Source organism: Alligator mississippiensis, chromosome 4, assembly GCF_030867095.1.
Source record: "Alligator mississippiensis isolate rAllMis1 chromosome 4, rAllMis1, whole genome shotgun sequence".
In the NCBI taxonomy this organism is placed as follows: domain Eukaryota; kingdom Metazoa; phylum Chordata; order Crocodylia; family Alligatoridae; genus Alligator; species Alligator mississippiensis.
The window spans coordinates 43,715,618-44,203,204 of NC_081827.1; the positions used below are offsets into that span (position 1 = coordinate 43,715,618).

Below are 487,587 nucleotides of genomic sequence, written 5' to 3' on the forward strand. Positions count from 1 at the left end.
GTCCTTCCCTCCTCTTCTCCCTCCCTCTCCTTACTTTCTGTTTTCCCTGTTTTTTTCAGCTTCAAAACTCAAAACATTTCAAAACTTTTGAAATGTTTTGACTGCCTTCGTTTCGTGTTGAGGCTTTTTTGAAGTCTTTCATTTTGTTTCAATTTCGCTGTTTTGAGCTTGACAGGAGTCGAAACAGTGTTGAAATGAAACAGCCAGTGAAATTGTGCACAGCCTTACAGTAACCTAATAACACTGCACAGTAGAGTGTTGGTCAAAAACTATGCTAATACACTACTATTAAAGTTTCCACATGGATATTATCTTTCATTTTGATCATTTAAGTGGACTAATAGAAAAGGATTAATAGCAAGTATTCACATATACAGTTTTTCTTTAAAGATAAATCTTCTGACAAGGAAATGGATAATGAAAAGACAATTTATTAAATCTGATGTTTATCATATTAGCCTCCAAAAATGATTAAATGTGGTCATAGTGATATGTTTGCATGCCACTTTTAATATTATTCAGTGTCTGGGTCCTATGTGACCATCGATTTTATGAGCAAATACAATAAAAGAATGTGTACTGGCCTCTGGCTACTATACCACTCTATCCAGGCAGAGCACAGACAACCTACAGATGCTTCCTCAGCCTGACAAAGGGTGTTTGTACCTGAAAGCTTACTAAGAAGAACTTTTCCAACCATTTGAGTTGATCTAATAAAAGGTATCGGACTTCTGCCAAAGAACCTTGTCTATAATAACGGAATACATTTGGATGAGTTTGAGGACAGCTGTCAGACCTTCAAAAGGACTGGAAGAGTTGTAGTAATTGTTAGTGGTGGCCTATCTATCCTAAAATGTAAGAGAACCTGTGATAAATCCAGGGCAGAGCTCAAGAGAAATTGGCAGGGGAGGGAGGTGAAACTTTCAGGAAAACGGTCACTCCAATTACTTTTTGCAGAGCCAATCAGAAGTCTCATAACCTCTTGGACAGTATCCAAATAATTCTGGTTGGGAGAAATTCACCTGCCTGGGTGACTGTAGTGAGAATAGCCATTCTTTGTTGGTTTTGTCCAAGATAAAAATCCATTTTGCAGTGGTAACCTAGTCCTACAGCCAGTACCATCATCAAGGCTATCGTACATGTCCTTTTCACTCCTATTTCTAGGCTGCAGCAAACAGAAGCAACTACTGCACAGATAATGTAATAATCCAGATAAATGATCTTTTTTTCTACTAAAACAGCAAGCAAGATTCTTTGAGTATGTGTCCCATTAACAACAGGGATGGAATTTTGGAAAATGAAGGTTCACAGCTATGGCTGCTGGCTGACAGAAGTCCGAGGAGAAAAGTAATGGAGATGCCCCAGGGCTCCTTTGGGAAGTATATGGAAATATGCAGGGAGTGAGAAAGAATCAGTGGATTGCAGAGGAACAGGTGAGGTCAGTCAAAATGGGCTAGCATGAAAGAAGGTGCCAGGTTTCAATGGTCAGAGGTTTGTTCAGTTTCCAGCCAAGCCGTACAAGTTCTAGCCAACAGCAAAGCCAGGTGAATGAATTATCTACTGTAGATTTGGCTCCAAAATAATGCAATATTTGTAAGATGATAAAAAGCTACAGTAGTTTGTAAAGTGTTTCCATGTGTGTTATCTTTTTTGTATATATTCAATCAATTAGGTGGCTGCCAATATTTTAACAAGGGGCTTCCACTAAAAGGTTTCTCCTAGAACTGTGTCTCAAGGGGGCATATACTTACATAGAAGAGGGATTAGGCATTGGAGTATTTACTATTATTGTGTAATTATTTGTAAAACTAAGGCTTAAACTGGGTTTTTAACAGTTTTTACCACACACACAAGATCTGCACATGGAGGACTCCTTTATACCCTGATTTTTACCTTCCTGTCATTCGACGCTCAGGACCCTCCATATATTCTCTCATATCCCCAGACATTCTAAGGCAGGGGATCCCAACGTTTATGTGCCCAAAGGCACATTCAAATTTAAAAGAAAAAGCAGTGGGTGCCAATATGAATATTAAGGTATTTAGATCAGTAGATAGTAAAGTATTTAGATCAATCTGATCAATCCTGTGTAGGCACCTGAATAAATCTTGGGGGCCACCCTGGCGTATGCAGGCACCGTGTTGGGAACCAGTGCTCTAAGAGATGTGTGAGTAAAGGGATGGATGTTCTTCACTGACCTTACTGTTACAAACTCACTGACAAAAGATGCACATATATGTATGTTTTTTATGGTGCCTAGGCACCAATTTTGGCTGGGATTTCCAGGAAATTCTGTAGCACAAATAATAAATAATAGGTAGATACTAAAACAGCTAGTTTTGATAGAAAATACAAAAGCCCTAACAACTCTGAGTGAGGGAGAGTTAGAAATGGCAGAATTGATAAGTCAGGCAACTGCAGCCCATTTTTAATAAAAATGTAAATGATCACAGGAAGGGTCAACTTAATGAGACAGAGCGAAACCCATCTTCCCTTTAAAATGTCAAGAGAATTTTAGTAATGTGATGTTATCAACACCCTACTTTATCTTTGTATGAGCGGACATAAATGTTTCCTCTGAGCAGCTAAGGGTCAGATCAGATTATCTGAAGTGACTGATGTGCCTGTGCATGTAGTCCTGAAGGATGTTATGTTACCTTAAGACTCCATCCCAGTTAGGCAGCCCGGCACTGCTATCCCATCACAAGAAAAGAGAGAACACCTAGCCAGCGAAATGTACCGTTATGATTTTGTGTGCGCGCTTTGATGACGTCTCTTGGCTGGCCCCAGAGAGCGTAATGGGTCTACGATTACCACCTTGCCTACCATTCATCTTCCCACCCTCGCTCTCCACATACACGATGTATTCCACAGATCTAAACACTTCTCCATAGTAAAGTGTGTATCCAGTTTCCATTAAAAATCCTGCCTCCTCCCTTTATCCAGTCTATAAATCCTGACTTGGAAAATTAAGATTCAGTAATGTGAGGCATGGATTTCTGGGGGGGAGGGGAAGGGGGAGGTTGATCTCTTTTACCGGACCAAGTGTATGGCTGGAATAAGCTTCCCACTTGACTGGATGAGGAACGCCTTATATTCAAAAGCTTGTCTAACTTTATTCCCGTCATGCAGTTGGCCCAATACAAGAGTTCACCCGTCCAAAAAAATAAAAAAATAATCTATGCCTCTCATATAATCCCTAGACCATCAGAGCTACCACATCCCTCCAGCACTGTCATTAAACAGTGTATCAAATAACCCTGGAGAGGAGAAGGTTTCTGCAAAGGAAGGGGTGAAGCAGTTTGAGGGTTGCGGGTCTGGAGAGGAGGCTTTTGTAAAGGAAGGAGTGAAGCGGTTTGGGGGTTACGGGTCCGGAGGGCAGGCGGTTTCCACAACGGAACAAGTACCAGCTCAGGGGTCCCCGCTCTGCAGAGGTTTGCACAACGCAACAAGCGGGTGGTTCGGGGTCCCGGTCCCGGTCCCCTCCCCTTGTCTCACGACCCTCTGCGCTCAAGACAAGACAGGCCAGGGACCCCTCAACACAGGACACCCCGAGAGCTGGCTCGGCCGCAGGGCTGTAAGGGCGCGGGGATGGCCCGGCCCGGCCCAGCCCGGCGGCGACGGCAGGCGGGGCCGGGGCGGGAGCGGCGGGTGCCTCCGCGCATGGTGACGGTGACGGCGGCGCAGCTCCCGGCCTCCCCCCGCCGCCGCCGCCGTGTGGTCCCGCCCGCCCCCGCTGCCATGTTGGATTGTGCGGCCGCCGCCGGAGCCGGGCGCCGGCTGGGAGTTTAGCGCTAGCCGCAGCGGGAAGGACTGAGGGCGGGGAGCGATCGGCCGCCGGCGGCAGCGCCGCGCCCCGCCCCGGCCTCGGCCTCGGCCTGGGCCCCGGCTGCGCCACGATGCGGCTGCCCTGAGGCGGCGGGGAGCGGACGCGGCGGAGCAGCAGCGCCCGGCCCCGGCCCCGGCCCCGGCCATGAGCAGCGCGCAGCAGCCGCAGCAGCGGCGGGTCAGCAACGTGGGCTCCATGCTGCTCACGCCGCAGGAGAACGACAGCCTCTTCGCCTGCCTCGGCAAGAAATGCGTGGTAAGCCCCGGCCCGAGGGGGGGTGGGGACCGGCGGCTCCGGCCCAGGCCCAGCTCCTCTCCTCTCCTCTCCCCTCCCCTCCCCGCGGCCTGGGCGCCCGGCCCGGAATGAATGGGCCGGGCAGCTCCGCAGGCCCCTGTGCGGGCGCTGCCTGGGCCGGCGGGCTCGCAGGGTGGGCGCGTCTGCGGAGCCTGGGAGCCGGCAGATGCTGGGCCCTGCTGGTGCCGCGGGTCTGCTCAGCCCTGCTTGTTTTAGCCGAGCTCCTTGTCTGTGCCCCCAGCCTGCACATCCCCAAACACACTCACATACATGTACATCTCCCCCAGCATGCGCACGCGCGTATGCACATCCCCCCCCCACCATGCACACCCCGGCACACACACTTACATGTGTGTGTATCCCCCCCAACACAACACACGCGTGCACGCGTGCCCCCAATACACACACACCCCTCTGTGAAATGTCCAGCTTGCCCAGGGCTTCCCTGAGCGAGGGGCTCCTGGGGATACAGGGAGCAATAGAGCCATTGCAACACCCAGTGGAAAAGTTGAATCACTTCACAAAGTTGAAGAAGTGGGAGCCAAGGACACCTGCTCTGCCACACCTTGGGTTGGGGATGGGCCGAGCTCCTCTCGGGGCCAAGCCTGTTCCAGGTTTCGCTCGTCTTTTCTTGACCTGAGTTTCATGTCCACCAGGACAATTGATTTGTGCTGGTTGATGCTGAAAGCTTCCTGCTGCCCTTGTCCCTGCTGGAAACATGGATACAGTGAAAACAATGCTTAAAAGTTTTTAACAAGCTTGGCCTGAAGTAGGACAATGGATTTCTGGTTTCCTAAGTGGCATCTCGTACTGTAATATCAGAGAGTGAGCTGCCTTGGGCTTTCAGAAAGGGGGTGGGGGAAAGATGGCTCTTTGCGTCTTTGCCAGCCAGACCTTAGATCTATGGAAAGCTTCATAGCGCTTGAATTTTTTGAAAGCTCCTTGGAATCAGCCCCCATCAATATTGGTTAAAAGCCTTTCTTTTAAGAAGGCTGCAGTGAAGTGCATTGATCTGGTGGTGTGTTTCCTGTGTCAGGTGCCCAGAACATCGATAATAGGCATCATATTTTTTTTATAATATTGTATGTGCATTTTGCTAACAGTGGTGGCATGAATTACTTAAATTGTAACTATTACCTGTAAGTATCATGTTATGATAAGAAGTTGTCCTGTTTACTTAGTCATCTGACGTGACATCTCTGACCAAACTAATTATTTTAGGTTGTAAGGGAAGTATGTGATATTTGCTATCAGGAAGATTATATGACATCATTCAAAGCAGTTATTGAGATGTTTAAAAAAATACAAGGCTGTAAAAAATGAATGGGAGGAGAGAAGAACTTTTATCTTAAAATTTTAAAAAGGTTGGCTTAGTTATTCAAACGGTTTCAACTTGAAATACAATTAACTGTGCCTATGCATATTTAACTAAGAATTTTTAAAATAAGATTTAATCCAGCCAATGAATGAATAAAGAGCTGTCCAAATAGTGGATGCGGACCACAAGGAGTTAATCTTTGGTCCTCATGTGCCCTTGACTGCTGTTCCCTTCATCATTCTGGCTACTGCAGGCAGGGTCTCAGGGCTTCCTCCCCTGCCACCCCTACTACTGCTTGGCTTTCACTTCCTGGCCATGGAGCAGGGCAGGGAGGTACAGACTGCAGTACTGCAGTGGGGGAGCTCAGACCAGGAGTTGGGGGGCAGGGGTTGGGGAGTAGGAGATGAGACACTTGCTCATGCATGCATGGAGTAGAGTGGGGGGCAGGGGTCCTGTCTACATGGTGCCAGGGTAGATGAGGTAGGGCCCTGGCCCCTGCGGTGGGTAGTCCCCACCCACTGTGTAGTTGGACAGCGCTGAATTAATGTACTCATTATTATTTTACAAAACATTTTTTTTTAAAGCATATTGTTTTGTTTGGGTTTTTTTTAATTTCAGTTCTTCATAATGCTTTCTCTCCCCTTGTCCTACTATACCTCAAAACACAGGTTAATAAAACGAAACTTCTGAGGTTAGTACCACTCGTGTTTTACTGAAATGTAAATGGTCTTTTAAGATATGAGCACAAACAGTAGCTTTTTTGCATTGACATGGTGATAGTGGCCTTAAGAACATTGGATTAATTCCAGGTTTATTTGATGATGTATATTTGTGGCTCTAAATCTTTTTTCTTTGTTTTTTTTCTTCTAATTGGAATCGAACATGCTGACCACAACATACTCCAACCTAAAATTAGAGTCATATCAATTATATAGGATGGGGACTGTGTCACTAGTCTGCCTATCGAGATTTCTAGACTCAAGTCTCCAAACATCTCAGAAATGCTAATTGGGATTATTAGACCATTCAGTAATCCATAACAGTCATTCTTAACGCAGCCTTTCCATGCATCATCCTCATAAATTGCCTTTATGTCCATCCCTGAGAGAGGACCCATAAAGGCTAAGGTACTGGTGGGAGTTCTGACATTTAAGGCTTAACTGTAGGCACAAAGTACTTAAAAATGTATGCAAAGCTGATGAGAGCTTTATTGACTGTAATGTTAATATTCCTGACTCTTGGTAATAATACTGTGTATGTTTTCAATAGTAGGTAGTCATGGTTTCAGGAAAGTAAAATATTTCTTATTATATTAACTTCATACAAGTTTCTATCATTTGGATTTACACTGGGTTGACTATAACTTGTGTTGGGATTCAGGTCAAGGTTTCAAGGGACAAAAGTTACTGTAGGCTGAGTTTTGACTGTTTAGCTTACTGGCTGTACTCTATAGAGTTTTAGGCTTTTACCTGTTACTTAGACTGGTGTTTGCATAGCAAGTAAATCAGATTAGGAGGTACTGGGTATATTATTAACGTGGTATATCAAACTAATAAACACATTTTATTTTTCTAATCAGCTTAGTTCTTTTGAGGATGGTATGGTGTTATGTGGTGGATAGACATTGATAAGACATTGAGGCTTCAATTTGGAGGTTTCTGTGGGCTCTAGGTGCCTTCGGTAGGTAAAATGTGCCCTTTGCTGACATCTGAAATCAAAAAGGGATGCTTTTGCCTTCTAGTTTAGACTGTTGCATATAATGTTCTTTTAATGGAGTTACCCTTTAAGGTTATTTGGGTGTTTCAGCTGTTACAGAATGTTGTTGCCTGCTTTCTTTTTAAGAAGAAAGTGCAGTATCATGTGCAAGACAGCTTTAATGGCTTTTTCTTTGCTTCTAGAGTAAATTCAGGGCACAAAAACAGATTTGGTTTGGTCTCTGCTGTTAATACAACTTTCTTTTTGATCCTGCTTATGTGCCACAATAATTTTATGATCAAATTGAGATCTTTTTTCAGGGTTCTTATTAACATTATTGCAATAACTACATTCATGTTCCTGTTAAAAAATACACATAGATTTTCATAGACATTAGGGCTGGAAGGGACCTCGAAGATCAAATCCAGCCCCCTGCCCCAGGGGCAGGAAGTCAGCTAGGGTCAAAGGATACCAGCAAGATAATCATCCAAACACTTCTTGAATGAGTCCAGAGTAGGTGCCTGTACCACTTCTGGAGGGAGTCTATTCCAGGTCTTGGGGGCTCGGACCGTAAAGAAATTTTCTCTTATGTCCAGCCTAAAATGGTCTTGTAGGAGTTTATGACCTTTGGTCCTTGTTTTTCCTTGGGGCGCTCTGTTGAACACACATTCTCCCAGGTCCTGATGTATACCCCTTATGTACTTATAAGCACCTACCAGGTCCCCCCAAGCCTGTGCTTTTCCAGACTGAAGAGTCCCATGGCTCTCAGCCTCTCTTCATAAGGCCTGTTCTCTTGCCCTCTGATCATGTGCATGGCTCTCCTCTGGATTCTCTCACATGACCAGCTATGTAACTTCAATATGTATTTATCACTTAGTCCAGGGGTCAGCAATGTTTTTCAGCAGTGGGCCAGAATGACCCAGAGGTCATATCTGAGGTGGGATGGCATTAGGACCTTGCAGTTCCCTTCACTTCACCCTGCTGCCTGATGGAAGAATACAGAATTGCCATCTAGCTGGAGGCAGCATGGACATGGGCTCTCCCTCTTGATCCTCTCCACCAAAACCCTTACTGCCTGGTTGCAGCACGGTGCAGACAGAGCGCCGCCCCATCCACCCTTACCCGCTGCCAAAATCTTGGTTCCACAAGACAGATCTAGAGGCTCTGTGGGCTTTAGGTTGTCAACCCCAAGTTAGTTTCTTACTAAAATTTCCACTTGCAGCTTATTTTTGTTCATTAGGGGGTTTTTTCCTTCCATTTCTGAGTAAGCTACTATTATAGATTCATAGATTCATTATGTTCTTTATTTGCATATTATATCTGAATGCTCTGATGAATTCCTATTCGGGACTTTTGGTATACATTCCATTTACTGAGTAAAGCATATCCACAGTTGGGATTGATAGAAAAAGATAGTGGAGATTCTAAGTCATGAGAAGGAGAGACTTTTTGGGGAGACTGGCCATAAACAGTGTTCTTAAAATTTAGTGCACTTTCTGTAAATGGTGTCCAAGTTTCACAGAAAATAGAAACAAGTTTTATAGTTTAGAAGGGGCCTGAGCACTGAATCCTTTTTGTGCTATCCTATGGATACAGTTCTTGAGGCATTCCACACAGGATGATAAATAGCAAGCCAATTCTTCATGTTTTTTCTGTCTTTGAGTTGTAGGTGAAGATGTCCAGTTCTGGTGGTGCAAGTATTTGTTCAGTAAGCTGGATCCTCCATTGTCACCTGGGAAGTTTTCTCTGGAGTATTGTGGATGGGATGAGAGAGTGTCCAATAGGGTGAATGTGTTCAAGAAGAACTTCCACTGTTCAGGAATGATCCAGGTGTTGAACTAGATGACCTCTGGAAGTCCCTTCCAGCCTTTTTTCTCTGTATTTCTATGATTAAGCCATCAGTTATTTCAGGTATGATATGGCTTTGAAAGTAACTTGATGTTTTTTGGTGTGAATGAACAGGGACAAGGAGACAGATCCAAATTGTTCTTGTAGGCATCTCCAGTGAGGCTTTTCAGTGTCTAAAAATTAAGCACCTTGCTCAGAAGGATGATCCAAATAGTGCTAGATACCTAGGATCCATATATAGTCTCAATGTAGAGAGTTAGGCACAGAGTAAGAAGATGCCTGTAGTCAATAAATAGGATATGCTAGGCACAGGAGTGTGTCTAAACTTCTTAAAGCATAGGTTGCTGACTCGGGTTGCCCATGAGGCACCTGTATCTTCTTGGTTATCTAGAGATCTCAGAGAAAATGCACCTGCCTGTGCTACATATGAACTGGCAGCGCCATTCAGTTCAGTACAGACACAGCATTCCAGGAGTGTGGTCCTGGGTTCAGCTGCCTACCAACTCCATGCACCAGCCTGGTCTGGGAATACATGATTGGGAAGGGGGGCTCCACATGGGTCCAGAAATTTGGTGGCTGCATGAGGAAGCAAAGGCTGTGGTAATTGCTCCCAGAACTGTAGCAATTAATGCTGCTACTACTTTCCCCCCATCTTCCCCTCCAACAAAATTTCCAGTGTCATGGGGATCTCTTTTCCTCACATATAATGCGCGCTCCAGTTTTACCCTGATGCTTTTTTGTGAGGGGGTGGGAAAAGGTGCAGTTTATACATGTGAAAATATGGTTGTTTTCTTTAGTCTATCCAGCTACAAAGTACTTGAGTCTACAAGAAAGAACTTGCTGCTGGAATAGACTTCTGCAGTTCTCCCATTCTTAGACTGAGCTAACTTAATACACATTCGTTTATCGTATCTTGCATATTAAATCAACTGCTTGGCACCTTCAGTTCTTCCCCTCAAGAATCTGTGATCCAACAGCCTTCTTAAAAGCAGTGTCCTGAGTGATTTTTAAAAAGGATGTTAATGCCAGTACTTATTTGTATTACCATATTGCCACAGAGCCTCAGTCAAGTACTAGGACCCTGAGCTTCTGTACAACCATGGTACAACTCATCTGGATGTAAGCCGGTCAGGCTGCTTGCTGTATTTGCATCCTACCCTGCTGCGCTCATATGCTCTTAAGATTGGTCAGAGTAGTCTGTAATACAAGTTCTTTTCCTGGCTTTTCTGGTGCGTATGGACAGCCCAGAAGAAAATGGAAACTATAGCACAACTGCATTTGTCCCCAAAGGCTAGTCTCCAGACCTCCCCCCCAGTGGCTTGCATGCCCTTCTCCAAAGGTCCAATTTTATGGGCACTCTGGGTTTACTGTTCTTGTGCTCAGGGGTAAATGATAGTTGAAGCAAACAAGTATAGGTTTTGTAAAGCTCCAGAAATCAATAGCTGTGTAGCTAAGGCAAAGACAAAATAATGTATGTCTACATTCACTTCCCTTCCTTTTACCACTCTTGAGTGTCCAATTAGCTTAAGCCAAGGCTGTCTAACTTCAGAGGGCTTGGAGGTCCCATGCTGTGCCATGTGTTGTCCACCCACCACACACACTTCTACAGTGCTACTTCTACAGTACCCTTCTCCTCAACCTACACCATGCCACATGCCCCCCACTGCACTGCACCACACAGCATGGCACAGGGTCCTCAGGTCCCCCAGGTCCTCTGGCATGGGCTCCTTAGCTCTGCCCTGCCCCACCCAGGGGCAGAAGCAGGCAGCAGGAGGAGAGAAGGGGAGCCTATAGACTAGTGGCAGCAGGTGGTCAGTGACGGAGGAAGTAGTGGCCAGACTTGGGAGCTCAGGGCTGGATGCAGCCTGTAGGCCACCACTTGGACAGCCCTGGCTTAACTTAAAGTCCTGTGGGGTGAGCAACTCACGTTTTTTATTTTTAATTATGGAGGCTCCCTCTTTCCTCCAAGTTGGCTATCTTTCACCTTTGTTTGTCCAGCCATTGGGAACAGTCTCCTGTGCTATGAAAATATGCTTTTTTTTGTTTGTTCTTCCTCTAAGTCCAGCCACCGGGGTACAATGATCTAAAAAGGTTGAAAACCACTGCTCTAAGACACAAACGCTTATCATTACTACCATTCACACCTGCTTGCTTGTTCTGTTTCTGGGAAATTCTAGTGCTCCAAACTTTAGACCCTTGTAGGAAGTTAGAGAAAAACCGATTTCCCCAAATTTCAGTCAGCTCATTGTTCTTTCTTGACCAGGTCAGTTTATTAGTTAATAGCCCTTACCAAATCTTTAAAACACAGGTTTATAGCTGCCACTCCCCTGATCTTTAGTATGAGGAACATGAAGTACTAAATAGTAAGACGCATGTTAGACATGCAAATACAGGCATTGTATAAATCATACTGGATTTCATAAATTTATGTACAGTGTAAGCAGTCTGCCCTACAGAGGTTTATAATCTGAGTATAAAAGAGACTGCAGACAGCTATGGAGGGAGGAGTACAGGGAAACAAAGGCAATATTGACTAGCATGAGAGACAAGGGTGTCTGTACTCCAGCATCCTGTTGTCAAGTTTTTTTAGGCATCGGGGCAAAGGAGAGGAATGAGGTACAAAGCAAAAAAAAAATAATAATAACACTTGGCTCCCACCCTTCTTTTTTAAAGGATTTTTATTGAAAAAAAAATTAAAGTACCTTCTTTTAAATTCTTTGAAATTAGCACCTATATGAATGCCTAAAGTTAAATATTATTTCAATAAGTTACAATATGTCAATGAGTTTTGTCAGATTTAAGATTTAAAGGGTTCTGCTTTCTAATCTGGGGGAAAATTTTGGGGTTTTTTTCAGAAGACATCAAGTTCATGTGTGTCAGTGTCACACTGCTGTATTACATATTTGCATTTTCAGTCTTTTTAATAGAGCAAATGCTGATACAACTTTTTTTTTTTTTTTTAAATGTGTGGACTTTCAATTTCTGCTGTTCAATAGAGCTGACAACTCCAGGTTTAAGCCCTGCTTGAATGAATATTTATAAAGGGGAGAATAGTTCCATTAGGAGAGCTGGAGAGAGACTTCACCTTGAAGTAGCCAGTAGTCTAATTGTCAGGTTGTTCCCCTGGGATATGGCAGACACAGGTTTAAATTTCTGCTCTGAATCAGGTGGGTCAGGAGCTTGAATGTGAATCTTCACCTCCCAGGTGAGTGCCCTGGCTGTTCTGGAGTAGCTTTTCTTTTTTCTGTGTTTTTCCTTGATAAAGCTGACTGGACACTAGAGACATTTTTGAAATCTCTTAAGTTTTGTTGAACAAGGAGGTAGTTTCCTAGTCATATCTGTTGTATAGAAAACTTTTGCCCAGTAATTTTGGTTTCAATTTAACAAGTGTAGAGAGACTATTTTCTTCATTCAAACTAGTTCATTAAAAGAGCTAGGAGCTTACAAGGTAGTTAAGCTTTTTTCTTTCTCTTTTTATCTGTGAATAAAAAAGTCAGGAGAGGATGAGATCCATTTACTCTAAAACTTGGAGTTCATAGGAGTGGATTTCCAAAGATTTGGGTTCTAAACATGTATGTGAGTACCTAATGAGATTTTTTTCAAAGGCATCTAAGCGGGTTAGATGTTGATCTCTCTCTTACTGATATCAGTGGGATTTTCAAAAACGTGTCTCTCCAGACACCTAAATACCATTGCAAATCTGCTCTGTTGTGCCCAGTGGCAATCAATCAGTTAACCAACCAGGGACATTTTCTTTTCCTTAGTTTTAACAGGTCAGTTTTAAATGAAAAAATATTTTTTTTTATTTTTTTAATAAATTGAATGCATTTACTGTAGCATGTTAATATTTTATCTAACCATTTTTGGGTGCTTTCATTGAATTATAATTTTTATCCAGATGCAGCTTCGTAAGTAAAAAAAAAAAAAAATGTAAATGCATAATTCCCCATTCTCTAGTCTAGTAAATTTAAAGTATTAAAAATCTGTATACATGTTTAAGTTATGTAATCTTCCTGATTATCCCAAATTTGGTAATTTTTGCTAAAGACTGTACTTGATTGCAGATCAGCATCCTTTAATGACTATGAGGGAGAACTTTTCTTTACAAAAGTAAAAAGTACAAATGCAAAATATGACTAAAATGACTACTTAAATCAAGGCTTGCTGTTTGCGGATGAAGTCATGTTTTAAAATTGGTGATTCAAATCACTTAGATTTAAATCCGCCTAACCTGATGCTTTATAGATGCTTATGATGAACTTCTCCAAACTATAAGCATGTGAGAAAGCACAAAGGTACTTTGAAATGTAACTGGAGGTTGATAATATGGGCTGATCAGAGGAAGAAGTCTTTCAGTAGTGAATAAGATGATGGGAATGGGTTTTGTTTTGTTGGGGGGTTTTTCAAGAGAAGTCAAGCCTCTTATGTCTGCTGTGATGGGTAAGGGGAAATTGCTGGAGAAATGCAGAGAGGGATGAGGTGACTTAAGTGATAAATTATAACATTGTTTTTCACAGCAGCACCTTACTGGATGGACATAAGATTACGGATAGAAAGTCTAGAATGCTGATGGTAAGAGGAATGAGAAGATCCTCAAAAGAGTAGATGCATGCTCATTTTATTGGGAGCCTAACTAGATCCTGCAGTGGTGTCTTATGCAGGATCATCTTTCAGGTGCCCTTCTTTGTACCTGTATGTGTCTGATTTCCCTGAACAAGTGCCTCCCTTTTTGAGAGAGCACTTTGCCACCAATGGTGGGACTTCTGGTGATAGCAGCAGGTGCCCCAGTAGTGTGTGGGTGTGTGTTTAAGGGACTGTGCAGGGTCAGTGTGTGTTGGGGCTCTGGCCTCAGTTGGGGTGCTGGGCTTCCTGTGGCAAAGAAGAATGCAAGGCTGTAGTATATTTTCAGCTCTTCAAGTGGGAATTAAAGGTAAGGACCTATTTCTGCAGCCCCTTCTCTTGTTTAGGTAGAGCATGAAACCTCCTGTTTAAAAGCTTCCTCTCATGAAATATGAGTGTAATCTTGAAAAAATTTGAGGACTGGGCTGTCACCGCTGCAAGGAGCTGGGGCAGAGCTATGATTCCCTGCTTGTGCGCTGCTGCCAGAAGCACACAGGCTATAGAGTGCAGCTCTGTCCTGGCTCCAGAGCAAGCTGTCCCCATCACAAGATCCCAGCAGCTCTGGAGCAGCCCCCTGCCCTGCTTGGCTGTGGGCAGTGCTGCGGCTGGGCTCCATGGCAACCCTAGCCTTGAGCTTTCAGGAGCTGGGGTCTCCGGGCCCCAGTCATGTGGGCAGGGGCTGCTGGGAAATGGAGTCTGGCTGCTGGCCGGATTGGTCACATTGCCCACCCCTGCCCTAGAGGCATACCTGGTAGAGGTTTTTTTTTACTCAGGATTTCAGAAGTGAAAGCAGGAGCTCCAGCCTAGGGGCAGCACTCTGTTCCTAGAGGGAGTGTCAGGTGTTACTACCAAGAGCCACTTACCTTTCCCTGGCCCTACCACTGCCATAGTTTTACATGATACATGAAAATCCAAACCCTGAATTTGACAGCAGTTTCAGGGCTAGGGAAGGATCTCTTAGCAGTGACACCTGCTACCACATCTGGCAGGAGCATCCTGCCTCAACTCTGTTCCATGGGAATGGAACTTCCTGAGCTCCCTGTCCCAGTCTTGACTCCAGCACCTCCCTTTACTGAGCACTCAAGACTTTTATGCCACACACTTGAAATTTTCTAGATTTAAAAGCAGCTCCTTCCACTAATTCAGGATGTTAAGATTTCTAAAAAGCAAATAAAACCTTTCTGTGGCTGGATATCAAGTAGCAATATGTTAAAGGATCAATACTGGAAGATGTAGCTTCAGCTACTTTTCAAGCTGAGATTTGAAACCACAGAGTTTGTTTGGTATTGCTTTCTGAGTGTACTTTAAGTTATTTCCTGCTTGTGTATTCACATGACTTCTGCCTCCAAAGGCCTAACTAAGATGTAGTTACCCTTTGTATGTGGACATTTTTCCCTTACTCTTCCTCAGATCCAGCCAAAGCAAACAGAAACATCACTTGGTTTATGACACTGAATATGCACAAAGACATCCAAGCAGCCTTCTCTCTGTCAAACCTGACTTAGCTTTTGTGGTTAATCAAAAGAGGGGAAGAAAGCTCTGCACATCCTCTGGTGGTGTGGGTTTTTACAGAAATACTGCTAGTTAGCTTCCTCTTTTTTTTTTTTTTTTGTTAAAGGAAGAAACAGGTTCTGAAACCCCTACTCCTCCCCCCTCCCCCTGCCAAAAAACCACAAAAAAACCCCCCAACTTGGACTTGTCTACATTTCTTCCAGGCTGTCTGAGACCACCTCCAAAAGTACATCCTGGCCACTTTCTCTTGTTCATCTTGCACTAAATCCCAGATGTGAGGCAATGTAGTAGTTACATGGCCCTGAGCACGTGCTTCAGCTCTCTTGTACATGCTACTTGCTAAATGCTAAGGAATTGTTAGGGCATGCTGCCTCATTTCTGGGTTTGGTGAGTGCCACACGGGAGTGAATAGGCAGGGCATGCTTCTCAGCATGTCACAGGTTCACTGTTAAATTTAGTCAGGAGTTAAAAATTTATCTCTTTAGTCAATTAGTTTGAATTTTGAAACTGTAGTATTGATAGGATCAACTTACAAAATTTAAGTCTACTTCTCTACTACTAAGTCTCTTTCTTTTCAGAATAAAGGTTTTAGCTTTACAATAGAAATGGAATGTAACTTGAGGTTTGGCCTCCTTCGGGCAATGATGGGCTTTGGGCTTGCAGCTTTGGACATTACAGCCCACTGCTCATCACTTTGTGTTGAGATCTGTATTTTCCTATAAATCTGAATTGTAGTTTAAACTGTACATTAAGTTCACCTGATTTGTGACCAAGCTGATTCCAAATGCAACAAATCAGTTATTTAATTTAAAAGTAATGTGTGGTATGTTTAATTCTAAACTAAAGTAATTAGAATCAGCATATTTTATTAAGTCAGCAAGGGCCACTGCTATACACTTGTACAAATAGTATGGCAGCAATTATATCATTTATACAAGTAATGCCACTAATATTCCTTTCAGAAAGACTCCATTTATGTATCAAAATGGGGGACCAGTAAAGGACTTTTTACAACATGCTGCTGTATGCTCTCTAGTAATGGAGGGCCACTGACCATTGGATGTTGTATCATCACTGTCAGTAAATCAAGAAAAGTTTGCCATACTTTCTTGAGCATAACCTGGAAAAAGAAGTATCATATTTTCTTGCATAAAACACACATTTTTTCCCAATATTCAGCTCCCAGAAATTGGGATGTGCATTTTAAGTGAAGATACAGTAATAGCTTCTTCTGTATAAACCTATGTTGGGGGAAAGAGAAAGTACAGGCAACCCTTGCCATTTGCAGGGGGTATGTTCTCTTGATCCCTGCGAGTGGCAAAATCCGTGAATAAGGTACTGCATTCATGAACACAGTGCCCCTGACAGCTGGGGCAGGTTGGAGGCATGGCTCCAGCAGCTCTGGTGGGAGTGCAGCAGCGATGGCAGGAGCAAGCACGGAGCTCCCGAGGAGCTCCTATAAGTATATAAAGTGTATATAAAATGTGGGTTTAGCATTCACGCATATTTGAAACTGCGAATGCCAAACCTGCGAATAGTGAGGGTTTCCTGTAATGTTGTATGTGAGGGGCTTCCTAGCTTCTGGCTGTAGGTGCTTTTTCTTTCCTTTGGCAAAGGCTTCTGCTGTAGAAGGCTGGCTGTGCTGAATTTGTAAGGAGAGCTGAGGCAGAGGTTTCTGCTGAATCAGCTGTGTGGGCACTCAGCTAATTCTACAGGTGCTGCTGGCTAGGGTCATACCCTTAGCTGATCTGACGGGCACTTTTGGGTGCCCATCCATCTCAGCTCAAGAAGAAAACAGATTGAACTGTTTGACTCAACCAGCAGCACCTATGGTGAGCTGCAACTAGGGTGTTAATAGAACAGCCACAGGTTCTTCCTCCTTCCTTCCTCAACAACACCCCCTTCCCCAGCCATTGGAGCTAACTGCATTTTCATTGGGGAAATTTCATACTTACCAGTATTTTGAAGGAAAGATCTTTTATTCTTCATTCTGCCTTCAAAACCAAAGTGTGCATCTTATTTGGAGATGTGTTCTATGCAAGAAAATACAGTGTGGCACTTATTTCTAACAATTTTTTGTGATCCTTGCAAATTAATCTGTAGATCAGTAAAAATGTATATTGTTTTCTTATTTCATTTTGATTTGATCAAAGGAAAGCATAAAAGCATAGTAATCCTTAGCAGTTGCTCTTGAGAGGCTGTAGAAATGAAGGCATAATATTGCCACTCAGTTTTGAATCAACATGTAGGATTTGCTTAGTATTGTTTTATTAACTAAGAGTAGCAAGGTGTAAATGAGTCGACTGTTAATACTGTAAATGGGTTTTTGAAAAATAATAGTTGTATTTTATGGTCTGAGTTTTTCTTTCCTATATTGAAAGTAGTTTTAAAACCAAAGTTAAGGCATTATATTATGGATTCTAAATTCTAAACGAGAGCTTATTTTCTGTTCATAATCTACATAGAAGAACTGATTCATTCCTGTTGAGCTTTACATGCCCCATACAAACTTAAACCATTATTTTTTTTTACCTAGTTGTAGTCTTCAGAGTTTCTTGCAGAATAGATCATGATATAAGGTTGGCCATTGTTAACCTTACTTATTTTATCTTAACGTAACTGAAGAATTGTTACTTCCTAGGGAGCTGATTTACATAATGTTGTAAATGTTAGTGAAGATGAGTACTAAGACACTACCAATGTAGTTAAATGTTCTTGTGTTGCTGCCTGGGCACCCTTAGTTCAGTTACACTCCACATTTGAATGCTTGACTTGGCAACTTGGATATTCTTTGAGTAGCTTTTTATGCAACAGCAAAATATTTAACAGTTACTAAAATTAGCGTAGATTCTTAACGTAGAAATTAAAATGTAATTGGTTGAATAGTGTTTAGGTTTGCTAGCTATATTTCAGGATAGAAATAGAATCTGTTGACTTGCTGTTATGTGATTTACTATATTTATGCTCATTGATTTTTTTGATTTTTTTTCCAAGCAGAAATTTAAAAGTATTTTAGGCAGACAAGGATCCTTGGGTGAATTTGATATCTTTTATTAGACCAACCCAAATGGCTGGAGAATGGTTATTAAGCAAGCTTTCGGGTTCAAAAACCCTTCGTCAAATAACCTTAATAACCATTCTCCAACCATTTGGTTTGGTCTAATAAAAGATATCAAATTCACCCAAGGAACCTTGTCTGCCTATGTCCTTAAACCAACACAGCTACAACCTAAACCCCTGCAAAATATTTTAGTGCATTTAAGATGCCCACATAAAAATTATTTTGGAGCTTGAAAAACAGATTTATTTCCCATCACAGGTTTATTAGTTTGTTATTACAGAACAGGTCACTAGTACTGAGTTGCTAATATAGTTACTTGCAAAGAAAAATGTAGCTGCTTACATATATGTAAGGTAAGCAGGAAGTACCATGTAATCTTCATAACGAGAAAGAACATGTGATGCCTCTGGGTGACGGGTACTGTGGGCAGGAGGAAAAACTGGTCAAACTGCCATCTTTCTTAGTGAATGGACCAGATAGATTAAAAAAATATAAACTACAAGTCAGTAAACTGTCCTTGTAATCTTTATTTCTTGTAGATTTCACCATTGTTTAAATATTTATAGGCTTAATTATAAACTCCTGTGTAGTTGTAATAGTGGGACTAAGAGTGATTATGAAAGAAGAAATTCAGGTGCAGGAAGAAGTTGGGAGTGGGGAAGAAGCTTTCCCACACATCACTGTAGCCAGTAGAGTGCATGGAATAGATGGCAGGAAAAAATAATTAAAGTGTCATCATACCTGCATTTTTAATCTTGACTTCTCTTCATCCCATATTCTAACTTACTTTTCGATTCTAACTTACTTTTCGATTCTAACTTACATACAATTAATCCAATTTGTCAGTATTCTAAGCTCAACTACTTTGCTTTCATTTTATTCACCTGTTTTACTTATAAAACTTCAATCTTTGGAATAAAACAAGGGTGGGGTTGTTTGACTGATAATAAGCAATCTAGCCTCTCACAGCAACCAGTAAATAAAAGCCCATTGCGTCCAGAGCATTAACACTTGCAGCACATCTTAAGTGAAAAGGCATAAAATCACTCTTTTCTGAAAACTTGAGGTTTGTACAAGAACAGATGCAAACTGAGAACTTTAGTTATTTTCTACTTCAAAGCAGTAGTGCTCAACCTTTTTGTCCCACAAGCCAGATGAGTGGCATGGGGCTGGTCTATGGGCTGGATCAGGCTGTTGGACCCAACACCACCCTCTTCCTGCCCCACGTTCTGGGACTGGGCCCCAGGACCCTGGCAATGCCCACTCCCAACCCTGTACCTCAGGATTGGGCCCCAAAAGCCTGGCGCTGCCCATATTTGCCAGGATTGGGCCTTCTTGCTACCCCCATGGAGCTTTAGGTGCTGGAGTCAGGAGTCTGATCCAGTGTGCAGGGCCAGGATCTCCCCATGGGTCTGGTAATTTGGCAGCATGAGAGTGGTGCTAGGTTTCCCCCATTGCCAAAATCCAGACCTGTTGGGAGCCCTGTGGGCTGGATGACATGGTGCCACAGACTGGGCATCCTTGCTTTAAACCAATAGTGCTTACTATATTTGTATGAATTACATGTGAACAATAAGTATTTTACATGGGTTTAGAGTCTGGAGACTGTATTGTCCAAGGTATTCTTAGTCAGGATTACTTATAATTAGGCCCTGGTTTAAATCGCTGGCCCAGCTCGCAGTATAGCAACTCCTTAATCTTGGTGTTTCCCTCCATCCCCCCACTGCTGATTGGTGGAGGGGCCCCATCAGCCTTGCCATTTGCTCCTGATGGCCAGGAAGTGAAAAGCAGGGTTTTTTTTTCGTTCCGATGCTAGTTGCTGACCAGATGGGAGGTGAAAGCCTGAGCATATTTAAAACCTCAGTTTTCAACTCCTAGCCATCCAGGTGAGTGGTTAGGCCAATGGAGCCCCTTTGCCAATCAGCAGGGGGAGGGGGTGGCAGGGCAGGGCAGTGGGCAGGGGGGAACTCTTAAGATTAAAAGTGCTACTGTGTCACAGTGGAGTTGGTCTGCGGGCCTGAGATTTTAACCAGGCCATACTTATAATGTAAGAGTAAGTGAGAGTTCTGACTAACGTAACAGCTGCAGTCAAAAGATGTCCACGGTTTTTGTTGCAATTTAATTCTTGTGTGGTCTGTGTTGCTGTCACCCTTAACAGTCTTTTAGACAGTGAGTTGTTGTATGTGTACATGGGTCAGGTAGTAGCATGCTTGAGGCATGGCCTGTTCTATGCAGAGCAGAATTATATTGGTGGTAGTACAGGAGACCCTCACCGTTCGTGGGGGATATGTTCTCGTATCCCGCCCCCCCAATGGCAAAATCTGTGAATAAGGCACTGCATTTATGAATGTGGTCTGCTGTATTCAAAATTCAGGTTTGGCATTCGCGAATATTTGAAACCATGAATAGCGAGGGTTTCCTGTATATATTGTTACTAGTTCACTGACTATCTAGTGCCCCCTGATATATCAAAGTGAAAGCAGTAGGTTTAGCTCTGTACAAACCAGAAAATATTGTTCCTAGGTTTTGCTCAGTTTGTCTCAAAGAAGTTTGCAAAGGAAGATGGCATCATTATCTAATCTGCAATATGAAGGGAACTTGAGGCATGGAGAGGTTAAGTGACTTGCCAAAGGACACTTCACAGGAATAGGTCAGGAGCCAGGAACAGAAGCCATAATTTAGTCTTCCAGATTAAAGTAGTTTTTAGTGCAGTATCTCAGCTAACAGAAGAACTTTGCATCCAACCAGTGGTGGCCTTGATTACACCTGCTTACATTTTCTTTGCCATTTTCTCTCAAAAAATGTAATCACCTTTCAACACATGTCCGTTCAACAGATGTAGATGGCTTCATAGAACAGCCTTCAGTACATCTTGGGGAATTGCACAGTTGTGTGCCCCCACAATTTTGTGGATGAAATGTATGACTGCGCATAAGTTAATAATTCAACACAGGTGGGCTCTGTGCCTCCACTTCTGTGGGGCTCCCAGCACTTGAGCCTGTATGGAGGCACCAAGCATGGTGGCGCATGATGACAGCTGGTGAGTGGAGCTTCTGCCTGCGGGGGTGGGGGGTGGGCATAGAGTTTATGGGTGGGCATGGGGGGTGAGTGTGGGGTTTGTGGGTGCATTTGGGCCACCCTGCCACATGCCCCCCTCCATTTGCCCCCATGGTGCACAGCCCTTGTTGCCAGTGGCAGCAACAGCAGGTGGCAGGCCCTCTGGGCACTCGTGGTTGTGGCAGGCAGAACCCCCTCAGTGGCACACACCTCCAGCCGAAATCTGGCGGCTTCACATGGCAGCACAGAGCCGGCCCGGCTGGCCTCCTGGCTTTGACCCAGATGGGGCTGGCTCTCTGCCAGCATGTGGGGCTCACAGCACTGCAGGTGGGAGCTACACACCATCAGGCCAAGCTGGTTGACTCCATGCCTCTATGTGGGACTTCCAGCACTCCAGCGGGCAGCTCCACATGGTGGCATGGAGGCAGCCCAGTCCAGTGGCATGCGACTCTGTCTCTCCATGCAACTTTCCGCTGGAGTGCTGGAAGCCCCAAGTGGAGGCACAGAGACCACCTGTCCCGATGCTGCACGGCTCCCATCTGCAGTGCCACAAGCCCCATGTGCTGGCAGGGAGCCAGCTCAGTTTGGTTCAAAGGCATGGACCAGTGGGCTGGACCAGGCTGGCTCTGTGCCACCACATGGACTCAGCATATAATTTTGAATTTTTCTGTGCATAATTCACTGGGGTGCACACAGAGTTACAGACATAAATTGATCCTCTGTAGCCTTTTGGGCTTTCTTAACTTAAATTTTAGTTAGTAGCAGAGCAGGTATTATGTGTGGATTACTGAAGTAAGAGGTGAGAAATGTTTCAATAAGCTCTAGTTAAATTTTGAGGAGCATGTTCTTTGTGTTACAGGCATGTTGGATATCCTTAAATCTTGTATGCAAGTGAACTGGGTTTGCTTTTGACTGTAATCAGAATATTAGTGACACTGTTGTAAGAAAGCCATTTTTTAATTATCAGTCAAAAGAGGCATTACTTTTAAATAGGCTTTCTACAACTCCTTTAGTATGCTTGTTTTGTGTTGGCATGGAGTTGTTTATTATTATAAATAAGAAGCTAGTTGGCCAATATTTCCTTTCAAGGTATTTTTAGTTATTGTTGTTCCAGTATCCTCAGAGTCTGAAGTTGAAATTTCCGAAGGCGATCCAGAAGCTCTAGGAATAGTTACTATGTTGATCGCTATCATGTTTAAAAAAAAAAGGGGGGGGGGCAGCTGCTAGAAACAAAACTGCAAAGCAAGTATCTAGTCTCACTTTTTATGAAGGAAAATGGGATGTTAGATAGTAAAATTAAAAGTATGTTAATAAGTAATCCAGACATACGATTATTCAAGGATTTATGATGTTCATGTTTTAATACTTTCACAATTTAAGAAGTACTATGTTATTCTGAACTTTTTATAAATAAGCGGACAGATATAGTTCAGGTTAGCCTGTGAAGAATATGTGCATCCTCTTAAAACAAAAACTTTACAGATAGGTTCTGTGTCTATTTTGCTCTTTGGTACGTAGAGCTGGCTTTAAAAGTAGCTTTTTTCCCCCTCAAAGTCCCTTCTACATTTTTAAATGGTCACTCGGATCTAGTCTGTCAGAATGTACAGGGGCATGGAAAACTATTGAATAACGGTTGGAGAGAATGAAAACTTTGTCAAACTGGAAGATTTGGTGGCAGTACAGAAGAAAATGAGCATCTTGCTTTGGGAGATGGAGAAGAAATTGTACCCTTGGCAGGAAGGGAGGAAGAAAATGTGAGAAAGTGGGGCGGAGGCGTTTGAAATGGGCAGGGATAATGAGTGAGCAAGCTGCACTCTGAGGCAGAACAGATGTCAGCTCAAGTACTGTTCTCTATACTCTGTTTTCCACAAAAGAACAGATTGAGCTTTAGGGCTGCTTTTAGCTCTTTGTTGGAAGCAACTGTACTGAATTTATGGAGTGGGGAAGGGGGAGTCATTGTACAAGCGTACATCCAATTCCATGAAGACTGGACTTATGACATGGTTTTAAACCCCACACCAGAGGTGACCAACTTTAGAGACAGATCTCACTTAAAGCTATCCATTTTTCCCTAAGGCCAAGTATTTAAATTTTTCAAAATGTTAACAGTGTTTGCTTCATAGGGGCAGGAAAAAAATGCCTTGGGAGGCTTTTGTGCTCAGTCAGAGACATCTGACTTGTCCCCTGTACACAACAGCCTAAGCAGGATAGTGCAGCTATTCTCATGTAATTGCACATGTAGCACAGCAGGTTTTTTAAGTCATATCTTAATTCAAGGTGTTGTTTTGCAAATAGGAATGCAGATGAGGAAGTAGGTGTGTATATAGCATACCTGAGGTCATGCAAGCAAATGATGTAAACAGGAAGAAGAATGTTCATAATGAACTCAGGAGGAGGAGGTCCAAGTTGTACCTGGTTCAACAAATCAAATCATAAGCAATTAGCAGATAGGTGGATCAGTCATATATTTATGAAAGAGCTTTGAGCAGCAAAGTTTTACTGGGACAAGTTTGTGGTTATTTCTGGTATGTTAATCGTGTTTGCATTTGAGCTGGATGGAAGTTACAGATTTTAAAAACAAAAATGAGCTTTGATAGGTTCCATCTTTTCTTGTATTGTTTTGGGATCGCCTGATTTGGACTCATGTTTGCTATATTGTCTAGCCACATTTTAATTGTAGGACTTCTGTGATTCATGGTATGAGGGTTACAGGCTCCAAATAATGAATATTTTTAAAGGGCTACATGCATGTGTATGTAGGGCTTCTTGTTGTTTTTCTTTTTAATCAGACTGCTTTAGACTGCTTGCAGAAATGTTGGTCCTGTGGGCAGTCAGAAAACATAGATGTGATGAGGCCTACCAAACTGCAACTTGAGCGAGGATTGGGAGGATGTAGGGGGGAGCCTTTGTTAGTGATAAGTAGCCTAAAACCTTTACAAACATTGCGCAAGTAACTTTATTGCAAAAATAAACAGCTATTTAACTTACAGAGCAGAATGTTGTCATCTTTCCACAAAAAGATGCAATCAGTATCATTAAAATAAATTATCTATTTTCTTTAGAAAAGGCAAAATCCTTTTCTAAAATTGGATGCCACTTTAAAAACTGTCTGCTTTTAAGAAGCTAATGCCTTCTTTGTTACAAATGTATATTGTCTGGGCTTATGGAGGTAGATGCAAGACATTTGGAATTTTCTTTTTAAGTACTTGAATCCTAACTTTATTTAGTAAAAATCTATCAAGTAAAATATTTTTATAACATTAACATGCTTTATACAGCCCTTTTTCCTCCCTGCACACCCTCCTGCCCTCCCACACTTTCTACCTACTCCAAAAAATGTCAGCTTCCAATTAATGGAAACATTGAGGAGAAGGAAGGTTACAATAGTCAGTTTCAGTTTTCCATGCTCCTAACACAATTTTTACTTGTTTGAAACTTGTACTGTAACTCCAGCCACTTGTCTCTGTCTCCTTCCCTCTTGCAACATGACATGGTTTTATGGTCACTGGTAGCTCCCCATGCTAAACCAGGCACTTGCGCATTTGCTTTCTACTCCTGCTGTGCTGATTAGAACAGGGCAAGGAGTCTGATGTGATGGACTGGTGGTTTTTAGTGGTGGTGGTCCCTTGACCTGTCATTTTAAAATTTAAATTTTACAATGAATATGTTGCATGCAACTACATTAAAGTTCATCTCAGTGGTGTCATACTTCCTGAGTAGCACAGTCTTGTGGCTTCTCTCTGAGGTATTTTCTGAATTACCCTTATTCATTTGCCAAAATGAAAAGCTGAAGCATCTTTTAAGGAACAGTTATCAACATAACAAATCGGGGTACACTGATAAAGATGTTTTGGGGCCGATGCTGATGGCCAGTTATTAATAGGCCATATTGACCAATACCGGTCTGATTGCCAATATGCAGCCCGGCAGCTTGGAGAACAGTGTTGGGCTGGTAAGTCCATTGGGGAGGAAGAGGCAGGGGAGGGGGACACAGCTCAAGGACCCTGTGGTGAGGGAGGGAGTGGGGGTGGGGCAGGGGCAGGCACTGCACAGCTGGGGTGGGGCACAGGACAGAGCTGCAGCTTGTCCTAGGTGGCATGGGTGTTGGGGGAGGACAGGGAGTGGCTTCCACTGCTGCATGCACCCCGGGGGAGGGGTACGTGACCCCCAGATCTGTGCATGGGATGAGAGCGGGCTGCCCTCTGAGGGCCAGGGGCAGCGCCAGGCTCTTCCCAGCAGGGGGTGGGGCAGCAGGCAGGGCCTGCGCTCAGGGCAGGCGGTAGCAGTGCAGGTAGTGGGGCTACAGCCAGCCCAAAAGTTGTCATACTCTCCATAGCCTCCCCTCCCAGTGCTCCCGCTGCATGGCCCACCTGCCCTGAGCACAGTCCCTGCCTGCCCCTCCCCAAAGAGCCCGGCCCTGAGTTGGCAGCCTGCCCTTGCCCCGTGCACAGATCTAGGGGGCATATGCCTCCCCCGGGGGGTGGGGGGTGTAGCAGCAGGAGTTGACCTGCCCCACCCCAGACAAGCCATGGCTCTGTTCCCTGCCCCAACTTTGTAGCAACCCCTGTCCCTGCCCCGGTCCCACTCCCTCTCTCACCAAGGGGACCTCTATCTGTCCCCCTACCACAGACTTAGTACCCGGATGCTGCTCTCCATGCTGCCGGGCTGCATTCCTGGTCGCATGTATGCTGTGGCTGCACTCCTGCACACAGCATTTATCAATGACATTATTGGCCACATCGGCCAAAAAAAGCCAACTGCCAATAATGTCGATTTTCCTTTTATCTGTGCCTGATAGGATAAGGACCGATGTATCGGTGCACCTCTAATAACAAATACTCTTATCCTCAGGTGGAAAGTCAAGAGATTCAACTGTAAGAGTTACAGCATAGAAATTTGAGGAATGAGAAGCAAGTTATACGCTTAAAGTTGAACTTCACAGCAAAGACTGCTCTAATAAAAACATTTCCCATCGTATGTTAAAGTACATGCTTTAGGAGGGACCACTGTTGAAGTATTTAATTGAACCTTGTGTCTTTTTTTTTTTCCAGCCATCCATCAATCAGTATAAATCCACAGCTAACCTTAAACACAGTAAATATTGACAATTCATTAAAAAAAACCCCAAACAAACAAACCCTATAATAGCTTTAAAATTAGTGAATGCAGGTTTTTTTCTAAATTGCAAAGACTAAATAGCATTTTCATGTACAGTAAATAAATGCTACCAGATCCAGGACCATTGTCCTCCGTAAAGATTTGGGAAACCACTTGGTGCTAAAATGCAGAATACAAAACCACTCTGATAGCTGTAATATTTGACAGAATGCTAATTCTCAGACAGGGCACTGCAACATCCTACAATTTCCTGAGGTACTTTTGAGGGTGCCATGCAATGTTAGCACTGTTAAGTGTACAAACATGATTCGCAATATAAACCCAGAGATTTCATGGTGTTAAACATATTCTAACCATATGGCCTTTGAGTTCATTGCTACAGGAGAGTTGTGGTCTGTCTTGCCCATAATCAAAGAAATGGGAGGAAACTAAGAACTGGCATTTTCTGAGAGGTGGCTTGAGTCTAAAAAGGGTGAGAGCGAGTCTCTACAATATTTTGAAGCAAAATTCAGAGTCTTTGGAAGACCCAGCAGTATGTCAGACATTCACCTATGAGGAAAATCCTTATGTATCTGGTATAATCTGTATATCACTGAACTTTTCAACTGCACAAGATATTTTAATCATAAAAGGCCTGTTCACCCCTCTTGAAAAGAAAACCCACAGGAAGGAGCCTAAGAAGGAAATCTGAGTTTGGTTGTTTGGTTTTTATTATCTGAACTATTTTCCATCTGGCATGACTGTTAACGGCTTCTTAAACAAGCCCATAAACCCTTCCTCTATAGATTGGAGGGTGGGGGATGCCATCAGGAAGTAGCATCTGCTTTGCCACCTTTCCTTCTCTTTCTCCACCCCCAACTATTTGGTGGAGTATAGCAACTGGCCGCTGACCGTGGTGAATGCTGGTTAAAGGAGATCTGTAAATTTAAGTAGAGGCACAGAATTACTGTACTTGAGTGTATGATTATTGCCAGGTATCCTCTGACAATGGAGTGAAGACTTCCTACATTCCTTTCTAGTGATTCCCCCCAGTACCCTGGGTGATATCCAGACACGATCATTCCTGTAGCTTTCATCTGGTCAAGGTTTTTTTGCCTACTCAGCTCCCAGACCTGGTTTAACATCACCACATTCAGATTAGTGATCCAGATAGTAAATAACTGAATCAGCCACCCTGGCTATTAGATGACTAAGAACTAAGGTAGGGATTGTTCTAGGTATGTCAGGAAATTCTGATTCAGAGCAGGAAGTCATGTACTCGAAATAATTTTTCCAAAATGGAGGAGGTATTTGGTATGGGGAGCCCAACAAGAATTGACCCTATGCAGGCTATACTCTTGAGGGCCCTGGACTACATGTTTTCTTTAAAAGGCTTGCACCTTTCAGCTCTGCCAAGTTTCAGCTCAAAGTTGTCTCTGTTTCCTGTATATTTTTGTTCACCGTTCTTAGTAGTATGGAAGTTCCCCATGGGCCTACTTCAGACTTATTAACCAAAGACCTTGCCTTCAGACATCAGCATTTGTTCTTTTCAGATTTGTTCTTTTGAGACTCCTTCAGAACACTCCTTACATCATCTAGCCCTGAAGATGGTTTGTCTAGTTACTCATGGCCAAAACGATACGTGTTTCAGGCACGTAAAGTTGATATTCCCCATACACAACAAAGATGAAATATTGTTTAAAATCTTTTCTAAGTCCATTTGATGTTCTCAGAACTGCATGCAAATCAGTCAAGTTGCTTGTCTTCTTTGGCCGTCCTTACTTTTCCCATGGGCAGTGAGAGAAAAGCTGTGTAGGCTGAATATCTATTCAGTATAGTTTCCTATGTAGATAAGGCTTTGCTTCTGTACAGTACACCTACAGAACCAAATCGTTCAGTCTGTCTCCCCACAATTTCTGAGTTACTGGCTGACTGGCAAACCTCTCCCATTAACTATAAATAGTGACTCCTTCAGGAATTTGCTAGCTTCAAGACTTGAAAAGTGCTGCTGTTGATCACTGTCCTGTTGATTTTTCTCCAATTTCATTCACTGCTTCCAGGATATTGGCCAAGTGTGGGAGAGCAGTGTTGCAGTTACTGTTCTACTTAAACCTCATTCTGCTTTTCTGGGCTAGGGGCAGAAATTACATATAAACTGTATATAAAGTGATTGGAAACCAGTCCAAATCTGTAACTCAAATCAGTTTGTTGAACTTCTGTCCCAGATCTTCTCCAGATTCAAGTTAACTCTGTCGCGTCGCATCGCGTCCCGTCCCGTCCCATCACCCCCGCCTCTGCTTCCTGCCCAGGGTGGGCAGGCTAGCTTTGGCCCAAGCTATCTGCTCCAGCTGAGCAGGGAGGTACGCTCTAGTGCCCCCCCCCCCTTTCTGGCCTGAGCCACTGCAGGCATGTGGCTGCATTTCCAAAATCAAACGTGAATATCCTTTCACTTGCTTATCAGTTCAATCTATGCAGTTTAGATTAACCAAAGATTGAATTGATTCAGCCTCAGGCTTTTTGACTGTCTGTACTTATGAGGAGATAGCTTTGCTTGCCACCTATAGTGGGATTTGCATAGACATATGCTGGAATAGGTAGTTTGCTTACCTTTCAGTAACTGACTTTTTGAGATGGTGTGATTGTTGATCCTCTGACAGGCCTTTTATCTCCACTTTCAGAAACCTAATTAATATGGGTTTAGACTTAACTAATATGGCAGCTGAGAAGGAAGGCTGCAGCTCCTGTACTTACGGCCATCATAGAAGAGCAATCAGACTGAATAGTGTAGACTGCTTTTCAGACTACAGCTTTGTGCATGAAGTGCTTGTATATCTACAGTGAGACCCATACTGACAGCTTCTCAAAGTACTGCACGTAACGCAGGGTAACTTAATTAGTAGGTGGAGTGTGGAGTGGGAGCTGCACCTCTACTTCTACAGTCTTTGTATATCCTGCTGAGATCTTGATACCTTGCCACTTGAAAATTTAAATAAATGGCATAATTTCTCAGTGGAAGTAGTAATCTGAGAGAATATTTGTATAAACTCCACTTACTCTAGGTATCTATTGACATAAATATTTTTCTTTCTCTTGTTATCTTTCTGAGTCTGTAGTTAGGGACAGATGAAACAATTACACTAGTTTGGGGGAGGGAGGGGGAAGAATTTACCACTCCTGAGCATGCATTAGCTGATCCACTGTAACTGTTTCATATGACCTCTCTGATCCCACAGTGCAGTTAAAGCAGGGCCCGTTTACATTAGTGTGAAACAGCTGCTAAATCACCATGATTTAGCTTTCATTCACTGTGGAGTAGCAGGGGTACACAAAACAGCTACAATAGAAAGCTTGAAACATGGTGAGTTCTCCCTACCATGGTATACTTATTTTGCCTGTCTATGAAAATACGGATTCATCTAACTTCTTGGTTAAAAATAAAATACAAAACTTAACAACATTGAATTCTTAACCTTTGGTTTGGATATCACCTGAGAACAAAAGGCTTTCAGTCTTTGAATACAATAATTTCAGTATTTAAAACCACCTTTTGTTCTTGCATTTGAGAATAGTAGGGAATAGTAGGGAAGCACCTACCCTGTGGTTTGACAGGGAACCAGGATTATGGAAGTAGTTCATTCCCTCTTCAGATGATTTCTTTTCAAATAAGTTTCTAACAAAATTGGTTAAGTGGTTATTCTTTTTTTACTTTGATACAGAATGGCTTCATAGACTTGTTGTACCAAATCATATTAAAAATAATGTCTGTCTTTTTATAGTCAACAAATGAAATTAAAATCCATGCTGAATCTTTGTGTAAGAAAGACTAGGAGCAATCCATTTTATGGTTAGTAACTTTTTGGTCAGCAATTAAAATAGCTGAACTAAGCTTGGAATTTGGTGAAGGGAAGGAAAATATGTCTTTAGTTATTAAAATGGGAACTAGTCTTGTTCCAAATCAAGATACATAAAAAATAACACTTAAAATATAAACCTTGTTTTCCATATATATAGTTTTCATTAAATTAGCAAACAGAAGCTGTGCAAGTGTGTGTAACTGCCTGTCTTAACCACTTAAACATAGGCTCAACTCTCCAGAACTTTATTATAATTGAATCATTTGAGGCCATAGCTTAAAGTTATGGAGCTGCTTTATAACTTAGCTTCCTGTGCGTCTTGGAGTACAGTTCAGGATCCTGGCTCTAACCTGTTCAGTTCTTCTCCAATTTGACTTTATGAATCTTAGAAAACTGCTAACAACTGCAAGCTGGTTTGTCATTCAAACAGAAAAAAATCTAGATTGGCTTATTGAGAAGCTATGGGTTTTCTGCTTTCAGCAGAGGGACCTCTGCTGTGGGACTTCTACTTCTGTTAAGCCCAGTAGAACCAGTTTCTCTACATATTGGCACAGGATTTTCCTGAAACTAAGGAAGTTGATTTTAGTAATCAAAGGGGTGCTGTCAAATTGATAAATTTCCTTTTAAAACATATTATAATGGTGTTAGATGCATGTAGCAGGTAAACTTACTGAAGCTGTGAAAAAGCTAAGGGAAATTGGTGTGTAGGGTGTGTGTGGCTACACTCAATGTATAGTCGTGGTCACTGTGTTTCCAATATAGCTGAAGTCCCTTAAACAAAGTTAAAATTTATTTTCAGTAATTTTTAAAGAAGGCACACTACTAAAGTTGTTCTGCTAGATCATTAATTTTTTAATATGTTGTTGTTGCTGTTTAGATTTATACTCTGCCATATCCAGAAGGGCTCTGAGTGGCTTATTTGGTTGTCAGATAGTCAAATTGCCTGTTGTTTCATGCATCATACTTCTAGTTGAATGAGAATAGAATTAAATATTCTCAAAGGCACACATGCATTTTTTTTTTTTATAAATTGGAATTTTTCTTTTTAAATTAAAGACACAAATGGCTGATAATCAGGCCATGTACAGCAATTATGTTTCTCCTGGGAATATCACTTCTTTCTTGGTAGAAACCGTGACATACATTCAGCATCTCTTGAGAGAAACTTGCCCTGTCTGGGAGAAGGATCTTCCAGGGTGTCATATATCTTGCAAGAATGAATACTTGTTCTCTGTTGATCTGGTCCAGGAAGATGGAGGATCCCCACTTACTTCTCAGTCTGGGATCTGAGGACTGGGCAGGGAGCGTGGCCCTGCTGCTCAGGTCTGTTCTCCCTGCTGCTTCCTGCCTCTTCCCCAAGCCAAGGATTGCTTGGAGACTAGGAGTGGAGCAGAGGAGTCTGCTCCGCACTTGTGCTCCAGACCCTGATCAAAGGAAATCACTTACTGCAGAAAATGGCAAAACATTACAACAAATAAGCTGCTTGCCCTCTTTAATTAAAAAAGAACATCAAATCACAGTTTGTCTAATGGTATTTTTAATCCTTACTTGAATTTTTATTTTTAACTTCAGGTAAATTCTAGTGTTGGCAGGGCACATCTAATTAATTATCACATTTTAAAATTATTGAAAAATCCAATCGTGGCAAATGATAAATAATTGATTAAACACCTTTTGTAAAAAATATTTTACCATATTTTCTTGTGTACCATATTGCCCCCCACCCCCAATAAGTTTTTGTTTTGGGGATGGTAGAATACTGGGGGGGGGGGGCGGGATTTTTCCACAGTTATGACTGCACAGAGCAGGGACAGTATGTAATTTTCAACACATGCACTTGCAAAATACCCATGTTAAAGTTATGATTCAATATGAATATAGATTCCTGATCTGATCATGCATGCAACCAAATCTCCAACCCTAGCCACACTGGCCTGATCTCAAGTGCAGCCTGACCCTGCACACGGGATTTGACAGCATACTGGTGGTTCCTAGTGCACCAGGCCACACAACACCCAGCCTGCGGGGCTCCACACAGGTCTGGAAATTTGGCAGTAGGAGTCAGCAATTAACGGTGTCACTGCTCCCTGCAAGAAAACCTTCGGGAGAAGGCAGTCCCTGAGGAAAGGCTGTTTAGGGTCTTATAGGTCAAAGCCAGCACTTTCAGTTGTGCCTGGAAAGCTATTGGAAACCAGTGCAGATTCTGAAGTACCCGATTAACATTCTCGTGGCAGCATTGTCTAGCTGTGGAGCTTATTGGAGAAGAAAAATGCAAATTTTTCCTTGCATTGGGCTTGGCTGGATTTTCTGTAAGGTACCAAGGTTGTTAGGAGTTTTTTGCCACCGCTGGTATACTGAAGAGGAGCAAGGCTCATATGGTTGAAGCTGACCAACATTAAGTTGGGGGAGGTGGGGAGGGTGTTAAGCAAAGGTCATACAAAGCCAGCCTAAGAATAGGAAGTTTCCATCTTGCCCTTCAGGAGGTACTGACATTTGGACTAATTGTCAGATATATCGTCTTAATGAGGAATGGAAATTTTTCAATGAGACTGATGTGAAAATTCTGGGAGTATTTGGCTGCCTCAAAACTCCTGACCCTTGTAAACCTGGTGAAACAAACTTCAATATATAGTCTGGGTGGGAATGAGTGTGTTTTGTAGATCATCTTTGTTACCAGATTTGCCCATCACTTTGGGGTGTGCTCATTTATTAGGGGTATATTTCTGGGGGTCTCTGTGATTCTATCAATGTGTTGCTTGTGTTACTTGACAAGCTGACACCCACATGTGCCTTGAACTCAGTTCATCCCTTATTTCAGCAGAACAATAATAAATGCAGTTAGACACACATACATGCATGCTAAAAGAGTATGTCTGAGCAGGCTGGGTCAGCACTTTCAGCTGATACCCTCATGTGCCTCAAAACTCAGCACGTCCCAATCTCTTGTCACAATGGTCCTAGTACAGTGGCGGGCTATTATTTCGGGTGGAGGGCCACTTACTGAGTTTTGGCAAGCCATTGAGGGCCACATGACAGGTAGCCAGGGGCAGATAAATATTAACTTTCTAAATTTTGTAGGGGCCCCGCGGGCTGCATAGAATGGCCTGGCGGGCCGCATTTTGCCCACCCCTGTCCTAATAGTAACTCCGTTGATGAGCAGACCCCACTGTAGTACTGGGCATTACAGGGATCTTTGGCTTAGGTAAAAGAAGCATTGCTGCAGAGCAAATGGGGAGGTCAAGGGGAAGGAAGAGTAAGTGAGTTTCAGAGAGAGAGTATAGCAACCAGCTTGACCATAGAAGTTATTTATTGCCAAGTATGTGAACTTATGATGATACCAGTAGTAATAGCCCTACAAGAGAGACCAATAAAACAGTTACAATGTTGCATGGTTTCAGTTAGGTATTTGGGGAAGTCTAGCTCAAGTTTGATTAGCAAAAGTCCAGTTTAGAAAGCTGTTCCTGGAGTAAGAAAGCAAAAGTCAGGTTTAGAAAGCTGTGCCTGGAGCAAGAGAGTAACAGTCAGGTTCCTGGAATCAGAGTGAGGGAGAGAAAGAGTTGAGGTCTCACCACTCAGCAAAATTTGAACCAGTCGATGTTCCCAGGGGTTTGTTGGAGCTTGCGGACAGACAGAGTTCTGAGCATGATCAATGGAGGGATTCCAGGCAGAATTTATTTTTTTAATTAAAATATATCTATATAGATATAGATATTTAGATATATTTTAGTGTGTGTGTGTGTACGTACATCTTCTCTCATAGACTTCCATTGCACCTTTTCTTTTCCAAAGCACCTTAATAAACCCGTGCACCCATTATAATAACCACACCCAATGCTTTGCACCCACCCTCTGCCCTTCCCTAACCCAAAACACAGTGTCTTAGACCCAGCCCCAATTTGGGGTTTCGCTTCTCAGTTCATTCACCATCCTTGTCGCTGTCAGTGTCACTGTTGCTTCCACTGCTGCTGATCCTGTTGTTCTCCTTGCTGTCTTCAGGCCCAGTTGTATCATTGTCTCCTTCATTCTCCCTGTCCACTTCCTTTCCCAGGGCCGGGCTTTGAACGGCCTGTGCCACATGTCCTTTTTCCAGGTGGAGTTGGCTGCATCCTCTCCATCCTCTCCCACTGCTTTCTGGTAGTAGGACTGGAGTGCTCAGAAACATTTTAACACAGTCTGTTTGCTTGAGCGTAATGTGGCTGTACGTCAGGAGGTTCCTGCCTTGCCACAGGTCGCTCCTGATGCAGGACACAAATAGGTTGAAGTGGGTTGCCTGGGACGCCTGATGTTTTTTAGGTGTCTGTACAGTGCCACCTCCCTTGTCATCATCCTGACTCCTGTCACTTCCTCAAGGAGCTGGCTTATCTTTTTCCACGCTCCCTTGGCATAGGGGCAGAGCCAAAAGAGGTGGTTGATGATCTCGTTCACACCTTGGCAACTTTCCCTGGGACAGCTGGGTCTAGCCTCTTGTCTTGCTCTGTGCCCCCATGCCTTCACTGGGAGTACGCCGTGAGCTATGAGCTAGTTCAAGTCTCTGTGGTCTTTTCTTAGGTATTTGTGAAAGATCCAGTCCCAGACAGCCTGGCAGTAATCATCAGGGAGCAGGTCCATGGTCGATAGCCTGTCTCTGTCTCTGACTGCCTTCTGTATCTTCCTGTGGTTGGACATGGTCTCTGGGCTTTCATTCTGTAGCTCATACTCACTGCAAAAATCCTTCAGCCCACTGTAGAACCAGGGGTATCCCATGGTGCACAGTCTCCCTCTGGCAGCAACGTATACCCCCCACGGTCTCAGGAGGTGACCTGTAAAATACTTGACAAGACAGGCTGTTTTGGTCTCTGACCCAGTCGCCAGCTTGCTGATCTGGCTTGTGTACTGTGCCCACAGGAACTGGTGGATATCTGGCATCCTCCTGCCCCCCGTTTCTCTTTGTATAGGGTCTTCCTTGCCACCGTCTCCATTCTGGATCCCCAGAAGAAGACACACATGGATCTCTGGATCCTGTGGGTGACACACTTGGGTGCAGGGAAGACCAGTGCAGTGTACAGAAGCACTGATAGCAACACCTTCATGAGTGCCATGCACCCCCTCCATGGAGAGGCAGCACGTGTGCCACAGACCCAAAAGGAGTGAAACTGGTGCAGCTTCTGGATCCAAGCACCAGAATAGAAACTTGAGCTTGGGTAGGAGTTTTTGTAGAGAACTAACAATGGCTCAAGGGAGAACACTCAGTTTGTTTATAGGTAAACAGTGGCTCATATGCAGGATAATAGGAACTGATCACTCCTAACTATGGGTGGCATTACTCTGAGGAGGCTCACAATACAGACAGGAAGATTCAGTGTTTTGGGTACCATTAAAGGAGTCATTACTAGAATTGGTCTGATAAATGCTGAGCTCAGTGTGTGTAGACGTGGGTTGATTAGCATTTGGAGCAGGGATCCCCCATCATGCAGTGTTCCCCTGCTTCTCTGGTCCCAGAATTCAGTGCTGTCCTTGCCTTGGAATCTGTTCTCCATCCTGAATGCTAATGAAGGTGCGTTCCTGTCTCATCTCCCATTTAAATGAGTTGTCATCCAGTTCCATCTCGGATGTATATGAGACCAGGGGAGTTGCTTCACTCTTATCACCTTTGTCTGGAGGGCTTTAGATGCAACTCCCACTGCATCTTCATTGTCTTTGTAAGTCCCTCCTCTAATCAGTTCTTGTTCAGGCAGAGATGCGGAGGGGATGAGTCCTTTGTGAGTCAGGCAGGCTGTGTACTGTGCCAGGGTTCCCCAAGAACACAGAGTTGAAAGGTAACATCTTATGATGAATGAAGATCTAGGGCCTGACAGAGATCAGGGTACTTAGCCTCCATTCAACCCAAAGTATATGTCCATCTCTGGCAGACAATCCTAGTCCACTGAGGGAGGCACATTGCCCTCCCACTCAGACAGCGGGTGGCCTTCTGTGCTTCCAGAGCCTCATCCTACTTTGACCTGAAGAATTGTAGGACGTTCCAACTTTGGCAACAGGCAGCCTCATGTGCCTCAGGAAGATATTACTCCTATCTAATTCTCTTAATCAGCAGCCTTGGTACCTGAGTAATGATAGGTTCCAGCTGGCTAAGAAGGGAGAGATCTTATTGGGATCAGCTCCTCAGAGGAGAGATGTTTACTTAAACAAGTACTTACAGCTTATGGACAGCAGCATTTACTTCAATGGAAAATCAAAGCATGGGGAAGACTCACTACCACCTTTCTCCCAGTATCTTAAAGGCATAAAGCACTTTCTCAGTGAGTAGGCAGTCTGGGTTCCAGACTTCCCTTAGCCCACTCAGGGGGCTAGAGCCCCTGTCTCATACTTCCTAGGAGAGCATCTTAACCACAAGGCCATGAGTTGGGCCAAACTGATAGCATCTTTGTCACTTCTATTCAGAGTGCATCCACATGCAGCCAAGAGTGCAAGATTTTTGGGGCAAGAAAGAGGGCAAGCAAAGGGGGAGTCTGACTGTGTGGAAGCACTGGCCTGGAAGGGAGTGAGCCCTAGGTTCTGTGTCCTGCCTTCAGTGCACTTCAGCATTTTATCCAGTGACCATTAAATGTGTTGTGGCTGCTTCCACAATACATAAGAATAAGTGGAATAGGATTGTGTAATGACTTGGATCCCTAAAATCTACATAGATGTCATTTAGTTGTATTAGAGGTAGAATGGGATTTGGACCTTAAGTGTACATTCTGGATCTGTCAGCTGTCTTCATTTTATGAGGTCTTGATTTGCCTGTGGACTACTAAAGGAACCAGTTTGTGGAAGTCTCCAGTTTCTACCCATTTACAGAATCCCAGTCTAGCACTGTGTTTCTCCCCTAGCACTTGGGGTATTGAGGAGAAAGGTGGCTTATCTTTACAGGAGAGCTACCCTCCTCAATCACTCAAAGTTACAGGGTGGTCTCTTGAAGATGGCATCTGATTAAGTATTCTTAAGGTCTCAAAATCATGTTCTTTGAAAAAGAATATCTAAAGAACTTTGTAAAAACATATCTGAATAAAATAAAATGGGTGCCTTCTGATATTTCCCATTCTGTATGACCTTCCTGGAGGTCATTAATTATGCTTGATCTTCAGGACTAAAACGGTAGATATATATTTTACTAAAAGATGAAGTACATATGTCTTACTTTTAAACTTTAACTAATGACAACATTCTCTTCATTTTCAGACAATGTCTTCAGCAGTTGTTCAAATATATGCAGCAGATCGCAATGCCATGTGGTCAAAGAGATGCTGTGGTATAGCTTGCCTTGTAAAAGACAATCCACAAAGGTCTTATTTTATCAGAATATATGACATCAAGGTGAGAAACCCTTTCTTTCTTAAACTTTTTTTTCTTAATTTGGTAAAATTCATTGTCAGTTTTGTATTGAATTTGGTTAAAAGTGTGTGAAACTGCCTTATAATAAATTGTCTAATAGTCCGCTATGATGCGAGTCAGCAACCTTTTTTACAAGCTGCGGGCTGGAACAAGCTTGCTGTGGTCCAGCGTGGGCCGAGTGGCTTTGGCAGCACATCAGCAAATGAGGTTTTCCCCTCGCTCATTCTGGTGCAAGTGCAGCTCCCAGTTGCCTGACTCCATAACTGCTTCTCCCAGCCCCTTACCTGGTTGCAGTATGAATACAACTTGCAGCCCCGCTGGCTGGCTTCACGTGGGCCAGGCACCTGCAAACTGCATCTGTGCTGTTGACTCTTCTCCCTGCTGTCCCCTCTTCCCGCTACCAGTGGCACAGCTGGAAGCTGCCTAGCCACAGCATAGCTCCTCACTGCCTAAGCACAGGCAGAGTCCTCTAGCTCCCTGGTTTGGATCTCTCCCACAGGCCACGTGTTGCTGACCCCTGCTTTATGAAATCCATGCAGACATCATGCTTGCGTTTCTGACAGCATATTATCAGGGAAATTTGAGGGTATATCCTGTATTCAAATATTGTAACTACCTGTGACTGCATAACTTAATATTTGTATTTAGACTATATAGAATAGTTCTAGCTTTATATAAAGTACTACCATATTGACTACAGGACTTGCTGACGTTGGTGCAGTGTCACTAGTGTGCTGGGTCTAAGCATCTGTGTATATGTAGAACAGTGGTTCTCAACCTTTTTCATTTTGGGATTAAGTTGCCAAGATTGATGGCTTGTCCCTACCCACACCCCCCCTGGCCCTGCCAGTGCCTCACCCAAAGTCCCCTGTCAGCACCCCTCACCCCTAAGCCACAGCCTTCTGCTCCCTCCATGCTGTTGCCCCTCACTCCTGAGTATGTATGCGCGCACACATGCATGCGTGCACACACCCTCCAGACAGTCCCCCAGACTTTCATTCCTTGCTCCCCATATGCTTACCTGTCTAGTGACTGGGACTGCTCCTACAACCCAGCCTCACTTAGTGCTGGCCATGTGCGTCTACACACGCAGATGCCTGTGCACCCACTGCTTCTAATTGTCCTAAACAGCATTGGCAGGTTGGAACACTGCCAGCCTGTAAGGGCAATCCTACACTTTCTCAGGTTTTTCTGGGACTTCCTCGTGACCCTTTCAAATATTCTTGCAACTCACTTTTGGGTTGCAACCCACCAGTTGAGAAATGCTGGTGTAGAAGACATTGTAGGTGTCACAGCCTAGGAATATCACCTTTGTTTTTTTCATACCTAGATAAGATAAATGTTGTTATTGCACATGAAAAGTACAGGAAAAACAAAAATATGCCTTATGGCATAGGTAGCAGTACTGCAATTTTCTCTATTCTACTCTATTAATTTTTAATCTAGACATGGAGATGTAAAGTAAAACTTCAAAGTGCCCAAGTCTCATTGACAGAGGAAGCCTAAGTTCTACACACTTTCAGCGAGACTTAGAAAATTGCCTAGCATTTGTCCTTTTGATACTGCAGTCTTTAAAAACCGTTCATTCGGCTGTTTCAAAACCCTTTAAGGTGAAGTTTCATAGTCTTATGTATGATAATTGCCAGTTGTTGCATAGACTAGACCTGAATTATCAACCTGTTGATAACATTGGAAGTACCAACCCTTTGACCAAGTCTTATCATTTGGATTTTTTTCTCTATTGTAGATTCCTAAAACTTAGAAAGGTATTGCTTATACAAAACATCTGGAAACTTGGGCAAATATATAGCAACCATAAAAGTAGGCTGGCTTCCCAATAAGCTCAAATAATCTTTTGACTAGATTGTAAACTCTGTAGAATAGACATTCTTCAGAGCATGTATGTGTATATAGTGATTGACACAGTAGGATTGCAATTTCCCATTGGAATTTTTGGATGCTATTACAATACAAGCTAGTCCAGGGAGTTTACTAGTCTTTAACATCTATAACTTCTTTTTCTTTTACAGGATGGGAAACTATTGTGGGAGCAGGAACTGTACAATAACTTTGTATATAACAGCCCTAGAGGGTTTTTTCATACTTTTGCTGGAGATGTAAGTCTTGATATTAATTGTGTAATACATTTAAACAATTTTATTTTTACTATTTTATTTTTCTTTAGCATATTTATTTTTCTCTAACAGTTGCTTCCCTTAATGTAACTTGTGTAAAAGACTCAACTTTCATTGTATAAATTATTTTATAAAGTACAGTATTGGCTATATATTCTTTCTTGCAGCTTGTGGTAAACTTAATTATAAGAGGGAATTCTTTCTAAAAATCAGTGCTAAAGCAGAAGAAATGCTAAAAGACAAGAAAAATTAAGATGTCATACCTTTACAGTTTTTCTTTGATTAAAAAACAAACAAACATCAGTTACAGAAGCCTTTTCATTGACACACAGAAAATTATTTACAAGTGCTTAAGTGCAGCTTAAGCTGGACTTTGTACAACTTAACATAAACCTTAGTTCTGCCACGGTATGTTCCTAGGATATTTAGTTTGGGCCCTCTCTACACATTCAGGTAAAGGTCTGATGGTGTCTAATGCACGTTCCACAAAATTGCACCACCTGTCATGCCACACGCACATGACAGGGGGCATGATTCTAGGATCATGCATTAGGTCCCATCACACCTCACTGCTGGTGCAGGGGGACCCCACTTTCAGGCTGCCTCTGCACTGGCAAGAAGCAGGCTCCTATAGCTGGGAGCCCCCTCAGTGAAACCTAGCTGGGTCCCAGCAGCTGGGGGGCCCAGCTTTCCTGGGGGTTCATGAAACCAGCTGCCACAATCCCCCAGTCCTGGGGGTTTCACATGCAGTCCTGAGCTTGTGGGGGGATGGCAGGAGCCACAATCCTCCAGCCCTAGGGGGGTTTCACATACCCCCGAGACTGAAGGATCCTGGCAGCTGAGTTTGTGCACCCTTGGGACAGCTGGGCCCCCCCCATCTGCTGGATCCCCTCACCCAGTGTCCACAGCTGTGGGACCCTGCTGCCAGGACCCAGAGTCAGCAGCTTCTGGGACTGAGAGTCTCCTTGATTGCAGGACTCCTGGCCCCGGCTGGGCATAATGCACCCATGCTGCTGTGAGCCCCATCAACAGAGTTCCCAGCTGCAGGGGAGCTACATGTGCAAATTAAAGCTCAATAGCAACCAACTATAAAGTTGGTACACATTTGAGGTCTAACTTTATAGCTGGCTAGAGATTTTTATTGGGTAGTAGCTATTTTGCACATGTAGCTGGTCTCGAGGTAATTGTGCAATGAACCAGTTAGTTGTGGAGCACCTCTAATGTGTAGAGGTGGCCTCAGTTTAAGAAATTTGATTCTAGTAAGCAAAACATTCCCTAACACACATATATGTTCAACTTGCATACATGTTTGCTTCTAAATTCTTCACATACCCCTCAAAGGAATGAGTTTCGTTTATTCCTTCATAAACCAGTTTTCTTGGCCCTTAAATTCTGTGATATTCTAAAAAATAAAATAGTTAAGAGACTTGAACAGCTTTCATGTTCATAGGGGAATAAATTTGATGTATTTCAGACGTGTCAGGTTGGCCTTAATTTTGCTAGTGAAGAAGAAGCTAAGACATTCCGAAAAACAGTAACAGATTTGCTTGGACGACGGCAAAGAAAATCTGGTAAATATTCAACCTACATTGAAGTATATGGGGGCAGGGTAGGAGGCATTTAGCTTATTTAGAACTTACTGCTCTGCTGAAGCTTCTTCCATTGGTGGGTGATCAGGAAATTGTACAGTGTATTTTAAATTAAGTAACACAAAAATTGGTACTGCTCAACATGAGTTTCTTTTACGCATAGTATTTGTAGATACAGGCAGGAAGAGGGAAAGAGTAACTTTGTTACTAGGAGAAATTAGTAGTCTTCTGTAAACTGTGTCCAGATTAAACTAACCACCCTTTGCCTTCTGGGCCACTCAAGTACCTTGATTGTTTAATTTCAGGGAAAGTGGATTGTAACAGAGCTTTTACAGTGTGGTATGTTTAATAGTCTGTGTGAGTGAATTATTGGCATTGATCCAGTATGTAGTGGAGAAATGTCCTTTATTCACAATTGGTAATTTTAGCAGAGATGAAGAGCTGAAAACTTAGACTAAGATTTTGATCCTGCGTTGTATTACATGCAAGCACACCCCTATATTCACTGGGGCTTTGTGCAGGTAAGCTAATATAAGCCATGAGATATTCATTGAGATGTTGTAGCCTAAATCACTTTCTCTAAGACTTCCTCTCTCCAGGGAGAGAAATTTTAATGGAACAGTGGATCTCCATCTTTAAAGCCCTGCATTTTTCATTCTGTTTAAGAAGGTAATATAAGTAAGGCACCTTAAAACTCTATATGTTGTAGTATTCAGGTATGGTTAGAAGGGAGGCTTTTGCACTATGCTATCATGACATATTCAGATGCTACATAATAAAACTTTTGTTCTTTATATAAAGGTTGCCCCAAATAAGGCTGTATGATAAAGAAATTGTTTCATATTGATACAGCTTTTAGTTGATTGGCTGAGTTCCTTTTTAATTCAGTTCTAGATATCCCTGTAACCTTTTTGCACAGAACTCATGAAGTTCCTTTATCAGGCCACCAGATGGAGTTCTGCATTTATATACCTCAGAGACCGTGTTATCTAATTTTTTACGCTTCAAATGAAAAGCTATTGTAGCTCTGTACTCTCCTAAAGGCTATATAGTATGGGTTAATTTGCAGGATGATACACTTATATAATGCTTTTGATGACCCTTACCTTGCTAACAGAAATAGTATATTGAGTTGCTCCTGATAGTGCCTTTCCCAAGGAAATCATTACTCTGGATCTTTCACAATAAATTTTACCTTGCTGCTACCCGACATTAGATGTCTATACATGAGCATGTAGGCTGCTCTGATGTGCTGTAATTCCAGCGCATCGTAACAAACTGGATCAATCAAGCCTGCTGGAGCATGTCAATTAGCATGCTCCAGAAGCCTCCCGTGTCCTATGTATCGGCATCCCCGCACTTCAAAATGGCAGCAGAGGCACTGTATCTAAAGCTCAATTGACAAGCTTTAGATACAGCGTCCCCACCACCATTTTGAAGCGCAGGGATGCTGATGCATAAGACGCTCCAGGCGCTTTAATTGGACCGGCTCTCAGGATGCCTCCATGCCCCTGCTCCTAGAGCACGTGTATAAACTCCCATAACTGGGCACATCTACACGTGCACATTAATGCGCACTAGACTATTTTAATGCACATCGAAGTGTCACAAAAAATGCATTTTCATTAATGTGCATTAAAAGAGGCTAATGAGCCTTTTTCTGGAGCCTCAAGGCACTTTTACACGTGCTCTGGAGGTGGGGAGGGGGGTGATGCTTGACTTAGAACATCTCTGAAAGCCACTCTAAAGCGCTGCTGCATCTCATGTATCAGCATCCCCTTGCTTAAAAATGGCAGTGGGGGTGCTTGAACTAAAGCTCATTTTTTAAGTGTGGGGACACTGACAGTGTCACACTGATTCACAAGATGCAGGAGGCTGCTAGAGCGTGGCATTTCCCATGATCCAACAGACTCAATTAATTGAATCAGAGCAGCCTTGCTGCTCATGTATAGGCACCCTCACAATGGAAGTACCAAATTTAATGTGCATTGGCAAAAGCACATTAATGAGCACATATAGATGCACCCACTGTTTCCTCGCAGCTTCCAGGTAGCAACCTAAGCAGGAGCTGTCACCTTTTCCTTCTTCTTTCTTTGTCCACCTCTTCTAGATATGGTGAAGCAAGATAAGGGTACCTCTTCTAGCACAGGGGTATCCAACAGTTGCAGCTGCCCCAGGAAATCCATATTGGCCAAGCCTGAAGTTAAGGGCCTTTTTTCTTCTTCCTTCGAGTTCCTTAGAAGGGAAATCATAGTGTGGACTAGACAGCATAGTAGGAGTGGGTGCAAGCGAACAGATGCATCCACCCTTTCCTTGACTATACAGAGGAAAAACCAAGCTGAGTGAAAGGAGGAGAAAACAAAATGGGAATATGTATGGTTGTGCTGGCTCCTAATTAGGCACAGAACAAAAGCCTTAGATGCATGGACGTAAATGGGTAAACTAAAGGTGTAGTGAAATAATACTTTGCTCCTATCTTCTGTTCCCACTGCCACTCCCAAACATTTGTTGGCGTAAAGAGGAGGGGTTTTTTTCGAAAGGATATTTTAGGTTTTAGCTGGGAAATTTTTATTTTCATCTTATGGCCCCACTGAAGTCTTGCCTCTCTCCCCTCTGCCCCCTATTCACTTCCCTTATCAAACCGTCTTCTGTGTCAGACCTTCAAGTGATGGATAATAGTCTGCACAACCCATTCTGGAGAGAATCAGCTGGACTGCAGGAGATAAGACAATTTGAATGAGAGAATCTGCCAATCCCCTGTCACCTTTTGACAGCTCTTCAAAGCTTTTTTGATGTTTGTCTCCTGTTGTTCTACTGGAAAACAAGTAGCCATATAAAAGGGCTACGTTTGAAAGTTGACATTTTAAATTCACATTTTAATTTTCCAAAATATAAATTTCCAGAAGTGCTGAGCACATGCAGTGACCAGTGTCCTTTTCTGAAGTGTTTGCATCTGTGTTTTTAATATTCAGGCTGTTTTCATTTTGATAATTAGTTTCAGGCTAATAAAACTTCAAAATGAGGGAGCCTGTGGCTTCAGGCAGGAAGATTAGGAAGTGAATGTACAAGCCCATTAATGCAGTCGGTGAATCCTCCCACAGAATACCTAAAAAAAAAATAAAAAAAAAGAAATGAGCTGATCCCAAGTACTCCTCACATGTGAGCAGTGTGTGAAATGTTTAAGACTGATGAGAATTGGTAGGAAAGCCAATTTAAGTGTTTGAATTAAATATGACCACTTGCCCTTTTGCCTATCATTTAAAACCCTCTAGTAGGCAATCAGTTTGTCCCTAGACCAAGGGTAACCAAGACATGGCCTGCAGGCTGGACCTGGCCCATAGGGCTTCCCACAAGTCTGGGAATTTGGCAGCGGGCAAGTGGTGGCAGTACAAATTACTTTGGCTCCTGAAGAGCTGCATGAGTTGAGCATCACTATCCTAAACTATTCATTTCCCTCTTTAGATGTGTGAAACGCTTCCACTTCTAAATTGCCTTCTAAAGTGGGATAGAAGTTTGGTATTTCTCCTTTTCTTGAACAAAGACTAATAACCACTGAATTATGACAAAATGTCCTCTTATGGACCATTTAATTTTAGTAGAATGAAATTCAAATGTAAGTCTACATATAAATTTCTGAAGGTGCAGTTTGTGATGAAATGTTTATAATGTTCAAGATAGTGTAACTCTGAGCAATTTTTTTTTCTTTGAACAGAAAAGAGACGGGACCCACCAAACGGTAAGTTTTGAATGCAGCCATTGCATTTTTTTTTCTCTACTCTTGCCTAATTGAAACATAATTGCCACCTCCAACTTATGGCTTTCTTTTGAAGTCTGCATGATACTTGGGGATAAGGGAATTTGCTGCTTGGTGCAATACTGTGGAAGGTTTATACATCTCCTGGAGAGATTTTTATGTTGTAAGTAGTGCAGGCATTGAAGTTCCAGGTGAAAAGGGAGGGTTCCTGCCTTCGATCACAGGTGAACAGTTTAGCGCCTAACCTAAATGTGGAGAAAAGGTGAGCAAATGAACAATTTGCTGCAAGGTAAAAGGGGATGAGGATTGAGTGCATTTAATTTGTTCCTTTGTCACTATCTGTGTACATGCTCTTAGCCTTTGGCAAGTGAAAGCTGGCCTGTGGCAGTTTTGCCTTCAGTGTGGGGTTAGCTTTCGTTTACTATGGAGTAAGTTCTTTATATGTTCATACTCTTAAGTAAAAGGGCTGAAAAGCCAAACATTGAGGAGAGGTAACACTGCTAAAACAGCAAGGAGGAGAGTTTGGAATGGAAGTTAGAGAGATGTCCATGGGATTTTTTTTTCTAAATTTTCTTTAAAAGTAGACGCAAGGAAGAGGCAGCCGTGGTGGAGACCGTGAAGATGTTGCAGATGTTCTAGGATGTTCATAACTTTTTAGTAGGTATCTTACTGAAACAGTTTAGTTTTGAAGTGCTCATGAAAGAAAAGATCCAAGAACTAGAAAAACACATTCAGCTCTTTTGTGAAGATGTTGAGAATAGGAAACTACACATGCAGTTCAAAGACACCTGCTGAAAGAAGACCTGGTTAGCAAACCCCTAAACTAGAAAAGTGATCCTTGGAAGTAAATGACTGCAAGTACAGGGCAAAAGAGAGAACTAATAAAAAAAGAATGGTTAATAGATATAGCCAGGTAACAGAACCCTAAAGGAATAAGGGTGATTAAAAGTAGACACAAGGGTACTTATTGATTATAAGTTTACCTCTTTCTTTCAAAAGATCCATTAAAAATCATACTTTTTGTACATGGGGTCAACCTGTAATTGGAAGTAGCAGGTATATCATAGAAGAGCTGGATGTAGAAAATTAACCTTGGGTCAAGATGATTTGATTTAAATTGAATAATAGAATAAAAAAAGGCTTGTAATTGAGATTCTTTGTTTAAAGGGTCAGATTTTAATAATTAAGGAAAGTAGTGAAGTCAGCAGGACTGAAGACCTCAACAACTTGAATGTAGGGTTGAAATTTCTTTTTCACAGGTGCAGGTATTTTTATCCAAGCAAGGGGAGAAAACTTGTAGAAAAAGCCCAAGATCTGACTGGACAAATTGAGGGTACACAGCTACAGCCCGTAGGCCAGATCCAGCCCATGAAAAGGTCTGATTCAGCATGGAGGTTCAGTCTCACAGAGCTGCGCCACACCGCCCTTGCTCCACAGTGCTCCCTTTCACTGTGGAGCCTGCTGCTCTGCATCTAAGCTTACCCGTGCAGCAGAGAATGTTGGGAATCTGGCAGCCAGCTGTTCAGAGAGAAAGGGGAGAAGAGATGGAGATTTCCCACTTGCAGTGGTTCACAGATGTTAGGGGCTGGAAGGGACCTTACAAGATCATCAGGTCCAGCCCCACTGCACTTGGGCAGGAAAGACTGCTGGGGTCAAATGACCCCAGCAAGGTGGGCATCAAGACACTTTTTGAAGATCACCAGGGTAGGTGACTGTACCACCTCTGGGTGGAGTCTGTTCCAGACCCTCGGCACTTGACTTGTAAAGAAGTTTTTCCTTATGTCCCATCTGAAGTGACCTTCAACAAAGCCATTTTGGCTGACCTTTAGAATACTGCCTTCTGTTAGCCTATCAATAATGGATTCTTTGATCATTTTTTTCCAGGATTTTACCAGGGATTGAGGTCAGGCTAATTGGCCTGTAATTCCCTGGGTCCTCCTTTTCGCTTTCTTGAAGATAAGCACCACATTGGCCCTCTTCCAGCAATTGTCAGGTTGTAAATTTGGGTGGCAGAAGGCTGCCAAACCCTGCAATAATAATTTAAGAAGGAGTTTAGGAGTAAGCAGAGAACTAACAAGGAATGGAGAAAAACCAAAGAAAGCTAAGTCTTGGCAGATCAGTGAAAGTTGTTAAACATTAGACTGAATTAAACCTTGCAAAAGAAACTAAATAGCAGAAGGTTCTTTTATACCATAATAAAGGAACATACAATAAAAAGAAAAGAAGTGGGGCTTCTATGCAAATGAGAATGAGATATAGATTAAAGGTAAAGGTAGGCATGGATCCAAAACTAAGTAAATAATACTTCTCAGTTTTTCATCACACTCATGTAAAATGTGGGGAAAGAAAGGCAGGATGGCTGAGGGTGTGGAAATGGCACTTCATGTTCAAGTTGGAATTTTTGTTGTTGTTGCCAGTACCACACTTCAGCCCGAGGTTTTCAGCTTGGGTTTTAAATATTATCCTTGTGAAGTAAGTGGTCCCCACAGCACTGGGTGTCCCAGAGGTTTGTTTTGTTGTCTTGTCATCTACTGTTCATTTCCTAAACAAGCACAGACAGCAAGACAAATTCATCTGAAACCCTTTCTTGATACGTCAGCAAGACCTGACACAGATCTGAATAAACAAGATTCTCCTGAAATGTAAATAGTCTTACAGATGTGCTCCAGTGAGTGCAGGCTGTTGTAACCTTTTAAAAAATCTCTCCTCAGTTACATCTGTAATCAAGTCCTTGTCCTTATACACTGCAAGGTATAGAGAACACTGCTCTGTGAAATGGATCACCTTCTTATGGGCTTAATAGGAAGCAAAAAGTGATTTCCCTTGCCTTCTGTGAGGGTAGAATAAAGCCCAAGATTTGTTCCTTTGGCTCTCTGAAGATGTGGCCTCCAAGATGTGGTAGTGGCAGAAGAGAGAAGTTTCATGCTGCCTTCCCTACTGAACTGATTGTATTAACATAACAATTTCAGTAACACACTCTGAGTCCATATCTTTGACACATGTTAATGTATGCCACCTCCAGTGTTGCTCATTGTACCAAGCTTGTAATCAGAGAGGTTCATGGTATTGAGTAATTTCATAATATTTTCTCTCCTTGAGTCACTGCTACAGACTCTATTCTTCTTCCCATCCAGGGCTAAACAACTTTATGGCACATATATAAGGGAGCTTCCTGTGGTACGTCCTAGAACCTTGGGAAAATGTGTTCTCCTTTTTCTTGAGGAGTAATCCCTTCCTTGCCTTAGATATCCCTACATGCTTAATCCCAAATAGGGATTTTAGGTATTATGACCATTGCAGATACAGGAGATGTAGAAAATGTCAGTCTCTAGGATACCCACTTTTGTTAATATCAGTGAACTAAATTTACCTATTTAAATGTATGTTAACACAGTCCTACACAGCATGGGTGTCAAACTCATCCAATGCCATAGGCCACATGAAGTTTGCTGAGCCAGTCTGCAGGCTGGATCAGGACCATACACTGAAGCCAGCATGTGGGGCCAGTCTGGCAGGGTGCTGCATGCAACACACACCCCCTGCTGGTCCCCTGTACCATGTGCAGAGTGGGGCCAGCCTGTGCTGCGTGCAGCATGTTGGGCTGGATGAGCCATGCACACTGCATACAGCACAGGACTAGCACAGAGCCTGTGCTGCATTAAGTGCCCTTTCAAACCAAGTGGTGCTTACTGGAAGAGGAAGCGCATTAGTTGGACCAGGCTCCATAACTAATAGCTGACTGAATCAGCTATTAGATAAAAGCACCAAAAAGCCCCTCTGAAGTGCCCGATCTGTACAGATGTTGGACAAGCTGGGTCCAAGTAATGTGATGCTTCTTCTGGGTGTGCGCTGCACCTGGCATGGAGGCATGCCAAGCTTAAAGTAAAGCACTGAGTTTTTAAAAGGTTTTGCCACACCTGTAAGCAGCCTGTTATGCTGATTCCAACCCATGTGCCAAGCTGGCTCTGCAGGCAGTGTGTGAGGACCATCTGACACACACAGGGGTCAGCCTTGCATTATAGCATTATTGGTGATTGTGGCTTGGGATTTGGGGGTACAATGAGTTCATGGCAAAAAATCACCATTAAGAACCATTTTTACCTTTTTTTAAAAAAAGTTCAGAAAGAAAGGAGGAAGTGGTTAAAACACTTGAAGGTAAAGCATTAAGTAAAACTTTCATTTTAACATCATTCCTTACTTCTATTCTCTTTTCTTGTAGAATTTTAATATGAAGAACCCCCTATTTGGTATACTGTATCTTTAGTACTTGAAGCAAAGAAAGGTCATTGAGTTGGACAGAGTGGCAGTTAGAGCTTTTGTTGGAGTCTGGCGCGTGTTCCTTGAAAACAAAAATGACACATATGCACACAAGGGGAGAGAGACAAACAGCAAAGCTAGAAAGCTAGGTCCAGCACACCTACAGCCTAGGGAATGACCTGCTGGGTGGCACAGAGGTGGAAAGGGATCTTGGAGTCCTAGTGGACTCCAAGATGAACATGAGCCGGCAGTGTGACGAAGCCATCAGAAAAGCCAATGGCACTTTATCGTGCATCAGCAGATGCATGACAAATAGGTCCAGGGAGGTGATACTTCCCCTCTATAGGGCGTTGGTCAGACCGCAGTTGGAGTACTGCGTGCAATTCTGGGCGCCACACTTCAAGAAGGATGTGGATAACCTGGAGAGGGTCCAGAGAAGGGCAGCTCGTATGGTCAAGGGCCTGCAGACCAAGCCCTATGAGGAGAGACTAGAGAAACTGGACCTTTTCAGCCTCCGCAAGAGACGGTTGAGAGGCGACCTTGTGGCTGCCTATAAGTTCATCACGGGGGCACAGAAGGGAATTGGTGAATATGTATTCACCAAGGCGCCCCCGGGGGTTACAAGAAACAATGGCCACAAGCTAGCAGAGAGCAGATTTAGACTGGACATTAGGAAGAACTTCTTCACAGTTCGAGTGGCCAAGGTCTGGAACGGGCTCCCAAGGGAGGTGGTGCTCTCCCCTACCCTGGGGGTCTTCAAGAGGAGGTTAGATGAGTATCTAGCTGGGGTCATCTAGACCCAGCACTCTTTCCTGCTTATGCAGGGGGTCGGACTTGATGATCTATTGAGGTCCCTTCCGACCCTAACATCTATGAATCTATGAAAATACAGGTTTTATTTTTTGTCCCTAATATTTACTTGCAGTCTCCACTATAGAACGGTAGACAGAGCCAACAGTCTTAGCAGCCACTCCAAGACCTAGCAAACGGGGTGTCAATTTATAAATGTTGTAAGTGCGAAACATTGTAACTCGAAATGTTGTAAGTCGAGGACTGCCTGTATTTTACAGAGTGACTTTGGGATTATTTTATCAGGGATTTTTCAGTTTTCCAATAGGGATCACCAGAATTCCTGCTAGGGAGGCCAGTGGCAGGACCCTGCCTGCTGGCTGTAGCTGACCTTCTGGCTAATTGGGGCCAGGAGGACATGCTTTGACAGTTCAAAGCAGGCCACCACACCCAGAACATCTGGGCAATAGCTGGGCAATAGGCCGGGCAGGGGGCACACATGACAGTAGTGCTGCACAAAGGCCAACTCTGCAGCCACAACCCTCTGGCAGCTGGCCCAGAGGGGCAGATGCCTCATCCAGGTCTGGCAGGTGCGCAGCAGGTTATAGCCAGGCAGCAGCCCCCACTGCCAGACTGCTGCAGTGGGTAGAGGGTGCAGGGAATTCTCAGGGCTGCTTCAGCAGTCCAGCTGGCACAAGGGCCAGTGTCCCCAGGTACCAATTGGCTGGGCCCCAGAAGCTCCTGAGAGTGAGTAGCCCTGAGCTACTTGCCAGGGTAGCTTTTTGTACTGATGGGGCCAGGACAGAGCAGCTTTTTATATGGCTGGGGACAGCACAGGTGCTGGCCCTGAGCTCTAGCTCCCCCTGGCTGCAGATCCGGGAGGATCCAGGCAGGGTTATTTTGCCCCAGATGGCACAACTTGGCCCACAACAAAGTGCATGTCCGAGCATGTGCACTGAGGCAAAACGCCCAGCTCAAATTTGCACCACTTCTATTTTAGCTGCTGCAAGCACATGTGCTTGCGTGTGTGGATGTGCCCTTTGTGTCTGTCCAAAAAAGGTCAGATGAAGATAACCGGCATCATCTTGTTTTGAACACTTTTATGCATTTACAGTGCTGGGTTTCACTGGTTATGGCAGCTGTCTAGGAAAGATCAAGAGTATTCCAATGTTATGCCTAGAAAAGGAGCCTAAATGTCTCTGGGATGCAACAAAGGAATAATTCTGCAGCTTTTGAGAGCCAATGACTAATTATTGCCTTTATCTTAAATGACAGAATACATCTGTGATGTAGAGAAATCTCTTTAAGGAAGACATTGAAATGTGTACCTTATTGATGCTAGAAAGTCAGTATACCACCCTTCAGTCTGCCCTCATCATTTCAAAATCAGTCTAGATTTTTATTTAGTCATTTTTCACTGGATTGTGGGTGCATTCCACAAGGATGTTAGGGAAATGCAGACAAGACAGGATCTCCTCTTCCATTCATTCTGCTTTCCAAGTTGCATTGACATAAGGAGCATGAATGTACTGGCGAAAGAACCCAAGTAAGTAAGCAGTGTAATATCACTTACAGAATTATAGAAAATTAGGGTTTTAAGGGATCTCCGGAAGTTATCTAGCCCACGTGCTCAAAGCGGGACCATCCCTAGCTGTATAATCCCAACCAAAGGATGATACCCAAGTCTTAAAAACCTCTAAGGATGGAGATTCTGCAACCTTCCTAGGGAGCCTGTTTCAATACTTTACTAATCATCACTTTCCATGATTCAATAGGAGTGCTGCCACTAAATGCAACCCAGTATACCATTATCCTTCTTGGCAACAAGGGCACACTGGTATTCATCTTATTGTCCACTGTAACCCCCAGGTCCTTTTCTGCAGAGCTGCTGTTTAGCCAGTCAGTCTTCAGTCTGTACTGGTGCATGGGATTGTTTCATCCTAAGTAAAGGGCTGTACTTGTCTTTATTGAACCTCATGAGATTTCTTTTGGCTCAATCCTCCAGTTTGTCTAGGTCACACTGAATCCTAACCCTAAGCTCCAGTATATCCACTATTCTACCTAGCTTGGTGTCATCCATGAATTTGCTGAGGAGGCACTCTATCCCATCTTCCAGGTCACTGATGAAGATAATGAACAAAACTGGTCCCAGGGCCAACCCTTGGGGCATTCCACTTGATACCAGCTGCCAACTAGACATCGAGCCATTAAGTACTACCCTCTAAGCCCAATGATCCAGCCAGTTTTCTATCAGCCTTAGAGTCCATTCATCCAACCTGGACTTACTGAGCTTGTCTGTGAGAACGTTGTAGGAGACTATCGAAAACCTTGCTGAAGTCAAAATATGTCACATCCACCGCTCTCCCCACTTCCACAGAGCCAGTTATCTCATCACAGAAGACGATCAGGCTGGTCAGGCATAGTTTGCCCTTGATGAATCCATGCCACCTGTTCCTAATCAACTTCTTCTCTTCCAAGTGCTTAAAAGTGAATTCCTTCCAGAATCCAGAATGATTTTTCCAGGGACAGAGTTGAGGCTGACTGGTCTGTAGTCCCCTGGATCTTCCACCTTCCCTTTTTTAAAGATGGGCAATACATTTGCCCTTTTCCAATTGTCCAGGACCTCCTCAATCGCCAGGAGTTTTCAAAGATGATGGTCAGTGGCTCAGCAATCACATTGGCCAACTCCCTTAACACCCTCAGGTGCATTGTGTCCAGTCCCATGGACTTGTACACATTCAGCTTTTCTAAATAGTCTCTAATCTGTTCTTTTGACACTGTTGGCTGCTTTCCTCTTCTCCAAACTGCTGCCAGGTGTAGTAGTCTGGGAGCTGACCTTGTCTTTGAAGACTGAGGTGTAAAAGGCATGGCGTACTTCAGCCTTTTCCACCTCATCTGTCATTAGGTTGTGTCACAACCAAATTAAGTAGTGCCCATGTCACAAACAAGTAATAACCATTTAAAACAGTTTTTTCTGCACTAGGTGAACTAAGGGTTAACAATAATGATAGTAATCGCTTTTTTCTGAGCATGTCAAAAAGAAATTTATTGCTGCGCCACTAACAAAGATAAAAACTTTTGCCTTCTTTGCTTTATATAAATCATTATAATTGGTCAAAGAAAACAAGGAGTAACCCTGTGAAAATAACACCCTAGCAAAGACCGCTAGATAATTGGCGATTCTAATTAGATTTATGACGTGGCGAAAAACAATTGGCTATCATACAAACAAAACCCGTTTACATTTTTTGCAAAGTCGAAGACAACTCTGCCCACACCTTGGAGTAAATCTGACAATTTGATCAGTTGTCAGCGTCTTCCCGCCACGACCTCCCTGGCATACCCTTGCCCCGCATGCCCGATAAGCCGACCGCCGGCCCATATATATATATATATATATATATATATATATATATATATATATATCTGCAGAATAACTGAACGACAATCTCTAAGCTGTAACTAACTAAGTATCTCTGACCTCCGTCTTACACCACCTTGACGTGAGTAAACAATCTTGCTTTGCAACCGATAAGCGTCTGCCTAATTAATTCCACTCCACGCGTCACAAGTACCCGCCTAACGGCCTTCTAAGGCCCCGGACCCTTATCTGCCCGGGTGGGAGTCAGGGAGAGCTGCTGGCCGGCTGCCCTGGGTCCCGACAGGTTGCTTCCCCCATTTACTAAGGCACCCACATCTTCCCTGATCTTCCTCTTGGTGGTGACATACTTATAGAAACCCTTCTTGTTACACTTCACATCCCTTGATAGCTACAACTCCAATTGTGCTTTGGCCTGCCTAATTTTATCCCTGCAAGTCTGAGAAATACCTTTACAGTCTTCCCTAGTTGTTTGTCCATGTTTCTACTTCTTGTAAGCTTCCTTTTATGTTTTAGCTCATTGAAGAGTTCCCTGCTAAGCCAGGCTGGTCTTCTGCCATAATTACTAGTCTTCCTGCACATTGAGATGGTTCTTCCTGCGCCCTAGGGTTTCTTTTAAAATGCAACCAGCTCTTCTGGACTTCTTTCCTGCTCAGACTGGCCTCCTAGGAGATCCTGCACCTCAGTTCCCTGAGTGAGTCGAAGTCTGTTTTTCTGAAGTCCAGGGTCATTACTCAGCTGCTCTCCTTCCTTCCTTTCCTCAGGATCTTGAATTCAATCATCTTGTGGTTGTTGCTGCCCAAGTTGCCATCTGTGTCTACATTCCCCATCAATTCTACCCTGTTTGTGAGCCTCATCCACCTCATCCTTCTGGTCTGGTGGTTTATAGTAGACACCCACCATGACATCACCCTTGTTTTTCTCCCCTCTGCCCCTAATCGGTTTCATACTCCAAGCAATCACACATCCGTTTTACAGCATAACTTCTCCCCTTCTGCCCTGCCTGTGCTTCCTAAACAGTTTATATGCATCCATGACAGTAATAGGCATGCGAGCTATCCCACTGAGTCTGTTATTCCAGTCACATCATAATTCCGTGACTATGCAAGGACTTCCAATTCTTCTTGCTTGTATCCCAGGCTCTGTATGTTCATGTACAAACATGAGGTAACTAACAGATTGCCCTGCTTCCTCATTGCTCCTTCCTGCTTGTGCTTCATTCACATCACCTGCTTTCCCACTTACCTCAGGGCTTTGGTCTCCATCCCCGATGAACCTAGTTTAAAACCCTACTAACTAAGTTAGTGAACCTGTTTGCAAAGATGCTCTTCCCTCCCTTCATCAGGTGGATCCATTTCTTCCTAGCAATCCTTCTTCTCATAACAATATCCCATCTTGGAACAACAAGGGATCCAAAGCCCTGCTGGCACAGCCACGTATTGATCTGCAGAATGTGTCCACTCCTGGCCAGGCCCCTCCCCTTGACCAAAAAGATCAAGGGGAACACGACCTGTCTATTTGTCCATTCAAAATTGCCATGGGCTCGAAGGCCCACCCGGTAAACTAGTAGCCTCCACTATACAGGGGCTAATGAATGAATGGGACAACCAAGGAAAAAAATAGGATAGGAGTATTGTAGGGGTAGAACACCACCTGAGCCCCTGTCAGCTTCACCTGATCTGCTCAGGGGCACTATCATTGGTGCTCACATGGGTTAGCCGCAAGGGGTACTTGTCAGAGGGTCCAATGAGTCTCAGTAGTCCTTCCGTGAAATCTTAGATCCAGGCTCCCCAAGACAGCAGGTCAAGCCAACAGATGAATGCCTTTGTCCCCAACAGAAGGGAGTCTCCAACCACTGCCACCCATCACTTCCTCTTGGTGGCAGTGGTCTCAGTCTTCCCAACATTGGGGAGGCCTTGCCTGACCTCTTCCACTGATAGAATGTGTTCCTTCTCTTCTGTTGCTAGGGCGTGATATCTGTTCTCCAGGCACACCACTGCAAGTGGGGATAAAGACTTTGCTTACCGCCAAAGGTCACAAGCTTCTAGCCTCCACCTTCCATGGAGTCCATATCCTCTTCCTTCTGCAGCATTGCCTCTGGCAGTCCTTTCTCCACAGTCCTAGCAGTATCCTCCAGCATCAAATCAATGAACTCCTCGTGGCTGAGGATGCATTGGAGCCTTGCCACCACTTTCTGTAGCTCTCTTGCCTGCTCCCTAAGGGACAGAAGACACCGCGTTCATTGCAGGCACACCCCCACCTGCCTGTCACTGGAAAGAACCTGCAAGCCACGGTCCCCACAGTGCCAAACCAGGACCTGGGTGGAAACCTTGATGTTGAGCAGTCCTGCCTGGACAGACATCTCACAGATGCAAGCAGAGGAAGAGCTGATTCACTTGCACCAGTCTATGTAGAAAATTTTGGAACATATTTTCAGCATCAGGTGAAGAGAGTACTTAAACCAACCTCAGACAAAAGGCCTTTGGATTCAGAAAGAGACAAGTCTGCACTTTTTCTAGGTTTAAAAGTAATTTGGGTTAGTCCTTGCAGCATTCCTGTGCATGACCTTTGGGGTTCAGGTTATAACCAGTACCATGGCAATGGACTAAATAAAGGGTAGTTTGATCAGCAGCCCTGCCTCCCCCTTGCTTCCCAGAAGTCAACTTCTGGATGCGTCAGTACTCAGATCACCTTACTAGGTCTTCCCTGCCAGGACTGAAGAACCCCTTAGCATAGGGGTGGGCAAAATGCAGCTCAGGGACTAGATGAGGCCTACCAGGCCATTCTATCTGGCCTGCGAGGCCCCTAAAAATTTTAGAAAATTAATATTTATCTGCCCCTAGCTGCCTATTGTGGCCCTTGATGGCTTGCCAAAACTCAGTAAGCGGCCCTCCGCCCAAAATAATTGCCTGCCTTAACAGATCACCTGAGTAGAAAGATCTCATGCAGTGCTGAATTGCTGGTCAGGGAGTTAATCTATGGCAAACAATGGTCATTTCTTCAAAATGCATTGTCATATGTATCCCATGACCTTCCTCATGGCCACAGTTTTGTAACACCTGGATTCTTTATTGGCAAAGGAATTAACAGTTGGCAACATTCTATCTCAGACCATGAAAGAAAGACAGCACAGGGAGTACAAGAGCCTTTGTTGCTGTTGGCTAAAAGACTCTGCTTTTAGGCACCTAGAGCAAGGGCACTGGCACTGTGTACACATAGGCAAAATATTTCTAAAGAATCAGAGTTGTTGTAGAGTAAATAACCCTTCCATTTTAATTTCTTTAATTTATATGTAGTTCTAGTAAAACAAGCATGTTATTTCCTATCAGAATATCTTTCTTTGTGTTGTATCCCAACAGGTGACTATCTCTGTAGAAACTCATATAACTGCATGTGTGTGTATATATGTGTGTGAGAGAGAGACGGAGAATGTTCCAAAGGTGAAGTCCTGGCCCCAGTGAAGTCGGTCAAGAATGCTGTCATTGACTTCTGTGGAGCCAGGATATCTCCCATTGGGTTTCAAAATACAAGGTTTTCTGTATGTGTAGGGAGGTTGGATGTAAAGCTACTTAAAAATAACCTCTATTTTGGGATGATCTTTTTAATGTTACGGGTTTAAGATTTTGAACAGAATTGCAGGATTAAAATTAAATTAGCATTAATGGTTATGTAAAATGCATTAGCCTGTAATTTCCTGGGATTTATGTCTTATTCGCAGTTGTAATAGCCAAGTCTCTTCATGCAAATTTAAAGAGTTATCTTCGTTGTACTGACCTTGTGGTAGAGTTCTGGATTAAAAAGGAGTGAGGGGATTTGTCAGAGAATTAGTTTCTGAAGAACTAAGAACCACATGGCATAATTTTATTTCAGCTATTAAGATAGAATTGTTTAGATTTATTCTAGACCTGTCTGCACTCTAGGACAGATGACAGGCAACGCTTCAAAATACAGAAGATTTTATATAATACAGAATATTTTGATATGTTTTGTACTAAATTTTCTGGAGCCCCTTCAGAAGATATTACAGATATTGATATCAGTGGATGTTTAGGACCTCTCTATTGTCAAGTACTTCCCAGTGATGAACTCTGTATGCCTCTCTCATCTTCATACATTGATCTGTCTGCTTCTGATGGGGAAGGTGCATGTGTTATGATGGGGAAAATTTTGCTGGATATTAATATGGCAGTACTAGAAGAAAATGAGAATTTATTCACAGGCTCTTGTATTCCTCGTGGACAGCCAAGGTCTAAACCTGATGGTAAGAACAGGTTACAGTTAAAAGCTTTATTTTGTGAATTCTACAATGGATATTGTAAATATAAAGCAGCTAGCTAATGGTTTTTAAAATATTGAATAAAGATTCATTCTGAAAATGTCAGTCTTTCTGAGAGTTCAGCCATTTAACGGTTAGATCAATAGGATTTTACATGCAGGATATGGTCAGTAAATATTCAGAATATTGATTGTTTAAAAGTGATGTCAGAAAAGGTGAAAATCACTTTTAAAAAAGTGCAATATCCTTTCCTTCTTCTCCTCCCCCCCTTCCCCCCCCCATTGCCTCTCCCCCAGTAAAAAGTAGCAGATTTCTTTGATTTTTTTTTTTAATACTTTTTATTTTGTATTAAATGCACATAATAAAAAAATAAAATCAGTGGCAAAACAGTTACTGTAGTAAGTTCCTATTGAAGTTCATGTTAACCAACAATCTAATTGTTAATCAATTATGTATTTGTGTGTGTGTGCATGTGTATATGTTTCATAACTTTAGGACTGAAAAATATTGATAAATTTTAAGCCTGATAGGATTTGGTAAGGAGTTAATGTACCTAGTTTTAAATACTGGTTTTAAGTGTTATCTGCAGGGCCCCTACACAGTCCTATGAGACATGCACTTAGTACATATTGCCACATTTTAGAGACAGAGATATGGAAGTTAGCTTTGCTTCTGAAGCATAAGGCGTAACATCACTTCCAAAATACTTAAAAATTATAATAACCTTGGATATGCTTATCTATATAAAAGGCAGCTTAGAGCAGGTGAGTCCTAAATAAGGCCTTGATTTATCAAAGCAGCTTATATGCATGCTTGAGTAAGCAATACCACCAGTAGTAAAATGTAATGTTTGCCCACAAGTTTACAGGAGAGATGAGGTCATTCACTAAACAGTACTACAGTGGAAGCATCCTCTTGAGAAAGATTTATGACTTGCCTTTTAGTCTTTAAATAGTCTTGCTTACAACATCTACTAACATAGACATGCTTCCACTCAAAACTGCAAACATTAACAAAAAAACAAGTTTAATTTGGAAAGTGACTAAGCATTCTCTGCTATTCTTTTAGAATCAGTTCGTTTAACCAGTAACATAAATAAGGGGGAGGGAGCAGCCTCTTAGCAGTTTGCCTGAATACCTCATCCTTCCCACCATGTATTTGGTCTGTAAATCATGTTGCAAGCTATCTCACAAAGAGAAAGAAATTGATCCAAAGACCAGGCAACTAAAAAAATAACTGCGGTATTTTTTCATATTTTAAAAACAAAACTTGGCAGCTTTCTAGGCTCTCATGAGCCGGTATCCATCACCTATCTCCATCATTCTTTGAGCTAAGATTAGTCTGAGGTTTCTTGGCCCTAGAAGTTAGTTTTCCATATTATGAAGTTAGTAGTGCATTGCTGCTGACTCATCATGGGGTTTAGTGTTCCTGGTATCCAACCCATATCTCTATACAAGCAAACATTACTATCTTCTGTGAAAAAGCACTCTATGAACTGTTCTTACTCTGGTGGTTTTGATTTCTTTGTATGAAACTTCTGTACAAAAGTGGTATAGGATAAATATCCAAATCTTGAACAGACCTCAACATTACCCCAAGTATATCTAAAGCTTTGTTCTGTTTAGTGAATATTTTTAACTTGAGCCTGTCCCATGATTCTTAAACTATGTTTCGTAAAGTATCATCCCATGATTCTTAAACTATGATTCTTAAACATGCGAGTGCACAGTGTTCATGCAAGTAGCATTTGAGACTGGAAAGCAAATAGAATATGTGGTCACCATGCTAAAAGTATAGTCCCTTTGTTTCAGAAGGATAGTGAAGTGTGTTCACACTATCTCTTCACAGGTCCAAATCTGCCAATGGCAACTGTTGATATAAAAAATCCTGAAATTACAACTGGCAGATTTCATAATTCACAAGTCAACAATATTTCACATACCAAAGAAAAGAAGAAAGGAAAAGCTAAAAAGAAGAGATTGACAAAGGCAGATATTGGAACTCCAAGCAACTTCCAGTAAGTACTCCTTTTTAATATTTATTTTACACCTAAAGGTCAGCCATCACTTCAATAATGTATTTAAAAAATCTCTTCCATATTGTTATAGGTTAATTCTATTATTTTCCTGAATTGAAATTTTAACAGCAATGTATCTCAGTATCTTTTGAAATGGCAAGCGCATGGCCATGGGGATTTAAAGTCTAAAAAGGCTACAGGAAAGATCCATGTTGATTCCTTTTGTTACAAAATCAGTTTTCTCAAGTGTAGGATTATGCCCTATGCTCAGTGATTTTGTTCTGCTGAACTATTCCCTCCCGTAACTAGTGTACTAGGATAGCCTGGTAACATTTCCTAGCATAAACATACAAGGAGTGCTACCACTGGCACCAATCTCTTTTATTAGTCTTTGGAAACAGTGTTTCACGGGATTAGTGAGAGGTAAATAAGGAAGAAAGCCCAGAGTTAGCACAGACTGTGCTTTAAACTCTTTGGACACAAACTTTATTTTTATTCTTTGTACAACACCTGCTGGAATAAGGTGCACTGCAATACAAAGGCAAAACATGACAAACAGATGGTAGGGGAGAGCCGAATTGCATGTTAAAAGCACCCTCGTTCCCTGCCCCCTCCCCCCCCCCCCCAAAAAAAAAGCCCCAACCCATAATGACATTTGGGCTTTGTCAACATTAGGGATTTCAACTATTTGTGGCCAGTTGTTGGAGTAGCTATACTAATGAAGACCTCTAGTTTACAGCCTAAATCTCTGTAAATCCTGATCTTATTCCAGTGCAGTTTTTCCTTGTTTAAAATTGCGCTAGTGGTGTACACTTGGCGGCAGTAACTGGCCGCCAGATGGCCATAAGAAGGGCAAAAGCTTATTAAAATTAAGATTTCATTTATAAAATATCTTCCTTTAGAAAATGTTTTCATGGCTTGGCATTAGTGGAACACTGTCTTTTTCAAGCTTGCGTGTGTACATATATTTAAAATAAAATGAACTCTGAAAAAAGTGAGAATTAGATGATTTAAAAATTCAAAGTGACTGATTTCCACAAAATTGCTATTTGAGTAGGTCCCTATATATAAGTTCCTAGAGAAACCTTAGGAGCTTTTCTTTCTTACCTGTTTGTATTTTTTTTGTACAAGACCAATTTTGCACTTAAATGGATGTGGATTTTGGCCCCTCTTTATGATGACATCCAGTAATGCTATTTAATGGTCTTTTTGACTCAGAAATGTTATTGGAATTTTTGACATTCTAAAGGAACACTTTTATGACAGTATCACTGGAATACTCGAATCAAGATCTGGACCAAATTTTGCTAATCAGTAATGAACATGAACTCTGTTCTGATGAATGTACCTTAAATTATACCAGGCTTGTCCAACATGCAGCCTGCCAAGCTATTTTATCTGGCCCGCGGCAGAGCTGTGGCGGCAGTGCGTAGTGCAGAGCCACCGCCATGGAGCACAGGGTGTCAGCGCAGAGTGTGGAGCTGCTGCAGAAGCGCAGAGCATGGAGCTGCTGCCACAGGGCGGCAGTAGCGGCGGAGCACGGGGCGGGCAGGGCCGGCCCTCAGGCCCCAGCCGGCAGCGAGGGGAGGGGATCTGCTTACCCCTGCGGGGCCTGCCCAGGGGAGCGGCCCCGCGTGGGAGGCCAAGCAGTGGCCGCTGGCACTGCCGGCCCGTGCCTGCCTCCTCACCTGCCCGCTTCAAGCCAGCCCCGCTGCCCTGCCCTGCCCTGCCCTGCCACACAGCAAGGTGGTGCCTGCTCCCCTGGCCAGTCTCTCCCCGGGCGCTGCGGCTCTCTGGGCCCAGCCACCTGCATGCGAGGCCCCGAAGGGGCCGCTTCTCATGTGCTGCTGGGGACAGGAGGATCCCGGCCGGGTCTGCGCTGGCCAGCAGAAGCGGCGGCGGAGCCATGTGCCACTCGGGACAGGATGGGACGAACCTGCACCGGTCAGTCCTGAGCAGCACACGGCTCCGCCACTGCTTCTGCTGGCCATTGCAGACCTGGCCGGCCTCCTCCCGTCCCCAGCAACACATGGAAAGCCAGCTTCAGCTGCATGCTGCTTTTGCTGGCCGGTGCCGGCCTGGTTCTGCCCAGGCAGGTCCTGCAGCACTATGTCAACCCCAGCCTGGTCCCACGGCTTCTCCAGCACCAGGTCAACCTGGCTGTAGCCAAGTGACTCCTGCAGCACTATGTCAACCCGTGCATGCATGCCATGTCAACCAGCACCATCTCAACACCTGCAACTTCATTGGTGTCAAAGATCACTTGACATCACTTCCTGATATGATACCACTTCCTGTGATGTCTTTGAATATGGCTCGCTGGCACATTGGGTGATGAAAAGTTCGTGATCCGGCCCCACATTCAAAAAGGTTGGACACCCCTGAACTATATGATCTCTTAGCTGGATCCAGCCAACCTGTTGCATTTTTTTTTTACTTGCAAGAGTTAAGTTGTGCAGAAACTCAATTTCAATTTTAAAAGTTTCTAGCCTTCATCATTGCTAGAAAGAGGTTCTAAATATGAAACATTGGTAAACCAACATGTTGCCTTTTTTATTCTGCCAACAACAATGCTGCAAGACCTGTGAACTGTTTTATCACACTTTATCTAATTGAGTTATCCAATAAATGATACTTTAGGGTGCTGACAGATGGGGGGAAGGGGAACACCCAGCGTTTTACTAAAAGAGGCAGCGCATTAATTTGATCCAGCTCTCCAGCATCTGTATAGATTGGATGCTTCACTGGGGATTTTTGGCCCTTTTATCTAAAGCTGATTCAATCAGCTATAAGATAAAGGTGCCATAAAGCCCCACTGAAGGACCTGATCTATACAAACGTTTGGTGAGCTGGGTCAAACTAACATGTTGCCTTTTCTGGGCATGCTTTGTGTAGGGGTGAGTTAACAGTAAAGTGCTGTTTTGGGGGGGGAGGGGAGGGTTCACATCTTTAAGCAGCCTTAGCATCTATTGTGTAGTGGATACAGTGGGCAGAAGAGAAGTCCTTGGGGATAGGATGTGGAAAGCACTTGAATGAGAAGAAAATGCTTAGGAACAATCGGCACGGATTGACTAAGGTCAAGTTATGCCTAACCAACGTGATTGTCTTCTATGAGATAACTGGCTCTGTGGATGCAGGGAGAGCAGTGGAAGTGCCAGAGCTTGACATTAGCAAGGCTTTTGATACAGTCTCCCACAACATTCTCTTAAGCAAGCTAAGGAAGTATGGGTTGGATGAATGAATTGCAGAATTGAGTGGACAGAAGACTGTCTGGATGGTCAGGCTCAAGAGGGAGTAAGTAGATCAGTAGCTCAGTGTCTAGTTAGCAGCTGGTATCAAGTGGAATGCCCTAGGGGTCAGCCTTGGGACCTCTTCTGATCACCATGAGTTGATGGCCAGTGGCTGTGCAATCATGTCAGCCAATCCCCTTATCGCCCCTGTGTGCATCACATCTGGCCCCCATGGACTTCCACATGTCCAGCTTTTCTAAAGAGTCCCTAACCTTTTATTTTGCCACTGTTGTCTGCTTACCTCCTCCCCAAATTGTGCTACCAGATGCAATAGTCTGTGAAGCTAAGGTGAAGAAAGCATTGAGTACTTCAGCCTTTTCTGTATTATCTGCCACTTAATTGCCTCCCCCGTTCAATAAGGGACCCACACTTTCCCTGATCTTCTCTTGCACCAGGAAGTCCCCAGTACTCTCCAAAATCTCCCTGGATTGCCTGTGCACTGCTGTATTGCCCTCTAAGAAGATATCAAGGCGTTTGAAGTCCCCCATGAGAACCAGGGCCTGTGATCGGGAAACTTCCGCTAGCTGTTTGAAGAAAGCCTTATCCTCTTGGTCTGGTGGCCTATAGCAGGCACCCACCATAACATCACCCTTGTTGCTCTCCCCTCTGCCCCGAACCCAGAGATTTTCAACCAGTCTTTCTCCAGATTTATACTAGAGCTCTGAGAAATCATACAGATCTTTTACATAAAATGCAACCCTCCCCCCACTTTCTTTTCTCCCCTGACTTACATGTAGCTTAGTATTTTAGTCACTGGGTCAGTGAAAGTAGGGCAGCACTGATCGTCTAACAAGACTCTGTGGGGAGGAAAGGAAATGTCATAGACTTGACAAAGTGGAGAGTTCAAGGACTTCAGGAGGTCTTGTTGTCTCAGAGGAATGTTAGCCTGACATTGAACCCAGATTTTCTGGAATCCACAAAATCATCATGGCTTTAACGTGGGCTGAAATTGTCTTTTTTTGTTCTTTCAGACACATTGGACATGTTGGTTGGGATCCAAACACAGGCTTTGATGTAAGTAACCTCGGTGAATGGTTAAATCATAGCATTTTCAGCCAGATTGTGTTAAGCATATCAAATGCCAAAAATTCCACTGTGAACCATACAGTTGATGATTATTGTGATGTTGCAGAACTTTGGAAAAAAATACTGAAACTATTAGAGATGGGGGTGATATTTGTAAAGGCTAGCTAATACTTTTGGAGGCTGAATAACTTATTTTCCTTTCAGAAATGGTCAGTTCCTATGGAAGACTTTGGTCCAGAAATATGTGCTTTGTTTGAGTCTAATTTTTATTCTGCTGTTTCTTTTAACTACGTGGAATTTTTTGAGCAAAGTTTTCAAGTAAAAAATAAGAATCTTTAGATTTGAAAATGGTAGCCACACATAAGCTCTTGCATTAATATGTATGACTTGCAGGTAAACAACTTGGACCCAGAACTGAAAAAACTATTTGATCTGTGCGGAATTTCAGAGGCTCAACTAAAAGACAAAGAAACTTCAAAGGTCATATATGATTTCATTGAAAAAACAGGAGGAGTAGAAGCTGTTAAAAATGAGCTGCGGAGACAAGGTGAATTTCCATTTACTAATTCATTTAAGTGCTTAAGCTATTTTGGAGGGGCATATTTATTATGTGTGTTAATGTTGGGATGAGAGAGAATTTTACTGAATCTTAGGTTTTATATTGCAATAGAAATAGGCTCTAATGTATTACGGCACTTCTAAATAACATAAATTCACTATGTAAAAGTGTCTAATTTTTCCCCATGCGTATAGTTCTAAAGTATTTATCTTAATCAATGAAAGTGATTTGCATGGCGGATAAGAAATTTCCAGTAACATTTTCTCTGACTACAGAGGTATGCAATATATTCCATCTGTTTGTTTTTTTAAATAGCATCCATTACATATTTTATTTATGGTTCTTGAAAGATTATAAATGATCTTGATTCAGAAAATGGATTGCTGTTGGCAATCCAAAAAAAACCCCGCATTGATGACGCTTCAGATATAGAGGAGAAAAGTTTGAGTGATTGTATATTATAGCAGTACTGTATAATATGCCTTCTAACAGCCAGAGGCATGCAAAACTTTTATAAATATTTAAGAAGAGGTATTATTTTAGTTGGAGTAGCAGAGCCATTGCTTATTGATCATAAGGTCTTCTTCAAGTTTCCATCTTTTCATTAAATTCTGTAATATGTTATTCTGCTGAAAATATACTGCTAAAATCAAAGGTACAAATTATCTAGGTCATTCCAGGGTATTAATACAGTTGGAACTATAGCAATTTCATGCTTCTTGGTAAATGATTTGGTGACCAAATGCCATAGGTGACCAAGTTACCATAGGTTCAGAGTACAGTAACTTGTAACCTTTGTTCTCTAGGTCCCCCACGTTGGAGTGGTATGTATGTGAACTGCTATTTAAGCATATATCACTAAATTATGTATGTTGCAACTGAGTGGCCCTTTTTTAACGGATAAGAAACATTAGCCCCAAAATACTTATTCATAATTTATACTGTTTGTAATTCTAAAATATTTTTCTACATTGGTTTACCATCAAAATTTGGCTCAATAAAACTTTGGTATCAAATAGCAGATCTGAAAATTTCAAAGTTTTTTTGGTTTTTTTTTTACATAATCTCCTTAGTTTCATTGTTTTTAAATATAAAATGTATACAAAGTCCTTAGTTTGAAGCAAGTCATCATATAGTAACAATATTAGTCTTTGAGGTTTCTTTTTTTGCCCTTAATTAACAACTAGCATAAAATACTGGCTTTTCTATGTCTGTTAACTTAAAGTTCCAGCCCACTTTGCATGTGTGGAAATAAAAAAAAATACTGCCTCTTGTTAGCATGCATGACAAACAAAATGAGGCTAATAGCCCTAAAGATTTAAATTTTATCTGTTCCATGTAGAGGTGCACCAATATTCAATCTATAAATATCCTGGTTGTATATCGGATTGGCACCGATTAAAAGAAAAATTTACATTATCAGCAACCAGCTTTTTTTGGCCCATGTAGCTGATTAATATGACCGCTATATGCCACGTATGTGTGTGCAGACACAGCATGCACACAGCCAGGAATGCAGCTCAGCAGCTTGGAGAGTAGTGTCCATCCGGTAAGTCTGTGGGGGTGAAGGGGCAGAGGGAAGGAAAGGGGGGTGTGGGTGGAGGGGGTAGATCAAGGACCCCACAGTGAGGGAGGGAGTGGGGCAGGCAGAGGCACAACCAGGGCAGTGAATGCGATTCTGGGAACGGGATGAACCTATGAGGGGGGAGGGGAAGGGGGACGTCTGCCTGCCACTGCACACACGCCTGGAGGAGGCATGGGGGACATGTGCCCCCCAGATTTGTACATGGGGTGGAGGCGGGCTACTCTCTCAGGGCCAGGGACTGTGCCAGCCTCTTCCTGGTGGAGGGGCTGGACCAGGGCTGTGCTCAGGGTGGACAGCAGTGCTATCAGGAATTTTGGGGTGGCTATAGCCCACTCTTTAGCCACACCTCCCAGCACCACTGCCCATCCTGCCCCTCTCCCACCCATTCAGAGCCCAGCCCCACCACTGGGAAGAGGCAGGCGCAGCCCCTGGCCCTAAGCCCACAGTGGACAGCCCGCCCTTGCCCCCTGGACAAGCCTCCCATGGGTCCATCTCACACAGATATAGGAGTCACATGCCCCCCATGCTCCTCCCCCCACCCCCCCCCCGGACAAGCCACCCATGGATTCATTCCATTCCCAGGGCCGCATTTGCCACTATGGCTGAGCAGCCCCTGCCCCACTCCCTCCTTCACCAGGGAGACCTCAATCTGTTCCCCCCCCCCCCCGACTTACCATCCAGACACAGTTTTCCAAGCTGCCAGCTGCTTTCCTGTAAATCAGCTATCAGATGGGTATTAGCCAATATGACTGCTTAATAATTGGCCATCGGTATCGGCCAAGAAAATCTTTATTAGTGCACCCCTAGTTCCATGCTTTTATCTAAAGCTACAAAATATATAATGTTTATTCTTGACTGCAGTTTGAAGTGCCTTTTGTGGGTTTTTCCTGAAACATAGCCTTTTTACAATTTTTCATTTGCTATGTTTATTGCAAGATTCTCTGTGCTTATAGAAAGTATTAGACCTGACATGATGCTTGAAATAAGGCTTAAATTTATTTTAAATTAGAAGTAATTTTTAATGAGTTTTTCTTTGGACTGGGACGGATTGTTTTTTAGCAAAGCTGTCATTGCTCTTTACTCAACTTTAGCTATTGCTATCACCTACTCAAATATGATTTTTTTTTCTAATTCTTCCATGGATTCATAGATGCTAGATTCATAGAACCTTTCAAATAGTCTTCATTTTTTTCTTGGCTTGGAGTGTAGGAGGTGGCTTCTTTGGAGAATTCCAAAATATTTTGTTGTTCTTTTTCTAGTGTGAAATGACTGTCTCATAGTTTTATGGTTGTGAAAATCCATAAAGCATTCAACTACTCTTGGTCAAATGGAACTTTCATTTAGCATATTGCTTACTTTTCATGCAAATTAGTCATATATGGCCTATTAAACTATATTTCTACGGCAGTGAAAGTAGTTGTTCCACTATGTCTGAGATATGGCTTGAGGTTTTTGTTTTGTATTTTGCTGTTTAGATTTGCATCTAAGTAATACACATGGCATCTTTCCAAGTTAGAAACTTTATATTTGGTCTGGTAATCTGCAGCAAACTTTTGCTGATATGCAAACTTTGAATCATGGCCAAGTTACCTATTTTTTCCAGTAATCAGGAAAATTATGTAGAACTCTTTATTATATTTTATTTTAAACTGTTTAATTGGGGGGGGGGGGGGTTCCAATTGCAACCTGAAACGCATATATATCAGTTGCATGTATTTCAGATTGGCATGTATATATGTCTATCACAAAGTATAAGGAACTAAAGGGGAAGCAAGGGAGGAAGGATAGAAGTATGCAAAGAATAATAATGAACTACAACTACTTCAGTATTTAGTAGCTAAAGCATTTTTAAAGTCTTCTCAACTTTGAATTAAACTTTTCAAAGTAGTTGTGCCTGCAATACAATTCTCTCTTTGGATGCTGGAAGTGCCATATCCTTGTGCCAGGTTGGTGTTTGGAGTGGTTAATAGATTTGGCCTTCTAAGAGATGACCCTCTAGAAGTTGCCTAGGATGCACCATGGGGAGATACCTATCATGCAGCCTGCTGTATGGACAGCAACCAGTGCACCATTGTATCTCATTGAGAAATAACTTTTTGTCCTCTATCATACCATTGACCACGTTACCGTAATCGACAAGAACTGCCCTCTTGCAAAAAGAGTGGAAGAAACTAGGCAACAAAGCTGTTGAATGCAGCTAGTGACGTATTACCCACTGTGAGGAGTTAGCATCTGGCTCCAGTTACAAATGACACACATGGCAGAGCCTGAACAAATTGAGAGTGGGTCTTGGTAAATGCAACTTGCTCATGAAATCATGGGGCCTCTACGCAACCAACCAGCACGTTTGTCAGGAGAAGTAAACCATAGACCACCTCCTGAGATGTCTTGTAGCACCACAGTGCACCCCACAAGATTTGGCAACACCAGCACCAGAAGCACTGACCTGTGCAGAATGCAGGCCATATAGAAAGGTTGGACTGGAGATGCATTGGAGAAGATTGTGCCAGGTTCAGCCTGTAGAGAGATCTATATGGAACTCTTACTGACAGGCAAATTCATATGGTGATACGCTGGTCACCTGTACCCAAAGAGGGCAACTGCAGTCTGTTCAGTTGAGCACCACTCAGAATCATGATTCTCAGATCCACTGAGATCCTGTGGAAAATTTAGCAAAAAAAAAGTTCATCTGTTTCCTTGTAAAGTTGTATTAACTTCTTAAACGTTTTTCTATGCAAAACATATAGTGTTTATTTGGGGACATTTCTACCCCAGGACAATAAAAGCCATTCATCAAGACCCCAGTCAGTAGGGGTGTGCGAAGCTTTGGTCGCCAATTTGATTCAGAGAAGATTCGGCCTGATTTGGAGAACGAATCACCAAATCTGAATTGAATTGGGAGATCAAAAAACTCCCTCCAAATGGATTTGGAAGGCAGTCTTTCAGGGGAATAGAAACTGAGAAGAGGGAGGGGGAGCGGGCAGGGAAAGACTGACATCTGTACCTGGCCAGTGACTGTGATCTATCCCTGAGTCCCCTTCCAATTACAGTGTTCTGGGGGAGAGATGTAGAAACAGCACATAAGCCTCTGTCTACAGCCTTTCTGTCCCTTTTTTGAACTGTTGCTGCTTGAGCACTGGGAAGGCCCCTGTTACAGGCTTCCATCCCTGCTAGTTTCATCCCGCTGCACTTTAACACATACACACACACACACACAAAGTCACATGTCATGAGTTTTGCTTTCAGGGGCTTGAGGTTCAGTTTCCTATAAACCCCTGTACCTATCTCCTTGAAACTTGGCAGGTTTCATGCCCTCAGAAGGGGTTACTGTCCCTGCTGTTTTCATCCAAATCTGCCAAAAAATTACAAAGTTATAAATCAGTGATTCCCTATTATAGTCTATGGCTGAATCTCCGAATCGGCACCAAATCTTCCAACGCCGATTCGGGACAGTGATCCAAATCTCGTCATCGAATCACTGCCCTCCGAATCAGCCGAATCTGAATAGAATACTTCCCTATTCGCACAGGCCTAAGTTAGGTTTGTACTTTGTTTTTCTTTTTACAAATACTGTTCAGTACTTATTACCATTACCAATTTGCTAGAAGGAAGGAAAGAAAGAACACCAACTTCAGCATACTTCACTCCGGACTTCAAGGCTGCAAACAGATGTTGCATTTGGCATGGGATAAATCCTTAGATGGTTCACAGGATAAGAAGTACTAACAGTTTATCCTGGGATGTTGCATATGAATGGTTACCTGGGATTACATTATTGAATCAATGGCAGAAAAGCAGCAGTGCATTGAACTGCTCACTAAACTGTGATTATAAGGGCAATGTGTATACATGCTGATCCTGGGATATTTCTGTTCCAAAACAGACATAAGCGCAACTTGTCCAGGGACAAATGCAATATCTGTTCCTAGTGCAAGAAGAGAGATATAATCTTGTATAGGCACAGAGATGCTTGTAAAAGATGAGAAAAAGCGGTGGCTTGGGCTTTGTTGCCTTTTATTCTTTATTTCTGTGCATCTTAGTTGGAATGACTTAGTTGAAAGACTTTTGTGTAGTGTCTAGTTTTATACTCTTATCTTATTTGCTCTGTTTCAGCACCACCTCCACCACCACCTCCATCCAGGGGAGGACCACCTCCACCACCGCCTCCACATAGCTCAGGTCCCCCTCCTCCTCCTGCCAGAGGAAGAGGGGCTCCACCTCCACCTCCTTCAAGAGCTCCCACAGCAGCACCGCCGCCCCCACCTCCATCTAGACCAGGTGCAGCAGTGCCCCCACCTCCTCCAAACAGGATGTATCCTCCTCCACCTCCAGTGCATTCATCATCTGCACCATCTGGCCCTCCTCCTCCGCCACCACCTCCAGCAAGTGGGTCATATGTACCCCCACCACCTCCTCCACCACCGCCCCCTCCGGGTCCTCCTCCACCACCAGGCCTCACTTCAGAGGCTGATCATCAACTTCCAGTTCCTGCAGGAAACAAAGCAGCACTCTTAGATCAAATAAGAGAAGGTGCCCAATTAAAGAAAGTAGAACAGAACAGTCGACCAGTGTCCTGCTCAGGAAGAGATGCACTGTTAGACCAGATACGACAGGGCATACAGCTGAAGTCTGTAAGTAATGCTGTTCTTTGTATCTCAGTCCCCAAAACTGGATCTTCCCTTCATTTTTGAGCATATTATAAGCCATGTGTCATTTAACATTATGAATGGCTGCACCATACTGGAGTTAAAGCTGATTCTTTTCCACATAGGACTGACATTTTTTGCTTTTACCTCAGAACTCCTTAAAGAGGACTCTGGCTACAATACAGGGGTATAGACAGTGGGTGCAGAAGTGCACTGGGAGCACATAACTGTTACATCTGTATGAGCCTGTAGCAATCAGCCTTGGGATCCTTTGACCATAGCTGACTTCCTGCCCCTGGGGCAGGGGGCTGGACTCAATGATCTTCAAGGTCCCTTCCAGCCCTAATGTCTATGAATCTATGAATACAAGCGAGCCAAATTGGCTTAATTTTGACCATGAAGGAAATAAGCTCAAAGTTGGAGTGATTTTGCTATACCTGTATCACTGTAGACTCATGCAGATGCCACAGCTTCTGCACAATCCTGAGCACTAGCAGCTCCCCGTTCCTTTTGTAAGTGGCTACAAGTGTGGTTTCCCATATGCAATAACTTAGGCCCTTCCAAGATTTTTTTTCCTTTAATTTTGAGGCAAGTCTAACATTATTCTTAAAATGATACTTGTGTAAACAGTAACAGTTGGATAACTCCTCCGATGCTTTTGCTGGATTCCATTTTGAAATCAAATTAAAATGTGATGCGTAGGAATGATCTAGTACAGGTACCTTGTATAGTTCCATGCTTATGGCTTTACAACTGAGTTCTGAAGCATATGAAATGCTGGAACAGTAACGCCAAAATGGCATGTCAGGCAGTGGTGACCTTTTCAGGGAGTGTCCATAAACAGTATTGGTATGTTGACATGCTTAGTGAGGTTTTCAGTACAAGTGCAAGGAATGTGTTTCAGCAGGAATGTTGTAGGAGGGAATTCTTAGATTTTTTTTTCTACATCCTAATTGCCAACAGAATGGAAACTGACTGATTTAGGATGTCTGCTTATTTTTTCCTAATATCCACAGCAGTGGTTTTCAGCATTTTTAAGCTTGAGGCACCCTTCAAAATGCCAGCTCTTAATTTCCACCCGTTTTGACTACAGAAGAATGACAGAACAATTTTTCTGTTGCAAAGAATTCAAAAAGATCACAACAGGGCAAAATGACTTGTTTTGTTGTGTTTTGTTTTGTTTTTTAACAATGGATTCCTCTGTGAAATCCCTAGGTTTATCTGCAAATCATGTTTGCACACCTAACACTGCGGCACCCTTGAAAAGATCTTGAGGCACCCCAGAGTGCCACCACTGCTTGGAACCACTGTTCTAAAGTGTATGGGGGGGGGAGGGGAAATATAAATTGCAAAAAAGAAGAAAAAGAAAAAATTAAGAACAGTTTTACAGTATTTCTTAAATTGATAGATTATGGAGTGGTGGCTATGATGGTATTTAAGTTTTTGTTTGGGGGTGGGTAGCTTTTTAGTCTGATTTAGTTTTTTGATTTTTTTTACAACCTTAAAAAAATTGGTATGTTATGGTTAGTTACAAATAGCTAGTTGAGAACAACCACTCCTGCTCTGCTCTCTGTTGAGAGTAACTGAAGGTGCTGTGTTTTTTACCGAACTCAGTGCTGTTCATATAACTTAAGTATGTTTTACGTACACATAATGATTTAGTCTGCCCTGGAACATAGAGTTTAAATGTTCCCCCAGCGCTGGTCTGGTTTACCACAGATCTTAAATGGGATTTAGGCATGGCTTGATACTTGAACTAGATTGCTGTAGTGAGGAAGCATCCTTTTTGCATATAAAATCATTTGCTTACTAACAGTTTAGGTCACACTTCAGAAGCTCCACTGAAAAACTATACATCCCAATTCTAAGATACCAAATGGCTGTAGACGTACTGTAAACTTGAAAAGGCTTGCTCAGTAGTGATGAAGGTAATGAAGATGGATCACTGAAGGGGCAGAATTAAAGCTGTTTGAGAGCTTAACTCTGAATTTCCTTGCTCTGAAATCTGGCTTTTTGCAGGGAAAGGAGAAAAGAAGATGCTATGCAAGTTTTTAAAACACAACCTGAATTTAAAAGCATATAAACTTTTATAAGAGTGACTTAAACCTGAAGCCAAGGAAGTTCCTTTTAGCCTTCATCTTAAGTGTAGGACTTAACCACTTTTTTGCCTCCTGTACTATAACTTCCTCTTCCTTTTAGATTTCCTCATTCCCCTTTCCAGTATTCTGTAGCTACTCTTCTTTTCTACCACACTTCCCCCTTTCTTCCTTGTCTCCCTGTTTAGATTCCATATTCTCTTAGCTTGTTACAGCTTTCAAGTTATCTCATATTGCTGGTGTACATAGTTTTGGACTATACTTCTCCCATCCTCCTATCTCCCATTCTGACCTTTTTTGCTTAATTTTTTCTCTGTTCCTTGCACTTGATGACATCCCTCTTTCAGTGTAGTAGGCATTCTGGCTCTATTGGATTACTCCACAAAACTTACTCCTGGCCACTTCCCACAGTCTCAGGTTTGAAAAAAAAGAAACCACATTTGTTATTTGTTGATAGGATAACATTTGTATAACATTCTTTTAAATCTCCCCTCCCCCCCTTCCCCCTATACACATACAAATATGCATGCATGCTTCTATTCTAGGTTTTTCTGGTGATTTTTATTTTAGGACAGAGGGCAGGTCTTGCTTTCTGCAAGCACCCTGCAAAAGTATATAGTGACTTATAAATAGACTTGTTGGTACATGTTTGCAGTCTCCAAACTTCTCTCTCCCAGTTAGGGATTATCTATCCGCATTCAACCTGGTCAACAATCTATAGCAAAAAATGTTTAATGGCTGTTCTGTTATCTGTAGCATAGGCTATTATGTAACCAAAAAGCCCTGCCTATTAAAATATCATAAGAAGCTTTCCTTCATGCATGAAGGCTATTTCTGATGAGAATAAGTTTCACTGAGTTGAGGTTTAGTGCTTAATCATGCTCTGTCCAAATCTGAGTATTCGGTGCCTAATTGTATTCTCTGGCAAAAAAGAGGGGAGAAAATCTAATCAGAATAAGGGATTTTTGTGAAGCTCTTTTTTCCTTGGATACAGCTTGTGCTAAAAATGGAGACTGTAGTTCCAGTTAATATCCATGTTCTCATAATTGAACAAAATATTTTCTGTTTTGTAAAAAGATATCTCTGGGATTATATTTAGCAAAATAGATCATCTTTATCATAGTATTTAATTCTTGCTTCAAGGTATCTGATGGCCAAGAGACTGCGCCACCCACTCCTGCACCCACCTCAGGAATTGTGGGTGCATTAATGGAAGTTATGCAGAAAAGGAGCAAAGCCATTCATTCTTCTGGTGAGTCTGTGGAAGGCCCTTAGGGTTGTCATGTTTAAGTGTTACATGAACTGGACCCTTCCATCTGTCCATGGAGTCCAGTCTTCTGCAGCAGCTACAGTTTCAGCTTTCAGCTGAGCAGCCAAAGCAGCAGACAGTTCAACTGTGAATGGGTTAAAACTAGTTCTGAGCAGAAAAGGAATGGCAAGGGAGCTGAAGATTTTTTGCTCTGTGTTGTCAGAACTCTGGGAAAATCTTTTTTTTCATAAACAAGGTGAATGTCTTCTCTGGGGGCATGTGGCATACAAAGGAACATGATGGGTACAGTAAAGCCTTTTAACATGTTAATGCTGTACATGAAAATGACCATTGCTCTTTTCTCCTAGATGAAGATGAGGAAGAAGATGATGAAGAAGATTTTGAGGATGATGACGAATGGGATGATTGATCATATATTATATATTATATATATATATTTTTAAGGTGATTGAAATACTAAACACTACTTTCTGTCTATGGATTCTGTAAAATTATCATGTAAATGTTCTACCAATTTGCTGTATATTTTTGTTGCCTTTTGCTTTTTTATTAATCTGTGCAATACCTCATTTAATCTGTAAAGGTTTGTCAAAATCCTCTACAAAGCTACTCCCTATTAATGTGTGCAAGTTTACATCTGGATGATCATATACATGTGAATATTTTTCCATTCCATCAAAAAGGGAGTTTAAATGTAATAAGTGAGACTGACAAAAACCTTAATGTAATTTAGTTATAATGCAAGAAGGAAGACACTATTTTCATACCCTACTTTTTTCTGTATCTAAATTTTTCTTATTAAAAACTAGTGTAGCACTACATTCTTTAAATGATGCAGCTCTTAGTTTATTTAGCCCCTACATTTCAAATACTCTAGAACATGAATGTTAAGGTTGATTATAATATTGCACGGTGTTCAATACGTTACATCCTTCCAGTTCAGATCTCAGCAATATGCTTTACATAAAACAAAACCACTACAAAAATACACAGCTAGTTATGAAAATCAATAACTTATCCATAATGTAGCAATATTGTCTACTATTGGACAGCAGTGATATTTGAATGCTTTAATTAGGGATCTCTCCACCTGAGGTTAAACAAAATGGTTTTGTAATATAGCAGTGGTGAAGGCTTGTTTGAAGCAAACCAGTTGATTCCTTACTGCCATAGCTATCATCATTTGGAAAGAGAAACAGTCTAAATTGCTGGAGCTGTACTGTAAGCTGGCAGTTGCTACAGTCATTTGATTTATTTTTAAAATCAGTTTTATGTGGTTTTGGGCTGAAGGGCTGCATTTAATGCTTGCTTCAATAATGTTTAAATTCATTTTAAAATGTGTAGGGCATTGGTGTACTAATAAAATAAACTTAAGTGGTGTTATTTTTCAGTCTTTATGGGTTATGGTACATAAATACTAGACACCAGTCCTACATCAAAAAAGCGGAAAGTCTGTAAATCAGAATATACAGTTAAAATGTGTACTGAACATTATTGCAATAGTTTTGGCTTCTTATGTTGGCTTTAAGATCAAGACTTGTGGGGAAAGATCAAGACCCTATTCACAGAAATAGTATTTGAATAAGTGATTGGAGGATGGATCTCTTATTTCACAGCTTGCACAATTGTAATAAATATGTACTTAATAGTGTGGTAAAAATTGGAGTGCCTGCCTATTAAAATACACTAATCTGCTCTAGGATGGGTATTTAATGTCTGCAGCACTAATTACTGTACCTACAGTAAATTTCAGGTAGAAACATCTTTATTTTAAAGAACCACATTATTTCACTGATGCAGAGTGTTTAGTTAAGTCAGTCATATTTGGAGTATAGTTAACATATAGTATCTTCAGTCTTTGACTGTAGTCAAGGTATCACACTAAACTTAAGTTATCCAGAATTGTATTGACTGAAACCCAGTGTTGGCCTGATCTTGACAGGCTGGACCTGCATGATGTGGCTTGGATTTCTAACCCAGTTATAATCTAGTCTTTATTGATTGAGTCTCTAGTCATGTGAGAAGAAAGGAATTTAAAAGGTTGACTTGCTGAAAAGTGGTGTGAGTTGTAAGGCAGTAGTTAAATTATTCAAACGATACTAACTTCCTTCCAAGATTAATTTAAGCACATAAAACTTGGGGAAACTTCTAAGTTGTTTTATTTTCTTGCAGTAATGTTCACATTCTACTAGCTTTGCTGCTGTAGTGACTTGAACATTGTGAGCTGAATGTGGGTGAGCCCTGTGGGAACTAAACATCTAGTGGGTTTAAGAGTTTGTGCACAAATTAAATCGTTTTATGGCTTTGATATAACTTCTGGCATCTCCTTTATTTTTATAGCAAAAGGGCATTTAAAGTTAAGTGGATGAGTCCCAGATGCTCTCCTAACACACTGCTTATTAGGAACTGTTTAACCCCTATGCTTCAGGAGTTGGGATTTCTGTACCCAATGTAACAAAGTCTCTGTTGTATAATTACATTAAACAAACAGGGAATCCCAATTCCCCATGTTGCAAGAGCTGGGGAGGTTAAACACTGTGTATTTTGAAGAACGGTTTCTTCATTGGCCAAAGGTGGCATTTGACTTTGATTTTTCTGTACAAGAAGTATATCTGTTTTATTGCACAAAGTCCAAATTAATATTTGCTTAAAAACAGTGTGTGTGTGGTTAAACCCAGGCATGAAGACTGCAATTGCAATTAAGCTAAAATAGCCATGGCTGCATGTTTCAGCACTCCACCACTTGCACTGTGGGCAGAAGATAGTGTTTCATGGCATTGATTCACTATCGCTAAACATTGTAATGAAGGCCTCTCATATATACTCCAGTTAAATTACTGTGTCCAAGTAGCCTTAGCAATTAACATACTAGCATGAGGCTTTTGTATCTTGACACTATATGTGCATAGGCAGTATCAGCTAGCCATTTATTTGTACGTAAGAACTTCTCAATCATTCATTTTTCCAGTTATCAAACTGAAATTTTTAGTATGTGAATTTTTGAACTGTACAGTGAATAGGATGTTGCACTGGTGGCAATTCATCACGGAGCATAATAAAATTAATTTGACCCAAATAGTGGAAAGCAGTGTTGGTTTTTGTTTTTAAGCATTAACTTCAGCAGTTTTGAAATAGCCCTACTTGTTGATTACATACTTTGAAAGTAAGCTCAGTTGTTGAGCTAGGACCACAAAGCACTAAATAGTGACCTCAAATCTCTCTGGAAAGTTGGATTGTGCCACTGAATAAACACATTCTTACTCACTGTAACACCCTGTGTTTCTGGTAAATCTGACAGCTGCGCAGCAACTCCCCTGGAAACAACTGCTGCTACAGGCAAGTGAAATAATACATTAACATTTCAAGGTCAAACAATTGTGGCCTGCCTAGTAAACATGCTTAACTGAACACCAACCGTTTGAGCTTTTATCAGAAATATTGTATGTGTAATACTTGATTTGTATGTAATGTTGCAGGATCACTTCTTACCCAATAGAGGATAAAACAGGGTTGGGACTTAGTGTGAGCTATATGTTGTTTTCTTACTCTCCTATGATTGCAAAGTATTGCTGTCTTTGTTATAACCTAAACATCACCGTTGCTAAATTGAGAGATTGTTAGTTTTCATCCCGGTACAAGGCAAAGTTAGTTCAGCTTTTCAGTGGGTTAGCTTACATATTTGAAAGGTGCACAAAAAACATCCCTCAAAAGGTAATTTATTTTGAATTAATGTTTATCAAGATACTTTCACAAGTGAAATGCATTGGTGGGGGGAGGGTTGTTTTTTTTATTGTGGACTGGTCATTGCAACAGCCTTTATCTTATCATTGGAGGAATTCCTGGTCTGGTTAAAGTGCCTGTAGTTCAAGTTCGGTGATAAATTGCTTTATTTATAGTATAGCAAACCATGGCTTAGGGAAGTGTGGGGCTTTCTTTTCTCAATAGGACATTGTCATGTTACAGCATGACAAACTGAATTAAGGTATACTTACTTTAAACAGAGTATCTTTGACTTCTTCTCCCCACCTCTGGAGGGCAGGAGAGGAGAGGAAAAAAATAGAATATGTTAATAGAGAATAAAATGGGAATTGTAACTTTTTATTAAATGTGGTTGTGAAACGGGTATCAATCCATTTTTTAAACATCTGTATATGTAAGCATGTTCATATAGTTAAGTAGGAGGCTTCTGAAGACCATTCTTCACTAAACAGTAGAAGACATAAATTCTGCCCTCAGTGCACACACTACCTTCCAATATAATCAACAGTTGTCTAAATATAGCTACATTGAGTGTTGGCTGCTTATAATCAAAGATTCAAAGATAAAACTTATTTTACTGCTACGTTGTCAAAAGACTGAGAACAATTGGAGTTCTCTTTCTATATAGAGTGAATCCATATTCTATGGACACTTAGAGATGGCAGAATGGCATAGTAAGAGCAAGAGGAGTGGTAGATCTAAGATGCCCGGATTCTGCTCTACCCTTGGCCCATGTTGGCTTATATGGAATGGTGCTTCAAATGCTTTTGAGAAAACTCTTGAATGCTTGGCTGCTGTCTTCTACACACACTTAAGAGTTAAACTAATTACCAGTTTTGGGTCAAGAAAGATTTTTTTTTCCAGATCATTTGCAGGTGTTTTTTGTTTGTTTTTTGCTTTGCATTGCAGCCTAGGGTATGGGTCTGCTTCTTAGGAATCTATGGCCTCCTTGGCATCATCTAAGCTATTTTAGCCAAGAGGCAGGGGGGTTTGTAGGTGACAGCTTTTATTGGACCAACTTCATGACTGAGTTAAAGTTGGACAAGATTTTGAATGCAAGACAGGTGACCTTGCATTCGAAAGCTTGTTTAACTTTACCCCGTTCATAAAGTTAGTTTTTGTTGGACAAACTATCACCCACAAAAAAAAAAAAAAAAAACTTTGCCTCTCGCATACTTCCTGGACCATTATGGCTACAGCATCACTCTGACGCAAATGCCTTGATGTTGCATTGGCCTGGATGATGTGCAGGCCGGGGGTGAGCCGGGCCCGTCTTTGCGCACACGGGCTGTGGCCAGCAGCCCGGGCACGCGGGGCCGGAGAGGACTGTGCGGCGGCAAGGCACACACGGGCTAGAATTAGTCACAGAGGCGTAATGGTTGATTGAAAGATTATTTACTTACACCCAAGATGGTCACGGTGTAGGCTGGACAGTTTCCAGGTGCAGCTCCACTTAAATCCTCGTTGGAGGACTACGATAAATTTGGTTCTTTGGCCCCGGAGTTGTTAAGGCTCCGCAGGTTCGGCAATTTCTTTCCCACAGAGTTGTCGAAGCTCCGTGGGTTTGGTTTGGCTCTCTGGCCCTGGAGTTGTTAAAGCTCCGTGGGTTCGAATCTTGAGTATATAGGAAAGGGATACGTCTAGGATTGCGCTCGGCGACGGGGAGAGGCCAGAGGCTATTTAGACCTCTGTTGCCTGCTTAAGAAATGCGTTGGGTCCGTGAGGATCCGCAGCGCTTAGAGATCTTCACGCTCTCTAAGTGATTTCTCTCCAACTTGGGCGGAAGCCACCCAAGCTCTTTATACAGCTAACAAGCCAATCGCTAGCCGTTACGTGTGCATAATTTAGAATCGGCCAATAATGTGGCACGAATCTTCATACAAATGGCGGGAACTCCTTTGCACCGTGCATTTCTGAGATGCAAAAGAAATGCACCATGCAAAGAAAGCTACAAATTGGCGGGAAATTCCCCGTTGCACCGGGGTTCTCTCCTGCAGCAGAGAACTCCAACGTGCAAGGAAGCTGCAATTTAGCGGGAACATAATTTAGCGATGCCGAAGCACACACAAACAGAAACTCACAACTTTGGGTTGTGACAGATGAGACCTTTGTTTCTCTCCTGGCCTTGTTTTGTGGCAGATTGTAGATTTATTTGTCTCTGTGTCTGTGGCAGTGGTTCTCAACTGCATTAAACTGAAGCACCTCTTAGAAAATATTGGCTCTTAGCTTCTGCTCATTTTTTGATGACAGAGAAATAATAGAGCAATTTATCTGTGGTAGAGAATTCAGAAAAACCATGAAAGGTTAGAATTTCTTGACACTATGGATTACTATTTGGAATCTCTGGGTTTATCCTGTGAATTGTATAAGTGTTTTGCACACCTAACAGTGTTTATACTATGCAGCACCCTTAAAAGCATCTCTTGGCACATTACTTTAGAATCATTGATCTATAATATGCAGGGCAGGGGAGCACAGTGGTTCCTTTCTGGCTAAATTGTTTATTATATGAATGTCTGTGATGCAGAGGAGCAGATGATGTGATCCAGGAAGCCCCTTACAGTCTTCGGTTCCTATGTAGCCTTGGGTAATTTACACCTTCTGCTCACTTGTAATTCTACCCACTTCATCAGCAAGTTGCAAAGTTTAGTCAATGTTTGGGGGGTTTGTTTTGTTTTTTTAAAGAGCTTTTAACTCTCATAATGCTGTAACAATTATTTAAATACTGAAGATTCTTATTCAAAACCCCTATTGTGCATAAATCCCAAAGTGGTATGTAGAAATGATATTGCTCAGGGAAGCAGTTACTTCTCAAGTATAAAGAGAATTCATTGGTACCACCCAGATATTTACCTGTATCCAAGAAGACTGAATTTAACATGACTTCCCCCCGCCCCCCCATAATTAGATTGTATATATGAAAAATTATATTCTTGTTATAATTTTCTATGTATATAATATATCGTGGGTCATCTGAAATTTGTCTCCAGCTGCAAGAGGGAAAGGAGGCAATCTGACCCTTGCATTTTGACCCCCTCCCACTTGCCCCCCCCAATCCTGCACCTCTACCACCTGTCCCACCCTGCCTTCCACCAATTGCACCCCCATCATCTATGTATGCTGCTGCCTGATTTCCCCTATGCATGCTCCTGCCACGTGTCCTAACACAACTGTCCAATTGGCAGCAACATGGGTCAGGGGATGGAAGAGAAGCATGTTGGGGAATGAGCCTGCGCATGCACTACTTGATGCAGGGGATCAAAAGCATGCGGGTCAGGAGATGCAACAGAGTATACCTGGGACATCCACTACTCAGTCCTGAACCCCTGCTGCCACCCAGTCCCTAGCTCTGGTCCCTGACCCACACTCACTGCACTATTGATGACTCCATGGCTGCTGACTCCCAACAGCAATAGCATCTTCAGGCCCAGCGCAGAGCCTAAGTTCTGACACTTGAATCCAAGAGGAAGCTTATTTTTTCTCCATGCTCACTGAAGGGGAAAAATACTCATCTTGGATTTGAGCAAATATGCTGCCTCTTCGGATGCTCTCAATTCAAACAGTTTGGAGACTAAAGTTACAATTTGAGCTGTGTAAGCATTTCTTGAGGGCTTCTTTGATAAGCTTATAGAATAGTATAAACTAAATTAAAATACTAGAATTTAATTCCATTTTTCTCTTGTAGAGGCAGTGAAAGAGATGTAGCATGGGGTTTATAATTTCAGAATGAGAAATGTGACCAGGGTGTACAGCACTGTAAAGCATTCACACCAATACTTTATTCCAAAACACTTCTCTCACGTTAGGTACAGAGATGAAGTAAATTATTCCTAAAAAGGCAGCTATATTAATCATAATCTGCCAGCTTTACAACTACTCAGTCCAGTATTATGTAACAGTTTGTAATCTTCATGCTGTATGTAGCTGAACTTGTGGATAGAAAATTACTTGCTGAACTGCAGTTGAGCTAGAAAAGGTGGCCAGCTTATGGCACAAGCAGCCCCTGTGCTTGTCATGCTGTTGATTAGGGGAAGGTACAAGCAGCACACCAGTAGATAGGATACAGCAGAAAATAGAACAGATTAGGCAGAGAAAGAGGTTGTAGTGGCACTGAGAGAAGATGGGGGTCTTCTTTGAGCCATGCTTGCCAGAAAGGTTGTCCCTTACTAAGATAACATAAAGGGCAAGAAGGAATAATGAAGAGTGATGTGTTAAAAAGGTATTTCGCTAGTTGATTTTTGCCACTACTTCCTGAATGGGGCATTGGTTCAATAGAAGTTGAAAGAGAACATAATTTCCTATAATAACAATACTGCAGTATTTTGGAGGTTTTCAAAGCAGATTTCCCTTAACTTTCTCCAGCTTTTAATAAATTAAAGGCAAAAGTCTAATGCTACTTAACCAGTACTTTTTCAAAAGCTTGTATGTATACTTCTGTATTGGTGTGCATTTGTGCTCAACTGTGGTGTTTTCAAGTGCCTTCCCAGGGCCAATACTGGGATCATTAGTTGTCATTAAGCTTCCTGAAACAGTTATTTGCTTCAAGAGAAAGCGAGTCAAAACCCTCCAAAAATTAGATTTGGATAAAAATGAAATAAAATAGCACTACCTATCCCCTCCCCAACCTGCCATGTGTCACATGTAGAGGCTGCCCATGCTACTTGTAGTACCCATGCTGCAAGTTGGCCACTCCAGCTCTAGATTGTTCATCACTTTTAACAGGACTGTCAAGTTCTGAGAGGCTGCAGGCTATGTGCTACCATGGTTATATGCTGCAGGGCTCCCCACCCCTCTCCAGGACTCTTGCCATCAGATAGCATGAGTCCCCTCTCCTCTGCCACCACTACTGTGTGGACAGTAGGAGCCTCCTCCTGTAGAAGGCCCACTATGCTGCCCTGCATGCCCCAGAAGCCCCAGTTACCACAGCAGCAGGAATAGTAGGGGGGAGTGGTGGCTAGGCAGGAGCCTGCAGACCATACATTAACCTCCATATCAGTTGGATGTGGCCAGTTGGCTACCAGCTGAACAGCCTTTGGTAATACCTTTGGAATACCTTTATTCTTATTTTCATACCTTAAGTGTTGAACTGAGGGCCCCGTACATCTGAATGTGCTGATTTCCCTGCCTCTTCTAGAAGAACAGGCCTGGGACTTGAGACTGAAGTTCAACTCCAGTTTTTGTCTCAAATTTTTGATGTGATCATGGACAAGTCACTTAATCTTCTTCCCTTTGTTAAATGGCAGTGTTGATATATACGCTAAAGACCAAGACACTATGGCACCATTCTAAGCTTGTTAAATATTTTAAACCATATCAATCTGATCTTATTGAACAGAACCATTTTTCTATCCTGTTGATGCCATGCAGCTAAATGATCTGTGTGTAAATAGTGTGTCATACGTGGATTCATTTGTTGGGTGCTCAGCAAATTAAGATTCTAAGACTAGATAAAGAGAGATTAGGGCTTAATGCAGACAGTCAAAAAGCACAACACTGAATTAATTCAGCCTTTGCAAGTTAGTCTAAGTTGCAGAGGTTGAACCAATAAGCAAATGAACAGATATTCACTTTTGATTCAGTAAATGCAGCCACCTACCTGTAGTGGCTCAAGCCAGAAGCTGGGGTGGGAGGGTGATAGAGCTTGGTTCTGTGGCATATAGCCAGCATGGGCTGTGTGTTCACTGCTTCTTCTTGCTGCCCCTGAGGTCGCTGGGATTTGCTGTCCACAATCACAGAAGTAGGATTCTGCAGGGTTGCTCATCACTTCCTCTTTCTGTTTCCAGGTGCTTCTGGGATTTTTAGCTCAGAGTCGCAGCCAGCAGAAAGTTGCAGCCATCAAAGCAGCTCTGTACTTGGTGGAAGGGGAGTTTAACCCTGTTCCCTGGCCTCAGACCCCAGCCAGGATTTGCTTGGGATGGGGGCAGTGAACTAGCCAGCAAGGCAGCTCTCACTGCCCCAACAAGGGAGCAAAGGGACAGGACTAGCCCTGCTCTCTGGAGCAGACAACACAGCCCAGTCCAGGGCTGCAAAGCATTCTGGGATGCTGGGGAACTCTGATTTAACTTGAACCAGGAAGGGATCTGGGACAGAAGTTCCATAAACTGGTTTGACTTAAATCTGTTAAGTCTGACACTACATTCAACCAGGTATATCTTAAACCAGTTTCAGTCATTTTGAAACTGGTTTATGTGCACTGAACTTTTGCTCTATTACAGGTTTAAACCGGTTTATGTGTAGCTTCTGTCCCTAACCTAGAGGACTGACCAGAGCCGTTTTGCCCAGTTAAATTTTGCTTTTATTTTCTTAAAAATTCCTTCAAGCAGTGGCCTGATTGAGCAAAAAAACCAAAAACAAACCTGGAAAGTTGGCCACAGGATGTGTTCCCAAGTGAGCTATATGCAAGGACATGGGCTTTCTTTGTGAACAATATTTTGGGCTCCCATTTAAAGAAGTATTGCTAATCCTGTCGCTTGTAAATGAAATGGACTCTTGGGATACTGTGCCAGTTCATATCACCCTGTTCCCCACCAGATGTGCTTTGGTGTGATTGACAGGGTCAGAAGGTGAGGTTTAAACTTGTATTGGACACAGTCCTCAATGAGGGTGAGCTGCTGCAGCTTAAGTTTGTGATTGTTACAGAAACTGCTTGTACAAACAGTATCATCTCTTCCCTTATCACATAACCACTGACCTGGGCATAAATCAGGCTCTTCATTGTTAGTATGCCATGAACTGTTGCACAAGTTTTTCTTCCCAAAGAGGAAACAACATTGTTCCATTAACCAAGGCTAAATCATCATAAATAACTTCTGCACTTGGTAATGTCTGCTAGACTGAATAAAGTGATGATATTTAAAAAAACTTAGGGCTTCTGAAGGTTGTAAGTATAGAAGGCATTTTGTTTATAGGTTGGATTTAGTGCAGCTCCATATCTGCTGGATCCTGCCAGTATCATCTTACTGTCTTGTCTGGGCCTTGGTTTGAAAGAGGCCATCCTGTTTTCATCCGTGCGCTCATTAAAGTTCTGCCTTCATTTAAGTGAAGACAGTTAACAGCTTTGAAGTGTGTGATAATATTTTTGCTGTGTGATGACAGTCACGCTCAATGTCCTGCAGCCTGCTCTTCAAGCACCTTAGGACACTAGGAAAAAAAGGCACCTTGAGTTAGGGAGAAATTAGATTTTTTTTTTTTTAATTTCAATCTATTCTATTCCCTACATTGTTAAATTAAATATTACAGCAACATGGTAAAAATGTACCTAGTCTCTGTTTCAAGTGTGATTGTTTGATTCATGCAGTACTTTAAACTGTCACCCTCTCCATGTATGCTGAAAACCATCTAAGAATTTATTAATCTTTCTGCATAATTTTCTGTGGACAGCTGCGCTTTTGATTTAGAGACTGGGAGTTCTTCCAAGAAACACAAGGGCAAACAGAGCTCTTTAAATCTGCCCTCCTGTTTTTATTATTACTGAGGCAGTTGGGTTCTAATTTAGTAGCATCTCTTCAGCGGTTTTATAGGAGGAAGAGGAAAGCAAACATTACTTTAGTCCTTTGTGGTGCTGAAGTGAACAACACTGGCAGAATGGTTGTGCCCTGTACAATCTTCTGTTGATCTTTCTGAGAGTGCCTTATGCTAGCCCCAAAGTTTTTAACCCATTGTAATTGCTCATAAGCCTTACCACATCTGTCAGATCTTTCATCTCTTGACCTTTAAGCATTCTAACACTAATATATTAAGACTCAAGCAGGGCTGTAAAAAATTAAGGAAGGAAGATGGGAAAAGAGAGTCATAAAGAGGTTAAGTGACTTGATCAAAGTATCAAGGGAAATCTGTCAGAGCCCATAATCCAAGCAATGTCTCCAGACTCAGTGATCTGTATTAACCAGGTGCCATCCACCCATGGAACCTTTCAGGCTAGCTCATGGTTAAAACAAATAAACTAGAATTAAATGTTAATATTGGCTTGGTCACTTAAATTATTGAATTTGTCTACAAAGGTCTTGATGGAATAGGAATTCCTGGGCAACACAAATCCTGCTTAGTAGTGGCCTATTGTGCCTATCAACTGTCATCTTTCTATCTGAAAGTAAAAATGTGTTTCATGGATGTGATAATTTAACCACGAATGTGCTGTAGAGAGATTTGTAGACTGCTAAGAGTAAGTCCCTATAGGTTTTTTTTTTACTTAGTTCATCATTTATAGGATTCTTAAACTGTACATATTCTGTACATACTTGTGAAGGAGATGCTGTACATAAGGTGGTATCTGCATTTTGTCAACATTTCCTTATAAATGTATTCAGGACAGAGTAGTGTCAATTCACAGATCGCAAAGTGCATCTGCACAAAACGTACAATTTTACAACCAAAAGGTATCTGCACATAAGCACTTGGCAGAACATGTAAAGCAAAAACAAAGGCTGGAATTACAGGAGCGAGAAGAGGATTTGATGTGCTATTTAAGGCAATGCCCATTACACAAATATATAGGAATGAAATAAAGGCCCATACAGACATCGGTCCTGACAAGGATATACTAGGGGATCTGAAAGTTCATGTTACTAGTTTGGCAACTCTTACAAACCACAAAACATTTGCCCCTGGGAACATTCATAACTGCCTGTCTATCTATGGGGGGGGAGGGAGTGGTGTCCATGTAGCCTCTCTCTCTCTCTCTGTAGTATCCAAGCACTGTCAAAAGGGAATCTACTTTAAAATAACATCAGTTAAGACTGTGTTTCTAACTGCTGCAGAATGGCATACCAGGAAAACAGCAGATCTAGAGAAGACGAGAAGCGATTAGCCTTGGAGTGAATGAGTAAATCAAATTCCTCAAATAAATTGTCATAGGACATTCCCTTTTCTCTGTCTTAAATGGTATATGTTTATATAGGGTGCTACTGAATGTATAACTAACTAAATGCATTTCCTTCCTTTTTCCTAATAAAATACACATGAGAGAATGGAGAGACTGTCTCAAAAAAGTAAACTAGGAAACCTGCATTAAAAATTGCTTTTTTCCCCTATTGTGACTTATTCCAAATAGTATTTATTTATATTTGTGTTTATATTTATAGTGGAAGCATCTAGTTTACCCCTTTTTGTTCACCATGGCAGCCTCTTCATTTGGGTGACAAGAATTCTGTCTGTCAGGATCAAAATGCTCTGCCTGAAACATATCCCAAGCATCTGAATATCCCTTACTGCTGTGATTTTTACCATGAAGTGACTCCTTTCTAAGGTAGTGAGATGGTGCCTTGCATGCAGCTTTATCAAAGGATGCTTCCTTGTTTGTTTCTTTATGAGACCGACTCAGTGGGAATAAAGAAGCAGCTTAATAGTGCTTTGATTCTGTTTTTCTTGTTATGCTGAGTTGCCTTTTTTCCCCCCTGCGGTATATTTACATTTCACATGGCAGGAAGAAAGCTAAGTGAAATTATAAAAAAAAAAAAAAGACATCTGCAATATAACTATCATATTTTCTCACATATAACCTGCTCCTGAATATAACATACCCCCTATTTTTGAAGAGGTAGCCTAAAGAAAAAAGATCTTATCTTTGATAAGTACCTGAGAAGCAGCTATGGAGATGAGCCTTATGCCAGCCCCTGGACAGAGCCTGCGAACTGACCCCACATGCCAGCCTGTTCCTTCATGCCAGGTCTGGGTTGTGCTGACTTCATTCTGGCATGGTAGGTGTGGGGCCATGGTCTGATCCAGTGTGTGCTGGGTCTATGGCCATGTGCCAGTTGTAACCCAGCCATGTCATCTGGGGCAGAAAGGAGGCAGTAACTCCCCATGGGTCTGGACATTTGGTAGGAAGGAATGGTGGCATTGTTAATTGCCATGGTTCCCAAAGTTGCAGCAATTAATGCTGCCCCTCTTGTCTCCCCATCTCCACCACATTTCTAGACCTATGGGGATCCCTATTTCTCACATACAATGCACATTCCCAAATTCTACCAGTTGGGTTTTGGGGAAAAGGTGCAAAATATGTGACACAATATGGTATTCATTTGACAGTGTTGAGTCTGATATGGATATTTTAAGTACAGAAGGTGAAGTTAATAGTAGCAGATTGAGTATATGAAAAAGGTGGATAAATGAACAAATATCCCAAAGGGAAGACTGAGGGAAGTGAACAGCTTTCATGTAAAGCAAAAAAAGCACTAATTTCCTGAAATATGCTGGAAAAGGATCAAGTGGCCACTGTCAGGTATCCTCATCCCATATTTTTGACAGAGATAGTTGGAAAAATGAGATGGGAAATAAGAAAAAAAAATCACAAGCTGACAGTATTTAAATAGCTTTAATCAGGGAGCAATGTGGTGGTAGGGCCAGTGGTAGGAATTAGAGCCTTGAATTAAAAGGTTATTTATAACCTGGTGTAATGCCTCCACTTCTGCTACTGCAAAAGTATTCTCAAATCATTAACCACTCTACATAACTAGGGATTTGACTTGCAGGAAAAGCATGAGGACATGCATTTTGGCATTATTATTTTTTTAACAGAATTCGTTGATTCTGGGAGGAGTCCTGCTCAATAACAAATGTGCTGATATAATTCCTTTGCCAAATGCAAGCCAAAATATTTGCTTTCAAAAACTGTACAGGTTCTCTGGTTTGGGGTGCAAGCACCAACATATTAGGTGCAACAGCATTTTCATTTTTAACCTCCATTTTCACTTTAACATCACCTTTAATCAATTATTTTCTTGCTGAGCTGCCTTACTGCTATTCTCAACAAAATCAGATGAGCCTCATTTAAATTGTGATGGTCTCTATAAAAGCTTTAATATTCCTGTTTCAAAAAGTGAGTCTGAAGTTTGTGCTCAAATCAGTATCTCTCTTCCAAATATCAGTCTTGTCACCATTTTGGGACACAGGAAAGATTTAAAACCTTTTGCATGTTAATAAAAATTGTAGTTTTAAAAATCAGGGAGTCATGGCCATTTTGAAGTCGATGAGCCAGCAATGCAGTCCTGCCCGCAATCCTTGGAGCATGTCTTAAAGAGTATGTCTTGTCAGAAGACCTTAACTTTAGTCTCTAAGCATACCGGTGATTTTCTAGACTTCTCCCTTCACTGCACTAGAAGTGCTGCAGTTCTCCCACCCGTAGTGCTACTGCAGCCCTAAGAGCTGCCCATTTTCTGGACTTCAAGTATTTTCCAGTTCTTCAGGAAGAAACCAGGATCTTTCAACAGTTCACCTGAAAAAATGAGAGATACCATCCACCCCCACCCCAGAATAAGTAACAACCTTGCCTACTCAGTACAGAGGAGCCTAAGTCCCTAAGCCCAGAGACTTGAACCTAAGTCTCCACTCCCTCCAAGTATGATACCTAGCCTTCAAGGTACTGACTGTCCTGGGGTGGGGCACTCTTCCCACTAGTCCTGTCCCACTTTGTATAAGCAATGAAATATATATTAGGCCAGAAGGGGGGCTGACTTCCAATTGCCCAGTGGGTAGGGCACTTAGTGGGATGTGGAAAACAGATTTAATTCTATGGTCCGAATGAAGAACTTGAATTTTGATCGTTCACGTTTCAGCAGAGAACTCTGACCTAGGTGCCATGGGTATGAGCGTCTCTCAGAAGTACTGCCCTGGAGCTGGGATCCCTTCCCTGATGAAATGGCCCCTCTAGTTTTGCAATGTCATTGCCAGGCTATCCCAGCCCTGTGGCCATTAATGCTAATGTAGTAGTGGAAGAATTTCAGCAAAATGACAGTGGAGGGAAGATCTGGAAGAGCAAGATAAGCAGTCTTTCAAACTTGCATGCATTTGGTGATTCTACAGTATATCAGTATATCTATATAACTGAGTCTAAAGCCTGTACTCCAGTTACTTGCTATGTGAGCCCTTCTTGAAAGAGCAGGCATAAGTGCATACTGCGAATGATACATTAATACATTATAGGATTGAAGGGAAATGGCTGGCTGCTTCAAACCAGTTGATGTTATTGGTGGGATAAATTACCTTTTTGGGATCAATGAGTATTTGACTGGCTAACTGTCAAAGGAGCAAGGTTCTTTCTTTTTTTATGGTGCTCTATTGAATTAAATAAGATAATGATACTTAGCATGTCTTGTGTATTGTACAAATGATAATTTACCAATCCTCACAATACCCTCATGAGAGACATGGATTAGTCTCATCCCCATTTCCAGGTGGGGGACCAGACAGAAAGCTGAAGGGACTTGTTCCAGGCCTGAGAGGATATTAGAGAAGGTAGCATTACAACTCAAAGCTGCCTCACTCCCAGCCATGTGCTCATTCCTTTAGGCCGCCCAGTGAGATTGCTTTTTAAGGATTTCAGTGAGAATATTCCAGCAGTGCCATGCCTCATTTTAATTTCTCATACACACTGGACTCAGCATACAGGACCCTATTGTCATCAACTGATTTAAGAAGCTGTTGATTCATCTCAGCAGCAGCTACAATATCAAAAAGGTCTGCTCTCATTTTGATTACTGTGTATTTTTATTACCTCTCCTTAGAGTAGTTACAGCAGAGACAGAATGGTTCGGATCATAAACGTAGACGTATGGTGAGACACGCACATGAACTTGTATTGCGAAGATAAGTCTGAAAAAGAGAAGTGCGAACTTGACTGAAATGCAATGACAAGCACAGTAAATTCTGAGCACGCCAGGCTTTGCAATATGGGGATGCATGTATGTGCAAACAAGTTAAAGAGATCTAATAAAAGGCCCAACAGGGACCCAATAAAAGAAATAGCCCCTCTGAGTATAGCAGATAAACACTTTGTTATGGTGCCTAGGAAACTCCCTGCAGATCACTGACAACTGAGAGAAATGGCAAAGATAATATTATGGTTCTCCATGTTTCTGGTTATCAACTTTATCACCAAAGAAAAAGTCAGGAAGGATCTGTTCACTTGTGTTTCGTTCACCAGCTACATGATGTATAATTGGAGGAAGGGGAGTAGAGTGTTTCCTTCCCGTTGAAGTAAAATACCAGGTGTTTACCCTGCAAGATGTACCACGGGCAGTGATCTGGTGTAGAAATCCCCACAGGCCATATACAATTTCTACCTGGCTAGCCGTATGAGAGTATCTCCTCTCCCTATGCAGTTGAGCACTTTCAGCTTTTCTCCATCAAAACAGTATGAGGCTTTTGATTTAAATGGTTGCTTTAGATTTTATTTTTCCAGACTTAACTATGTGCTTAGCTGGAAATCTCACAGAAATAACACAAGATTTTCTTTTGGCAAATTTTTCTCCTTGCATTACTTACAAAGATCCGGGGTTCATATCACTGTGGTTTAGGAAAAGCTTGCTTCCCTGGAAGATGTATGTCTCTTGTTTTTCAACCTGTGTTGGCACAGGCCTCCCACAGTTGTGAGCCCTTTTGAACTGGGTGTTTAGTCATGAAGTCTTATAGGCATGTCATTGCCTGTAACTTCCCAAGGAATCTTATTTGAGGTCAGGAAGGACTTTTACCTCACGGTTGGTTTGATGGACTGTGAAGATTTTTGCCTTCTCCTACAGAAGGGGGCATGGCCCTGCAATCTTTTGAGCATATATTAGCAACCTTTTACAGAAGCAGGATGTTGGCTGCCACAGTCCTCCTGCTTTACCTGTGGCAAGTTAGGGTGTTATGTCTTGTGTTGTGTCAGGGTTGACAGTAGTTTTACAAAGAGGTTAGATTATCAATTTGTACAGGATGGGTTGGATAGGGATGATCCTGCCTCAGGCAGGGGGTTGGACTAGATGACCTATGGAGGTCTCTTCCAGCCCCACTACTCCATGATTTCAAATAATAGTTTTCTAGTGGTTTAGAACTATGTTGTTATCCATTAAATGCACATGCAGATATTCAGCCAATCAGGGTACTTGATTAGCTTATTACTAATAATGCACCTTGTAGCACTTTCCATCTGAAGATCTTGGAGCACTTTAGAAACATATCTGAATTTAGCCTCTTGACATCTGCGTGAGGCAAATCACTGTTGAGATCCCCAAGGGAAAACCAAGGCAGTTAAGTATTTTACCTAAGAAAACAGTCATATAGACACACCAGAGAGTAGAACCCAGCCATCCTGGCAGCCTGGTGCCCATGCTGACCTCTAGAAATGATCCACTCAAAGTTTTTTAAATGGTTGCTCTTTTTTAAAGGGAATCATGTTTCCTCCAGCCACAGTTCTATAATGGGTTGTTCTATTAATACTGTTGAAAGGGGAGAGCCTTTTTTAACTTAGATTTGTTTGGTGTTTAAATAAATATGTCAGCTTTTAGAACTAGAAATAAACTCAGCTCTACTTCAATCTGAAATACTTTGAGTCTGTCCAAAACTCAGCCTAGGTAGTGCTTTTCACAGCTTTTAGTCTATCTCATCATGTTCATATAATACGGAAAGAGAAACTTAAGTCCTTCTGTTACACTCCGTTATTGCACAGTGGAGTTATTTCTGATTCACACCATCCTAACTGGGAGGAGAGTCGATCCCAGTGACTGCAGGGTGCAAAACATATTTTCTTTCTGTAGGTATCAGTTCTAAGGCAGCATTGAAGCTTGTGTAGACACATCTGGGTTAACTTGAAGCCAGCAGACTCAGGTACTGATAATAATGTAGTTACAGTCACCTAAGGTTTAGTGCAAGCTGCAAAATCTGCCCAAAAGCTCAAGTAAATATTCAGGGTACGTGCACCTGTGCTGAGCTCCATGCTGCTGCATCTACATTTTGATCAGTGACTGAGCTAGTTAAGTCAAAGTTCACATGGGTGTGTGTACATTAAGCAGCAACCATACCTCTGAATTGCAGTTCAGACATGAATGCTTACTTGGGAATCAAGACATTTCATCATCTTGCAATTATACAAGTTTATTTCTTGAAGCACTATTCTAAGGGTATAATAATCCAGGTTTGCGATGCTAGAAAGTCTGGACTCTTCCTTGTGAGGTGTGATATTTCTGGCTATTTATTGGTTTGTCAGGCTTTCCTCTTCACTAGGGGAGTCTTATCCTTGAAGCAAGGCAGAAAAGTTGACACTTTAGGGAATCCAGACAAGTGGAACTGTGTGCTTCCCTGGGGACAAGTATCAGTAGCACACCTCTTCCCCCGCACTGCAAAGCAGCAGTGCAAAGTAGCAGTGCAGGGAATGCCTGCATGTGTAGAGCAGCACCTACAGGTCTGCAGCGCCACATACCACACATCTGCGTACGTCAGGATGTGCCTTCTGTGATCACATAGCGCCAACTTGTTGATACAGATTAGCTGCTTTCATTTGCTAGCTCACAGGCCAAAAATAGTAGATTTGTTCATCTAGCATTAAAGATACATAAATGTTCAGTTAAGGGATTCCATACTTTGTCAAGAGGTCCTAATATCTTTTTATATCAAATAGCAACCAGACCACAATGCTTTGCTTCTATTTGAATTACCATACTATATATGAAATCCTAGAACACCAATGATGATCAACATGATATACAGACAGGAAAGTACTTTGCTGAATCAGGCCACCAGGCAAAGCAGGACCAAGTAGGACCACTGTTACTGAAAGCAAAGTATCTGGTAAAGTTTTCACTTAGCCCTTGCAAAGCTAGTGGAAGTCCAAATAATTCTGATACTCAAACCTTTGCTCTAAGACTCTGACATGACACAAATGGTTTGGTAGTTGTGGTTTCTTTTGACCCTCAAATAGTTCCATCTGCAATCTCAGTGATGATCACTGAGTTTCAAGACCTTCTACAGACTTTTTTCAGCCAATCTTCCTTCCAAAGGGGCTTTCATTTACATTCAGACACTTATAGATTCATAGATGTTAGGGTCGGAAGGGACCTCAATAGATCATCGAGTCCGACCCCCTTCATAAGCAGGAAAGAGTGCTGGGTCTAGATGACCCCAGCTAGATACCCATCTAACCTCCTCTTGAAGACCCCCAGGGTAGGGGAGAGCACCACCTCCCTTGGGAGCCCGTTCCAGACCTTGGCCACTTGAACTGTGAAGAAGTTCTTCCTAATGTCCAGTCTAAATCTGCTCTCTGCTAGCTTGTGGCCATTATTTCTTGTAACCCCCGGGGGCGCCTTGGTGAATAAATACTCACCAATTCCCTTCTGTGCCCCCGTGATGAACTTATAGGCAGCCACAAGGTCGCCTCTCAACCTTCTCTTGCAGAGGCTGAAAAGGTCCAGTTTCTCTAGTCTCTCCTCGTAGGGCTTGGTCTGCAGGCCCTTAACCATACGAGTGGCCCTTCTCTGGACCCTCTCCAGGTTATCCGCATCCTTCTTGAAGTGTGGCGCCCAGAATTGCACGCAGTACTCCAACTGCGGTCTGACCAACGCCCTATAGAGGGGAAGTATCACCTCCTTGGATCTATTCGTCATGCATCTGCTGATGCACGATAAAGTGCCATTGGCTTTTTTGATGGCTTCGTCACACTGCCAACTCATGTTCATCTTGGAGTCCACTAGGACTCCAAGATCCCTTTCCACCTCTGTGCCACCCAGCAGGTCATTCCCTAGGCTGTAGGTGTGCTGGACATTTTTCCTCCCTAGATGCAGCACTTTGCATTTCTCCTTGTTGAACTGCATTCTGTTGTTTTCTGCCCACTTGTCCAACCTGTCCAGATCTGCTTGCAGCTGTTCCCTGCCCTCCGGCGTGTCCATTTCTCCCCATAGCTTTGTGTCATCTGCAAACTTGGACAGAGTACATTTCACTCCCTCGTCCAAGTCACTGATGAAGACATTAAAGAGAATCGGTCCAAGGACCGAGCCCTGCGGGACCCCACTGCCCACACCCTTCCAGATCGAAACCAATCCATCTACCACAACTCTCTGGGTGCCACCCTCCAGCCAATTCGCCACCCACCGGACTGTGTAGTCATCCAAGTCACAGCCTCTTAACTTGTTCACCAGTGTGGGGTGGGATACCGTATCGAAGGCTTTCCTGAAGTCTAAGTATACAACATCCACCCCTCCTCCTGTGTCCAGGCATTTCGTAACCTGGTCATAAAAAGAGACTAGATTGGTCAGGCACGATCTTCCTGCCATGAACCCGTGCTGGTTTCCCCTCAGCATAATTTGTCCTGCTGGGCTCTCACAAATGTGAGCCTTGATAATTTTTTCAAAGACTTTGCCAAGGATGGAGGTGAGACTGACTGGCCTATAGTTGCCTGGGTCCTCCTTCCTCCCCTTTTTGAAAATGGGGACCACGTTGGCCCTTTTCCAGTCCTCTAGGACTTGGCCCGTGCGCCACGAGCGTTCGAATATTCCCGCCAGTGGCTCTGCAATGATGTCGGCCAGTGCCTTCAGCACCCTCGGATGGAGCTCATCCGGTCCTGCCGACTTAAAGGCATCCAGTTTTTCCAAGTGACTCTGCACCATCTCAGGGTCTACGCATGGAAGTCTGGCACCTTGCTGCTGCCTCTCTACAACCCCAGTGAGAGACTTGTCGTATCCCTCGCTTAGGAACACTGAGGCAAAGAACTCGTTGAGGAGTTCAGCCTTGTCCCCCCTATCTGTCACCAATTGTTTCTGCCCATTTAGCAGGGGTCCTATTCCTCCCTGGGCCTTCCTTTTACTCCCTATATATCTAAAAAACAATTTCTTGTTGTCTTTTACTTGGGTTGCCATCCTCAGCTCCATGGTAGCTTTGGATGTGCTACTTCTCTTCTTCTTTCTCCTTACCTATACACGCTTCTCTCAGTTTAACCAATTGCATTGTTAATGCTTTCTGACTCAGTGAGACATAGAATAATAGAATCATAGAAAATTAGGATGGGAAAAGACCTCAGGAGGTCACGTAGTCCAACTGCCTGCTCAAAGCAGGACCATCCCCAGCTAGAACTTCCCAGCTAAGACTTTGTCTAGGCTCATTTTAAAAACCTCCAGGGATGGAAAGTATACAATCTCTCTGGTTAACCTGTTCCAGTGATTTACTACCCTCCTTATGAGAGAGTTTTTCCTAAGAGAAACTTCCCTTGCTGCAACTTGAGACCATTGCTCCTTGTTCCAATCTGTCATCTACCACCACTGAGAACAGTCAAGCTCCATCCTCTTTGGAGCCACCCTTTAGGTAGGTGAAGGCTGTTATTTTTTCCCCGCTTTGTCTGCTCTTCTCCAGACTAAGTAAGCCCACTTCCATCAACCTTTCCTCACAAGTCATATTCCCCAGCCCCCTAACCATTTTTTTCCCCTCCACTGGACTCTCTCCAATTTGTCCACATCTTTTTTGTAGCGGGGGCCCAAAAACTGGACACAGCACTCCAGATGTGACCTCACCAACACTGAAAAGATGGGAAGAATAGCTTCCCTCAATCTGCTGGCAACACTCCTACTAATGCAGCCCAGTATGCCATTAGCCTTCTTCGTAACAAGGTCATGCTGTTGGCTCATATTCAGCTTATTTTTCACTGTAACCCCCAAGTCCCCTTCTATAGAGCTGCTGCTTAGCCAGTCATTCCCCATCCTGTACTGGAGTATGGGATTGTCCTGTCCTAATGCAGGATTTTGCACTTGTCCTTATTGAATTTCATGGGCACATCCCCATGAGCAAGAACATGCATTTTCCCAGGGACAAATAGCAATGGAACATATTTGTGTTGCTACTATTTGTCCCCAGGCATGCCTCTGCACATGCGCTCCAGCATGCAGCAAAGCTCCCTAGGTGGGTTAGGGGAGACTGGGCTTTTTCACCAGGGTTTTTTTTGACACTGCAATCTCCCAGTGTCAAAAAAACCTGCTGCGCTGCAAATTAGCAGTGCAGCAAATGCACGCACATGCTACACATGTGGTTTGTGGTGCCGCAAACTGCACATGCACACTCATGAGATGTATCCCATGACACTTCTTTTGGTCTGATCCTCCAATTGTCAAGGTCTCTTTAAATCCTAACCCTACCCTCCAGTGTATCTACTATTCCCCTAGCATAGTGTCATCTGCAAACTTTCTGAGGGTGCACTCCATCCCATCTTCCAGGTAATTGATGGAAGATATTGAACCAAACTGGCCCCAGAACTGACTCCTGGGGCACTTCATTTGGTACTTGCTGCCAATTAGACATTGAGCTATTGATTAAATACCATCTGACCCTAACAATCCAGCTAGTTTTCTATGAATCTTACAGTCCATTCATCCAACCCAGACTTCCTTAGCTTGCTTGTGTGAATGTTGTGGGAGACCATATCAAAAGCCTTGCTAAAGTCAAGGTATATCACATCCAGTGCTCTTCCTGCATCCACAGAGCCAGTCATCTCATCATAGAAAGCAATCAGGTTGGTCAGGCATGACTTGCCCTTGGTGAATCCATGATGACTGTTCCTAATCACCTTCTTTTCCTCCAAGCACTTAGAAATGGATTCTTTGAGGACCTGCTACATGATTTTTCCAGGGACAGAGATGAAGCTAACCAGTCTATAGTTCCTTCTTCCCTTTCTTAGATTTGGGCATTATATTTGCCCTTTTCAGTTGTCTGGGACCTCTCCTAATCTCCATGAGTTTTCAGAGATGATGGCCAGCAGCTCTGCAATCACATCTGCCATCTCCCTCAGCACCCTGGCGTGTGTCACATCCAGCCCCATGGACTCGTACATGTCCAGCATTTCTAAATAGACCCTAACGTGTTCTTTCACCACTGTTGCCTGCTGACCTCCTCCCCAAACTGTACTGCCCAAGGCAGTTGTGTCAGAGCTGACTTTGCCTGTAAAGACAGGTGAAAAAGGCATTGAGTACTTCAGCCTTTTCTGCATCACCTGTCACTAGGTTGCCTTCCTGGTTCAATAAGGGACCCACACTTTCCCTGATCTTCCTCCTGTTGGTGACATAACTTGTAGAAACCTTTCTTGTTATATTTCACATCCCTTGCTAACTGCAACTCCAATTGTGCTTTGGCTTTCCGGATTTTATCCCTGTATGCCCAAGCGATACTCTTATCCCTCCCTAGTTGTTTGCCTAAATTTCCACTTCTTGTATTTTAGCTCGCTGAAGAGTTCCCTGCTAAGCCAAGCAAAAGGCATGGGCTGCTAATGGCATCTGAGATTCCCTAGTGGTCTCCCATTCAAGTACTAGTTGGTCCCAGAACTGCTTAGCTTCTAAGAGCAGACAGAATTGGGTACATCCCATAGGCTCCCACATATGCTCCCAGTTCTGCCTCCTCTTACATTAAAATCAGAAATTTCTCTCTCTTTCTCACTCTCTCTCTTTTTAAGGCAAAACATTCATGTGTGCCAATGTTTTACTATGGCTACTATATTTATTGATGTATGGTTGGTATAACTACTAAGAGTGAATGCTCTGAAAGTGTTGCTAAGGAGCAAGACCATCAATACAATAAAATCAAATAGCCAATATATTCAGAAGTCACTAGTGATTTCAGAGCTTCCAGTTTAGGACTGGGAAACCTTAAAAAGGCTCAATTTTTCTAGGGCAGCTTCTGAGCCATTTCTAAAAAACAAGTTCTGTTGAACACTCAAAGCAGTCACCCAAAGCCTCCAGTAGTATTTATCTTGAAACACCCTTGTTTCAATTTCTCTTCAAGAGATTTGAAATAATCCACATTTTTTCTGTGGCTCTAAACTGATATTATCTCAGGTTTGAGATTTAAATGCAGAGTGAATCCCAGGAACTTTGCCAACAGAAGGAAGCTCCTGTTGTAATGATTTGATCGCATCAAATGAATGCAAATATAAATAGATCATAAGACTACAGACAGCAAATAGACCTCAGTTGGAAACAAGTCAATCCAGATCATAAAAGCTCTTTGTCACACTGCTGGATTTATCCTCCTGTGAACCATTAGCTGTGGACCGTTAATCAACAAAGTCTGCCCTCAGTGGTATGTACACTATTCTCATTGACATCAATGGCAAACTCGAGTCAGCATCTGTCTTTAACTTTGCCAGTCCTGTCTAGTACTTACCCTTATGCGACCTACATGTGCTTTTTGCATCTTAGCACCAATTATTTGATGCTTTTACAACTTTACACCTTGCTCCAGCTTGCAGGTCAGATCACTTTGAGGGATAAGGAAGAATAGTGTTCTTTTCCTTTAACAGCCCCTTTTACCATTTCATAAGACCCAGTGCATCTATCGAGAAATGAGATGAATAGCAAAATGGAAACCTTGAGTTTTCGTAAGGATTATGCAATATTAAGTGCACAACAAACCCCTCTGGGTTCATGATCTCTCAGCTGCACTTAGTGTGCTGTACTTAGCACTAAATTCAACTCAGTGACTGATAAAGAATAAAAAAGCCAAAATTATGTTTTAATACTACTACTACAACAAATATAGAACAACCAATAAATGAAAACCTTACAAAAAAAATTAAAAAACACAATATATACATATTATATTGCCCTTCAGTGGCAAATAAGCTGCAAACTAGCCTCATTGTTCCTGAGAACTCCTCGTTTTCTGAGTCCATAAAAGGTGTCCTGCTTCTGGACAGTTCCACTCTGTTTTAACTCCTAATGCTCTATTCTTGACATTCGTGCCTAAACTCCAGTTTACGCAGAAACCTCTGTCCTCTTACTGGGGCTATTCAGATCTGTGAGAGCTGTTCTCAGTGCAGACTGAATCCACCTCCTCTGGAGCCTCTGGATGGATCCAATGCTCTTGCATTATATTTCTTTTTTCCCAGCAGGTGCTCAGGGCAGGACACACACACACCTCTGGTTGAGATAAAAGTTATTAACATTCCCCTCAACCTCTTTCATTTCACTGAACCAGACTCTGCCCCTATTCACAGAGAGCCCTCCCCTCTAGGCCCACCTGCCAGACACTCTCCAACCTGCTTTTCAGTGTTTAGTGATGTGACCCAACATGGCAGCCAGCCATCACCATTTCTCCACTGGGCATGGTCAAGAGGGTCTCACTAGCCTTCCCAAGATGGATGCATTTTGAAAAGTTCCCTCTTACAGTTCAAGAGGGTTACACTTACATTCACTATCTCCTTATTATACTTTTGGGGAGGGTTTTTTTGTGATGAGGGTAGCTAGTACTCCTATCCATTCATTCCTTTTCTCTCCCCCTTGCCCCTCACATCAGTAATCCTGCTATTTTCCATCTCTGCTAACCCAAAAAATCAATGCTACTGCCAACGCTGTGCTTCTAGAAGCTTTCCTGAGCTACAGGCACCCACATCAGGACATAAGAAGGGAAAGAGAAGCAATGCAAGTTAATGCAGACTGTCAGCAGTAGCTTATACTGTGGGACTAAACCTACCCCTGAAGCTACCCCAACTGCTCCAGCCTTTTGGAGTAGGAACCCACATAGCTACATGACCAATATGGCTACAACCTGTATCCCTGAAACATGGAAGATATTGAATTTAGCCATTTTTAAAAATGAAAACTTCATAATTTTACAAGAAGGAAGCAAAATTCAACACATTAAACCTGAAAGCTGATACCCTGCCTCCTGCCTTTTGTTCAAGCTAAATCTGCATGTTCACAGAGCTCAGAGCTGCCTCAGCACAAAAGAAATTCCTTGCCCAGGAGAGCCTTCCATCACCCCACCCTCCCGTGAAATATGAAACAACATAACCAGAAGGAAAAATAATTCAACATCCTGCTTATCATCACACAACTTTGAGGTAAATAGACTGCTCTAACTTTTATCTGAGCCTAATTTGAACAAAATGAACTTTTCCAACCAGGAGATCTTACAACACCTTCAGCTCTCCTGTGAAGTATAAATTTTCATTTCCATGTAGAAGAAATGTTACAATCTTTGCATTCTCCTATGCCTAAAAAACGGTGAGTATGCCTAAAAGTTATATCTAGTTGGTCTAATAAAAGATATCACCTCTATCCAGAGTTCTGATTCCATAGCTACGTGAAGAACTTCTGCAGAAGTGAAGTGGAAGGAAGGAAGGAGCATGTTGTGGAGGCAGAAAGCGCTCCTGCCGTATTCCAGTTGGGCTCTGCATGCTACCTTCCCTGCATGTATGCAGAGGGGAAGGGTGGCTATTAGCCAGATCCTTTAAGTGAGGAGATGACACATTGGCATATAACAGAAAGGAAGGATTTAAAAAAAGATGTGAAATAAAAACTCATATACTTAATAAACTTCTTTGTGTTCTGATCAAGTACCAAATAACATGACAAACCAACGATCTATCATGGATCCCTGACATTAGTAGTCACGCTGGGTAGTGTTTAATTCCCCTTGTTCAGTGCAGAGAAAGGTAGGACTAAGAGGACAGAATCTGACTTTTGCCTTCCTCTTTCTCAGCTAACTGAAGTAATTTTGTTCTTTAGAAGTCCAGGAAACTTAATTCAGCACACTCCTAAAAGAGTGCTATCTGTGTTAGGTGTCCTGCTCTGCTATTCACCTAGGTCCTTCTCAAATCTATTGGAGTGGCAGGGAGCTTTTTCCAGCATTTCTCTTCAGCTCGTAGTCATTTGGACTGCCCAACAGATTCCAGCAGGGACAGGTTTGTAAATTTTTGCTTTGCATTACTTGCTGCTAGCTGTGAAAAGGCAGGTGGTGCAATAGCACCAGCAGGCGCAAACAGAAGAGACAGTTTTTTCCCAATCTGGCCACAGAAAGCAGTCTATATCCATGACCAAACACAAGTGCATGGCTGCAGACTGCTTCAAAAATGGCCAGTTGGGAGAAAATCTCAACCCTCATCGCATAAGGGGTCAGCTGAAGATGTTTCAAAACATAGATAGCATCCTCTGTAACTTCTGCCTGCGCTGCCTCCCAGCTTCGATCTTTTTTCAGAATGGAAGAGGGGAAAGGGAGCACTGGGAGTTCAGTCTGGGTTTTTTCAGCCTCTGCTGGAAGGTGGGGCAGGTATATTGGAGCCCCCCCCGCCCCTCCCCCAAGGTGGGGGAACTCCAGTACACCCACTTCACCCTCCCGTGCTGGATGGGGAACCCCTAAAATGAGTTCTTTCTGCTCCCTTTTCCCCACCCCTTCCCTTTCATTTTGAAACAGGGACAGGCTGGGAGAGAGAAGGGGCCATTACTAGGGGAAACCAACTGTAGGCTCCCAGCCAGAAGCTAGATTCCCTTCTCCCCAGGAATCAACAGTGAACTTCTGTTTGGTCCAGGGGATCATTGTAACTCAGAACGCTTCCTGCAAAGCATTCGCAGTTACAGTGGGGAGCTGCACTGCTGTCTGCACCCATCATGTCCGGGAATGAGTCTTACATGGTCAAATAAGAAACAGACCTGCTGCATTCCTGGACTTTAAGGCACTGTATTCAGGTCCAGTGAAAGTACAGCATAGGACACAGTGTAGTTGAGCTGACTCAAGGACCACATTCTTTATAGGTCAAACAGGAGGCAGTCAGGAAATTATTTGTCTATCCTGAAGACTCAGGGGAATATTATAGAACGTTAACTAGGAAGGAAATGGGCCCAAGGGAAAATACAGACTTCTAGTACTACTTGTTTCCCATGAGCTTTAAACTAAGCAGTAATATGTAACCTTGCCAACATTCTGTTCCTGGTTTAGTTCATCCTGGTTTCTAATCCTGGAAAATAGCATAACATAACATCTCTCTGATTATTTTTTGTGCTTGTGATACTGTGCAAGTTGGTCTACTCTAAAGGCAAACAAAATGATCTTTAGCAGTTGCTTTTCCTTCTGGAAGGGAGAAGTTAGCAGCTCCTAGAGAAAGAGTGAACTCCATCAGAGGAAGAAAAATGACCCTAGCTTTCCCTCCACTTGAATGACAACATGATAACAAGGTGCTTTCAGGAGTCCCTCTCAAGCACATCTTCAAATAGAAGGCAGGATTTGAAATTTCTCCAATTGAAACTGCTGTGAAATTTATGTAGGCAGAATGTGATTACCCAGATTAGAATCTGGCCAGGACACAGAGTTAACACTTCATCAGGACATGTGCCAAGTGGTATTAAATGACCACAAGTCATCATTGATTTTGACTTTTTATCTGCAATACTGTTCTCCAGTAGCACAGGAGGGCTCCATACTATGACAGGATTACTAAACTACTTGTTAGCAACAGTGTCAGAAACTTGTTCCTTGCTTGCATAAGTGTTTGTGTCCACTCCCCTTTCCATTATATCCTTTAGTATAAATGCCAGACCCTGAGTCTGGGAAGAAATCAAACACATACTTACCTGAAAGCTGAATGCCTTCTTACTTTTTCTTCCTTGTTCTCTCATCTTCTATTCCCTTTGCTCACGCATCCTTTTCTTTCAGTTGAAATTTTCCCTTATTCATTTTTTCTCCAAACTATTTTCTTCTCTTGTGCCTTCTTTTTTATAGTTTCTTTTTGCCTCATGTCTCCCTGTTTTCTTACACATCTCCTTCTCTCTCTTTCCTTCTTCTACAAGGTTGAGGGAGACTGTGGATTGCACCTGAGCTACAATAGAATATGGAATTGCAGAGGTTTCCAAAATATATCTAATCAGATACAGTGTATTAATTGTGATACTGGGGGTAAAGAACAAGTCTGAAAGATGTGTCAGTCATGTATAAATTGCTTTGGGCAGATTTTTCCTTAAAATAATAAAATCAAACCAATTAGAAATGGAAAAACTCTCCATAGTTAACCCTGTCTGTTTTTCCTGCCAGTGAATGTGTACTCCCTACAACATATTCTTGTATCTTCTGTCCATTTTGCTTTTATCCGACTCAAGTAATTTGACACTTACACCTCTTTTGGGTAAGGGAAAAAACATATCTCAAGAATGTATCCTACAAATATTTTCAAATAGCTAGATTTCATGGATTTTTTTCTCAGTTTTAGTTCATCATATTTGGTTAAATCAGTGGTGCTTAATCTTTTGGCCCTGCAGGCTGAATAAGTGATGTGGGGCCAATCTGCAGGTCAGACTGGTCCCCAGGATCAGGTCCACATGCCTGGACCCAGACTGAAGTGCCCCTGCCCAATGGGAATGGGGCTCAGGACTCTGCACCACCCCTGCCCAGCTCCATGTGCTGGGATTGAGACTGGGCTCCATGCCTCCTTTACCAGGTTCCAAATGCCAGAATTGGGGTCCCCAGGACCTGCATTGCCTCCACCCAACCGTACATGTTGGAATTAGGTTTCAGGGCCCCATGCCACCTCATTTATGGGCTTTGTGCTGCCTCTACTGGTCTCTGTGGGCAGGGCTCAGGGCCCAAGGGCCTCATGCTACCTCCACCTGGTCCCCCCAGGCAAAAATCAGACCCTGCACATCAGATCAGGCTTTGTGCCACAGTGCACAGCAGGGCAACAGGCTGCAGGGCTCTCTACAGACTCAGAGGGAACCCTGTGGGCTAGATGATGAGGCACCAGGGCCATCTGACCTGTAGGCCAGGGGTTGAGCACCCTGGGGTTAAAATATCATAAATAATTATGTTTGTATTTGATGCTTCTATCTGTCAAAAAATGTGGAAAAGGAATAATAGCTCTAATACTCTTGCAAACTAAGCATTTAGATCTTTGATCTAAGTTCCCTTCAACTTGAACCGTAATTAATATGAGAAGGAAACTTACTAGCACTGAACTGAGAAAGTCTATCCATCCCATCATCTGTTACATGATATCTAATTGCATATATCCCAAAATCATGTTGGCTCTTTTGCCACCATATCATGTTGAATGTTCACACCCAACTGAACTTCTGTCTGTATTACTTAAAGGTCTTTTTTTTTTTTTGGCCTGAATGTTTTTTCCATCCCACTGAATCTCTGGGTTATTTCCTCCTGGATGTATTAGCTCGTATGTGTACTCAATGAGTTTCTTTTTGTTGTTTCCCATGTATCAACTTTAAGGGATTTTGTATTGGCTTTACACTTTCCCTTCTTTTCAGAACACTGCCTAATTTTACATCAACTGCTACTTAACCATTGTAGCTGTATTTATTAGGGCTGTGTGAAGCTTCGGTCACTGATTCGATTTGGTGGAGATTTGGCCTGATTCGGTGGCTGAATCTCTGAATCCGAGGATTCAGATTAAAGGAGACCCTTTAATCTCTCCAAATTGAATCAGAACCTTCTGAATCGATTCAGAGAGATTCAGAAAGTTTTGATGATCCAGATAGACATAGCTTTAAATGTTTTTTCTACATACTTCAAGGTACCAGGAAGCTCGTGAATGCTGAGGTGGTGGGGTGGATAGAGCATCCAACAGGAGTGCAGGGGGATGCCTAGTGTGCTCTGCAGCAGGTCCACCAAGGAGTATACCGGGCCCCCCACCCCCTGCACCCCGACCCAGCTCAGTGACTAGTGCCTCCTGGGTCTGGGGGGGAGCCCAGGGGTCCCCCTGCAGCCAATCACTGAGCCAGGGTGTATGGGGGAGGGGCCCCCAGCACACTCAGTGGCAGACCCGGAAGTGGACTGGAACACTTCCAGGTTCACCCTCAGTACACGGGGGGGGTGGGGGGGCCACACACCTGTGGGATGCTCCATCCACTCCAGCATCACAGCATTCATGAGCCGCACCTGGCAACTCGAGATATGTAGAAAAAACATTTAAAGTTATGTCTGTGGCTGAATCGCTGATTCTCTGATTCAGCATCAAATCTTCAGATTTGGATTTGGCCGAATCTAATCGGGGACAGTGATCCAAATCAACAAATCAAATCACTGTCCCCGATTTCGGCTGAATCCGAATCCAAATTGAATATGGCCCATTTGTCACACCCCTGGTATTTATCACATACTTTCACATTGCACTAGATCCTAGGAGCAGTAAGACTTTCCCAATCCTCAGAAATTTTATTCCTGATAGTTCTAAACTCACAGAAACCCAGGACTATGATTGTTTTGGTTGCTGAAAATCTTCAAACAATATTTATTGTAAAGTAATGAAAAAAAAAAACAAAGGAAAAAAAAACCACAGGTCACTAAACCATTACATCTCAGTGTTAAAAACATGTCCAATGGTGTGCAATCAGATATTGAAAAGTATATCTAAATAAACTGCTATTTCTGCAATAGAAATCTTATTAAATATAAAAAGACGTTTATTTCCATATTTACAGATTAAAAGGCTTATGCATTCTTAAAGCATTGTTTAGTGTTTAATAGGTCTATCTCTGTAAAAAGATAATATTTTTGTTCAAATCTAAGAGTGCACTTTGGAAACATCACAAGACAACTTATGTTACCGCCGTTCAACAAGTCAGTAACCTTCCCTTGCCCACTGTAGTGCTTTGGTTCTTCTATAATCAATCCATGCTTTTATCGAAGAGCTTCTGGGATCTCCACCTACAAGATAGCAGTGTGTTTTTTCTCATTATATTTGCAATAGAGTGGAAAAGAAGCAGCAGTCTGATCTTTCTGGCTACTATCCTTATCTGGTCTGATGATTTATATATAAGGTTCTAAGGTGCCCATCTCCTTTGTATCTGAATTCCACTATTTATAAGTACACTCTTTCTGTTAATGAAGGAAACTAAATGTCCTGTCTCCTCCTCCATGGATTAAAGCTACTTAAACCAGTGGGGGGTTTTCTACATAGCAAGAAACAAAGCTCATTTCACAACACATTTCTGAGGGGAAGTCTTTCCTGAAGGAGGTTTTTTCTTGCATCATAACCCAAAGGTGGTAAAATTTCTGCTTTATTCCCAATATTTTCACCTCTACAGCTAAAACCCCTCCTCTGAGTATAGTCTATTAAAGTTAAAGCTTGGTTCTGTCAGCAGCCTAATTTTTATCAAACTGAGGTAGAATTAAACTCAAAAGTATAGTTATTGTTCTCTTACTAAAATATATCTCTAAAAAAAAATCAATGCTACATGTTTTGGATTGTGCAAGATTTGAGTCAAAAGTAGTTATTTAAATATGTTTTCAACTTACCTGCCTTAACTGTTTTAGGCTGCTTCCCCGAATTGCTTCCATCAGGTTATCATGAAGAGACCTCTGTGGGGTAGAGGGTCGGGTAGAGGGCTGTGATCCTTCTTCTGCTTTCTTGTCTGAGACTGACTTTAAGGAATCTTTAATTTCTTTCAATATGTTATTCTCATGTTTTTTGCCTTTTTTGCCTTTTTTCTTTTTCTTTCCATTTTGTAAGGTTTTTTTGGTGTTTTCCTGCTGTTTGATGACCTCAGCTATATTCCTGGTTGGTGTCTTCTTTTCTGAAATGACAGGAGGTAGGGGTGGTGGAGGAGGAGGTGGTGGAGGAGGTGAAGCAGGAGCTGGAGGATGGCTTTTAACTGGCTGAGCTTTCTTAGGGAGTTTTGGAGAAGACCAAGGTGAGCTCTTAGGAGATGAGCAAGGTGAGGACCGAGGGGTTCCTTTCTGCAAGGCTTTGGTCTTTGGATTGATTGCTCCTTCACAACCAGGCTCTTGCTGTCTTTGCTCCTGCATACGTTTTTGCCTTTGTTTATCCATGTTTCTAGTCAGGATACTTGTCATGCTCATTCTTGGTCCAGCAAGCTCAAAATGGTATCCTAGCTTCACCACAGTGGTGTTGTCTTTCAGCAGTTTAACTATGTCCATTTCGACCTGACTGCCCATGATATGTCTTTGGTTGTGAAATCGTAGTTCTGTTAAAACCTTATTATGTTGCAAAGCTCTCATAATGGCCAGTATCCCTTTGCCTGTGATGAAATTTGAATCAATGTTCAGACTAGTTATATGCTGATTCACTTTTAACATGCCAGCAATCGCAATTGCAGCATTGTCATCAGCATGAGTATTAGCTAGACTGAAAGTCTTAACTAGTGTGTTGTTCCTGAGGGCTTGGGCAAACTGTGTAAGCATCTGTATAGTGATATTTTCAATGTTATTGAGGTTCACCTCGGTGGTGGCAGGGTCATTGTTCTTAACTTTTTCCAATGCATCCTCAATGACGGTTGGATTTCCACAAGCATGGATGGCACCTGTTTGAGATCTCGTATTTTCTGTGTCACTTCCATTATGGCCATTGATAAGGTTTTCATTTTCCTCATGGCTGTTGCATTCCTTATGTTTCATGTGGTCAGAACTCCTGCCACTTTCAGAGCTCACAGTCCTTTCACAAACTTCAGCATTTTGCTTCACTTCGGAGTCATTGCTTTCTTCTTCTTCCTCTTCCTCCTCCTCCTCTTCCTCCTCCTCTTCAGTGTATGCCTCCTCAGAAACTTCACTGTTACTTTCTGTGAAATATTCTTCCTGAATTTCTTCTGAACTATCTTCTTCTTCCTTTGAATCCTTGAACAGGAATGTAGATGTTGGTATTAAGCACAATTGAAGTAGTATTAAGCTTTATATTAATTTTCTAAACATTATTATAATGAAACTATTTGAACTTAATGTTAAAAGTTTAAAATGAACCAACAAAAGCATAGAAATTTAAGAGAACGAAAAAATGGATCTGACCTAACATTCTTTTTGAATTCTCCTCCATATTCTCCAAGGCGAAATCCCTTGGCCCAAGAGTACTCAAGTGCAAACAGAATAAGTTACCATAGTCATACATCCAACAATTTGGATGCACATTTTGAAATGTGCACGTTTAAGGGTTGTTTGTGAAAACATGGTCCACAGTGCTCTTCTTAGCATCATTTTAATGCTTCATATCTATATGTTCAACATACATATTACCATTATGCCAAGTTTGGACCCACATCCAAACTATCCCAAAGTTCACTTTGGTATTCAAAAATATGGACAAATTGCAAAAGGTAACTCTCTGAGTGCAAGACTAGCACATAGCTTAGGTACTGTTAAAATCTCTTACACACCATTTTGAGCATGAGAGGCATATGTCTCGCAAAGGCTGTATGCTGGTCCTTTGCATATGGTTGACCATAAATTCTTTGATTAGAAAATCTAATCCTAATTATTTTTTTTAATCTGATAGACTCATCTAAAGTCTAGAAATCCAAAAAGACAGTTCACAAATACTGATTAGTACCATTAACATGTCAGTCATTTTAAAATGCCAGCCAAGAACTGAGTCCATGCTCTGTACTTACAAAGCCTCTGTTTTTGACTCTTGCAAAAGTGGTACCAAAATGCAAACCTGTCAAAACCAACATTTAAACCACTTGCTAATTATATTGCTATACAAACTTTTGTCAGTAGTAAAAGAATCCCTCTAGAACTGACATGTTGAATGCAGTCCTGCACTCTTGAGTTGATTTCTGCAGCAGGACACATACAGAATACACTAACTATGATGCCTACAGAAGCTCAACTGCAGTGAAATAAAAGATGTGAACATTACAGCTAGAGGCTTGTTCTTGTAAACCCTCTGCATACTTCACAGGGCAGTTAGAGAATTCACAGGATCAGGTGCCATCCCTCTGACCCTACAACAAGCTCTCTGTGGGAGATCTCATGCTGTAAAGAATCCATTGACTTCAGTGGGGCTGTACGTGAGCACAGGAATCTACCTAAGTGGAATTTGTTAGATCAGGGCTTTCTTTATGCATACAGTGAAGAGTAAAAGATGAGACTGGCAACTTCTCAGAATGTCCTCTTTATTACCATGCATTTAGCTACCTAACTATTCATACTACACTCTTCAACATGGCCTCTGAGCTCATGTTTATGAGAGATACTTTATAATGTACTGACTGTGCTTCTTCAGTGACTTCAGTAAAAACAAAACAAAAACAAATTAAAAAAACCTACTTGAATTCATTTTTGAAATGGGGGACTAAATGCTCACATTTTCCATCCATCACTAGATTTCACCATTTACTTCAGTGATATGTTTAGAATTGTATATATGTTTTCTTTGAAATTCTTTAGTAGTTTTCTCTCTGTTATTTTGAGCAGCATCCCCATACAGAATTGTTACAGACAAGAAGGGAAAAATCTTGGCCTCAGTGAAATGAAGAAGAGTTTGTAACTGATTTCAGTGGAGTGAGGATTTAATTCCTAGATTTCAATTAACAAACACCAGATGGTGGAATGTCAACATTTTCAGATTTATGGATGCATTTGGTACTGCTCTCACCTCCACTGGAGAGAATAGTATACTTTTTATTAGCTCTTTAAGGGTTAGGCTTGTACACAACACTAACATTATATTGCCATTTGGGGTGGGAGTGGAAGAAGTTATTACTAACTCAGAAATCTGAGTTAGTAATAAAATGAGACCTTTATGGGTAAATCCCCACAAGCATGCATGTGTGATTTATGGTGCTGCAAACTGCATGCAGCACATATGAAAGCATTCATCGTGGTGCTAGTTTGCAGTGTGGCTGGGTTTTTTTTACACTGGTGCACTGCTGGTGCCCCAGGAGGCTCCCAGGACCCCAGGTAAGGTTGCTGGCCCCAGCCTCTCCTACCCCACCCAGAGCAATTTGCCATGTGCCACAGAATGTATGCAGGGGTGTGCTGGAGGACAAAGAGCAGTGCCACAAATATGTGGCACCACTATTTGTCTCATGGGGCATGTACACTCCTACACATGTGCACTCATGGAGATACACCCCATCATGGCTACTTGTACATGCCATGGGGTTAACTTTGGTTTAATTCTCCTTAAATTGAAGCGGTGGGTTTTTAAAAACCCCGCTTCAATTTAAACCAAAGTAAACCCCCGTGGTGTGTACACAAGGGTCAGGCCCAATCTTTACCTGCCTTTCTAGTGGCAGGGGGAGTGGGGGGCAGTGAGCTGCCAGTGGGCTGAGTGGCCCCTTAGCTGGGGGTGGAGCAGTGCTTCCCTCCACTGCAGCAGCGGCACCCCACCAGGCGGCACCTGCCCACAGGCACCCAGCCCAGGAGTCCCAGGGGGAGCGCAGCCGTGCAGAGAAGTACTGGGCCCCATGCAGCTCAGGCAGGCAGGAAAGTTCCAGGGAGAAAAAAAATAAAAATCAGGCTTGCTGCGGTTTTTTTTCTTCGCCAGTGGCGCCTGCCTGCAGGGACTGCCTGCACAACCCCTGAGCTGCCCGGGGCCCGGTGCTTCCCTCCATGGCTACTAAGGTAGCAAACTAAAACACCTCAGACATGTTTTATTTTGCTACATCCGAAAGTCATTTAACATGCAATATGCCGCCAACAGTGTAAACAGCAACACCATTAAAGCAGTGCAAAAGGGCATTTAAGCCACTTTAAAGGCCAATTTTGTGGTGTGTACCAAGGCCCCATGAGGTCTAAATGAGGCCTTTTCAGTCCATTTCTTGTGGCAACTCAGATGGCAATTAAAGAGTCAGCTGAAAAATGTCCAGGAGTCAGTCTCTCAAGATATCTAAGGCTGTGAGCTAATGTGGCTACCCATATAATAGACACTGCATTGCAACTCACTGTTACCAGCAAACCTGTTAATGTAAACTGTTTCTGGATTCTAGACTAGCAGGTACTATATGCGACCAAATGATAATATTTCTTCCTACCTATAAGTTACCACTACATCTATTATGCAAAGAGGGTGATATTCATTCCTGATATAAAACTGCTGATGTCTGTGGACCCTGAATGTTAGCACTTCTAACTGTAACTCCTAGGAGCTCAATTCAATGACCCTTAATCTTAAAATCAGGAAGACTTTGTCCCTGCAAGCAATGACAGCAGAATCAAGCTCTTTATAATCACTGCTCAGCATAGAACTGTAGCTGTAAAATCAATGGGTTTCATGCATTTAAAGCTCTATGCTGCACTTGAAAAATTATGGAGCTGGCATTTAAAAAAAACAGATTTTTATTTAGAGTCTGATTTTGAGAACAGCTTTTCTAAAGTAGTGGGTGGTTTCATCTCACAAAATTAATGAGAATTAAATGTACTTATTAACTAACAGGATTGAGCTCTTAATTATTTTTACTGAGTTATACCACTGTCAGCAACTAGCATCTAGTGCTGTTATTGATATAAAGTTCCTGGGACAGATTGCATGACACGCACTATAATAATAAGTTGTTTGACTGGATATCTACTCCAGGATTCAGTGCTTTGTTCTGATACGAAAAAAAACTGTTTCACTGAAGGTACCAGACATGGGGACAGATCCTCAGCTGGTGTTAATGGGTATACATCCATTCACTGAAACAAAGCTATGCTGATTTACAGCTGCTGCATATCTGACCCAATGGGCTCCACTGCACTTTCTTGCCCAACTTATATTCTAGCAAAAAGTCCAGAATTCTCTTCCTGATCCTTATTGTATTGATTCTCAGACACCAGTACTGATAATTTATTTTACGATAAGAATAAAAACTGTGTCTTAGCATTCAAATAAAATGGTAACATATCCAAAAGCCTATGTGACTGCACTAGCAGCACATACTAATTTGTGCCTCATTTTATGAAATTGTTCTTCTATCATGAATTATTTCCAACTGTTCTTCTATCATGATTTCAATAATTAATGCTAATTAATTTACAGGATTTTTGTTTCCCAATAGTTTTTAAGGCACTGCAAGACAGAAAGCAAAAATGCTCTTACCCAAATTACAGCATTCTAACACAGCATTCTAGTAAAATAGTGTCACTAAAATTTTTCTTTAAAACGTTATAGTGGATTGGAAGAAAATAAAAATGGTAAGGGATGGAAACTTAGTGAAGAATGAATATTTCCAAGAAGGAGTAAATTGTCTAAGAGCCTACCTTTTCAGATGTACCCAATCGTTCCTTTTCGAAAAGTTTTCTGGTCTCTCTTTCCCAATAAGCCATCAACGCTTCCCTGCTGAAAGTTCCTGTTGGAGTTTTCTCTGTCAGACTCTTCTGTCTTTGCCCTACTGGAAGGGTACGGTCGGGCTCAATGTCCTCCAGCTCCCTCTCTAACTCATTCAGTTCCTCCTCAGTCAGAGAAGCAAGGAGTTCATCTTCATCAATGTCTTCATATTTACTAAGCTCTCTTCTGTAGCCAAAGGTAGACATGGCCCTGTTTGGTCAGGCTGATATAAAGTTGAAAAAATTAAGCATTCAGGAAGGCTGAATCAAATAGGCTCTATCTCGTTTGGTCAGCAACTGTTTCCCTGACTAGCTGAGGCACCCTTTTAAGAGTAGTCATAGAGGGGTTACGACAATGCATGGAGGGATGAAAGCATGCTCTGTTTTAAGCATCAGACGTCAGCTCGACATCTGAACAGAAAGAATGTCAGATCACTAGGGTTTGTAGGGCTCTTAAACAGGGGGGATTATTGACACACTGACCATTACCATATTTAGCGTAGCCTGATAGCAGGAGAATGTACCAGCCTAGGTACTTAGCAGAGGGGAATGGCAGGAAATAAAATAACAAGAATAATTATACTCACTTTGTATTCAAGCAACAATAGAAAGGAAATAATGAAAATATATTTTAATTCCCAGTTGCCGAAGAGGGAGGGGAATAAAACAATTTAACAGATGTTTGGTGTAATTCCCTCACTTTCACGGTAATTTTGAGGAGCTACTAACATTATCAGAACAAGACGCTTTGGTGTCTGCAGTAATGCAACGTGAACTGAGCAGGTCAGCAGTCCAGAGTCTACTGAAATCACTGGTCTGGCAATGACATACACAGACTCTAAGTGATGATAAAATGCAGCTACTTATTGATTGAATTATTGAGAAACAATCTGAAGGGAAGTCAAAATGATAAATTAATTTCAAGTTAATAGGATTTATTTAAAATTAAGGATTACACGTTACCATTGACATTAATAGGCTTTCACACAGCTTTAGGGTAAAAATTAGTCCTTTACAGTATAATTCTATCCAACTTCCTTTAACTTTGATAGAACCTAACAGAGGTAAGCCCCTAGTGGCTCTTTTGAAACTGGTTATTGGTCATTTCAGATCCTTCTCTTCTTGCAGGTAAGTACCCTCAACTCCTATTTTCTTTTCCACTTTCTTTATTCTAAAGAGAAAGTATGTTATCATAGTTGATAATGCAAGAAACTATATCAATGAGAGATTACTTTTACACACTTAGACAAAATACAGAATGAAAGTTTTAACCTTAACTCTACTCTTTTTCATGTGGGTGCTTAGGCAAAATACAAAATGAAAGTTTTAACCTTAACTCTACTCTTTTTCAAGTGGGTGTTGTAATCTAGTCCTCAAAACATGGCCATATGCTATTGCTCAAATACTTAATCATGCACTTCTTTTTCTACTAACAGTGAAAGATACTAAATGCTTCAAACAGAGCTTCTGCTCTCAAACATGAATAGCTGCAATTTTTTATAACCTGTGTCCATATATAGAAAAATTGCTTTCAGTGAAATAAATCAGAAACAAATGTATAGTAATTCATAGGGCCTCTGTGTTTCTTTTTATTTTTTTAGTGTTTTAGTGGAATGTTTAGCAGAAATGTAAGAGGTAGTGTTTTTGTCCACTCATGTTCAGTACCATCACTTTCTGACTGTTTTAGGATCCTATCTAGGATGGGGTCTATGATGTTTCATCAGGATAGTTTCCCTTATTAAATTATTGTTTCTTCAATGCAGTGGGTGATGAGATTTTTTTAAAAATACATAGGGAGTAAAAAGAAGGCAGTGGGTAATGTGGGGCCCCTGCAGGACATGCTTGGCAATCTGGTGGTTGCACCAGATGAAAAAGCTGACCTCTTTAACAAATTCTTTGCCTCCATTTTTCTGAGCAGGGACCAGGACATCTCCCCCACCGGGATTCCAGGCGGACTCAGGAGAGGGACCGCCAGGCCTAGGGTCAGAGAGGACCTAGTTAGGGAACTTCTGGTGGCCAGATGCTCTCCACCCCAGGGTACTGAGGGAATTGTCAGGGGTCACTGTGGGGCCCCTTGCACGGCTTTATGAGCACTCATGGTGCTCTGGCCAGGTGCCAGAGGACTGGAAAAGGGCCAATGTGATCCCCATTTTCAAAAAAGGGAGGAAGGAGGTCCCAGTTAACTATAGGCCTGTTAGTCTTACCTCAGTCCTAGGGAAGCTCTTTGAGAAAATTATCCAGGAGCACATCTACGAGGAACCAGCAGGGGATATTATTCTCAGGGGCAACCAACATGGGTTCATTAAGGGCAGGTCCTGTCAGACCAAGCTGGTTGACTTTTATGATCAGGTCACAAAATCCTTGGACATAGGTGTCGTGGTGGACGTAGTCTTTCTGGACTTTAGGAAGGCCTTCAACATTGTCTCTCACCCCATTCTCATTAAAAAAACAGGTGTGTGTGGCTTTGATGCCTACACAGTCAGATGGGTTGCAAATTGGCTGGAGGGCCTCACCCAGAGAGTGGTGGTGGACAGGTCATTTTCGACCTGGAGGGATGTGGGCAGTGGAGTCCCCCAGGGCTCAGTCCTTGGGTCCATACTGTTCAACATCTTTATCAGCAACTTGGACAAGGGGGTGAAAAGCACCTTGTTCAAGTTTGTGGATGACACTAAGATGTGGGGAAAGGTGGGCATGCTAGAAGGGAGGGACAGGCTACAATTAGATCTGGACAGGTTACAGAGGTGGGTGGATGAGAATAGGATGGGATTCAATACTGACAAATGCAGGGTACTGCACCTAGGGAGAAAGAACCAGCAGCATACCTACGAGCTGGGGAACTCCTTTCTCATCAGCACGGAGGCAGAAAGGGATCTTGGAGTCAGTATTGTTTCCAAGATGAACATGGGCCGCCAATGTGAGGACACGGTCAGTACGGCTATCCGCACCTTGTCATGCATCCACAGATGCATCACGAGCAGGTCCAAGGAGGTGATCCTCCACCTCTATGCAACACTGGTCAGGCCGCAGTTGGAGTGCTGCATCCAGTTCTGGGCGTCGCACTTCAGGAGGGATGTGGACAGCACTGAGAGGGTCCAAAGGAGGGCCACTTGCATGGTCAGGGGGCAGCAGGGCAGGCCCTATTAGGAGAGGCTACGGGACCTGAACCTGTTCAACCTCCACAAGAGAAGGCTGAGAGGGGATCTGGTGGCTGTCCGTAACCTTACCAGGGGGATGGGAAATGCCCTGTTCCCCCAAGTACTACCCGGAGTAACTAGGAATAATGGCCACAAGTTGATTGAGAGTAGGTTCAGGCTAGACATCAGGAGGCACTACTTCACAGTCAGGGCAGCTAGGATCTGGAACCAACTTCCAAGGGAAGTGGTGCTCTCTCCTACCCTGGGGGTCTTCAAAAGGAGGCTAGATAATCACCTAGCTGGTGTCATTTGATCCCAGCATTCATTCCTGCCCATGGCAGGGGATCAGACTTGATGATCTGCTCATGTCCCTTCTGACCCTAACAACTATGAAACTATGAACTATGAGATGTAGCAACCTGCCTTTCATATATAGATTTGATTAATAAATTCCAGTGTTCATCTTAATATTTTTAAAAATTATTTCACTTTTTTCCTCCAAGTTTTCACAAAGAATAGTCCTATAGCAGTCATCTCGCCATCAAGAACAAGATTGTTAGTCAGCTTGCAGAACTCCTTGTGAGCATTAATGAATGCCCTATGACTCTCAGCCTCAAGCTCAGTAACAACCAGTATGGCACGGTCATCAGTGCATACACCCCCACACTTGACAATGAAGAAGTCAACAAGGAACAGTTCTACTGTGCTCTTGACACAGTCCCGACTACTACTGCCAAGGAAGACAAGCTCATCCTCATAAGTGACTTCAACACAAGAGTTGGGTGACACTGAACTCTGCAGTGGCACCATTGGGAAAGAGGGGGTGGGGAAAGTCAATTCCAATGGTATCTTCCTCTGCAAATGTGCAGAGCATGACTTGTTCATCACAAATACTATCTTCAGACAGAGTGACAAATATAAAACCACTTGGAAGCACCCATGCTTCAATCATTGGCACCTTCTTGACCATATTGTTGTCAGAGCCCATGCCTGATGTCCACGTACTGATGTCCATATCATCCAAGCCCTGAGAGGTGCAGATAACTTTTGGATGGACCACCATTTAGTCAGTTCAGTCATGGACATGCAGCTTGTACCACATCACTGTAAACAACCGAAAGGAATGCAGAAGAGATTTAACATCAAGGCACTCCAACACCAACCTAGATAGGAGACTTTTCAGCAATGCATTACTGAGACTCTCTCTGACCTACCTAATGACATCAAGAACATCCAGGCACATTGGGAGGAACTTAAGAATGTTATTCACAAGGCATGTGCTGAATCAATTGGATACTCCACTTACCATCACCAAGATTAGTTTGATAAGAATAATGAGGAAATTCTAGCACTTATCCATCAGAAGAGAACCATGTTCTGCAGTTGGTAAGATGAACCCTCCAACCAGCAAAAACAAGAGACTTATCACTGGCTTAAAGCTGTAGTTCAGAGGAGGATATGGGACATCAAGAAGCAGTGGTGGCAAGTGAAGGCCATGGAGATCCAGAGTTTCACTGACCAACATGTAATGAGAAGTTTCTTTCAAGTAATAAAAGTATACTCGGCCACTTCAAGATTCTACTCAACCATGAATCTGAGGTCTTAGCTGCCACCATCAAGTCCATCCCTCAACACGCAGTAATAGAATCTCTTGCTGATCCCCCATCCTTCAAGGAAATCTGGCATGCCATCACTCAGACCAAGACCAATAAGGTGCCAGGACCAGATGGCATTTCTGCAGAGGTCTTCAAAGCTGGTGGAACACCACTAGCACAGAAACTTCACCAACTTCTCATCAAAATATGGGTTAATGAGGAAGTTCCACCTGTCTTAAAGAATGCAAACATTGTGACCATCTTCAAGAAAGGGAACGAGTCAGTGTGTGGGGACTACTGAGGCATTGCTATTGCTGGGAAGATTCTTACTCACATCCTTCTGAATTACCCCCTCCCCTTTCCTGAAGATTTCCTTCCAGAATCCCAGTGTGGCTTTAGACCATCACAGGGTACCACCAATATGATTTTTGTTGCACAACAGATCCAGGAGAAGTGTAGAGAGCAACCCTAAATGCTGTTTATGGCATTCATTGACCTAACAAAGGCCTTCAAGTCCATCAATCATGAAGCCTTATAGAAGGTGTTGGCTAAGCTTGTGTGCCCGCCTGGCCTCGAACATCTTGTCTCGAGTGGCTTTGGTCAGGACATATATAGGTGTCCACCTTGCTGTCGTCGGTGGCCCTTCGAGGAGGTGTTTACTCCTGAAGCAGTCCTCCCCTATTTCTCCTGCTACGACTTTGAATCTTAATACAGTGGAGGGGTTCAGGACTGTTCAGATTCTCTCACGGGTGGCCAGTTTCTTCGGCGGACTTCTGCGAGGCTCCACCTCCCCTCTACCTCGCCCTATACGCAGCCTGGCAGGCCACTGTTGATCCTACGGCCACTCTCCCACACAATGGATCCCTAGTGCCTCCCCGGCCTTTGGGCACACTCACATTCCTTGCTGGCAACCCCTAATCCTGAGGCTCACCCCACCACCAGTTCACCTCGCATCCCCCTACACTCAACCCCTCCAGACGTGGGGAAACAAAACAACAAAATGAATTACAACAAACTTTCACCCGAACCGAGCGTTCCTAACACATCCCAAAGTACCCCTCGGTACTCACGTCTGGCTCCTAAGTCCCAATTCTATCCTACCCGCACCCTCTTCCCTTTTAGGGGCTATCCAAGGTTCCCTACATGGCCGTGAGACCTTAGGGTTATCTCTAGGCTTTCTCCCCCTTGCCACTCTAGCTCCTGGTATTACTGCCCTCTCCTCAGGAGCTCTTCATTGAAGCCATCCTCTCGCTGGGCTCCCTGCCAATGCTGTTCTCCCTGGGGCATACCTTCAGGCCCCCCGGGTCCCTTCACCGTCCCACCTGGCTGGAGGCTAGATGTTGGGTCCGTGTCTCCCCCTTCTCTGCAGTGGTTGCTGGGCTTGGGTTTTCTCCTGCCTTGGTCTTCCTGCCCTTCCCTTCTTTGCACTGGAGCTCCTGCTCCAAGTGCGGTTTTACCTTTCCCACCGTCAGTGGCTCTTCTCTCGCCACGTGAGGCATCGGATCCTCTTCTGCTGGGAACCGCCGCGTCCTGCCCCACTCACTCTGCTCCGAGCCTCCTGCAAACCCCTCTGGCTGGGGTTTCTCCTGGCGTTCCTCTCCCCGCCTTCTTGCTGGCTGTCCTCTTTATTTGCACTGACCGGTGATTGCTGCTGACATCACCGGCCGGCCGCAGCTGAATGAAAACACAGCTGATGACTCGTGCAGGTTCCTCCTGTTGTTCCTGTTTAGCTGTGGGTCCCGCTGCAGGTGAGTGCTCTCTCTATTTTTTGCTTCTTTCCCTTCATTCTTCCCCTGACTTCTGCTCCTGGGGTTCCCCCCTTACCCTTTTGGGTACCTCCATTTGCCTCTCCCTGCGACAGCTTGGTTGTCCGCTGAAGTTCATCAGCATCCTCAGGCTACTCCATGATGGGATGACCACCAGAGTCTTTGCAATGGCTCAGAGACAGACCCATTTACCATCCATATAGGTGTCAAGCAGGGCTGCGTCATCACCCCAACCCTTTTCTCCATCTATTTTTCTGTGGTTTTGATTCTCATCCATGACTGCCTTCCTCCCAGAACTGGGATTGAGTATCTAATGGATAGTCAGCTTTTCAACCTGTGGTGCCTTCACAGCAAAATGGAAGTCACCAAGACTGGCATCACCAACCTTTAGTATGCTGACAACTTGTGAGAGAGAGAGCCACAGGGGGAAAGGAGCACTGGCCAAAGGTAGAAGCAGCTGTCCCAGCCCCAGAGCCCCAAAGAGCTTGGCAGAAATACTCCTTAGCCAGGTATTTCTGGAGGGGAGGGGCCAGGAATCCAAACCTCTCTATAAAGAAGAGCACAGAGCAGGCAGGAGGGGAAAGCACAGGACTGGAAGGAGAGGAGCCGGGTCAAGCAACGTTGCGGGAGAACTTGAGAGCAACCTGGAGAGCCAGCAGGCAGCTCCTGCAGAGAGGGAGCTCCCCAGAGAAGACTTAGAGGAAGGTGTGGTGGATTGGTAGTACCAGGAACTGCTTGCGATCTCGCGGGCAGCTGGCAGAGCCTGGCTGGGGAAGGTACTGTAAAAACCCGAATAGAAGGGCACTCCGGAACAAAGGTACTGTAAGACCCTAAAAGGAGTGCAAGGACAAAGTGTCAATGGCAGACCCAGTGGGGTAAGGAGATTATAATGATCCCAATAAGAGGCTCATGAGGAGCTGCCATAGAGACAGGAACAGGTGAAGGATAAAGAGACCTCACTGGATATATTTTTTTTCCTTCCCTCCTCCCCCGCCTCAAAAGACAGGGAACAATAATCCAGGACGGGAGCACTTTTTTTTTTTTTTTGACAGAGGCATGGGAGAGAACCCAAAGGCCAAACATTGACAAAAGGACGATTTGATACCCAGTGGAATGGGCAAGGGTGTAGGGGATGGTGGAGCCCTCAGGAACATAGGCCTCAGGAACAGAGGACAGTGGATGACAACCAACTGGAACTACACACCCAGGTACTGAATCTACTCCTATAAACACCAAGTCATGGCAGGTGAGGATGTGGGTGCATGGACCTCCAGTTGGGACTCGTCCCTGACATCAGTCAACAGACTGAGGTCCTATGGGGCTATAAACAGAAATATATATATATATATATATACTTCTCTATTAAAAGAAAAAACAATAGGCTGGTCAGAGAAACGAAAGGAGATAACCACTCCTACATCGAAACCAAGAGCAGCTGGAAAAGCAAAGACTCTTAGGAGGGTGCTACCTAACTAGTTACTTGACACAACTGCATTACCCTTGCACCCATTGAGACTGATCTGTAATCCACCCAGGACCTTTTCCCAGTGGCTATCATAGCCTGGGACTCTCCCTTAATATTGGGAAAACCAAGGTGCTCTTCCCCCCCCCCCCCACCACCCCAGTTGCTGACTGACTGCTGGGGGGACAAATGCCCCCTCACTCCCAACTCAGGAGGCACCAGTCACCCATGGTTGACACTCATCTCCTGAAAGAACTCCTCTTCTATCAACTCAGTCATGGTAAAAGGACCTATGGAGGACAGAGAAAGTGCTACTAGGGCACCCTGAAAGCATACCCTAAGAAGGATGGCATTAGCCTTACAAACTGGGAAGTGCTGGCTGGTAACAAGTCTCAATGGCGCTGTACCATACATCAAGCTACAGCACACTTCAAAGAGAATCATCTTGCTCAGGAAGCAAAGAAACACCAGAGGAGGAAGAAAAGCACGCAGCATCCTGACTGACAGCTGTATCCCCTGCCCTCGCCACCCCGCCCCCCAAAGGCACTACCTGTTATATCTGTGGAAGAACTTGCAGGGCATGGATTGAATTCTTCAGCCATCTTAAAATATCTTAATCCTCTCCCACGCCACAGGAGACATTGTCCTTGTATTAAGGGATAGCCAAAGAAGATAGAAGTAGAATCAAAGAATGGAAGATCCAGACATCATAACATATAGAACAGAAGTGCAAGTGGTTGTAATAGTTAACAAAGCAGGCTAATATAGTGCATTTGGCAACATGTAAGCAAACAAATTGTGTATGTGTGTGTGTGCTCGCGCGCGTGCATGCACGCATTAAACATAGTTTATTTTGGCTAAATCATGATCTAATCTGAATAAAAACAAATGCATTTGGTTTATTTGAGAGAGAGATTATTATTATTATCATTGCAGCTCAAGATCTCATGTAGAAAAAAGAAATTTGCATCAAATATGTCTAGAAAATTCTTTGGAACATTGAAAGTTGTGTTGATTTTTCACTTGCCAAGTTGACACACTGCAAAAAGCATGAATTAGACATAGAGCAAACCTTTTAAATATGTCATAAAATGGGGAACACCTACTATTTTTAACTTTTTCTTGAGAGATATGACTGTGATGTTTGAACAAATGAAATTTAGCTGTACATGTAAGTCAGAATTGTATGTATGCCACTGTGTAGGTCAGTATTCTCAAGCTATTTTATTCCTCCAATATATTAAAATGATGACTGACTTGATACCATTCATGCCAGTGAAATAGTAGCCTAATATAAATCTATATTTCTTCACAGCAGTTTGGGTATAGCAGTGTGGAGAAAGAGATATGGGAGAAAGGGAGAAACCAGAAGATGTCTCACCCTGGTCACTTACCTTAGATGAAGCAGCAGATGCCAACATGAAATGGGGCTCTGAGCAGCACTTCCAGAGTAGCTGTTTCCTCTGGGTTGGTGGCTGGTGAACCCAAGAAAGTATTTCAAACTCCGGGGAGGGGCTACAGTTGAGAATTGGCAGCATCAATGAGGAGAAGATGCTGGAGGACTGTCTCCCCAGGAGGTATATGAAGCTAGTTGTAGTGGAGGAGCATGGGCTGCGTGGACCAGTGGTTAGAGGATCACCAAAGAAAGCAGGTGCAGAAGATGAGTATGTCACAGGAAGGACATCTGTGAAACAGAGTCATATCAGACATGGCTGGGACAAGTGAAGAGTGAGGAAGGACAACTTGGTTGGGGGAACCAGTGTGGTGGTGGGTTGCCTTCTCCAGTAGGACTGCATAGGAAGACCATTCAGAGTGTTGGTCTCCCTCATACAGACTGGTACTTGAAATGTGCAGGAAGAAGCCTGGAGAGGGCCATGTTACCCACGGGACTAGGGAGTAGTTCCAGAAGAGAGATATCTAGCCATTGTTGCTGAGGGCTTTCAGAAATTCAGACCTCTGATTCCTTGTATTTTTTGTTACACCATTTTTGGTTCTGTGTTTGGTGGGACTGATATAAAAGGACTTAGACCTCAACCTGGATTGCCTGGGCCTTGAAGGCTGCTGAGTGGGGCTGATTGAAAGTGACAAGAGCAGGAACTGATTCTAGTTTAGGTACATGGTGCTGGTCAGGGCAGGGGAAGGGTCAGACCTTTCACTATCCTTCTGTTGAAACCAGAATACCATCTGACATTGAAGAAGTGGTAAGGGTGGGGTGTAGAGGAGATGAAGCTCCTCAAAGAGATCCCATTGGCAGATTTAAGGTTCCACTCATGGGAACTGGCTCCCATTATAGGTAAATCCAAAGTCATGACAGGCGAGATGGAAAATCCCAGAACAGCAGAGTGATACTTTGTTTGCCATCCTGTCATCACTCAACAGAAGGATGTTAGGTCAAAGGGGATTTAGCCCTACAATACTTACAGTTGACAAGCAGGTTGAAAATTTTATGGTGGAATTTTTTTTTGATGGAAATTAATGAAATTCAAATGTTTTGTGTGGCTGTATCAACGGATATCCATAAAGAGACAATCATCCAAACTTTCAACAACATAAAACCTCTATGTAAACATTTCCTTCTACGCTTCTCTCTCCCAGAAAATCAGTGTAATGTGTGCATGAAACCATGCAAATTATATAGGACTACTTCACCTGCTCATTTACTGTTTCCTGTGACCAGACATAGGTTGCAGGAGTTTACAAAAAGGGGTGTGGGAGTAGTGACCAGTGCTGCAGAAGTGGCTGCACCCTCCCATCTCCAGCCTCCTCCCCCACCAGGGTAAGAGCAGTGGTCAGGGACTTTTTAAAGAATTCCCCACCTTCCCTCCCTACTCGAGGAACTTCTTCTCCCACCCTTTCCTCTTTCTCCCACCTGCTACTGTTCCTGTCCCCACTATTCCAGGGACAAAGGGTGCTTCAGAGATGCTCCAGCTGGGCTGTATAGGAGTTGGGCTCAATGTGGGACAGCAGCAATGACAGTGGCAGGCAGGCAGGTTTCCCATCCTCACTCCTGTTCCTGGGCTCATGGGGAATACTGGGGTGAGGTGTACCAGTCAGGGAGGGGAATCTGCCCACATGCCACTGCCACTAAGACAGTGGGAACAGTGGCAGCAGTAAGTGGGAGATGGAGGAATGGGAGGAGAGAGGAGTGGATTGATATTCTCCTCTCTCCTTCCGGTGAGTAGGAGGGGACGGTGACACGAGGCCTGCATTGGTGAGGTCAACCAGCGCTTACGGAATCGGTGCCGCCAGGCGGGCCTTGGGTTCCTAGATAACAACCCAAGCTTTCGGGCGGGGGACTTGCTGGGGTGGGATGGGCTTCACCTCTCTCCTAAAGGCAAGAGTGTCTTCTCTTTCAGGTTGGCTGATCTCGCACGGCGAGCTTTAAACTAGCCTCACTGGGGGAGGGGGCCGCAGGAAGATGAGGAGACGCCACCTGAGCAAGACAGGTGACACATGCAAGGAGTGCCCAGGTAAGAAACAGGGGTCCGGATAGTCTTCCTAATCTGGGGGTGGCAAGCACAGCTATGCAAGGCCTTAAATGCCTGTATACCAATGCTCAGAGTATGGGGAACAAACAGGAGGAACTCGCCCTCAGAATAGCCAGTTCAAACCCAGATGTAGTAGGGCTTACAGAAACATGGTGGGATTCATCCCACAACTGGGCAGTTAGCATTAGGGGCTATAGGCTCTACAGGCAGGATAGAGAAGGAAGGAAGGGAGGGGTTGTGGCACTCTATGTCAAAGAGCAATACACATCCTCTGCCAGCAAAATGGGGTCAGAGGAGGGGCAAGCTGAAGTGCTCTGGGTCAGGATACAAGGGGGTCGTGGGGAGAGGGATTTAACAGTGGGGGTCTACTACAGACCCCCCAACCAAGGGGAGGAACTGGACCAGGAATTTTCGGGCCAGCTTGCAGAGGCACTTAAGGCAAGGGATGTAGTTGTCATGGGTGATCTAAATTACCCGGACATCTGATGGGAGGAGCAGTCAGCCAGGTCGGACCGTTCCAGGAGGTTCCTGGCCAAGATACAGGACCTCCACTTAACCCAGGAGGTGCAATCCCACCAGAGGAAATGCCCTGTTGGACCTGGTCCTGGCCACAGGCGATGATCTGGTAAGGGGGCTCCAGGTCCTTGACCACCTGGGGGATAGTGATCATTGCTTGCTGGAATTCATCATCCAGCACAGGGTGTCAAGGGCCTGCAGCAAGGCGGTAGCCCTAGACTTCAAGAGGGCCAGCTTCAATGAGTTGAGGAGATGGGTGGGAGAGGCGCTGGGGTTCTCGAGGGCAGGGGAACTCAGTGCCCAAGATGAGTCATCGTTCCTTAAGGAGATGATACTCAGAGCCCAAGGGGTAATGATCCCAACAAGAAGCAAGGGGGGCAAGAGTGCCCAAAAGCCTCCCTGGCTCACCAAGGACGTCCGGGAATTCCTGGTTGCCAAAAAGGCGGCGTACACCCGGTGGAAGGTGGGGGCTATCTCCAAAGAAGAGTATACCTCCACTGCTCGGGCCTGTAGGGGGGCTGTTAGGAAAGTTAAGGTGGACAGAGAGCTAGGACTAGCGTCCAAGATCAAAGACAATAAAAAGTCCTTTTTCAAATATATAGGGAGGATGAAGAAGGCACCGGGAAATGTGGGGCCCCTGCAAGATATGCTGGGCAATCTGGTGGTTGAGCCAGAGGAGAAGGCAGACTTCTTTAACAAATTCTTCACCTCCATTTTCTTGTGAAGAGACTGGGACTCCCCCACCGTGTTTCAAGACGGACTCGAGGGGAACGCCTCAAGACCTAAGGTTGAGGAGGACCGGGTTAGAGTGCTTCTGGAGGGGCTGAACTTGTTCAAGTCAGCAGGCCCAGATGCTCTCCACCCCAGGGTGTTGAGGGAGCTAGCAGGGGTTATTGCTGGGCCCTTGGCATGGCTTTACGAGCGCTCGTGGTGCTTGGGCCAGGTGCCAGATGATTGGAAGATAGCCAATGTGGTTCCCATCTTTAAAAAAGGGAGGAGGGAGGACCCGGGCAACTATAGGCCCGTCAGTCTTACCTCAATCCTGGGGAAACTCTTTAAAAAGATCATCAAGGAGCACATCTGTGATGGGCCAGCATCGGGGATGATGCTCAAGGGCAACCAGCACGGTTTCATTAGGGGCAGGTCATGTCAGACCAACCAAATTGCCTTTTACAATCAAGTCACAAAAGCATTGGATGCAGGTGTCACTGTGGATGTAGTCTTTCTGGACTTCAGCAAGGCCTTTGACACTGTCGACCACCCCATCCTCATTAAAAAACTAGGCGACTGTGGCATCGATGCCTACACAGTCAGATGGATTGCGAATTGGCTGAAGGGCCGTACTCAGAGGGTGGAGGTGGATGGGTCATATTCAACCTGGGGGGAAGTGGGCATTGGAGTCCCCCAGGGCTCTGTCCTTTGGCCCACGCTGTTCAATTTCTTTATCAGCGATTTGGACAATGGGGTGAAAAGCAACCTGTTCAAATTTGCTGATGATACCAAAATTTGGGGTGAGGTGGGCACGCTAGTAGGGAGGGAAAGACTGCAGAAAGACCTGGATAGGTTGCAAGGGTGGGCTAACAAAAACAGGATGCGTTTCAATATGGACAAGTGCAGGGTGCTGCACTTGGGCAGTAGTAACCGGCAACACACTTACAAGATGGGAAACTCCCTTCTTGAGAGCATGGAGCAGAAAGGGATCTTGGAGTCATCATTGACTCCAAGATGAACATGGGCCGACAATGGGAGGTCACAGTCGGCAGGGCTAACCGGACCCTATCGTGCATCCATAGGTGCATCTCAAGTAGGGCCAAGGAGGTGATCCTCCCCTTCTAGGCGACACTGGTCAGGCCGCAGCTGGAGTACTGTGTCCAGTTCTGGGCACCCCACTTCAAGAGGGATGTGGACAACATTGAGAGGGTCCAGAGGAGGGCCACCTGCATGATCCGGGGACAGCAGGGCAGACCCTACAATGAGAGGCTATGGGACCTGAACCTGTTCAGCCTTCACAAGCGAAGGCTGAGGGGGGACCTCATGACCATCTATAAACTCACTAGGGGGGACCAGAAGGGTTTGGGGGAGACCTTGTTTCCCCTAGCGCCCCCCGGGATAACAAGGAATAACGGCCACAAGTTGTTGGAGAGTAGGTTTAGATTAGACATCCGTAGGGACTGCTTCACAGTTAGGGCGGCTAGGATCTGGAACCAACTTCCAAGGGAAGTGGTGCTGGCTCCTACCCTGGGGGTCTTTAAGAAGTGACTCGATGCCTACCTGGCTGGGGTCGCTTGAGCCCAGTTTTCCTTCTGCCCAGACAGGGGTCGGATTTGAAGATCTACAAGGTCCCTTCCAACCCGACTTCTATGATTCTATGATTCTATGGACATGCCTCTGAGCACAGAGGGAAAGGGAGTGGGGAATTCTTACCTTCTTCAGGGATTTAAAAAAACTCTTCAGCCGATGTTAATACTGCATGGTCAAAAAGGCGGGGAGGAGGTGAAGCTACACCACTGCACCCCCTCTAGATCTGCCCCTGCCTGTGACTAATTCTAACTTTGCAAATCCTGAGGCACTTCAAACAGCTGCCATTAAAAGAAAACAGAACAACAACAAAAAAAGTCAGAGAAGAATTTCTCCATTCTCTCCCCAGCTTTGTATTTCCTCTCTCCATGTAGCCTCTGGCTGATATAAAATGCAGTCACGAACCAGAGACATCTTTTTCAATGCATTACAATAGCTTTTTAGCCCATTCAGGATAGAGATGGAGAAGACAGATTCCCAAATGTATACACACACACACAAATGTCATTAGAAAGTTTACAAAGGTTTATAAAGTCATACATTCAAAACTTAAAAAATACTGAATTTGCCCATCTGTTGATGCGTATTATGGTGTGTGACTAGCCATGTAATCTCATAATAGTTTTTCTATGGGACTCCTGTTTCATTCCATGCACAGCGTGGACTTAATGAGGAGCAGGTTAATACTTTGTTTTGTCTTTATCCTTCAGTGTGTGGCCCCAGGCCCCTATTGCTTTGGACAAATTTATTCATTTCCTCCTGGGCTTTTCTATGGTGCTTATCACGCAGTAGCTGAGCACCTCATCACTGTTAATGAATTTATTTTTGCAATACCTGTTAGGTGGGGGAGCTGCATTATTGCTGTTTCACGGATGGGGAATAAGGCACAAAGACATTAAGATAAGAAATATTGGCTAATTTTGGATGCTGAATTGGTTGCACCTGGGACCTGATTTCTCAGTACATTTAATCATAGTATTCCAGATGTTCAGAGCATAGTTTCTATTGACATCAGTTGTAGATTTGAACACTCAGTATTTTTGCCATCAGACCACTGATTTATCAAGCTGAGTGGAGAAAATGAGCCCAGAATTGGTGATGCCAGTGAAAAACTTAAATTAAGTAACTTGCCTGGCATCTCCCAGAAACTCTGTGTAATATCCTAGCTTTTTAGAAAAGCTCACAACCCTCCACCCTTTAAATGTTATCATATGGCATCATTTATGATCAGGGTATGTCTGTACAGAGTAATGTGGGGTTCTGTAGGGATATCCAAACTAGCTTTAAATATCCTAGCTCACATATCAGAAGCAGTATAATTGTATTAGTGCAGTACTAACTTTTACCCTGTGTGGAAGGGTTGAGGTACCTGTGGAGCTGGTAAATTAGGCTGAGCTAATTTAGGGGTCCAATCCTTTAAAAAGCTGCCCCAAACTGCAACTACAGCTGCAGAGAAAATCCAGCTAAATGCCAGGATACAACATGCTTGGTGTGAATTCCCTTAGGGAATTTAGCTGCTAAAATCAATGTCTCTACTGAACCTCTGTAAATTGTAACTTTTCAAAAGCTTATAAGACGGCCAAATTGGTCACCTATACATGTGATGGACCTCTGGTCCAACGTGTAGTAAAAAGCATGTATCAGCACATACTCGACTTAATTGACTCTGCTGAGAGTCTGCTGAGGCATGATAATTAGTGTGCTCCAGCTGCCATCGTATCATACGTATTCAGCGTCCCCACATTTCAAAATGGTGACGGGGCGCTTTAACTAAATCTCATCAAATGAGCTTTAGTTAAAGCACCCTGACCAGCATTTTGAAGTGTGGGACGCTGAATACACATGATGCTGTGGGTGATTTAATTTGAGTGGCTCTCAGAGCCTACCTAATTAAAGAGCCCCCACCCCAGAGCACATGTATAGATGCCTATTTAGACTGACATACATTTGGAAAGGATAAAGCAGGTCCCTAACCTAGACCCACTGATTATGAAGTTTCTGATTTAAAGCATGAGGAGATCAGAGCATTTCAAATTAAAGGATACTAGAATGGTTTAGTGGGGTGGAAACAATGTATGTCTGTTTTTCTTATCCTCATTCTCAAAAAGAGCTGAATCATTTTGTTTGAAATTACAAAGTATAATCTGGGGCTGATATTGTTCTTGGAACATTTCCGTCTTAATAGTAAAAGTTTGACGAAGTTAAAACCAACTGAAACCAGGGGCTTATAAGTGTCAGGCAACCTTAATACATGGTGCCACCACATGATGTATAATGGTAGGGCATAATATTTACTGAATGCATCAGGGCTGGATTTTAAGAGTATTATCAACAGTTGCCTGGTTTGAACCTACCATATATTTTGCCACTCATGGTATGAGTTTGACTGCTTTACTCAATACTATTTTAAGAATAATATCAATATTTGTTTCCCCCCAGGTGCAAGTACAACTGGTTTCTTAGCAATAACTACTATAGAAAAAAAGCCATTTTTATAAATGTAGGAATTGCTCCTGAGTGCAGATATTTTGCATGCTAATTTATTTCAGTGTGAGAGGTTTTCTATAGCAAACACCTTTCCATTCATGCCTCCATAATAGTAGTTGTATGGTGGGGAGAGGGGGTTAAGCGATGCATAGGCAGCTAGAGTTTAGCAATGCAATCTCCTTCCTTCCTCAGAAACGATTTTCTCATTTTTTTGGAAGAGAGAACCCTTCTGAATATACATTTCCTCCATTTCATCCCAAGTCAAACATTTCAAGTAATACGTCTGAGAAATTTTGTGGGAGCTTCTGCTCAAACTTTTGGCACTTTGGCCCAATCATTCAAAACCATGTGTGCAATACTTTAGGGGTAAAATGCATCCTGGTTCAGAAGGCCGATCCAAGTCCCACTTCCACTATGGTCAGCGTGGGCAAAACATTGGACAGATGCCCAATTGTCATCCATTCCTTTCTTGATGTATGTGTAATGGCTGGCTATTTATTTCAGTCAGAGCAAGAGGACAGCCTGTCAGACAGATACTCCAGGAAGGAGTGGAACTGGAATCCCAGGCTTCAGAAGCATAGCTTAGTTACCATAGCACACATTGAAAACAACATAAATACATGCAAATAAAAAGTGTCTGGCTGACCCTCTTCTCCCTCTCTCTCTTACTTTTGCGTTTTCTTTCCTCTCTTCCTTTCTACCTTTTCTCTCTACTTTCCCCCTGCCTCATCATCTGAGCCCTGATATTTCTTTGCCTATAGTTCCCTTTATACCCCCCACCCCTTTCTTGCTATAAACCATCCTAAGGAAGGGTATTTTGTACTCAAAGCTCTCCTCCCCCTCCCCATTTCATGTCCCCTGTACTTCCCTCCACCCCCTGTTCCCACTGCATGATCCCCTGCACGTCCCTTTGCCATTCCCTACCCCAATATGTATTCTCTCTCCTCACTGCAAATCCCCTGTGCCTTCCAGTGTGTCCCTTGTGCTCCTTTCTTCACCTTTACAAGCTTTTCTTGGTGATATTTATATAAATCCAGATGGAATATAGAGTTCAACCTGACTAATCCATTGATCCTCTCATGTAGGGGAGATGCAGGTAGCACATTTTTATAGCTTTGATCTGACCAGTACCATTGTGTTTACCAGGACCTAAACTTTCTAAAAGAATTTAAACTGAATCTATGAGCTGAAACAATTTCATTGAAGATAGAAGGTCAAAAAGAAAAGAGAAAAAGAAATCAATCCTGCCTGACTCCTAACCTGGCTGTGAAACAATCTGATGGGACAAGCTGTATCAGCTTTACCCTAGAGACAAACACAACTGTTAAACATTTTGCACGCTGTGCTGTCCTTGAAAGCTATGCGTCATCACCTACATTTAACAGTGGTATCAGCAAAGCAAACTGGATAAAGCAGGTGTTGAAGGCATATGAAGGAATAACTTTTCAGCTATTTTTCTCTCTGCCAGATGATTCCATTATTCAGCTCATCTGTCCTGGTGACACTGTAAACATGGAGTCACATGAGAGCGAAGGTTCTTCCCATCTTTCCCTTCCATCTATGCTGGGAAACACAGAAATAAGAGTTTAGCAGCGAGTCTGAACCTAAATCCACACTTGGGTCCAGATTTTCACAGCTGTTCTTCACTAAAATAGTCAAGACAAAATCTTTGATCTAAATACCATTAACTTTTGAAAGAGCAGGTTCCAGATGCAGAGCATAGCTTAGCAACACACTTACCTTTACAAAAGTGCAGCTTACACCAGAAAGTCTCCTGTGTAGATAGGTATGGTTGAATTAAAAAAAAATAGAAACTATAAAGACTGAAGTTTAAACTAAATCCTTTTCTATAAATAAATTAGCCAGAAGGCCTTCATTATCTAACACTTCTTGATTCAAGAAATGTCAGAATATAACTGAGAAATTACAAGTTTTGCTTAAGTGCAGCTTGGTGCTCCATGATAGGCAGAGTAGAGATGAAGTCTTACCCTAAACACCTCTCTGGCCCAGTTCTGACACTAACCTCAGTATTAAATACTAGCCAATTTCCCATCACGAATGATGGGACGCGAAGGCAGGAGGGGGCTGGGATTGAGTGGTGCTACCTAACGCCCCATGCTGCCGCTGTTCTGCCACTTGCAGGGAGTGGGGTGGAGGAGCCAAGGCCAGCACTGCTGGCCTCGGCTCCCCCACCATCTGTCTGGTCCTCGGCACAGCTTCAGAATCATGGCGGTGCTCCCTCACGCTTGGAGCACTCTGATTGGCTGTTTCTGTCAGCCAATCAGAGTGAAAATAAAGCATTATGAACAGACAGACAGACATAGGCTTTTATAATATTAGAACTCATAATAGGTAGTCTTAGCTGTAAGCTGTTAACAGGGATGTCACTTAAAGCTAATCTGTAATTATAAATCTATGGACGAAACTCAAACATAACCTGAGCATGTCCCAAATGTTGCTCTTATCCCAAAGAAATCATGGGACTAATTCCTTAAAATAATTAGGAGAATACTACCATTACAGCTGTTTCCCCATTGAAACTTAGCGCCATCATACTGAAAGGCACCTGTCTGCAAGCTTGATAATTTTGGTTCACTGCAGGTTTCATTTTGCAAGGAATAGTCATTTACTGTTTTCAATAGGAGACATATTAACCCAGATCAGCGGTTGTCCTCACAAAGAATTTGAGGATGAACTTTTTCAATGAAGTTGATGCAATCTGTCATATTTATTTATTTGATTTATATGTCACCCTTCCCAACAAAGGCTCAGAGCAGCTTACAGTAACAGGAGAAAATAACTTTTAAAACAAGATAACAAGCAACAAACAAAACAAGAGACCAAGTCAATAGAGACAAGCAAGTAGAACATTAAAACAAAATATAAAACAACCCTGCAACAACATTGCAACTTAGTCTGGCTTGCTAAATCCCTGCTCAAATAGGAAGGTCTCACTGTGGTTCTGGTAGGTGTCTAGGCCCAGGCACTGGCAGGCCTCAAGGGGAAGGAAGTTCTAGATCTGAGGAGCAACTACTGAGTATGACCCCCCACATGCTTTCATCAAGGAAACTTGGCACACTGCTGTTACTTGCAGGAGGTTGTATTTAATAAAATAAATCAGAGGTGCTTATGGAATGGGGTTTCCCAGCCTGCAGGCCAGATCCGGTCCCTAATACCTTGTCATTTGGCCTGTGGGACTCTTTGCAGGTCCATGGGGAGCCCCACAGGCCAAAGCCCCAGGGGCCAACAAGTAGTAGTGCCTAGAGCCAATCAGTTGTATGATTGGTATTGTTTAGGTTGTCTCATTTGGCAAAAAGATGAAGAATTCATGAGTATTAGGAAGATAAGCCAGTTCTGGGAGGAGTTAGCAAGAAAAGTGTTACAATCTGTCTTGAAAGGGTGGGCTAGGACAATGGCTGTGTCCAGGAGGAAAAACTAGCAGGAAAAGCCTATCTAGGAAGGCAGGTGGAAACTTTTAGTGACCCAAAATTTCTCCAGCCTTTTTAAGGAGGAACAAATCTCACTGCCACAATACATTGCTTACCCATGTCCTCAACTTACAGGATCCTGTAAGCTGTTGACCTGTTTCAAACTTTCATTATAAAGCAAAGCTTGAGCTGGAAGCCACAGGATACAGCAAATTCTCAGTATTGTTTATATTTGCTGGCAGATAAGGCCAGATAAAGCAGATATGTTATAAAAAAATGGGCTTTTTGTGCTTCTGTTTCTATGTAGGCAAATATAAGTTTAGTGTACGAAGGTTTCTCCTCCACCCCACTCTCCTGTTTCCATACAGCCAATGCTACCTTATCGCCTTGTGCTAATAGAACAAGTCATGTTCTATAATAACACTATGGGAGATGAACCTGTTGTTACTGATAGCTCATACTATTTCTGTTTGGCTTCTAGTCAAAGCAAGTGGCTCTTTACATCTATGCTGACCACACATTTCCTCAGCATTAGTTAGTACAGTGCAGAGAAAGAAAAAAATGCTGTGTGGAGACGGATATCAATAATCTTGCTTTAATTAATTTCTCATAAATATTTTGAATATACTTCACTAACATTACTGACAAATTTAAAAACTATATATAGAAATTATTTCACTCACTGCAAATGTACAGATGCTTCAAGTAAAATGCAGCACCTGTTTGAAATTATACAGCAATATTATGCAAAGGTTTTGCCCAGGAAGTAGAAAATCCTAGTAAAAGTATCAGAGGCAAAATTTTAGGTTTATGGAATGTAATTATTAAAAGTATAATTTGAACAAGATATTTCTAAATAAGTGCCATGAAGTATGAAATACCAGTGACGGTGATAAGCTCAAGTTGTGTCTGCTGCTTTTCCATACTTAAAGAAAGGCACTGTGTGCATAAAAACTTGTCTAACATCTCTTCCAGCCATATAGTTAGTCCAATAAAAGATATCACAAAAAAGAATCTTCATCTCTAAGGGAAGCATCATATTGTCCTCTGATTGTTTGGAAATATCTGATAATTTGCACATTAGAATGAGAATATTATATTACTCTGTAGTTAAAATATTACATGAGCTTCTCTGCTAAGATCCCAGAGGAGTTGGCCAAGGTTTTCTGAACCTGGGGACAGCCAGAGGCAGTTTAGGGCAGCTTAGAGTTTGCATTTCCACTCAAAACGATATTCTGTTTTTATGTCGGTAGCAGCAAATCATCTTGATCATTTATTTTCTACTTTAATATTTCCTCTTTTTTACTCATGTTCCAAGTTACTGTAGTCTGTAGGGGGTTTGTTTGGGGGTTTTTTTTTGGGGGGGGGGCGTTAAATGTACAGAAAAATGTGCTAATAATATTTGGAAATCAGCACCATAACACAAAAGGAACTAAACATGAGAAGCTGCAAAATGTAAGAGCAAAATTCCCTCTGTTTCATAGCCTTCCCTCTGTAAGTGGTACTCTTTGGATCAAGAAGAAGTCTGTCCAACTGGAGTATGGAATATGCTATGGAGATTCATAATAGAAACAAGATAATAATTTTGCTCTGAAGTTGAACAGTATTCAGGGATTTCTGGTGAAAATGTGAATTATGAAAGCAAAATTTGAATGATTTGTATAAGAACTTCAATTTTAACAGGCTTTTTGAGTGCTAATAGTTTAGATATAGTTTTATTTTTATAATACCTTAGAGAAAATGCAAAAAGAAAAGATGACTAGAGAATAATTTTCTCCTTGATACATATGCATCTCTTCCATTAGCAATGGTGAGACTTTTGTGGGCCCTGGAGAAAAAAAGTAGATCCCCTTGACACATATTTAAAATATTTTTTTAAGTTTGGTTCATTTGTTCTTTTCAGGGTACTTTTACTTGTCCTGGTAAATATTCAGTCTTTAGAAGACTGTTTACTTTGAAGGAATAGAGAAAAAATTGTTTTGAACAGTAGTCATTATTACTGTTCACAGAATGGAAAATAAGCGTGGCACATTCAACCATTTTAAAATGACAAAGTTTCAGTCTCGGTTACTGTAGTAAGAGACTAAATGCAGATGGAAGAATACAGGAAAGGGAAATGTGAAAAAATCATTATGGTTGAATGCGTCTTGATTGATTCGCCGTTTCCAGTACCATTTTCCTGAGGTGAGGAAGAACCATTTGTAAGGTTAATGGAAGAAAGACATCCATACAAAGAGCTTGGAAAAGAGTGTGGAGGCCTGGCAGAGAAGTTCAGAAAAATAGCTTCATCTGTAGGGACTGCATGGAAAAAGGAAAGAGAGAGATGGTAAAGTGTGGAAAAGCATATCAAGGAAAGGGTATGATGCTAGAATCATAGAAAAACTGGGCTGAAAGGAGCTTTAGAAACTCATTTAATCCATGGGGTCAACAAACTTTTTACACCTGGGGGCAGACTCTTACCCTCACTGCTGATCCCCATAATTCCCCTAACAAGTGAAGATGCAATCAAAGAGCAGGTTTCACAGCAGAGAGGATCGCTGCAGAAGGGATAGGTGGCAGTCAGGGACCCTAATCAAACAGCCCAGCCTAAGAAAATAGCTTAGGCAGCCACACCTGCCTTTAGTCTCTGGCTGACAAGCTCTGCCCCAGCTAATTAAGTGGTTGGCTTTCTGACTGGCTGCTGGGAGTGCTGCCTATCCATTTACCACCACCTGTGAGACTAGACTCCCAGACCAGCCAGCAACTCTGATCCTGGTCTGCTTTGGTAAGTCACTTGGTTCAGCTATTTTCCAACTTTGACCTGTGGATTATACCTTGGACTTGGGATCTTGGCACCTGATTCCTGGACCCCAATCCTAGCTTGGTGTTTTGGACTCTGCCCCTGGATTTCCCTCTGGTCCTGATGTTCTGGTTCCTGAATTCTAGCCCAGTCCCTAGCCCCTGTTTTCCCTCAATGGCCTAACCGTTAGGACAGACTGCCTTCACCTAACAGTAGCACAGCTTCATGGCATCTATTCCCTGTTCCACATTTCAGGCCATAGATTGCTGACCTCTGATCTAATCTACCCCCTCTCAAGACAGTATCATCCCTGTCTAAACTACTGCAGCCAAGTGTGATAGAAGAATGTAGAGATATGAGAGAACATTTTAATTAATGATGAGTTGTAACTTTTTACTTATGTCATCTAATGCTGAAAAACATCAAGCCCCATGAAAACTAATAGCTTAGATTTTATCTGGTTCCAAATGGTTAGCTATTAAAGGGTCAAAACTGTCCTCTCAAGAGAACTGGTATGTGACCACATCCAACAGCCATGATTCCCACATGTGTTTTCCAGTAGAAGGGAATCATCTGCACAAGGAAGCACAAATATGAAACGCCTCAACTAGTGGCTCATTTTTCTTGGGATAGTGGTCTGTTAGTCTAGAGGTATGGTTCTCACTTTGGGTGTGAGCAGTCCTGGGTTCAAATCCTAAATGAGCCACTTATGGCTGGCAGGGGCAAAAGGTATGCTAGGGAATGTCTGTTAGGATCATGCTGCAGCGCTTAAGGCCAGTCCTGGGTGCTTCTAGGCCTGTGACCAGGAAGCCACTGAACAGGGACTGCAAACAGGGGAAGTAGTTTGCAGACAGTTGCTGGAAGCAAGAGGAGGAAGGGGGAGAGAAACCAGGCACCAGATCCTGCCCAGGAAAGTTAAGTGATCCAGTTGCCTGTACCTTTTGGTTTTGTTGAGTGTTTGTTTGGTGGGCTGTGTGTGTTTGGGGAAACTGGGAGTATGCTCTGAGAAACTGGGAGTGATTGCTGACTGCTGTGTGATTGCTGCTGGGGTCTGCCAGAAGCCCTAACAAAGGGGCTGAGTCATCTCAGACCCAGAAGGGTATAAAAGGAGACTTCCCCAGGCAACCAGGGAGCCAGCAAACAGAAACTGCAAACAGGGAAAGCAGCATGAACAATGTGTGCCCTCGCTGGCTGGGGGGGGGCACAGCAGTGCTGGTGGCAGCGGGAGCATGGCGGTGGTAAGCAGGGAGCTCCTGCAGACACTGCCAGCAGCATCAGCCAGCAGCGATTGCTGCCCACTTGCAGACACTGACAGTGCTGGCAGTGAGGGGGGAAGAGGGACATGGCAAGTGGCGACTGCGAGTGGCACAACAGTGTTGGTGGCACCTTTTCATAGGGGGTGCACTGCCACACTCAGAGGGTCTATGTGCTACCACATGCACCCGCTATGCATCACCAATGGGAAGCAGTTTGCAAGCCAGCTCATGGGTAGTAGCATAGCCTATACCATACAATGGTGGGGAAGTATCGTACCCCGCGGCTTCCTACCTTGATCCCAACTGGTGCTCCTTTCCCTTGCACCACTGAGGCCTCCAGCCAGATAAAGCCCCTGGCACCGGGCAGTGGGGGCTGCCTGGCAAGGTTGCCAGCAACTGGGAATGGGAGCAAGGTCATCCCCGCCTGTGGTGTATGCTTCTTAGTGAGGTCCCAGGAGTCCCAGGTGACTGAGCTCTAGGCCCAGGTAGGCAGATTGTGTGCCATCAGGGCCCACAAGCAGGAGATTGAGGACTACTACAGACTATTCTCCTGAAGAATGAAGAAGAGGAGAAGGTGGACAACAAGAAGGCTGGCCAAAAAGACTGACCCAGAGCTACCTGGAAGATGGTTGTCTCAGGCTCAAGGACATGCAGGGCTAGGTCTGCCCCTCCCCTGGCATTGCACAACAGGTATGCTCTCCTCACCACACATGAGGAGGCTCCAATGGGGACACTGGAGGAGGAGGTGGGTAGTCAGCAAACTGTCACCCCCAAGAGGAGACACACGGTGGTGGTGGGGGACTCCCTCCTGTGGGGTACTGAGGGACCCATCTGCCATCCAGACCCCTTAGCCCATGAGGCAGGGGCAGGCAATTATTTCAGGTGGAGGGCCGCTTACTGAGTTTTGGCAAGCTGTTGAGGGCTGCATGGGTAGCTCCACCCCTTGACAGGTGCCCCATCCCCTAGTTGCCATCTTGTGACCAAAAGTCCTGACCCCTAGCCCCTGACCTTTACCGCCAGAAGTCCCTCCCCTTGCCCCCAGAAGTACTCCTTTCAGTAAGCGGCTTTGCCATCTCAGAACCAGAAAAATGCTACATTATATTCTAAAAAGCAAGCATCTACAGCATTCATTAATTTGATTAAAAAAAATATTTTTGTCCTGATTTACATGCATTTGTATAGTGTAAATAGAGGTGATGGCACAACAGCTTAAAATGAAGTCTTACTCTTGTGTGTTGTGGGGGGGGTATGGGTTTGTGGGGGGCTGTGGATGTGTAGGTATGTGGGGTAAGGGAGCATATGGATATGTGGGGCGTGGGTATGGGGTTTGTGGGGGGATGTGTGGAGGGACAGTGGCTGGGGTTTGTGTATGGCAGTGAAAGGGGGGGTTGTGGGGTGCATGTATATGGTAGGGTGTGAATGTGCAACTCACTCTATGAACGCACACACACAGACTCTGCCCCTCAGCCTGCACACAGACGTATCGGTGCAGTCCTATGCTCTGCGGTCTGGTGATGCAGTCGGCAGCCACGTGGTGCTGGAGCTGGGCTGGGGCAGGAAAGCAGGGAGCTGGCTGGGGGTGAGGCAGGCTGGGCTGCTCAAGCCTGCTGAGGCTCCCTCTGGGTCCTACTGCCCCTGGTTCCTGACAGCTTTCATATGCAGCCAGAAACTAATAAATATTGATTTATTAATTTTTTTTTTTTTTTTAGGAGCCCCGTGGGCTGAATAGAATGGCCTAGCAGCTGGATCTGGCCCACGGGTCTGTATTTTGTCCACCCCTGCCATGAGGTCTGCTGCTGGGGCCAGCATCTGGGATGTTGTGGAGAGGATCCCTAGGTTTGCTCGGCCCTCCAGCCACTATGCTTGTCATCCATGCGGGCATGAATGATATGGCCAGGAGTAATCTGGACTGGGTCATGAGTGACTACAGGGCTCTGGGGGCTGAGCTTAAGGGGTCAGAGGTGCAGGTAGTCTTTTCCTCTGCACTCCCAGTTACAGGCCATGGACCTAGGAGGGAAGGATGTGTTGAAGAAATGAACCAGCAACTCCAGCAGTGGTGCTACCAAGAGGGCTTAGGTTTCTTCAACCACAGCACACACTTCAGGGAGAGAGGACTCCTGAGGAGGGACGGTGTCCACCCCACATGGAGGAGTAAGTCCCTGTTCTTGGCCAGGATGGCCAATCTTCTAGATAGGGCTTTAAACTAAGATTGCCAGGTAATGGGGAAACACTGATTGGAGCATGCCCGGGGACTGGCATACAAGAAAGCTCTGATGTTGGGGACACTAGGATAACCACTCTTAGAAGAGTTGAGGGAATGGGAATGGTTCTCCCTCAGCGTGACAGGAAATTGAGGGTCTCAATTGAAGGACTCAGGTGCCTGTACACTAATACTAGGAGCATGAGGAACAAATAGGAAGAGCTAGCCGTCCTACTTTCCAGAGGATATTACAATCTAGCAGGGATTATGGAGACCTGGTGGGACTCCTTGCATGATTGGAATGTAGCCATAGAGGGCTACACCCTGCACAGAAGGGACCAAGTAGGGAAGAAAGGTGGAGGTGTAGCTCTCTGTGAGGGAGCAGTACCCCTCCTTGGAGGCTAATATTGGCTCCAAAGAAGAGCATCTCGAAACCCTCTGAGTCAAACTACAGTGGGGGGGAAGGGGGTCATGGTGATGGACCAAACTGTAGGTGTACACTACAGACCACCAAATAAGGGGGAGAAGCTTGATCTGGAGTTCTCTTGAGAACTAGCAACTATGAAACCATCATGTTCACTATCAGTCACAAGGCAGGTAAATCAATTGACAGGGTTGAAGTTTTGGACTTATAAAAAGTGAATTTCAACAGGCTGAGGGCTATAGTAGGAGAAGTGCTGTAGTACTAGGGACCGAAGGTGAAAGGAGTGCATGAAGAGTGGTTGTTCCTGAAAGACACGATCCTCAGAGCCCAAAAGAACTTCATTCCCATGCGGAGGAAAGGTAGCGGGAAGGGCTGATAGGAATATCATGGTCCTCTTGAAAAAGAAGAAAGAGGCATACAAACAATGGAAGCTTGGGACAGTCCCCAAGGAGGACTATACAACAATGGTTCACACTTGTAAAGAGCAGATTAGAAAGTCTAAGGTGGTGACTGAATACAAACTAGCAACAGAAATCAAGGACAGTAAGAAGTCCTTTAGGTATGTAGGGAACAGGAGGAAAACAAATGGAAGTGTGGGACCATTGCTTAACATCTCAGGACAGCTGGTTACTGGCACTCGGGAGAAAACTGAACCCCTGAATAACTACTTTGCTTTGGTATTTCACCAGACTAAGGGGAAAATCATACTAGATAAGGTTCAGAATGGGCATTGTGGGAATAACTGCCTTCCTACTATTGATGTTGAGCTGGTGCATGATCAGTTAGAGAAATTAGACATCTATAAATCAACAGGACCGGATGAATTTCATCCGAGAGTGCTGAAGGAGCTGGCCAAAGTCCTCGCAGGACCTGTGGTGAAACTTCCAAAACTCATGGTGCTTGGGGGAGGTGCCTGAAGACTGGAAGAGGGCCAATATTGTGCCCATCTTCAAGAAGGGGAGGAGAGAGGACCTGGGTAACTATAGGCCAATTAGCTCAACTTCTATCCCAGGGAAAATCCTGGAAAAATTCATCAAGGAGTATATGTGTGATATGCTTGCAGAAGGTAGGATTCTGAATGACAGGCAGCATGGCTTCGCTGTGGGCAGGTCTTGTCTTACCAATCTCATCTCCTTCTACAACCAGGTAACTCACCACCTGGATAAGAGAGAGGTCAACACTGTACACCAAAACATCCAAAAGGCCTTTGATCTGGTATCCCATGATGTTCTCATGGGCAAATTGGGGGGTTGCGGGCTTAACTGCTTGACAGTCAGGGGGGTAGGAAGCTGGCTGTGGGGTAGGACCCAGAAAGTTCTAATGAACAGATCTGTGTCGTCCTAGCGAAGTGGCCAGTTGTGTCTCTCAGGGGTCTGTGCTTGGTCCAGTGCTTTTCAACTTCTTTATCAATGACTTGGATGTGGGGGTGAAGAGCTCACTGGCTAAGTTCGCAGAGGACACTAAGTTATGGGGGAGTGTGGTCATGCTTGAAAATAGGCTGCAAATACAGGCAGACCTCGACAGGCTGGCAAGTTGGACAGATCAGAACCAGGTGAAGTTCAACCTTGAAGTGTAAAGTGCTTCATCTGGGGACAAACAATCCCCAACACACAGGCTCGGTGGTGCCAAACTGACTAGCACCATCACTGAAAGGGACGTAGGGGTAATAATAAACCATAGTATGAACATGAGCTGGCAGTGCAATGCTGTAGACGGCAGGGCAAACAATACTCTGGCATGTATCAACTGATGCATCTCAAACAAAACCAGGGAAGTGATTTTTTCCACTTTACTCAGCACTGGTGAGATCGCAGCTGGGGTACTGCATCCATTTGTGGGTGCCACACTTCAACAGGGATGTGGAAAAGCTTGAGAGAGTCCAGAGAAGAGCCATCCTTATGATTGGAGACTTGCAAGGCAAGCCATACAAGGAAAGGCTGAAGAACATGGGTCTCTTCAGCCTAAAAAAGAGAAGGCTGAGAGGGGACTTGGTAGCAGCCTACCGCTACATCAGAGGAATACATCAGGGGCTTGGCAAACAACTATTCACTGGGGCACCCTTGGGGAAAACTAGGAGTAATGGCCACAAACCTTTGCCGGCTTAACACTAGGAAAAACTTCCATTGTGTCCAGGCTGTGGAATAAACTCCCTCTAGAAGTGGTGCAATCACCTACCCTGGAAATTTTCAAGAGGAGACTGGACAGTCACCTGACGCCAGTTGTCTTTCCTGGCTAGTGCAGGGGGGCTGGACCCAATAATCTTGTGAAGTCCCTCTAGCCCCTAACATCTATCAACATATAGAACTGTCCACCTAATGGAAGCTCATCCCCTTAGCTTGGTGCAAGGGTCAGCTGTGTTAGCTCTCTTGGATTGGGAGGGCCAGTATCAGAGGGCAACAATTATTTCCTATGGCTATGACTGTTTCTACATGTAAGCTTAAAGCCAGTTTTTCAAGTTCAAAACCTAACACTAGCTGTTTATATGGTGCTTCAAACAGTAGGGTTCCAATGTAAACTTTGGCCTTCAGGTGTGATTGTCATATGAAGAACAAATTACAACAAGATAGACTGGAGAAACTGCTCCAGTTCACAGACCATGCAATGCAACTGCCACAGGGTTGTCAACTCTTGCAATCTTATCACAAGGCTCATGACATCTGGGATTTTTTTTTTTTGAATCTCAGCTCCTGGAGATGCATGATTTATATCAGCATTTCAGATTTTGGTTAAAAGTAATAACCAAAATGTCTAATCTTCAATGCTGTGTAGAAAAATCTTTAGAAATGTAAGGAGCTCATTGTGAAAGTACAAAAAAAAAGGACAAAATGCACTATTTTTTAGAATTTTATATTTTTCAAGCCAATTGCATGAAGTTTGGAGGCCTAACCCATGCTTTCTGAACACCTGGGGAAATCCTACTGCCCTGGAGCTGAATGCTGACGCCTCTGTTTCACCCTGACCAAAGGAGAGGATGGAGTTCTAAATTTAAACCTTGACCTATGGACTATGAGAGTAGAACTGGAACTAGCTAAAGAAAGTGTTATTTGAGCATGTTTCTCTTGCAGGTTGTGATATATTATGAGCACATATATACTTATATCATGATTGCTAGATTCAGGGTTCAAAGCCAAACATTTACTTTACATCCAGCTTTCCTTTTATTGAGCTCAATAATTTGTGGTGTGACTAAAACCTAACTTGCATTTAGGGAGAACATATAATTTGGGAAGTATCCAGTCTTGAGTTAAAGACCCTAAGAAATGGAGAATCCACCACTTCCTTTGAGCTCCATGGAATAAGATTCACTGTCTTTTTGGAGAATTGTGATGTTTTATGACTTAGAACAAATCCAAAAGTTTCAAAATTCTCCTCTAGAACGAAAGTCCTACGGTTGGCCATTCTGGGACAGTCTGCCTGATCCAGAAATGCAGATCCTGGCAGCCAGGTCAAACTTGAGAGCTTTGTTTCTAGGGCTTTCCTCTTGTCTTCCTGGGAAAGACACAGAGAAGCCAAAGAACCTGAGCACTTAGGACCTGAGGGTTCCCTGGCTCTCGGCTCTCTACCAGTCCTCTTAGCAGGCTAGTGAGAAGGATGGGGGGTTCCTTTCTGCTTCTTGCACAGGAGTTGAGGCTTTGCTTCCCACATCTCCCCTTTATTATTGGAATAGCTATTACACTTAGAGCATATATACATTTTGTGGGCAGTCACACTGATTAAAATACAGTAAAAACTGAGTTATCCGGCACCTTACAAGCCGGCATGCTCTGTTAACCAGCATGCCGGCTTTTAAGGGAAAAGTGAAACCAGAAGTTGCCACCGTGGCGCTTCCAGTTTCGTGGAGCCCCCACGGCCTGGGGGAAAGCAGCCTGAGCTGCCAAGCCCCCACAGCCTGGGCCATAGCAGCCTGTGCGGGTCCCCCCTCCCTGTCCCTTGGGGACTACAGGGCCTGCGAGAGGGGTGGCAACGTGGCAGGACAGGCAGCGACACCCCAGACACAGTGAGACAGGCAGCAGCCCGAACAGGCAAAGACACCTGTTTGGGCCGCTCGGTTAAATGGCGTATTTTGTTATCTAGCACCCTTCATTCCCCGTGGGTACCAGATAACAAAGGTTTTACTGTAGCTATATTCTTCTGATTTTTCCCATGCTAACCCTCCCTAGTATGCAACAAAAAGGCCCACAGAATTTTGTTGAACAGTAATACAGTAAATATATCAGGAGTGTACATCAGGGCTTGAGGGAGCATTTATTCACCAAGGATCCCCAGGGGAGGACAAGAAACAATGGGCACAAACTGATTGAAGATCTCTTCAGACTAGACATCAGGAAAAACTTCTTTACAAGTTGAGCACCAAGGGTTTGGAACAGGCTTCCCCCAGAGGTGGCACAGTCACCCACCCTGCCGATCTTCAAAAAGCTTCTCGACATTTCATTTGACCCCAGCAGTCTTTCCTGCCCAAGTGCAGTGGGCTGGACCCAATGATCTGTAAGGTCCCTTCCTGCCCCTAACATCTGTGAAACTATGAAATAAGGGTGTAGTGGACATTTCCTTGCCCATCCTGTTTTCTTTCCTCACATCCCATTCCTTTTATTTAAAAACACATTCTTTTTAAAGCCTTCTTCTCACTACCTTTTCCCAGGTATGCCCAAATGTCATTCCCAGGAACCCCTGAACTCTGCACTAGTAGTAAATAAGATCATTGCTGTCTGGTTGGTTTAGACCTAGAAAAAGAATGTTTTTCAGGGAGCATTTTACATAATAGGACCATGTTTTAAAATATATATGTCAGATTCCAAGCTAAATATGTGAAAGGTGGCTGCAGTCAAGTGTTGTCATACAAATAGAACAAGGGGAATTTTTATTTGCTTCACATTTTTCAAACAATTTTGCATATTAAACATCAGTAGACAATGTTGCTTAGACTAGATTGGTGGTTCTCAACCTTTTTAGACTTAAGGAACCCCTCAGAAAATGCCAGCTCTTAGTTTTCACTTGATTTTTTGACTACAGAAAAATTGCAAAGAACTTGGCAAGACCACAGCAGGTCAGAATAGTTTTAACACAATGGATTTCTATGTGAAATCTCTAGGTTTATTTTGTAAATCATGTTTGCACACATGCTAACTTTGCATGGCACCCTACTGCATCTTTGTAAGGATCCCAAAGCATCCTCCACCAGGATACCATTTCACCCTGATTGAGAATCACTGGATATTAAAGAAACTGTTTATCTAGAGTAACATGTACATATTACTTGCCTAAAAACAAATCTAGAGTGTTCTACTTTGCACAATGATTATCAACTCCTCCTCCATGGTCTTAGAATATATCACATTGGAAGATAAAATGTTAAAGTAAAACATAAAAAGTTAGATTTAATTTTAACATTCTAGTCTTTTGACAAAATGTGTGCTCTGTTAAAGGCCTATTTGCAGCAAAAACTTACAGGTTTTGAAAATGCATAAGAAAACTGAACAATTCTCAATCCAGTAATAAAAAAAGGAACAAGGAAATTAGTAATTTACACATTTTAAACAGCAGTGTTTAAACTAATCCAACATCAGGCCTTTTCCATATAGATCATATTCTTTATACAGGATATAGTTTTCGAGAACTGGTGGAAGAGGAAGCTTCTTCATTGATTTCAGTTTCTGTAACCTCTTTAGTCCCATAACTTTACGTATTTTCAAGCGGCACAAATGCTTCAAGGCACGGGGATTATCTAAAACAATAGCAAGTTGGAAAAAAACAAGGCTATTAATTTGGTGATCATGAGTCAGATTGAGAATGTCAATATATGTGTTCTAATAACATTTATATCAAATCTATGAAAAGAAAATGTTATTTTTTCTGCTTTTAATAAGAAAATTTTATTTTATTTCTATATAAATGTATCGCTAACAAAAAAAAATAACTAGAGCAATGTTGACATCTCAGGGTGGGTGGGTGGGTGGGTGTGGAGGGATGCAGGTCAGTATGTGGGTAGGTATAAGGGGACTGTGGGTGTGGGGGCTGCTTAGGAGGGGTGGGTCCTCTGCCCCCCCCCCCAGGGCAGAGCCACCCCACACAGCACATGGACTTCCCTGCCTATAGGGTCCCAGCCTCCCCCAAGGGCTACAGCCCCTGCCCCACAACTCTCCCTCCCTCTCTCTCCAGACCCTGCTTGTTCTCCTGCCTGTCTCCAACCCCCTGCTCATTCACCTGCTCATCTCCAGCCTCAGGAGTAGGGGAAGTCTTCAATACATCTCTGGGGCTTGTCTCCAGCCTCCTGCTCATTCCCCTGCTTGTCTCCAGCTGCCTGCTCATTCTCCTGCTCTGTCTCTAGTCTTCCAGAGGTTGGAGTCAAGTAGGAAAATGAGCAGGAGGCTGGAGATGATTGGGGAGTGTTCAGGAGGCTGGAGATGATTCAGGGATTTCCCCAGTCAGCTCCACACTCCTGATCTCTCCACCTCTCAGCTCCTGCCCCCCCTCATCACTCCCCTGCCCAGTTCCAGTCTGCTGCACTGCCCGCAGCTTACCAGCAGCAGCAGCAGTTGGGGCCACTCGAGGCCTCATGGCACAGCCCCCCTGTGTGGCATAGGGCAGTGGGGAGCACTGGGGCTCGGCCCTGGCTGCCTGGCACCTGTGCTGCAGCTACCACATTATGCAGGTGCAGCCTGGCTCAGCAGGGCATCGTGTGCTGTCTGGAAGCTCGGAGGTGTTGCAGCTGTCACCTGGGGCTCAGCGCCACTCAGCCTGAGTGGGTTAGGGCTCTGAGACAGTGTGCAGTGCCCTGCCAAGCTGGGTGTACCCATGCAATGTGGCAGCAGAGGTGCCAGGCAGATGGGGCTGAGCCCTGCTGCCCCCCCGCACAGGGGTGCTGTGCCGTGAAGCCCCAAGTGGCCCCAACCACTGCTGCTACTGCTGGTGAGTGTGGTGGGGCTGGGGCCAGGTGAGAGAGCAAGCAGGGGGCGGAGGAATGAACGGGAAGTTGGGGAACAAATGGGGGCTCCAGCCCCCCTACTCCAGCCCCACCAATTCCCTACTTACCCAGCACGAAGCCGGGTTTAGGTCCCTGCATCTTGAACTACTGCCTGCCCCGCACAGGCAGGCATTGTGCTTCAGCACCGGGGTGAGGGCCAGCCATAGAGATGCTCTGGCTGGCTATGAGAGTGTCTCTGTGGAGGACAGAGCCACCGCTTGCCTCAGGGCATGGTCCTGGACTATGCCCCGCTCTGCTTTTTTCCCCTGGGGTATTTTTTGACCCCTAGATATCCAGGGGTCTAATTTTGGCCCCGCGCTGCAAATTTGTCGTGTGGGAAACTTTTTTTTGTTCCTGCACATGCCTTTTGCAACATTTCAAAGGGGGTTGAGACTCTGCAAGAGGCACGTGTGCGCTTGTGTGGACGCGCCCTATATAGTTAAGGCTTTTTCTCTGATCTGAATAACAGACTTCAAAGTTCTTAAAATTTGGACAATTTAGATAACAAAACAACTTTAAAATTGTAACACCAAGCAACAAACTCTAAAAAAAAGTTTTTTGCTTGATAGTGTAAGCCACAAAAGCAAAGATGGAATGTCTGTTTAACTAGAAGTTTCTGCTTTTTATCAGTTTAATCTTCACATTCATTCAAAGAGAATTTTGTATTTATTTCCATAATAGAAAGAGAACCCTGCTTTGATGAAAGCTTAAAAAAGCTTGCATTAGTCATCTGTTAGATTATATGTTCTAATAAATGTACAGAAACATATTAAATAGGTGTTGGTTTCAAATAAGAAATTCTACTTTATTATTTGAGTATCTATGTAGAAATATATTTTTAAATGATTGTAGATGTTTGGCAGGCTAAAAGCTCTACCATGATATGCTGTATAAATATCAATTTAGGCAAGCTGCATATTGCCTCAGGAAATCACTGTATTTTCTTGCATACAACTCTCACCCTCAAATAAAATAAGTATCTTGTTCTTTGAAAGTCAGAAACAAAGATCTTTCCTGGAAAATACTGGTAACTAGCAGTAAGTAACTGAGAGGCACCTTCTGTAACAGGACCCTCTGGTCAGGAAAGAGAAAGTGTCCACAGCCAGCATCTAGGGAACCCCAGGTGCAGCACTGCAACATGACTTTGGCTTTCTCCAGGCAGAGCCAGAAACTGTTATGACAGTTTTTTTTCCTTATAATGTGCAGCTGCACAGCAGCTGACTTTTGGAAAAGAAATGCACATAGTATGCAACATTATAAGGTATGTGAACATTGTCTGTGCAACGGGTCTAGTAGCAACTATTCAAAATTTAATTGCAGCTGCTTTAAATGACACACAAATAGCGTAACCAAAATAATTATTTACCTGTGTTATTAATTTAAGTGACTGAACATAGAATTTTTTAAAAAGGGAGGACTAACTAAGCGCATAATAGGCATGTCTATACGAGACATTTACTATGGAGTTGACTAATTAGTTCTGCAGAAAATGTCTCACGTCTACATGTGCGGGGCTATTAGGCTGGAGTAAACTAATAAACTTTGCAGCAGGGTAGTACTTGTAAATACAAGTGCTATCCTGCTACAGAGTTTTTTCCTCTGCAGCAGTACACTGATGGAGCTAGCTGAGGCATGGGTGTACTTCAGTGCAGGGGCTGCCTGCTGGCTAGCCCTGCACGGGAGTACTCTCATGCCCAAGCTAGCCCCTCCACAACACATTGAGCAGGGTCAGAGCAGCCCTGGGCTGGCAGGCTGGCCCCTTGGCTCCCTGCCAGCTGGAGCTGCTCCAACCTAGCTCAAAATTCTCTGGTCCCGGGATCATGTGCAAACAGCATGCCCAGAAGCAATAAATGCTGGAGTGTGTTGCTCCACCCCAATTACACATGTAGACATGCCTAATAAGAAATAGGAAACTCTGAATAATTGACTTAAGAGGAAAAATCCTAGGCCCATTGAGGTCAATAGGACATCTGTCATTGACTTAAATGTGGCAGAGATTTTACCTCTGGTGTTTCTGCCTATCAGGAGGGAAAGGTCCTTTAGTGCTGGAAAGGAATTCAGTCCCTTCTAAATCTGAGTTCTCAGTTTTAAGATCTTGGCAGATCTTAAATGATCTACTGAAAGCAGAGCCATCTACATCAGGGTGAGCCATTATTTTGGGCAGGGGCCGCTTACTGAGTTTCGGCAAGCCATTGAGGGTCACATGACAGGCAGCCAGGGGCAGATAAATGTTAATTTTCTAAATTTTTTAGGGGTCCGCGGGCCAGATAGAATGGCCTGGCAGGCCACATCTGGCCCCCAGGCTGCATTTTCCCCACCCCTGATCTACATGAAATCCCAGTGTCTTCTCATAAGTTCCAATTGTACTCTCATGGCATCTTCCTAAATTGTTGTTCCTGAATCTCTGGTTCAGTGAAGGCTAAGGTTTATATTATAATGAAATATCCCATGTAGTTTTTGAGCCTTTAAAATACAGGCATAGACAAGAAACCATGAGATGCACCCAAATCAAGTGCTGAAAATAGCTGCCCTATAATGTATATTACATAAGGCAGATACAGGTAATTACTAGGGCTGTGTGAAGCTTCGGTCCCTGATTTGATTTGATGGTGATTTGGCCCAATTTGGTGGCTGAATCTCCAAATCCGAATTGAATTGGGAGACTGTTTAATCTCTTTGAATCAAATTGGAAACCTCCAAATCAATTCAGGGAGATTCGGAAAGATTCAGAGAGTCAGACATAGTCACAGCTTTAAATGTTTTTTCTACATTCCTCAAGATACCAGGCAGCTCATGAATGCTGTGATGGTGAGGTAGATGGAGCGTCCCACAGAAGCACAGGGGGCTCCGCAGCGCACTTGACAGCAAACCCAGAAGTGGACCAGAAGCACTTCCAGTCCACTTTCAAGTCCACCGGGGAGCACATTGGGGGGCCCCCCTGCACAACTCCCGGCTTGGCAACTGGTGTTTCCTGGGTCTGGCGGGGCACTCGGGGTCCCCCTGTGGCCGATTGCTGAGCCGGGGGGCGGGGGAGCAAAACTTTGGTTGAATGCTCCATCCACCCCAGCGTCGCAGCATTCACAAGCCACTCCTGGTACCTCGAGGTATGTAGAAAAAACATTTAAAGCTGTGTCTATGGCCAAATCGCTGATTCTCTGAATTGGCATCAAATCTTCAGATTCAGCTGAATCGAATTGGGGACAGTGATCCGAATCAACATATTGAATCACTCCCCGATTCAGGCCGAATCTGAATCCAAATTGAATACGGCCCATTTCGCACACCCCTAGTAATTACTGCATAGCATAGGAAATGCCAACATCTAACATTTGGAATGTTCCAAGATTTTAAACACACTTACATGTTGCTCCATAAAGAGCTATTAAAGATGAAGGAGAGTGGAATGATGAAAATGTGAGCCTTAGTAAAGGTTCAACTTGTCAGAGTTAGAAAAACATGTTAATGAAAAGTGAGATTCTGTCACTGCTACTTGCTTGGAGAAGCACCTTATACTTCAGGTCATCACATGGAAATACAGTAAAAGGCTTCCCATAGTGCAAGCTACTCAAGAGTAGATCCTCAGCTAGAGTAAACTGTCATATTCCATTTAAATCAGTGGGACTAGGACAACTGACAGTTGCAGAAGGTCTGCTCCTATCTGAGCAAAGGAAAAAGGCTGGGTCCTTGGACTAGTAGGTAAATTCAAACAAACAAAAACTTTAGGATAAGTGTCATCTGGTAAGGGGATGATTTTTAAAATCTCAAACAACTAGTGCAATTATTAAACAAATGTTGGATTTTTACCCAATATGTGACGTATCTCTGGCCATTCTTTCTGTGATTCTAGGACAAACTTAAGTTTTGGGCACAGAGGAACGTAGTCCATATAATCTACTAAAATACGAACCACTTTTCCCACTAAATGTTTCAGCCAAGGAACTCCGATAAAGTCACAAAACTGAAAGGAAAAACAAATTATATTATTTTTAAATCCCATATAGGGACATCCCACTGATGCAGTTTTAAAAATTTCATACAAGTTAAACAAGATTTAAAACTGAAAGTGTTAGAAAATATACTACAACAATCCAAGACTAAAACATCAAGAAGTCATTAAAAAGACCCTTCTACCTATATCTGGATTCTATGATTTCTTCATTTGTTTGTACAGAGATCTGAAGCCACTAACCATGAAAATATTTTAATAATGTTAATAACTCATTATTAAAATAATGAAAATATTTTAGTAATTTAAATAATTTCCAATATCTTAATAATTTTGTTCCATATTGATTTCTCTTTAGGCCTAGAACTATATATCCAGTGCAAAAAAATTCATCACCTGTGCAGCAACAATAAAATATTCAGCATTATTGTTCAACCAATGGTCTCAATGCTTTCAGACTTCCTTAATTATATTTTGATTCCAAATATCTTCTGAGTATGGCCTTCTAAGATCATGGGCTGGTTCCTAAAATAGCCCACCAAAGTATCTGACACTCCTGAAAGGAAGGCTGATCAGAAAACACTTCCAGTGCCTTTGTCGTACTCATGTTACTAAAAATAAGTCGGCAATATCTTGTGCACTCTGTGTGATTAAATAATGCTTGTTGCTAGTAGGCATTCCAATGTCATTGACTCTGCTGGAATTGTGGGTTTTCAGTATCTCTGAAAAGGAGGTTGCAGGGTGTCTTAAACTGGCATCCAACATTACTGGGCACTTAAAAAATGTTGATCTAACATCTCAATCCCACAAACAATTATGCAAGTATATTTTTGTAAGTACAGTATTCCATTCATGCATATAGGATTACTCGCATGGTTAAGAGTTTGCAGGATCAGGCAAACACTAAATATTTTTCCAAAAACAGACAGCAAATCATTAACTGAGCTGAGTACAGAACCCATATGTATGCCTTCCAGTCTGATGCTCTAATCAATAGGCAATACTCAAAACTACTGTACATATATCAGAATTGAAACAGAGAAAAGGCTAAAGGGGGGTTAAAAAGGGAAGTATAGCGGTACCTTAATTTTAGTTCTGCATAAAAATTGGAAAATCTTAAAGCAATGACAGAAATGAAGATTACAAAGTGGAGAATATACTTACTGGATTATCCTTTATTATACAAGGTGTCCATCCTGGTAGCACCTCTTCCTCTGGAGTTGACCACACAAAAGAACTTCCAAAGATGTCCCCATGCATACAATCAAAACACATCTCCACCTTGTATCCATGATTGAGCAACAGTCTTAGCATTACCTCATCATTCAAAGCGTACTGTATGGCACTGGGGAAATGGGTATCATTAATGAGCATGAAGTAGCAATTGACATTTGCTCTGTGGGACAGAAGTAACCTTACAATTTCATGGTTACCAGCTCTCACTGCCACAAGAAGACAGTTTAGAGGGTCCTTATTTGGGTCTGCACCAGCTTGGAGTAGCACTTCTGTGCAGAGAACATCATTGTTAGAAACAGCAAAATAGAGCGCTGTTTTTCTTTCATCATCATAGCTTTCTGAAATGTGTTCAGCCAGGAGTGCATTGACATCAAAATCATTTTCAATGAGGAGTTCTAGACACTGAACATTCTGGCCCTCAGCTGCTGAATGAACGGGGCTTAACCCACTTTTCTGGATTGCTGTCTTGGATGTAACTGGAATGAGATATTTCAGTGCCCTAAGAAAATAGTGAAGAAAAATGTTATTTGTGCAAAAGCTAAACAGACACCAACCCCTCCCTGATCTCAAAACAAAGATCAAAACTGGATGGCCTGTTTTCTACCTGATAGACACATTACAAGAAGAGCAAGATTTTGCCTTTGTTTACACCAAAACAATCCTAGCAGGCAAACTTTTGTACCCAGTTATACTCAGTGAAGCTGCATTGGTTTAAAAGAAGCTATATAGAAGGTAAATCTGCATTGTGTCCCAGTGGCTTTCATTTAGTGCTGGGGGGCTTTTTAAAATTTTTATTTTATTTAAAAAATTTTATTGCAAACAATAGGGCTGAAAGGGACGTTAGGAAATCATCCAGTGCAAACTCTTGCTCAAGGCAGGATAAAAATGCTAATAATGCTTTAATTTTACCCCCAGATTACATACTGTGCACATATGATGTCATCTTGGAGCACTAATTACAACTAAGTTAGTTATGTACTTGTCAAATATAAATGCTTTTTCACTTGGACTTTGTAATTGATTCTTTGAATTTGAATGGAATTAATTCATGTTTTGATTTAATAATAGTCACAGTGGGCATATACATGCTGTCTTTCAAGTTGTGAAGTAAAGGATGTCAGCTCTGTATGTGCTAAAACCCAGGAATGGATGCAATGCAGCCATGTTAGAGTAGTACAGGGTACTCTGAGTTTTGGTTGTGCTTATTGGTGCACATGCAATTATGTAAGTTGCCAGGTCTGTGTGTGTGAGGTGAGTTTATAGTACTTCACTTTGGCGTTCCCTTGTGTAGCTTGCAGATGATGCAGGCATGCACAGTATGTCTTAGGGAAGTCTTTGAAGCCAATGATTATACTCACAAATAATGTCCTTCATATGCTGCTTTATGTATGGGGAGCTGTCCTGCTCTGTTGGGCACATTACCACTTCCTCCATATTCCAATAGAAGAGCTATACAATCTGGATTGCCTCCGCCAGCTGCTTCAAACATTATTGATGCACCATCATCTGCTATGGCATGTACATCACCACCTGGAGGAAGGATATGAAGGAAACATTGAGCCCAAAGAGGAGACATTTTCCCTTAAGAAAACACTTAGATATCTTTTCTGTTCATTTTCAGATATAAGAATTATGTCTCTAAAAAGAGAACAGAAATTTACTGTGGCAAGTTTAGAATTTCAAGGCCATAATCATCAATCACAGACACAGATGTGTATATTTCCAAAACAAGATGTTTCCATCTTGAACATGGACGACTGGTACCACCTTAGTCGGGGGGCACGTGCCCCCCCAGCAACCCTTCAGTGACCGGGGAGGCATCCCTCCACAGCCAATCTTGCTGACCAGAGGGGGGGGTCCCCCTACAGCCTACCAGGAAGTGGCCGCAGTGCTCCTGGGAGTGGCCACGGTGTTTCATCCAGCACTCCCACTCCCCAGCTGGTACTTGCAGGGGGGGCACCAGCCTGCCCCCCTGCCCATTGCCTAAGCAGGGAGCATGACCTGTCAGGGGGTATACTAGTGCTCTCATGAGGTGCACATGTGTTTAGGATTGAAACGTTTAATTTAGGACTCATTGAATTCTGCCATCCTTTCAAAGCAGGTCAGATCTCAGACCTGTACATTTTTACCTTTTTTAATTCTGCCATATTGTTAAACTGCAGAGGTATAACTAACAAATTTTGCACCCTGGGCAACCTCTCCTCCTACCCTATGCACCTTGGGTGGAGGAGTGCCAGGTGCCAGAAAGCAGGGGTGGAGAGGAAGGAGGAGAGAGGGTGGCTAGTGCTACTTGCCCCAGGGACTCAAAGACTATGGCTGCTGCTACCACATTGCTGTCTGCCTGCTGCTGGCTGCTACTGCTCCTCACACCTGGGTGTTAATGCCATGACATGAGGCTGCTGCTACCATGACAGACTCCCCAAAGGAGCCATAATTCCAGGGCCCCATCTAAGTTGGATTCCAGGGATGGTGCCATGCTCACCCCCTCTTAGTTAAGCTGCTGTTATACTGTGCTAACTTTATTTAAGTACATTCCCAAGAAATCTAATCTGGGAAGGAAAAGTGTGTTCTGAGATGCAGAGACAGGTTGCAGAATGCTGGCTGGAGACATTCATTTTTTACAAGCAAACCTAGGTTCCAAAGCTAAATTTAGATTTTAATAACTTTGTGTGGATTGAGATAAACCCAGAAGTGTTTTGGCACAATAAGCAAAAAGGTTAAGGTCATATTTTCTATCCTTATGGCTATTAAAGTAAAAACCTTTTAATCTGGGTTAAAAGCACAAGATGTGGCAGTTATATGTAAACTATTTTGTAACGCAGAATCATTGCCACAGTATCTCCTAATGAGCCCTGATAGAATTAAATAGTGTGTGTATATACCTATGTATGTGTGTGTGTGTGTGTATATATATATATATATATATATATATATATATATATATATATATATGGGCATACTAGACAGTGTTCCCTTATTGTTTATCCAGCATCAGTCTGTTTATTGAATCACTAGTGCATCTTATGTACTGGGTAATTTTTCTGGACCACATAATGTAATTCTGATACTTCTCATTCCACATCTACTACATGTTCTTTCTAGTCTCAAATAAGTATGGGCTAGCATGTTCTTGAAAACTCTTAACCTATTTTATATCAGAGTCTCTTGCTTGTAGAACAAACTCATCAGCCAGTTAACGCTTTGCTTAATGCAGAAAGAAGTGCTGAGGATGTTCCTAAATATCTTGGTGCTATGGTATTTAGAGTGTAGATGCTTACAAAGGCTTGAAAGATGTCAAAAAGATTGATGCACCAGACCAACAGGAAGCAACTTGATACACTAGGGAAAACCATACCTAAGTGAATATGTATTCCTGTCTTTTACAAAAGCAGCTCAGGCATTGCTACTTGTTTGAAAACATGGGAGAATATTTGAGAAGGACAGAGAATAGGAAGAGTAATATAAACTGGCTGAAGTATTTGATCACTAACAAAGGTAGAAAGCTAATGATAGATTAAAACAATTTAAAAAACGCATGCCTTTGGTATTTTGCTTACTGGTTGTTCCTGTGTAATTACCTTGGAAACCATCAGTAGAGGGACCATGTCTGTCTATACGTTTGTATAATGCCTGTTATGAGGGTGCTACACAAACTTCTACCAAAGATTATTTCATAGCAGAGTTTACAGTACTGAATAAAAGCTACATTAAACTACATAAAAGCTACTCTTGTACTTGTCCATAGCATGCAAACCTCGGCCTAAAACTGAGAACCAGCCATGAGAGCATCCCTGTCAACATCCATTGAAATGAAAGCATACAAACCAGACTGCCTTGAGCAGTGGCCAGCAACCTTTAAAAGCTGCAGGCCAGAACAACCTGGTTCCAGTCTGACGCAGACCAGGTGGCTTTGGTGGCACAGAGGAGCTTTCCCTGTGCCCAAACTGGAGCCAGGCAGCAGGCAGCTGTGACTGCATTGCTACTACTTCTCCCTGCAACTGCAAGCTGGATTAGTTAAACCACTCTGCTCCCTGCTCCCTGTTGCAATGTGAGTGCAGCTTCTAGCCTATGGGGAGCTGTGCCAGGGATAGGCAGCTGAAAGCTGCATCCACGCTTCTGACGCTCCCTCCCCCCTCCCCATCAAGGGCCCTGCCTCACTGCTGAAGCAGCTGGGTAGAGGTGTGACCAGACACTGTCTAGCTGGGCCCCTTAGTTGCGGGGAGCAGGGACAGGGGTTACTCCCCCTCCCTCCAGCATCCAGTGGAGAGTGCTTATTCTGCCACTTGCCCCAAACAGGGAGTGGTGGCAGCAGTTGGGGTGGGCAGACCCAGCTGTGGTCCCCCAATGGCAGTGGGAGTAAAGCAGGGAATATCCCCCCTCCCTGCCCCCTCTGCCTCAGGAACCATGCTGGCTCACTGGTGTGGCAGAGAGTGGGGAGTGCCCAGCAGAGGTGGCTCGGGTCCTTGCAAGTGAAACAGGGAGACAGGGAATTAAAACTCTCTCTGGCCAGACCTCCTCCCCTGCCTGTCCCTGCTTGGCTGGGGAGCAGACGGGTGGAACCAACCTTGCTCTGCTGGAGCAGAGAACCCAGCTCAGATAGCATGCCAGGATGCTGGGGGGCTCTGGTTTAAGTTAAACCGGGAAGGGGTCAGGGACAGACATTGCATAAATCAGGTTGAGCTCAATCAATTAAATCTGATACTACATTCAACCAGGTTTATCTCAGCCCGGTTTCGGCCATTTTGAAACTGGTTTATGTGCACTACATGTTTGTTCTGTTACAGGTTTAAACCAGTTTCTGATCATTTAAACCGGTTTGTGTGTAATGCCTGCCCCTAGCCTTGGTCTTAAGTATTAAAAGAAGCTGCTATAGGGTTCCAAAAGGCACTTCACAGAAGGAGTCAAAGATAAAGTGTAATGCGTCTACAGTTAAAACGCTGTTGTTTAGAAGAGCAAAGACATTTCAAGATTTGAACTTGATTGAACTTGCTGGATCCAATGGAAAAATGGAATGGTGTGTGAGATGTGTGTTGATCAGGCTAAACATGTTTGCTTGGAATAAAATGTGCAAAGTTGATAACTGCCAAACTACCTAGGAACTAGAAAGGCAGTGTGCGTCTTGATCAGAATTAAAGAACTGTTTCTTCTAGCAGAGGAGAGCAGATCAGAGGATGGGAGAAATGCTGAGGATTCAAGTGAAAAGCGAAAAGCTGTACAATATGTTTTGAGAACAGGTGCTTAGGTTTCCACAAGGAAGGGCACAAGTGATCACCCACAAAAAGCACTGATATGTAACCTGCTGCACATGGTATGTTTTAAATGGCTGTTCCACATGCCCTTTACTATAGGATAATAGGCACAGAGGTTGTGGCTCTGACAGATTTAGAAAATATTCAGATTTATAGAGATGTGATTGAATATTAAGAAAAACTTTAGATTGTCTGCAGTATGTAAAGCTGCAAAGAATATTAAGGACACTGAATGCAAAGTCCTATACCCATTCTGTGATTTTTTTGCGTATCATTTTGGTAAGAAAAGGTAAACAGATAACATGGAAACATGTTTCTGATGGTAGAAGGTGCACATGTACCACTGGCCTCAACATCAAAATGTATTCCTGATGATTTGTATGCTGAGTCATCACAAAACTCTCTAATTCCTTCTGGTCAAAACTGTGGGCTGAACCTATTTTATGAAGCTGAATAATAAAAAGATGTTGCCTTTGTGCCGTCATAAAAACTTAGGGTGCATCTCCACAAATGGGAAAGCCCTGGGTGTCTTTGCTAGCACAGGAGTGCCCAGGCATTCCCCATGCATGCCTCTACTAACAGGGAAACCCAGGGGTTCCCCATTTGCAGAGGGGAGCCCTGAGCATTGTCCCACAGGATTGGGCCCCAGCTGTTCCCAGGAGCAGCAGGGCCCCACAGTCTGTTTTGCCCAGTGAAGCTGATCAGTTGTGCTAAAACGCATCCCAGCACAGCTGATCTGCTTCATTTGGCAACATATATTTATTCCCTAATTTTGTGGATCAATGTGGTTTAACTAATCCAGTTTGCAAGTGCAGGCAAACAGCTCCTGAGTTCTAATCTATGTTGTCTCTCTTTGTGTCTTTGCATCTCAGTCACTCCAACTATAAAATATGGGTACTGTAATAATATTGCCCTACCTTGCAGATCTCAAATAAGGATTACTAAATGTTTCTGCAATGCTCTACTGTTGTGGAAAGTACCATAATCTTAAATATTATTCCAATAATCAATCATATGGTTTAGGAGAATAGTCTCAAAACTGTGGTGCCTGCCAAGCAGGATATATTTCAGGGAAGTCTTTGGGGGGAACAATCTAGCACAATCCAATTCAGGTTACTGAAGCTATCAAAAGAAAGAGGAGGGGGGATTTAAGGTACTGTGGACTAATTAACTAAGACTGTGTTTGTATACTGTTCTTAAAATGTAAAGCTCTGTGTAATTTCTCAATTCAGCTAGGTATTAATATGCTATAAGCAGATACAGTCTGGTCATAAAGCATCTTGCAGAAACTAGTGTAAATAAAGGCCCATCATAAATATACTGAACATTAAAGACTGGATGGAAGCCACTTTGTGGATTAGCACTGGATTGTACACCAGGGCAATAAGAAATACTGCCATCATAATAATGCAAGTGATAACAGGCCATTTGGACTCAAGCTTTCATATACTATGGAAAAAAAAACAAGAATGCAGTTGTAGAAAGCAGTACCACCCAAGGAAAAAGCAAATTCTTGCAATCAGACTATTAAGTCTAGAAATCAATGCCATCTACCTATTAAAACCTTGGATTTCTTGCCTTCTGCTGTGTGAAGGATATGTTTCTACCCATGAAATAGGCTGTAAAATACCATCATTCCATTTATTAGATGCAATAGTGTAGCAAAGCAGGGCTGAGGCATTCACATGCCCCAGGTATCGAGTTGCAGAAAGATGCCAAAAAATGGCAGTGGCCGCACTGCTAGCCTAGCCACTGCCACCACAGCAGCCACTGACACAGCTCCATGTACTGCTGCTGTTCAGGGTGCAGAGGTGCCCAGGCATGCCTCTAATTAGATATTTTGTGCTGTCTCCCTGGTGGTCACATGATACATGACAAATTAATTAGTAGTTTTGTTTTGTTTTTTGGATAAAGGAAAAAAGTCATATCGGAATCCTAAACAAGCAAAAATTAAATAGGTTTTCTAAATTAATTAGAAAAAGGTTGCTCTAAGTGTCCACCAAGATCCGTAATTTTCTTTCTTTTCTTTTCTTTTCTTTCAAAGAAACTTGGTGCACTCTACCAGGATCAGGTATACCAGGGGTTTTCAACCCGGGGTATGCATAGATGGCTTCAGGGGGTACTTAGCAGCTGGTGCCACCGGTACTTCCCCCTCCCCCTCCTCCCCCTCCCTCTGCTCATTGATTGGATGCTGGGGAACTTCCCACTGCCCCAGCTGTCAGGGGTACACTGACCCAAAAAGGTTGAAAACCCCTGAGGTATACCATAGTAACCAGATAATGCTTATACAGCTCAGGCACAGATTTTTCTCCTTCCTATCTACCTCTGTGAATAAGATGCTCCAGCACGTCACAGTGACCATATTCAGCAGCAACTCCCAATGGTGTTACCCCATATCCATCTTTCAGGTTCACATTTCCACCATTTTTCAAAAGAAGAGAAACAATATCTTTGCAGCCTTGTTTTGCAGCTTCATGCATTGCTGACCAGCGTTTTGCACATGGTTGGTGGATACTGCAGTTGTGTTTAATCAAGGTGGATACCATTTCAAAAGATCCCCTTCTTACAGCTGAAAGAACAAAAAAGAAGAAGAAAGGCAAAGACACTATTAAATATGTTATTGCAAATGTTGCAAGGTATAGTTTGTCAGACTTAGAATACTTGTCAGTTTTAGCATTTTGAAATAGTTAAGCAGATCAACAACATGATTCAGACTTTTGCCATAGAAACCTGTGAACCAAATGCACTAGTAAGTAAAGGTGGAGTCAATTGTATACTGTAGATTTAAGCTGTCAGGGAATCACTGTAAAGGATGTACCCCACCAATCACCCCTGATTTCTGCAACATGTGTCAGGGTGTTTTTAAGCCTACCTCACAGGCGCTGAGTGTTGGCTGCAGCCAAGGATGGGGATTTTAACTGGGGTGTGCCAGTGCTCCTGCTAGGACTTAAAGCTGATGGTTCCTGGCTAGAAGGTCTTGCACCTCTGCTCAGGGTCAGACCAATCACCATATTTAGGCTTAGGAAGGAATTTTACTCCTTGGTCAGATTGGTATAAACTGTGGGGATTTGTGCTTTCTTCCATGGTGGGAAGCATGGCCCTCTTCCTGGGATTTCTTGAGTCTATATTAACAATCTTTTACAGAAGAAGGACATTGGCTGCCACAGTTCCCCTGCTTTACCTGTGGCAGGTTAGAGGATTATGTCTTGTGTCGTGTCAGGGTTGATGGTAGTTTTATGAAGAGTTTAGATTATGAATTGGTATAGGATGGTTTGAATAGGGATGATCCTGCCTCAGGCTGGGAGTTGCATTAGATGACCTTTGGAAGTCCCTTCCAGCCCTACCCTAAGATTCCATGATAAAATGTTATGGCATTCATGTAGCATTTGATGGGTATGTGAAACCAATCCAACTTGTGTTTTGAGGAAACAGAGACAGAAATATAGCAACACAAGTTTAAAAAAAAAGCGGGGGGGAGTGGAAGAATGGCTTTATCAGCTAACTACTTTGATTACAACACTGCTTTCCTTGCACCTTTCCTGAGTAGGACACATTCCCTGTCTTTGTCCTTCATGTTGCAACCTCCCAATGATTCTTACAGGCTTTACACATGGAAGGCTTGCAAGAGCAGTCTCCCAGTGAAAACAACAGAGCCGTCCCCTGTGTGGGGGGCAAATTGGGGCAACTGCCCTGAGCCCCGCGCTTTGGGGGGCCCTGCAGAGCCGGGTCAGCTTCGTATCTGGCCGTTCACCACCTCCTCCCCCCCCGCCTCTCCACCTCTGCCACCGCATCCAGACCCTGCACAGACTGATTTGCCCCGGGCCCTATGCCCTGCTATGGTCATCTCTGGGGAACAATATTATATAAATTCAAAACTCAGTATTTAGACCCACATTTCTGTCCAATATGGATAACATCAATTGTAATTTATGTCACAGCTGAATGTCAGAACATTGCCCTTTTCTATTAATGGTGTTGCAAACATTTACAATGTCCCCTTGGTTTTCTAACTGTATCCAACACATTTTGTCAGCTTCTAATGCGTAAAGTAATATTCACTGGTTACTACTAGGTAAGTTACAACTGACAATAGCCATACTTAAAGGTCAAATTCTGCCTTTTGGAGGTCCAAGTGTCACATTTTCCTGGATAACTGCACGACCCAAGAGCAGTCAACTGGCTGCAGGAGAATTTCCTATGCATGTACATTTTGCTAACCAAATCAAATGGTCAAATTGTAACGTGAATATCTGACATTAACATTTATACTTTTGTCTTCCATATGGCTCTATACGTATTCACTGGAAGTCTGCCAGAAAAGTTGGATAATCATTTGTATGTAATGGTCTAGGAATAATGCATCCTACCTTTGATTAGGGGGCTAGACTAGACTGACCATTGCAAGGCCCTCCAACTCTATGATTTTATGGTTTTGGTGCCTTATTTTGCATTTCTGCACTAGCTTCATACTTTTTATTTTACCCACAATGATACAATGCTGATTTCAATGCAGAATTTGATTAAATTTAATGACATGGATTGATCCTATGTTTTCTGACCTATCTCAATACTCTAGGAAGCTTGAAGATTGAAACAGTTAATAGTAAAACAAACTGGTAGAGAGCTACATATTTAAATGTGCATACAAATTAATCCATCACATACCATTTTTTGATTACTTGCTTTTAACAGGTCATTGGTTTTGGATAATTCTATTATTGGTTTTTAACTATTTTAACTACTTACAGTTAAATTGAGTTTCCTTATACACAACTGAGGGCAGAATTTATTCCCCTGGAGATATATCAGCCTTTACCCTTGTACCCAACTAAAGAACTCTTTAACTGACTGTTCTTTTTGTAGAGTTAAGGGAAAAAGTAATTAAATTAAAAGCAACTCTGAATTTCTTTAGTGATTCTACTCTGACTCCAGTGAAACTTGGTCTGAGTCTTTTGCTCAGTTCCTAATGACAACAAACTTATAGAAAGCTACACAACTAAAAAACCCCACCTTTCAGGAAATTATAAATGAAAATATCTAGGGGATAGTTGTGGGGGAAAATCCTTTTTCTTTGGTGTTACTAATAATTCTTTCTTCCTGGTAGTCCTAAGACAGCAAGAGTTGTCAGTATCTTATCTCCAATGTTCTACTGCTCTGCAGCTACTGGAGAAAATGGAGGAAATACAATAAAGGACATTCTAAAGGAAACATTTACAGATTCTTTGTAGATCAAGTTTTAATATTTTAATACATAATTGCTTCACTGAAATTCCTACCGCACGGAACTGACAAAAGTTAATACTCATTAAACTTAATATTTTAAACTTTAATATTTTAATAAGTCTGATTATTTTATCCCATTACATAGTATGGAAATTGTATTGATTTTACAGACTGATTTTCCTAATACTAACATTAGTATTTTCACTTTCAACAAGAACTGGAAACTGGTACCACAGATTATTCTGAAAGTGAAAAAACCCAACTCATCCAGAAAAAAAATCAACCTGTAAAAGTAATAAAAACTCAACAGTATATCAGGAAGAACTTCTTTATGGTAAGGGTTGCCAGAATCTGGAATGGGCTTCCAAGGGAGGTGGTGCTCTCCCCTATCTCAGGGATCTTTAAGAGGAGACTGGACAAGCACCTGGCTGGGGTCATATGATCCCAGCACTCTTTCCTGCCCAATGCAGGGGTTTGGACTTGATGATCTGTTGAGGTCCCTTCTTACCCTAACAACTATGAAACTATATATACTCCTACAGGCAACTCCCAAGCATAAATTGATGCCTTTGTGGGGCTGGACTCGATGATCTCACAAGGTCCCTTCCAGACTCTAATGTCTATGAAATCTATGAAAATGCACAGGGTTTCATTAAAATTTGTCCAGGCTCTAATTTAAAAAAAAGATACAGTCCTTAACAAGTGCTTATTACTTATGCTTTGAGAAGTTGCATGGGATCAAATTAATAAAGTTATTTAAGTGCCTAAAGATGTGGACAGGAGCTGTGAATAAAATTAATGGGAATTGTATTATTTTGAAAAAATCCTGCTAGGAACTACCTGCAGCTTTAAAAACCTGAACGTTGGAGCCTTAGTTGAAGCCCATTTAAGTTAATAGGAGTCCTCCACAAACTTCAATAACCTTGGGGTCAAGTCTTTAATATATGTTTAAGCATATTCTAAATAGCCTTGTCAAAAAACAAAATTTTGGTGAATTATTGTAACTGTGAATAGTGACACAATTCTGCTTGCTTGCTGGCTCGTCTCCCCTTAGGAGTTGGCAGATGCATGCTCAAAATGGCTCTGCAAAGGAACAGCTCATTACAGAATAGGGCTGGGTTGTACAGGCAGTGAAAATCTGAGAGTGGTGGGAGCTCATCTCCACTTTCCCCTGTTAAGTTTTATTTATTTCAGCATGTAATTTTGTTCTGTAAAGTAAAATGAAAATCATACACATCCAGGTAGCTTGCAACCCACTTAATTTGCACTGTTCGTAATAAAGAAACAAATCTCAACTGTTTTATCAGATGCAGCAGGAAAGAAAAGGATTCCGGTTACTGGTAGTTTGAATATTATTCAGTAAAAAAAGTAGCGTGATTTCTGGCTTCACATAAAAATTGGTAGAGCTTCCCTATTCCATTATTCAGCATGCTAGCTCCCACAAGTCCTTACTAGTACCAGTTCATATAATGTAAGAATCTTCTGCTAAATGGATCAGGATTTAAGAGATGTTTTCAATAAATCTTCAAGGCAACCCAGAAAGCATATTCTAGGCATTTTTTACTAAGAGTCTGATTGATTCCAAATTGAGCGTGGAACTGGAAGTCAGCCTGTGAGTCTTTGGTCATTGTGACTCAAAAGTTGGATTTTAGACCTGGAACTTGAACTGACAAATAGATATTTGTTTAAAAAAATATATAGGAGAGAAAGGGGAAAACTAGGATGGGTGTACTGCAATTTATTCCAAGTGTATGGTCTTTACTTAATTTTCCCCTGCATTGGAAAGCTGAAAGAATAGAAAGGCTAATACTTTTTTAACTCATTTAAAACAAAGAACAGAAAATACTTTAAGTAGAGATGCAACTATTGCCTCTCGAGCTGTGAAATGTAATGAAATATAACATGTCTTTCTCATCATTATATTTTATAAGAGCATGTTTAAAATACTTAGCATAATCTTTATGTCAGTAAATGTAACTCCTCAGTAAACACTAAGATGCTTTGAAGAAAGAGCAAGTTTTTTCTCTTCATGAAAGAAAAATGTTAAAATTTGTTTAAAAAAACCAGGGCTTCATTGCTTAATAACAGTTATTTTTTAAGTATTATTCCTCAACTTATAAAGTGTTATCCTTTCTATTTAGTGTCTGTAAGTTCAATTCCTGCTTTATAGTCCTTGTATATTTTAGCCCATGATCTCCTTTTAGATTTAAGAATATATGTGTTCTATTATTTGTCCTTATACGTGTATTGTTAATAACCTACAAATTAATTAACATGGGAAGAAATATAACATGATCACTTCTGCATCAAGCCCTTGTAATTTCCAGTATAGTCTTTTCTTGTGTTCACTTAAATCTCCCACTGATTTAAATAATTCAAGATCAGACCAAGAGGAATCAGTGGACTTGGAAAGTTTACCCTGAAAACTTAAGCAAAATGTTGGTTATTTGGTGGAAGCAAAATTCATGTTTCATTTTCACTCTAAAAGCTGAGCAATAGTTGAATCATTTTAGCTAATGGGAATACTCAAGTGAGTAAGGATTACTCTCATGAATAAGGATTTGTAGGGATGGGCCCCAAATCCCCTTGTAATGGTCAGCTTTTTGTCTGTAGGAAACGGACACAACAGTTCAGAATACTGAAAACTCTGCAAACCATATTAGCATGATTCATGGAATGGAAAAAATTACCAATGAGAAGAGGAGTTTCTCCTTTATTGTTTGTGGTATTTGACCAAACACCCTTTTCCAGCAATGTTCTTACGTTTTTCACAAGACCAGCTTTTGCTGCCAAAGTTAGTGGTGTTTCTCCATCACATGTTTTGTATTCCCACATTGTTTTATAAGATGCTAAAATGAATAAGATGAAAATATAATACACAATTAAAATGACAGGAATTAGGACACAAAGCACACAATACAAATGCCACATTGGTAACCACCTTCATGAAAATAACTTTGCAACTATTTAAACTACTTACTTAAGAGTTCTGCTATAATGACTAAGTACTGAAATGACTCATGTTGACCTAGTGCTCTCATTTGCTGAATAAGTGTAGATTTCTGAATTAAGCCATTAAAAATGACCAAGTACTGTGCAGACACAGGTTCATTGAAGTAAATCAACCTGTGCCAAGTTACAGGAGCTAAGAATCTGGTCAGTGTGTTTGAATGACATGGACAAGATGCTTCATTGGGTGCTTTGCCCATATTTTTGCAGCGGCTGAGTCTATTCTTTTGTTAATTTGTTTTTTTTTTAACTTTTTTTTTGCTCTGATCACATATCTTCCGCATCTAGTAGTCTTATGTGATATTTTGACCTCCCTTACCATCCAGAATGATTTCAAGTACTTGTTGAACTGGCTGAGCAGCAGCTTCATGCAGTGGAAACCACCCTTTTTCATCAGCTTCATCCAAAGCATACTTATGTTTCACATAATCTTGAAGCTCAAATACTTGGCCTAAAAAATAAATTAAAAAAGGATTTAAAAAGTATTACTAGCTCAGACCTTTCTATGGTAAATCTTTTATTCTAATATTTGTACCTTGTCTTATGGCAGCTACCAGCTTCCTATTTTGCTCACTGGCTGGTATAAATCTATTAAAGGGAGAACAGAAGATAAAAATGTAAACAAATACAGAAGCTTTAAGATCATGTTAAAGCACATTTTATATTTTAATCACTTTCCCACCCAGCCCGTGGACTATGCCAAGTGTACTTAAAACACATCAGCTACAAATTGTGATTAGCTTGGTACCTTGTTTCAGAACTCAGAAAAATTAGAAAGAAATTGAAAATCTGAGTGGGTCTCGTCTGTAGACCTCATCTGAACATGTACAGACGTGTTTGCTTTTCCAGTAGAAACCACCAGGGTACAGACATTCAAGATTGTCTTGCCAGACCAAAACTTGCCACATTAAGCGCATCTACATGCTCATTAAAGTGCCACAGTTACTGTGCATTAAATTGAGTACCTGTAATAACAGGTACTAACATAATGCATAGTAAACAGCGCTACTGCAAAATAGCACCAGCACATACCTTTTAATTTTCTGCTCCCACTTGGCTGGAGTAGTAGAGAGCTGCCCAAGTGACAGACTGTCTTCTGTGGGGAGGAGGAGGAAAGTGGGAGCAAAGCACACTGAAATGCCAGAGGGCTGTGTTGTGGCTTCTCTCAGAAAGGTAAGTATACAGGCATTTAGTCTCCTTGGAGAAACTTTCCCAGGGGTGATTTAATCAGGTTATTTTTCTCTCAGAGGGTGCATCTACACGAGATGCTAAATGCACAGTAGACTAATTCTACTACACATTAGCACATCATGGTGAAAGCCGTGCTAATGCGCTAATGCACAACAGAATTAATCTACTGTGCATTAGCATCACTTCAAACAGTTTTGCTGGAAACAGACTTTGGGTTTGGTACTCGTGCTTAGGAATACAGGAAGGAAAGTAAGGGAGGAAGCCTGGGAAGAAAGGTATGCCTTATATTCTTTTACATCCCCTTCCTTCTTTCAAGTGCTAGATTATTTGTGTTGTCTAATTGTGACCATTTGGGTTGTCTGAACAGTCTCCTAGACATTTAACAACTCACATGAGAAAACGGGAGAATTCAGCAGGTTGTCAACTGGCTAATTCAGTGGTGTCAAAAATAGAGCTTGTGGGCTGGATCCAGCTCATGGAACTCTTCTGTCTGACCCACTGGTCTACTAGTGGGCTACCATAAGTTGGGAGTGAGGCTATCTCAGGGTATGTGGCCTGCTCCAGATTTGGGCAAGGACATGGCCCCATGAGATTAACATTGCCCCACTTGCCCTGTGGCCTCTTCACCCGTTGCTGCTTGGCTCCATCACCACCACTGCTTGGTTCCACTGTCACTCCCCCATCACTGCTGAATCCCAGCCACTGGACTCCTGCCACTAGATCTACCATAGCCACTGTTGGCCCTGCCCCTATTACAGCTGCTGGACCTGCAGTTCCAGCCCGGAAGGAGCACTGTGGTCTGGATCCAGTGTAGTTCCTGGTGTGAATTTGACAGTCCTGGTCTAAAACTGACTAGTGATCAGCTGATCTTCCATAAATAACAGCACTGCATACTGCAATACAGTACAAAAATGACTGTTCAGTACTTACGAGCATATGGAATCAGATAAGGAATCAGATAAAATAGTTCACACAGCACTCCCTACCGTGCCTACACTGTTTCCATATCTAAGCTCACTTTTTTAAAGCAAGCTTGATATCTTTAAACAGTGTTGTACTGTGCACTGTAGATATTTCTTCAGGAACATAGGAGCCAAAATATTATTGAAAGTCAGTGGGACTTAGGTTCCTAAAGGTTACAGTCACCAAGTGGACTATACAGTTGGTCCGATAACAGATATCACCAAAAAAACCCTCTTGTTTCTTGCTAATCAGTTTGGAGAGTGCCATTGTATTTTCTCCATCCTGGTCAGAATTTTCCACAGAAAGCCTTTCAAATATTGTTTCAGTCAGAGAACACATAAAATAGAAAAAAAGCAATTGTTACTTTCTTCAGAAAGTGGCTTAATTTTATAGGACTGGAATGAAAAAGACATTTACATTTTGGTTGCCATATTCCAGGGGTATTAAAGATATAGTCCATGGGCCAGATTGGACCTGCAGAGCTCCATCCAACCTCTGGTGCTACCCCTGGCTCTGAGTTAATTTGCTGTGTGCAGGGCCCAGGATGCGTTGCATGTGGTGCCTTCTCTGGCCAGTCCAGGACTCTGCTGTACGTGGTACCCACTCCAGGACCGATGCTATACACAGCACCCACCCTGGCTAGTCTACAATATGTGCCGCACATGACACCCACCCTGACCAGTCTGGGATGTATTCTGATTGTGGCACTGTAGAAGCAGGACTCCTAGAAGTCTCCACACCCTCCTCAGTACCTGGGGGAAACGCAGAAGCCTGGTAAAGGCTTGAGAGTACCAGACACTCCCACAGGGACAGTGGCAGTGGCTGAGCAGCAAGGAAAACAGGAGCCCCTCTTTCTGAGTTTCTGCTCATTCCACATTTTAGGACACCCAAGAGCCAGCAGTATACCCAAACATTCAGCAGGGGTGAAGCAGCATGGAGGGGTTACATGGAGCCATGTTGTGATGAGAGCCTGGTGGACACAAGCAAGAGTGGTGAGAAGGGAACCTCTGCAGTTCAGGAGCTTGGAAGAACACCCAATACCAGGTGCCTGGGTCCCCAGAAAAGCAGCAGGGAGAGAGACCCGTGAGTCCCTTGCCAAGCCAGGTATAGAGAGGGAAGTCTTAGCATTGGGATTGGATGGGGGAACAGTGCCTGCCAGACCCTGTGAGTTGTCACCTGGGAATAGAGGTGACTTTGAATGAATTAAGAGTATTGGAGCAATTGATGTAATTGGATTGATTTAAAGAATAACTGGTGAAGTTAATTGAATTAATGGATTCACCCCATTTATAGCCAATGAAATTAATTGAAGTACTTGAATTATTTAAGAAGTTGCTGGTGAAATTAAACAGACTGTTTGATCTATCTAATGAACTTCCAAAAAAATTAATTGGATAGATTGGTTGATTTAATAAGATGCTGGTGAAATTAATTGAACTGTTTGATTTAATGAACAGATAAAGTAATTAATTTTACTGATTGATTGATTGATTGATTGATTGATTGATTGATTGATTGATTGAATAAGCTGCTGGGGAAATTAATTGGGATAATTGATTTACTTAATGAGCAATGAATCTGGGCATGAATAGATGTCCTTGGAGGATGAATGAATGCTAGGATTCTTTTTCACTTTATATTGATTGTTATTTATTTATAAGCCATCACTTCGATGGAAGCACAGGCCAATACGATCTCACCCCAGACTGACATCATCTTTGTTCAAACCCGTGTTGGTAGCATCTGGCAAGCTAACCTAGGGACTACACAGCCTGGGGGCTGGAAATTAGACACCAGTACGATATTTGGTTGGCATGTGGAAGTGGTGTGAGGAGAGGCGGAGCCCCATATATCAGCCTCACATGTGACCTGTGTGAATTACAACTGATGACCAGGAATCCCTCCATCATTAATCATAGCATGGCAGGTAAAGAGAGGGAAAAAGTTTGTGAGAACAGCACGTTGAGAGCCAAGCTGTCTAGTCCAAAGAGTCGCCATCCTAGTGCACACATATTATAGCACAGGGTGTATTGTCAACACTGCTCACAACTTGGTGCATTGGCTGGGAATGGAGAAGAAAACCCGGCTGGGGAAGGTAGGATAGAGGCATGACAAGCCATGATGTCACAACCAGATTTACTAAGCCAAACACTTCACACCATTAGTAAGGTGTTGGAAGTACAGCAACACCAGGAGGCTCACCAACAAGAATAGATGCAACATGACCTGTCATTCTTCAAAATGCTGAAGATGAGAAAGGATGATGATCCTAAAGCCTATATAAAAGCTTTTGAGTGAACAGCCTTACAAGATGGATTAGAAAGGGCACACTGGGCTAGCCAGCTCAGGGCCTTGGTTATTGGGAAGGCCCAAGCTGCATATCAAACCCTAGCATGTGATGGAGCTTGTGATCACAAGAAGGTAAAGGCAGAAATCCTGTACCAGCTGGAGATAACACCTGAACACTATTGGTGGCTGTTTCACACAAGGAAGAGTCAGGAGCATAAGAGGCCTCAAGTCCTAGTGCAACTACGACAGGATTTGATGAATAAATGGGTACAACCTTCGGTTTATGACTAAGAGGAGTTAGCAAATCAAATTCTGATGGAACAGTTTTTATGTGACCTTGAATAAAACACCCAGTACTGGGGGCTAAGGAGACATTTACCATGGAATTTGGAAGAGGCTTTGAAGCTGGTGGAGGCTTTTGCCATGTTGGAGAGTGACCATGTCAAGGAGCAGATTGGAAAGAGGGCAGGCCCCAACATTGGCAAAGAAGAGGAGAGGAGACATAAGTCAGGTCAGCAGGGGCCCCAGGAGATCATTTGCTACAGGTGCAGCAAAATGGATCACATCACTAGAGTGCCCCCTTAACATGATGAACAGTGGAGACATGGAGGGCTTCCCCGAGTTGCCAGAGAAAGACCTAAAGAGGGAGTGGAAGTGAGGGACTGCAGATGTGGGTGTAATGAAGAGACCGTGGTGTGGAATCAACCTGCCATGACAGCTCTGATCAGTGGTTAGGGCCATGCTAGACACCAGTTGTGCACAAACAATGGTGCAGGCAGATTTGGTTCCCCAACAGTTAGTCAAGCCAGTGGAGCCAGTAAAAATGGCTTGAACGCTCGGTGAATATGTTCAATATGAGAGAGGTTTTATTCCTCTGAAAGTCCTAGGATATCAAGGCAAGATGAAGGTAAGATTGTCACCATGATTAACTTGTGACATGATTGTAGGACGTGACTGGCCTTTGTTTTATAATATCCTTGAGCAGGTCAGACCACAGGAGAAAAAGTGGGTGGGGCAGAGGGCTGTGTCCCAGAAATGTATGGTTGGGGGATGAAGGAGCTGGCCCTCAGCTGTGGAGGAGGAAGGGATAGATTTGGAAGAAGGGATCAGTGGAGCCCAATTCAGAGATGCACAAGGGGATGAAGAGGATTTAAAAAAAAATCATGATAGTGAAGTAGCATGGATTGAAAGAAAGGTGTGTCCAGAACTGAGTGGATGAGATCCCTGCTATGAGGTAAGAAACAGCTTATATCATGTCAAGCAGGAAAGGGGGGAGGGAGAAAAGTTCACACAGTTGTTGGTACTCACGCTGTTCTGTAAGACCCTGTGGTGGATAGTGCATGCAGCACCTATGGATGGCCATCTTGGCTGCACTAAGACCATGGCCCGGATCACGCAGTGGTTTTTTTGGCTGGGTGTGCATGAGATTATTGCAAGTCTGTGTGCCTCTTATGCTGGATGTTAACTGGTCTGTGAAGTCAGACCACCCAGGGCTCCGCTGCAGCTGATGCCCATTATGGCCACCCCTTTTGCAAGAATTGCCATGGATATAGTGGGGTCACAACCTAAGAGGAGCATGGGGCATCAATATATACTTGCTATAATTGACTATGCTAGCTGGTACCCTGATACTGTACCCTGGCTCTTGCATTGCAGAAGAGCTCCTAAAATGGATATCTAGGGTGGGTATCCCTCAGGAGATTATAACAGATCAGGGTACTAATTTTATGTTGAGGGCACTAAAGAATGTTTGCCAGGTCCTGGGGATAAAACAACTCTGCTGTATTTCATTCTTTCATTATACAGTGCCTGACTGACAAATTAGCTAATATAAATAATAGCCAAATAAATTTTAACTGGTTAAGATGACATAAAGAACTCTTGTGATTTCAATGGTTCAATATCTTAAAGAACTTTCTATAATCTCACTACTTGTCCATAAATTTACAGTACCTTTCCTGATAATTGGTAGATTCTGGTTGACTGACTTCAGTTGATTCTTGAATGCTTAGTTGAACTGCATAAGCAGTGAGATAGTCTTCATCAAAATCTTCATTTCCCTCCATTATCTTTTACGGAATATCGAGCTGTTGTCAGGAAGAAGCATAACAATATACCTTTAGGGCTCTGCTACCTACTTTCATGGTGAATATTATTTACAATGGGAGTAGTTGTATCTGAATAACTGATTGTGGTAAAAGGTACTATTCTATGTGGCCCTATGATCAGATGTAACAAAGTAGAAAACTATTTACAAATATACTGGAGAATAAAATCTGGTCATTCACACTGTTTTCTGCTAATTCATGGTATATAAAGGAGAAAAATTTTACTTGCAAAAATATTGACAGAAAAGAAAATACTCTCAGAAATATTTGAACTGGGAGAAATGCATGAATTTGGAAAAGCTTGTTTTATTAAAAAAAGCTCTTTTATCAATGCAATAGATTTTTCTATTACAAATATTCACTGATAATTTGTGAACAATAAAAGAGACTCTTTCTATTTATGAAGCTTAAGTCATCCAACCAAGGATTGTGTGATGTATTTGACTGGTTATACTGCATAAGTAATGAATAGCAAGCACTCAAAGCATGTCCTTATTAAAAATTCATAATCCAAAATTTGCATTTACAAAGTATTCATGAGCAATTACAAAAAACAAATTTGTAAAAATAATGACCAAATTATTAATAATTCACAAAAACAAAAGGAACAATCTTCACTTCAATAACTCCGAACAAATAATTGGAGCAGTTCTAACCAAGATCTCACAGTAAGATTTAGAGTTTAGAAAATGTCATATTGATTTATATAATAGCACTGACAAAATATAAGTACTGGCTAGTTTAATCTTTGCATGTAGCAGGGTGTGTTTACATGCGCATCTAATGTGAAGCAATAACCTCTGGAGCAGTCTGAGCTGGAGCAAAACTACACCTGGGTGCAGCGTCTACACGTGTCAGGCATAGCAGCAATCTGAGCCACGGCAGAGCAGTTTACACCAGGGCTGCTCAGCCCTCGGCTCTGGGTGATGGTGTTTGGCAGCAGAGGGGCTGGCTGGGGCACAAGGTTGCTGAATGTGCATAATTGTGTGGCTAGGTGGCAAGCAGGAGTCTGGCCCCTGGTTGGCTGGGTTGACCAGGCTCAATTTATGCCTGCAGTCACTGTCTACACCTGCATTTAATCACAGTAAATTACTATCTTACAGCAGCATTAATTAGTTTACTATGGCCTAATACCATCATAGCTGGGGACAGACATTCCATATAAACCAGTTTAAGTAATCAGAAACTGGTTTAAACCTGTAACAGAATAGATGTTCAGTGCACATAAATGAATTTGAGAATGGCTGAAACCGGTTTGAGATAAACCTGGTTAAATGTAGTAATCAGACTTAACTGATTTGGCTCAAACTGGTTTATGCAGTGTCTGTCCCAGACCCCTTGCTGATTTAAGATAAACCAGACACCCCTAGCATCCCGACATGCTCTCTGGGCTGGGAGGGGCTCTCTGCTCCACAGCAGGGCTGGCCCCTCCCCTCTGCTCCTTGGCTTAAGCTCAAGAGACTGCAGGCTGCTTCCCCTCTCCCCTCACCGCTCTCTGCTAAGCAGGAGTTCCCCTCTCCTCTGCCTTGCTGAGAGGTGTCTGTGTATTAGCGTGCAGACCATATGCTGGCTACAGTGGTACTGAATCAACAGGCAGAATCAACAAGTAGCTGGTAGTGTCCCTCTGTTGTTTTATTAATTGGGAGATAAACACTGTTATCACTTCCCTGCTGGGCTAATCACAGCATCCTGCCAAGCCTGGCCATGCCTTTCTCAGTTTCATGCTGTGGAAGGGAGGGTTGCTCTAGCACCCTCTGGCTTCTAGCCTGAGTCACTGCAGGCACATGCCTGCATTTTTGGGGTGTCTGTTTGGTTACAAAACTGATTTAGCCTAGTCAGGTTAGACTAACCTGCAAAGATTGAATCAATTCAGGCTCAGGTTTTTTGAATGTCTGTCCCTAGCCCAGATGCGTAGACAGTGACACTTTACTCTGCAGCTAATTAGTTTACTCTGCAGTTAAGCACATGTGTAGACACAGCTTCAATATACATTCTTCTGGGACTACACAAGCCCTATTGTTCTGCACATCATGAGAATGCTTTTGTGTCTTTAGCAGACATGAGATACGCAAAAAAACACATTCAAATCTTAGTTTATTTTTAGAACTGTCAACCAACATTTTCCCCTGGTCTGTGAAATGAGATTATAAGTCTCTGCATTATTTTTGCAGTCCAGAATTGTACTACAAATTCATGTAACTCTTCTAGACAGGTCAACGTGATGTTCAATATGTTTCCACATCAAACTCTTAGTGAATATTTCCAAAAAAACAGAAACAAGAGCAGGGGTTAGGCAGCTCAGAGGATTAGTAATACACAACACAACACCTTTTAACTATAGTCACCAGTTTAAATTCAGCTGGCTCAGTTCACCAGCCCTAATTCTGATTGTATCTCAGCATGTATTTTGCTAGTGATGTGACATCAAACAATAAACCTGCTAGTAAATAACAACTGAAAAATTGTCCCCTGGGCTAGGAACAGAAACCATGATCAGAAACCAGTTCAAATCTTTAACACAACAGGGCTAGGGACAGAAGTTATACATACATCGGTTTATGTAATCAGAAACTGGTTTAAACCTGTAACAGAACAGAAGCTCAGTGCACATAAACCAGTTTTAAAATGGCTGATAAGATAAACATGGTTGAATATAGTATCAGACATAACTGATTTGAGTCAAACTGGTTTATGGAACTTCTGTCCCACACTTCTTCCTCATTTAAGTTAAATCAGAGTCCCCCAGGATGCTTTCCAGCCCTGGACTGGGCTGTGCTGTCCACTCCAGAGCATTCCACTCCCTACCTAGAGCAATGAGGGATGGCTGACAAGAAGGAGTCGGGGAAGCCCAGCAAGGGATGCAGTCCAGTCTGCAGGGAGGACTACCCTCCCCAGGCAAACCCCAGCTGGGGTCTGGGCCCAGGGAGGTGGGGCTAAACACCCCTTCCCCCTGCTCAAACTTACTGCTGACTACAAATGTGGACTACAAATCCCAGAGGCATCTGGAAGCAGGAAGAGGAAGTGATGAGCAATCCTGCAGAGTCTTGCTGCTATAATTCTGGACTGCAAATCCCAGAGATGTCAGGGCCAGCAGGAAGAGGACGTGAACACACCGCCACAGAGCTGTGCTCTAGCACTGCCCCCCCACTCCCCACTGCAAGCATGTGGCTGCATTTCCTGAATCAAAGGTAAATGTCTGGTCACTTCTGTTTCAATATAATCTGTGCAGTTTAGACTAACCTACAAAGAATGAATCCCTTCAGCCTCAGGCTTTTTGACTGTCTGTACCTAGCCCAGAAGTTCAGTGCACATAAACCACTTTCAAAATGACTGAAACTGGTTTAAGATAAACCTGGATGGATGTATCAGACTTAACTAATTCAGGTTAAATCATTTTTTTGAACTTTGGTCCCAGATCCCCTCCACATTCAAGTTAAATTACAGTCCCCCAGCATCCTAGGATGCTTTGCACCTCCCCCACAACACCTCTCAGCATGGGTGACTGATGCCTCCTGAGTCTGGGGGGGCACCCGCAGAAGCTGCCGGCAGTGTTGGCGGAGCTGGTGAGCTATGCGTGCAGTGGCAGGGACAAAGCTGGCAAGTTCCTGCCGACATCGCTGGCAGCATTGGCAGCAGGGATGGCTCTGTCAGGGGGGCACATGCCCTCCTGCCCCTGCCCCATGTGTCACCTATGCCTCTCAGGGTGGGCGAGCTATCCTTGGCCCAAGCTGTCTGCTCTGGCTGAGCAGGGAGGTATGCTCTAGCGCTCCCTAGCTTCTGGCCTAGGCCACTGCAGGCACCAAAAGTGAATGTCTGTTTATTTGCTTATCAGTTCTATCTACGCAGCTTAGACTAACCCATAAAGACTGAATTGACTCAGCCTCAGGCTTTTTGGCTATCTGTACTTAGCCCTTGTGTGAAGCTAAAGTAAGAAATACCCTCTTCTGGAGTTTTGCAAAATTTAAAAATGAGATATTTTATAACTTAAATGTTAATAACTTTACAAAACAATATACCTGTTAGAGAGAAGTAGTTAGCCATGTTAGTCTGAAGTCAGGCAGAAGGCAGGTTAGAGATGCACCTTATAGACTAACTTAGTGGTACTCAACCTCTGGCCTACAGGCTGAATATATCCAATGGGGGCATGTCATCCATCTCTTAGGGCTTCCCATGGTGTAAGGAAATTTGGCAGTGGGGGAGTGGTGGCAACATTAATGGCATCACTTCCCTGCTGCCAAATTTCTGGACCCATGGGGAGTGCTATGGGCTGGATGATATGGCCCTGTGTTGGATCACAGCAGCGCACAGCATTGCTCTTTGGCTAAATCTGGTGCATGGAACCAGGCCAGTAGATTGTGCCCAGATCTAGCATGCAGGGTTGTGCTGGCACACCACATTGCACCCACAGACCAACCCCATGCACCAAATCACACTTGATCTGGCTGACAGACTCATCCTACCTGTGAGATCTGGCCTATGGACTGACCCCATCCCACTCATCCTGCCTGCAGGGCTGGAAGGTTAAGTGCCACTGGAACTAAATCAGTGATGCATAGGCTTTGTTGAGCCTTAGCTCACACAGTATACCTATTAAATATACCTACCAAACTCCCTAGCTGTTACAGCAGCATCTCAGTGCAGATTTAGAGCTGGATCCTATTTCACTTGATGCACATACATGGCTTGTACACAGCCACACAATGGCAGTTTTCAGCCCTTCTGTGCAGTAAGTGATTCAGTTCCAGGTGTGCAAACTGGCTCACTGTGATCTAGCTAGGTAGATATGTATCAAGATGGGACTGACCAGGTGTGTGTGTAACGCTGGGAAAATTCTGACATTTTAATCAGAGAAGAAACACAAGCAGGGTTGTGTGGGAAGGACAATAGCAAAATGGCAATCCTTCCTACATTTTAGCTCAGGAGACTTGTGGTTATGACGATTGCCCTGGGAACAGAAAACCTATATTCCAGCCTTCCCTCTATCCCACATAAAATGTCTGAATCTTCATCCCTTGTTTTCCAGCAAAGTAGTTTAATCACCAGGCCAGTGTAGTATTACTCAATCCTGTCTCCTGTCTTCCCTTCATCTGGACCACTCAAGCCAAGACAGGAAGATATATGGGGCAAGGGGAAAAAAAAAGCCAAAAGCAGTCAGGAAGATGGATGTTGGGTTGGATAATAGTGGAAGGGGAGGGGCAGGTTCCAGCCTGGACCTTTTGTTTCCAATGGACCAGAAACTTCCAGTGTTCATCTATTTTATCCTGTGTAATATTAAATGCAAGGTAATGCAAGGTCCGATGTATCAGCTTCAAGAACAGGATAGAAGAGGGGTCTGAGCAATGCCTAGTTTCAAGCCTGGTGATTAAAGCATTTTGCAGGGAAGCAGGAAATGCAGGTTTAAACACTCCCTAGGTCAGGTCTCCCATTTGAAGGAAGAGTGCCCTAATAGTTTCAGCTATTGGGATAAAAGATAGGAGGGCTCTCCCCTTCTTCCATGTTTCTTCCTGCAAGTGTGAGCACAAGGTAATTCTATTCTGCGTAAGTACTAAAAGCAAAAGTGATGCAGCAAAAGTGATACATGTGCCATTTAAGCATGTAAAGAAAACCAATATTTAGCTCTTAATTTTTATATCAGACAGACAAGAGAAAAGATATGACATGTTAGGGAACTCTAAAAAGGTGAGTTTTAAAGTAAGACTCCCAAAATAAGCACATACTTTATTTTATTGGTGTTGTACAACTATTAATAAATCATATTAAACAAGTATTGTTAATTAACTCTCACAAAATGGTCAATGTGGGCATCCAGCTGACATTATTACTGCTACTAGAATTCTGTCAGAATGATTCACAGGTCACTATATAAAATAACTCTCTGCATATGAAGTGTTAACCAGATTTTTTGAAAAAGATGTTTTGCAGTTTGGTGCCAAATTAGTTATTCAAAATATCATATTCAACTACTGCAGTAAATGCTGTATTATATAGCATATTGTGTTAGAGCCTATGAAGCCCAACCAGATCAATAATGACTTAGGATCAGGATGACTTGGAAGTTAAAAATCTCTCTCTACAGGATTCAGATTCCAAGCTTTGGCAATGCTATCAGGCTACCACTCTACATGAATCCATGCTTCTCCCAGTGTTCACATGAGGCTCTTGGCCCACGCTTGTCACTCCTAAGGTTGGGTCTCTGAAGGTAAATGGAAACATTAGCACAGCCCTATGGCCATTAAAGGTAAACATACACATCTTTTGCTTTTACTGCCAGCTCTGACCACAATAACTTCTAAAAATAAAAAATAGCTTTCAGGGACACATAAATCTTTTTTTTTTGGCTCAACAGAACAGGGCTTTATGTAGTTCATAATAGACTGTTCTAGTCCATTAGATTCTCCACTCCCTCCTTTTGTGTCTCTACATAACTATCCAAAAAAAGATTTCACACACTGGCTAATTATCCAATGACCTGCTCAGCAGAGTGCAGACATATGCTCCACAATCTTTTACTGTACTGCAGAGGCTTAACCATGAGCAAAATATACTGCATGTAACAGTTTTGTTCCACAGAAGCTAAATTGTGAAGTCCTAACTTTGGTAAAACTCTCTGGACAAACAAGAATGGTTATAAGGACTCCAGATTTTGACTGACATTCCTGGAACGATTAAGAGCAATATAACTCTATATTACTAAAAAAAGAAGAATTCCAAGGAGGCTTTGAATCTCTTCACAATCAAAAAGCTTGCAAAATCTTTCCTTTTTAAAGTAACACAAAACAAAGATTTAGACATCTATTTTCACATTGTTCTCCAGGCTTTTTTTAGCAAAGTAAAAATCTAAAGTTGAACTTTCCAAGAGGCTAATCCAAAACAGAAGATATCTTTTTTAATCCTGCAAAGTAGCCTGTTTTCCAAATCTTCTCCTAAAGCTCTTCTTAAAGTAAATACCCATAAGTATACCAACATGTGCAAGAGTATCTCAAGACAAATGTATAACAGATAAAATCATATCAGGAAGTCCAATAGAGCTGAGAGCTGGCAGCCTGACTGAAACCAATAAAAGAAAGGAAATTTAAGAGTGAAGGCTAAACCTATGCCCTTCATCTCATTATTGTTGGCTGTGCATTTGATTGGCAAACAGGAGTACTTCTGGGTTGATTTCCCCCCCCCCCCCCATGTTTATTTTTCTTGTCATCTTCACGACTATGTCTATGACTTCAATGACATCTTAAAATCTTTCCTACTCATTTGAATGGAGTAAACAATATGAAGAAACAAACAAGTGTACATTGTTTTGTATAGGGCAGCTCTACTTTGCAAATAGTGGGGGGGGGAGCCTAGCTCTGTGACCTCTTCCAAGCACTCAGTAAAAGGTGAGAAGTTTTTAGAATAAGCACACATTGAAAATCCACAGTAAAGCCACATGATTAATTTGTCCGTGTGTGTCCATAGTCATAACAGTGAGAAAATTAATAGTATTAGCACTTAAAATTTCCACTAGAGCCGTCTAATGGTCATATGTGTAAAGACTAGGTTATAATGTAAAATGCTACCTTTCTTTACACCTTACCTCATGCTCAGAACAGTGTCCATTGGTAGGTATCATGTATAGAATCATAGAAAGTTAGGGTTGGAAGGGACCTCAGGAGGTCATCTAGTTCAGCTCCCTGCTCAAAGCAGGACCAGCCCCAACTAGATCATCCCAGCCAAAGCTTTGTCTAGCTGGGTTTCAAAAACCTCTTAAGGACAGAGATTCCACAACCTCTCTGGGTAACCTGTGCCAGTGTTTTACTACCTTCCTAGTGAGAAAATTCTTCCTAATATCAAACCTAAACTTCCCTTACTGCAACTTGAGACCATTGCTCCTTGTTCTGTCATCTGCCACCACTGAGAACAGTGAAGCCCCCTTCAGGTAGTTGAAGGCTGCTATTAAATCCTCTCTCAGTCTCCTCTAGACTAAGCAAACCCATGATATTCTTGCAAGCAAACTAAGGAAGTATGGGTTAGATGAATGGATTGTAAGGTGGACAGAAAGCTCATAGAATCATAGGGCTGGGAGGGACCCCAAAGGATCATCGGGTCCAGCCCCCTGCACGAGCAGGAAAGACATCTGGGGTCAGGTGACCCCAGCCAGGTGACTGTCCAGTCTTCTCTTGAAGACCTCTAGGGTAGATGATTGCACCACCTCTATGGGGAGCTTACTCCATAGTCTGGACACCCTAGTTGTGAAGAAGTTTTTCCTAATATTCAGCCTGAAACTATCTTCCGGGTGTTTGTGACCATTGCTTCTAGTTTTCCCCCAGGGCACCCTGGTGAACAGTTTTCACTGAGCCCCTGATATAGGCTCGGTGAAAACGATATAGATGCCTCTGATATAGCGGTAAGCCACAATCAGGTCCCCTCTCAGCCTTCTTCTCTTTAGGCTGAAGAGTCCGAGATCCCTCAGCCTCTCCTTATATGGATTGCCATGCAAGTCCCTGATCATATGGGTGGCCCTTCTCTGGACCCTCTTGAGCTTTAGCACATCCATGTTGAAGTGTGGCACTCAGAACTGGACACAATACTTCAGCTGTAGCCACACCAATGTTGAGTAAAGCGGGAGAATCACTTCTTTGAATTTACTGGAGATGCATCGATTGATGCATGCCAGAGTTCTATTGGCCCTAGCAGCTACTGTGTCGCATTGTGGCTCATATTCATGCTGGGCTCTATTGTTACCTCCAGATCCCTTTCATCTGTAGTGCTGTTCAGGGTAGCGATGCCCAGTCTGTAGGTGTGCTGGGGATTCTTCCTTCCCAGATGCAGCACTTTGCATTTCTCTATGTTGAACCTCATCTGGTTCCATTCTGGCTAACATGCTAGCCTGCCTAGGTCTGCTTGTATATACAGCCTATCTGCAGGTGTGTCCGCACAACCCCATATCTTGGTGTTGTCCTCGAACTTGGCCAATAGGCTTTTCACCCCCTCATCCAGATCGTCGATGAAGATATTGAACAACACTGGGCCAGGTACCAACCCCTGGGGTATGCCACTGCCCACATCTCTCCAGGACAACAATGATCCATTCATCTGGACTCTCTGCATCCTACCCTGCAACCAGTTTCGCACCCACTTGATGGTCCTGCAGTTGAGCCCGATATCTCGTGGTAGTGGCCAAGTCAAAGGCTTTCTGGAATTTGAGGTATATGATGTCAACCACTTTTCTCTCGTCCAGGTAATGAGTCACCTGATCATAGAAAGAAATGAGGTTGGTCAGACAAGACCTGCCCACAATGAAGCCATGCTGGCTGTCATTCAGTATCATGCCTACTGATTGTTACATATAGCCTCTTTGATGAATGTTTCTAGGACTTTTTCTGGAATAGAAGTTAAGCTAATTGGTCTGTAGTTTCCCGGGTCTTCATGCTTCCCCTTCTTGAAGATGGGCACAACACTGGCCCTCTTCCAGTCCTCTGGGATAATTGAGTTCAACAGCTGAATGGATTATTGGGTTCAACAGATAGCGCTCAATGGCTTGATACCTAAATGGCAGTTGGTATCAAGTGGAGTGTCCCAGGGGTCAGTTCTGAGGCCAGTTTTGTCCAATATCTTTAATAATGACCTGGAAGATGAGATGGAGCACACCCTCAGCAAGTCTGCATATGACACCATGCTGGGGAGAGTAGTAGATACACAGAAGTGTAGGGCTAGGATTCAGAGTGTTGGACAGATTGGAGGATTGGGCCAAAGGAAACCTCATGAGCTTCAACAAGGACAAGTGCAAAATCCTGCACTTAGGATTCAAGGACAAGTGCAATCCCATGCACCAGGACAGGCTGGGGGCTAGCTGACTGAGCAGCAGTCTTGTAGAAAAGGACCTGGGGATTACAGTGGACAATAAGTTGAATATGAGTGTGCCTTGTTGCCAAGAAGGCTAACGGCATACTGGACTGTATTAGTAGAAGCACTGCCAGCAGATCAAAGGAAGTGATTATTTCCCTCTATTCAGCACTGTTGAGGCTATATCTGGAGACCCCCACTACAGAATGGATGTGGACAAGTTGGAGAGAGTCCAGTGGAGGGCAACAAAAATAGTTAGGGAACTGGGGCACATGACTTATGAGGACAGGCTGAGGGAACTGGGCTTATTTAGTTTGCAGGAGAGAAGACTGGGGAGGGGGGTTGATAGCAGCCTTTAACCACTTGAAGGGTGGTGCTGAAGAGAATGGAGCTGGGCTGCTCTCAGTGGTATCACATGACAGAACAAGGAACAATGGTCTCAAGTTGCAGCAAGGGAAGTTTAGGTTGGATATTAGGAAAAACTTTCTCACTAGGAGAGTGGCAACGCACTGAAACTAGAGAAGAGGATTTAAGGCCCAGCTCAACAAAGCCTTGGCTGGGATGATCAAGAGGAGGATGGTTCTCTTTGAGTAGGGGGTTAGACTAGAATCAGCATTTCTCAACCTGTGGGTTGTGACCCAAAAGTAGGTTGCAAGAATATATGAAAGGGTTGTGGACAAACTTTAAAAATGGAGCAACAAACTTTAAAAATAGATTCTCCTTTAAAAGAGAAAAATGTGGGAAACTGGCTTTTCCCTTGCAGGCTGTTAGATTTCCAGTCTGCAAGGGGCTGCTTGGGACCCCCTTGCCCTACACACACCTTCCCCCACCCCATATGCCCACACCCTGTCCCACCACACTGTGGGGCTGAAGCCTGGGGGTGGGGGGCAGTGGGTTGGGAGTGAGGGGCACTGGTTCAGGACTGGCCATTGATGTTTACTAGGGACCTACCAAATTCATGGCAGTGTAGCAGAAAGCCCCCTTTTCCTCTTGCCTGCATTTGCTCTCCCCTCTTTGGATATGTTTCTCTTTTTCTACCTTTTCTTCCTTCCTCTCTCTTTCACTTTAAGATAAGGAATTGTGTTTTAAAATGTGTATGTGTGCATTTTGTATCTCCCCTTGTATTTCGGTATTTTTATCTATTTGTGTGCCATGGCATTTGTAGCTTATATTTTATACTCCTCACCTTTCAACTTTCAACTGAATGTGTTTAGTTTCATAAGTAAATTATACATTGTAACAATGTTAACAAGGGCAGGAATCAAACTGCCCTTCCCTGTATCAGGCTGGCCCCTGAAAGAGCGAGTGAATCAGTGATTGAATGTGTAACATAGTAGCAGACAGCAATTAATACCTGGAAGCTGCAGATCAACCAAGGGAAGAACTCAATAGAAGACAATGTAACAACCGGGAAATCTCTAAACCTCACTGATCAAGGGCTAGAAGCCCTGGCCTGAGTTAATCAACGCCAGGGACCAACTTTTGGGCTGAATATCTCCAGATAGACCACTCCCAGAGCCGTATTCTAAATTCATCAATGGACTCTCAAAACTGCACGTTCATGCGGACGACCCCTGGGGCTGACAGATGCCATCCAGTAGCCACTGAGGGGGGGGGGGGAAGTCCCACAAGGGTCAATGACCCCTGGATTGGGCAAACCTGAAAACTGGGGAGTCACCAAAGTCTGCCAAGGACAGATAAAAGGCAGTGAAAAGTGACCCTCAGGGGCACCGTCTTGATCTCCAACCCGACCAGACCTGTCCAGCCAGAAGGACCAGCCAGCGACCCCCTTCTGGAGGATAACACCACGCTGAAAGAAGCCTCGACTGGCCATCGACGGCAGACTCCAGAGCTTGTAGGATAGGTATACCTGACTCTGTAGCTTGCTACTGTGTGTGTGTGTATGTGTGTGCATGTGTGTGTGTGCGTGGGGACCAGCCCCAAGGTTTATGATTTAACTCATTACAGTGTTTCAATCCGCCTAATAAACTAGAATTTTAAGGATCCCAAGTTGGACATTTGTAGCCAACAGCAGAAGTGGGGTGCACTGTGTCTCCTTTAATTTTGCAGGTTCACCTGAGCCCCTCCTTCCCCCCCCCCCCACAGTGATTGGTGGAGGGGTCCTGCTTGCGGCTTGTTCCTGATCAGTGGGGAGGTGAAAACCATGGTTTTAAATATAGCGCTCCTGACACTGATTGGCTGAGGGGCCCTGGAAAGCCTTGCTGTTTGCTGCTGACTGACAGGGAGGCAAAAATGGCTCCATGTTTAAAACTGTCATTTTAGCTTCCCTGCTAATCAGGAGGGAGCAGCGGGGTCCTCCACTAATCAGCAGTGAGCAGTGGGGGGCAAAGTGCGAGCCAGGGAACATGCAAGATTAAAGGAGCTGCCACATATTATACTTTTGCCGTTAATTCAGTAGGTCCCTAATGTTTACAAATGGGTCCTGATACAAAAATGGTCAAGAACCACAGGACTAGATGACCTCCTCAGGTCTCTTCAAACCCTAATTTTCTATGACTATCTGAATATCCTTCTAGGTCAGGGGTACTTGAAAGGGTCCAAGGGAGTATGCACAGGCAGGCAGGGATGGAGTGCCACCACCCACCACCATATGCTGCTGCCTCCCAGGAGCAGGGTTGGGGGGCAAAAGCACAGGCACTGCTCAGCCGGACAGACATTGGGGGAGAAGCTCACACATGGCTGCTGCCACCACTGCCACCCACTGCCATGTGCTGTTTTCCCATGGCTGGTCGCACGTGTGGCTCCATGGGCTGCTGACAGGCCTTGCACCCAGACAATCACACGCTGTACATCAGCAGCCCAAGGGGGCGGTGGGTGCTGGCAGTGGCCACCATGTGCATCCCCCCCTGCCACATGCAAGCACCCCCCCCCCATGTCTGGCTGCCCCGACTCCCACCCCCCCCCGTCCTCCATCCCCTGGCTCTGCATCTGGCCACCACCATCAGAAGGGGTACAGTTCTTAAAAAAGGTTGAAAACTCGTGCTCTAGGTTATTTTAGTGTGCCTGCCTGGCCTCAAACAGTCAGTTGCACGCAGCCTTTGTCCGCACGGCCGGCAACAGACATCCCGCAGTTTCCTGTAAGCCTGGAGGTAGATGTTTTTCACCGCTGTTGCCCGCAATTCTTGTAATCCCCCGTCCTCCTCTTGGGCCTCCCTGAACTGCTGACTGCTGGCCACATCATGCAACTCTAGCATATTCATGTCGTCTTCTGGTTCCCTGTCCGCCTCGAGTTCCCCAAGTCATCCTTCATGCATCCTCAGGCTCCTCCAAGTTGTCTCAACATCCCGGGCCCTCTCTAGTGCGTCCAATCTCCCTAGTAACATGTCACTGGCCAGATGAGGAGCTAAGCCTACCAGCAATTCTCCTTGATGTTCCATAATGCGGAGAGGTATCCATTGTCGCTGAATCTGTTGGGTTTCCCCGTGGAGGCAAGATACTTTTACAGGCTCTGCCTTGTAGCCTCGATGGGGGTTAACTAGGTTGGCCTTTACCAAGGACTGGGCACACCCAGAGTCTAGGACTGCCCTGACCGGATGATTCCCAATCTATGCTTGTACCACTGGTCGCTCTCATACGGGACCATCTCCACCCATCACAAAACTACAATCCATGGGTTCCACCTGAGTGGGTTCTTTGCACCCTTCTGCTGTTCACCGAGCCAAGTTATCAGGGTGCCATCTCTCTGATAAGCTGCTGGAGCACTCCTTTGAAAAGTGACTGATTTTCCCACAATGGAAACAAACCATATCCCTCTGGTTCCTTAGAGGCTGAGGATAGAGGAGTAGGAGTGCGCCTTTCCTGAAGGTAATTAACTTCTGAGGCTGCAAAGGCCTCAGCCAATTTCAATGCTTCCTCGCAGTTGCGAGGAGAATGCTGGCATACCCAACACTGAGCATGCTTTTCTAGATCATTGAGGAATTGCTTTAGTACTAGCTGGTCTGCCAAGGTGTCGCGATTAAATGACATGAGATTTATCCACTTGTTAAGTCCCTCAATAATTGCAACAGGAGCTTGGATGGCTTCTCCTCTGCCCTCTTCTTGATCCAGAACATATACCTGTAATGCTCTGGATTAATCTCCAGCCAATACAAAATGGCCACTTTAACCAGATCATAATCACGTGTTTCATCCTGGGGAAGCACCCTATATACTGCCTGGGCTTTTCCCACCACAAGGGCCCCGAGCTGACTGGCCCAGTATCCTTTGTCCAGGCCTGTCATGATGGCATGGCGATCAAATGCCTCTGTGTAGGCTTCTGGGTCATCATCACTCATCATTTTCAGCATCTTAAAGACTATCAGACCGTGTCACAGCCAATCCTGCTGATGCTCCATCATTTGCTGTTGGGCGTCAAATATCTGCGGCAGTGCTTGTAAATTCTGTCCCAACATATTGGAAGTGGTCATGGCCGCTAGTTGCATGTTGGGTTGCTCCTCTGGGGCTGGGTTTTCTATTAGATTCCCGGCCAATGCACCAGTTTGTGCCCACCTGGCCTCGAACAGTCAGTTGCATGCAGCCTTGGTCTGAATGGCTGGCAATGGATGTCCTGTGGTTTCCTGTAAGCCTGGAGGGTAGATGTTTATCACCCTGGTGGCCGCCTCCAGACTCGCCTGCCATGACTTTGAATGTTATTCCAGTGGGGGAGGGCAAACCACCCAGGGCTCATCTGCGGCGTGGAGTCCACCAGGAGGTTGTCCGTGGGGCTCCACCTCCCCTACACCCTAACCTCACGCCAACATTTTGGTGGGTCACTAGATCTTCTCAGCCGTTCTCCCAATGATGTTGTGTTCCTTGAGCTCAACAATCCCCAGAGCCTTATTACGCCCTAAGCACTTCCTCCTGCTATAACTCAATTAATTAGCTTTTTGGTCTTAGGTAGGTCTCCTCCTGCCCAAAGCAGTTTTGGACCTGGGACTCTAAATTCAACCAACAATCAGAAAAGAAAGGGGGAAAAAAAGAAAGATGGCGCAGAGCTGTCCAGCCTGTGTCGTCTCGTCCTACCTCTCAACCCGCCTAAAGGGGGGAAAAAAAAGGAACCAAAACAAACTATAAGTTGGGAAGGACCTATCTGGTTTCCTCCCCAGCCCTACTACTAGGATAACAGGGCATCTCTTAACCTCTAGGATCCCACTGGGGTCTGGCCAGGGTTGGTCACAGCCCCTTGTCCCGGGTCGTTTCTCCCCTCACCCCGCCGAACGCGGTATGCAGCATTGCTCTCCTCAGATATTGTTGGATACGTTCCGCTTCCTGCAGTATCCTCTCGAGTGGCTGGCCGCTTCTTATACTGTGGGCCAGTGCCCAGCCTCCTGCTGTCCTGCTCAGCAGCCTCTTTTGTTGCTCATGGCCATTTCTGCCAGGATGGAAAACCTTCTCTGGCTCTCTTGTCCCTCTGATGCTCCAGCCTTTGCTGGTGCAGAGAGCCTCCTCTGGCTCCTCTGCCCCCTCGACACACTGGTCTCCACTGGTATAGAGAACCCCTGCCAACTCTCTCTCCCCTTGAATGTTCCTCCTGTCGCCCGCCTTGAGACTCTTCACCAACACTCTTCCTCTCTCCCTGCCCTCTTCTCTGGTGATCCTTTTTATCCCTGCCAGCCAATAATTGCTGATGACATCACCAGCCGGTTTCAGCTAGATAAAGGCGCAGCTTATGACCTGCATGGGTTTCCTCCCTCACTCCAGCTGCGCCACAGATCCTGCTGCAGGGAAGTGTTTCTCTTGGGTTATTCTTGTTTTTTATTCTTTTGTACATGATCCCCACCCTAGGATCCCCCTTTGCCATTCGGGGCTCTTCCAGCTGATTACCCCCATGACATTTAGCTTGATCAGATCTACACGTAATGGACTCCCATGCCCATGGAAAGCCTCATATGAAGTTAAAGTCTCATTACTAATAAGGACATATGTTTGTTGTTTATTATATTGTAGTCTGTCACACTGTACTTGGTTATACCCTATAGCAGTGATTCTTAACTGGGGCAACTTTGATGCCTTGAGTTCCTTTCAAGGGTACCATGGGTTAACACACACTAACACTGTTAGGTCTGTAAACATGTTTTACAAGATAACTCAAGAGATTTCAACAGTAATCCAGAGTGTTAAATACATTATGGCTGGTTGTGGTTTTTCTTAGTTCTTTAAAGCAAAAGAAGAGCTTGATTACTTTTTTGCAGTAAAAAAACAAACAAAAATTAGTAAAAACTAAGAACCAGCATTGTCTGATGGGTGCTTTGTATCTAACAAGGAGTGCCTTGAATCTAAAAATGTTGAAGACCACTGCCTTAGGGTCTGAATCTAAATCCACTGAAGTTAATGGAAAGAATTGCAGTAACTTAAATGGTTTTTAAATCAGGCCCTTGTACTGCAAGGTCTTGAATGAAACAGGGCCTCTTACTGTTTTGATACATCTTATGCACTTAATATGTTAATGCAGGTCTCAGTCCTGCAATATAATGAGTATGCTCAGCTTCTACTGAGTCCAAAGAAAAATGACTTAGTACTTTGCAGGATCTGTATCATTAAGTAATGTAAAATGAATAGTAATTGAATAAGCATACCATAATAAATTCCATTCACTTAAAAAAAAGAGAAAAGTTTCATGACCTCAGCTCCAGGATCACAAATGATAAATCATTGTATCAAATAATTTTGTTCTTTCTGGTCTTACAGTGCCTATACATGTTTGGAAAAAATGACTCCTCTGCTTTTATTCCCCAGAATTCACTTTGTCACTGACACCACAGAAGTCTTCAGAAGCAAAGAATCAGCCTATATGGGGTAAGTAAGTATTATTTTTATAATTATCATCTTCAAACATTATCAGTCATCCTGTATGAAATAATAATGTATAATAATTTGGAAAAAATGAATAAGGGACCCAGAGACATTATAGAACAAGTATGACAAAGCAAATAACTCATCAGGGTGCAAGTCCTGGACACATTACTGGAAGTTTATAAATGCTCTGGAAGCCTGATTTGCTACATCACTGTTGATCATGTGCTATGCCAAAGTGATAAATGTTCATATGAAATGTGAATGTTCCATGAAGACACAATGGAACATGGCAGAGAACCTAGTACATTGGTTACTCCCAATGTAGAAGCATTATTTTTTTCTGATATACCTCATATGTGAAGTAGCAGTGAGGCAGTTAAAAAGTTCGGCAGCAAAACTGTCTTCCAGTCTCCCATGGAAAATGTTTTCAGATCTAATTCATTACCAGATAGTACAGAAGTTGATTTTTCTAAAAAGTACTATTGTTCAAGCAGAAACATATTAGCCTTTGCATTACCAAGAATATTTTCAAGGAAAATAATTGCTTTAGTTCAATGTTTTCCTGAAGTTTTTTTTCAAGAAACAACTGATTATTATTAACTTTTTCACTTTTAAAAGTTCAGATTTTCCTAAAAAAAATAACCTGTCTTTCTTTAAGATACTATTATATTCCTAAAGATCTGAGAAAAAAACCATGGAAACTGACTTTCCTTAGAAACAAATGTGTTGAGGATTTGTTACTATTAAGCTTATCAGAGAGATGTTTAACATTATGTAAGTGTAACATGTTAATCTGATTTCACATTTTTTAAAATAAAATAAGAAATCATAGCTTTGTTCTCTATAACTGAAAGGCCTTTAGGCATGCAAGCCTGGAGAGATTATCCAAGCAATACAGTACCAGTAATTAATGGCAGGCTAAATCTAAATTCACTGTATTACATATTATTTGTACTTTTAAACTACTTACTGTTAGTCTGATTGACTAGCTACACATAAAGTATATCATATCCTCACCTTTTCAACCCTTCATCTTGTCATTGTTAGTCTGGGGCCTGCATTTCGAACAGATAGGAATAGCGCCCTGCAAGCCGATGTGTCCTGTGATATTTCTAAAATTAAGTAGGCAGTTGGTAGTTAAATTAAGGTCTGACCTTGTACAACTGTAACATAAGCAGACTCCAGACCACAGGAAAGTATTACACATGACTCCTCTAGAATCCCCTCAAAAGTAACATGAGGTCTGGCTGGTATAATAAGATTAGCTGTGCACTGATTGGTTCACACAGCTTATATTAAAAAAACAAATTATTTGCCAATCTAGTATCAATAATTGTATTAACAACATTTGGTGACACAAGCACAGATATAAATAGAAATAAAAAGAAATAAAACCAAGAAAAGTTTACTCTTCAAAACTAGCAGTGTACCTTGTCATATTATATCTTCAAATATTAAACACTTCTCTGAGACGAATGTGATGCTGAGTTTTATAGATTCAGTGACAGCCAATCCTAGCCTTTGTCTAACAAGATTTAATGACTTCAAAATGACATACAAGCTGGAGACAAGCAAGAAAGCTATGTTCTAGCCTCCTTGTTGTGCTGTCAATTTATTGTGCACTGAAAATGATTGAGACAGCATTAAAAACAGCTTATATATTGTTGAAACAACAGAGAATAACTGGTACAGTACCACATAGGCTTTCTTAGCAGATAATTATTGTACATACTTTACTGACTCACTGTACTTTACATGTATTTATAGTCCCATTGCAGCTTTAGATTGTAAATACATATTTTTTCTGTTACTAAAGGATGTGACAATTTGGGGCATTCATGTACTACTTATAAATTCTATGTACTGTCTGTATCTTAATGCCTTACAACTTTCACTACATACTGGGTAAACAGCTGGGTAAACAGGCTATTAAACCTCTTTGGCATTTTAAATAGGGAATAATATGGATATGACTAAAGGTGGTGGCTCGTTTTCTGGTTTTGCCCAGATGCATTAGTAAGTAAGGTGCAGATCACCAGCTGTTAGACACTTATCAGTCTCACTTGACAAGACAGACTCCTATCTACCTGACATAGGGGCCTAGAAATTAGCAAGGAAAGAGTCCCCCAGTCCCAGTAACAATGGGAGTGCACATGGAGAGCAGAAGGAAGCTGATTCACTCAAGTCCAGTGCAGAATTAGGAGCCTATGTACCTTAAAGCAGGGTTTGGCAATTATTTTGGTTGGCAGGCCAATTAACAAGTTTTGGTGAGCTGTTAGGGGCTACATACATGAAATCTTTTGGAAGATATAATTTTAACAAATTATAAATAAAAATTCATATACTATAATATCTATCATATACTATCAAATATCTACTATAACATATTTTAATTTTATTTCAAATATAATTTTTGTCTTGATTTATGTAGTTTATATAGGGGTGATTGTGTAACAGCTCAAAATAAAGTCTTATCTCTTGTATACTGTGTGTCGGTGGTGTGGGGGTTGGGGAGTAAGGAGAGGAAGGATGGAGGGGCAGGGGGTATGTGCAGCAGAGCTCCTCTGGGCGGTGTGGGTATGTTCTGCCCTTCCCCTCCCATCTGGCCTATGGCTGCACTCCACATGGGGCTGAGCCTTGCCAACTCCTACCTGGGGCAGCCTGTGTTGAACTCCTGCCCACACCTACTGTTGCCCTGTGGGATCAGGCCAATGCTCAGGATCTCAATATCGCGCTGTTAGACAGGAGGGTGTGGTGTACAATTGCACATGTACACACTTAACTACAAAGTAAGTGGCAGAGATCAGGGAAAAAGGCAGTGGTGACAAGGCAATAACAGTAGCAGAGATCAGGGAAAAGGCAGTAGGGGTGGGGCAATAGCAGTGGAGGAGATCAGGGGAAAAGGCAGTGGGGATAACGCAATAATAAAGAAACAGGGGGTTGCAGGCAGAGAGGAACTCAGGATGGCTGGAGCCACAGGAGCATGGGACAGGTGTTGGAGGTGGCAGTGAGCCAGAAGCAGGAGAGGGAGAAATGAGACAGAAGTTAGAGGGAAGAGGAGCAGAGATTGGAGCAGGGCTGGAACTGTAGTACAGCAAAATCCAACTCAGGGTTCCAAACAACAGTTTTATTAAATGAACGCTGTACTGTACAGCTTGGTTCCCCCACACACGCACATAAGCACTCCCACACACACTCACACAATGGTAGCAGGAGAAAGAGACTCAGTGGAAGGGCTGGAGTCCAGGTAGGGAAGAGAAACAGAGTCCAAGTCCTTGGTTGAAGAGAGGATGGGGGTGATAGCTACCTATCCAGGCTGGGAGGGGGTCCTCAATGGCCAGTTGGGGTCTTTCTCCAGCAGGTGTTGTCCAGAGGGGGGTCGCCAGAAGAGTCTCTGGGTTGATAGGCAGCGTGACATGGAGCAGGTCTGGTCCAGGTGAAGATGGCGTCCCCAGGAGTCAATCTTCATTCCCCCTTTTTATGTGGCAGACTACCTATGATCTCCTATGGGGAGGGCCTGTCCAGGCAATGTCAGTCCTGTTCCAGAGGGCTCCAGGTGTTCTTACTGAGCATGTGCAGCCTAGCACAATGGTGGGTTGCCTCATTTTTTGTTTCTTGAATGCTGAGGGTGGTTTCAAGGGCTGGGTCATTGGTCCAGGTATTGGTTTTGATGGTGGGGTGATTTAGTAGGGGGTCCTGCTATGATTGTGTCCACTCATCCATTCACTCTTTTGTTTCAGGCATTCAAGGAAAACCAATTTACATGGGAGAGGTTACAGAATTGCAACATACTTACACAACAGGGCATGGGGACAAGATGGGAACAACATGGGAATGGATACTTGACATCACTTTACAGACACAGCCCTAAACCATACAATATTAATATGAAACAATAAAAATCAATGCACAAATGATAGGAAAACAGTAAAAATCAATACAAATGTAACAGAACACTATTTACAGTATATAAAAATGGACTTATTACAATAATAGTATAAAAGAACTTAGCTTACCTAGTACTACTTGTAATCACTTATAAGGGATAGAGCGGGCAGAGAGAAAGTCAGAAATGGTTGGGGAAGGGGAAGGAATGCATTTAAAAAAAAAAAAAAAGGAAGAAAAACTGAGGGTTTTGCTACACTACCATGACTCAAGCCCTGGCCCCAGCCTGCTTGGCTCCCTCTGCCTCCAACAGCTCCTCCTCCTCCTGCCCCTACTGCGCCATTCCAGGCTCAGTCCCATGCAGAGTGTTGTGGGGGCTGGATATAATCAAGTGGCAGGCCAGATTCAGCCCGCAGGCCATATTTTGCTCACCCTTGTGTTAGAGGATTCTGACTAACCCCTTTCTTCCTTCCCCCTCCCCTCACCCAAAACCATGCAACAGTGTTGAGGAAATTGGTTGATAATTATTAATTTTTTATATAAATGTAAAAAGTGATATACACATATAAAAATACATTTATGATTGCTGTCAATATAAAGTTCTGAGTCATTGTCCTAAAAGCCTCTGTAAAGTGCGTGTGTTTTGTGTTTCAAGTACATGTCCTTAGAAAGGTAAACTTAAAACCAGAATACCCACAGGGCTGGAGCTCTGCAAAAGGGAGGGCTTAAGTTATTTGGGTGGCCCACTTATCCCAGAGATGTAGTTAGTGGTCCATGGAGGCTGCACTTTTGCAAAGAGCAGCTTTCAAGGAGTGTGCCCAGGAAGTCTGCCTGAGAGGCCAAGGAAAGAGGTAACACTGAACAGCCTAACCAGATGAAGAAAAACTGAAAGGAACAAGGGTACTTGTACATGTGACACTATTCACATGTACGTGATGAAAATGTCACGTGTGGCTTAATGGTGTCACAAAGCACACATGCAAGACTTTGTGGGGGGGGGGAGACTTTTAAATGGCTTGGCGTTGTTGCAAACTAAACAGAAGCAGTGAGGGTCCCAATCCTTTTTTGGGGGGAGGGGGGGGGAGCCTGCCCACTTCTCCTGCAGCTGGGGGAAGTTAAACTGCTGACAGGCCAAGTGGCCCCTGAGCTGCTGGGGGCCCTGGTCCTCCACTCTGTAGTGGTGGCACCCCCTGAGCAGGCTGCTAGTGGCTCGAGTGCTGCCCTGGCTCGGGGAACAGTGGGATCTGCCAGGTGCTGCCCCCCAGCTGGGGCAGCACCTGGCCCACTAGCAGCTTCCTGGGCAGCCCCAGGGATGCCACTGCCACAGAGGGAAGGACCAGGCAGAGCCCTAAAATGACCCCCTCCACAGCTCAGGGGCCACTTGGCCTGCCAGCAGCTGGCCCCCAAACCATAGGTAGGCTCCAGGTCCGACCAAAAAAAAAAAACCAAAAACCGAAGAAAAGGATCTGACCCCCTGCCATAAAATTGTTGGGAAAATTGAAAACGGCGGGTTTCAATTAAAAATACACCACTTCAATTTTCAGGTGGCATCGAAAAAACCTTGGGGATTAAACCCCCGTCACAAGCGCCCCGAGAGTCTGGATGGCTGAGATCAAACCCACCGGTGTAGGCAGGATCTAGAAGAAAAGGCTGGAGCAGCTAACGGGGAACTGGTTAAACTGCACAGAGAGAAAAAGATAGATGAATACGTAACCTTCAGTGGAGGGAAAATCTGTTTGACTTGTTGGTGATTTGGTGACAAACCTAAAGATGTGAACCCGGTCTGACTCCAGGGCGAGCCCGAGGCCCAGCTGTAGCAGAACACATCAGAACCAGCCACACACGACCAAAGCCCACCGCTTCTGACAGCTACTCAGTTGCGCATGCGCTTCTCCCAGCTCTACGGCGCATGCGCCCCGCCAAGGCCCTACGCCTGCGCATAGGGACAGCGACCGCCTTCCGGCCTAGTTCTAGGCCGAAGGCACCGCGTGCGCAGGCGCACTCGGGCGTCCTCTGCGATGCCCTCGTCAAAGCTTATCCGACAGGCGCGACGCATGCGCGTTGTGTCTCCTCCCGCACGGTAGGAGCCATTGCCGTTGCCCAGGGAGCAGCGCGGCGCTGCCATGGCCGGGCTGCTGAAGAAGGTGAGAGCCCAGGGCGCACCCCACTCCCGTCTCGCGGGGAGCCTGACGTCACCCTTCCCGGCCCGGCCCTCGCGCGTCCTATGTGCTCCGCGCCCCTCCCCCCGCCCCGGCGCCGCCTCCGGCCTCACCCCCGGCTCCGGGCGCCGCTGAACCCCGGGCCCCAGCCCTGCGGAGCGCCCAGGTGAGTAGCGGGGCCGGACCGGGCCGGGGTGAGTGGTGGAGCATGACCGTCTTTCTCTGCTCCCTGCAGTCCACCGGGCTCGTCGGACTCGCCGTGGACAGCAACCCGCACGAGGTAGGGGCAGGCGGGCGGGCGGGGGCGGTCTGCGCGCGAATGAGTGGGGGTCGGGGAGGGAGTCATGGCGCAGCCCCTCCGCCTCCTGGGGCCGCCGGGCTTCAGTTTAAAAAAAGAGAACACCTGAGGGGGGAAGAGGGTACATGATTGAGGGGGAAGCAATGACATACCTTGTCCCTGCTCTTCACTCCCGACCTACAGTACGGCCCCCCCTTCCCAGCCATGCTGGTGCCCCTCACTCCCAGCATGTAGTCCCCGACCCTTGATACTCCTCACCCCTCTGCCCCCCCCCCCAGTCCTGCCACAGCAGACTTACCAGCTGTAGGCAGCTGTGTCCAGTGTCGTAAAGTCGAAACCCTGTCAGAACCTTGAAACACAGTTGTAATCTACAAAGTTCATAAGTGAAGTTTGTCATGACTGAAACAGTCCTAAGTCGAGGACTGCTGGTGGCGGTAAGATTTTTCTTTCCTGCAGAGCCCTAAAATGAGTGAAAGAATGGAACGTAAGGTAATTATTTGGCTTTGGTCTCTTGTTACACTTATTCTCCCAGCGCTCATAATTTTTAAACTCAAACAATAAATGTAGTGGCATTTTAATACTAGTAAAGCTCTAATATTTGACTTATGACAGTGAGACTTCACATTCTCATTAATAAATTATGGAAATACAGTCTAGATCAGAGCTGTCAAAGATGGGCCTGTGGGCTAGGACCAAGCCCATGTGTCACATGCATCGTGTGGTGGCCATGGCCTCGCAGACTACATGTGACATGCAGAGCTGGTCTGGCATGTACTGCATGCAGGCAGGCACGAGGAAGGATGGGAGGACAGGGGTAAGTGGTGTGGGGGAGAGGCAGTAGGGGGCAGGCATTAGAATAGGGGCAAGCAGTGGCTGGGTGATGGCTGGGGGGGCAGGTCTCTTACCTGCTCTGCTGCTTTTTTCCCTGGTACAGAAGTGAAGTGGGATGAATTTAAATCTAATTATCAGGAGTTTGTCTTACATTGAAGTAATCTTGGATTTGGGAAAATGTAGTATTTATTGGTTGGGAAGAGTTCTGGTCATTATAAACTTAATTTGGTTATAGATTAAAGGCTGTAGTCTACAGGGCTGTCACAATACCTGTAAGTTTTCAACAGTTTGAGGCTCTGCCATAAACTAATTAGCACCACAGCTAAGTGCTTGGCCATACCCCATCTGGATGCCATTGCTGCTGTTGCTCCATCCTTCATTTTCTCTGACTGCATTATTTTACTTCTATCTCTGGTTGTTCTCTTCAGTTGCCCACTCAAGATTTCCACTTAAAAATAGCTGTTTTCTTCCACTACTCAATTTAAACTTGACTTGTTTCTGTAAATTTTCCTTAAACCTAATTTTTAAAAAGTCAACAATAAAGGTATTAGTCAAAATCTACAACCTTTTAAGTTAGTGAATTTCAATGTAGTTATGCTGTCTCTAGTAATGAGAATCTCTTCTAATGAGGAGAGCAGAACTACAGCCAGACATTTGGTTCCTTGACTTTTTAAGTTTGTGCCAGTTAGTCTCTGAGGATACATTTACATTTTTATATGTGAGAAAAGTAATTAAGAATATGAGCAAGAGATTTGCCAAGAGAGTGCGTGGATCTCTTGATGCTTTCAAAACAAGACTGGATATCTTTCTATGAAACTTTTAGCCAAATAAAACAAGTTAGTGGACTTAACACAGAGACAAGTGGGTGAAATCTTACTCCTCTGATATATAGGAGGTTAAATTAGAAGATCTAATGGTCCCATCCACCCTTAAAGAACACATGACAGTCTGTTCCTGATATTGAATACCAGATACCATTAAGTAGTCATTGAATTATAGAAAAGTGGGGCTGGAAAAGGGAAGTAAGGAGGTCATTTAGTCCAGCCCACTGCTCAAGGCAGGATCATCGCTATCTAAACCAGGGGTCAGCAACGTTTTTGGCTGGAGTGCCAAAAACACCCCAACCTCAGCCCATACCTTTACTTGGCATGCTGGGGCAGGGAGGGGGAGAAGCTGTGAGGGGTCTGATCCTTGCTGCTGGTGGCAGGTGAATGGACACTTCCAGGCAGATGGTGGGTAGGGGCTAGGGTTGCGCTGCCCAGGACCTTTCCCCGCCACGTGTCCCAAGGTGCATGTGCAGCTGCCGCTGGTCATGGAGCTCAGGCTTGCAGGAGGCAGCAGACGGACTGCAAACAGTTGCACCAGGGTCCAGAGCCCTGGTCCCATTCCATGGCTGGCAGCAGCTGCATACGTGCCTCTGTGTGCACAGCTGGGAAGGGGCAGGGGCAGTGCAAACCCTGCCCTTCCCCTGCTAGCAGTGAGCCAGGCAGGGGTTCTGCAGACCTCAGTGCAGTGGCTTGCTGCCTCCCAGCTGCCTGCCACAGCTGGTCTGGGTTCTGGGCAGGCCCCTGTTGCTCTCCACGGAACCTGGGCTGCTTGCAGCAGGTGGCAGGGAGGCTGTAAACAGCTGTACCAAGGTCGGCTGAGCCCTGGCCCAACTCGTTGCTGGTGGCAACTGCACGTGCGTCTCCTAGTGGACTGCAGAGGAAGGGCCAAGTTTGCACTGGTCCGGCCTCTTCCTTGCCATGTGCCCTTAGGCATGTGTGAAACTACTACTGGTGCTGGGGCTACAGACCCCATTGCAGCTGTTTGCAAGCTCTCGGCTACCTGCCAGATTCACCCAGAGCTCTGGGCAGTTTGTGCTTGCCACAGAGCCCAGGCTGCTTGCACCTTCCTGCCACCTGCTGCGAGTGGCCTGGGCCCTGTGGCCAGCAGCACCTGCCCAGACCCTGGATTGTCTGTGGCATACTAAGCATAGAGATGTAAAATTTCCAGAAATTTTGAAGCCATGGGGGAAAAAAGACGTTTTTTTTTTTTTCTGGGGGGGTTCCAGAAAAAAACAAATTTTGGGAAAAATTGAAATATATGCAATACTTATTTTCTTATCACCCTTTACAGATCTGAATTCACTTTGCTACTTAAAGAACATAAAATGTATTATGTATAACTTAGTTTGCTCATAAAATTATCATGTTTGGTATATTTATTAAATTTAAAAGGATAGTTTATTCAGACAGTACTTACAAATTTACTAATTGAATTTACTTTAAAGTGTTTTTAATTTTTGTTACAAATGGAGCTCTACAAGTTGCTGAGCTCTAAGGAACCTAGCATCTCTTAGTTTTTGCCAGTTTATGAGAAGTTGAAAATAGAAAAAACTATCAATATTATAGTAAAAGAAAGTTATTATGTATTCTGGACTTAGTCTCTTCTATAGTGTCAAGCAGATACAGAAAGCATTCATTTTTAGAAAAAGAGCTGAGAAAAAAAGGGGGGGAAAAAGACTAATTGAATACACATTTTGCTGTGTAAAACTTTGTCTAATCAGTCTTACTTCCTGAGCTATCACTATTAGCAGTTTCTGCTTCTGCTGATCCTTCATTTTTTATCATCTTCATGGACTTCTGAATGTTTGTCTGGATTGAGACAAAGTTTCTCTACTCTTTCACATGTTAGTTTATTTCTTGATTTGGTGTGAGTATTTCCAAACATAGACCAGTTTCTTTCACATGCTGCAGAAGATGGAGGAATCTGAAGCAGGCAAAAAGCAAGAGGAGCTAGAGGCTGTGTCATGCAAAGGCCTTGCCAGGAGGGATACGCTTGGCAGAGTCCCTTACTGCATTCCTGGACCAAATACCTGAAGACGTTCTGTATTCTGGAACATTTGAAAGTACCTTTCCAACATCGAGTCCTAAGTGTGTTGCTTGTTTTGTAATCCAGTCAAATGCAGTAGCAATGCTATCATCAGTAACATTTTTGCCTTTGAATCTTGGTTCCAAGAGATTTGCAGTGGCATGAATTGATTGGTAACAAAATTCTTCCCATCTGTTAATAGTCTTTCACTTTTCTTTCTTCTGTACTTGTAAGCAGAGATACGCTTAGATTCTCAAAAACAGTTGATTTTATCTAGGTCATTTGGTAAGGAATGTCTGACAAAAGCACTTGATTCAGATGTGGTGATTGCTGAAGAAATTGGCTTTAGAATCTTCAGGGAGTTCTGCAGCTGAACCCAGAAGACATCCTCACTGAGTACAGTGTTCCTTACACTTCTGGGTACCTTAAGATCCTCAGTTATTACTGTTTCTTGAAGAGCTTCTTTGGTTTTTAGTAAACTTTCAAATGAGATCACCACTCCACGCCATTCAGTTTTACTACAGAGTTTGAATGTCACTATTTGATTCTTTGCATTCTTTTCTTCCTGCTTCTTCTTAAAGACTGCAGCTACAATATGAGTAGCTGTTACATGTTTTATAACTTCTTTTGCTCTTCTATAGAGCTTTTGCAGCGTCCAACTTCATGATGTCATTAAGAAGCAAGTTTAGCCCATGGGATGTATATCCTATTCAGTAATATGTGGCTATTTATCCATGATGATTTCCCATTCTGTTTTCATGTTACTTGCATTGTCAGTCAGCAAAGCAAATAGGACATCACATATTTTACTACTGATATACTCTGCCATATGCCTGTTCTCTACTTTTCCAATGCTTCTGTAAAAAACTAGGTGAGGTGTTGTTATTACAAAGTTTATGATTCCTTCTCCCTGCACATCTGTTCATCCATCTATAAGTACTGCAAGGCACAGTGCTTTGTTGATTTTTTCCTTGTACAGATTACATTACACATTCAAATTCTGATTCTAAAAGAGGCTTGCTCAAAGAATGTCTGCTGGGCAAGCGGTATGATGGTCTTAGTATTTTAAAAGCTTTCTGCCAGTGTGCATTTTCAGTTATTGACAATGGCATTTCAGAAAAAAATATATTGCTCTTGCAAAAGCTTGGTCAATTTTTCCTGATCTTCAGGTGTCATCTTGTCTACAGATGAAGCTATTGAGAGTCTTTTGTATATAGTGGGTTGCAATATTTGGTTACTTGAGGATGTTGATTGGGCAGCCCTTTGTGTTGCTGATGTTATAGAAGAAGATTCATAGATTGTCAGGCCAGAAGGGACCTCGGAAGATCATCAGTTCCAGTCCCCTGCACCAAGTAGAAAAGATAACTGGGGGTCAGGTTACCCCAGCAAGGTGACTCTGTAGTCTCCTCTTGAAGATTTCCAGGGTAGGTGACTGCACCTCATTATGGCGGTCTGTGACCAGTGGCATCCCCCAAGGCTCTGGTCTTGGACTGGCTCTCTTAAACATCTTTATCAATGATGTGGACATTGGTGTCAGAAGCACATTGGCTAAGTTCGCCGATGACACTAAACTTTGGGGCATAGTGTCCACAGCTGAGGACAGACTAGTGATCCAGGTTGGCTTGGATAAGCTTAGTAAGTGGGCGGCAGAAACCTGATGACATTCAATACTGATAAATGCAAGGTACTCCACCTCAGGGTGGGGGAAACCCGCAGCATGCTTATAGGCTCGGCAGTGCTACGCTTGCTAGCACCACTGCTGAAAGAGACTTGGGGGTTGTGATTGACCACAAGATGAACATGAGCCACCAATGCGATGTTGCAGCTGGTAAAGCAACCACAACTCTGGCTTGCATCTATAAATGCTTCTCAAGTAAATCTCAGGATGTCATCCTCCCGCTGTACTCAGCCTTGGTGAGGCCGCAGCTGGAGTACTGCATCCAATTCTGATTTCCACAATTCAAGAAGGATGTTGAGACACTTGAGAGAGTCCAGAGGAGAGCCATGCGCATGATCAGAGGGCAAGAAAATAGGCCCTGTGAAGAGAGTCTGAGAGCCATGGGACTGTTCAGCCTGGAAAAGCACAGGCTCAGGGGTCACCTGGTGGCTGCTTATAAGTACATAAGGGGCGTGCATCAGAATCTGGGAGAAAATCTGTTCACCAGAGTGCCCCAAGGAAAAACAAGTACCAACGGTCATAAACTCCTCCAAGACCATTTTAGGCTGGACATAAGAAAATTTTCTTTACTGTCCGAGCCCCCAAGACCTGGAATAGACTCCCTCCAGAAATGGTGTAGGCAACTACTCTGGACTCATTCAAGAAATGCTTGGATGCTTATCTTGCTGGGATCCTTTGACCCTAGCTGACTTCCTGCCCCTGGGGCAGGGGGCCGGACTTGATGATCTTTGAGGTCCCTTCCAGCCCTAACATTTATGAAATCTGTTTAAGTCAGTTACCAGGTCATCTCCTTTGGCCAGGACCAAGTCTAGCAGAGCATCGCCTCTGGTTGGCCCATGCACCTCCTGAGTCAGGAAGAGCTCCTCAAGATGGGTCAGGAAGGATTGTGACTGATCCAACTTGGCTGAGTGTTCCTCCCAGGAGATGTCTGGATAATTAAAATAGCCCACAATGACCATTTCACATGCATGTGTGGCCTTAGTTAATTCTCAGGTGAACACCAGATTGAGTTCCACCCTCTGGTTTGATGGTCTGTAGTATACACCTACAGTTAGGACTCACTTGCCATGTGTCGTCCCCCCGTGCATCTTGATCCCAGATGGTTTCAAACTGTCCATTTTTGGAGCTGATGTCAGCCTCCAAGGATGTATACTGCTCTTTCACATAGAGAGCAACACCTCCACTTTTCTTCCCCACCTGGTCCCTTCTATGCAGGATGTAGTAGCCCTCTGTAGCTACACTCCAGTCATGTGAGGAGTCCCACCAAGTCTCCATTATCTCTGCTAGATCATAATGCTCACTGGAGAGTAGGAGGGCTAGCTCCTCCTGCTTGTTCCCCCGTGCTCCTGGTGTTAGCATATAGGCACCTGAGTCCTCCTTCTGAGGCCTTCATCTTCCTGTCCTGATGATGGAGAACTATTCCCTCAGCTCCCGTAAAAGTGGCTCTCCCACTGTCCCTATCTATAGGGCTTACTTGTATATTTGTCTATGGACATGTTTGAATTTGTGTATTCCCGTTCCCCAGCAATCTTAGTTTAAAGCTCTGTCCAGAAGATCGGCCATCCTGGCCATAAACAGGGACTTGCCTTTCTTTGTGAGGTGGATACCGTCTCTTTTCTGGAATCCTTTCTCACTGAAGTGCTTCCTGTGGTCAAGGAATCCAAAGCCTTCTCGGTGGCACCAGCGTCGGAGTTGCCGGTTCACTTCCTCCATGCATCCTTCCCTTCTGGGACTGTGGCCTGAAACAGGGAGCACAGAAGAAAAGACTACCAAGGCCCCCAACCCCTTGAGCCCAGACCCCTGTAGTCTGTCGTGAACTGCTCATGAGAAGCAGCAGCAGTAGGAGGACTTCTGGATTGAGCATGTTGGAAAGAACTACTTGCACTTTCATCATCATAATATACCTCCTCCTTACTTGCATCTATGAAGAATTTTTTTATGTCTGCAGGACACTTCTTAAATACACAAATGTGTTTGGTCATTCTAGTAGCATTTGGAAATGCATATTTAATTTGATAGTATTTGCATATCACATCCTTGTATTTAAGAAGTGTCCTGCAGACTGTAAAAAATCCTTCATAGATGTAAGTAGCTCTTTCTTGCTTCTCCTTGAGGTGCGTGCCATGGTCAAGGAATGCTTCCATATGCTAGAAGTTGGCTGAACCATTTTGCTGAGGGAGAAAAAAGAAAAATGTAATTTAGTGGCTAGCTTGCATATATAAACACTAAGCTACAGCATAGACAAATTTTTAGTACTGGATGGAGCAGAGACCTCCTTAGAGTTAACTGTGAAAAACTTCCCTCACTTCTAAGGGTGGGTGATTTGTCACAAAATATCAGGTTAATAGGAATTCAAGTATGAATGACATAGGTTATGAAAATATATGAACACAGCTAAAATATAGTTGAATGTATTGAATTGAATTTAAACTCTTACCTTTCAATAAAGAAGTATACTTACTTTCAGCTCCTTTGTGCTGCTTCTGTACTTCTGTGGATCTCAAGGTCACAGGGCCAGGAGGAAGCAGGTTCCTTCCAACTCCAAAACCTTTAGACTTGCTCTGTCTCCTCTCCTGAGGCTTTTCGGCAAGCAGAGCAATAAGCTCCTTGTTTCTAATTTATAGGAATGAATGGATGCTGCTGCCAGTATCTACTCCCAGTCCTTTGAGGCCTAGTCAGGAGGACAGGAGCAGATCTACCAACCTCTAGATCAAAAGTCAACATGAGAGGAAGTCCACAAGCAAAGAAGGCACTGAATCCTCCTTTCTTCTCTTGTGAAAGTGGCAGTGCCCCCTGGGGACAGAAATGCATCCTGCTCTTGCATTTGAGTTGTACTGTACTGCTTATCCTCACTGTACAGGAATTGTAATGATCTGATACTGTAGATAGTCTTACGTAAGTCTTCCATTTACGTAGGTATTAGAAAACATTTTGGGGGGGGTAAAGGATACCAATGTATGAACACCTTGTCTTAAACATTTTATCATTCTAAAAGAATTTCATGAGAGGTTTTTTTTAATTTTTCCAAAAATTTTAATTTTTTTTCCCCTTTTTTGAGGAAAAAACCCCAAAAAGTCTGGGGGGAAGAGGGGAGCAGGGGGGGAAAAAAACGGGTTTTTTCTTGAATTTTTTTTCTGTTTTTTTCCAGACCTTCACATCTCTAGCCGAACAAAATGGTTTTGCGTGCCAATGTCTGGCACGTGTGCTAGCGGTTGCCAATCCCCGATTTAAGCCATCCTAAACAAGTACTGAGCTAACTTGGTCTTAAAATTTCGGAATATTTTTAACACGCAACTGCCAGGCATAATGTCCAAAACATCAAGGGTACCCTTTAATCTGCCAAAGATAAAGCAGGACATTGTCAGTGTCCTGCCGCTTCAATAACTTACTATTTATAGTGTTATTTGACAGATTATCCCACATTATGGTTCTTCAAACGTTTCCATTTTTTTAAAAGCAAATCGTAGATGGACTGAGGCTCAGAGCATTTACTTACACTATTGGTGTAGGCACTATAAATTTCAATTAGGAACTTTAATGCTGCATATTTTACTTTGGACTAATAGACTAAGATTTTGTAAACGCTGTATGTGTTCAAATATAAGACCAGGGATTTTTTCCCTCAATCAGCCTGGGGGAAAAGGCTCCTCATGCATTCACACACAAGGAAACCTCATTAAATACATTGTCTATAATTAATTTGCTGCCAAAAACAGCACGTACTTAATAATGGAAACCAACTGGGAAGTTAATTTAAATGCAGCTAACATTTATTGTGACTATAAAACAGATGGGCCATATTGGACAAGCTTTTTTTTTAAATGTATTTTGTGATCCAGGTCAAATCAGCCCAAATCAGTTTGAATCATATTGATTGAGCAGAACTCAGTTGTTCCAAAAACCATATCAACTGAGCAGGCAGACCTCAGTCATTCTAAACACATGTCTGGTGCTACAACTAGCAAGCATCCTCCATCCCAGGCTCTCACCCTGGGACTTCAGATACTCCCAAATGCATTGACAGGCATCCTTTGTGCAGGCCCAAGCCTGGAGGTCTTGGGATTCAGATGCTCCCACTTGATCTTAGCCCATAAGAAGCCAAGGCACATGATCTGAGCCAAAGCAAACTTTTTTTCTGGATGGGGTGTGTGTGTGTACAGGAAAATCTCTACTATCCAGCATTTAAATAACTGGAATGCTTTACTAACCAGAATTTTCAGCTGACCATGGTAAGGGGCAAGGGATAGCTCACACCACCAAGCAGGGCCCCAAACAATTCACCTAGAATCCCTCTGTCAGCCCCTTTCTCAGCCTTTACACATGGTTAGTGTTGCCCTGCCCTCCATAAGGTAGAGCCAGACCATGTTGCCCTGTGTTTCATCTGCATTTACATTTTTGGAGGATCCCAGAAGTTGTGACAGGAACACCTGGTTCCAGTCATGTGTATGGGGCTAATTAGCACATGGCTCCTTTTTGGTGGGGGGAGTGGCAGGGTGCATCTAAAGTGCGCACACATGCTAAGTCAGGGTTTGTCAACCAGGGGTATGTGTACCCCTAGGAGCACTTGAGAAGGCTCTAGGGGGTATGTGCAGGTGGCTAGGGACGGAGTGCCACTATGCACCGTCCTGTGTTGCTGCGCAGGTGCTGCCATGCAGGCGCTGGCTGCCTGGCCAGATGCGGGAAACAGGGGAAGCTTGCATGTGGTGGCTGTTGCCACTTCGTGTTCATCCCCCTTCTCTTCTCCCCCACCCCCTCCTGGGTACACTGATCCAAAAAGGTTGAAAACCCCTGTGCTAAACTATAGGGTTATCATGGCTTGAAATGCTGCTGACTCTGCTGGGGTCAGGCCCAGTGTACTATATGATAAATCATGAGACTTTTGGCTTTGGATCTCTATCATGCATAGTTTGTACTATATGTAAGTAGATATAAATATGCTTTTTAACAGAACTTTTGTAGCTTACCTGTGCTAAAACTTACAGCAGTTTCAAAAAAGGTAAAATGTATGAATTCCAGATTATCTAAATCTATGGCTACCCAAGCTAATTTTCCTATATACAGATTACTATAGGCATGTTTATTTCCAAACCAGTGTTTTCAAATTTGCGTCTTCTATGTGATCAAGGAGAGCAGGGACTGACAGTAAGGAAGGAGGGGCTACAGGGAAGGAAAGGGGCCACCTGACTTCCCCAGATTTACTTTCCCTGTTCTAGCAGTAGGAGGGGACAAAATCAAAGAACACCTCCAAAAATTAGATTCTATACCTAAAAAATCATAACAAATGTATACATTTTCCATGTATAGAATCTAATTATTGGGAGTCTTGTTATATTCAGGGTCATCGTATATTCAGGTAAATATGGTAGTATTTCTGTTTTGTTTTTCTGTTCACTTGTTTTATAAGTTATTTTGTTCTCTTCTGTAAGCTGCCCTAAACCTTTGCTGGGAAGGGCAGATTTACTGTGTGTACATTTTAATCATGCCTTGGTATCATTTCAGCATTTGAGGATACTCTATACAAAACTTACTGCTGTTCTGCAGAACATCCCCAAAGATGCAGCATATAGAAAATACACAGAAGCAATGATAAATGAACGACTTAATATGGTAAAAACAGTAAGTACAGAACTGCTCATAACGTTTTTGTAGACAAAAATGTGGCAGTGAAATTGACGATTTAAAAAATCTCAGGTTATCTTCATATAACATACAGTTATATAATGTCTTTTAGATATTTAGATAGAAAATCAGGGTCTCATGTCTTTTTTGATTACGTTATTAACTCTTCATATGTTTTGTGGCATGTTTAAAAGAAAAATTGTCTCTACTTTTAGCAAATCAGTAGTTTTAAAGAAACTTGAAATGTGGGTTTTTTTTCAAGATTTACAGGAAGGCAATAGATTTCCACTATATTTTTACCAAATATGCATATACCCTTACTGTTATTTTCTGCCTTACTATAATGCATCATTTTAGCCTAATTTTGCCATTCAGCAGTTCTTGAAACAATCATTTGTTCTTTTTTCACTGATTTTTGTGTCATTGTACTTCTAAATTACTTTAAAGTCATTGTTGGAAGCATGCTTAATCTTATTTCTGCAGAAAGGTTTGACCGCCTTTGTGTGTGTGATACAGCAGTATGATATTAGCTTTGTCTAGAACAACTTTTGGAGGATAGTAGGGTATTTTTCTTAATATATTAATTGAGGCCATAAGACATTCTTATGAAAGAAAAGAATAGTACAGCAGTTGAGTTGCTATGCAGTGTAGCAAACTTAGTTGTGTGGTTACATTTAGAAAATAATTAGTAGTGTTTGATCTTCTATTTAAAATCCTTTCTTTGAGGTAACATCTATTTTTCATATTTTAAAGTGACACGGGGCATTTATTTAACTTCACAGGAACCTGATGTACAAAAACTGGAAAACAAAATAAACGATGGGCAGATAGAAGAAGTCATTTTGCAGGTAAAATATCACACATTTTAAAGGCAACACTGCAAATTGTATCTTTGCTCTTAACTGAAAGAGTAAATTCTCACAGGCATTAAAGGGCCATAACGTGTAGCAGTAACATGTCGGTGTGGGGGAGGCAGACAAAATACTGATTTAATTATTGGAAAAATGCCATGCATACACAGATATAGAAATAGTTACCTGATTTAAGGTATATGTATAACATGAGTACATATAATTACTGCTTACTGCAAAGGTGGTCTTAAGAAGCTGCTTATGTGTTTTGAACCACTGGAAAAAAATATCAAGAGAAATGGTGGATCTCTTTCAAGAACAAGCAGTAGTTACTATTTGCTGTTTGTACAGAATAAATGAGCTAATTAAAGGAAAAACACAACAAAAAATCCAAGATTGCAACTTGATATATCATCTTAAAAGTTAATTGGCTGTAAGTTTAGCAACAAAATATTACAGAACTCCCTTTTTGTCTTCTGAAGTTGAGGTTAGCCAGTTTGGGCTTAGTGACATTATGGCATGTATTTGGGAAAGTTCAAGTCAAATTAAAATGTGAAGTTCTTTAATAGGGGTGTAGGTTGTAGCCATGTTGGTCTAAGGACATAGGCAGACAAAGTTCTTTGGGTAAATCTGATATCTTTTATTAGACCAACTTAAATAGTTGGAAAACAATTTTTAAGCAAGCTTTCGGGTTCAAAAACCCTTTGTCAGGCTAAGGAAGTTTCAGCAGTTGGTGTGTGCTTTTCCTGGATGGAATGAAAAGTAAAAAAGCCAGAGGCTGGGCTGGTATGCATACAAGACAGGCCATCAGTGAAGTTGTAGATTGAGGAGTCAATGGGTGGGTGGGAGGGGAGAGAAGGGGGATGAATAATAGAGAAGTACTTGAAGTCAGATGTCAGGCAGGTTATAATGTGTCATAAATCAAATGTCTATATTTAGTTTGTGATTTTTAGTATCCAGGAGGTTGATGTAGTGGAGTTCATAGGCTCGTCTCTGGGAAACGTTTTGTAAGTTTCCCTTGAGGATCAGGACAGAGAGATTGGAGAGAGAGTGTTTGTTTGTTTTTTTTAATATTATCGCACACTTCTAAAATTACTTTTTTTTATAGTTATCTACCCAGAAGGAGTGAGAAACTAATTAGGATAGAATGGTACATATATGCTTATCACACAGTATTGTGTTTGTTTTGTATTTTATTTGTTTGTTCTGGTCAGGTTATCCTTTCCTGTTTGTAAGGATTTCTTTCCACCTATATTGTTTCTCTTTGCCGGTTTCTCTACATCCTTTTATTCCTACTTTTCTTATCTCTGTTCCCCTTAATGAGAGAGCTTGCCACCTTCTCCCCTTGTGGTTTTTTTTTATTTTTCCCTTTTGTTTCCTATCCCATATGTAATCATCATGGATCTCATTTAGGGTTAGAAGAAGGATGTTGTTGCTTACGCACTATTGGGGCTGAGACGAGGCACTTCAGTAGGGTTCAGATTTCCTGCTTGTGGTGTTTTCAGTCAGCATGTATATTATGAAAAAGGCAGGTGGATGGTTTGAATAGAGATATTAGCCATTCTTTGCTTCCCAGTAAGGACATGCTTCTGTAATGATGTTGGGAGTGGTCAGAAAAAAAAGATCAGAGCAGCTTTTGGAGCTCCAATTCCCTCCTGTCTTGTCTTTTCTCTTCATTCCTAGTGATGTAGACTGGGGGGTCTGCACAGCTGGACCCACAGCTGTTAGAGTGATCATGAACTCCTTAATGAGATCCTGATCCATAGTTTAGAAACAATTATAATTAGGTTTTGATTTGGAGTGAGCATTGACTGATTTGTTTCTTGGCTTTTGGGGTAAAGTGTGTTGGCAATAGGAGATCCAGTTCATGCTGTTTGGCATGTGTACTGTAACTGAAGTGTACCACATTTACTTGCCTATACCACATACACTGTTTCCTGAAAATTGGAATTTAGGTTTTAAATGAGGAAGCTGATTTCCATGTTGGAATAGCTGCTCAGGGCTGGTGTTCTCCCAGCTGCGTGCAGGAGAGGCAGAGTTTACTGCTCAGCCAAAAGCTGGAGGTGTAACTGTCTAGCTTGGGGTGGGCAAAATGCCGTCCACGTGCCAGATGCGACCCGCCAGGCCATTCCATGCGGCCTGCGGGGCCCTTAAAAAAATTTAGAAAATTAATATTTATCTGCCCCTGGCTGCCTGTCATGCATGCGGTCCTTGATGGCTTGCCAAAACTTAGTAAGCAGCCCTCCACCTGAAATAATTGCCCGCCTCTGCTCTAGCTGCTGTTGAATTAGCTGCTCGGCAAAAAGTTGCTGCCAGTTTAGCCTTGTCACTGCCACTGCCAAACCTCTAGTTTTTGGCTGAGCTGGAAAGGGAGGGTAAGTGACAGGGATGTGACAGGTTCCTTTCCTGCACCAGGTGGCCAGAATTCAGCCATGACTAGAACATTTTCTTCATTCTGCCTTCTCGAAACAAGATGCATGTCTTATCTGGGGGGTCGAGAATGCAAGAAAATCTTTTATTTTCTTTTTAGGTTTGTCTTCAATTCTTGGTGACTTCCTTTCTGTAGAACAGAAACAGTCTTTATATGTGTACTCCCGTGTACAGCAAGATCCCTAAGTACTACCTCAGTACAAAGAATGGAATAATGTACTTGTGGTTATCTATCAAGGCAATTCCATGCATGTTGTTTGTTTGTTTGTTTATTTTCTCGCTCATGCTCAGCTTACCAAATTAAGTTTTACTTTTGGAGGACTAATAGTACCCAGTTGTGTTGCCAACAGAGAACTCTTCAAAAAAGATGGGCTGCTTAAAGAATAGCTATGATTTAGAGCTGGTAGATGTGCAGTTTTCTAAAAATGCTTTGTAACTATAGCTAAGTCAAGAACTCTAATTCTCTAAATTTTAGCTCTTCTGGAAACACATGAAGGAGTATTCAGATGTGACAATAGAGCCATTTGTCTTTTGCTTTGTGGCTCTTTGGTCAGTGACTGAACTGCTTGTGAATAAGGGATAGAACTTGGCAGCAAGTGGCCTGTAAATTCATACAGTATTCTTCTGTTACAAGTCAAACATACCTGCATTAATAGCTCAGATGATATTTACAGTTTAAAAGACCTTTTTTATATCTTTATTAACAGGCTGAAAATGAACTTAATCTAGCAAGAAAGATGGCACAGTGGAAACCATGGGAGCCTTTAATTGAAGATCCTCCTTCTGACCAGTGGAAGTGGCCAGTATAAAATTTAGCATTCTCTGTAAATTCTTGAGGATTGAAAAACATTTAATTAAAACATTGGTCTGATATTACTGAAAATTGTTTGTTTGCCTTTAAATTAAAGGAATTACTGTTATATAAGGTTTTGTTTTGCTTCTTTTTAAACTTAGTAGCCCAAAGATATGTTTCAGCTTTGGCAGAGATGTTTCCCCTAAATAATATTTCATTTTTCTAAAATACGATGATTGTGGTGATTAACAAGCCATTTATTTAAAGGAAAAGGTTTCTATTTTTAATTGGCCTTCTCATCTGATTCACATAGTAATTTTCACAAACAACACTTTGACGTCTATTTCTCTCTTTGGAAATAGTTATCAGTTGTGTGCTCTGGATTGTGATATTAAATTGGTAAAGGCAAGAAGAATAAGGCAAAAGCTGCAGCTCACATTAAAATTGTGAGTGGTTTTGGTAGGATAAGAAATAAAGATAAAAGATGGTGAAATACACAACTTCAGGTAACTAGATTATTTTATGTTAAATATATAAAAAGCTGACTGTTCTGGGTATTGTGAAGCAACCTTAAAGACATTTGATTCTAATATTTCAGTCTTAAAATCTTAGAGATCACTGGAAAAAGCAAACTAAAAATGAAGTCTGTTATCAAATATAACCTAAAGAAAGCAAATGATACTAAGTAACTTATTTTTGCTATCATTGTATAGTTCTAGAATCTGGCTTGATAGTCCTTTGATTGATATTATATTTTATAAGCTTTATGAATTACTGAAGATAAGCACTGTATGAATATAAGTATATAACTTGGCAAATGCCATTGATTGTGAACTGATACTGCCTTCTAATTGGAGAGAACTTAGTCTGTTTAGTTGATGATTCAGGTTCGATTATTCTCTTTTAATTATTTAAATAGGAGTTGGATAAAGCTATTTGTGAAAAGAGATTTCAGTGTCCTTAAACCTGAGTTCAATACTGAAAAAGTCCAACTTAGAAATCAGGAATTATAATAATTCCTGCTCTTGTCCTCTCAGTACTATTCAAGTAATCATTTTAAAAAATAAATGGCCTTCTAAGGACAGTGTACTGATTTACATTTTTAGTTTAGTTTAAAAAAAATCTTTCTGTGTGTGTAGATACTTAAATCTCTGAATTTCACAATAGATTCCTACCCATGAGTAGAAATTCAGAGATTTAAATTACTAGACTGTCAGGGTAGCAATATAGAAGGTAACTGTTGAAGGAATATTTAATTTCCTAAAAGTTGTTGCAGTTAGGTACTTATTAACATTGCAGCTATACTTCAGTCCAGAGGTGGCTGAAATGTGGCCCATGGGCCAGATGCGGCCCATCAGGCCATTCTGTGTGGCCCGCAGGGCCCCTAAACATTTAGAAAATTAACGTTTATCTACCCCTGGCTGCCTGTCATGCAGCCCTCGATGGCTTGTAAGCGGCCCTCCACCTGAAATAATTGCCCGCCCCGCTTCAGTCTGAAGTTTCTTGTGCAGGTGCCATGAAGCTAGCCAACTGGAAGTACTGTGAAATGCAGTACGTCAGAAATTTTCATAGTTTTGTATTAAGATCATTGGTAATTTCTAACCCCCACCCTTCCCCCACCAGTTCTGATATATGCATACTTTCAAAAATGTGAATGTTGAGAAGATAGGATTATTTAACAATATCATGGGACCAAGGGATACTTCTAAAGTTGTGTAACATTAACTTCATTCAAGCAAAAGTCAAAACTAACAAGACCCTGAAATAGACAATTTCAGGTAGCTGTGGATTTTTTTATGTTAAATTTATAAAAAGCTGACTGCTCTGGATATTACGAAGCAACTTTAAACTTAAAGAGAACGTGCGGTAATGGAGAGAATTTACAGTGTCTTGACACTTCATCAAATATAGAGCCTGTGCTGCCAAGATCTCTTGATTAAAATGTTCATCCCAAATGCACCACTTTCCCTATATTTTATGAAGTTTGTTTTAAGCATTTTTTTAAATAGTAAATTGAATAAAACCTTCAATTCACTCTCTTAAAAATTATATATTCACAGGAGAAATACCTTGGCTAAGGTTGGGATTTTCAATTATAAAAAAAATATTTAAAACAGTAGAGAAGAAGGAAAATTAAAACAGTAGAGATGAATCAAGCATCTATAATGTGCAGAGGAGTCTTTTCCCCATCTCAAACCTAATCACTCAGTGAGAATGTGTTTAAAAACCATTACCACTGACAGCTGGAATAGTCAGTCTTAGTGATGCGTTCTGTAATAAGTGATTGGTAACTGATTTCCATGTTCCCATGGCACTCAAACCTTTGAAATCTAATATTCATTACAGGTCAGTGAAACAGCCTTTTCTGGAGAATCTGCTTTTTTGGGGGGGTTGGGGGTGCAGGGTTTTTTTTTTGGGGGGGGTGGGGGGGATTGCAGATACCTGCTCTTTAAATTCACTTTAATCCTGTTTATACCAGCTTACAAAAACACTAGCTATTTCTGTGAGGTGTTGTGTAGCTTGAGTGCAAGCTCTCCACTCTAGAAAAAGGAACATTATCGAAGATCACCAGCTTGCTGTAAACACTGACTCCATCCAGATTTGTGAAAGGTCAGATGTTTGGCTAGTTACTTAGTATTCTGTTCTGTATACATGTTGGGTTTTCATAACACAATTGTCTACATGGGTTGTTTCCAGGGGTTATGTAATGGAGCTAAAATGTAGCTAAAATCTGGCACACTTTGTACTGTAATCCTCTCCTGAAGTGGAGAAATATGTGCAGTGGGGTATCATCATCTGATAGAGATTTTATTTAATATGGTTTGGGGTTCTGTGGGGGGTTGGTGTTTTGTAATATTCTCTGTTAGCGAAGCCAAGGTCAAAGGAATTTGCTTTTCACTTTGGAGGGAAGATGGGAGAGTTCATTCCAGTTTTGGACCATTCCCTGGGAAATTTCCCAACTGCACAGAAAACTTTATGCTGCTTGTGTAGATTTCCATTTTTTTCTGGAAGGAAAACACATACAGTATTTTATGAACATTGTACATTGTAGTGCATTTCATATGACTATACATCATTTCAGATAACTAAATATTACATGTACTGTTTAAGTGAATCGGTTATATGTACGAATGTCTACAAAATCATGAAGGGTGCGAATAAAGTAAATAGGGAACTGTTATTCATCAAGTCCCAGACTACAAAAACCAGGTGGGGACCCACTAGATGGATATTGGTCTCATCTAGCATAGCACTTCTTTATATTCTTATATTTGCAAAATTATTCTAGAATATTGAGGATTCCAGGTTGTGACTAATGATATCCTTTTAGATGTTTTCTAGTCTTTTATTTTCAAAGTGGGTACCTTAAGGTAAAATAGCACAAGTAGTATACAAGTAGTTGAATATGCTGTTCATAAGACATTTTTCTTTGTCTTATGACCAGGGATCTGGGTTTTCAGTTTCCTGCGGAAAAGCATGGTTTCTCTCTTTTAAAGGGAAAAATCTGTGATTTTCTTTAAAGGAGGAAAACCTGGGATACTATCAATTTTCCCTTGCAGGCTTAAAGAGTTCCAGTTTGAAAGGGACTGCTTTGGGCTGGGGGAAGCAGGAGGAGGGCAATCGGAGGCAGGGGACACCACATGCATGTGCGCATGCACACATGCATGTGGCCAGCAATGCCGCCAGGCAGCATGGTGGAAAGCAGCTCCTGAAACTTCCTGCAGGTGAGTCTAGGGGGCGCATATGTGACATGTTGAGGGAGCATGGGGAGCACATGCCCCCACAGATTTCTGCACCCACATCAGGGCATGGGACTGCAGCCTGGCCAGACCAGCACTGAGCAGGGGCCACCTTCACAGCCCAGCAGGCAGAACACGACACAGGAGGACGGGGCAGGGAGGCTCAGTGCTGCCACTACCAGAAACACCACACCCCCATGACTATCAAGGTGAGACACAACTTGTCTGTCAGGGAACAGCTGGGAGCACAGCCCCACACCACCATAGTGCCTCACCTTGGCAGCAATGGCAGCACAGCTGGTGCAGGACTTCTGACAGCAGAGTTGTGTGCCCTCTGCTGCTGCCAGGCTGGTAGGAGCACCTCACCTTGGTGGCCATGGCAGTGCAGCACTCCCTTCTGCACTGGGTCCCAGCCACTGGGCCACGGAGGTGGCAGCTGCTAGGTGCTGATCCAGCGAAGCTGCAGCTCCATGTCCTCCTGTGGGTGTAGAGAAATGGGAGGGCACATGCTCTCTCTCCCCCCATCCTCCCCCCCTCCCCAATGCATCGCCTATGGCATTGTTGATGTCCAAACCCACTACCTTCCCCACACTGAGGGGCTAGGGTTTGGAGGGGTAGGAAGGGGCACCAGCAGGGCTGTGGGGCATGGGGAAATGTGGGTTGGGAGTGACAGGTACTGACAGGGCTGGGGGGGTGGGGGGCTGTGGGTTGGGAGTAAGGGGCAATGGCAGGGGCAGGGCACTCGCATATCAAGGTAGCTCAACACAAAGCAGCGGGGACAGCTGCAACTTGACCTACATCCTGGTGAGTGAAGGGGTGTGGGGAGTTCTGAGTTTTCCATGATAAAAAGCCAAAATCAAATGCTAAAATGTATAAGTATTCAGAATTTATTGTATTATAATGATTGAGGCACTGGTAGGCTTCTGAATTGCTTTAAAATGGTAAATATATCCATAAAACATTGTGTTCAACGGATACCTGTATACAGGCAACCCCTGCTTAACACTGTTTCACTTAGTGCTGTTTCGCTATAACGCTCATTTTAAATTGATACCTAATTTCACTTAGCACCCAGTGACTTTGTTATAACACTTGCGGTCACCATCTTGGGTCATTAAAAGCAATTGCAGTCGCCATCTTGAGTTGTCAAATACTTTGTTTTGCTTAATGCTCATTTCACTTAACGCTTGGTTTTTCAGGAACCAATTAAGAATGCTAAGTGGGGGTTGCCTGTACATAAAATATATATATAGTGGTGTTTCATTTTAATTGCAGAAAAACTTGGATTTTGGGTGTTTTAATTGGAGAATTTTGGATTTCTTAACAGAGAAAACCAGGATCCCTGCCTATGACTTTGTTGTGCTGTATAACATCTTACATGTGACTTAAGATCTCACTATTGTATTTATACATAAAAAGTAGGCAAACAAACTTCAAATTTTAAAGTTTTCTGTGCCCTACTAAGCTGGGCCAGGAATGCAGGGTGCACTGCTTCCCCCCAGCAGCTCCCGAGTCCCCGTTTCTGCCCCACTCTGCCTCTCTTCTGCCTCGGGTGGATCCCTGTGCCCCCATACCAAACAAAGCCCAGGGACTCCTATGCTGCCACAAGCTGGGGGGGGGGGGGGGGGGGGGCAAGTAAGCCTCCCTCTGGTGGCTGCCTGCAGCTGACACCTGCAGTGGGGGCAGGGAGATAGTGTGCTCCTGGCAGGCTCTGCCACACTGGGAGGCTTCCTTGGTCAGTGCAGGAAGCCTTTGTGGCTGCCACCCTCCATGAAAGGGTGAACTTGCTTTCTGTCTGGTTCTGAACTAATGTAGTCCGCTTAGAGAAACCTGTGTAAGTTAGAATTCGCCTCGGGCTTTTCGAATGTCTGTACCTAGCCTCTGAATCAAGTGGATAGAGAACTGCACTATAAAAGTTGACAAGTCAATGTTTTAAAAATAAAACTTAGTTATTTGACTGCTTGCTAGATTTTGGATAGTTCAATTCTTCTCTGATTATTTTTAAGTGAGGTAGGCTTGGTTGTCTTTTTGTCTTAGTAATGAGAGCTTTTTTTTTCTTTTTTAAATGGGCACATCTGATTTTCGGTATGTTGTCTAGTTGGATTTATCTTACTGCAATAATACTGCTGATCCGCAATAAGAATGTTTTAAATAGTTCTTTAAGATTTAATATTAGTAAGGTTGATTGTTTCCCAAGATAAAAGCCACTAGATGGCATTTTACATGAGGACTACAGTTAAATAAATGCAGTTGTGTCAGATGACAAATGCTAAGGTATTACAAGCTGAACACAGGTGAACAATGTCAGATGATGAATGAAGAATAGTTTTACATCAGTGATTTTCAGTGTGCAACAATGCATTGTTTAATACCAGCACTATCAAGTGTGTGAGTATTTACATACGATTCACAAGATAAGCCCAGAGATTTTGAATAGGAATCCATAATGTCAAAATAATTCTGTAACTTGTTGTGGTCATTGAGTTCTTTTCAACAGCAGTATTGCTTTATTATTTCTCCATAGGCAAGAATGACTGAAAACCAAGAGCTGACATTTTTGAAGGGGTGCATTGAGTCTAACAAGGCTGAGAACTGTTGTAGAGAGCCAGTACTGAACTGATATGAGATGCAGACTATCAGTAATTGTTATATCAAGTGCAATAGCTCTTTTAAATTTGCCTACAAGAGAACTACACTTTTACAAAATGCAGTAGTAGTACAAAACTTCTTTCTAATCTCTTATCAAAACATAACTGTTACTGTAACAACATAAATGTTTGGATAGTCTGGTCCTACTCCTGCTAAAGAAAATCAAGCAGCACTTGTAATATTCTACTGCCTACAACAGGAGTGAGCAATTATTTCAGCTGGAGGGCTGCTTAATGACTTATGAGCTGTCAAGGGCAGCAAGGGTAGCCCCACCCCTTGACAGCTGCCCCCCACCCCCACCTTTGTCATCGTGGGACCAAAAGTCATCCCTGCCATCCCTTGTCCTCTCCTCCTCATCTCTCCCGCCAATCTTTGCCACTGGAAGTACTCCTTTTAGAGAGGGGAAGGGAGCTGGTTCCATCACGCCGAGCTTCCCTGCTGGTGCGTGAGTGCCAAGAGCTACACCTGAGTTGCACGCAATAGAGGCAAGCCAGTCTCGCTCTACTCCTTGCTGCCATGTGCAGATCCCTGAACTTGGAAGCACCCCAAGGGCCTACTGCCACTGGCAGGGGCTGTGCTCCAGGGTGGGGGAGGGGAAGCATACCCTCCCTCACACCCCACAAACCCCACATGCCCTCACCTTGCCCACCCAAGCTTTGTGCTCCTGCTGCCCTACTGGGCATGGGCTCCAGGCCAGCCTTGTGCTTCATGTTCCCACCCAGCTGCAGCTTCCCTACCTGGTGCCCAGAGCGAGTGCTGCAGGAATGCAGGAGGAGCTGCTGGAGGCCAGGGAAGTCAAGCAGGTCCCCTGGTAGCTGCAGCAGTGGTTGGGAGCGAAGAGTGTGGTCTGGATGAGGTTCATTTAATTGTGGGGTGCCTGTGGGCTGGCTGAAACCGCCTGCTGGGCCGGATAGGGCCCATGGACTGTATTTTGCCTGCCCTTGATCTATAAGCTTGTGAACTTATAAATGAAGAAAAATACTCATACTTCGTGCAACATGGGACCAAAGCCCAGATGATATTTAACATTTTGCATTGTTTCAAACTTATTCCACTTTTTTAATGTAATATTTCTGTTTGTGGGGGGGAAATGTTTCTATGCTGGAAATTTTGAATTTGTTTACTAACTTAACCTACTTGACAGTTGTGAAGGCCAGTCTCTTTACTCCCTATTTGTTGCAGGTTACAGATGTTTTTTATAGTCTCAAGTTTTATTTCCACAGTCTAATTTTTCAGTTGTAGTGTCTAAATTAGCCTCAATAGATGTTAGCTACTTCAAACAGCAACCCCCCACCTCCCCAACACACACAATTTTGTCTTCACTGAACTCTAAGATTCACTAATAGGATACTATTTGTTTCTCAGCTGTTATCTTATGCCTACGAATATATAGGTCATCATCAAGGCTAAAATACAAATATCTCAATACAGTAAGTTGATCGTGTTTGATTATTCTTTTTTATAATGTAAAATAAACATGCAATGCATATATGACAATGAAGTGGTAAGAAAGAATAGATGAGTGTTTTGAGAAGTCTGATGTCTCAATGTGCCCTACTTGAAATATTGGCCATTTTTACCTAATGCTTTTTGCTGGCTAAGAAAAACAGTCCTTCCAGAGAAAAGGCATTTCTTCTACACGCAAGCTCCCTACATATGTATGTAGTTCAAATCAATGAAGCAAAAAACAGCATACATATTTGTACAGATGAATTATTTATTGTTGAATTTGATTTATAAGTGATTCATTCCAAGGCAAATATTCTAGCAAGGCCTAGTTCAGTGAGACTGATTGGCAGAATAAATATGGTTGTGCTTGATTCCACCTCCCTCCCTGCCCTAACCATGCTAGGAATGTGAGGAAAGAAAAAGAGATTTTGATTTCCTTCTGTAGTACTGCATGGCAAATCAGTGCAAATGCTGAAGTTAAGAAATCTTGCCTTTTTAAAGCACTTTGATATTCTCTAATGAAAGTCATTATGTAAGTGCAAAATAGTATGTGTAGGATGTAGCTTAATGGAAGCACTTTGAGCTTGTTAGAACCAACAACCTGCTGATTGCCATGTAACAGCAGTTAGGGAGGCAGTCTGCTACCAGCATCCTACCCTACTTATCTGTTTAGCTGGCTGCATTCTGAATATAACAGTTTCTCCTCTACAGCAGAAGATCTTAGGGGATGGAAGGAGAAGAAATTGGTGCAAGCCAAGAAGGACTATTTTTTATTTATATGCATATTATTTCACAGAGGAGGGTTGGGGGAAAACCAAAAAAATATATATAGAATCATAGAAAGTTAGGGTTAGAAGGGACCTCAGGAGGTCATCTGGTCCAACCTCCTGCTCAAAACAGGACCATCCCCAACTAGATTATCCCAGTCAAATCTTTGTCTAGCCAGGTTTTGAAAACCTCCACCTCTTTGTCCAAAGGAACTTGGAACACCCCAGTGACACTACAGAACTCATAGAGAAGTAGGGCTGGAAGGGGCCTCCAGAGATTATCTAGTCTAGGGGTGAGCAAAATGTGGATCACAGGTCAGATGCAGGCCATCAGCCATTCTATCCAGCCCATGGGGCCCCTAAAAAATTTAGAAAATATTTATCTGCTCCTGTCTGCCTGTCAAAGATGACAGGAGCCAGTAGCAGTAGGACCCAGGAGAAGCCATGGCAGGACCCTGCAACAACAAGGCCTGACCCCCACAGCTGGAAGCCCCTGCCTAGCAGAGCCTTCTGGCCTGGGACCATGGGGCTGTTCGTTCCTGCCAGAGCGGGAAATTCAGTAAGAAGGGGGGGGAGGATGGGGAGGCAGGGAATGACCATGGGCAATTACCCCAGTCAGGGATGACGTGTAGGGGGTGCACCCCGGCAGGCTGCGCTCCCTGTTCAGCCAGTGGGAGCACCAGCGCTCCCTCTGCGAGTGCCGGCTGGGGAGCGGGGCTGGCAGCAAAAGTGGCTGCGCCATTTCTGGAAGTGGCCATGGGATTTCCGGAAGCGGTGTGGCTGCTTTTTGGTGAGTGGGATCGGCCACTAGGGGACCCCCCTCAGTGGGATCAGTTGCCGGGGGACCTCCCCCCTGATCACGGACTCGAGGCACCAGTCAGCCATGGCCCCAGTCCTCAGGGCCGGGCTGGCTTCTGCTGAATTCTGCTGTTGCGGCCATGCAGCCAGGAGCCACGTGGTTCAGGAGTGGTGGGCAGGGAAGTAGAGAAAACGGGGAGGGCGGGGAGTGAGTGGGCATGCAGGAGCGTGGGGCCCAGAGCAGGGTGGCAGGGACGCAGGCACACAGGGGTCTGTGGAGCCAGGCTGGGCTGCAGCAGCAGGGAGAGAGAGCCGCTGGCTTGGCTCCATAGAGCCCCTGTTGGCTGGGACCCCAGGCTCCTGCTATCCTATTCTGGGCCCCACCAGTGCTGTCCCAGGGCACTGGCACAAACCCTGTGCTCCTGCTCGCTCCCAGTTTCCCCCCCACCCCAGCCCCACGGTACAGGTGGGGACCAGCACACACAGCTCCAACCTCACGTGTCCCGCGCTCGCCTGTCTGGGCTGAGCAAGGGCAGTGCAGAACAAACCGCTGCTCAGCATGGCAGGGGAAGTGGTGCCTCCCCCTCCTGCTGCCAGTACTTCCTGGTGCAGCCGCTTGGAGTCCACTTTGGGCCATCCTAGTTTTCCACCATGTCACCACCACTTTTGGGCTGTCCCATGGGGGAGTGGTGGCAGCGCAGAGCAGATACAGGGCAGCCCCATGTGGGCTCCAAGTGGCTGCACCAGGAAGCGGTAGCGGTAGGAGGAGGAGGGGTCCTTTTCCCCCACACTGAGCAGCAGTTTGTCCTGTGCTGCTGCTGCTGAACCTGAGCCCCAGCACCAGCTTCAGGCTCGCCTGTGGGGCTGAGCAGCAGCAGCAGGTGGTCAGAAACTGCTGCTCAGCATGGGGAAAAGTGGCCCCTCCCCCTTACTGCCGTGGCACAGTTTTTGGTGCAGCTGCCTGGAGCCCACACCACACTAGGCTGCAGTGTGGTTGCCGGAAGCCTGCGCCACGCTAGGCTGAAGTGAGACTGCCACCACCGCCGCCTCTGGGCTGCCCAGCACGGCAGCCGTGACAGTGTGTAGCAGCCACAGAGCAGCTCACGGGTGGCACTGAAGGAGCCGCGCTACAGAGATTTCATGCAGGAACCTGTAGTGTTGAAACTATCTGCTCTTTTGCGGCCTTGCTGAGTTCCTTGTGACAGAACTGCTCTAGCACAGGGTAGGTGACCCCAGGCATGGTGTTGGAGCATGGCATGCGAAGGCATTTTGCTTTGCATCTGCACCTCGGGGCAGATGGTGGGGGAGCTGTGAGAGCCCTGATCCCTGCCATCCGCTTCAAGGTACGGGTGCACCCACTGCCAGCAACGTGTCAGGCTGGAGCTCCGTGGACCTTAGTGCAGTTGCTTGCAGCCTTCCCACTGCCTGCTGCGAGCAGCCTGGGCTCTGTGGCAGGCGGCAGGGGCCTGCTCAGAGCGTAGACTGGCTGTGGTGGGCAGCTGCGAGGAAATGCACCAGGGTCTGCAGAGCCCTAGCCCGGCTCATTGTCAGCAGTAGGTGCACGTCCCTGGGGCAGATGGCAGGGAAGGTGCCAGGGCTGTGCTGCCACAACTAGGAACCAGTCTCTTGTGGGTTCCCCATCCTAGCACGCCATCTTGCGCATCATTAGGAAGCCGGCATTGAGAGCCGGATCCTCTGGGCTGCTTCCAGGACTGTCATGGGGCTGGTGGAGTTTCTGCATGTACAACAGGCCTGTTGTCAGAACAAAGGCCTCAGTCATGAATGCCGCGTGCCCCAGAGGCTGCGGGGGCACAGCAAGCTCCCGCAGGCAGTGGTGGCAGCAAGCAGGGAGCTCCTGCAGGCAGCTGCAAGTGCTGTTGGGTGGGTGGGGGTGGCAGGTGCTGACTGGCGGTCAACAACCACCTGCAGACACCACCAGCAGTGACCAGTAGCTACCGTGGACCGCCCGCAGATGCCACGGGCAGCGTCAGTGAAAAGGGGGGTTGGTGAGTAGTGACCACCTGCCACCAGCCGTCTCAGTGGTGCCTTTTCGCAGGGGGTGCTCCGCCATGCTCAGGGGGTGAATATGCATCCATGTGCACCCCCTACGCGTTGTGTCACCAGTGGCCTCAGTCATGTTAGATCTATTACACAATGAATCACGCAGTGAAGTTGGACTCCACCCGCGGCGTGTGGCCCATGCAGCGCCGCCGGGGGGTCTGCAGCTGCCCACGCAAAAATTGGAGAGCCCTGCACTGAGCGCCGGTGGGGCTGTCTGTGTGCGGAGTCATCTTAGGTAAGAGCCACGGGCTGCAGCTGAGCACTTCTGCTACAGTATCGGGATAAAAGTTTCTACCACGGTTGAGAAATGGGTGTATTTTAAGTCATGTAAATTCTTCATTTGGTAATTGTGGAAATAATTTACGTAACAGGGCGCGCTGTGTACGCGCTTTCCCTCCTGCGCGCGCAGCGCTCCAGGGCACCGCCGCGAGCCAGGTGGAAGCGCATGCGCTGGGGCGTGGAGGGAGGGGGTGGGGCGTGTAACGGTTCGCAGTTTAGCCCGCCCCGCCTTATGAAAGCAGAGACCGCGCCCCGGGCCGCACCGAGCGTGCTCTCCCCAGATCGCGCGAGATCTCGCGAAGTCTCGGGTTGCCGTGGTGACAGTATCACCAGGTGGACGCCACAAGCTGCGCGCAGGGAGAGGCGGTGGTACTGTTGGGCAGCGCTGCTGGAGCTCGGCCGCTAAGATAGTGCCCGGGTGACGGAGGCAAGGGGCGACGCACGCGGTGTTGGGGCAGCCACGGAATGTGCTTTCATAGCGACCGGCGAGGCACGAGCTGCGGGCCTGGGGCGCACTGCATGTCGGGAGCGTTAGTCCCGGGGGCGGGGCGGGGCGGGTTTCCGCGCGCAGGCGCGATGCGGCCGGGTGCCGGTGGGAGTGCGCAGGCGCAGTGCGGCGCCTTCCCCTCGTGGCGCGCGGCGAAGGTTGTGCTGGTGCGTGCACGTGCCGGGGGTGCAGTGCCAGGCGCGACGCTTCTCCAGAGTCTGGCAACGGGCTGTGGCCCAGGCGGGCTTGCGGGCCGTGCCACATGGTTGGGTGAGTTGCGGAGCCGAGGCAGCGAGTGGTGTAGGGGCCCTGGTGAGCCATCTGCAGGAGGAACCACCCCCAGCTGCATCTTGGGGTTGGCAGTGGTAGGGCAGGAGGTATAGCCTGTGAGGGGAAGGACAATTGTGCTCTGCCCTGCCTGAGATACTGCAGAGTATTCCTGTGGCAGGTTCTGGAAAATAGATGCCCTTGTGCCTTACCTGTATGAGCAACGTCTCACTGAGTGCAAACTATTCAGAATGGAAACTACTGCGGTAGTAGGAGCATTGCCAGCAGATCAAGGGAAGTGATTGTTCCTCTCTGATCTGTACTAGTGAGGCCATATCTGGAGTACTGTGTCCAGGTTTGGGTCTCCCACTACAGAAAGGGTGTAGACATATTGGAGAAAGTCTGGCGGAGGGCAACAAAAATGGTTTGGTGTCTGGGAGACGTGAGGAGAGGCTGAGGGAAATGGGCTTATTTAGTCTGGAGAAGAGAAGACTGAAGGGATTTAATAGTAGCTTTCAGTAACCTGAAGGGAGGTTTGAAAGAGGATGAAGCTAGACCAGGGGTGGGCAGAATGCAGCCTGTGGGCCAGATGCAGCCCGCCATGCCATTCTATCCAGCCCCAGGGGCCCCTAAAAAAATTTAGTTATATTCATATAATTGCCTGCCCCTGAGCTAGACTGTTCTCAGTGGTGGCAGATGACAGAACAAGGAGCAATGATTTTAGGTTGCAGCAAGGGAAATTTAAGTTGGATATTAGGAAAAACTTTCTCACTAGGAGGGTGATGAAGCACTGGAACAGGTTGCCCAGAGAGGTGGTGGAATCTCCATCCTTGGAGGTTCTTAAGGTCCAGCTAGACAAAGCTTTGGCCAGGATGATCTAGTTGGGGATGGTCCTGCTTTGAGCAGGGGTTTGGACTAGATGACCTGAGGTCCCTTCTAACTGTAATTTTCTATGATCCTGTGAAACCAGCTGAACAACTCAAGCCCATCCTTAGCTCTGTTGTCTTTCTTGTTTGACAGTTGTTATTTTTCTATTTTGGCTCAAAATATAGGTTAAGTACCAGAGTAGGAAACAGTGAAAGACTGCCTTCTCTGGGTAAGGTAGCCCAATAGGGTCTTAACTACTGGGGGGAAATTCTACTGATTTGTGCAAGGTGACTGTTAAAGCTAGTGGAAACTTTTATTTTAGGAAGATGGCTGATGCGGAGGAGGCAGGGGAGATCCTTGGTGAAGAAGATCAAACTGAAGTACTAGACACTGCTAAGCAAATGATAGAGCACGCACCTGTAATAATACCACAAGCAGAAACCAATCACGTGGATACAACAGAAAAGCCTTTGCCCCTGGATGAACCAACAGAGGCAGCACAGGAGGAGCAGGAGCTGGCCCCAGGGGAGCAAGCTCCAAGGGAAGCAGGGCAGGAACTGACCACAGAGGAACCAGCTGCAAGGGACCCTGGGGAAGTAGAGCAGGAATTTGCCCCAGAAGAACTAGAGCAGTCAAGTGCAGAACAGCAGGAACTCATTCCTCAATACCTGCATCTTGAGGATGATCAAGAAGAACTACTTGAAGGAGGTAGACCAGGTATCTCTGTGCCTGCTCCTTCATATGTAGAAACAACGGAGGACAGATCTCAAATCACTACTGACAAATTTATGGAGTTGTTAGCATCTGAACTGTATGACTTGAAGAAGACTCCATTGGAGGCTTTGGAATCTGAGATGAAACCACTACCAGAATGGATGACAAGTGCTACAGCAACAGGTATGAAATTTGCTACGATCATCTGCTGGCTCTTACTGCCTGCCATTACATTTTTAAGAATATTTATAGCTACAATTTTCTCAAGGTTATTTAGTCTTTTCCCATTACACTGTTGAAGTATCAAGGAATATAGCCTTAAATTTGTGGTTTAAGATTTGATTTTAATATTACACTGTATTAATAAAAGTATGCTCCAGAAAATAAAGACAGGAGTAAGATATTAGGCTGGTACTTTAGTTTGGTAGGGAAATATACACTAAATCAGGGCTGTCCAATTGGTACCTTGCAGGCTTCCCCCATTGCGTTTTACTGTAGCTGCTGGAGTCCCCTTCCCCTAACTCAGGGGTGGGTGACTATTTTGGCTGTAGGACCACTTAACAACTTTTGGTGAGCTGTCAAGGGCCACAAGAGTAGCTGTGCCCCTTGACAGGTGCCCCACCCCCTGATCACCATCTTGGAACCAAAAGTCCCACCCCCTAGTCCCTGTCCTTCATCACAAGAAGTACTCCTTTTGGGAGAGGGGGGTTACCATCAAGTGTAGGGGCTACGTGCGTGCAGTGGGGAGGTTCTGTCTAATCTACGTGTATGCGCATCTCTGCACAATAAAAAAATCTTGCTGCGCACAAACTTTTGAATGCCGCGCACTTGGCAGGAGAGGAGCTAGGCTGCAGCTTCCTCTAAACTTTGGGCACAGAAAGTGGGGAAGGCATCAGAGCCGGCGCGGGACACCTTACTGGTGGTAAGTTGCTGCTCAGCTGTGCGGGGGCCATTCCACTCTGCTCCTTGCTGCACCAGTAGCCCCGTGGGGAGGGAGAGTGGCACAGGGAAGACAGCGACTCCTCCCCGAGGAAGGGGCAGGGGCTGAGGTAGATTCAACCTGAGGTAGGCTGAAAGCAATTGCCTGCTTTGGCATTCATCCAGAGGAGGAGTTTATTTGTAAAGCGGGGCGGGAAATATATCTTTGACCCCCAAGCATTCAGGAGGCTTTGGTCTGTGCAGCTCAGCCAAGAGCACGCTCCCTCGACTTGCCGGAGCAGCTCCGATGCAAGGGAATCGCTCCAAGCCGCTCGCACATTTTTGAGTCACGGCGAGAGTGACCTCAGTGTATATACACCTTCCAAAGGAGCTTTCCTTCCAGACTGGGAGGAGGGTCGGGCCTGGCCCCTGCTGGGAAAGCTGGTGCCTGGGGGGCAGGTTGCATTCCCAGGTTGGCCCCACCAGCCTGTACACTCTTTGAAAATCTAGAGATTTTTCTGCTGCTTGGCCTTCCTATTTCAATCTGGGGTCAGCCTTCAGAATAGCACTGGCCCTTTGTTCAAGGCCATCTCAGAGAAAAGCTAACTCTAAGTTAAGCCTATGTGGCAGGCTCCTTTTTCAGACCCAGTGGAAACTTCACAACAAGCGGCGCACTCATAGACCACTACACCTCAGAGGGAACATTGGCGGGGTGCACTAGTGGAAGAGCCGGCCCAGCAGGGGCTGCACACCTCACCACAATGTGCAGTGCTAGCTGGAGCCTTATGCTGCCAGGCACCAGCAGCTGTGCCAGGCATGAGTGTCCTGAGTGCCCCTGCCTACTGCTGCTACTGCTGTCTCTGCTTGCCAGGGCGGTGCACCATGGAGGGAGTGTGGGGTGGGAGGGAGTCCCCACACACCCCCATCCTCTCTCACCGACACACTGCCCACTGGAGCTCTGCGCTGCTGCTGACCCCCTGGGCATGGGCTCCACACTGCCACCAACCCTGGCCTCATAGTCCATGCTCCACCCAGCTGCAGCTTTGTCCCCACCCTGTCACTTCCATACCTGCTGCCCAGACCCAGTGGGACACCAGGGAAGCCAAACAGGTCCCCCAGTGGCTGTAGCAGCAGCTCTGCTCAGAAGCTGCTGGTGGTCAGGCCAGGCCCTTTCACTCCTGAAGGTGGGAGCAAGGCGCAGTAGGGTGCTGGGAGCATGTGCATTTATGGGTTCCTCATTCCCACCCTCATGGGCAGAAGGGCTGGGTGGAGTACAATTCATTGGTGGACGCCACAGGCCAAATGAAAGTGCCTGGTGGGCCGAATCTTGTCCACCCCTGGTGTATATAGAGATGATTGCATAATAGCTTTAAATAAAGTCTTACTGTTATATATTTATTGTGGGGGGGATAGGGTGTGGTGGGGATGAGTGTGGGGCGTGTGTGGGTGATTAGTGGGGGAAGTATGTTGGGGGGTTAATGAAGGTTGGGAGTGTGTGGGGTTTGCAGGGATTGTGGAAAGACAGGGGTATGGGTGTGTGTGGGGGTTTGTGGTGGGTGGGGGTAGGGTTTATGGGGGGATGTGGGTGAGGGAGTCTATGGAGTTTGTGTGGGGTGGGTGTGGGCTCCCCTGCTACATTTCCCACCTCATTGATAGCCCTTGCTTTCAACAGCAGCAGCTCGCTTTCCCTCTCCTCCCCTCCCCTTCCCCCCCCCCCCCCCTACGGTGCATAGCCTCAGCTGCCAGCACCAGGCAGAGGGCCCTCAAGGCGCTCATGGTTGTGGCAGGCAGAGTCTACCACCTTAGAGCCTTTGGAGAGTAGCGTGTCATTGGGTCAGGTGAGCTTCATACTTCCATGTGTGGCTCCCCATCCCCACCAGAGTGCTGGAAGGCCCACATGGAGGCACAGATCCAGCCCAGCCTGACCCAGTGGTGCGCAGCTCACCAGCAGTGCCATGATCCCCACATGCTGGCACAGAGCCAGCCCAATCTGGTTCAGAGACACGCACAAGTGGGCCAGACTCGCTTGGTGCCACCACATGTGCAGCCCCTGGGACTCGGCCAGAGCCACATGCCGCCAGGGGGCTCTGCCTGTCATATCCCTGAGCACCCTGAGGGTCCAGTGTCTTCTGCTGCTGCTGCCACTGCCAGCAGAGACTGCACCATGGGTTGGGGGGGATGGGGGCATGTGGCACACCTACCCCCATAGCCTCCTGTAGGCAGGAGCCCCCTCACCACTTACCAGCTGTCCGGTTGTGCAGCAGTGCACTTGGTGCCTCTACCTGGGGCTCCCAGCTGGATGCCTGGGAGCCCCATGGAGGTGGAAGCACAGAGTCCACCCTGTCCAATGGTGCAGTACCTCTGGAAGCTCTTGCCTGCCACCAGCTTTCAGAGGGTCAGCCGTGGGCGAGTAATAAGTTTTTTGGAGGGGCCCTTCGGGCTGGATAGAATGGCCTGCCAGCCCCTGCCCTTGTTTCTGTTGCTTGTCCCCTCACCTTAGGGTGGTGAGCACAGTTTGTGAGGCTGAGGGAGACTGAAAGACTCAGAGGGATCCAGGAATTCCACATGGCATCCACTCTGATGTGGTTCAGCAGGAGTTGCCCACTGTACAGTTGAGGGCATGGGTGCTGTAGGGAGATGAGCCGTGTGATCTGGCAAGCCTGCATGGCAGGGACCCTTGTGGTGCACCATGTGGGGGGCGCGTTGTACAACATGGGGGCCAGTGCAGTGCGGTGGGGAGGTGCTTCATGATGCATTGGGGGCCCCTGCCAGGTGGGTATGCTTATGTGGTGCATCATGCAGCCTGGGGATGTGTGGCCCATGCAGTGTGGCTGAGGGTTGTGCAGCTACTGGCCACTCAGAAATTGGAGAGCCCTGCACGGAGTGAAAGTAGAACTAACTGTGTGAGGAATGATCTCTTGCATAAGAACCACAGGCTGTAGCTCAGCAGTTCTGTTATGGTATTGGTATAAAAGTTTCTACCATAGTTTAGGAATGGGTGTATTTTAAGTCATGTAATTTCTGCATTTGGTAACCGTGGAAATAATTTAAATGTGTGCCATTTATATAACAAATTATATTGTCATGTATACATGCAGATGTTGCAGTCATTAACTGTATTGGGAAAGAGAAGGGATCCAAAATGTATGTACTGGAAACAGAATTAATGACTAAATCCAAATAATAGCATTTATAATACTTTCCCTTCATATATCACAAATTGGTTTGTCTCATATTTGTTTTCCTCAGTTAAAATCATGTTAGTTCCTGAAATCCAGATGATCACAATGGCTTTTAACATATACCAAACTGCAGGGAACCTCAAGCAGTACTTTGCAACACAGCTAAAAATACCAGAGTCTGTTTTACAGATCATCTTTCAAGGTATGTATCAACATAAACACTTCTAGCTCTATAAAAAAGTCATAGATTCATAGATGTTAGGGTTGGAAGGTACCTCAATAGATCATCGAGTCCGACCCCCTGCATGGCAGGAAAGAGTGCTAGGTTTAGATGACCCCAGCTAGAGGCCCATCTAACCTCCTCTTGAAGACCCCCAGGGTAGGGGAGAGCACCACCCCTCTTGGGAGCCCATTCCAGACTTTGGCCACTCTGTGAAGAAGTTCTTCCTAATGTCTAGTCTAAATCTGCTCTCTGCTAGCTTATGGCCATTATTTCTTGTAACCCCCAGGGGCGCCTTGGTGGGTAAAGCCTCACCAATTCCCTTCTGTGCCCCCATTATGAACTTATAGGCAGCCACAAGGTCGCCTCTCAACCTTCTCTTGTGGAGGCTGAAGAGGTCCAGGTGCCCTAGTCTCTCCTCACAGGGCTTGGTCTGCAAGCCCTTAACCATACGAGTGGCCCTTCTCTGGACCCTTTCCAGGTTATCCACATCCCTCTTGAAGTGCGGTGCCCAGAATTACACGTGGTATTCCAACTGCGGTCTGACCAGCGCCCGATAGAGGGGAATTATCGCCTCCTTGGTTCTGTTCGTCATGCATCTGCTGATGCATGATAAAGTGCCATTAGCTTTCCCAATGACTTCGTCACACTGACGACTCATGTTCATCTTGGAGTCCACTAGGACTCCAAGATCCCTTTCTGCTTCTGTGCCCCCAAGCAGGTCATTTCCTAGGCAGTAGGTATGCTGGACATTTTTCCTCCCTAGGTGCAACACTTTGCATTTCTCCTTGTTGAATTGCATATGTCCAACCTGTCCAGGTCTGCTTGTAGTTGTTCCCTGCCCTCTGGTGAGTCCACTTCTCCCCACAGTTTTGTGTCATCTGCAAACTTGGACAGAGTACATTTGACTCCCTTGTCCAAGTCACTGATGAAGACATTAAAGAGTATCGGTCCAAGGACTGAGCCCTGCGGGACCCCACTGCCCACACCCTTCCAGGTCGATACCGACCCATCCACTATGACTCTCTGGGTGCGACCCTCTAGCCAATTCGCCACCCACCAGACAGTGCAGTCATCCAAGTCACAGCCTCTTAACTTGTTCACCAGTATGGTGTGGGATACCGTATCGAAGGCCTTCCTGAAGTCTAAGTAAACGACGTCTACCCCCTACTCCTGCGTCCAGGTGTTTTGTAACCTGGTCATAAAAAGAGACTAGATTAGTCCGGCATGATGTACCTTCTACGAACCCATGCTGGTTTCCCCTCAGCATAATTTTTCCTGCCGGGCTATCACAAATGTGAGCCTTGATAATTTTTTCAAAGACTTTGCCAAGGATGGAGGTGAGACTGACTGGCCTATAGTTGCCTGGGTCCTCCTTCCTCCCCTTTTTGAAAATGGGGACCACATTGGCCCTTTTCCAGTCCTCCGGGACCTGGCCCATGCACCATGAGTGTTCAAATATTCCCGCCAGTGGCTGTGCAATGACATCAGCCAGTGCCTTCAGTACCCTTGGATGGAGCTCATCCGGGCCTGCCCACTTAAACGCATCCAGTTCCTTCAAGTACCTCTGTGCCATCTTAGAGTCAGAATAGGTAGACCTTGATTTTGCAATTGTATCCTGACAGGCCGACTTGAGTTGGGCTCCACAGTAGTACAGGAATCTTTTTTTGTGAATCCTTCTGCAAGATCAGGTTGTTACTCTGTTACTGTTAATAGAAATGTACATCAGGGATATTATAAAATGAACCAGCAATTTTTTTCCTGGGCCCCTCAGAGATGGTTGGGGAGTTTTTCAGTTTTCCATTTTAAAAATAAAATGTGTCAGTTCATTTTTCCTCTTACACATTGAGGAAGGCAGAGATTGACCATAATAAAATGAATACATTTAATTGCTATGGCTTTTCTTGCTATGACTGATTTTTTTTTTTCCCCCCTCCTCCTTTTTATTGGTGCTACCTGGGTTATCTCTTAGATAAACATCAACATAACCTTACCCTAAATTCAGAGTAGATTGTTTTACTTACAGGGCTATTATTGTTCTTTGTCACCATGTCTCGTAATGCTACATGGAAAGAAATTATTAACTATATCATAATTTTTTAAAACAGAGGAATACCTTTCATTGTTAAATTTTTACTTTTAGGAAGGATGATTGAAGATAGTGAGACTCTATTGAGTATTGGAGTTAGGCCTCATGAAACTGTCCAGATTGAGATGTTATCTCTTGATCCAGAAAATTATCCAATCAGACCAATTAAATTGCAGCAGGAATACAACATGCCCGATGTCATAACTGTCAGAGTGCAAGCAGGTAAACAGTGTTCTTGAAATATGCATTGATAGTCTTGTGATATAATTAGGTACAAATTCTATTGCATATGCATTGATATTCTTATGGTACTATAATTAGATGCACATGATATTCAATAAATTGTTTTATCTGGTATCTGTTTTCATCTGAATAGATGCCAATACATTCCAGGATGTAGCAGTAGAGATTGAAAGACCTACGTACCGCAAACCATTTCTGGGTGGATTTAAGCATAGAATAACAGGTGTAGAATTTCATAATGCAGGATCACAAACCATACCCAAAAAACGACCTGGCAAAGGAATTGAAGTATTCTGTCAAGAGACTCAGGTAATCTTTTTACAGTCTTCCATTTATAATATTTTTACTAAACGGAATAGGAGGCTGACATGATTATCAGAATAACAGAGGCATTTTCTGATTTCCCCCCCACCCCTTCCCTTAGTTAAAAAAATCAGAAGCAAACTATTTATTGGTGTGAGGATGGGAGGAGGGAGAGCGAGAGAATAAATACCACCTAAGGATTAGGCTTAAACTCTTACATGCTTCTGTTGTAACTGATCTTGTTCTTTATTGTCAGTATAGTTTTATGTTGACTTACTATGATGATATAAGCATACTTTTTGTTTCAGACTGCTGTTGAGAGAAACAAGCAGCAACAGACTAGAAATACAACCTCCACCCAGATGACTAAAATTGGTGTCTATGTGTCAAACATGACAGATAAACTAATAAAACCAGGAAAGTATCTTACAGCAGACGAATATCATAAACACAGGCTTGATGCAGTAAGTTCTTATCCTTTTGAAACTTTGCCTGTAAGGCAACACAATAAAAAGATTAATTGAACACATAATGGGATAAATATTCAAAGAATGTATTTAAAGAAGAACTGTGAAAAACATCTCAATCTTCACTTGTGTGGAGGAGAAGGAGCACATATCCACTCATGTTACTAAGGCTGCATTTTTAACATTTGAGAGAGCTTTACTTCCCTCTGTTTAAAAAAAATCTCAATGCTTTCATAGTTTCTGTCCCAGGATATGAAATAGATGCGTTTTTAAAAGTTTGTTTAAACCTCTTTTTTAAGCCTTTCTAGCTTTCTCAGAAAGTTTCTTTAGAAGTATGTAAATAGCATGCATAAAGGTAAAACTGCACAGGGTGACATAAGCAGCAAGCCTTCTGTCAGCAGTAGCACTAGATTGGGACTCAGGAGTTTGCTTCAGTTCTCAGCTCTGTCACAGGCCTGCTGGGTAACCCTTCCCAAGTCACTTTAGCCATTCCGCCTCAGTTTCTCCACTTGTAGAATGGGAATAATGATACTGACATGGAAAAGTGTTTTCAGATGTACTGATAAAAAGTGATATGCAAGAGGCAACTACTATTTGGTTAATATTGAGTGAAAGAAGTACTTTACAGACTGTGGTCCCCAGTTATGTGACTGCTCCTTCCTTTGTTCCAGCGTGTGCAGTTGATGCTGTGTTAACAATTTCAGCTGCATTTTCTATATTTTTCCCCTGGAAATTCATATACATGTTTCTGAAGTATTTCATTTAGGACTAATATTAATCTTGGCACAAGCATATGCAGTTCCATTGGTTCAAACGTGTTGTGTCTATTTACCTTAGCAGTGAGAGAAATATATTATATAACAGTTTAGATGGCCAGATTTCCACAGGACCTCAAGTACATTAATCCAGAATAACGTGAATTATCCCACGTGCCTACCTGGATTTTTTAAATATGAGAAAATTATGGAAATATATATATATTAGGGAAATTATGAAAACAATATCCAAAAAGTGTAGTATTGGTTTTTGCAACGTCTCTATATATTGTTTCCATAATTTTCTTATATTTATAAATTTCAGGTAGGTGTATGGGATAATTTACATTACTTTGGATTAATGTAATTGAGGTCCTGTGGAAATCAGACTGTCTAAACTGTTCTAGAATTTTGTACCTGTTAGAGGTTTGGTATATTTTAAGCTTATGATCTTGTTAATAAATATTTTTACTTTTGCATATGTGTGTGTATGAGGGAGCATCTGTATCGGTACTCACTCTATCATGCATATTGCAGGAACTACAAGATGAATTGAAGTATGATGGGAGTGTGAGGAAACAATGAATTAATATTTGCTAGCATGTTTGATAACTATCCCAGCACATCAGCAGCCATAACCATTATCAGTGTACTCTGTAACAAGAATTTTTTTCAGGAGGGATTTGGAGGAATTAATGGTGTAGTCGTATTGAATAATCACAAATTGGGGAGGCATTCAGTAATTTGAACCTTAGTGGTCAGCGATGCACCCTGTGGCTATTCCTGCTGTTGCTGAAGAAAAGAGCTTTGTTATATTCTAAATGTGGAATAACACTTGCTCACTTTTATGAATATTTAAAATATCATCACAGTTTGAGTACAAGAGAAATTTGTGGAAAATATTAAGTGGGTAGAATATGCTATACAGCATTGTGTCCTTTTTCTAGTGTTTTACTTCAAATTGATGTTGATTCTTCTCTCTTGTTAGGTGGTAATAATACAGACTTACTTGCGACGATGGCATGCCATAAATGCAGTACGGAAATTAAGAGAAGAGAAAAGGTTGCGGTTGGAATGGGAGGCACAAGAAGAAGTAAGAAGAAAAAAAGAGAAGGAAGAAAAACTGAGAAGGGAGCATGAGCGAAGATTGAATCCTAAAACAAAGGAAGACTTTGAACTACTTTATCATGCTTTAGAATGTAAGTTTTCTTAAAGGGACATTTTCAGATCAGCTTAGGCCCCAAAGTTAGGTCTTGTTGAAAACAATCTCTTACTGAGCCCTGGCATCAGTGGGAATGCTTCCACTATTTTGTCAGCTAGCAGTTGAAATACTTCGTTTGTAAAGAACCATCTAGCAGCCAAATATTTCTTCATTCCTGTTGGAAATAATCAGCTTACTGAATGCTGCTGATAATTGTTCAGTTTGGCAGATTTACTGTTAGCTTCATCCATCTCTAATGCCAAGTCCAGTTGGAAGAATGGGAATTGTTTTTGTAATTTAGTAAGATTAAAATAATTGATGAACTTACACAGTTGACAATACATCTAGACAAAACCCATCTTTTAATGCCTGTAGTTTAGAACGTTAAACATTTAAACTGCACCAGAAGGTTGTGAAACTTCAGCCAAAAAGTAAAAAGGCAATTGGCATATTTTACTTAAGCCTTTCTAATGCTTTCTTGTCTTAAGTTTTTCACTTTGTCCCCCTCCTTTTTGTGTCATTGTTTAGGAAACAGTTGCCAAAATTAAAACATGCTACTTAGTATCCTGTATGCTGCCCCAGTGGAGTGAGTCATTTCTAATATAAAAAAAGACTTCTCTAACATTTCCTACTTATAGTTTGAGGTAGATTTTTGCAGAAAGATACCATTGTCATAACGGCTAATAGAGGAATGAGCAAAGCACACAAGTGCTATGTGGAAAATATCAGTGAAAACGTTTTTGAAGAAAACAAGTAGACACGTAAAAAATAACCTCGTGCCAGTATTGGCATATAGAGTACAGGACGTGCTTTTGAAGTGTCTCATGGTGAGTTTTGTGAGTTTACTGTAGCAGAAGATACTGTTATGTCATTGGCTTGCTGTATGGCGGAGAACAGAGCCTAGTGACTAATACAACAACTCTTGAGCTGCTGTTCTTTTTTTTTTTTTCTTTCTTTTCTGTTTTTTTTTATGCCACACTTGTTAGGGTGCCTTTGGCAGATCACACTTAATTTTTGAGAGGGTAAATCACTAGTCAAGGGACAAGCATTCTTGTTAGTGACCAGAATTTTTAAAAGTGACATGTGATATTCTGGGTCTCCATTTTTTTATATACCTTTAGCACTTTCTGAGAGAGAGAGCTCCTGTAAGGTGTGCTGGATTTGAGTATTGAAAACCAAGTGAACTTGTTTTTTCATAATCAGCTCTATTAGGGAATGCTATATGGCTGATGATTTGAAACAGCTACACTAACAGTGGCTAAGATTTTTTTTTTTTAAACGGCTGTTTCACAGCCAACAGTATTTTAGCTGGCTTTGTAATCCAATTAGTTTTTAATTTAAATTGTAAGAGGCTTATTTGCAATGAAAATAAATCTTAACATGGAACTCTTGAATGAGCATAGATATTTTTAGATTTGAAACTTCTGGTTTACAAGTGCCTCTCTTTGTTCAGTTAAATACCATTGCGTTCATACAACAACAAAACCCTGAATTGTGCAAGTTCCCAAATTCATATCAAGGCAACATGTGAAGCATGTGCCAGTATAAATGATATAAAAACAAAATTCCATTACTTAATGTCTGTTACCTCTGGTTGAAAGCATTAGTCTTTAATTTGACTGTTTTGCTTCTGTTTTTGTCCGTTGTTGTTGTCTGATTCCTTCCCTAGGCTGCAACTGGCAGCAGTCACGCTCCTCATTGGAACAGAGCTTAGTGATTCTAGGAATCACTCGTATTTTTTCCTACCTGCAGCTAGCACTACTTTCACATTCTTACAGTGTCAACAGTCTACACAAGCTAAATCACTGTGACAGTAATAGAATGAGATTATTCTCCTCTAGAGATCTGTGAAGGGCATTACTGGTGATCACAACAGGGGGATTTTGTTACAGGGTCAGCCAGAACTAACAACAGCTTGTAACAAAATTTTGGCAGGGGTGATTTGTGAATTGTAAACAAGATCTATTATGTTCATGTGTGTATACTTATTAGTAACAAAATGTTATTAATTATTGTGAAGTGCACACGTGATAACGATTAATTAAAACTGGTAAGAAACGAGGAATGTGCCAAATAAAGATTTCTGCATCTCTGTAAAGTATGTATACTGCCTGGCTTATTTTTTAACATTGTTACTTAGCTCTTTTTGGCCCAGAGGTAAATCTTGACAATTCTAACAACTGTGTGTGTAAAGTTGCTTACTGGAGTTGCTAGCATTGTCTTTGAAAAGGCTGCCCCCTTGTGACATGTGAACCACTGTGCAGTTTTGTGCTGTGTGGTGCTAGTGACTAAAATGGCTGTTCTGAAAGTATCTTGTGATGCTCTGAACTTGTTGGGAAACTTTTTAATATTAACTCTATAGCAAAAAGAGCATTAAGAAAGTGGGTTTGAAATGGAAGAAGTATGAGATTCTGGAGATAACTTAATCATAGACAGCACACAAACTTTTTTCCTCAGCAATTCTTCCCTAATATAGAAAAGCATGTTAGATTTCTTTTTCTTGCCAATACATGTAGAGCATACGTGCAATGGATACATTATTTTTGAACTGCTGTTTTTAAATAATGACTGTTTGAGAAAAAGTTTATATATGCACAGGGTTTTGACTTTGCAAAAAAACTCTAACAAAGAAGATAAGTTATACAGTAAACAAAAAAAACATTGTTGAGTTTTAAAACCTCTTCATTTTCTTAAGACTAGACAAATGTTCATAAGGAGATCTGTTTACATATATCAGCACTCATAATGTGTTACATTGTCCTCTACAATACAGTCAGATATAGAAATAGGTGACTGTAGATGTATTCAGTAATATCTGTTGGATAACAAAGTTGTGTGGTTTACATATCTAAGTGCCACAGCTACTCTAGCAATTTCTTGAGCTTCCTATTTCTTCATTTGGCCCTTAGGAGTCAAGAGGCTAGATTCTCATTAGTGTCAACTATTGACCATGCTGCCATAACTTTCATCTGTGACTTGGGTGTATGGTCCTTGTGTGTAGTGCTCAAGCCTTGGAGGGGGGAAGAGGAAAGGAAAGCACTGCTTGGTCTGCCTAGATATCTCCACTAATGGACCTCTCTCCCCCTGAGATGCCAAAATGAGCTATCCCTTGCAGTGTGATCTGTAAATGGGATGAAATGGACATGTCTTGAAACCAGTAGCAAGAGCTTAAGCTGTTATGTCACTCCCAGTTTCTTGGGTGTGTTTTCATAGGATACTGTTTCTCATTTTTATATGGATCGATAAGCATTGAAATTCTTCACAAGCTTGAAATTTAAACCATCATAAATAGACACCTCACTGTTAACACCTCCACTGAGATGATTTGGGATAATTCAGACCTTTGAGTCTTTTGTCTAAGTTTCCAAAGAGCTTGAAATTAAAAGTAAGTTTACCCTGTATGCTCAGTTCATCTTTTGAAGATCATCTTTGTAACTATAAGGACTAGGACAGGAGTATGCAACCCCCCGGCCCGTGTGTCAGAGAGTGGCATGTGAAGGCATTTTGCTTGGCACGAGTGCCTCAGGGAAGGGGCCAGACCTGCGCTGCCACAACATGGATTGGACCCCTCACAGCTCCTCCACAATCTACCCCTGGCATGCCAACATCCTACAAGTCAAGGTTGCAGATGTTTTTGGCACTCTGCCCAAAAACATTGCTGACCCCTGGACTAGGGTTTTCTTTTCTTTTTTTTTTTCCCCGCAAGAGAAGGTTGAGAGGTGACCTTGTGGCTGCCTATAAGTTCATTACAGGGGCACAGAAGGGAATTGGTGAGGTTTTATTCACCAAGGCGCCCCCGGGGGTCGCAAGAAATAATGGCCACAAGCTAGCAGAGAGCAGATTTAGATTGGACATTAGGAAGAACTTCTTCACAGTTCGAGTGGCCAAGGTCTGGAACAGGCTCCCAATGGAGGTGGTGCTCTCCCCTACCCTGGGGGTCTTCAAGAGGAGGTTGGATATGCATCTAGCTGGGGTCATCTAGACCCAGCACTCTTTCCTGCCTATGCAGGGGGTTGGACTCGATGATCTATTGAGGTCCCTTCCGACCCTAACATCTATGAATCTATGAATCTTTTCATACAAAACTGTCTTGGATTCTGGAGTTTAAATTGGCAGTAGTAAGAATGTGAATGAATTCCATCCAGGAAGAGCACACACCAACTGCTGCAGCTTCCTTAGCCTGACAAAGGGTTTTTGAACCCGAAAGCTTGCTTAATAACTATTCTCCAACCATTTGGGTTGGTCTAATAAAAGATATCAAATTCACCCAAGGAACCTTGTCTGCCTATATCCTTAGACCAACACGGCTACAACCTAAACCCCTGCAATGAATTCATGATAACTGTGTAACCACTACAGTTTGATTTTTCTCTGTGCTATTTATGTGAACGAAGATTTTCAAAACAAATGTCTTGTGTATTTTTAAGTTAAGGAACTGAATGTTTGGCTTCAATCAGTCATTGAAAAATAAGTATGTATGGGCAAATTATGAAAGCAAAATGCCCAGCTAGTTTAACCTTCAGACATTCTAAAATTAAGACTTTGTTTGTGTATATGTATATAGTGTGGAGACAAGAGGAGATTGCGCATATTAACAGCACTCTCAGTGGAGCTGAAAGAAAAGCAGCCCTATGTTCACTTCTAGAACAAGAGACACAGCTGATTGCTTCTATTGGGAGACACAAACTAAATGCAGATGAAGAGAACCAGCAAAAAGCAATACTATACTTTTTGGATAAGGTCAGTTAAATAATGGCAGTCTTAACATGGATGTTTCCAAAGTTAAAACACACAATAGTATTTACAAATTCACAGACAAAAGAAAACCACTGTGTTAGCATGAGCAGTTAAATATGGGTGTATTCATGTATTAGTTATTCTTTAAGTTGATTTATGTTGGTAGAATTTAATGAATTTTGTTGTTCTTCAGTACAGAATTGCAGTTTTTTTTTTTATCCAAATATTCCTATTGGCTACAAATGTCCAACTTGGGATCCTTAAAATTCTGGTTTATTAGGTGGATTGAAGCACTGTAATGAAGTTAAATCATAAACCTTGGGGCTGGTCCACACACGCACACACACTAGCAAGCTACAAGAGTCAGGTATACCTATCCCACAAGCGCTGGAGTCTGCCGTTGAGGCTTCTTTCAGCGTGGTGTTATCTTCCAGAAGGGGGTGGCTGGCTGGTCCTTCTGCTTGGACAGGTTGGGTGCTGGTCAAGTTGGAGATCAACAGGGCACCACTGAGGGTCACTTTTCACTGCTTTTTATCTGTCCTTGGCAGACTTTGGTGACTCCCCAGTTTTCAGGTTTGCCCAATCCAGGGGTCGTTGACCCTCGTGGGACTTACCCCTCAGTGGCTACTGGATGGCATCTGTCAGCCCCAGGGGTCATCCGCATGTACATGCAGGTTTGGGAGTTCATTGATGAATTTTGACTAGGGCTCTGGGAGCAGTCGATCTGGAGATATTCAGCCCCAAAGTTGATCCCCGGCGTAGATTAACTCAGACCAGGGCTTCTAGCCCTTGAACAGCGACGTTTAGAGATTTCCCGGTTGCTACATTGTCTTTTATTGATTTCTTCCATTGGTTGATCTGCGACTTTCCTAGGTGTTAATTTCTGTCTGCTACTGTGTTACACATTCAATCACTGATTCACTCGCTCTTTCAGAGGCCCGCCTGATACAGGGAAGCAGCAGTTTGACTCCTGCCCTTGTTAGCATTGTTACAGTGTATAACTTACTTCTGAAACTAAACACATTTAGTTGAAAGGTGAGGAGTATAAAATATAAGCTACAAATGCCATGGCACACAAATAGATAAAAATACCAAAATACAAGGGGAGATATAAAATGCACACATACAAATTTTAAAACACAATTCCTTATCTTAAAGTGAAAGAGAGAGGAAGGAAGAAAAGGTAGAAGAGGAAAAACATATCCAAGGAGGGGAGAGCAACTGCAGGCAAGAGGAAAAGGGGGCTTTCTGCTACATTCCTAATTGTTGGAAACAGTGAAGAAAAATGCATTATCAAAGAGTCTGTGTTTCAGCTTAGGCATGACAGGGTACATATTAGTTCAATGCTGACCTGATAGAATTTTTATTATAAGAATATACTGTATAGAGCACCAGATTGTCTGATATCGGGTGCTTATTGAATGTTTCATAGTTACTCTTTTAGAGCTGTTGCAGTGTGTTATGGGTGTATTATACAGCATAGAATATAGAATTAATTGTTTTGATGTACAAATCTATGCAAGCCCAAGTACTCATGCTTTATCTACTTGTGAATTATTTTAATTACTCTGCCTGTTAGCTTCTTTCTTTCAAAAATACCCAGTGTCAACAATCAAAACTTGGAGCGGGGAGGGCAGATCAGTGTACCCACAGCGAGGGAGGGATTGGGGCTGGGGCTGGGACAAGCTGCCCAGCTGGGGTGGGGGATTTGGAGAGGGGGGCTCCCGCCACTGCGTGCTGCCACACTCCACCGGTCCAGGAGGGCATGGGAGCGGGTGTGTCCCCCCCCCCCCCCCCCCCAGATCTGTGTGGGGTGGGCTAGGCCAGGCTGTACTCTGGACAAGCGGTGGAGGGTGCTGGGAGTGGGGGCTACACCCTCTTGCTGCTTGGCCAGCCTCCCCACGCCTCCCAAACAAGCCACCTCTTTGCTCTGGCTGGGTAAGCAGCAGCAGGGCATGGCAGTGGGCATCCAGATCGGAGTGGGGCTGGCAGCAGGGACTGTGGGGAATTTTAGGGGGGTTGCAACTTCCCCTGTAGCCCCTGCTCCACTGCACTCTGCGGGGTGGGTGGAGCCAGGGCTGTGCTCCAGGCGGCAGCTGGGGCTAGCCTCCCGGAGCGCAGCCCTGGCTCTACCCGCCCCATGGAGCACAGCCCAGTGGTGGGTGGCTGGGACTAGCCTCCTGGAACCCAGCCCAGCCCAGCCCTCCCTGCGCCCTCCCAGACCGGCGGTGCGCAATGGTGAGAACCCTCCTCCCCAAGTCCCGTGCCTCCATGCCCCAGCTGGCTAGCTTGTACCAACCCCAGTCGCTCCCCTTCTGTGGGGCGTTGATCTGCTCCCCGTTCTGCCCACCACAACAGACTTACCAGCTGGAGGCAGCAGTGTCCGGTGTGGTGAGGACTGCTGCCTGTTTAGTCTATGGCCGAATCTCCAAATTGGCAACGAATCTTTTCTAAATTGATTCGGAGGCTTCGGATTACTTTTAGATTTTTCTCAGAGTTTTCAGAGACCTAGATCTTGTCTTAAGTAATGTAGTAATGACATAAATTTCCTTAAAATAGTTATTGTTGTAGCCTCTCTAATATACCATCACTCCTCCTTTTCAAAGGATGCACACTGCTACTGCTTGCTTTGACATGTCTTAAACAATAGTTTAAATATTTATTTTTATTTCTCCTACAATTCAAGTTGAAGAAGCTGTAGGAGCTAGCAAGAGAAAAAAGGAGTCCCGTGTGGTAGGTTTTAGCTACTGGCAGTCTTCTGTGATGTAAATCCATGTCCAGTCAGGCAAAAAAAGCATGTGTTCTTCAGTTGTTTTTGTGCAGTCAAGTTTGCCTGTGCCCTGGGGAGAGCATTTTAGTTGTGGTAGGTTGACTGCCATCATGTTAGCCTCCATTTTTATTTATCAAGATAAGCTGCTGGTATTGTTTTCCTAGCAGTAACTCTTGATATTCCTTCTGGCATGTAGGAATACATGCTGAATTGCATGGCTTTAATGTATATGTGCAAGCTCTGAAGGCATGCCCACAGCCTGGACAGTTTTGTGTAGGCAAATGTAAGCACTTAATTATTTATTCAGGTAAAGTTGTCGGTTTACTTATACAGGTGCTGTGATTTCTTGTGCATTTTTGCATTGAACTTCCATTTTCTATTTTTTGATTTTGTGGTCTTAAAGAAGTCAGGAGGCTGAATACCACGGTGGACTAAATCCTGCATGTCCCATTGATTTCAACAAACCTATGCTGATTCACGTCAGCAGACATTCTGACCCAGTGTGCATCATTACTAGCTTTTATCAAGACTTCATGACTTAGAAGTGGTAAAGAACCAAACTGAAACAGAGTAATTTGGTATGGAGCACAGGTGTTCAACCCCCAGCCTGCAGGCGAATTCAGCTCATGAGGCCATGACTTCAGGCCCATGGGGCTTCTCATGGGTTGAAAAATTTTGTGATGGGGGAGCAGTGGCAATTACCACCCCTACCCCGCTGCCAAATTCCAAAGTCCCTCAGGGTCCTGTCACACTCCCTTACTCTGCAAGGCTGAATCTGGCCTGTAGATGGACTGGCCCTGCAAAAAGGTTTAGCATCACTGGTCTAGAGCAGTGATTCTTAACCAGGGTGCTTCAAGGTGTGAGAAGGCAAGTGCTTGCTTGTCACCATCCAGCCCCTGTGCAAGGAGGTAAGCACTGTAGTACATAAATTAGTTTTTGAAATGGGGTATCGCTAAATTCCGAAAAGCTTGGAATCAGTGCCTTTAGTTTAGAAAGGTTGAGTGCCACGGAGTCCTAAAGAAGTAGGGCTAGAAGGCATCTCAGAGGGCATCTACTCCCCTGCCTGAGGCAGAAATACCCCTATCCAAACCATTCCACATAGCCATAATCTAAACTTTACATAAAACTACCCTCAACCCTGACACAACATAGACCTACCACCCTAACCTGTCACAGGTAAAGCAGGGAACTACAGCAGCTAGTGTCCTGCTTCTATAAAATGTTGTCAATATTTGCTCAAGAGGTCCCAGGTAGAGGGCTCCGCCCCTGGCTGCAAAAGAAGGAAACCCCCGACAGTTTATAGCAGTCTGACCATGGGGTAAATTCCTTCCTGACTCCAAATATGGCAGTCAGCCTGACCCTAAGCAGAGGGGCAAGACCCTCTAGCCAGCAACCTCACAACAAGCGGTGCTGTCATGGACCACTACACCTTAGAGGGAACACTGGTGGGGAGCCCCAGTGATAGAGCCGGCCCAGCAGGGGCTGTACTCCTCACCGCAGTGTGCAGTGCTGGCTGGTGTGCCTTGCCGCCAGGCACCAGCAGTTGTGTTGGGCATGAGTGCCCTGAGTGCCCCTGCCTAGTGCTGCTGCTGCTCACCAGGGCTGTGCACTATGGAGTGAGTGGGGGGTGGGAGGGAGTCCCCACACACCCCCATCCTCTCTCACCCACACACTGCCCACTGGAGCTCTGTGCTGCTGCTGACCCCTTGGGCATGGGCTCCACGGTGCCGCCAACCCCAGCCCCAAGCTCCACCCAGCTGGAGCTCTGCCCCCACCCTGTCACTTTGATACCTGCTGGGTTTTAGTCTCAGCAGGAGCATTGGCACACCCCAGTCAAAGTCCCCAGCCTTGGCTCCAGGAAAAAAAAAGCTGGGGGGGAGGGGGAAGGGGAGCAATCAGCAAAGCCCAGAAGCATGGGAAATACTCATGTTATAGCTACATTTGGATCATCCCTGACCAGTGGCTGTCCAACCTCCTCTTGAACATCTCCCCTAGTGGAGATCCACAACTTCCACTGCCTCGCTATTCTCACAGTGAAGAAGTTTTTCCTGTTATTCAGTCTAAACCTACTGTGCTGCAACATCAAGCCATCGGTCCATGTCCTCCTCTCTGCAGCAAGAGGGAAAAGGTGCTTACCCTCTTTATGGCAGCCCTTAACGTATTTAAAGACTGGCCTTTTGTTCAGCTGCATTACACTGCAGATTAATATTGTCTGGTCTGCCAAGATTTCCAAGTCCTTTTCCATAAGAGCTGTCATACAACCAGGTGTCACTCATTTCATATTTGTATTTTTGATTATTTCTACCAAGTGTATCAACTTTATATTTGTCCATATTGAACTTCATCCTGTGAGCACTAGCCCAACTTTCCTATCTGTTGAGATCCTTCTGAATTATGCTTACATCCTCCAACATGTTTACAGTTCTTCCAAGTTTCATGTCATCTGCAAACTTGCTCAGGTTTGGTCTAGAGTAAGTTCATTAAATGATTATCAGAGCCCCACTGTGGTTTTTTTGGTACTAAATATTCATGTGGGATACACTCAGAAATCAAAGCAGAGGGAGAAAAACCTAACCACATGAAACAGCAATAATATGTTTGAATTTTGGTTGCTGTTGAACACTTATAACTTTTATTTAAGGGGGAAGATATATTTGCTTCATAAAACATCACTATCATACCATGAAATGCCTTATATTATTGAGCTTTACAATATATTTGAGAACTTAAAGTTAATATTTGAGATTTTACTAAACCAGGCAACAGGTCAAGTCATATTGATAATATTTTTGACCTTTCTCATTATGAACTGACTTGATAAGAAATGTTGATGAGAACATAAGTAAGTGGGTTTATAATTGCTGTATTGTTACATGTTATAGCATCACCAAAGTTGCTGCTTTCAAGAGTATAAAAATCAGGAGACTTGATAAATGAAATCCTAGGATCAATATCAAAGTCATGACACTTTTGCTTTGATTTTTAGGCTTCTCAGAGCATAGATGCCTCCGATTTTTTTTGATTTTTTTTTTTTAAATAGAGGACTTACTTTTGTTTGTAATATTAAGTCAGTTTTCTTCATAGGGAATGGCACTCTAGGGAGGTATTTAACTGCTTCTTCCCCAAGACGCTTGAGAATCATGCTGTAACAGGCATTTAGTCTGAAGCCAATATATTCTTTCTGTTGCTGTCTACATTATTTTAAGAACATGGGAACTATTCTTCAGTATCAACTCATAGCATTTCATTTTAATTTGTGTACTGAGGAGCTTCTACTGATACCTTGGGAAAGAGAGATGTCCCCAGTATTTTGATTCATAGCAGGGAGTTGATGGCAGGGATAAACAGATGCATGAGGCATAAAATATCTTGTTGTGTTTTCTCTTTGTTCCTCAGAAATTGTTATCTGGAGAATCTTTGTGTGATGCGAGTTATTGAATCATTTTGTATTGAAGCCTTTCTCTGTCTTGCATGTGCGTGCGCTTGCTCATTTGCTCGCATTTTCTCTCTCTCATTTTTTATTTTGTAATGAGAAATGAATGATTTTCCCCTTGCTTTCATCTCTCTTTCCTATTCTTTCTACTGTGGGGATTATGGGGTGGTATAAGTTTTCTTCTCTGTTTCTTTTGTGGCATGCGTATCTGTCTTAAATATAAGAAAAGAAAGGGAGAATTTCTGTCTCTTAAAGTTGTATTTAGTGGTGTTGTAGATAAAGATGGTTCCTTATGGGGAAGACAAGAGGTAAAAGGGAGATACCTAAATCTAGGTGGCTTTTGCCATCCCTAACTGGTTATCTCTTCTTCCCATTGAAAGGATCTCCTGTGGTCAGAGTATAAAGCCCCTGGTAGATATTATTTGCACGATGACATGGCTGTTCTCCCACGATGAAAACATTGGGCCATGTGCATGGTTAGCCATGCATAGGGCTGATAATTCCCCTCTGCCTCATCCTCTCCCCTGCCTCTCCTGCCCCAACCAAGCAAGAGGGGGACCAAAGAAATCCCTCCTGGTGCAAAGCAAAACACAGGGCGGTGTGTGTGTTTGTAGGTGGGCAGATGGAAATTCCTCCCAACAGAATCAGGTGAGTGGAGAACTCCTGCCCAGCAGCCTAAACTCCTTCCCCTCCCACAGGGGGAGGGGAAATCCTCCCTCCCCCTCCCCCCCCCCCTCCCGCCTGGTGAGAGCAAAGCACAGAGGGTGAGGGGGATTTCTTCTCCCTCTGTTCTTGGTGCTGCTGGGGAGGAGGAGAGAACCAGGGTCTAAGTTCCATGCTGGTGCCGGAGTTTCCCCTAGCAGGGGCTAGAGGGAATGCTTAGCTCCTAGTGTGGGCTATGTGGCAAAAGGCCACCTCTGTTTCTCCCCAAAAACACTGCTCTGTGACAATTTGGTTAGGATGGGACCATCAGAGGATACACACTTTACCCTATCTCTTTAGGTAACCTGAGCTGGATACATTCCTGAGGGAGGGGGAAAACCTGCTCCCTCTGCCTAATGTGACTGGCATCACATACCTGGGTGAGGGACTTCCTCTCTGTGGAGCTAGGAACTGCCAGTCTGCCCAGCAACTAGTGATGCATTTCAAATTGGTTGTCTAACAGCCAACAGGTGCTGGCCTCCATTGGACCAGGTAAATGAGGTCACAAGGGCTATATAAGTTAAGGACTGCCCAGGAGAAAGGGGCAGCATCCATGAGGAAGACTCAGAGAGAGAGAGAGAGAGAGAGAGAGAAGAGCTGAACCATCTGAAACTTGCTCTCTTTCAAAACTCATGATCAAGGAACTGCCTGCCTCCAGAGGGAATCTCTACCTGCCTCTGGATGATACTTGTGAGTAAGCTACCTGAGATCTAACTAGATATATAGCTTGCAATAATTCAAATGCATAATCAAAGGCTACCCAGCTATGGGAGTTTGCTCTGTGGGATTTCTCTGATATTGCTCTACCCTGTACCCTATTCCAACCCTACCCCTTGTAACCAATAAAGTTTTCCTTTGTACCTAGCGTGGGAGACTTATTGGGAGTGGGTCTAGATTATGCCTTGGGGTCCTCTTGGTTTGCCTGACTAAGGGAGACCACTACTTGTGCTTCTGACAGAAGGAAGCATCCCAAGTTCTTGAAGTGAATCAAGTACCCTCGAGGGCTACTAGCCCAGCCCTGGGTAGTGACAGTGGAACCCCCAGACTAGTGGGTGTGCTCCAGGAAGGGGGTCGGCCAGACGTGAGGCGCCCCCAGGGAGGCACTCAGAGCCTGGAAGGTGGTCAGGCGCAGTGAAGTGAGTGGCTCAACGCAGGAGCGCCCCCTACTGGCCTGCCACAGGCTAACTCCTACTTAAACTGATCAAGGTTTTGTTCAAAGCTGGGGGGCTTTTCCAGATAAGTTTCCACTGAGTGGAGGGAGCAGTGCATGTCGGGATGCTGGAAGACCCAGCTGATGCCTATCACTTGGATGTGTTTCCTGCTGCATGTTCAAATTCAAGCTGGACAGAAATTAGCTATAAAATTGTTACACGTTTTTCAAACACTGTTTGGCTTTTATAGCTGGATGGCCATTTTTATGGTGTGATAATTCTTTAGATCTGCTCTAAATGTATTGCACAGTTAACTAATTAATTGCATAATACATGTAACATGCATTAGGGACATACAATTTGAATGGATAATGTTAAGTAGTTTTGAAATAAATTTACTTTATGATCAGTGTGTGAAATGTTACCCAGATGTGGGTGTGTGTTGCTAAGATCTGACTGGATAAGGTAGCAGAGGTCCCATTTGGTAGACAGCTGGTTCCAGATGGATGCTCAGTGCTTCACCTCTCACAAAGAATGAAGGTGTGGTGCAGTGGAACTGTGAAAATGGAGCCGCTAAGATACTTTAGGTGTTAGTTTATCAGAAGTTTCACCATCTCAGGCAACCAGGATTTGTCATTCTACAGGGGTCTTGAGCTGTATGCCAAAACTCAGAACTGAGGTTTTTGGTCTGGTATCATCATTACTGTCATAACCCAGATCCCAGAAGATCACTCTTTCTGTTCATGATGGAAAAATGTGGTAAAACCCAGAGTTTGTCATTTTAAGGAGAAAAATGTGGGAAATGGGTTTCCCTTTGCAGGCTGGCAGAGTTGCAGCCTGGAAGGGACTGGGGGGGAGTGGGAGGAGGGAGGTCAGGCAGGGGGCACCGTGTGCATGTCCTCATGTATGATTGCACATGGCCACCAGAAAGCCTGGAGAGCAGCTTCCCAGAGGTAAGTGGGGGAGGGAGGGCCCCCATAGTGAGGGGAGGGGGAGATTGAGGCCCCCATAGTGAGGGACAAAGCATGGCTGGGGATGCTGCCCAGTTGGGGCAGTGCATGGGGCTTGGGGCCTTGGGCCATGTGTAGTCGCAGGACGCAAGCAGTAAGCGGGACAGGGCTGTAAGCAGCTCGTCTGGGGGGCGTGGGGCTGGCTGTCTGCTGCTGCTTGCACTTTGGTGGGGGAGCCTGGGGGGGGACACATGCGCCCCAATTTTGTGTGCAAGGTGGGGGTGGATGCAGGCTGCCCACTGCAGGCTCAGGCTCCCTGCCCTGCTGCCTCCACAGCCCAGTGGGCAGGACCCAGCAGAGTGGGGCGGGGAAGCTTGATGCTGCTGTTATGAGCCCCATGCTGCCATGGCAAGGCGCTCTCTGCCCACCCAGCAGCAGCAGGGGTGGCAGCATGGAGTTGTGCCCCTCGCTGCTGCAGGGCAGGCAGGGGGCATGGTGCAGGGCTCATGGTGACAGCAGCAAACTTCCCTGCCTGGCCCTGCTTTGCCCTGTCATGCCAGGTCCCGCCCACTGGGCTGCGGAGGCCCCAAGGGGAAGACAACAGGGCAGGGAGCCCAAGCCCGCAGCAGGCAGCCCGCACTCATCCCCCCCACCCCATTGGGCTTCGCTCTAGACAGGTCACCCAGGGAGGATGGGGAGCCCAGGCTTTGCGGTCCACCCCGCCACAACGGCCGCCACCTCTCACAGGTGACAGCCAGGGTTCCGGTGCTGCTATGGGGAGCAGGGTGCCTGGGTCCCTGGCCCCCTAGCAGTTGGGGCCCCCGCTGGTTGGGGGTGGCAGGGGGCTGTGCTTGGGGAGTGAGGGCCATTGCCAGGACCCAGGGGGTGGTGGGTAGGGAGAGAGTGTGGTGGCTGTGGATGGGGAGTGTGGGGCAACGGCATGAGCAGGGCACTGGCATATCAAGGCTGCTCAGTGCCACAAAGCAGTTGCTGGTGGGGGGGGGGGGTGGACAACTGCAGCTGGACCTGCATCCCGATGAGCAAAGGGAGCAGGGGAAGCTCTGATTTTTCCATGATAACTTCCCCCCCCCCCCAATTAAAAAACAAACAAACCACTGCCAAAATTTATAGGTATTTAGAATTTAATTTATTTATAATATAGTGATTGAAGTGCTAGCAGGATTCCAAATTGCTTTAAAATTGTATATATATCAATAAAACATTGTGTTCAGCTGATACCTATATATATAGTGGGTGTTTCATTTTAATCATGGACAAACACAGATTTGGGGGGTTTTATTTAGAAAATTCGTACTTTGTGTTTTTAATTGGAGAATTTGCAATTTTTTAAACAGAAAAAACCAGGATCCCTGGCAATCTTGGTGCCTCCTCATGGATTTGGCAGTGTTTCTGCTCAGATTAGGCAAAATTCATATTTTCTTCGAAAACCTTGGTTTACTTAAAGGATTATGGGGAGTGGCCATAAAATGGCTTATTCTTGAAATATGCTGCTACACCAGGTTCTAGACCTAACATTGTTAGTAAGAGAATTTATAAATGAGACATGAGAACATCTTAATCGGCTATGGTCCACATGCTGGTCACCCAGAGATGGTTGACAAAAATATCGTATCAATTAACTTGGAAGAATGTTTGATATATCTGGATATATAGGACTGTGGAAAACTTGTGCTGGAAGGCGCTTCACGAAGTAATCTAGTCTAATACCCTGATGAATGCAGGAACACCCCAGCCAAGTATTGGTCAACTTCCAGTAGTGGAGGGTTCAGAGACTCCTGGATAATCTGTTCCAGTGGATAACCACCCTCATGCTTACAAGGTTCTTAAATTTTCTTTGTTGCAATTTAAGTCTATTCCCATCCTGTGGGCCAGTAGTCTATCGCTATCCTCTCCATAAGAACGCTTAAGACTGTTATTACTGGTCACTGACAGATGTTCTTGGGGAGAAGGTCGGGGAGAGCAGCACTTTACTTTCAGCTTGGTATGGCCCCACACTAAGCGCAGCACATGCCCAGAAGAGGAAATGCCTCAGTTTGACCCAGCTTTCCCAGCATCTGTATAGCTCATGTACTTCAGCAGGGCTTTTGGTGGTTTTATCTAGCAGCTGATTGAATCCTGTTTTTTCCTGCCTAAGATTGAATCAGCTATTAGATAACAGCACCAAAAAGCCCTACTGAAGTGCATGATCTATACCTGGGGGTGGGGGACCGACAAAAAATAACTCATGGGTCAGATCCAGCCCACAGGGGGACTTTGTCCAACTCATGGTGGGTCCCTCGGTCCCACCTGACCAAGGCGCTGCCTGGCCATAGTGCATCCTGCCACCCCCTGGGCACGCAGCAGGGCTGGGGTGGCTCTGCTGTGGGACTACTTTCTAGGCAGCCTGGGCCCTGGCAGCTCCTTTGCAGCTGCTGCTGCTTCTGGCCCCAGCCCCATGGTACAGGCGGAGACCATGCACAGCTCCGACCCCGTGCACCCTGCTTCGGCTCCAAGCTCCCCATCTGGTCTGAGCAGGAGCAACACTGGACAAACTGCTGCTCAGCACTGGGGAAAAACGGCCCCTCCCCTTCCCTGTAGTCAGTGCTTCCTGATGCAGCTGCCTGCAGCCCGTGCTGGGCTGCCCTGCATCTCTGTCGCATCACTGCCACCTCTGGACTGCCCTGCATGGCAGTAGTAGCAGCAGACAGCAGGTACACAGCAGCCCTGCTCCGGCTCTGGGCAGCTACACCAGGAAGTGCCAGCCTTTGTGGGGGGTGGGGGATGAGCCACCTTTACCCTACGCTGACCAGCAGGTTCTCTCCTGTGCCACTACTGCTAAGCCTGGGCCCCAGCACCTGCCCCTCTGGGCTGAGCAGCAGCAGCGGTGTTGCCAGGCAGAAAGTGTTGCTCTGTGTGGGGCAAAGTGGCCCGTCCCCCTCACCACTGCCAGGGCAGTTTTTGCTGCGACCACCTGGAGCACGTGCCGTGCAGGGCTGGGATGCAGCTCCATCACTGCCACCTCTGGGGTTGCCCTGTGCGGCAGCGGAGATGGTGCAAAGCAGCCACAGGGCAGCAAAGAGGTGTCAGTAATGGAGCCACACCACAGCCTGGCATGGTGTGTGCTCTGGGAGGTTGCACCAAAAACTGCCCAGTGGTGGTGAGGGGGAAGGGCCACTTTGCCTCATGCCAAGCAGCACTTTCTGCCTGGTGCCACCACCACTGCTGCTGCTGCTGCTCAGCCCAGACAGGCAAGCCTGAAGCTGACTTGGGGTCAGGACTGCACCTGCTGGTCCCTGCCGCTGCCGCAGGGCTGGGGACAGCAGCCAGAAGGAGCCACCGCAGCTCTGCTGCATGCCCAGGGGTGGCAGGATGTGCCACGGCTGGGCAGTGCAGAGTGGGCATGGGGCGCACTGGGACTGCATGCTGTTTGTGGTGGTAGGGAGGCATCAGAGGCTTCATTGGCTCTGGGCTTTTGTGGAGCGAGGATGGGTGCTGACTGGCTCGGGGGGGGCGTGCACATCATAGGGCTTCCATGCACACCCCATCATACCCTCAAACCCTTGTCCTCAAGCCCCACAACCACACTTTCCCCCACACAATCTCACACCCCACAAATGCACACTGGCACGCCTCTGGGAGGAGCCCCACTCACTGCTATACGTACACACCCCACCATAGACATGTACCCACACACACACCCTACAGGACCCCACAAACCCCATACCCATCCACACATCCCTACAAACCCCACTTACCCATTTCCTCCCCAACACACACCTTTCCACACGCCACACAATATACAAGAGTAAGACTTCATTTTGAGCTACCATGCAATCACTTCTATATATACAGCACAAACACACAAATCAGGGGAAAAAAAATTAATTAAATTAAAATGTAGTATTGTGGATGTTTGATTTTCAGTATATAATTTGTTTTTTTCCCCAGTTCTAAGATGGCAAACCCTCTTTGTGACAGGGGCAAGCTTTCATGCCTAGTGCAAACACTGGCCTGCCTCCCTCTCTACGAGCTAGCCACCCACCTCACTTGCCTGCCACACCTTGATATAATAATAGGGTGTTAAATAGGTGGGAGGCTCCCCATTTTGAACCTTGTTGTTTAGGGTGATATCTGCAGCTCCATTCCACCTCTACACTGTGGCCCAAGCCTCACAAATGGCATCACCAGTGGTTCACACTGGGTCTTTCATAACACATACACACAAACAGACAAAACACGTACTGGGTTCCAAGCCCTCCCCCCCCGGAGGGGCTCACATACTGCCCCTTTACTGGGGCTAACTGGGGTCTGTCATCCTGTCCAGCTCAGGTGGCCGTAGCCCTGTCTGGCCCTCTGCCCTGGGGTATTACATCCTGTAAGGCGCAGGTGGCCGTAGCCATGCCTGGCCCCCTCTCAGGGTCCCTGCAGCCACAGGACTCATGAAGAGCCTGGTACTGCTCCAGGTCCTTCCGCTGATCTGGGCCCTGCCTCAAGACTCCCATGAGCCTTGGCTTCCCCTCGACTGGTTAAACCCACCAGGGATGTTGCGGCTTGGGGTTAAGGTGCCCCACACTCACCTTTCACTGGAAAGGTGATTGGCCTGGCATTTCTTGGGGACTCCCCTGCCACAGGGAGCCCCAACAGCCCCCCCCCCCCCTTTACCCAGCAGGGTGCAGTTTCATGTCTTACCCAGGACAAATGAGGCCGCCTCTGTCCCATAGTTTCACCCTGTTCTCTGCAGTTCCTAGCAGAGCAATGTTTCTCGTTTTCTGGCTGATCACAAATTGCTCTCAGCCCAGGGAGCTGGGCCTTAAAATGGCCTTTCTAATCATGCACCTGCCCGCCCACCCCCGGCCCAGTCCCTGAAGTGGCAGCACTACCAGTGCCCCACCACACTCTTCCCAAAAGGAGTACTTCCAGGGACAAGGGACGGGACTTCCGATGGCAAAGGTCAGAGGCTAGGGACGGGACTTCCAGTCCTAAGGTGGCAAGTAGGAGGCAGGGTGCTTGTCGAGGGGTGGGGCTGCCCTTGCGGCCCTTGACAGCTCACCAAAACTTACTAAGCAGCTCTTGAGCCAAAATAATTACCCATCTCTGATCTATACTGACTCTGGGGGAGCCGGGTCAAATTGAGGCAGTTCCTCTTCCAGTAAAGCACTGGGTTTTTTGAGGAGAGGGGGTTGGAAGGGGTTCCCCTATATTTGTCAGTGGCCACTTGTTATATTCCCCCTTGGTCTTCTCTTTTTCAGCTAAATAAGTTCAGTAATGTTCAGCCATATTTTAGGTGTATAGGTTGTAGCTGTGTTGGTCTAAGGACATAGGCAGACAAGGTTCTTTGGGTAAATCCGATATCTTTTGGTCTAATAAAAGGTATCAGATTTACTCAAATACCTTACCAGCCATGTTTTATAAACTTCTAATCATTTTTCTTGTTCTCTGCTGAACTCTTTCCAATCTGTCTGCAGCTTTTTAAAAAAAAATACAGTGCCCAAAACTGGGCACAGTACTGAAGATAAGATTTTACTAGTCCTTAATTATCAGACGTATCATCTTAGTCCTGGGAGATAGAAATTATGCTGTTTTGTAGACAAGTTTATTCTTTCTTTGTCTCCCCACTGGTTGCGGGTATTCCTTAGAAAGTAATGATTTGGGTTGTGACTCTTTGGAAGCCTGTGTATGTGATATTGTCCCACCCAGGGACACCAACACATTCCTTTTAAAGTTTCACACCCAAGATTGTGTCGTAATAAGAGATAATCAATAGCAGCTCTATTCTCTAAGACAGCGTCCCTTAATTGTTTTTGTTCAGCATTCAGGGCTGAAAGAGCTTGAGATGTAGCATTTAGTCCTTTTGCTAGAACACGGGCCACTGCATTAAGATTTCTGCTATTACTTACAGCGAGGCCCGGAACCCCCACCATAGATGCAGCTAATGCTACGTATTCAGCCTTAGATAATAGTCCAGGGGAATCATTCTCATCGCAATCAGCAGTGAAAGTAGTGTATGCCCGCTTATACCTCCCACCGAGAGGGGTTTGTTCAGGATGCATTCGGTCAGATTTCCTTGGAAGGGCTGCAGTTACCCAGGCAATGGTGCATGGTCCTCCAGTAGCGTTTGCTGAGAGGTATGAATATATTATTCTCCCGCAGGCTAGAAACCATCCTCGAGGAAGGATGTATGTGCATATGCATAGGATATTTGACTGGTCTTATTACAGAGGTCATCTTTACCTTGGTTCAATTTAAGGCAATTACCAGTACAATTAACCATTAGGAAACATACGGAAGCATTAGCTGTTGCCTGAACCCGTATGGAAAACATGTTTCTGCTTTTATCTTTTACAATAGTCCCCCAATTATATATATTCTGATATGTACTTTCCTTATCTATACCTTTCAGCATAGTATAATTTTGTAAAATTTTCAAAGGGGTTGGTACTGCGATTAAGCGTGAGGTAAAAACCAGGTGAGCATTGATCCCTCCTGCTAAGCAGAAGTCCGTTCTATTTAAAATTTCCCGGGCCAGATAAATCGAGACATTTTCCTGAGGGTCAAATTTTTGTTGTAAAAGGTTTTCCCCTCTTATGAGAAGGAGTGGACAGATCAGGGCGCCCCACAATAAAACCTTGACCAATTTCATGATAAGGCCTGTAAAACTTGATCAAAGATTGACAAATTATTTAAAGTTCCTTTCTTTTGAATAGGAATTTTAAGTCTCTTATTGGCTCCACCTTCCACTGTTCTCTGCCTCCAGTCCCGGAGTCTGCAGGGGTTCCTTCTTGTTCTGGTCCAGCCACTGGCTTTAGGCGACTGGAATTTATCCAAGTCTTGATTCCTTCGAGCTTTGCTACTGTCGGGGTCGTCAAAAGCACCCTATATGGGCCCTTCCATCTGGCTCAAAGTGGTTCCTCGTTCCAGTCTTTCACGAGGGCATAACTCCCAGGTAATAGTCGGTTTTCCGGGGCAGGAGACTGATCCTGTGACTGCAGCACGTCCCGTACCTGTTCGGGCAGCAAGTCTGTCTGGGGTCTTTTAGCTGCTCTCTTTGCTGTAGCGTCAGCAAATCGATTACCTTTTGTGGAGGGGTCGTTCCCTTTCTGATGTGCCTTGCAATGCATTACCGCTACCTCCTTTGGTTCCCAGACTGCCTTGAGGAGAGCTTTTATTTGCTTGCTATGCTTAATGCTTGCTCCTTTAGCATCAAGTAGACCCCGCTCTTTCCACAGCGCTCCATGAGCATGTAAAACAAGGAAAACATATTTACAATCAGTATAAATATTGACAGTTTTGTTGGCCGCCAATTGCAAAGCCCGAGTCATAGCAATGAGTTCAGCCTTTTGAGCTGAAACAGATGGGTTTAAAGGTCCTGCTTCTATCACATTCTGTGTAGTCACGATAGCGTATCCGGATTTTCGAATTCCATTCTCCATACTCGAGCTGCCATCCGTGTAGAATTCTATTTCAGCATTGTCAAGGGGTCGGTCTCTCAGGTTTGGTCTTGAGGAGTAAACAGCTTCCAATGTTTGCAGGCAATCATGTACAAGATCTGGTGTGTCAGCCATAGGTGGCAACAGTGTTGCTGGATTTACAGTGCGAGAAATGGCCAATTTCATTTCAGGCTTATCTAGGAGGATGGCCTGATATCGAGCCATTTGTCCCGGGGTTAACCAGTTCCCTCCTTTCTGCTCCAGGACTGTAAGCACTGCGTGAGGCACATATACAGTCATTTCATGGCCTAGGGTTAACTTTTCAGCTTCTTGTATTAGCAGACAGGTGGCAGCAACGGCCCAGAGACAAGCAGGCCATCCGGATGACACAAGGTCTAATTGCTTAGAAAAATATGCCACTGGTCTTTGCCAGCTACCTAATTTTTGTGTTACTACCCCCACAGCCACCCCCTTTGGTCATGCACAAAAAGGGAAAAAGGCTTACTCATGTCTGGTAGTCCTAAGGCGGGTGCTTCAATAAGAGCCTGCTTTAACTGGCAGAATGCTTGCTCACACTCTTCAGTCCATTCAAGCACCTTTTCATCACCTTGTGTAGCTCCATACAGAAGTTTTGCAATAACCCCAAAATTTGGAATCCAAATCCTGCAAAAACCTACTGTACCTAAGAAGCCCCATAGTTGCTTCTTTGTTTTTGGGGGTGCTAGCTGGCATATAGCTTCTTTTCTTTCAGGCAACAGGGCTCTCTGACCAGGCTGTAGTTCAAATCCCAAATATGTTACCCTCTGGGATATTGGTTGCATCTTACTTCTGAATACTCGGTATCCTTCTTGTCCCAGAAAATTAAGGAGGCAGATTGTTCCTTCGAGGCAACTTGCTTCAGTGGTGGCTGTTAAAAGCAAGTCATCCACATATTGCAGAAGGGCGCAGAACAGTGGCAGTTTTAGCCTACGTAAATCCTTGCTTAACGCAGTGCCGAATAGGGTTGGGTTGTTTTTAAACCCTTGGGGTAAGACAGTCCAGCAAAACTGAGTCTTAATGCTAGTATCTGGGTCTTCCCACTCAAATGCAAATATTTCCTGAGATTGCCTCTCTACCGGTATACAGAAGAAAGCATCTTTTAAATCAATAACCGTGAACCAGTTATGAGCTGGGTTCAAGGCAGACAGCAGGGTGTATGGGTTGGGGACAACCGGGTGTATACTCACGACCACTTTATTTACAGCTCCCAGGTCTTGAACAAAACAATATTCGTCACTCTTAGGCTTCTTCACGGGCAAGATGGGTGTGTTAAAAGCTGATGTGCATTCACGGAGAAGGCCATACTCCAGGAACCGTTCAACTAACGGCTTCAGTCCTTTCCTGGCTTCCATCCGCATTGGATATTGTTTCACGCATGGAGGCTGGGCCCCTGGCAAAAGTTGAATCTTTACAGGTTCAGCATTTTTAGCCTTCCCGGGTTGGTGACCTGCCCATACCCATTGAACAACAGCATCGAGCAGGGTTTGAGGAATATCTGGTGTACTTTCCTCTCGGAGAAGGCCGAGAAGGCAAGCCTGCAAATGCCACCCCTTCTCAGGAGGCAGCGTTAGGAACATTTGCCCATCCTGAAATGACAACGTAGCTTGCAGTTTACAGAGGAGGTCTCTCCCTAAAAGGGGAACAGGGCAGTCTGGCATATACAAGAATTGATGGGTGACTTCGGCCTGCCCAAGATTACAGGTCATTGGCTGTAGGAAGGGCCGTGTTACTGCCTTCCCTGTGACCCCTACCACCGGCACAGTCTTTTTACTTAAAGGCTTCAGTTTTTGAGTTAAGACGGAATGGGTAGCACCTGTATCCACAAGAAATTCTACCAATTCATCTCTGTCCCCTAGTTGCATTTTAACCAGAGGCTCGTCAGGGGACACCGGGATCTGAGTTATCTTTCCCTCCCGGGCCTCCGGTCCCCTTCAACCTGAATCCCTTCCAAAAGCAAAAAGTCCACTGCTCTCCTCTCTTTTCTTTTCACCTTCACCTACTTTCCGATTGGGGCATTCCCGCTTCCAGTGTCCCTTTTGTTTGCAATAGGCACACTGATCTTTCTCTAATGGACCCCGCCTCTGAGGCTGTCTCCGGGATCCCTCATTTCTGGGTTTTCCCGTGATTGCAGCTGCCACTAGGGCTGCCTGCATTTTCATCTTTCTCTCCTCTTTCTTGTCCTGTTTCTTTTCCTGAACACTTTCTCGGTTAGTAAATACTTGGTAAGCAATGTCTACTAGTTGGGAAATAGGCATACCTGCTGCTCCGTCTGTCTTCTGCAATTTCTTCTTAATGTCCGGTGCACTCTGACCTATGAAGATCATATTTACCACGTGAGCGTTCGATGCATCCTCCGGGTCCTCGCCAGTGTATTGCCTGAAAGTAGTATAGATTCTCATTCGTCTCCTGTTGAACCTCATACACCTTACTGAGATTCTGAGGTTTTTTCACAGCACCTCTCAATCCTCGGAGGATATGTTCTCGATAGGCGCAGATGGAGGTCATATCTTGGTCTGGGTTCCAATCTGGCTCCTGGGTGGGGACATGATTGTCCCTATTTCCTTGCAGGCGCCCTGCGGTAATTTCCTTTTCCACGTACTCACAGGCTTTGTTTACTACCATCCTCCTTTCCTCTGGTGTCAACAGGACATCTAAAAGAGACTGAACATCTGCCCAGGTTGGGTTATGGGTTTTGAAAATCGTTTCAAACAGGTTTCGTACCTTTTCAGGATCCTCTCTCAAGCTGGGGGTATTGTTCCGCCAGTTATACAAATCTGAGGTAGTGAAAGGAACGTGCACAAAGGTTCGACGATAGGTTGGCTCACCATCATCTTCAAGGGGCCCGGGTACCACTTGTTCTCTTAGGGGAAATACCCCATTTCCCTTCCCACGGCCAGGATCAGATTCCCTGTGATGTTTTCCCTTAACCCCGGAGTCTGCTCCTAACTGTACTCTCCACCCATCTCCTGGGGTTATATCAGGAGAAGTCGGGGGTTCTGGAGATTGCCAAGCACCCGACGGCCATGGTTGGTGCTGTTCCAGATCCCTGGGTCAGGGAGTGTTCTCAACCTCTGCCTCGGGGGGGGGGGGGGAGGGGGGAGGAAGCAGGAAGAGCGGATGCCAATAAGGAATCAGACCAATGAGGAGGAGGAGGGGGAAGAGGAGGAGGATAAGGTAGAGGTGGCAAAGGGAGGGGAGCCTCCGGCTCCAGACATTCCAGGACAGGATTTGCAGTTGGTCGAGCCACTGCCATCTCACAGATCCCAACCCCCTCCCCCAATCCACATTCCTCCAAAACCTTTCTATCCCTACAGAGAGACATAAACGCTTGCGCATACATCAATTTCTCCCATTTACCATTCTGCCGGCAGAACAAAATCAATTGTAAGATGGTATTGTAATTAACACTTCCCTCCGGAGGCCAATGTTCTTGATCATCTAGTTTATAGTGTGGCCACGCAGTTTCACAGAAGAATTTAGCTTTCTGCTTAGTCATAGGGTCCCCACCGAACTCTGCCCAATGTCCCAATACACAAGAGAGGGGGGTACATTTCCTAACCTTACTGTTAATAGTACCCATCTCAGGGCTGCCTTCCTGGTTCTGACCGTCCGACTTACCTGGGATCCAGGGATCTGTTCTTAGCCCTCGTCCTCACAGGGGAAAAATCACTGGTCTTGGACTTGGGCCAGACAGAATACTTACAGAGATAATCCCAGGCAGGCGTACTGATGGTAGGCCTTATGCCCTTTCTACCCTCTCACCCAAGTGCCTGTTACTGATACTTTCACTCTATGGCATTGCACCATTAGGCTACTGCTGCCTCAGCGATCCAGCTCCCCCTGAAGCAAAAGTCTCACCGGGAAAAGAGATCCCGGGGCGCGCCTGACATTCGCTTTGGAGGAGTGGCTCTCTGGTCGTCAGGTAGTCCCATCTGGGTCGCCAAAACTGTCGTGCCCCAGCTCAAGTCTGGGATCATGTCCGGTATGCAAAGGCCAATAAAGATACCAGGGGTGAAAGTACAAAGAAAGTTTATTGCTAGCAATAAAAGGTGCGAGCGGAATAATTTCACGTAACAAGCACACCAGATTACTATTTCTAAGCATCTTTTATACAGGAGTTTTTGAGCCTTCATAAGCATGCTTGTTTGCTGATTGGTTATAAGTGAGTGACGCAAGAAGTTCTTTACTGAGCATGTCTCTATACCTGTGTTTTAGCCATGTATCTCATTTACATACGTGTGTGTTTCATTAGCATACTTTTTCCCACCTAGGGGCATGATTTTTAGTATTTTAATGAGCCCTTTTAACCCAGTTCCCTGTTTTTTCTTTTTGTTTTCAAGCCCTCTTTATCTAAGACTGTCTTCTCCTTATCATTGCAGATGGGCATTCGTCACATAACATTCTCTTCAGCTTCGTCTTCGGGTAGTGCTTTCTAGGTCACTCCTTACAATATGATATGTGTGCTGCTTTTATTTGTAGACTATATTCTGTATCTAATTTTACCCCATGACAGCTTCAGGCCTGCAGTTCATGTCCTTATAGTCATTAGATGTAATTATTTCTGATTCCCTCTGTGTTAGGGCTCTCATTTGGGCTTCTCCATCACTTAACCCAAATTCAGTGGTACAGTTGCTTGATGAGATCTTATTCAGAGCCAGCCTTTGGGAAGAGGGTGCCCTGGGCAAACCTGTGTTTTGGCACTCGCCCTCCCCCCTTTTCAGAAATAAAGTGGTAATCTCACAAGTTTGGGGTTTTTTTTATAACTTACTGAAAAAAGTAGGATGAAATGGTACAATTCAATTTTATTCAAATAATAAACAATACAAGTCATAAAAATAGCATTATAGCTGTGACAAACTAGCATTAAATGAAACAGTAAACTAGTAAATAACAATAACAAAAAGACTGTGTTCACTAGGATTTCAAAACTCAGAAGACACCTCTGCATGCCTTTGCTGCCACAAACTCTGATATTGCTTGTGACAGGTCTGTATTTTGAGCCACAATATTCTCGATAGGATGGCCATCAGATAGCCTTGCATCTCTCGTGGTTGGTCACAAATATGTTTTTATGAGCTTCAGCTTTAAGGAGCTCTATTCACTGCTCACTAGCAATACAAACATGGTTAACAGCATCCTGAGTGCTCTCCATGTGCTTGGGAAGTTGTCATGATGGTCATTGTTGTAAATATATTATTGGACTTCTTGAGGAGCTCTACAGTCTGGAAGTATATTTTGGAGATAACCAAGTTCTTTGCAGAAGTCTACACTGTTAATATGTCATATGTCAATGTACAGTGAAGGTTGTTACAGTGTTTCTTCAGTTTTTGTCAGGGAGTTGTATCTTTTCCTCTTGTGATGATTCTTGGAAGTTGGATTGTGGATCATCTATGCATTTTTCACCTGATATCCCTGCTGTGACTATCTCGATATTATTGCATGGGTTGTCCCTAATAGATTTTAAGTATTTTTTTCATCTCATCTGCATCTTTTTTCATTGCAGTCATTAACTGAGCTTTTTGTTTCCTGTTCTGCACCCCTAACATCCTCTTCTTAGATACTTGTGACGTTGTTTTCTTCCAAATTGCACATCTGGTAAAACATTAAAATGAATGTTCCAGCTCTGGCCCCACTCCTGCCTCTGCCGCTGTGAAGCAGCTGCCCCCCTATCCCAGGTAGTGCAGCTTTGGTATGAATTATTATTCAGGCAGCTAAGAGAGTTAATGCCCATTAAATGCCCATTGTTCTTTACTTCACAGGTGTTAATAACCATCGTCTTAGCTCCCGTAGCTACCTGAACAGGAATACCAGAGCTGCACTAGGTGCCTGATGCTAGCAGTTCAAAAGCCTTTAAAGCAGGGGCTGGCAACCTGCAGCCCTTGGAGTCATTGGATCTGGCCCATGTAGCTCAGGGGCTTCAGTGGCACTGGACTTTGCCTGTGCCACAACCAGGTGGCAGGAAGCTTCACTTATGCTACACCACAGCTACGTGGCTGGGAGAAATGGTGGTGGCAGCCAGGACCTAGCGTTAACCTGCTTCAGGCCTAAGCTGGGTCATTCTGGCCCACCACTGGAAAGCATAACTGACTGCTGCTTTAAAGGACTAGATACTGACTATGTTTGAGACTTTTTACTTGAACTTTGTACTGGCATAACGGCACTCATACGCCAGTTGCCATTTAAGTGTCTCGCCTAGCCTACTTGGAATCTGTAGGTAACTGCACTACTTCTGCCCTGTGGCCTGAAGTTTACTCCCTGTGTGATCTCTCCTAATTTAATCCTTTCTTGCTTTTATAAAGCATCGTTTTAGATGCTTCTGGCTCTATATTCATTACCTTCCTACAGGAGTTCTTTATTTTTCCTTTTTAATATGGACTCCCTGATTAGTTTTGCATTTGTATTTTGAAAGGCTAATATTTTATTATTGACATACGCAACCTGAGCTTCTGAGGAAAGGGTTCTATTTCCTATTGTTCATGATGGTCATAGTTTTCAGATTCTGTACTGTTTTTCACCTGCTGTTTCTGCACTTTTTCTTCCCTTCTCTTTCTCTATGCCTGCATTCTTTTATTTCTCCCCTCTGGTGCTCTGATCTGCTTTCATGTGTTGGCAACAGAGTGCGATTACAGTACTCCTGCTCTGTGAAGCAATTCATGTAACAGGATTATTGTAAATTCCACATCACTGCCACCAAACTAAAAAGCAATGGGAGGGAAGGGGTGAAATCTAGAGCTGTTTAAATTTCATGTATCAATCTTGACTACTTAAAAATAGGTCTGAAATCAAAGAGCTTGAGAAAGAACTTGAGAATTGCAATGCTTGAGATTCATTCTTGCTTTTGATAGTAATGAGATGGACAGTGATATTTCTTCAGTGATGAGCTACTTGTTTCATTTAGATGCATCATTTCATTCTTAAAGTACCAAGTTTTAACATAATGTATGAGAATCACGAAAGACAGTTCATACTGAGATTTTTATACATCTTACCACAGTACCACAGATTTGGTGCTTCACTTTAAAAATCTCCACTACATAAAACTAAAACTGCTGGATCACTTAAATGTTACATAAATTTGTCACAGAGGGCAGCCTGTAATTTCCATTTCTGTAGCAACCCTTGCGTGTTGACTCTTCATACAACCAGTCATAAACTGAAAGAGCATAAGTGTATAGGTTGTAACTATGTTGGTCTAAGGACATAGGCAGATAAGGTTTTTTGGATGAATCTAATATCTTCTATCAAACTGACTCATAGTTGGAAAAATTATTCTTTGCAAGCTTTCGGGTATAGATATCCTTCGTCAGGCTGAAGAAGCATCTGCAGTTGGTGTGCGCTCTTCCTGAATGGAATGACTAGTAAAGCAGCCAGAGGCTGGTATACATGCAAGAAAGCCAGTAAAGTAATTTCTTAATTGGGGATTAAGAAACACATGTGTCCACAAGAAGTTGAACGCACACTAGGGGTGTGCAAAATGGGCCCTATTTGATTCGGATTTGGCCTGAGTCGGGGACAGTGATTCAATTTGTTGAGTTGGATCACTGTCCCCAAGTCAATTTGGCCAAATCCAAAGATTTGATGCTGATTCTGTGGATCAGCGATTCGGCCATAGACACAGCTTTAAATGTTTTTTAACATACCTTGAAGTACCAGGCATGGCTCATGAATGCTGCAATGCTGGGGTAGATGGAGCATTCCACAGGAGTCCGGGGGGGCCCCACGTGCTCAGCAGCAGCCCTCCCCTGAACCTACCCTGGCTCAGCGATCGGCTTCTGGTCCACTTCCAAGTCTGTTGCTGAGTGCGCTGGGGAGCCCCCCTCATTCCTGTGGGACATTCCGTCCGCCCCAGCATCGCAGCATTTATGAGCCGCCTGCTACCTAAAGGTATGTAGAAAAAAACATTTAAAGCTGTGCCTACGAATTGCCGAATCTCTCTGAATTGATTCGGAGGGTTCCGATTCAATTTGGAGAGATTAAAGGGTCCTCTGATTCAATTCGGATTCGGAGATTTGGTCACCGAATTGGGCCGAATCTCCGCCAAATCGAATTGGGGACTGAAACTTCTCACAGCCCTAATGCACATGTCCACAGGAAAATCATGCTAGCAATTTAAAACTGTTATTATAATATCAGGGACCAAGTGACTTGGCATTATAATCTATTGATTTAATGCAGGATAAGGTAACGCATAAAATACTTTAAAAGGCTTTGTAATACATTAATGTATGGCAAAGCAAAGTTCTTTTCTCATGTTCAAGTATACCCTTTATGTTAGAGTATCATCTGCCTCTTTCCAGTATTCAGAGTTTACTAGTTCTAATTGAAAGGTTTAGGAATTCATTATTCAGCCTGTCCTGTTTTCTCTCAGATTTCTTCATCAATTTTAGCTCCAGATCATCAGTCCTAATTAGTAATACCTCACTTAATTATAGCTTCACACCCAGTAGTGATATAGTTATGTCTGTCAGGTTTTCAATTAGGAGTCCCTACTTTCACTTCTACTACTTTTCCTTGCATAACTTGAATATAAAAGCTTTATAGGCTCTTTGTTCTTAATATGCCTTAATCACATTTGTTATGACTAACCTATTTTCTTTATAACTTTTATCTTTATAGCATTTATGTGGCCTCTGTCACTGTAGTGTCCGAGTATTTCACAAACTTAGTGAAATTATCCTCATAGCACCCCTCTACAGCTGACAGTAGTACAGTAGTAATAGTAACAAAATACTTGGAATATTTCTAAACAGTAGTAAAACAGAGAAGAATGTAATTAGTGTTTGCAAAATACTTGGAATATGAAGGGAAGAAAAAGTGCAGAAACAGCAGGTGAAAAACAGTATTATTACTGCAGGTGAAAAACAGTAGTAATATTTCTAATTACATTTTGGTCCCCTTTTCTGTACTCAGGAAACTGGTGTTATCCCTATTTTATAGACAGATTAAATCAGGGGCAGGCAAAATATGGCCCACAGGCCAGATAGAGCCCACCAAGCTATTCTATCCAGCCCATGGGACCCTTCTAAAAAACAGTTATTACCAGCTTGTGGCTACCCCTCTGAAAGCTGGCAGGAGGTGAACTTTCAGAAGTCGTGAGCCATTGGACCTGGTGGGATCTGTGCCTCCATCTTAATGGGGCTCCCAGCACTCCAGCTGAGACCCCCATGTGGAGGCATGGAGTGTGATGGTGCACTACAGAACAGCTGGCGAGTGGGGAGGGGAATCTCCTGCCTGCAGTGCTGTGAGCCCCATGTGGAGGCACTGAGCCAAGCTGCAGTACCAAGAGCTGCAGATGGCGGACAGACCCCACCTGGCCCAATGGTATGCGGGCAGGGAGTCACACACCATCGAACAGACTGGCTCTGTGCGACTCCCAGCACTCCTTCCAGGAGCCACACGCCATCAGGCTGGCCAGGCTGGCTTTGTTTCATAGTAGCTAGGGTCAGGAGGGACCTGAACAGATCATCTAGCCTGACCCCCTGCCACAGGCACGAATGAATGCTGGGTTCACAAGACCCCAGACAGGTGATCGTCCAACCTCCTCTTGAATATGCCCAAGGTAGGGGCGAGGACCACTTCCCTGGGAAGTTGGTTCCAGATTTTGGCCACCCTAACTGTAAAATATTGCCTTTGTGCCAGCATGTGGGGCTCCCAGCACTGCAGTTTGGAATACACACTGCTGGCCTAGCCCCAGGGTGGGCAGATTCCCGCCTGCAGTGCCAGGAGCCCCATGTGCTGGCACCCTGGGGTAATGGTGAGGTTAGGGGAGTGAGTTCCCAGAAAAGCATCTACTGCCAACAGTCCTGTATTGATGTTTGTGTTCATACTTGTGAACCAGAAGTTGCTGCTTCCACTTCGTCTTGAGCCCCTGGCAGCATCCCTACACTACAGAGGAATATGAACGAAAAATTACAAAAAAGTAAGCAAAACAACCCCCAAAAACCAGGAACTAGACTGATTGAGCAAACTGACCATTTTTACAAAGCAGCAACAATACTAAGTTTATCTTAAATAGCACAGCTAGCTCCCTGGAGAAAGGTCTCTGATGTCTGATAGGTGTTAAGGGTTTAAGCGGGTAGTCTTCCCACAGGCAATACTCGCATTGACTTTTTAGTAACAGTTTTGAGCTCATGCATTCCAGTACTATCTTTGGTAATCTTATTTTAAACTAACAGAGCATGACTTTATAGGACAATGTAATTTATTTTTAATATGTTGCAATCCAGAAAGGTCATGAACTGCATAAATATATTTACAAATTATATAATACTGAAAGCTTGCTCTACTGTAAAAGATACTGTGGAAATATTGTGAATGGAAATAGCCTTTCATATTAGGTAAGTGTTAATGCATAGTCCTTGTTTGTTATGATGGAATTTCACATAGCATAATGCACTTCTTCAGCTATTGATCAAATTATAAAAACTCAGAGTGATGCAAATTGTTTCTGAAGTGTGCTGAACCAAAGAAATGGAAAGCATTTGATGGAAAAATCACTGAAATGGATACTCAGTATACACTCCGTGCCAGAGAACTGCTTGAAATCTACCGGAGCATTAGTATGAAAGACCTCCTACAAGATGAGAGGCTAGATGTGCTGTTAACGCTCAGACATACTGTGAAGGTATGCTTTATTTTTCCCTTTACGTTTAATTGTAGACTGCACCTTCCATCTCCAAAGCCACAAACATTTAATTGGTGCTGACAAAACAGCGAGATTTCTTATGGCAAAAAGGTGTCAGCCAGATCATCTAGTATTAAGAAGTTGTTGAATTTGGAAAGCTAAATACTGTAAATTTAATGTTGCACTGTTGCTTTGTATGATATTGATTTTTAAGGCAATTCTAAAATGATAGCTTCACAAGTTTTTATTATATATTTGTGTTCAAATGAAATTCGCTCTTTTAGTATGAAGTTTAATAATTACATTAACTCGATAAATCTGTAACGGATACCTTTTAGTGGTTTTATGAATATTTTTCTGAAGCGTTACAGAATAGAAGTAATGCCCTTTAAAACCAGGTTATAAAATGTCTGTTTGGTTTGCCATTTTAGTCTAAAAATATTGCTGTTGAAATATTGAAAATTCCTTTCCTACCCCCTTACTTGTTTGTAGTAAAGAAATTAACAGCTGGAGAAATTAACAGTTTCTTGAAATTTGTTTTTTCTTTTTTGTTTTGTTTTGTTTTATTTCCTCATTTCTGTGAATGAGTAAGAGAAGCAGTACAAAAGTCTTTAGATACTTGGGCAATGGGTGTGATATTTATGTCAAAATGGAATAATGCAGTGCAGAGCTGAGGAGATACACTTCTAATAGCCTACTAGACTACCAGTGTGCCATGTGTTTGACACCTATGCTTTAGAGGGGTATAATGTTGACTTTGACGTTGTGGGTGCTTACAGAATTGGGGGGTGGAGGGGCAGCACTTTACTTTCAGTTTGGCATATCCCTGTACCTAGCTCAATGCTTGCCCAGAAGAGGAATCGCATCAGTTTGACCTGGCTCACCCAGTGTCTGTATAGCTCTTGTGCTTCAGTGGGGCTTCTTGGTGCTTTATCTAATTAGCTGATTGAATTTTTATTCCTCTCATCTGTCAGCATTTTATTATAATACCACCTCTGCATGAAGCCAGTGAGATCTTAAAGGAGGCAAATCATCATGGGCCCAGAGACTAAAAAGATATACACACATATCCTAAGCTTCAGTTCAAATGCCCAGCCTCTTCTTAGGCTGTGTGCGAATTTGGGAAGTCATGTCTCTGCCTCCCCATAGGAGAGTACGTATGAATTTTAGAAGGCTTTTAGAGACGTTTGTTTGTTTTTGTTGTCATGATCTGGCCCATGTTTTATGTTTTGTCTTGTTCCTTGTGATTTTTTTTTTTAAAGTAAAAGTAACACCTAAGTAGATTATTAAGTTAAATAATTTTACCGTTTTTTGATTAAAAGCAGTCTTTTAAAATCTTGGGGAAGCCTGGTACCTGAGTTGCTTACCAATTTTTCTTCAAGAATAGTGCTGATTTTTAGAAGCTGTAATCAATTTTATTAGGGTGATAGAAAATAAGATGGGTCCTGCTTTATAAAAATAGGAAGGACAAACTACACATAGTATTTCCAAAAGAACCTCTAATGGTTGTCTTTTCTTTGCAGGATACTTTGAAGTTTAACCTTCTTCTTTAATGCATAGATCTAGGAATATACAATTATATAGGGAATGTATTGTATGTTTTGTCTTCATTGTTTAGTTAGCTTGCATTAAATCTAACATTTAAAAAATCTAAATATAGCTAGTACACTGAGTGGATTCTTTTTGTGTGCATCTTTGCATGTATAGGAGCATGACTGTAAGCTGACACAGGAAATTGTGGAATTAATTGACAGAGAGGTTGACCTTATGATGAGAGGAGTGAAAAGATGCAATCTTGAAGGACTCAGAAAAAGAATATGCACATTGTTTCTTCAGTATATTAAAACGCCGACCTTTAACCCTGAAGTTGCTAGAGTACTGAAGGTATTTACCTCTTCTATTATATTATTATTGTTGTTGTTGTTATTACAGTATTTGTGATCAAAGGTGCACCCAAGCAGCGTACACTAATGCAATAAGCATGGGGAATAAGTAGTAAGAACTGGAAGTCTTTTTTTACAGTAACAGTAGGATGATCAAATTGGGTTACATGAAACTTGATAGGATAGTTCATATGTCTGGAATACTGGGTACAACTTGTTCGGGAATGATAGGCAGGGGAAAAGGAGGTGGTAGTGTTACTTTTTGTATAAAAGAAATATGCTTGTTCCAGATTGGTACGAAGTAGGAAGTAGACCCATTGAAAGTCTCTATGTCGAGGTAGAAAGGGAGAACAGAAAGAGTGACGTCATGATGGGTGTCTTCTGTGGACCACCAAACCATGAAGAAGAGGTGGATGAGGCTGTTTGCAAAAAAGAAATATCCAGATTGCAGAACCTGATGGTGATGGGGGATTTCTGTTTGGACAGTAACTCAACAGTACCCAAGCAGTACAGAAAGTTTTTGGACGATCTGTGAGAACTTTTTGCTTCTGGTTGTGGAAACAGCAGCTTGTGGGGAGGAAGGAGGCGCACTGGGAGAGGGAAGGAAGCTCTCCCCTATTTGCTAATCACAAATGGGGATGAATTGGTTGAGAATATGAAGGTGGAATGCACTTTGCATGACCATGACCGCAAAATATCAGAGCCCAAGATCCTAAGGAAACGAAGAAAAGATAACAGTCAAACAAAGGCAGTGGCCTTCAGAAAAGCAGACTTTAACAGACTTGGGAAACTGGTGGACAAGTAGTCTGGGCAACAAGCTTGATGGAGACAGGAGTCCAGGAAAGCTCATTGTTCCTAAAGGAGGCCATATTAAGAGTGCAAGGACAGGAAGTCCCAGTGCTAAAGAAGGGTAGGAAGTATAGAAAAAGACCAGCCTGGCTGGTCAGTGAACTCTTCAGTAAGTTGACACTTAAAAAAGAATCTTATAAAGAATGGAAATGTAATTATGTTACCAGGGATGAATATAAGAATATCACATAAGCAAAACCCAGCCAAAACCTGGAGTGCTAAAGTATGATTTGAAATGCAGCTAGCAAGGGTTATAAGGCAACAAAAAAGGATTCTACAATTATTTCAGAAGTCAGAGGAATAACAAGGAATATGTAAGTACCTTAGTGAATGGTCAGGTCAATCTAGTAAAAGGTGATGCAGAAGAGGCTGAAGTGAAAAAGAGCTTCAGTCTTCTCTGCACTCTATCACCTGTCAGAGGGTGAACATAGCTAACAGTATGGATGAAAGCAAGAAACAGCCTAAGGCAGGGAACGTTATTTCCTGTGGGCCAATGAATTAAAATATTTTTATAGAAGCTGGATGGGTTCAAATCAGCAAGGACCTAAAAAACCTAGAACAGTGGTGTTAAACTCAGTAGTCAGGCCTCTCACAGGTCGGATTCAGACCTAGTGACGGTGCTGAAGTTAATGCAGCTGTTGCTTCTCCCCCCTGCCACTGAAGCATGGGGCCCCAGATCTTGCCCACAAGCCAGATCCTTGACACTTCTGATCTAGAGCAGTGGTGATCAACCTTTTGACCCTGTTGGCCAAATGATTGGCATAAGGCCAATTTGTGGGCAGGATTGGCCTGCAGCTACAGGGCAGGGGTAGAGTACCGTTGTTCTAAGATGATATCAAGGTCATCGAAACAGCCAGTGTGGATTTGCCAAGAGAAGTAATGCTTGACCAACCTTGTTTCCTTTAACAACAAAGTGATAGATTTTCTGAATGGGGAAGAGCAGTGAATGTTTAATATGCCTCAACTGTAGTAAGGCTTTTGATGTTGTCTCCCATGACATTAGTAAACTAAAGAAATATAGTGTAGATTAAAGTAATGTCAAATGGATACATAATTAGATCGTTGTGTCCAAGGAGTAGTTGTCAATGGTCCAATGTTTAATTGAAGGGCAACATTAAGTGGGGCTCCCCAGGAGGTTGTCCTGGGTGGTATAGTGTTCAGTATCTTCATTCGTGATTTAGAGGATGAAATTGAGAGCACATATAGAGAGTTGCAGATGACACCAAGCCAGATGGGGTTGCAGGCACTTTGAAGGCCAGGATGACGATTCAAAATGACGGATGAACTGACTGACTGGTTTGAAATGGATCAAATGAAATTCAGTGAGGATAGATACAGAGTCCTGCACTTAGGATGGAACAGTCACATGTACCAGTGAAGGTTGTGGAATGACTGGCTGGGCTGCATTACTGCAGAAAAGGACCTCAGGGCTGTAAGCTGAATATGAGCCAACAGTGTGCTCTTGTAGCAAAACATTTCAATAACATATGGGCATCCCGCATCTATGCGCATTTAAGTTGCACTAATTCAACTATACGAGGGTGGGGAGGGGTGTGGGGCTTGAGTCTGCACATGGTGCTGCCACTTACCTGGAGGCCCGGCTACTACCACGCTGCCAGCGGTGACTGCCTCTGCCTCCAAAACCTCCCGCCACCGCCATGGAGCCATGCCCGGAGCTATGTGGCCGACTGCCGGGCATGGTGGTGGCCGGGCGGCACGCAGCCATCCCCACCACCACCCTGCGCTGTGCTGCTGCCGCTGGCCACACAGCTCTAAGCGCGGCTCCACGGTGGCGGCGGGAGGTTTTGGAGGTAGAGGCAGCCACCGCTGGCACGGTAATATGCAATTTCACTATACGCGATTTTTGCCTTTAGAGCGTAACCCCTGCATAAGATGCGGGATGCCTATACCAAGTTGTATTAACAATAGTACCACTTGCAAAGCAAGGTAAGTGATTCTTCCTTTCTATTGAGGGATTTAGGTGTCAGCTATCATTGCATCGGCCATGGAAAAAATAACTGTTTTTTTTTTCCTCCAAACTCCATCCATTTGACACACATAATTTGCTGTGCTTCTCAGTGCATCCCATTTACCCACTGGGCTTTATTAAGTTGATTTTGCCTTTTGCAGCTTCACCGTTGTTTCCCCCAGGAGGGTTCTGGATTGCTACCTGGGAAGTTTTTCCTTCTGTGTTGCTGGGGTGCTGTTGCTGTTGTTTTTGCTCTTTGCATTTATTTTCTGCCTTCTTGCAAGCATGTGCAATTTATGTAACCTAGCAACCAGCTAAAAGTCTTACCTATCCATTGAAGGTTTGTTGGCAACTGAGGAGCACGGATACCGTAAACTGAACTTTGGCTTTGGAGCCAAGGCTTAACACATGATCACTGCTATAGTTGGAAGTAGGGATATGTGACTTGGTAGTGGTCAGAAGCAGACAGCAACTTGGTCATGGCTAATCAGATATATGACCAGTTGACTACTGTGTGCAGTTCTGGTCTTCACATCTCAAAAAGCATTTTAGCAGAATTAAGGTACAGAGAAAGACAACCAAAATGATCAAGGGCATGGAGCAGTCGCCATACCAGGAGAGACTAAAAAGGCTATAGAACTTTTCAGTTTGGAAAGGAGAAGGCTGAGGGGGAATATGATAGAGGTCTATAAAATCATGAAGTGTGTGGACCAAGTGAACAGGCATTAGGGAGCACCCAGTGAAATTAGTAGGTGACAGGTTTAAAATAACGAACATAAGTACTTTTTATGGATTTAATTAACTTGTGGAATTCATTGCCACAGGAGGTGGTAGAGGCAGCTAGCATAGCCAGGTTCAAAAAGATACTGGCTAAATTCATGCATGATGGATTGATCTATGGCTATTGAACAGAATGGTTGGAGGTGTTTCTTCTGGACTATGTAAATCACTAATGGTGGATGCCAGGGAAGATACTGAATAGGGAATAGATCACTCCAGAGATATCTAGTTCAGTGCTTTTCTTGTAGTGCACATCCACTTCTCCCACTGTTGGAGAATGAGATACTTGGCTAGATGGACCATTGGTCTGACCCAAAATTGCACTTCTTATGTTCTTAATCTGGGGATAGGAGATCTTTCTTTCCTTGGTTTTTGGGCCACCTCCAGCTGGGGTTAAAGTTTACAGGTACAACTGTGCTTGGATTTGGTGTCACAGGCACCAAATGATCATGGCAGCACAAGAGAACTGGCTGCCAGTGGAGAGGAAAAAACCCTGAAATTGATTCCAAAAGGCGGCAGACCACAGAAAGGGGCTTGGTTTGCTAAAGAGATGCTAGCTGTCCGGTAAGAGACTTAGGCTCTGTGCTCTCTCCCTTTTGATCCCACAGAGCAGGGTAGGAGTGACAAGGTACAAAGCATTTTTTGATTAATTTATTCACCTCTGCATTTTTACACCAAAGAGAACATTTGGCCTTTATAATTTGATATTTGCAAGCCAAAACACTAACATGTTCATAATTTCCATTTTTTATATTTTGATCCACGTGACAAATTGCATCTGCCAGATTACATGCTAAATTACAGAACTATTTTGTTGTTTTTTCACATTCAGTTATATTTCCACAGTTGTTGAAGATCCGGATACATACAGTTAATAGCAATTGCTTTGCAACATAATGTCTCAGGTCTTAATCTAGTTATAGAAGAATAAAGCAGTTGATTTTTTTCTGTAAATAGTTTTAACAAACACAGTAAGAACAAAAGATACAAAGCCTGTGGATTAAAGAAAACCAGTTTGACTATTTTTAAACAGTAATTCCTATTCTGGGTTTTGAAGTTAGTCATTCTTATTATATTCTGGTGTGATGCCTTACATAAATCTAGAAAGTAAATTTATTCCTAAGGATGTTAACACATCCCTATTTAATAGATATTTTTTACCTGTTAAACATCTTTTCTTTTCTTTTCTTTGCAGGTTCCACCAGATCCCTTAAAGCTTTATAAAAACATTAACTTTTGTCGTGGTTGTGAAAATTGCCTACCATCTACAGAATTCTCCATACCTGCCAATTCACTCACTGTTGGCAGATGCCGACGGTGTTGCAAGCTTGATAATGAGGCTCAACAGCGAGAAGCCTTTTTGAAGTACAAATTTATGCTAAAAAATCTCAGAAAATCTGAAGCAGATTATCAGGATGATACTAAAATTGCCTTTTTAGTTCAGGTACTGTGTGCAGGTATAATGCTAATGAAAATTAATGGCTTGTGTTGAGTACCACTTTTTTCCCCCCTGTGTTCATTGGTGATGCTAAGGGCAGTTGGTTTAAGTTGTTATATTAGCCCATTACTTTTATGTACTTCTAAAATTAGAAAGAGATAATCTGAAAATGCATACAGTTCCTCCTGTGTTACATAACATGTGGTTCCCTCCTAACTAAACAAGCATGAAGAAATCGAGTTGCTGTCTTAAAGTGTAGTAGAACCAAAAAAGGGAAAGGAAAGTCTGATGGTCAGTATCACACATTTACCTGAATCCAAGACAGCCCGGGATTTAAGACGACCCCACCAGTAATTACATTCTGTACATTAACACTTTTATAAGTTTGTTATAATTTCCCCTGTATAAAATCTAATTATTGGAGGATTGTCTTAAACTTGTCCCCATCACTGCAGGGGGGATTAGGCCATGAGGGAAGTAGTAAGGGGGCAGGCAGTGGTATAGCCAATGGCATGCAGTAGAGCTGTAGGAGGGGTGAGGGAGGCTGTAAGGGGGCAGGTGGTGGGGAAGAGGCAGGCAGTTTGCCCCCCTGCCACCTGTCCCTTCCCCCACAGCCTGTGCTCCCCACCTGGCCCCTCAGCCTTGGTACAGGGAGAGTGGGGAGGTGTGCGAGAGAAGAGGTGTGCAGGGGTGTCCAAGGGGGCGAGGCAAGAGGCAGGTGGGGCAGAGTCTGCAGGGGGCAAGCAAAAGCTGTGAGACTGGCCCAACTGAGGGTTGGAGCCAGAGCCACAACAGTTGCCAGCCTCCTCGCCCACCTCGTACTCTATTCCAAGGCAAGAGGCTTCCCCCTCACTCCCCCGCCATGTTAAATAGGGTGAAAAACCTCATCTTGGAATTGGGTGAATATACTGGTCAGGAGGTCTGAGTTCTGTTCCCAGTTCTGTATGATTATAAGCAAGCCACTGCACATCTGTCTCATCATCTTTATAAACCCTTCTATTTAAGTTATGTAAAGATGAATGCTTATAAGGAGCTTCAAGATCCTTGAATTGGATTTATTTAATTACTAGACTCTTCTGTTAAGCTCTTGAATAAGGAAAAGACAATGGCACAGGCTTTGAGCCTTCACTTGTTTAGTCAGTTGAACATTTTTGGATTTTATTATTTTGCAAGCATTTCTTAGAATCAAGATTTAGTGAATTATTGATAGGTTCACTTCTCTAAATTATTTACTACCTTCTTTAATATTTGAAGTGATTGATTGATTGATTAACTAGTTTGTGCTTCTTAGTGCTTTTGGAACATCTTAATCGATTTTTAAAAACATCTTATTTTGAAAAAAATGTGAATTTTAGTAAATGACTGCTTGGATTTTGTTAACATACTATGTTGGCTCATAATATACAACTATATCAGACCCATATTAAGAAATATTATTCAAGTAAAGGGATTGTGTAGATATTGTTCTTGTTAAGAGCACATTCAATTTAGTGATAAAAATAATGGAATCCTAGGACTCCTATGAAGTCCTAGGAGACAGGTGAGGTACCAGAAGAAAATAATGGAAACTTTTTTTCTTCTTGGCATTAAATTGCTGCTTGTCTTAGTTTGGCCATTCTCCAAAGCCTCGTGATATTCTTATTCTTGGATCTCTGGTCTGTGCATGTGACTAGTGGAATTTTCCCATTTAAAGTCTTTGGCTGCCAAGCAATTACAGGCAGGTTCATGAATGCTTTGGCCTGGAACATTGGTGTTTGTTGCTGCCCCCAACCATCAGATTCTCTAACTGCTAACTGAAGGAGCATGTCTCAGCTCTACCAACTGAAATTGGGCCATTGAAACATTGCAGTTTTATTAATGCAGTTTTCATCTACTTTAACTGTGATATTTTGCTAGATAACAAAGGAATTTTGGTCTGGCCTCAGAGTCTTAGTTCACTGAGATTGTACTGAAATCTTACGCTTCCTGAATTTTCTGTGCTTCTTGCCCATTTTTATGGACTCACTGACCCCCAGTCTTCAGTCCTCCATGCCACTTAAGAGATACCCAATTAGCAGCTCTGGCTTCTAAAAATGTTTCAGGAGCAATTTGAAGATATTCTGATCTTTTATGAAATACAAAAATACTTGCTCCCTGGTTCAGGAAAAAGAAGGTAGCACAGAATGTAGTGAGGTGAAGATAAAAGGTCAAAGATGCAACACCATTATAATGGTGGGGATATAGGCTACCAAGGCAGGAAGAACAGGTGCATGAGGCACTCTTCAAAGAAATTATTCAAAAGTTGTGAGTTGGTACTGATGGGAGACAAACTTTGTTTGGAAGAAATTTTTCTGTTCCAGATTTCATGATCCTGAGATGGGGAAAGCATGAGGTCAGCAGAACTAGGACTAGATTTCAACTGACTCAAGGAGTTACTAGGCATGCTACCATGGGAAAAGAGACTGAAAGATAAAGGTGCCCAGGAAGGCTGAAAGCTTCTAAAGGGCACAGTACTAGAAGCCCAACAAGGAACTGTGCTGATATGATGGAAGCACAAAAACAATAGCAGGGGACTAATGTGGCTGCACAGGAAACTTCTAGGTTGCCTCAAGTGTAAAACAAAAGCATACAGGCAATAGAAAGATGGTCAGGTCACCAAAGAGGCATACCAGGAAATAAGGAGAACTTGCAGGGACCACATCAGAAAGGCAAAGGTAAAAAAAAAATGAGCTTCACCTGGCAAGGAAAGTTAAAGGCAACAAAAAAAAGCTTCTATATGTACACAAAATGCAAAAAAAAGAATGGCGCAGCAGTTACTGTGCCTCAGTCTTCACAAAAATATTAGGCTGCAAGCAGCCAGCTAATAAGGATTATTTGAATAAGGAAGGGGATAAGATGAGGGATGACATAACAAAAGAAGCAGTTGGAAAGTTTCTGATGTGTCTGAATGAGTACAAGCCAGCAGAGCCTGATGATGAATTTCAGCGCAGGGTACTGAAAGAACTGGCAGAGGAGATCTTGGGAATAATATGTATGAAGACCTAAGAGGCAGGTGAGGTACCAGAAGACTAGCAAGGGTCAACATAGGGCAAGTGCCCCTGTGTTTATAAAATAAAATAAAAAAAGATAAAGCAAAGACAAGGACCAGGGGAACTATAGATTAGTTAGTCTCGCCTCGATATCTGAGAAGTTACTGGAGCTTATCATAAGGAAGTCCATTTGCAAGCGTCTAGAGAAGGAAAGGCGGTCATATGCATCCACCATGGGTTTACTAAGAACGAATCATGCCAAACAAATGTGATACCTTGTTGTCTACAACAAGATAACTAGTTGGGTGGATGAAGGAAATGCTATGGATATAGCATCTGGACTTCAGCAAGACTTTAGTCAAAGTCCCATATGACCTTCTCATAAACAAATTGGAGAAATATATGCTGGACACAACACTACTGTAAGGTGGACAAGACAACTAGCTCAGTAGCTGCAAGCAAAGGGTGATTATAAACAGCTCCATATCAGAATGGCAGGAAGTTTCAAGGGGAGTCCCACAGGGTCTGTCCTGGGCCTAGTGCTGTTCAACGTGTTGATTATAGGTCTGGATGCCGCAATAGAATGCAGCTTGAGCAAAATTTGCAGGTGATACCAAACTGGGAAGGATCACAAACACTCTGGAAGACAGGAGTGTAATTCAGAGGGATATTGACAGATTGGAAAACTGAGCTGGAGCTAACAGGGTGAAGTTCACTGCTAATAAATGCAATACACTATACATCAGGAGGAATAATCAAAAACAGAAAAACAAAATGGGCAGCACCTGGATGGATGGCAGCCCTGTAAAGAAGGAGCTAGGAGTGTTGGGGGATCATAGACTCAGTATGGGTCTGCAGTGTAATTAAGCTGCACAAAAGACAAATGCATTAATTGGGAGCATTTGGGTGCAAGACACTGGAGGTGATAGTATCTCTTCACTCATCACTGGTATAAAAGAGACACTAGTCTGTTTACTCCAGTGTTGTAGTCTCTTTACTTCTCATCTAGTACTCTAGTCTAAAATGTGGTTTGGGGCTCCACATTTTCAAAAGGACATGGAGAAGTTAGAGAGGAGGGTACAGAGGCAGGAAACAAATGATAACGTTTTTGGAAAGCAGGCTATATGAGGAAAGGTTGAAGGAAATAGGCATGTTGAGCTTGCAGAAAAGGTATTTAAGAGGGAACATGTTAAGTCCTCAAATATCTGAAGGGCTGCTATAAGGAGAACACCTTTTTCTCTCTTGCTGCAGAGAGCTGGATGGTTTAGACTGGATATCAGGAAAAAAGCTTCTTCACTGTTAGATCAGTGAGGTGTATTGGCTTAGACTTCCTAGGGAAGCTGTGTAGTCTCCATCACAAAAGGTGTTCAAAAAGTTGGGTAAGAATTGGCAGAGCTGGTCTAGAAGTAGCTATGCCTTTGCTCTACTATGGTTATTTCTGATGCTTCTGGGCTTTGCTCATGCCACTGTTTTTCCCCCCTGCTGCGGTGCATCAGGATTTTTGTTTTTTGCTTTGTTTGTTTTTTTTCCTCCTTTTTTCCTCAGAAGCACTGGGTGATGGCTACAGTGGGGATTTTGACTGGGGCATGCTAGTGTTCCTGCTAAGACTAAAACCCAGAGGTTCTGGCTAGAGAGTCTTGCCCCTCTGCTCATGGTCAGACCAGTTGCCACATTTGGAATCAGGAAGAAATGTTATCCCATGGCTAGATTGGTATGAGCTGTGGGGATTTTTTTGCTTTTCTCTGTAGTGGGGGGCTCTTCTTTGGATCTCTCAGTATATTTTAACAACATTCCCAGCAGCAGGACCCTGGTCCTGTTTCCCCACCCCTCCATCCCCCGCTTTACCTGTGGCAGTTGAGAGTACTATGCTTTGTGGTTGTCTGACAGGGTTGATTGTGTAGTTTTAATAATAGGCTAGACTAGGATTTGTATAGGATGGTTAGAATAGGGATAATCCTGCCTGGGGGTGGGGGTGGATTAGGTAACCTATGGAGGTTCCTTCCAATCTTACTTTTTCTATTATTCTGTAATATGCTACTGTCTGATAAAACAATTTACCTGTTGCAAGTGGCTGACTTAACAGCCAGAAGTCCAGTGGTAACTCCAGGACTGGCTATAAGATGGAGGAAGCATCTTTAGAAAAATAAAGTGGAAACCAGCCTTAGGAAAGCTAAAGGAAGAGAAAACCTGTAGGTCATGCAGTTAATGGAGCTCTGCACTCCAAACAAACAGACTTACAAGGATTCTAAGCCTATCACACTTGGAACAGGAGAATGTTCCCTGTGCCCTCGGGTCATATTTCCCAACGGGGGCAGGACAAAGTCCTCAGTCTGGAAGGATAGTACATTGAGAACTCGGGATGTGACATTTTGCAAGAGTAGCGGCACTGGCTTGAAACCTTTATGGGGGGGAGTCAACCCCTATGAGGATATTATCTGTTAAAATGTAATTGCCATTGTAGTCAGGTGATTTTGTTGTTGTTGTTGTTCTGGAAGGAGAAAGAAGACTGGGATTTATCTTACTAGCTTGGAAAAAGACGACACATTTCGAAATAAGTCTAAGTAAAAAATTATTTTAATGTAGTCCTGTAATAATTTTTTCCAAGACTGCTGCAGAAAAAAAATAATGGAATATAACAGAGAAGCTTGCCAGGGTTCAACATGAACCACTAGCCCAAAACCACCTTTTGCATCAGAAGGACTATTTTAAGAAGAATAAGTAGTGATTTCACATGGCTAGTAATAAATCAATGTAAGATTAGTATGAACAAACCATAATGCTAGGAGGAAATAATCCTCTTAGGCAAGTCTTTCGTATATGGAAGAACTTAAATACAAGCAGGTGTCCCATTAGGCTGCTTGGTGTTGTATTGTGTTTTGCTTCCTTTTATTTGATCTGAAGCACCGCTGCAGGGTGTCACAGTCTCTCTGAAGAGAATGACTAGCAATGTCATTACACGATAATAGACTCTATGACAACAGCAGAGGAAGGCAAAGGTGACAGAGCAGAATCTTTCATGTATGTGGTGGGGAGGGAAGGGGGGAGAATGGTGTTTTATGTTAACCTAATCAGAATATATTTAGGGTAGGCCAGGTAGATTTTGTCCAATTGCCTTTCATCTTTTGCAACTCAGATTATGTTGATGATGTGTAAACTTCAGTAATATGTAACAGAAGCAAATGTTGTTGTTAAATGAAAATTAATTTTGGACTCTAAATGCTAATAAGAAGGAATTTAATACATACCATGAAACTGTTGCTGTTGTTAATAAGTAAAAACCAAACAAATAGGTGTATCACAGCACCAGGAAAGCCTAAATTAAACAGAAGAAACTTGATAATTATAAGAGCAGTTAAACAATTGAGCAAGCTGTCAAGGGAAGATATAAAATTGCCATCAGCAAAGATTAATCCAGAGTGTCTAAGAATCTCATCTTTTAGAGATGTTATAGGAAGAATTAAATTAATGCTTCTGTACAATACTGTAGGGAGAAGAGCCTGATGATGACTTAATAGATGTTTCCTCTTCTCTAGCTAAAATCATTCTCTAGCACAGTGATTCTCAGCTAGGATGCTGCAGGACCCTGTGGTACTACCACTTCCTTCGAAAGGAGCAGTGAGGTACAAGGAGATAAGTAGATAAGTGCAGGCTCAGGCTCATCTCTGCCTGCTCAATCCCCCATTCCCACTGCTTGGTTCCTCTACAAGGAGGTAGCACTGTAACATACAAATTTCGTTTTTGAAATTTGATGCCATTTAATTCACAAAAGTTATGAAGGAGTGTCTCAAGTCCAGTGAGAGGTGCCTCAAGTCCGAAAGATTAAGAACTGTTGCTCTAGCATATGCGCAGAACGATTTGAATTCAAAGCCTTCTCTAAAGGATGGATAGGTAAAGTGTTTATAACAAAAGACTATTGTTTTTTCTCAAACCTCTTTTAAATTACAGCAACAAGATCTTCAGTACGTGGTTGAGAATATATGGGGTTGTCAATCAGCTCTTAGTGCCTGCAATGATCTTTATGATTTGGTCATGGTCAGATGGGATAAACATTGTGAATGGTCTCCATGGAATACTATCCTCCTCACTGAAGATGAAGCGAAGGCACATCTTAAGCTGAGCAGCCTTGAGGAGGTAAAATGGAACACGTTCGTTTTTTCTTACAGTATATTTTACATTTAATAGGATCTTGTGATCACCTTGTTTCATTAAATCTATTTAATAAGAACAAAAATTTGTATGTAATGATTAGATTCTGTTAAAACTTAGTAAGCATTCACCATGTACAAGCTTTTCGAAATGTCATTTTTAGATACATACCATTCAAGTGTCACTTATTTGTTATAGTGTACAATTAACTGTCAAAAACCCCAACATGTTTGCTTTTCTGAGTAGAGGATGTTACAAATCTGCTTTTCTCAGTTAAAGAGAAAATATTTTTTATTTAAAGAAATCCTTGAAACTCTTAAATTTTGTCAAAAGTTTTATGTCTAAAGGTACAGTAATCTAACAAGTCCCACATTGTAGCTATGGGGACTTAATGGGCTGGAATATTTAATATTCTAAAACTCAGGAGATTTCTTAATATCTACGTATGTCAGGTGATTGGTAATGGATTACAGTGTTTTTCTCTTTTGGGTTACTGATTTATGTTGGTAGTGACCCATGGTCACTTCCAACATAAATGTTTGTTTGGTGGTCATGCAATGTCTGTTTGGTGGTCAGTGTAGTCTCACTTTGGTAGTCAGTTTAGTCTCACTTTAGTTCCTAATGGCACATGTCCATGTCAGCTTGGGCTTTCAGAGCAATCATTCAGACACCTTCTAGTCAGCATAATTTTTTTAAAAGGTAAAATACATTTCATGCTGGAAGAGGAAACTCTTTTGTTGAATCATCTCTTCCACATTAAATCAACAAAACTGAAAAGGCAATCTGATTTCTTGGCAGAACCTTTGTTCATGTAGGCCCCTGGCAGATGTTACACTAACACAATGTCATTAGCTTTAGCAGGCTGACAGCAGCACAGTGCAGCACCATGCAGGTTTTGGGTTGTTTACATGCAGAGGCCATCAACTGATGAACATTGCTAGAAGCATAGCATCATGGACTGGTGCCCAATACTGTACTTCCTGCGGTGCTCTTAGTTATAAGTCAGTATAACTAAGGTGGTAATATACAGTTCTGCTTCTGTTTCTCTAAATACAAAATTCAATGTGACAGTCTCTATAGCTTGCTCACTATAAACCCTAAAGGAGTTGTCCTTTCTTCTGTAACTATTTCCCTTTTAAATTTGAAGTCAAGCTTCCTAAAAATCTTTATCTGGTTTTCAGAACTATTACTTATTTATTATGCTTACTGCATAAGCTGATGGAAAATATTGAAAATGACTAGAGAAAGAACTTTAATTCTACCAAAACATTAACTTAATGTTTTTAATAGACATAGAGTTTATGCCAGAATAGGGATAGATAAAGTTTTCCAAATACTTTAAAAAAAAAAAAAGTTGCTTCATTTTAAAGCACTTCTTTTTCATATTTTAAGTAGATCATTAGTAGTTGAGGTCCATTGTTTGCTGCTAGTGGCCACTTGTTTCTGCAGAAATGAATGTCAAATAAATGAAAATAGGGAAGATATTAAAATATGTTTTAAGGTGTCATTTGCTTGACAGTAAATAGAAACAAAAATGTACAGCTTTTCCCCTGTTACTGATGAGAACACAGCAAACAAGAGACCTGAATTGGATTTAATATCAGTAAATTTGTTTAGGATGCAGGGTTACTAATCAGTAGCAATTGAGCAAAGTTTGACTAGTGTCATCTAGGGACATTTGCCTAGATTGAACTGCAGTCCCAAAACTGAAATTCCAGGTTTCTTCAATTACCACACAGAGCCCTTTGTGTATTTAATATAATTATGACAGTATCATATTGAATATAATTTTAAACATTTTCAGTTTGCAGAATTTTGGATGAATGAACTTCTAGAATACAGAGTGGTTCAAAACATACTCTGAATAAAATGCTACAAAAATGTTTAGGATGATATACCCTAATGAGCATTTACAAAGGCTCAGACTAATTCCAATCAAGAAACAGATCCCTTATCCATTACCTTCAAAACACACAACTTCTAAGCACTGCCAGTCTCTTCCTAATCCTTTTCCTGCCCTTGACAGGTGTTAATTTAATTGTTCAATGGAATCGCAAGAATTTTACTCCAGATTCCAAAAATTGCATGTCTTGCCATGCGTGATACAAGTTTCCCTCGATTTATGCATGTTCTTTATATGCGAATTCACTCTTACGCAATGAGCATATTTAGACCCATAATTCGTTATATGCAAGGTAAATTCGCTCTATGCGATTGGCATAGATGCCCCCTCGCTCAAGCAGGTAAGTCTGTGGGGGGAGGGGAAGGTCCATGGCCCCACTCACCCCAGCCCTGGCTGCAGCAGTCCTGGGAGCAGCCAGTGCCAGCTGCCTGCAGCTGCTGGGCTGCACCGTGCTCCACCTGTCCCCTCATGCCTGGGTTTGCCCCAGCTCCTGGGCTGCACCATGCCATGGTATAGGCAGCTGGTGTCATCTGCTCCTGGGGCTGCTTCAGCACAGCCTGGGGTGAGTATGGACAAGCAGAGCCCTGGGCAGCATGGGGTGCAACACTCACCTCAGCCTCGGCTGCAGTGTCGCTGGGAGCAGCTGACACCAGCTGCCTGCACTAGGGTACAGTGCAGCCCAAGAGCAGAGGTGAGTGGGGACAGGAAGAGCACAGTGCAACCCAGTGGCTGCCGCTGGTGCCAGCCGCTCCTGGGGCTGCTGCAGCCAGGGCTGGAATGAGTGCCGCTCTGATCCCTCTGCTTTGCTGCCTTGTGTAGTCCCGGGAGCGGCACCCCTCCCCCTGCCCCTTCCCTAGTCCCAACCTCATTCCCTCCCTTCCTCCCTCACCGCCATGGCAATCTATCCCTATTTGTTACATTGTTAAGTGGGTTTGCTTTATATGAATTTGATTTATGCACCATTCTCCAGGAATGCATGTACAGCATAAATCGAGGGAAACCTGTATGCAAGATATGGCCTAGTTACCCTAGTAGGACATGTAACCTTTACTATTTGGGATACAGTTCTTCAGATCCCATCACCTGTCTGCTGGTGCTCTGGAAACTTAGCACTGTTCTTTGATGTTGGGTTGCCTAGCACACCCTTTACATGTGCAAGCCTATGAGAAGCCCAGAATTGGGGAGTGGATCCCAGGTTCCCCTCATGCCCAGAACTCTAAAGGGCTGCCCCTACAGCCCTGTTGCCATTGCTGCTAGGCAGCAGTGAGGAGGACAGGGCAGTCTGCAAACTATGTTAGGGAGCCAGTGGCTCTTCCCCTCATCCCTTTGGAGGTAGAAGGAGAACGGATCTTGTACATGCCACACATTCAAATTAAAGAATGATACAAACCAGACACAATGATGTTCCACATTTAACAATTAACATCTTTGACTGGTTTGCCATTTTATCATGTGATAGAATGCTTACACGTGTGGCATATTACAGTTTATTGCACCAGTAATGCATTAATTATGTGACAAATGTAACATCTGACAGGCCCTAATGTAAACATATAATGCATGTGCTTTTGGTGATGTGTGGGATGCCCTACACTCCCATTGCTTTTTTTTTTTTTTCCCCTAACATGACAGAGAGGCTATTATTTCACTGGAGGCACTCAGTACCTTCCAGACTCAGAGCTTGTCTATATTATGGGGCTGCAGAGCTAGCTGTCCACAGAGCCCCTAGTGGAGATGCAACGCATGGTGACAAAAGGGTATTTTTCTGTCATCTTCTCTACTGTACCCCCCAGATTATAGAAACTAAGCTGGCAGAAGCCCTCTTCTGTCTGCGTAACGTCATCCACACCTAAGGGAAAAGGAGGTGTATATACTAACGAGTTACATTGTCAGGTGGTTGCAACAAGTTACATTGATCTTTTTGAACGTGCATCTGAGCTGACATGTCTATGCTGGCACAAATTAGTAGTATATACCAAGTATCAAGTCTTATGACTGCTGCACAGTCATTAAATAACATATATGAATTTGAATGTTCTAGTTTAATTTATTAGATAGTAGGCAGTTAGCAAATACAGTATTTATGCTTAGAATATGTAGCAACATATACAGATAGGTTGAGTGATTTTGCTTGCATTTAATGGAACTTGCATTTTCTTTACTTTCAGGCTTATGAAATGGTGTTTATTCATAGGATAAAGCACAAACATGTCCTGGCAAAAAACTATTTCTCTCAGATTCCAGAGATGGCATCTTTTTTGCATAGAGGTGACAGGCAGACTAACACAGACGAACTTTTAATAAGTAAGCCTGTCCCTTCTAGTTCAGAAGCATAACTCTTCAGAGATGAAACTGCTCCCTGAATTATTGATTTAACATGACTAACATGATTTAACTGGATTAAAAAGTTGTCTGTTTTCATCTATAGCTTCATTATATTTCTAGAACGTAAGTAACATATCAAGCTAAACTTCCAGGAATCTAATGGTTAAATACAGACCAGCTGTTAAAACTGTATTTCATGTTCTATAAGTGTGTTATTTTTTAAAATAAAATATATTTAGCGTGTAACTTGTAAAATTCAACAATAATTCAAAAAATTCTGCATAACAGTAACTATCTATGTATCATGCAGTGCCTTGAACTTTTGGCTGCAGTTGTTTTATAAATATTACAGTGAAGAATTTAAATAATTCCCTTTGTTTCCATTTCTATATTATAACATTGTAGGATTTAATACATTTTAAGTCATTTTTCTTTGCTTCAAATGTATCAGGCCCTTTGGCAGAAACCATAAATAGAAAAAACTCTCATCAGCTCACAACTGCAGAATATATATGCTAGTTAAAATATAGCTCCAATATCTTGCAAACATTTGTGCTCAGAAGGATATGTACACTTACAAATCATTCCACTGAATTTAATGGGACTACCTGCATGCAAGTATTTTGTAAAATTGGAACTATATATTTTCAGTACTCTTTTGAAGTTACAGCAGGAGTCAGTTTCTCCCATTAATGTGTGTTAAATTATTTTCTTCTTTGTATTTGTATTGTATACGTTAAATAAAAAATTATATAAGAAGTTTAACAGTTTCCTTTCTTTGCTTTGATCCACTGTGTTAGGCAATTCTTTAACCCCTGGTTGAAGGCCTGTTGCCCTGACTAGTATAATTATTTATAGTGAATAAGAAGTGTTTACTAAGCCTATATTTAGCAGCAAACTAATTGAAAATTCTATTAGAAGCTGTAAGCAGAGCCACAGGAGACTTAGAACCTAACCAAGCAATGCACATTGAAGTTGGTGAGAGTTTTTTCATTTATTTTACTTCAATGCACGAGTGCTGCGTGCCCACAGAGGCTGAGAGGGCACGGTGAGCTGCCCCAGGCAGCGCGGCACCAGCATAGGTGGCGGTGGGAGCATGGCGGTGGCAGCCAGGGAGCTCCTGCAGGCAGCCGCAGTGCTGTCAGCAGGAGGGAAGGGGATGAGCTTTGATCAATGGTCGGTGACCGCCCACAAACACCGCTGGCAATCGCAGACTACCCACAGACGTTGCTGTCAGTGTCAGTGGTACCTTTTTGCGGGGGGTGCACCACCACGCTCAAGGGGTACATGTGCACCCCGTACACATCAGTGGGGTTTGGTGCAAAACCAGCAAAGCACTTAAGCCCATGTAGAGTTTTAAGCATGTGGAATAGTCCAGTTGATTTCATGTGCTTTGCTGGATCTGAGCCTTCATACAACTGTTGGAAATGAGCTCTCTGTCATGGAAAAGAACATGCCTGTTAAGAAACATTAGAATTATTGTACAAAAGGGGGTTCCAGAATCCCCCGCCCCCATCACATGGTCCCAGACATCAGAAAGTCCACCGCTTGCCTGGGAAACACTTGGCTGAGAAACACCACCGTCATGGTGCATGGCCTGCCCCTGGGGCCCCAGAAGTTCTGCCCTGTAGGTCACGAGGCACAGGCATGACCGATCAGATAGCAAGGGGTTGTGACCCCTATAACAACCAGCCCCATCACCCTTAACCTATTGGGGGTTTCAGTGGCATCAGACCTCCCGAGAATGGCACCAAATAAAATCTTTCAGGAGAAATCATTTTAACAAAGTATAGATAAAAAGCAAGTCATATACTAAAAATCAAACATCTACTATAACACTTTAATTTTATTTCAAAAAATATTTTAGTCCTGATTTATGTATGTTTGAGCAGCATATATAGAGGTGATTGCATAATAGCTCAAAATAAAGTCTTGATTTTATATATTATGTGTGGTGGGGGCAGGGGGTATGTGTGGGAGGTGGGGATCAGGGAGTTGGGTGTGCACGTGTAGGGGCTGCCCGAGCGCTAGGTCTTGGGAGCTGGCCAGGGGTGTGTGTGGGGTGGGGAGGGGAAGGAGGCACATGGGTGGTGCAGATACAGTTTGCCCACTCTTCCCCTCCGGCCTGCAGCTGCTCCCTGGCGCTCCGCATGGGGTTGAGCCCTGCCCGCTCCCACCCAAGACTGCCTGCTTGGCGCTCCCACCTGCACCTGCCCTGGGCCTTTCACCTACTCAGCCACTTGCAGGTGGCTGCTGATGGTGCCTGGCAGGCAGAGTTGGTGGAAAGTGGCCTGGAGCTGGACCTCCATGTGCTGGGGCAGGAGCCCCCAGCTGCAGCTTCCCTTCCCTTCCAGCTGCTGTTAGTTCCCTTCTGCCTGCCACCATTTCCTCTCCCTGCTGTCCCGAGCGCTACAGCAGGGACAGGAGGAGGAATTACTGGAGGCTGGAGCTGAGCAGTTCCAGTTGGAGCCCCAGCCGAGTTCCAGGAGCCACACGTGGTGACAGAGTGCAGGCTCCCAACAGCTCCCTCTTGTGTCTCGGGAGCCACATGTGGCTTAGCTGAAACATAAAAAAAAAAACTAGGCCATAGACTGTGTTGGTGTATTCATCCTCATGTCATGATCATGACTAACTTTTTTTCAGTCTGTTTGACTTTAAATTGGAATATTTGGATATGCATAGAAAGTAGGTCTATGATGAATACAGCATGATTGATGCATATTTTTTTATGATACAGCAGGACCTCTGTATCTATATATCAATCCTTGACTTTGGATTCACAGATCATGTCACTTTACCTATGACTAAAGCAGGACAGAAAGTGAATAATATAAGTCAGCAAATTGACTAACTGCATCAAAATACTGTATTTTCTCCTATAACATGCACCCCTTCCCCAGAATCAACCCTCCCAAAATGGGAGTGCTTGTATTAAGTGGAAAAGCTGATTTTCTACATGGATTTAGAAACACCCTGGTTTGATTCCTGCTCCACAGTACAGTCAGCACCTGTGGTATTACTGTCGAAGCAACTGAGGGAATCAATTGATTTAATGGTTCATTGTTCTTCACTCTACAGGTATTAGCCACCCTTTCTCCTTTTAACTGTGCTCATGTTCCACTAATGAAGCTAACTGTCCTTAGGGCGATTTTGCTGTCTGTTTCTGGTCTATTTCATAGTCTTTTAGCTCTTTTCAAAATCATAGAGCCACCTATGGAGACCAGTCTTCAGGAACAGCTAAAGAGTCAGGTTTAGTTATGCAGAAAAGGGAAGGTGAGTCAGTTGAAAATTAGGATCTGTCCTTACTTTGTGCAGCCATAACTCTGGAAAAAACTTTTCTTCATTTTGCCTTTCAAAAAGGTGCATATTCTATTTGGGGGCTTGTTGGATACAGGTTTTGGGGTCTGATGCCATAAGAAAGAAATAGAAAAAGGTTCCTCGACTCTAACCTAGTATCTGCAAAACTCAATCAGCAAAGATTTTTCCAGGTGAAGGAACAGCCTAGTTCATTCAGGTTGTGTCTGCTCAACTGCTGAGTTAAGTACCTCAATTTGTTGAAGTATTTTATCTGCTGGGAGAAATTGTTTAGATTGGATCACATCTGTTTGGTTTTGTAGATACAGGACAAATTCTTGAGACAAATACCATTATTTTTCCTTCAGTTCCAGCCGTTCTTGGTCTCCGAGATAGATAGCATCAATTTGAGTTGCAACTTGTGTTTAGGAACTGTGTCCTTTCTGGCTGTTGAGAGTCTGAGAATTTGGTAGAAATTATCAGTGTTTCCTTGAAGGTGACCAGATAGTTTGGTTGGTTGGTTGGTTTTTGATATATTAAAATTACACATGCAAATAGTTGCTGTTCCCGAAGTGGCAGGGAGACTTGGACATAGACTGGTAACTAACTATATCTATTGTATCTATTGTTACTTTTCCAGTATCTGTTTACATTATTGAAACAGCTGTGAAAGCTCATAATACTCAGCTGGGTGTTAACCTGGTTATTAAATAAAGCATTGCATTCATTTGCATTGGTAGATGATGTTCTGATAACAGATAGAAATTAGGTGTCTATACTGCAGAGGGGGGCCTTGCTTCTGTGAATTGAATTAAATTGTATTGTGAGGTGGTGTCAGTGGTGACTCCTAGCATTGCAGGTTTCAGGATAAATTGTGCTGAATGGGGTGCTTCATGTCTCTTGGTATCAGTTCAAGTAGGTTGCACAGTTAGGCTGGTATCATTTATACTCATCTCATTTGCAACTACAAGGATGGAAAACGTGGTTTTTTTTTTAAAAGAGATGCAATTCTGACACCTTGAGACCCAAGGAGCTGGCCCTTGACCTATGCCCACATTCTCTGTTCCTCAGTCCAACCATATGGAAGTGATCAATGTATGAATCCCTCTCCAGCAACCTAGGGGGAAGTTCTACCATAACTGCTTTCATCCAATGGATACTTGCTTGTTGATGAAAGGGACATAGCATATGGATTGCATATGCGGGCCTCTCTGCTTCTCTTTCCTCATCAAAAGACATGTCCACAAGAACGGGTGCTGAAAAGGTTCTTCTTCAGCACCTGCTGCTCCTGAAGTGGGTCTCTTCTCACTGGATAGAGCTTAGACAGGGGCAAATCCAAATATTTTCATTCAACAAGCACCTAGTTTAATCCATTTCCAAAGAAAAAAGCTCTGGCTTTCCCCCAGCATGCTTTAGAGCAGGGGTGCCAGACTCATTTGACCATGTGAATGGAATCTGGACTGTGAGGCACCTCATAGGCCAACAACCCACTTCCATATCCATTCTACAGCGTTTCGTGCTGCAGCTGTACAGCGTTAATGCCACTCCCTAACATTCCCCATCTGTCACCACGGTAATTGGAGCCATCTGCATGCTGAGCCTCATGCTGATCCAGTGTCAGCAGTGGCTCCTGCAGCTATAGCAATGGGGTTTAAGTGGAAGCAGCGTTAACTCTGCTCCTGGTGCCAACACAGAGGCTCCTGCACTGCTGACAGCTGCATTAGGAAGCCCCATAGGCCAGAAGACCCATCTCTGATCTGGGAACCTGGATCCTAACAGGAAGTTGCAATTAGAAAAGCATGAATACACATTTTGTACCAAAAAGTGATGCATGTAGTGATGGATTGTTTGATGATAGTAAAATAATTGGTGATCAACATTTGACACTATTTTTCCCCTCCAGGGGTAATACCTGACATCAGAATTAAAATCTCTAGCCTATTTTAAGGCTCAGAATCAATACAAACATGCTTTCATTGTCCACAGTTGCTAAGGAATATCTTAATATGCAGTTGCAGACTGCATGCCAGCTACTGAATCTGTTTCGTGGGTCATATTTAGACTTGACCTTTCTTTTTTTCCTCTCTACAGTCATTGTATTGGCTGCTTATACCCATGAATTGCTATTGTTACAAAAGACATCCCCTTGTGATAACTTAGGACCCTAAATTTACCTTCATCTGCATCTATCTGGTAGCTACACTTTCTATTCAGAATTATTTAAGTCAGGGATGCAGAATTATGAAGCAGAGACATTTCATTTAAGGATTTAGTGGAAGAAGAAATTAAGCCCACATCCCTCTTCCTTGCCTACTATTTTTTGCATGTGTGTGTGTCCCATGTTTCAACTTTGACAGGATGAGAAAGACATGGGTTATGGTCTCTGCATAGGATTGAATAAGAAAGCATGTGTACATTTGGACAAGCAAGTGGGAGTGGAAATCCAAAATGGGCTTTGGGAAATCAGCATTTATACCCTTTTTCATGTAATAAACTGATTTGTAGCTAAGAGAGGAGATGAAAGTAACATTTTGTCATCTTTCCTCATTATAATAACACTTCAAAAATGAGAGATTAGTCTGAGTGACAGGATTTTAAATCTATGTTCGGTGTTAACACCTCAGTGTTCTAAGTTGTCTAAATCTGGGGTTTAGTTTATGTGTAATTTAAGGATAAATATTGAGGGATGTATAATGGTAAATTTTACACAATTCTTGCTTGTTAGATAGCATCAATCTGAACATGTAGGTCACTGTTTGCATGCTACTTGATTAGAAAAATGGAGTCCTGAGATCTCCTTACACTTCAGTTCGAGGTAAGTCACCTTTTTTACAAAACTCTTCCCCCACAATAGCTATGTCTTTCCTTACTGTACTTGTCATGAAAATTTTATTTTTAGGGACTAACAGTCAAAACAAGGAAATAAAGCAAATGTCTTTATGTTCATATGCAAGCCAAACTTTTTGATGGAGGCAAAATAAAGTCCCAACTATAATTTCCTCATATTCTTTTCTTTATTTAAACAAAACTACAACTCAAACCTCTGCATTAATCTCTTTCCTATCTGGGAAGGGAAAAGAAAGTTTCCCTCATTTCACAGCTTCTCCTTTTTATTTTATTTTATTTAATTTCTTTAACCCACTGTGTTCAGCTATCTGATACATACGCTAGAACACAGTAACCACATGCAGGCCCAAGCACCAGTACACCCTCTTACACTGATTTCTTCCTTCTCCAGCTCAGATTTTATGACAGGAATTCCATACGCTTCACACTAGAAGTAGTTGAAAAGAAAATTGAAGTTTTGAAAAGAAGGATTTTCTAGCTCTGTAAAGACATCCTAACTGTGCCTTTATAAATGAAAACTATTTGACAGTTGTTAAGGAGTTGCCTGCCAAAGACATTGCATCAGTATCTGTTAATACTGTGTCTTATGAAACAGCTTTTGAGACTAAGGATTCAATACCTTGTTTTTCTTCTTGGCTTTCATAAAGGCCAACCCTGATAAGATTTCTGAGTACTACTCTGATATAAGTATACTCTTGAGTAACACTCTGAATAGCAGAGACTTCCTGTGCCTGAAGAAGGGTGATTATACCTGAAAGCTTGCTAAGAACTTTTTTCCAACTACCCAGTTGGTCTAATAAAAGATATCACATCTACTCAAAGAACCTTGCCTGCCTATGTCCTTAGACCAACATGGCTACAACCAAAAACCCAGCAACTCTGATACAAAGCACTTAGTAGCATGTATTGTATTGGTGATGCCACATCAACCATGGAGTAGCCTCACTGAAACCTGATTCTGGTATCATCAAAAATCTTGTATCAACCCCATCCATGTATTCTTTGTTTATGTATTTTTTTCCCCTAACTTTCACCTGTTCAGTCTTCTTGTTTTCTCCCAGCCAGGTAGCTGTAATCTTATCAGAGGGAGTTTTGCAGGCAGCAGGTACATGAAAACACAATCCAGGAGTCTTCCAGAACTGCTGTGGGAAAATAAAGACTAATGCTGTAAGACTCCCATTGTAGGGGCAGTGTGAAGTGGAACATTCCTCATGTCTACAGTATTTTGTGTTCTGACTGAACTTGTCCTCTTCAAACACTCCAGTTGGTTCTACCTTCTTTCCCTTTTAGTGTTGCCTTATTTCATTTGCTCTGCCTTACCATGACCTATAGTATTTCTTTGGTAAGAATGAATAAATCAAAATCGAAATTGAACCTTCAAAAGTAGCAGGAGCTATTGATGGTAAAAGCTGTCTGGGATACATATAAGTGTTATAAAGAGGGTAAGCAGAGGAGTTTGTTTACATTTAATTTTACGTAGCTTTCCTCTTCTATCACAAAACTGATTTTATATTAAAATGAAGTAATTTTTTACATAATATAGAAATAAACTAAGGATGAAGTCAAATGGGTCGCAAAAATTCAAGCCACTAATGCTCTCTTAAAGTTTCAATGTATGACACCTGCTTCCACTTCTGCTCATATCCTGCTACCTTGAGTTTGCTGATGGCTCTTCACTGGTCCTTTCTGTATCATTGCTGCTCTTAGGCTAAGATCAAGTGTGGTTCCTAGTGGGCCTATGCAAAGCGGCTAGTATTCTCTTTGGATTCAGATTTGGCCGATTCGGGGGACAGTGATTCGATTCGGTGATTTGAAACATTCTCCTGAATCGACTCAGCCAAATCTGATTCAGAGATTCAGCTGAGGCCAAATCAGCTGAATCTCCAAATCAGCTCCATCCCCTGCCTGCTCTCAATGGCTCCCCCAACCGTTCTCCCAGCTCCCAGCTCTTTTAAAAAAAGACTGCACTCACTGGCTGTTGCCAGGTGGGGGGGGGTCCCCGCTGCCCCACACCATGTTGAGGGCTCTGTCACAAGCTCCCTGGCCCCCCGCCCACTTTCCCAGCTGCCACTGCCTATGGCTGTCCCGCTCACCCCAGCTCTCGGCCTTTAAGAAAAAAAAAAAAAGCCCCAACTCACTAGCTGCTGCCCAAGCGAGGATGATCCCCACTGCCGCCCTGCCCATCCCCCCCCACTGCCCCGCACTGCATGGGGGGCTCTGGCACAAGGCCTCTGCAGCAGCTGGTGAGTTGGGGCTTTTTTTTCTTTTTTTTTTAAAGGCTTGGGAGCTGGGGCAAGTGGGGCAGCCATGTGGCGGGGGGAGCCTGGGAGAGTGGGCAGGGGCCAGGGGGCTCATGAGAGAGCCCCCCACACAGCATGGGGCAGTGGGGGGCAACAGGGATCGCCCCCTTGCCTGACAACAGCCAGTGAATAGGGACTTTTTTTTAAAGAGCCAGGAGCTGGGGTCAGGCAGGGCAGCCATGGTGGGGGGGCTAGGAGAGCGGGCAGGGGTCGAGGGCACTCAGGGGGGGCTGGAGGAGCAGGCAGGGGATGGGGCCTGGCACAGGTACCCCCCATGGTCCCCCCCCCAACTTAGGAGCGTGGAGTCCAGATCCAGCTCTCTGCTGCAGTGAGCAGGGACTGCCAAATTGCTGAAGCTCTCCAAGTCTTTTCCGAATCGATTCGGAGAGCTTCAAATTGATTCGGACCTTTTAATTGGTCTGATTCGATTTGCATTCAGAAATTCGGCCACCAAATTGGGCCGAATCTCTTCCAAATCGAATGAGTACCCTAAGCTTCGCACAGCCCCAGTTCCTAGTTCAGCAGTTCATGGAGTGCTTCTCTGACTCTGTGAAGGGTCAGCATGACTCTAATGTTTACGATACTACTTAATTAAACAGTTGAAAATGCACATGAATGACTTCAATATAGCTCAGCGCTTGAAAATGTCAGAGCAGAATTTTAAAATGAAACATACAAAGGGAGCACATTATTAGAAAGAAGTAATTCCTGTAACCATTTTGTTCTATTATGTTTCCAAGTTATTTAAGTCATGCCATTATAGTCAAGACATTATACTTTGCTGTTGACTTTAGCCATTTTTGTTGTATAGGTCAATACTTTCTCTAGGAAAGGAGAATTGAACAATCCCACATTTTAACTGACAAGTTCCAGACTTACCATTTTCTCACTCGCTCTTCCTCCTCACAGGAAGCTGCAGTGTACAGATACACTGAAACTTTCAAACCTGCCAACACCCAAATGTGTGACATTAGCTTCTGCAATGTGTGAAGGAGCTAAAGCTGAGGGGCAGGGTAATAAATAGCAGAGGAACAAATGGAAATATTGTGCAATTCATTTTTCTTCAACACAAGTAAAGTTTTCTTTAACTTTGAGATTTAGCAATTTAGCCAATATGTTATAATGATATTGCAGTGAGTTAGCAAACAGATTGGAATAAATGTAGGCCTCAAGATCAATGTCCTGTGGATGATCAGTTAATAGGTCTGTGTGTAAGATTCAGGGCGCACACAGTCCATAGAATATTTGTGCATATTTTTTCACTGAAAGTTGTTAAAAATTTTAGCATTCAGGTTCAGTTGATGAAGTGGATGTTTTGAAAGTTCATACTGTTGATGTCAAACAGCTCTGCCTAGCACTCTGGCTGGATCCAGATACTGCAGATTAAACTGGCAAATGCAGCTTGCTTTGCCATATGTTCAGAGTTTTCTTTGCAGCTAGTCAGTCATGTTCTAATCTGAGTGGAAACATGGCCAGGTTCTATTCTGTTGCCCCAGTCCAGCTGTTCTGGTACCTCACTGGGCTGTTCAAAGTGGCTCTGGCTGTGGACCATGTTCCTATGCTGCTCTGGTCAACTGAAAGGTAAGAAATTAAAATGTACAGCTGCATTTATTGTGCTAAAAATCAGTTCTATTTCTTTGGCTGTATTTTGATGTGTGTAGAAAATATCAATTGTGATCATATAATCAAAGGCTGTAGTGGTGTATATATACACAAGTAGCTGAATTAATACTGGCATTTCCTTACTTTTGCATACCTGACTTTATACCTTCATATTTGTTTTTAATAGCTTTTTTGTACGTATATGTGTTGTAGTGTTCATTAAGTTAAATAGCTAGAAGGGCATGCATTTTTTGAAGGCCACAAGAAGTTTCAATACAAAGAATTTTAATATACTTTTCAACCTGACATGAGACACTTGAAAGTAAGAGGGTTTAAAAGGAATTGCAAGGTCATAAACTACTTTTGACCAGGTTTGGAGGCATTCCAGAAAAGGATTCATGACCTTTTTCCAGAGAATAGAGGCAATAGAACTGCCATGCCTAAGCTGTTTCTGCTGCCCAGCAGACTTGTATAATGGTGGGTTTAGGTAAATTGTTCTAATCTCTGTGCTCTACTACTTCCCTGCTGTTAATCCTGTCTTCTTTGATTGTAAAATCTTTGGTGCAGAGCCCATCTCTTACCCTATGTATATAAGCATGTATAATATCTAGTAACATGGCTTGGAACCCAGTTGGGGCCATTAGATGCTGCAGTGATAATGATAATTACCTTCTATTTCACTCTGGAAATTTGACATCTTTTTCCCTAAATAATTTCAAACTTTGTCATGATGGAATGATTTCTCCTGCTGTCAGTAGCCTCCCAGTAGTGCTCATCTCTTAATGTTTTATAAAAATCAATAGCAATGGTGGGGAGGGAATGTCTTGCAGGTGATTCAGTAATGTTGTTCAGTCACAAGTTCCCAGGCAGGTTATAAGGTAAACTGCTCCTGGACGGGGAGTAGTCCTGCTTCTAAGCACCTTTTGACCACTACAAAGTGCAAGCAGTCTTGACAAGTCTGGATATATGAGACCTGATTCTCTTAGACTTGTATCACTTCACTAACTTCAGTGGAGTTACCTTAGTTTTACACCTCAGTAAAAAGAGAAAGGAATCAGGTCAGTGGTTTCTGGGAAGAAAATCAACCTACGACAGTTAGTTGAGCTGGTCTCCTCCACATTCCTCAAGACCTTGGCCCAGCGTATATTATGTGAAGCACTATAAAGTATTTCCCCTAGCAGGAGTCAGAATTAAATTCTGTTTGTATATGTAACACTTATATTCTTCTAAATGCAATACTTTAATGAGCAATTGCCTTTGACAGATGAATAAGAGGATGCATTCTGTATCTCTCTCTCTAATGTATTCTACATTCCAGCCAATTCATCTTTACATCATTGCTGATTAACCCCACTCTTGACAAATGCCTATGTTTCTCTAAGGTGTCTGTGGAAATTGCATCTTTGGTTCCTGAGGAGTAGGAAAAATCTAAATAAGACTATGAGGCTGAATTAGGTTAGTTAACTTTGATGGTGTTTCTTTTCTGAAAGAAGGTTAAAATTGATCCTGTGATGTCAGTGGCTTTGACTTCATTCAGAACTCCAAAAGTTGACTAATTATGTATCTTTAAATAAAATCTAAGATCTAAAAGTGTGTGTTTAAAATAAAACTAATTTTGATAACAATTTTTTCTTTTAAGGATCCATTTTCAGTCTCTTAAGATCAATGTTTCCGTTTTCCTAGTTCTTATTTTATGTAAACATTATACCTTTTGCCTGTATAAACAAAGTGCTGCTCTTGTGTTAAAACAAAGGTCATTGCAAGATGAGCTTTTGGAAAGCAGAAGTCAGGGAGTCTAGAGTAGTAACAAAAATAAGCTTTGCTTTAGCAAGCAATTAACAACCTGTTCCATGCAGTTTATTCAGGGTAGTTAGCTAGTCTACAGCAAGAAAATCAGGTAGACAAGTGTGGTGAAAATAGCTTTATATTTATATGAAAACAACTCTTCCAGAAAGAAATGTACCTATATCCGTGACCTTTTGTGTTTTGGGGGAAACTAGCATATTTGGGGATATGTGAGAGGGCACCCCAGGTGCCAATTTGGCAGGGGCACCAGAATCATCCCCACCACTGTGGAGTCCATGCCCTGGCAGGATTCCCATGCCAGAAACTCTGAAACTGTATCTGGCTCCTGCAACTTTAAGAGCAATAGCCGGAGGGGAAGAGCATGCGTGCCAGCAGCAGCTCAACTAGAATTGGAGTTCCAGGAACGAGTAGAGTACTGCATCCCATTACCTCACAACCCAAGTGCCCCCTGCTGTTGGAACCCATGTCCTTCTCCTCCCCTTGCCCCACTCTCCTTCAAGATTTGTCCCAACTCTGCTTGTTAGGCCATTGTTTGGGGAGCAGTGTGTGGTGGGGGAGCAAGTACTCTGATGTGGGAGAAATTATTTCTGGTGAAAACAAACAAAGTAAAGATGAAAGATATATGTTTTTATAAATATAAGGTAAAACCAATGGTAACTGTAGTTTGCATGAAAAGACACTTCTATATATTTGGTTTCAGTTTCTACATGCCATACTCTAATACTAGGGACAGAAGTTACACATAAGCCAGTTTAAGCCAAAGTCCTGCTGTTGTGATTCTGTACTACAAATCCTAGAGCAGGGGTGGGCAAAATATGGACCATGGGCTGAATCCAGCCCACCAGGCCACTCTATCTAACTCACGGGACCCCTAAAAATTAAGTAAATTAATATTTATTTGCTCTTGGCTGCCTGCCAAAGATTTCATAGATTTCATAGATGTTAGAGCTGAAAGGGACCTTGAAGATCATAAAGTCCAGCCCCCTGCCCCAGGGGCAGGAACTCAGCTAGGGTCAAAGGATCCCAGCAAGATAAGTATCCAAACATTTCTTGAATGAGTCCAGAGTAGGCGCCTGCACCACTTCTGGAGGGAGTCTATTCCAGGCCTTGGGGGCTCGGACAGTAAAGAAGTTTTTCCTTATGTCCAGCCTAAAATGGTCTTGGAGAAGTTTATGACTGTTGGTCCTTGTTATCCCTCAGGGCTCTGTGGTGAATAGATGTTCCCCCAGATCCGGATGTACACCCCTTACGTACTTATAGACAGCCATCAGGCCACCCCTGAGCCTGCACTTTTCCAGGCTGGAGTCCCATAGCTCTCAGCCTTTCCTCATAAGGTCTGTTCTCCTGCCCTCTGATCATACGCGTGGCTCTCCTCTGGACTCTCTCAAGCTTCTCAACATCCTTCTTGAATTGTGGAGCCCAGAATTGGATGCACTGCTCCAGCTGCGGCCTCACCAAGGCCAAGTACAGCAGGAAGATGACATCCTGAGATTTACTTGAGAAGCATCTATGGATGCAAGCCAGAGTTTGGTTTACTTTACCAGCTGCGACATTGCATTGGTGGCTCATGTTCATCTTGTGGTCAGTCATGACCCCCAAGTCTCTTTCAGCTGTGGTGCTAGTGAGCATAGCACTGCCGAGCCTGTTAGCATGCTACAAGTTTTTTTTCCCCCCGAGGTGGAGTACCTTGAATTTTTCAGTATTGAATGTCATCAGGTTTATATCTGCCCACTTTCTAAGCTTATCCAAGTCAGCCTGGATCACTAGCCTATCCTCAGGTGTGGACGCTATGCCCCAAAGTTTAGTGTCATCAGTGAACTTGGCCAGCGTGCTTCTGACACCAATAAAGATGTTAAAGAGAACTAGTCCAAGGACAGATCCTTGGGGGACACCATTGGTCATGGAGCAATATAATGGTTCGCTTCCATCGACGACTACTCTCTGGGTCTGACCTCGGAGCCAATTTCCCAGCCATTGGATTGTGGTATAGCTGAGGCCACAGTTAGCCAATTTTTCCATGAGGAGATCATAGGACACCAGATCAAAGGCTTTTTTAAAGTCCAGACATATGATGTCAATTTCTTCTTCCTTGTCCAGGTGATATGTCACCTGGTCATAGAAGGAGATGAGAGTAGTCAGGCAAGACCTACCCACAACAAACCCATGCTGGCTTTCCCTCAGATGACAGGAGCCAGGGGCAGTGGGACCCAGGGAGAGCTGGCAGCTCCACCCCACCCCCAGCCATTTCCCTGACTTCCTGCCCCCTCACTGTTCCAGCACCACGTGGATGCATCCCTGGACCACAAGAACACATGGCCACACCAGTATCCCAGGGTGTGTGTGTGCTCATAGGGCAAGTCTCACATACATGCCCCCCCTTGTACTGCCATACACGCAGACACCCACACCCCTACACATGCCCACATGCTCCCTCACCCACCCCCACACCTATCCACCCATGGGTGCCTTGTTCCTCCTAAAGCTGGGGGGGCATGGCAACCACCTGCAGATGGCAGGGGTGGGGGCATGGTGGCAGCAGGTGGGGACCTCCAGCAGGTGGCTGTGGCAGTATTGGCAGTGAGGGTGGGGGTGGTGAGCACCAAGTAGTGATCAGCAACCACCCACAGACACTGCTGGCAGCAGTGGCAGCAGCCTATCTCAGGGGTACACGGCCAATCTCAGGGGGTGCATGTGTTGCCAATGTATCCATACCCCCCCACAGACACACCCACACCCTCCCCCACATACCCACAGCCCCCCACAATATACAAGAATGAGACTTCATTTTATGCATACAATCTCCTCTGTGCACATTACACAAATGCATGTAAACCAGGACAGAAACATTTTTTTAAATCAATTAATGAATGTTGTAGATGTTTGCTTTTTAGAATATAATTTGGTATTTTTCTGGGTCTGAGATGGCAAAACCCCTTGCTGAAAGGAGTACTTCCAGGGGTAAGGGGAGGGACTTCTGGTGGCAAAGGTCAGGGGTTAGCAGGTGGGACTTCTGGTCACAAGATGGCAACCAGGGGGCGGGGCACCTGTCAAGGGCAGGGCCACCCATGTGGCCCTCAACAGCTTACCAAAACTTGGTAAGTAGCCCTCTGCTTGAAATAATTGTCCGTCCCTGTCCGAGACATGGAAGAAAGAGGAAGCCAACACAGCCCATGCTGGTTACGTGCCAGAGAGCTGTGCTGTAGCAGTCCCTGGCTTCTGGCTTGAGCCACTGCAGGCGTGTGGCTGCATTTCCTGAATCAAAGATAAATGTCTGTGCACTTGTGTCTCAATTTAATTTCTTCAGCTCAGACTAACCTGCAAAGACTGAATCAATTCAGCCTTGGGCTTTTTGACTGTCCGTACTTAGCCCTATAGACTAACTTGCTCAGTGAGGCATAAGCTTTCATAGGCTGCAACCTGCTTGGTCAGACACTATAAATGGACATTGACATTCCATCGCTGACCTCAGAGTAACTGGTCTTAAACAGCAAAACATTTGAAAACCAACCCAAATGTTAAATTGAGGAACAAATAAATCATCCACAGACAGGGTTTTGTTAGGTATGGTTTCAACAGAGACTCTGGATTTTTACCTAGACTTGCTTTTAAAATCTTCATACCCCTCAATGGGTTAACTGCTTTGTTTATCCTTTTTGATCTCAATTCACCTTCAACTCTCTCAGCAGTGATCCTTCTCTTTCATACCCCCTTCCCCATCCGTTAAAGGACTTTGTTCTTTTCTGTTTAGTATTCCTGCTCTCTGCTATTCCATTCATAGCATCTGATGAATGGAATCATCTGATGCTATAGCCTACAAAAGCTCCTGCCTCTCTGAACAAGTTAGACTGTACTGTGTCACCCAACCCTGCCTTCTACTATTATAGGGCATGGATTATTTGGGACATAACATATTTAAAAGTGCTCTTAAAAATAGTGTTTCTAAAGCCAAGTAAATGCTAAATTATTCATATCACATTTCAAAATCTGTCACTAATGTAATTATCATATATAATTTTTTTATTAAAGGAATAATGTTTAAGAAGCCTGCAATTCTCAACATATACGGGGTGTAAAATATAAAATTAATATGAAAGCAATCCTTTCTACAACTGTGGTTCACTAATTATGGTCTTCTATAGTAAGGATTATGTGTACACACCATTTTAAGAACATCCAAGTATTTTCAGCAGCAAACGGGGGGAGGGGAGGACAGGGACGACTAGATTGTAGTCCCAGGGTGACATGAGAGGGATACTCACATTGCAAATATTGTATCTGTTCTTAGGAATGTTCTTTGCTTGCATTCAATACTAGCATACCATGGTTTATGACAGCCACCTGCATTATTTCAGGATTGAGAGGTTGAGTTTTATACAGTTAATGCAGGTTATAAGCAACTTTGAGTATGAGTTAATGCCAAACACTACAATTGCAGTGTTTCTCCTAGCTTTAAGTGTAAAGGAAAATCTGCTCTGATTTTTAAGCATATAGAAATGATCCAATGAATACAAAGAAGTTGAGAAATCCTATGACTTCCTTGGGGACATTTTTCTAGAAGAAGAATCAAAGGTGCTCAGCTACAAGATGACATTTTATATCAGGTCATTGTTGGATTGCCACTCCAAATGTATTCTTTTAGCTGTAAATACATTGGGCTGCCATGGTGATATTGTACAATAAGATGCTTCAGTACCTTTTTGTAATTCTAGTCCAATAGTCTTCAATTTCCATTCTGCTGCTGCTGCCACTAGCAGTGGCAACATGTAAACTTGATGTCTAGTGGTTGTGTTTAAAGGTTCCCACTGAAATATATTAACTAGCTGTGGGCATATTTATTTTTGTTGCAGTAAGAAAAAAGCTATATCTTGTCTAGTAATCTGCTGCCAGTTGAAAAAGACAACTGAAAAAATAAAATCTATCGATGATTTTATGTGCAATCTACAAAGTGATTATATAAAATTGTAGACTATCCTCCAAGCCTGAGACCCAGGGGCTATTGAAACCTTGGTTTCATTTAAAAATCATTGTCCAAATTCCAATTTTCTCTAAAAAGAAAATGGATTAAATAAAAGCCTAAGCATACAAGCTGAAAGGTGTTGGGCTAGTATACAGAGATACTGGGAGGGGCTCTGGGCTAACCGCTTCTTTCTATTTACCCTAATACCTGCTCGCTTGGACTCCAGCTCGAGTTACCCAAAGTCATTTCTAAGACTGTAAGTAACATTATGTGCAAGGTGTCTCAACCAAGCCGTGAAGCTACCTATTCACAGTGCAGGTTCTATGAAGAAAGAGACTCTAGTACCATGTTTTCAAATGGGATCATGAGCTTCCCAAAACCTTTATGGTGTTTCTCTGTTGAATTAAAGAAAAAAGCATTTGCCATTGCATTGCTACAAATACTTTAATGCTGTTTCATGTGTCATGTTATTTTTTCATTAATTGCAGATAAAAAAAGCTTTTGAGAAATCCAGTGAATATTTTGTATGATTTTGCAAATGCTTGTTAAGAAATGCATTTTGAATGGATATAACATGACTGTTAAAACATTTGCTTTTCTTTCCCCCACAGTTCCCTTTTCACCATCTTTGCATCACTTAATCCAGATTCAATTTCTTTAATATTAAAAGTGTTACATCTTGTTCATACAGATATAGAATATTCACTAGTTCAATGTAGTGGGCTCGATAACAATTTTTAGTCCTTGGGGCTTTTTTTTTTTTTTTTTAAGGCAGGGCTATCCAACTTCTAAGCAGCCTGGGCTTGCATATCCTTTGGGTAGCGGCAGTAGGGGTCCCAGGCCCTTGGGCTGTACACCACATAGATGCCCCCTCCCTCACTCCATTGCACCATCTGCCTGTTCCCCGCATCCACTGCAGTGTCTCCTGGCTGCCAGCATCACAGTTGTGTGGTGGAAGAGTGCGTCAAGTATTGTCCCCAGGATAGGTGCTCCTACAAGGATTTTCCCTGCAACATTTTGTAATGTAAAATAAAACAAAGCAAAAAACACCCTTCCTATCCACTATAATCTGATATTAACCTCTAAATCAAATTACAATAAAATACCTGGCAGAATAACAAGTAGTAAATTCTCCATTTGCTATCTATTATCTTGAAAACCATTTTATTCAGGCTAAGAGCACTAACTTTCTCATGTGCTACTGGCTAAGATGGTTAAATAACTGGGAAATGCAAAATTAAAATTATACTTCTAGTCTTTTCAGAGAGGTTCATAATTACCTTAGACAAGGCATTTAGAGACAGATTCTCCCATAGAGTTTATGTTTATTATTTTTAGACTGGAACTATATCTTTCATAATACTATGTATAAAATTGAACCAAATAGCTGCCAGTGTCAGTCTCAAGATATCAGTATATGCTTCTATAAAATAAATTACTTAGAATTAAAATTAAATATGCTTGCGAGGTGCAAATCTAGAGTAATTTATCTAGGGTCCCCTTCTTCCCAAGCTTTGATAATTTATGAAATGGATCTGAAAAGTTTTTGAAAAATACTAATTTTGCCTATATCTATTTTTAGTAGTTTATTAAGTAGAAGGCTCAGTTCTTCCATCCCAATCCACCTTGCTATGAGATGGGTATTTTTAATGTTTATATGAAGATTTCTCTGGAAACTTTTTCCATGTCATTCCATTTGGTTCCACTTTCTCCTGAAAAAGGTCTGTTATGCTTTATGAATGCTTATATGATATCAAAACGTAAGTAGTGTAACAGGAATTCCATTGCTCACCCCTCACCATGATTCATAGATTCATAGTTGCTAGGGTCGGAAGGGACCTCAATAGATCATCGAGTCCGACCCCCTGCATAGGCAGGAAAGAGTGCTGGGTCTAGATGACCCCAGTTAATTGCTCATCTGACCTCCTCTTGAAGACCCACAGGGTAGGGGAGAGTACCACCTCCCTTGGGAGCCCGTTCCAGACCTTGGCCACTCGAACTGTGAAGAAGTTCTTCCTAATGTCTAGTCTAAATCTGCTCTCTGCTAGCTTGTGGCCATTATTTCTTGTAACCCCCGGGGGCGCCTTGGTGAATAAATACTCACCAATTCCCTTCTGTGCCCCCGTGATGAACGGGAAGAATTCCCTTCTGTGCCCCCGTGAATGATGGTTGCCTATATTATGTAAGTACTTTGGTGGAAATTCCATAGAGCTAAATTGCAGTGTAAAGATTCAATTATTTCTTACACATGTCAGTTGCCAGCAAAAATAGGAGCAATGTAATTGGGTCTATTCACTTAATGTTGTGTTAGTGGTCCTCTATTGGAAATCAACAAAGATCAAATGAAAGATGATAATGCATCATAGTACATGAGTGACAGAAATATGACTTTAAGTGGCAGTTTTTCAGCCTTAGTCACCATAGTAAATAAGCCACGCCACCTTGCCACCCTCTTCAGAAATCAACTGTTGCCCTTTCTGAATCAGGCATCACAATTTCATGCTTCTTTTAACCAGCCATTTAGTGATAGACTGGGTGTCTGAAAACCCATTATCTTCCAGAAATAAGAGAAGTGTGCTGGGAGTGATGACTGGGGCACTGCTTCTATATCGCCTCCCCAAAAGTGCTGTTATCCAAAATGCTTTCCAAGGGCACTTGTACACGTGATAAAAATTAGCTGTTTTTGCAGTTTGTCACACTTTACATGTGCAGGGCTTTTTGTGATTTAAATGAGTTTGTTACGTTGCAAACTAAATGACATGAGGATGTGGTTTGTTTCTGTAACGTTGCAGCCTTTAATCTGACAGCTCGCCACCCAGCCGTGGCAGAGGTGGGCTGAAGGCAGAAGCAGCGAGGGGCCTGATCCTCTTGGGGGTGTGTGTGTGTGTGTGTGTGTATGTGTGTGTGTGGAACCTGCCCACATCTCCCATGGCTGGGGGGTGAGCTGCCAGTGGGTTGGACAGTCCCTGAGCTGTGGGAGACCCTGATCCTTCCCTCTGTGGCAGTGGTGCCCCACCCATCCTGGGCTGCTTGGGTGGGCTGCTAGTGGGTGGGTGGTACCTCAGCTCAAAAGTACCCAATCCAATGTTTCTCCAACCTGCCCCCCAGGCTTCCAGCACCCCATGCACCATCCCCGCTGCCTTCTCCGGCTGCCAGCACACCCAGCTGTCATCCTGCCATCTTCTGTGCTGCCCCAGAGGCTAGCTAGCCCATTCCCAGGTGGTCCCAGGTGGTGGGAAGGCAGCAGGGACAATGCACAGGGTGCTGCTCCCTGGGCAGGCTCAAGGAAGAGTTGGATCCAGGGAATGCTGCCTCTGAGCTGGGGCAGTACCCACCTGCTAGTAGTCTACCCAGACAGGCCTGGGGGGCACCATTGCTATGGATGGAAGGACCAGGACTCCCTACAGCTCAGGGGCTGTGTGGCCCACTGGCAGCTCATGCTGGCAGACTCCACGGGAAAAAACAAACCAAAAAAAGCAGTGAGGGGCCCAATACTTTTTTTTTTCATGGATTCTTCCTGTGGCCGAGGGGGCGATCTGTCAGTGGGTCCTGAGCTGTGGGTGGCCCTGGTCCTTCCCTCTGCAATGGTGGCACCCCCTAGGCTACTTGGGTGGGCTGCTAGCAGATGGATGTTGCCCCAGCTCGGAGGCAGCACCCAGCCTGATCTGTTTCCCAAGTCCAAGCTGGGGTAGCCCCACGCCCACTTGCAGCCCAAGCCAGGCAGCACCGGAGGGAGTGCTACTGCCTTGGAGGGAAGAACCAGGCCCTCCCGCAGCTCAGGGGCTGCTCAGCCCACTGCAGCTTGCCCCCTAGCAGCAGGAGAGGTGGGCAGGCTCCATGGGGGGAAAAAAAGGGTCGGGCCCCCCACCATAACAATGGTGGAAGCCCCTAAATTGAAACAGTGGGTTTTTAATTATCACAGTTAAAAACCTACCATTTCAATTTAAGGTACCAAACCCCCGTCATGTGTACAAGTCCCCCAAAGTGCTACTTAGTTCTTCTGTTTGTTTCCAGGAAAGTATGTTAGAGTCTAGTACAAATATCTGCACCACAAAGTTTTATTTTTCTTTGCCAGTAAGTTATAGCAATAAGACCTTGTCATTTGAGAGTTACCAATTCTGTTGTTCTGTGCCAAATTATTTTGCTAAGGCCATTTTTGAACAGCTGTGATCACTAATCTATTTCAATTTTAAAGCACAGGACAGCTTGTACCCATGCTTCTCTAGAGGGCAAAAGCCATTACAAGGGCCATCACAAGCAAACTGAAAGTCTCTGTTGGTTTTAAACTCACCAAGTAATATGACTTTCTTTTATTTTATTTAAAAAGTTGTAATGTGGCATCAGCTTTGTTTCCAAAGTATCCTATATTTATCTGATGATTTAATATGGAGGTTTATAACATAGAAGTAATGGAAAAACTGCTTACACATATTGACAATTTTCTCTAATCTATTCTTGATATCTTTTACATTTTAAAAAGTGCTAAAAACATGGCATTAACAAGGCACGAGGCATTGTGTTTCAATTCGTTTTTCCATCCCCTTGCTTTTTTACACAATGATTATGTGGTATATGATCTACCAAGGCACTTGACTCAGGATATGGATCAGTATATGCTAAACTCCATCCCAGTTCACCCAACAATTTAAGTGTGTACTGTTAAGCATATATGTTTCAATAAGCATAATGATTAAATGCTTTGCTGAATAGAGATGGTTTTCAGAGTTGGGTCAACAGTTTCTATTATCATGAATAGCCTCAGTAGCCACAGTTGGATTACTCAGTGGTGAGCACTATGCTTAATAATAACTGTCAAATTGGGACCACAAAATATACATTCTCAAGGGCAGGGAGCCCCACTTTACAATTGTCCATAAGCCCATTGTAGTGTTGGTACCAAACAATTAATAAACAGTAATAGGAATAAGCGATAATTCTTAGTGGTCTAAATTTATCCTTAGTATAATTGAACAGACTCAATATGAAAATATTGCCAATATGCATTCATCTGCCTAATAGACCATATCATATTAAACCAATATTGGACCTAATCTTATCTGATCTTAAACTGATATTATACCTAATGTTACTCGTGCATGTCTATTTAACTGAAAGAAAAACTGACAACTTTTGCATTAGAACTAAAAGTAAATTATTTTACTTTTAGCTCACTGTGGAATTCAGAAACTACTTTACATGAAGGGCACATTATCACAAAACAAGAGCTGCCTACAGTGCTGCAACCTATTTTTACCCAGAGTTCCAAGAACCTTGTCTTGTTCCTTCAAGATATGGTACGTAATGTAATGTGTCTCATCTTGCCAGTACAGAGTGCAACCTGTGCATAAGGAGTTGACATGGCACTTGGTAACCTATACTCTCTTTCTTGTTTTTCAGCTTAGCATAGATGACTTCACATATTACAGTGAATCCTATGGCACCGAAAAGCCATTTCACAATGTGCAGGCAAGCATTTCTCTATCCTAGTCAACCTCACAGCTGTACTTGAAACAAAAGAAAAAATAATGCTACAAAAAAGTAACAAAAGGTTATTAATGAATTATACTTAGTTAAGACAGTCTGATGATTTAAAAATGGGCATTCAGTTTTAACAAATGGATTTTAGTAAATCAACAGTTTGCTGCAGCAGCTTGTTTCAATATTACATTTTATGGTATAAAACAACAACAAATCCTATACTAACACTGTAAAGTGACATAATGAAACCCACTTACAAGAATTACTGGACAAGGGAAAATAGTTCTAGGAATAAATTCCTATATCTGTTCTTCAAAAGTTAACTTATTTTGTTTCCCTAGTGACATACCCAATAGTAACTGTGAAGACATTTTATAGCATGTAAACATTTGTCTTGATTTTTCAGTGCAATGATGTGATTAATCATGATGATTAGACTCCTGGATTCTTCAGCTGATCACCTGTACCACAACAGACTTTACTAACAGTACAGAAGACGTAAATGTGTACTTTGGGATGAATACATTATTGGAGTTACAGTAAAGTGTGACTTACGATCCAGTATCTGACTCCTCAGAAAGGGGCATTAAGTTCTTTGCTGGGGGTGCTTAATTTCCTGTGGTTTCAAATCTAAGCAGACCTGTGCTTGGTTCATTCAAGAGCAAATTTCACTCCTGCTTCTGTGTTGTTCAAGTTAGGTAAATTTTCAGTTCAAAGGTCTGCCTAAGATGTATTCATGCCTGCATAAATAAGACAGATAAGGTTCTTTGGGTAAAAAGGAACCTGAAGAAGGGTGTTTGTACATGAAAGCTTGCAGAGAACAATTTTGCCAGCTATTTAGTTGGTCTAATAAAAGATCCTACATTTACCCAAAGAACCTTGTCTGCCTATGTCCTTAGACCAACACGGCTACAACTAACAGCCCTAATGCATAAATAAGATGGATTAATGCCTGCAAGATCCTTGTCAGGTAATAATCTTCCTTGATAGGGCCTCGGTACACGTGTACACATGTTTCATAGTTTCATAGTTGCTAGGGTCAGGAGGGACCTGAACAGATCATCTAGCCTGACCCCCTGCCACAGGCAGGAATGAATGCTGGGATCACAAGACCCCAGACAGGCATCTAACCTCTTTTTGAATTTGCCCAAGGTAGGGGCGAGGACCACTTCCCTAGGAAGTTGGTTCCAGATTTTGGCCACCTTAAGTGTAAAATATTGCCTTCTGATCTCTAACCTAAACCTATTTTCCATCAGCTTCTTACCATTGTTCCTCGTCACGCCAGGTGGTGCTGGGGAGAATAGGGCTCTATCTATTTGCTGTTGATCCCCCCTGATGAGTTTGTAGGCAGCCACCAGGTCCACCCTCAGCCTCCTCTTGCTGAGGCTGAACAGGTTCAGGACCCTCAGTCTCTCCTCATAGGGCCTGTCCTGCTGCCCCCTCACCAAGCGGGTGGCCCTTCTCTGAACCCTCTCCAGGCTGGCCACATCCCTCTTGAAGTGCAGCGCCCAGTACTGAATGCAGTACTCCAATTGTGACCTGACCAATGTTGCACAGAAGGGAAGTATCACCTCTCTGGACCGGCTTGAGATGCACCTTTGGATCCATGACAAGGTATGGCTGGCCTTGCTGGCTGTGGTCTGGCATTGGCGGCTCACCTTGGAGTCAATAATGACTCCAAGATCCCTTTCTGCCTCTGTGCTTTCAAGAGGGGAACTCCCCAGCCTGTATGTATACTGTGGATTCCTTCTCCCAAGGTGCAGCACCCTGCATTTATCTATGCTGAACCCCATCCTATTCTCATCTGCCCACTTTTGTAGTCTGTCTAAATCTAGTTGCAGCCTCTCTCTCCTTTCAAGTGTGCCCACCTTGCCCCACATCTTAGTGTCATCAGCAAACTTGGACAATGTGCTTTCAACCCCCTCTTCCAAGTTGCTGATGAAGATGTTAAACAGTGTGGGCCCGAGGACCGAGCCCTGAGGTACCCCACTGCTCACATCTCACCAGGTTGAGTACGACCTATCCACCACTACTCTCTGGGTGCACCCCATCAGCCAGTTTTTTACCCATCCAACTGTGTAGGCATCAATGCCACAGTCGCTTAATTTATTAATGAGAGTGGGGTGAGAGACAGTGTCAAAGTCTAGAAGTCTTTCTTAAAGTCTAGAAGACTACGTCCACGGTGACACCATCATCCAAGGATTTAGTTACTTGGTCATAAAAGGCATGTTCTGAGTAATGGGGTAGCAAATTAACTACAATATAAATTCTTCCATCCTTTGCTTTTAACCATGACAACATCAAAAGCTACAGGGTTTATTCCAGCCAAGAGAAGCATTTGAGGAGTGACTTCTTCACAACCTCCATGATGCTAGTAGAAGGCCTGGTTACTCAGGATTCTAACCATGGGCAGATCTAGGATTTTGAAAAGGAAGGTGCAGATGGTAGGATGCATCAGTATTATTCAGTTTGAGATAGAAGTAAAAACATCTACAACTTTATAGGACTGTGCATTATTTTGTTATATATCAAATATAAAAATATACAGTTGGTCCAATAAACATATCACAAAAAAAACCTTGCCTCCAGAACAGTAAGTAGCAACATGACTGAGTAATATCTATAAGGTATGGGACTGCAACAAGTATGGCAAGAGTGGCTACAGAGACACATGACTCTGGGAAGTCACTCCTCTGGGAAGCCTTAAGGGGGAGCCTTTAAAGGCAAGCCAAGGCTTTCACTACTGCTGTTGTTTATGCTTCTACAGGGTCTTAGGGCCTGGAGCTCAGCTGGCCACGCATATGGGAAAACTTCATTCTGAAGAGCATGGCTCAGGCCAAGGTGCTGCTTGACCCATTCCCTGCTGGACAGTTCACTCCCTTACTGCAGTAGCTTTGTTGTTAGCTACCTAGAGTGAAGTAGGGAGGAGGAATGGGACTTTCCCCACCTGTTCTAATCCCCAGGAGCTGGGCTTAGGGGTGTCTGCCACTTTACCTATTCCCTGCTGGCTCTGGTACTAGCAATTTGCTCCTTCATTGAAGCAGCCATGCTGGTCAGGTCAAGGGAAGAGCAGATAGGACTTTTCCCCCAGAGCAGCATGCGCTCCGGATCCCTAGAACAATGGCTTTTTTTCTAGAAAAATTAAAACTTTCCACAAGAAAGCATGAAAATTTGGTAAAGTTCTCATCTGAAAAGATGTGTCAGGGTTAGGATGAAATTTCTGCTCAAAAGGGGAGAGAAGACCAGAATCCCAAACAGCCTGGTGGCTAGAGCACTTACTTGGGATGTTGGAGACCCAGTTTCAAGTCGCTGCAGGGCCTGACTTGGATCTGAGTCTGACTTGTGTATGCCAGGTAGCAGTTGGCTACTCTAGGATGGGCTTGTCAACAATTTTCTGTGTAGAAGCAGTTCAAATTTGTATAAATAATTGAATATTAAGTGTAGTAAAAAGACACTGTCTTACAGTCCTGTTTCAATGAATGCTTAATTACAAGAAATGAGATTGCTCCAGCAGAAAAGACTGAGACACATATCCCAAAATAGCTGATAGCTTGGTGGGTGGACCATTCACTATAGAGAATGGCAGAGGAGAGACTTGACCCTGAGTTGTACACATCCCATGTGTTTTCTCTCTCTCTCAAAACTGAGAAGTCTTGGTTTCCACACAGTGTAGAATAGAGAAAGCCTTTAAACTCTCATTGTTTCATGAAATAGGTAAATTGTTTCCTGCACAGCATTAATCCTGTGAAAAAATAGCACATGATCACGTACATGATCATGTAAATAAGACTGTCATAATTAGACTTAGCAGAATTATATATATATACAGCTAAAATCAATGTGTATTTTTAAGCATATGTTTCAATTCTTATCAATTTAAATTGTTCAGAATTGTGTGAAATTAGGGGTGTGGGAGTATGTCCATACACATGCACATACACATGCATGAACACACACATGCATGCGCCCACATGTGCCTGCTTCCTTCTCCAGCCCAACACACAGCAGGCACAGGGAAAGTTGCTGTGCTGCCAGGTGGTCAGCCTACTGCCCAGCCCCTGTGCATGGCATCGCCTATCCCAGCACCCACTTTCCTTTGTCACACAACAGTCACTGCCCTCTGGCCCCCCAGCCCCTCCCAGCTCCCTGGCAAGGAAGCCTCCAGCCGCTGCAGCGACATCTGCCCCCTGCAGCCAGCAGTTTGCTCTGCCTGCCAGCTCCCACCGAAGTCTGCAAGGCAGGGCCTAGCTGGCTAGCACCCTGCAGGCACCAAGCTGGGGAGGGAGGCAGCAGTGGGAACAGGTGCTCACTAACACACCAATGCAGTGCCCAGCCTGCTCCCTGCCTCCAGCTGCTATTCAGCAGGAGCCTTCATGCTGCAGTAGCAGCAGCCTATTCTTAGGTCCCCTTTCTATAAATTTCTATTATTAATGATGGAAATATTTTTCCGTTGGTTTGTGAGTGTGAGGTGAAATTGATCGTTATGGATAAAAATCAAATCCTGCCAAGCCTAGTCATAATACATATGGATGGAGGAAGGAAGACACACATTAAGGTTGCACAGACAATCTTAATTCTGTCATTCCCTGACTTTTGAGTACTGAATTTTGCAATCTTAATGCTCGTCTAATGTAGTTTGTGTACATGTGTAAAAGAATATATTGTAGTGAAAAGAAAATAGAATCTTTAAGATAGTATCGGGATCTTTGTGGGTGGCATCTTTCATTAGACCAACTGTAGGCAAGCTCTTGGGTACCAAGTGCCTTTCTTCAGGTCTCTGGGAGGCTCTTTGTAGCACAGGGATCTTCTGAATTGACTTTTGTTCATCCTGGTTTCTCTCAATATTTTTCTTCCAGTTCCCTCTTCCCTTCTGCTTGAAGCCAGGGAATCCTTCAGGTAAAGCACCCATCCTTGCCAGGAAGGGAGACCTGAAAACGTGTCTATATCCCATCCGACTATGTAGCCGTTCCAATTGGAGAAATGACACAAAAATCCTTCTCTCTCTCACCCTTAAGATGATAATTTTATTTTCACTTACATTTACATGTGTAAAGCTTTGATGACACTTGTGCATCTGTGATCATAATCTCTAAGGCCAGAAATGGTTATTATAGTCACTTACTTTAATATTCTGTAAAACAGGTTGTAGAAATTAACCCAATTATTCCTACATCAAACCCATTCCATTTTTTGTTAGAACATATGTTTAAAAAAATCCAGTCTTGGTCATATTACAAAGGATCCTATTATAATTCTCTCTCTTTCTCAGGCACAGAGTAAAGGGCAACTCTGAATTGCCTCACCAAGAGAAATTAACTTTAATGTTGCATGATCACAATTTTTACATCTTTGATAGGCTTTTATTGTACAAGTGATTCATTAGAATCTAGTAGGTGTGGCTTGTCACCTGAATATCCTCCTCTTGACCTTTAGTGATGCAAATTTATTCAGAGACTTAAACCAGAGATCTTATTTAATATGTATATGTGAATGTAGCAGCATGTGTAATACAAGAAAAAAAGTGTGATTTGCAAAAAAGGGTTATAGGATTGTAACTCTCAGACATTTTCAGATATTAGATTTGTGCAGCTCTCTACATGAGTAGCTGTTTTGAGCTTTTGGGATCAATGGTTGTGTGTGCAATTAGGACTTCCATTCTCGGTTAATACAGAGAAAGATGTTATAAGTACATCATTTGTTTTAAACATTCAAATAACTTCTTTATTAAATAATAAAATACAGAGACTGGCATTCTGGGAGAAGTTTTGTCAACTGAATATGTATCCCACAAACCATTTTTCTCTAATATAGGTTTGATGTTCCCTGAGCAATACTTAACTCTATTGAATTACAATGTGTAATAAAGCAACCTAATTAGTTGCCAGCTGTGCAGTTGTGTAATTACTACTGTAAGTCAGAACTTTCTATTATGCATGTACATATGCATATCCATATGACTTACATTTCTAGACACTAGAAAAGCACAGATATTCCTTGATAACCAAGCATAATCTCATTAGCCAAAACAAAGCCTTGCATGTAAATGAAAAAAATAGCATTTGGTAGCAGAAAGCTTTGATTATCTTATCAGCTGGCTGAGTAGGATCAGCAATCCTGTTTCAGCAGGATTGCTTAATAGGAATATGGTATATCAATATGAGCTTCTAAATGCTGATATTACTGCACTCATCCCAGAGGCTGAATTATGGTATTTTTTTAGCTAAACATTTTTCTTTTACTTAGTGCATATATATATATATTGACAACCCTTGTACATACGTATAATTCAATTTAACTGTATTTGGTTCAAAGTCCATGTTGTCATAGCAACATTGTACAAAAAGTATGTAGTGGACCAGTCCTCAGCTCTTTGTTTTCTGGCTAAATTGGCTGAAATGTTGCTTGTTACTCATGTGGGATACCTAAATCTACTGCTGTATACTCCTTGTACCAACGTCAGCTAAATTGACATCTATTACTCTGAAATGAGAGTGTTACCACAAGAGGGTTGCCCCCTTACTAGATCCAGTTTCTAAACTCATTTCCATTTGTATGTTTTTTACTAAATTCAAGGCCTTGAATTGTTTTTTGTTTTGAATTGTTTTGTTTTACATGTACCTTACCTCAAAGGGTACTTAACTTTTTAACAGAAGTTGTATTTTTTTAAAGATTCAAACCTACCCCTAAATTTGCTGTAGGAATTAACAAACAGCATACTTTAAAGACACTATTTCCATGGTAAAGCAAGCAAAGAGGGACTGGATGTAACGCTCTTAATAATTATGAAGTTAAAAAAAGAATTTATTTATAAAAAAGTTCAAGCTCTGCGAGAGTAGCTAAATACATACATAAACTAAATGAATAAAACAACCATCACAACATTAGAAGAGAAACTGCAACAGAATGAAGAACTAGCTATTTAAAAATACTTTCAATAGTTGAAATAAAATATCTGCTAAAAGTATATCACACCAATTTTCACTTGTATCATACAAAAGGGTGAAAAACTAGAGATGAGATAAGGCAGATGGTAAGGCAAGGTTGGCCCCTTGGAGACTAACTCATTCAGCAAAGCATGAGCCTCTACTAGGCAACAATCTACTTTGATGCTAGGTTGTTGCTGATGAAAACTCGTACCTCTGAACCAATCAGTCTCGAAGGTGCCAACCCTGCCTTACCTTCGGCCTGACTTAAGGCTAACATGGCTAGCTGCCTCTCCATGTGAACCATAATGCATAATTTTATGCATAATAAGTTCGTTTCATAAATCTAAAAAAATAAAATTCATACAAGCTTCTGAAAGAGTAACAATGCTAATTTTCCATGTGATTAACACGCATAGAAACAGATGGTTCTTATAGCTCAGTTTGATTTGATTTGTTTTTATATGACAATAATAGATTGGTGTTGTAGAAAATAAACTTCGATATTTGAAAGGTACTCCTAAGGATAAAAAAGGCAGATTTCAAGAATCTCATTTATCAATTTGTCTGCTTTGTTATTATGTTTCCAGATATTTTCAGAGTAAATGCATATCTTTTACCTCAAATATGGTTTCTTAGAAAGTGGATTGAAAACCCTCTATTCACAGTCTTTTTGAGAAAAATGAAAGACACTAACAATGTACCTCTTAATGTTTGCTCCATTGTAGGAGAATCATTGAACTGTAGTGTCATGAGGGACTTTGAGTCCAAACCCCTGCACAAATGCAGGAGCTTCAGGGGATTTTTAAGAAGTCAAAAGCTATTCATTAGTGAAGTGATCTAACATAGCCAAAAGAAACTTCTTTTAAAAATATCATGGACAGCAGCTTCCACATAGAGATTCCACTATCACTTCATGGTTTTGGGAAAAAGATTTATTTCCCTTTCACACCTTGGGCTCTTCTGTGCTGATATGTCTAGTCCTTCATTAGACTGTAAAATGCCTGTCTTTAGTTCTATGCATTCCCCATACTTTTAAAGTCATCTAGGACTACAGAAAATAAAAAATGCACAATAGATGGAGCATCAACTAAAGATTTAAATATCATCTAAATTATCATCTAGATTATTTTATTGCATGTAATGGCCACACTGTTCACTTGTTTAGTACATTTTGCTACAAAAACTGTGTTATAGAGGGTAGGAGGTTAAAATAACAAAACTGTTAGCCTTAAATATTGCCTCAGGTTTATAAAATGCAAAATGTGATCTATTTCCAAGTTTAAGCAAAGCTAGCAAGGCAGGAGTACATTCCTCCTCACCTCCCATTTCCTTCCTTGTGCAACAGTGCAGTTTTTTTAAAGTTCATTTTCCTAGAGTTGCTTTTTCTACCATTCTAGGTACTACAATAATAATAAAAATAAAGTATTTCTTATTTCCAGCAAGTGAAGGTCAAAGGTCCTCTTATGACTAGTGGCAACTGGGGTTGGCACTGTTAAGGCACACCAGATTCTGTGGCCAAAAACCCACAAGGGAAGGATGTGATTAGTACCATGGCCAGCAACTTTTGACTCCCTGGTCCAAATGGCCAACTAGACTTGAGTCAACTGGAACAGCCATTGCCCTAAGTCTGTAGTGAGACTTGAATTCATACCTCCAGAGTTTTAGCAAGAGATCTAACCCATGCTGCCACTTTACTTCTATTAGCAATCAGTAAAATGTGAAAATGACTGTCTGCTGAGCCTGGAGTTTGCGCCTTTTAAAATCAGCACTGGGAGGAAAACATAAGATATAAGAAATGATCCAAGCAATTGGCAATACTAAGTAAAATGTCAGAAAAGTGGTAGGCAGACAGAAAACAGAAAGGGGAGAAAAAAGAAGAAGAGAAAAGTTTTAGCAATGCCATAACACTAACATCAGCTAAGAGAGAGTCTATAACAAGCTGAACATCAGAATGCTAGGTAGTGTTAATTAGTTATATATTTAGAAATGCTAAAGAAAAGATAAAATGCGGTAAACTAGACACAGTGGGGGAAAATACACAAATATTCATTTAAATTTCTGAACAACTTTATTTAGACTTCACACTTGCTTTTCTTAAACATTTTATTTGAGCATTGCATTTGTTAAAATTAATTGCAAAAAATGTTAAGCATGAATGCCTCAATATTTTATTAAGTTGTTTTTTTTTTACTTACTGTTTATGAGCATTTGGATCAGAGACCTGAGTAAGAGTTAAGCTCATTTAATAAAGCAGGGCTGGGTATTTGACCAGTCAAATAAAGTTTGGTTAATTGACCAGTCTAATATTGGTCAAAAATTGTTAAAAAAAATGCCAATAGGTCTAAATAATACACACAAAAAATACAAATTTTCCATGAAGAAATGTGTCAAAAAACAATTAAATGATCATATTTCTGTCAAGAAAACTATACAAAAGGTAGGGTTTTTTGTAAAATTCCTATAATCTTTGATCAGTCAAAAATATGCAGTCAATTAACCAGTCAATTAACAATATTGCCTGCCCTAGAATAAAATAATATTATATTTGACCATTTTAATGGACTCAGTCTGAGTTTTACAATTCAAGTTTTGTTTACAAAACCAGCAAATAAATGGAAACTATGAAGGTATTTTATAGTAAATGAATGTGAATGAATGGGAAATTAAATAATGAAGTAAAAGGAAATTAGCAATCTGTTTATAGAGATGTTTTAAGCCCTAAGGCCAAATTTGTCCAAACACTTTTTATTATAAATTAGTCATCAACAAGACAAAATCAATCATGATAGGGTCTTATCAGGAAAGGGTATTTAATATATAAATAAATAATGAAAATTGATACTAGTAATGTGACTTTGCTACTTATTGCACTTCTGTAGCTTGTGCTATCATTTATATATCTGTTTCAGTTTTAAGGGCATTACATAGCTATCTAATGATTATTTGGTGGCTTTTATATATTGGACAGGTATTTAAATCATGGAGACTGGGTTCTTGAATTGTCCCACCAGGATTGGGGTACAGTTGTAGAATTGTGCAAAGCTCTGTGCTGTTTTTTGAGTATTGAAAGAGTCATAACCCAGATGCTGCATCAGTCCAGTGTTTTCCAGAATCAGGCTCATATAGTTTGAAATGTGGTATATTCTAAATAAAACATAATAACAATTTCAATTACAAAAACAAACTTATTTGCAGAAATGTAAATACCTAGGGCTGGTTGAAAAATGCAAAATTATTATATTAAAATGTTGAATATTTTGTTAATAGTCAAAATTCCAAATTTACAGACATTTCAGTGACTTTATAAACTGGTTTAAACCAACCAAATGTTCTTGTAATATATAATTTTGCAAAAAAAAGTTGATAGCTTTTGGTAATTTTAAACCCTCCATCTCTCCCAGTACTTTCTTTTGCCCTATTTGTTAAACTACATATATTTGGATACATGTTCAGAGTCGTATAGAGTTCTTTGAATATTGTAAAACTATAAAACATTATTGACTCATGTCTTGATTATAAAGCTTAGCAGCATTTAGCTATCTGCATTTAGCAGATAGCTAAATGCTCCATCTATGTATTACAGGAAATTCTTAAATCTTCATCATCATCTTTAATTTTATCTGCTGTTGACTCTGAGGCTGCTAGATATCTTTTGGACTATCTTCTGGGAGTTGTGGATTGGAAGTTAACAAATATAGATAACCTCAATGATGCATCAGAGATGGAAGTGAATACATCAAAGTCCAACCTATTTGTGATAAAGCTACAGCCAGGCAACAGGTATGGGGCTTTTTGTGGTAAAGATTGGAACTGATGTGTCTGTACACAGGATTCTTAAGGCTTCTTAAAAATGCCATATGGATTAATTATGTAGAAAAGTCAGTGAACCAATAATGTACAGGATAAGGAAAGTTATTGTTACTTGTAAATATGCATTCTGTATTATTTCATACCTTTAGTTATGTTTACTAAGTATAATGTTTGAATGGTGTAGAGAAGGTCAATTAGACATTCCTATTTTATCTGCTTTGTTATACTACAACAAGGGGTACCTAAGTTGCACGCCACCAGGGGAAGCCCAGCACAATGGAGCTGTCTGCCTTACCACACCCTGTATCCATATGCAGCTCCTGGGACTCCATCAGGAAGTAGGGAGTGGGGCTCTGGTGGTGCACAAGTCCTGGAAGCTGCATGTGAGTCCCACATGATAGAGGCAGGCTGGCCTGGCTTTGCTCCTTGCCACCATGTGTAGCTTCTGAAACTGGCTGAAGCTGTGCGCCGCTGGGCACCAGCACCTGCATAGGCCATGAGCACCCTGAGGGCCTGCTGCTGCTGGCAGTGGCAGGGGCTATATACTATGGGGGGTATGTGGGGGAATCCCCACACCCTACCCCCCACCCAACAACCCCCCCACAACCCCCAACAGGTACACACATCCACAGCTTCCAACATACCCTACACCCCACACACAGCCATACCGCCTCACAACCCCCTATACACACACACACCCCACATCCCATCACACACACACCCCCCCCACACACACTCCCCTACATGCAACATACAAGAGTAAAACCTTATTTTTGAGCTATTATGCAATTACCTCTATATACACTATGCAAACCACATGTAAATCAGGAAAAAAATATTTTTAAAAATAAAATTAAAATAGATGATAGTAGATGTTTGACTTTTAGTATATGATTTTGTGGGTTTTTTCTGGTTCCAAGATGGCAACTAAAAAGGAGTAGTTCTGGGGGCAAGGGAAGGAACTTCTGGTGGCAAAGATCAGGGGCTTGGAAGAAGGACTTGTGGTCCTTGTGGCTAGGAAGCAGGACTTGTGGTCCCAAGACAGTGATAAGGGGGTGGAGCACCTATGAAGGGAGAGGGCTACCATTGTGGCCCTTGACTGCTCACCAAAGCTCATTAAGTGGCCCTCCAGACAAAATAATTGCCCACCCCTGAATTAGCCTGTTAATCGCTTCTAAAATAGTAAATTAGCTCTAAGTTCAGGTAATTAGTAGTATGAGAAAATGGAAAACAAGCCACAATATGGAATTAATTCCACATTGTTATTCCACAATATGGAATAATTTTGCAGCTGGTTTGCACTGCGTCTTAAGTGGAACATGTGGCATGGTTTTTGCCATGCAGCCTGATGCCAGCTTCATAATGGGTAGAGACCTACTGAATTTGAGGAGTCAGCCCCCTGATTTTGTGGGCAGAACACAGGGCCTGAAAGCCATTTTGCAGGCGGAACATGGTGCCCCCCGCCTGCACCTCTGATTGGCTGAGGGGCCCTGGTGGCTGCACCTCTTGCTGCTGATTGGCTGTAAGGGCTGCCCATCATAAGCTTTGCCCCTCACTGCCAGTTGTTGGAGAGGGGTGGGGCCACATGACAGGCAGCCTTTGCAGCCAGTCAGCAGGGCAGGGGTGGCAGCCATCTTGCTGGCAGTCCTTTAAGCAGGCAGCCTTCATGTCAGGCAGCCCAGCCAGAGCTGCCCAGTACAGTATTTAAAGTCCCTAGTGGGTGAAGCCAAAAGGTTCCTTTGCTGGGAGCTTGTGCTTCTCCCATCTAGACACTCTGGGCAATGTTCATAGAATCATAGAAAATTAGGCCTGGAAGGGACCTCTGGAGGTCATCTAGTCCAATGCCCTGCTCAAAACAGGATCATCCCCAACCAGATCATCCCAGCCAAAGCTTTGTGTAGCCATGCTTTGAAAACCTCCAAGGATGGAGCTTCCACCACCTCTCTGGGTAATCTGTTCCAGTGTTTTACTACCCACCAAATGATAAAATTCTTCTTAATATCTAACCTAAACTTCCCTTGCTGCAACTTGAGATTTGCTCTTTGTTCTGTCATCTGTCACTGCTGAGAACAGTTTAGCTCCATCCTCTTTGGAACCAGCCTTCAGGTAGTTGAAGTCTCCTCTTTTCTAGACTAAATAAGCCCAGTTCCCTCATTCTTTCCTCACAAGTCATGTCCCCCAACCCACTCATCATTTTTGTTGCCCTCTCTCCACTTTGTCCACACCCTACCTGTAGTGGGAGCCCAAAACTGAATACAGCACTCCAGGTGTGGCCTCACTAGTGCTTTATAGAGGGGAATGATCATTTCCCTTGACCTACTGGCAACACACCTACCAATGCAGCCCAGTATGCTGTTAGCCGCCTTAGCAACAAGAGCACACTCCTGGCTCATGTTCAGCTTATTGTCCACTGTAACACCCAGGTCCTTTTCTGCAGAGCTGCTGCCCAGCCAGACAGCCCCCAGCCTGTACTGATGCATGGGATTGTTCTGTCCTAAGTGCAGGACTTTGCACTTGTCTTTGTTGAACCTTATGAGATTTCTTTTGGCCCATGTTGTCTGGCCTGGGGTTTTAACAATCAGCTCATTGTCAGCCCTAGTCCCTGGAAAGCTCAAACGAGATCTCAAACAAGACCTGAAACTGTCAAGCAGAGCTAATTTGCAGGTCAGTTGACTGTTAGCTTCACATGGGGGCACCTGGCTGTCAACTTGTCAATACAGGGGGCTCCTTGTGTATTAGCAGATAGTAATGGCACTATTACAATCTGATTCCCCAATCCCCAAAACACATCCCCTGCCTGCATGTGTGGCAAGGTAGAAATCATCATTATTGGGATCAGGATCAGATCTTAGCAGGCTGTTAAATGAATGTGCGCTAGGTCACATTATAACCAAGCTGGGGAAGGTAAAAGAGAAATAATTGCATGTTTCAGTGCCTAAAACAACCCCTGTCTGCTAAACGATTCTTTTACAGGTATGTTGTTATATAATTGTATGGAACTTTTACACCTTTCTGGAATGTCCGGTACAAGATGCTCTTGGTCACAGAATACTAAATAGTATATGGCTCTTATCTGGAACAGCAACAAACCAAAAAGCTTTGAACTTCTCAGATGGTTCTGTTAGACACTGTCAGAAAATCATTTAAGTTCAAGAGAGTCAGATAAATGATTGATTTGGGGATTTTGATCTTAAGTACCCTGGTGATAATTCATAGTATTATCAATTTTACCATAATTTGATGTGTTTCTAATCATCATTTCCCTTCATTTCCAAGTACAGTTGGATGCACTTTTGCACACATGCAGCAAATCCCTCTGCCCAGCTCACCACCATTCCCTTAGCTTCCTATACAGATCATTACTTGAGTGGTGAGCTCTTCCCATTACCAGCTTGATTCTTCCTTTTCCAAAGAGGTAACTGGACCTGAAGTAAATGCAATGCTGTAGAGCATTTTACAGTACAGATGAAATCCTAATGCATGTCCCAAGGAGCTTACAAGCTAATACTAGTTGATGTAATGGCTTGGGAAAAGGGCTAGGAGGGAAGGATTGGCCTTTCATTTGAGGAACTCCATACCTTGGTAGATAAAAAATATATATATATTTTCATGAATACAGCAAATAATATTTTCTCCTAGGCTTTGAAGAAGGACTAATTCTAAAGGAAGGATAGCAGGAGGAGAAACGTATTGTCTTTGCAGACCATCATAGTTTGCTCCAAATTGTTATGAAAGAACTCATGGAAATAAAAACTATGTTCTGGTCTATAAAATATTTTAAATCATCTTTCTTTTCTTTGAATAGATTAAATGACATTTCTATGGCAAAGATTTTTGCAGCAAATGGTAAGCAACATGGCTTGATTATAGCCAATATTTCATGATTTGTTTCTGTCATCTTAGAGCATTCTGCATCTTCTAGAGATGTCATAGAGTATGATACTGTTGCTAATATTTTAAGTTCATTTTACTTACCTGCATCTATAGTATTTTTATGTGGTCAATCCTCACATATTTTGGCACTAATAATCTTGCCCAAGAACTGCTGGTATTTAGTAAAAGGACCCCCATTGACTTATTTGGACTCTAGATTCGGGCTCCAAATGTGGCTATATTCTATGCCTGCTTTAGTGAGAAGGCTTTTGTAATACTTATTACCTTCATTTTATGACCCCATTTTATGTCAAGAAAGATGTGAATGGTTTCTGTGTCCTTTGCCCATCTGGCTAATGAAAACTGCCCCTTGCCTTCATCTCAGTTATATTTTCAGCTGTACAATTATGGAAATGTGTGCTGGATCCAAAATGTATTACCTTGCTTTGGGTCTTTTGCCAACTATGGTGATGCCAAAGCAGATACTCAGAGCTTTGCTGAATAAATCCCAGCAATTCAGGGACACTGAATTTTAACGTAGTTACTGAATGGTTGATTCTTAGAATAATCCTACTGTAAGTCTGTAGTGCTGATGATACAAAATCATAGGTGAATCCTATTATTCTGTTTCTTCAATGTTTTTTAAATAAGGGGCCACCATTATAGCTTTCCAACTCTTGTGTTCTGTGCTCCAGCAAATCTATGTGTTACTGGTACCACAGCATTGTCCATTTGCCAAATCTTACCACTATCAGGTGACCTCTCAAGGTCATGATTGTTTGCCAGGTCATTAATTATTTGTATTTGCTACTTACAGACTGCTGATGGCTACTATTTAGTACAAAAAACACCATTTGTCACATCCTTGTAACATGACAAGAATGTTATTAACCAATAAATATAATGTGTTGTTCCTGACTATCAATGATAAAATCAGGCTAGCTAAATATTACAGCCCTCCATTGGCATGGATAGCCATACACTCAAAAAGCTGTGTATGTTTTGTTGCAATAAATTCTTTACCTCTCCCCCTCCACCCTTGTACAGGGTTTTATATTACAACACAGCAAAAAGCCAAAAGAATATCTCCTCTACATTCATGGCAAATACCGCTCTGCATAGGATGAGAGATTCGATCAAGCAATAAAATTCAAATCTAGATTTAAAGCAGGATGTTTATATATGTGCTCGGGGAGGCAGGGAGGGAGTGCTTTAATTAGAGTGGCTCTAAGAGCCGCTCTAACTAAAGCACCTGGAGCGCCACGTGTAGCAGTGTCCCTGCACTGAAAAATGGCAGCAGGCACACTTTAGCTAAAGCTTGTTGAACGACTCTGATGCATGTAACACGGGAGTCTGCTGGAGTACAGTAATTGCCACTCCCCAGCAGACTCTTTTAATTGAGTCTGCTCCAATGCACTGTAATTACAGCATGTTGGAGCAACTTCGATGTATGTGTATAGATGTCCTTAAAGTTTAGAAATTTTCTCCTTGGACATGGTTCAGAGTTGGGCCAGGGAAATATTCACAACAGTAATATGACCAGCTGTGCAAATAGGGTTCATGTTCAAATGCAAAATCTCTCCAAAGTTCCAAGTATTCAGATTTGTAAGTCTGTGTGACATGCCATTCACTTCTGATCTCTTCCTGTCTCTGTATATAGATAAGGAATATATTGTACAGAATAGTTAATCCTAACTTTTACTGTGTCTCTATTTCTTCGATCTGATTCCACCCTCCTCCCCCTTTAGTGTGCTTCTTTCAGCTCTCTAAGTCACTGTTTTCTTCCAGAAGTTCTGCTTTCTCTGTTTCTTCCACAGTCTCCTTTCAACATTCGCTCCCTCCCTTTTATTTGAGAAAGAGTAGATGATAGTCTGGAAGCCTCTCCATTTTGCTAGCTCCTACTGAGAAACACAGAGAAATGAATTAGCTTTTACTTGGGAGTGGCTTCAGATTCTGTTTTTTTCCAGAAGGATGTGGGATATAAGGTAGCAACTAAGGGTGTAACTGTAGTCAGTGCTGTACAAATACATACCTTGAAGAAGTTGCAGTCTAAGGCAAATTAATAGTTTTATAAGAAATGGATAGGGTCTGGTTTGAAATGAGTTTTGGAAACAGGTGATTTAAGTCTTTATCAATTGTACTGTCCTTAAGTATGTTGACACGACAGTTTCTCTGAACAAATAGATCACCTCTCCACCTTTTTAAAAGGCAAAAGTCACTCCTTTTCCTGGTAACTATAGTTACTTTTATCTCCTTATTGCATTGAAATGCTAAATACTGTGTTGTTATCACAGGCATTTTTATTTTAATGAAGGGAGAAACGCATGCATTTACCTAGTATTATAACAGCTGAAAATGCTAGTTTCTGTTGTTTCTTTTTAAAATAGAAATTCTTCTTGTGCCTAAAACATAAAAATAAACTGCATGGTATAATTTTTAGAACTCCTCAACCAAACATATAGATAAATATCATTTATTTTGCTGGGGCAAGACTGTGTATAGATGTTATAGTAGATAGCTTTGTTCAAATGGGCATTAAAATACTACTTTATATGACTACTATTCTTGATTAAAACTGCAATTGTCTTAGGTTGGCAAGACCCTGCTGAAAAATGGGTGTTTCACCAAGCTACCTAAACATTCCTGTTAGTTTAAATTACTCTAATCTAGAGTAAATTACTCCAAAATAAACACATCACAAGATAAGAAAGGTTATTTCACCTAACTCCTTCATCAGTCACAATGAAAAATCTAACATCTCAAGTTCCACTGGGTGCTTTATATAAATTATTTCCCAGCATTATCAGCTAAAATCTGGCAACATTTAAAAGCTATAAGTTTTTGTTATGAGTGGGTTCATCTACACATGCATCTAGCACAGAGCAATAAACTCCGGTGCAGTTTGTGTCGGAGTCAGCAGCTCCTGGGCACAGCATATACTGCAGTTAGAGCCAGAGCAGAGCAGTTCCGGGCTGGAAGCAGGCTTGGAGAGTTAGCCCAGGCTCTGGGTAGCAGCACTGGGCAGCAGAGGGGCTGGGTAGGGCACAAGCATGCTACAATATGGGGCTAGGCATCCCCTATACCAGGGATGGACAAAATATGACCCGTGAGGCCATTCTATCTGGCCTGCGGGGCCCCTAAAAAATATAGAAAATGAATATTGATCTGTCCTTGGTTCCTGTCAAAAGTGACAGAAACCAGGGCCAGTAGGACCCAGGGGAAGCCTGGTGGGCTCCCATTCCCCCAGCCGGAAGCCCCAGCAGGGGCTTCTGGCCTGGGACCACGTGGCTGCCCCTGCACCGGAACCTCAGGTAAGGAGTGGGGGAGGGTGGGGAAGGACCCTGGGCAGGGAAGGGGTCCGGGGAAAAGCAGAGCCTGGGGAAAAGCAGCCCCTCGTTCGCCCCGTGGTCAGCGCTCCCTGCTGCAGCCGCTTGCATCCTGTGCAGGGCTGTCCTAAGCAGGCAAAGGCAAGGGGCCACTTTTACCCACGCTCAGCACCAGCTTGTAACCTGCCCCTACTACTAGCTTGGGCCCTACACCGGCTCTGGGCTCACCCATCGGGGCTGCACATGGTGACAGCAGCTGCGGCTCCCCCACTTGCCAAACTGGGCAGCGTTTGCTGCTGCTGCCTGCCCAGAACTCGTGCACTGGGCAGCCCAGAGGCAGCAGTGGAAAACACTGCCTGGCTCAGCAAGTGGGGGGGCTGCATCTGCTGCTGCTGCTGTGGCACAGCCCCAATGGGTGATTCTGGAGCTGGTGCAGGGTCCAGGCTGGTGCTGAGCGTGGGGAAAAGCGGCCCCTGGCCCACCCCATGGCCAGCGCTCCATGCTGCAGCCACTAACAGCGCAGGTGGGGCTGCCTGTGCCTGCTCAGGACAGCCCGCGTGGGCTGCAAGCAGCTGCAGCAGGGAGCACCGGCCACAGGGTGGGGGAGGGGCTGCTTTTCCCTACGCTCCACACCAGCTCCTTCTCTGCCTGTAAGCAAGGGGTCAGGTCTGTGCACTGCCCCCGGCCTGTACTGTGGGGCACTGGGAGTGAGTGGATGCATGGGGCCCACACCGGTGTCCCAGGGTCAGCACCAGCAGGGCCCAGAATGGGGCAGCAGGGGTACAGGGTCCCGGCTGCCAGGGGCTCTATGGAGCCTAGCCAGCTCCCCCCCTCTCTTCTGGTGCAGCCCAGCCCGGCTCCACAGACCCCTGCCAGCCTGCGCCCCACTCTGGACCCCACGGTGCTGGCCCTGGAACGTTGGTCCCAAGACATTGGGACATTGGTCCCAAGACGGTGACCAAGGGGCAGGGCACCTGTCAAGGGGCACGGCTACCCATGCGGCCCTCGACAGCTTGCCAAAACTGGGTAAGCGGCCCTCCACCTGAAATAATTGCCCGCCCCTGCCCTATACTGTAGCACCCTCATGCCTCAGCCAGCCCCATCACCATCTACATGTGCACCGAGGCGGCATAAATTACACAAATTACTTGTCCTGGATCATAGTATCCTATGGTAGAGTTAATAACTGCCCTCTAACACAGGCACATGTGTTGACTGTGATGCTTTACTGCAGGGCTAATTAAGAAACTCCACAGTAAAGTGCACGTGCAGACTACGTATGATTTCAAAAATAAAGATTTGCCCATAAAGAGTATTTTGGACTTTACTTAAAATTAGTACAAAATTAATGTGTTTATAGTAATTCCTCCATGTGTGGAGTTTTTTTTTACCATTTTTGTGACTTGACTCAACAGCTGTTCTAATTAAGGGTTTATTTCTGCCCCTATTTAAGTCTATACTAACATTTCCATAGACTTCAGACCAGTCAGATCTATTTGCAAAGGCACTGTATTACTGTATTATTACTAAATCTAAGATTTACCAATCCTTCAAAATTTTTTTGGTGGTAACTTTCCAATGATCAAGTACTCTGAGCATCTTAGGCTACACACAACATAATTTCTTCAGCTTTATTTTTATTAGATGGTATTTAGCATCCTATTCTCATCTGTTCATGCTCTGTCTTTCCTCCTTTTACTTTCCTAAAATATCCTCTCCCAGATCATTTAAATTTCATTTAGAATTCAGAATCCCTCCTTTATCTGAACTGTCTTGCATTCATCTTATTTAAGGTAGATTTTACATTTCTTGAGCATTACTCTAGTTTTCTAAACTGTCATACGAATTATAGTTTTCCTATACATTGATTTAAACGCCCATATACTTCATTACTTGTGTTGCAATTATCATAGGTTTTTAGTTTTATCAGCTTAGAGTTTGGTAAGCTATGTAAGTTTCTATTTATAGACAAAGTAATTGGAAGATTGACTATGAGTCTGCAAGAGCGAGGAATTCATTTTTCAGTAATTTATACTGCAATGAGATCTTCAAGGGTGAGTAATCTTCAGGGTCTAGAACTGTCAAATTTCTGGCATATAACAACTAAATATTTATTAATGGATGTTGTAAATGACTTGGGAGCATAGAGGTAAGCTGTCTGGGCTATATGTGACTACACAGGAAAGAATTGCATACATTTTCATATGTAAGATCTGCATCTTATAATCATTAAAGCCCTGAAGTTTTTAGTTGATTATGTAAAGTTGCCATCTTTTCAGTGTTCATTATAACTCATAATTTTCTTCAAGAGTTCAATGTTATAAGTTTTTTTCTTCATTAACTCTTTATTTATTAATTTATTTAGTATGCAAAGATCCTGCATGAAGCACTGGATAGATTATCAAACTACTCATTTATAGGTCACTGGTTCAAATCTTAGCTGGAAGTTGTTAATTAGCTGAGGCTTGTTTCATAGTTTCATAGTTAGTAGGGTTGGAAAGGACCTGAACAGATCATCAAGTACGACCCCCTGCCATGGCAAGAAAGAGTACTGGGGTCAAACGACCCCAGCAAGGTGTTCATCTAGCCTCCTCTTAAAGACCCCCAGGGTAGGAGCCAGCACCACTTCGCTTGGAAGTTGGTTCCAGATCCTAGTCGCTTTGACTGTGAAGTAGCGCCTCCTGATGTCTAGCCTAAATCTACCCTTTGCCAGCTTGTGACTGTTATTCCTTGTCACTCCTGGGAGTGTTCGGGGGAACAGGGACTCCCCCAATGCCTGCTGGTCCCCTCTGACTAGTTTGTAAACGGCCACTAGATCCCCCCTCAGCCTTCTCTTGTGGAGGCTGAACAGGTTCAGGTCTTGTAGCCTTTCCTTGTAGGACCTGCCCTGCTGCCCCTGATCATGTGGGCGGCCCTCCTCTGGATCCTCTCCATGTTGTCCACATCGCTCCTGAAGTGCAGCACCCAGAACTGGATGCAGTACTCCACCTGCGGCCTGACCAGTGTCGCATAGAGGAATAGGATCACCTCCTTGGACCTGCTTAAGATGCATCTGTGGATGCATAACAAGTTATGGTTGGCCTTCCTGCCTGCGTCCGCACATTGTTGGCCCAAGTTCATTTTGGCATCAATAATGACTCCAAGATCCTTTTCTGCCTCTGCACTGACAAGAAGGGAGTTCCCCAGCCTGTAGGTATGCTGCTAGTTCTTCCTCCCCAGGTGCAGCACCTTGCACTTGTCAGTGTTGAACCCCATCCTGTTCTCATCCGCCCACCCCTGTAACCTGTCTAGGTCTGATTGCAGCCTATTCCTCCCTTCTAGCGTGCCCACATCCCCCCACATCTTAGTGTCATCTGCGAATTTGAACAGAGTGCTTTTTACCCCGTCATCCAAGTCGCTGATGAAGATGTTGAACAGTGCAGGCCTGAGGACCAAGCCCTGGGAAACCCACTGCCCACATCCCTCTAGGTTGAAAATGACCCATTCACCACCACTCTCTGGGTGCCGCCCTCCAGCCAGTTAGTGACCCATTTGACTGTGTAGGTGTTGATGCCACAGTCCCCTAGTTTTTTAATGAGAATGGGGTTAATTGTACAGTGTAAAATATGTCATTGCTGTCAATCTTCCACAAGGGTGCTCAGTCCCGGGTGGGTCAGATACAGCCCCTGGCAGGAGTGGCAGTGCACCCCCTGGAAGAAGATGCCGCTGACACTGTCTGTGGTGCCTGCAGGTGGTCCCGGCAGCATCTGTGGGCGGTCCACGATCACCCCTGGCTGCTGCTGCCACTGCCAGTAGTGCCTGAGGGTGGTTGCCAGCCCATGGTCAGCGCTCACCACCTTGCCACTGACAGTGCTGGTGGTGTCTGTGGAAGCTCCCTGGTCATCACTGCCAGGCTCCTGCCACAACTGCCATGCTCCCACTACTGTTCATGCAGCCATGCCCCCCCAGCCACCAGGGGCACATGTTGTTTACAGCACCTGGCACCAAGTCATCCAGCCTGTATGTTTGATGGGGCCTGATCCTGGCATGTGGGGCCCCAAAGCCTGATCCCAGCACACAGGGCTCCCGAAGTGGTGCAGGCACCTACTCTGGACTCATTCAAGAAGTGTTTGGATGCTTATCTTGCTGGGAACCTTTGACCCTAACTGACTTCCTCCCCCTGGGGCAGGGGGCTGGACTTGATGAGCTTCGAGGTCCCTTCCAGTCCTAACGTCTATGAAATCTATGATGCAGGGGCAGTGCAGCACCCCAGAGCCTGACACTGGCACATGGGGCCAAGCATGAGCAGCACAGGACATCAGAATCTTACCCCAGCCTGTAGGTCCGGGCAGGGGTGGCTCAGGGATTCATAGTACTGGCCACTTCATAGTGCTGCCACTTATCTGGCCTGTGGGGCCAAAAGGTCGGGAGCCATTGATCTAATATCTTGTAGACAAAATTCAGTTACACCCCTGGTTGTACTCTATGAAGAAGGAGCAATAATCAAGATAGATGTAGACAGGAGTGGATCTGGCAGGGTGCAGTTGCATCCATCTTTCATTCCTGGTCCATCTAAAGTGTAAAACCCACTGCCTGACAGTGGCAGCAGCATTTCTATTCAGGCAGCACTGAAGTAGTCAGTTGACCTCATTGCTCAGACTTGAATCCTCCTAAGTGATTCATTGCACAGGTGTTAATGACCCTCTCTCCTTTTTAGTGGTTTTGATGTTCCACTAATTAAGCTAAATTTGATACCTTCCATGCTTTAGGGTTGTTGGTTGTACACATGTTGGTCTAAGGCAGGGATGGGCAGTCTGACCCATGGGCCAGATCCAGCTGGCAGTGGACTCCATTTCTCAGAAGCCCTTGCCCATGTGGCTGGGCCTGGTTTCCATGGAGACCCCAGCAGCAGCTGTTCTGTGCTGTGCTAGCAGAGGCCAGGGTTTCTGTGGAGACTGGCCCCAGGAGTGCTGGCAGGGCACCCAACAAGGCAGGGAGCTGTTCTGGGGCTGGGCTGGGATCTTGCAGCAGTGACAGTGTGGTCCAGAGCCAGGGCAGAGCCATGATCTGCAGCCTTCATGCTCCAGGCACCAAAGTCTGCTGGTGAATTGTGTGCTCTCCTGGGTAGAGTAGAAGCCAGTATGCAAAATTAAGCTATGCTTTCTTCTGAAATTCTGCTTTTTGCTAGCTACTCCTGGTAAGGTAACTCCTATTTCACAGCCCCGCAGACTGTTTTAACTCTAACTAAAACCATTAATTCAGGTATGGAAATAACTTTCAATGAAACATTTGAATACACTGTCAAGATGCTCAAGAAGACTGGAATTTGTTTTATGAATCTGAAAAAAATGTACATTTAATTCTAATGATTATAGAACTAAAGAAACAACATTTTGTATTTAATTTTTTGCCTCATTTGTTTTTTATACATAGCTAATGCACATTCTGATAAAGTTATATTTGTTTTTTGCTTTAATCTTAAACTGAATAATATAGCCCTAGGCCCTGCAACATTAGTAAAGCTTCTACTTTCTTTTTAACTGGTGAAAAATGTGTTGTTTAATAGTTTGACAGTGCACTCCCCTTTTAAAAGTTCTAGAACTGCCTAGGGCAGGAAAGGTTCTTTGGGTAGATGTGATATCTTTTATTAAAATAGGGAGACTCTCCACTGTAGGATAGTATCACCTGGGACTCTGCAGAGTCTCCCTATGCTTGAAGAAGGCCATTTGTGCCTGAAAGCTTGCAAAGAACATATTTTACAACTATTTAATTGATCTAGTAAAAGATATCACATCTACCCAAAAAAACTTGCCTGCCTATGTCCTTAGACCAATATGGTTACAACCAACAGCCCCAGAACCGCCTATGGAACTGGACATTGGTCTGCCTTCTGGTCATATTTTCGGATACCTGGTGAACTGCTTGAGTAATGATGAGGGTGGGTCAGTTATGTAGAGTGACCTGTTTCATTTGGCCAACTGATTGCAAGCAAGCAGCATGTTAACTTTTAATAAAGCCAAATGGAAGGCCATCAAACATCTAGGAACAAAGAAAGTAAGTCATACTAACAGCATGGGGGCATGTGGAAATAGTGGGGCATGGTAACAGCATTCTCAAATATCACATGCTTCTCCCCATGGGCTACTTCCTAAACTGACTACAATATAATTGCATCAGTTGAGCACTCATGGCAGGTTAATTAGCACACTTAAGTGATGGTTCCAATTAGGCCACCTGTGACACAACGAGGATGCAGAAACACTGCTTCTGATCTAGCATGCAGTCCACATGAAACAGGAGTGTGAGTTTGAGGACATTACTGCCTGATCTGTTAACTTAGCAAGGTAAAAATGGCTAGTGACTTTGAAAATTATGCTACATGTCATAGTGGATAGCCAACCATATATGAACTCCCAATGTGGTTCTGTGCCTCAGTAGTGTAACTAAGGGGATGAGAGAGGGGAGGGGGCTGGGGCAAGAGCCTCAGACTCCAACTTAGGTAGGAGGCACACATCTACTGGTACTGCCCCATGCACTGTCACTGCCCAAGTACAGGGCTACCCTGTTAAATCTCAGCTGTATCTATTTTGATCCTTGGAAGGAGAAAGGTGTAATATCAGTTCAGAACAAGGAGATTGTATTTCCTGTTTTAGGTACTGGGGACACTGTTAGTGGAATTCTCTGACTTGTTTTGGTGCATACAAACTAAAAAAAACCCAGGAACTTGAAAAATTGGAGAGGGTTTCAAAAAAAGAACCACAACAATGGTTCAAGTCTGGAAAACCTGCCTGGGAGTAATATATAGTGATATTTAATATAAGGCTAAAAATACCTTGAAATTAAGATTGGCTGCATCCCTAAAAGCAATGTAATTCAATCAAAAATTGTAAGGTTTCTATTATACAGGATATCATACAATAATAGAAAATTAGGGTTGGAAGGGGCCTCTGGAGGTTATCTAGTCCAATTCCCTGTTTAAAGGAAGACCATCCCCAACTATATCATTGTAGCCAAGTTTTTGTCTAGCTTGGTCTTAAAAACCTCTAAAGATGGAGATTCCACCACCTTTCTGGGTAGCCTGTTCCAGTGCTTTACTACCCTCCTAGTGACAAAGTTCTTCTTAATATCTATCCTAAACCTCCCTTGCTGCAACTTGAAACCATTGCTCCTTGTTCTGTCATCAGCCATCACTGAGAACAGTCTAGCTCCATCCTCTTTGGAACCCCCCTGCAGATAGTTGAAGGCTCCTATTAAATCCCCTCTGTATTCTCTTCTTGAAACTAAAAATGCCCAGTTCCCTCAGCCTCTCCTCAGAAATCATGTGCCCCAGCCCCCTAACCATTTTTGTTGCCCTTCGCTGGACTCTCCAATTTGTCTACATTCTTTCCTCAGTGGCGGGGACAGGGGAAACTGGACCCAGTATTCCAGATGTGGCCTCACCAATGCCAAATAGAAGGGAATAATCACTTCCCTTGATCTGCTGGCAATGCTCCCACTAATGCAGCCCAGTATGCTGTTAGCCTTCTTGGCAGCGAGGGCACACTGCTGGCTCATGTTCAGCTTATTGTCCACTGTAACCCCCAGGTCCTTTTCTGCAGAGATGCTGCTTAACTAGTGGATTCCCAGCCTGTACCAGTGCATGAGATTATTCTGTCCTAAGTGCAGGACTTTGCACTTGTCCTCACTGAACCTCATGAGACTTCTTCTGGTCTAATCCTCCAATATGTCAAGATCTCTCTGAATCCTAGTCCCACCCACTAGCATATGTACTATTCACCATGGTTTGGTGTCATCTGCAAACTTGCTAAGGGTGCACTCCATCCACCCATACCAGCTGCCAACTAGACATTGAGCCATTGACTTACTACTCTCTGAGCCTGATGATCCAACCAGTTTTCTATCCACCGTGCAGATCATTTGTGCAACCCATACTTCCTTAGCTTGCTTGCAAGAATGTTGTGAATGACTATGAAAAGCCTGGCTAAAGTCAAGGTATATCTCATCCGCTGCTCTTCCCAAAACTACTAAGCCAATCATCTCATGATAGAATGTGACACTCAGGATATACTTACTGAATAGCAGCATGTTTATTTGAAATACGCTGTGGTAGAGCCGAGTAGTGGAAATAGAGCAGGGCATCAGCCCTGGGTGCCAACTATCAAAGGGGCTTCAGAGTTGCCCCTCAACCCTGGAAATCTTTGCTACCCTGTGCTGCCCATGCCTAGTCATAGGAGCTGGGCAGGACAGCACTAATATAGTTGAAGATGGTCTTGCTTTGAGAAGGGGGCTGGACTGGATGACCTCTTGACATCCCTTCCAACCCTAATTTTCTATGATTCTATGATTTATTTATACTATCAGCCAGGTTATCAGACTGGCCAACAGCAGGGTTAAGCACAAATCCAAAGTGTAGTTCTTTTCCACCATTTTTATACACTAGAAGTGCTTAACTTAAGCATGCATCATTGCCAATGGGCCATTTGGCAACTTAATTACAACATTCCCACATACTTTTTGTATCTTTTATACTGGGTTTGGTTGTATTATCCTCCACGCCTTATCTGTTACAGCAGTCCATATTGATCCTGTCCATCTTAGGATGTTCTTGGATAGATTCTAAATGTTTTGGTCCCTTTCACCAAACTTGCAACATACAGGGTTGTAACTCCAATGGCTCTAGGACTGCCTTGTGTCATATTTGAGCCCTACCGTTAATGATGCGTAAGCCATTGGTCTCCATTTATGCCCAGGCAACTGAAAGATGACAGTGTCTTTCTGCAGATATCTTTAGTTACAGTCATTGTCTCTCAACAAACGGACCTCTTTAATTTCTTGAGCTTCTTAATGCATCCCATTGACCATCTTTACACAGTGGTCCTTTCAGTGTGCTATTTTGATGAGATAATTACGTATAAACTTCTACATAAGTCACTGTTCCAGGAAACTGTGTTCTTCCTTGTCAGTTTTGGCAGGCAAGTTAGTGATGGCTTCTACTACTGTGATCTATCTCTATACCTTACTGTTTTTAACCTTCTTACTAGGCGTGGTATATTTCCCATGTAGAATTTGCTTCTTTATTCGTTTTAGTTCAGCCAAGGAGCTCTGCCAATTTCCATAGCTGTTGGAGCTTCTGCTCATGGTCTTCTACTGTTTTTTATCATGCTTGTAGGTCTGAATTTTCTCTACAGCAGTGGGGCCAACTTTTTCAACAGATGTGCCATAAATTAGGCCCACACCCTCCCTGAGTGCCACTAAGATCCCATTCCCCTACTTGATCTGCAGCTCTCCTATCTGCTCCCTGCCCTATATGATGCTGTGTTGCCTCACCCCTTCCTAATTTTGCACACACAAGCTGTCCATGCCACTTGTGGCATTTATGATACAGCTTGGCCACTCCTGATCTACTGCATTTCAACTTTGTTGCAAATTTCAGTGAGATGATTTAGATGCAAATACTTCATGACAATTTGAGGAAGCAACATCTCCCCAAGGAGGTGCTGTTGAATGTGCCCTGTCTTCCTAAGGGTACATAGTACAATCCCTGTGATATCCAGCATAGAAAAAATAAAATAAAATCAGCCATGTTTCTCCAAAAATGTCTCTCCTTATAGCTAGTAAACATGTTCTCTTTTATTTATAAAATTATTTTGGCTCTATACACAAGTGAAGGATTTCATCTTTTTTTTTTTCTGCAAAAGGCAAATGTGGACCCACTTCACAACTTTTAGCATCACATTATTATCACAGCTATAATATTATGCAGGTCCTCATTTAGCTTTTCCTTTTTTAGGTACATAATTCCTAGAATGGCTGAGTTATTTCAACTTTTCTGTCCTATATAGGAAATTTCCCACTTTCTGGAAGATGATGTTAAAACTCTTCCTCAGTTGTTTTGCCCCCTCTGCCCCTCCAATGAGTACACCTTCTTGATGAAGCCAAGGCTTGAAACGTTTTTAAAACAGTAATGAGTATCATTTCTCTGGTATTGTTATACATTTTATTTTTCTGATTTCTTATTTACCCATGTGTTTAGTTCATGTATTCCATTAGCGTGGTGATTAGCTAGTCACTGAAAATGCTGAATTGTATCAAATTTAGTCCTACAGCTTGTGGCTTTTCTTTCAGTGCTAATATTAGTGTTTCTGGAATAACATTAGCTTGTCCACCTGTGTCCAATTTAAAATGATTAAATGTTCCACTCTGTTGAGGCTGATAGTCTATTCATCTTTGGTCACAACCTTGTCTATTACTCTTAAAAATAATTTTTCTAAGCTAATGTTATTATTGTCATGTTCTTTATCCTTACTTTGCACACACTGTTGGTGCTTTTGTATACTCTTTTAAGTGATGTAATCTATTGTATATTTTGAATCTTTTCTCAAATGCTAAGCATTGTCTTGGCTTGTACAGTTTTCCATATACATGCAGTTCCATGTTGTATTTTTTGGACTTGACTTAGAGCTTTGCATGCCTATCTGCCTCAGGTTTCTTTTCTTGTAGTATTTTTAGTTCTCTTACATGTTCAATGGAATCCATTCTTCACCTTCCCTTAGGTTCAGTCTGAACAGGGCGTTTTCTTTTGCTTTGCAAACAGCAATAGCTTTGTCAAGAGTTTGCTTTAGATCTTCTGGTAGTATTTCACTGAGGTTTTTATTCCAGGTCCCAATCATAGCTTGCATTTATCAGGGAGTCAACTAGCCCCTCAGAATGACTCTTTAGTCTTAAAGTATATCTAAACTCACATATTTAGTATGGTCTAGAAAACCTGCCCCAGAAGCTAAGGACTGTATTTACTTGAATCAGAGATGAGGTTTTTTCTTCATTCAGTAGGGGAGTGACCCTTCTCTTGGATTCAAATACTGGCCCAGGGCAGGTGGTTTCTGCAGCTCTGGCCCCAGCTAGCACCTTCCCTAGTTTGTGGGGGAAACAGGGTGTTAGAGGGAGTGCAGGAGAGTCTATGCAGTATATGGACATGGGGAAGCATAGGGGGGGGGTTTTATGGTGGTGGACACAGTGGAGACTGTATGGCATGAGGTGGGGGGCACAGGGGAAACTGCCTAAAGGCAGGGGAATTGTTGCAGCTCCAGCTCTGGCCCCAACCTGGAGCCAAGGCCAGAGCTACAGCCATCGCCACTACCTGCCCAAGGCTAGGGCCAGAGCTGCTACCACAACTGGTACCAGAGTCACTGTGTGCTCCATGTCCCTATCCTCTGATAATTTGATTTTATACATGAAAAATTATACAAATTTATAATTTTCCATGAATTGAATCTAATTATTTGAGCAGTTTCTTAAATTCAAAATAATCTTGGATTCAGGTAAATACCTAATTGGCTGCCTCATGAATCATGCTACCTCATGACACTTAATGTTACTGCAGCTATGCTGTTAGCATTGTGTACACTAGCTACTTCAGGGTATATCTATATGAGCTGCAGTGAATGCAGTGTAGACTTACCCTAAAATCAGTCGCAAAGACTTCTGGGTTTTAGACTTCTATCACTCACATGTTTCTTTTATACAAGAAATACAGGACTATTCAGATTTCTGTGGCATAGCTTTATAGTTAGCCTCCCCTTCCCAAGCTAAGTGAAAATGCTCTGAAATATATCAAGTGCTTTAGGACCTTGGTGGAGCTTTTAAAAGCTCTATTCTTCTGTCAGGGATTTTCTAAATTTATTTTACTCCTAGGCCTAGGTGTTGGGTCAGAAAAGATTCAGAGCCATGGACCCTGAGTGAGGGGACCCGCATTCCTATCGTGATGTCTAGATCCACCCTCCACTACGTGAGCTTCTGCTCAACTCGGCACCTGGTTGTAGCTGGTTCTTGTAAGAGTCTCTTAATGAGGCTAATCAGGGTGTGCCTCTCACCTGAGAATGGTTTGGGAAGATTACACCATCTGTGGCCACTGTCTAAGGTGGCAAATTCTTTATTTGTAGTTTGCCCTTTTTCACTGATTGTATGCTCTCTACAGCTACTTCCTCTTCTTCTGACTAGGACCACAGCTGATTCTTTCTCCCAAGCCCTGTTTAGCTTCAGGACTCCAAGGTGATTACACTTGGCTATGCTTTCTGCTATGTAATTGAATCATCCCTGACACTGCCAATAACAGGAGTTTTGGTACAGTTGGAGGACCATTTCTTAAAGTTGAAAGTGGATAAGGTGAAGTGCATACAGACATGTAGTGGAGATTCACTCACTTCTTTACTGTCTAGCATTTTTTTTAATGTTGTGCAGGAGGGAATGGAGTAGGCTGTGCCATATTGAAGCTTTATTACTGCCTGCTGTAAAGAGGAAGAAACAGCTGGAAATTCCCATAATCCTTCCTTTTCCCCCTTGCGCCCTTGCCCCCCTCTCCTCCACCCCCCACCCTGCTTGGAGAATTCCTTTACAATTAAAAAAATAAACTTTGACCTGTGGATGTAGACAGTGTACTTAATTATTTCCCAGCTAACTCAGCCAGATTTTTTCACATACTATATGCAGAGTCATTTAAAATATAGAAGAACTGCTTCAAGCTGGTTGAAGCTAGTTGCCCAGTACTCTGAGGGAAGAAGGGTTGGGGAAATCAGCCTACTTATTTTGGAAGCAGAATGGAAGGGGGAATAAGAATGATTTGTTAGCAGTATGATTCATTCCATGTTCTAGTTCAGGACAATGTAAATAACTGTGAGTCTGTCTTTTAACCTTTAACCTTACATGCTTCATTGCTCTTTCTGAGCACAGACACTAACATTGTTAGTGCTTTAGCAGTTCATTGTTTTATACTTTCAAAAGTTCTTCTTTTGATTTATGATTGCATTTCTATTGACTTCAGGGGAAATGAAGAGAAATGTACAACTATTTTTTTTCTTGTTTTTCCTGTTATCAGATCAGGACACTCATTTATTTTCAGATATTCTGCCTTGCTATATCTCAGAATTGGGAGGTTAGCATATTTACAGAATACTTTCTTGAGACAAAACCTTGTAACAGTCTTCATGAAGGGCCAGAAGAAGCAACCAGAGGGTAAGAATGCTCCATGAAGGGAACCCCCACATTCTTCCATTTGGAATGGGTGGGGTTTTTCTACAAGGCACAAGACCAATGATGAATACATTTAGCATGGATTCTCTGTAACTAACTCTGAATCCCCTTCTAATCTGCCGTTGGCCTCTTACCTCCTTTTTAAAAAAAGGAGTCCAATGAGTCTATTTCCAATAGGAGGAAGTGGTAAAATGAGGAAAGAAAAAGCTTACCATGAATAACAGCTCACATTTCTCTCTAGTCATTCACATGTCTGAAGTGGAAGATCTGTGCTGTGGAGCTAAAGGCAATGGGTTCAACCTTGTTTATGACTCTTAGAGTGAACAAATTAACTATATAGGTGTAAAAGTGGATGTATATCCTGGAGTAATTACCGCAAAGCCTCAGGGCTGGATTAACCCTTTAGTGGGCCCTAAGCAAATAAACTTGTGGGCCTGGGCCAGTTGAGACCCCTGTCCCCACCCCGGCACTGCTGCTCGCAGGGAGCATGACTCAGAGCTGCTGGTGCTGTGGCAGTGAGGCCAGCACAAGGGACAGGAAGGGAAGGGAGGTGAATAGGGCCATTTGTGCCGCCACTGCAGAGGGGTGGACCGGGCCCCCTGCAGCTCAGGGCCATAGGCATGTGCCTAGTTTGCCTATGCATTAATTCAGTCCTGAAAAGCCTTTACATTGCAAAACAGTTAATTTAGAATGGAATTAGACTGCTGTATTAATAAATTTGGGAGGGGGGGTTAGTATTTATAACTTGGTTAATGTAAGCTAAGATAAGGATGAGATTTTTATTGTATTTGAATTTAACCCATCAGCAGGGACTAAAATGTGTTCCCATCTTAATAGATATGTAATGCTTCCTATGTAGATAAATCTGAGTCCCAATTCAGTCTCACTTCCAAACTCTCCATCATGTTGTCTACCTAATATTAAGTTGGCAGGCCTTCAGGGCATGGACGTTTTACTACAGGTATGAAAACTACCCAGCACAATAGGGCCTGACTGTTGCTTGGATCCTCAAGCACAAGTTCTGGCAGCATGGGCCAAAATCATAGCACTTGCAGGTACTGGCAAGGCTGTAATTTTCATGTTCATGTTGGGAACTGCCAAGAAAATTATAATATATTTTTGGTCTATTCTTGGATTTTTTTTTAAACATGTTTGCTGGGTAATCTCACGATTTTTGAGTCTAAGTCAAGATTTTTGAACTCTTGAGGTGGCGATATTTTGTTGTGGATGAGGTTATTTTGGGGGAGCTGGATTTAGTTGTGAAAGAAGGATATTCTGAAAATATTCAGTGTTTAAGAAGGTGCTGCACAGGATGAATATGTGCCAGTTATTTCAGTTGGTAGCAAATGTATATAAACTGAGCAATGGTATGTCCTTGCCTAAGCAGCTTGTGGTGTTTTTTGCCTTCCTTTCTGTAGTATCAGTACTGGATATGATTGTGGGCATTTAATTACATTTTAAAAATGGGCATTTAGTTTTTCATTGAAAAACTGCATATTTCAACTTGAAAAAAATCAAATTCTTATCAAATACAAAAATATTATCAAGATAGTTGCTATTGTTATTTATTATAAACTAGATTTTCAGAAAATAAAATATTTCCATAAGCATGTTTTATTTTAGAATATGACAATAAAGAATGGATCCATTTTGGGGACAATGAAATGAGACCACCTTTGAAATGACACAGTTTTCTGTGAAGCTTTCATTTTTACTCACTTACAAGCATTTTACACTGCTTCAGTAACCCAGTCTCTGTCCTGCTTGGCAGGTAGTGTAAGTTCTAAATAAATGTCACTTAGCTACCTACCTACATCCTCTAATCTCTCTCTGCATCCACATATATCTTCTTCTCTTTCTCAATATTCAGCAGTATCATAGCAAGGCTGCAACTGAACTCCAACTAGCTTCGAGTATCAAGGACAATAAAAAGCCCTTTTTCAGATATGTGCGGAGCCGGAGGAAAAGCAAGGGCAACGTTGGACCCCTGCTAAACCAGATGGGACAACTGACAACTGACACCCAGGAAAAAGCCAACCTATTAAATGGGTACTTTGCATCGGTCTTTCATCAGTCCCATGGGATGCCCATGCCCACTACATGCAGGGAGGTCCAGGTGATGGAGATCCCCTGCCCTCCATCAATGCTGACCTCATGAATGAACACCTTGAGATGCCGGATACCTTCAAGTTAGTTGGACCTGACAATCTACACCCCAGGGTACTCAAGGAGCTGGCGAGCATCATAGCCTAGCCCCTGGCATGGATCTTTGAGAACTCCTGGCGCTCTGGTGAAGTGCCCGAAGACTGGAAAAAGGCCAATGTGGTGCCTTATCTTCAAGAAAGGGAGGAAAGTGGATTCAGCAAACTACAGGCCCATCAGCCTGACCTCTATCCCAGGGAAGGTCTTAGAAAAGTTTATAAAAGAGGCCATCCTTAATGGACTGGCCGACACCAACATCCTGAAGGATAGCCAGCATGGGTTTGTTGCGGGTAGGTCTTGCTTGACCAATCTCATTTCCTGTTACAACCAGGTGACCTATCACCTGGACAAGGGGGAAGAGATTGATGACATATATCTTGATTTTAAAAACGCTTTTGATCTGGTATCCCATGATCACCTCTTGGCAAAACTGGCCAACTGTGGCCTTGGGTCCACCACTATCCGCTGGCTGGGAAATTGGCTCTGTGGTCAGACCCAGAGGGTGGTAATTGATGGAAGTCAATTGTCGTGGTGCCCTGTGACCACTGGGGTCCCCCAAGGCTCTGTCCTTGGACCCATATTGTTCAACATCTTCATTAATGGTGTGGACATTGAAGTCAGAAGTGGACTGGCCAAGTTCGCCAATGACACCAAACTTTGGGGCAAAGCATCCACAACTGAAGACAGAAGGGCGATCCAGGCTGACCTGGACAGGCTCAGCAAATGTGCGGACGAGAACCTGATGGTGTTTAACACTGAAAAATGCAAGGTTCTCCACCTTGGGAGGAAAAGCCTACAGCATGTTTATAGGCTCGGCAGTGCTACGCTGGCTAGCACTACGGATGAGAGGGACTTGGGGGTCATGATTGACCACAAGATGAACATGAGCCTTCAATGTGATGCTGCAGCTAGTAAAGCAAGCAAAATGCTGGCTTGCCTCCATAGATGCTTCTCAAGCAAATCCCAGGGCATCATTCTCCCGTTGTATTCAGCCTTGGTGAGGCTGCGGCTGGAGTACTGCATCCAGTTTTGGGCTCCACAATTCAAAAAGTATGTGGAGAAGCTTGAAAGAGTCCAGAGAAGACCCATGTGCATGATTAGAGGTCAGGAAAACAGGCCTTACGACAAGAGGCTGAGACCTATGGGGCTCTTTAGCCTGGAAAACCACAGGCTCAGGGGTGATCTGATGGCTACCTATAAGTTTATTAGGGGTGACCACCAGTATCTGGGGGAACGTTTGTTCACCAGAGCGCCCCAAGGGATGATGAGGTTGAATGGTTATAAACTACTGCAAGACCATTTCAGGCTGGACATAAGGAAGAATTTCTTTACTGTCCGAGCCCCCAAGGTCTGGAATAGCCTGCCATTGGAGGTGGTCCAAGCACCTACATTGAACACCTTCAAGAGAAAATTGGATGCTTATCTTGCTGGGATCCTATGACCCCAGCTGACTTCCTGCCCTTCGGGCGGGGGGCTGGACTCGATGATCTTCCGAGGTCCCTTCCAGCCCTAATGTCTTTGAAATCTATGAAATTCAAAATTGCGTAGGTTCTTAACATTCTTCCTCTAACAGTTTGTGACTATTTCTACCTCTATTGATTTATTTTACTAAGCTCTGTCCAGGGTTGGCCCACAATTTTTTGAGGCCTACTGCAAGAAATAGTTTTGGGGCCCCCTCATGCGAAGAAGCGAACAGCAGCAGCGGGGGGCGGGGGGGGGGTGAGCAGCTGAAGAAGCTGTCAGCAGTGGTGTAGGGTGGGTGGCAAGTGGCTGGATGTGAAGTCGGTGTCGGCAGGGGGTGACAAGGGGCCGAACGTGAATCCAGTGAGGGGGCGAGTGGCTGGGCACAGGAGGCCCCTTGGTTGCAGGGCTCCCTGCGGCTGCAGGTTTCACAGGATAGATAGGGCTGGCCTGTTCTTTGTCTACTATCCATCAGTAGAACATACAACCCTCCAATATACCAATGAAGCAACAAGATACAAGCAATCTACACCTGTATGTTGTTGCATCTGGCAGTGTAATTGACAGATTAGGTTTAATTATGAAATCACTTTTAAAACAAGGTTTCTCGCTGTCTGAATTAAATTTTAAAAATTCATATAAAACTACAAAGATGTTCACCTGTGTGTTGGCAGCAGGGTTTGAACCCCATACCTTTTGATCCCTAGCATGCACCTCTACTATTTGAAGTACAGAAGAAAGTTCTAAAGTCACTATTTTGACAACACAGTAGATAGGAATACTGCATATACACTGCTACATATGTATTAACAACTATTTACTAGACATCAGTACAATGCAGATGTTGAAGACTCCTTGGTTCTATTCCTAACTCTGGCAGGAACGTATTATATATTATTATGTATTAATGGTATTAGAGAAGCTAATCAAACAAGTTGTGGCTAAAAAAAACAAAAGTAGTTTCAATTAGATTTTTATTTTTACTTTATTTTTCATTTGATAAAGATTGAAATTTCATCCATGTACATACACCCACAGACCATTTTGATGTGCCTTCAACTGGTGCCTTCTGATGGGAAAACATTTTGTTGAATATATTCTGACCAGCTTGAGAGCTAGATCAATATCTCTAAATTAGAATAGAATTTAATACAGAATGATGATCCTTTATGTGGATTTAGATAGAGTACAACACCCCTGAAATGATGGATTCTTCTTTAGATGGTATTCGATTTGGAATTTGTCAATCTATAACTTCTATCTTATGACCATGGCACAGCTTGAAAAGGTCCCCTCTCATTTGGCATCACTCGGTTTTCAGTGACTGACATGGATGGCTTTCTTTCTTCCTCTTTTCTTTTATTTGTTTGAGAGTACAGGTAATAGGATTGACTTTTTGGTGATTGTTGATCGATATGTCCATAGAAAGGTTTTCTTTCTTTTGTTTAGAATTTAAAGTAGCAGAACTCTTTTAAAATTCATCTTCCTCAACTCCTTTTCATTTGTATTTCCGGGTATCTAGTTGATTTTCAACATTCCTCTATAACAGTAAAATTCAAATACTCCAATTCATCTCTCCTTGTCTTTCAATATCCAACTTTCACAACTACATAGAAGGATCAACCATATGTAACCATCTTAGGCTGAAAATAAATTAAATTTTTACAATACAGAAGCCTCTGGCAATTGTAAGATATTTCTTGCAAAAAGTTCATTCTTCATTTTATTACTTTATCACATCTTTCGTGTGATATTGTCAAACTCCCTGAGTAGAGCAACAATGCTGGCGTATTTCAGTGTTCTATATAAAAGTTACTGCTATATAACTTCTGCTATATGACTTTTCTGTAACAACTAGTAACCTGGAGGTGCATACAAGCCTCAGTTCACAAAATTTCTATGGGAAGGTTGGGAATTAGGCTAGGGTGCAAAACAATTTTGATGTACAGTTGTGGAAATGTTTGTATATATTAAAGTGCGGGCTCATGCTTTCTCAGAGACCTGTGCTTCACTGGTTTGTAATAATTAATAATGGCTATACTTAACAGTGTTACTGATGTTACTTCTGTATCAAGTTGTGGATGCTTGAGCCTCCTGGGTGGCATCAGCATGTGGAATAGCATCAGGGGCTGCACTGCTGGTGGCAGCAGTGGCTGGGCTGGCACTACAGCTGCTATTTCCCCCTTTCTCTCACCACAACCCCTGTTCAGCAGCCAGAGTCCTGGTCACTGCCCTTTTACACCACTGTTTCTGAATGATCCTCTTGACATTTAAGAGTAGCAAAACCATTTAGGTCAGGGGGTGGAAATCTGTACCCTACAGGGTGGATCCATCCCATAAAGCCATGGCTTCAGAGGAATTTAGCAATGGGGGCCTCTCCCTATGCCATGTCACAATTGAGTGGCAGAGGCTTCAGCAGAGGGGGAGTTCTGGTCGTGTCGTGCCACACCAGACAGAGGCTTTGGTAGAGGGGGACTTTGCCACACTGTGCCACAGCTATGTGGGCACAGACAAGCAGCAGGGGTTGGGTCCTAATTCCAACCTGCCTCAGACATGAGCTGGATCATTGCAGCCTGTTGCTGGAAAACGTTGCCAACCCTCCATCTAGGGGCCAAGCACTTTAGCATGAAGACATAACAGCTCCATCATATCAGCTGATGGCAGTCCCAGCAACAATTCCTATGCCTTTTCAAAACAGTGGAAATTATATCTGTACAGAGATACTGACATATTTGAAGTCCCATTGTACCACATTTCAGTAAGCTCATTTGTTGCATCTGCCTATTTAACTTTTATAAGAACACAGGATTGGACGGGGCTTCCTGGGCCATCAAGTTCAGTCTCCTGTGTTCATAGGTGTTTAACTGAAAGAATCCCCAAAATTGCCACTTTAAATCCTCACCTGCAGTTACAAGAAAAAATTCCCTATTACATGCTATAAACAAAAGCAGGTGGTGACCGCACTGCCAACGCCCTGACACTGCAGCAGGGAAGTATCTGGTTAATATGTGGGCTACAGTTAAACTGAGATTATAATGCTACAGTTTAAAAAGCTTTCACATTAGAAAATTATTTAAGCCTACTAGACTTGTGTTACTAATGTCCTGTGGTGATAGTATCTCTGCAGAGGCAGAACTCTGCGTGTTATAGATAAATGTATTTTGAGAGAGAGAGAGAGAGAGAGAGACCTTATTTTCCCAGGCAAGAAATTTTTCCTTTTTTATTGGTAGGATCTGTAAAAATGTCCAAGCCTTTTATTTAATTTGTTAATAGGAAATTTATCACAGAAGCCAAATTTATAAGACTGCAGAGACTATTGCCTGGTATTAGATTTGATGCTACGTGGCCTGTTTTGTCTTTGTTGGTAGCTGACATAGCAATAGTGCTCTGAGCAGCATAAAAGAGACAGAAAAATGTCATCCTAATTCCCAAAGAGTTTACAATCTGAATCCACTCTGTTCCACTCAAGTTGCAACTTGCTTTATAACCATATGTAGATATAGAGTTCTTATTTTGGCCTGAATGAGTGAGTGGCTTCAGTAATACATATGTTATTAGCCCTAACTTCTAAATAGCAGCACTATATACAAATTTTACTTAAACTATGATAGAACCACGGTGTGTGAAGTTAGACCTCCGGTGTTTGACACACTGATATCTGCTTCATACGCTTTCAGCGAGGCAATGGTGACGTCATGAAATGCAATAACATACAGAACTTAATTGTCGATGGATTCAGACACAGTCATCACCTCACTGCTGAGAAGCCATCTCTTTTCCAGTCTCTGCTCCTCTTATGTCCCTCCTCTTATATCATCTCCTTCAAACCTTTGTCAGGCTGCAAACCAGTCTGGGGGAAGACTGGTCACTTTGGCTAGAGACAGAAGTTATACATAAACCAATTTAAGTGATCAGAAACTAGTTTAAACCTTTAACAGAACAAAAGTTCAGTGCACATAAACCAATTTCAAAGGCTAAGTATAGACATTCAAAAAAACCCAAGCCTGAATCGATTCAGTCTTTGCAGGTTAGTCTAAACTGCACAGATTAAATTGAAACAGAAGTGAACAGACATTGACCTTTAATGCAGGTCAGGAAATGCAGCCACATGCCTGCAGGGGCTCAGGCCAGGAGCTGGGGGGGTGCTAGAACATGGCTCTCTGGCTATGTTTTCACTACCTCTTTGTACTGCCCCTGAAGTATCTGGGATTTGCAATTCAGAATTACAAAACTGCAGGCTTGCTCATCACTTCCTCTTTCTGCTTCCAGGTGTCACTCAGATTTGTAGTCCACAGTCACAGCCAGCAGTAAATTTGAATGGGGAAGGGGTGTTTATCCCCCTTCCATGGCCCCAGGCCATAGCTGGGGTTTGCCTGGGTGGAGCAGTTCTCCCCCCCGCCCTTGTCACCCAGCCCTCACTGCTCCAACTAGGGAGCAGAGGGGCAGGGCCAGCCCTGCTCTCTGGAGCAGACAGCACAGCACGGCCCAGCCAGCCCAGCCCAGGGCTGGAAAGCATGCTGGGGACTGTGATTTCATTTGAACCAATAAGAAGTTTGGGACAGAAGTTTCATGAACTGATTTGACCCAAATCAGTTAAGTCTAATACTACATTCAATCGGGTTTATCTTAAACCACTTTCAGCCATTTTGGAATGGGTTTATGTTCACTGAACTTCTGTTCTGTTACAGGTTTAAACCAGTTTCTGATCATTTAAACTTGTTTACGTGTAACTATCGTCCCTAGCCAAAACTGCTGAATATAAGATAAAACTGCTGGTATAAGATAAATCTGGTTGAATGTAGTATCAGACTTAACTGATTTAGGTCAAATCAGTTTATGAAACTTCTGTCCTAGACCCCTTCCTGGTTCAAGTTAAATCACAGTCCCCCAGCTTCCCTGGATTCTTTGCAGCTGTGGGCTGGGTTGTGCTGTCTGCTCCAGAGAGCAGGGTTGGCCCAGCCCCTCTGCTCCCTAGGTGGAGCAGTGAGGGCTGGCTGACAAGGGGGCGGGGGTGGGAAACCCAGCTGAGAACTGCAGCTGGGTCTGCTGGGGGGTGAGGCAGCCCCTGCCAGACTTTTCCCCACTGGAGCAGAGGGGGGCAGGCAGGCTCAGGTGGAGGGGAGGGAAGGGGGTTTAAAACCCCTCTTCCATCAGCACAGGACCCCAGCCAGGGTCTGCTTGGCAGGGGGCTGGCAGGAGACCAGCAGACTCCACCCCTTTTCCCCCTCTGGCAGAGACTGAGGCAAGCAGTTGATAAGGGGAGGGGAGGGAGACGTAATTCCCCTCAGCTCCCCCAGGCCATGGGGGAGCAGGAAGAGTCTGGGGAACTGGGGCTGGAGGGACTGCTCCCCTGCCACCTGTGAGCACAGGGCCAAGCCCTGCAGGACCAGACCGAGAGGTGGGAGGTGTTGGAAAGACCTGGCACAGTCATCACATGTATGCTGGAGATGGAGCTAAGGGAACAGAAGAGGGTCCCAGACTGCTTGGGCTGGTGTTATCAAAGAAAGCAGGGAACTATATTTACATTATAAAGCAAAACCTGTAAAAGATGGGAGACAGGAATACCTAAGAAGAGACAAAAGACATTGAATGCATAAATGTCCTGCCAAAGGTGCTATAGGTGACAAGCATAGTAATGCCAAGGCACCCAAGGCAGAGAAGGGGGTATAAGTGCACCTGTAAAAACCCAAGTAGAGATGCAGCTTGTGGGGTCTCCATTCTAACACCTAAGACTATCTGCTGATTTCCTAAGAAGGACTTTCTGAATACCTGGCTATAAGGAGACACACTGCCCTGAGGATCATGTAAGACGTATGCAAGGCTTTCTGTTGTCTTTTTGGTTTATTACATTCCATTTTAAGTTGAATTAAGCTGTGTGTGCTCTCCTTGTGTTTTACTGGGCTGTATCTTAGCTTAGGCAAAGATTTTCGGTTGTTCTTTGTTGTGTGCTGGAGGTTGAAAATTGCTATGTTCAATACATGCTTGCTTCAAAGAAAGGACTATTCTTATTCAAGCTTTTATTAATTCAATGCCACTACCTTTTTCCTCATCCACCCCTTTCTCAGCCTGGCAGGGGTTGGTCCCCACCCCCCACTTTGAGTAGGAAGGGGGGGGGCAGGGGATAGAAACCTGGCAGACACTGCCCCCTGCCCAGGCAGACCTGGGCTGGGGTCCCATGTGGGCCAGGGAGGGGATTTAAACCCCCATCCTCCAGTGTGCTAACCCTGGGCTGGGGCCTGGCCAAGGCCCCTCTGCTTGAGCAGGGAAGGAGGGAAAGCCTTAAAGGGCTTCTCTCCTCCCTTCCCTTTGGCAGTGCCTGGGAGGTGTGCTCTAACACCCCAAAGCTTCTGGCCTGAACCACTGCAGGCATGTGGCTGCATTTTCTGAATCAAAAGTGAATGTCTGTTCACTTGCTTCTCAGTTTAATCTGTGCAGCTTAGACTAACCTGCAAAGACTGAATAGATTCAGCCTTGGGCTTTTGATTGTCTGTACTTAGCTTTTGGGATGTGCAAGTATGGAGTGAAACTTGGAGTTATCTGGAGTAGAAGGGCTGCACAGGCTTTCTAGGTGAGGTGTGTGACAGGGTGGCTGAAGCACCTTGCCATGGGAACACGAGTATTAAAACAAAGAAAAGAAACTTACCAGGAGACACTGAGGAAACTGTGGTGAGCTGGGGTGGGAAAGACAGTTGTGCTCTGACTAATTAAGGGAACCAGCTGGGACCGTGGCAGTTCAAAGGCTGCTGCGGCAAACCCAGGTGCCTCAATCTGAACCCAAGACAGGGAGAATGACGTGGCCAAAGAAAAAGAAAAAAGCCATGCTGAAAAGATAGCTGGGTCGGAAAGGCAGTGAATCGCATGCTGCCATGGCAGGCCCAGCCAGCTGGGAGGGGAAACTTAAGGGGATACCAAGGGAGCATATGTGGTCAGACCGGAGAAGAGGGGAACAAGGAGAAAAGAGAGAAGGCAGCGAGAGCTGATGAGAGAAGGAGCCAACCCTGGGGTTTGGAGGAAAACCCTGGTCCCCAACTTACCTGGTGAGAGCCAGTGAAGAGATAGAGGAGACTGCTTCATCAGTGCGTCCAGTTTTGAGGGGTGAAGGTAACCTCTTTGGGATCCTAGAGGAGAAAAGAGACATGGACGAGATTACACCCCAAGGAGAGGTAAATCCATCCCGACCCTGAAGGTTAAAGGCGGGATTAGAACTAAGAATTGGCGGCCTTGGGACCTGTGCAGGGAAGAATGGGGCAAGCCAGCCAACTTAGAGGATGACTCCCCAGCAAAGGAGTCCATAAGACTGAGACCAGACCCTCAGTATCATAGGCGAGTAACAATATGCCCGGAACATCTGGTGTAGTTAGGGCAGGGGATGGGGATGGTGGAGCCCTGTGAAGATAAGCCGATCTTTTGAGCCTACAACTGACTCTTTTGTTTCCCAAAAGTGTTTTAACACCTCTCTTTCTAACATCAAGGTGTGGCAGGAGGTTTTCCTAAGGACAGAACACAACTATTCCAGCAGAGAGACAACTTGGCTCTAAGTGGCATGCTGCCGACCTCTTATAAGAGAGATGAGGCAATTGGTACAGTAAAATTGTGACACCCATGGAAGTGCTGACAGAAATTTAGTTTAATAGAATCATAGAAAAGTAGAGTTGGGACAGATCTCAAGAGGTCATGTAATCCATTCTCTTGGTCAAGGCAGGGTCATGTCTGTCTAAACCATTCATAGTTTCATAGTTTAGTAGGGCTAGAAAGGACCTCAATAAATCATCTTGTACAACCGGGGACCAAACCTGTGACTTTGGTGTTATTAGCATTATACTCTATTCCATAAAAGTATCTAACCTGCTCTTAAAAACATCCAAGGAAAGGGATTCTCAACCTCTCTAGGTAATCCAATCCAATGCTTAACCACCCTCATACTGAGAAAATTCTTAATATCCAACATAAATATTCTTCGCTGCAGTTTAAGACCATTACTTCCTGTCCTGTCCCCTGCAACCGAAGAGGATAATCTGTCATCATCCTTTTTATGACTACTCTTCACGTATTTGAAAACTGTAATCAACAAGCCATTGTTCTCCAGTTTATTAAGGTTATTATGATATCTGTTCTCACCATTCAGGGTGCCTGTAACTTTACCCCTGGGTTGTGTTACCTGCAGATTTGTTGAGCATGCATTCAGTCCCATCTTCCAAATCATGAATGAAAACATTGAATGGTACCAGACACAGGACAGACCATGGGGGACCTCTCAATTGATACTTCCTTGCCATTGTGACATTGAGCCATTAACAACTACTCTTTAGCTCACTATTGCAGCTAACTAGCTCTCCACTTGACAGTATGTTTGTCTAGCTGTTTCCTCATCTTACTAATAAGGATGTCATGAAAGACAGAGTTGAAAACCTTGCTAAAGCTAAGGTATATCACACATCCACTGCTCTCCTGCATCCAGAAAATCCATTACCTTGTAAAAGGAAATCAGTTGGTCAAGCATTACTTACCTCAATGAATCCATGTTGGCTTTTCCTGATAAATGTGGCATCCTTTAGATGCTTAGAAACAGATTCTTTGATGACATGCTTCATGATCTTTCCAGGTATAGAGGTCTGACTGACTGGTATGTATTTCCTAACCATATCATATAATATGAATCAGGTTTCCATAGTGGTTTTTATGACAGAGACAGACAGTGGCAGTAACTGTTTCAGAAAGCTTGCTAAAATGAGTTGCCTCATTTTGATTGACAAGCTAGATCTGCAAATGGAGGTGGGATAATAGTTTTGAGAAGACAGAAAATGAATGAGTGGAATTGTGTTCACCATAAGAGTTAATTGGACTTCAGTGGTTTTCTGTTCATTGTGTTGCAAAAATGGGTGGAGGGAAATTACCAAGTAGAGATTCTTGAAGTCTCCTTCCAAAGGGCTGAGATACTAGTTATAAAATTAGCTTTATCTAGGCATGCTGTTGTGGACTTTATTGATGTTTTGCTCTGGATATACTCTAACTTATATAATGATACTAGGCTTTCAGTAAAATCATCTAGGTTACCAAGTACAAGAAAACAAAACAGAAGACAAGACCTTTTCTATTTAATGTTCTGTGAAGAAACATGTCCTAACTAAGCTCTTTTGTAAAAGAGATCCTGTTTACTAACATTCTTGGCCTTTGCCCTGCAATTCATCACTACTGCAAAGACAGAGACTGAAGTGACTGGTGTGTTGCTTTCAGAGGTGTCAAAGTCCCTTCTCTAAAAGCATTAGTTTTACAATATTGTCACCACCCAAAGTTCAAAAACCATGTGTCAAACTTCCCCCAAAATCATGAGAATTGGCTGAGGAAGAACAGGCTAAAAACAATTATTTTTTGTTTATCTCGACAGTGATGATGACAATCATCATCCCCTTGCTCATAACATGCCTGTGATAAACCAATGGCAGATTTTGAAGATTTATGGCATGTAATACAATCGACCCTCCAGAGCTGCCAATTCTCAGTAAATTTACAGACTGTCAGAAAAATGGCTGTCAGTGAAGTCAGTAAAAAAAAAAGTTTAGCTGTCAGTAATAACTGTAAGCAGCCACAACTTGATTGAAGCTTTGACAGACAGAGCACCTGGTGTCTGAGTGAAGTGGAGCACCTTGTAGGGATCATTCTCTGAGCTATGTGCTCCTGCTTTATCGCATGCTGCCTGTAATATTGATGGGTCACAGGTAGGCTTCTTTGGGGCAGTCCATGCCCCAGAGAAGGTTGAGGGGAATGGGGCCAATGGAAGTAAACTGGGGGTGAGTTGGGGTGGCAGGATGGTGAAGGGTACAATTGGGGATATCAGTCTGTGGGAGTGAGTAAGGGTCCTTTGGTGAGGGCAGAGGTACACAGCATAAAAACATTGTTGCAGTTAAGCAAGGTTGTCAAGGAGAGACAGTGATTACTGCAAACTTTTTACTGACAGCCACACATTTTTACCTTTTACTATGGCTAAAGTTTGAACCCAGCCCTTCTAACTGGGGTCTGTCAGCAAGGCAGGACATGGTAGAAGAGTTACATTAGCATTATGTAAAATATATATCACTGAAAATATATCAGTAAAAAAGTTTAAAGCTGTCAGCAAAAATTTGCTAATTGTCAATATAAAATATTTCTTAAGTTGGCAAACCTGGGACCCTCCCACCTTCAACAATTAATTCTACAACCCCAGATTCTGGACGCAATAATTTCTGTAGCCCATCCAAACCCTTCTAGGAGCTAGCAAGTTTAGTTGCCTTTTGATTTTTATTGTTAGAAAATCAGATTTTAAAAAGGGGTGTAAAGGACTTTTAAAAATTCAGAAAATCAAAATACCGTCCACTTGATTGGAGGAATTTCATCTGCTGAGTTCATCCCAAATTTGAAGTGTAAAAATTCCCTCACTCCATCCAAATACATCCTTTTCTATTTGAAGCTTCTGAAAGCAAGATTTTTGAGGGGGGGCCTGTTAGTCAGTTGCAAAACTTTGGTATAAAAGACCATATAGTATGAACAGTTGAGATTTAGGTCTTCAGTTCCTTTGCATATATGGCCCAACTGGCAAAACTGAAAACTGTTTGGAGGGGAAATAACAAGTAGCTACACTAATTTGCAACAGAAAATGGAGAGGAGTTCTTCCTTTCCTTGAAAGACATTGTCAAGATATCTCTTGTGGGTCCTAGTTCTTCAAAAGGGCTTGCTTCTACAGACATTGGCAGTCAGGCATTTTCTGTGCTTATCCACAGAGAACTGGGCTTTTGCTCCAAAGTAATTTCACACAGGCTGCGACACAGTCATGTTAAAATAACTATTACCACACTTTGCATTTTTATTTTATATTTCATCTGAAGATCTAAAGGTACTTTGCAAACATGAGTGCACTCATCCCTGTGAGTTAAAAAGTGTTATACTCATTTCAGAGCTGAGGAAATTTAGGAACAGAAATACTAAAGTCTGTTTTCAGGAATGTGAAAAATCTCAGGGAACATGAGAGTACAGGCTAAGTTCTAAGGAAAGTTGTCTTAGCCATTTTGTTTCTTGATTAAAGTATGTCATGGAGAAAGTGAAAGTTTGGTAGCTTCAGCAGGGAACTTAACCATATCTCCTTGTTTGCCTGTTTCTCTTACCCCCTCATCTCTAGCATATGCTTATAAAGGCCAACATTTTACCTCAAATCAGCAGCATAATTTTGCAGGGGTGGGGGGGACTGGCGCAGCAGCCTTTGGTGCCAACTTGGGAGGTTGTTGGAGGCAGCAGAAAAATAGTAGCAGCTGCTGCCAGCAGCCAAGAGGAACTGCTACCCCATGCATCAAGTTGCCCTATTGTGCCTCTGACTAGAATAACTTGTCTCAAGCCAGGAAGAATGAGGGTTAGAGAATTAAAAGAAAAGAAAGTCACAATGAGGAAAAGTTGAAGAGCTCCATCTTGAGGGATAAGAAGGCAAAGAAATATAGATTCAGTACATTTGCACTTATTCCTTCAAAATAAAATACATACAACCCACCTAGCAGTGTTAGGTAAGAGTCCTTCTAATGAAGGGCAAAAAAGTGACAAAGTGGTTAATTTTCTGAAAGTTTTAATTTCTTCTTTCTGAGGAACTAAATTGCCTGACACCAGTTGAACTACATTCTATTTTGCAAAAGTTTCCTGGTGTGCACTTGTAAACATTAGGGCTGTGCGAAGCTTCGGGTGCTGATTCGATTCTGAGGAGATTCAGCCCAATTCAGTAGCCGAATCTCCAAATCTGAATTGACTCAGGACCAATTAAAAGGTCTGAATTGACTAGAAGCTCTCTGAATCGGTTTGGGAAAGATTCAGAAAGTTTCGGCAATTTGGATAGTCCCTGGTGACTGCAGCAGGGAGCTGGACCCGGATTCCATGCTGGTAAGTAGGGGGCAGGGGAGGGGAGGCTGAAGGAGGGGGAAGGAGACCATGGGGGCCCCAGCTCCTGGTTGTTTAAAACAAAGCCCTTACTCGCCAGGTGCTGCCAGGTGGGGGGGGGTGATCCCCACTGCCCCAAACTGCTTGGGGGGGGGCTCTGCCATGAGACCCCTGACCCCTGCCCACTCTCCCAGCCCCCCTCATAGCTGCCCCACTTGCCCCAGCTCCCAGCCCTTTAAAAACAAAAATAACTCCACCCCTCAGGGCTTCTGGGGGTTCATGGAAGAGCCCCCTATGCAACGTAGGGCAGTAGGGGGCAGCAGTGATCGCCCCCCACCTAGCAGAAGCCTGTGAGACCAAGGTTTGTTGTTTTTATTTTTAAAGGGCTAGGAGTTGTGGTGGTGGGGGTCAGGGGACATGTGGCGGAGCCCCCCCCATGTGGCGTGTGGCAGTGAGGGGCAGCAGGGATTGCCCCCATCTGGCAGCAGACAGTGAGTGGGGCTTTTTTTTTCTCAAAGCGTTGGGAGTTGGACCAGGCGGGGCAGCCATTGAGCGCAGGTTGGGGATGGGGCCTGTGTAATTTGGAGATTTGGCTGATTTGACAGCAGCTGAATCTCCGAATCAGATTCAGCCAAATTGATTCAGGACAGTGATTCAAATCACTAAATCAAATCACTGTCCCTCGAATCGGCCAAATCCGAATCCGAAGTGAATACTAGCTACTTTGCACGGGCCTAGTAAATATGTCTGGTGCCCAAGGCCTGTCCAACCATTAGGTGAACTAGGCAGTCGTCTAGGGTGCCAAAATTTGGGGGGAGCCAAAATTATACGCAGAACAAGTAACAGGAACACCATTCTATATAACAGCCCTGGTTGGCTACGACTCTACCTTGGCCTAAGACCTTTGGTTTGGTAAGGGGAGAAAGACCTCTGAAAAGATCTCAGAGGAAAGATCACTAGAATCAACCACCCTCATATCTAGAACTCCTGGTTATCTCCGCACAGCTACATCAAGGGATTAGACATGGCTTTAAGTGCACCTCATGGCTCCATTGGGCTCTGCTTATGACTCCTACCTTTTTAGCTCTCCAGCAGACTTATGACAAGAGCATACCGTTGGCAACATCATCGTAAAAGATATATTGGAAGTGGTCGGGGCGCTGCGGTACACAGTTCGCCTAGGGCACCAGTTGCCCTTGGACTGGCCCTGCTGGTGCCTCAATTCTCTCTCCTGTTACTCATGAATGCATTCAAATCTACTGCCCTACAATGTGTGTCTGGGATCACAGGTCCACACAAGCTGCTGAAAAATAAGTTTGTTCATTCTTTGAGACAAACTCTTCTAAGACTTACTGAAGTGACAGGTGTCAGTGAACTCCTTTTGCCAAAAATTTTCATAATTTAAGCTATATTTAGAGCAACTATAGGTGTCTGATTTTACTGTGTTCCCTTTGGCTGTCTAATTCAGAACTAGTTCTCTATTATACCTTCAAGTCAGCTGGCCTTGACACTTTACACCCAAGGATACTCAAGAAGGTGACAAGCATCATAGCCCAGCCCCTGGCATGGTTCTTTGAGAACTCCTGGTGCTCTGGTGAAATGCCCAAAGATTGGAAGAAGGCCAATGTGTTGCCTATCTTCAAGAAAGGGAGGAAAGTGGATTCGGCAAACTACAGGCCCATCAGCCTGACCTCTATCCTGGGGAAGGTCTTGAAAAAGATTATCAAAGAAGCCATCCTTAACAGACTGGCTGATGGCAACATCCTGAGGAATGGCCAGCACAGGTTTGTTGTGGGTAGGTCTTACTTGACCAATCTCATTTCCTTTTACGACCAGGTGACCTATCACCTGGACAAGGGGCAAGAGATTGATGTCATGTATCTTGACTTTAAAAAAACCTTCGATCTGGTATCCCATGATCACCTCTTGGCAAAACTGGCTAACTGCGGCTTTAGCCTCACCACGATCTGCTGGCTGGGGAATTGGCTCTGTGGTCGGACCCAGAGGATGGTGGTTGATAGTCAATCGTCATGGTGCGCTGTGACCAGTGGGGTCCCTCAAGGCTCTGTCCTAGGACCCATACTATTTAACATCTTCATCAATGATGTAGACATTGGTGTCAGAAGTGGACTGGCCAAGTTCACCGATGACACCAGACTCTGGAGTAAAGCATCCACACCTGAGGACAAGAGGGTGATCCAGGCAGACCTTGACAGGTTCAGGAAATGGGCGGATGAGAACTTGATGGTGTTTAACACCAAAAAATGCAAGGTTCTCCACCTTGGGAGGAAAAACCTGCAGTGTGCTTATAGGCTCAGCAGTGCTACGCTGGTTAGCACTATGGATAAAAGGGACTTGGGGGTCATGATTGACCACAAGATGAACGTGAGCCTTCAGTGTGATGCTGCAGCTAGTAAAGCAAGCAAAATGCTGGCTTGCATCCACAGATGCTTCTGAAGCAAATCCCAGGACATCATTCTCCCATTGTACTCGGCCTTGGTGAGGCCACAGCTGGAGTACTGCATCCAGTTTTGGGCTTTACAATTTAAAAAGGATGTGGAAAAGCTTGAGGGAGTACAGAGGAGAGCTGCGCACATGATCAGAGGTCAGGAAAACAGGCCTTATGATGAGAGCCGTGGGACTCTTCAGCATGCAAAAGCATAGGCTCAGGGGTGATCTGGTGGCCACCTACAAGTTTATCAGTGGTGCTCACCAAAACCTGGGGGAACATTTGTTCACCAGAGTGCCCCAAGGGATGACAAAGTCAAATGGTCACCAACTCCTCCATGACCATTTCAGGCTGGACGTAAGGAAGAACTTCTTTACTGTCCGAGCTCCCAAGGTTTGGAATAGACTGCCGCCAGAGGTGGTTCAAGCACCTACTTTGAACGCCTTCAAGAGACATTTGGATGTTTATCTTGCTGGGATCCTATGATCCCTGCTGACTTCCTGCCCCTGGGGTAGGGGGCTGGACTCAGTGATCTTCTGGGGTCCCTTCCAGCCCTAGTGTCTATGAAATCTATGAAATTTATTAAGATGCTAGATGAAGCAAATAGCTTTTCAGTGCAATGACTGATTGTTTTAGTTCGCACAATGACAGTGGCAATATTTGCATTTTCTTTTCCTCTTTAATGCCAGTACAAATTTTACCTGAGTAATGTTTTAAAGATAAGGTCCTTCAAAATCAAGCCATTTACTGAAAAACATATTAACTTGTTTTTTCAAATTCTGAGTTTTTAAAACTTCCTATATCTCAGTCTATCTATGAATGTAAACTTTCTGGAAGCTCAGGGCTGCTCAGAAACTGAGTTTTGCTCCAGTAACAGCAGGTTCTTATAGTAGTTGGGAAGGAAGCATGTTTATTTTGTTTTGCTATTCAGAGAATTAATTCAAATGAAAAAGATTGGTAGATGGTATGGCAGGGTTGTGACGTCTAGCAACCTTCTATGTTAGACTCCAGTCCTTTCATAGCATCTGACAGAATAGGTTGTTGCCTATAAAAGCTCAGGCCTCTCTCAACCAGTTAGTTTCTAAGGTGCCACCCTGCCTGACCGTCTGCCTGACATCAGACTAACATGGCTAACAACCTCTCAGCAGATGAAAGGGCCCATGAAGCCTATTAGATAAAGGATGTTTTGTTTACTTCAAAGGTATGGAGTTTCATCCTACCAGGCCAGGTAGCTCCTCTTTAGAAATGTAGGTGTTAAAACCTGAATTCTTACCATGATAATGAGGACACGTGCTTCCTTGCTTATGGAGCTGGAACTGGGCTTGAGGTTCAGGATCTCCTGTCCCACTGAGAAGGGACAAAGACTCACAAAGCTATGGAGTTCAGACAATGAAAATGCTGGTGGGGGAGGACCTTTTGAACAGTAAGGGTTGCAAGAGTCTAGTGTTTAAAAGGAAGATGAAGACTTTAGGCTCATCCAGACAGAAATATTAGGAATAACATGCAGAATATAAGACATGAAAAACTAACTGTCATATCAGGATATCTGATGAAGGGTTTCCCAATAGAAGTCATCGAAGCCCCAGTGGGACTCATTTAGCACCAGACTGGACAAAGCCCTGTGTTCTGGATAACAATTTTGCTCTGATGAAGAAATGAGCTAGGTGCTACTCAGCAAGTATCTAGGTAGAATCTAATGGGCCTTTTCTAGTTTTTATTTATTTGAGTCTCTGAACTTAACACTAGAAGAAAAAAATGTCTTTTGAGAAGTATCCAATCTTAACTCCTGCCTTTTGGATGATTATTTGTTTTCTACTAGTAAAATAAAACCAGACACTTCGTGGACTATAGATTTCAGTTTTGATGCCATTCAAAAGTATAATTGTTCCATTAGTGCTGCCTATAGCAATTCCTGAGATAAAAAAGCAAAGGATAGCACACTTTTAAAACTGTTTGTTTGATAAAGATCAAAAATGGATTTTTTTTTTAAAAAAGGATTTAAAACATGGCATGCTAATGCTGGCTGGCTTGGGATATGCTACAGCCAAAACCCAGCAGGTAACATACCTTTCACTACTTTTGAAATGTAGACTGCTTTGCATGAAATCCTGGGAAAAATGGTAAAGGATTTTTTGTAATAAATATAGTAAAAGTATTGTACAGAATCCTGTTGTGTTGAGCACAATACACTTGGGTTAGATACCCTATCAAAAACATTATTGATGGATAGAGTGACTACAGGAGTTCCAGAATCTAGCCCTTGCTAAAGGATATAAAGCAGTAATAGCAATGTATTTCCAGTAACACCAGCATTTTTCATTTTTGCCTCTGGTTTCTGAGCCCTTTGAGTTCAGTCATTACATGCTTTCAAAGTATTATCAGAGGTGTAACAAGCCATTTTTGTGCCTTGGGCAGTGGCAGCAACCAGGGCTCTGGTGGTAGCTAGGCTGACCACAGCATGAGCCACCAATCTTGCACCCCCACTAAGTCAGCACCTGGGGCTGGTGCTCTATTTATCCACTCCTAGTTACACTATTGAGTGTTCTCTGTAGCCACAAAAGTGGTGGTGGTTGTTAACAATAATTATATTGTACATTCTCTGAGAATTGAGAGGCTTGGTGTCTCAATCTCAGTAGCTGGTTTTTAGGAATAAGAAGTGCCAATAAAATGAGTGTTGTGATAAAATAAACAGAAAGTTGAGCAACATTGCATCAGCTGCAGAACTTTTGCAATGCTTTCTTTGTAGTGAGGCAAAAGAATAGGAAAGGATGGAAAGGAAACACAACACCCCTTCTTCCACTAAAATCCTAGAGAAAACTTTCCTCCTTTGGCTGAGGTGACAAGAGCTTCCCCTCATCTTTTAATATCTGTATGGTGGGGTAAGGTTGGAAACATGTACCTAGCACTGGTGGTAGAAATGAATGAGCAGAGCTACATTTCCCATCTGGGATTTGGGCCAGCCTGGTGCACCTAGTCAAGGTAAGACCAGACTCACCCACAGAAAGCAGAGTGAAAGGAATAGACCAGATAGTATATTATTATCTGAGAATTCCTGTATTTTTCCAACAACTTGTAGATTCTCTGTAAGCCAGTTCTTCCCTTGTGTTGCACTCTGAAGCTTCCATGCCTTTTATTATCACTGGTTCAGGGGCAGATCCAGAGGGGTGCAGTGGCATGTCATACCCCTGCTACCACTCCTCCTGGCAGCCCTCTTCTCCAGGTTTCACTTGCCAATGCAGGGACTCCAGCTGTGGGAGCAGCTACATGGGATACCTGGCTAGGTAAGGGACAGTGGGATTGTTGTGCCCCTGCCCCGCTCAGGGGTAGTCGTGCTGGAGAAAGTGGGGGGGGGGGAATGCAGTGAAGGAAAGGTGCTGAACAACAGAGGTATCATACCTGTTTCAGGGACTCAAAAAAAAAAAAGTCCCTGGCAGCTGCTGATATAGCATAATCTGCTTGTAGGAGGTCATGGGGATGCCTGAACCACATCTGTGGTGCCAATCACATCACCTGAACCCCCATTTTTGAAATCTTAGATATTCCGTGAGTCTTAAAGCACGTGTGTATAAATTATATTTGAGAAAAGAATTAGACTCCTCCTCTTTTATGTTTTTGTAAGGAACTTCCATTTTGCTGCATTCTCACTCTCACATAGAACACATGGAGCATAATAACTTGGTCCCAAATCCCACTTCACCCTACTAACACTATTTAAGAAAAACTGCTGTAAAAATCCCAATTCTATCTAGATCAGAGGGTTGCTCATTTTGAAAAAGGGCAGAATGGTTCAAATGTTTGCCATGGAGGCTACATTCATATTTAGAAAAACTGATTATTCTGAATTGCTATGGCATCCATTCATCAGCGAGTGATGGTGGGTATTGCAGCTATTCTACTGAATATTTCAGCTATTCTACTGACTGGTGGTGTGTTTTCTCTTGTGGCTGTCGAGACCAATGTTAGATTTGCAGGTCTTGCCACAGTGGGCGTTGGTGTACCTGGCGTTAGGGCTACTGTACTGACAGGCTGTTTCCTTCACTCAGGTTTCTGTTGTAATTCAAGTGACCATTTCTTGTTGTGATGTTGGACTCCATGATTGAGAAGGGAGCATCACTTTGTCCTGTCTCCTGCTGAGGCCTCCCAAAGGTTTGGGTCACATCCAAAAGCTTTCATATCCTGCTTACAGACACCTCTGAAGTGCAGTTTTGGGTGCTCTATGTGGCGGGCCAGTAGGGGGCGCTCCTGCGTTGAGCCGCCCACCTCACTGCGCCCGCCCACCTTCCAGGCTCCGAGTGCCTCCCTGGGGTGCCTCACATCCGGCCGACCCCTTCCCTGGAGCACACCCGCTAGCCTGGGGTTCCTGCTGCCACCGTCCAAGGCTCTGGACTCAATTCTGTCTCTGCGCACCTTGGAAAACACAGGCCTGATTGTCCAATGGGTACTAGACCCAATACAGGCACTTGGGGCACTTCCCCAAGTCAGGGGCTTATTAGGAAAGTTTCCCTTAGTCCACAGGCCTAAGGGGCCTCCTAGGCATAATTTAGACCCACCCCTCAATAAGTCTCCACACAGGTCACAAGGAGCACTTCATTGATTACAGGGGGTAGGGCAAAAACAGGGTAAAAGGTAGAGCAGTATCATAGAAATATCAGAGGAATCCCACAGAGCAAACCAGTATGGCTGAGGTAGCCCTTTTGATCTCGCATCTGAGTTACTGTAAGCTAAATATCTAGTCGGATCTCGAGTAGCTTACTCACACGCATCATTCAGAGGTGGTTGGAGTTTTCCTCTGAAGGCAGATCACTCTTTGAGCATGCGCTTATGAGGAGAGAGCCAGTTTCAGATTCACCTGGGTGACCGCATGGCTAATGGCTTCCCTTCTTCCTGGACCGGGCCTTTAAATAACCTTTCTGACCTCAGCAGCCCGGTCCAATCGAAGCTGCCAGTGCTGGCCACTAGCCAACCAATTAAAAAAAGCATCACTAGCTACCTGGGCCAGTGAGCAGGGCTTTTCCCTCCCCCTCCCTAGTGACCAGAGAATCCACACCCGAGGCACCAGGCTTTTGTGATCCCCCTCCCTGAGGAATTCAACACCAGCCTCTCACGCTGGCAGAGACAGATTTCTGGAGAGGGACACAGACAGTGGCATTTCTGCCACACACTACTCTTCTCTCCCCCTTGCAATTTACCTATACAGGATGTCCTTTGGGATGTGCCCATCTTCCATCCTGCAAAGATGGCCAAGCCAGCATAGATGCCATTGTTTGAGTAGTGTAGTGATGGTTGGCTTTGGCAATGACCTCTGTATTGGTGATTCTGTCTTGCCACTTGATGTCAAAGATGTGCCATAAACAGCAGAGGTGGAAGCTGTTCAGCTTCTTTTCTTGATATGCACATGTTGACCATGTCTCACTGCTATACGTAAGGACACTGAGGACACAGGCTTTGTACACAAGCAACTTAGTTTTGATTGTAAATTTTGCATTGTTCCAGACTCATTTGGAGAGCTTACTGAAAATGGTAGCTGCCTTTCCAATGCACACATTTAGATTGTCATCTAATGATAGGTTGTCACTCGCCATGGATCCAAGGTAGCAGAACTTGTTCACTGCCTCAAGAAGTGTGTTGTCAAGGCTGATTGATGGTGACTGGTGCACACCCTGTCCTAGAACCACAGTCTTCTTGATGCTGATGGTCAAGGCAAACATCTTGCAAACATGGAAGAGGTGATTCATGAGTATTTGTAGTTGGCCGTCTTCATGGGCAGTGAGTGTAGCAGTATCAGCAAAAAGAAGTTCCCTAATAAATATGTGCCTCACTTTTTTGTCTTGACCTTTAGATGTGATAGATTGTAGAGTTTACCATCTGATATTGTATGAAAGCATATGCCTTCCTCCAAGCCATCAAAAGTGTAGTGCAGCAGTGTGAGAGGGTTCTGTACTTTTATTTTCGTCTCCCCTTTGTACTCACCCGCCACGACTTAGATGTGAAGAAAAGAAAAGGGGATCAGTGTTCTTTAGTGTCTGAGAAAGATAAATGCCACCCAGATGTTAAAGTCTCACAGGGTTAATTTATTTCCAAACTAAATGCGATATAATTGTAGCAGTCTCAGCAATTCTTTCATTTTTGAGAACAACCCATTATTGAGAAGGATGCTCCTGGCAGGATACACCTTTGCAACTTTGTACCTAAATTATACTGCTATTTGCCTCATTAGCAATATGTGCTATCCGCTTTTCTCTTTTTGTTACGGACAGACGGTTTGTGCTGAGAGTGGCTCCCTGCTATTTCTTCACAGCCGGTCTCTCTGCTCTCAGGTATTAATTGTCCTCCCAGGGTAAAAAGCTTGAGGGAAGCTACTCTCAGTCCCCATCTCTCCCCTGAGGGGTACTAGCTCTCTCTCCCTCTCTGAGCCCCTGTCCGCCGTATCCCGCCACCTCACAGTGCTCCTACAGTTGCCTGAGCCACTGGGTCTTCTCTGAGGTGCTTCCTTTCTCCCCCTCAGCTTAAAGCCTCTGTCTCCCGGCATCCCACAATGCTCCCGCACTCACCCATGCAGCGGGGTTTGCAAAGAAGTATTTTCCTTTTTCTGACTGACCTGCCACCTCTCTTGAAGTCTGTCTCTTCCGGTGTCCTCCAAGATTACAGGTATGATCTCTCCTCCACCTTCTGGAGTCCCCATAGTTTTCTTCTTTGCCTTCTGGTGCCCGAAGGCAAAAATCAATGCCCCGCCACCGTCTTTTATCCCCCGGTTTTCGTGGGCTAATCACCCGAACCTTTCCCAGGTGTGTAATGTCCGCCACCTGACAGAGTTCATTGTTGGGTCAATCCTGCCCAACTCTGTCTTAAGTAACAGGGCTCCTGCCTGAGACCATTACAAGCAGCATAGAGAAGATCTTAAAGAGTGTGGGTGCCAGAACACAACCCTGCTTCACTCTGCTCTTCATCTCAAACCTGCAGAGGTTGATCCATCAAACTGAACTGTGGCCTGCATGTTTTCATGGAAGAAGTGTATCATACTGAGTAATGTTGGAGGGCATCCAGTCTTTACCAGGACTGAACAAACCTGCTCTGCTAACAGTATTGAAGGCATGACACTGAGAGAGATGCCCCTATAGTTGTTGCAGTCAACCTTGTCTCTCTTGTTTTTGTAGGGAGTGATGATGTTAGCATATCACATGTCCTGGGGTACTTCCCTTCCTTTCAGCAGCACACTAGGAATTGAAGATGTGGTAGCTGGCTAGCCTTCCTACACTTGAGAATCTTAGCTGGGATGCCATCCCCCCCTGGGACTTTTCCATTTGCTAGAGTCTATGGCATTGCTAAGTTCTTTGGCTGTAAGTTCTTTGTCTAGCTGTGCCAGTACACCTAGAGTTGGAAGTTGATTCAGTGCCTTCTGAATTAGGAGTCTGCCAATACAGATCAAAGGAAAGAATTTAGATGCTGGTTACTTCCATTCCATGCTCAGCTAATAACTGTGGAAGTCTAATCTAATGCATTGCTTTCATTAAACATTGCTTTCAATCAGATACTGTGATCATTTGCTGTATAATTGCAATCTAAATTGTAATTGATAAGCTCACCAAATGTGAGAAGGGAGCCATAGCTACTATGGTTCATTTAGACTAAGCAAAGAAAAAAATCCTGAAATGCTAAGTAATGATTTAGAATATGATGACCAAGAATTTGTTCCTGAATAATCTGATTTGATTTAAAAGATCTTAATGTAAATATAACCAATTGTTCAGGCATGGATCTCGTCTCAGAGTTTATTATGAAATGTATAGCTTGGGTAGAATGATTCTAACTGCATAGCTGCATGTTTGATACAGCAGGATACACATGACAAAAGAAAGGACAAGTAAACAAAGGAATAACAAAATACACGTTTGAAATAGAAATACATGGAAATGAGCTTATAAAGGGAAAATTGGCTTGATTTCAGTGCCTCTGGAGGAATTTCTCTCCTGTTTGGGTACTAAGTTATTGGAGTGTGTTCCTATTTGATGAGAGAAAAGAAGAAACTTTTACACTAAAATTGTTTTGTAAAGAAAAATACTTCTTCCAAGTAGTGCCACTAGTGGGCACTAATATTCCAAGGCTAGTACTAAATTAGTTTTGTTAAGACTTATGCTTGTGGTAATGGTTTTATGATGTGGATACCTGATTCAACCAAACTCTTTTCCTACTGGTCATTAAACAAACAGGAGATGTCGAATACTGTTTTTGATTGCTGACTTGATCTGAGCTTATTGATGACTTGCTTTGAGGTTTCCAACTCAGCTCCCCATTACCAATTGAAAAGTTCATGCTTTGAAAATGGATTGTTGTTGTGCTATTATCCGAGATTCCCAGAATAACCGACGTGGCCTTGAAGTCGAGACGACAATTGATGACTATTGAAGTACCAGACTCCATTCTGTACCCTCCACTCAGTGTGACCAATGGAACAGAAACATGTATCCTTATGTATGCCAGTAATTTCAGCATTACAGCCAACAAATCAGTTCATGTGGATCTGACAAATTCAACATTTGTATCCCGTAATGTGGACTTCAGTTCATCAGCATGTTCAGCCGCCAACACAACGTGAGTGGAACTCGGAGTTCCATACCATGAAATGCATGCTATTCTAAATGCTAATTAGAAATAGTGCAATGGCAACAAACTAATAGTAATTTAATCATATGTTTATAAAATGCCATGGATAAAACATGCCATATTTAATTTTTTTGTTGCAAAATCATAGAGGTGAGACTACAGGAATCCTTCGACCATGGTTTTTAAAGCTTTTTTCCTTTTAATTTATTTCCTTGCTTGCTTATGAGTATGCAGTTTAAAATTAGTTTTGACTAGAAAAAGATTTCTTCATTTTCCTTTGTGCTCTTCATGTGCTATACCCAGCTTCTCTTAGCATCTGTCTAACTCTTACAACCACTGAAACGTCCATTAGCATTAGTAAGATACCAATTTCATTGAAAGATTTCCCACAAGTGGAGCCTCAACTGTACCTGGTAATAATGCAACTGTGAGTAACATAGTTGTGTGAGGTCTTCTATAATTTTATTCTCTGTATGATTTTCCTTTTGAAGCATCTGCTGAAAGGAGAAAGAACATTTCTGTTTGAAATGTTTGACATGTTTGTCTAGAATATTGTATCTTTTGCTGTGAAATTCCTTTGTATTTACTGATTTAGAACATAGTTTGATTAAAACGTTAAAATGTCTTAATTAAAGCTGCCCCACTGCAATGTTTAAAAATAATTTTCTTATTGTTTAGGTTGTCATTAAAATATAGTAACCCAGTGGATAACATCAACAGCCTAGAAATAAGGTAACTATGCTTTATTAATAAAAACTTCTACTTGGTGCATGAGGGGTAGCTAAAAATTAGGACATAAGATAGAGCGAAATCAAAGTATAAATACTATTTTTAAGTCGCTATTCTTTTTTCTGGAGAAGGATTGTTTTTGTTGATATCTTTCAAAAATGTTGCAAGTTTAACAGTATTTGGTAATTGTGCTAACTTTTCACAACTGTTGTACTGTATTTTAACAGAAGAATCTTTACACAGTGCAGATTACATGCATAAATTTAAGAGTCTATAAACATTTTCAGACACCTGCTTTTGAAAAATGCTGCTGCAAAATAATGACGTTCAAAGAATGCTGAAATGTGAAATATCCTATATAGCCAATCACGCCAAAAGTGCACCTATTTCCCATGTTTATCTTGAGGTTATGATTGGTCTATATATTCATATCTGTTGCAGAACTGACCTCTAAACCCAACTCTAGAGTATATCTTGTTGTGACAAAGATATGCAAGGAAATCTACTATCAACACAATAGTTTCATATGCCTGTCTGTGCTTTCAGTCTTATTGTTTATGGAGCACTGTCAATATACTCCGTTTCTGTGCAGAACAAAACAGAAAGAATGACAGTAAAATTATTTTCAAAATGGCCAAAATGGCAAATTCTACATGTTATCATAGAATCATAGAAGTAGGGTCAGAAGGGACCTTGTAGATTTTCAAGTCCGACCCCCTGCCTGGGCAGGAGGAAAACTGGGCTCAAGTGACCCCAGCCAGGTAGGCATCAAGCCACTTCTTAAAGACCCCCAGGGTTGGAGCCAGCACCACTTCTCTTGGAAGTTGGTTCCAGATCCTAGCTGCCCTAATTGTGAAGTAGTTCTTACGGATGTCTAATCTAAACCTACTCTCCAACAACTTGTGGCCGTTATTCCTTGTTATCCCGGGGGCGCTAGGGGAAACAAGGTCTCCCCCAAACCCTTCTGGTCCCCCCTAGAGTTTATAGACGGTCACCAGGTCCCCCCTCAGCCTTCTCTTGTGAAGGCTGAGCAGGTTCAGGTCCCGTAGCCTCTGATTGTAGTATCTGCCCTGCTGTCCCCGGATCATGCAGGTGGCCCTCCTCTGGACCCTCTCAATGTTGTCCACATCCCTCTTGAAGTGGGGTGCCCAGAACTGGACACAGTACTCCAGCTGTGGCCTGACCAGTGTCGCGTGGAGGGGGAGGATCACCTCCTTGGCCCTACTTGAGATGCACCTGTGGATGCACAATAGGTTCTGGTTAGCCCTGCTGACTGACCTCGCATTGTCGGCCCATGTTCATCTTGGAGTCAATGATGACTCCAAGATCCTTTTCTGCCTCCGTGCTCTCAAGAAGGGAGTTTCCCATCTTATAAGTGTGCTGCCGGTTACTACTGCCCAAGTGCAGCACCCTGCACTTGTCAGTATTGAAACGCATCCTGTTTTTGTTAGCCCACCCTTGCAACATATCCAGGTCTTTCTGCAGTCTTTCCCTCCCTACTAGCATGCCCACCTCACCCCAGATTTTGGTATCATCAGCAAATTTGAACAGGTTGCTTTTCACCCCATCATCCAAATCACTGATAAAGAAATTGAACAGTGCGGGCCCAAGGACCGAGCCCTGGGGGACTCCGCTGCCCACTTCCCCCCAGGTTGAATATGACCCATCCACCACCACCCTCTGACTATGACCCTTCAGCCAACTTGCAATCCATCTGACTGTGTAGGCATCGATGCCACAGTCACCTAGTTTTTTAATGAGGATGGGGTGGTCGACAGTGTCAAAGGCCTTGCTGAAGTCCAGAAAGACTACATCCACGGCGACACCTGCATCCAGTGCTTTTATGACCTGATCGTAAAAGGCAATCAGGTTGGTCTGACATGACCTGCCCCTAATGAAACTGTGCTGGTTGCCCTTGAGCATCATCCCCGATGCCGGCCCATCACAGATGTGCTCCTTGATGACCTTCTCAAAGAGTTTCCCCAGGATTGAGGTAAGACTGACGGGCCTATAGTTGCCCGGGTCCTCCCTCCTCCTTTTTTTAAAGATGGGGACCACATTGGCTATCTTCCAATCATCTGGCACCTGGCCCGAGCACCACGAGCACTCGTAAAGCCATGCCAAGGGCCCTGCAATAACCCCTGCTAGCTCCCTCAACACCCTGGGGTGGAGATCATCTGGACCTGCTGACTTGAACATGTCCAGCCCCTCCAGAAGCACTCTAACCTGGTCCTCCTCAACCTTAGGTCTTGAGACATTCCCCTTGAGTCCATCTTGAAACACAGTGGGGGAGTCCCGGTCCCTGCACAAGAAAACAGAGGTGAAGAATTTGTTAAAGAGGTCTCCCTTCTCCTCTGGCACAACTACCAGATTGCCCAGTGCATCATGCAGGGGCCCCACATTTCCCGGCACCTTCTTCATCGTCCCTATATATTTGAAAAAGGACTTTTTATTATCTTTGATCTTGGACGCTAGTCCTAGCTCTATGTCCGCCTTAGCTTTCCTAACAGCCCCCCTACAGGCCTGAGCAGTGGAGGTATACTCTTCTTTAGAGATAGCGCCCCCCCTTCCACCGGGTGTACGCCGCCTTTTTGGCAACCAGGCATTCCCGGATGTCCTTGGTGAGACAGGGAGGCTTTTGGGCACTCTTGCCCCCCTAATGTGTAGAATATTTTTACGGCCAATTTGTATAGCGCCTTAAATTGTAGGCATAGCAGGTCCAGGGTGAGGCCTCAACCCAGCAATCAACTGATTGTTGGTTTCTGCCCTGAACCACACCACGGCTGGGTTGAGACCCTGGAGCAAACCCTGGCTGGAGCCGACAATCTGTTGATTATCAGATCTGGACTTGCCCCTGCGATCACTCAGCTTTCAAGTTCTCTGTGCAGAGGGAGCCCAGGTTCGTAATGCTGGGCTCTCACTGTACTAGCAAGTAGAAAGTGTACAACTGAGATTTGATTCCCCATCCCAAAATCGCACCTCCAGCCATGCATATATGACAACATCAAGAGGCACAATCATTGGGATAAGGGATCAGATCCCATTGCACCTTTAAACTAAAGTGTGCTAGGGGCCTTGGAGGCAGCAAGAAATGCAAGTTTAAATGGAGGGATATGTTTAGGAGTATTGAGATGATGGTAGCACAGGAGAGATTCCTAAGGTTAAAAATATTACTCTTTTTGACCCTTAAGCAGTTAAACTGAGAACTCCTAACTGGTTGTAGGAGCAGGAGTTGAGGATGGCTTTAAAAATTTTGATGCAATCCTATTTATTTATAAAGGTGATTTGGAAAATCCTACTTCCCTGAACACAGCAAAAATCAAACAGAAGCCAGTTTCTTTGGGCACAACTCTGAGCATTCCCCCCTAAAAGCTCTTTCTTGACTTTTTCAGAGTAGTTGTACCTCTCTGTCTACCTCTGGTACTTTCCTGATGCCTTCTCTGTCACTTCTGGGTATTTCTACTATAGCTTCTGTGTTCTCTGGCTGCTGCTTGTTCTCACTAACACAAGCACAGAATGCACCCAAAACAGTACCCAGCCCCTCATGTTCTCATTCACCTCCCAGTGAAACCCCTCTACCCATATAGCATGATCAGCCTTCCATGTGGCATTTGTTTTAAGGATCTACTTGTCTCACATTTATCTTGAATAAAGGGGTGGCTAATAGGGCTCTACAAAATTTTGCCGATTGTTTTGTTTTGACACTTTTAACTGATTTTGAGCTCAGAACAGCGAAATTGAAATGAAATCAAGGGCTTCAAAACAAAACAAGGGCAGTTGAAATGTTTTGAAAGTTTCGAAGCTGAAGCTGGGCTTACCTGCAGCTACCTCGCTGCGATCTATTGAAAGTCAGCCCTAAAAATTTAAAAAAATCTATAAGAGTTAAGTTCATCACGGGGGCACAGAAGGGAATTGGTGAGGTTTTATTCACCAAGGCGCCCCCAGGGGTTACAAGAAATAATGGCCACAAGCTAGCAGAGAACAGATTTAGACTTGACATTAGGAAGAACTTCTTCACAGTTCGAGTGGCCAGGGTCTGGAACGGGCTCCCAAGGGAGGTGGTGCTCTCCCCTACCCTGGGGGTCTTCAAGAGGAGGTTAGATGAGCATCTAGCTGGGGTCATCTAGACCCAGCACTCTTTCCTGCCTATGCAGGGGGTCGGACTCGATGATCTACTGAGGTCCCTTCCGACCCTAACATCTATGAATCTATGAAACAGAAAGTAGGGGAACGACACAGTGAGGGAGTGCCTCAACACACACATGCTAAAGAAGAAGGTCCTGTAGAAGCAGAAAGAAAGGCTCTGTCATAGCTTGGCTGATTAAGATGCTGTTGGTGCTACTGTGCTGTTCCTTACTAAGTTATTATTTTACCTGTTGTTATTTATAGTGGTAGACTGGACTGAGGCTGTAGGGGAGGAGGATGCCTCATTGGGGCACACTGTTGTGTCGTGTAGAGGCCCCAGTGCCAGTGAGGGTGCACCTTAACACATCCACACAGTCACACATGTCATGAGTTTTGCTTGTCAGCAGTTTGAGACGCAGTTTCCCAAAAACCCCTGCACCTATCTCCTTGAAACTTGGCAGACTTCATGCCCTCAGAAGGGGCTACCATACCTGCTCTTTTCATTCAAATCTACAAAAAAACTGGCAAAGTTATAGGAAGGTTTCTTGATTCTCCTATGGGCAAAACATTGAAACAGAGCCAAAACAGTGAAACAGTTTTACAAAATGAAACAGAACAGTGCTTTTGAAATGAAACGAAACTCAAAATGAAACATTGTCCAATCAAAATGGTGAAACAGAAGTTGAAATGAAGTGGTGCTGTTTCACACAGCCTTAGTGTAAATGCACCACTCACTTTTTCCATTTTGATAAGGATTCAATTAATCCCCAGCATAACAATATGTTTCCTAGAATATATAGGAGATGAAGGCTCCTATACAATGCTTTAAGTCCTAAAGCACTTAAGACATATGAAGCATGATGTTATGTTTACCAAATAGATTCACTTTGTTAAATGAAGAGACCTCTTCTTTTTTTTTTATGATATGTGGAGGCAGATTTTGTTAGAGCATGCAGTAATAAATCCCACACTATGGGAATGCTAATAGAGAAACAGAAGACTCTGGAGTTTGAAAAAGTTAATCTCCAATTTTGATGGCTGCAGTAGTTTGATTAGAAGATCAAATGTGACATTGTACATGCACATGGACTTAATGAGGATTATTCAGATTTATGTTCAGTCATCTGATTTTTTAAAAGAAGCTCCTTTTTAATTAATTATTTGGAGATAACTTTAATGTGATTATGAATCCCAGTTGCATCTAGAGGAGAGGAAATTTAAAGCAACTCTGTGGATAGATTTTCCCATAAATTAACAACTATATAAAGAACAGCAAGCGGTGGAGCTGGAGATTTCATGTTTTCTCCCTCAATCTAGATTGTTTTTTTTCATTCTTGAAGCCTCACATTAAGAGGTAAACATAGCCCCAGTGGTTCTCTTGGATCATGCTTCTACTTAATTAGGCAATATTATTCTTAATATTATGGTGACAATTAATTATATTTAGTATTTATAATATATGCTTTGCCTTTCTCAGACACTTTATTACCATTAACTAATCACCCCTTGGAATATCCTGTAAGGCAATTATCACCACTCCTTTTTTATTGAAAGGAAGGCTAAGATGGAGAGGTAAATGACTACTCCACAGACACAGAGGGAATATAGGCAATATCTGCAAAGGGACATGGTTGTTGTAGTGCTCAGTATTAGGCCTGTGGGAAGCAGCTAGTATTTGCTTTGGATTCAGCTGATTTGGGGGACAGTGATTCAATTCGGTGACTTGAAACACTGTCCAGATTCGATTCAGCCAAATCAGCCATGCTAGGCCCATCCTCCGCCCCTCTCCCAGCCCGGCAATTGCTGCCCCGTGTGCCTCAGCTCCCAGCTCTTGTTAAATAAAAGCTCTGACTCAGTGGGTGCTGCCGGGCGAGAGGAGATCCCTGCTATTCCGCACTGCCCCACACTGCATGGGGGGCTCTCCCCACCTCGCTCCCCTAGCCCCCCCATGGGTGCCCCACCCGGGCCAGCTCCAGCCTTTAAGGAAAAAAAAAAAAAAAAAAAAGAGAAAACTCCCCGACTCACTGCTCCTGCCAGCAGAGGCCCCGCTGCCCCCCACTGCCCTGCGCCATGTGAGGGCTCTGCACGAAGCCCCAAGGCTGCTGTAGAAGCGGTGAGTCCTAAGGCTTTTCTCGGCTTTTTTTTCTTAAAGGGCTGGAGCTTGCCCAGGTTGGGTACCCGAGGGTAGGGCCAGGGGAGTAAAGGGGGAGTCAGGGGGCTTGTGCAGAGCCCCCATGCAGCGTGGGGCAGTGTGGAAGGTGGGGCAGCCATGGGGGGATTGGAGGAACTGGGGGAACGGGGGGGCCAGGGGGGCTGGCAGGGGTCCCCCCATGCTCCCCTCCCCCGCCCCTAGTACTTACCAGCTCGGAGTGAGCTGCAGCTCCCTGCTGCAGCCACCAGGGACTGCCCCAATCATCAAAGCTCTCCAAATCTTTTCCAAAGATTTGGAGAGCTTTGAATCAATTCAGACTTTTAAATTGCCCCCTGATTCAATTTTGATTCAGAGAGTCAGCCACCAAATCGGGCCAAGCCTCCTCCAAATTGAATCACCACCCGAAGCTTTGCACAACCCTACTCAGTATCACAATGAAATCTTAGAGATCATAGAGAAGTAGAGCTGGAAAGGACCTCCAGGGGTCCTCTAGTCCAACCTCCTGCCCAAGGCAGGATCATCCCTATCCAAGCCATCCTATTCAATCCACGATTTAAACTCTTTGTAAGACTACCGTAAACCCTGAGGCAACACAAGAAGTAACACCCTAACCTACTACAGGTAAAGCAGGAGAGCCACAGCAGCCAATGTCCTGCTTCTATAAATGCTTACATTTTTAGACTGCTGTCTCCTGGAGCCCTGAATTAGTTGCCTAAACTACTTGTTCAAGGCAAGGGGAGAATTAGGGGCTTCAGAACAGGATTCCTTACACCCACTCTGAGTGGGGATCAGCCAATGCTAGCTGATAGGAAATACAGAAGAGGGGTGTGTCTTAAATTCGCTCTCTCACTGGGGCTTAGATGCTTAACTCTAAACTGCAGGGAACTGCTCATGATACTTGCAATTTACAGCAATTGTTGGAGTTCGGTGTGTGAATTGTTCCTTTCATATACAGAAATGGGAGCACTCTTTTTTACTGAGGCAGGCTTAATGGGAGAAGGTGCTACAGATGCTGATGCTGCTGCTGCCTCCTTCCTCTGCTTTCCTACAATAGCCTAGCAGTTAGAGCATTAACTCAGGAAGTTAGAGACCTGGGCTCAGCACACTCCTTAGCCTGTGGGCACTCCAACTCTTCTGCCATGAGAGTGCCTTCCCTGCTGGGATACAGGATGTTTGAAGCTGGCAGCACTCTCCACTCCTCCTGCTGAAGCTGTGGCACTTTACAGAAGCATTCTTCCTCATGCCTCCCTCCAAAAGCATCCTTCCTGAATCATTACATAGAAAGGGGATGTAACTTGCAGGCTTCTCATGTTGTGAATGTACACAGGGAGAACAGTGAGTGAACCAATCCTGCCACACCCCCATAGCAGCTGTTAAGCACTTGTATAGGCACCTTAGGGTGATATAAATATAAGCATAGCTGACTTGGAATTAGTTTGGGATGTAAGGTATGAAATGATCTATACAATATTATATGGAGAGGAAGGATTTGGACAGAGAGACTAAATCACTGAAAACTGAATTGAAATGCCTAAATAGCAACTCATAAACAAAATAACCAATCCCATCAAAGGTATGGGAATGCAGGATAAACTGGAAAGGGTATTAAACTACAAAGTTTACATCTTTTTCCACTGCAGAGCTATTAATGCAGTGGGGAAATGGCTCAGAAAACCCTGTAGCAATATAATAAAATGTTGATACTTTCCATCTGAACATCCTCGGGCAGAACTACAAGTGATGAAGGGATAATCAACAAAGATTTTGGAGAATTTCATAAAGCCCTTTATACTTCAGTATCCAGAAAAATGACAGGGGATTGTCTGGGGTTTGTTTGTTTGGTCAGGTTTTAAAGGTAGTATTGCTCTTCCAGAAAAGTAGTATTGCTCTTGCAGAAGAGAGAAACCCTGGTCTCATATGAAGAAATGGATGAGTTATGTGGAAAAGGATGTTTTCTTTCTGTCTGTCTCTCTGCTTTTGGAGAGTTACATTTACATTTCAAGTGTGTTCCTATTCTGAGGACACCACATGAAATGGAGTCCAGTGTTTCCACAAATTTTGCTCCCTGCATGTATTCAGAACTGTACCTGCTCACTTCACTGACAAGTTTTTGCTAGATTCTCCACTTTTAGCCCTGCAGAGACAGCACAGGCTCTGCTCTCATCCTTCTTGTGCATTATTCACATAATTATTCACAAAATTCTAAACAGTATATAGACAATTAGGGATGAAGAGAGCTTCACAGTGTTGAATGAGGATATAATTTGACCTGCAGAACTCTTCTTGCAGTTCCTAATGCAGAAAAAGAAAAGAATCCAGTGTGATGCTTAGATCCTAGAATGAGTTTTCGAGATTGTCCATTAGAAAAGATTTAACCTAAAGAAACTTGATCTGAAATCAGACACAAAAATGATGAGAAGCCCTTGTACTTAGTGTCGCTTTCCCAGTACAGTTATACTTTAAAGCTTGTTTGATTCCAATGTTAATGGAATCCCTGAATCAAGAGTTACAAGCTGTCAGTCTTCCACTATGAACAATTCTTTTATCTATTGCCAGAAGGCAAAGTATTAACTTCTGTTGCTGTCCATGTTATTAACTTCTGTTGCTGTTCAGAAATATGGAAAGAACTGGGGTATTAAACTGTGCATCTTCAAGGAACTTCAAGAAAGATTTATGGTAACTGTCATCGTTGTTGTCTTACTTAGGTGTTATTGATGTGTTGTCAGTGTTGTAGTCTTAGGAGCTGCAGTGCTGGCAAAAGTTGAAGCCAGGAGATCCCAACACCAGTCTTGTCTTAAAGAATGACCACAGGCTCAGTTCAGTGCCAAAGCCTCAGCCCGGGTTATTGTCAACAAAGGATGGCCTTAACACTCTTGTGATCTGACAGACAAGGTGTTAATGCATGTATGTGCATGACCAGGTCCTGGCACAACACTACATAGGGCCTCCCTAGGCCAATACAAAATTCCCATACTTTCCACTTCTTTTATACAGTGGTCAAAACAAGTTATGTATTACATTATGTATTTTGAATATCTTAAACCATCCTGTACTATGCTCTCGTTTCACATCCTGTTCTGGGTGTTTTCATTCCAGCCTTATCAGCTTGATACTGGGCAATCCTACACTTTGTACTGCTATCTCCCTGTCATGGCAGGGTCCTGGCGGAGGGCCGTGATCTCCTTGAGGTCCTCTCACCGCGCTACTCCGGCCCGAGGGCACCCTCCATTCTCGCCCTCCACGTCTTGATGTAATATGTAATAGAGAGGCTGCCTTGTGTTTCCTCGGGCCTGTCAGCTCCTGGACCCCTCGTGGGTCTCCCCGTACAATGGCGCTACCTAAGCGCCCCAGCCTTATGGGCTATGCGTGGCTCCTACCTCCCCTGATACCACGCCCCAAGCCTCGCAGATGTAATGGACGTTGTTTGGTCTATACGCCCGCTTGGCGGGCCTCCTCTCTCATGTGGCCCACTCTGGGCTCTCTCTCTCATGCCCAGCCTCTTGCTGGGACTCCCGTCTAGCCCACTCTGGGCCTCCCCTGCCGGTGTGGTTCCGCTCCGGGACTCTCCAGCGGGCCACCGGTCCTATGGGCCAACCGCACGGACACCCTCCCTGACTCTGGCTCCCCGCGCTGCTACTCCCTGTCTTCTCAGGGGCAACCGCAGCGCCCTGCCTTGGTCTGAGGGGGGGATTGCCGCACTGGCCTGTGGCCGGGCTCGCTATGCCCGTGCGCCCACACTGGGCTACTCAACAAAGCACGATGGCATTCCCCCTTTCTGGGGCTCGCCACGCCCACACTGGGCTACTCAATAACATACAAGGGCGTTCCCCCTCTCTGGGGGCTCGCTGCGCCCACGCTGGGCTACTCAATAAAACACAATGGCGTTCCCCCTCTCTGGGGGCTCACCGCGCCCACGCTGGGCTACTCAGTAATACCGCCCCTTTCCTGGGGCCGGGGGGCTATGTTCCCCCCACACGCAATCTGGGGTCTCGGTCCCCGTCTGCAACCTACGGGTTGCGCCCGCGACCCACTGGCCGCGCTCCTCGCCGCCAGCTGCTCGCGCAGTGGCGTGCGAGCTGCGCCTTCGGGGTCTATGTTCCCCCACACGCAATCCGGGGTCTAGGTCCCCGTCTGCAACCTACGGGTTGCGCCCGTGACCCACTGGCCGCGCTCCTCGCCGCCAGTTGCTCATGCACTGGCGTGCGAGTAATTGAGGCCTCCTCCAACCCCTACAGCCTCACCCAAGCCTCCGGGTGTAATAACACAACGCAAAACCACAAGCCCCTAGGCTGTAACACAAATGCAAGCCGCATGGCCATAACTCATCATCATAGCTCAAGCCTCCAGGGCTATCATGAGCTGTACTTGCTACTTAGGCTCCTTCCCATCTCTCGGCCGAGGGAGCTCCTGCCTCTCCAGCTGCTGGCAGAGAACTGCCAGCCTGGCCTCAGCCCTGGGCTTTATAAGGGCCAGGCCCTGCCCCCTACAGGCAGCTGGCTCCGCTTGGTTGCTCCGGCAACCCGCAGCTGCGCTCATTACCTGAGCCAGCCTCAGCTGGGCTCGTCATGTCAGGCCAGGGCGCGCTCACTCGCTCCCTGGCAGTTTCTCCTCTATAGGAGCAGGGGTACCGAGGTGCCCTGCGACACTCCCCCTCCCATCTTCTGGCAGGAGTGCACATCTGGCCCATATGACAAGTTTTGCAAATGTAAGGAGTTCATGCATGGTCAGGTTTGCTGATCAGACCTACTCTGACTGATGCTTTAGTGCCTTTAGTGCTTTAGTGTCTTTGTGTGACCAGTATATATTATTGATCAATGTTCCAGCACAGCCTACAGTAACCTGATAGAGGACAATGGTTAGAATTAGTTGGACATACAAGGGCCTGCTATATGGTCATCCTCGCTGGTGGCAAGGTGGGTTCGGTTCAGTGTAGGCAGTCATGTGTTCTTGTTTCTATTTAAAACCCTCATTGTTTCAAAAGTGATTACTTTTAAGATTCTTGATTGTGTCTTAAAGTATATGAACAGTCATAATCTCATTTCAGGCACTTAAGGGTTGTGAAGATAGTATGCTGAACCTTGGGAAGATATAAACTGTTCTGGGCACTTCACCACGTAGCACTATCTCATGTCTCAATAACCCAATCAGTCACTTAGTATTTTCTTGTTTAATACTCTCATTTGGCTCTTGGTAATTGGTACGGGCTAGAATGGAACAAGAAATCAGGAACTGTGTTTTGATGAACTTGCATATTTTGCTGAATGTTTTTACTTTTGAAATACTGAGGGGTGCCTATACACGAGCAGTGAGGCTACTCTGATGCGCTGTAATTACAGCACATTGGAGCAGACTCAATTAATCGAGTCTGCTGGGGCATGGTAATTACCATGCTCCAGCAGCCTCCAGCATCTCATGTATCAGCGTCCCCACACTTCAAAATGGTGGTGGGGGTGCTTTAACTAAAACTTGTTTGACGAGCTTTAGTTAAAGCGACCTCTCCACCATTTTGAAGTGTAGGGATGCTGATACACAAGATGCTCCAGGTGCTTTAATTAGAGTGGCACTAATTAAATCTTCCCCCATCCCAACTCCCGGAGCATGTGTATAAATGCTCAGGGCTTCTAAGTTCTAATCTGACTATTGATCTGTTGATTAGTGATTAGTTCCATGCGGTGTAAGTAGTGTTCTTGCATCTCTACAGTACCTGCTGCCCAGGAGTTCTTGTCCATGACTAGGGTTTCTAGCAGCTCACAATATATATACTAAAGATGGCTGTGTGATGGGTCACTTCACACGGATATAGAAAAACGTTCTCAATGTCCCCCGTTCAGTCCACCTGCCAAGTGTCACATGACTCTTCTGAGGAAACTCCATCTATGCAGAGAGCAAATTTTGGGCTCTGCTAGATGATGCATGTCACTGAACTGACATGGGCCATTTTAAATAAACAGAGGAGGCGCAATATGCACTTATTATTATGCCTGTGCAAATAGGAAAGTATTCGATTTGGATTTGGCTGATTTGGAGGACAGTGATTCGGATCATTGTCCTGAATTGATTCGGCTGAATCCGCTTCGGAAGATTTGGTGCTGATTCAGAGAAATTTGGTGATTCGAATCGGCTGGAGAGAGGCAGGCACTGCCGGGTGGCTGCAGGTTCTCCTGCAGCTCCTCCACAGCCCCAGCCTAGTCCCAGCACTTAAAAAAAAGAAGAAAAAAAAATCCCTGCACTCACCGTCCGCAAGAGCGGTGAGTGGGGCCTCTGGGTGCTCATGGCAGAGCCCCCTCATACAGCACGGGGCAGTGGGAGGAAGTGGGGATCGCCCCTCTCCCCACCTGGCACCCCTGTGGCAGCTGCCCCATAGCGGGTGCAGTGCAGCTTGGAAGGGCGTTGTGCACTGTCTGGGAGTTGGGGCCACAGGCTGAGTGCTACTGGGCTCCAGCTGACGTGGAGCCACCCCGGTTCCCAGACATCTCGCAGCGCCCTGCCAAGCCATTCTGCACCTGACCTGCGCCATGGGGCAGTTGCTGCATGGGTCCCAGGTGCGGGGGCCTATCCCTGCTTCCCCCCACTGCCTCATGCAGCATGGAGGGACTCTGCCATGAGGGCCCAGAGGCCCCAATCACCACTGCTGCAACCAGTGAGTGTGGAGCTTTAAAAGAAAAAGAAATAGCCCTGCACTCACTGGCTGCAGAAGCAGCGACTACAGCCTCTGAGGGCTCGTGGGAGAGCACCCCCAGCCACCACAGGGCAGTGGAGGGTACTGGGAATCGCCCCCCTGCCTGGCCACCTGCACAGCAGCTGCCCCATGGTGCAGGTGCAACGAGGCACAGTAGGGCGCTGCACACTGTCTGGGAGCTAGGGCCACTGGAGCTGAGTGCTGCCGGGCTCTGGCTATCACATGGAGCCACCCCAGCTCCCAGACAGCACACGGCATCCTGCTGAGCTGCACTGCACCCATGCCATGAGGCAGCTACCGTGCAGGTGCCAGGCAGGGGGGGAAGATCCCCGCTGCCCCCCACTGCCCCATACTGTGTAGGGGGACTCTGCGATGAGCTCCCAGAGTCCCCAGTCACTGCTGCCAGAGCCGGTGAGTATGGGGCTTCTTTTTTTTTTAAAGCGCTGGGAGGCTGGGCCAGGAGGGGGTTGGGGCTGGGCAGGGCAGCTGTGGGGGCTTCTCCTGCATCCCCTCCAGTTGTGCCTGCCTCTGCCCTGGCAGAGGGAGCTGCAGGGGCTATGCCCTGCTGCCGCTTGCCCAGCCACTGAAGAGGGAGGTGTGATGCAGGTGCTGCTCATTCCAGGTAGCAGCAGAGGATAGCCCCCACTCCCAGTGCTGCCATGCCTGCATCAGAGCTGTGGGTGGGGGCTCTGCCCTGCTGCCACTTGCAGGGAAGAAGGGTGGTGGGATGCAGGTGCGGCAGCACTATGAGCAGGGGCTGTGCCCTGCTGCCGCTTGCCCCATTCCACCCAGAGTGAGCCACATCCTGCCCCACCGCCCTGGCTGGGCAAGTGGCAGCAGGGCAGAGCCTCCGAATCAAATCAGCTACTGAAGCTTTGCACAGCCCTAGTCATTATTGACTTATTTATTTTAAAATATATATATATTTACAGATTTGCTGCACCAGAACAACATCCTAGACCCTAAAATGTTTACAACTCACAGGGGGGAAGACAGCTTAGAATATCCATATGTGTAGCCACTCTCAACTACTATAGATTGGCCCCTCAGATTGTATACTGTTGTACAGTACTGAAAAATACTTTAGCAAGCACCAGGCTAAAAAAAATGTAAACCAAGTAGGATTAAAGTACTGATCATTATGTAATAAGTAGAAAAATATGTAATCTTCAGTTTTCAGTTTTCTAAGTTGACACAGAGGATATATTTAATATAAGAATATTGGACTAGCTAAATAAAACTGAGTAAAGTAATTGTAATAGGATCTGAGCCCACTGAAGCAATAATGCCTGATCATTTTTTTTTCTCAATTTTTTTAAATATTAAAAATATTTTACAAGATCTTATACTGGGATGATGGAAATGTACACACACATGCACACACACACAAGAGAAAGGCATGCACCTGCAGGTATAAAATTAGATGTCTGCCTATAAAAATGACCATTGAAGGACTTGAACCAAGGAACACTTGCAAGAATAAACAAAAAGTTATCAAGTTAGTATTCATACGTGTGTGTGTGTGTGTGTGTGTGTGTGTGTACATACGTATACATATGTGTGTGTGTTTATGTGTATATGTGTGTGTGTATGTGCATATGTGTATATGTATATAAAATGCTTTAAAAATCCCATAACATTTTTACTGAATAATAGTACAGCAAAATCAGTGTTATCCAGCACTTCACTGTCCGGAATGCTCCGCTAACTGGCATCTGTCAATACAAATCTTCCTTCAGAGGGATGTGGCAAAAGAGAAACTAGAAGTCCCACTTCTGGTTTCACTGCCTCGAGCTGAGTTCTTTTTCTCAGCTTTTGAAAAGAAAAAGGCAGAACTTGTCCCTTTTTCCCAATGTTCCAAAGTGTTTGGGTAGTTCAAGCTGAATCTTTTTAAATTTGCTGTGGTAGGTTCTTAGGTATTGAAGTCAAGCTGACTTCCCTACCCCCCTCCCTGTCCCCTGGCACGCTGACGCCAGGGAGTGAAAGCCCTGGTGCATTGGACGCGGTATATTTGATTAACCAGCATCCCCCATTCCCCATGGATGCCGGATAACAGAGCTTTTACTGTATAAACCTACAGATAGTATCTCACTAATTATAAACTGCAAGCTACTGATGAAATATTGCATTAGAGCAGACCAATGCAGAATAAAATATGATATATTTTCTGCTGGCCTGTTGCAAATTAGGCAAATAGGGGTTATTATATGAAAGTTTAATAAGTAGCATAATTAGATTTAAAAGTCACTTTGTTCTAAATACTCCTATGGGGGAACATTCTAAATGATGGGTAAAACAGCTCATGATGATTTATCCCATCTGCCATTGGTTATTTCACTGATTATTACAACTCTTTCCTATGTAAATTTGATTCTTTACTTAGTTCTTTTTTCTTTCTCTCTCTAGATTTCTAATGACCAAGAGGTTCTTTGCAGGCTCTGCTCGAAACTGGTTTACTTTAGAGACTGTTGAAATTGTACAGGACAACAGAAAGGTTGCTAGGTTTAACGTCTCTGTCATCTCTGCTCCTGCAGAGTATTCATTTCATTGTCAGTTGGTGGGAACAAGCAATCTCTACGGTGCAAATCTGATTCCATCCAACAATGAAGCAAAGAGCTGGGACATTTTCATTTCTGAGTTTCAAGTGAGTACACATTGCCATTTCAGAGGCTATTCCAAGAACCATTACTTGCTATAGTAAATGCTCAACAGCATATATTCATAATACCCCTATTTTAAGTTCAACCCTAAGGGAAAGTTAAAAGAAAGTTGTCCCCTCCCCTGTGGGTGCTATTCAATAAGGGGTAAAGGAAAAGGCAATATCTGAACAATAAGAACATGAAAGCACAACTGTGAACAACAAAACCCTATAAAGTTGACCACAAAAGGGGGAAAATAAAACAATAAACGTTAATATACTTAATCAGCCAAAGAAATACTAAGTAGCTCCTTTGCCTGTTTACTGAATTGGGCTGCTATTGAAAACATGGACCTCTTAGGTGGTTGTTTTTATGGGTAGCTTAATGCTGCTTGCTTTGTTTTTATTTGATTTCTTTGCACTTTGTTTATCCAGGAAAGTACAGCTTAGTATGACTGTGTTTTTCAGCAGTACAGAATATCTGAACTCATGGTGAGTTCTGTTGTATAATGCCATAGATCAAAAGCCCAATACTGTTCCTATTGAAATTAATGGGAGGTTTGCCTTTGACATCACTGGAGGTATAGCTGCAGTTCATATGTTCACAGAGGGAAATCAGTTTCCTTTTTTTCTTCATGTGAATGAGGTACAAATTTCCTGTAGTTATAAGGCATTACTACTGTGTACTTTGCCAGACATGCAAAAACAATGCTTTATTTTGGGTATGGTGTTTTCTTATGAAGAGAGTATTTACATTTATATCCTAAAAGCATGTTTAAAACTCTGTAAAATTGAGTAGTTTCTTGCAAAGGAACATTAAAATGCAAGGGATAACTCCAAACTCTATTATATGTATAAAAGATGAGCTGACTCCGTGGTATCTGGATTCAAAAACTCTGTTACAATTCAGGGTTTGGCTATCTGTACCTGAATCTCAACAGATTTCGGTCCATAGCTGGACTGAACCTCATTGTTGGAAAGCTCATGGGAAAAGTATTGCTGCTAAGATTGCTCCCTGTTGATTCTTATGTCTCCAGCCTCTGTAACTTAAACAGGGATTGTGGTGGGGTTTTTGCTCTCTGCTTTCATTATGGAAGCTAAATGAAGGCACAATATAAAAAACGTTAGTGATAGACAGCATAGGAGGAGGGGAGCGAGTGAAGTATGGTATGGTAATCATCTTGTTATTAGTGAATAGAAATGTCTTCGACACCAGAAACAGCAGCAAGTCCACTCTGTTCATTTATTATACAGTCAGCTTTTTAAATACAAACACACACACAGAGCTTTTCTTTCTCTCCAGTCAGAAACTGCCTCAGTGCCTGGAAGGCTGGAGCATGTTGCTGAAAAGCAGGTGGCACCTAACTTAGTATTGTGGGTCACTCATGATGCTGTTGGTCAGAAAACCCTGAAGAGATCTTTGTCCAAACAGACAGTGGACAATGAAAGGTTCAAAGTGTGTAATGCACTTTGATAGCACTAAGGTTCGGGAACATGGAAGAATCCCCTTGTCACTTGTCTTTTCCCAGAATTTCTACACAAGCCTCAAGCTGTTGCCCCTTCAGAGCTGAGAAAGAGGCATTGTTTGTCTGTTGTTAACTTTCTGTTATTGGAATCCAAATTAAGGATGGCACCAAGAAGACCTATGCATGGACTGTTCTTCCTCCCTTACTTATGCAGCAGTTCTTGCTGCTTTAAGTACCTCTTGGGGAAGACTGTTCTTGTATATCTTGTCCTAAACCTCAAAACACAGCTTGAAAGGTTATGATGCAATCCCTTTTGTTGTACCACCCTCAGAAAAAATAGTCACTACTGAGTTTTGCCTTTGTCATTTCTTTCAGTTTGTAGTTATTATTATAGTTATTATTGCCTTTGGAGCAACTGTTTGTCTGGACCAGTCAGTGCCTCTCCAACTCCTCTGTGAATTCACTTGGATATGCGCAGGAGTTTGGAGGATCTATTGGTTTATGTGTATGTGCACCCCCTGGCTTCTGGCCTGGGCTACTGCAGGCACATGGCTGCAATTCTGGATTCAAAAGTTAACGTCTCTTCACTTGTTTATCTGCTCCATCTACGCAACTTAAACCAACCTGAGAAGATTGAATTGATTCAGCCTCAGGCCTTTTTGACTGTCTATACTTAGCCCCAAGCTCCACAGCAAGAGACAGGGGAAGCAGAGATGTAGAGGAAATGAGTAGTGACTGCAGACAAGGGTATAGCCCAGAATCTGATCATTAGTGAAGGAAGTCAGAGCCTTCAACACTACCAATCATAAATACCAATAGTGTCAGGATCAGTCAAAGGAATGACTGTTCTAGCCTTTTTTGGTTCCTTTGCACCATTCCAGCATAATCTATGAAATGAAAAGTTTCTTTTTAAGAGCTGCCCTTAGATACCTCCTTTTTTCTTTAGTGTACATCATGTTGGTTTGTAGACCCTTTGTTCCAAATAACAGCCCCAAACCCTGGGGACAGGAATCTTCAGATATTTTTAGGGCTAAAATATTTCAAACCATACTAATTGTATTCTGCCCTTGAGGGTAACCCTCCACAATCAACATAATACTTTTTCCTTAAAGGTTTTGTTAAAGGTTAAATGATGACAGAACTCCATTCAAAATATAGAGAATATAATTCAATTTTAAAAATAAACAGTAAATATAGAGTAACCTCACTTATAGAAATTATATTAGTATGTGCTCTAGAATTAAAGCCTACAGAGGGCTGGAATCTTTATCAAAATAGTTTTATATACATAAAAGTAAAGAACAGGGATTATGTATTTTTAACTTTACATAGGCATGTCTGCAGGGAGTCGCATCCTTATCTCCCAGCTGGGATCCAATAACACCCCCGTGGAAATGATAACACATCAGAAAAACAATACAACAATCTGTATATACTACAGCAATTTCCTAAAAGTAGATATGGCATTTTAAGAATGTACAATTAAAGCTTTCACCTCAAAGGTTTGCCAGGCACAACCCTGCTTGAATATGGAACAATTGTATTGCACATAATAAAATTCAGTCTTCCTGGCTGTAGTCCTGGCAAATTAACTGTCCTGGTAAAAGCATATCCATCTATTAAATACCTCAGAGAGTTCTTGTAAAAATTGGAACACAGAGGTATTGTTTCACAGAAGCTCAATTCTTTCTGTGAACCAAAATTACATGAAGCATCATCTGCTTTTCTTTTTTCCAAACAATCTTTCAGACCATATTGTGTGCCTCCCATTCCAGTTTTGGTCTGATGTCTAAACAGTGGCTTAACAATTTTAGATCCTGGCAAATGCATGCATTCACTAAAGCTGTGTACAAACTTGGCTGCCCAACCAAAATATTTGTTTTCTATTATTCAGCTAGAATCAGAAATATATCAGTGGATGTACTGAAAATCAATCACTATTTGCAAATTCTCTTCAGTGATAACATTGGGAAGACTCTCGAATTATAGAAAAGGGTCCAGAACGACTAGCTCCATCAAAATATCTTTACCATCCCTATGGGGCTCAAATAATCCTCATCTACTCTAGTTTTGCAGATCATGATGAACAGCGCTAGCCAGCACTTGGATTTGCCATTGTGTTTGAGAGAGAACCATTCTCATGTCAGAAAGGTCTAAGCAGGTTTTTAATAGAATGTAGCCACCTGAGTTCTGAAGAGCAATGTAAACTGGCCCTTCTCCATGATAGTAGACTGCCCTCCATTTTGGACTGTCAGATTCCCTAGAGCCTGGGCTTCTGTGCACACTCAGAAGTGATCTGGTTTTATCACCTAGATGCGTTACCTACCTAAGCTCTGATGTGATCCAATTTGGTACTGGGGACATGCCTAAATTCTTGGAGGGACACAACCTGTTAGGCATGTTCTAAGCATGGCTAACTTATGTTGATGACATATACAAAATGTGGTGGGTCCTACCTTTTGCCCAGCAGACTAGTGATTACAGTAACTTCACAGATTCTAGCAGGCACATAAGCTCCTGAGGGGGCAAGAGTTCGGGCACACTGAACTCCTTTCCTGTTGGCTAGCTCTAACTTTCTTTGGATTTTTGAAAGTGGCTACCCTACCACATTCTCTAACTAGAACAGCCATCTAAATCTAGTCATGTGGGCGCACTCTCCCATGCTGACGGGCTTAGAGTGTAGGCATTAGGGGCACCTATATATGAGCAGTAAGGCCGCTTCAATGTGCTATAAAGCACATTGGAGCAGACTCGATTAATTGAGTCTGCTGGAGTGTGGTAATTACTGTGTTCCAGCAGACTTCAGCATCTCATGTATCAGCGTTCCCACATTGAAAAATGGTGGTGGGGGCACTTTAAAGCTTGTTCAATTAATTTTACTTAAAGCACACCCGCTGCCATTTTTGCTCAATGAACTTTGGTTAAAGTGCCCCTGCTACTATTTTTCAGCGTGGGGATGCTGATACACGAGATGCTCCAGGTGCTTTGATTAGATTAAAGTTTCCCCCACTCCTGAAGCATGTGCATAAACACCCTTGCATTCTTACATATAATGTGAAATCTTTCTATCTAGATACAGATATTATATTTTGCAAGAGAATATTCTGCTAAGCACAAACACTTACAAAACCAGTGGCGACATGCACAGGGATGCACATGCACCCCCTGACAGCACCATTGCACCCCTTGTCAGGCCACGCTCCCTGTTTAACCAGCGGGCAGGGGGGCAATCGGGAGCACCAGTGCCCCCACCCCATCCTCCCCGTGAGCGCCGCCAGCAAAAGCATTTTGGTGAGTGTGATTGGCTGCCGGGAGACACCCCCCACCCCCAGCAGTCAGCATGATTGGGACTCACCACCCCTAATCACTGACTGATGTCAAGGAGGGGGGGCCGGGCACCAGTCGCCCATGTCCAAAATCCACCAATAATCTATGTTGCAGACCCTTAACTCAAGCAGTTATTAACAACAATCTAGTTTGCAAAGAGCTGTAACTCAGAGGGGTCTCCTGCTTGGTGGTTCTTCACAGACAAAAATGTTAGGCAGATAACTGCCCACACCGATTGCAGGCCTGCTGGTGACTAATCAGTCCAATTGCAAAGAAGCAAATCCTGCTGCAGTGGTTACACACATGTGGCTGACTGCTGCTCGATGAAGGTGTATTTTTCTCCTATTCCTCTTCACCTTGATGCTGGCTCTGCACTGACATTCAAAGAAGGCTGTTGGCTTTTTGATTTTGAGCTGCCAGGCATCATGATCTGCAGCCTGTTTCCCACAGTTTGTGGTCAGTTCTGCAGGCAGAAAATGACCTTTTCAGAGTATCCTTGAAGTGCTTGTGTGGGGCCTTTCTTTTGCATTTCCCCATCATCAGTTCCCTGTACAGCATGGCCTTTGGTAAGCAGTTGTCATCCATCCAGGCTACCTGCCTGCCCCACCACAGCTAAGTCTGCAGGAGAATTGCTTCAATACTGGTAGTATTGGCTCTTTTGTAGCACCCCCACGTTGGTGTCCTGCCAGCAGATCTTGAGAATGGTGAGGAGGCAGCACTGATGAAAGCACTCAACGAGGTGTACATAGTGGAGATATATGACCCATGACTCAGCACTGTACAGTAGGGTGAAGATAGCAACAGCTCTGTACACCTTGGCTTTGGTCTGTCCCGTAGGCTGTGACTATTCCAGACCTGTTTTTGAGTCTGTTGAAGGCACTGCTAGCTTTTCAGAATCTGTTGTCTACCTTCTTGTCAACTGTGGTGTCATGTGAGATGACACTCCTCAGGTAGGTGAGCTGTTTGACAGCATTTAGCTTGGTTCCTTCAATAGTCATCTTTGGTGGCACATAAGCGTGGCTGATAAAGCTGGAGCTGGCTGATAAAGAACTTCAGTATTCCTCAGACTGTTGGTAAGTCCAAAGAGTGGTCATGTGCTACAGATCAGGTTGAGTGTAGGCCACCAGGGCACAATCATCTGCAAACTGAAGTTCACAGATGAGTTGCAAGGTCTTTGTGTAAGCCTGTAGCTGTCTGAGATTGAAAAGGTTTCCACCTGCCTGGAAGCAGATGCAGGCACTTTTCTCACCTTCCCCAAGATTGTCCAAAGCTTGCTGCAGCATCATGGAAAAGAAAATGCTGAACAAAGTAGGGGTGAGTGCAGAACCTTGCTCAAATCCACTGGAGGTCAGAAAGGGATACAAGAGGTTGCTTTTGTACTTGACCTGCCCACGCTGACTGTCATGGAGTTGTCTGACCATGGTGAAAAACTTAGTTGGGCATCCAAGCTTCTCGAGAATCTTCCAGAGGCTATTTTGGTTTATGGTATCAAACGCCTTAGTAGGATCAATGAAGGTGATGTACTTGTTCTACTCCCAGCACTTTTCCTGTATCTGTCTGAGCACAAATACCATATCAATTGTGCCTCTGTTTGCTCCGAAACCACATTGGCTCTCTGGGAGGACCTCTTCTACTATGGCGGGCACCAGCCTGTTGAGGATTCTAGCTTAAATCTTCCCGGTGAGGAACACAAGGGTGATCCCTCGGTAGTTGGAACAGCCTGACGTGTCCCCTTTATTCTAGTAAAGGGTGATGATTACAGCGTCATGCAGATCTTGTGGAATTTTCCCTTGCTCTGAGCAGGCTATAAAGAGTTCATGGAGCTTGAAGTGCAGGGCAGGACTGCCGTATTTCAGGGCTTCAGGTGAAATTCCATCAATTCAAGGGGTTTTGTTGCTTTTTATCTGGTTGATAGCAGTAAAGGTTTTTTCCAGTGTAGGATGCTCATCTAGTTACTCCTTGACAGGCAGTTTCTTGACTTGGCAGAAAGGTATACTGTGCGTTTAGCGCTAAATAGAGTTTGAAAGGGCTCAGACCATCAGTCCATGACAGAGTCTTTGTCAATGAGTAGGGTTCAGCTGTCAGAGCTCCTCAGCAGGCTTTGGATCAGGAAGATGGGGCTGTAGGCAGATTTCAGTGCTTTGTAGAATAGTCCACCATCTGTTTTGGATATCACACAGTTTCTGTTGAAGGGTGTTACATGCCTGGCAGTAAGCTGCCTTCCTCTCGGCTAGCTGGCTGTGCTAGAAAGGCTTGATGAGTGGTCCTCATTTTTGGGGGCAGGTCTTGGATGTCTTTGTCATTTTCATCAGACCAGTCTCAGTTTCTCTTAGTACTGAGCCCAGCAATCTCCTTGGTAGTCTCCAAGACTACGTACTTGATGTGTTCCTAGAGTCCATCAGGTGAGGTGCCTGCAGTATGGGATTAGTTTTCAAGCTTCGACTGAAGTGTTGCTTGAAATTTTTGTTGGCAAGATTGATTTTGCAGCTTTGAAACATCAGATTTCTTTGCGGGGGTTGCCTCTGTGCTTAAGCTGAGGCTTGAAATGGAAGGACAACTTGGAACGAACGAGTCGGTGGTCAGCATAACAGTCAGCACTACGCATTGCTCTAGTGTGAAGCATATCCCCAAGATCATGCTAATGCACCAAGATGTAATCTATCAGGTACAAATATAGCTACAGCTATGATATATTTTACCTTCTCTGAAATTGTTTTTATGAATTATGCCAAGCCTCATTAAAATGCATAATTCAGCCCTAGAGAGAATGAAACAAAGTAAATTTCTCTGGTGGACTCTTTACTCTTACCATCTCAAGTGAATTTGGACTTCAAACTGGATAATAAACAAAAGGGGAAAAGCCCTCTCTGACTAGCTAGGACTCAAAAACACTTTTTTCTTTGGAAACCTATTTGTATAGCATCTGCTCCAGCATTGTTCACTTAGCACTGTCAATACAAACAACATGTTGCTACCAGTATATCATGCAATAGTTCAGCAGGAGGCAACTTTTTTGGGTTTTTTTAATGAACATGTATATCTTCAAATAAGAAAGTGTAATATAAATTCATTTAGGCTTGCCTATCATTTTCTCATTTTTAGATTCAAGGCTTCAGTGTTGAAAACAACCGGTTTTCCTATGCAAGTGACTGTACATCGTTCTTCTCCCCTGGAATTTGGATGGCCTTGGTGACATCAATAATTTTATTATGGATCTTGACCTATGGTATCCACATGATCATGCAGCTCACAACAAACAGTAGATTTGATGATCCCAAAGGGCTTGCTCTGTCAGTTCCTCAAACAGAATAGCACTGGTTTGCTTTAAAGTGCCTCAACCATTTGCTATGAATAGCATGCGAGTTTTAGGTTCTTTCCACTTAATAATACATGTACATGGAGAATCATTGTTGGAATAGTTTAGTAAAACTACACAAATCTGAGTACTGAAATCTTTCTTGTAAAAATAAATAAATAAACGGCAACGCAATAATTCTGCTGTCTATTACCCATTTGTTAATAATTAGTTAATGAGTTAAAGGTCTGAAACTAATAGTAGCCATGGGTCTCACCAGCCACAGAAAAGGTCAGTAAGAAGTGCCAGCATATTCATTATTGCTGTTATATAAAGGATGTCACTAAAGTTCTTTGAGACCTTTTGTTTTTTTAAAGAGTATAAAGGGTCTATGCTGAAACTTCTAAGTTTTTCCATAAGCATAAGGAAGATTTCAAAGGATGCTAATTAGGCAAGAGGCAAAAAGGTGAAGATGCTAGCAGCAACTTCTGCAGAGACTTTAATGTGATGGGTAGAGTAACTGCTAGGAAGTGGTAGAGATGCAGAAAAGAAATAGAAGCATGTTTTAGAAATCATCTGCTTTTTAAAAGAAGGCACCATTATTCACATTACACTCCAGAGGGGGCAGAAACTACCAAACAGCTACTTGTAAATTATTGCTTAATAGTTAAATGAAAGCAGAAATATTAAACTTTTTCAGCATGTTCTAACATGACCAAATGTTCTACTGCAGGCAAGTCCTTAAAGTTAATTTTGATAAGTTAATTTTCTTACCTCTACACCTTTTTAGCTATCCAGCTAATAGTTTGGTATAACCCTGAAGAAAAATGACATAACATTACCTGGAAGTCACTGTGCCAGTGAAATATTGTAGTTTGATCATTCCTATGAAGATCCTGATCAGAGGTGTCAAAGTTCTGGCCCACAGAGCTGTATCACATAGCCCACAGGGCTCCTAAAGGGTCTGTGATTTTAGGGATGGGATGAGCAGGTGCAGGAGCAGGGCCTACCATTGAATTCCACTGTACACAGCCCCACTGGGACCTGCGTCAGTGGTGGAGGATGAGAAACAGCTATGTTAACCCCGTGGTTCCCTGGTACCACTTGCCTTGTTACCACAACTGACAGATCCAGCCTAGGGGACCAAGGCAGTTTGACATCGCTGATGCCGATGACTTTAGACGTCTGAGCCTGTTCAGACTGAATGCATATGCAGATTTCATAAGTACTATATCCTCTCTCCAATCAAGCTGACTACTGACCAAATTCCTAAACTATACAAAAACTCTTTTGTCTTCATTGAAAATTAAGTCCATGTCAAGTTTGATGTCTGAATGCCTAACACATTGATATTCAAATCAAATCAACCAATTTTTGTTGCAACTTTTCACAAAAAGTTCATTTTATTGAACTTATAAAATTGAAATTGATAATTTTTTTAAACATTTTGAATTCCAGTAGGCAAAATCAATTAGTGGGTTAGCACTTTCACTTTTGTTTTTGTGATAATTTTGATATAATTTGTGTAACAGTTGTCAATGGACTTGAAGGATGCTGACTCCCTGTTATATGAATCCAGACTTATGTAACCTTGGCCCATGTATGTAAGCCAAGAAATAAAGAACAGTTTCTTACCATCATTTCTGTGTCACGGCTTTATTAATTAGTAGAAATCAATTATATCTCTTCCAAAAAAGAGATACTGAATCCTTCAGAGTAGATGAACCCAGAAGGGAGCCTAGCAGTAGACTAAATTGGGGGTTGTGGCATTTGATAATGTTCCTGGAAGCGTTTGGAACCACAGAGAACTTGGAAAATGAAATCTTCCACACTGGTCTGTGGCAGGCATGGGAACTCTACGATACTCTTCTGAGCAGGAGACAAAGAAAACTGCAAACTGTTGATAAAACATTGTCAAATAGTGTTCTTTGATCCACCCAAGAAAGTCAAATGAGGACTCATTTGCTTTCCAAGAAGCTAGCTGGCAAGTGAAACAATTGAGCCATATAAGTAACTTATTTTTGGAAAGGAAATCATGTGAATATGTATTGGATTTGGAACCTCTTGTTGAAAGCTCTGGAGCAGGAAATGATCTAGGAAGTTAGTCTTTAGAACTGAAATGTCTAGGAATTACAAAGACCGCTTCAGAAGAGACCCTGGGTTATGTGAGAGAAGGCTTATGTGCTGTACTTGCAGTATTTAGAAAAGAAGTTGAATGTGGTATAATGCTTTCCCTTACCTGAGGGAATAGGCCAAGAGTATATACTATCTGAGTTACAGTTCATTTCATAAATTCTTTCCAGCCTGGTTCAGCTGTGACCACCTTGTCTTTTGGATTAGGTAAAATGTCACAGCCCAGGGGAAATCAATGAAAATATTACCATTGACTTCAGTGAGGTCAGGACTTCACTCTTGAGGTATAACCTTGACAGCGATCTAGATAATAAGGAAATTCCAGCATTATATGTCACTGCATTTATGCACTATATGTTGTCCTGAATAAAATGTATGTCAGTAAAGTAGAAGGCTTGTCAGGTGAATCCTGGTTGCATAACTCAGGTTGCATAATTCAGCATGTAATGCTGGTTCCACTTGTGAAAACATGCCTGTTTTGTAAGTTCTTCCAACTTTTAGGCGTATCTGGAGAGTAAGAGTACCTCAATAGAAGAGATTTCCCTGGGGCCTGAGAGCACTAGTTCAGACCCCTAGAAAGTACAAAATGATTTGGGGGATGGGAGTCAGGGAAGAATAGTTTTTAAAAAATATGAACATATACTTTCTCTTTAAAAAATAAAAATACAAGAAAGTTTGAAAAACGTTAAAAATGAGCAGAGATGGGAGTATGATTTTTGTCTTAAAAAAATTAAAAATCAGGGAGAAGATTAAAATGAAAAAAATGAAACTATTTTTTTTCACAAATATTTCATTACAAAACAAGAAGTGGCCAGAGAACATGAGGCGCTAAATACATTTAAAGGGGAAGCAGTATGACTTTGTATATTGAGCACTGAAGTGGGATTCCAGAGGCCTGGGTTTTACTGCTCTGACATTAATTTCCCAGGTGACCTGGAGGAAGTCACGTCATTTCTCTGTGCTTTGGTTTCTCCATCTGTATCATAGGGAGAAAGTATTTTAACATCTACTGATGAGGTATAATATAATGCAGGGTAATTACAGAAATAGGCAACAGTTAAAACTTTAAAAATAGCATTTGAGAGGATTTACTTGCATGTCTGAAATTTAAGTATGTGGTAAAACAAGAATCATTAGCTGAATAGCTTCCCATCTCTACTGACAAAAGAGAAAACTCATTGCAGCTGAAACTTGCCCACCACTGGGTGTGGTGTCATATAGGATGTTTGTTACTTCCTCACCAACCAGTTCAGAAGCCAGGTAGTGGAGTGCCCATAATTTTTCCAGTGCATGAACAATACAATCTGAGGTTAATAGAGACTAAACTAGGGCAGTCAGAACCTGGAAAAGAGCAGAAGGAACAGATCCGAGGCAGTACCTTATAAGACAGCAATTGGGGGGGAAGGTTGACAACCTGGGAGATGCAACAGAAAGTCTGAGATGCAAGGATTGCTGTTGCAAGCATAAGGCCAGTAATAGTCTGAGCAGCAAATATAGGGTAGTGCACAGAAAATTGACAGACACTGTAGGTGCTTCTATATGTGCGATTAGCACAGAGCAATAAACTCCGGTGCCTATTGTGTTGGAGTTTATTGCTCTAGGGTACTGCATTTGAATTTGCACCTGGGACCATAGCACATCGAGCTGAGTTAGAGCAGCCCCAACTGGCAGGGTGCCCGGGGGGTCAGCCTGCCAGCCTAAGGGTGCTCCGACCTGGCCCAACATCCTGCAGAGGGGCTGTCTGGCCCATAAGGGTATTCCACTGAGGGGGCTAGCTGGCAGGCAGCCCTCACGCTGAAACACCCTTGTGTCCTAGCCAGCCCCATTAGCATCTACATATATGTTGCTTCATGCTAATGAACTGTGCCATAAGACAGTACTTGCATTTACAAGTACTAACCTGAAGCAGAGTTAACTAATTTCCTGCAGCCTAATAGGACCATGCGTGTAGACATTGAGACTTTACTGCATAGATAATTAGGCAGCTTTGCAGTAAACATCTCGTGTATGAGTTATGTTAAGACTCAGTTACGTTTACATGCCTATGCTGCACTGTCACAACGAGTTGTGTTTCAGACTGTTTGGTTTCTCCTTAAAGACACCACTGAAGCAAGTATATGCTAAAGGGCATTTGCACCTTTTGTTTCAGAGTGCCTTAGTAAAATAATTCTCTGTTGTTTCCTTGGAATCTGTGGCTTTTGAGAACCCAGCAAATGCTTAATCCAGTCAAATCTCCTCTTCTGTGGTGCCTGCTTCTGAACATAGAGCATACTAGATTAAGAACTGCCATATTACAACATTCATAACAACACCTGTCACTCGGGTCATTTACAATACAAAAAAGATTTTTTGTAAAGTCTCTTGAAATGGTTTAAAACTGCTTGGAAATGGGACACATTTTTGTAAAAATGATCTAATTTGAGGGGTCAAACTTTTAAATATTTTTACCAGCTAAAATGCTGGCAATTGCCCAGGGTGTTTCAAAATCTTCAAGGGAAGGAAGGCAGGCATTTTTTTTGTTGGTAGGCATATTGAAAGAAGATTCTCCAGTCATGCTAATATATTCCTATCAGACCTGTTATTAACAGAGAAATAGGGATGAAAGAGCAGATTCTTCAGGGTTGAGATTAAAAAAAAACCCTGAAAAAATAACCAAGGAGCGAAGAACTTGCCAAGGGGTGGCTCTCAGCTGTACTGGTATGTAAGTGCAACCTCTCTCTCTACCTGCTTGCGCCAGTAGGTTAGTATCCCTATTGTGTGGGTGGAAGAAATAGTTACTTCAAAGAGCATCAAAGACCAAAGCACCTGCTCTTGATTTTCTGTAAATTAAGCTGCTTCTAGCTTACAGCTATCACATACCAGGATTTTATAACTTCACTGGGCCCTCCTATAAGTGTCCAGTTTGATTATAGATTCCTCACTCTAGACTGAATGGACTTCTCTGTAAATCCAGGATCTGGTATGTTTTTGAATTATTATTATTGTTATTTATTTGGGGTTTTTTAAAAACCTTTTCTCAGACTTAATCTTTATTATTGCAGAAAATGGTTTACTGAATCATCATCTCTTTATCTTTTTGCACATTTGTATCAAGTGATGTGAGAACCCAGTAGAAGAGTATTACACCAGCTTCTAATCTGTTTTAATATTATTTGAACTAACTGGAAGGAAAAAGCATTGTCTAAAACTATAAAGTCAAATGCTACCTTTGATATACACGTGCAGCTCCTATTAGTAAATGGGAATTCTGTGTGAGTATTAACAACTGCTTATAGATATTTTTGGAGGGAAGATGTATGTTGAATATTTTCTAATGTAATAGTTGTATTTATCCCTTATATACTGCTTTTCAATAAGGGACCTCAGAGTAATAATTAATTTTTGTTTTAATTTTACAGATGGGAAAAACTGAGTCACAAAGATTGAGTGATTGCCCAGAATCAAAACAGCACATCATTGAGAGTCAGAAACCCAAGCCACCCTCCACTTCTGTGTCTACTTGCCTGTCTCCTTTCAGTGAAGTAGGTAGCCATTCTACTGAAAGGAATTTTTATTGAATAAGAATCTCAGATTCCTGATCACTGTTCAACAAGACTTGTCTCTAAGCCTTGTGTACAATTCAGTCACCTGTGTGTTAGAACAGCCTCAGGACAGCTTCCACTTTAGGCTTTGTTACAAAGATCTTTATTCATTGCTGACAAAATCTTGAAGGCAGCATGATGTAGTTCTGGCCCCTTCCCAACTTTCTGTTTGTATGAGGAGGACCAATCAAGGTTAAATTAAGGTTGTCCAGGGCCCTAAACAGATCATGATGTGGTTCCCACCATGGCTTAGCTCTTGTGCTTATAATGCCAATTTCTTTTCACTGTCCTTGCATGGTGCAGTCAGTGGCGTTGGCTTTTTGCTTCTCCCAGGAGGGGGATGTAATAGCCCTATGCTTTTACAAGTGATATCTGTGGGTTTCCTCCCCCTGATAATCAAGTATGGCAGCAAAAGGGATAACCAGCACTTATTTCTGTAGTTACTGTGAGTCTTCGCACACAAACCCACCTCCTAGTGCATTGGGTCTTGGCACTCTCTCGCCAGTGAAATGCATAGTGAAGTTTATACCTCTGAGAAATACTGTTTCATGACATATGCAGACTCAGGCAAATGCAGCTGTAATAGTTATACTTGGGTCATATTTTAAATGTTTTCTTCACAATGACAAGAGCTAGAGATTTCATTTTTAATTAAAGCTGAGATTCCAGTATTGTCACATTACTGCAGGGTCAGAAGGCTGCAGGCCAAGGCTTCAGTTCTGTGCTTTACAGCATTCATAAAGCAACAGAATCAGGGCCCAAAGGATATGAAAAAAGGCAAAGGAATTCCATTTTTATTTGAGTGAATATTCATTAGAAAAAATGAGGCATTCACCCTGTTTTACTTATAAGTTAACTGACTAGAACTGTAGTTACAAAATAAGCATACTGCTTTAGCCTGTATAGCTTGTATGGCCTATTCATAGAATCATAGAAAGTTAGGGCTGGAAGGGACCGCAGGAGGTCACCTAGTCCAACGCCCTACCCAGAGCAGGACCAGGCCCAACTAGATCATCCGAGCCAAAGCTTTGTCAAGCTGGGTCTTAAAAACCTCCAAGGACAGAGATTCCACAACCCCAGCAGCATGATTGATGGGTTTATGTCAGAGTTTCCACTGACTTACAACCTACTGATATTTTTGGGAATACACTAAGTAGAATTTAGCTTTCAATGTTTCATTGCTTTCTGTTGGATTACATAGAGCATTTTCAGCTAACAATTGATACATAGATACTGAAAGGAGAGGGGAAAAACTGGGCTTGGGGGTGGGAGAGAGAGAGAAATGACTGCCCCGATTTTGTGTGGGAAATGGAAAATTGCACATTTCCCAAATTTAGCTTGATCTCAATTCTGCCATAGTTTCCTATACAAAACACTTTGTAATCAAAAGGGGCTGTGATCAATATAGCAGGACAGAGAATTGCTTTGGTAATCCAAGTAAATCAACTAAGGAATGACAATTAGATTTTCTACAGTTTGAAATCCAAAACTTGTTCCCCGATTAAGATACTGCACAAGTTGGTGCACATGGATTAGAGGAAATACTGGATTTGCCTAATGCACAACCTCAGAAATATTACCTGCTGCATGTTGGTTAACCTTTGGTTAACTTCTATGAGCTAAGTACTTCTACCACCATATCAGAAAGGTGAAGGATGCCTTCCTTCAGGTCACTGTCTTCATCTGGCATTACCAAAGGTTTCATTTCAAGGATTAGGCAAGATTGTGTGTTATTCATTAATCAACATTTGAATCTCAGCTAATCAGCAGTGTACAAATCACTTACAAAACCAGGAATGGATTTGGTTACTTTGCAACTGGAGTCTCATTGAAAAACTGCTTATGATTGGAAGTTACAAAACCATCAGTTTTATTGCCAGTACATAAACTTAAGTTGGTATTGTTGTATGTTGTTTTCTCCCTGAAGTTTTTAGTCCAGCACTTTATCTGAGAGAAAAGATGTGCTCTGATAAGCTCTGAACCATATGCATAAAGGTATCATATGTAATAGAGAAGAGGAATTAAATATGCACAGTATGGAGCTATAATAAAAAATTATTTTATGCCTGTTGATAGTTATTGGTTAAGGACCAATGGTGTATTTGGGTTCTGTACCAGATGCTGGAAGATAGTTTGTTGCCCAAGAGCCTTGCAGTTTAAACAACTGCTTATTAAAAATGTTTAAAGTAGCTATGGGATAGAAAATGTAGAGACATAGGGCTAAATCCTATTTTACTTTATGTGCCTAAATAGCATATTCAGGGTCATGTAACTGCAGTTTTTGGGACTTACACCATTTCAGATTCTATTTCACCCTGTGGCAACACAGAATCAACGTGTATGCATAGCTACTGGAGAGGAGGAGGAATGAAGAGTCCTCACATACTGTACGCAGTCCAGTAGTCTAGTGGTTAGGGCACGTTTCAGGGTGCAGGAGTCCCAAGTTCTAGGCCCCTAGAAGAGATTCATTTGGCCTATTTTCCAGTGAAGTACTCTGATCACTAGGTACGGGTTAGATATTTTCCAAGCCCATATCCAGCTCTGCAGTGGACATAGAGTGCATATAGCAGTATATGATTGAATCTGCACAAGTAAATACTATGGAGGCAGGAATAATTTGGCCAAAATACTAAAGCTAGCTTACTTTTGAAAAATGCCATAGGTTCTTGAGGGAAAAGACCTTTTTTTAAAAAAATGATATCATCAGTTCAGAGGGTAACTAGCCTAATATCACAGTGCCCGCAACACTCAGGTAGTAGTTCATCAGTGATCTGGAGAGATATGCCAATGCATGGTACAATTACCTGAGGCATAGAGTGACCATATTTCTTCCCAAGTCATAAAATAGGACACTACACTCCCCACTCTCAGACATACTCAGCTGTTTTTGTGTTTCAGTCTCAGTTCAGCGCACTAGAGAGAAGAGGGGGGAGGGTGTGGAAGTTGGGAGAACGGGGGGGGGGGTGTAGCACTGTGGGTTCCTGAAGGGCTGGCGAGTGTGTGTGTGTGTGTTCATGTGCGTGCAAAGCACTGTGGGATCCTGGAGGACTGGCATTCCCTATCACACTCTCTGACTGGAGAGTATCACTACTCCTGCATTTCCACTGAAAATAGGACAGCATTTGATAAAACCAATGACAAAGTCTGACCCTGTTAGCTTGTAAAAGCTGGGCCAAAGCTGGTATAGTTGGAGACCGGGAAGTCAGGACCTAATTTTTCTATATTCTATCTTTTCTTTCAAACTCACCACAGAAGGAAGCACTTGTTACTAGGCTCTATTTATTGACAATTTAGCAATGTACCTGAATGGAGCAGTGGTCAGAATCTAGCCTCTTCTAGAAATTGCTCGGCCTCGAATTTGTGTGCATTTAACTGAATTTCAAACATCTGTTTGGGTGAATTCCAATTGACCTTGAAAAGGCAGGTATAGCCAGCATCCTTTAACCTATGTAGGTGACTTAAAATAAAGACGCACTAAAACCACACAACATCCCTCAAAGAATGGGAGTGTTGACTCTTTGTAAACATGTCAAATTGTGAGAAAGTTTAACAGCCATTGACTGGAAAAAGAAGAGGAAGTAAAATAGTCATTTAGTCTAGCCCAGAGGCAGGCAATTATATCAGGCGGAGGGCCGCTTACTGAGTTTTGGCAAGCCATCGAGGCCCGCATGACAGGCAGCCAGGGGCAGATATATATTAATTTTCTAAATTTTTTAGGAGCCCTGCGGGCCGGATAGAATGGCCTGGCGGGCTGCATTCAGCCAACGTGCCACTTTTTGCCCACCCCTGGTCTAGCCCCTCTCTTGTTCCTGTCTGATGGGAACACAAAAGCTGCCTTTTGTAAACCAGGAAATCACTATTGTGTTCCTTGCTACCTTTGTAAAATGAGACATGTAGGCATATGAATGATATATGATGTTAAATAGAGCATGAAAATAGAGCTAAGCTTTCTAATATTTCCTTTTTGTTCTGGGTAAAGCATAAAATCTGGGAAAATGAGCTGTACCCTGACCTGCTGCAGGATCAGGTTGGCCCACCTTCTGATGTCTTGCTTTCCAAGTGCATGGGAAGTAAGATGTCCTTTCTCTATGAGCAGGTATTAGGCAAGTGGTGGTCCTTGTGGTCCTATGAGTTGAAGGACTGTGCTAAGTAAATATGTACAGTGACATCAGCATCTTGTAGAGGACTGCAAACACCCTAATCCACTGTAAACTGGAGAGCTGATCCTATGGTTGAGCCTGCTCCAGCATTACCTTCATTCCTTCTGCTTGTGGAAACATGGCCCCTGGTAAACATTTTCAGAGGGAGTACTCACTTTGTAAGAGAAAACTCAGTGTAACTGAGGGCTACAGAATCCTATCTCAAATATGATAGAATTGATATGACTGCAACGTCTACAACTGCAAAAAGTCAATTTTCTCTGTTTGTAAATAAGGCTGCACTTCCTAGCTTGTCCTTCCTGTTTGGTGACCCAGTTGCTAAAAAGCTGAATATTCTTCTCAAAAGCAGTTAGCAAGTGCAGAGCAGGTCTGAGAGCTGCATAAGTACCATTTTAGGTCCCTTTCCACATGGAAAAGCTGCTTATTTGTTTAGGAAATAGGGGTTGCAATGCTTAACTTGTGACATTTCAATCATTTCCATGGCAACTGATTCTAAAAGAACAAACTGCAGGATCAAATAATAGGTTGCAAACTGGAACTCTGAAAAAGTTACCAGGAACCCTGTGAAGTTCCACTTTAAAAACTTGCTTATTACTTTAGTTCTTACCTTTCAGATTTCATCTGTGTTAATTAAATGTTAATTTCATTGATGAAATAAATGTTGCAGAGGTGAGCAATTACAAACAAATCAACATAATTTTCTTGTAGATCCCAATGCAAACAAGCTGTGCACCTGTCCTACGATGACAGATAAGGTCCAGGCATGGGGTTTTTTTCTACATAGCATCATCCAAAGAGGAGCCAAATTTTCAGCAAATGATGCATTGTGACAACATATGTACATGGAGAAGGCAGTACTTCTTTAAACTGTGGACCTGGTCCAAGCCCACTGAAGTCTATAGGAATCTTTCACTAGATTCCACAGACTGAGGATCAGGCCTTGTTTTAGAAAAGTACCATAGAATAATGCAGGATAGGCTGAACTGATGGGTGCACAACACATGATGAAGTAATAGTCCTCTGAACCCTGCTCTGATTAAGACTATACTATTCACATTCACATCCATGAACTAGGTCTATTGATCTAGTAGGTTTTACTCCTCCTTTTTTCAATGCAGTCAGAGAAAGGATTAGACTAATTTACACCTAGGTTTTTTTCTTCTGGTATGTGTGTTTCTATATTGCTTGTTCCATTTTCATCTGCTTGATCATGCATGCACAGCAAAAAGAAGATGTAGTAGAGAAGTGTCAAATAGTTTATCATTAGTCCTTCAAGTATCATAGAAAGAAGCTGAGCCAGGCTAAAGTGGGACTACTGACATGGAAAGAAATGGATGTTTTTGTGCAGACCTTTTGTCTTGCCATCACTGTCAAATTAGCCGTAAATTGCAGCTCAAAAACTATCTGCAACAAACTTGTGAAGGAAAGGAGAACCAGTTTTACTTTTAACTGTTTTGCAAATGGCAGATAGTGAGTGAATCTCCTATGCACAATAGCCTGACTGAGGGGTGGTGACCAGGGCAACTGCCCTGGGTGTCACCTTTGTGTGTGGGGGGGGCAAAGTTTCAAAAATAGCTGCTGCTGCAGAAATGGCTGACAGAGCTTTCACAGTCTGCACCATGGCAGCGAGCGCTGCCCTGCTTGATGCAGCTGCCCTGGAAGTGGAGTTGTCCTGCTATGCCTCTGCCTGTGCAGTCAATTGTTCAGACAGCTCAGTGACTGTGAGGGCCCACATTTTCATATATGCCTTGTCTATAAATGTACTATTCAGGCCTGTGAAGCTACTTGGAAAAGTGTTTCTCGCATCCCTCTGTCACTTGTCACATTTGCAAGGCTAGTGACCTGCCAGCTAAGGCTATTGAAATATTAACAGGAGGGGTTATCCTTTGAAGCTAAGTCTGGAGTAACCATAGCACTAGTCACATTTTGGGATTTACTGTTTGGGTAGAGCAACCCAGGTATTTAGGCCAGCACTGACAGTAGTACTCTGCCTGCTCAACAATGAAGCCGGGGGGTGTTGTTCTAACCCCCTCTTCAGACCTTTGGTTTGTTTCCTGTTTTGGCTTCTGACCGTGAGTTCGTATCCTGGCTGTTGTCTGTGACTTCTGCTCTTCAGCTCATATCTTTATTTCTACTCTAGTCTCAGGGGCATTTATACATACATTTGTCTGCTCCGACATGCCAGAAATCCAGCACATTGGAACAGTCTTGATTAATCAAGTCTGTGGACTATGCAAACTGATGTGCCTGGTATTGCATCACGCGCATTTGTATAAATGATGAAATGCACACCAGTGCTAAGAAAATGGCGGTGGTGTGCTTTGAAACTAAAACACCTTTGATGTGTTTTATTTCAAAAGTGCATCACCATTTTCTCAGTGCTGATGCACGTTGTGCCATGTATACAAATGCATGCAACACAGTGCCAGGTGCTTTTAAAAGCGCCCAGCACTGCATTGCATACATGTGTGCATAGTTTGTAGACCAATTTCAGACCTTAACCCTATCGGTGGAATGGCCCTATTCACCAACTAGTCCCTTATAACCACCATAATGCTCAACCTAGTGGATAATGAATGTCCTACATGATCTGTTCCTCTTTTCTTAGTCAAAAGCTGGGGTATGTTGAAAGGATCAACCATGATACACTTCAGGTTTCTCACATAGGCTCCCTCTCAACCATCAGAGAGCTCTCTACATTCTCTCTCTTTAGTCCTCTGTTTTGGCTGTATCAAAATGGAACTTAATTAGCTTTTCTTCATCATATTTGTATTTAAATGTATAGGCTCATTCTCTGTCTGGAGTGGCCACAATTGATACAGTAGATGACACAATGACATTAGAGGAGAAGCCTTGATCTCATTCTCAGTGCTGAGGTATTGCAGAAATCTTTACAGTAATAAAAATGGCCAGTCCTGTTCAGAGGTCTAGATTTCCTAGTTCTCATAGTGGACTTCAATCAGCCTAACATCTGCTGGGAGGGCATACAATAGTGCAAAGGCAATCCAAGAAGTTTTTGGAGAGTATTGGAGGCAATTTCGTGGAGCAAGTGTTGGAGAGGCCAACTAGGGGCCAGGCCCTTCTTGACCTGATGCTCACAAACAGGGAAGAATTGGTGGGTAATGGAGTAGTAGATGGCACCTTGGGCAGCAGCAACCATAAGATGATTGAGTTCTGGATCCTGAGAAAAGGAAGGAAGGAGAGCAGCAGAGTATGGACCCTGAATTTCAGAAAAGCAGATTCTGACAAACTCAGAGAATTGATGGACAGGATCCCCTGGGGGCCAGTCTGAGGGAGTAAGGGGTCCAGGAGAGCTGGCTGTACTTTAAAGAAACCTTACTGAAGGTGCAGGAATGAACCATCCTGATGTGCAGGAAGACTGGCAGTAATAGCAATATAAACAGCTTGGCTTAGAAGGGAACTCTTCAGCAAGCTAAAACACAAAAAAGAAGCTTACGAGAAGTGGAAACTTGGACAAACAACTAGGGAGGAGTATAAGAGTTTTCTGGGCCATGCAGGGATAAAATCAGGAAGGCCAATGCACAATTGACTTTTTGAAAACTATGGCTGGTGCCCCAATTGACATCAGTAGAGTGGAAGAAGAAAAACCTACCTAACTCTGAAAAATAAAGATCTTAGCAACTTGTGATCCAGGAGTAAACAGCAGCATATAACTACAAAGGATTATTTTATGCTGTTTTGATAATCCAGCATCCACTCTTCTAAGCCATAGTTTCTGGATCTTTTTTTTTTTCATTTGGGCTAGTGAAAGAGACATTGCACTGAACTAAAATGAGAGAGTTGTTTCAGTTTAACTTAAATGGTACTTAAACCTTTTTTAGTGGGGGAGGGGATATCATCTGTTGTCCTAATTCTCCTGTCACTTTCAGGATAAATTGGGAGTAATTCCACTGAGGTCAATGAAATTATTTTCTTGTTAAAAATAAAAGTGGTTTAAGTTGGAGGAAAATCAACCCGTACTGGCACCTATACATGTGCAGCGAGGCTGCTCTATAATTACAGTGCGTCAAAGCAGACTCAACTAATCGAGTCTGCTGGAGCGTGGTAATTACCATGCTCCAGCAGACTCCAGTGTGTTTATATGCCAGCACTGAAAAATGGCAGCAGGGACACTTTAACTAAAGCTCGTTTGACAAGCTTTAGTTAAAGTTTCCCCACCACTATTTTTTAGCATTGAGACACTGATACAGAAGATGCTCTGAGAGCTGCTCTAATTAAAGCGACTCCCTCCACCCCCCAGCTCTCAGAGCACGTGTATAGATGCCCTACATGCCTAGCTTTCTAGATGCTACAGTAATACAAATAATAATAAGACAAGGTGAAGTAAAAAAGACAAGCCAACTCTGGATTGAGTGAGTACAGTGAGTTGGGGCTTGGCCCTTAAGGCTGTTAACAGACAAAAAACAAGACATGAATTTACAATACAGAGTACAGAAACCAAAACTTGGCTTGCAGACATGGAAGTCTGTTCAGGCTGAGTTACAGAAGAGGGAAATGGTAATCCCCATCCAAAGTTCTGATAGAATCACACCAAAAACTGAAAGAGATCTGGTTGCACCCGAGTTACCTTTATTATTACTAGCTATAATCTTCCTACAAACAACCAACTATAATCACTGGTCAATGAAAAATGAGTTTGTCTGAAATTGTTAGAATTCACCTGCTTATTGCATGACAGGTCTAATATTTCTTTCACATTCATGTAATTTAGGAACGCAAAGCAGCAAATAAGCTTTAGATCCCCATATCCTGTAAAACAACTATATGAGTAATAAGCATTTCTTATATGTGGAGAACTGTCCATTTCTGTGCCACTGGAAAAAATAAAATAGCTAGAAAATAATTTTTCCCCCACATCTTAGATGTTGTAGTCATGAATGCCACGTGCCCCCAGAAGCTGGGGGGCCACAACAAGCTCCCACAGGTGGCAGTGGCACTGCCAGCAGTGGGAGCATGGCGGTGGCAAGCAGAGAGCTCCTGCAGGTGTCCACAGCACTGTCAGCAGCGGGGGGTGGCGAGCGCCGACAAGTGGTCGGGGGCCACCTGCAAATGCCATCAATAGTGTTAGCGGTGGGGGAGGGGGTGGTGAGTTGGTGGCACCTTTTCACAGGGGTTGTACTGCCACGCTCAGGGGGTGCACGTGCACCTGTGTGCACTCCCTACACATTGCCAATGGTTTTAGTAGAAAGTAGTGGACCTGTTTGGGCTTTAGACCATCTTTTTTACCATTTCAAATTCCATTTAATGAACTTTTTGCTTGAAACACATATCTGCTTCAAATATTGTATAAGTACAGTACTTGGAAGTGGGAAATCTACAGCATTTTTCATGTTTAGCTGCTCTTGAGAAATTGTGAAGCAAACCTGGTGAGTTCGTTGCAAGAGTAATTTTTTTCAGCTTTTGTTTACTGAAGCTTCCACACAGCTGCTGCTGAGAACCATGTGGGAAAGCCAGCTGTTCTGCCATTTAAGTGGTTGGCAAGGTACTAGCATTTTATCCTTTTAGCTTGTCACTTCATCATATTGCATGATGATAGCATCATGATGATAAGCACCTGAAAGACAAATTGCCAGATTCACATCCTCCTGACATCTGCTGCTGTCTTCCAGGTTGTATAGCAGTTCCTGCATGGCTGAAAACCAATGAAGGAAGGTGTTTTGATAGCAGAACTGCCAAGGGAAATTCCAAATCCTATTCATATCCATGTGCTGGATTTCCTCACCTGTCAGTTAATTATTTGAAAGAGGGGTTAAACAGCTTGCACAAATGGGGTGTAGAAAGTTATGCTTATAAATCTGTGTTTGCTCACCCAAACAAGGCAGAACTTCTGGGCACCCAGCAGTTTTTACTAAAAACATTGGCTTCCCAGATGCCTGAACCTTAGCATTAGTTGAGAGATCTCAGAGGTGTTAGCCTCTGGGCATGGGCCTGCAAGTAGGATGCCTGCCAAAAGTTTTGGAAACATCTGAAGACCCAGATGGGGGTGGAGGAGGGTTGCTGGTAGTAGGACCACTTATGGTACTGGACTGACTCTTGGATTTGGAATTTGTTTTGGCTAATTTGGCTTGGACTACGGAAAATTTAAATAAAAAAAAATTCAGAGGTGTTGTGTCAATAATCTCAGAGACTTGTGCTTTACCATCACCCTAGCAAGCTACAGTATGCTGAGTTGTAATGTTATTTTGTGTTGGCATCAACTCTTGGGATCATGCTGAGATGTATCTGCTAGGTGTTGTAGTCAATAGCTTTCCTTGTTCTTACACCCTGTTCTCAGACAGCATTTCTTAGTAAATTATTCCATTGTTTTATTGACTTAGCTATTAGAAAAATGTGGTGTTACATCAAATATTATATAGACAATCTCATTTTCATCTCTTCAAGTATTCCTCCTGGCTCATCATGCTAGTGCAGTCACCCCCCTCCTTTTCCCCAGCATCTCAAACTGTATCAAATTCTCAAATGTCTCAGGCGCACACTTGTTTTCAGTAATCTTAAAAGATGTTGATCTGAGAATTGCTGACTGTAGAAGTGGGTATAAACAAAAAATGGATAGATGCTCTGTAAACAGGCCTTATTGAAAGTATTTTTGCATCTTCTAACTGCCTCCATCCCTCCTCTATATTTAATCTCTTGCCATCCTTATACAGAGAATCACACTTTTCCCTTTCAACTATCATTTTGAGCAAAAAAGAATACTTCAAATTCAAGTTAAAATGTCTCCTTCCAAAAGTAATTAGAACTTAAGCAGCATGATATTAATTTTTCATTTTCATATCTGAAGAATGAATTAAAATTAACCAGATTTTTGAATCTTCATCAAAGATAAATAACCCAAAGTGTGCAAGTCTTGGAAAATCTAGGTAATTTGTTTTGGAAGACCCTGAAGCTCAGCCCATGAGGCTACCCCCTCCTTCTGAAATTGTAATGGTTTGCCTGACTGTCTTCAAAAAATTTCACAGAGATAAAATTTGTTTAGCTGGAAGCACCACTTCCTGTTAACTAGAGAAGGGAAGCTTTGTCTTTAATCATAGTGCAACATTTGCTCCTCCATTGCAGGAGATGGCATGTATTAACATCAGCCAGTCCAACAAGGGAATAGGTGGAGCAAAAAGGGGATGGAGGGGCAAGAAAGGAATCTGGAAAAGAAAAGCTAGATTGAATCCAGTGAGAGCTAATAAAAGACCAACAAAGGAGACAAAGTAGATGGTGATAATATATTCTGCCCTTGGTTAAGCCCTTCCTTCAGTTGCAGTAAACAAGGTTCCACTGATAGGAAAGGCTCACTTTCCCTGACCAAAGTTAAAAAAACTGAAAGCCAGTGCAGGTTGCAAGCTGCAAGCACACATTCACCTCCTAAATCATAGAATTATAGAAAATTAGGGTTGGAAGGGACCTCAGGAGATCATCTAGTCTAACCCTCTGCTCAAAGCAGGACCAGCCCCAACTAGATCATCCCAAGCAAGGCTTTGTCTAGCCAGGTTTTGAAAACCCCCAAGGACAGAGCTTCTACCACCTCTCTGGGTCACCTCTTCCAGTGTTTTACTACCCTCCTAGTGAAAAAATTCTTCCTAATATCTAACCTAAACTTCTCTTACTGAAACTTGAGACTGTTGCTCCTTGTTTCCTTTTGGCCTAATCCTCCAATTCATCTAGGTCAGTCTGAATCCTAGCCTTACCCTCCAACATATCTACTATTCCCCCCAGCTTGGTGTCATCTGTAGACTTGCTGAAGGTGCACTCTATGCAATCTTCCAGGACACGGATGAGAAAAAATAGCAGGAATGTGTAAATGAACTTGTCCGGATTGCATCTCTTTTTTTGCTCACTTTCGATGAATAGTTTAGCAAACCAGTTTGCTGTCAGAAAGGTTTGCAAGAACAGAAAACGAGAATATTTCCAAAATGACTTCTGAATTCGCAAATGCTAGTAGTTGCACTTGGGGAATCTGCATATCAATTAAGACAAATTTTGGAAAAGAAACAGATAATACAGCATATCTTTCCTCTCAGTTCACCACACTGCTTGAATGCTCACAAAGAACTGGTCACAAATTAGTCTGCCTGGCTGATGAGTTTCTTTTGGTAGACTGGCTAAAAAGTTCTGAAAATTGTTTTTTGTAAGCTTTCAGGTACAAAAACCCATCTTCAGGCACAGGGAGAGTTTGTTGTTTCTTTCAGCACCCTCATAGGCAGAATGGAAGCCAATATGCAAAATGCAGGTCTGTGAAAATGCAAATGGGTGGCAGTGAGGATCAAAGGTCCTGGGAGACAATGGGTGTGAGACAGGTAGGAGGGAGAATGTAGACAGATTACCTAGGGTTATCAGATAGCAGGCAGATTATAATGTGCCATTAATTCAATGTCTATATTTAGTCCATGACTTCATATCCGGTAGATTATGAAGTGAAGTTCATAGATTCATAGATTGTTAGGGTCTGGAACAGACCTTGTAGATAATTGGGTCTGCTCCATCTGCACTAGACAGAAAAACACAACTGTGGTCAAGTGACCCCAGCAAGGTGACTGTCCAGTCTCCTTTTGAAGATTTCCAGGGTAGATGACTGCACCACCACTGAAGGGAGTTTATTTCACAATCTGGACACCCTGACTTAAAGGAGTTTTTCCTGGAATTGAGCCTGAAGCAGCCTTCCAGGAGTTTGTATCCATTGCTCCTGGTCTTCCCCAGGAGTGCCCTGGTGAACAGCTATTCACCGAGTTCTTGATGTACTCCCCTGATGTAGTGGTAAGCCGCTACCAAGGCCCCTCTCTGCCTTCTCTTATGTAGGCTGAAGAGGCCCAAGTCCCTCATCCTCTCCTTGTATGCAGTGGCGATGTGTAGGGGGTGCACAGGGGTGCATGTGCACCCCCTGAGAGTGCCGGTGCCCCCCCGACTGGTCACGCTCGCTGCTTACATGACAGGGAAGGGGGCCGGGAGCAATGCCGGTGCCCCCACTGCAAGCACCAGCCAGGGAATGGCATCCCCGGAAGCAGCCGCAGGTTAGTGAGATTGGCTGCAGAGGGATGCCCCCCCCCCCCAATCAGCGAGATTGGCCATGGGGGGGGGGCATGTGCCCCCCCTGACTAAGGTGGCACCAGTTGCCCATACTCATATGGCTTGTCTTGCAAGTCCCTAATCATATAAGTGGCTCTTCTCTGGACCCTCTCAAGTTTTTGCATGTCCTTGTTTAAGTGCGGTGCCCAGAACTAGACAAAATACTCCAAGCTCACCAGTGCGGAGTACAGTGGGAGTATCAATTCCTTAGTTTTGCATGAGATACAACAGTTAATGCATGCCAACATGTTGTTTGCCCTGCTGGCCACAGCATCTCATTGCCAGCTCATGCTCATGCAATGTTCGATCATTACCCCAAGGTCCCTTTAGCTGGGGTGAAAGTCAAATTGTCACCACCAAGCCTGTAGGTATGTTGGGGATTGTTTGCCCCCAGATAGAGCACCTTAGACATCTGAGTGTTGAACTTCATCTGGTTCTAATCCGCCCAACTTTCCAGCCTGTCCAGGTCTGCCTGTATCTGCAACCTATCTTCTGGTATGGTCACACTCCCCCATAACTTGGTGTCATTCGCAAACTTGGCCAGTGAGCTTTTTACCCTCACATCCAAATCATTGATAAAGATGTTGCAAAGCACTGGTCTGAGCACAGAGCCCTGAGGGACACCACTGGCCACTTCTCACCAGGACAACACAGATCCATTCATGAGAACTCTCTGGGTTCTACCATGCAGCCAGTTTTCTACCCACTGAACCATTGAGCAATTAACCCCACAATCTTCCAATTTTTCCACAAGAAATCATGGAATACTAGATCAAAAGCTTTTTGGAAGTCTAGGTATATAATGTTGACCTTCTCTCCTGTGTCCAGATGGTGAGAGACCTGTTTGTAGAAGGAGATGAGCTTGGTAGACAAGTCCTACCCATGACAAAGCCATGCTGGCTGTCATTCAGAATCTTTCCACCAATGAGTGTATCGCACATAGATTCTTTAATGAGTTTTTCCAGGATTTTCCCTGGGATGGAAGTTAGGCTGATTGGCCTATAGTTGCCCAGGTCCTCCCTCTTCCCCTTGTTGAAGATGGGCACAATGTTGGCTTTCTTCCAATCCTCAGGGATCTCCCCTGTGTGCCACAATTTCTGAAAGAGTTTTGCCAGATGTTCCGCAATGACCTCAGCCAGCTCCATCAGCACTCTTGGATGGAGTCCATCTGGTCCTGCTGACATATAAATGTTTAGCTTTTCTAGTTGATTTTGCACCAGCTCAGTATCCACACTGGGAAAGCTATCATTCTCACCATGCCCCCTGTGATCCTTATCTCACTTGTCTTTCCTCTTGGTCTAGGGAAATACCGAAGCAAAGTGGGCATTCAGGAGTTCAGTTTTTTCCTGAGTGTCCATTACCAGCTGTCCTGAGGTGTTAAGCAGGGGGTCCCATGCTTCCATTTGTTTTCCTTCTGCTCCCTACATACCTAAAGGAGGACTTCTTATTGTCCTTGACTCCCTTGGCTAACTTAAATTCAGTCACCGCCTTCGCTTTCCTAATCATTTCCCTGCAAGTGTGGACCACTGTTGTATAGCCCTCCTTGAGGACTGTCCCTAGCTTCCACTGTGGTGTATACCTCTTTTTTTCTTTTTCAAGAGGACCAGGATGTCCCTATTGAGCCAGGAGGGCTTGCCAGCCCTTCTTCTACATTTCCTCTTCATGGCAATGGTTTTCTTTTGTGCTTCAAGGATCGTGTCCTTGAGGAATGAGCACTCATGCACCCCATTCACCTTCCATCCCTGGTCCTGCATCACCTCCTCTACTAATGCCCTGAGCCTGTTTAAGGCAGTATTTCTGAAGTCTAGAACTTCAATCCTGCTAGATGATTTGTCAAACTTGTGGTGGACAGTGAACTGGATGAGCTCATGGTTGCTGCCGTTCAGACTACCCTCAATGTTTAAGTCACATTAATCATCTCCTTTGGCCAGGACCAGGTCCAGGAGAGCGGTACCTCTGGTTGGCCCTTGCGCTTCCTGGGTCAGAAAGAGGTTCTCTATTACAGTAAAGAAGCTACATGACTGATCCGACTAGCCAAGTGTTCCTCCCAATCTATGTCAGGGTAATTGAAGTCACTCATGACAACCAAGTCCCTTGCATGCATAGCCTCTGTCAGTTCTCAAGAGAACTCCAGATCAGGCTCCTCCCCTTGGTTCAGTGACCTGTAGTAAACGTCCACAATTAGGTCTCTCTCACCTCACCCCTCCCCTTCCCTGAAGCTTAACCCAGAGGGTTTCAAGCTGCTTATCTTTGGAGCCAATGTCAGCCTCCAAAGAGATGTACTGCTCCCTCACATAGAGAGTTACCCCTCCGCCTTTTCTCTCTGCTCAGTCTCTTCTGTGCAGGGTGTAGCCCTCTACGGCTATGCTCCAATCATGTGAGGAGTCCCACCAGGTCTCTGTGATCCCTACCAGGTCATATTGGCCACTAGGAAGCAGGAGGGCTAGTTCCTCCTGCTTGTTCTCCATGCTCCTGGCTTTGGTGTACAGGTAGCTGAGGCCCCCAACTGACACTGTAGTTCATAGGCTTGTCTACAAAAGGTGTTTTGTGAATTCCCTTTGAGGATTAGAATTGAGAGATTGGAGAGAGAGTGGTTATCTTGTGAGAAGTGTGTATCCACGGGTATTTGGGTATTTTTGTCTTTGATAGATTTTTGGTGTGCATTCATTCTGGTACGCAGTTGTTGTTTGGTTTCTCCTACATATTTTCCAGCTGTGAATTTTGTGCACTGGATGAGATATATTACATTTCTGGAGGTGCAGGTGTAAGATCCAGGAATGCTGATGGTTCTCTTGTGGGGTGTAGTTAGGGGGGCGGTTGGAGATGTGTTGGCAGGTTTTACATTTCTTGTCCCCGCATGGTCTAGATCCATTCAGTGTGCTTTGGGCCATAGGAAGTTTGCTTCTGGTGATGAGGTTGTTGAGGTTCAGTGCTTTTTAAAAGGCTAAGATGGTTTGTTCTGGAAAGATCTCTTTAAGAATTGGGCCTTTTTCTAGTATGGGTTGCAATTATTTGAGGATATTCCATATAGGTTCCAGGGAAGGATGTTATGTCATAACTAATGGTGTGCAATTTGTGGGGATTTTCTTTTTGTAATGCAGCAATTCTTCACATGGTATCTGGGTGGCTCTTTCAAAAGTACAATGCATCCCTCTGGAGGAGTGTCCTTATTGGGTGAAAGCCCTTTTGAGATTTGTGAGGTGACGATCGCTGCCTAGCTCATAATTTTCTGCCTGTAATCTGGGTTAAAGCATCAATTAAATATGGATCAAGTATTTTCCCATATATAATTATTTTAATTGTCTTGTCATTAGGTTTGCAGTATCTGTATGGAAGGGAGTAGACCAAAGGAAGAATGTTACATTGTAAATAAAGCTATGAAACCTGGGCTTCTCCAAAGCTTTTGGGCGTGATTCAGTTCCACAATTTTGTTTGGGCTTGTTACTGAAGTTTCATTTGGCAGGAAATGCTGTTGTGATTGAATTGCCTATATGTGAGTGAAGGGCATGTGCCACTGTAAATCTAAAGTGAAGTAAATCCACAGACTCCCCTTGCTTCCTCTCTGGAACCTGCGTGAGTCAGGCCCTGTAGACCCACTGACAGCCAAATTTGTTGTGCAGTGACAGCAGACCCAAGTCCCTCATGAACTAAAATTCCCCATCAGAGGCTAGAGGGAGGACATCAGGTGCCCAGCAAGTGATTCCTTGTGACAGCAAATGATAGAACAGAAACAGGAGCTAAATTTGCAGTTGAATGACCAAGGTGCTAAGGAAGGACAGTTAGCAGGCAGCTCTGGCTAGTGCCAATGGCTTCTCGAAGGCATCTGAGGAGCCATTGGGTGCCACTCAGTAAAACTCTGCTTAGAGATGAGCATGGGTAAAGGAAAAGAAAACAGCCCTGTAGTGCCTGGAGCCTCATACAGACCTACAGTTTCTTTTGGAAGAGCTGCTGATCTTCCAGAAGGAACCATGCATGTTGTATAGACATTCAGGCTTTTTCTCCCAGAGTAAAAATGGCTGCTCCAGGAGAAAAATAACCTGGGAACAAGCAGGGTTAAATCACTCCCAGGATGTCTCCTGGGAAAGTGAACATAAGTATATGCCACAGCTTTTCTCAGAAGAGAACTTAGTCCTTCAGCATCCCCCCTCCCTCCTGGGAGACCGTGTGTTGCTCACTGGACTCTGCTTCATCAGGGAGCAAAGCACAACCCCTTCACTATCCCCACATTGTGCTGCAGTGAAACACAGGCTGAGCATGGGCAGTCTAGGTCAGCAAATGAGGACTGAGCTATGCAGTGCTATCATCTGTTGCCAGGGAGGTTAAGGGAGCTGACTGAACCATTCTTCAGGGCCTCAGTATTCAAATGTCTATACATGTGCACTGAATACATTTTTCTACCAAGAGAACAAACCTGAAATAATTCTCCCAGATTATTTGAATGTGTATACACAGACTGTCTCTCTTCCATCCTGTATCTTCTACCTAGTCTGGTAAATGGATAGCTTGGCCAAAGCCAGGAAGAGATTGACTAAAGGTCTCAGGATTTTGTGGGGCTATGGACGGGATGTGTATAAATTAAAAGGTGAAAGAAAAAGTGCAGCCAGAGCCTCAGCGTGGAGTTCTTGAGGAAGTAGAATAGAGGTTAAAAACCAGCACAGTCCAGGCATGTGTGTACCAGTGTTTTCCTCATGATAGCCAGTTATACTGCAAAGTCCAGAGACTGGAGAAGTTTCAGCTCCATTTGGATCACCTAGTAGCAGCATGTGGAACTACAGTTTGCAATATTGCAACTGCACTACATTGGACAAACCATATTTTGTTGCATACCGTATATCCAGGAATAAAATGTGCACCTTGTTTATGAAAGCCAGAATGAAGATCCTTCCTTGTAGTAACTGAGTAGCAACAGCTGGGGACCTGAGTCTGCTCCTTGTTCTGCTCCTTGTGGATCATGTACAGCCTTTTCTTTAGTTTTTAACCAGTAAAAGCTTAAGTGGCAGAAACTGCTGTTACTCTGTTTTCTTGTTATAATACATACTCTAATTGCCAGCAGCTCATTTTGGGGAAAAAAGTGTGTTGCATGTGAGAAAATTATGGTATCAACACTACCTCCAAACAGTGCTAAGGAATACCCTGATCACCTCTCCACATACAGTGAATCCTAAAATGGATATAATGTAGCCACTACAGAGCAGTGTTGGGTATATGCCAAACATCACATCTAAAATAGAGCCTGTTGCCATGCACCCAGTTGAACAGCTGTATTACATCAGGTGGCATGGTCTAGATCTTGGCATCAAATGAAAGTGGGCAGACCTGAACATAGTGTCTGTGATGTACCTGGTACTTGTGCCATTACTGGTTGTTTAGTTTCCAAAGTTTTAATGAGGACAGGTGATAACTTCTTTCAGCTCCTCTGACATGGGAAAGCAAGACCAGTCATGAAATCTTGGCCCTATTTAATTCAGTGGCAAAAGTGTATTAACTTCAGTGGGCCAGAATTTCACTCCATGACTCCAGTCTTGCTGCATTCCAGCCAGTGGAATTTTTTAATTGTTTTCAAAGAGTGTGGAATCAGGGACTGCAAGACCTGATGAAAGGAACTGGAAGTTGCACCTGGTTATTGATGTACTGTTGTACCAGAAAAAGTAATCAGGGCTCATGAGAGAGGTGATGTCTTTTATTAAACCAACAAGATTTTTGCCAAAAAAAATTCTTTAATTGCAAGTTTTCAGACACACACACCCTTCATCAGGCATCAGAGAAAAGATTGCAAAAGTTCTTCTGGGTAGAAATGAAAGTTCATATTTCATAAGATTTCACAGAGGAGTCAATAGATGAAATACTCCTCTGGGCAGGCAGTTCTTAGCTAGTAAGTCGTCTATCAGCTCTCTTGTGAGGCTCTGTGATGATGCAAATCACCTTGAACAGAGGCAGGAGCAGTATCTCAGGTTTCAGGTAGACAACATTGCTTCCTCCTTGGGAAATTATGAAGATTTCATTTGAAAAAATCAGCTACAATTTGATTTCTTCCAAGTGCCAGGTATCCAGGCTGTAGCCATATAGGTCTAGAGGAAAAAGTAATCAGGGTTCATGGTAGAAGTGATAACTTTTATTAGACCAACAAGATTTTTGCAAAACAAAATTAATAGAGGAGTTTTCCTATTCTCTGGTGAAGAGGACAAACCTTCTGATTTCATCATCACACACAAAGATCAACTCAGAAACGGAATGTGTATGAGGTTTTTATTCATAAAGTATTGCAATGAAAATGAAAATCCTGAGCCAATTTCTAAAGGTCAGCTATTTTCACATTGTTATGCAAATTTGCCCCACCCCCCCAACACAAAGTGCCATTACATTCTTTTTACTTTTTCTAAAAGGAAGTAAAACTAAAGTTATTGTTTTAGAGAAAATCTGCTTGCAATAGAAGTAATTTCCTATTTTTTCCCATAGAATGCCGGTATGAACTGAGTTTCTTTTATGTACAGAAGTATTCACAGCGATACCTGTCATGACACAAGGCAACTATCACCTTATGTAAATATGATTTGGATGTGCTAACTGAGTGCTTCTTATCCAGTGTAACACTTTTGAACCCAAAAGCTTATAATGCGACAGGGATGAGCTACAAGATTTTTTATTTGCAACACTTACCAATTTTTTAATTTGCCAGATTTACAAATTGCTGGTCAAAAAAAGGTGCCCTTTCATATTGCCTGAAGTGAAACAAGGTAAAAGAAGTCCATTCATTTTCCTTTTAGTATTGGCATTTTGAATTAATAGGCTTTAGCAAAAATGTATACAGGGACATATAAAATGCAATGGTTTATTCATTCTTTGTGACAACAACAAAAACAATGAAACAGAAAATAAGGTAATATATGAATTTTAGTTTTCAAAATGCATAAAATCCAGAATTTTTGCTTTCAGTGACAGCTTACTTCCTTAGATTGGGACAGACAATGCTCATTTCTCATAGCTCATTTCTCATATTACTCTTCAAACAAGATGAGGAGTTATGTGCATTTCCATTACTCCTTGACATTCTTTCCAACCAGGCAATAGCCATGATTTCTTGAAAAAGAGTTTGAAGGCCAAGGTACCATGGCCCTGATCAACAAAGGACTTAAACTTTCTCGGCATTTCCACACCTAAATTTTAGGCATCCAGTGACAGGAGTGCAACTCAGCAATCTAAGTTAGGCAACTAGGCTCTATATGTAGTGCATGGGGAGAATTAGGTGCCTCACAGTGGTATTCAAGACACGTAGCACACACTGCCAGGGGTGGGGGGAGAAGGTGCATAAGCTTGCCTGTAGGAAATACTGCATGTCTGAGTTAGGAACCTACACAAGACAAGGATTAACAGTTCAAAATTTCTTCTTCCACTTAGCTGTCTGAGTCATCCTTTGGGTATGAACACCTAGCTCAGTCTATTCTTTTAAGAGATGGCTGTGGGAGGGGGAGTACTATATTACCCTGTACTGAATGGAGACCTCACCCAGGAATTAGGTTCAGCCTGACAAGTCAGACTCAAATGTCTCTCTACCGAAGTCACTGGTGGTACAGAAGTAACAAGTTTCACCCAAGCTGGCCACAGAAACCAGTCTATATCCATGACCAGGAACAAATGGATGGCTGCAGACAGCTTAAAAAATGGCTGATTTGGGGAAAATCTGCCCCCTAAAAACAGAGTGTCTTTCTGTAACTTCTGTCTGAGCTGCTTGTCAGTCTCAAGCTGTTTCAGAAGGGCGGGGGGGGGGGGGCGGCGTGGAGAAAGAGAACAGAGGAAGTTTGATCTGGGTGTTTTTCAGCCCCTGCTGGAGGGTGGGGTGGGTGTATTGGGGCCTCCATGAGGTGGGGGGGGACTCCAATTCACCTACCCCACCTTCCAGCACTAGCTCAGGAACCCCTAGAACAGGCTCCCTCAGCTCCCTATCCCCCCTCCCATTCTGAAAACTTTGCAGCCTCACAGGGAGCAGGGGCCCTTGAAAGGGGAAACCAGATACAGGCTGCAGCGAGCAGCTAGATTCCCCTCTCCCTTGGCACCAACAGTGAACTTCTGTTTTGTCCAGGGGATTCTTGCAACTCAGAACGCTTCCTGCAAAGCGTTCTCAGTTATAGAAGGGACCTGCACATTTTGTCTGCACTCTTAATGGCTAAGCTGTTAGCTAGGTTGCGATGGGTGCGTTCTATATACCTTTCCTGTTGAAAATGGGCCACCAGGTAGAAAGGAATGGAAGGCTCATGGGGCCAAAAACAGAACACATAAGAGAGAGCATGACTGTTGGGCAGTGATGAAGGTGCACACTTGGAAGCATGTGTCCTGGGCTTCAATTACTACTCCAGAGACTGTCTGTGCATTTTTTTTTTAAAGTCATTGGCAGAATGCATCACCAGTATTGAGAGGAGGTTCTCTAACTGCTAGGTCACCCTCACAACCTTTGCCTCTGCCTGTGCTTTTCAATTAAAGTGATCACAATTGCCAGGCATTGTGTTGAACTCAGTGCTGTCAATGCACATTAGGTATGGTATGACCATGCCTACTAGGTTAGGAGGTTAGGCACATAGACAAGTAGTTGATAAATCTCAAACTTCATGTGGGAACTGGGTGCTGAGACACTCTGCTCAGCCAGCATGGCAGTACCTCTCGGCATATATTGTTTAGGGCCCCCTGGACTTTTAGGCACCTAAACAGTTATGTGAAGTTTTTATGGATCACTTGCTTGGACTAGGGCACCAAAAGTCTGCTTAAATTGCACTTTTCAGGCCTTGAGTGCTTCTTTGGATCTGACACCAAAATGTCTTTGTCAGATCCAAATCTTCAACATGGTGCATAGTCAAAATTAATGTGGAATTTAGTATTGAGTTTCAAGACTATTTGCAGAAATGGTCAGTTAGATTTACAGGAAATCTCATTTACACTGTGTAACACCACTAGGAAATTTTTATTCTAGTGCTGCAAAGGCTTATGTACATGTTTAACTGTCCTACCACAAGGAAATTGAACTTTGGTGCTACTATTTGGTCAGTAAAATTAAGCACATGCAAGATTGGGGGCTGAATACTTGATTCACTGACATAGCATTGTTCTTCCTTGTGTCCATCATCTGAAAGTCTTCCTTTTTTGCACATTTGCTAAAGCATCTCTTTCAGCACAATTCCCAGTGGTGATTTCCAAGTAAAGGTTGACATTTGTGAGTTGTGAACACCTTTATCAGCAATTTGGTCCCTTGTAGATTTTCACATATGACAAAGATTGTGAAATCTGACAGTTTGTAAGATTTGGCAGTCATGACTGTTTATATGGCTCCATGACTCCTTTCTCAGGTGCATTAAGTCTATCAGCTCAAAGTTTTTGCCAGCATCACTGCTTGTTGATCCTGACTCCTTTCTGCCTAATTTCAGACTAACATGGTTGACTACCTCTGTCTCCATTAAAAATGTTCATGATCTGATGAAGGACATGGGTATCATGCCAGTACTTAAAATAAGCCCTGACACTTTGATCCATACCAGTATTTGCTGCTGGAAAATACCAATTTTAAGATACTGAATCAGAGAAGACAAGGAAAGGAGAAAAGTTACCAAGTGGTCAATCTGTTTGTATGGAAATGCTGGTGGACCATAATAAAAAGAGGGTAAATATAATGAAAGAAAGGTTAAAGTCAATGTAGTTCTGTACTAGTCAGAAATAAGAACTATTCTGACAATCTATTCAAAGTATTTTTAAATACATGGGAAAATGTTGCCACTTAAACTAGTAGGGTGCATCCACACATGCAAGCATGTGCGCTTGCAGCAGCTCAGATAGAAGAGGTGCAAATTTGAACCAGGGCTTTTTGCTTCAGTGCACATGCTCAGACATACACTTTGATATGGAGCAAATTGTGCCACTTGGGGCAAAATAACCCTGCCTGGCTCCTCCCCGATCTGTAGCCAGGGAGAGCTAGAGCCTGGGGCCAGCACCTGTGCTGTCCCCAGCAGTATAAAAAGCTGCCCTGTCCTGGCCCCATCCGTACAAAAAGCTGCCCTGGCAAGCAGCTCGGGGCTGCTCGCTCTCTGGAGCTTCTGGGGCCCAGCCAATTGGTACCTGGGGACACTACCCCTTGTGCCAGGTGGACTGCTGCAGCATCCCAAATCCATTCTTTAAAATACCCCAAAATCCATGTTCTTCCACATTTAAAACAAAAAACCACTCTACACACACACACACACACACACACACACACACACACACACACACACACACACACACATCTAGAGAGAGAGAGAGAGAGACAGTGATAAATTGGGTAATGCTTTATTGGTATATTTACAATGTTAAACCAATTTGGAAGCCTACCAGTGTCTCTATCATCATGAAAAAATAAATTCTAAATGCCTATATGTGTTGATGTGTTCTTTTGATTTTCTTCACACATGATGGGCGTGTGATGGGGGGATGTGGTGTTTGTAGAAAGGGGGTGATAAAGGGTGTGGGGGACAGTGGGTGGGTGGATGTGGAAGGATGTGGGTTGGTCTATGGGTAGGAGTGGGGCAATTGTTGGGGGCACTGTGGGTGTGGGGGACTTTGTGTGGGGGCTGCTCAGGAGGGGTGGGTCCCTGGCCCCCACAGGGTGCAGCCCCCCCAACCAGGGTCCTAGCTCCCCCCTGGAAGGCCACATCCCCTATCCCCCACAGGGCCCCAGCCCCCCTGCCCAGGGTCCCAGCTCCACCCTGGAGGGACAAAGCCCCTACCCCCACAGGGCCCCAGCCCCCCTGTCCAGGGCCTATAACTAACCTTTAACAGCAGCAGCGGGGGGACTATGTGCTGAGCCCAGCCTGGTTCTGCCAGCCCTGGGGCTGCTCTTGCTGCCCAGCCAGGCTGATCTTGTGGCAGCAGGACCCAGTGTGGCACACCAGGTCCTGAGCCCCGTCTGCAGCCCAGCCGGGCTGGGACCAGATCCCTGAGGCTTGCTAGTCTGGCTTTGCACTGGAGTGGGTCACACGGCTCCAGAAGGCGAGCACAGGAGCCGTGCTTCCCGGAGCCCTGTGACCCACTCTGGTGCAAGGCCAGACTAGCAAGCCACATGGGGCTGGGCCAGGTCCTCACCCCCTCCCCACAGGCACAGGGGGCAGAGGCGGGAGCTGGCCCTGGGGCCCGGCCCATGCTGACAGGGGCCGGCACAGCATGCAGTTCCCACATGCCGTGCCGGGTCCTGCTGCGGCCAGGCCCTTCCTATAGCTGCAGGACCTGGCCTGGCATGCGGCGACCGTGCAGAGCCAAGCCGGATCCTGCTGGCCCTGGGGCTGCTCATGCCGCCTGGCTGCCAGGCGTCACAAGCAGCCCCAAGGCCAGCAGGACCCAACTCGGCTTCACGTGGTCTCCACGTGCTGGGCTGGGCCGGGGAGCACGAGCTGCCTGGGGACCGTGCAGCTCGTGTGTGCGACCCGCTCCAATGCAAAGACAGACTAGCAAGCCTCAGGGATCTAGGCCAGGTCCTCACACCGCCCAGAGCCCCAGGGACATTCTCCCCTCTCCCCCCGCCACTCTCCAAACCACCCCCACCACATCCCCCTGCCACCCCTCACCCCCCGACACCCATGAACCCCCTCCCCTCCCCCCAACTTACCTTGGACAACGCTGGGGGCATCTGTTTTGGAGGACTGGCTCTGGGCATGGTCTTGAACTGTGCCTTGCTCCACTCTATTGTGGAGCAGTTTTTTTTAGATGACTGGATATCCAGAGGCCTAATTTTTTTAAACATTTTTCTGTTTCCACACATGCCTGTTGCCCCGCCTCAAAAGGATTTGAGGCGGGGCAACAGGCACGTGCGTGCTCGTCTGGACACGGCCATAGTGTTTACTTTTATCTTTAAGAATTGAAAGACGAATTTGTGGTTTCTTGCTATGTAGCAATACAATGAAATACCAGGAAAATCAGGAAGTCCTTTCTATAACTAACACTAACTTCATTCATTTTCTCTCATCTGGCCTGTGGGCAAAATAGCTCCTGAACTAATCTTGTCCGGCAATTGTTGTTAATCCCACTAGGTAGGTGAATTAACAGTACATTTGCTTTTCAGGTGTTGATATAGTGAATTCAGCAATTCAGAATAAGTGCATCATCTGCTACTATTGGCACTGGGGAAACAGCACATAGGCTGGCAAGGTCACATAACATTTGGACAATTTAAATTTGGATGATCTGGTTTCAGATTGGATTTACAGTTATTCATGAAGAAGAGCTGCTTTTGCAACGCTTATGTGATCTTAACAGAATGTGCTGTTTGGCGGAGCCAGGGAAAGCAGTTAAAAGCAGTGTGTTCTCATATTTTTCTTTTTATCCATATTTTAGTTATTTTCTGGTACTGAAAGCCTTATCAGGAAGGTAAGAGGTTCATTCATATATGTACTGTTTTGTTTTTGCCAGCCATAGTGACATAACCTTACTTTTTAATTATTTGTTATTCACTGTTTGTCCATGGTACAGAATGTACTTTTTAAAGTGAAGCTCTCTTGTGCTTATGTCTTTGGCTGTAAAATAGTCCAGTGTATATCAGTTATAGGACTCAGAGTGGCCTCTGTAGGACTCTCTGATACTAGGACTCAACCCACACAACTGAACCTGCCAAAGATGCTAAGGACTGTCAGTAGAGGACAAAGGCAGTCTCAGACCTCATTAAAACCAATGGCTGTGCTCAGCAGAAGGAGAAACAAGCTCCTCTATGTGGTAAAAACAGGGCTGCAAAGCTACCAGCTGAGAAAGCAAAGTGTGTGAACAGGAGTTTCCCTGGCTACAGATACACAGGCTACTAACAGCAGTTCTCAGTTTAGGGATCATGCCCCAAAGTGGGAGTCGTAAGTCCCACTGGTATTTAGTTGGAAAAGCTGGATTTACATTGTAAGTGGAGTCATGAGCTGACCAAAGATGTTTTGCAAGTTCAGAAAGATTCAGAACCACTGGACTAATTTAACAGAAATTAGTTGTTTGTCTGCTCATGTGCGTGTGTGCTATTATCTTCAGATGAAGCAAAAGGGCAGTTTCTTAGACCCAAAACTCTAGGAAGACAGACTGGTATTTCTGAGCAAGAAAAGAAACTCCCTGCTGTTTGTGTCTATTGCATTCTGTGTCTCCATCTTTTGCAAATGAGTGATAATTGCTTCAGACTCTGACTGCTAATCACAATTTGACATCCTAAGAGAAAAAACCCTGCAAGACCCCAAACTTTGGCTAATTTCTCTGGTTAAGAAGCAAATGATGTGAACTCAAACACAATCACAATTTAGTGCCAATAAACAAAGCAATAAATACAGCTGAAATATAGAATTCTTGACCCATAACTCTCAAAGCACTTGAAAACAGTGGGCTAAGCATCATGGTGTTACTGTGGGAGAAACTGAGCATTGGAAATAAAAAGGTTTGAATTTGAATTTTGGAAGTGCTGGAGTCAATGATAGCTGCAAGTACTTCTTAAAATCAGGTTCCACTGACTTGTCTGAGAATATACAGCAAGACAATGATCAGGCTGGAATAGTCTGAGTCTTTTGATTAGAATTAATCAGAAATGTTCATATGGAACATTTTTTTTCTGTCAGAAAATAAAGGTTTTCTGAAAGCAGAGCCTTTTGCAGCAACACATTGATTTCACAGAATGTTCCAAATGAACACATGAAGGGGCTGATGAAATCCTGGCTGCCAGGAAGGTTTCCACAGAAATCCCATTCACTTTCCTGCTGGCTCCCAAGGGTGCCCATGGAGCCAGCTGACCCTGGAGTTTAGAAACCCAGAAATTCTCAACCCTGGAACAGTCCACATTGTGGGGTGTCTCCAGAGCTACAGATCCTGGAAACCCTGGTGTCTCAGACTTCGAAACAGTAAGAGAGGCAGGGCTGCCATAGACCTGGGTACTATGGAAACCCTGGCAGCTGCTATCACTTTTTTCTGTTGCTGTTCACTAGTGGCCATCAACAGAACTGAAAAGAACCATGCCAGTATTGTTCCAGAAAATCAGCAGGTGCTGGAGACCTCCTGGAAAGCTTTGTATTTCAGAAATATCTTGTTTTGCTATTTCCAACATGAGGCATTTTGGTGTTTGGAAGTTTTTGAGGATTTATTTGTCCTGATTCTGATGAACATTTTTCTAAATTCTTGAAAACCACTCATGGGAAAATAATTCCAAATCCCAATTCTCTGCCAGCTGAGCCATTGGACAGCCAACGCTCTGGACCTAGCTTTTGAGTTACTAAGTGTTTATCAAAGAATAGTCTAATGTTATGGTTCACTCATTATTGCTTACAGGATGCATCTACACTTGCCATTATGGCACATGAATAAATCACAGTGCTTATTGCTCTGCAGTTTATTGCTCCTAGGAAGCTCCCAGGCATGTTGTTTACACATGCAGTGGGTCACAGCACATTGAGCTGGGTCAGAGCAGCCCCAGGTGGCAGGGAAACCAAGGGGTCAGCATGCAAGCCCAAGGCTATTCTGGCCAGGTTCAACGTGCTGCCAAGGGGCTAGCTGGGGCACAAGGGCTGCTTCAGTGCATGGCTAGCCAGAAGGCAGCCCCCACACTGAAGCACCCTCATGCCCCAGTCATCTGGGTTAACATCTACATGCATGGTGTTGTGCATGAAAAAATCCACTGCAGGGTAGTACTTGTACAAGTACTTGTGCAACAAGTATAAGTGCAATGGAGTTTATTAGTTTTGTGCACCCTAATAGGGGTGCACTTGTAGACGCTGAGACATTAACTGCAGAGTTAATCAATCAGCTCTGCAGTAAATGTCTCATGTAGACACACCCACAGAATCCTTCATTGTTTCACTGACAGTGAAGTCTGTCTACAGGAACTTTTTAAAAAATATCTTGAGCTGAGTCAGGCATGCTATTACCAGATTATTAACTACATAAGATTAAGTATATCTTTGCATTCCATCAATGAAACAAAGGTACTTGAACTTCCTTGTTACAAAGGGCCTGAGAGATGCAGGAATTTACCCTGTTTTGCCCTTTGACAACACGCTCTTTTTCCTTAAGCATCTCTCTCTGCTGTCTTCCAAGGGTAAAGCAGTTGTCATATAATCAGTCAGTTCAGAGGAAGGAGCCAGGTTTTGCAAGTATTTAGTATTTTGTTATATGCTGAGTTATACTGCTTTTTTACAGGATAAAAAAAACTTGCAAAATTTCTAAATATATTCCAGAAAACTTACTAGGGATCAAGTAGAGTTCTTTCTACATACCTATGTCTGTAAATCTTTTACAGGGTTGTGAGCTATCTAAATGTTAATCTTTGCAAGGAATATTGAGAGTAAAGGTAGTGACTTGAAGCCAAGTTACAGAGCGCAGCTATTAACATGTCTACAGGATCAATGTAAGCACTAAGCAGGGAATTTCAGATTTTTGGCTATATTCTATATAGGTTATACAGGTAGTCTAAAAATATTGGAAAATAGTTCTTTTTCTTTAATCTTTACATATTTTTTTTGAAAAAGTGAAATCTACAGTGAATAAAATTTTGCATGTAATAGGGATGATTAAATACAGTTTTATTTAAAGCTAGAGTCCCTATCCTCTAGTGTGTGAGTTCTGGTTTGTGTTGTTTTCCTTAGAGGTCTGACAACTAGGCAATTTTTGTTGTGTGACGAGATTTTTGTTTTGATGATGATGATGATTTTGTTTTGATGATGATGATGAGATTTTTGTTTTGATGATGTAGAGGTCCTGTCTCAACATAACAGACGTTGAGTGCTCATTCATGGAAAACCTCAGTATTACAAATTTTTTATTCCTTCTGATTTGGAATAAAACCAGATTTTTTTTTTTGATGTTTTAGAAACACTGAAAGATAAGATGCTTCCAAAATGAAGTATTGTCTACATGAACCTAGCAGCCACTGGCTAAAATTGACATAGTCACATTAGTTTTACCTGATAGCATCTGTGAAACTGATAGGCATATCGACCTCAGTTAATAGATGATTGGGCTCCCAGGATCTGGAGCTCTGCCATAGTTCCTCACACTCAGAAGTCAGGCAGCATGGGGAGTCAGCTGGACTGGGAGCTTGGAAGCACATGTATAACCAGGCAGTTCTTCACCCTGGGAGGCTGTGATGCATGGGGCAGTGGTGGTGACCAGGCAAGTAGTGCAAAAGCCTCTAATCTTGTGCCCACCACTCCTCACTAAATTGGCACCTAGGACTGGTGCTCCCAACATGAACTCGTCCTTAGTTATGCTTAGGTACCTAACAAATTCATGATTGTGTGAAATTTTTGCATAAACCATGAATTCGGTAGGTGCCCCCTGAAAAAGCCCAGTCCCCACAAACAAGCCCTTGGACCATTAAAAAAGCACAGGGAATGTGAAAAAGCAGGAAAAGAGGGGAGGAGAAAAAATAGGGAGCTGCAAACAGAGGCAGGAAGCCCTGGTGTGTCCTGAAGCACAAAGGGGAGGGAGGGAGACTTTTCTGGCAGAGCATGGTGGGAGGCCCCCGTGCCTCTGATTATCTGAGGGGCCCTGGAAGTCCCACCCCTCCCCAGAGATTGACAGGTAGCCATCTGTCAATCTCCAGGGAGGTGCAGGACTTCCAGGGCTACTCAACCAAATAGAGGCACTGGGGGCACCCACCACACTCCACCACAAAAAAGGCATCAGATGCCATGCCAGGACCACAAAATACGGAGGCAGCCTCTGTGAATTAGGTAGGTTCCTAGTTATGTGACTGTCTGAAACCCTGCAGTCCCCAGCAACCTTCAAGGAAAATAAGTTTCTATTGGAATTCTGTTTGTGGTTTGATAGAAGTTTGTTCAGCCTAAGATGTTTCCAAAAAATAATTCAGGTACTTTGAATTGCTCTTATTCATCCATGATAATTCATTGGACAATACCCTGCCCTTCTCATCTCCTGCCATCCTTTCCATTTGCCCACCACTATATGGGAAACCAGAATGGGTGTTATGCTTTACCAACCTGCTCTCCATAGGGGTCAGTGGTACCCGTCCAGTCCTGCAGTTTAACTACCATAAATAGGTTTGTCACTAATTAAGAGCCTGTTAGGTACTCAGAGCTCCAGCTGGCTTGAAAGGGTTGATTTTAAATGAACAATGACTGAAGGTGAGGAATGCACATTTAGAAGAAAATTCCTCTTAGAATTATTATCATCCTAAAAACAGGCTGGAAAACATTATAATGGAAATTATAAGGATTTCCTGTGATTTTTCTTATTCTTCTTAGGTATAAGTAAGAACACTGAATCCTCTCTGAAGATAGAATGGCCTTACAATATTAATTTACAGCTTACTTTGAAGATGAAATTAGTAGTTTGTAAAAGGGAGTTGAAAATGTGTCTAAACTAAAATCCAGAAACTTGCAAGCTATTTAAAATGCAGTTGTAGATCTAAATTCAAATAGTCCCTCTCTGGCTTCCTAAATTATGCAGCAATGTGACTCTGGATCAGAATTGTGAACCTTTAATCTGTTTTAAAAGAAAATGTTATGAGTCAAATAGTGTTTGGTTAGTATATTTTCTTCTCCAGATTTCTGTCATATTATTTTAATATGCCTACCATAGAGGTTTAGAAATTCATGATGTGATCTCTCACCTTAACCCAAGTTCATTGATAGAAGTATTTGTTACTAGTCTAAATTAAAACAAATATAACATTACCCTAGTTATTAAATCAATAGTGTTTACAGGAGCAAGTTATCTTTGCTATATAACTGCCCTTGGACCCCTCAATAAACAGGTTTGCTGAAGAGAAGTTATGCTGAAAAGAAGATATTCATCCATGACGTTGAGATGAAAAGTCTTTCGTTGTTTATTATAACACTTTACCAGGATAGTTCCAGATGTCAGTGGGCAGGTCTACATGTGAAATTAGTGTGAATGAATAAACTCTGGCACATATCAGGTAGTCAGCCTGCCATCCTGGGACTGCTCCAGCCCAGGACTGCTTCAACCCAGCTCAGGTGCTGTGGAGGAGCTGCCTGGGACATGAAGGTGAGCCAGTGCAGGGCTAGCTGGCAGGCAGCTCCGTCAGCATCTACAGATGTTGCTGTGCCCTAAAGAACACTGCTGCAGGATAGTACTTGTATTTACAAGTATTTTCCTGCAGCTGAGTTAATTATTTTCCTGCAGCCTAATAGGGAGAGACCAGATAGTGGTCAGATAATGATAAGTCACCAATCAATTGATAATGGCAAGATAATGATAAGTCACCAATCACAGATAATGGCAAGTCATGAACCATGGTGGTAGCTACGCCTTTTTTTTTTGGAAAGGAAAAGTCAAAACATACAGATATATCCATGGCATTGGTTTTGCTATCAAGGGAAAAATTGTTATTCAGATGCCAGAATATCCAGTTGGCATCAATGAGGTTTCTTCTGATCAAAAGACAACAGTCATCAGTGTGTATGCCCCAATCCTTGATCCAGATGCCAAAACAAAAGAAGAATTCTATTCTAAACTCAATTATGTCCTGTCATCAATCTGTCCCCAAAGAAGATAAGATGGCAGTTTCAGTGCTAGAGTGGGCAAGGACTCTGATCTATGGAAAGGAACACTTGGAAAGGAGGGGGTGGGAAAAGATCATTCAAATGGAATTCTTCTCTTGAGCAAGTTTGGAACATGATTTCAATAATCACTATTCATCCAAAGCAACAAATGGAAGATATTGTGGATGCACCCTCACTCAAAATGCTTTAACTGTTGCAATGTCCAGATCACCAGATCTATGACCAGTGCAGGTGACTAAGGAATGGATTATTGTTTGATACGTTCTGTTGGATCCGTTTGGATTTCCCCCAAATGGCATAAACAAAAGAAGCAACCAAGGAAGAAGTTCTGTATCAAGTGCTTGAAAGATCCTGCTAAGACTGATCATCTCTAGCAGAGCATCAGTGAGAAACTCTCCAGCCTCCTTGATGATCTCAACATCATTGATCACTGGGAAAGCCTCCAGAAAGGTTTATGAAAAATCTCTAGACTTCTCCACAAAGAAACATCAGTACTGGTTCAATGAAGAAGATAAGTAAATTAAAGCTGTCATTGACAAAAAGGAGAGAGCCTTCAGAGCTTGGCAAATGATGTCAACTCCAAACATAAGCAAGGCATGTATTGCCATGTTTAAAACTGAGACCTAGAGGAAAATTTGAGACCAACAGAACAAGTGGTAAGAGGAACAAAGCAAGAGAGATTCAAGTTTGCTGACGTCTACAACATGCATAGATTTTTCATGCAACAAAAGCTACCTATGGGCCAAGCACACAAGGAGCTGTACCTCTGGGATCCAAGGATAGAACAACAGACTTTAAAGACAGCTCCATTCTCAATGCAAAATAGAAGGAACACTTTCAAGAGTTCCTGGACTGAGATTCTAACATCAAAGTCAATGCCATCCAAATCATTCCACAACACTCCGTTAAGAATTACCTTGCAGATGCACCAATTTATCAAAAGGCCTTGAAAGCCATTAAGCAGATGAAGCACAACAAAGCATGTGGTCCTGGTGGCATACCAGTTGAAATTTGTAAGTAAGGTGGAAAAAAGCTCTCTTACCAATTATGTGCCATTATTATGAAAATCTGGAAACATGAAAAGATTCCCAGTCACTTGAGAGATGCCAGAATTGTTACTATATCCCAAAAAGGAGATCGATGGGATTGTAACAGTTATCAGGGTGTTGCACCCCTCTCTATAGCTGGGAAGATCTTTGCTAATGTTCTCCTCAATACTGTAGACTCACTTTCTTCACTGAGGAGACTCTACCTGAGTCCCAATGTGCTGTCAGACCACTGAGAGATGCAACAGATATGATCTTTGTTGTTAGACAGCTTCAGAAGAAGTGTTGTGAGCAACACCAGGATCTTTACATGGCTTTCACTGACCTAAGGCCTTTGATTCAAATAATGGGGTGGCTCTATGGAAGATCCTGATAAGAGGTGGATGTCCACCAAAATTTGTTACCATTATCATCAGACTTCTTAAAAAAGATATGACACCAACCATACTAAGCAGTGGCTCAGTAAAGGACCCCTTCCCTATTAGAACTGGAATCAAGCAAGGATGCATGATGGCACCAACACTCTTTTCCATCTGCATTGAAACTATTCTGCCTCTGATTGCTCATAGACTTCCATCTGGAGTAAGTATCCAGTATTGCATGAACAGGAATCCCTTTAACATGAACAGGTTATCTTCCCAACCCAAGATAACCAACACCTCCATTAGTGATGATTGTGTTGCGTGTGCCCACTCAACTGAAAAGTTCCAGGTCATTTTTGATTGCATCTATGAAGCATATTAAATGCTTGGACTCACTGTCAACTTCACAGAAACCATGATCCTTTACTAAGCCAGCCCAAACCAACCAGCTGCTCCTTTACATATTACAATTAAAAAACAATCTGTAGAGAATGTTGAGCATTTCTCCCACCTGGGTAGCTACCTTTCCCAAAAAGTAGATACAGGAAACGGTATTCAACACCAGAGAAAATCTGCCAGTATTGCCTTTGCATGTCCCTTAAATTGTGCCTCTGATGATCATGATTTCAGGATTTAAACCAAATTTCTCATCTACAAGGCTGTTGTATGGGTGTGAAACTTGGACAAAATATTGGAAATACCTAAAAGCTTTGGAATATTACCACCAGCAATGTCTTTGGAAAATTTTCCATATCAGTTAGAAGGACAGAAGAATAAATGTAAGTGTTCTAGTTCAGGCAGATACCACCAGCAACACCACCAACATTGCATCCATGTTTACATGGCACCGGTTCTATTGGTCAGCACATGTCATAAGAATGCCTGTCAACCAACTCCCCAAAAAACTCCTATACTCCCAATTCACCAATGGGCACCATTCTAGAGGTGGGCAAAAAGAGATTCAAGGACACCCTGAAGGCTTATCTGAAGAAATGCAATATTAAGATAAATACCTAAGAGAGACAAGCACTGAATCATCTCCAATGGCACTGTGATGTATGACAAGGTGTGAGAGCCTGGAGGGCACTCACTGAAGGCATGTCCCCAGCCAGGGACAGGAATCACTCCACGCTGCAACATCTAGACTACAACGGGACTCCCAATCTGCACCAGCCCGACTTTACCCCTGTGCCAGGTGAAGCAGACTGGGGCAAATCCACAACACAGGCTATATCTAAAGGCCGGGGACAGGCCAGAGGAAGGGGGGGCACTGAAAGAGCAGAGAGGGAAAGCCGAGGAGCCAGAAGTGTGGGTGAGCCCTTGGTCTGACTGGGAGGAGGAGGTGACACCCTGACCGTATGAGTGAAGAGGAAAGTAGCAGAGGCCAGCTGGGGAAGTGGATCCAGGAAAAACCCTTGGAGACCGCAGAGGCGAGAGATCTGCCTGACCCACTCGCCACAGCTTTTTTTTTTCCTCCGTACCTTTTTTCTTCTTCTCTCACTTTGATCTTCCCTGTGGAAATCTTTCAGCTGGTTGAAGAGTTTTGACCAAGGCCAGAAGTCTACTTGGGAAGTGAAGAGAAGCGGGTCCCTGGAGAGGCTCTGTAGCTGAGATGAGGGTAGGCAGAAACCCCGAGCAGTGAGGACCATGCTCCACCCCAGCTGATCATTCTGGAGGGACTCCCCAGCTGTGGAAGTGGTGCTTGCCGGTGATTAAGCCTGCTGTGGCTCCACTTTAAAGTCCCAGAGGAAGAGACCAGAGCGGGAAGGTGGACCGCTGAAGGTCCTAGTGGAATGGCCCCAAGCAACAGGGCACCAGACCTTGCAGATGCCCAGAAGAAGAAGAGGTCAAAGGTCAAAGGACTCTTTAAAAAAAAAAAAAAAGAGAGAGAGAGAAGAAAAGGAAAAAATATATAATATGTAAAATATAAGAAGTGGAACTGGAAAGTGGTCTCCAGGCTGGTCCTTCCATCATTTCAGGCTCCAGGCTTCAGGCCCCTGTGATTGACCTAGGTGTGAGACAGGCAGTCACCACCTCCCTTTTTTCGAATTTCCTATATCATCAGAGTCCTGGCAGGTGGGAAAAGAAAGGACGCCAGATCTCACCCAGCTCGACTGTAGGGGTGCAGCCAACCTGAGGGGCCAGTGAATGTCAGCAGGACATCAGGGTATACGTCCTTATGTGGTGACCGCCCGACACAAGGTAAAGTGTTTCTTAACAAACAGAATTAACCTTCCAAAATCTAGCTTCTTCCTCAAATAATGGGGTAGGAGCCTTTAGGGAACAGACTGAAGTTATGTTTGTCATGTAGTTGGCCCCCTGAAAGTACCCTGCAGTTGTCCCAACACACATACCTGGCTATAGAGCACTGTTAAAGTGGCCACTTGCACAATAAATTAACCCTCATCAAATGAGGGAGGAGATGAAGGCGCCCCTTCTGTTTCCTAGGATCAATCTGTGGTGTGATCAGGGCTAGGCTGATGCTGCCCAGCTTTGCCCATGATGCTGTCTGAAGGAACAGGCGAGAAGGGGGAGCCAGCTGGGGTTTGCCCACCCTGAGCTGGAGCAGGGGTGTGGATTGGACCCCCCCTGCCTCACAGGCCTCCCCACCCTGCCTCACAGTCACCCCCCCGCCCTCCTCCCTGCAGCTCAAACCCCAGCCTGCAGCTCCCCCTCTCTCCCCTCTCTTCCTACAGACAGCACCAGAGCTGGGAGTGGGGGGCAGGACTGCATCAGCACAGCCTCAATCATGCAACAGGCAGGCAGACTTGATCCACCATCTCATTCCTCCCCTCTCCCCCGCAATCCAACAGGCGAATGTATGTTGAGTTGAGGGATTGCTCTAATTCATGGTGCTTTATGTAAAGCACCATGAGTTAGAGTAGGGATTTGCATGTCTGTCAGCACCCTTAGTGCTGAACACACACGTCACGGCTTGCTGTCTTCATACAAAGGTTTGGTAATTTTCAAATATCCAGATTAAGCCTTCCAATATTTGTATAAATTTCAATTACTTTAACATTTACATTGGAATTCTGATGGTTCCAAAGAAATTTTTTAACAATGTAGCAACATTAACATTTTAAAAATTAATTTAAATCTTTCTGATAGCTTTTATAGACACATAGAGGGATTGATATTTTCAAAGTTGACTACTAGATTTCACTAAGGTCAGTGAAAGTTGTGTGGCCTGGTCCTTTCTGCTTGAACATTTCTGCCATTAGTTAAGCTTGGTTTATTTAAGTTCCTTAGCAATTGTATTTTTTATAGGGTAAAGATGTTAATGTCAAGCATATCCCCCCCAAACTGGATGACCAGTAGTTTACTCCTTACTCTGTCCTTTATCCATTGACCCATTCATCTTAGGAGGCTGTATTGGGTGCAAGATGCCACTGGCATTCCTCTTAAGGCTCTGGAAGTACACAAACCCTTTCACCATGTTAAGTTTATGTAGTCATTCCTTGTCCTAATATACCCCCTGAATTCTTGAAAATAGGAATGATAAATTAACTCAGTGGCATGGAAGGGAGTAATGATGGTTGCAGTTGTGAAAACAATGGAATACAATTATTATCATAGCATTATCTTGCTTTTTACAGCTTAGCTATTCCTGTATATGATACTTTTATATGGACTTGCCCTGCACACAGAGATGGACTGAATGTCAGCATAAATATCTTTTACAAGGTTATTCTTATGGTGTTCAAAATTATTGATTGACCAAGAAGAAAATGGAGGGCTAATATTGAAAAAGACCTCTAAGGGCTGTTAATTTATGTTATCAGCAATCGGGGGAAAAAATATACCTTTTACTGAAAGAAGAAAGCAAACTGTGAAAGCAATAAAGGACCTCTAGGGTTTATAGAGCTAGGGAGTGAATAAGTAAGTGGGAACTGCTGTATTTTAACAGTTACCAATTTATTCCTCGAAGACAGATTTAGTGAGAATTCTCTACTGAAACTTTTAAATAATTTGTGGCAAACCGCCATGATTCAAATTTGCTGTTTCACTAAGAACAATTTAGTATTATCCCTCAAGGTTCTTTATTCCCAAAGTCTCTTCCAAGAGAGAGGAAGTTGATTAATCAGTTACTCTGAATATAAATCAATGCTATTAGCTCAGATTTTTTGTCCAATTAATATTATACCCTGACAGTAACACAAATTGACCTAACAACTCTGACATAGTCAGCAAGGATATATTTGGATTAACTGTGAACATCTGTATGCCATCAACACGGGGTAATTGATGCTGCCTGAAAGTAGAGTTATGCTGCCTGCAATTGGCTTTCATCACTTGAAATAAGTGCCATGGCTAAGGATTCTAAAGCTCCCAAATGAAACAATGAAATGCTGTAAATAGTGTCCCTTAGTTGTGACTCTCCCGATCTAGCATAATGCCACTGACTCAGATGCTCGCAGATGGATGACTGTATGAAACATATTTTACTTACATGAAGGAAGAGCTTCTACAAATAAAATGCTTTCTATGACTGCCAGCTGTGCTGCCCTGCCCCGACAAGTGAGGGAAGGAAATGAGAACCCAGGGAGGGAGGGATTGCTCAGAGACCCTGATGCCACTACATCAAAAGCAATGAGGGGAGCAGCACTAAAAATCAATGGTAAAGCAAGGTGTTTGATTTAGGGTGTTTTTTGCTCTTGTAGTTCAGATGTTGGCTGCCAAATTATGCCTGTTCTGAAAAGGAAAGGTCCCAACAAAAAATTATCGGAGGTTTTTTCCAAGTCAAGAGAGCATTATTTGCACACTGTGAGCTTAAGAAGTATGCAAAGGGATGTGCACTCAGTCAGCACCTTGTTGTATGTGGAACATGTTTGACACTGATGTACATCTAGAAAGACAAAGCTTTTAGTCTGTATAGGATCTTTTTGGCTGTAACAGTAGTACAGCACCAACTATGTTGTCAACATTTGACAAGTAATAAATGTAAAAAGGCACAGTCTAAGAAAAATGTTACAGAGTGAGCTAGGCTTATTATTGTATGTACATTGTGGAATGGAACTTTATATAAAGATGCTAGTTTGAAGGAGCTGATATGTCCACACAGCACCATGGGAAGCTTTGTAAGAGATACTACCCTGGATTTAGGAAATAGTGGGCTTGTCTACATGAGACGCTACGGTGACAGTGTCAGTGGGCACAAACCATGACACTGACACTATTGTGTGGTAGGGTTGAAAACAGCCCATGCACCGCCAGGACTGCACAGTAACAAGTACTTAGCAAGTACTAAATGACTGTGCAGTAACAAATGAGGATAATTGGTCCAGGTAGAGCTGACCCAGCTATACTGCTAGCTCAGTCAGAGCTAGTTTGCACAGTGTTGCATTGTACAATGTAGGTGTACCCTTACTAGTTTAAGGTTCAAGCTCTGTCTTGTGCTTGAGTCAGATGACCAAGTCTATGTCCATATACAGTGCCATGTACTGGAACATGCTTCACGTGGTAGCTGACAGCCCCTCAATGTTAAGTTGTAAGATTCAGAGAGCAGGAAAAATGGTACAAAAGCTGTAGGATTGCACAACTTCTGGATGGTCACCCTGTAACACCGGGATTCTTTGAAAAGTTCTCAGAATTCAGTTCACTAAGAGGATCATTGATTTCCTTGGTGTGAGCCAGATACTGATGGTTGGTGCAACATGAAAGCTGGTCAATTGCCAACCGTCTACCTGGGCGTGATGCTAGACTGGACATTGAGCTACCATGAACACTTGAAAAAGGCAGCAGTGAAAGACACAACATGCAACAACCTCCTTAAGCTGGCTGGGTCATCATGGGGCACAAGAGACTCAACCCTAAGGATGTCAGCTCTTGCCATCTCATATTCTGTGGTAGAGTACCGCGTACCAATCTGGAACTGGTCATCACACACCAACTTGTTGATTCGACAATGGGCATCACCTCGGGAATTCTTCAGCCAACCCCTCTACCATGGCACCCAGTCCTAAGCAGCATTGTTCCCCCTCATATCTGACGGGAAGTTGCAACTAGCAAGCTACTGGAGAAGGTCCACACCAATCCAAGCCTGCCACTGTATGACAATCTCTTAAATCTACCTGCTGCATGTCTACCATCATGATACTCACTGTGGTCCAAACTGCCACACCAGGACCACATGATGGAGACCCTCTGGTGTGAGGAATGGAGATCAACATTACCACCAAACAAGTTCCTTATCTCAGATCCTACAGTCTGCCCACGTGGCTTCAACCTTCCATGTGGTCAGTGGGCCTTGCTGAATAGGTTCCAGACAGGGCAAGGTCTGTGTGCAGCCAGGCTCCACCATTGGGATCTTCACAACAATCCAGACTGTAGCTGTGGCAAAACACGCACCATGTCTTATATTGTTGATGACTTCCTGCTGACTAAGTTCAGTGGAAGACTACAGGAACTGTACGTGGCCACTGAGGATACTGTGACATGGCTCGGCTATTACACACATGCTGACTGACTGGGACATGCCATCGCAGTTCTTTGTGCGCCAGCTCCCAAACCAGTAGCACAGCCGCTTCAACGCAATGCTGCATTCATACTGTGCTAATGCAGCAACACTGCTTCTGGTTGGGCAGCTAGTGCTTGTGGTGTTATCCTGGCATGTGTTCGCATGGCCTACCTTTGTACTGTATAAAAGTAACCTAAGAGTCGCATACTCGTAGCTCAGAGGCATTATCTCTTGTAACTTGAGCTCTTTGCCTGAAAGAGGGACCAACAGATAGCTAGAAAGCTATTCTGCAGCAGAACAAGTCTGATGGTAAAATGGGAAAGTTTATTTTAGTATTCAGGTGTAAATTCATGAGAGCCTGTTTGAAGGACCTGAAGAATGTTGAGGAGGGGTAAGAGAAAATCCTGTGCACAAGATTGAAGCCATAGTAGGGGGGGCAAGTAAAAGCCCTGAAGCTCCTAGAAGTAGTCTTTTGTGAAGTAGGGAAGGAATTATTGGCATTCAAAAAGGCCAAGCAAATAGCTCTTGCTATGGAACTACAATGATTTAATACAGCAGCTCCCAAATGAAGTATGTTAACTATAACCCATGGGAGTAAATGAATTGATTGGATTCAACTGAGGCCAAGGTGACCATGGTTGTTATGCTGGCTGCACCCTGTAAAACAAATTCTATCTTTAAAGAAATCATGGAACTTCACAGTGATGAGTCAAAACTCAATGCACCCGAGCGTATGCTTTCTGGCAACACCATAAAGTAATTCATATCCTTATAATACATAATGTGACTTGAAAGGAGGCAAAGTTCTAAGTCCAGCTTTCTTTGTTTATGCAAAATGTTCATTGAATTTGATGAGAGTAGTATAAGTAACAAACAGGATTTGGCTGACCCATGACAAGATGGGAATCTGGACAACCATTCTTCAATAGTAATGTAGTTAGGATTAAATCTGCTTGTATTATTTAACTGAAGAAATGCAAGTTTAGAATTATTGGTATTTCTCTACCTTACCCTATTGTGCCAAGGTATAGTGGCATATGTAATAAGGCAATGCAATCTCACATCAGGGACTGCTATATAAAAATTGAGGACCAGTGACCTGAATTAGTGAAGGCAGCATGTGACGAGATCATGGAAAATATAGCAGTACCTCAACCTGATTTTTACTCCACCTCTGCATATCTTTAGAGTAAATGCTGTGACCTGTGGGAAATGCAATGATATACTGTGTTATCTCCTGCTATTAAACCATGCATGCAGTATGTACACTGAAGTGCAACAAACATTTTTCAAAACTTGTTCACACAGTGAATTCATGTCACTTCTGAGCTAGGTACTATAAAGCTAGATAGCATATTCTGATAACAGGGCTATTAGATGATTACCCAGGGGATAATACAATGGGTTCAGATAATACATCTGCTAACAAACAGGTCAGCAATTAACTGTGAAGAGTGCACTTCCTTTGCTCCAGTTAAAACTACCCAACTGTTTTCCTTCTCCAGGAATCCTAAAAATGAAAGGGAGGCTAACCTGTAAGGTGTAGATCTACCCTGTCTTCTGCCAGACTTCAAACTGATGCAGCTAACTACCTCTCTGCTAACAGTTAAAAGTCACTGTAGAGAGGAAGGGGTAAGATATCAGGTAGCTGCTCATGGGAAGCAGACTGACACAGAGACAGAGCTGGCATGATGGTTCTGAGGAAGCTGAGTCTGCCTAAACTTTTGGGGAGATGGTAAACTTTAGATAAGACATCAAATGCATGTGCCTTTTATTATTTTAAAATCCCTTTGCTTGCTATGCTATGTTCCTACTGTAAGGATTAAACAATATTCATCTTTGGAAAGTTGAGAATTTGGAATACTTTGGAAATAATACTTGATTCTATCACTAGATTCATCATTGTTTGTAGCTCCCAAAAGTAAGAACTGCTTCGACTGAGTCCAGTCTGGTTAGGCCCCTGACATACAGGAGGTCTTTAACCATGTCTTCCAGTCTTAAAGAGGGAAAGATCAGCATTTTGCCCCAAAGAGTTGAAGATTTGAAGCCCGAGAGCATCATTTCAAATTGACTCAGAGGGGATGTTATAGGTACAGTTCAGCATAAACCATGGCTGATCTAGGCACAATAGGGTTCCATGTCTACCAAAATTAAAAGGAACTACAAAATGTGTTGCAATGAATAGCTCCCAATAGTTTTATTTTGCATCTCCACAGTTACTCTTTAGGTGAGTGCAACAAATTTATTTGAATCAAATGTGCTCTGCAGATACTAAACCAGCATAAACTGAATGCAAGGGAAATCCTTTCCATCCAAAACTACAGGGCATACCTAAATGGAAAATGTGAGTGGTTTCTTCTACTCAGTAGAGAGGTGGATAACAGGGTTACGTGGTAAACATGTTTTTTTCACCTGGACCCCAAAAGCTGCTTCTCTAGAGGTTGTGCATGGACTATCCTCTGCTGCTATCACTTTCTCTCCACCTTTTACAGAAACAGAAGCCCTAGGGCAGTTGGAAGGAAAATATTAAAAATCATAATCTTCTAGTAGCCCATACAAAATCAGGCAGAGAGATCATAGGATCCTACTTCAACCAAATGTTTCTAGAGGCACCCATGCCTAGGTGTTAAACCCATGTTTTCCAGTCCAGATTCCTAAATCCTATTTTATTAAAATTCCATTGAGGGGCTTTTTTTCTTATTGGTTTTATTTTTTTCCACTCTAATCTCATTCTCCATAATGGATTTCTGATAAGTTTAGAAGTAATTATGCCTCAGGAGGGAATAAAAAATGAAACCAAAGAAGCATTTGACATCTGATCCCATTCAATACCTGGAAAAGAGAACGGATAGCATGGTCTACTGCTCTAGCTGTTAAATCCTGTAGATATTGTTGTCTTTTTTTGACATCAGTTGTTTTTGTTCCCTCAAAGCTATTTATGCTATTTATAGAAGAAATTTCTTATCAAGGCCTAGCACATTGCCATCTTTTTTCTTATATCACCACCAATTTGAAGGGAGGCATCATAACCACTGGAGAAGGCTTCCTGGGGTTCTGTGCCCATCCGTGCCAATGATATCCTGTGTAACTTGAGAGGAATCATTTTATTTCTGTATCTGTTGTTAGTTATTTTTCATTCACATGATTAACAAACTTTTAAATTATTTAATATCATTTGCAAGGTCTAAATCAGCTTGACTTTTGGCAATTCTCACTTTATCCCTACAGTTCTTGATTGCCATTAAATGACTGTCTTTGCAGATCAACACCTTTTCCCATTCCTGGTAGACTTTCTCCTTACTCCTATTAGCCTTTATGAGGTGGTTATTCTTCCAGATAGATCTCTAACCTTTTCCTATCAGTATTTCCTTTTGCTAGAGATAGAAACTCTGGATTGTTTTGCACTTTTGATTTAAATTCCCAGCTCCCAGCTTTGGCGTTTCTCAAGCAGCTCAAATGAAACCCAGATCATTTATAAATTTAATCTACTATATCAGTTCTCCTCATTTTTCACTTGAATTTCAAGATCCTGTTTTCGAATCCAATTTCTAGACAACTATCCAGGCCCCAGTTGTTTCCATTTGAGATCAATTAGATCAGTATTTCTCAACCTGTGGGTTGTGACCCAAAAGTGTGTTGCAAGAATATATGAAAGGGTTGTGGACAAACTTTAAAAATCAATCAAGAAACTTTAAAAAATAGATTCTTATTTAAAGGAGAAAAACATGGAAAACCATGGCTTGTCCCTTGCAGGCTGGCGAGGGGTGCTTGTGGCCCCCTCTGCCCCACACACACACACCCCTCCTGCCCCACACACTGGGAAGCTGGGGCCTAGGGGCAGTGGGGCAGGAGTGAAGGGCACTGGGTCAGGACTGGCCATCAATATTTACAAACGGGTCCTGGTACAATAAAGGTTGAGAACTACTGAATGAGATGATTCAGCTTGGGTCCTCTGTTCCCTAACCTTTTTGGCATGGCTAGTGTAATAGCTGCTATTTGAGCCCATTGTCAGTCACCTCTGCATTTCACAGCTCCTATTACTTAACTCTAACCTTCTGTTACTGTCATGCAGCTGCCTAGATCTAAACAAAACTGGGTGGGTCGATCGTTTTATCTCTAAGTTTTGTCTCGTTCATTTGGTGTCCCCCACCCCTTTTTCTGAACTCCACAATGGACTTTTGTGACATTTCTGACATGCTCGTCTGTCCAGTCTTGTAAGTTATACTTTTTGTGGCCAATTTTTTCAGTTTCAGCACTGAACTGAACTGCTGCTGCTTTTTTTAATGTTTATATTACATCCAGTTCCCCTTATTTTACAATAACTTACCCGTTTTTCTAATTGTTCAAAAATGTCACAAACCAAATTAGAAGTCCAGTCTCATTCATACAAATTAAGCTGTACTTACATGGCTCATGGTGATAAGCTTCCTTGTTCCTCACTAGTAGACACTTCCCCTTCTGCTTTACTGTTACTGAGAAAATGCAAGGTTCTTGTCAAATTCCACAGCCTCTTAAAACACCTTTGGTTCTTTTCACTGATCATATCTTCAAGTCAAAGTCCACCTGAGCATCTGTAAAATTGGTTAATTGCCAATTTATCCTGAAAATCTTTGTTTGTTCCTGAGTAACTCCCAGGGAGTTTTTCCCTTAAAGTTGGCTTTTATTATTCAGAAAAGGACAATCTAGCCTCCTTCCTTTGGACCTATGTGGACTATAGTCAGGGTAGAAACGATTGCGAATGTCTGGCCTTACCCAAGTCCTCTAGCCGACCCAGTTCCACACATAAATGGGCAATTTCCAGACTGGGATCCCTTGATTACCTTCTTAGGGTGATTTTTCAGCTCCTCTCTTAGAAAGCCCTGTGTTGCTTTTCTTGTTCTTCCCTACATTTTTTCTATTCAGGGCAATCAAGTTGTTGGTCAGTTGTTTAATCTATGTTACTATTTAGCCAGCAATTTTGCAGCTAGCCTTTTCAGTCTGGGCATTTTGTAGTTGCTGCCCCAATAAAGATCTCATCTCTGCTGTTAAGAAATATTTCAGTCCTCCACTTCTTATAGGGGTATTAGGCTTTTAGGTTCTGTTATAGTTCCTTTTTAACCATATTTGATTTCTTGAAGTATTCCCATCATTTGTTCAACCTTTATTTAACAGAAGTGCAAGTTCACAATGACTGTCTTTGGAAATTAAATCGTATGCCTGACACTGGTCCTAACCTTTTTGATTTGAGCGATTAATCAAAACTTTGGAGTCTTGCAGGGTTGTTTTAGCTAGAAGAAGAAAATGATGGTGAAGGCAGGTGTTTGTTCTGTAAAGTCATAGACATGTGGGGCCGAAAGAGGTTATCTAATCCAAACCCTACCCTGAGACAGGATAAAGTATCATCTGCAGAATAACAAACAGAAGTTTGCCAAACGTGTTTTTAAAGACCTAGTGAAAGAGAGTCCATGGCATTCCTAGGCAGCTGGTTCCAACATTTTACCATGCTGATAATTAAAAAGCTATTTTCTGAACAGTCAACTGAATTTTCTTTATGGAAGATAGTTTGTCCAATTCCTTTTTGACTTTCAGGCCCTTAGAGGGGTATTAATGTAGATAGGCTCTAATTTTTCCTTTTCATCAGGTTAGTTTGCTGTGGTTTATTTAATATAGTCTATTTCAGTAACTGGCAGCTCTTCTGCACCAGTTTGATTATCACCCGGAGAAGCAAAGCCTAGCATTTCCCTCAGTTTATTGAAGTTGGCTCCTTTGAAATCCATTATCTTAATTCTGCTGCTCTCTCAACTTCCTTACTGGGAATGGTCTGAAAAAAAAAAGAAGTCAGTCTGCCTGAGCATATAGGGCCCATTAAGCTGGTGTGGTTGACATACTGGTTTCTGGAAGCTGTAAGCACTCTGCTGCTGAGTCCCTTCATTAAGATAGCATATTCTCATTTCATAATTGCTTTTGCCCCATTATCTTCCACAACTGGATTCCACAATAATTCCCTCCCTTTGAATCGGAATCAGTTTTAAAACAGCTGTTTCCCTAGTACTTTCCTCCACCATGTGAAGCAGAAGTGAAGCAGTGTCTCCCATACACTGTGTCCTTCCATGCTTTTCCTCCAATAAATATCTCATCAGTTAAAAATTCCCCATTACCACAAATAGTGTTCCCTAAGCTGCGTGGCGTGTGCAGCCGTGCAGGCATGCTCATGCCACGCTGCCAGGCATGCCTGTGCGGCCGCACACACTATACAGCTTAGAGGGAACAGTGACCACAAAGTCCCCTTCCTTAGGTAATTCTGATCATTGCTCATCCTTTTCCCCCTCTTCCTAATCAGGAGGGGTTATCATCCCTGCCCTTTACTGCTTTTACCTTTTCCAGAAACAATGGCTCTGTCTGGTTTTCTTTTCAGTTTCTAAGGCCCTTTTTATGCTTCTCTTTTACATGCATGTAGTCAAGCAGTAATCAGGTGACCCCTTCTGCCAACATAAAAATTCCTGAGTTACTTGGAAGGTGCATTTGCATAAAGAGGTAACCTGTCCTTGGGCCTGAATGTATGAAGAGGGAAAATGCTTCCTGTTAGATATGGGTTGTCTTCAGTTAAAAAATTACTAGAAATCTCTTAACACCTTTCCATGTCTGGCTCACTATCCCCTATTCAGTTTATAAAAATACTTTTTCAGGGGCAAAAGAAAATTGTAAGGAAACATCTCACCTTACGAGGAGGGGAAAAATCTAGGCTCAGGTTATTACATACACTTTATCTCCCTAGTGTTAATAAAGACACTAAAACAATAAAGAACAAGATTCAATTTTAACTTAGCTTCACTAGCCCATCTTTTGCAATGGCTAAAGGTGACAGTTTAGAAAAATATTAATCCGAGGCAGCTACTTAAAGGCCATCTGATTTTTTTCGTAGTTTCTGCAGGGAAGCTGAGCCTCCAGTCACCAACAATGAAGATTTTCAGTCAGCTCTTGGTCTTTCGAAGGTTCCTGCTCATTCTCCTCACCCCACTGCTCTTGCTTCCACTGCCACTCATCATCAGAACCAAAGTAAGTGACCTACTATATGAGGCAATTGTATATGCCTATACATTTCTGTGAATCTCCAATGCACATTCAGAGAGGTTAGTTTCTCAAGTATGTTTGCATCATGAATTATGAAATATGTTTGCATCATGAATGCTTATCCTGTAATGGCATTTCTACAGAGATATCTAAAATAGAACAGCCATAATGCAAATGTCAGTGGCAGTTATTCTAGAATTGGCTTCATATCTATTTTCTCTCCTTAGGCTTAGATTTCTCATTTCAAAGTGGGAATTGAAAATCCAAATCATCCAGATGGCTTTGAAAATCCTGCCCTTAGTATTTAATTTTGGTCACATTGAAAGAGCTCGATCTATTTGCAGTATATTTCACCATGGCTTTAAGATTGTTTTCCCTTGTATTTTGCCTTTTAAAGATTACTATGTGCTTTTTTATTATTATTCTAAAGGAGGGAAATTATGGTTTCTTTTCTGTTTTTTACATTAAAAAAACAGGAACATTAACTCTTGTCTAACATAGAGTCACACTGGAGGAAAAAGAACCAGAGTAGAAGCCTGTCCCCTTGTTTAATTGAGTGGGACAGAAGGTTAACAGTGTATTCATTGAGCTGCCTTGAAATGCAGCTCATGGGGCTGAGATATTTCACAACGTCTTCATCACAGCATGTGTCCCACTCCTTCCCCATAAATTCATAGGCTTATCCATAACCCATGTTCCCAAGGCCCAGAGTGCAGAGGAAGGAGTATGCTAAAGAAAAGACCAAATTCTCCCTTGCAGCCCCCACCCCCTCCGCCCGCCCACCCGCCCAACCATGTAAAAAAGAAATAAAGAAAAAATTCTGATCTTAAACATCAGCAAGTGTGACATGATATCCTGTATAATTGTCATATATCTTATGCTTGCCCATTGCTATAGTTACTTTTTACCCCTTTTTTCTTGAAACTGTTCTTCACTTGTTCTTAAATGTATCTCATTGAGCCTTTCAGAAGAAAAACTCAGCAAGTACTTTAAAGTTGGGTGAGGAAGGGAGAAAACCTCTTGCTTAAGTTAGAATCTGCATTCTAAGCAAAAGTTAGAATCTGCATTAAAAAATCCAATTTCTGTTAATAAAATCAGTGCTTTATACTACAGTGTTTGTATTAACTGAACAGCTGAAGCCAAATCATGTCTGTTGTGGAAAATTGTGGCATGCTTACCATTAACACAAAATTACCTTTTCCATTTTTATCTAAGTAGGTCATTTGTTAGACAATGGTCAAAATGTTAATGAAAAGATTTTTCCCCTGAGCAGTAGAGTGATTTGAGTTTTATGCTCACTCTTAATGTGTTCTTGACTCATTCAGCCCATCATTAATTAAAACAGCATCATTTGATTTGTATTCTCTCTTGGTTCTAGTAAAAACAACATACTAGGAAGGAAGTATCTTGAAGTTAAGTGTATTCAGTGAGATACTGTTTAAAGAAAGGGGCAGGCATAAATAAGGGGAAAAGGTAAGGCTGAATCTCTGTCAATATAAATTGGTACTGCCTTTGGTGGAACCAGAACCATTTCTGCAAGCAGAGAATTTGGCACATAGCCCAAACCACTAGATCCAACTCAAACACAGAAGTTTCCAGTGGAGTGAAATTAGATTAAATTAAAAATGTATTTTTGTATATATCAGTACTAAAGGTGGGGCTGTGCTGTAGATTACGTAGAGGGAACATAAAGACCATCTCTGTCTTTGACCCCTGGCTGAATGCTAGTGGCAAAAGCAAATAAAGTGCAGAGAGGGCATGCTTCTGGTGTTCCTAGCACTGTTATTCCTCATGAGGGATGAAGTCAAGACAGACTGATTATGTGTCTATAGCCTACCCTCTCTCTGCAGCTTGCAGATGAGCTGGCCAGCTGTAGTGGGGATTTAAAACACTTAATGACAATAGCAACATTTAATAAGTAATTCTTAATCTTTGCTAGTAACCACTTTTAAAGTTTAAAAGCTAAATGCTTCCATTACACTTAACAGCATAGTTTGGGTATGAAAGAAACCTTCTAGTTGTTATAATACCACAACAGTCCTAATTGGCACACTTACTTCTGTCTCTGGCAGAAGATAAGGCAGGAGGGCATCATAGGCTCAGTACAGGTGTTCAAGAAGGCTGAGGTGAGCATGCTCTAACCTCCAAGCTTTACTCTAAGTGCCCAAGGTTAGGTTAGGAGTAAGCAGAACGCACTTTAGCTCTTGGGAGGAGAGGGAGCTCACAGCCTGCCTGCATGGCCCAAGCTCAGCAGGTAGCAGGGCACTCACATGCCTCCCAGTGCACTCAATGGGCTCCCTGGGCTGCTGAAGACTCCTGAGCAAAGCTGAATAGCCAAGCCACACCTGACTGGCTGCTGGGCATGGGCCACCATGCCCCCAACCCCCTACCACTGTAATTTGCACGTGCCTTTGTTTCCTGGCCTGTGCACCCAAGCAAGCAGGGAAACCCAGGAGCTGTAGCAGGTCCTGTTGGTCTCCCTGTGTGAGTCCTGTTGGAGGCTGTGGGATATCACAGCTGCCCACCTGGACCTAAAGTGACAATGGCTTGTCATGGCATGTGCACTCATCGCCATGAACCAGCAGCCAGCCAACCCACTCATGATCATCCAGTGCACCCTACACCCACCATGTGTGTGCATGCCCCAGATGCCTGGGTTCTGTGTTTGTGAGTGTGGTGTGTCCTGGAAGCCTGGGGTTTCTCTGTGTGTGAGCAGTCAGGATGTTTGGATTCCATTTTTGTGTAGGTGGGTGTGTATGTGTATGTCCCAGACACCTGGGTTCAGTGTGTTTGTGTGTGTGGTGTGTCCCAGGTGTCTGGGTTGTGTGTGTGTGTGTGTGCGCGTGTGTGTGTGTGTATGCGTGCGCATGCACGCACCCTGCACACACACAGAGAAAACTTAGGCATCTGAAACATGACTGGGCCATCGACTTTCACACAACCCATAAAGACAATTCCTGCCTCTTACACAAATCCCTGTTCCCCAGGATGGGGGCCAAGCTTTTACCCCTCCTGCCCTGGCTCATGAAGCCCTATGGACGATAGCTGGACCGCCATGGGGAGCATTTCGACTATGAACTGGTCCTGGCACCCTGAACACTCGCAGCACAGGGATGGGGGAGAGGGCGAGCCTTCCACCAATCTGTGTGGCCGCAGCCCTGTATCACATCAGGCTGTCCAGATCCATGAAGCCCTGTCCTACTATCTCCCCACCCACATGGACCGGGAGCCCTCCCCAGATGAGTAGGACTGGAAGGTTTTGAGTGCCCACAGCCTGGCACTGGGCCATAGGTCTCCTGCCCTGGGCTCCTCTGGGCCTGTGTCACAGCCACTGATGCCCACAACCCAAGTTGCCCAGGCACCATTCCCCTTCCCTTCTACCTCCCCAATTCCCTCCAGGGGCACCACACAGGAAGAGACGTGCCTCAGCTTAAAATGTTGCGGTTGCCAAGCTTTAACTGTGTCTAATAAAGAGTACCTGTTGAACATCACCTGTGTCTCAGCTTGGTCTCTCCTTGCAAAGGGGTGACAGAACCTGGAAGAGTGTTTAGGGTCAAGCAAACGACCACAACAAACACAAAACCTTGGAGGGGAGGCATTGGGTAGGGGGCTTTTGTCAAGACCAGGGGTGACTTTGTGTAGGAGTATAACTGCTGCTTATACTTTGCCTGCTGAGCTCAGTAAATGCTATCTGTTGATGCCCTTCCATGAGTGATGTTGCGGGGAGGGGGATCTAGTTACATGCAAGTGTTTGAGGTGTCTGTGCTTAGCCTCAAATATCCCATGGAGCACAGCATGGCTTTATAGAAACAGCAAGGACATGTCTATTAGGTAGATTTATGATCCCATTGAATGGGACATACTCTCTTAAGCACCCAAGAGCAGGGGTGGGGGGCAGAGAAGGGGGAATAAGTGCCTTGGGTGGGCTCTAGACTTCAGCAGGAGAAGGCAGGGGAAGTGGGCAATTCACCCTCCCTCTATGCCCCAGCCTTCTTGTCCCCCACCCCCTCACTCTTGTTCATAATGGCCTAAGAGAGGGCAATAACCACAGTGGGTGGCCTGTGGTAGCTTTGACTCCTCTCCTGCTACCCCCTCCTCCCCCTGATGGGCTCCATGTTTTCCCCAGGGCCTGGGTCCCTGTCATGGTGACATGGAGCTGGGATGAACTTTACCGTTATGGGTTGCATGGTGTCCTAGCATGGGGCCTCACTCATCAGGAGAGGTGTTGGGAGAACTGGCCACAGGTCCTGTGGGTAAGCACTGTCAAGTGATGGTATTCATTATGAATTCATTTGAAAAAAAAAAGACACTTACAAAGGAGGTATATGATAGAAATAAGGAGAGATCATCTCCTCTTTTTGCTTTCTATCATCCAGAATTGTAACCCTTCAAGAACAAATGTAAGCAAAACTATTCTAAGGCATTTATACACATGCCTTTTTTCCCCACGATGCGCCAGAGATCTATCTGCCACTTTGAAGCAGACTCAATTAATCAAGTCTGCTCTGCACGTGAGCTGAGGTGACCAGCACTGCATCGCATGCAGTTGTATAAGCGGCGAAATGCGCATCAGTGCACAGAAAATGGCAGTGGTGCACTTTTGAACCAAAGCACCTCCAAGGTGTTTTAGTTCAAAAGCACACTACTGCCATTTTTCTCAGTGCTGATGCACATTTCACCACTTACACAACTGCAAGCATCACAGCACCAGGTGCTTTTCAAAGCACTCAGTGCTGCAGCACTTGCACATGTAAAAATGCCCCTAGTGTTGGAACCAAAACTATATGCCAGGTTCAGATCCAAGACTCTAATGCAAATACTCCCTTACACACCTAAATTGAAATGACATACTTAGGGCTTTATCCCTTATCTACATGAAAGTGATTTTTGAATGAACTAGGCAAGTCCAGAGAGTTTTTGGTTCAGAGTCAAGCACTAACCTAAGTCTTAGGCAAACACAAACTTGGTTTGAACAAGATGCTGTTTGCATCAGGACATTACAAAATACCTTTGAGTATACACAGTCACATACTGCATCAGATGCATCTGAAATCACTTTGGAAAATACAATATGGAGAGAGTAGATATTATGGATTTTAGATCCTGAAAACAAGAAATACAGTTTACTTTTGGTTCTTTCCCCACCCCCACAAAAGCCTTCAGATGAAGGAAGTTGAGTGCTATTAAAATATTTCAAACAAGACTTTGCGTCCTACTTTACACCCACACACATAACTAGCTCTATGTTTATTTTTTTTCAGGTATATACAGCTCAGCAGCTTCACCTGATAAGCCTTAGGTGGCTTCATTCACCCCTGAACGTGCTGTCTGCTCTCTCCCCATTCCTCTAAACTGTGGAATTTTTGAATATTTGTAACTTCTCTTAACCCAGCTGGGGATGTGATGTTCCCCAATTCAGGCAGTTTCTCTAATTCATGCTAGGAGATGAAACAAGAACAGGTTAGAGATGTACTTTATAGACTAAACAGTACAGTACAAACAACCAAGCCTGTTCTACTTGAAATCAAGGGGAGATTACCCCAATTTCTGATTTAAGTATTACTACATCTCAACAATTTGCATGTGACTGAAGAACTGTGCAATGCACTTAAAAAAAACAACCCAAAAACTCCTCCCCCCACCAAATTTCACTGCACTATCCATTAAACTACTTCAGAAAACGCACAATGGGAATGTTGTTGCCCTGAGCGAAAACAAATGATGCCTTTGAAAACTTTTGACCCATTTCTTGGTAAACGATAGTCCAGGCAGTGCAGGTAGTAGTTCTACTGCCTGTCCTGCAGGCACACAATGCCTCCTATTGGCTGCTAATGTTAGGATGCCAGCTTATTAGGCAATTAAAAAAGAACTGATGGAATATTGCCACAGTACCAAATACCTGGTGATCTTAAGTCATCCTTTTTGGGGTACAAGCTGGCAAGTGGGATAACCTAATAGCTTCCACTCACTAGGGTTTTCGTGGGGCAGGGAGAGGTGTTGTTTGTCTCTTGGCTTCCTAAATCTGTACAGATTTTAGGGAATCTACTGGATTCAGAAGGGAAAATTAAATCATTGCTTCTTTTGCAGGCAGCAGATTAGGAAGGCAGGAAAGAGTTTCCTCTCCTCCCATTAAAGAATCTGAGCCGTTTCCTAAGGGGAACATCATAAACAATGTGTAAAAAAGTTTTGGGGTTTGTGTTTTTTCGATTGCTCAGTAGTGTCGGGGCCGAGGGGCTGTGGCCAGCAGCCCGGGCACGTGGGCCAGGGAAAGGGTCAGCATGGCGAACTAGAATTAGGCACTGACGCGCAGAGGTTGATTAAAGATTATTTTACTTACACCATAGGTGGTCGCGGTGCAGGCAGGAAAACTTTCTTGAGTTGCAGTTACAAAATGAAAACAAAACTTGAACAAGACCCGCAGAAAACTTGAGCCTCTTGAAACAACCCGGACAGAGCTCTGGATACACACACACGAAGTTTGCTAGGCTCCGTGGACCGACCGAAATGAGAGTCCGAAAGGTGACTCTCCACGAGCGCACAGGGTGGGGTACGTCGTGGGATCAGGCAGTGACGGGGAGGGGCTAGAGGTTGATGAGGCCCCTGTATCCTCCTTTAAGGCACACGCGGAGGTTGTTAGGCTCCACAGCGCATTTAGAGTTCTTCACAAGATGGATGTGAAGTTCTCCTCCTCCAACTTGGGCGGAAACTGCTCAAGCCTCTTATACAGCTAGCAGGCCAATCGCTAGCCGCCACGTGGGAATAATTTAGGAACAGCCAATAGTGGGAAACAAATTTACATATGGGTGGCGGGAACTCCTTTGCACCGGGGTTTTCTCTATGCAACTGAGAATTGCACCGTGCAAAGAAAGCTCCATGTGGCGGGAAATAATTCTGCAGTGCCGAAGCACACACAAAATCATACCCTTTGGGTCATGACTAGTGGGTTAAAGAAAAGAATGCTATTTTAAGGCTAGCAAAACCATTGGATATTATTATTCATATAGCCAGGAAAAGTGACAACAGAAAAATGGTAACTAATAAAACATACAGTGTGGGAGCTTGACAAAACTGAAGTTCCTGGACTTAGCTGCCTTACATATGTATCTGTAGGACTCCCAGCAGCATACCTCAGACTCTGTAACAGACTGTTTGAACCATCTTTCTATCAAGTGCACATGGCTCCACACCATTACTTGAGTGACCAGAATTATTAGAAATTGACTTTAAGACATGAGAACAGCGAAACACTCTCTGCTTCTTTATGGGCCATTGAATGCATCCAAGATTTCTGAGACTTTGGGTCTGTGAGCTGGACTCATGGGTTTCTGGTCCTGCATTCTGTATTGAGCACAGGTAGAGTAAGTGCTTCTCAAAATCTACATTTTACACATGCATTTGGTTTCTCCAGACAACTTAGAAAGTAGTGATGCTACATATTAATATGCATATCTGTACTGATGTACATTTTGGGCATGTTCAAGTATATGTTTTACTTCCATACTTGCCCATTGCCAGAAATCAGTGCAGGTGAATCTATTATTAAGACAGGCTAACTGTGAACAGAAGTAAACTAGCAGCTAACCCACATTCAGCATTGCTCTCCTGCACCCATGATAATAGGCAATAAGAGAAATTTAACAATAAGCAGTTTTCTTTGTGTGGATGGATCTATACTAACTGGAGGGAGGGCATGGGCTGGCCTGGGGAAAGAGACTTCACTGACTCTTTTCAGTGAAAGCCCAGGGGCAGGGCTGGCTCAGCATGTGGGCAGACCACACGAGCTCTGGCCAAGGCTACAGCTCCACCTGGGAGGAGGGGGGCAAGCAGGACACCACAAAGTCCCGTGGGTGGCAGCAGAATGTAACCTATCATGAGTTGCAATGGGATCTTGTACAAATGTTCATTATGGCACTCTAACTTGCAGCACTGAAGTCTGATACCACATCTATCCAGGGTTATCATAGAGCAGGATCTGCCATTTTTTCAGCACTCTGTAGTCTGACCATCTGTTCAGTTATGGCAGTAAAGCACTTTCTGTGCACCTACTGTGTAATAAGTGTAACTTCTTACCTGACCATAGAGACTAGCTTGTTCAGAGGCATAAACTTTCATAGGGAACAACATACTTAGTCATGTACTGATGCAACCAACCTCAGCATCTAATGAAATGTATTGTTGTTCGCAAAAGCTTGTCTTTCTGAATTAATTAATGTCTAAGCTGCCTGTACATGAGCATGGAGGCTGCTCCAATGCACTGTGATTACAATGCTTCAGAGCAGAGTCAATTGAGTCTGCTGGAGTGTGGTAATTACCACACTCAAGCAGCCTCCCATGTCTTGTGTATCAGCATCAGTATACCACAATTCTGAAGTGCGGGGATGCTGATACACAAGATGTTGCTGCACTTTTTATGAGCTTTTTATCCCCAACAGGTTTGTAGGTGCTCAGTGCCCTCAATCCCTAGAAGAGTGACAATATATACAGGTATGGTTCAAGGACCTTTATTCAGCACTTCAGCTTTATTTCTTTACATGTAACTAATGGAGCACATCATCATTCCTTGCCCAGATAACCTAGGGCCTCTTCTCAAAGACCCTAGAGATTTCTGCTCTACAGGTCACTTGCCTAAGAGTCATTACTAGGAAACAAATGATCAGTCACATGTGAGGTTAAACCCAAATAACTTCAAAGGAGACAGTCACCCTGTCACAGGTGGTCTATTAGTGTTAGACACATCAGTGGGGCGCATTGCTGTTTCCTATACTATACCAATGTTGTGCACAAAGGGAGGACCTTAGTTATCAGGGTTAACAACCCAGGATACGTTTCTTGCTTAAATTGACTTTATGGCACAATCTGCCCTTTTTCTCTCAAGATGAGGCATGTGATTGTGGGGTTTCAAATTATTTCAAGTAATGAAGATGATATATGGGTAGGCTAATCTTATCATTTAATCCATGTTACTGATTGAAAAAACTCTTATATGTAGGAGAGGTGTTAATTAAGAAATGTATAAAATGGTCTGGGACAAAGAGACCTGAGTTTCATACACATGTCTCGCTCTCAATAGTTTTTTATTAGTAGTCTTTATGCATTTGGGAATTGAATATATGACTATTGTTCAAAATAGGAAATCAAGATTCCTTGGCTACAGCAGTTTATAGCTTGTACACACACACACATTAAAAGAACACTCAAAATCTCTAATAGAACAGTGAAGGCCAACCTTTTTGACAGGTATGCCCTTCACCCTCCTGCAGTGCCACTCCAATCCCCTTCCCCCGTCTGATTTGCTGCTCTGGTTTCTGTTCCCTCCCCTATTTCTTCTCTCTTCCCTGCTCTCTACCTGACCTGCCAAGTGCCACTTGTGGCATGTGCTGTGGGTTGGCCACCCTTGTAATGAACATTATTAAGGTGCCAAATCAGGCATTGAGAAATGAGGAAATGCCAAAATACATTTGGATGACATACAGCTTGGAGACTACACCCTGAAAGCCCCACTCCCCACCCCACCAACCTCCCAACTGTAGGCTGCCTGCTGTGGACTCGGAAGCTTAGGCCCTTAGACCCACCTTCCTTCCTCCCCACATCCCTTACCAGCCAGGGTTTCCAGATTCTTCAGCCACCTGGCTCACTGGACTGGCTGATTCCTAAGGCAGCTAGCACTCTAGGCTATGGGAGTGAGAAGCTACCTGGCTTGAGAGTCTGCACGTGGGGTCTTTGGCCCTGGGGAATTCTTCATGGCAGGGTCAACCCAGAATCATGAATACTTTCTGGAAGTCCCAGCTCCAAGGAAGTCCATAAAGGAGGTTTGTTACATTTGTCTTTACTCTTGACAAACGAGCGTCAGCATTTTCTAATGAGAAAATATTTCATTGGAAAATTCTGACCAGCTGTATAAACAACCAGGGCCAGATGAATGCATGGGCAAACCAGGCACACACCTAGGGCCCTAAGTGAAGGAGGGGGCCAGTTGTGCTTATTTTACATATTAAAATAATTAAGTGAATAAAGTAATATAAATATGCAGTATTAAGTAGGGGCCCATGAGTTTGTTTGCCTAGGGCCCACTAGAGGATTAATTTGGCTCTGTGTACAACCATATTCGCTGCCCCCCCCCCCCAACCAGGTTAATTCTGGGTACTGAATGAGGTAGGAGTACCAAATACATTCACACTGGTATGTGAGCATGTATTTTAAAAGTGTATCTTAATACATTTGCACATGGGGCAGATTAAGTGTTTAAGTGTAACTTGATATTATGTTTTATTTTACAGTAGTGACATAAGAGTATATTCAAGATCATGCCCCTCATTTTGTTAGTTGGTGTACAGTAGCAGAACAAAAAGACAGTGCCTCAAAGAGTTCTACAATCTTAGTCACCATCTAAATTACGGTCCCATTAAATACATTCTGCTCCCACTTGAAAGCCCCTTATACTTCTAATAAAGAGAGGTTAGGATAATTAGAATCAGACCCACTGCATTCATTATTTTTAAAATTAATATAATAAATAAACCTCTTGGTCTGACATGATCCACATCGTCATTTTCACATCTGGTTACCCAGATTTTAATATAAAGTTATACATCCCAGAGCTGGTCACTTACAAATAGGATATGGCAGGACACATTTTTTTTACATAAGATATACTTATTAAGTAATTTTGGAATCAGTAACTTCCGCTCAAGCTTCAGTGACTTTTGTTATGCCAATTCCATGTTAATAAAAAACCACACTGAGTAAGGGTTTTCTTGTACTTCTTTTGGTATAGATTTGATTTCAGTTAAGAGTATGATGACACATAGGAGTCCCATTCAGAAGTCATTGAATCTCAGTGGAAAACTCCCATTTATAAAATTACAGAGTGAAGGGGGAAATAATCATTCATTAAATCCTTTAGAAATAGTTACATTAAAACAAATATGTGAAACTAACAAAAACAAGCAAAAAAATCAAGAAAATGTGAAGTTATTGCATAAAAACACAAGCATAGACCTTTAAGATGGTCATATTAGATCCATATTATGCAGATATTAGAGCAAGTACCTGATGTGCCTTGAATTTTGTGATATAAACTTTTCCCGTGGAGAAGTGAACTGCTACCCCCCATAAATTCTAAATGGAAAGAAATAATATATAACCATTACCTATTCCAAAGGAACATGATACATACCAACATTAAAAGATACTCTTCCCTTGTTCTCTATAATAATCAGACATTTTTATTACAACTTAAAGGTGTTAGATTGAGAGTACTAGAAAATGAAGTCTACTTTTTTTTTCTACAGAACAGATAGGACATTCACCTACCATTCTTCACATTCACCCACCAATGCACCTCATCATATTTCTTCAGGATTCAATTTCAGGCAGCAAAAATCAATCCCATTTCTGCAGACCCTGTAAACAAACTTGCAAATTAATGTCAAATTGGACAAAAGTTTTGTGATAGAGGCACTCTGTCACAGAGAAGCAAACAGGTGCCAAAAGTTCATTTCACATAGACTACTGCTATTAGAGTTAATACTTAGCTGTTACTGATCTGTATTCAATTTTAAATTATCTTTCTGAGCTAAAAGAATCTGTATCCCAGCATTTTTCTCCCTAAACTCTTCTGTCTCCCCTCCCCCTGCACACACATGTGGTAACACATCACTGAGTGCTGGCCAATCTACACACACGTGCAATTTTCATCTCCAGACCACTTATGGTAATAAAGGTCACTATAGCAGAAGTGTTAACCAAATGGATACAAAAAACAAAACTCACCTGGTTTTACTGCAAACTTAAAGCTCAGAGTTGATTTGAAAAAAATTCCATTTTTGCTAATTTCATTATGATGCAGTGTCTTCCTATTACAGGGGTGTAGGTTGTAGCCATGTTGGTCTACGGACATAGGTGGACAAGGTTCTTTGGGTAAATCTGATATCTTTTATTAGACCAACTCAAATAGTTGGTCTAATAAAAAATAAAAGAATTTTTCCAACTATTTGAGTTGGTCTAATAAAAGGTATCAGGTTTACCTAAAAAAACCCTGTGTTTTCCTATTTATTCTTTATTGCCAAATTAATGGTTGCATTTCAGTGGCATCTCTGAAGGGAAGCCTGTACTTCCAGATTCAGAATGGAAAGCAAGATAAAATGGCATGAAACAACGAGAGCTGTAAATCTTCTTGTAAATCTTGGACAACATTGAGAGTGCTGGGTGAAATCCTTATCCTGCTGACCTTTGACAAAAATCTCATTGATATCATTGGGAGCAGGATTTGACCCAAGTTCTGTCTGGGACTTTCCTGGGAGATCACAGAGTTCTAAGATTTTTTTTAAGCTGTTGAGTATTTTGATTTATGTTAACTCATGGGTCAAAGCAGGATCCCTGTATAATATGTCTGATGAATTGTGTTTGAAGCAAAAGGGAAGTGCTTGTTTTAACTGTTCTGTGCTTAGAACTTGAGCTAAATATTTAAAAACTAACTTAAAAATGGATTAAATACTGTCATGTCATTATACATTAGTTTATTATTAATTATTTATAACAGCATACTTCATATTATCAGGAACAAATAACAAGGTGTGGGTAAAATCTGGGCCCCATTCAAAAACCATAGAAGTCAGTGGTCTCTGAACTGGTCTTTTATGCCACAGTGGGTTTTATTTGCTAAATGTTTTTTTTAATGATGTCTTGTGTATTTTAGGAAGCAGAATGTGCCTACACCCTGTTTGTAGTTGCTATATTTTGGCTCACAGAAGCTCTGCCCCTGGCTGTTTCAGCATTGCTTCCTGCACTAATGTTCCCAATGTTTGGCATAATGGCATCCAAGCAGGTAATCTTCCCTTTCCTCTCCATTTTCTTACACTGCATAAATTAAATAGTCATCAATTGTATAATTGCCAAAGAAGGAATTGTGTAATATGGTAGTTTCATTACCTATCTCTTACTACATGTTTGTAGAACATCTACTGGAATAAGGCCTCAGGATCACTTGCTTGCTTAAATTTAAGTAGATGTTTAAATGGTTGCCTTAGACTGAAAATGACTGTTTTGAGATCAGTAGATGAAAAATTGCTGTATATGTGGAAAATATTAATATTGGCATAAGATATGATATGCCAAGTGCCAAACACCTACCTATCTACCTAGCTAAACACCTCCATATGCTCATGCTCTATAGGGGCAGGGGGTTATCTGACAGTGTTTTCAGTGAGAGGTAGCTGGTTGCATCAATGGTAAACAGGTTATTAAAGTTAATATGTGAAATACGCTTGATGATCTTGGTTTTTGGCGCTATAGGCTTTATTATGTCTCCCATTTTTTACATTAGTTTAACTCCACTTACTTCAGTGGAATTATTCTGATTCATGAGGGTCTAAAAGACAGCCTTGATCTAATTAAAAACAAAATAGAGACTTCCCAGTCTGCCCACCTGACTTTCTTGCCACACCTTTATTGTAACTAGATAGTTGTTTGTAGGTGGGAGGCTGCCCATTTTAATGCCCTGATGCCAAGGGCATAATACACAGTTATTATGACCCCATAACTCCTGACCCCATAACTGGGCTGCACTTGGCCTCTGGCCTAAACTTGGCCTCAAGTGTCTGTAGACATGCCTTGGCCACCTGCCCCCTTACTGGGGCCTCTACTCCAGCCAGCTTATGCACAGTACTTCAGGCCCCCACAGACCCTGCCCTACACGGCCTCTGGCTTTCACTCTGCCCCCTCACTGGGGCTTCTGGCCCTTATGTCCCTTGGTTCTCAGGTGTCTGTTGATGAGCCTGGACCCCCCAGCTCAGCCTATGGCCCACTCAGGCCTTATGTGTCTGTCAATGTGCTTTCACCCTGCCTCAGGTCCCATTCAGTGGGCCTGGGCCTTGTGCTTTTCTGCCATGGTGTGCTCCCTTAGCCTTTCCACTCCACAGGGTTATCCACCAGGTCATGGGGACTAAGGCTTTCCAAAAACCCCATCCTCACCTTTCACTAGGGAGGCACCGGTGTGGCATTTCCTGAGGATTGCCCCACCACAGGCAGTTCCACCACACCATCCAACCCCAGCAGGGTGAAGTTTCAGGTCAGGACCCAGGACCAGGAACTTCCTCCATGCCCATAATTCCTACCCTGTCCTCCAAGTGTTCTGGCAGCAGCAGGACGCCTGCTGGGAGATGTTCACCCTTTGGCTACCAAGTTGCAATGGCTGGCCCTGCTCCCTGGGCCAGGTCTTATACCCATGCTGACCAGCCCTCCACCAATCAGGCAGCCTCCTGACTGCCATGTGACTGCCTGATTGGGCCTGCTCCCACCTGCAGCCTGGTCTGCAGCCTGCACAAGCCCTTAAAGTGGCAGGCACCCTAAGGTGCTCTGCCACACTGGTGTATATTCTATACATATTCCCAAATTTACTTTTGCTGAAACTGAGATTTAAAAAATGCTATCATATCAAATAGTGATGAATAAAAACCCCACCCATTTAGTTAACAAATCTGTTTGATTTCAGGTGGCATCGTCTTATTTCAAAGATTTTCATCTGCTGTTAGCTGGAGTAATTTGTTTGGCAACGTCAATAGAAAAATGGAATTTGCACAAGAGAATAGCTTTGAAAATGGTGATGCTGGTGGGCGTAAATCCTGCCTGGTATGTGCTAAATACTATAGCAAAAGACAGTAATGTTCATAAAACATTTTGTATCATAGAAATAACAGCCCACAGAGGTGGAGTATTATTTATTCAGAGTGGAAATCCAGGCCCTCATTGCTGATGAAATAAAATGGATATGTGAAATGCTTTGATTGAAGTATAGTAGGTGGAACTTTATTCTTTTGCTGAAATTCTAATCATAGGGATAGTGTGGATAAGAATGAAAATGACTTTAATGCCTCCAGCATTCAGAATTGCTATGCAGCTTTCAGAACACAAAAAGCTTACAAATCTCTGGGTAATTTGAGGTTCCCATTTCTTAATTTATTGATAATAAATGACAAACCTGAAGCACACAACTGAAAAGCCATGTCATGCGTTCATTGTTAATTTCTAATTCAGTACTACTTACAGCATAATAGGCACTTTCCAAATATACAGTTAGAGGCCCTTAAGATTTCACAGTTCAAAGGAGGCAAACAAAATCTGTAGGACTGAAGAGAAGGGGAAAATTATACTTTATAACAATTAGATTGAGGGCATAAATTCTTTATAATTGGCCTCTCCTTGGGTGGGATTTGTGAAAAAAGTTACCAAATAAAATTGACTCTCCTCTCACTTGAATAATGTTTTGAGGGAACTAAATGGACATGTTGCTCATTTAACATAAACCAACAATATTGCATGAAGTGAATATTCCACTGTTTGGTTCTGAGCAGGAAGGCCATGAGTAGAGCAGAGGCCTACATCTGCATGCCAGAAAGATAGGGCAGTGAATTGGTGGTATGGATCTGACTTCCCAGAATATGAAGTGTTTTAAGAAGCAGAAAGGGAAGGAAATTAAAAGACTTGAAAAACAGAAATCATAGATATCAAAGGTACAAAGGGTCTGCTAGATCTAATCTCTCCTCCTGGCAGAACAGGATCATTCCTATTCTGCAATGCTTTGTCAGGCCCGCTATTAAATAATGTACATGATGGCACTTTTATTATTTCCTCTTTTGATAAGAATTCACCATTAGGAAAATGTTCCTTTACTTACTTGTTCTATGTTCTCCTATTCACTCTTAGCTCTACCCCTTGAGCTACACATGTTTAGTAATTTTAAGCTTCCTGGATATTTAGTCTCTACATTATGGCTGAAATCTTGTAAGCCAATCCTTATCTGAGTTCTCTGCTGGACAGTTTTCTATACAGGAAGGGAATGTGCCCTCAGGGTATGGAGAGTCTATGGAGCCATTCTACAACCAATCCTGCCACCCTGGGGCAGGAGTAGTTTCTTTCCAACACAATATGAAAGCACAAGCTCAGTCTGTAGCTAAGGTGGGAAGATCCTGTAAAAGGATCCTCCAGTGTAATTCTCATCTCCATCCAACTCATAACCAGTTCCACACATCCATAGCAAGCTGTTATACAAAGGCCTTTGTGCTATACACCCTGCTCTTCTAAAGCAGTAGTCAGCAGCATTCAGGCCCTGCCCTTCCTTGTAAGAATTTTTCTACTTTTAGTACCAGGGCAGCCTGTGCAATCACAGAGGCAGAGAGTGACTCTGCCCTTTTATGTTCATGTCTGAATTCCTTCCAGGTTAGTAAGAGTATATAAAGGCATCCAAAAGTAAATGCTGTATTTTAGGTACAGTGGTGCCAGCAGGATACAGAGAGATGGCAGCCTCAGTTATTCAGTATGTAATACTACTTTGTATGTAGCCCAAAATCACACAGGACAGAAAATTCTTCATGGTAAACCAGCAATACATGTTTTAATTGAACAGGCATACCCTTTGCATATTGATCTGACCTGAAATTCTGAGTAAAGTTGTGCCTTGAGTGTCAATACAGACACGTTTGGGCAAAACCTGAACTTTGTTTGTATTGTACTTAAATTTGAATGTGTGCTATGTTCAGCCTTGCCCTGCAACCCTACATGTGGGCTGACAGGTAAGGCTGGAAACATTCTGGCTACAGGGGGAGTCCATTGGCTCCCCACATGCCAGTATTTTTAAAAGCCTTGTCCTGCACCTTGCATGCTGTTTGTCAGGATCAGGCAGAAGGGCAGTCATGGGCTCTTGGGATATCTATACATGTATTGCAGAGTAGAGGGTGGGGTCACTTTAATTAAAGTGACTCTGACAGCCATGTATTCAGTATCCTGCACTTCAAAATGGCGATGGTGGTGCTTTAACTAAAGCTCATTCAATGAGCTTTAGTTTAAGAACCCCTACTGCCATTTTGAAGTGTGGGGATGCTGAATACACATAAAGTGGAGGCTGCTGGAGTTTGCTAATTTGCACGCTCTACCAGACTCGCATTAGATTCGATTAATCGAGTCTGTTCTGACATGTGCTAATTATCATGCATTGGAGCAAGATCCATCACATATATAGGTGCCCTTGATGCCCAACAGTCACGCAACAATTCCCCACATACCAACACTTATGAGTTTGGGTTCTGAAGAATTGTATGCCCAGTCCAAAAAACTGCGTGCTCTTCCATGAACATCTGGCATGGCAGGCTAAGTGCTTTTTAAGACTGGGGATAAAGTTCCTCAGATCCCAACTGCTTGATTATATTAACATCTGCCACAGGCCTGTCAGAATTGCCTTTGTCCCATTAGCAGCTTGGCATAACTTTAGAGCATCCTTAAAGCTACTCTAGATCACATCAGGAACCTGGAAACCTCCTCTGTCTAGCCCAGGAACAAGAGGTCACAAAGATGACATCAGGCAACTTTTGCCCAGCCACTATATACATCAAGTGTATCTCAGTTGCAGCTGAGGATATAGCCCATAGGAACTAGCCATGTGAGGAAGGTAAACAGGGTTCTTTTTTCAGTGTTCAATGGAAGAAAGGGGTTAATTTCATTGTTAGTTATGAATTAAGGCATCATCCAAGATTCCATATAGAATCTATCTTAAATAACTGCAGATGGAATACATCAGGAAAAATTGAGGTTCACTAGGTCAGGACATGTTCTGTTATTTTTTTTGGATCTCTTTTAGAGTGAATCATCAGCTTTTAATCTCTGAAGCTTTTGGGAACAGTTTAAAGCTCCAGTGTACTGAACAATCATTTGAACATCTGTCTATCAAATGTTTTAAATTAATGAAAATGTTTTTTCAAAGGAGTCGTCAATGAAGATTTTTTCTTTACTTCTTCAGCACACTGTGAGCCTTACTTATATTGCATCTATTTACAATGCAAATCTTTGTTCAAAGCTTTTGTTTTGCTAAGCCACCACTCTCCCTGCACTAAAATCCTCTCTGAAAACCAATCTCTTCAACAAGTCCTATAAAATACTAATCCAAAACATGATTAAAATCAATGCCAGTCATGTTATTGACTTCAATGTGCTTTAGATCAGGCTCTAAATTAACAGGAACTAAAGTAAAAAAAAGTGCAATTCTGTATCATCTATCAGTTGTCTATTCAAATATACAGAGAAATAAAGCAGAGAGAGAGAGAGAGAGACCATAGTTTCAATTTAGCACAATTTCTTTATTATGTCTCTATCACATAAGAGCAGTTTAGTTTTCAAATGGAAATATTACCATGAGTCATTAGGATGAGAAATGCTAGAGGAGTAGCTATGATTTTTTAAAAAATACTCCAATTATTTTATGAGGGAAAAAAAAATCTCTCCTGTAGAGGAATCCTTATAACTCTTGTAATGCCTTTCATCCAGAGAAGGGTTCCAAAGTGCTTTATGAACTATATTAACTAGTTGCAAATAATGATATGCATTAGATTCACTTCATCTGCTCCCAAAATGGTGCCGCCACTTCTCAGTGTAAAGCATGGCAATTGCTTAATGGTATTCATTAATAATTAATAAAACAGGAGTAACTGCTGACATCAACAGTGTTACTACCAAAGTATAAAATCAGTGTAAGTGAGATCAGGATCAGTCCAACAATCTAGAATAACGTATGTGATCCACCTTATTATATGTATATTATATGTTTTATGCATAGCTGAAAATCTAACATTTACTGTAGCACAGGTGAGCCATAGTACCACCTGAGGCACGGGTTCAGTATTCACTTAAAAGGAAGAGTGCCACCCACCCAACTGATTCTTTCTGCAGCACCTAGAATCTTACCTATAGAACCACTGGTCTAAGCAATAACAAAGTTCTACATTTTTAGCTAACTTATAAAATATGACAAGATTAAAGTGATCTAGTCCCCATTTGAGTGCTATATTCTATCTGAATCTGTAACAAACTTACGTGTCAATACATCTTCAATCAAATATCCTGCACATTGTAACGTGATTATTTTTAAGTGAATAATAATATAATAATCAGTATGAATTATTTTCTTTAAACAGTGCTTTCAAAATGCTGTTTTTATGATGAAAATGTTTCCATGTATATTAAATTGGGTGCTGATAGCAGAGGTTAACATAACAGGAATACATTGAAGTATCTCTCATTTCAGGCTTACACTGGGTTTCATGATTAGCTGTGCCTTCTTGTCTATGTGGCTTAGCAACACCTCTACTGCTGCTATGGTGATGCCAATTGTAGAGGCTGTGGCTCAGCAGATCATCAAGGCTGAAGCAGAAGTTGATGCTTTAGAGATGACTTATGCAAATGGATCCACCAATCAGGCCTTGGAACTTGATGGTATGCACAAAATGAAATTTTTATATATGTCCATGCTCTCCAGCTCTAAAGGACACAGGTAAATGGAAGTTAAATTAATAAAGAAACATTAATGCCATTCTACAAGACAATGATAAAGCCTCATCTGAAAAAAATGAGTGGCCCATGCTTACAAAAGTTGAATTAAAATTGGAACAGATACGTAACAGGGCTACTAGAATGATCAGAGCAATGAAGAATTTGTCATTGAAGAGGGAACTAAAAAAGCCTGGTTTGTTTAGCAAAAATGAAGCCTTGACAAGGGATGTGATTACTCTCATAAATTTGTCAGGAAGTGAAAACCAGGGAGGGAAGAGAGCTGATTAAACTGAAAGGCAATGATGCTCCAAGTAATGGGTAAAACCTAGATGAATAAATGCAGGCTGGTACTTAGAAGAAGATTTCTATCAGAGGAATGAAGTTCTGGAATAGGTTTCCAAAAGCAAGAGTAGAAGCAAACAGCTTGATGTTAAAATGAAACTTGAAACATTGGCAATCTAGATTATGTAAAATCAAACAATCTAACCAGTTTTAACAGGGAATTGATAAATTTATTAATTACATTGTAGTTGCCTGAAATGGCAGAGAACTGGACAGGAGGTCCCTTCCAGTCCAATCCCCATAAGTATTTATCTTTCTTTCCCTCGATTATGTTACAGAAAGTATCAGTGAATGTGAAACCAGTGACTGGAAAGAGAAAACAAAACAAGCTAATGGGTAATGCTTATTGAGTTCATGTTTTGTATTGTAATAATTCCTTTAAATGAAATTGATCTTTTATTGCAATAAGCAATTTTTTTTTCCAGGTACAACAAAGATGTGGCTCACACTGTGTGTAAGATTGAAAAGGAAAAGGTATTTAAAATATGATTATTGAAAAAAATAATGCAATTAGCATTTTAATTTAAATCTGGAATTTATACCATACTTTTCACAACATTATTTGAATGATGATTGAATATATATATATTAAAGTGTATGTGTGTATGCTCCTCACAGCCAAAAGTGCTGAAGAACATGAGAAATTTTGAAAGGTGACTGACTTGTAAAAAAACTTTTTTTTTTTTGTATAATGTGGGCGAATCCACACATACGCATTTACTGCACAGTAACTTAAATTACTGTGCAGTAGGGTCACATGTCTACACATGCATGCATGTGCATGCCTGTACCACACAGTAAATATGGCAACTTATGCCAACTGAGTGTAAATTTGATACTTGTATGATGCAGGTATCAAATTTATGCCTGATTAGTTACTGCGCAGTAACGCATTTGTAGATACCTTACTGCACAGTAACACTGTGTGTGTTAACTGACTTGGGATTAACTTTAGTCCCAAATCAGTCCACACACAGCATCAATGCACTTTAGCACCTGCACGTGTAGATGCTGGCCTATTCCCGCTTACTGCATCATAATTTACTGTGCAGTAAATTTAAGCTGGCGTAAATGTATGTATAGTCATACCCTGTTTCATGTAAGATGAACCCTTTTTTGTATTAGTATGAATGAATATATAATCTTACTCAGCAGAATCCCCCACCAACTGAAACAGGAAGGAGATACAGAAACCAGAAAGACCATATGATGTGCAAAGTTATGTGCTTATCTGTTGCTTATTCTTCTACTATTGGAGGACTGACTACAATCACAGGAACATCCACAAATTTGATTTTTGCTGAGCAGTTCAATACGTAAGAAAATATACCAAATTCTCTCTACCTTTGTTAACCAGAAGTCTGTATTTTGTCCTTTTGGCAGGTCTCCCTGAGATAGTCACTATGATATGACAGAACTTGGCATTATACATTTTTTATTTTGGGGTGGGCGGGTATTGCCCTATGTAAGATATACAATAAGATTCTATGGTAGCATTCTAGTTGCCTTAGGAAAGGATGCTAGTAATCATCTCACAAAATACAAAACTATGGACAGATTGTGTAATCTTTTCTGTGATTTAAGCTTGAATAACCCTCCTGAAATGGATGAGAATTTTTGAAGAGTAGGTCACCACTTGGCAAGAATGCCAGTCAAACAATCTAGCTATAACAGACTTCTGCTCATTGCTAAATAAAATTTGTACTAAGTTTTGATTGCTCTTCAATTCTGAAGCATCTGTAATAGCCCATTATCTTCTGGATAGTGTTTGGTATTTCTTTGACCGATATTGATAGCCATTTTGCCCATTTTCTTTATTATCTCAAATGTCTCCAATGGGCTATCATGATTTATAAGTGCTAGAAATAATGGCTGGCTACCACCTACATCTTGTAAAAAATAGCATCACTAAAAATTAAGCATTTATAATGGGAAACATATCACAATTTAGGTTTTAAAACAGAAGAATAAGAAAAAATAACTGCAACTTCAACTTAAATCTGTTTCTGTGCTTCATCAGCACAAAGATCTAAAGCCAGCCATATACTGCAAACTGAACACTCTTCTAATGTGGAGTCACCTGCTCTAGGTGAGGGGGCAAGTAGGGTAGAGATGAAAGATGATGGGGTTCAGCCTGAGATAGTTTTGTCCAACCCCAAATGAACCATTTTGTTTAGCGTAACTTACCCCTTTACCTTTTAAAAGCTGATTTATTTTTTCAACAAAAATCAGAAAGCTTCCTTTTAATATTTTCAGACTCTTCTTCTTCTTCCTAATTTTCCCCTATAAGTATTTATTAAACTTGACCCAAATTAACTAGCAGAATTGATCCCATCAAAACAGGATTTTAGAGGTAATTTAATATTCATTAAAACAAATTACTAAGTTCTAACAAAAATTGTCATACTCCTCTTCTTTTGGTATGTGCATCATGCACAGAAATATAGATACAAAAAACCTTTTCTCTAAGATGGAGTTTACTCAGTTTATGAAAGGGATATGGGTTGGCCTCAAAACTCTACATTGAGGGTCCTATGTTCTTAGGCTAGAAAAGCAACTATTGCTTGACTGTTGCTACTCCACATGCACAGGAAAAGGGGGAAGATTTTGCTTTTAACATCATAATAGCCTGGCCAAAACAAGGCTAAATGGGTAGTACAGAGGGTGGAGTAGACAGAGCTGGAAAAATACCTTGTGCAAATTACTTATCTGGGCTTTGTCATATATTAATTGTAGGCATTTTAGGGAGCTGTTAACCCCAAGATTGTCCATTAAGATGTGAAACTAGTTTTAAGCACCCTTTAGGCATTAAAGTTATGCCACTCCAGGGTAGGTTTATCTGTGATCTATGTCACGCAACTCATATTACGGTAATGTGTGGCCATTCTAGGCAACATGCCAGTGTAACACCCCGCGTGCCCCCACCCCTCCACTGCCAGCCCAGATTAGGCCCACCTTCCCCCACTGCTGTCCCCTGGATTGGGCCCATTGCCCGCCCCCCCCCTCACCAATTGGGCCACCACCCCCATCTCCCTGACACCCCAGATCCCCACTCACTCCTTCCTCTCCACCACAGCTCCTACCTCACCTGAGGCTGCTGGTGCTGTCCTGGAGGAACAGGCAGGGGAGGAAAAACCACCTGCCCTGCTGCCACTGCCTTCCCTACCTGCTCCTCCGAAACAGCCCTCTCAGCTACAAGTGAGTCTGGGGACACAGGGGGGTGCAGGTGAGGTATGAGGGTTGAGGGGACAATATGGGGGACCCTGGGGGTGAGGGAGGCGGGGGGTATCCCCATGGGTGTGGGAGCAGAGGGAAATCCTGAGGGAAACGTCATCATCCCACTTTACTCGGCCTTAGTGCAGCCACAGCTGGAGTACTGCATCCAGTTTTGGCCTCCCCACCTCAGGACGGACCTTGATAAGCTTGAGAGAGTCCAATGGAGAGCCACCCATATAATCAAAGGCCAAGACAGCAACCCTTTCAAAGAGAGGCTGAGGGACATGGGACTCAGTCTGGAGGAGAGAAGGCTCAGGAGGGACTTGGTGGCAGCCTATAAGTATATAAGGGGGGTGCATCAGGACCTGGGAAAACAGTTGTTCACCAGAGCTCCCTAAGGGATAACAAGGTCTAACAGCCACAAACTTCAGGAAGGCCGATTTAGACTAGAAAAAAGGAAAAACTTCTTTACAGTCCAAGTGTCCAAGGTCTGGATCAGACTCCCCCCAGAGGTGGTTTTGCAAGCACCTACTCTGGACTCATTCAAAAGGTGTTTGGATGCTTATCTTGCACTATGGACTTCCTGCCTATGGCAGGGGGGCTGAACTCAATGATCTCGCAGGGTCCCTTCTAGCCCCTAATGTCTATGAAATCTATGGGGGGGAGGAAGCCCCAGGGGTGGAGGGAAATGGTGGAGCCCTGAGGGGCAGGGGGGAGCCTGGAATGGGAGGGAAAGGGAGATGGGATTCTTACCTCTCAGTTCTCCAGGCCCCTGGTAACTAGGGGCAAATTGAAGTTGTGCAGATCCAAGACTGTCAGAGAAGGTTTTTAGTTTTGGAGCTAACACTGACACTGCTTCCCACTTTGAGAATCTGAAGCATAACATGTAACAAGGCCGTCCCACTGAGCAGTGGGGAAAGTAAGATCCAAGTTCTGACAGAGAGTCTGCTCCTGGGACAAAACAACTCTACTCTGTCCCTTTCTCAGGGATAATTACTTTGGGTTATGCTGAATAAGTCAGCCTGTCTAGGAATGACCTTGGTAAGTCTTAAGGTCTTTAGAAGATTTTCAGAAATATGAAACGAAGCAAATTGCTCATCGGTTTAAAATTTTAGACATTAAACAGTTCAAGAAGGTACCAATTTCCTTCAGAGGTTGGTTGGACTCCATGCCACAGAGAGCTGGGGATAGATTCTCTTTCATCTCCTTAAGGTTTGGGGAACTTTAAATGACTGCATAAACATTAGTTTTTTTCAGCTAATATTTTAATTATCTTTTCAAGATGTAAGACAGAATTGTTCTTCTTTTCTTCTTCTATACACACCCTAATCAAATATGACACTCCTGGGTTTTGTGTAGTTCCAACTCTATTATGGATCATAAACCTTAATTTAAGCTTCCTCTACATCCTGGCTAATGTTAGACTTTTCCTTTAAAGCTCCTTCCTTTTCCAATGCTTAGTTCCCTCTGACCCAAAGAGAGGCACCAAAGCTTTTTCTATTCTCTTATGGAAAGGGAATTGAAAAACTAGTATGAGTTGCACATATTTGTACTTCTTGTTCTGTTCAACCACCCATTAACAGACTGATGCCATAAAGGAATCTTATCATTAAAGTTCACCACTCTGTTCATGACAGTTAAAATGGTATCACGGGGTGCTATATTTACTAATATAAATATGTTAAATGTGCTGAGTTTGCAAGTTTTTCCTCCATTTGACACATTGAGAGAAGCCCTAATGTCCTTCTGATGACTGAAGTCCATGAAGTCTGTCTGGCTCCTGCTGGCTAAGAATTCTCATCTGATGTTTGTCCTAGAGCATAGTTTTAAGACAAGTTCTCAATTGAAGAGGGTAACTGTGGAAAAGCCGATGAAGTTTGGGATGATGTATTGACACTAGATTTCCTTAGTAATAGTGCTTTCTCATCTCTTGGACTGGTCTCCCTGAGGCTAGAGCAGGAGGTGTCGGTGCCTCAAAGGTTGATGACCCTATATCTGGCACAGGGATGACCTGCAGAATAGATGTAATTGAGCCAATTGAAAATCCTCCTGATTACTTCAGATTTTGAATTTGACGTTAATATAACATGAACAAGAAGAAGTCAAGTCTTATCACATATTAACAATATCAAATCTTAGGAACATTCTAAAGATAACCCAAATATTGCTGTGTAATAACTGTATCTAAACCTGACCTACAAAAAGAGTTTTGTTATTATCATTACTGAGTATTTCTAGAAAGGGAGACTTTTTGTTATCAGTATCAAGGGTATAACTTGCTGTAATATAGGAGCTTGTTACTGCCATTTAGGCTTCTGCATCTATCACAAGCTGGAGATGAGACAGCCATTATAGTAGGTCATCCAGCTTCTCTCTGTTGGATCATATCAGTAGGATAGTCCAATCAGTGCCATCCTCAAGGTCAAGATAGCTTAAACATTTAACTGATAATTAGTCAAACAGTCTTTCTGTACAATACTTGCTAAGGAGCTAATGATTATGTAAATTTAATCTTCAGGTTACTGGAAATACATAATCAGGGTATATCTACATGAGACTCTACATTCCCATAGCATTGGCAGGCACGAACTGTGACACTGATGCTACTGTGCAGTACCAATGAGCTACTGTGCAGTAGGGTCAGAACCAACCTGCACGCCATTGGGACTATGAAGTAGCGGCAGTTACTTTGAAGTCAGGTGCACGTGTAGATGTGCCCTCATAGTCTCAGATCTACGTAAAGTTACGTTCTGAGACCTGACCGCAGTAGTATGGTGATTTAAGAACATTTTGCTCCTGACAAAATCAAGTAATTGAGATGAGCATAAATCAGGAGCAAGAATGATAAGGAGAATAAAAACAGCTGAGTCATGAAGTTGCTGTTCGATGAAGTCATATAATAAATACTATGATACCCAGAAGTCACATACTTGGGCATATGCTGGTAATGTATAGATAATTATTTAATAACCCCCCCCCCAGCTATATAGTTGAATAGAGCATGTACAGTAACATGGTGTCTTTTATTCAATTTTAAATATTAATTGGTAGCAACTGGATTCCAACATTACCATCTCACCACTGGTTCCAATTTAAGTTTGGAATTTTCATCTTAAGAAGCAAGTAGATATTTTGGTTCAGATTCACCTAGCATTTTAATTACATTAACCTTTTATTGTTACAATTATGATATAATTTGTATAATGATCCCTAGACTTGTATAGAGCTTTAGAAAGCATAAATAGGAGAAACTGACTGCATCAATGACCTATTTGAACATCACAAATAGTCTTCCTGTAAAAAGAAGTGGAATGCAGGTATAACTGTAGGAATTCTTATAGCATCTGAAAGTAATAATTTCTCTTCCCTGTGACCATGACAAGAGAAGCTATCACTAGAAGGGTAGAGTCATCTTATTTATAGAATTACAGGCTCCAAAATTAGAGTTTGAGAGTGACCAAAGAAAAATTACTGATGCTATTTTTAAGGTAAAAGCACTTAGGAAGCACAGTACTTGCTCATTTGCCCCTTTCCACCTCTGCTATTTTTTCCCTGGCAAATCACAGAATAATTCTGTTTTCCTCAAATATGTACATCTTGACCTGTGACCTTTTCATCTGAAAACCTGTGTGTTTGGTTAAAATTACATGTTGCCCCAGCCAAATGAGCAAATGGACTTATGACTTCTAAAAAATGACCAGTTTTTATTATCAAACTGATCCTTGAATTCCCCATGAGCCATTTTTTGCAGTCCAGGCTTCCCACTTGCATCTACTTTGATGTCTCTCAGGAGCCTCTTGTCTTTTGTCAGCACCCTTTTTTCAGAGAAAGGACTTTCCTCAGCCTCTATTGCCTCATATTCTCTGAGTCCTAATGGCCCTTTCTCCTCTGTTGCTGTCTCGCTGAGCCCTGAAGAAATAGGCCTTTCTCATTTCCTGCGTCTCACTTTAGATACTTAATTTTTTAGATTAAATGAGCAGTAGGGTCTTTGGTTGCTAGTCATATACTGTAGCAATCATGACATGGCATTAGGGTTATACACTGTGGTATGAGCTGCCCAATACCCACAGTGGCTGTGATGCTTGGGGCAGGGTATGACTGTGAAGGGCCTTGGCCACCCCATCATGCACAGTCCCCTACTGAAGACTCCTACTGAATTAAAGCCAGCAGCTCCATTGGTGCACCATGCTCTAGCAGAGCTGGAGGGCACCTCAGATATGATTTGATTCCTTTTGCAATTCTGAATTTAAGTCTATGTTGTTTTCCTTTAGGCGCTATCCAGGTTGTCAGTGCATCAATTTTGGATCTTGGTTTATACTTTGCATCCCCATCACCATTATTATTCTGTTGTTCTCCTGGGTCTGGCTCCAGTGGCTTTTCCTTGGTTTCAAGTGAGTAAATATTAAAAGCTTCTAACATAACTCCACTTTAATAATACATAAGATACTTTGTACAGACCACAAGAACATCTTATCTATAATTAAAATACAGGCTGTGGAATGGTGATAAATGATTGTCTTTGCATCATCACATGGCACAAGTGAAGTCTCTGGAAGTGATAGGAATTCACACTCCTAGTCAATATGATGAATGACTATCCATCCTGGCACTGTTTGAAAACATATTCAGATCCCCATTTCAAAACTATGTTGCCCACTTCTATAAAATTTGCACGTCATTAGTAAGCAAGGAGGACCTTATAGAGAAAAATTCACGTGGTATATAATTTGTGGTCCATATCTTGATGATGTTAATGGAGGGATTGCTGTTTAACTTTATTGGGACCAAGATTTGATCCAATCTTTGAACCACATGGGTGCATCCAGATGAGCGCAGCCATGTGGTATGTGGCACCGCAGACACGTCTACACAGCCACATATTGCATAGTCAGCTGTTCTCTGTGCTGCAAGGGCATGCTGCCCATGCATGTGCTGCTCCAGTTTTGTTTTCCATGGTTTTTTTTTATCCCTGGATATCAAGGGGTCAAAAAAAATAACATGGAAAATAAACAGATCAGAGCACGCATGGGCAGCGTGTGCAGCTGAAAAGCCAGGCTCCACATGGCAGGATCACTGCAGCTGAAGCCCCAGGAGGCTCTCAGGAACCCAGGTAAGGCTGCTGAGGCCAGCACAGTACTGGCCCCAGCCTCCCCTACTGCCTCCAGGGTAACTTCCACATAACAAAGCACACATGAGTCCGGCTTTCCCCAGGGACAAGTAGCTATGGCACAAAGTGTGCTGCTGCTGCTAGTTGTTCCCAGGCAACCAAACATCCACACTTGTCTGGGCGCAGCTCATAGATCTAAAAGTTGATGATTGGACTGTACAGCAAACATATAGGCTAAGTACAGACAGTCAAAAGGCACAAAGCTGAATCGATTCTATCTTCACAAGTTAGTCTACTCTTCATAGACTGAACCGATAAGCAAGTGAACAGACATTCACTTTTGATTCTGGAAATGCAGTCACATTCCTGCAGTGGAGTTGGGCACTAAAGTACACCTCCCTGCATGGCTAAAGCAGACAGCTTGGGCCAAGGCTAGTACACCCAATATGTGGGAGCAGAGGGGGAAGGGGGAGGGAGAGGGGTTTGCGGGAGAGGTGCAAAGAATCCTGGGATGCTGGGGGACTGTGAGTTAACTTTAACGTAGAGGGGATCTGGGCTAGATGTTCAATAAACTGATTTAACCTAAATCTGTTAAGTTTTACGTCGCATCCATCCAGGTTTATCTTAAACCAGTTTCAGCCATTTTGGAAGTGGTTTTGTGCACTGAACTTCTGTTGTGTCACAAATTTGAACCCATTTTTGATAACATATTGGTTTACGTGTAATTTGTGTCCCTAGCCATAGTATGTTTTGTTCCCATAAATGTGTGCATGTGCAAGGGGAAGGTTGTTTCATATGGATTTGTACTGTTCAGAGTTGTGCTGCAAGTTTTTAGATAGAATAACAATGCTTTGGGTCTCCACTGCCTTGAATCTTGTGAATGAATATATAACTGTGTGAAATAGGTATTAAATGCTATCCACAGAGCCCTTGCTTTCTAAGGGTGTAAACAGCAGATGCAGGTTGTAGAAAATCAATTGGAAGTGTTTCCCCCTCTAATAATAGTATAATTTTAAAAAAATTCCTAGGCTGTATTGATGGTGTTCTTTGTAACACAGTAGAAGGGTGGATTGAGAGATCCAAGAGAAGGTGAATTGAAAGCTAAAATCGATCATCTAATTCATAGTGAGATACTCTGTCGTATTCCCCAATTACTGCACTGGCTAATAAATGCAGTAAAAACTCTCCCAGGGCAGAAGAAAATGATGCTGTATGAGAAAGAGTCAGACTCAACAAAGTCATTGACAATTTCCTTTAACTAGATCTGATTTTTGTTTTTTTGCAAAGGAATCCCCCTTCATGGGTAAATAAGCCATTTTGGGGTTTTGTTTTAAAGATCTTTGTCCTTTCTGACAGAAAAACCTGTATGAATAAGATTGTACAGACGTAATCATTATTGTCTAGCACTCCTGGTCTAAATGACAAACCTCAGCATTTGGAAATAGAATACCTACTAGGTCTTCAGTCTCATGAGTCATTTGTTGTTAATATTTGTGTGTGCATGTGTGTAAGGTCCCAACTTGTGGCAAGTGTGGTAGACATATAGTAAAATACTACCCTTCCTTAAAGAGATTACAGTTTACATTTAACATGAACAAGAAGTGGAAGGAAAATTAGGGATGCACTTGCCTGCAGCCACATCTCAGATCATTTGTTATCAACCAAAGTTTCTTGATTTTCCAATCCAGGGTTTTATCCATTAAGCCATGCTGCATGTCCTAAGAATCTAAACATGCAGGTTACCTGCTCTGTCTTAATCACAGACCTCAACACTGGGCCCTATTTTACTGCTTCCTTCATCAGTCTCCAATTCAGTTGTGTACTCTTCAGTTAATCACAGTATTCAGAGATCCTGGGTATGCACAATTAAATAGGAGACAGTAGCTTGGCTTGTAGACCTGAGGTCTTAATCTAATAAATGTATCCAATACTTTAAAAGCTTGGGAATTTGGGCTGTAATATGAAGACACATTTCTTATTGTTGATTTACTTCCCAGTTTCAAAGAAATGTTCCAATGCGGCAAGGCAAAATCAGCCAGAGAACAGGCCGCAGCCCAGGTGATTGAAGAGGAATATAAAAAGCTTGGATCAGTAAGGTAAGACAGACTGCAAACTGCAGGCAAAAAACAAAGGCACTAGAAAGCAAGCATAGTTTTAATGCAAGGAAAACAGACAATGACAAACTGTGCTTTTGCTGCAGCTACCCGGAGATTATTACTCTTGTCCTATTCATTCTAATGGCCCTGTTGTGGTTTACAAGAGATCCTGGATTCATCCCTGGATGGTCTTCACTTTTTCCACAGTGAGTAACACAATTTAAATGCTACCAGTAACTATACTATTTGGTCCTAAATGAACTTATATATGATGATGATAAAAGAATACTTATTAAAATGTATTTTTACAGCTATGTAATTATTGCCCTGATTTTAATAATGTATTATTGTTTAGATGTGCTGTAAAACCAAATGCAGTTTTTATATAAATTCATAAGTTTATTTTACAAGGGTGTCATTCTGGTTTAGCAATCAGGGTGACAAAGTGGAGATAGTGGGATCTATTTATGCTTATCTCCTTTATGCACATAAGTCTTATATTAGTAGATCATATGCATTTATGTACTAACATTAAGCAATTATATATTTCTAGGTAGGTAGGAAGAAAGAATAGTCTGCATAGTCTGAAGATTATAAAATATCTAGAAATGTATTTAATTATAGTATGGGCAGATAAACTAGTTACCCACATACCCCATAGTACATAAAAGCTTAACTATGGGTAGGCAAGGTTCTTTGGGTAGATGTGATATTTTTTATTACACCAACTAACTAGTTGGAAAAATGTTATTTGCAAGCTTTAAGGCACAAATATCCTTTGTCAGGCATACAGAGACTCTGCTGGTGTAATGTGTTAGCCAACATAGAAAAGAAGCTAATTTACAACCTGCAGGTCTGTGAAAATGAAAACTATGGGTATGTGCAGATGTTACGCTTAGATTGACCTAACTAGAATTAGGTTGATCTAAGTGATAAACTGTACATACATTCAGGTAGTTTAGATAAGGCAAAAAATGGCCAGCCTGATCTAACTTAGTTCATCTAACCAAATGTGTGTAGAAGTTTGGAGTGAATCCCTGGAACTGAGAAAGCCCAGCCACTTGCCCCAAACTCAAGGCCACACTTTTCCTACCCTCCCCCCCAGCCCTCCCACCATCCTGGGAGAGCTATTTTTAGCCCTAAGATCCCCACACACCCCAATGTACAATCCTCACCCCTGCAAACCCACCAGGCTACCCAGTCCCACCTGTCCCTCCCTCCACCTTGCCTTACTTAAATCATGTTCCCTTTGTGGCTCCTGGCACTGGCGAACATGTGCACAAATGGGACCTCATCTACAATCATGCAGCTTAAAGCAAGCTGTATGATCATAGATCAGGTCCTGGGAACATCTGCAAATGCCTCATATTAGGTTAGTCATTTATGAATGAGAAGCATGATACCAAGTTACTACAATTTAGCTTTTATCTACCATGGAGTTAGAATATGCACATGGGCAGTTAATGTGTAACAGTGATAAGTCCCTGTGATCTTTTACCTGGTCACATGCTTGTCATGGGTCCTCACCCTTTGTGTGCTATAAATTGATAAATTCTCTGAATGTTCATTTAGATTTTATTTCACCAAACATGCATCAGAGATCCTTTCTTAATCTCACCTGTTTTGTTTGCCCAGCTGTCATATAATTTCCCTCTTATCATATCATTTCCCTCATTTCTTCACTCTGAAATGTCTTAACTATCTTATCACTAACTTGGTTCCATTCTTGCCCTTCCTGATCTGTCTGCTGCTTTGAACATGTTGATCACCCTCTATATCTGAAAACTCTTTCCTTCTCCAGTTTCTTTTTCTGTTCCTACCCCTGGTTACTACATTGTGTCTTCCTCTGGTTCTCTCCTACCTCCCTGGCTATTCCTTGAGCACTTCCTCTGGTAGCTTTTCTTCCTTCCTTGTTGTCTGTTGTTTCCCTCCAAGGGTACCTATCTCTTTCCCCCACCTCTTCTTTTTACATCCTCTCCTTGACAACCTTATCAACTCTGATTTCTCTCATTACAATATACAAACTAATGACAGCCCTATCTATGTTTTCATCTCAGGTGAACATGCATGAACAAGCGGATACTCATACTCTTCACTATATATGCATTTACTTCCACAATTAACGATACAGACACAGACCTGTAGCAGGGTGGTAGCAGAAGGGTGGGGGGTGTTGTGAGAAATGGCTGTAACTCTGAAAATGTAAAGTGCAGAGCAGAGGTATTTTGGGGTGCAAAAACATTTAATAGATTCTGCCTATCATTAAGAATTTGCATTGTTTTTACCTTTTGAATATATTTTCCAAGCAATAGAAAAATGCAGAGAACCTTCTTTCCACACAGAAGAGCTTATGATCTTTCTCTTCATTTAGCAACATTTTTCTAAAAGAAGTTGATTTAATCAAGCAATCAGCCAATCAAGCAATCAGACTGGCTGAACATGCCTTCCTGGTTTATAATAGCATTTAATGTTCACATAGCATCACTTAATGACCTAGCTCACATACTAAAAAAAGCAATTGTAAATAGGTCTTTAAAAGCTGAGGCTTACTGTCAGATTCTTTCCATTTAAACACCAATATTTTCCTATTTAAACTTCTCTGCTTATTGTCTGACAAAAGTATTTTTCTCACAAATAGAGAAGAATGGAGTGTTCTTATAATAACTATACTCACAGATACTTCATAGATTCCATAGGCATTAGGGTTGAAAGGGATATCACGAGAACATTGGGTCCAGCCACCTGCCCAAGGGGCAGGAAGTCAGCTGGGATCAGATCACCTCAACAAAATAAGCATCCAAGCATTTTTTTAAAGGATCCAGAGTAGGTGCTTGCACCACTTTTGGGGGGAGTCTATTCCAGACTCTGGAGACTTGGACAGTAAAGAAGTTTTTCCTTATGTCTAGTCTAAAACCGTCTTCCAGCAGTTTGTGACTATTAAAACTTCGATTTCCCTTGGGGTGCCCTGGTGAACAGATGTTCTCCCAGTTCCTGATGCACACCCCTTATATACTTGTAGGCTGCCACCAAGTCACCCCTGAGTCTTCGCTTATCCAGGCTAAAGAGTCCCATGCCTCTCAGCCTCTCTTCGCAAGGCCTCTTCTCTTGACCTCTAATCATGCATGTGGTTCTCCTCTGAACTCTCTCAAGCTTCTCCACATCCTTTCCAAAGTGTGAAGCCCATAATTAGATGTAGTACTCCACCTGCAGCCTCACCTGGGCCAAATAAAGTGTGAGGATGGCTTCTTAACTCTTGCTTGAGATGCATCAGTAGATGCATGCCAGAGTTTTATTTGCTTTGCTGGCTGCAGCATTGCATTGGCTCATGTTCATCTTGTGGTCATTCATGACCCCCAAGTCTCTTTTGATCATGAGTGTAGCACTGCCAAGCCTATAAGCATGATGTGGGTTTTTTCTCCCAAGGTGGAGCACCTTGAATTTCTCTGTGTTGAATGTCATCAGGTTTTAATCTGCTTACCTTGCAAGCCTGTCCAGCTTGGCCTGAATTGCCAGCTTATCCTCTAGTGTGACTGCACTTCCCTATAATTTGGTGTCATCTGCGAACTTAGCCCTCACAAGGACAGTGCTTCATGTATGCCCGCTAATGTTTTTATTTGGAATATAAGCATGTGTCATTTTACCTTAGGTTTAATTATGATATATTGTATGGTCTTTGACCTAACCTGATGAAATCAAAGCCTGTAATTCTTTACAAAAGAAACATAAGAAAAAAATTTGTGCTATCCAGATCTTGCTTCTTTGTGCAGAGCTCTTGTTACAATTACTTCATTGTATTATTATCCTTAAAATGTACAAGTATATTGTGTTCTTTTCAATATTCGAAGATTTAGTCTAACTACAGTTTATCCAAGTTTTGTACATTATGATTTCAAATGAGAACCGATAATTTGTTCAGGGGTGTTCTGTTCTGTTCTGCTCTGTTCTATATGAGTTTTTAGTCAAGTCTGCTCCAATGTGCTATAATTACATTGCATCAGAGCAGCCTCACTGCTCATGTATAGGCACCCTTACAGTGCTTCCTGTTGTTTTTAGTCCAGTGACTTGTATGTGGTTACAACATATCTTCCTGAAAAGCATCCAGGTTTGATTTAGAGATATCAAAAGACAGACAATCCATTATTTCCCTCGGTAGTTTGTACCAGTGATGTAATCACCCTCACTGCTAAAAATGTTTGCCTGATTTCCATTTTGAAAGGAATCAGCTCCTAATAATTTGTTCTCATTCTGTCTTTCCTCCCATCAGTACTTGGTATTTTCTCCCCATGGATAGACTAATCAAGTCTCTCAACCTTCTTTTCAGAAACAAATAAGGAAGTGCTTTTAAGCTTCTTACTTTGTCATTTTCTCCAGTCTCCTCATTTATATGACTCTTCTCTGTACCATCTCTTTTTAATATTCTTTTAAATACTTGGACACCAGGTGCCTGTAGATGTGTGGGACATCTGCTCCAATGCGTGGTAATTATAGCGTGTTGGAGCAGACTCGATTAATCAAGTCTGCTGGAGTGTACTAATTAGCATGTTCCAGCAGCCTCAGCATCTTGTATATTCAGCATACCTGCGCTTCAAAATGGCAGTGGGGGTCCTTTAACTAAAGCTTGTTTAATGACCTTTAGATAGTGTCCCTGCCACCATTTGAAGTTCAGGAATCTGAATACATGAGATGCTGTAAGTGCTTTAATTAGAGTGGCTCCTGTGAGCATGTGTAAGGAAACCATGAGAATACAGAATTATATGCAGTATTCTTGTAATGGTCTCAACAGTGTTGGACACAGAAGCAAAATCACTTTGAAATTCCACCCATGACAGCCCTGGTTGTAGATCCAAGGATGACATAGCCTTTTTTGCCATTGCTTCATGTTGGGAGCTCATGTTGAGTTGCCTCTGCTTTATCACACCGCATCCTTTTCAGACTTGGCTCTTTCCAGGTTATAGTCCTTTCTGATGTAGATCTGGCCTACATTCCTTATTTCTAAATGTGCAACTTTCCATTTGGCTTCTTCACATGCATGTTGTTTAAATAGGCTCAGATTATCAAGTGTTGAAAATAGTACTATTTGACTGTTCCATCTTCATCATTACCCCAAAACTTGCATCATCTTCAAACTTTATATTTAGTTCCAAATACCTGATGAAAATATTTTGAATAGTGACAGGCAGAGTAATGATTCCTCTGGAACACTACCAGAGAACTCCCCATTTATTAACAACCCCCTTTTGCTGACTAATATTTTGAGATCTGTCAGCTGCCAGTTCTTAAAACATTTAATATATGCTTTACTAATATTGTGCAGTGCTAATATTTTATCAGAAAGTCCTCTGTACTAAGGTAAATGCCTTACAAAAGTCAATTATATCTAGCAGCTAATCTTTACCAACCTATCTTATAACCTTACTAAAGAATGATGAATCAGTATATTACTTTGACTCTGGCCTACCTCTCTCAGAAGAGACAGCAATGCTTTATACTCAATAGTGTCAAATCCTGCAAAGTGGTTCAGGATTAGGATGGATATCTGCTATCTCCTGATATCATCCATCAATCCCAGTAAAGCAGTCTCAGTTCCATGTCCCAGACTGAATCCAGATTGCACTGGGCCTAGGATATTAGCTTCAATCAGATAAGCTGCAATTTGGTCTTTGCCCAGGTTCTTTATGAGCTTGTTCAGGAATGGAAGTTTTTACACTGGCAAGTGGTTCAGTAGAGATGATATATCTAGGGTAGGTAATAACAGTGTTGGTTGGATTATGTTTCAGGTTGAAATACTTCCACTTTAATAATGTAATATAAAATAAGGTACATGCATGCATACAGGGTGGCTTGTATGTTTATTTTGTGCTAACATCAGGCTACAACATGCACTTCTGGAAGTGCATAGGGCTTGGTGCAGTTGCAGGAACCTGAATAGAATACTTTGTGTTAGATTGCCATGTCTCCTATTCCCCAGAATTACCTCAATTTAGCTGGCTACAAGATTTCCTTTGAGCGCAGCACTTAGATGATTTGTAGGGCAAGTATTTCTATAGTACCTTATGTTGCTGCATAATTTATATGTGTACATCAAAAATGAGACAAATAGATTTTGAAAAATTTACATACTTCAAAAAAAATGGTATTTAAAATGCCCCTGCTAAGATGAGGTGCATGTGCAGCACACCAAACAGTAGTGTCACTTGTTGTTTTATTTTTTAATTCAGTTCAGGTAGTTTTATCTCTTTGAGCCCATGAATGTATATGCAGCACTGTCCCATGAGCAGATTTTCCCGGAATGCTGATTAGTTATTAAACCACATAGTTTTGTTATTCACAGAAGACTCTGCTTTCAAAAAGAGGTAACTGTAGGAATTATATCATTTCAAGCCAAGTCTTGCATCCAGGCTAATCATGTGAGAATGCAGGATTGGATCCTACAGTATAGGCCTTGTTGACACAACAGAAGCCTTTATCTTTGGAATTATATCAGCCTGGCCACGTCCAAACATGCAGGCATATGCACGTGCAATGGCTCAAATAGTAGCAGTACAAATTTTTGATGCTACTTTGTGCTGCAGCTTACGCTCCTGCATATGCGTTTTATTGCGGGACACGTTGTCCCGCTTTGGGCAAACTGCCCTTGCCCAGCTCCTCCTGGCTCCTAACGTGCTGGAGCAGCAGGGGCACAGACTGAGCAGCAGCAACATCCTGGCCGGCAGCCAGAGCATCTCACTGGAGGACCAAACTTCTGTTTGTTCTGGTGCATGCTATGTTCCCTTGCTCTATGCCACTTTTTTCCTGGTGCTCTTTTTTGCTGGTAACAAATTTTGCCCCTGTGCTGCAAATTGCAGTGTGGGGCGCATTTTAACATTCCATGGTGTGGTTTGTGGCACCAGAAAGAGGTTTGTGATGCCACAAACCACATGTGCCTGCATGTCTGAACTTGGCTTCTAGGTGTATTAGCAGAATCCCATTGTGGAGGTACAGTGTATGTGCTGGCAGAGCTACACCCCATCCCAAAACAATAAAAATGAGGCCAATAAAAACATTCTTTCGTCAGCGTAGCTATGTACCCACAGGTTTTATTAAAATAGCTACATTGACTCCTAGCCCACATAGCTATTAGAGCAGAACTTTGCAGTGTAGACTTCTGTTAAATGGCTGCCTAGGCCATCAGCAGGTACATGACTATTCTATGAATGAATTCAACTGAATTGGAGAGTTGAGCAATCCTCTCCTGCAGCATGGAAAATAGTGCATCCCACATATTTCTAAAGTGTAATATCCATAAAAGAAATTATATGGTAGCAAGCAGTATAAAAAAACCAACAAAAAACTAACATATACTTAAAAGAGTCACTCACTGCCTTTATTTTTAACACAGACAGTATTTATTTTATAGTACGTATAGCCTGCATGAGAAAATTAGTTTTTAAATGGGGGGGGGGGGGGGTGTTCAGTACATTATATTTATTAAAATATCTTGAGTTTTACCCAGCACTGCTCTTAAGGTCTAGGTGTTCTAGACTGCCCTACTGGATTATGGGATGTCATAAAGTGTGGCCATATAACAATGAGTGATGGTTTATGAATAACAGAGCACATCTACATGAGATATTTACTGCTGTTGCCTAATTAGCTTTGCAGCAAACATCTCAGCTTCTACACATTAGGCCCTATTAGGCTGAAAGAAAATAATACATTCTGCAGCAAGTTATTACTTGTAAATTCAATTACTGTCCTGCTGAACAGTTTTTTTGTGCATAGCAATGCATATGTAGACACTGACCTGGCGGGCGGGAGCATGAGGGTGCTTCAGCGTGGGGGCTGCCTGCTGGCTAGGCCCATACTGGAGCATCCTTGTACCCCAGCCAGCCCCTCTGCAGCACGCTGAGCGAGGTTGAAGCAGCCCCAGGCTGACCCTCCAAGCCCTGCCATCTGGGGTTCTCTGACCCAGCTCAATGTGCTGCATTCCTGGGCGTACATTCAAACCCTGCACCCAGGAGCAATAAAATCCAGGGCAATATGCACCAAAGTTTAGTGATTTCAATTAATTGCATATGTAGATACCCCCACATAGTAAAAAAAAATAAAAAAATCAGGGCTAAGTTATGCTAGGCAAATATCCAATCAGAATAGTATCAAGTCTATGTAGAAATATGTGTATTATATGGCCCCTTATCGAAACAATAATTCTTGATCAAGCAAAAATCTTATGTAACTGAACGGGAATTTGTAGTGAGAAAAAAATGCTGAATTGGACACTGTTGCAAATAGTTCCAAGGGTTGAAAATATACCAGAAACTGGTACAGTGTAGGGCGCTGTGTTATCCTGCACCTGTGCTGACAGGATGGGGTGTTAGAAGAAGCACCAGGCCAGCTCTTTACCATTAAGAAAGTTTGGGGAAAGAATAATTCTCCTAGCACCAATGTTAGGTCTGTTGTTAAATGCACCACTACCAAGATACAAAGCAAACACTGTACCCAAGAAACTGGTAAAGTAATGTGGAAATTAGGAAATTTAAGCATAAAAATTCTGAAACTTAAAGATCACTAGATGGTGAAAAAATGCTGTACAGACAAAAAGGTTACTTTTTATGGCATTCATGTGTATTTCTGCAGCTATTAACCTAAATATTTTTCCAGGTGCTGTATATTCTTCATTCTTTATTTAGCAAATACATCTTTAATCTCTCTCCAGGTACAAAGGTTTTGCTACCGATTCAACAGCTGCCTTACTGATTGGCCTCCTCTTCTTTATAATTCCTGCAAAAAGAGTGTCTAGGACTTCAAATGGAGAAAACAGTTGAGTATGCTTTACTGGGAGCTTTTCTAAAGTAAGAACTGTAGAATTTAGCCCCATATGACCATAACCTGGTGTTGTTAAAGGAATATTGTCGGATACTTAAGCCCAGGAAGTACTGTTGATGTTGCTAAATGAAAGAAAACTGGATAGGAGGTTAGTGGTGCCTGGAAACTGGTATAAATAGAAAAATATGTGCTATTTTTTCAAACGTTTCTTCTGCAGTTCTGGAAGCCCATACACAAAAGCACTGAGCTAGTTTATGAGAAGTGGAAAATGATTCTTTTATGGAAAGAGAGTGAAACATACAATTTCATTTCAATGAAGCTGAAGTGAAGACTACAATGTAAACATAAAAACAAATATAATGTAACTATATTGGCAGTTAGATGTTCATTTGATATTTGATTTTTCCTGCATTGGGCACTTCTACATGTGTCACTATGGCAACATTGTTACTGTACTGTGATTTAGTGCTTTCTCTTGGAAGTACTAAATTACAACGCAGTAACAGACCGCACTGCACTGTACATGTGGTGCCCAGTTATTTTTAGCAGATACTTTGCCATAGCGGCACACTATACTGGGGGAGCACATTGCTATGGCATTGTAGCTCCTGGTCATGGGTCGACACCTGTGGATGCTACATAGCTTTAGCATGTTGCTACGGCGACATAGCATCACATGTAGACGTGCCCAGGGTCTACTTTATTACACAGACTGGTATCTTAGCAGGAAATAAATCCCTTGCACTGATAATCATGAATAATACTTGCAGAGTAAGAACTGATGCCCTATACAGGCAGCAGAAGCTGGCTTTACATAGGGATCTGATATCTAAATGGAAAACATCTTTCCGTTGGCTTTATAGGGCTTTATGATATAAACTGTCATAATTCAAATGACTTTACACTATGACAATTTACCTGAGCTGAGGCTGTGCCCCAAAAAGCCAACATGGGTTACAGGAAAAACCTTCTTAATTTTATGATGACAAAGATTTACTTTAAATATATCCTTTCCCTCCATAGGATAGGTATAAGTTTATCCAAGTATTGGAAATGAGTATTTTTTTAAAGGTTGTTATGTTTTTTTTCCTAGCTTTTTTTGATTATGCTCCACTGATTACTTGGAAGGAATTTCAGACCTGCATGCCGTGGGAAATAGCTATTCTTGTTGGTGGAGGGTTTGCACTGGCAGATGGCTGTGAGGTAATGCAATGTATACAATATACTGAAATATTTAAATGATCTGCACCAAGTGCAATACAGATTTATAGCATATTCAAGGGTATTCAAACATTCTATTTGAGCATTCAAACAATTTTGCTAAGAATGAACCAAACACTGTACATGGTAATGCTGAGGAGATTCAAGATTATTCATATAAGAGGGTAAAAATTACAGTGGAGCCTCTATTAACAGCCTTAAAAAATTGTAAGTGCAGAAAAAATTGTTTACTAATCAGAACCATGACATAAGTAACTCCAGTCAATCTACATTTGATGCATCTGAATACATTTTATATTTTCCTACTATTTAAAAGGCAAGAAATTAACTATAATTAAAGAACTGTTTAAAAATATAAATATTTCAGTAAATAGGGGCACCTGTGCTAGCCTGTTCAGAGCTAAGTCAGGTGCTAGAAGAAGTACAGCTGTGTTAGCATGGCATACCATCCAAGCTAATATACACTGTTTCTGAATCGAGGTAGTTAGCCCATGCAGTGTTGCATTTATGTGACTGTATTCTTTCCACAGCACCTGAGCTAGCTAGAGTCATTACAATCTAATGCTGCCATCCTGCAGCTGTTTGCATGAATGACACCTCCTTCTCACCCCATCTGGAGCTCTGCTGTCCAAACACATGAGTAAAATAAGCAACATTTGCTCATAAAGCTTGTTATGCACAAACGCTAAAAACATTTGAAGTTGTCTCCTTAAGCATCTCTGAAGCATATCCATGAAGAGATATATATTGCAATATAGTTTTCAATTCTCGTTATAGTAAAAGAGTACAACATTTTGACACAAGAATGTTCTCCTGATAAATATATGGTGGATCATGAAGAATGTCTTATCTCTATTTATGTAACTACCTTGCAAATTAACAGTGTGTAATTTGTAGTACTGAACTTACTATTTTGTATTCAATAGCTGCTGTGATATAATTACATAATCTTGTTCCCTATGCAGGATTCAAATCTATCACTTTGGATTGGAAGTAAATTAACTCCTCTGGGATCATTACCAATGTGGCTGATTATCCTGATTTCATCTTTGATTGTCACTTCAGTGACAGAAGTGGCCAGCAATCCAGCTACCATTACAATATTCTTGCCTATACTAGCACCTCTGGTGAGTACCCTATGTAAGGTCTGCTTTATCCTTACTGTTCTTTGCTCTGTTCAAAAAGAATACAAATATATGAGATTCGTTCAAAGCACTGGTTCTACCAATCTACCAGTGGAGTGGTAGCACCTACTCAAAGAAGCATCTTATTTAAAAAAACAAACTATGAAAATGTTTTAAAATGTTTTTGTTTGTTTGTTTGGGGTCTTTTTAGTAATTCATAAATGATAATGGTTTTCTGAATTTTCTGGAAAAAAAATTCCTTCAAAGTTCAGATTTTGAAAAAAAAAAACCCTTTTTGACAAAAACATTATTGAAATATAAACATTAAAAAAACAGTTCTTTCTAAAAGAGTGCAGTAAGACAATGGAGTTGTTTATTATGTAATTATCTCTTCCTCAGTTCTCACTGTATCTGTGTCTCTTCCTCTTCCCTGGAACAAATGCTGGATGGCAGCATAAAACTCTCAGCTCCTCCTCTGAAACCTACAACATTGATCTCCCCTTTCCTCTCCTTGTCTCCTGCCCAGCTTTCAAATACTATAGTCTTCTTCCTCTCCCACTACTTCATTATAATATATGTATTATTATTTTCATGAAGTCTGGCACTAACTTCCATTTATCACATCCAAATTCAAATTCATCATCCTTGTTCTCAGCAGATTTAAACTGCTGAACTCTTGTGTGTTAGGATGCAAATTCTCTATGCTTTTTTCGATGGACTTCTCTACAATTGGAAATTAATCAGGGATGGGGAGCAGGGAGTAGGCTGTCAGTTTAAAGTACACCAGCTAGTCTAGAATAGCTGTGTGTCCGGATATACTTACTGTGGGATATGAGCACCTTTTCTTGGTTTATTTGAATCCAGTGCAACACATCGCATAAGCAAAAATGGAGTTCTCGCACAAGGGTATTTCTTTGTATTTGAACTAGGGATTCAGTGAATTAATGTACTTGTGTGACCATTTTAGGTATTTGTTTTATTTGATGTAGTTAATATATCCTCTGAAATCCATTCTCTCATTCTTTTTACTATTTGACAGGCTGAAGCTATTCATGTGAACCCACTTTTTATACTAATACCTACTACACTGTGTACTTCATTTGCATTCCTGCTACCAGTAGCAAATCCACCCAATGCCATTGTATTTTCATATGGTCATTTAAGCATTATTGACATGGTGAGTTATTACCAAAACATCCTTAATTACTGTATGTAACTTTCTGTGCTGATAATCATCCTGGAGCAGTAATGTATGATTTTACTATTATGGAAATTTGCTTTAGCCAAGCTTGATTGTAGTATTTCTCGGTATCAACTTCTGATTTTTCTTTTTGCTTTAGGTGAAAGCTGGCTTGGGCATTAACATCATCGGAGTTGCTGTAGTTATGCTTGCTATCATGACATGGGTAGTGCCCCTCTATGACCTCTATACATATCCAGCCTGGGCACCAATTCTTTCTTCTGTGAATAACACAGGGCCATAGAAGCTAGCTAGCCAGCGTTTGTTCTGATTTTGATTTTCATATCACTATCATATGATGAGTTACTAAAAATACAGAGTGCTTCAGTGATGATAGTGATCCAGGTTACTGTAAACACCGTATCTCCCAGTCCAAAGGACTGGCAATCTGTTTTGGTGTTCCTAATTGGCAAGAATGCTATATAAACATGAACATGAAAAAAACTATCAAAGCTGAACATGTTTCGTGCCCAGTTCACCTAGTTCAGATTGTATTTTTATATGTTTTGAAGGAACATCTGTGAATGTGCACATTCATTATGAATATCAATGTGCCCCTTTTCTTAGGGTCATAAAATAGTACAAAGTACAGCTTTTGATATTTCAAATGTGGTGGTAACATTTGTTGCTAGCCCAAGAACACACTGTTTTTATTTTAGTTTGGTATTATACAGCTGTGATGCTTTTTAAAATGATGATTGCAAACAAAAGGTCAGGTTGGAAATGATCTGAACAGTCCATTAAGAGACTTGTCTGTAGATGTGCTCTTTCAGGAAACACAAAAAACAATGTGAGGAGAGCAGCATGGCTATTTATACAGCAGTTTTTCTGTCAACATTACTCTGGCCATTCTTTCACTATCTATAAGTGGAAACATTAAGATCCCAATTCAGGAATGCCTTTGATAATGTTTTATAAGCTTATCATATTTAGGACCTTTCTTAAAACGTATGCTTAAGGTTAAAAATGTACTCTAGAATTTTTCTGAATGGAGATGCACTCCTGAGTGAAGCTTATAGGAGTGTAGAGTAAGCTAACAGAATTATTTTCTGCTAAGTCCACATCAAAGCAATTAATACTACACACACACCAACAGTTCTGGGGTCTTAACATTCAACCTGTCAAGTAGGACAGAAGTGCCTCTTTGTCAGAAGGAAGTATCTCCTGCAGGACATGTGGAATATTAAGATAACTGTAATAATGTTAGAAATACAAAAGGGCCAGTGCAGTTGAAGAGGAAGTTTGCATTGAGTGGGTATTTAGAAATAACTTACATTGTTAATATTGTGTCTTTCTTGTTAATAGCTATGATAAAGATGCAACATAAATATTGTCTGTCCTGTTAAGAGCTATAATATAGATGTCAACATTGGAATGTACATAATTGTTAAAATGTGTGAATTATTCCCAGTTGCTACTGGTTAGTGCATCAGATGCCATGATACGGTGAATGAAGCAGGATTTTTGAAATGTTGATGTTCCATTATAAAAACCGCTATTATTTTATACAATCTCTCTTCTGCTTTATCTATACTGTAAGCTTTACAAAAAAGGAATATTTTTTTTTAGTCTATGTTAGCATAACACCTAGCAAAATGAAACCCTTATTTTTTATTAGGTCTCCAAGTAGATTAGGAACATATGGTCTTTTTGTGGAGAATGTAAATAAGGGTCCTATGTTCCTCCTAGTCCTGTGTTCCTATAGTTTAAATATCTTCTTACATATATTTCATATAAACTGAATGTATATTTTTGCTCTAATGAGTATACATAAAATATATTGGCATATATATAATATTTATGACATACTATTTATTAGTGGCTCCAGTCCTGCTGAATTCAATGGGAGTTTGCCATAGAAAGAGTAGGATCAGGCCTTTGCTTTATTATTTGTTTTTATTTTTGTGCTTTATCTGGTTTATCCTTTCTTTATCGCTCACTGTACTTCTCAAAGATCTGCCTTCAAATTACTGGAAAATGTAAAGAATATGCACTTTGAGAAATGTCACAGTTCTATTCTTTTCTTATGAGGATCAGTCAGCTCAGTCTTGAAGTATAAATTGCCGTATGGTCTTTTAAGAGGAAGTATACATCGTTGTGTATTTCAAGACTCTTCATTCCTACTTTAAAGTCAGTTGGCCCATAACCTACACTGCAGTTGAAGAATGCTCAGTACAGCTGCTCCCCATAGGAAATAATGCAAAGCCACTTTTGATTATCCATAGACCACATTTATTTTAGTTTTAATATTAGCAGTCTAAAAGCTATTGAACCTGATGTTGGCTACATCTGAAGGCTAGTCTGACATTGGTGGGTGTTGCAAGGAAGCTCATCCACCTTCCCCATTTCCCTGACCCCATCCTTGGCAACCACATGTAAGAGACATAGAAAACACTGCAAAAACCAGTATGCCCCCGAGAATTTCTCAGTGCAGGAATAATTGTCCGGTGGTCAGATCTACCAAGGTTTAGGGCGGCTTTATTGTTGTTGTTAACTGTGACGATAAAGGTTGAAACATTACAAAGAAGCTCCAAAGTACTAAAGTATCAAGACTGCCACAAAATATGAATGGAGTCTGTGAGATACCACTTAAAATGTTACCAGAAATTATCTGCATAGTTCTTTGCACAGATGAAATGAATTAAACACTTGCTCTCTTTTTGACTGCTTGTTAGTGCTATTTTGGAATATCATTTATGTCAGTGTACCTCTGTGATGTATGTTCATACCTATATACTGTCAATTATTTGTAAAAGAAACATTTGCCACATGCTGTAAAGCCAAACTTATGTTAAGTGAACATTTAAGGGGACCTAGAAGAAGTGGTCTCTGATGGACAGTGGTTTTTTAATAAAGGTGACTGAGAATTTTTTTAAATGTATTTTATTGTTATAACAATTTAAAAGTCCATGCAGGAATAGACAATAAAGCTGAAGGAAATTGCATTAGAAAATGCATTATACATATTTGATACCAGAAAAGCTAACTTTGCATATAAAATAACTTTAAAACATAGAGGAGGAAGTATTTGTATTTTTATAAAGAAATCAAAACACAAATACTTAATAAAATGAAATTTTATGTATTTTATTTTACATATACTAGGTGAAAATTGTTCCTCCAGTCATGAAAATAAAAGTAAAAGATTTTAAAATAAAAATGTAACCTTTTTTATTGTCATCGACTGTCTGGTGTTTCGTTTTAAAACCTTCAAGCAATGCACACACGCTGATCCAGTGCCTCCTGATATCAGAGACAGTTTTTCTAATGACTTCAGCATCCTTGGATTGGACCCTCATTGCCTGTCTCAAGTGCATGGGAGTCAAAGTCAATTCATCTGGTCTCTAAAGGCACATGTACACTGATATTTAGGGTCCACCTTGAGGTTGCTCTCAACCAGCCCAAGCCTGATGAGCCATCTCTCCCTTCTACATCATACCACGTAGTCAACAGCAAAGTCATTCCAGCCATACTTTCTATTTTTTCAGCATGCCCCTCAAAAGTATTCCAGATTCCCCTCTAGACCTGTTCCAGGAATTAGTCTGCTGGCAAATTTCCCGTACACCAAAACCTAGTGTACAAAGGAGTGGGGACAACTTCACACCCAAAAGTTCAGCAGAGCTTCCAGGCTCAGGCTTGACTACCACCAGAGGTCAAGTTTAAGTATAGATGCCCTCTTTGTATAGGTCGACTCTAACTATTAGTGTATGTAGATATACCCTTAAAGGCTGATGCATATGGGACTAATGCTGAACAACTTTCAAAGGGTTGTCATGTAATTTAACATTCCAAGATGCATTCAATGTGTTGACATACCCAAGAATCAGATACCAGGCTAGTGAATTTCCTTTTGGAAGAATTCAGACTTGTGATTAGGAGGTTTCTTGAGAGAGGTGTATTCTAACACAACTTTTATTGCAGTTTATCACATGAAGGATCTCAGTCTCTAAAGTGCACAAAGCATCACCACAATTCATGAACTTTATCATCATCACTATTGTAGACCATGCAAAGTGACATCTACCTTTATCTTTCAAAGCCATAAGTGTAGCTGAGAAATAAGCCACAATATCATGGTATACTTACTAAAACTATATCAAATAACCATTGTAGGCACATATTATTGAATCAGAAAGTTTTGCTGCTCTCAACTATGTTCAATGTCTCCTCATGCACTCAAAGTCTCTTGCTTATTCCAGTACCTCTATTCATGTACAACATTTAACAAGAAGTCTCTACTTTCCTGAGTGAGCTATCTGAATTGATTGTCTTTTATGAGCCATATTACCCTGCAAGAATACACTTGTTATTGCTTAGCCCTTACAATTTTTTTAAGGCTTTGAGAAGCTAAAACCTACAGTTTGCAGCTTGACTTCACTCTAATAAGTGGTCATTATTCATATACAAGATTGACATCTTTTGTTGACATCCTTCCTAGATTCAAAACATTTAGTTTGTATAGCATTAAAAAAAGTGTGCATTTGTCTGGTTCTTTGTTAAGATGCTATTAAAATGCATCAGAGAAAGAGGAAATGGATAGCATAGAAATACCATAATTTACACTGATACATTGCAAAAATAGATGGATCTTTGTACCCACTATGAACCATTCATTTATTTCAATACGCTATTATCCCTTTACTGTTTTCACTGTGAAATCCCAATTCAACAAGTATAGTTTGCACAATTTTAGGCTCATTTTTCCCTCCAAATATGAATATTTTAAAGCATAAAGCTAGAAATGTATAGGTACAGGAAACTTCTATACCTCAATTTTTTAACCAGGACCATATTAGCCAACGCTACTCACCCTGAAGCCACAGTGGTCCCTCACTCAAAAGTCTTGTTTGTGCCATGAGGCTACACTGACATATGCTGTTCATTCAGCAGTACTTCATGAGATAGACAGCATAGTGAATAATGCTGATCAAAGTTTGAGGAACAATACTGTGGTGTTGCCAGGAAAAATGGAAAAATCCTCAGATATAATGAGTTGCCCAAACTCTCTCCTATCTAATAATAAGACGTCCATCCAGTAGCTGGCTAACTCTCCTCCAAGGATGGCATAGCACAAATGTTTGGGACAGGTGGAGTGGAAGGAAGTGCCTGGTGAGTCTTGGTTCACCTACTTTTTTTTTTTCTCGTTTGTGAAAACGGGGAAAGGCAAGCTGCTTCACCATCTGGATGTACACCATTGTAGAAAACTCTTCTACGAAAAAGACGTTACTTTCTAACTTCATCTGATGCCAGAATCATGAAGAATAATAGCCTCTCTAATTGTATCTCAGCTACAGTAATTGCGCATAAATAAATGACTAATCCTATTTTGAAACCGCTTGGAAATTTTCATTCTGAGTGCTTAGCATTAGCAGAGAAGTAAAAATCAACAATACTAGTTATTGCCTGATACTGTAAAAGTGTAAAGCAGCATCAGTAAAAAGGAAAAGTCTTTTTTGTGATGGAAG

At 43.1% G+C, this 487,587-nt stretch overlaps 7 protein-coding genes and 1 long non-coding RNA gene across 16 annotated transcripts; 5 read left to right on the forward strand and 3 right to left on the reverse strand.

Moving 5' to 3' along the window:
- The first annotated feature begins 3,716 nt into the window (after positions 1–3,716).
- WASL (WASP like actin nucleation promoting factor) lies at positions 3,717–77,279 on the forward strand. Its single transcript, XM_006268652.4, has 11 exons — positions 3,717–4,084; positions 37,383–37,517; positions 39,566–39,652; positions 41,145–41,241; positions 44,972–44,995; positions 59,563–59,731; positions 63,993–64,035; positions 64,441–64,594; positions 70,305–70,822; positions 74,077–74,185; positions 74,551–77,279. The coding sequence occupies exons 1-11, from the start codon at positions 3,974–3,976 to the stop codon at positions 74,610–74,612; spliced, it is 1,509 nt and encodes a 502-aa protein (XP_006268714.1). The 5' UTR covers positions 3,717–3,973; the 3' UTR covers positions 74,613–77,279.
- A 28,392-nt stretch (positions 77,280–105,671) lies between these two features.
- On the reverse strand, positions 105,672–112,843 carry LMOD2 (leiomodin 2). The gene is made up of 3 exons (XM_006268651.4): positions 112,379–112,843; positions 106,700–108,034; positions 105,672–106,108 (listed from the first exon to the last, which is right to left on the reverse strand). Exons 1-3 carry the CDS (start codon positions 112,649–112,651, stop codon positions 106,082–106,084), a joined length of 1,635 nt encoding a protein of 544 aa, XP_006268713.2. The 5' UTR covers positions 112,652–112,843; the 3' UTR covers positions 105,672–106,081.
- Positions 112,844–143,896: 31,053 nt separating this feature from the next.
- ASB15 (ankyrin repeat and SOCS box containing 15) lies at positions 143,897–189,183 on the reverse strand. The gene is made up of 10 exons (XM_019491894.2): positions 189,084–189,183; positions 171,298–171,431; positions 165,437–165,489; positions 165,221–165,352; positions 164,583–164,741; positions 158,993–159,238; positions 152,779–152,950; positions 151,349–151,919; positions 150,043–150,196; positions 143,897–144,999 (listed from the first exon to the last, which is right to left on the reverse strand). The coding sequence occupies exons 2-10, from the start codon at positions 171,408–171,410 to the stop codon at positions 144,827–144,829; spliced, it is 1,773 nt and encodes a 590-aa protein (XP_019347439.1). The 5' UTR covers positions 171,411–171,431; positions 189,084–189,183; the 3' UTR covers positions 143,897–144,826.
- A 4,794-nt stretch (positions 189,184–193,977) lies between these two features.
- On the forward strand, positions 193,978–209,595 carry NDUFA5 (NADH:ubiquinone oxidoreductase subunit A5). 2 transcript variants are annotated; one of them, XM_019491904.2, is made up of 6 exons: positions 193,978–194,095; positions 194,346–194,390; positions 194,865–194,897; positions 205,270–205,386; positions 206,172–206,237; positions 209,378–209,595. In XM_019491904.2, the coding sequence occupies exons 1-6, from the start codon at positions 194,075–194,077 to the stop codon at positions 209,477–209,479; spliced, it is 384 nt and encodes a 127-aa protein (XP_019347449.1). In that variant the 5' UTR covers positions 193,978–194,074; the 3' UTR covers positions 209,480–209,595. The 2 variants fall into 2 exon arrangements, with proteins under 2 accessions (XP_019347449.1, XP_006268709.1); XM_006268647.4 differs by lacking the exon at positions 194,865–194,897 and having other exon boundaries at positions 193,985–194,095.
- An 11,858-nt stretch (positions 209,596–221,453) lies between these two features.
- IQUB (IQ motif and ubiquitin domain containing) lies at positions 221,454–283,818 on the forward strand. Of its 7 annotated transcripts, none has more exons than XM_019491932.2 (14): positions 221,454–221,633; positions 223,013–223,056; positions 223,150–223,724; positions 227,709–227,843; positions 230,005–230,172; positions 230,327–230,502; positions 230,805–230,960; positions 232,707–232,917; positions 237,484–237,659; positions 264,582–264,752; positions 266,460–266,636; positions 271,429–271,677; positions 278,625–278,810; positions 282,897–283,818. In XM_019491932.2, the coding sequence occupies exons 3-14, from the start codon at positions 223,154–223,156 to the stop codon at positions 283,062–283,064; spliced, it is 2,544 nt and encodes an 847-aa protein (XP_019347477.1). In that variant the 5' UTR covers positions 221,454–221,633; positions 223,013–223,056; positions 223,150–223,153; the 3' UTR covers positions 283,065–283,818. The 7 variants fall into 7 exon arrangements, with proteins under 7 accessions (XP_019347477.1, XP_019347467.1, XP_014456580.1 ...); XM_059725924.1 differs by lacking the exon at positions 221,454–221,633 and adding an exon at positions 221,791–221,963; XM_059725925.1 differs by lacking the exon at positions 221,454–221,633 and adding an exon at positions 221,791–221,963 and having other exon boundaries at positions 223,154–223,724.
- A 9,100-nt stretch (positions 283,819–292,918) lies between these two features.
- LOC102572825 (V-type proton ATPase subunit S1) lies at positions 292,919–388,930 on the forward strand. The gene is made up of 10 exons (XM_019491950.2): positions 292,919–293,075; positions 305,027–305,153; positions 305,257–305,325; positions 315,847–316,043; positions 319,879–319,919; positions 325,241–325,326; positions 362,626–362,867; positions 363,558–363,611; positions 378,971–379,208; positions 387,098–388,930. Exons 1-10 carry the CDS (start codon positions 292,963–292,965, stop codon positions 387,305–387,307), a joined length of 1,377 nt encoding a protein of 458 aa, XP_019347495.1. The 5' UTR covers positions 292,919–292,962; the 3' UTR covers positions 387,308–388,930.
- Positions 388,931–392,842: 3,912 nt separating this feature from the next.
- Positions 392,843–485,302, forward strand: SLC13A1 (solute carrier family 13 member 1). 2 transcript variants are annotated; one of them, XM_059725927.1, is made up of 16 exons: positions 392,843–392,944; positions 439,509–439,642; positions 452,355–452,483; positions 454,149–454,285; positions 458,727–458,914; positions 459,592–459,649; positions 459,739–459,787; positions 460,466–460,629; positions 466,801–466,920; positions 469,634–469,732; positions 469,837–469,938; positions 478,428–478,531; positions 479,631–479,740; positions 480,724–480,885; positions 481,922–482,059; positions 482,223–485,302. In XM_059725927.1, the coding sequence occupies exons 2-16, from the start codon at positions 439,544–439,546 to the stop codon at positions 482,364–482,366; spliced, it is 1,803 nt and encodes a 600-aa protein (XP_059581910.1). In that variant the 5' UTR covers positions 392,843–392,944; positions 439,509–439,543; the 3' UTR covers positions 482,367–485,302. The 2 variants fall into 2 exon arrangements, with proteins under 2 accessions (XP_059581910.1, XP_059581911.1); XM_059725928.1 differs by having other exon boundaries at positions 460,469–460,629.
- On the reverse strand, positions 411,896–438,394 carry LOC132249816 (uncharacterized). The gene is made up of 2 exons (XR_009461318.1): positions 437,014–438,394; positions 411,896–412,304 (listed from the first exon to the last, which is right to left on the reverse strand). It is a non-coding gene; the product is annotated as an uncharacterized LOC132249816 (long non-coding RNA).
- Positions 485,303–487,587: the final 2,285 nt, after the last annotated feature.

What these genes read in the sequence shown, in the direction of transcription:
- WASL (XM_006268652.4), top strand. Translation starts at nt 3,974, where the DNA reads ATGAGCAGCGCGCAGCAGCCGCAGCAGCGGCGGGTCAGCAACGTGGGC. An exon ending in GAGACGGGACCCACCAAACG is followed by an intron (nt 44,996 to 59,562) that starts GTAAGTTTTGAA and finishes ATCTCTTCACAG; the next exon opens with GTCCAAATCTGCCAATGGCA. An exon ending in ATCCAAACACAGGCTTTGAT is followed by an intron (nt 64,036 to 64,440) that starts GTAAGTAACCTC and finishes TATGACTTGCAG; the next exon opens with GTAAACAACTTGGACCCAGA.
- LMOD2 (XM_006268651.4), bottom strand. Translation starts at nt 112,651, where the DNA reads ATGTCTACCTTTGGCTACAGAAGAGAGCTTAGTAAATATGAAGACATT. An exon ending in GATTGGGTACATCTGAAAAG is followed by an intron (nt 108,035 to 112,378) that starts GTAGGCTCTTAG and finishes TTCCTGTTCAAG; the next exon opens with GATTCAAAGGAAGAAGAAGA. An exon ending in GCCTAAAACAGTTAAGGCAG is followed by an intron (nt 106,109 to 106,699) that starts GTAAGTTGAAAA and finishes GCTATCTTGTAG; the next exon opens with GTGGAGATCCCAGAAGCTCT.
- ASB15 (XM_019491894.2), bottom strand. Translation starts at nt 171,410, where the DNA reads ATGGAGGGAAATGAAGATTTTGATGAAGACTATCTCACTGCTTATGCA. An exon ending in GGTAGCTGCCATAAGACAAG is followed by an intron (nt 165,353 to 165,436) that starts GTACAAATATTA and finishes TTTATTTTTTAG; the next exon opens with GCCAAGTATTTGAGCTTCAA. An exon ending in GTATAATAAAGGATAATCCA is followed by an intron (nt 150,197 to 151,348) that starts GTAAGTATATTC and finishes TTTTCCTTTCAG; the next exon opens with TTTTGTGACTTTATCGGAGT.
- NDUFA5 (XM_019491904.2), top strand. Translation starts at nt 194,075, where the DNA reads ATGGCCGGGCTGCTGAAGAAG. An exon ending in TGGACAGCAACCCGCACGAG is followed by an intron (nt 194,391 to 194,864) that starts GTAGGGGCAGGC and finishes TCTTTCCTGCAG; the next exon opens with AGCCCTAAAATGAGTGAAAG. An exon ending in TAGAAGAAGTCATTTTGCAG is followed by an intron (nt 206,238 to 209,377) that starts GTAAAATATCAC and finishes CTTTATTAACAG; the next exon opens with GCTGAAAATGAACTTAATCT.
- IQUB (XM_019491916.2), top strand. An exon ending in AACTGTCAGAGTGCAAGCAG is followed by an intron (nt 230,173 to 230,326) that starts GTAAACAGTGTT and finishes TCATCTGAATAG; the next exon opens with ATGCCAATACATTCCAGGAT. An exon ending in ACTTTATCATGCTTTAGAAT is followed by an intron (nt 232,918 to 237,483) that starts GTAAGTTTTCTT and finishes ATATGTATATAG; the next exon opens with TGTGGAGACAAGAGGAGATT.
- LOC102572825 (XM_019491950.2), top strand. Translation starts at nt 292,963, where the DNA reads ATGGCCAGGTTCTATTCTGTTGCCCCAGTCCAGCTGTTCTGGTACCTC. An exon ending in TCTTGTTCCTTCAAGATATG is followed by an intron (nt 305,154 to 305,256) that starts GTACGTAATGTA and finishes CTTGTTTTTCAG; the next exon opens with CTTAGCATAGATGACTTCAC. An exon ending in AAAGATTTTTGCAGCAAATG is followed by an intron (nt 319,920 to 325,240) that starts GTAAGCAACATG and finishes TTCTATTTATAG; the next exon opens with ACAAAGTAATTGGAAGATTG.
- SLC13A1 (XM_059725927.1), top strand. Translation starts at nt 439,544, where the DNA reads ATGAAGATTTTCAGTCAGCTCTTGGTCTTTCGAAGGTTCCTGCTCATT. An exon ending in CACTCATCATCAGAACCAAA is followed by an intron (nt 439,643 to 452,354) that starts GTAAGTGACCTA and finishes TGTGTATTTTAG; the next exon opens with GAAGCAGAATGTGCCTACAC. An exon ending in GACTTCAAATGGAGAAAACA is followed by an intron (nt 478,532 to 479,630) that starts GTTGAGTATGCT and finishes TTTTTTTCCTAG; the next exon opens with CTTTTTTTGATTATGCTCCA.